At 43.3% G+C, this 574,577-nt stretch overlaps 2 protein-coding genes across 6 annotated transcripts; one reads left to right on the forward strand and one right to left on the reverse strand.

The window, feature by feature from the left end:
- The first annotated feature begins 53,434 nt into the window (after positions 1-53,434).
- RGS6 (regulator of G protein signaling 6) lies at positions 53,435-345,295 on the forward strand. The gene is made up of 17 exons (XM_064462381.1): positions 53,435-53,614; positions 68,750-68,854; positions 233,389-233,488; positions 270,057-270,107; positions 271,470-271,576; positions 273,944-273,995; positions 276,728-276,792; positions 279,716-279,792; positions 282,833-282,914; positions 283,436-283,510; positions 284,304-284,402; positions 285,470-285,531; positions 289,951-290,061; positions 293,232-293,357; positions 302,132-302,318; positions 316,570-316,659; positions 340,544-345,295. Exons 2-17 carry the CDS (start codon positions 68,771-68,773, stop codon positions 340,592-340,594), a joined length of 1,419 nt encoding a protein of 472 aa, XP_064318451.1. The 5' UTR covers positions 53,435-53,614; positions 68,750-68,770; the 3' UTR covers positions 340,595-345,295.
- Positions 345,296-385,264: 39,969 nt separating this feature from the next.
- On the reverse strand, positions 385,265-556,431 carry DPF3 (double PHD fingers 3). Of its 5 annotated transcripts, XM_064462384.1 has the most exons (12): positions 556,401-556,431; positions 482,693-482,853; positions 476,674-476,781; positions 451,725-451,852; positions 446,286-446,381; positions 445,217-445,255; positions 441,523-441,601; positions 429,594-429,731; positions 416,728-416,856; positions 389,154-389,266; positions 387,771-387,852; positions 385,265-386,724 (listed from the first exon to the last, which is right to left on the reverse strand). In XM_064462384.1, the coding sequence occupies exons 2-12, from the start codon at positions 482,715-482,717 to the stop codon at positions 386,654-386,656; spliced, it is 1,008 nt and encodes a 335-aa protein (XP_064318454.1). In that variant the 5' UTR covers positions 482,718-482,853; positions 556,401-556,431; the 3' UTR covers positions 385,265-386,653. The 5 variants fall into 5 exon arrangements, 3 of the variants coding, with proteins under 3 accessions (XP_064318454.1, XP_064318452.1, XP_064318453.1); XM_064462382.1 differs by lacking the exon at positions 556,401-556,431 and having other exon boundaries at positions 482,693-483,044; XM_064462383.1 differs by lacking the exons at positions 445,217-445,255; positions 556,401-556,431 and having other exon boundaries at positions 482,693-483,044.
- Between the last annotated feature and the right edge of the window lie 18,146 nt (positions 556,432-574,577).

The following is a 574,577-nucleotide window of genomic DNA, read 5'->3' on the forward strand; positions in this document are numbered from 1 at the left end:
TATCATTTATCAAGACTTTAGAAATTACTTGGAAAAACTGAAGCTGATTTAAGTCAAAAGTAAACTTGCCTGGCACATCTGCCCAAGGGCACACACAGCTTTCAGCATCTCAGAGCCAGACCTGGTGTTACGGTGGGGTGAGGGGGCAGATACTCCATTTGTTTTGTTTTCCAGATCTACTCTGACTTGGGAGATGACCTTGGACACGTTTTGAACAGACCTTGTCTTGGCCCAGTGAATCAGCATTCTGCACAGCTCAAAGATGTGAAACTAGGTCATGTCTGCAGGAAAGTGTCTTCCAGATTCACTGAATGGATCCTTAAAAGGCACATGGGGAAGGAAAATAATCCATCTCTTTCTAGCAGTGCAGTACCCAGCCAAGAAAGCTCTGAAACAGCAAGAACAAACAGAAGCATCTGATGGAAAAATAGGGATAGAATCTTGGAAAGAAAACTAGATGCTGTCTTACCATTTGGATACTGGTGACTGGGCTGAAGCGGAAAATTTCCTGCAGGTCAAGGAGCTGCCCTGCCCATGTTCGTAATTAATTTAGGCCAAAGGTTCCCACGCTCCACCATGCGCACTGCTAGGTTGGTCTAGATCAGGGCAAGATCTGTCTTGCAGGCATCTCCTCTCAGCCTGAGTAGTTATTGGCCTGAGCAGAAGGCAGGCGGCTGCAGGAAGAATGTGGTAACACAGGCTGCCTTCCTATTTCACCTGCTTCTTCCAAGAAAGTATTTTATATTCCTGGAAGCAGTTTTGTATTCCTTGTCTACGTCCCAGTGCAAAGGTACTGTTCTCCCTGTGAACAGTGTTTTGGATAGCCAGATGTGGCTGTTACAGCAGCAGAAAGGCTGCCTTCTCTCAAAATGCCTGAACCAGGAGGGGTCACCACAGGGCGCATGCAGCTTGCATGATTGATAATACTCTGTCAGAAGTGAAGCAGGGTGTAAGGAGGGTATCAGGCTGTGGTAAGAGGCGAGCTGTAAGGGTACACAGGAGGTGAGATTTTGAGGGGACAGGCTGGTGGGAAGGGGACTGGGGAGCCAGTTACGGGATTAGGGGAGAGATGTGAGGATGAACTGCAACACATGCAGGCTTTACTCCTCTAAAAGCGTGGTTACTCTGATAGCATGTTGTTTCTGTAGGGAAGCCAAGATGTGCTCCCGACCCAATGAATAGTTATTGTGAGAAAGCCTTTTCCCCAGCTTTTTCTTTTGTGGGAAAGGTCCCTATGAACCAGGCACAACTTGGGAGGGTTGTCTGTCTGTTTCTAAAGCCTTTCATGATCCTCCTCTAATCTCCTAATGCTGCCTTTTGGTAGACGGTTAACAAATCCTCTTTTAAAGCAGTCATCTTTTAGCAGACACTTCAGTATGGTTTTAGTCCTGTATGAGAGCAACCTGCTTTGCTGCAAGACAGCAGGGGAACAGAGGCGGTTGCTGTTTACCAGCTGGTATGACATCCAAAATTGGATTCCCTGGAGGAGAGAGGACACTCTCCATCCTCCACTGCTGCAGTTGGAGCGGAGACGTGAGCTCTGCTGAGGTGGTTACTAATGGATAGGAGCTGGGCACTGAGATGATGAGGCTTGTACAGATGCCTTCACCTCTTCCTGATATTTGTTTTGGTGAGGACATGTTTGCTGTGCTGTTTGAGGCAATGCTGGAGGGGAAGGAAGCTCACAGAAATACTTACTTCAGAGGCTCTGCAGTAAAAGCCTCTTCCCTTAGCAGAGGTTTCAACTTCGGCTGGGCATGAGGGGAGCGAGGCTGAGGGGTTTGTGTGAGTTGAACTGTTGGAGTCCAAGGTCCTGGTTTGGAGCCCCATTTCCCCAAGGCAGGCAGCGGCTGATGGAAGCTACCTACACCCCCTTTCTGCAATGAAGACTGGCTGCAGCCACTGTCTGGGAAAGGCAGACCTGCTCCCACTTCCCATTGCAGCAGCCTTGGGGGGTCATGTTGAGCTTTGGGGAGACACAGCTGGCTGCCAGGGAGGCTTGTGGTATTTTGCCCTGCTTGGTATGCAAGGCCACAGCAGGCAAGTCCTTCTCTCCAGTTTCTCCTGAGTTTGCATGGACCTGTCTCCCTCCAGAAGGGGATTTCAGTGTGTCACAACCAGCTTGTGTTTCTCCCAGAAGTTTGGTGTCTGAATGATTTAAAGTGAGCTGGGCTGTTTGTGGCATGGCAAAGTGTGGCCAAGTTGGGTGGGAGCTCCTACAGATAGTAAAATGGGTGCTGCAGCAAGCTGCACAGCATTCCCAAATTGCAGGGGTAGGGGCTGCAGAACTTGTGGACTATCACAAGGTAACTCAGGACAGAAGGATCTTCAGGAAGTCTCTTGTCCAACCTCAAACAAAAGCAGGGTCAGCTCTGAGGTCAGACGAGGTTGCTCAGGACTTTATTCAGTCATGTCTTGGAAAAAACCTCCGAGGACAGAGACTGCAGGGTCTCTCTGGGCAATGCATGACTGTCCTCATCATGGAAAAGTTTTTCTTTTTATTGGGATAATTAGCAGAAATGTGGAACCTGAGCAGCAGTTGCAGGTTATGCTTTACCTACATTCCTCGAGGAGCTCATGCCACAGGAGTCTGTACCCTCCTTGAAAGCCTGCAAGCTGTCACCTGCCTGGGGCTGGCAGCAGAGCACCCACACTTGCTTTCCCTCTGTTGAGCCTAGCAAGAAGGAGGCCCTGCGGCTTGGTGTGTGCTAAGCTTTGTTTGCTCCACTAATCAACTTCCTACAGTACAGTTTTGATTTTTTTTAAAGAGATTTCTCATTTCTATGCTCAGTACTGCCTATTCATGCTTTAACCAAGGCCTGGATTGAGCCCCCTGGTTCTGCTTCACTCTGCGCTGCCTGTGGGAAGGACGCACGTGCTGCCAGGCACAGCTGCTGGGCAGGCAATGCTCTTGGCAGCCAAAGGAGGCCCATCAGCTTTTGGCACACAAAGAAGTCAGAGACTGAAACTAGGATGTGTTCAAGGACTCGGACTGAATGTGGTTTCTGAACCTCATGTTGTGATAGCGGCAAATGCCACCTACTAGTAACTAAAAAGAGGTTTCACGCCAACGGTGCAAAAAAACAGGGACTTGTCTTGGTGCTGTTTTAAACTTCATTCCTGTTCTTTCCTCTTGCTTCCTCCCACCTGCTCCTGCACTTTTCCAGACTTTGTTCGTTTTGTCTGGTGACTCCTGTTCCGCCGCCCGGGATCTGGTGCAGCAAGAGTGACTGCTGTGCTGATCCTGGCAACGAAGCTGTGACTGCCAGTGCCTGAGTGAAAGGCAAGACTGAGCAGAGCAATTGAAGCACTTGGCTTGAACAAAAGAGCTTGACTGCTCACTTGATTTTGTGAAAGGGTTGGAGGCACATTTGCATCTTCTTTGCATCTCACACCCAAAATTGGGTTTGCTTAGCCTGAGCTGAGAGGCTCAGCTGGTAACTTATCTGTATGGAAGGAACAAGCTATGTCATGCCCAAAGAGCTAAGTGCCAGAGATAATGCCTGGGATGTGTCTACCCACACGCAGCAGAAACAACCAGTATATGCTTGCCTGGCACTTCATCACTTGGAGTTTCAGCTCAGTCCAGCTCTGCACAGAGGGGCATCCCAAAGCTCTGCTGTGCCAACTCCTGCTACAGGCATAGCATAGGTGACAGTTTGAGAATATTTCAGTCTCTTGTTTCCTCCCTGACCCATCACATTTGATCCATTGGCGGGATAATATAAATACACATATATTTTTAACATTTTTGTAGCTCCTTTTTTTATTTTTTTTAAGAGGTTAGGTTTTTTCAAGCTGTGCACAAGCATTTGAGAAATGCCATTCTTCCTCATGACTGCTTGACATTGGTACACGACCGGTCAGCCACCACAACCCTTGAGTCCTAGTAGTATTGACTGGCAGATTGTTTTGTGACAGCTTTCCTTGCTTTATATTCCTCCTTGGCTCACCCTCAACAAGCAGTCCAGGCTGTTGATGGTTGCCTGTGTTGCCTGTGTTTTGCCATACTTGGGGCTGTTGAAACTGAAGAATTTTGCATGCATGCTGTTTTCAAGATGACCTGGAAATCCCTTATGGAGAGCAAACATCTGAGAGCTGCACTGTATTCTGCTAACTGTTCAAGCACCAAGCTAGAAATAGTCTCCTCTTCTTGATGAGAAGCTTGATGAGGTTATACCTATAGCATGGAAAACACAAGTCTCCCTCTTGTCCATTATTTCTTTCAAGGCTTCCATGGCCTAAAAGCAGCACTGAAACTAGCATTAGTTCCAGAGCTTGGATTTGTTTGCCCTGATTTCCTAGTTAGATCTCAACTGACATTCTCCAGTTAAAACCTGCATGTTTTTACTAGATTTGTTTCCTAACTAAGCCCTCATCATTAGATGGTTGAAATACGGGACAAATCTCAGCCTGCAGAGAGGAGGCTTATCAGAATCAGAGCATGTAGCATGGGTCTTGCGTCTGCTGTAAAATGTCTTTCCCAAGTCCTGCTGCTCCTGCAGGTCTTGGGCGTGCTACCTGCATAATGTCGTCTTTGTGGCTGGAATAGGCAGAAACGATGGGAAGTGCCTCACGGAAAGGTGCCGGCAGGCAAAAACATCCCCGTCTGAGGTCAAGAAAAGGCAGACAAATTCTTCACACAACAGTCAATAGAGGAGCCACAGCCAGCCTGGACAAGAGCCCTGGAGGAGTTTTCCCAGCAATCTAGTGGCCAGCAGAACTGGAAAAACCAGGGCTGCTCTCTGTGAGAGGCCAACCATTGCACGACAAGAGAAAAGGGAGAGGCACACCGAAACTCTTCGGGTAAGCACACACTGGTCTCTCTCTTACTGAAGTTTCACAAGTGAGAAGCAGAGAGTAGACTTGGAGCATGCCTTTGGAAACACAGATAATTTTGCTTCAGCTTTGTGAGGTTTTTGGGAGAGGAGGATGACTTTGGGTTTTTTTAAGGGATACTATCCACTTGCAGTCTAGTCTGTTTTAAAATGGACTATATTTTAGCAGGTTTATGCAGGGCAGATTTGAAAACATCAGTTGGCAGTATCTAAATACACAGATAAAGGCTGTATTGGTTTCAAGAAGTGCTGAAATGAATGAAATGCTGAATTTCTGCTGGTTCTTGAACTCCACCTCTGTCCCCATGTGGTGGGCAAAACCAACAAGGCTTCCCCTTACATAGCCTTTTTGTACTTGTGGGTTGCGCAGCCACGATCAGCTCAAAACGGGAGGCTTGAAGGGAATGGCCATGCTTTCAGAAGAGCGTCTCTTTGGGTCAGGGAAGAAAGCAGAAGGAATTGTGTCCTCTGGGGAGACTACAGAGAGACCTATAAAGAGGCTGGAAAGCAAGAAGGCAGGGCCAGGTTTCTCAAAGGCACAACAGGGCTGATGGAGTCTGAGTGGGATCTCCCAAAGGGCCTGGGCAGGTGAGGTGCCCAGCCAGCAGCAAGCCCAGGTATGCCTGCAGGAGCGTGGGCAGCTCTTGTGCTCCAGCTGTCCTTAGCTGGCTGCCAGGTCCCTGGGCCAAGGCTGTGCCTGGGCTGAGCTCAGAAAAGGCTGGCTGACCTGCTTTTTAGACTTGTGCATTTGGAGTTGTGGTTGTTAAGCCAAGCATAATCGATCTTTAGGGTGGGGAAGTAAGCTGATCCCCTCTGTAGCCACTAATAAGCTTTGCCTACGTACACCACACTGGATGTGGTAAGAGCTTTTGCAGACTTTGCCAAAGATGGGATACGGGTCCCCGCGCCTCGGCCTGAGCCAGCATGCCAGATCCTGTGCTCCAGAGCCAGCATGCTGGGCTACCTCTCACACGGCTGCGCTGGGGGAAGCCAGATGCTGCTCTCCTCTGTAAGCAGCCACAAGCTGGGGAGCCCTCATGTTCACTGGGCAAACTCTCATTGGTGGAGGTTTTGTTTCCTGCAAATCCACCAGCAGCTGTGGTTTGGCTATGGCTTGTATTCTAGCTGCACCCTGTGCTGAGAGATTTGGATGAATGTTTCTGGGTTGGTTATGCTGCAGTAAGAAATAAACCAAGAGGGTGATTTAAATGAAGCTTATGTAAACAGTTGAACTTAATTGCTGTTGGATGCACAGAAATCCATTAGAGAAGGGTTTAATTCTGTCCTGTGTTTATACTTTTTAGATGGTTTGCTGAAGAAAGATGTATTGATTCTCAGCATGTCTTGTGTCACTGAAGCATGCTGGTTTGCAACTAAACATGACTCTTTGTATTATAATTACAGTATTTTTCTTAATTGGGGGTTATATTACTGAAGTACGGGTTGCTGTATGTATTTTAACAGGTCACATTTCTGATGTCCACATTCTCATGTCAGAAAATGATGGATGCTGTATTTGGGTTTTTGAATTTGATTCATCTACATGCCTGACTTGTGTCTGTTTGAGTGGAAACTGAAACTTAGTACAACAAACCATAGGTTTATTAGACCTTATTTTCTGTTTGAAATGAGAAGGCACTATTTTTGGTTAGTTAATTGAAATTATTGATCTAGGTCCTCCTGTCCCATAACTTTTGGAATTGCTAAGTCTTTTTTTTAACCTAGATTAGAAGAAGCAGGAGGAAGCCTTATTTCATCAGTTTCCCATTGGTTTCTCAGCTTTAAATGAGCTGATCACTGCATCGCAATAATTGGAAAACTGAAATGAGAAATACATTGCCTGTGCCCACACAAGGGGTGCCTGTTGGTGAGAGATGGCTGTAGAGCTTTAGTAAATGTTGATTCCATGTTCTTAGATCACCTGTTTTTTTCAAGTGTCAGTAAAAAATGTCCTGTTGGAGTTATTTTAATGTCATTTCAATACTATTAGCAGACTATATCATATTTCATATGTATTGGTCTATGCTGGCATTTTTTTTACATTGTAGGATCAGGAAGGTGAATTTACACATATGAGCAGTGCCAGGAGCCAGGGTCTGGAGAGCCATGGTTGAAAGACTGCCTTCCCAGACCTGTCTTGCTCTGACCTGAGACCAGACGGGACACTGCAAAGCTCCCCTGCCAAATTACATGGTAGTTCTGTGCACCAAGTCTTCAGGGCACCAGCACTCATCACTTAACTGTTACTGTGTACTCATGAGGTCGAGGCCTCATACATAAGGCATAACCAAAAATCACCTTCTACAAAGAATTTACAAATTAGGGCTTTAAAAATTAGTAGCAACCTTTGAGGACATCTTAATTGTAGTTCTATCTACTTTTCTCCAAGTTCTCTGCAGTCTTGGTCTGATAACACACACCAGGAGCTACCTGACAGGCTAACTGTGGGATGTACAGCAATCCATTAATTGTTTGTTTATACAAGGCTTTGCTAATCAAACCATTCAGTGCTTGTAACGTTATTTATCAGCCAGTCTTACAGAGACTTCTTAAATCGTGATAACATCTTTGCATTTGCCTGCAATGGAAAAATGCATTAATGCCAAATCCGTTTGTTTTCACATTTTCAGGGGATGATGTAGCATCACAGACAAAACCAGGCTAGTTTTGAAATGGAAAAAAAAAATCAAATTGTAGAGACTTAGGATGGAATGCTTCTGGCCTGTCTGCAGCCATCCATATATTTAGTGCCTCACTGATGGCAGCTGAAAGTTTCTTCTGGCACCATGTCTATGCTGTGAGCTAGTTCTGTTTTAATTGCTGAGACCGGATATATTAATAAATTAGTTTCTATTAAACTGAAATATGTTTTAGTTATCCTTATCTGGACATGAATAAATACCAATATACTATTTTTTTATTTGACATAGAGCAAGTATTGTACTTTATCTGAAGCAGTACTCCCCATCAGGGGCACACGCGATCTCACCGGGTTCGTAGTATTGGATGAGATGGAAGCCAGCCTGGCTCAGCGTTCAGCAGTGGGCACCTAGCTATACAGATACAAGAACAGGGCAGACGTACAATTTAGTTTAACGGCTTCCTGACCAGAGAGATCATGATTGTATGCAAAAGCCCTCAGTGGATTTTTTTCCATAAACTTTTGTTTTACATCTTTCAGAACATGTGTAAGCTTCCTGCGTCTGTCCCACAGTGAGTCTGCAGCTAATTCCCCATTAGCTTATTCTGGGTTTCCACCCACTAGTTTACCTGACTCTCCTCTGTTTATGCAAGGCAGGGACAGCAAATGATCACTCCCTATTTACTGTCCCCAAACCATTCATGATTTAAAATACCTTTACTCTATTGTTATTCAGGCATCTCTTCCAATCTTAGTCTTGGCTTAGTCTTACTTTTTGTATAGAAACACTTCCAAATCTTTCCTGTTGCTCTCCTCTAAGCCCTTTAGGTTCTGCCAAGTTCTTTTGAGGACAGCAAGACCAGAAGTGCATGCAGTCTTTGGGATGCAGATGCACTGCCATGTTATCCTGACATTCTCCATTCTGTTCTCTACCCCTTCCCAAAGTACTCCTAACACTTCATTTTCTAACTACTACTGAACATAAACTAAGCTGATGCTATTTCTAAGAATCAGCTCAAAAGCCTACCTTGACGTAATGAGGTCAGCACTGCTTTTCCCATGTCCATTATTTTGAATTTCTAGGTTGCAGTTTTTCTGCTGTTTTCTCACCTTGTCACTTGGTAGCATATGGTTGTTTTGCAGCTCTTCACAGATAACCCTTCTGTTTTTACTCAGCATATCCTCATGCCACCTGGAGATTTGTCACATTTATTACCCACTCATTTGCCAGGTAATTTATCAAGTCCAGTGAACATCACAGCCTTCAACACTCATCCCTTTGATGCTGCCCTGGTAACTCCCTCCGTTGTGAAAGATTGCTGCTTGTTTCCATTTTTTACTTCCCATCCTTTAATCATTCACCCACCCCTTATCCCATGAGAGTTTATATTCCTAGAGAACCTTTGGGGAAGAATCTTGCTTCGAGACCCTTCAGTAGGATAAGCAGGTGCTTGTATGCACCGAGTCTTTCTTGTCTATGTACTTGATGGCTGTTTCAAAGACCCCTAATAGAGTTTCCAGGAAGAAGACGAAGTGGGAGGAGGAAAGGGGGGGAGAGGGTGAAGGTGCCAGTACTACCTCCCTGTTACCAAACAGCCCAGCGGGTATAGGGTTTGACAGGATGCTGGAAGACTCTGCTTCATTGCCCCCTTTCTGCAAAGGGATTTGATATTGCATCTCCCAGGGAAGCATCCTAACTACCAGACTATTAGCATAATTTGTATTTTCTCCCAACTTTTCTTGTCAGATATCTTTCATTTGGCTTAAAATATGCATTGACTAACAGATAGGAATTTCTAGCCTGGAGACTGTCATCCAGGTTCATTTTTATCCATTCTGTTTCAGTGAATATTTGGTTCTTCCAGCTGAAAGTGGAACCAATGGCAATGAAAATGATGGCAGAATTGCACACAGTGCACACATGAGGATGCTTGATCAAGAGAGAGTGAGAGCAATAGATCTGAAAAGTCTAGTATTAGCTTTTGCAGCACCGCCAAACAGTGGTGGACTTCACCTTCTTTCTCAGTGAAGTCCAGCCTCCATCTCCCAGAGAACACCTTCATCTATTGAACAGTCTAGCTCTGTCTTCAGATGCTTTGAGGGATGATGTGTATGGGGACAAGGCCGGGGAGAGAACCTCTGGCAGGAAAGAAGAACAGGACGGCAGACAGAAAAACCGGTAAGGGGATGTGCTGAGGACACAGTACCTCGCTCGTTCAATGTTCTGGGAGCACCCTGTTAATACGTCACCACATTCGAGGCCTCTCAGTGCTCTGACAAGCCAGTTTTCAGCCCCGCTTTTAGCTGGAAGGAGAGGTCAGTGCCTGGGTTAGCTCTTCAGAGCATTTCCTTTTCTTGTGGATGTCACTGGTCTGAGCAAGCACATTGTGGATACCCACAACACCTTGACCTGGCCAGATCCCAGCATGTGTTATGGACAGCTTCTCTGGCAAAGGTAGGGAAAGCAGGGATGAACTTTGCCAGGTGATGGGGAAAAAGGGATGTGGCTGAAACCAGGTAGGTATAAGATGATTATAATTAAGTCAAATGACAGCTGATCAGCAAAAAACTGTTTTCCCTTTGGGCTTGCAGTGATGGCGTAAAACTGGACATCAGTGGAGGAGCACTTGCCCAGCTCAGCTCTTTGGTACTCCTGTCCTTAGGACCTTGAAGATAGGAAATCAATCACAAATCTCTCTCGCCTAGGTGAAACAAAGCACTTGTGCTTATCCTACAAAGACTAATCCTGCTGTGTTCCCCAAGGATGATCTAGGCCTAGTAAGATCTTTTCGGTATCTGATGTCTGTGATAAAGCCAGAAACCCTTAGCAGGGTATTAGCTGACAGAGTGATACTCTAATGCACTTTGTAATTCACTTTCTGTTCATGAGGCCTGACAGCTGTTTCCAAAATGTGCTTCAGGAATGCATGGGCTCCATGGAGAGGTTTCTTCCTGCTGTGTCAGGTACTTTGGGTATTGAAAGACAATGATAAAAATGTTTGTACGTGGCAGGTTTCCTCTGTGATTTTAAGAAGGCAGAAGAGAGTGATAAGCTATTGCCCAGACAGAGAGCCAGGAACTTGGCTTCAGGACTCTTTTACTAAACCCTTTGGCCTCAGATAATAATTTGGACCTAGTTGCTTCTCCTGTCACTGCTATGATTTCTTCAGATGTACTCAACACTCTTGGAAATTGCCTGGTCCAAGCAGCTTTGAGTGCCACAAGGCTGTGTCTGTTTAACTCTCCAGTCACTGCACTTACCAAGCAGCCAATTCTGGGACCAGCCTTGCGATGACTGGGAGCTGCTCAGACACAGGCAAAAGCCCATTGACTTGGAAAGGACTTTCAGCAGTGGAGAGAGTTTCTGATCTGTGCCAGCTGAAGCTAATAGGAAGATCTGCACTGGGTTCAGGATGTGCTGGCTCACATTGGGTAGGATCTTGGCAGCTTGCATGGCTGTCAGATTGTGACGTTGTGTGCCTTCAGTGGCAGACAGGAACTAGGGGAAGAGGAGCAGATTGTGGCCTGCCAGGCAGCTGGGCAGTAGCCTGATGCAGTAGGAGGGATCAGGCATAGTTGAGAACACCAACTATTGTAATGATGAAGGGGGAGGTGGGTAGAAGCCATGAAATACTAGCCTTGTTTTTAGCACATTTTTCTGACCGTGGTCTGAAAAAAGCTCCATTGGAAAGATGAAGTATGTAACACCTGATAAATGCCTGACCTTTGCCTAGCAACTTCTGCATACCTAGGGTTTGTTCAGGAGGAGGTAGAAACCCTGTTAGAAATGCTAGTTTTTCTGTAAGTGCTTTTCCTGACTTGGAGAGATGGCAGTGGGTGGACAAACACACAGGCTGTCATGTGCATCTCCATTCCCACGGCAGCTCAGTTAGGGCTGCTTCTAGCCAAAGTCCAGTGGTCCACTGAACACAGGATCTTTGAACTTGACCACAAGAAATCAGACCAGGTCTACCTATGGGTCTTCTGTATAAGCACACTTCACATACTTTGACCAGAATACATCTACCATAGCTCACAGGTGGTGTTTTCAAGTGGGCCTGCTGCTCTAAAACTGCCTGCTTCCAGTTGCTGCCAATTCAGCATCCCTAAAGTTTCAGGCACCTCTGAAGGCTTCTCTAGCTAGAAACAGGCTAAGCTAGCCTCTTACTGGTCACAGTTAATCAAAAGTCTGGGTCTGCATCCACATGTAACTTACCTGTGAGTGACACGCAACACTTCACTGGGAAGCAGACTCCATGCTGGATCAGGTGAGCAGTCCTTTCCTCCCTGTGTGTGACAAACCTTTGGTGGCAGATGGAGGGGCTCCTCTCGCTGAGTGGGTTGGAGAGTGTCTCAAGTGAGCAGCGTGGAGAGGCCGGGTGGGGAAGACACGCAGGACTGGTTAGCTGCAAAGAAGAAATGCCCTGGTAAGTCAGGTGAAGGATTTTTTTTTTTTCCCCCTCCCATGAAGTAAAACGAGAGAAAAGGGAGGGAGGCTCCTACACTGACCCTACGATTCTGGGGGTGATTAACTCTGTTGTGGTCAGTTTGGTTACCGATAACAGGTCTGTAGGACTTAGTCTGAGAGACCCTTTACCTGCAGGATGGGCTGTATTCCCTGCAAAGTGCTTTGGTCCAGAGAGAGGAAAGCCTCGAGAGATCCAGGGTTAGGCAGCACGTAGCCCGGCGCTGCGGGGAGCTGAGCCGCACCAGAGCTGACGGCGCAGCCGCCACAGCCCGGGACCTCCTGGATCACTGTCACCCCCCTGGTCGGCCCTGCGCACTCTCTCTTCACAGGCAAGGTTTTCTTCGCTCGGTCCACAGGCTGAGCGCTTGTCAGGGAGACACGCGGATAAGCAGCCACCTTGTCCCCGCTTCCCAGCAGGGGCGCTGGCCCAGTTCGTCCCGCGCCCTGAGGAGAGCTGCGCGCCCGTGGGCGGCGGAGACGGGCGGGCGGGAAGGGCGCGCGCGCCCTCTGTTGGTGCCTTGCGCGCACTGCAGCCGGCCCGAGCCCGGCCTGAGGAAAGGCCCGAGCGCGGCCTGAGGAAAGGCCCCCCCGAGGCTGGAATTCAGCGATGGGAGCCCAGCTCGCCCCGACGCCATCTGCTTTTTCACACTGCAGAGCCGAGACGTGAGGCGCTGGCAGGAGACACGGGGCAGGGCAGCTCTCCAGAGCCAGCACGTCTGTTACCAGCCCACTGTTCCTTTGTCTCCTGTCGCTGCCTTCTCTTTACAAACAGCCCTCTCCCTTTGGATGTTTCATAGAATCATAAAATGCTTTAGGTTGGAAGGGACCTTTACAGGTCATCTAGTCCAACCCCCCCTGCACTGAGCAGGGACATCTTTAACTCGATCAGGTTGCTCAGTGCCCCGTCCAGCCTGACCTTGAATGTTTCCAGGGATGGGGCATCTACCACCTCTCTGGGCAACCTGGGCCAGCACTTCACCACCCCCACTGTAAAAAATTTCTTCCTTATATCCAGCCTAAATCTACCCTCCTTTAGTTTAAAACCATTACCCCTTGTCCTATTACAACAGGCCTTGCTAAAAAGTTTGTCCCCATCTTTCTTATAAGCCCCCTTTAAGTACTGAAAGGCCACAATTGTGTCTCTCTGCAGCCTTCTCAAGGCTGAACAACCCCAACTCTCTCAGCCTGTCCTCATAGGAGAGGTGCTCCAGCCCTCGGATCATTTTTGTGGCCCTCCAACAGCTCCATGACTTTGCTGTGCTGAGGACCCCGGAGCTGGACGCAGGGCTCCAGGTGGGCCTCACCAGAGCAGAGCAGAGGGGCAGAATCCCCGCCTCGACCTGCTGGCCACGCTGCTCTTGATGCAGCCCAAGATATGGTTGGCCTGGGCTGTGAGTGCGCACTGTTGGCTCATGTCCAGCTTTTCATCCATCGGTACCCCCAAGCCCTTCTCCTCAGGGCTGCTGTCAGTCCTTTTCATTGGTTTCTTTATTTGCTTTTCTCCTCTGCTAGTGTTGCTCCTTTTCTCCCTGTCACTGTATGAAGAACAGCCGGTATCTGCAGACCTCTCCTCATTTGTGGTGACTGCATCTAAATGCACGTTAAAACCAAAGGGAAAAATCCCAAGCTCAGGGCTGTGCTGGTGGCATTGACTGTGATGTTCTTGGGAGTGGTTTCCAGTAATCCCCCCTCTCCAAAAATTGTCATTCACTTTTAGCATCCAGCAGGCCATTTGTTCCTAATGGGCAAGAAAAATGCTACTATCACTCCACTCTTCTACCCACAAAGCTGGACACAGCCCTGCTACGTCACAGCTGGGTGAAAAGCTTGGCCTCTTGGATACAAGGACATGTGGTTTTTCTGGAGGTTTGTGCTTTTTCCCCCAGCAGTGTGGTCATTTTGGGGGCAATAATCTTGTGCAATTAATTTTATGTCTCTCTCTCAGATTCCCAGTGAGGACAATGGGCGCAGGAGCTCCACTTTCCTTGTGAAGTGTTTTGAAATCTGCTTATAAAAAAAACCTTATATAGGAACAGTGTTCTCTGCTAACAAAAAACATTGTGTAGGAATGGTGCTACTGCTAACCACATGGAAAGAGATGGGGCAGCCACATGCTTGGGAGCTGCATGGGAGCCCAGGTTATTGTAATAAACTGGTCTTCTTTGTGGGCCTGAATGCTGTCTGCTGGGAAAAAGATCCCGTTGCTTACAATTACAGTTTTTAATCTATATGTCCACGTGTTATTTCAAGCATAAAGGTTGCAATTCGTTTCTTTAAGAAATCGGGGCTGATTTTAATTTGGTTTTGCAGCTGTGTTTCTGAGGGATAACTGTGTTTCTCAGCTAGTAAATGCTATAAATATTACGTAGCTATCATGATAAAGAAGAAAGCATTCTGGTAGTTTGGAGAAGTTCCCTGGTAAAATAAAGCACATAATGCTCTTATTGCATTATTTCCCTATTCTCCTCTTGCTTCATGTCTGCCACAGATGCAGGCTGGAGATGAAAAGAATTGCACATCCTGGTTTTCTTGCAAAACCCACTCTCTTCTCAAGAACGCTCCTTTAACTTCTTATAAGTGGCAGCCCTGCTCAATCCCTGTTTCTCCTCCTACCTTTTTACGGTTGTAAAGTGTTTTAGATGTGTAGTGTGGTTGTCATAGGCCGTTTTCCTCCTGCTGTGCTGAATCAAGGCTGTAGACAGCAAGAGCTTCTCAGCAGGTGGAATCAGCTGTCAAGTGATAAGAAATGTGCTGTTCCTGCCTTTTACATCCACTGTTGTGGGCTAATGGATGTGGATGCCACCAGTGAAGTTATGTAAGCATTAAAACAATGCTGGAATATGTTGACCATACACGAACAGCTGGAAACTTGGTTTGCTTGCAGGATTTATAAAACAGAGTTTTTGCCTCATGTAGGAGGTTCTTTCCTAGGGGCAGCTGGCAGCTCACTGGACCCAAGGAGCAGCTGGATGCAGTGTGAGGCTGTTTTCTCTGCCTGGGATCACAAATTCCCCAAGCACATAAATTAAGAAGAAAGGGCAACAGGAGGAGGTGTGTCCTCTGGGGCCTGTGCCCCAACAAAGTCCTGAAGACCAGCCCATTCCTCCCCCTGTATATATATCCGTTGCCATCACTACCAAATTCTTTCAGCCCTTTTCCTACAGCAGGCCCAGAGCTGAAGCCGTATTCAGTTGAGCAAGCTGAAAAAAAACAAGCAGTTTGATGAGTGGTGAAAAATATGTCCTTACAGATTTGGCTGAGGAGCAGCCTATCTCAACGATTTCCCCAGAGCAGGATTGGGTAATGGGGTTGTATGTAGTATGCTCTAGTCTTCCCAGCAACAAGCAGCACGAATCAGAGACAAAACTGCATTTCCCTGCTGCTGGAAGCTCATCATTCTCCTGCGCCTGTCTTGCTTCTGCTAAAAGGAAACGTGAATCAGCAAAGCTGGAGATACCACCAAAAACTGATTCCACTCCTACCTTCAAAATGAAGGTGAGTGAATGCCAACAGGTAGCCTGCCAAGCTAGGGTCTTTCTCTGATGAACTTTGCTTCTTTCATCCTCATTATCTTTCTGCTTGTAAGATATATTTCGAGAATCTAATTCTTGGACTCAATGCCTAGTGAGCAAATGCAATTTCCTGAAGTCCTGCTAATGCCATGGTGGGGAAAAAGGCAGTGTAGCAACCCATGCAGAATCCTGCCTGTTCTGACAGCTGCAGCGGTTTGCACCATGGCTACTGCCATGATGACATGAAGGTGTTCCTTATCCTACATAATGCTTGCAAATGCTGCAGCCCAGCAAGGAGGATGCAGGGTAATTAAACACTGAGGTCTTTCTCTCTGCTCAGCAATGCAAGGCATTTCATGTTTCTCAGCTGCAATTCTCAGGGAGCCCATCAACTGCACCACGAGGAACCAAAGGGCCTGTCAGGAGGCCAAAGGTGATGCAGTCAGCCAGGCTGGTCCAGAGATCACATTGACACTCAAGGGGAGGGCTTGACATAGATCATCGCCGCTTCCTGCTGGGCTCATCCTTCAGATCAAAATGGCCTCTTTCACCACCTCTGACAGATTGCATTCCTCTGCCCCCAGAGCTCTTGGCGTTTGAAGCCAGGTTGAAAAGGTCCATCAGTCTCACATGTACTTTGCAGTCAGTGCAAGTGCCAGCACTGTGCAGTATTATGGAGCATAGAACAAATGTGCGTGTAATTGCAATTGGGACACTTTACACCTTCCTACAATCATTTTGTTCATCTGGGCAGTAGCTGTGGAGCAGTTTCAGAAAACCTAACACTGTAGGTCTGAAATGTGTTTTGTGTGCATCCAGCAAGGTGAGTGGATTGTTGATTATGCAAAACCAGCAGTTGTCCTTAGCATGTGGTCAGCACCAGGCCAGCTAGCCCAGTTTGGAAGCACTGTTAAAACCTGACGTGAATGGGGAGAGGAGACAGGGAGAGGGGCTGCTCCTGCTTAAAAGCTTGTTTTAATGCTGTAGTGAAGGCACACTTGGTATGGGTTTGCTTGACTACTTAGCCTCCTCCTCTGGCCAGGTCCTCTCAGGGGTGAGAAGCCTGTCCTCCGTGAAAGCCTAACCCTGAGTGATCCCAGGCTCCAGCGCTCCCCCAAACCTCGGCAGTGGTGTGTTCAGCATCTTTGCAGCAGCCTGGGGGGGACAAGTGGGAGCAACAGTGAGAGCAAAGAAGTTGCCTGGTGTTACCAGGCCCTCCATGCACCCAAACCTGAGGGAGGAAGGCATCAATTTCCGTTCAGCAGAGAACAATGCCTGACATGCTTTGTTACCCACCAATCTGAACCACCTGCTGCAAGTGCTTGCTCTGCCTGCCTGCTGTAGGGTGCCAGAGATACCCCAAGGAGGCACCATCAAATACAAATCTGTGTGGCACCTTGCACAATTCAGATGAACTTTCCTGATGCTCTTGCAGCTGTTGCAGTATGAAGCTATCAAATAATAATAGTAACAGCACTCTGCTGTCTCACAGGAAACAGAGTAATGTTGCAGACTCTAACCTAAACATACAAGGATTAGATCATGAATTAAGAGCCATTTTGGCCCGGGGTGGCCTGCTGTCATTCTAACCTCCTGCAAAATATATCTGAGGGTCAAATCTTAACCAGCCACTTTATGTGATGAGCACAGAAATCTTCTCTTTCATCTAGGGCTGCTTGTGTCACAACATGCTGTTTTAATCTTCCTTTTTCACCAAAAAAAAAAAAAAAAATTTGCAAATTCCCCTTTGCAGAAAGGGGTAGGCAGAAACCCAGCTCTACAACTATTTTTCAGTAGCTTCTCGCACTCAGTGTTTTTCTGTCTGAGCTTACCTCCTTCCAAAATAGCGCTGTACTCAGTTTCAACCTTGAAGTATTTCTCTCCACTGGATATGCCCTGGCCTTGTCTCTCCTTTAGGTTAACAACTTCCTCCCAGGGGACTTGGCTGTTAACATTTCAGAGCTGACATTCATGGGGCTGACCTGGACTACCTACCCAGGTGAGTCAGCAGAACACGAGCGCTTCTGCCTGGGCTTCACATCATCCATCTGCAGAGCCGCTCGTATTGACTGACACGAAAACCTGCCTGCCTGTGCCCAGTGCTAAGTGCATAGGAGGGAAAGGCCAGGACACAAGTAGAAGCAGTTTTTCCTGGCCCCTATCTGTTAAGATATTGTAGTTATGCTTTGTGAGGATGTATGTTCAGTGCACAAGCTTTGATATACCAGACTACTGAAAGTAAGGATGGCTTTTATTCGCATCCATGTTTTGTGGGGTCAGACTAGCACAAACACATTTGTACTGTGCTACTTTCCATGTAACAAGCCCTGCTTGCCCTTGGCTGCGGAGGCTCCATCATTGCTTTGCCAGGGCTATGTGCCCCGTGTGCTCCCAGCTGGGCCAGCTGACTGGGGCTTGTGACCCACAGGTGTCAACCCAGGGACCCTGGCTTTCCTCAGCTGGCCAGGGCAGAGTCCGTGCAACTGGCCAGCCTTCACAGACAGGCCCAAGGCAACAAACTAGCATCCAGCTTCAGCAATACGAGTAACAAACTCTACTGAGTACGGCTTTTCTGTGGGTTCAGACCTAATTTCCCAACTGCATCGCACCACTTGGAGTTGGAGCAGCTGGAAGATGGGGTGTGATGGGATGTGAGCTCCCCCTGAGGGATAGGGGTCTGCATCCTTCACTCAAACTCCTCCACTCTTTGGGTTTTCTATGCTTTTCTACTAAGTAAGCCTGTGTGATGCCTGCTGCTTGTACCCACTGGGTGGAGCAGCTCCCTGCTTATTGCAGGCTGTGCTTCCCTGTCCAGAAACGTGGGGGTCCAAAAATCAAAAAGAAAGCAGAGATGGGGAAGGGGCAAGGCAACACTGAATGAAGAGCTGCTTCTGGCCAGCTGGGACAAAGCTGAATTTTATCAGAACAAAGGCTAGCAAATGTCTGTATAAAAACAAGGTGGGAAAAACAGTTTTCATGAACAGCTATCACTTCATCAAGACCTATAGAGCCACTTCAGGACATCAAAGCCTCTTAAACTCTGGCTTTAAAAACAAACAAGCAAACATAAAAGCCCACGTCTTCCCAAATATTGCCTTTGCAAGCCCTATGACAGCAGTAACTTCGTGCTGTACCACGAAGGCAGAGCATCAGTGAGAGAGGTCTCCATGCCTGTGAAAAGAGCTAGTCAAGATAGTTCATTTCAGTTCAAATACTTTTCTGTAAAATTTGGCTGTTAAGGTGATTATTTAGGGGGGATTAAATTTTTATTTTAGTAACAAAAAGTAAACAAAGCAAAGAAAATCAAAGCATTTTGACAGGAAATAGTTTTAAAAAGCTGAATATAGGGGGTTTGCTTTATTTATTTGCTTGATAACTCCCTGATTCCTCCACTTATTCTCCACTTCAGGCAAAAGATTGCAGGGACCTTTTTAAAAATGTTGGTTACCTAAGAAAAATCAACTTGAGTACATTTTCTTCATATTTCTTATGGTTACTGTAACACAATGAAAAATTCAAACCATACTTCTTTCCATAGTAGGGGAAGGAAGACACCCCCCCTATGCATTCTGCCACAGACAGCAGCATTTAAAGGATGCTCAGGAGGTTTCAACAATTTTTTTTTCTTTCTTTTCCTCTGGAGCTGCATGAAGCATCTAGGGAAGACCCCCAACAGGAGTGAATGATGCTGCAGCCACCACCAGCTCCATCCCATGGGAAAGGTGTCCAGCAGAGAAACACCAAAGCACAACTCAGGATCCCCTGGGCCTGCTGTGCACTGCAGGATCAGTGGTAAGGAAGTTCATCTACATTGTTGTTACAGAAATGGCACTCCCCTTATCCCTTTCTTTGTCTGGGTAGCAGCTATTCATCTATTATGTATAGATCTCTTGGACCAGTTGTCTCCCTCCAGACCTTTCTGCTGAAGCAGGTCAGGCCACAGAAGGGATAACAGATTTTACTCTGGTTCCCAGTGGAAGTGAGGGTCCCCTGAACTCACATCCTTCCTATACATTTACTACTCTGCTTTGCTGAGAGATACCTGTACCTCCTGTAGTGACCTGCAGTAGATGTCTGTGAGACAGGCTGATACAGTGAGTCCGTTCCTGTGACTGTCAACATGGAAAATTGGTCTTTGCATCAGCCCAACCCCAATGAGATGGCTGTGTCTTGGAGGACTAGGTCAAATTTCTCTGGTTTCAGACAAGAAGGTGTGATAAAGCTCTGCCTATGGGAGCCTGTGAACATGGCTCAGCTAAAAAATATCTTCATGTCTCATTAGAATGATATAGGTAGCAAAGTCTCTGAGCTACTCTGAGTCTTCATTAATACCAGTGTGTGTTCTGGGACCAAAGCAACAATCTCCCCATCATTCCCCCAAATCCCCAGGTTTCTGGGATCTGCTGTGGCAGAAGGACCATAGAAGACAAGAGAACATCTGGAACTAGAACAGATTTTAGTATCAGGAGTGTTGCTGCTGGATTCTTCTGGCCTAGCAAAGGAAAAAACAGAGAATCACTTTCCCTTTCTTCACCGTTGCATTTTTTTTTCAGTGCCCAGTGCAAGCCAGAGAGCTGTCAGTCCCTTTCTCAGTTAAACTTCCAAAATGGCCTGACCTGTTCACTATCCCTTTTATACTGTAGGAAATTCTCGTAACATGTGAGGAAATCCAACCCATCTACAGCTTCAAACTAAGCCATTTCACAACAGGGAAAAAGCTAAAAGCATTTCTTTAGCTGGTGTGATCAAAGTGTCATGGACCCACAATGATCCATGGGTCCATGATCCAAAGTGGCATGGCCATGGCAAAAATCCGTTCTATGCTTTGAAAAAATATTTGGTGTAACTCAGTTGCACATTTTTGTACTGTGGCACATCATTACTTCGCCTGAGGTTCTCCTGAGGAGGGAAGTAGGAGGCAGACATAACTCATCGGTGGTCTTTACTGGAGTGAATGAGTAGGTGAATGGAGTTATCCCAGCAGTAGAATGGCAGACCCATGAGTAGACAACAACTTTTAATAATCCATAACCGAAGGAAGCAGAATGCGCTAAAACCAAAGGAAATGGTATATCAGGGTGCTGTGAAGGAGCTCAACTGCCCAGGACAGGGAGGGAAATGGGATTCTGGGTGCTGTCGAGTAGAGAGGCAAATAGAACATGTAGTTCAGAGACAAGCTTGCTTTATGGTCCCATGGGGGTCAATATCTCCTGTGCAGAGAGTAAACAGGGAGCCTCTGCATGACATTGAATGATCTACTGACAGCTAAGAAATTCATTTTTATTTTCACAGAATGGCTGTGTCTCAATACCTTCCTTCATTGCTTGTTCAAGAAATTTGGTTTCTTATTGAGTCCTCCTTGAAATGTCTGGTGCAGGCAAGGCAGGATAGCTGGTTAAAATTCTTTTGCTGTTTAATTTCTTTCAGTGGATCCTTCCCCGAAGAGCTTCTAATGAGACTGACCTTTATTAGCTAATTAGGCTCATTGAAATGGCATAATCACATTTAGTGTTTTTTTTACTTCTGTCCGTATTCCAGATTAAGTTCTCGTCATTAAGCAGGTTGGAAGGGGACTTGTAACCATGTGTGGAGGTCAGCAGTGTAAAGTCCACCCTGCCCCAGCTGCTGAAATTGGCAGGGGAGCTGTGCCACATGCTGCCAAATAATGGTTTTGGCTACACTGTGGTAGAATTTACTTAATTCTGTGCCTGTTTTTTAGCAAGCTGCGTGCTTATGTATGTGCAAAACAGTTGCTATATGCCAGAGACCAACCCAGAGTTTACAAATAAATTCAGTATTAACAGTGTGGTACAGCAAAACCATTCTGTTACAAAAGTAGCCTGGTCCATTAGCCTGTGCTGTACTGTCCTGCTTGAACAATGAATGGAAAAAGGTCTGAAGGTTTAACAAATATTTGAGTATCTTTGAGTTGTCATTCTCAGCCTGGCTGCCCTGTGGGAAGGCCCCAGGCTGGTCATGGTGGGCACTGCTGCCAATCTTTGATGGCTCTTCCAGCAGACTCCTTCCTGATTGCATCCATCTTTTCCCATATCTGGAGATGGAAGTGGTATGTGCAATAGGGTGGCATGTAGTACTGGCAAGCTGGGAGAGTAGTAAAACCATGAGATGACCTCAGCTGTCAGTTCCTGAGTTCTTCATCACCCTCTTCCACTTTGGGAGCATCCGTGGGGTAACACCTGTACCACATGACTTTACAGGACAAGAAGGCCAAGGCGCAGCTGCTGCTGCACCTGGCAAGGGATGCAAGGAATAAGGAAGCCCCCCCAAGAAGGGCTTCTACAGATATGTCGGCCAGAAAAGGAAGGTCAAAGAAAGCATAGCCTCCTGATAAGCAAGACTGGCAAGCTGGTAACAACAGATGAGGGGAAGGCTGAGGTACTCAAGAACGTTTTTGCCTCAGTCTTCACTGGCCTCTCTGCCCACACCTCTTGAGTGGATGGACTGCAAGACAGGGACTGAGGGAACAAGTCCCTTCCACTGTAAGAGAGACCAGGTTCATGACCACCTGAGGAACCTCAATATACACAAGACTGTGGCACCTGATGAGATGCATCGCAGAGTCCTGAGGGAATTGGCTGATGTAGTTGCCAAGCCATTCTCCATGATATTTGAAAAGTCATGCCAGTCAGGTGAAGTCCCTGGTGACTGGGAAAATGGAAATATTGTGCCCATTTTCAAAAAGGGTAGAAAGGAGAACCCCGGGAACTACTGACCTGTCAGCCTCACCTCTCCGCCTGGGAAGATCATGGAACGGATCCTCATAGAAGCTATGCTAAGGCACATGGAGGACAGGGAGGTGATCCGAGGCAACCAAGGGCAAGCCCTGCCTGACCAACCTAATGGCCTTCTATGATGGAGTGACGTCTATGATGGATGTCCTCTATCTGGACTTCTGTAAGGCCTTTGACACAGTCCCCCACAACATCCTTCTCTCTAAAATGGAGAGGTATGGATTTGATGAGTAGATTGTTTGGTGAATGAGGAATTGGTTGGATGGTCACACCCAGAGGGTAGCGGTCAACAGCTCAATGTCCAGATGTAGATCAGTGACGAGTGGTGTCCCTCAGGGATCTGTACTGGGACCAGTACTGTTTAATATCTTCATCAATGATATAGACAGTAGGATCAAGTGCAACCTCAGCAAGTTTGCAGATGACACCAGGCTGAGTGGTGTGGTTGACACAACTGGGGGGTGGGATGCCATCCAGACGGACAAGCTGAAGAAGTGGGCCTGTATGAACCTCATGAGGGTCAACAAGGCCAAGTGGAGGGTCCTGCACCTGAGTCAGGGCAACCCCCAGTATCAATACAGGCTGGGGGATGAAGGGATTGAGAGCAGCCCTGTGGAGAAGGACTTGGGGGTACCAATGGATGAAAAGCTGGACATGAGCCAACAGTGCGCACTCACAGCCCAGGCCAACCATATCTTGGGCTGCATCAAAAGCAGCGTGGCCAGCAGGTCGAGGGAGGGGATTCTGCCCCTCTGCTCTGCTCTGGTGAGACCCCACCTGGAGCACTGCGTCCAGCTCTGGAGCCCTCTGCACAGGAAGGACATGGAGCTGTTGGAGCAGGGCCAGAGGAGGCCACAAAAATGATCTGAGGGCTGGAGCACCTCTCCTATGAGGACAGGCTGAGAGACTTTGGAGTTCTTCAGCCTTGAGAAGGCTGCAGAGAGACACAACTGTGGCCTTTTAGTACTTAAAGGGGGCTTATAAGAAAGATGGGGACAAACTTTTTAGCAAGGCCTGTTGTGATAGGACAAGGGGTAATGGTTTTAAACTAAAGGAGGGTAGATTTAGACTGGATATAAGGAAGAAATTTTTTACAGTGGGGGTGGTGAAGTGCTGGCCCAGGTTGCCCAGAGAGGTGGTAGATGCCCCATCCCTGGAAACATTCAAGGTCAGGCTGGACGGGGCACTGAGCAACCTGATCGAGTTAAAGATGTCCCTGCTCAGTGCAGGTGGGGTTGGACTAGATGACCTGTAAAGGTCCCTTCCAACCTAAAGCGTTCTATGATTCTACAGGGGGACAAAATATTGCAGCATCCATCAGATGAAACCAACTGTGTATCTACCTGCCAGTTTTAGAAAAGAATTCTTACAGGGTTACTCCATGCTGAGGGAAAAAGGAAAACCAAGGTAAAGTTTTCTTTTGGTCATCACTGTTAAGTGAAGCCTTTTGATGCTGATATTGTTGGTTTCTTAAGGACTTGTTGCTTTCCTGAGGGCCTAAGCATGAATCAGTTTTATAATCTCAGCCTTGGCACCTCTTGCTGTTGAGAAGTTTGAACTGCGTTGCGGACACTGTCACAGAAATTTGTGGCTGAGCTCCCCCTAAGGATGAATGGGAAGCATTCCTGTGCTCAAGGCTCAGTCCCCAAAACATTGGTTAACACTTCAGCCACCCAAGAAAGCGCTTTAAGCATGTGTTTAACTTAGGGTCATTGTAATCCTCTTGCTTTGCATACTTGATTATCTTTTTTCTACACAAGAAGGACAACTGTTAGCAATCAACACTAATAGGAAAATTTTCCAATAAAGCAAAGCCATTAAAAAGAGGAAATTACAGTAATGTAAAAAAACTTAGTTAAATGGCTTGTACTTAATAATAAGCACCTCTGTTGTGACACACGTTAAGTGAATCTTAAGGCAATTAATATAGGTCTTCAGGGTCTCAGTTTTTTTTCTTCTGTGGAAAAGCAAAATGTGTTTCATTAACATTTTATGTGTGTAGAATTTCTATACTTCTTCAATCTCTTCTTATTATCTTGTGTACTGTGGGCTAGATGTGGTGTTGCTTCATCAGCCTGCCTTCTCCCCGTGTTGATCTTGAGCTGCAGGACTGGCAACATCCCCTTTGAAGGGGGATGCCAGGAGAAGCCGCTGCCAGTTTGCAGCCTTTTGGTACTGTCCACATGCAGCTCCAGAACCTCGTTACCAGCCTCTCCTAATTAGGGGGTTTGATGTGTTGCCGGCAGACTTGGTAATACAGCATTTGCCCACTGACAGTAAGTCAGATTTATATTTACGTGTATTTCTGTAGCAGAGAAGTAGCTCCCAATCTGATTTCTCTAGGACTTTTGCATTGTTAATGTCCTCCCCCTCTCTGCTGTGTCCGCTCCACACAGCAGTGTGGCAAGTGGGATAAGGAGAGAATGGCTGAGCGTTTTGAAGTCAAACTATAAATCAGCCACTCAACAGTTGAGTAAAGTGTTGAAAGAGCATGTCAGCAATCTGAGGCAAAATATGGCGCTTGAACTAGCTAATACTAACCTATGATGACATTGGGTTTTGTCACTATCGTAATTATGTAGGCTTTTTATGCAAGGAGGTCTGGGCTCCCTTGGGGTTCAAGATCTAGGTCTTGAATTTTGGTTTCACCTAGAGGAAAATCTGAAATTCTGCATCCCAAGATGTCACGTTAGCATCAGGCACATAATTTCCAAGTCTGATATTGTTTAATTGGGGTGATTTAGTATTTGCTACCTACCTGCAGTATTTGGCTGCATTTCCAGTTGCACTGTCTCATGTAAAGAAAATGACTTGGCCCTGGGGCAGAGGATGAGGGTGGCAGGACTGGCTGGTGCATGGCATCACCATGGGACCATCTTTTTGCTGCAGGACAGCTGGGCCACCGCAAAAGTTTTTGGCAGCACCTCAGGGAGCAATGCTAGCATCGAGCCTGACTGTGCTGCAACTCAGCGCCAGTAGGCTGGAGCTGCCTGCCAGCATGTGGCTGAGAGGGAAAAGGTTCCTTTTGTACTTCGACACCTTTTCCATACCACAAAGGAAATCTGGCCCTAAAAGCCCAGGGTGTTTGATATGCCAGCAGTTGCAGCAGAACTGAAAGCTGGACAGGACCCTTGGGATAGGCTAGAGCAGATAACCTGTCTCTTGTCAGACACCTAAAGGGGCATTAAAATCCCTCCTTCACCCCATTTGCCACCACCAGCTGGATAAGTGGGGCTGCAGGGAACCACTCTGAGGGAAGCATGTGCCTGCTCAGCCCATCTCTAACCTGCTATTTCATCCTACATGTTGCCTTGCTCTTGTATAGTGACTTCTTACATCTGCAGTGAACTTGCTTCAGAACGGATCACACCAACTTCGTCCCTCCAGCCAGCACTGCCTTCAGCTTTATGGAGCTCTCCCATGGTGGTTTTGCTATTCAGATAATCCTCTGAGCCATCACTTTACAAATTCAGCAGTCTCCCTCTTATTTTACTCTGTATGTGCATACATACATGTGCACGTATATACGTATACGCATGTGTACATATGCATATATGTATGTTTGCCCTCTTTAAGGGCTGCCAAGGGCAGCAGCAGCTGTTTACCACTGTTTCAGCTGGAGCTTCCCGCAGGCCAGTAAGTCCTGGCTGTGCTTGCTCCTTGTGTTGTTGAAGAACCAAAGGCTTCACTGGCTACGGACCAAAACCCACAACATTTTCCTAGTCCTCACCAATGAGGATTAATGTGCTCTGGTAAAATGATGGGGGAAGCTGGAATGTTAAAGAATACTGAAGAATGTTAAAGTTACCAATAAATATCTAAAAGTAGATGCTGAAATGGATGTTGTTTTTCTCAGAAGAAAAACAAATCTTTGCAGCAAGGGTAGAAGTGGGGAGAGGGAAGGAGGAGGAAAGAAAGCATTTTTGTTCTGTATAATTTGGGACCCTTGAAAGAAGGACAGTATTTCCTATTGTGATGGGTGGGCACGGGCAGATAACAACCTCAATGCTTTAATTAACTGGGCTGAAAATCCCTTCCATTATTTAGATCTTGGGCCGTGTATGCATTTTTTTTGTCTCTGCTTTAATGGCCAAAGAGAAATGCCAGACTCTGCATGATCAGTCAGTTTGCTGAATGGTGTTATCTCATTCCACACTGATGACTGTAGGGATGCATGTTAAATAGTAAATGGAGAACAGATACTGTACTCTCCAAAAATCCCCTCTGTTAGTTCCAGTGTCTTGGCCAAAGGTGTTTAAATCAATGATGCAGATAAATCATCTTATGGCTGTCCTGGCTTTACAGGACTGATAGAAGGAAAAAGTGACGGGAGCATGTTTTATCCAGTAGCATACAATTTTACTTGAAATACACAGCTCTAGAAGGTTTGGTGAGTATAAACATGACATGATTTTCCCAGTTAGCATGTGTGTATGCAGAGTGGCACGTTGATCTTTTTTGTTCTTCGGTTGGTGTCACCCACTCAAACTCCGTACACAAATGCATTGACTCTTCTTTGTCATATACTCTTTATATTTGCTTACACTTATGGAAAATATGTTTTGAGCACATACATACCTGTTCAGAGTTTTCCACTCACTGGAGACGGAGGTCATTTTATGCATTCATTTTGAACTCTCTTTGCCAAGACAAATGTCAGTATAACAGGAAAGATGATGGAGAATCAGATAGTAAAACCTTTTTGCATTAAACAGCTTCTGCGAAGTCATTTTAATTCCCTGTCACCCGTACACAACACACCCCACAACTGACGAACGTGATCTGCAGGCTGTCCTTAGAATTGGTATGATTTCCCCCACATGCTTTTAGCTCCATATATCAGCCAGTCCTTACCATCAGCACCTCACCTCCTGACACCTACCTATGTTTTGTGAACGAAACGCCATTCTTCCAAAAGGGTCAGTGTTTCTCCCAGATGACCATACATGCTTTATATGTATGTGCTCCAAAACCCCACTTCCCTTTTGCCAGTGACCAGCTAACTTTGATCATGTTGGCACAAAGGGTTGTGACCTGCCCATGAATTTCTTGCCCATGTTGTCAATACTGCTCGAAATTCAACTACTAAAATTTTGCTATTTCACTTATCATTTTAAATAAAACCTCAAGTTGACAGTAGCATTGTCATTTCAGGAGTGTAGGGTCTACTTTTTTCATTCCCAAGTGCTATTAAACATCCTTCTCTAAATGTGATATTTTTGTGTCATCTGAAAACATGTTTCTTCAGCGATTTGTTATGGATCTTTAAACTTGACTGTATCTAATGAAGCCAAATGACAGGATAACTGTGCCAAATTTCCATTATTTGCTATTTTCTGAGTTACTAATTATAAAATTGTAGACAGGAGGAGGGTAAGCTTGGAGGACACTGAGTGCATTCAGAGATCTCTAAGGCTACTGCTGGGATCAAGGAATTAAACCCTAGTGTGGTGTCAAAGAAGAGAAAAACACCTGCAGGCCTTCAGAAAGGAGAAGGACGTGGGAGGTAAGTGACTGTTTTGAAACAGGGCAGCAGTGCCGACTGTTCTGGGAGAGACCACGGAGGACCAGAAGCATTTGACAGCAAAATGGGCACATTCAACAGAGTTCTCTGCCTTAGCAAGTGCTTGCACCAGGAAGGAAAAAAAGACATTTCTTCACAAATTTGGACTAAACCAAGCTTCCTTTCTAAGCCGGTGCTAGTCACAGACACAAACCATCTCCAGTACTTCGTAACACTACACAGTGCCCATAGGGAACACTTCTGGTTTGCCTTGCATGTTCAGTCCAACATAAATAATTTCTTGAGTGAACAGGTGGCTGAGGCCCCGTATTGCTCTGAGTAACATGGTGCTGGGCTTAGTGCAGGATGAGGGTGAAGTCCTGGGACTTCTTGGTGCATGAGGAGGAATTTTTCCCTGCATATTTGTTCTTTCTTTTGCACAGCAGCACAGGGCTAGCAGTGCAGACATGAGCCCCGGCTTGTTTCAATTTAAGACCAAGAATACCCAGTGTACGCCTCTGTTCTATAGACAGCTCCAGGGAAGCAGTCAGGTAATTTGAGGCTCTTAGTGAATATACAGTAAGGAGATAGACTTCCTCCTGCATCTCTTTAGCTTTCATACAAGAGGATGCCTCGCAGAGGGAAGACAATCTGATAGTAACCTTTCATCAGAAGGGAGTGACGGAGAGAATCATATCTGCATGGTGAGAGTCGTGGCTGTTAATTACCAGAGCAGGTGAGATGACAATCTTGTAGCCTCATTGCACCTGGTGTCCTCTTATTTGGTCTGTCTTCCTGTAGCTGCCAGTGTTATTCCTTCAGCTTGGTTTCTAGTAAGTACACTGTGTAATGTGACTGAGATAGTGCAATTACTCCCATTACTAATGCATACGCATAATTAAATCCAGAGGGCTAATTTTCTGCTTTGCAAGCTTTTTATCATCTGAAAGGAAAAATGGGATTCCCAGGCAAAGCTCACTTGCAAAGTAGAGGCCAACTCGTGCAGAGAACTTGATTTTAGCATTTCAGTGCTTAGTTCTTAGCTGCCCTGATGCCCAGTGAAATGAACAGCCTGGCTAAGTGGATGGTTAGGTGTGTAATTAGAGCCACAAATACTGCCATGCAGAGTCAGAGACTCTCTGAGATGGTCAGCAGCAAATGCCAAGAGAGGAGCGGGAGCCACGTGTTTAATTTTGAATGATGGGGGCACCTCTGTTCATTCGTGCTGCTCATCCAAGGCATCAGTTACCTAGGTGGCTGGCCCAGCTGTTATCCATAATATTCACCAGGTAAGTGAAATCCTCCTCCTGCAAGATTTAGACTAGGGATTTGCTGGTACATCCAGGAGTGACAGAAACACACCATAACCAGCTCTTCAGAAATATTTTGCCCCTCTGACTCCTCCCCTCTTCCTTATAGTAACAGTGGCAGTTTATACCACCCCACCATCCCCTTCCTGCAGCTATGGTCTGTGCTAGCTGTGGGTTGTTGAAATTTCTACAGCAACCCAGTTAGATGCAGCTACTAGAAGATGAACGCCTTATCTGCAAATCCCTGTAGGGCTGAAATATTGAGTTATTCAGTGCTGTCAGGACTTGAGTACATTTGGGCAGGCCCAGAGGCAGAAATTTCAGCAACTAGAGAGCTTTACTGATGGGATCTTAGGTGTCATGGGGATTCAGCCAGCTCCAAAGTTAGACAACAGCTGAAAAGGAGGCTCTGAGGATTTGCATTTTGAATGAAGGAAAAATCTCTCTGTAGATTTAGCCTGCATAACCACATAGGATGGGAGGCAATGGGGAGCCAGCATTATATTATATTAATTGTCTAAGCAAAGTGAAGCCTAAAATTCCCCTCAGTGTTCTTCTGTCTGTCAGAGTTCTTGTTCAAGAGCTGAAGACTTGAATTTAGAAACACATATGACAAAGTCCTCCAAGATGCACTGTGGGTAGCATTCCTCCCCTGGACCTCAGAGAACTGACTGATGGAAATGAACGGGACTTCCCATCATGACCCTTGATGACTCTGGATCTGGATACAAGGTAAGCACTTCATGTAGTTGAAATACATAAATCTGCTGCAAATTGATTCCGCTTCACAGAAACTTAGTTGCTTTCCTTTATTTCTGTGTCTTTCAATGTAATTGTGTTATTGAACTGGGAGCATTTCTGGCACCAAAAGACTTTAAGGGCTAATATAAAGTTGGAGTATGAAAGTCTGGATTCCTGCAGACTGTTGAATGTAGTGCTTTACTGGGAACAGAGTGGTGGGAAGTGCAGCCAACGGTCTTTGGAGGATGGCAAAAAACATGTATGTCAAAGACTCATTTTTATGATGCATTCAGAGGACCCCCAGTTGGCTGAGGTCCAAAATTTAGATTTTAGTATTTTTTTTTTTAATGAAAATCGGGCTAAATCAGGTAAAATACCTGTCACTTATCATTAGAGATACCCATTATCTGGGCTGGCTCAAGGTCACTCAGTGATTTGGATAAGGCCGGGCTTTGCTGTGTAGGAGAATAACATATACAGCTGATTTATCCACCAGACGTGCAAAGACAGGCAGAGCGGGATGAACAGCCAGAGAGGTCAAGGGGACCGTGCTTGGTCTTGGTGTCCTGCTGCCTGGGAAGTGGTCCTGCCACCGGTCTGGTGCCTTCCAGCTGCTGTGAGCCTTGAAGATCTCTCCCTCATGCAAATGGCCAACTTGACCTTCATCTAAGGTCAGTCTTTGGGACCTCTGACTGCTTGTTGCCCAGCTGAGCTCTTTCACGCACCAGATTTTTGGAGAGCCACTGCTTCTGTTAATCGAGTCCTGCCTAGGCACTGATGTTGGGAACCTAAAACCAGAAGGGCCCACCTTCACATTTAAAACAAAATATTCTCCATCACGTTTGCCAGCAGGGATAAGGAAGCCAGTGGTAGTGGAAAAGGAGCCAGCAGGTTTCGCTGCCCACACGGACAGCAGTGCTGTAATAGGCTGATACTAACTATACAAACACACACACACAGTTCCCATTTCAGTCCTTAAAGGTGAGCTCTCTGCAAGTCATGATTTTCAACTTGTCATTACTGTACTTGGCACACCACACACATTTGTATCAAATCTCTGCAGTTATTCCATGTTGGTTTTTTTGTAGTTATGAAGTGACAGAGGTCACTGTGCCCAAGTGGAGATTCTCTTCCACATTGAAAACCAGCAAAACTAGGTCAATGGCCCTTTGGCAAGATGCTAGTAATGAATTGCTTTTGAAAAACATAATGTTTTTCTTAATGGACTGCACAAAATTCTTATAACAGCCTTTTGATGCTGGCATTTATTATCCTCATCTGAAAATGGCTGGGGTTGGTGAAGCACAGAGACTGTAGTCTATGCCTCCAAGATGAGGTTGGTGCTGGAAGGACATCATGGGTGATGCTCAGTGCTGTGCTCCCTTGCTATTGAACACCAAAAGAGGGGCCTCTAATAATCAGAAATGGGAAATAATGGCTGAAGATTATCAGAGCAGGTGGAAGCAACATTAATAGATCAGGAAAAGCCTGGAGGCTGAGGGAACACTGAAAACTGACCATAGAACCCTTTCTGATAGCTTTTGATTGAAATCTTTCACCTGAAATATTTCTGGAGTTTAACACACTTCCATGGAGTAAGCCAAAATTAATGACAGAAAGAGCATGCAAACAAAACCAAACTTTGGGGGTTTGCTTTCCTTGGTAAAAATAATAATTATTGTATCTTTCCAACGACCTCAATCATTAGTTAGATTTTTTTTTCTTTCTTTTTTTTTTCCAGAAACAGTGTTATTACTCTGCATATTCCAGAAATTTGATTGAAAAACCTTAAGAATAAAGAAATGGAAAATATTATGTGCCACCTACTTGGCTTCAGCAGGTACAGCATCTGCTTTAATTAATAATGATGTAACTCTGCAGATCAAGAATAAAAATAAAATCCCTGCTATCAATCCTTACATTAAATTTTCAAATCATACATTCAATATTAACTAAATAAAGCTACAGTAAAATAAAGAAAAAGCATTTGTTTGTTTATACTCCCTCAGCTATGCAGGACATTATTCTGTGTGTTACATCAAAGATTTCCTTTCAAATTCACCTGATTTGAAAGGCAGAGTTTCTCCTGACTATGCAAGTCAGCAGCGAAAGTGGCTGTATTTTATCAAATTCAGCTGCACTGAAGCATGTTCAAAAGCCAACAGATCTATTTTTGTGATTCATTGAAGTCCATTCTTCTGCTGTTCAGTTGAAGGGAGCTATTTTTGTAATTATTCAGTAGCAAATTTATCAATTTAGTAGTGAAAAAGTTTCAGACTTCTCTCTGATAAAGGTTGATAAATGGATCTGGAAAATCACTCCTCTACAAAAGGGAGTGAGCTGGCCTGGGAGAGGCTTGCACACAGCTCTGAACTAGTGCCACAAAAAAGAAAAGCTCTGCTTTGAAGCGAGAGAAGGACAAAGACTGTCTTTTGCATATGTTGAGGCTTTTCATGTAAGTTATCTGGTATTGTATTAATCAACCTATTGTATTTAGGTCTGAAAAGGGACTCAAAATATTAGTCTTATGGTTTTAGTCAACTCAAAAAATAAATCGGGGTAACGCTGAAAAATATCTAAGAATATCCCTTCTGGATGCTTGAGGGAGATGAAACTTTTCATTTTTTTAAACCATAAGAAATTTGCCTCTCATAAAATGTAGCTATGGTGACCATTAAAGCAAAACCTAACCAGCATCCTCATGACTGGTCTGTGACTCCATCTCCCTTGTGGGTTGAACAATGACCCCCTTACAGGAAGGAGGACACCAGTTACCACATCAGTTCTCAAGCCCAAGAGCAAGCAACTAGTTGTCATTGTGTTTAGCAATAATAAACCTTCCTTCTGAAGCTGTTAAAAAACTGGAGAGCAGGGGAGAAAATACATGGATGGGTTTGTCTTTTGAGGTGATGTGATCTACAGTGCTCCAGGTGTCCCAGTGACCAAGGACAGCTGTGCCCTCTAATCTTCTCCACACCCCGTAGGCTAGAGCTCTGCCAGGACTTCCCTGGGTAAGGGTATACAGCTCTGGACATTGCTCTAAGGTTGGTGATAACTGGGCCGTGCTGGGATGGTGGCCTTGCTCTGGGATGGGCTAGGTGTGGGTGCAGAGGTGGGACTGCAGCCTGGGGCACACTGGCAGCACTGGATGGCAGCGTTACACAAGCTCAACCAGTTGTTTGGTTTTTTTTCTTCTAGGTTTGGGAATAACAACAAAGTATGCCATGCTTGTGACTGGGAATGTGTTGTTTTCAGAGGGGATATCTGTAAGTCCTATTGTGATGTACTTGTTGCTCTTCTGATCAGATTCCCTTCATTTTCTTCTCCCATCCTGTCTCTTTTCTTTTGCGACTACTTTCTCATGCTTTCTTTCCTCCCAGTTCTTTCTCGTTTTCTTAGCGTGTACTAGAGTTTTTCCCATGCCTCTTCTGAGATGACTGGGCACTGGAAAGGTCACAGAGCTAATCAGCGAGCTTTGCTACTGCAAAAGCAATATACAAAAACACAATAACCATAAACCCAACAAAAACAATCTTCCCTCCTCCTTCCAGTTCTTTAGCTTTAGGGAGAAAGGACCAGGAGGGGGAGAGTGTATTGGCACCAGCCTAGCATATGTGCATGTAACATTAAGCCTGCTAGAACCAAATATACTGCAGAGAAAATACAGAATTTGTGCAGCCAACAGTTTACTCCTGTTACGGAGTTTGCCTGTCACTGGTAATGGCACAGAGCAGCGATTCCAGGGATGATAATAAGCCAGAGCAATGTGCGTGTAATCCCAGTACTGATACACGCGCCAGCACTGTCACTCCAGAGATGTGTGGAACATACCTCTGGCAGGAGGACAGTAAGGCAGTAAAAGTAGCTGAATAGGTATCACTGTGGCTTTGTTCCACCTGCTTGGATCCTGAGCTGGGATTTTTCTTATGCTTTTCATCTCATTTCTCATTGTAATACCAGGGTCACACTTTCATACAGCAAATATAATTATAGCGCAGTTACACAGTGTGACTCTGTTTCATGATACCTATAATTACCATTCATTCATGTAGCTAGGAGGTTAGTTAATTCAGGGAATGAATTACTTATCAGTCTACTTTCTGAGTTACTCTTTTGCATTTTAATTGTAATGGTACTTTTTGTACATATATCTGAGGGCTCAGTGTATGACAGCCATTTCTATTTTGTTAAGCTTATGATTGAGTTCAGCCTGTTTACAAGTGTATGGTGTCTGTTTGTGCGGCAGTAGTATGTCGGGTCAATTTAAAAAGTTAAATCAATATCCAGACTGGTAATGCACACCTGTCAGTCCTACCTGAAATCCCTGTCCTGCTGAAACAGGCGTGTTCTCCAAAGAGTTTAAGAACGCCGGGGGGACTGGCTCTTGTTTTTGCAAGCCTCCCTGCATTGTGTGCGCTGCTTTAGAGGTGATCCAGAGCTGCCTACATTTCAAATGATTGGCAAGGCTTGCAGTGCATGGCAAATCTGTGGGATCAGGAGAAAGTCATGAAGGGCATCGTTGTCCTCTTTTCCACCCCTTCTATAGAGCTGTGGGCTCTACAGAATTATGGCTTTACATTCCCAATGGTGACATTAGTTTGATGTAACATTTTTTGTTTTAAATAAAAAGGTTTTGCCCACTTTAGTAACTTACGAGCGTCAGTCACACTTCAAAGGGTTCCCAAGCTGACGTCCTGCAGCCATTTGATGTTAGAAGGTGGCAGGTGGCAGCTCCTCACTTCCTTCCTTCCCCTCCTCTCCTGCCTTTGTTCTTTATTCCCAGATAAAGTTGCTGGCTAGACTAGCATCAGCAGCTTGGCCAGCACTGAAGGTCTGCCATACGTTGCTGAAGAGCTTGCTCAGCCAGCCTGGAGCCACTGCAGCATGGCCAGGCCAACAAGTCTCTTCCTCTATGCTTTTCATCTGCTTGACTACCTTCCTCCATGCCAGGACCTTCTTCCAAAGCCCTGTGTGCTTTGCTGTCCCTTTCCTTTGCTACTGCTTCTTCTCTCCCCTTTCCCCCACCTCCCTTTTGCTCCCCCCAGCATCCTGAGCTGGGTCTCCATCAGAAGACGGGGTGGCCACACACAGCTCCTGCACAGCCAGCACAGGACCACACAGTCAGCAAAAGATGGTTGCACCTATTCTGCCTCAGAGCTCTCCATTCCTTCTCCCCCAAATACCTGTAAATGCTTTACTGATTTTTCAGGCAAAGAAAAAACAAAACAAAAATACGGAGAAAAAGGTATAGGAGGCAAGTAGACGGCAACAGAAAGACAGTGAACGATCTTTACAGCTTTTATTCCTACTCTCCCCCTTTTGATACCTCTCCTTCTTGTCCTTGTCTCCCTGTTTCTGTTCTTTCCATCCTTCCCTCTTGGAACTCTTTTTCCAACTTCCCAATCTTCCAGTCATATATCTATGTTCTTCTTCATAACCCAGTATTTTTCTCCTGGGGAATTAGTTTCAAACCCAGAAACAAACTGTCTCTGCACACTGGTGGAAATTGTCACTTGGTTAATATTTCTTTGTGAGTCTGTGACTGTAGGATTTTCAGAGGATCCTGGAAAACAGAGGCACTCACATCTCTAAAAAGCATTGGGAACTCATCCCCTAAATTTCACAGGACTCCAGGACCCTGCCTGAAACCTTGGGTTATGGCAGGTGCTGTGAAAGGACCAGGGGAACACAAACCACTTCAGTTCGTCATGCCAAAAGGCCTGGCCTCAAGTCGCGCCTTGCCACTTGGTGGGTACCAGCTGCTGGAAGGGCAGGTTGCCTGGGGTGGAGGGAGGAGGGAGGGGACAGTGATGGGAGCCATGCTTTTGCCAGCTAGTAAACCATCTTTGTATATGTACAAAAATTAAGATAATTATATCTATTTTAATAAAAGGCTGTTTGTGTGCTTTTGCTGTTTATATGTATCGAGAAGGAAAACACAGGCAAGCACCTGCCAAGTATATCCCTAGAAATATGTCTGAAACTGTCATCCACAAGCATTGAATACCAGAGGCTGTTTAATCTCACTCCCACTCTCTTTTTCTCTCCAAGCCCCCACCTCCCACTCTCTGGCCTGGTTCTTGAGGGAAAAGAGTTTGACTTTTATTGCAGTGTAAAGAATTAGTATATCATTATACTGGTCCCATTTGGTGCCACCACTAGTCCCGCTGACCTTTGGATCTCCAGTACAGTGAGACAGATGGATTTTTGGAATGGATCGGTTTACTCTAAGCCATCATATTACATTAGTCATTATTTGCATTCAAGTGGCCATTATGAGCGACTTGGGGAAATGAAATCCAGAAGGAAACCTAGAAAGAAAGGAAACTGAGTCAGGTTCATGGCACAAACTTACCTAAAAGTGTGCTGAAACTGCCCAAACAGATCCCTGTACATCCATGTCCTGCAGCTTGTGGAGGAGCCTCTGTCCATTGTTACCAAGAATACAAAACTTTAAATCACCCAGATCTCCTGATGTTCACCACAGTGAAAACAACTGGAAACTACAATACTGAACTGTCAAGCTATCCTATATGGAAATGCAAAGGTGGCACCTTGCAAAGCAAACACCCGCTCCAATGAGCACTGACTAGTCAGTTATATACCTTAAAAACACAGCTTAGAGCATATTACTTATATTGAAGGTAGTGAAAACGTGAAGTGAGTTCCGAAACTGGAAGCAGCCATAGATCAACTCATTGCAAAGCTAGAATAAGGAAACAGAACATCTGGCCTCCAGTGTTGGTATTGTCGTATGTTACCAGGAAATCTTAACAGAGGAACAAATATTAGCAGAGGTAGAGTATTTTCTAACATCACACAGTGTACATAGCGACTTCAGTTTAAGGGAAAAAAAAAAAAAAAGGCAGCTCTATGCACACTCTTCCTTGCACATTTCCATCTCTTGTTCAGGACAGATGCTGCAAGATCTCTTGATTTTTTTTCCTACGTTTTCTGTGATCCAGTGCTTGAATTGTTACCATTAGTAATTTGGATTCCTGGAGATAACAGGATGCCCAAACACGGAGCCAGAACTGCAGTTAAAAACAATCCATCTGCACTTTGGAGTGACAGGATTTTTCCATGGAATACTGTGGATATATCAAGTCACACTGAATGGGGTAAAAACCAGTTAAAGAAGAGATTGACTCAGACATCCCTACTTCTAATTGTGTTATTTTAAATACTTCAGCAAAGAACTGGATAATTTCTTATTCTATCTGAATTAATTTGTCCATCTTTTGCTCTTTCTTTATTAGATTACAATTCAGGTATTGGTAACTTCTGAATTTCTAGGTGAATCTAATAGCTGCGAGCCCTGGGTTCATCATCGGTTACAATGCACAGAGGCAAAAAAATCATGCTAATGGTCTCTCTGAGGAACTGACTAATTTGCTCTCATAAGCGGATATATAAACATTGATTATGTTCTGAAGGGCTTCAGCTATTAAAACCAAGTCAGAAGGAAATACAGGACTGTCTAAATTATCAGTTCTGCTTTTAACAGGGTTGACCAAAACCACTGGTGACCCCTGTGTCCCCCCCTCCACAGAGCACCATTTGGCACCAAGCTCACCTCGCATAAGGTTGACATTTAAAAGTTTCCCCATCACGTTCCTTACAAAGCTCTGTCGCCAGGCAGAAAAAAAAGTGTGAAAAGTTCTTTTAAAAATTTATTTCTCCACAAGTCTAGCACAGTACGGGATGCTAAAGTTTCATCCTAAGATACGTCTTTCTGCAATATTACAAATCAGAACACTCACCTGATCATATCAGGGACAGAAAACTTCTTTTCATGTTGAGATATAAAGGAGGGAATTAGTCTTAGAAATAGTTAATTACAGCTTTTCTGGGAGTGGTTGCATTCCCCCATCCCCAAAATGGTTAATGGGGAGATTACCAGTGTATTTCTGCAATTAACAGTCACTTAACCCCCTCCCCTTTAGACAGCAAGAGCCCTATGCTGTTTTGCAGTGTTCAGGTTGCAGAGGTTCAGTTGCTGTAGTGGATGCAGGCTCGTACCGCCAGCCGCAAACATGCACATTGCATTTTGGCAGGCAGAGCTGCTGATGTTCCCCATTAGGTCAGCAAAGGCGTGGGGTTTGCCAGTCTTTGCAAGGTTAAGTGCTGTTTTGGCCAATGTCCCAGGGCTGTGGCGTCTCTGGAGGACCTGCAGCACAGTGAGGAGGTGACACGGCACTGCCGCTTCCAGCTCTGAAGTACCTTTTCCTTGTGGCCTTGTCTTAGCTGCTCCTGGGCTTCTCCCCGTACCTAGTAGGGAGAACTCCCACTGGGGCTGGGAAGTCAGGAGTTGGGAACCAGAGAGAAAATCATGTTCTGAAAGAGTTTTGGAATAGGAACTAGCAGAAAATACACAGCCACTGCTCCTGGGAGGATGCAGCCCTCAGTTCTGGCTACCCATCAGGAAAAATCCATGATACATAGAATGGCCTCAAAACAGGTAATAAAATAATTTGGAGAATGACAAGATTTCCACATGAGAACAGATGGAGGTGGTGAACCTGCATATTTTACTGAGAAGGTGAGTTACAGTGTGTATGGCTTGCACAATGCTAAGTAATACAGAGAAAGTACACGTGGGTCCTGTGCAAGCTTCCTGAGTAAAGTAACTGGGGAGTGCTGAAAGAAAAGGGAGGACAACAAATGAAAAAAAAGAGAAAAGGGGGTACTTCATAGCCAACTTATGGAAATCCTTGCCATGGGGTGTTCTTCAGGAGGTTTATGGAATTCAAGACCAGCAGTCACTTACACAGTCCCAGTTGCTTTCCTTGGGGCACTTAAGTACCTGCATGACCGCAAATGATGCTGTTACAAGCAAGGTTGTATTAGGATCCATCCTCCTTGAAAGCCTTGGAAAGTGTTATTAACTAGTGTGTTATGAAAACTGCTGAAAGACCTTCCCTTCTCTTGTTAATTCACAGGATGCCAAGGGTTTGGGAGGCTTCATGTACTGATTCCAACTTAGCTGTGACGATAGGAGGTTTGGGGTGTTACTAATTATTAATTTCTTGCTTTAGGGTGTGCTTCAGTGAGCAGCTCCCTACAGATAGAGACAGGAGAGGAGGATCAGCTCAGCAGATGCTGCCTGTGGTTGTACTCACCTTTCCACAGAGGCTGAGAGGCTGCAGCTCTCCAAGAGAGGATCTTCATCTCTAGCTTTTTATCTGCTTGAGATGGCCCAGTGACTGTCCCCTCAGAGTCCAAAGCCCATACAGCATTCAAAAATCAGTAGAGACCAGCAGTCCTCTTTTGGTAACTGATGAGAGCTAAGGCTATGTGCTGGAGGCTCTCCTCCCTGCCAGAGAAGGGAGTTGGACAAGAAGCATCTCTGAACTGAACCAAAACTGAGTGCCCAGATTCCATGTCTGTATTCTACAGAATTTCAGGTACTTTTTACTGACTTGTACCCTGTGCTATAGAGTACAAAAGCCACCATGGTTTAGAGATTCTTTTCTGCATCATGGGGCTTGGAGTCCTCGCTCCATCCCCATTTCTGGACAGATAAAATTTTCCAGTAGATGGGAGGGGAGAAGATGAGAAAGAATCATGTGAGGATTTTGCTATGCATTTGTTTTCCATTCTTATTACAGGAAAGTAGTCTTTGAGATTTTCTTTGGCTGAATTCCCTTATAACCCTCATTTGTAAAAACATGTCATGTCAGATTACAATCCAGATATTTTTCTGTCAAAAGCAAGGGGAGAGAAACGGTTCATGGTAGGAGAGGATATATTGATTTGGTTATATCCTGAAAAGAGGTATACGCTGTAAGGGTTTAGTTTATACTCTGGAAAGAAAGAGGTTTAGATGTATCTCTGTGTGTTCTGGATGTGCTCACGCTACGCTGTTTGTAGCTGGGTGGCCAGACCACCAAAGGCTTCAGAGACCGAGTTACAACCTTTGTTCAAAGAGCCAGGTAAGGTATCCGTCTCCCCTGCTTGGGGCAGACAAGGTAGCTGTGCCAGGAGCACTCGGGCTTGTGTGCCTGGGAGAGTGGGAGGGCCTGCCTTAGGACAGATGCAGTAAGCAATGCATGGCAAGAATTGTTTACCTTTGTTAAAAAATGCCTTTCCTAACAGTCCCTCGTCCTGGTCAGCCTATGCCTGATAATACAAATGTTTAATGAGAGCTTCTAATGCACCATTTTTTCCTCGCTTATACATCCCAATATTATTTTGTGTTCACTGAATCCTGAGGAAATGATGGCACCAATGAAGGCAGGAATAACAAGGATTGTTCTGTACAGCTGAGCACTGCAGAGAGAAGGGAGTAATTTGGTGGGGGGAATATGAGCTATGAATTCTGTGTTTATGAACTGCATTTATGTACTCTGTATTTATGAGCCATAGTTCATATATGAACTATATAATATGAATTCAGAATATGAATTCTGCAAAGCTAGACCAAAGTGTGTGTTTGGGAACACTGTTACGTCTTCTGGATAGTAAAGAAAATGAATGTGTAAGCATTTCTGGTGCCAGACTTGAGACACACGCTGTTTTGTTGCTTCAGCAGCAGCAGAGTTAGCAGTTTTCCTGTAAACATGACGCAAGTCTCCCTGTTTCGTTTCAGAAAAATGCGTAATTCCATGTTGACATTATGGAAGAAATAAGTTGCAGGACATGGGTGCCACGGTTGTGGCAAGTATGAGAATATGAGAGCTGGCTGAAAAACTGGGCACCGCAAATATACAGCAAAAAACAAGAGTGTTCAGGGAAGCCCTTTTACCTGAACTTTCCCACATTCAGTATGGTTTGTGATGAACAGAAAGCGAAGGGCTGGGCTGGGCCACCCTCCTGTGCTCTGTCTGATGTCCTGGCACGCTACGTAGGCAAAGAGAAACGGGAGGCCATACTTTTATGTAAGTATGGAGGGTCAGAGCTGACCCTTGGTGGTGGGGAGTAGTGCAGGGGCAGGCATGTGGATAGAGCAACATCTGAGGAAAGCAGGCGTATCATGGCAGTCGAGAATGACGGAACAGTGCCCTTCAGACTGAGCTTCAGTTAAGAGAATTAATTAAGAACAGAAATACTTGCTTTCCAGTAATAAAAGGTAGGGGAAAATGATTGCAAACAGCATTGCATTTGATTCCCAAATAAAGGGAGAATGAGAAATAGGGGATCCTGTTGGAACACAAAATTAGTCATGGTCTTTATTTCCAGAGGCTGTTAATTGCAGTAAATATCAGCCTACATGTAATGTCCAGGTCTGTGAAAGCAGGGAAGTGCATTTCTTACAAAGGGGACAGTTTTCTTCTTAATAATGAGGTTGGGCAAAATGCAAGGTGCTGATAGCATACATATATATATATATACATATTTTCTCAGAATCTGTAGTACCTGTTAAAATCAAGGCAGAAGCACTGAAGGAAGAAGAGACCGAGTAAAACCAGCAATGCACCGGGGAGTTTTTGTAGAAGGGTAGCATTTACATGAATGGTAACAAGGTGGCACGCCACTGCTGAAGACAGGATTATACTCTCCATTCTTTTTCAGTGGCTCTGGATATTTTTCAGCAGTTGCTGTAGAAGTGTTCTCTGTGTAAATAAAGTTGTGGGATAGACAATGGACAGCTTAAGACTACAGGACATTCCCATGGCCTCTACACGCCCCCATGGTATTTTTCCCTGCCTAAGGCTACTTAGAACCTTAATCTTCTTGGACTAAAAATGCTTCCAGTGTGGAGATAGTCTAGCTGCTGTATTAAAACCAGATAATATTCAGCTATTTGAAACTCCCTCATAAGGCAATCTCTTAAAATTTTGCCCAAGTTTTCTTCTTAAACTGTAACAGTTCAGCAGGGGAAAAAAACAGCTTTAAGACATTCAGGTGAAAACTAGGAACATATCTTCTTACAGTAGATTATATCATGACCACGATAGGATGGTCTAAGGCAGCAAGTGAAGGGGTCAGCAAGTTAAAAACTGGTTTTTTGATTAATCTCTCTCACTTCTGTTTTTGTCTCTCAGGTGTGTTTTGTGGTTACCAGTTTCATTTTCAGGAGTTTTTCCTGATGGCCCAGTGGTGGTAGCTAGCAATGCAGTGTACAGGCACTGAAAATTTTCATCTGCAGGGTCAGTCACAGAGAAAAATTGTATATTACTGACAGATTAAGCCTGCTATCCCTGCAGCCAATGCTGTGTGCAAAAAGTACCTTTGAATCTGGTCCTATTTTTTCCTAGTGTAGTAGTTTGTGTTGCTGTGTATGAAAACTGTTATGCATTGAACTGCTGATCTCATGATCTCATTTTAAGGGTGGCTGCAAAGCTAGAAACCTTGGGTTTCCTGAGATATCCTACATGACATCTATAAGGATGTAGCAATATTAGGATATTTTTGCATTTTTCTTTTGCATTTTTCTTTGTAATTTTTACTGTTTTCCTTTAAAAATATGTAAAAATGTCAAAATATGTAAATGTCAAAAAGCAGCATTAAGCCCCCAAGGATTAAGGGAGCCGTGGTTTAGCCCCCTTTTTTTATGCTGGGTTTCTCCACAGGTTTAGGAACCAATCCTGAAGGCTAATGGCTTGTCCAAAGCTTCCGTGAGCGTTCAGAGTGCTTTGGAGAAACAAGTCCCTTCTGCCTAAAATCCATTATCTGAGTTTCTTCTCCCCCAGCTCCCACCCTTTAATAGCTGGTCTGAGCTGGTTGTCCAGGCTCTCCCCAAAAGAAGGAAGAGATGGTTTCAGCTCCAGAGGGCAATACACCCCATTGCGAAATCTGTACCTAAAATAGGTGAGCTACTTGACCCCTGGTGACTATAGAGGAAGTCTGGGATGTTGTCTTAGAGGAGGACCTTTTTGCCCAGCAGAGGTCATAAGGTGAACCAGTCACTTTGCGTAGGAGAGCAGTCCGACTACCTGGGTCCATGCACCATCCCCATCAGATAACACAGTCCTTCAAGGCTGAGCTGGAGAATGAGCAGAATATTTTTAGCTTTGTTTGGAATTAATTCCTGATAATCTAAATTACTGTGAAATTCACTGGAAGTTTAACATACACACTGGTCAAGTGAGTCTGTTTTAAAAAGAAACACTGCCAGGGGAGTCAGGTAGAGCTGAGGCTGGGTTTTGTCATGGAGCATAGGATTTTAAGCGTCAGATTAAAAATGAAAACTGCTGAAAATAATTTAAAACAGATGACAAAACACGTGGGCAGGGGCTTATGCGTGGAGGCTAGAGGGTAGGAAGGAGATAAATATGCAGAGGGAAGGCAGAGGTAACAGTTTGTGTTGTATCTAAAAGTAGCTAAAAACTAGTAGCCTTCTTCAAAGGCAGCCTTGCCTCCCTGTTCCAGCTGCAGAATCACCTTCATTTGTTGCCTTTGTTCTCCATCATATCTGCCAGCCAAAGCGACATGTCCTGTAGCCACATCGGCTAGAGAGATCTGGTGGAAGCGCAGGGAACCTGTGGCCAGGACCTGGGTGAGGAGAGCACATTTTGGTAGCTGGTACCTGTTAGATCAGTTGTATTCTGAACTTGTGCCTCTCCCCCCAGTGGGCTGGTGAGCTGGACTGGCTGTTGGAGGCTACATCCATGCGGGTGGCACTGGGTGAACACGCAGCTCCTTGCAGGTGTGGACAGGATGGTAAAAGTTTCATCTTCATTGAGAAGTTTCAGATCTACAAAGCAAAACAAAAGCATGAAATCTAACAAAGAACAGAAGCTTAGCTGTCATTTCAAGGTGACGTCTCAGCTCCCAGCTAGGCCAGATCTCCGAAGGTGGTTGCTACTCTTTTGATTCTTGGTATTTTACTTAGAACTATTCAGTTTGGAAAGTTCACATTTCAGACATGCAGAAGCAAGGAAGACTTAACCCACTTGGGAGGCAGAGACACTGGAAATACTTCTGTGTTTTCCTGATTATTCAAAAAACGGAATAGCTGAGCATCTAGGAAGACTTTCCTTCGTATTCTGAAAGGATAAGGAGGACCAGCGGATTATAACAGAGTGGAAAGAGCTCTGTTTTTTTAGCATGTGTGGGTAGATTATAGCTCACAGCCACATGAGCTGAGCTGTGGGCCTTTTCTAAATATGTTCTGTCATGGAAGGTATTATTCCTTTGCACAATATGGGGTTCAAAGGAGCAAAACTGTAGCATAAGATCTCTCAGTCACTGCAAATACAAAAATTTTACTAAAAAGCAAGGTGGTTCAATGGAGTATTAAGACCTTTCTTTTACCATGTTTCAATATTGATGCTTTCCCGTATGTCATTGCCACCAGCTGCTGAGCTAAAATCTGAGAAATCTTTTTGGAAGAGAGGACAATGAGAGACAGGCATTATTTAACAGAGTGACAACCTTCTGTGAATGCTAATAAAAGTGGCCCTCAAGTTATTTCCCACAATTAAGTATTTGAATGAAACATGAAAATTGCTTCACCTCTGCTCAATCTCCTTTGAAGTCTGAGTCCCATCAATATTTTACTAAAAAAATTTCCTGCCAAAAAGGAAAAAAAAGAAAGAAAAAAAAAGGAAGAAAGAGTTTTAAACAACTATTTTTCAGAAGGTAAATTGTGAACGTGTAAATATTTGTACCAAAAATGTTATGCTGAGTTGCATTAGCAGGCCATACTCAAACAGCAGTTACAGATATTTCATTGTCAAAATGTAGGGAGGAGTTGCATGAAGTTCCACAGAGGATTGGTCTAGGTCTCGTAGTATTCATTAAATCATTAATGAGCTGAATGATGACACAAAGAGAATTATTATTAAATTTGCAGATAATTTCAAGCAGCAAGAGACTGCAAGTATGTTAGAAGCCAGGATTAAAATCTTGATGATTTGCAGATATGATCTGAAGACTGTGGGTAGCATTCAATATGAATAAAAGCTACATTTACACCGGAATGAGGAACTGCAGAAACAGAGGACAGCAATTGCGGTTTTCACAGCAATTCTGTGGGAAAAAAATTAGCAGGCTCCCTAGACCGCCAATTGAACAGGAGGCAGTAATGCTGGGCTAGTGCAAAAAAAGGGGAATGCCACCCTGGGCTCCCTGTGCAGGTGCAGAGCGCTCCGTTCGGCACTCGTGAGGCGTCAGCAGAGCCTTGTATACACTTGCGGGCACAAGAAAAATGTGGAGAAGCTGGAGATGGTCCAGAGGAGGGCAATCAGAATGGTAAGACATTGAAAAAAACCAAACTGTAAGGAAAGAAAAATTCATGCTCTCTAATGTGTTACAGAACAAGAGGTAGAAGTCTTAAAAAATGTGAAACTCTGCTCCAAAGAGAACAGTGATAATCTGCCTTCTACTTCCACGGTGGAGGACAAGAAATAATCAGCTCCAATTTTAACAAGTGATATTCAATATTAGGATGAATCTTTGTACAGATAGTGTTTCATTAAACATTAGACTAAGTTTCCTGGAGTGTCTATGGCATCTCCACCACTGAATGTCTTTAAGGACTTGTCAGGAGCAACTTAGGCATAGCTGAGCCTACCTTGAGCAGTGGGACAGACTCAGTGATTTTCAGTCCCCTTCTGTGCTACAATTTGATAATAAGAAGCAGGAAAAAAAAAACCTCAATGAGTAATTTACATGTTTAGTTAAAATTAACTATACTATTCTGAATATACATCATTGCAATCAGCTTCTGGGAAATTTAGCCTTCAATCTCTAAGAATGTAAGCAGGAATAAGCTGAAAATTTCAGACTTTGTAATTTGCCAAAATTTGTGCAGATTTTCACAGAACAGCATATCCTTGTCACCAAGGCCCATCTCCCTGATACATTTTTAACAATAGCCTCTAAACATGGGTATATTCAGTTATAAGCATATATTTAACATGGGCAAAAGCCTTTTTTCATCAAATGTCCTTGGAGGATGTTAAACTGTGTTTGCTGAAAAATAAAATTTTAAAAAAAAGATAGAAAATAAGAAGCCAACCTTGTGCCAGTCCATAAAATGGAATGTTTCAGCCCAAACATTTGAGGAATGGCAGAATTTCAACCATGCCTGCCATCATTATTTACCTGCAAGTGGATGTGAGGACTCACAGTTTCATTAGCAATTACAATGCTCTTTGAGATCCTGACATGAAGTGTATTGCATCTTTTAAAGATTTGTGGAGTTGTTAATGGTGATGCAGACCTGAATCAGTTTTGTGGGTAATTAGAAAAAAATATAAAGAAACCTATGCTTGTTAAAATAGGCCCTATGCATTATTTTGAATTATGCATTGTGCAAGTGTGTTGTTCTCACATTCTAGTTTAACAGAGCAGAACAGTTTGAAATGTGTTTTAATTGAATCAGGCTGTGTCCATCTCTTTATTGTCATAGCTTAGCAGGCTGAGTATTGAAGTAAGGCATGTGTTTCAAGGAGAGAGCTGCGGTGGAGTTGTTCTGGCTGGAGAGGTTGAAGATGAGACCAGAACTGAGCCCTGGGATCCATGTCATCTTTCACGCTGCTGAGATTTGCAAAACTGGCATCTGGATTCCTGGATTTGTAGGCAAAGGGGATTCACAAAGGTAGGGAAGGTTGACTGCAGTCCAGTGAGGCGATACTTCTTTTGGTCTTCTTGTGCTCAGCAGAGAGAAAGATTGATTCTTTCTGGCACAGCTCTGAGGTTATGCTGCAGCTTTGAATCTCCAGCTGTCTCTGCCCACCATCTCTAGTGAGAGCCTAGAAAAATCAGGTTTCCTAGGCTAGTATCTGTTTTTTGAGTCCTTCTGCCTCTGACCTCCCACACATTTTAGTGAGTGCTGCACAACTGACCCCTGCTCAGCCAGATCTCCTCCATGGGCAGTACTTTCTCAGCAGCAGACAAGCTGGGACAATAATTGAAAAGTAATCCATTAATAGCCACTTGAATTTAAAAGTGAATTTTAGCAACTTTTTAATCCAAATTCTAGGAATATTTGACTGCTTGGGCTTTAACGCTGTTGACAGGAAAAAAAACCCAAACAAACCACAATTAAGTAAATGTATATTCACCAAAAGCAAGTGTCAAATGTTAAACTCCCCTGCCAAAACCAGAAAATGCAGTGTTGTTTAGCTCCATAAATTAGCCAAAGAGGGAGAAGGGGTAACATGTGATTTAGATAAATCACCAACACCCTGCAAATTTTTTTTAAATATTAGAGAAAAGATTTTATATATAAAAATGCGTGTGTGCACAAAGTGAATATATATAGATACACAAACACACAGACATACATTTCAATAGTTGAACTGTGTTGGTGGGTACTATAAATCATCCCAGTACAGAAACGAAACATGTTTTATGGTGATGTTTGCAGTTTCTTCCATATGTTAAATGCTTTTTCAAAAGCAGGAGATGATATAGTTTCTGCTGTGACAAACAGGTAGTTTAATAAGACACAGATAAATAGTGGTGAGAGAGGGATATAGCATACAAACAGCATGATCAGGGCTATGAAAGGCACATACTGTATCTTGCTAGTTTTAAGGGTTTTTTTAAACACATTTCATGCCTTCCTCCACACTTCAGGCTCCTCATTCCCACTGTGCAGCAGCTCCCATCACAGCTTATGTAATTAATCTTCAAAAAACCTATTTCAAAGAGAAAAAAGTCCACAGGAGTCTGGGCAGACGGCTGCTCTTGACTATAGGACAGAAAAGAAGAAGCATCGTTAGATATCAAGGAACTGATCTCCTTGTGAGCTGAAAGAAGTGGTGGAGAGATCTTAGGATCTTACCTGGTAAAGACAGAAAAACCTAAAATCCCCTCTGACGACCTGCCTTTAGCACAGGAAAGAATGAGACTGCTAATCTCCTCACTAAGCCAGTGCTCTGATTCTTTCAGATCTGTGAATTCCAAGGCAGGAGAGAAAAGGATGCCTCTGCTATGCTTGAGCAAGAACGAGAATTTTGAAGAAACAATGTCTTCCCCTTCTGACTAGTTGTATTCCTCTTGGTCCATTTTGGGACTCCATATAAGACAGTATGAGGCAAATCTCCTCACACAGACCTCTGTTGAAAACTTCCAGCAAACAAGGTATTCTAGACTGTCCCAGGTGTGTTTGCAAAGACTGTGAATTTTGCTTTTCCACAGTGTTCTTTACTGATAAAAAAATGAACACAGGGGCCATTACTAATGCCATTCTGATATTTTTAGCTTTATACGAAAAAATTATTTTCAATACTTTTGGTTTTGTGATTTCCCTAGATCCAAGGCACAAGTTCCTGCATGCCTGAAATTCACAACTGTGGGATTTTTTTTTCCCTGATGGTGACAAGTTTGCCAGAAGTCACATAAAATTTAAGAAGCATTAGAGCTGACACAAATTTCATGTTTGCAAAGACAGCTGAAATCCCTTTGCACAAAGGGAGGAATTCAGTGAAGCTCAACAAGGCCAGTACATACTGGCTCTGAATGGTTCCTATTAAGCTGTCTTTGTTCTTCTAGCTTGCATGATTCTTGTAAATGTAGAAGTATACATTTGGCCTGATGCTGTTTAACTCATGGCTCAGAAACTGCCAGTATGCATCACCTGCATTCTTCAGCCTGACATGTTCAATTTCTGCAAAACATATTAATGTGGACCAAAGGAAACCTCTGGTGGGCCGAGACACCTGCGGGGGAATTCTCCCTGTAGAGAAAGCACTCACACTTGTATTAACCTGGCAGACGTGGCAGCATCTCCTACGCTGGCTTCCCCTCCCTAGAGGGGAACGCAGGAAGGACTCAGCATAGCAAGGCTCCCCATACTTGACTCTCCAATGATAACATTTCCTGACAATCTCTGAGATGGAGGTGGAAGGAAGAGCCATGTTTCTGCAGATCTAACGTGTTGGGGCTGCATGGCTGAAATCAACAATTTTTCTAATTGCTCCCTTTTTCTGCTGAATCCATATGGAACATAGCACAGACAATAAAGTATTAGGAGTTTTTAAAGTATACCTCCATAAAGATAAGCTAGGAATCACAGAGGGATACCATGAAACAGTAGTTGAGCACACCATAGGTGGTGCACAGCAAAAGAGCAAACATCGCTTGACCTGCCATTTATTGGTTGGAATGACAAGATGCAGAATAACTTTTTCTTTCACCTACCAGAAGTAAGGTAAGCAAAATTAACGGCACCCCACAACTTGCTCCTGCTGAATGCTAGCACAAGTCTGTACTGTTTGTAAACTTCTAAATTTGCTAGTCAATCCAGCCACCAATTCCATGCAGTTAATTGAAAGTTTACAAAACGAAGGATCCTTCTGTAAAAAGGCTTAGGAATTCAAGGCTGCTGCTACAGCCTGAGACTCATAAATGTACCACGAAATAAGCAAAGGACTTTAAGCTGACATTTAAGAAAAAAAGATCTACAATGTGTGCCATTAAAAGGTGTGCTAAAGCCTCCTTAAAACTACAAAGAAACTGTGCCATAATGATTGTCTGAAATGAAATAGGAGAGAAGAATTAATCCACAAGCTAAGGTCTTATTTAGTTTGCTTTAACAAAGTCTGTAAAGCCTATTGCTCTGTTGGTCTAATGATGTAGGCTAAGGCACAAGAGATAAGAAAAGCCAAGACACTGAAAGCTGTTGTAAAACTAGGTCACTGTTAAATTAAACATTTTATGAAAACTAGAACCTACCGTGAACAACTCTGAAAGCCTCTTTGCTTTTTTCATGCACTCAGCCAGAGACAGGCACTTACTCCAATTTACTGCCTTCATGGGAAAAAACACTGTTTCAGTGATGCCTCAGCACCCACCCCCGAGCCAACAGCTCCATTTTTTCTTGTAATTAACAACTACTGAATATTTATGAAGTGCCACGGGGTAACACTTAGTCTCGGGACCAACAATGCTGTTGGTTTGCAAACTGAAAGGAAAGTGCTGGCCCTACCTTGGAGCACCGCAACCACTGCAGCCGTACTCTTTTCACAGTTTCCTTCAAGCACCAGGAGAGGAGGATGCTACTGGCAGGTTAGCCGGATCTGCTCCTTCTTTTTTCAGATAATCACAGGGGAGCATGCTGTGCTGTGACTGTCTTCAGCATGTGAAGAAGCTCTTCAGATACCCTGGAGACTCCCACTTTTGAGCTGTGAGCGTAACTCTAGCGTCATAGCCACTATAGGCAGCGGTTGAAAGTTGTACCTTTCAAAGCTGATAGTACGAACCCTTTACTGCAATGAGGATAATACAACTTTAGGAGAGTATTACAAGGTGTGGAGGAAGTTTCCTGCTGCTGTACTCTTTAGTAAAAGATAGGATAACTTTTTAAAAGGTGTGTTCTGGTCATTGAAATCAGCTTCTATGATAAAGTAAAGCTGACTAAATATTTTCAGTGTAAATATCAGTGAAAATAAAAATTTAGCTTAACTTCTTTTGGTTTTAATGATGTATCATACTGACAGGTGATGTTCTGTATCTAGTCTTGACCACGGTGGTCTCTTCTAGCTTTAAGATCTCATCACAAAGTACAGCAGAGAGGACACAACAAAACTCCGTCCTCCTGGCTGGAAAATGCGGAGCGGTCTTTCCCAGTTCATTCTCCTTGAGCGTAACAAAGTGTTTCAGATGGCAGGTCTATTTTCCACAAACATTTCCGTACCTGCTTAGTCCTACGTCAGCTAGGGATGTCCCACTGATTGAAATAGAACTGTTCCTGCATCGCTAATCACACCAAACCACTGGACCTTCCCGCTGGGAAAGAGGTTAAAGTGAGAAATTATCTCTGTGATGAACCAAGTCTGAGTACACTGTTTCCAGTGTAAGGATCAATGCAAATAAAAAGCTAGCTTAGTTTCTTTTGGTTTTAATTATGTATCATTTATTTTAGTTGTTAATGCATGAAATTAAAAAATGTTGCCATGCTGTTTTTCTTTGGCAGCTATTACTTCAAGGGACCAAAGAATAGTTGTTACTTGAGAGAACCCACTAGACAAAGATTAGTTTATTTATAGTACAAAATGAGGAAATAAGTAATGAAATATTATCCAAAACTGAAATACCATTTAATCTATTTTTATTTATAAATTGTTTTTCCTTTTATTTGTACATTTTGGTTGGTTACAATTTCTTCTGTTTTCTGTAAAAAACCCACAGCGGGCACTTCTGCTTTCATGTGTCCAGCCAGTTTTCTTTCTCAGAATCGCGTGCTACCATGGTATGGTAATAGTTGGCCTAGAAACACTGCAAGGAAGCGTATTAATAAGTTCTTTGACTTGCAAATTTAAGACACAGGTAAAATGTTTTCTATCAATCTTGTATTTTGAAAATGGCATTTCTATAGAACTTGCATTTTAGTCTGAGTTAACCTGGTAAATATAAGCACTTAGACCTGTTAACTATTGCACGTACACTACTTTGAGGCGGCTGGGAGAATAAAGCCTGTGTAGTACAGAGGTGAAACAGCTTTTCCTGAATAAAGCTGATATAAGACACTGAAATATTTCATCCTTGATGTTACATGAAGCCAAACCCCAGAATAACTTGATCTAACTAGTGATTTGAAATGCTTTGCTGAGAAAAATCTCGGGGAAAAAAATAGTATCTGTGTTTCATAGGTAGCCACTCTCTCCCTCCCCTCTTTGCCTGAAACTGTTGTGTGGCAAGTAATGTATAACATGCTTAGGTTTATCTGAAGGGAATGACAGGCAGTTTACATTCAAACGTATATAAATAGAAATATTCTTAGATTGATTTTATTTCAAAAAAAGCGTTGGAAAAATATCCTGTGACATTTCAGAAGTGCAATCTCTTTGAACAAAAAATCAGGAAATAAATGCATAGTCTGTGTAGATGAAGGACCTTTTACAAGATGTGAGCATGGGCAAACTGCGCAGGCTGGAACCTGGCATTTTTCAAGACTAAGGAAGGAGTAGCCAAGAAAGGTAAAGAAAGATGGACATACAAATCCAGTAGAAATGGATGTGATGCAAACTTGTGCCAGATATATTTTTTTCTTCAGAGTTTATTGCTTGACTTATTGCAGCACTTTCATGCACCAGGCATCACCACAAGGTCGATGTGCTAGGCAGGTCACAACCATAACATAATAGGATGTTCCTGCGCAAGATGTTTTTTGGTGTCAATCAGCAGGCTTATCAAACATAAGCCTGGTTTTGATAACATCCAAATGAGGTAAATCTCTGGATGTTAAGAAAGGGGGGAAATATGGACACTGCACAGGGGCATTCAAGACAGGGTATGTAAGTTGGTAAAGTAGCCTTTCCTCTGTGGAGCTGGCACCTTTGCTGCAAAGAGTTTCAACTTCAAAAATAAGTCCAACATGTGGAAACCAAACCTTGGAAATGCAGAAAAGTTTGGCACGAGACAGGCGCAGATGCCTGGTGTAAAGTCTGGGCCAGTGCTTTCCAACACAACTTTCTCAGGCTTGAGGGTCAGTCTTGGGCGAGGTGGGCTTAACTTGTCTTCTGGAGGAAAAGGAAAGGAATAAAAATCTCATCCCACTCAACAGAGAAATTGATGAAGAATAGCCATAGGAAGTAGCCAAGCTACCGTGCACACCTAATTCATAGAATCATAGAACACTTTAGGTTGGAAGGGACCTTTACAGGTCATCTAGCCCAACCCCCCTGCACTGAGCAGGGACATCTTTAACTCGATCAGGTCGCTCAGTGCCCCGTCCAGCCTGACCTTGAATGTTTCCAGGGGTGGGGCATCTACCACCTCTCTGGGCAACCTGGGCCAGCACTTCACCACCCCCACTGTAAAAAATTTCTTCCTTATATCCAGCCTAAATCTACCCTCCTTTAGTTTAAAACCATTACCCTTGTCCTATCACAACAGGCCTTGCTAAAAAGTTTGTCCCCATCTTTCTTATAAGCCCCCTTTAAGTACTAAAAGGCCACAGTTGTGTCTCTCTGCAGCCTTCTCAAGGCTGAACAACTCCAAACTCTCTCAGCCTGTCCTCATAGGAGAGGTGCTCCAGCCCTCGGATCATTTTTGTGGCCCTCCAACAGCTCCATGACTTTGCTGTGCTGAGGACCCCGGAGCTGGACGCAGGGCTCCAGGTGGGCCTCACCAGAGCAGAGCAGAGGGGCAGAATCCCCGCCTCGACCTGCTGGCCACGCTGCTCTTGATGCAGCCCAGGATACGGCTGGCCTGGGCTGTGAGTGCGCACTGTTGGCTCATGTCCAGCTTTTCATCCACCAATTAATGTATGGACACTCATCCTAGCCAACAGGAATGGCTTTTGCCCAAGCGACAGGTCTGCTTAAAAGAGTTGGGTCTGTCAGAGATTTTGTTTAAGTTGTGTTGCCTGTTGTGATCGATAATGGTGTGCCAAGCCCTGGGCTCCTTGCAATCCCAGGCTTTAGCTGAGAAATCCTGAGTGTTCAAAGAGCACGACCCAGGGGTTCGTGGTTACAGAGGGAAGAATGTTACCTAACACATTAATCACGCAATACAACACATGTATAAATACGAGCGCAACATGGATGTAAGGCCCGTCCTTGGCTCCTTCAGAGCTGCGCCGAGTAGCCCAGAAGCAGCCGAGGTGGCGGGAAGGGAGTGGGGGCATGAAGTTTCCCCGCATCACCGGCAAAGGGCGAGAGGCCCCACACCGCGGGGGAAAGGGGCTTCCCGCGGTGCCGGGCGGGGGAAGTGAGCCCGGCCTGCCCGCAGCGGGCGCTGCTGCGGCGGGGCCGGGGCCGCCCGCGGCCGCGGGGCTCGGCGGCAGGTCGGGCGGAGGCTGCGAGGGGCCGGCCGAGGCGGGGCAACCCCGGCGCCGTCCCCGCCGCAGCCTGAGGGGCGCTGAGGAGAGGTTTATTTATTTTTCGGAAGAGGCGCGGAGAGGAGCCGCGGTAAACCCGGTGGCCCCGCCCGCAGGCTCACGCCATGGTGCGGGCCCCCCTCCGCCCCTGAGGAGCGGCGAGGCGGGGGGCGGCGGCGCGGTTGCTAAGGTAATGGGAGTGGGCTGGGGCAGGGGCTGCTCCCGCTGCCGTTATTTCCCTCGTTATCCGCAGTCGCCCGGCGGGAGGGGGTGCTCGGGCAGCCCCGGGGCGGTGGTGGGGACGACTTTGCTCCGAGTCGGGAGTAGCGGGCAGGTGCGCAGCGTGTGTGACATACGTGCTTGTGGGTACCGGGCCGCGGCGGGAAACTCTGTCCCTTCCCGGGCCGTTGGGCGCCCCCCCGGCCCCGCGTGGGCCGCGCTTCCCTCTCCCGTAGGGGCCTCGGGGAAGGGGGACCCGGTCTCCGGCCGTGCCCCGGGGGGTTCCTGGGCGGTGCGGGGGTGCACCCCTCGGAGCTGGGTTGGGGTTCCGTTGTCTCGGTGTCCCAACAGGTACAAAAGCAGTGCCTGGGGAGCTGGGGCTCGGTGGGGACACGGGGCGAGCTGTGGTGCTCTGAAAGGACAGAGCTTTTTGGGGGGAGGCCGTGGAGAAGGATGGGGGGCAGCGAGTACTGGGGTACAGCTTGGAGGGGGAGCCAGTGCCCCATGGGAGAACTCAGAAACTGTTTCGCTTTGGTAGCATATGGCAATAATAGGCTTTCATCCACCGACAAAGTGCCTGTGTGTGAAGACAGATCGGTGTGTGAGAGTAAAGCTGCCAGGCACTCTCCTCCCAGAGTCTTAGTCTCCCGTGACAGTAAGAGCATCTCCTTAGTCACTAGCTGCGACAGCATAAATAGAGGAATAGGTTGCGGGGGCCAGCAAGGAGCTTCAAGTATTTTTTTTCCTGAGGAAGATGCAGAATTCTGTATAGATAATGGCATGCTGCCACTCGTATGGTTCAGACATCGTAGCAGTCAGGGCTGCTGCTCCAAGGAGCTGACGACATCTGTGGCTCTGATCTTGACGTCCTGTCCACACCAGGGCTGCTCTCGCTGCTGGACGCAGCCCTCACTGGGACGGCCTGGGTAAGTCGGGGCTTGCTTCGGCTGACCTGCAAGGGGCTTGCCAGAACTGCATCCCAAGTGTAGCCAGCATGCTACAGAGCAGCGTAGCGCTTCCTAATGCTCTCCTGAAATTAAAGATTATGGATATGCATGATTGCTCTTGATTGTTTTTTTGTTTGTTCATTACCGGTGTGTAGGGATCAGAAAGCAGGAAGATCTGTCTTTGATAAATAAAGCCGTTCTGTAAAACTCACCTTTACGTTGTTGTGTTACGCTGTGGCTTCCCCCACCCCAAAGAAAGCTGTTTCATTTGTGTTTGCTTGTTTCTATGGGAAGTGCTTTGAAAGCTGAGAGTGTAAAAAGCGCTTTGTAAAGGTATAGTGGTATAGTGTTATTTATGATTGCTTGCTGAAAGAACATAGTGAAAGAGGTTAACTGTAGTTCAAAGCTTTGGGGATTTAAGGCATTTGATATCATCGTAAATACCCTCCAAGCTCAATTTGGGTTTATTTTGAAGTGGAAGGTTGTGTGTATTTGCCGTCATCCATTTCTTTTTTTTTGAATGCCAGATTTATCCTAATCTTGCAGATCGGAAGAACTAGCAATTGTTTGCTGTGTAGTTAGGATGCACAATACTTTCTCACCAGCTGACTGGGAACACTTTCACTGTACTTCCTTGTAAATCTGCTTTAAAAAGAGGTCAGATGTTGAAGAGCAGTTATTGACTTGGGGGCATATGGTTACAAGCACAGAATAACAGCATTCATTGCTTGAATGTGTGTGTTAAATACTGAAGAATGAGCTGCTCCTTTTTCTAATGACCTAATATAATAATTAATATCAAACATTCTAGTTCCTTCCCTAACAGGCTACAAGTGTGGTGGAGCTTAGATAGCCCATATTTTTTTTCCATTTTGAACTGTAGTAGTGATTAGAAGGAGAAGTAGTTATTTGCTGAACATCTCACACTGAGGTTTATGCATATTTGAAGATTGCTGTTCACCTACCTCACTGATTTCTTCTTACTACCCTTGCCTTCTAAGAAAAGGCATAATAATAAGCTGGATATCATCAGTGTTGACAGTGCTTGCCTTAGTTTCTCTCTGATGGTCCCTGTGATGCAGGTAGTGCAGATATCTGTTTTAATCCATGACACCTGAGTGTAAGAGGAAAAGGTGTGTCCTCTTAAAGCAGCAATTATCTCCTGGCTAACCATTTAGAAGGTGTTTCAGCATCTAGCATGTAATTCTGGCGGAGCCCACTGGTACGGCAGAGATGAGCAGAGCACTGTTCATTCATGGGAGTAACTGTGTTGGTTAATGTTTCTGAGGCAGCTGGAGGAAAGCTGAGTGTATGGAGTGAAAATGCTAGGAATCTGTCATCGTCCCTTCGAGCAGCCAAGAAGGGGGGAAGAGGAGAGGGCAGTCCTGTCCCAGCAGACTGCAGCAAACTAGCAGATGGCAGGGAAAGAAAAGAAGCTGCTGTACGTGGAGTAGCAGGAAGACAAAATAGCTGCACTGTATCATCCTAACATGGTACATTAGGATGCTGTTAGTCTGTGGTGAAACTTCTGCATCTTGCAGTGCTGTGGCTCAGGCTTCCTAATGGAAATACAAGGGTGTTGCGGGGAGATTATTTTTTTGCTGTACTTGATAACAATATGAGCCTCCAGCTTTTCAAGAATTAGGGATAACTAACCTGGGGGCTCTAGCCAGAGACACCTTTGATACCTAAATCAAACCCTACAGTCGTAAAGTGGCAGCAGAATGAGGGTGAGCTGCTCTTCCCATGCCCAATGTTACAAGAGTGCCTTATGATCGGTTATTACTTCGTGTGTGCTCATCCCTTGGAGCTTCAGTCACATTTCTGCAAGTACACCTAGGCTCTTCAGAGGGGAGATTGTTTGAACAAACAGGTCCACTTCACTAAGCAGCTCGGGATTGTTTCAGGGTACAAATATTGCATCTAGTTGTCAGAACTGAAATGCTCCTGGTTCCTCACAGGACTCCTCTCAGCTTTTCCATGATTGTGTTATTATCGATGTCAATTCATACCACAGAATTACAATTACAAAGAAAACCTGGGTACAATAAGAGTATTACGTTGGTGATTTGGAAGGGTGTTTCTTCATGTCAGCCTTTGAACTGCTGTCACCAGTGTGGCATAAGGCAGCACTTTGCCATCTAAAGTATCAGTCGAGATGTAAGTGAGGTATCATGGCCCTGTGTTATTACTGAAGGTGTAGTAGTACTTTTAACCCAAATGCTTGTGGCTCTGTCTGCCTATTAGAGGAAAGCTGACCAGAGCTGTGCTGGCCAAGCACATTTTGGGAACATTTAGGTGTCTGTAGGTGGTGATGGACACCACCTTGGGTGTTCAGAACCCGCTTTCAGAACTCCGCTTCCTGTGGAGTTGCCCATCTGACTTCTTCAGGCTACAAAATTTCCTCTTTTCATCTTTGAGCACTTACATATAGTTGAACATCTGTCTTCATATTCTGAACTAAATTATCATGTTCCTACATCTCTAACTTTTTTTTTCCTGTGAATCTCTGCCTCCACTCTTCACTACTTAACTTTCTGTGTAGCGACTGTGGAAGCACTGCTTGCATTGTGTCCTCGGGGCGGTGGATTTATGGGGTTTTAAAGTGACTAGAATGCACACAGTCGGAAGTACCTTGAAAAATTTGCCTTACACCTATTATTACATTTTCAAGGGTATATCATTGAGAGTTCTAAACTGTGTTTGATTACAGTTTTCCTTTAATGATATAGTGACTTTTAAAGTCTTTAAAGGATGATATTAATGTAAGTGAATGCACAGTGTTCTCTTAATCTATAGAAATTGTATCACAAAAAGACTTTTCCATGATTTCAGTTACTGTTTCCAGCTGGAGTCATACTGTACTGTGGTGACTGGGGAATGAGCTAATTTCTGCTGTTGTACTGTATCTATGAAGACGAGCAAGAAAGAGGAGAGCTAATTTGTATTTTCCTCATTGGTTGTCAAGCTCTGGAAAGATTGTGGAGTCAAGAGAGACTGCTGCTACCCACTTGTGTTACATCAGATCTCATACTATTTTTTAACATTCCTGTAGCTGGTGGCAAAGAATGTGGAGAGAGAGAGGTAGATTAACACTTCAGCGAGCAATAAGGTTCTGACGTATTGACGTCCCAGGAGCTCTGCATTGTTATGCGGGAAGCAGCTCTCTGTTCCTAGGCTCAGCAGCAGCAGAGTAAGGCACAGGTACTGCACTGTGCCTGTACTGGGGTGGTGGGGACCATGAGGTAGGTAGGCAGTGGAGAGGAATTAGTGCTGTATTTTTGCCAGGAATCTTCAATTACACATTACAAACATCATCCCAGCAGAAAGGGACAATATTTTGTCTTTTTCGCTGCGCTTCGCTGGCATCAGCAGTGAAAGGTTCAAAGAGTATTTAAAAGCTCCTCAGATTGATTACTACAGACCTGCTGTGCTATGGGGTTGCATGTTGAGCAAATGAGAACTAATGGTTTGAAAGTCAGGGCTTATATGTTCGATTTACTGCTCTGTCATCCATTATGTGAATGTGGGAAGTCACTTAATTTCATTGTGATTTAGTTTATCATTTTGTAAAAGAAAATAATGTTTGCCTCTTGTCACAGATGAGCAACTAGTTTTAGATTATGCCTTCGCTAGTGTAACGGCAGTCTGGCATAGGCACACATTAGCTCAATTAAAGGAACTGTCTTGATAGAAATATTATAGTATAACAGCAGTAGTAGTAACGCATATTAGTATTTATAATGTACGTAGCATATATTGGTGTTTATAGTAGTCCAGTTGCAGCATTGGGTAGTTCAAGTTAGATGAACCACTGCAGTGGGTTTTGTAGACTCTGCTGAACTGCGTGGGTGTGTGAACTTGAGCTGGCTAATTCAGGAGTGGCTTAGATGCTTTTTACTTTGCAATTACTGAAGTGATTTGGATGTAATTTGCATCTGAAAAGGCCGTGTGGTGTGGTAAACAGCAGGGCAGTGAAATCATAGTATATTACATCATGTCCTTGAAGCAGGTGGGATGCAACCAGTTGTGTTCATTTGCACAGGTGGTATTGTATGGTGCCGCATCTTCAAAAGCGCCTGTGCTTTTGGGTAGCAAATGTTGCGTTTTATTTGGTTGCAGGGTGCTTGCAATTTTCCATCCTCTTGAGAATGAACAACAAGCAAGAGCTCTCAGCACTTTGGGGTGTTTTAAATGAGATTGTGCAGTCACTGATCAATGCAGGGGTGGATTGGTTGTTATATCAACTTGCATTAGACTACTTAAAGGGAGCTTTATTTTAGCAAGCTCCATTTGGAGAAGGGAGTTTAGGTAGAGTAATTCTGAATTTGGAATCTGACAGGTACTAGGGCCTTTTTTTTTAATTTTAGTATTTTGATTTTTCTTGTCAGCCAGTATTGGAACATCCATTAGCCTGTGCTTCTCATTCAGTGTTCTCTTTGAATCCATTTTCTTCAGTTGTTTTCAACTTATTGGATACAGTGTAAAATAGAAAATGCAGTTCACCCCCCAGAAGTAGCTTACTGTAGTTACAATTAGTACTTTCTGTGGTGCATAAAGTACAAGTCGCTTTCAGCGATGGTGTATTTGATGAACCAGCTTCATGGACAAGATGCTTGTAAGCACACCTTAACTGATCCAAGGAAGATAATTTTTCAATGAAGGACTTATATTGGAGAAGGGACTAGAAGTGTACCCTCAAGCTCTGTGTTATCAGTGCAGTTACTCATTTTCCACAGGGAATGATTCTGGCCAATAAGTTGGCATTGTTGGAAAACAGCAAAGTACAGCTTCAGTGCTCTCCTTTGCAACTGCTCCTTGCAGACTGATAGCACTTTATAAATACTTCAGTAGTTTGGGGTCACCTATTCAGATGAAGTTCAAAGTTGGGCTATATCTATCTCTTTGCATTTCTAAATTTGTATAGCACTGACACTTGTTTCAGTTAAATATTCAGCATATATTTGCTGTTACATTCTCTGTATCTATCCTTGGTAACAGCATGTTGGCTCAGAGCCTTTCCAAGAGATCTTGTACTTGCAGCGGTATTTTTTAATGGAAGGTAGATTGATTACAGGTAGATACTGCATTTTGTTCTGAATTCTTTGGAAGAAGGATGGATGTATTTGAGGCAATTTCTTCCTGGGTATAACATCATTCTCATCCATTAAAAGTAGATTTGGTATGCAAGTGCCCATTTTAACAATTGATTTCGTAAAGGGAAAAATTTGCCTTGTTAATAAGAAGTTCATTTGTCAGTATTTGCTACCACCCATCCGCATTCCATTTTTCCTTTTAGTTGTCTTGCTCGCCTTGTTTGTCTACCTATCAAATAATAGATTGAAAACTCTGAAAGTGAGAAAGGTCTTCATTTTAAGTCAGCAATGCTTCCAGCACACCTTGGGTGGACAGACGAGAAAACAGCTACTGTGTATTTCTCTATGAGAGAAAAAAAAAAAAAAAGAGAGAGAGAATGCCTCTAAGCATCAGGGAACTGAGGACCTAGTCAGTGTCAGATGCGGAGAAAGTTACTTTATCTTGGCTTCTGCCCCTAGATTTCCTGGATGTAACATCCAGTTGCAGACAGTATTTTCAGAAATCTAAAATGGCTAGAAATACCTGCAGATTTAGAAATGCATAAAATCAAAATGGGGTGTGGCGCCCTGGGGAAAGGGGAGGAAAGTAAGTAATTTTCCATGGTTTATCAAGAAGCAGCCTGATCATCTGCCAGGTGATGGAGGCAGGTCACCTGCAGCTAACATGACTGGAATAACTGGAACTGTCCATCCTTAGTGTCATCTGTTATACAATTATGTGACAGAGTGAGTACTACCACAGTTCTCACAGATGGAGAGAAAATTGCTCAAGACCACAGAGAGCACCCTTTTTTGGAGGTGGAACAAGGCCTTTGTGATCCCTTGTTGGCAATGTTCTGCTTAGACCACCACACTGTGCATACTCACTTGTTTTATTAGAGGACATATGTAATGGGGAACAGCAAGTGGTTGGAGAGGAGGACATACAGAAACCAGCTGCTCACATTAGATTGCACAGTGGGCTGAGTTTAAGCTTGTAGCCTCTGTCTGTAGGAAGTCAAGTGGCTTGGATTGCCTCATGTCTGAGTGCTAGTTCTGTCTAAGAAATGGCTGTGTCCATAGCGCATATACTTGGCCAGAGGGGCCTTCTCTGGTGACTAGATGGTACCTCTGTGGCCCAAAGACACAGTGATCATTATGTGTGGTTTTTTTCCAAGTACAGTGTTTAAAAAAATGTGAGATTGTCCTGCAGCCCACCAAAAGGATGAGGTTATGCATTGCATGACTTGGGACATGGTGGGAGGCTGTGTGGGGTTGCAGAACCTATTGGGAGACTGCTGGAGGAATGGATAAGAAGTAGGGAGCCAAACCCTGTCTAAGGTCATCCGTGCTGACTCTTGGAAGCAAGTGGTGATGGGTGAGAACTGTGTTCCCAGACCTATGTCCACACGCTGGTTTGGAGCTCCACAAAAGAGAACCTGGGAGCAAACTAGCAGTTAAGCAGTGCTGGTGATCAGGAGCCTGGCGCTTGCTCCCTCCCTGCTTGCTCCCTGTGTGCAAATGTAGATATACCTGTACAATGTTTTGAAGCAGGTTTTTCACAGGAAGCACTTAGTTACATGTGTGGAAGGAGGCTGCACCTTTAGGAAACATCTGTGAGAGTAGTAAGAATTAGAAATCCCAGTCTTCATCAGGTTTGTTCCAGTTTCCTTAAAGAGAAGAAAAAGGGAGTATCCCAGAACTGGGTCCTTTCTTCATGCTCTGGCAGGGTGAGGCAAAAGTCTCTGCTGTTTCCATGCCTAGATGCCTGCCTGTCTCTTGTCCTGCTGAGTGAGAGAAGCTTTGAGCTCCAGTACTTCAGCATGGGGCTCCCTGGTACCTCAGAAAGGGGAGGAATGGGGTCCTTTAGAATCCGTGAATTATCCCAGTGTAAACAAAACTGCTTTCTCATAAACAAGGAGGAATTTGTTTGACAAAAATTTTAACATTAAGTGCAGTTGCTGGCAGTGTTTATACTTTGTTACTTAAAAAAGGCAACAGACTGAATATTGTTGATAGTACTGCAGTGTTCAGCACTTGCAAGGAAGGGCAGAAGGTCTGGGATGATCTTCCACTGGAAAAGTATTTTCAGAGTAACTTCAGTTACAATTTGAAGTCCAAAACAGTATTTGGAAGGATTTTTAGATGCTCTGGGAGCTGTACTTCATTGATGGAAGCAGACTCTCTTTGCTGCTTGTCCATGCAGGGGAGCAGCGCGGTGGTATCCGGAGTGGCACAGGACCCTTTAGTCTGTCACTGCTAACTGTGGTGTGGCTCCCTACATGGGGATGCTCAGCCCCTTTTGCACTAGCCCTCGTGTCCTCCTCAGCATCTCTCTTAGTAGGGGAACATGCTTGCAGAGTCTTGTTCCACTGAGCGCAGTGGTCAGCAGTGCCGTGTGTAATAGCAGTGTTTCACCTTCCTCACCAGTAAGAATACTGGAGTAGATGGTGGAGTTTTGACCTCATCTCCAGTCTCCTCAGCTTTTGTCTGACTGAGACAGGTGTTGTATCAGTTCCCATTTGGAAAATTATTTTGTTAGTCATACAGATTTACTTCTGAAGGAAGAGTAGAGGTGAATTGTGCAGGGCTCTGACTGAGCTAGACCAGCCATCGCCCATGTTGGACCTGGGATCTTCTGGTTGATATATTCGCCTTGGTAAACAGGTTGACTTCTACGATATACTGTATGTTGTCCTCTAGTATGCGTACCTTGCTGGGCATGCCCAAGTCTTAGTTAGTGATTCCCAGGTTGGAAGGGACCTCAGGGATCATCTAGTCCAACATTTCTAGGAAGAGCGCAGTCTAGACAAGATGGCCCAGCACCCTGTCCAGTCAAATCTTGAAGGTGCCCAACGTGGCCGAGTCAACCGCTTCCCTGGGGAGATTATTCCAATGGTTGACTGTCCTCACTGTGAAAAATTTTCCTTTTGTGTCCAATCAGAATCTCCCCAAGAGCAGCTTGTATCCATTCCCCCTTGTCCTCTCCATGCGACTCTGTGTAAAAAGGGAGTCTCCATCTTCTTTGTAGCTACCCCTTAAGTACTGGTACATGGGAATGAGATCCCCTCTGAGCCTCCTTTACTCAAGGCTGAACAAACCCAGCTCTCCCAGCCTACCCTCGTATGGCAGCTTCCCAGTCCTCTGATCATCTTGGTGGCCCTTCTCTGGACCCCTTCCAGCCCATCCACATCCTTTTTGTATGGTGGGGACCAGAACTGTACACAGTACTCCAGGTGTGGCCTGACCAGCGCTGTGTAGAGCGGGGTGATGACTTCTTTCTCTCTGCTGGCGATGCCCTTTTTGATGCAACCCAGCATCCTGTTGGCCTTCTTGGCCGCAGCAGCACCCTGTTGGCTCATGTTGAGCTTCCTGTCCACCAGGACCCCCAGGTCCCTTTCCACAGAGCTGCCCTCCAGCCAGGTGGATCCCAGTCTGTGCTGCACTCCTGGATTATGTTTTCCCAGGTGCAGGACCTTACACTTCTCCTTGTTGAACTTCATAAGGTTCTTGCTGGCCCAGTCTTCCAGCCTATCCAGATCTCCCTGCAGAGCAGCTCTCCCTTCTGGAGTGTCTACTTCCCCACTCAGTTTGGTGTCATCTGCAAACTTCATCAGGCTACACTTGATGCCGTTATCCAGATCACTTAAAGTAACAGAAAACCAGGAGAGAAGCATGAAGCTGCAAGTTTCATTCTTTCCAGTGGAATTCTAGTGAGACTTTTGTAATGGATGTGAAATATTAACTTAATGGTGACTAATTGAATTCAGATTGACTGATTAATTTTTTTCTTGTCTCTTCCCTCCTGTCACCTTAATAACATGATCTATTCTAGCAAACCAGGTAGGGATTTTTGCTACTAGGTAATTATCAGTTCAGCAAGGTGGAAGGTTATGTGAATTCTCAGGCACCTAAAAGTCATGTAATCTAGATCAGTTTTGCTTATTAGAAATAAATTACCTAGATATTAATGACATGAAATTGTATTTTACTCTATGGTTGTGTGGTAAAGCTCCAAATATCTCATGATTTGACATTAGCACTACGTGTCAATGATAAGATGCCCTGGAAATATATTAATTACACGGCATAAAGGTAACTTCCACTTATTGTCACCCAGAATTGTATTTCAGCTGAGCAGTGCTGATGGATGTTTACATGGTGATTCACATGATAGATTATTTTCCAGGATTAAATTTATGCACATTATAACAAACTATCTCATTTTATCTCAAATGTGCAAGAAATGTTTTGCACTCCCAATTTTGCTTAAGTTGACAACTTATTTATTGAAATGCAGGCTTAGGGTCCAAATATAATCCTGTATTGGGAAACACTGGTGATGTTTTCAAGAAATAGCTTATTTTGCAAAATTTCTTCTAACGTTGTACTTTTTTCTTTCTCTATTACCTATAAAACCCAGAATGTATAAGGACTCCTTGGTGGGGTAATTTCTGTGAAGCACATGGGTGTCTGTGCCTATAAGAGTTTTCTTACAGCAGTCTTGTTTACAATAGTCTTTTCTTACAGTAGTCAAGGTGTTTTAGAATATTTATGGGAATCTTTTAATTTACTGCATAGATGTTTTCACTGAATTTGCATATATGTAGAGATTTAATACTGACAGTGTTTATGCACAAAAATGCAAAAGTTATAGTCTTTGAAATTTTATTATTAAACTCCTAAAGAGGCAGCTGTTGAAGAAAAAAATTTTTCTTACTTTTTGGGGCATTTTATAAAATTGGTTATTCCAGTTTAAAGGAGTTCACTGATCCTTTTGTAATGTATGGGAGCCATATCTTTTTGCAGTTTCTGGTTTTTGGGAGAGTTTGATGAGCCTGATCAGATAAGAGAGAGAGAAAACTCGTACTGTGATTCAGTGCATTTTGTTAAAGGCTGCCTGTCTAGTCCCATGTGATTATGTTGCTCAGGAAAAAGCAGAACTGTTCTATAATAAAGAATAAAATTTTAGAAAAAGGAAAAACCAGCAAGGGGCGAATGTACCCTCTCTTTTTAGATTATTTTTGGGAGTAATTTTTTTAAAGGCTTCATAGGCTATCTTCTCCATAAACAAGAAGTTGAAGATTGCTGGTTTGCTCCTTGCGTGCGGCGGAGTGAGAAGATGGTTAGCACAAATGGTTTTCAATTTATATCGCTTTTGCCACTGAGGAGACTGGCTTACTGCAAGCATGGCTATTGTCAGAAAAACAGCTGTGGGAAGACAGCATCTTTTGAACCTGAGAGTTGGAATTCAGACCACTTTTTTTTTTTTTTGAAGGTATGCATTTGGATTTAGATTGCTGGTGTGTGGCTGCAGGCTGGTATGAGTTAGCTGCTGGTAATGTAGTGACCTGCCTGTAGGAGTAAGGAGCTGATGGTGCTCCTCAGGTAGTAATTGGTGAGGCTCTTAACTGAGGGCTGTGCGTGAATACTTTTAATTTTTTTAAAAACCTAAATAAAATGCTTGCCCTTCTCAGCCCCATGTAGCTGACATGTCTATATAAGACCGAGCTGGATTCTGTTCTGGCTGATGCATTGCAAATAAGTGCTTAGAGAAAGGTTTAGAGGGCAGACTCTCTTTAACATGTGTAGTGACTTTCTGCTTGCATCCCGAGTAGACTCGGCTGGCAGTGAGGAAAAAATTGTGTAGAAAGAATAGATTTCAATAGGATCTCTTGAAAAATTAGTCCTGCGATGCTAGACTACTGGGTTTTTGTTTGGTTTTTTTTTTTTAAGAGAACTATGCTAGTCAGAATTGGACTATCACATACCATTATATTAATTAAAGGGTTGCAAATGCATCATGATTATTCGGATTAAAAAACCTGTCCTTTGAACGTGAGCAGTCTTGTTTGTGTTCATAGCAGGTAGCTTCCATCACTGGAGCCCTGGCTCTGGGCTCAGTGCCCTTCTCCCTGCTGGTCTGTCCCCCAGGTGGAGACAAAGCGGTGCTCCCCTGGGCTGTGCTGATGTTGCTCCTTAGTCAGAGGTATTGCTGCTGCATGACTGGCAGTTTGTCTGCATCTGTGGGGTGTGAAATCAGTGCCACAATCCTCAGGCTAGTGAATGCCCCATTTGTGAACTGCTTTGAAACCAGGCTTTAGCGTGGTGGGAGTGCAGGGAAGCAGCCCTGCATCACTGCATGCTGAGCTGTACTCAGCTCCCGTACATTAAAAAGCACTGGTGTAATAAGATCCACGGGTACCCAGCATTGCCATGCTTTCATCTTGAAGAGCCAAGAGCATGCCCATGTCATATCACTGTCTTATTTTCTCTGTAGTCTTTTTTTTCTCTAGAATAAGAATACCACCTAAAAAAGGATTTTGTGTTTTTTTTTAAAAAAAAAGCAGTCTAGAAGAAAGTCAAGAAACTTGGGTGATGGCCAGAGCCCTGACAATTCCTCAAGGGCCCTGGGGGACCCCCTGGTCCAGGGGCTTCACTAGGGCTCATCCCAGCACCAGCAGCGCCTGGGCTGTGTGAAGGGATTGTTCATGCTTTTGTCAGCTCTGGGGTGCACCTCAGTCCCACCTTGTCTGCAGCCTTGTCCTCTGCGGCATCCATCCTGCTGTCACTCCTGCAAAGGTGGCCCTGCTCCTGCTGTTCCTGACCAAAACCCATCAGGAGATGCTGGGCACCAGTGGGAGGCACTTTTGCAGAATTCCAGCAGCAGGTTTGTTTGTATTGATTACCTGTTGTAGATCTTCAGAGGCAGTTGGTGGTTCCCTCAGTGTCACGGTGAACAGCGTGACAGCCATATTGTGCAAGGTGTTATTGTCTTGTTGCACTGGAGCAGATGAAAATCTTCAAGATGCGCTTTGGGGGAAAATCCTGAAGAATCAGAAAAGATCAAGTAAGCTGATAGTAGAACAAGAACAACAGAATTTGTAAATGTGATGTTCAAAGTGAATAATGCAATGAACAAAGCACAGTTAAGTAAAGCTACAGAGGGCTTTTTGATTAGAAATTGGAAATTTCTTCTTTAAAGACATATTGCTCAATCAAAAGTTAACTGCAATTGTTTTAAAGTATGCATATCTAATCTCAAGTTTAAAGTAAGCAGTGAACATGGTTTTTATATACTGCAGGTGAAGCTGAATCTCGGGTGACTTGACATAGGCTTTCAGCTCTGCTTTCCTTCAGAAAGTTACATAAAATCTCTACCGAGTTCCTGCTCCGTTCAATTTAGTGGTGATAACTAGAGCCTAACTCTTCAGTGACTTGAAATCATGACTAAAAGTGCTGTGAAAATGCACATTAGTGTAAATCATTCTAAGTGCTATAATTTTAAAAAGCTTTACTCCTCACCATTTGTGCTATTTAAGTTTTGCATCTAATCATTTTGCTTAGAGAATTTAGTCTGTTTCCTTTCTAGCTCATGACCTGGCACAACAGTGCAGTTCTTGGGCTTCCAGGAAGACATGAGAGTTTAATAGGAATTAAAATAATTTTTTTGTCCTTTAAATATAAAATAGTGTGTAAATTGGCCTCAACATGCCTTTGAAAGGTAATATATATGTATATTGTTTAATTTGAGCTAGAACTGTATTACTGAGTTTCAGAATTGGTATCTGCATGTACAAATGCATTTATGTCCACAGTCGTGTGTGAGTATGCGTGCTTCGTAAAAGAAATAAAAGAAGGAATTTGGATTGATGTAGGATGATTAACCTTGGTCTCTGTCCCCTGCTTAAAGGGATCTCCCTTGTTTAAAGGGGTCTCTTGGCTGCTTCTGGCTCCAGCTGAGGATGCCATGTTACAGGAACAGTCTTTTCATTGCTGAGGCAGAGCAGAGCTGGGATATGGTCTGAGGTTGTCCGATTCTGGCACTTGACTTTGTCCTTGGGAGCTGATAACTGACAGCTAGAATGGCTTGGGCTGTATTATATACATAATTGTATGCTATGTATGTGTGTTATATGCTGGGGCACTTTGTCGCCTGTGGGAATGTGAAAAGCGGGTAGAGAAAGGAATAGGGAAGTATCTTGTTCCTTAAATAAGGGAGGAGGTTTAGTGGTGAACTGGGTTTTACGAGTGAATGTGTAGATTATGCATGTGTGAACATATTTAGACTTTTGTCTCAATTGTTAATAAAATATGTTGAGATGGGAAATTTCAATCTTTTCAATGTTAAAAAAATTGAGCTTGTCAAACAGCTTTAATGCCAGTGACTCTAAGAGGCAGTGTTACCTTTTAGGCTAGGAAAGGTCACCACATGGATCCATAGCAGCATTTCATTTAAGATGTAACTTGTCAAATGTGCTGGTGGAAATAAATTTAAAATACAGCATTTGACTTAGAAATTTGACTTAGAATTTAAATTGTCCTCCCTGCACTGGGCTTACACCACCACCACCCCCGCCCCTTTAAGGGCTAATGTTTTGCCTCAAGCCTGGCATGACCTGGGGGAGATAAGGCAGCACTTCTGTGCTTCTAGAACATAGTTTGGGTTAAGGAGTATTATGTGTGGTTTTTTGACTGTGTCCTGCTGCCTCTTCCTGGCTCATCATGAGAAGAGGTGAAGGAAGCAGATGACTCTGAGCAAGCAGAGTATGCCTTCTTGCTTCCCGGCTGCTGCCCTGGAGCTGGGGAGAGCCAGAGGCGTCTGCAGGTGACAACCAGCAGTGTGCCTGACAGTCTGCTGTGCCTGCTGATTCCAGTGGGGTTTCACTCTGTCTCACAGCAAGCTTATCCACCTTGGCTTTTTGTTTGAGGGTACCTCAAAAGTTCATTGAAAAGTCTAAGCTGTTTGTGCAAGGAAAGGAAGTGTGCGAAGTATTAATTGATCTTTTACTGAATGGGGGCTGATGACAAAAGATCAGAACTGGCGGAGAAATATATGTGTGTGTGTGATACCCCAAACCACAGCTGTATGTGACTTGGCAGTCCTCGCTCTTGGGGCATTGTGCTTTAGACAAATCGGTTCAAAGCATTTAACTGTCTGACACAGTGTGATAAAATCCTGCACTGGGTTAAGCGTGGAGCATGGTTCCAATGTACCATCCTCGTCTGTCTGCCTTGGAGGTAGTTGTGTGTCCTCGCCATGCTCCCCTGGGTTCATGCTCACTTTTGCTCCTGTCCTTGCAGGCTGAGCTACGAGAGGCAAACATGGCCCAAGCGCCCACTGATCCAAGTAATGTGGAAATCACTGACCCAGAGGAGAGTTCTCCAAATATGATAGTCTACAGAAAGGTAAGGATTTGGAGCTGTGTGCAAAAATCTCTTCTTATGTGGTTGGCTTGTAAAAGGATTCCGTGACCCTTTTGAAGTCAAAGGTATTGGATGCATAGCTGGAATAGTTTTCAGGAAAGTAGGTGTTTAAACCTCTAGCATTTAGGAGCTTGGAAGTCTTATTCTGTTTAGTGGAAGTGTTTATGCTTGTCAGTATAAAATATTTGATGACAAACTAATAACTTGCAGTTTATAACTTCTTGTACATAGTTGTGATGTGTCTTTAGCTAATAGGTCAAGTTTACTAAGTCTAGCTAAAATAATTGCACATACCTTCCAAGTTTTATCACGCTAAGTATAAAGTAGCTGGCATACAACAATTTTTTAGTACATTTTTTCTCTATTTTTCATATTGTGTGTTTTGTTGCATAATTCACAGTTTTATTCTTTGCAGGTAGTTGTTATTAGTTCCCATGGCATTGCTTAAACTAAAAAAAGAAGAACTCTTAAGTGCTAGTGAAAAATGAATTAGACAAAGCTAAAATAACAGCAGTGCATGATGTCAAAGAACACTCTTTCACCATGATGACACGTCTTATTCTGAAGTACTTTGGAGGTATCATAAAAGATTAAGAAAAGCAATCTATTGACCCCTTTGCTAAGGAATTGTTTTACTGTTACCTCTGGGTTACATGTATCTGTTACCTATGAAAATGAGTCTGTTTGTAATTTAATGAAATAATGTAAATATATTTTATTTAGCCTGCAAAATGTTTCTTGTGTAGCATGCGAAAGCGTTGTATGGTTCTGACAAAATTTCTTGCATGGCTCAGATAAGCTATCATTCCGTTAACTCAAGAGCTACAATGCTAGCTAAATCAAGTTTCCTTGTGTAGTGTGGTCATTGTTACACGTTAGAAAATAGTTATAAATAACTAAAATGTGTTGAGTGTACATGGTACTGTTTTCTGCTTGTGTGACTGCAATCTTGATGACTTTTCATATGCTGAGAAAGTAATTTGGGTTTCATATAGAGCGTAAGTTGTTTAAAGTGTTACTTTTTGATAACCATAATTTTGGTTTAGTTGTTGCATATTTGGTTTGGAATCTGGAATTGTTAACATGGGAAAATTTTCTGGGTAATGTGTAGGCTTGTTTGTTTTGAATGTGTTATGAACACACTTCAGCTGCTAATTTGGAAGTAGCGGTAGTCGGTTAGTCAAATTTTCTTTTTAGAACCTGTTTGCTGAGAGGGCCAACACCCCAGCAGGTTGAAGCAGATACGGGGTATGAAAGAAGTTTCTGGTTGCATGATCTAGAATTAGGGCATTAAATCTGTGACTGCAGAGAATCCACTTACCTATTCTTGAAAACATTATGTTTATTTGAATGTGTCTCACTTCCTATTCATCTGATGGCATTTCTACTTAGGTATTTCTCAGTTTCTTTGCCTTTTAGTGTTTCATTATTGTTGCTGTAGAATAAGGCTTGCAAATTCTGTGGTGTCTACGGGGAACATACTCGTACCATTTGATTCATCTCTCCTTACTGGTGTTCCTCAGATGTCAGTATTATCAGCCCTTCATAACAGAATCATCTGTCAAAATACAGTTATTTTTTAGAATAGCATGCTCCATGCATTGTTCAATAATACTGTGTTCTGTATTGCCAATATTAAGCTAACGCATGTGCGTCAGATTTTTTCATTGAGGGTTTTTATTGCTTTTATGACTAGGGTTAACATTACCTATTCTTCAAAGTTAATTTCCATTGGTGATTGACTTTCTAAATCTAATTTACTGTTTGATATTAGTTATATGTATTACACATCAATTATATGTTCCTTAGTGTTGAGAAATCATATGCAAAATCTGAGACAAGACTTTTATTCTCTTGATTATCTCTCCTCTCTCTAAATGAGTGTTTAGCTCTTCATCTCTCATTTCCTTTCAAATGGCTTGATTGCCGGTAATGAATGAGAAAAAACACTGCACTGGACTCCCTGAAATACAGAACACAATCTGCCAGCATATCATGCAGTTCAGGGTTGGTGTTGTGTCACAGTGAAAGGTTTGCTTTTCACAGCAGGGATCCTGAAATGCAATTGTTGATCCCCCTAAGGAAGAAGAAATAAGGGTCGGCATCACCCATTGTAATTCACCCAATTGCAACCACAATTAATGTGGCTTCAATAATGGCACCACAGTAATTCCTGCTTTGTCAACTATTTTGTTGCTTGTCATTAACTGTCACGTTTGTGGGTTTTGAGGGAGGAAAGCCCTACAAGTACAACACCAAATTGTTCATGCTTACTTTACTGAGACTCACTGAGGTCTATTTGAAGTTCATAAGCCGAGACAATAGTTGTGGTAGCCTGATTTTCTTTATAATCACTAGTGGGAGATACACGCATCTGAAGGACAAATCAGATCTTAGGTGGTGCTGAGTGTCCCTTTGGAGCAACCTCTGTCTGTATTGTTTATGGAGAAAAGCCTACAACAGGCTGTTCTCTTTACTTATGTAGGTAAAACTAAGTGGGATGGATTTTGGCCATGCTGAACAAAATAAACTAATTTATTTTGACTCCAATTAGTTTGTGATATTCTCTATGGACTTCTGCAAGCAAATGGATTCTAACTGCTTTGATTGCTACAGCAGATGGTCTCAGTGAGATAAGTCTTATTTTCTTCTACCTTCAGGGTTAACCTTTTGGGGGCTGATATTTATCAAATTGTGAGGCATATTTAATTTTTTAAATCCAAAATGTTTAATGTTGCCCTACTGTTCTGGAAGACATCTGTGTGGGGATTAGGTAGTGCAGATGCACTCATTAGGGTAAGCAATGTTTAGGGTGTGATTTGCCTCACCCTACGCTTGTTAAAATGAATTGTACCCTAAACTACATGAGCTGTATTGACTAGGTCTTCACTGACTATCATGGGTGCCTCGACACCCTGCTGTCAGGTACTTATGTATTATGGTAGACCTCTATAATTAAGCAAGCTGCATCCCACTGCATCCTACTCCTAGGATATGTGCTTCCTCTCATCTCTCCGTATGTCTCAGTACGTAGCCCTGGGCTGGTTATAGGGCTATGAGCAGTGCTGCAGTAAGGATGTGCTGTCATTTATCTTGTGCGGCATAGTGATATCCAATAAAAATTTAAGGGCACTGCAGAAATTGCATTGCCATTTCAGTACTGCTCTGTGAGTAAAACATAGGAACCATGTTTTCTTTAATGAGTCTGGCCACATCTGGAGAAGATGCTGATATTTTTTTTTTTTTTTTGTTGCGATTACTACTGGAAGAGTGGTATGCAGTGCTTAAAAAGACTATTTGAAATGCACTACCCTCTTTTTTCATGGGAGCAGCTAATGTCAATACACAAGGGCTTATGTGGTAGTGAGTGACATCCAGTCCTCACTTCAGTCTGAGTGTTGTGTGGGTGCTGCGGCACAGAAGGAAAAAATGCAATAAAAAGCCAGTGAGAGGAGAAAAACACACTCCAAGCAAACAGTAACAGAAAATATCAATTGAATTTTAAATGCCTGTCACATTCTCTTGAAATCCAGCCACCCTTGATTGCCTTTCTGGCTTCCAAGTGCTGGCTGCTACATCCCAGGGGTCCTTTGGCTCATTGTTCCAATAATCTAGGTCTGGAAGTTCACCTTCTGCAGACTGTATTGAAAGGCAAACAGTTCACAGACACCTTCTGGCACCGGACCTATTAGGTGATCTGTTACCGAGATAATTTGGCAAATCAAATCTTCTTACGGAAAGGATTGTGAAAAACTGTCATGTCACTGAAAGAAAAAAAAATTGAAATATTTAGGGCTTGGATAAATAAGAACTGAAAATACCAATAAGGAAGGATTGTTTAGGAGTACCTGGGGAATATAACAAGAAGGATGAAAATACAGAAATGAAAATCTAGATTGGATAGCAAGGCATACTTGTTCCTGAGAGAGATCTGTTAGGATGGGAAGAGTTCACAAACTGTACTGTTAGAGACGTTTAGAACCACTGTGAGCATGCGTGCTCTCAGGGATATCAAAGGGTATCGCCAAAGAAATGACCTGGATTATCTGATGGTACATCTCCATCTCTGCTTAATTTTGCCAGACACATCTTCTAGATCTGCTCACTAACATTGGCACTTAGTGAGTTAAATTTTGAATTTTTATGGTTACTCATCATAAATCTTTTGAACAAGCAGGAAAATATAATTTCCAAAGGCAATTACCATTCTAAGTAAATGTAATACAAACTTGCAGCTGCCACAAGATGCTTTCAGAAAAATCTGAGTTGTTTGCTACCTTCAGTACTTGGCAGCCTAACCCTTTTTTTAAAATGCTGGTTTAAGATCTGAACTATAATCTTTTTTTTTTTTAAGAGGCGGGGGGCAGCCTGACTTTCTCCAGCCAGATTCCACGGTTCTAGTTGTGGCAAACAGACATAGCTGGAGCCGTCAGACCTGGTCCAACGTCGTGATAGCGCAGGAAATGGGAGAACAAGCAGTTGTGAAGACAGATGTACGTGTGCAAAAAATGTATGGACCACAAAGCAGAAAGATGGGGGAAGAGGCTCTTGTTAAAATTAGCTGTTCAGATAAAAGAATGTAACGCTGGTGTTGGGAGGTAGTCAGAAGACCAAGACTACCATTTGTTTGCTCTTAAGTTGTGCTAAATAGCACATGAAAAACTATCTTGATGGGACCCTGTCCAAGCAACCAAGAGCAGACAAAACCCGTAATGGTATAGTCTAAATGATAATTTGTTGCAAAGAGAGGAAAAGCTGCAGTGTGTTAAAATGAGGTGGATTTAATGCGTACAACTTTATTGAATGAAAGCAGTCTGCATCTTTTTTGAGGCTTCCAAACCCTTTCAAGTTTTTATGCTGTTCCAGTGAGAGGCAGCAGAACCTAAAATACATTTAAAGTGTTAAATACTTTTGGCATTCTTTTTATTTGTCTCTTGAGTTATATTTTAGGATTCTGCTGCATGTAAAGGCCTTGAACCTTATTTTTGTACAGGAAGTCTGAGATTCTCACACAATTACTTCTGTTTTGTAACAGGGTCTTTAATATAAAATTGTAAAATTACGATGGTAATGCATGAGTTGATGATGCTGCAGACCTAGTCTTCACATTTTACTCAAAGATTTTCTTCTATACTGTCATTAGAGATTACTTTATGGCATTTTAAACCATCTTGCTCTTGATATTTCCTGATTATTTTTTTAAATGATTTTTTTTTTACTGTTTCCAGACTAAAAGCAATACCCCAGGATTAAACCAGGACTGAATTTGATAATACATATCAGTACTTCGGGAATCAAAACACATACAATTTTTGATAAGTAACCCCTAAACTAGCATTGTTAATGTTAAAAAATAAATTTAAACCCAATCTTGTTACCAAGACGTGTTAACATGCAGGGTAGGCAGCAGGGCAACTTTAACTCTGCACTTCTGTAGTGCATATTGAAATGGAGGTTTCAGTGAATTTATTACGGCAAATACTCATGTGCCTTGGCTGTAAACAAAAATGGACCATTTCTTGAAGCCTTGCTAAGGTCTTTATCCAACTCATTCACTGTGTCAACAACTTTGCACAGGGTGTTGCACAGAGAGGGGGAATGCCGGTGTGCAAGATGGGCTACTTGTTAAATTCCAGCTGCAGTAAAGGCAGAGCTGGATGTTTTTTATCTAGGAGATTTTCTCTTGGCATTCCTGTAATGACAGGTGTAACATCCAATAATTCTCCTTTCCACACCTCGTACATCAAAATCTTGGGGAGAGGAATCACAGCAGTGGCATTAAATTTAGTCCTAAGAGAGAGAGGCTGAACCGTGGGGGACAAAGATGGGAGCGCCTGTGTGCAACAGATCTGTTGGCTTGGAGCAGCAGAGAAGAGAGACCCGAGTACACTGGTAAGTCATAGGACAGTTGTGGTCCGGTGTTGTGCAATGGAAATGAAAAACACAAATATAATCCCAGAGTGTCTTGGAGAAATATTCCTGAGGGAGTGATGTCAATAGTATTGTGTAAAGGGCCAGTGATATGGCCTCATCTAGGTCATGGTGTAGTCTTCTCTCTTGTCATCTCCTGTCTTCAGAAAGCATGACCTGGTTACACAGAATGGACTAGAAGCAAGTGGCTTATTTAGCTCAGCAAAACAAAATGAGGTAGGAGAGATATAGTTACTCTGCAACAGTGCTTTAAAGACTAAATGTCAGGCAGAGACAAGACCTTACTAAGCTGAGGATAGTACTGGTGTGCACATAAATTTTTTAGAAATTTCTGATTAATAAATGCAGTCTGGGAATTAGGAGGTGGTTCCTGATTCTCAGAAGAGTGGAGTTCTGGAGCAGCCACTGCATGGAGTGTTCTGGCCAAGGAAGCCAGCTGGTTGTAGGATAGATGTAGGCATGATTTTGAAGAGGCCTGTGTGACATCATTTCTTACAAAAGTAGAGGAGACACCATGAGTCAAGAAGTCTTTCTAGCTTTATGTTTGTACCTTCTTCTGATTACCTTGAATATGTAATTTAACCAACTAAACTGTCTAAAATACCTGCAAACCCACCCTTTGTTCATGCAATAGCAAACAATTTGTACTGCTGAGGTTTGGCAGGTTGGTGTCCTTGAACAAAGCTAATGCCATTGACCTTGACTGTAGCTGTCAGGGGAGCCTTGTGGTAAAGCTGGGGACTGTGGGGTTGATTTCTGCATCTGTTAGACGTGTATAAATGATTAATGATTAGTGTAAAATTTTAAGAAGTTAGTGCCCAAAAGACTTCAGAAGCTCATTGCATCATTGTTTAGATACAAAAAAAGCTGCCATACAAGTGGCAGGAACATGTTTTTAGAGTCAGGTGGAGGTGATCCACCTGCAGGGAGGGCTTTTGGACGCTTTGTGGCTTGTTTCTTTCCATCATTTGTCTTGCAGTAATAGTTAAGACTTAGGTGAGGTTATAGATTCAGATTAGTAGGTGGTGTGCAAAGTTACAAATAAGGAAATGCATGTAATGTGGCAGGTAGACAGACCCTCAAGTAACTGTTTTCTTGTTTTTATTTTTAAATATATCACACATACACGCCTTTGAAGTAATGAGGATGAACAAATAACCTTTATGTTTTTCCTGGCTATATTGTTTAGCATAATATAGGAGATAAGCTCTTAAAACAGATATAAGATATACTAAAAATATATGTATGTATATTTTCTTATATATCCTATATGCCTTAAATCTTTCAATTCAACTAATGCATGCACAGAATAATTTGTTTGTATTTTACACAGATGAATCTGCCTTTCCGGTTTTGGAAAAGGTGGCCTTAGCTCTCGTGTATTGTATCCCTCTTTGTAGTCAGTGATTTTGGTGATAGCTATCTTTTTGATATTTTTTTCTTTTGTAGTTTTTTCCATATTCAGAAGCAGTTGTTTTATTTAAATTTATTTAGTTTTCTTTCCTCTCTGGCTCGTCTTTTCTCTGTTCCTGTTTATAACTGAAACAAACTGTCTCTTGCACCCATAAAAGTCTAATTACAGTGATCTATTACTTTAGCTGTTCTCAGAGGCAGAAAAAAGACGAGCCAGGACCAATAGCTGTGACAACCTCAAAGTATATTTTTAGCGAAGCAACCAGTACAAATTTAGAATGCAGAGATAAAATGGGAAGGTTCAGCTAGAGGGTAAGATTATGCTATTCTAGCTGTAGCACTTAGTGCCGTACATTTTTGGAAACAGTTCTCTTTTCTTTCCCCAGGATCTTTCTCATGTTTTTCTCTGTGTATTTGTTGTTGTCAGCATTTTAAGTTATGGTCTTGGAGTATTTTCACTATGTATGTTGATTTACTTTTGCATGTTGTTTTGGACAAGATGCTGCATACGAGTGCTTTCTTTCTGCCTAAAGCATTATTTTAGCCATGGGATTGTTTCATTTATTAAAAACAAAACAAAATGAAGCAGTGAAGTAGTAGAGAGCTGCCAGTCTGACTCATTCCAGGAGGCAGCTTCTGGCTGTTTCAGATGCGCTCTTGAACCCCAATATTATGACGAAAGAGAAGAGAATTTGGATGGAATTGGATGAAGTGCACACAAAACCGTGTTTTGGTTTTTTTTGTAATAGAACTTCAACTAAACCCTTATTCTATCCTCATTAATAAAATATTACTTCAGAGGATTATGAACTTTCATAAGGCTCTGTGATAAAGTCTGAGTGGAAGGATTCATTTGAATAAATAGAATTATGTGTGTGGGACCATGAAAAATATGCAAATGACGTTCCATTTAAAAACACATGTTTTGCATCTTAAGACATTTTGAAGCATGCTTTCTTTTTTTTTTTCATGGAAAGCTGTCATACCATGTTCAAGGGGAAGCAATCACTTTTATTCTTTTTTTTCTTTACTGCTGCTGCTGTTGTCCTGTATCATCTTTTTCCTTGTCTCTCCAAAGTTAAATTAACTGAGGAAAAGGAAAAGTAACCAGTTAACCAGACACTGAAGTGCATGGGTCTGCTAACAAAGAATTGTGTTCTCATTCTTGAGTATATTTGATATTTTAGTTCAAAGGCTACATGTCTTTGAGGGGTGGAAAAAGTGAGCGCAGTGTTCATTTAATTAAGATGTCTCCCTACTTTGCTTTTCTTTGACATTAATGGAGGTTATTAATATTACCTTGCATTGAAGTGTTTGGAAATTATACTTCGGACCAATAATTCAGTGCCTCTGAAGGTAAAGTGTTACATATTTGTGTTATAAACAGGAAAAATTGACAAAATATTATATGTATTTTCTAATGCTTTAGCTGAGAGTAGAATGAATGGAATAGGAAGGAAGTTGTTAATCAAGGAACATATTAATGAGTTGTTCAGATCTATTTCTTTGTTGATTGAGAAAGCAGATGAACTCCAATTTTGTTCATGTTTCAATTTTGTAAAAATGGGGTTCTGTGAGATTGAATTCAAGTAGAAATGGTTCTGTGGTTATGTTTTAAAATTCCAGATGGAAATGGTTTTGTGTACCAGAGTCTTCTCAGAGCATAGTGCTGCCAGTGTCACTTCTGTTCTCTTCCTCTACCGGCTGTTTTGAGTTGTATTTTTTCCCCATTTGATGAAAATAGGTTTGGTGGCCATTGCATATTAAGAATTTTTGTCTCTGGCTCTGCTACCATTTCACGTATTTTTTTTCTTATGTCTTGCATTAGTTGGCAGTTTTTATCAAGGAGACATGGACCTGGAGGACTGTGGAGGCTGTTTAACCACCTCTGTATTTGTGAGCACAGTTCTCCTCTGCTTGTTGGCATGGTCATGGCTGCAGGAGCTGTTTTGGTGGTGCCCCAGATGAAAAGAATATTGCATTCACTGATGCTGTAATTAGATGCCTTTCCTCATCAGTAAATCCACACAATTTTGTTAAACATGGGCTTGTAGCTACGTACAAATTAGCTCATTCAGTAAGTTGCACAAAATGTCCCATAAAGCTTGGCAACACTGGGTTCTTGTCACTTGCACTGTTCCCCTCTGGGCTCTTCATAGTAAAATTAACTGGAGCTGTGTTAATTATATTTTTATAATGCATGGAAAACCAGAGCTACAATAGTGGCACTACTATTATCTGTTTGTATGCTGAAAATAGTACAACCATTGGCTTGTATCTGGAGAGTTATCTGTGGAAAAAGCAGTGATTAAACCCCCACTTTTTTAATAACATGAAAGCATCTGTTCTTTGGAAACAGGAAGCCCAAGTGCTTTTTTCTTTGGTCCTCTTAACAGGAAAGGTGACCTGTTTTGGTAATGATTTTTCTTTTTTCTTAAAGTATTTTTGATAGGAAAAATATGAAAACATGTTGAGTTGTAACAAGTTTTTTCTTTCTGCATGCAAGAAAGAAACCTCCATTTTCTTTTTCAACTATAAAAATGGTGTTTAAGTTGTTCATAGTGTATTTAGCATCAGTGGTGCTCTCTTCCTCCCACTTGAGATACATCTGAGAGTTTCAGGGGGCGTAGGACAGATTTTGACCTAAGCTTGCATGAAATTGTGACAGACTAAGTTTTGTGGCAATGGCCTGTGGTCTGGTTCTGTCTTTACTAAACTGTTCATTTTTTTTGTGTGTGTGTGCCTGACATTTGTGGGTACTAGTGTTTGAAGGAAAAATAGAGGATTAAAGGAGAATGCACCAAAAGTAGGCAGAAGGGATAAATGAACTGGAAGGATGATGTATTTTGGAGAGAGAGTTAAGACTCAAGATTGCTTTTAAAAAACCCCAGCATTTACAAGAGATATTTAGAAGCACCTAAAGCAGTTCTTCAGCAGTCTTAAAAGAATCTCACTCTACTTGTGGGCTCCATGCAAGCTCTAATTGTAGTCTGTTGCTGTCATCATTGTCTTTAATTGCATAAACTTGATTTATTTGAGAAACATTTGGCCACAGAATGAGGCCCTGAGTCACCTCTGAGGTGCAGGCAAAGGCAAGCTGAAGCTACATGCTCCTACTTTATTTTGCAGTTTCCTGATCCCCACCCCTGTCCCCTAAATGTTTCATTTGACAGTCTTACCATTCTCGTGGTGTAGCTGTTTTAAGTTGGTGGAAATCAACTGAAGGTTGGGTGCCCTTTAGGCCACTGGTGTCTAAATAGCACTGAAAAACAATGACAACTTGCCACCTCTCTTTGTGGGTCTGTTGGAAATAATTTTATTCTGGTTGATTTTGTAGCAGACAGACACCCCATGCAATATAAATTACCCTGGAGATGCTGAAGTAGTATGAATTGGGATGTCCAGAAAATACCAGTCTGTCTGTCTGTGACTGATGGTTTTGGGTTCTGTATCCACAGGACCTGACAGTTTGATCCTGTGGGAAATTCGCAGCTTAGAAGAGAAGGGAGTGGCTTCAGCACAAAGGAACGCCTCTGGCTCCCAACACACCCCCTCACCTTGCCAGGGTCAACCCCTAAAGGGGCTTCTCAGATGTTCTTCTGTTTGTCTCCCTGGTGCTAACAGTTTGGATAAAAATCATACCCCGATTTTCAGTTATCTTTCAATTTTACTTTAGCAAAATTTGAGAAGAGCTCTTGGTCAAAACCCAGCCCTAGATTGAAGCTGGAGAGTGCCTGTGAGGTCCACAAGAAACCCCTCCGTGTCTGAGTTGTTGCCATTCACGAAGTCAAAGCTTCGCTAGGTACTGGCTGCCTCTGATGTTAACAAAATAAAAAACAAAAACAAAGCAAAAAACCCAAACCAACAAAACAAAACCCAGAGACGAACACCATGACCAACTGAACAGAATGGAGCTGGTGGTGAGTATGGTGGTAAATGCCTAATCAAGTGGTTGGGGATTGCTGGGAAAGGACTTTCCCACTGCCCATAGTGAGCATTTTGTAACTGCTGAGAGCAGCAAGGTGACAGCCAATGTGGCTGCTTCTACCTGGAGCACTGAATGTTTCATCTGTCTTATGATATTCTGTCTTTGGTAACCCAGCGACCTCACTGTCTGTGTCCATATGTATTTACTAAGTTTGGGTTTTGTGTGGTGGTTTTCCCTCGTTGCCTTACATCTTAAGCATTCGTTGCTAATGCTGGAATCTGATCCAAGATACGTCTTTTTACCTCTGTGGAAAGCTTAGTGTACAGAACTTGAATTACTGCTGACAAAATGTTTACCTAATGGAAATCAGTATTATCTTTCTGGATTCCTAAGGGTGAGACCTTTGAAAGAAACATCTGACATATTTAATAAGAATTGTTGTTCATTGTTAGTTCAGTAAGTTTGCAAGCAGCTGAACAAATAGTTGTATCATTATAAACAGCTCTATAATTCACAGAGGAGCCAAATGCTTTGAGATACATTTTTTGGATATCAGGATGATTTCTTTTTTTTTTATTTAAAGAAACTGGTTATGAAAACTTGTGTACAAGGTATCAGTAAAGATTTTGGTGGTTTTGTGGTGTGTTTCTCAAATCCAGAGATGAAGACCTAGACTAGCTCAGGTAATGCAACACACCCACCCAACACATTGCCTTGATTTAAATTCTTTTGCTGCCTCATTGAGGGCAAGTATTTGAACCCAATCATGTGGCATCAGCTTTTTTTCTTTCATCCCATGACTTTTTTTTTGTTTTTTTTTTTTTTTTTACAAATACCTTTTCTGTTTTGTGGAATGAAACAATATGTCAAAACAATTACATTTTTTAGAAAAGCAATCTTATTTATGGTCCTTATTATGGAACTGTTGCATCAGTGGTGTAGGAACTTAATTTCTTTCTTTCTTACAGTGAAATCAAGGGACTGTGGAACTTCAGCATTTTTAAATTCATATTTGGGTCTGAAGACTTCTTGATCTTGGAAATTTTTCCAGAAACATCACAAGAATCAGATTCTCTTCTCTGTGGCTTCCTGGCTGAAAGTGGAAATGTGTGACAAACCATTCTGGTGCGTGCCCAAAGCCACACTCCAGATCTTGGCAGATTTAGCAGGTCAACTAATCAGGGAGATAACTGTGGCTATCACTAAGTTTTTACTCAAGACTGCAGAGAATAGCTTGGAACAGGGCAAGTGGTCCCACATGGAAGAGAGGAAATAGCCTCAAGTTGTGCCAGGGGAGGTTTAAATTGGACAATAGGAACAATTTCTTCACTAAAAGGGTTATCAAGCACTGGAACAGTGCCCAGTGAAGTGGTTGAGTCACCATCCCTGGAGGTATTTAAAAGACATGTAGATGTGGTGCTTAGGGACATGGATAGTGGTGGGCTTGGCAGTGCTAGGTTAACGGGTGGACTTGATGATCTTAAAGGTCCTTTCCAACCTAAACAATTCTGTGATTCTATGTTGGAAGAGCCATATATTGAGGACAGATGTGATGAAATTGTGTAGACAAAATTGGTGCTCAGGAAGGAGAAGAGGAGTGGAGGAGCACTCTTTTCCCCAACAGATTATGTGATGAATCTCTCTTACTGTAACTTTTAAGGTAATGCTCCTATAAAAATTGGACGTTCCTGTTTGATGTGGTGTTGTGGTTTAATCCCAGCTGGCAACTAAGCCCCACACAGCCGTTTCCTTGCTCGCTCGCACCCAAAGGGATGGGAGTAGGAATCAGAAGAGTAAAAGTGAGAAAACTCATGGGTTGAGACAAAGACAGTTTAATAGGTAAAGCAAAACCTGTGTGTGCAAGCAAAGTAAAACAAGAAATTCATTTGCTCCTTCCCATGGGCAGGCAGGTGCTCAGCCATCTCCAGGAAAGCAGGGCTCCATCGCACGTAACAATTACTTGGGAATACAAATGCCATCACTCCAAACGTCCCTCCTTCCTCCTCCTTCCCCCAGCTTTATATGTTGATCATGATGTCATATGGTGTGGGACATCCCTTGGGTCAGCTGGGGCCAGCTGTCCCAGCCATGTCCCCTCCCAACTCCTTGTGCACCCCCAGCCTCCTCGCTGGTGGGGTGGGGTGAGAGGCAGAAAAGGCCTTGACTCTGTGTAAGCACTGCTCAGCAGCAAAAATATCCCTGTATTATCAACACTGTTTCCAGCACAAATCCAAAACACAGCCCATACTAGCTACTCTGAAGAAAATTAACTCTATCCTGGCCAAAACCAACACATTTGGCTAATGCTTTCATGCTTTGTCTAACCTACCCCAGACTTCAGAATTACAAAAACATTTCTTCACTGAAGCAGGTAAAGCTTTCAGGATCTTTCACCCCCACTTCTTGTCCTAATTAAAGCCAGAGTGCTCTTTTTCTTTTAGGTTCATACAGAAGGAAAACAATTTTCCACAGAGTTCTGTAATGGAAATAGAGCTCTCATCTATTGCCATGGAAATCAGGTTAAGTAAAAGCAGGGGCTCTTGGCCTGTTTTATGCAGGTTCCTTAATCATGATTCTTCCATTTCTGCTATTACTTTGGGTCAGACCATGAGTAGCCAGGCAGTGGGTATGGAATTTGAAATTTATTTTTTACACATTGCTGAAATAAAAGCTTCTCCTTACTGAAAAATTAATTACTGCATGTTCTAGCACCTTATAAGATATTTATATCTTCTCCTGAGTCCTGTCTCTTCCTGTTTCAAAGTGCTGTCTTGAGAGCAGTTCAGGCAAGAGAACTGCTCAGCTGCACTTCGTAGTCTTCCTCTCAGCCAAGGAGTCTCAAGACGGCACTCAAAAACAAAGAAACATACTCTAGGGAAAATATGAATATTAGATGGCTCTGGTTTAATCGTTTGGAATACAGAGGCCTCAATTTATGCATCTGATGTTTTGGGGGTTTTGTTGTTGTGGTTGCTAAAGTGCATCTCAAAATTGTTAAATCTAGGGTTCTTAATGGCATTGGAAATCCCAGATGGGTAGTGCTGTTGTGGTACTGTTGTCCAAGGTCCGTGTCCGATGTGTAAAGAATTCAGTGACAAAATAAGTTGTCTCTTACTTCAGTGGCTTTTTGTAGTGTTTTCTTTTTTTCCCCTTGTCTTTGAAACGGAGAGAAAACAATTATTTTCTGGTTTTGCTTCATTTGGGAATACGCAGGATAGATGGTGGCCTCATCAAATAACATCCTGGAGTTGCTCATTCTTAAAGGGGAAATATCTGCTAGCGTGAAATCTGTTACATAAAGAGGGGGGCCTCCAGTGAATTGGGTCAGAATATTTGTTCTGGCTGTGTTGGAGTGGCAGAAGTGTATCAATGGACTTCGTTGGAGCTGTTGTAGAGCTGCTTGACTCAGCTATGTTCGTAAAGCTGTTTTTTGGTGTTGTAATCCAAATGTTACTGCTAACTTGCCTTGCATTTGTTACTCCCAGTTTTCTTCGTGATTTAGCCGTTCCCCTCAAGTCAGCGACCTTAGTGCCTCTTCTGAATGAGAAGCTGTCATGAGTTTCCAGCATCTGAAAGTTGTGTCATGTAATTATTTCTTTTCTTTGAGAAGCTAACGTAGACTTCAACAGGAGGGGAAAAAAAAATTTGCATCTGATGAATTTGCTATGTTTGTCAGATTCCATGTACTGAGCTCCATGCAGCAGGAGGGACACATCAAATAAAGACCAAAATCTACTGGCAATGGTGCTAGTAGTTAGGTGATACACAAAATATGTCTTTCGGAAGCAGTGTATGTGCAGAGCTAACATGAAACCTCTCATGAAATACATCATGATAATTTATGGAAACGTGAGGATTACTTCTTGTTCTATGGAGAAGCAAGGAGACAGAATAATGGCACAGGTTAATAGATCCCTCAAAGTCAGTTTTAAATATGAGGAAAATGCTGTAGATAATCATTTTTCATTTATGACGACTGGCTGGACAGGCAGCGTAAGGTAAGATGACTGCTGTGTGGTAGCATTTGAGCATATGAGGACAGAACCACCCCCTTCCTGTGGATCTTAATGCTTTGAAGCCTGATGAAGTACTGGTGCGGTCTGTAAATGAGCACAGGGGCACTGGGGGAAAGGAAGCATGTGCAGATGGACTGCAGGGGTGCTGGGGGACAGCTTGTGCTGCTTCTCACGTTACTCCATTGCTGCAGCAAGTGCTCTACCAGGGTAAGCAGGTGAAGGAAGCATGCATGAAGTACAGCCAGAGTCTGTGCTGGTGTTCCCAGCTGCACCTTCAAAGTTATTGTCTTGACACCTTACGTAAGAGTGTAGGGAAATTGAGGTTGGTGGCCTTTCCTGCTCTGAGGTGGTGCAGGGAACGTTACTTTAGGACATGTACATTTTGCCTCTGTCTCCCCTAGCTCATCTGTGCAAGAGTATCTTTGTAAGTAATGTGGCATAAGAATAGGTACGGGAGGATCAAGGAGGCTGCTTAGTCAGCACATTTTGTTGCTGACCTTGGTGTCCGTCTGTGCCTGCCTTGGTTCCTGGGTGGTACAGTGGGAAGTTGGGGACCCATTTGAAAGGTAACAGGTCTTTTAGCTTATACAGAAGTTTGCCCTGTGCCTGTATCCCCATGAAAATGTTTGAAGTCCTCAGGAAGAAGCAGCTGACGCTACTCATTTGTATGCAAGGCAGCTGAAGCTTCAGTAGTACTAACAGTGTCGGTGGTCCTGGTAATCTGTCCGGCTCTATCAACAGAGCCTTTGAGAGCAAAGCTTCAAAGAAATGCAAAAGGATTGTGTTACAGTCTCTGGGTAGTGAATGCATTCAAGGTCAGTTGAGGTGTTTCACATCATAGTGATGCTGGGGACAAAGGGTGGCTTTGTAATACCGGGAATGGGAAGGGAGGTTTGATATTTTGGGCGTTGTACAGTAATGTGGGTAAACAAACTGTCCTGCTGCCTTCCCTATCATCTGTGCTTTTTTCTCGGTATAGGTCACACTGCTGTCTCTGTTCTGTCACCTGCCTTTTAAGTTACTGTGTCTTTAGTCTTGGTTTTGGATTGTCTGTACAAAAGCCACATGTTTGGATACCTTGTTATTGCTGATTGAACTAAAATCCTTGACATCAATCCTGCAATGTGAAGCTGCAGAAGAAATGATGCATGTGGCATGAAGCTTATTCTTAGTTTCCTCTACTTCTGTTCATTTTAACGATTTTGGGAATGCTGAACTAATTAAAGTGGCCAGTAGCTTTCAGTATGTAGTTTAGCCTCAGACCAGGTTAATATCTTGCTTCAGCCTACTTTAATTCTGGAAGAAAGTAATTTAGTGATAATAATGTTAAAATCAAAGCTAAATTTGCTGAATTGGATGTGCGTCTAGAATGGAGCTTCTTTCTAACTAATGGGTTCAAATTAAAATGAAATAAATACCCATAATGTTTCTAGAGATTTTACTGTACATAATAATTTCATGGACTACTGAAATGAAGCCACTTTTGGCTGAATAAGGATAGAGTTCAAAGCTGAGAGCTGCTTAATATTGAGAGCTGAAAAAGTGTTCTGTATGCAAAGATGCTTTAGAAAGGTTTGGCTGGATCAAAATGTAATAATTCAAACTGGAATTTGTCCCAGATACTGGGACTGATACCTTTACTATCATTAACAAAAGTAAGTATTCAGTCAATAGCTGACATTAAAATCTGAGAGCTGCCTTAATACCATGCTAAGGAAGGGATTTGATCTTACTCAGTGTACTATCAGCACAGCTTCTGAAGCATACTGCATCTACTTTGGAGCTCTTCCACCTACTAACTGGACTTTTCTATGCAAAAATGCTAATTCAGATTTGGCTGTCTTTAGGATTGTTAATGGCTTAACCCAAAACCAATTAAAGTCATTGGATGTGCTCCCCTTGCCTTCAGCAAGTTTTTGATTAGGACTTGTGCTAGTACAAAGGAAAAAGGTTTTGCCCTAAAAAGTTTTCTTGTTAATAGAGAAAAGTGTGTGTGTGTGTGTTTGTATGTATATTTTGATGTTTGCTGAGCTATATTTATCCTTGAGTGTCAGCTGTGAATGAAAAGAAGTTCAGATAAGTGAAAAAGTTAGTCTGTTTCTGCTGAGAGATGAGCTCAGGTAATGCCAGATGATATAACAAAGGACACGGGCCATGAATTACAGCTTGGGAAGCTCAGGTTGAATGCTAGGGAGAGAAGATTTTGCTAGGAGGGCTGTTTTACCAGCAGAGTGGAACCTGATGTCTGAGGAGGTTTTCTGTACATGCCAGCTGGTTCTGGAGGGGACTGTGGCTGAAAGGCCCTCCTGTGCTCCCCCATGGCCAGGCTGGTTCTCTGAAAAAAGCAAAAGGGAGTTGTGAAAATAAAGGCTGTAGCCCCTTCAACTACCTCTTGCATGTTCTGACTCAGCCTGTGGGAAGGAACTGGCAGATGCTGGCATAATTCTAATTTGCTTTATGCATTAAAATTATTTTACATTTGATTTCTGAATCCTTTTAGATGTGTCCAGTAGTAGTATAAATTCTCTCCATGACTTCACAGCAGAAGACTGGGCCTTTTTTTTTTTTTTTTAAATTGTTTCAAGCTTAAATCTTCTACATGTAATTTCTGAATATTAATATGGTAGGAAGTTAAGCAGGAAGAATAAATTTAAGAGTAACCATTGGACTGTTAGATATAAGCAGTACAGAAAATGTCCTCTATTAGTAAAGGCTACATACATATGTATAATACTAATGTTTTTGCATGTATCACATAAAGGTGTGTGCATAAATATGCATGTGTATATGTCTGGTTTTTGCATAGATACAGTATATGAATATATGTGTGCATGTGTGTAGGCCTTATCATATTTGAAAAGAGAGAGAAATATCCTGTGATGTAGGTAGTGGAGAGAAATTTCACAGATTTGAGGTTCTGGTCTTACTTCAATTCGGTTGACTTTGCTCTGCCTCAGTCCATTCAGTGAAAAATATCGAAAGCACTTCTTTTCATATATTGTTCCTTTCCTCTATCAGTGACTACTTCTTGCTAGTACAGTTTGCCAGACGACAACTCATGTTTTGTTTTTGAGAAGGCTTTGGCATTTCTTTCTGTTCTGATGCCAAGGAAAACCAAGACACTATAAAAACAGCGAAAGTGAAATGAAGATGCTCCTCTAGAGTCACCATCCTGGCATTAAAATAAAGTCATAACAGTATTGCGTGAAAGCATTTCTGCACTTAAGTAGTGTAATCTTACAAACTTAAGGTAATAATAAAGCTCTTGTAAGTTTTCAAGTATCAGATAACTTACTAGGTGAGTATCCCGTCCTGGCTAAAGCTTGCCCCAAGTCCCAGGCATGGTTTCCACTGGCCCTGCAGGCAGGCATCTCGGGAGGAGCTTGCACCTCGGGAGGTCAGCACAGCTGGAGGAGCCCTGCCCCTTGGCACAGCCCCCTCTTTGTAGTTTAATCACCAGTATAAATTTGCATTACTAAATTGAAGACATTGCTGACTATATTTGTATCTTCCTGTATCTAGGCAGACTAAGTCTGGCTGTTAACCTACCATTTTGCTATGTCATTAGCTAAACTAGTTAGTTCCTGTTGTGCATACAAATATTTTTCCTCTCCTACATCCTCTTGTCTATGACCACTTCCCTTCCTTCTCTTTTGTTAGAATTTTTTTTTGCCCTACCTTATTTAAGCCAAAAGCCTTAACTTCTAAAACATTAAAAAAAAAAAAAAAGCTCTTCAGAAGTCTGTTAGCGTTACGACATCCTCTCTAGCATCCCGTGTGTGTATTTTCTACCTGTTCTTCAGGAGAGGAACGTCCTTTCTCCCTGTGCGGGTGCAACACTTAGCCTAATGCTCCATGACCTGAGCTTGGTCCCGGTTCTGAGTTTGGCAGAGAAGGAGACCTATCCCAAGGGGAGACACTTAAAATACTTTAATTACTGCTCCCTTGTAAAATTAGAGTAGTGTTCACCTCCTGATGAGTCGTAATGTTTTTGATTTCTTGAAATGCACATATGGTTCATCACATAGAATTTTGAAAGCAAAACAAAGTGTTCTTGTATTCCTTTAGAACTAGAAACCAAGTGAAAGAGTAACTGAAATCCTGATTAACAAAAACCCTTATATTCTTTCTGCTACACAAATTTAAACATAGCTAATTTGCCTGCTGTCTCCTGTCTAGTGGTGATAGAAATCTGAATAAGTGACTTTTTAAACGGCAGTTCCAGAAACCTTAGTTATTCAGCCAGTGGAGCAAATGGGTGCAGCTTAGTGATTGATTGACTGTATTTCTGAACCAGCGTTTTGGCTTGTGGAGCTGACTCCTACTGGCTATCTCCTCTTCGTCATGCTCCCTAGCGTTTAGCAGCCAGCAAATGTGCGTACTCGACCAGGTCCTAAACGTTCTTAACTGCTGAGTCCTTCCTCTTCAGTGGCAAATAGTGTGAAATTATCAACACTTTTATTTCTAAATGAGAACTTGTGCTTTAGAAAACACTAAAATGTTTCTCCTACATTTCAGGCTGGCCCTGAACCGTCTTGAGCTGCACAAACAGAAAGAGGAGATTATGCTGAGTTCTAGCAGCTGATTTCTTCTCTCTCTCTTCCTCTCAAAGTATTGAAGTATTGGTGGAAGTTTTTATTGTTACAGTGTTTGCATTCAAAGAGCCCTGGTCAAATTTCTGCAAGTTCTCCTGTTCTCCTCCATGTTTACATGTACCTTACAATAGGTGGTTAAAATCTCTCTTTCTTCCCGGTCCATCACTTTCCCTTGAGACTGCCAGAGATAGCAATTCTGATGGTAAGTAAGGTGTTCTGGTGTTGGTGTTATGACTTAAACCAGCAGTAGAGGAGAAGAGATGAAGGTTTATCCTGTAGCCAGAATTTTAAAATGCCACTCAGAAAAACTCAGCCCTGAATTTTTTACTTAGATACCCAGGTATTGTAAAGATGTGATGCCTTGTGGCCGTCCATGGGTTTAGAAAGCAAACTCTTGAGTGTCGTTTTCAAAAATCTCTTAAGGTCCTAAATTCTTAAGATTTTCTTAGTGTCTAAACAAATGCTTTAAAATTGGCAAATTCAAATAAAACCAGTATTTTTAATCATACAGTTGGCATATCACATAAATAAAATATGTTGGATAAATCTGTTTGCTACCATGCCAAGTAGCTACCATGCTATTACTTAGCAGGAGACAGTTGTCATCTGTTTGGACTCCTGTATAGTTTAAAATTCAAACACATTACTGCTGAATAGTGCAAGGGAAAGCATTTGTTCAGAGTCCCACTCTAAAACTGTACTTTAGTGGGGAGAGAAATGTCAGGATGCAAGATCAGATGGTGGATACCACAGGATTTGGCTAAGGTGCTTGACATCTAATGACATCTTACAGTTATATTGATTATTTTGTTGCTACTGCTGAAGAGCAACAGTGTTCTTGCCTGGGTTCTTGCTGAGCAAGCAGACTCAGTTTGAAACGCACTTTCCCCCCTTTTATTTCACCCCTTTGCTTCTGTTACTAATTCTTTGCCCTTACCTCCTGTGGGAACTTGATAAAACAAGTGCTTAAGGACCTCAAACCTGTTAAATAGGGCCAGGGAAGCCTGAAATATTAGGAGCTTTGGAGATCTTTAGCCTTTAAGAGGAAGAATTATATCTTTCACATATTCCAAGATTTTCATCATCATATCAAACACAGTCTAGTTCATTCTCCTCTGCTGGCGTCTAAACACTGATGTCAGTCCCACCAGGGCCATGAGAGCGCTGCTGGTTATTGCTCTAGTATGTGTGTCAATGTGGGAACTGTGTTGTTGCAATTTTTCTGCAGATTTTGCCAGAGCTGCACAGATGGGTACTGAAAAGACCTAGAAATGGTAAAGCCCTGGTCTGAAAGCCTTGACTTTGGCCTGGCTGCTTCCATTCAGAGGCCTGGGTGTAATATGGGAAGTTGTTGGGGTATTCTTCCAGGGGTTGGGTGAGGAAAGGAGGATTCATTTCTCTTGTATTCGCTAAAATTCCTTATACTCCCAACCCGCTCTTTCATGGTGAGGAAAATGGCATTTTCATCTGCTATTGGCAGTCTCTAAAAAATAAAAAGGTCTGTTCCTTATGTGATATTTCTTTTTCTTATATTTCTTTTGGTGACTCTTCCTTCAGGACTTTGAGATTGGAGATGGCCAAAACAAAGAAGGCTTCATAAGAACAACAACAACAACAAAAACCAAAACAAAAAACAAAAAACAAAACCAAACAAACAAAAACCAAAACCAGGAAAACCCCAACAACAAAAACATGTTGATGCACATCTGTTTTATCTTACTACATGGAAGCAACTTGAGAGGAACAAGTCATCACATCAAAAATCCCTTCCACCAGAAAGGTGGTAAGCTGTAGCTGAAAATATGTCTGCATGTATCTGACCCTGGTTTCTTTCAGCAGCAAGTCTTTTATAAAGTTTTCATTGTAAAGCTGAGGATCATAATCCTTCCTAAATCAAGCAATGAATAAATCTCTGTTCAAATCCAGTCTGTCACCTTTGAAAATGCTGCCCTCAAGTAGTTTATGCTGTGCTGGGTACGCCATGTGGGGGGGGGCATAAAAAGATTAGCCTTCCTCTACTGTCTAAAGAAAAGAACAAAGTCCTACACTGCATGTTAAGGGAAAGAATGGGGATTGTTTAAAACAGGTCAGAGATTTATTTAATTTTAAAAGGCTTGGGTTGAGAAAGGAGAGAGAATAAAATTTTCCATAACAGCAATCAGGTAACCCTGAAGTGTAGTGGTTATGAAATAATTACACCCCAGAGGGATTAGAGGCATCCGCCATTGCCGGCTGCCTTTTAATGCCTCGGGGATGTGATTAACTCATGATAATTAAAGCTCTTATAGTGGAAATACAGTATGAACATGGAGTGTCTGAAGGAGTTTCAGGGTTGTGGCTCGGTATAACATCTAATGTTCATGTTAACCTATGCTGTTTGCTCATCTGTAAACATCCTCTTTCTTTATATGTTTCCTTGTTGTTTAACACTTACTGAGTGGCACCATAAATAAGTATGTTTCCTGGGACCTGAATGATTTGTTCAGTGCCTAGGGTTGCATTAGCGTGGTGCTACTACTTGAGTGATTATCTGAAATGCAGATACCCATGTTAAAGACACTCATAGCTTCACTACTTGCCAGTTTTAAAGAGCATGGAGGTAGGAATCATACTCCTTGTGGTCTTCAGGACAGTAAAGCTGTTTAAACATATATACTCCTTTGAGAGGACAACTACTGGATGGCCCTAACTTGTGTAAAGTTCAGTTGGTACTAAATCAGAAATGTCCCCATTCTCATTTACTTTCCTTTGGTGCAGGTGCATGTTCGTAAACCTGCTGTTTACGAAGAGAGAAGGCCTGGTGGGTGATGTGGTGGTCGGAGGCTGTCTTGGGCTCAGCAACCACGACATGATAGAGTTTTCAATTTGTGGAGAAGCAAGGAAGGGGGTCAGCAAAACCACTACCCTGAACTTTAGAAGGGTAGACTTTGGATTGTTAAGGAGTCTGGTTAACAGAGACCCTTGGGAGGCAGTTCTGCGGGGCAAAGGAGTCCAGGAAGGCTGGATGTTATTAAAGAAGGAAGCCTCAAAGGCGCAGGAGCAGGCTGTCCCCATGTGCTGTAAGTTGAGCAGGTGGGGGAGAAGACCGGCTTGGCTGAATAGGGAGCTCTGGCTGGAACTCAAGAAAAAAAGGAGAGCTTATTGTCTTTGGAAGAAGGGGCAGGTGACTCAGGAGGACTACAAGGATGTTGTGAGGTTATGCAGGGAAAAGATTAGAAGGGTAAAGGCCCATCTGGAACTTAAACTGGCCGCCACCATTAAAGATAACAAAAAATGTTTTTATAAATACATCAGTGACAAAAGGAGGGCCAGGGAGAACCTCCCTGCTTTGTTGGATGCGGAAGGTAACCTTGCCAGGAAAGATGAGGAGAAGGCTGAGGTACTTAATGCTTTCTTTGCCTCAGTCTTTAATAGTCAGACTGGTCGTCCTCGGGGTTGTCAGGCCCCTGTGCTGGGAGATGGAGCTAGGATGCAGAATGAAGTCCCAGGTGTTGAAGAGGTGGCAGTCACTGGCCTGCTCCCTCACCTGGATGTTCACAAGTCCATGGGGCCGGATGGGATCTACCCGAGGATGCTGAGGGAGCTGGCAGAGGAGCTTGCCAAGCCACTCTCCATCATTTATCAGCAGTCCTGGTCAACCAGGGAGGTCCCAGATGACTGGAAGCTAGCGAATGTGATGCCCCTCTACAAGAAGGGTTGGAAGGAGGATCTGGGGAACTACAGGCCTGTCAGCCTGACCTCAGTGCCAGGAAAGGTCATGGAGCAGATCATCTTGAATGCCATTACGCAGCACAGGTGGGACAACCAGGGGGTCGGGCTCAGCCAGCGTGGGTTTATGAAAGGGAGGTCCTGCCTCACTAACCTGGTCTCCTTCTATGATAAGGTGACCTGCTTAGTGGATGAGGGGAAGGCTGTGGATTTTGTCCACTTGGTCTTTAGTAAGGCCTTTGACACTGTCTGCCACAGCATCCTCCTGGAGAAGCTGGCTGCTCACGGCTTGGGCAAGTGCACTCTGCACTGGGTTAAAAACTGGCTGGACGGCCGAGCCCAGAGAGTGGTGGTGAATGGAGTCACATCCAGCTGGCGGCCGGTCACGAGTGGTGTTCCCCAGGGCTCAGTGTTGGGGCCGGTCCTGTTCAGTGTCTTCACTGATGATCTGGATGAGGAGATTGAGTGCACCCCCAGTAAGTTTGCAGATGACACCCAGCTGGGTGGAAGTGTCGATCTGCTGGAGGGCAGGAAGGATCTGCAGAGGGACCTGGACAGGCTGGATCATTGGGCTGGAGCCAATAGTATGAGATTCAACAAGGCCAAGTGCCGGGTCCTGCACTTGGCTCACAACAACCCCATGCAATGGTACAGGCTTGGGGAAGAGTGGCTGGAGAGCTGCCTGGAGGAAAAGGACCTGGGGGTGTTGGTTGACAGCCGGCTGAACATGAGCCAGCAGCGTGCTCAGGCGGCCAAGAAGGCCAATGGCATCCTGGCTTGTATCAGGAACAGCGTGGCCAGCAGGAGCAGGGAGGTGATCCTGCCCCTGTACTCGGCACTGGTGAGGCCACACCTCGAGTACTGTGTGCGGTTTTGGGCCCCTCAGCACAAGAGGGACATGGAGGTGCTGGAGCGTGTCCAGAGAAGGGCAAAGAAGCTGGTGGAGAACAAGTCTGATGAGGAGTGGCTGAGGGAGCTGGGGATGTTTAGCCTGGAGAAGAGGAGGCTGAGGGGAGACCTTATCGCTCTCTACAACTACCTGAAAGGAGGTTGTAGTGAGGTGGGGGTTGGACTCTTCTCCCTAGTAACAAGCGATAGGACGAGAGGAAATGGCCTGAAGCTGCGCCAGGGGAAGTTTAGGTTGGACATTAGGAAAAACTTGTTCACCGAAAGGGTTGTCAGGCATTGGAACAGGCTGTCCAGGGAGGTTGTTGAGTCTCCATCCCTGGAGGTATTTAAAAGAAGGGTAGACGTGGTGCTTGAGGATATGGTTTAGTGGTGGCCTTGGCAGTGATAGGTTAGCGGCTGGACTCGATGATCTCATGGGTCTTTTCCAACCTTAACGATTCTATGGTAAGTGGAGGTCTGTCACCCCCATGTAGAGCCCTATGGAATGTTTTGCAGCCTACTTTCTTCAGCACAACAGAAGTGCGGTGTGCATCGGCAGTGGCTTTATTCATCTGGTGTTGTCAGTATACTCTTCTGAAGAAGCATATTAGTTGCTTTTACTAAGAGAAAAGTGATGTATTTCAGACTGTAGTAGTGCAAGGTAGCGACTGAGTGCTTTAGGTTTTTGTGTCTTAACCACCATGGTTATTGTTTGTAGTATTATGGGTAGTCTCAGATTTACCAGAAGCACCTATTTCTCAAGAGGACAGTTTGGAGACGTGTTGCTCCCCTAAAGGCTATGAGTAGATTGACCATAGAAATTTTATGTTCTCTATTGAATGTAGCACTCAGGTTCATTGGCACTATGGCAAATGCTGCGCTCTGCCTGCTAGCTGCTGGTCGAACCTTATGGGTGGCTTCTTTGGTGACTGATACTTGTTGTGAAGCAGTCATCTATTTAGAGAGAAATAACCGATGATTTTCTTCTAACACTGAAGATGCGCTGGCAGTGTCTGCTGACCTCTGCATAACCTGCTGAGGATGGGGCAGTCATGCTTAGTAAGTTGCAAGATTTAGGTATTACTTATGCTTCAAATGTAGGCTAATTTCCCTGTGAAATCTGTGTGAGCAAGATTCAGCTTTAGGTGCTTTTGACTATTGCAAAGCTAACACTACTTTACTCGGAAATGTTTTTGTGCTCAAGTTGTTAGTGGATTTCTCAAGAATGCATTTTGCAGAGATGCAATCTAGCCGATGACAAAACCTAACTATCTTATGTTGCGTTTTCATTTTCCTTGATCTAATTAAGTACTCTGACGTGTATATATCCCGAAGTACAACTAGACTTATGTGTATATATGCAAAACGACATGTTTCTGTGCTTATTTGTGTTCACTTACTACGGTATGGGATATCTATGGTTTCTGGATCCAAGGCACCAAGGTGCCCATCTGCTGACCTGACAGAGAGTCACAAGAGGTTGGCTCCCTTCCAGGTGCTAAGGTCTGAGACATCGCTGAGAGGGTGCCACTACTTGTCAAGAGCACAGATTACTATCTGCTGTTACTCTTGCAGCACAAAGGATGCTGCAAGCCAGAGCTTGGGCAGAACTAAGGAAGACTATAAAGCCCTGGGGGAGCAAGTGAAAAATATTGGTGCCCAGGTTATCTTCTCCATCTTACCCATTGGAGAAAAATGGGCAACTAGAAAAAATGTGAATAATGCAAATCAGCTCTTGGCTACGTGGCTGGTGCCGACCTGAGGGTTTTGACTTTTATGACAATGGGACATTCTTCAGCAACCATAGCCTGCTAGGGGGGGATGACTCCACCTGTCTGGAAGGGGTGAGGGAATCTTTGGCAGCAGGCTAGCAAACTTGGTGAGGAGGGCTTTAAACTGAAGGATTTGGGGGGTGGAGGGCCAAAGTGGCAATGCTAATACCATCACATCCAGTGGGGGAATAAGGGCAACTGGAGCAGTGACAAAGGTGCCTTAACTGCCTCATGAGATGCTAACCAGGAGACCAACCACCTCAAGGGTGTGCATGGCTACAGTGGGTCCTCTGCATCTCTCCAGGGAAATCTGCACGCTCAAGCACCTTTCTGAAATGCCTGTACACCAATGCATGCAGCGTGGGGAATAGACGGGAAGAACTAGAGGTCTGTGTGCGGTCGCAGGGCCATGATCTGATTGCAGTCACAGAGACATGGTGGAATAGCTCACATGACTGGAATGTGGTCATGGATGGCTACAGGCTTTTCAGGAAAGACAGACCAGCAAGGCGAGGTGGGGGAGTTACTCCTACTTTGCTTCTTCGTTGTTACAGTGGAGACCACCAAAATATCTGAAATTTACCTATGGAGTATTGTGTTTATACCTTTTCATACCTCTGCTTACCCTGGAGCTGAGTTGGAGTAAGAAGGGATATTTTTGGGCTGTAGCAATTTTATGCAGCTGCTCTGTTTATCGCCAGCTCTCTCATGAATGACTCTACCATGGAAATAAGCTCCCAGAAGAAAAGATACTGCATTTTAATTTAAGAACTCCTCCTTTCCTGTATGCTGTGGTGCTATTTGATCTTCGTGCTTTGGGCTCGTCTGCCCAGGCAAGGTAATGCCCAGTTTCGTGTGGTGATCTTTGAGCTTATGGAGCCTTAGCTGCCTGGCAGTGTGGAAAGAGCCTTTGTAAGCATGTTAATTTACTTCACTTCAGAAGCATATGGTCATCTATGAGTATCCTTGGGAATTAGTGAAGAAAAGCCAGGGAGCTGTAGAGTTGCTCCTCAGCTTGCCATTCACTACCTTCTTGTATCTTCAGGCCCCACCACATGTGCATGGGCTGTTTGGGAAGGGTGCAGCATCTGAGGCACTGGGGCGTCTTACAAGTCAAACCATCTGCCCTCTTTGAATCCCTCTATTTGACGATCAAGGAGGATAGGTTGTTGTTTGAAGGCATTTCTTTGATGTTTTTTTTTTTCTCCATTCTGCTTAATAATTTCTTAAGATGTTCTATTTCTGTTGAGCAGAGGGTAGCTCTTTTAAGCAGTATCACGTGCAGTGCTTTCCCACAGGGCAGAGGTTAGCCAGCTCTGGTTGGCTCATCTCTTTGCCCTTTCACTCTAGGTCCTTCTAGGTCTAAGAGTCCTTCCCACTCTCCTCGGTGTGGACATCTGAAAACTCTCAGACTTCTGTTATATACCGGGTAAAGTTATCACCTATTTGAATTAGTTGGCACCTTTTTTTTTTTTTTTGTCCCTTTTTTGGATGAGTGTGAGGCCAAGAAAGCTTATTTCAGAACTGTCTACAAAAACGTGCAGCATTTTTTGGGAATGAATCAGTGAAGTGCTCTGTTTATAGAAAGTATACTGCTCAAATATCCTTAATGAAATAATTGATGTTCACTAGGTGTTCAAATACTTTTGTGAATCCTAATTTGCCACTGAGTGCCGTTCCTTAAGCCTGGGGAACTGTCTTTAAAAGAAAAATTCAGCAACTACAAATTGACTCAACCATCTTTGAGCCTTTTGGTCCAACTCACTCTTTGTTCTCATTAGTCTTCATGCCATGTTTAACTGACTCCGGATAAAACCACACACGTTGACCGCCAGGCAGCCAGGAATGTTTCGTCTGAAATACTGTTCCTTGAAAGCTCCCCTTACCAGTTATTTGTATGAGGCTTTCAAAGATTTTGGGTATTTTGAACAGTAAAAATCTTACGACTTACAGACTTGGAACACTTGATCAGGTCTTTATGGTTATCTTTATTTACTAAACAATGTATTAAAAGATTAAATGCAGCTTTGTTTAGTGCTTTCCTGGGTGTGACATGTATCTCTGTTTTTCCCTGTGGGGACACCTGAAGGTAGCCAGCTGGAGAACTAGCAATTCTACTTCACATAAAAAAAGAAGGGGTTTGGAAATTTGTTTCCTTTCACATTGATTTTCCGGAAAATTCAGTTTGAACGTGGCATAGTATCTCCTTTTAACAACACTAGCATACTTAATGTCAAATTTTACCATCTGTTAGTTTTTACATTATATTATATTATCAGGCTTAATAGTTATTTTACATCTTTTTTTTTTTTAACTGCAGTGACAATTGGTGCTATAGTTGATACAACAGAAGTGTAGAAATGGTATAAATAAAAATAAATTTATATCATAAAGTTGTGTCCAGGAATGAAAAATAAAATGAACTGTGGTGCATTTTAATTAGTAATGGATCTATGCTGAAAGATCCAAATGGACATTTGTAGGATTAAGGTATCTAAAATTTAGTGGTTTGTTTCTTTCTGCAGCAAACAGCCCTTTTTATTATGTATCAAACTGGAGCTGGATGCAGTAGTAGTACTCAGGTGCAGCAGATCAGAAATTCTGTTACAGGCATATTGGAAATCTGTAATGAAAGGAGTATCAAAATGATTAGTCAGGAGAAACCCACCTGCGCTGCAGAGTGCAAAACTCTGTTATACTGTGCTATTTGCATGCACTTATTTCTTGTCCACCTGCAATTTCTTGTGTTTACAATTTATGTCTGCCCCAAAGGAAAACTGGGTTTTTCTGGTGGATGTTCAAGGGCACTGTTGCTTCGGTCCTGAGGAATACATCTAGGAGCCACTTGGTCTGAGAGGATGTCCCGGTATCAGTACTGCCCAGTGTGTCTTGCTATATGTTCCCCAAAGCAGCAGTGAAGTGCTAGGAACATGTAGATTATCTGTAGGTTTCAGTGCTTTGTCAGGATGAATTGCATCATTCACAGTTATCACAGGCTTGGCTTGGGATTGCTACTAAGTGCGACACTGTTACGGTATTTCAAGCATAGTTTGTTTTTTCTAAGTCATATTCTTAGCAATGAATGCAGGAAAAAAATGTTTAAAAATTCAATTTTATATATGATAGCTCAGTCTTGTTACAAAAGCAACACTATATATGGGCAGTGCTGGTTTTATGCCCTTGTCCCTGCCAACAAGTGTCTACCTATGATTTGACCGTATATATCTATTAAAAAAAAATTGTTATTTTAGTGTTTTAATAAGGCTGCATCCTTTTGAGTTTTTCTGGGGCAGTGCTAGGGTTCATAAATGCAACTGCAAGCATAATAGGATCTTCATTCAACTCCTGGTACATCTACGTGGAAGTGCTGTTAGAAATAGAAACCGGGGTGAACGGGCAGTCGAGGGGGCTGAAATTTTATCACAGTGCCAACATAAAGTTCAAATTCCATCTGTTGTTATTAATTCTCAAACCTGGATGCAAAACTAAGAGCAATGTTAAAGGAAATATAATGGTTCCAGTGGCAAAGTCCCCTCAGTCCGGGGGAAAATTCCACACTAAGATAATTGCATTTATGGTGCTACATGAGAGGCGAAAAGGACTGACGAGTTCTTCCTGATGAAGATCTGAACAGACAGTGTGTGGTTTAGTCCTACCCATACTGATGGAAGAATTGAAAGGATGGGCATAAGACTGAACTTGCGCAATTTGCCTGTCTCCCATATATTGTAACTGAGTCAACAAAACAGCTTTTACATACCACAAATGGCTGAAAAAATGCATGTAAGCATTTTACCATATTCACCATCTTTAATTTAATATCTGAGTTCCAAACCTGAGATAAAAATTTTCCTTTTCTTGTCCAGGAAATGGAATGCTTTTGCAATGATAACAACACATTACCCTGAACTGCAAAATATTCATGCAGGGCTTTGGCCTTGCTCATAATGTCTTAGGAGCACTCATGTCCTAATAAGGATGTAGTAATCCCAGATTTTAGAGGCAAGGCATTTGACATGCTTCTCTGTGTTTAACCACAGCCTGGTAGCCACACTGTGGTGATGAAATGTTGAAGAAAGCGTCTATGATGTCGGAAGACCTGCTAACCTATATCTACTGTGTCTTCTCTCTGCTTTGTCCTTGTGTAAAAATGGTGACATCGGATCGGGGAGGGGGGGGGGGGGGGGGGGGATGATGATCAGCCTCTGCTAATTATCCTTTAAGATCCTTTTAACTGAACTGTTTCTCATCGCCAGGAGAGCTAAGTCGGGGAACTGCAGCAGGGCAAGCTTATATGTTGGAAGTGCCCTTGCTTTGATGAGCTGAGATTCTTTGGACTTCATATTGTGGATGTGGTTTACCAAGGACGACTCACAGAAGTGACATGGAAACAAGTGGATGAACTGGCAGACACAACTGATGCCAGTTCAGGCTTACAAAATTACATTTTTCACAGTTCTCATGTTTTGTCATGTAAGCCAATGGAGAGAAAAGACAGGAGATTGATTGGGCTTTCTCACTTTCAAGGGCTCTTTACAAGAGAAGGATCTCTTTTAAAAAAGAAAACAACCAACCAACCAAAACCACAACACAAGACTTTAGTCAAAACCTTTCAGTTTTCCATTTATTTTCCTTCTTGTTCGTGTTCACATCTTTTCCAGAAGATGTGATGTACCTGGTTCCTGGAGACATCTTTTATGAGCGGATGCAGTTAAGTGCTCTTCCGTATTGGAAAGAATTGGTCTGCTCTACAAATGCACTTTCCTGTTGACTTACTGTTGTCCTTTAACCTGAGCTCTTCAGGTTGGCTTAGTTTAAGTTGGCTGTGGAAAAAGGGATAAAGAAGAGAGAGCTCACAGTAGCACTTATGATGCATGAACATAGTAATTTGAATGCTGGAAGGAGAGTCAGCAGGCTTAAATTTTTTTTGTTGTTGCTGGCTCTGCCACTGACCAGCTGAGACATCTTCAGGAACTGAGTTCACCTGTTTTCTTTGTTTCCTTAGCCATAGACTAAACATAAAATGTGAGATATTCATTACTGAGAACAGATTTTATGTATTATTCATTCTACCATTTGCTTTTTTACTGAATCGCCAGAGCATTCATCCTTGTGAGAGCTAGGTCCTTAGAAAGGAACGCTCAGGCGTGCTACGGTTTGAATAAGAATAAGCATGAAGAGCGACTTATCACTGCTTTCCAGAGCTGACCTATTGAATGCAGATACACATCTGAGCACAAAAAGATGAAGCAAGTGTAGAAATGGATTTATATTGCAAGTAACATAGTTATGTTCTTAGGAAACAATACAAACCTGCATTTTTGACAGCCCAGCTAGATACTTCTATATTAGATATAAATGAAACTTGCTGGCATTTAATAACTGAGAAGTGTGCTGTACTCTGAGTAAGTGGTACTCTGTTATTCTTTGGACTGCAGCAGTTAGCACTTCTAAATCTCTCAAATAAGGTATGCCCCTAAAGACAGAGCACACAATGCTAGCTGAGCTTGTGAGGTTTTCTGCTTGATAGAAAACTGGTTTGCCCAGAGCTCTCTAAACATTTGCTAGCTAGGGATCAGTGAGCAGCTTGTGGCGTAACATGTTCGCTGATGGGAACGTACTCTATTGTGCAGGCTCCTGTGTGCAGGCAGATGTGAGATTGAGCACCCAGCTGTGAGGGGCTGGTGTGGTCTAGTAACATCAGTTCCGGTCTATGGTGAGCCACAAATGAATTTCAATAGCTTTTGGTGTATATAGCACTGATTTTTTGCTTTCTGTGAATGTAAATGCCAGCAGCCTACACTGCTTGGATGTTCAGAAGAAGAAAAGTGCCATTGAAATGAATGTGTTCAGGGAACTGAGGTGCTTGGTCAGCTCCACGTCACTGCTGAACGCTTAAATTGGGCTCAAAAAAGGACAGACCAGAATGCAGTAAATTGCAATGTGGTATGGAGAGGATCCATGCAAGTATTTCACTGCTTTGCTAGTAGTTTGCTTTTTAGAATTTGTTTAATTTTTATTAAAAAGCTACACTAAATGAGCACACATGCTCCATTACCATAATTTTTACACTGGGTCTGTGCAGCGCTTTATATTTTTGTTGGTGTAGTTTTTAACAGAATCTCTGCAGTGAACAAGGTTTGGAAAGGTTTGGAACACAGCTTTCAGTATGGAGCTAATGGCATCTAGAGAATGTTGCTCCGAGTGCGCAGTTCAGGTTACCATCCACTTAGTGTGTGTGTGTTCTAGTTGTAACAGTTTCATCTTAAATGACAGGAAATAAAAAAAATGGGGCTGGAAAGTTCTGAGACCTTGCTGGAGAGCTTCATGTTAATATATCCTGGGCTTCTGGGAATCTGCTGCTTGTCAGCCTGGAGTTCCTGATTTTTAAATCAGTACTTGGGCTTAAAAGGGGGGTGGAGGGTGGGGGCTCCCTGAAGGCATCTATTTGTGAGAGAAAAGATATGAAAGAGACTGGAAGAATTCCTGTTGCTTGAGAAATCCATCTTATTTTTCTAGAGGGCTTGTAAAATAGAATTGTAGATGCTTTCTGTCTCTCTGGAATTTAATGTGATAGGTAGAAAGGGTGGGGAAAAAGGAGGTCTTTATCTCAAGCTGCTTGGACACAACACAGGAAGAATGACTTTCCTTTATGCACCTGTTTTGCTTGTGTTACAGTATTTTGGGTTTTTTTCCTCACTATCTGATTATACCACCATATAAATTCCTTCCGCTTTCCATTAATTTATAGCAAATATTTTCTTTAGCCAAATTTTGTCTGGAATAGGAAACCAGTCCAGAAATAATTTTAGTATCTTCTGCAGAGAACCACATGTTCATACGTATGATTGTTTCAGCTTGGTGCAAATGTGTTGCTACAGTAGTCAGGTAAAGAAAGAGCAGAACAAGTGAGAAAAGCTGTGCCACGTTATTGCAAGTCCCATCCAGGACTTGTGGCATCAGCCAGAACGTGGTAGCCCCATATGCCGGGTTCAGGGTAACTCACTTCTGCGCTGTAGAGGCTTTGCGAGTCCTTGGCCATCTCTGGATGCGGAGTGGGAGCAGACTGCCTGCATGCCTGCCGCTGCCTTGCATCCCCGCACTGTGGCAGGTTTATATATTTGTTAGGATAAGTAACCTGCTTTGGGCTTTCTGCTGGAGGTGGGTTGCGTGTTGTCTCGGTTGGTTGGTTTGTTTGGGTTTGGTTTTAACCAAAGGTGAAGGGTTTGGGTTTTGTTGTTGTGTGGAGGTTTTCTCACCCACTTCTATAAATATTAACTACCAAACCACTCAGAAACTTTGAGTGTTAAAACAGTCCTGATCAGGCTGGACAAGGTGGACAGGATTCAGGTGACTTGGTCAAAGCAATGTGCTAAATGCAGATTATACTGAAGAAATAAAAATATGTAACATATTTTGTCACTTGTGGGTTATGTTGAGTGTGTTTCAAAAAGTGTTCTTAATCATTATGTATTGAGGACAAACTGCTGATGGAATAAATGATGAGGTGTGCCATGAAGCATCCTAAATGGTTGGCTGTGAGGGCTTTTGTTCCTCATGAAAATTAATTTTAAGTTAAAGGACCTTATTATTTCCATGCAAGTGAAAAATATCACTCGGTGTACATGCTGCATATCCTCTATGGTACTTCAAAAGCATCCCAGCGCTTTTCAAGCACTTTGTGAGACATTCAGGGACAGATAATCCTGTTTCATATGAAAGCTGTTTTCAAACCTCACTTCAGTGTGTAACTGAGACACTTTAGATTTATTTTTTTAATTTATTTTCTTGGGGAATGAAATTCATACCCTGATTCTTATGATACCCACATGAACGTGGGAGACATTGGCCCATAGCCTTGCAATGTTCTGGTTAAAAGTCCTTGCATTAGTCTGTGAGGATCTGTTTTAATCTCTCCTGCTGGAGCTATTGCACTTGGTATACATAATTAAACAGTCCTTAAGCAAGAGAAAGGCTTAGGCTCTGGTGCGTGAACAGGTTAACCCTTGGCTAGTTGAGCTGTCCTGATTTTAGAGATCTGTCTGCAGCAGTTATTTGCCTAGTAGACAGATATAAATGAGTGGTTTACTTCATCTTTCAGATGGTCATTTAATTTTATGCCACTGAGTTGATAGAGAAGCCATGTTAGACGATGCTGTAATAGTCTTACTTGCTCTGTAACAGTAAAGAGGGAAAATAAACCAACTGCTGTGAGGTTTGTAAGCTGCTAAATGGGCATTTAATTTTATGCGAGACTGTCTACTGTCTAGGGAGATGTTGCAGTACAGTAACAGCACTAATATGGTTTATGAATTGAGAGGTGGTGCTGTTTAAAGGTATCTGCAGAAATAAAAGGAAATGAAGATGTTTATAGCAAATGTCTGTCTGACTGACAGCTTGAATGTTGGTGGTAGGAATTGCTATTAACTCTGACAAAGAGAACTGTAGCCTTGTAAGTGGAGGCTTCCCTCACCTGTAAATGAGTTATATCAGAAAAATGGAGCATATGCAAGAACTTCAGAGACCATTTGAATTACTTGAAATTATCCCATTAAGGCTGCAACCATTCTTTAAAAGAATAATTAAATCACAAAGTGAATAAATGGTGCATTTCAGGTTTTCTCTGTCTTCATTGATTGATTTAGATGCCTGTTCCTCAACATGGTCTCGTCTGAGTGATCAGCAGCAGTGATCTTTAAGCACTGTGGGCCATATTCAGACACATAGAGAGGTTATGGTTTTTGCCATCCTCTGTACAACCTCTTTGCTTACATCAGGAATGAATTTCACCTTCTGCCTCTCTTCCCATTGTAGCCTGTACTTCTGTCCTGTACTATCAACGAATAATTACAGCAAGAGTGCTGCTGTATTGATTTTAAACCCTTCATGAAAGAAGCTTCTTGAAAGGTTTTGGTGCAGACTCATGTAAAAGCCTTTTACTTTTTTTTTGTCATTGTTTTTTGTTTGTGTTGAGGCTTCTGTCACTGGGCTGGTGGGTATGTGCTGGTCCCAAGCAGCTAAATCGCTCTGCTGAGCAGCACGGAGAGCAGAAGCTTCAGAGCTTGCTTTCACCCCATGAAGCCAAAAGTAGGCTAGGAAGACAACTGCTGGGCAGAGGGTAAGAAACATCCCAAAACTTCTCAGTTTCATTTGCACTGGGCTAGACTCTGTGGCACAGACTTGCCTCTGGCCAGTTCAAAAGTTTCAGACGTGGTCTCTAGGTGTGTTTGGCTGCTGTCACGCTGCTGCAGGTGTCCTTCTGGAGGTAGATCAGGATTTCTGGTTTTCTCTTCTCCACCACGCTTCATCGGGAAGAATGGGTGTTGCCATTTAGCATTTGCAGGGTGGAGGACAACCGGGCAACCTTTCCAGGTACAGAAGATTGGTGTCCGTTGGGACTCCAGGAGGCCAGGGCTACGTGTGTGCTGCTGGTTCTTAGAGTGACTGCTCTCAGTTCCCCTGTACATATCCTCATTATTCATTTCATGAGGCACGTGTAGTGCTATTTAAGCAGTGAGATTGCTAGGAGAAGATCCCTCACCAGTTGATTGAGGGCCTTCTGTTCTGCTTGTAAATCATTCTTTTACTGCGCAAAGATCACGAATCACCTCGGCGTTCAGCTTGAATCTGTCCTTTGGTGGGTCCTTTGCTGTCTCTTCATTGGAGCTCCCCTTATATGCAGGGAAGAATGATGAACAAATCCACACCAACTAATGGTTGTAGTATTTGCACAGGCCTGAACCTCTATGGCTGTGTTGTAAACTAACTTGAAATGTAGGAGGTAAATAATAGCTACTGCATGATAACAGTGTGGTTTCCATTTAGCCATAGAGTAGAGAGATGTGTGGTAAGTGTGGGCTAATAAATGGCAAGTGTTTATTGTTCTCAGCAATGTCTGCTAAGTGGGACATGGGTTGGCTGTTTCATTGAGTCTTCTCATCTTTCAAAAAGTTCTTTTTCCACCGGTCCTGATGTGGATTAAAATACCCACTTACCAGAAACTTTCTCATTAACTATATAATTTTATAGCTACTTTTCTTGATCAAAGTAAGTATTGATTTGTAACAATATACATACTAATAAAAATTCTATATAACTTGTTTAATTTTTTATATCTAGAAGACTATATTTAGAATTTATAATGCCTTTATCTGTTGCTGTCCTGAAGGACGATTTCACAAAGGCTTCGGTGTGCTGCTGATTGCCATGCTAAATGCAGCAAGAGTGGGAGGAAACCTGAGGTAGGAGTGAATTTGTTCTTTTTTTATTTGATTGTTTTAGTTTAAACTAGTGATGTGTTACTTTTTTCAAAAGTGAAAAAAAAATACAGTGACAAGGGGCTGGTGTTTTGTACGAAGCTTTTCTGCTGATTATGTAGCCAGTGTTTAGGAACAGTCTCATCCACTGTGTCATCATTAGCAGTAAATCAGGATGCTGAGAATGGGCTGGCAGTAACTCAGATCTGGAGTTAGTAGAAGAAGCAATTTCATTCCCAGCAAAAAACCCAAAACATAATGAAACACAATTTCAAGCTCATACTTAAACGTTCTTTTTCCTGTGGCCCCTCAAAAATAGAAATAAAACAGCTAAAAAGTAAAGGTTGAAGGGAAAAGAGAAAAATAAATATTTAAGTTTAACTTCAATGGTCTTGTAAGTTTTTTCTAATGTTTATATTTGCTTTTGGGCATGATACAGAGTAGTCTACTTCTGAAAGTACAGTAGTTTAAAATCAATGTATAATAGAAGGTGTTTTGCCAGGATATACTAGTTCTGAGATAGTTTATAGCAAGAAAAATATCATCCCCTTCCTTCCCTTCATTTTGGGGGGATGGGAGGCTCAGATGACTACATGAACTTTGGAGTTTTAAGCAGGATAAGCTATTAATTTTTCTAAATTCTGAAGTAGAAAACATGACTTCAGTATGTTTTCACTCCTTATCATGCAGAGAAGCATTTGGGGCCAGATCCTTTGGTGCTTTGAGTTCGCAGAGCCATTCCAGAGTTGATCAGTGGTGCACTGAGGTGATCACAGATAATTTAGATTAATTTCCATTTGTTGGTTCATGGTATGGCAAAGAGATGAGTAGGCATTTATCCTACTGTAAATTGCTAATAAAATTTCTGTGGAATGTATAGTGGGCTGAAACCTCCCACCTTTCCCCTGAAGTTAAAAGTTAGCATTTTACGGAAGACCTGTCTGGTGGATTTTCAGATGATTGGCAGTCCTTAACTTAAAGCAATTAAACAATGGAATTAAAGTCAAGTTATAGAAAATCATAACGAATCACAGCAAAGTATATCTACAGATGACTTGGGTTTGGATTCTCTTGCTGTTTCAAAACCCACCCTTCCTGTTTTCCAAAAATGCTTACAAGATTAAACCATTCTGTATTAGTCTGAGTTTAAGGAATTAAATAACCACATTAAAGGAGACTGTAGAACAGGTTTGCCTGATAGTCTGTGAGGCACAGATTCCAAGATCTGTGCTGCTCTGGTAGTAGTCTCATTTTTATGTTATTTTTGAAACTTTTCCAGTTTGTTTCAGATTAAGTAATGGGGCTTTCTACTGCTCCTCTAATAGACAGCTACATCAACTGAAATATTAGTTTTAGCAAACATTTCAACTTGATCAGCTGTCTTCCAGCTCATCTCTTCAGCAAACAGTCTTTTTCCTTGTATTGATATGATTCCTACAGGTCTGTAATCTCCATTAGGAAGGGGGATAAATGGATTGTGATTCATGCAGCGCACAGAAGTATGGTGCTGCTAGGAGAAGCTCTAGAGCAAGGATTGGGGATCTCTGACAGAAATCTGTCTGCCCTTGGCCACCTGAATGCCCTTGCCTCCTTTTCTGTGCTCTCTGGTCACTGCATGGCATTCACCATGGATACTGTGCAGGTGGCCACTGGACACATGGGTACACTAATTTTTGGGCTGCACCAGTCTCGCTGTGGAAGGCGTTCCTGAGGCAGCCATGCAGACCTGTCCTTGTCCCTTAGGGGCAGCAAGTGTGGATGCCATCGTGCTAGGAGAACTTCTGTAGGGATGTCATCTTCTTCTTCCCCTCTTCCAGGAGAAGGGAGGGCTTTGCAAGCCCAACCAGAGATTGATGGGAAGGAAGAAGGAAGGTGTGGGTCCTGATTTCACCACCAAACACTTGAGATTGATCCTTCAATTGGAAGTGAAAATATGAGGCCTTCTGGCTTGACCTGTGCAACTGGATTATAGCAGGGGAACGTGCTGGGAAGCACAAAGTTTTGGAGGGAGCTTTATCTGGAGAGTGAGCTATGTGTTAATGTGTGCTGACCAGAATACATGTTGCTTGTGAGCTGCCACTGAGCCAGCTTGAGTCTGGGAGCTGTAGATCAACATCTCTGTAGTCACATGATAATTGTGCACCCGACAAAGATGTTTGAAAGTCCAATTTGGGCTTTGGAAAGGCCATGCCTCACCTAGGGATACTGAGGTTCCCCAAGATATCCAAGATTAGGAAGGAAGTTGCAGTGATGAACTGGCTTCCTCACGCATGTGCCTTCTAGTTGGATGTGGTGGGTTATTTAAAGTATCACCAGTGCTGTAGATCACCAGCATTACTGTTATTGAATTGTGACGAATGGGTTTTGGAATGGAAGCCAGATGGAAAGGGAAAAAAACATTACTGATATTATTTATAAAGCCTATTTACAAGATTTGCATTCTCTTTCCTGTTTCTGCCAATTATATTAGTGTCAATGAATTCTTATTTAGAGAAACACAGATCTTATACATGGGGGTTAGCTGTGCAAGTCATTATCTTTTGACATGCTGTCTTTAGTCCTGCTAGTCCTTCACAGCAAAGGATCTTTTCTTTATTTAAATAATTTTAGCTGAAAAAACCTCAGATGATTACCATGCCCTCAGATCTCTTCTAATGATCTTTGCAAAAGCCAGAATAGACCTGGTCTTATGAAGGAGATGTTTGCTAATTTTGAGTGTATGTTGTATGTTTGTAAAACAGCAACTGCGATGGTGTTAGTTTATCTAATTTCTCTGGAGTGGTGACAAAGTTAATAGAAGACTAAATCAGATAATGATTTTTATACAGAAAACGTTTGCTGCTAAACAGCCCACTGACAAAATGACAGTGTCTTTTAAAGCCTTTTAGCGCATGTAAAGCCTTCAGCATTTAACTGATTCATATGAAACTGAATCTTTCCCAGAAGTTTCCCCCATACGACCACACTTCATTTCCAGAAGGTAATTATACCCTTGGAGATGAGCTGAGTAGTAGGAGCTTTGTGCTGCAGAAAATCCTGGAGGTGGGATTACCTGTCTAATGATGATAGCTGCTCCCCTTAATGAGCTTCTTACTGCCAGCGTTAGTGTGTCCTTGGTAAATTGTATTTGTAGTGTTCCTTGCATCCAACGATGCTCTGGAGGGGACTTGCTAACAAGAAGCTATTCAGTTCTGCCATCAAAATGACAGAAAGACCAGGGTGATTTTTTTTCCTCTTGCTGGAGTTCAGCTTTGCTGACTAAGGTTAAGTTACTCTGCCAAGGATGAATCATCAGTGGCTTATAAAAATAATTTCTCCAGAGAAAATTTTTGGCCTCAGAAATAGGTGAAGCTCAGCAGGATTTCCCCGAGGGAAGGCGCTCCTTCCCAAGCACAGGGCTTCACCCCACTTCCAATTATCCAAGCTTGAACACTTTTACTTTGCCTGTGTATCTAACAGGTTTTAGACTAAAAGCGTTCCTAGTAAAATGCCAAAAAAGTAAAGCTATTCTTCATCACTCTGTCACTGTCTGTTAGGGTCTAGCCTGCTTAAACAGGGAAAGAAAGAAGTGGGTTTCCTGGCCTTTTGTTTCTCCTCTCTGCAAATGCTGCTGTGTCCTGGTCCCCCGGCAAGAAACTGCACCCTGGTTGGGGTGTAGTGCTCTTGGGGAGCCCTGTTTTGGTGTTTGGGCTGCGCATTGGGGTGTTTTGATTGTTTTTCCCTTCTTCCTCCAAGAGCGAAGGTTTTCTTAAATGTCTAAAAACTTGCACAATATTTGACCCCTGCATTTTGCTTATTTGGTTTTCTTTTAAAATTACTTTTAGCAACACTGCATGAAGTCCAGCCCTTCTGATTCCTGAGAAACCAGTGCAGTGTGATACAAAAGCAGGATGTATGCTTGGTCTGATGTCTGTTCACCTTTTTAAAAAGATCTGTGAACCACAATGCTTGTTATTGGCAAGGTGTTTGGATTTGGTTATATGAAATCTCACTTTATAGCTATCTGTAAAAGGCACCAACATGAAATTGTGAGGAAAAGTAAGGGTGTGTATGAGACAGATGAAGGACAGTGATGTACCTGAAGATGCTCAGGGAGTAACTTTTAGACTGCAATTAAACTTCAGAAGCCTGTGAGTTCAGTCCTATCCCTCAAAAATTGGCTTTCCTGAATTAAATTTGCAAAGATGCTACTGTTGTCAGCAGCAGTGGCTCCTGGCTCTGTGCCTAGCCATGTTGTGCTCAGGAAGAGATGTTAGACTGTTGAGACAGTGTTTGGGTACCACTTTGAGGTAGATTGTGGTACAACTGTATCACAGTTTGGGAATCTCCTAAAGCTATACCGCATCTGTCATACCTTTGGCATTTGATCAAAGAATGAAGGAAATATAAAGGTTTTGTTTCTGAGGCCCATTAAGTATACTGATCTGGAGGAAAAGTAATTTTTTTCTCTTTCTTTTAATTCTGATATTTTTCTGTTGCAATGTGAATAAAAGAGAATTACTACTGGCATGAAGGTAGCATAAATGCACACAACTCTGAAAGCTTGCTGAGAGTTTCTGTTGAAGCTTTATTTCTTCATTAAAAGCACCTTCTGCTTAATGCTTTCTGCTAACAGAATGCTTCTTTAGGAGAAGGTAGGTAATGTACTAATTTGGCAGGGTTCGACAGTGTGAGCTAGTCAGAAACTGAAATTTGCACTGTACTGGAAATTACAACATTTCCCTTTTTTTTCATTCACAGTTAAAAAGAAAAACAGCCTGTTTTCTGTTTGTCGTAACACACAAACTTATTTTGACTGTTACAACATGAAATGACATAATAATTGCGTATGTCACAAGAAGGGTGACAGTGGTAATGAAGCCAACTGTTTGACTGTCAAAATATTTAGTTTCACCATATCATTTAATGATTAATTTGGGTGCCACTTTATAAATATTTGCTGAAATCCATGTGTATTAATTAAGCTTTTATATGCCATCCCATTTTCACTCTCAAACAGCAGATCAGCCTCGTGGAGGCTTCTAACCTGGTGGACGTATGAGGACATCACCAGCCGTCTGACACTGGTGCTGGCTCGGGCAGCTTTCACTGCTGTGGGGCCTGGTGCCGTGCAAGGCCCCTGTGGTAGAAAGGTGGCTAAGGGAACTTGGGAGGATGTATTGGTTTTAGCCTGCACGGAAGTGAGTAAAAGAGCATAATGAGGGAGCCACGTTTGACTTTGAAATGTTCTTGGTTTCATGTATTTCAGCTGCTGGGGCTGCAAGATTTACTGCAGTCCCTTGGAAAGAAGGACAGGGTAATGCCAGGCTATTAGGTATCACAACCTGGTGGTAGAGAAATGATGCACGCTATGAGGAACTTTAAAATTTCTTTTTTTTTCTAATCATTAGAAATGCGCATCCCTCTGTGTCCTAGCTGGGGATTTGCAATGAGCAGTGAAAAAGCCATCGGTGTCAATGTGAATGGGGCATTTTGGCAAACAACAGACCAACACTTGGCCCTCTGTTTTCACAGGGCTGATCATTGAGTCTAAAAGTGAAACCAGTGGCAGCCAAAACTGCGTCACTGTCTCATGCAGCAGAAATTGGAGAACTCACTGTTGCTTAGTCTTTAATTTTTACCATGGTATTAGAAGACATGATAGCAGCAACGCCTAATACGTATAGCAAGCAGTAGCACAGTTTTTCACAGATGGAAACAAACTCATTTCATGTTCAGTAGACTACGAAATGAGTCCCAGCTGTTCTCTCCCTGTTGCACTGTGACACGCTGCTCTCCTTATAGAGCATCCACAGTATGACTCTTCAGCAACTTGTATCCCTTGCTTGGCGCTTGTTCCTGAATACACCTCTGGGAGACAGAGGCGGTGGGTCTGTTCCTGCAGCAAGGACCGGCATGGTTTGTTGGTTTGGGGCTTAGGTAAAGGGCTGAGGAACGTTTTGTTTATAAAATGGTTAATCATATGCTTTTCTCTTTAGAAATTTGAGTGTAATAACACAGCTGTAAGGTGCAAAAACTCTCTAGTGAGCTTTTTTAGTGGTAACGTTTAGTTCTGTAGGGTCTCTCAACCAAGTATTGTTCCAATTCACTGGATCCTGGACTGACTATATCCCAGACCTTGTGTGACCTTGTGACGTCTGAAGGCCCTAGGCAAGACCCTTACTGCTCTCCACCTTTCTTGTGCTGCTGTCCCTGCCTTTACTAGATGTGATAATCCCCAGTTTTATATTTTACCTATGGCAGTTGTAAATGCAGACAGAGACTTTCCCCCTAGTTTTCCCTGCATTGCTGCTGGTGCAGCTAACTCTTGCGCACCACCTGTGAAGATCCTCATCATGACTGGAAACTGTTTCTCCTTTTGGGGTTTATTAGGCTGCTTACTTACAAGCAGCAGGAATAATTTAGCTCAGTTACGCAGCAATCCCAGCTCCCCTGGGTCCGAGCAAACCAGTGAAGACATTAGGGTGGTATACATTAACTCTGGATTGTTTAAGCAGTGTTCAGTACACAAGTGCTGACTGTGAAGAGTGGCGGTACTTTGCCAGAAACACTCATGGTCTCTGTTTGCTTTAATTTTTTTTCTTCCTTTAACTCAAGTAGTTATCTAGTCCTGTCTGTCTTTTAATGAGATCAGCTTTTGTTCACTACTAGAAGACTAAAAATAATTGTAGTGAAATAACATTCTGATTGCAGCACCTGTGCTCTTCACTTCCCTGATTATCCTTGCACCTTTTCCAGTTTGGATACTTCTCTTTTTGAACAGGAGTGACCTGATGAAAAAGTATTTCAGATGGGGCTTCACTAAAGTCTTGTATGGTAGCATCTCTTTGGTGTACCAGATGATCACGTCAGGCTGGCAGACAGTGTGGGTTCTCTTCTCACATGGAGCAGGTGTGTTATCCTCTCTGCGTGATGGCTGGGGTGAAAGATGCAGAAACGACTGCTCAGACTTTGGAACCAGAGTTGTGGCATTGGCTGTTGATTCCTCTCAGCCAAAAATATGGGAGGAATCCACATGGCTGGCTATCATAAGGTTAACTAGAGGTCATCCTTATGACCAGCCAGTTGGTTGGTGGTTTCTTGTGTAATTTTGGTGTGCTGTTCTTAACAGATACATCAACAACTGCCAGCCAAATACTAGAGTTATTAAATGCACAGAGCTCTGAAGTGATGCAGTCCAAGTCACACTGCTGTTTCAGGTAATGAAACCTCAGATCAAAAATGTACATTGATATTATATGCTGAGAGCTTCTGGGTGTATTTATGGCTTTATACAGTTGTATTTTTGTGAGTATGCTTTTATGTCTTCATTTTCCTTATGCATTATCATTCCCAATATAGCATAGGATCATTAACAGAAGCACTTCATAAAAGAAATATAGAGGGATTAATAAGTAATGGCATGCTCAGAATTCAAAATGAACAAAGATTGAGCACTTTCATTTCTGTATCATTAACCCAGGCAATTACAGGGAGAAGATACTGTGTTGGTTAAGCTTGGAGAGACCCAAAACTGTGCCTACAGCAGACATATATTACAGATGATTTATTTATATATATCTTTTTAAAAAGTCTGTAATCCAACTTCCAGTATGAATACTGTTAAGTTTGCCAGTTGCTGGTGTTTCACACTTTGAAGGCGTTACTTTTTCTCTAGATACCTCACTTGGTCAGGTTGCCATCTTTGAATGTGTGGGATGACATGTTCTGGATTTTCTTTGTCATTTTTCTTTTTTTAAGACCACACTGCACAAAATTAGATTCGTGTTCTTGCGACATTGTTTACTTTCATCTTGCTTAATTGTAGGATAATGTTCACAGTGGAGGAGTATGTGAGGCAGTGAATGGTGTTTGCAGGTGATTAAATGTACAGTAAAGCTAAGACACTCGATAATTACAAAACCTGTTGATTGTGATTGTACTCCACCTCTGCAAACATTATTCATGTTATATGAAGAGGGGCAAGAAAAGGTAAACTGCAAAATTTTTATGCCTTTTTCGAGAGCTTGTATTGCTTTTTCTTTGCATTTGTCTTGGGTGCCATTGTAAGGGCAGGTGGGTTTATTAATAAAATATATATTTAAAAGTTCAAAAACTTCTCTTACAGGTTGCATCTTTTAAAGTTTGGTCCTTGCCTAAGTATGAAACTGATTCTTCTTAAGCTGGGGAAAAATGTGTAGTGTTAATTCTTACATATATAAAATTAAATTTGCACTTTTACTAGGAGAATGCTCCATTTTTTCAGTTTTAGAAATCCTGCAATCCTTTTTACACAGTTTCATAGTCACCATACTAAAATCTGCAATACTTATCAAGAACGTAATGGAGTGTGTGTATGGTGGTATTTCAGATACGGCATGTGACCACGTGGTTAGGCAGAGTATGACCCTCAAAAGGGGACCAATACAAGTGGCTCACAGTTTCAGCAATCCTGTTACTAAATGTCTTAAACTGGAGTAGCTTTAATACTCTCATAACAATTGATTTTTTTAAAAAGCTTTTTCACTTGTAGAAACAGCAATACATTATGCTTTAAGAAACGATACCTTCTATTTTTACAATTAAAGCTACATTTCAACTGACCTGGGGTAAGGCAATCTTTTTTGGCAATGCCTATCTGTTTCTGACATCCAGTTATGTACATTGCTATTTATTATCCTCCTGGTTTGATAAATGATCCAAATCGAAGAGGCTGCCCCAAACACTGGAGAATCATTTGAGGAGGGCTGGTGCAGGAGGTGGAATGAGAACTTGTCACTCTCCAGAGCCACATCAATTTAAGAATTCAATCCTGCAACCTCCACTTTCTGTGGGGAGGAGTAAGAAATGTGTAATTTCCTGTTTAGGTTGTACCATAGTTCATATCAACCTAACTAGTGTTTTGCTAAATTTGAGCCTCCTCTGCTCTCCTCTGGCTGCCGGGGTGGGGGTGGAGGGAAGAAATACTGTTACTTCTGACTGCTGTTTCTAACTTCAAACTTCTAACTTCAAACCCTCTGATGCTGGAATTGGGGAAGTTTTCTGTTGATGAGAAAGCTCTGGCTTTTGGTGTACCTTGTCTCACGACAATGTCAAGTACAAATTGAGATGAGGAGGAGGGCTATCCACTTTTAAGGATAATCTGCATCTGCTTGTTTGCATATGCTATGGATTATTTTTCATTTTGAATGTCCTTGGAATGTTTTTATCTTGCATCAGCCAGGTATGAACAGCTCATCGTAGCTGGATGCAATTACAGGCGTGATTCGTTAACACTAGTGTAGTGTGTCCTTAAGACTTCGTTTGCTGAAGTGAAACAGAAAAAGTGGGAATTGCGCAGTGACACTCACTGTCTGGCTAACCCAATTTTTTTGTCATAGCAACAGTGATGACTCAGAACATTAAAGTAATCCTCATTTTGGAAGTTATTTTTAACAGGGGCAGTGGTGCTAATAGCACAATGGGCCTTCGATCTTCAGGAATTGCTATTTTTTGACGTCCTCAAGTACTGTGCAAAGTTCTGCTGTTGTTCTCTCAGCTGCAGAAATCCATCATGGAGTAGGGAGCATTAAGGGATAGAACTGATCACTAATTGAATCTGATTTACCTAAGGTATAAAGAAGCACATTATTCTCTAAGTTCTCTTCCCGTCCCAGAAGGGAAAAAGATGGAGGAAAAAATGGGTTGGGGTGGTAGTGTTTTGTTTAGACCAGATTCCCAAATTTTTAATTTTTAGCTTTATCTATTGGGAACTTTTGCATATTGCTTTCAGTCATTCCCCTCCCTGCTCATTTCATTCTCCTTCCTAGATCTTCTACCAGGTTATCAACGGTTTCACGCACTGGTGCCTACTTTGGGAGTCCAGTGAGCTTTTAGTTGAGCACACTTACAGCTCCTCCTTGGGCACCATGCAGCCTCTCTGAAGCTTGTAGTTCTTGCTGTTAAATAATGTTGGGTACTTCTTCTTTGCACTGAGTCATAGCACCAGATAGGAAACATTTGATCAGTTATAAGAGATTTCTTTTTCCCTTCTGGCATTTTACTTCTCTCCCAGCCCCATGCACTCCATAGAGTTTCTTAGCTGCTTTTAGTTTTGTGGGGGATTTTTTTTGGTTGGTTTGTTTGGTTGGGTGGGTTTTTTAATGTGACTTGCTGGAATGAGACTCTGCTAGACCCTTTAGAAGGCTTTTGACCAATTTTTGTCTCCTTAAAGTAAGAATTTATCATCCATTTCTGCACCACCAGCCCAATTAGAATAATAGTATGTATCAAGACATAAGCAAATAATTAGTAGCATAGAGCTGCCTGGAAAGTGAGAAGGTATTTTCCTGTGCAGGAAAAGAATATACCCGTACCTTCTGCCCTAACCCAGGGTGAGACTGACTGCCCTTTTTAAATTAAGGTTATTCCTAAAAAATAGCGATGTTATGTGAACTAGTTAAAGTGACATACTGAAATTGTACATCCTACAATGGATTACACCTTTTATTTCTCATACTGCAAAGCCATGCAAAGAAGTCCTTGAAAGAGCGAATTGTATTGAGCAGAGGATAACTGCTGAGAGACTTTCTCTGGTTTTATCACTTACTGTCATTTTAAACACAGTGGCAATCTAAGTTATTTACTGACTTGCTCCAAAATTTGGCATATTTTTGTGGTAATTTCAGCAGATAGATAATTTCTTACACTTTAAGACTAGAAAGAGCTGTGAGGTGAGCTGATTCGACTGCCTGTGTATGACAGGCAAATGTGTTTTACAAAATTACTTCCTTACATTAATCCCTAAATTAGACTAAATCATTCCATCCTCAGGAGATTAAACACGGGAAGAGGACAGGAGAAGTGGTGCTGCATAAAGCTTGTTAATAAATCAGCCTTTTCAAATACTGTTTTGGAGGATAACATTTCTTGGGTAATAATTTATTTCCACCTGTTAATTAGGCTATTTATGAAATCTTGAAAGGGATTTTATTAAAGTTAAAACTGTCTCTGTGAATTTATTATCTCCCAGTTGCTCATACAATCCGTTCACGGAACAGCAGCAAAGCCACCCTGAAAGGAGGTATTTTGGAGGAGCTCTGGCTTGTGGATGCTTCCATGGATGAATACAATCAGAGTGGTCTCAGCAGTGCCTTCTGAGCGCTCCAACAATGTCTAGGGATGTAGCTTAACTGCCAGATCTGCTGCGCTTCCCATCCACACCATTTGGCTGAGTCTGGAAGTGACAGCTCATTGAATGACAGTGCTCGAAGAAAAGTCCCTGCAAAAGTTCTCACAGGGGAGTTTTTCTGCCTCACCCTTGCTGCTGTTGAACCACTGCCAGCACAGGAGCACGTTTGCATTAGTGACTACCGGTGCTGCAGCAATCGGCAGTGTCACCTTCATCTTCCGTCAGATTACTTTGAAATGGCAATATTTTGCAATACTTGCATAACTCACTAGATCAACAGGGAAAAACCATTCACAATATATGTTTTGTGGAGGAATTCCAGTGCCTTCTGTCCAGGACCTCCAATGCTCAGCAAAATAAAATCCTCAGATGTAGAAGTGGCAAGGGTGGACATGTGGGTACAAGTTTTGAGTGGAACGGTACAGGCTTAGTTGAGACCAGTGGAACACTATGTGGATACTTCATAAGGCAGCGTGAGCATAGGTGAACCTTGAGCAGTTCTGGCCTTACAAAACCAAGTGTATCAGCACCTAAAATACATGAAAGATTGCATATTGAGTTTAGGTTTTAGGATTACTTAGAAACCTTGAGGGTACCTATGTGGACATTCTTCTAAAACACATAGGGTAGTTGAGCATCTCTTTAGGTGATTAGTGTTTGTCTTCTCTAGCACTTCTAAAAACCCCATGAGGGGCATTTCCCTATATTTTTAGGTGCTTAAAACCGTAAAAATACGGCTATTCAAGCTTAACAAGATTGTTATCACAGAAGTAAGGGTAGATAGAAACATCCACAGTTTGTTATGCCACAGTGATGACGACCATGACATCTGTACTGTGGATTCCTGAAGGGCTCTGCCTGTGTGCCCATCTGGCACCTGCAGTCAGCCCGAGCACCTTTTCCTAGCTACACCATGAAATTAATGTGGGCTTGTGCCTTTGGGCAGGAAATAGTCTGCTGTGGAATGACGTGTCTGCTCAGGAACACTTCATTTTTCAGTTCAAAATTCATTTCCTTCCACTGTGTTCTACTTATGGGAAGGTAATGAGCTCCCGGCAGCTACTGCAGTTGTCGTGTGGTGGAGGATGTCAGGGTTAGTAGCTTGTGTCTGGCTATTCATCATGATCATAACAGTCTGTGAGCTCTGGTACCTACAGGTTCATTAGTTCCTAAACTCTCCTTTCTGCTTTTACTGAGACCTTCTGAGAGGTGCGTTGCTTTTTGGGAGTGCCCTCTTTAGCTAATCTTTTTCAGGACTTTCTAATTCTGAAATGTTTTCTTATTTTTAGGCTGATTTTGTGGCAGATGGAGCTCTCCTTTGTGCTCTGGATCATGGATTTTGTTGTGACTTTTATTCTAACCTTTTTGTTTGTTTCCAGTAGGAGAAATATATTTTTGTATGGTTTAGTAACGGTTGTTTTTTATTCTTCTGCTACAGTCAGTGCTTGTTTTTTGAAGCTGTGGAACAGTTTGTAGGGTTATACGAATGCTGCAGTCACAGGCTATGCTTCCCTGAGTTGTCAGATCTGAGAGTGGTGCATGTCTTTATGCAAAGGCCACAAGGTAGAGGCGTAAGCAAAGCATCACTTTCTGTGGTGGGAGTTCCAGTAAGAAACCAGATTGGGAAGGAAAGAAGCCCTCCATCTCCCTCTTCCTACTCCACTGTATATTCAGAGCACATCTCGCTTGTACTGTCTGAAGGATGTGTAAGAACAGGATGTATTGCTAAGAATAAGTAAAAGTGAATAAAGAAAATGGCAAAGTTTTTGTTTCTTTCTGGAAAGACAGTTTGACTACACAGAATTTGTCAACTGCCACTGAGTTAATTGCAGCTGAGCACAAAAGCAAGGAACTGCCTTCAAGGGCTTCAAGGCTTGGGGAAGCATTCTGCAGAAACTTTTTCATATGTTTTCTATCTTCCCTAGTTGTCTTAAATTGATTAAAAAAATGTTTTGAGTTTTTAATCACTACAAACCCCAAATTTTCTGATTTTAAGCTCTAAATTCTGTCCTGCTCTGGGAAGTTCATGCTAGAGAAGCCTTAAGCATTTCCACCTCAAAGCTCTGACCAAGTTGGGGTTCAGCCATGGGAGGCACTGAGTTTGTGTGGCCACAGGGTTACAAAACTGAGTTTCCAGGGAAGCTTTCATCTACAGACCTTACAGGCTGAATCCTTGGGGTGCAAGTGCAAGCATATCATGGCTTGAATACTACAGGGTTCATTTAGCTCTATTGGTGTTTCCTCTGTAGAAACAAGGTACTTAAGAGAAGCAATGCCTCTTTTTTTTTCAGTTTTTCTGTTTTCTTTTTTTCTTTTTTCTTTTAAATCAGTGAAACAACTGTTTGTCATAATTCTTTAGTGCTGGTTTGGCCTCTGAAAAAGTTTTTTTTGCCTCTCTATTAGTTATCACGTGCTGTTCATATGCAGTGCTAGACTTGGTGAGATAGAATATGCCTCAGTCAAATACTGCATAAAATAATACTTTATGCATGAGATATTGTCTATACTATGGCTATACGTGCAAGTAATAAGAAAGCTATGCCATGGATTCACAGCTCATTGATTACACCACAATTCCTACCTCTGTCTATGTGTACTTATTGCATGGTAAGTAGGAAGTAACTTACTCCACTTTGAGTAAGTGGAGTAGGGTAAGGGTAGGGTGAATGTTACCATTTCCCTACCACCTGCCCCCAGGAGCATACCCAGGTCATCCCCTAAAAGCTGTAAACTTTTTCTCCTTCTCCCAGACTGTATCACTGCCCAGCTGCAGCAGAAAACTTAAAAAGACCCCCAAACGACACCCCCCCCCCTTAAGAACAGCTTTATGAAAGTAAATACCTGGGCTGGACTACAGAAGGATGTTTCCAGCAGTGACAAACACACATGGATAGTGCTTCATGACCAATGTCTGTCTTGAAACTTTTGCTGCAGACAGGAATGTTCCAGGTCTGACAAATCAGTAATAAATGTGTGTTGACAAAAAAGCACCACCTGTAGAAGCAGCTCACTTGGTGGCTGCAACACATTATCTGTTACTATCACACACTCTCAACTCCTCATTTCCATTCCTGGCTCCATGATCTATTGTTGTCTGATTAAATAAGACCTTAAATTAATTTTTAATAACAAATTAAGTTTTAAAGTATTACTAAATTTAATAGAACATAAATTAGATTAAATAAGAATTGTCTTGGTCTGTTTTGCTACCTCAGTTTGCACTTGGTTGTCATGTTGTGTACATTTTGTATTTGAATTAATTAAAAGTTGAAGGGGTACGTTTTGGACATAAATTGCACGCACTTTAGGTTTCATTGCAAGACCTCTCAGAGCAGACCAAATTCTGATACGCACTGCAGAGGGAGGTAAAGCTGTTCAGATTACAATAAAAAGTTTCAAAATAGCATTCCCAGGAGACCTTACCAAGTGTGCTTCCAGAAAGTGCAGTGAAACTAGATGATCTGACTAGATACTTATCTAAATCATTGCAGTTCCTGTTTGAAGGCAGATAAAACAATAAGAAATATTGTTTGGTGACAATTAGTCTGCACTTTCAGAGTTTTTTTTTTTTTTTAACTGAAAGTTTAAATCTGTGTGTTCCAGCAAGCCTTTCTACTCTTCTTATCCAGTGTTTTGCTTTTCTGCATGTCTGTTCCAGGAGAGGATTCCCCAGACGTTACAGCTCCAGTGCTCCTGCTCTGCTGTGGCTGCAGAACTGCACTCTTTTTCCTTTGGGCACACTACTGCCCAAACACAACAGTATTTGCAAGTAGATAAACATGGAGAAAAAAAAAAAAAGTTGTTACTAAATATAAGACTATAGATAGTTTCTAAAGAACAAGTTTGTTCGGTGCTTTCCCTGATGACCTGAGTACAAAATGCTCAGATGGTGCAATGCTACAGCTATAGTCAGTATGGGAAAGGACTGAAAGATGCTCTGGGAAGAACTTGGCTGAGCTTGAGGATTAAAAAAAAAAAATTCTATGGAACTGGCTGGTCCAAGGTGCAAGCCTGTACATGTTGAATCAAAACCATTAATTTCTTCCTTCATCTGTAGTAAGTGCATGCTTTGAAGAGGATCAGAGTGTAGTAATCATAAAAGGAGCCATGAAAGACCAATATGACATAACAAACCAGATGAAAGTAAGATCATCCACTGTTCTAATTAAGGACTGGAAATGTAAGGCAAGATTGCTGTACCTAAACGTAGTTCTCCATCAAGGCCTCATCTTTAATACCTTATATTTTCAAGAAAAGTGTACTAAAGCTGGAAGTGATGTGCAAGAGAGCTTGCGGGAAAGGCAAGGGTCAGAGAACTGGGAATTCTATGTGCTGAGAGCTGATAAATGCACAGAGGGAGGAACCTTTCAGTTTAGTAGAAAGTGTGGCTATCTGGAGATGAATAGCTGTAAGAAAATTTGGGCTAGACTTTGAGGATGTTTCTAAGGAGTGAGCTCCTCAGGAGCTTTCTGGTAGGAGGAACATGGAATTTGTAACTTCCTTTACAAAAGACAGCCTGAAAAAGTACAGGACTGAATGAATAGACTTGTGAGGTTTCTTCTGGTTTTCTGTCCCTAAAAACACATAGCAGCTGTTGAGCAATCTCTGCATTTGGTTGAGAACCTGGGTATAGTTTTAGTTAGAGGGTTATGTGTTGGAAAATGTGTGCAACTCATTTTGCATTCAGTTAGTCACGTCTTCTCTGCTTTCTCCTTTTCCTACAACAATTTGTTTTACCAAGTTGGCATCCTTCAATGAAAAAAAATTGAAGAAATATAGTTCCTGCCCCTGCTATTGTGGGGAGAAGCTCAGAGAAAACTTTGAGCTACCAAGATGATCTGGGAACTAGAACATCTCCCTTATAAGGAAAGGCTGAGAGCTGGGTTTGTTCAGCCTGGAGGCGAGAAGACTGAGGGGGACCTTATCAATGCTTATAAATATCTGAAGGGCAGGTGTCAAGAAGATGGAGCCAGGCTCTTTCAGTGGTGCCTTACGACAGACAAGGGGCAACGGGCGCAAGCTGGAACACAGGAGGTTCCAGCTGAAAATGAGAAAAAACTTATTTACTGTGAGGGTGCCAGAGCAGTGGGACAGGCTGCCCAGAGAGGTTCTGGGGTCTCCTTCCCTGGAGCTTGTGGGGTTCAAAGAGCCTTTACAGGAACATATGTTCCTTCGTCTGTCAACTGTAAGGTCAAATAGCTTCAGCTTTAGTGTTGGAACCACTGTTTGTGGGAGCTTGGACTTAGTTTACTCAATACACATCTATACCAAATAAAGTAACCTCACGCTGGAGGTCCCCGTGCTGCTGCCAAACAAAAGGGGCGGCTGCGTGCCCCCCTCTGCAGTGCTGAGTTCACAGCTTGGGTCGCGTTTCTCCATAGCGCTCCTTCAGTTCTAGCATGAAGAGCTCCTGCACCCCATTCTGACTGTGGGGTAGAGAACTGAGGAGTAACCTCAGGTTATGCTGAAAGTAAGGTACTCGCAAAGGAACTTGTTTTACATTATAGAGAAGAAAAAATCATGAGGTTAAGAGAGAGAATGATGAACTGTTTAGAGAAGGACAATGTGCTATAGGATTACTTCCCACTGTTTTTCTGCCTGGGGTTGGGGTGGGTGGGCTTGTTTTGCTTTAAGTTTTGGAGGGGTTTTGATGGTTTTCTTCTACGTGACTTTCCTTAACTAGCTTTTGGTTTCCTCTGCTGAAACCTTTGATGTTGTCCTTGATTTTCAAGTCAACAAGAGGAAAGAGATGGGAGATTTTATTTCTCATTCTGGCAATAACTCTTATTGTAATGTGTATTGAAGTCCAGGCTATTTTACATTTCCTAGAGAAGCTTAAGCCATCATTTTGTTTGGCACTTGACAGTTCTAGTACTCACCTTTTAATAAATTTTTTTTAGTACCCGATTACAAGAGTATTTTAGTGCTAATTGTGGGGGGGTTATATTTATTTGTAATTCTCTCCCCCTCTGTAGGTTTTTGGAAACTGTAGGTGATAACAGTTGAAGAGAAAAAGAAAATTTAATGTTAATGTGGAAGCAAGCATTGAAAAGGACCACGCTTTTTAAACATATGGATATTGAGAATTCATTGCAATACATTAAATAAAACATTGAATCAGCATGTTTAAGCGTGGTATATTTTGCAATCTGCTTTAGGTTTCATTAAGCACTTTTTTTTATTATTCCATAATATTTTAAAAGATGAATCAGAATGCGTCTGCAACAAATTGAACTGACAGCAATAAAAATGAGACCCTCGCTGAACTTGTACTGCGTGGTTCCGCTGTGCCGCAGCACCGTGCTGGGGGAGGGCGAGACCGGCCACCCCCCTGCTGCCAGCACCGGGGAGGCCCCAGATAGCGCGGGTGGGGTCTCCGCAGGGGCAGGAGAGGCAGGGCACGACACCAGATGCTCCGCCATGGCTGCCTGTATTCGTTCTGAAAATAGGGGTGCTTAGAGTTGTGAGATTGACGTAGCGGTAGGTCACCGGTTGCTCAAATGCAATGAAAAGTGAAGGCTGCTGCAGGTGTCAGAACTCACTCAGTTTCTTTTTCTGTTGTAAGGAAAATTTCTTTCACTATTACATGTGTATTTATTAAGCCTCTTCATAGTGATTTTTGGTTTTAAGTAAATTTGTGGTAAGTGAATAAGTACTCTGACTTGAGCATGTTTAAAAACTCATCACCTGTTGGTTTTAAATATTGATTCAAATTACAGGAATAGCTACGAACCAGAGGTGCTAGGGCTGGTAGAATGGGACCTGGCTGTAGTTTGCAGGTGTTTGTACAAGCTACTGGGTACAGAACACCAATCTGACTTGTTTGCTGCCTTGTCTTCCGCAGGTTATTGCTAAGTGGGCTCATTAGCTGACACCTGTAATGTAAGATTAACTTTGCGACCAGAGGCTAGGTGTGTTGCAGGTGTGCAACTTAATGAGTTATTAATTGAATGGCAGGTGGAACACAAATAGGGAGCAGGAGGGCTGCTGGAGTGCTCGTGTGTTGTTTGAACTGTTAAGTCTGCAATGGAAATTAAAAGTCAGTCTTTCTACAAATGTAATTGTTCTGTAAAAATGGATTTTTACTAGTAGCAAGATTACCTTTACTTAGGGAGCTCATGCTTTTGGCGGCACCATAGCCGATACGCTGGAAACTGTTGTCTTGGATACAAGTTATGAGAGGGGGCTCTTGGGGAAGAGGTACTGCCTTGTACGGTGTGTGTAGGGAGAACAGGTAAGTTTGGAGCTCAGCACCTCTGAAGAGGTCTACAGCCCTGTCATTCTGTGCCCCCTGCTCTGGGTGTACCTGCTCAAGCAGGGGGGTTGGACAAGATGAGGTCCCTTTCAACCCCTGCCATTCTGTGAAAACCAGATGAAGGAGTCCAAGGCTATAAAGCTACAACTTCTGGCCTGAGTATTTATAATTTTAGAATTTTTGCACCAGAAGTAGAGAGAAGAATCAGCTGATATCAGCTATACATAGTTGAATAAGATGGGAGAAATTGGCAATGGAGGCTTTTGTCAGACATACTGTGTTCTCAGGGGAACAGATAGTCTTGACTTTAGTGCTTCTGTGAAACTTGCAATCAGTTATTAAAATAAAATTGCATGTAGCAGTAGATGAGAAAAACATTGTCCTGCTGGCAAGCTTATAGATAATTGTGTTAGGGATCATTTAACTGCTTGTGTGTGCCCACATTCTTCTACCATATATAGAAAATAAGTAGAAGTGGAGCAGCCCTAAGCATGTCATTGAGATGAACATATGAACTTCTGAATGCTTTCTTCCAAGGGCAGTCTTTGTTTCATTTTGTAATTTGAGGTTCACTGGGAAGCCAAATGTAACCAGTTGCTGGTTCTCCCTCTCTGCTCGTGACTTTCATTGTTTGTAAAGATCCTATTCCAGTGTCATCAGAAAATGTTTGACCAGCCCAAGCAGATGATAGTGATAAATTTTGAACCTGGCTTATATAGTAAAGGGTCTGAGGTCTGCAAGAAAACATGGATGTTTCTACAAAGGTTTAGCTTAGAGTGGGTGGAAAGAGCTTTGTTCAAAATGCTTGTTCATTGAGAATGAGACTTTTCATGAGGGTGCATCACTTCTGACTGTTTTTTGCATAAGATTTTGAGGACTGGAATGAAATATCTTCCTGGGCACTGAACTGAGACAAACCTGTGACCGTCTGTAAAAGTACTTTAACTGCAGAATAGCCTACTAATTAGGAGTCTGCTAGGATGTATCAGAATCCTGTCCAAATGCATGTTCTGCCCCGTGCAGCCCACAGCCTTTGACCTCGCTCTTCTGTACACCAAGTTCTCCACTGGTTTGTGCTAAACCAGGTTTGCAGCTGTACTTCCTACTATTGTCAGAGCGCGAGGAGGAAAGCAGTGTACTTTTGGATTAGCATAGATGATTTATATGAGGCTTGCTTTTCTGAAAGTCCTCGTAACCCTGTGGTTTAGGGTGAATCTATGTTTGCTTGAGATGTGTGTACTCCTTCATTCTGGAAGGAAGGACTCCAGAGCTTCCTAGGTGTTAGACCCTAGGTGTCTAACCATTCCTCTTGAAATTTGGGAACTTTTCTGATATTGCATGCTAAAAGGTGTGTTTTGGAGCTGGCTCAGAGCTGGATGGAAGGTGGGAGGATGTATTTTTGTCTCCTGGAAAATGTCTGTAGCTAGGGCTCTGTGCACTGCTGCTCTGTACCACCTGCGAGAGTCATTACCTAGGCTTACCAAAGAGAGTAGTGTGGTAATACAGTGCTGTTGTGGTAAAAGTGGCTACTCATAAGTCAGGCCCTGCTTCCAGGCTCTAAGGCTTTCATGGCTCAGAAACTGAAAACCAAGCTCCCCTCTCCCTTCAGAGCCAGTTGCTCTTACAGTCCCACCTGCGGAATGCAACAGCAGCAGCAGCACTTCCTTGGGCACGTGCGGACAATGAGGCACTGAAGCCTGGGTCTGCCTTAGAGGTACTGCAGAAACCAGTCCTATGCCAGCAGCAACTTGATTTTCAGATCTGCCAAGAATATAGTGTTTACTGAAAACTGTCATGTTGTGAAGATATTAATTTTTCATCTTTAGGGGTGAAATTCTTTTATGGTTTAAACATTGCCATTCTGTACAGGAAGGATGCTGGTTCCAGTGTGCTCTCTTTGTACGGCTTATTTTTAGGCATTGTGGAGAAGTCTATGTAACATAGTTTTATTTTTCTCATGGTTTTACCCAGTGAGGATGCTTAGCAACTCTATGGCTCTTTGCATTCATTTTAGATGTAAATGTTGTAGAGCTCTGCTTATATTTTTCTGTGTTATCTGAAGCTGTGTTTCTTGTTTGAGTGACATCTCTAATTAGAGACATCCTCGGGTTTTATAAAAACCATGAATAAATTGGACTCAGAATTTTGGCCCTGTTGTTTGCCAGCGTATTTCAGAATCTGGATATATATTTGTGTTGTTTCTTTCTTTTAAATTAATTCTGAAGTTGTTTAATTACTTCATTTTCATTTACCTGCTTGGTTCTCTGACAGTTTGGCAATAGTATTGATTTATTATGACCAAATAATTTATTTTCTCCTATAGCCCTTGGTTAACCAAATGCCCTAACTTTTCTGTTCTCACCCTGTCTTAGATTTCAGTCTTGGCTTTGATAGCCTTCCTACTATTATAATCAGTTTTCTCTGTATAGACCTACTCTGATTATATGCTCTATTTTTAGCGTCATCACAATACATGTGTTTTTAGTGTCTAGTGTGTTGCCATTTGTCAGTTTGAGCCATACTGTTTTCATTCGTACTGTCCTGTTGTGTTAACTCATATACTTTTCCCATTTAGAGTCATAGAATCATAGAATTGTTAAGGTTGGAAAAGACCCATAAGATCATCGAGTCCAACCGCTAACCTGTCACTGCCAAGTCCACCACTAAACCATATCCTCAAGCACCACGTCTACCTGGGACCCTTCTCACATCAGTATATGGGAGTGTACACCAGGGTAGGAACTGACCTCGTACACTGTCCTAACCAAAAAAGCTGAACTTGTGGCAGATGTAATGTCTGCCAGGTAGGACGGGCTCAAGAGTGCAAGCTGCAAAGTGGGTGCATTCGTGAACGTTGTTGCTTAATTCCAGTAAGACATGTCATTGGATCTTTCTTTTCAAGTAAAAAAAAAAAAAACAACAAACAAAATGTTCATTAGCACTACTGCCTCTTCCCCTAAACAAACCTAACTGTTAGAAGTTAAAAAATGAAGAGCAAAGCAGTGATTTGGGACATTCTTCCTTTTTTAATTGGAAAATCCGTAGATTTTTTCACCGTGTTTCATTTTCTCTAGGTGCCAGCTATGTCTAAAGCCAGGGGTTTTAATTTGAAATACACTGAAATTAATCCCATGGAGCAGGAAGAATATCTCAGGCATGAAGGGTAATAGTACTTCTTCACTTTCTAAGTGAAGAAACTATTTGTTCACTTTCTAAGGAGACTTTACTACAGTGGCTCATAAGTACTTTATGAAAGAAGCCACAATACTTGTCCTTCATGGTCGAGAGATTCTGTGTTTCCTGGGATTACTGCCGTTCTCTAATCCGGTTCAGCTATTGTGGGAGGAAAAGAGCAGCAGGGGTTTTCAGTCTTTCTGCAGCTGAAGAAATACAAGTCTTTAAATGAGTCTTTCAGGGAAAGTAGAACATGGCAATGATGGTAACAATCTGGTCCTGTTTTGATGATGGATGTGAGCCCTTGCCATCTGCTGCAAAGAACAGGCGTTTCCCATGACCCACTAATTAAGCCTGCACCAACATCATTAATGGCCCTATTTGTACGTGACAGTGTGTTCGTGGGTATGTGGGAGTTTGGATCAGAAGAAATTGTTCCTTTACTTCTGCAGCAATTATTGCAGAAATGCTGGTCCTTGTGATTGGTTGTGTTTTAACTGGATATGTGCAAATGTTGACTGGACATCTGCATGTCTTATGGATGGTCGCCCCTGAAGAAATGTCAGGAGATCTTTGAACTCCCACACCAGTGATTCACGTTTCTGCACACTGGGAGAACAGAAGGGGCCACAGATGTAAATGCAATTTGTAGGGTCCTAAATCCTTCCCTACCGCTACCAGAATAGCAAGTGTAGATTAATCTGGTCTCTGAAATACAGGGCTTTTGCTGGTGCTTCCTCTTACTGTTTGGATTTGAGAAGAGGGCTCCCACAGCACAGGGTTTTTGGAGGCACTCTCAGCACCGTGCTGCAGCTTGGGTACCTCCTTTCATGCTGTTGGGGTCTGACTATTGGGAATAGCGTTTGGATTTAGCTTAGAGTGAATTCTAATGCACAGGTATGGGGGAATTCTTTAAACCCTTTTAAGGGAGGATCAGCAAGTTTGAGATGGATGCAGAGTCCTTCAGGTAATCATCATTACTCCTGGAGGCGTTAGCCGGAGAGCTGTGTCTTCCCCGACAGCACAAAGATTAAAAAAATAAAAATGTCAGAGTATCCTAGTTGGCATCCAGAGTGAATGAGTCACTCGTAACGCTACTAAAAAGCTAATTCTGCCTTGACTTCAAAGAAAAACATCAAAGGCAATTCTGCTGTTTATCCAGGTGCTAAAGAAAGAGCTTTTCCATGCCACTGCTACTCTGGCTGAGAGCAGGGAGGAGTGTCATGCTTGCTCACTATTGATATTGAAATTGTTACATTAAAACGAAGCCTATTGAATGTGTTGCTGACACAAGCAAGGGAACTACAGAAGCAGTTTGACAACTGCTCTGTGATTTTTACAGAAGATAATCCACAGAAGAGGAATGAGATACGACAGCAGGAAATTAGGAGGTGTTCCCTGATTTTCCTAAACAGCAAAGATAACATTCCTCATGGGATCTGTTCCATAACTTGCTGTTATTGCATGCTTCTCCTTTTATTTTACACCCCAGGAACCCCTTGACCTTCTGCATCACTTAGTCTTTGTGTGCTCTGTCTCGACTGTGCATGGCAGTGACCGTCAGGCACAGAAGTAGTCTGACCCATGGTGGCTGGATTCACCGTGCGGCCGTGCGTGTTCCTCAGCAAATGTGGGGCTCTTGCTTCACTTTTAAAGGGAAGATCAATTAAAGATGCAAAGCCAAGTGAAAAGTGGCATTTGAAAGGTTCTTCCAAAGTCCTTATAGATTTCTTTGAGAATAAATAATTTTCTATTGAAGAGCAGTTTTGTAATGCTTATCTATGTGGACTTCATAAAAGCATCTGAAATGGAGATGCATGGGAGAGATTAATATGAGAATTAGAAAGTGGGTAAGCAATTGTTTACCTGAAAGGATAATATTGGATTGTTTTGCAAAGTATTTGCTAGGAGGAAGGTTAATAACAAAACTCATCAAGGACCAGTTTTGACAGGCTTTGAGTAAAATCAAGGACTGTGTGTAGTGATGGCTGAATTAGTAATAGGTTATGATTATTTCATTTTAAACTATATGCTAAACAAGTGTTGTAGTTAGGCTTGGCTGGTTTCCTGAAAGGTAATACCTGAAAGGCCCTGTTCAAATGGAAGGAGACAGAAATAGCAGCTCTCAGGTTTCAGCTAGGGCTTCACTCCAATGTTGTGGCTTGACATGTATACAAGACATTTTCTGGAAGAGATGTAAATTATGAGGATATAGGAAAAAATTCTTTCACATCACCCTCCTAACAGAAGTGATGAATTATAAGAAATAATAACTGCTCAGTAAGCCTGAAGAGAAATGAGACGAATGAAATTTGTTTTCTGCTATAATTTACAAACACTTTGATTAGAGAATTGTTGGGATAAAACATTTTACTTTTGCTGCTGTGCCCTCTTAAATGTATCTTAAAGATTTTATTTCATGGGTTTTTTTTTTTCTGTTTTTCTGACTGTTATGTTTTGAGAACTTGTGAGTAAACGTAGCACTCTTGAAATGAGACCTTTTTTTGTTGCCTGATACATGGAAGCTGCCTGCTCACACAGTCTATGCTTCCATCCTCCAGCTTGTCTCCTTGCTGAACTGTAAGGTAAGCTGTTGCTTTAGTTCACTGAGAAATGACCCATAGTGCCAAACTGATTTTCTCATCTTAGTGACATGTAGGCTGAGCTCACCTTACTGTTGTTCATGTTTCCCTTCAGTTGTGACCTACAGCTGAATTTGAATCTGATCCATGTGGTGAATTGCGTCAGTCCTCTATGCTCTCCCTTCTCTCTAGCCATCTATATTCCAAATCCTCTATACTGTGTTTCAGCTTTTTTCAAGAATTATTGTTTGTGCTTTGTATCATTAATAATGGAGATGTAATGTATGTTCACAGGATGAGTGGAAAAAGTAAATGTAATGGTAGACAAAAACATTTTCAGCCAGTGGTTTAAATAAAGGATGGGGAAGTCCTGAAAAATATGGGTAAAATCAAATCTGCCTTCACCTCTTGAAAATAATGTAACACATGCAGAAAGTGGGTTAGATTTTGGAAATGTAGCTGGGGAAACCTGAGGTCTTACTAGTGCAGGTACTAACTTTGGAAAGGTTATGTTTCTGCTCTGTACTTCAGCTTGCTTATCTCTGCATTAAGGGATAATATTTCTCAAATACCTGCTGGAACTTAGGAGCTTTTTGCAGAATCTTTGAAGAAGCTCAACTAAAGGTGGTCTGAAAACTTCCAAATTCAGTGTCACCTTTTTCTGTTGTAAAGTGACCTTCTACTGCTCTAAACTCAGGGCTTGGGAAGAAAGATTGCCTGTGTAAGTCAGGAAAAATAAAGCATGCCTAGACTTGAATAGAATCAGTGGAGGCAAGAGCAGAGCCAGCTAGTCTCGCTATTTAATTTCAGTGTTTCACACTCATCCTTGCATGTCTGTGTGCAGACAGTCTATTTTCTGAGTAGGTCTAAGCATCATTCATGGCTTTATGGAGCTTGCTAAATCCAGGAAGCTTTTGGAGTGCAAATACTCTTTTTTTTTTTTTAATTCACTGTATTTCAGTGTATAATGGCTTTTGATACTTGAATTAGGTTAAAATTTGAAAAAAACCCCAATATCCCAAAAGGTGATGTTATGTCTCTCTCCATACATATACACATGCATACACGCACATATATATACACTCTATTGTAGTAGAAGCCTGCCTACATAAACCTAACCTTATAAAACATACCGTAGGTAACAATAGCAAATACAGGTCTGGAAGGAAAGGCCTCCATGACAGGGTCAACTATAACTACATCATTCCTAATGTACTTTTGTTTAACCTCCTTATTTCCATGGATGCATGTATCTTGAGCAATGTACTCCAATTTTCTAGTGTACTTTGTTAGAAAGAGTTTTCTAATGTCTCGTTTGTGTCTCTGGTGACCCGCTCAGATCTTCCTCATTCTGCCCAGCCTCAAGTGGGGATGGAGGAAGGGTATGGTGAAGGGCAGAGCCAAAACGCCCTGGGCTGGATGGGAGCACGCCTGGAGGGAGGGGAGGAACGAAGGAGGATGTGTCGATGTTGTGTGGAGCGAGCAGAAATGAAAGGGGTGCACGTGGAAAGGAAGGACACAAAATGGCAGAGCGTCCCAAGGATGCATAGCGTAAGTGCCATGAAAGAAGGCTTTGCATGCTTCCTGTGCCCACCCACAGTTTGAATTATTTGGTAAGTCACTGAAGTGCAACTGCTTAACTCAGTTCAGTTGCCCAAAGCAGGGTCTTCCTGCATCTGGAATGTTGTCTCTGTTGGGAGTTAATTATATGGACTGAATACTTAATATTCTTTTTTTGGTAAATCAAATAAAGTAGCAAACCAGATTTCTGTCTCTGGTACAATTTATATAACAGAAAAATATCTTTCATGTGCAAATAGAAAGGCTAGAACAGCAGAAGCATAGTAATATTATGATATTTAAAATCATAAAAGCCTATATATATTTTTTTAAATCCAGGGTAATCTTAACTTTGTTCTCACCCCAGTAAATGTGTACAGTTATGTGCTATATTTCTGTGGAGTAAAATTCAATTAAGAACACAAGATGTTTATAAGCAGAAATGCATTTTCATGCATGCAAGCTACTAATAAAACTACCAAATGTAAGAAAGAAGGCAATGTAGAAGGAAATTGTATTTTCTTTTTCTTGCATTGTTTTTTTATCACAGTATCTCAGTAATTGGTATTTGGCAAGATCATCACCCAGAGATTAGGTGCCTTGCTGTTTATGTTTCTGTCACTTCATGTCTCCTAATGTTAAGAAAAACAGCCAAGTTCATGTATCTTGAAAAATAATCCTGGGGATTACTTTCATTCTCTTGAGATGCATCTCTAGAGGGATACTAATGCCAGTGAAATGGATAACAGCTTTTACTGTTAATTTCTTTTTTTCTTTCTCCATAATTAATCTATATTTTGGAAGTTACAGAGCGTTTACATGAAATTTTTTTTGAAATTCTGTAAATGGCTGGTCACATTTTCAACCTTAAAAGTGATGTTGTTGCAAAATATATATCTTTTAGGAATACTTCTTAAGGGATACTTAATATTTTATGGCTTACAAATATTCCTCCCCCAACACTTCAGCATTGCCAGACTTTTTTTGGGTCTGTTTCAAAAGTAATCTTTTTTTTTACAACAGCTTTTACTTCCAAACTGTATTTTCTGAGTTCTCTCATGATTTTTCCTTACTCTCACAAGCATCCAAAACAAAACAATCCTCTGCCTTAATGCATATTGCAATAAATGCCTTTCATAATCAATTTTTAGAGTCTATGGAAACAACGCTGTAATATTTCCAAGGCAGTTGACTCTCCTGTCCTTAGATGCTGCAGAGGTCTGTGCTGGACAGGTAGGAGGAGAAAAGGTGGTGTTTGCTGGCAGGGGAATTTGCTTATTCTACAATCTTAGTAGTACATTTTAAATAGACAATCTGTGTCTTTGTTAGGAAGGTGCTGCTAGTGTTTAGGACCAAGCAGAAATAATGCGTATAATCCCAAAGCAGTATTGAATCAAGGTCAATTTAAGAACGTTAATAAAGGTATTTCATCCCTCCACTCTAATTTTCCATTTCCCCGTTTTCTTCTTTGCTGGGCCTTGAAGCAAACACCACACGCAGAAGCACTCCAGCGGCCTGTGTGGTGTCTGTTGCGCCAGCGAGACCCCGAATCCCCAGCTGAGAGGGGGAGACGGCACGTTCCCTCTTGCAGGCATTTGTCAGCATGGGAACTCCTATGGCCCTGAGGCCGTGCGGCGCTGGAGCGCCTGGGTGGGTTGTCCTGCACGTGGCCTGGCTAGTAGGATGCATCTTGCACCTCTCCAAAGCACTGGTGCAGCTGGTATTACTACGACATACCAGTCTTTCTGGATTACTTATGCCCTTCTGGGATCTGAAGCTCTTGACAACGTGCTAGTTTCTTTGTATTGGATTTTTTTTTTTAACAACAGGTTTGCAATGAATAATGTTTATTATCTGGTCTGGGAACTGTTTATTCCTGTATCTCCTGTTTTAAGTGGGTGGTGGAAAAATACAATGCCATTACAAATGGAAATATTTAAACAATTAAGATTGAGCAGTACTGTTTGCATGCGTTTCAAGTGTACGGGTATATGTAGGTACTTCAGTTAAAACACTTCACCTCCAGCTTTAGAAAATTAATTGTTATTAGAAACTCTGAGGCAACTTTTCTACCCAAGCAGAGAGTGCTGGAGTCTAGCAGGTAACCATGACCCAAAACCTGTTACAGAGATGCAGTTCTAGGCCTGTGCAATGAATTAATAGACTCATAGAATAGTTTGGGTTGGAAGGGACCTTTAAAGGTCATCTAGTCCGACCCCCATTTTGCTTTTTTCTTTTCCTCTGTCCCAGTGATGTAGTTTGGGGTTGGTTTCCTTCCAAAAATCTGTAAGCTGCAGGAGACATGATGTCATGAAATGCTTTGTTTTTATCTTTAATAGATAAAGGTTTTAGCTGTAGATAGGCTCAAAACATGGTCCCTTTGAGGTACTTGTTATGAATCACATTGTTTCAGGGATGCTTTATAGCCTGTCCCAGGGCAGCGCTTTCAGTGAAATGCGCTCGCATAACACCTATCAGCATTTGCAGTTGCTTATTTATTTTTGATAGGGGGAAGGTAGGGAAATTCTGCCTACCAAGTAGGGTTGCATGTTGTATGTTGTGTTAGGAAATGCTACTGGGTCTTTCCTCAACAGTCCAGTATCAGCTGCGTAGTTTTTATTGCCTGATCCAGGCTCTTTAATTCCTATAGTTGGAAACTTCCACTCCCTCGCCTTTTGCTTCCACCTAGCAATATATTATAATAACATGATGTTAGTGAAAACTCAGTTAATGTTCACACACAATTATAATTGACACCGAGTCAGCTGTGTTATTTGAAGTGGAAGGAGGATATTCTTTGACTGTAATATCTCTTAGTGTTACTACATCTTAATACTCCCACTCCCTTCTATATATAGGCACTGCATTAAACCAAAAAGCCCATGTGCTATTCTCTGATTTGAGGGTTTTACACTAGGTGTTTTGTGAACCATGCTGTCTCTTAGTTGTTCTGATATAGGAATTTTTTTTTAAGAAAATCTGGGGGTTTTTTTGTTTTGCTTTTTTAATTACTCTGTTATTGAAAGGACCATTTTCTATGAATCCTGATCTCATGTCTACCCCAATCAAACATGAAGCAAGTTTGATGACAAATTCTTTGAGACTGGGAGGGTGTTTTAGCAAAACATCATGGTATGCTAGTCCAGGCTTTTTCACAGGTGACCACTCCTGTATTTCAGTGTTTTGATACCACCTTTCCTCTCACCCTCTGGAAACATGCTGACTCTGTGGGAGACTGTCTGAGATCTAATTTTGGTTCTTTATATTTGATGTTTCTGAATTTTACACAAATTATTATGACTGACTTGAAAATGGATAAGGGAGGAGAAGGCAATTTCACTTCTCAGTCACGTGAATGTTATTGTGCTGAGCAGGTGATTTTCAGATATGTCAGATCAATGTGTATTTGCTTTCCTGTTGAGCCTTGGAAGTTTTTTCTATTGTAAAACTGCTCTAAACAGTAAGCAAACTTCTACCATGTTACACTGGCATTGGTTTTTTCCACTTCAAGATTTTAAAAAAAGGAAGGAATTCTAACTAACTAGCAAGAAAGCATATGTTTTTCTTTTATAAGAAAACCCAAATCATTGACTTTGATGAATAACTGTCACTCACATATTTACTGTTCTGCTGCCGCCACCGGCGGCTACGCGGCATAGCCAGATGATGGGGCAGGGCTGCATCCCATGTCCCCTGAAGTGGGTCCTTTCCTCAAGGCTGCATGCCGTGCTTTTCAGCAGAGGCACTGCGGGTACAATTTAAAGTTTCATTGGTTTACAAGTTGATTCTTTTAAATGGAGTCCACTACAGTTCAAATGCAAATATTAGTCATGTTCTCACAAATGTTCAAACCACTTAAATCTCTCTAATTTATTTGGCAGAATGATTTCCTCTGGCAGTGAATTCCCCTGATTAACTCTCTGCTCTCCCAAGGAGTAAGGAATTTTTATCTGTTTTCAAAGTTGCTGCTTTTCAGTTTTCTCAGTGCCCTCATTTCAGGTTCCTCTGTAGAGTTCGTGTTTGATTTGCCACTTGATGAGAAATATCCTTGCCTAAGGAAAGAGACTTGAATTTGGCAGCAAGTGGAGTAGGTGGGTATAGTGCCTGCACAGCTACCCAGAGCTGTCACTTGTGCTCCTGCTACTCTGTGCGGGAGATGGAATATTTCCTAATGAACTAAATCCCTTGAATCAGGTCACAAGAGGAGAATTTTGTTTACCTGCTGAACAGCAATGAGAAAAATCTCTATTTACACTTAGTGTTTTTAATTTTCTATTTCTGTTCCCCTCATCCACTGAAGACACTAAGTATTTTTGAGCTTGGCAAATGAAATATCTTGAATGAAAGTGCAACAGTTTTTTACATACCCATAAAATAAAGCAAATTGCATTCATCTGACCTGGTCATAAAATGATTCAGGCAACTGGGGAAGGATTGGTTATCTGGAGAGCCTTTAGCTGGCATTTCCAGAAGTCTGTCCAGAACTGCACAGACGTTAGTTTAGATGCCACGTGGTTATCCGTTCCTGGGGAAAGGTTGGAGGCAAATGGCTTGAATGCAACACCCACTACAGAGCATGTGGCAGGAAAAGTTCGTGCCCTCAGCAAGCTGTTCTGCGGCGCAGCAGCTTATCCGGGAACTTCAAAGGACTTGTCAGGTTTCCCTAATGTACAAATAAGTTTTCTCTTAGCGGGGAAGGGACCCCTGACACAGAAGGTAATTCATTTCATCTGACTTTAAGCATCTAAGCGACAGGTGTTAGAATGTTCCCACTTTTATTTAATAATTTTATTGTGTTTATCTTGTGTTCCTGTATAGCCAGTGGCAAGAAATAGGCACGTTTAAGGGATGCTCTGTCTGACTCCATTTTGCTCCTTACAGGAGGAGAATGGACGAGCAGCTGAGGCATGAGCTTCTGCCCTTGCTCGCAGGAGCGGCTGTCTCACAGCCATGCCTGTTGCCTGCCAGAGGGCTGCTTTAGCGGGTAAGAAACATCTAAAGATGTTAGGGAGAAACAGAGCACCAGTAGTGATCCTGAGATGGACTGGTGGCTTCATGGTAGTGCTCCCTCCCTCCCTCCCTCGTGGTGCTGTTGTGTTTAATGACTTATTTTTGGAGATGAAGGATACGTCTGGGGACTACTAGACTAGGTGGGGATGAAAATACAGGATCCTTTACTATGTGCAGATGATGCAGCCCCAAAATGATCTATGTCCATTAGTGCTTTTGTTAATTTTTTGGCTGAGCAAGATGATTGCACTGTTGTCTCATCAGAAGCCTACATAGAATAGCCTTCCCCATGTTTGACTTACATTAATTTTCATTTATGTGTATCTTTGATCTCTCTCCACACAAATACATGTGTATGTGTGCTCACACGCATGCTCACTGTGTAGTGGTGCCTGACCCATCTGCTTTGAATTACTGGAAAGGAAATTGTATGTAAAGGCCATCCAGGGACTATTAAAGAGAGAGGCAGAGGGAAGGAGCACTCTCTAATCAGCAGTTCATTAAATAGCAGCAACTTGGGGCAGAATTGTGCTTGGGAGACTGCTGAGCACTTAGGTATCCTTAATTGTTTAAATTGGGAATTTGAAAACTTATTAGGATCTTGGATAACTGCTTCTGAGTTATCCAAGAAAGGCAAGGTAAAAAACCATATAAACACATCAAAAGTAACATGTAGCAGACAAGGGTGAAGTTATGTTCAAGAGAAACACAGGCATTTAGGAAATAGCTTAAACTAGGCAGAAAGGGCAAAAATCACATGGCAGAAACCAAACAAAAGATGGCCCTGACACTGTCTCTGGATGGATTTATGAGTTTGTGGAATAAACCTCTTTGGAGAGTCACAAAGGTGCTGTGGAGGCTTAAGGGTCAGGGAACATATTTGGGACCTATAAAATAAAAATAATCAGTGAGCCCAGCTTTCCTGAAAGTAACTCTTCTCAAAGATGCAAAGTCAGCTGTATTTTTAAAAATAAAGTGACACAGTTAAGGATATAATATTTGCTGTGAATTTTGGGAAGAGGAAGATAAGGGTACTGTAAAAATAATGCTTTGAAGTTTAGAAGGAAAAAGTAGGTCAGGAGATTTTCATCCTTCCTTTACTTTTACCCTAAAGGGATTAATCTTATTTCAGATCTAGCAATGCATGCAGACCCATAATCTACAGCATATTTTATGTAGGAAACTGCGGCATTTGTACAATCAGCAGTTGATCTCAGTCTCTGTGGTTAGAGAAATACATGCAGCAGATGAATGCTAAGCCATTAATTCAATTTTAACAACGTCTTAGCAGCCACCTTATGGACCTCAAATTTGCAGATTCTCCTCCAATGCCAGGAAGTCTGAAAGCTTAAACAAAACAGACAAGGAATACTGTACCCCGTAACTGCCTTACACAGTAATTCTGAAAATGGAATTGGGGTAAAAGACTGAAATTTTTTTGAGTATGTGAAATGTAAACAGGATGAAAGTTCAGGGTAGCAACCCTAACTCTAGCTACCCCATCATGTTTTTACAACCTTGGCCATAAAGATCGTATTTCATAAAAGCTAAGATCAAATTTTCAAATGTCAATGCCTAAAGTCAGTTAACCGAATGAATAGCTTGGCTTTCTTAAAGGTACTGGCTGAAGGCTTTCTACTTGAATTGGCTTGGAACTGTGGACTGACAGGTGCCAGTTGTTTTTCCCATGAAATAGGACTGCCTGCATAGGTTTCCAGAAATAGGTTTCATTGCAGGAACCTGCAGACTCCAGTCTTGAAATGGGGGGATACATGGATTCTCCTCTGGGTGGTAGTAGGTTACATTGCCTCCCATTGCCTCCTCTTACACTGCTGAGGTGTAGCACAGCAAGCTGTTGTGACAGTGGCCAGTTTGCTGGGTGTTAGGGTACTTTTCTGGAGACAGTGCCCAGATTTTTCAGCAGAAGCAACATCAGCTGAGCAGTTTAGAGGAGAAGCAACAGCTGTAGAAATGGAGGTTTCTGGTATTTTCTGTCCAGAAGCTTTCTTCCAAGTTCAAAGCTAAAATAACGGTGGTAGGATTTCTGGTCTTCTCCCAGGTGCTTTATATCGGTCTAGTGAAGCAGGACGTAGGGATTGTTCAGGAAGAGGCAGAAAGGGTTGGAGGGAAAACCAATTTGCTCCCATCCTTCGTATAACTTGCATACTTCCTCTCATGCTTGAGAAGTCCAAAGCCACTTTGCAATCTCTCTTTTGAAATATTCAAGGACTGAAAAGTTTTGTTCTTATGGGACAGTATTTCTCTGGCTGCCTGTCTTGAGGAGCTGGGTAGGAACATTGCTGGAGATCTTATGGCCATGATTTCATAAGCAGGACCTGCTGCTGTTCTCTGAGATACCTTTGTGTGATGGATACATGCACAAACAACCTTGCAGTGCCACCAGTCTGATCCTGTGGGCTCCTTGTGGAATGAGAAAGAGAAACAAATTCAGACTGGCAGGTGGGCACTTCAGTTTTCAGTTGGTGAAAGATTGTTTCAGTGCAAGTGTTGATAACCAGAATGATAGATTTGTGAGAACTCATACCTTGCTGCATAACTTACTGGTTCTTGACACAGTCTTTTCCACACGCAGGAGGTCAGAGGGCTGAAGATTTCCTACAGCAGATTTCCTATGGCAGCCTTTCTTCCCCAGAGAGGGGGATAAGGTTTTTATTTCACAAATGGGCTGAAGCAGCGTCACTTCTCCATATGAAAATCTGCGTGCCGAGCGGTGGGGGAACGCCTGAGCGCTGTGCTTACCGTTTCCCTGATGGGGAAGTGGTCTCATTGCAAGCAATGAAATCAAACCAGCTGAGGTGCAAGTACATTGCCCTGATGATTTAACTTGCTTTTATTTTGACAGTGGTGAGCAACACTGGTTATACAGTAAACCATACAGTGTAGTGCTTTCTGACAAAAATAATACACTGAGATGCCCGTCATTTGCTGTGGAAAATATTGAAAGTTAAATGGTCATCGTAAAATGCGGGAGTTGTTATTGATCATTGGTGTCTCCTCTGGAGAGTCTAGGAGACATGTAACTGTGGTGTAGGTAGTCACATTGCCTTTAGGCTTTTTCCCTTAAGTCACAGAATTTCACATTTGAGTTGGCGCTAACTGACAGGTGCTGTACCTTTGGCAGGCGAGAGGTGAAGGTTGCTCTGAGCCCAGCAGTCCCACCTTGTTTGAGGAGAGGCTAAAGAGTTCCACTGTCTAGCAGGTGGCTGTAATTTTGAAAACAGCTTCTTAATAAATTTTCCTCCCCCTGTTTTTTGTCTGACATGCTAATTAAGCTCACCAGGGAAGTGTGTGGCTTGGATTCTTCCTTTGCTCTCAGGCTCCTGCAAACAGGCAACAAATGTAGATGTATTTATGCAATTGCAGCAAGGGGGAAGGTGTCCAAATTCTTGACCTGTGAATATACTGAAGCATTTAATCTGAGAGAGGGAAAACAGGGGCATGCTGTTCCTGAGGCACTGTGGGCAGGATGGGGGTGGCAATGAATTGGATGAGGAAGGCTAGATGCCCCGGAAGAGAGTGGCAAGCGTGTGAAAAACAGATTGTGTGAGTAATTACTTTTGCATACCTTCCTGGCCATTATCAGCAGGACTGGATTTTTGATGAAAAAACTTAATTAAAAAGTTTCATTTTTTTCCTCTTAAGAAAACTGTGCACAAGGGCTCATTGGTGGGTGGAATTTAGAACACTGATTAATTCCTTTGAAGTGATCAGCTCGGTGAATCCTGCTAAGATGAGAAAAACAATAAAAGTTGGCAACCTGCTGGGTTAATGGTACAAATACTTGAGCACCATTTCTAAAGTAAGGCTTCTGATGTCTGCCCCATCACTGCCATTACAGGTAGGTATTCGCTGCAAGAAGGGAGAGAGGGGACTCTGGCGTGCAGCAGCTGAACCCGTTTTGCAGTCTTATGTCCCCTGATTATTTCCGTATGATTATTTCTTTACCCTTAGGAGCCTTCCCTACTGCTGGTCCCTATATAAGGGGCTGTACAAATGCTGGCATCTTTCCTCTGTGGTAATGCATTGGTCCCTGAGCCTGGGTACGTGATTGACTGTGGCATGGGGCCTTGGAACAGGAGCCAGGATTTAATTGCATGAGGTCCAGGATGTGCTGCAGACAGATGTGAGAGGAGCCAACTCTCTGTCTTGTGTCAGATGCATGGGATTTGACAGATCTGCAAATACCAGACAAAGATCCCAACTTTGAGGCCTTGCTGCATAACAGAAGCTTTTGCAGGGTGTGGGACACCAACTGCAGCAGTTTTCAAGTCTGTATTAATACTAATGTAGTAATTAAAACAGTTAACAAAACACAGCAAGGCTGTGTGTTGTATATGGCATATGCTATGCCTGCGTGCCAGCATCTGCTCTTGAGAACCATGTTTTTTTGTTCCTTCTAGGCTTTTTGGTTCACTTAAAATGCTGTGGCATCGTTCACTCTTCATCTTGGTTCTTGTGGGTACAAAACCCTCCATGTTACAGCACAGCTAGTCCAGGGCAACTTTAATTTTTTTTTCCCCCTAGCATGGGCAAAAGCTGGGAACTGAAACATGCAATAGTTTGCAGATGCTCAGTTTCATCTGTTCAGTCTATTTCTTAAAGACATCTGAAGTAAGTCAGTTGTCACTGACCTCAAAGAGAAGCATAAATATTTGCCAGACTTCACACAAAGAAATTGGCAACTGTGGTCCCCTTTTGACACTGGTCTCTGGCATTGCCTTTCAGCTTTCCAAACTGGAAGACAGCCTCCTTGGGGCAGGAAGGGGGGGTATCAGTTGTCTCCAATGCCTTCTGCTGCTTTTTCCTCCCCAGCTCTGCTTCTTCATTTCTCATTCAACATACAGCAGCAAACTCAGAAAGCCCAGAGCACTGGGACGAGACAGGAGGCAGCAAGCATGCCTTTCCTCTGCTGCAGCGTGCTGTGCTGGCAGTCTTACTGCTCTGCTTTCTGCCCTGCACTGCCGGGCTGCAACCATTGCCCAGCAACTCTATCCCTCCCACCCACACTGCCCCAGTCTCCTCTTGCTAGCTGAGAAGCAGAATAGGTGCCTCCTTTGCTGCTCCAAGTAGCTCTGAAGGAAGGTCCTGTCCTATGTTATCCTCTCTCCTGGAGCTGCAGTTCTAGAGTTTGCTATCTGACACTGTTTAATTCTTGATGATTTACTAATCTGTGCTGCAGATTTATGATCAATGCAGGGCAAGGGGCACTTCACTAAATTCCCCCTTTCATCAGTCTTTCTAAGCAAGCTCTCTGCTGACTGAGAGCAACTTGCAACTTGGACCTGCACGCAAGGCCTTCTACTCTCAGATGTCACTAAGGAGGCCGTGGCTGGCTGCGTTAATCTGTCTGTATCACCAAAGGCAGTGCAGTCCATCCCTGTTGCTTGCAGGGAAGTAAGTCTAGAAAATTCAAGAAGCCAAAGTTTTGCTAAGAAGTAATATCTAGGTGAAGGGGAGGAGGGCGAAGAAGAGGAGCAGAAGGCTTGTGCCAGTGCATGTTGCCTGGAGTGTCTGAGGGGAGCAGCTGTGACTCACTGCGTGGTGGGTTACTGTGGTGCAACATGAAGCCACACTCTCCAACTCTTTGTACTGCATTTACAAGTCATCCTTCCTTCAGCACATCAAAGACTTCCCACTTGCTCCCTTACATATATTTTGGGTGTCCTTGAAGTTTTCAGATAGCAGGGAGAGAAAACGGAGTTATGCAGAAATAATTCCCACTTTCTAGTTGGGAATTATTATTTCTGTAATCCTTTCTGTGCCTCTGAGATGAGGCTGAGAGACGTTGTGGAGTTTTAAAAGGAATGATGGAGGAGTGCAGTAGTTGGCATTTCAGTTGTGTGAATAGAGAAACATTGGAGTGCAAGTGCTTTGTGTAAATCCTGTGTGCTGCACATACTGCATACTGGACACTTACGGTTAATTCAAACACCTTCCAAAACCCAACTTCCCGATGAGAACAGTACGGTTGCATGATGAATATGAAGGAGAAGCAGAAAGGACGCCTGTCCTGTAGCTTGTTTTGACATTGCTTGAAAGTATTAGTCATGCAACAGTGGTAAAGAATACAGAAAGACAAGCTTTCTTCTCATGCTAAACAGAGAAATTCATTAGGATAAGGCCCAGAGCATTATTACTCAGGCAAGAATCTCTCTGCTTGCCAGCAGAGAGATTAGAGCTGGATTTTTCCTGACTCTTGTTCATGCATCGCTTCTCTGATTATAGGATATTAATTTTTCCTCTTCTTCCCCTACCTTGGAAAAGCCTTGCTAGATTAATGAGAGCTGCTGTTTAGCATGTCATCATCCTTTATTGTTCTTATGGTATGTTGCTCTGTCTTTTTTTCTCAAAGCATCCTTTACCTTTCCCTTGCATCTTCGCCTTTGCCTAGCAGTGACTGTGCCTTTCTTCTTCAAGAGTTACATTTAATGCATAATAACACCCAGAACTCAGCATTTTTGTGTTCAGCCAAATCCTGTTGCTTTCATATCCCATCATGGTTGTCAGTCCCTCACTTCAGATCCACTTTCGTCATTGGAACTTGTCCTCCTAAGAGCATCCTGCCTTTGGCACGTGCAGCCTTTCTTCTGAAATGCGCCTCCTCACTGTGCCACTCTTTTTTTTCATTCATAATCTCAAAATTTTTCCTTAGGGGATACTCTCTTCTCGCTCCCCTTTTCACTTGTATTGCTTTAATTAAATATTTTTCTGTTTGGAAAGATTTAATAGTATTGGGGAAGGATGAAGTCCGTGGTATTCCAAATAGTACAGTTTTAGGCTGTTTCACTCTTGCCAGTATGTGGAGACACTAAAAGAAGAGAATTGCAGTAACAAGGTGTAGTTTAAGATCCTGGTAATAAAGTGAATGAGGTAGACGGCAATTCTGATTCAAAATGCATCCATTCAGAGCATACCCTCACTGTTCTCCTACCTCTGTACCTAAGATCCCCTCATCAATATATATAATATCAAGAAATCCATCTCTTATAACTGAAGAACACTATTGTTGGTTGGAAGAGCATTGCTTCCCTTGTTCTGTTATCTTACTCATTTACAGAAAATGTACTGTATCCTCAAAGCTAAAAATCAGGAGCTTTTAATATATTTAATGTTCTGCACAAGAGTCCAGCTCACACTGTAGATAAACTCTAAATCTGGCAACACACTTCAGAGCACAGAAAAGCCTGTTTATATGGTGAAGGCACATTTAAATTAACTCCTCCTCCCCTTTTTTCCCATCCATCTTCCTTCCATCCTCCTTTTCCTCATGATCTGCTTGTTTATAGCAAGCCCGAGGAGAGAATGATGATTCCCAGTGCTTTAGGGACTTGATCTGAAAGTCTAGCTGTATAGGTGCTTGTATTAATGAAAGCAGCTAAGTTTAAATTCTCTGCAGGATGTCAGATGAAAATAACATTTCAGTCAAGCTTAAGGGTGCAGTTACATGCAGAGTAAGTGCACTTTGCCCCCAAGTTCACAGGGAACCAAATGACAATTTGGCAGACCTCATTGCAGCTTCAGTGGGTTTAGGGAAACAGCACTGAAACAGTAAATCTGGTACCTCCTGGATTGTTTTTTCTTTTGAATAAATTGACTGATATCCTAGACAGTTCTGTTTTTCTCAGACAGTAATTCAGGGCACAGAGTGATCATAAAAGCTTGATGAATTACTTTTGCCCATAGTTACTGACTAACGAGATGGTACTTAAGAAATGAACACCGTTTCCTGTCTAGAGTTGCCTACAAGGGAAGACGTGTTTTGGAAAACTGATGCCATCAGTGAGCTTAAGCCTGTCAACGTTTTATTCGGTGGCTTCTCATGCTGAGAGTTTGGAGCCACTGCTTATAATGCTTGAGTTTGTGCTGATGTCACTTGGTCTTATGAAAAAAGCAGGATTGGTCTCCACCTGAAAAGAGCCATGTATCAAAAACTCTCCTCATAGAGTACAGTTGGGAGGGACCTCCAGAAGCTGTCTAGTCCAGCAGGACTAGTGTCATAGATAGATCAGATATATCAGAAGAGACTGGAGAAACAACAGTGTTTAAACACATTAAGGACTGGAAAACAATATGTTACCTATCTGTGTTGTCTAATTATTAAGACCCTGCTTTCAGGTGCTTATAATTTTTTTTGTCATACTTTAACTCTTTAGGCTGAAGTTTTCCATTCTAATGATAATGAATCTGAATGGACGTCCCGTTTCTGAAACAGAATTAAAGAATATCTTCTCTCCCCCATGTAAATATTTTAATGAACTTCCCTTTGAAGAACTCTAGCAATCCTGTGTTTTGGAGCAAGAGTATGACTTTCAGCCAAGGTTTTGATCTTTGTCTTATCTAGGTGGAAATCCATGCAGTATGCTTTAAATTCTTTGAATTTAATAACTAAGGTTTCACAAGACTGAGCATCACTGTCCCTGCTTCTGCAGGCCTGGACTCTGATGCTGAGTCTCACTCTAAAACCAGCACTGAGGATGAAGCCTGCTTCATTCCTAAACTCCCTGGGTTTCCATGCAGTGTCTAGGAAAAGGCTGCCAAACTCGATTGCAGATACCACAAGATTTAAAACAGAATTGGGTATTGATTTCATGCCATGTGATAGAATCTTTGAGCTTTTTAAAAAATTACTTTATTAAAAACCCACAGAGTTCTTAGACTGTTATGTGGGTAACGAGGTAGCTCCAAAGAATATTGTTAAGGCTATAAAGGCCAGGGCTCACAAGACTGTGGAATGTCAAAAGGAAGGGTATCTCCATGACCCTGCTTTCCCTTCTGTTGTTTCTAAATTGTGATATAGTCTTTCTAACTGGATGATTGCACTCTGAGTTTTCCACAATACTTTGGTCTCATTAATAGTACAGAACAGAGGCTGTTGCTCTTGCTTTATTTGCTTCAGCAGCTGAAAAGTGCACCGCGACTGAAGCAGGAGACTGTGGGAAGAAAAGATGTGGGTAAAGGCAGGTGAGAGCTGTCCTGGGGAGCTGTGTCCTGTTTATGCCTGTTGCATCATTTCCCTGAAGTGGCTTAAACCAAACTTCTTACTCGTTAGTAGTGATAAGATCCTTTTTTACTGGTTGAGACTTGGGTCCCGGTTTGCCGAAAGTTAAGTATCACAACCACAAATGAAGTCATAGCAAAACCAGAGAGAAGGTCATGTCCTATGCCTCTCAGCTGGGGTTCTTGAAAGTCAGTGGATACATTTTTGGCCTTGGTCTGCCTGTGAATCAGGTGCAAATATGTAAAACATGGATGATACACTACAAAAAAAGCCCTAATAATTGGGAAGAAGTTGGGTTCAGTTGTGATGGTACCACAGGCACGGTCAGCTGGAAATTAGGTGAACAGTGCACAGTGTGCAAGACCCGTGGCTAAATGTGGAAGTATGATGAGAAAGCAATCACCCTTAATAGTTGTCTAGTAGCTATAGAAACTATAGTTTCTATGCACTGATTGATGGAAGGACCCTGTAGAAAAAACCTATATGAGCATTTAAAGTTTGTATTCCAAAGTATGCTTGATAGCTGGATTAAGGCTGATGAAGCAACTGTCATTCTGACATTTCTTTAAAGCTTTAGAATGCAAGCTTTAAACTTGCATGATATTATAATGTAGGGTTCTTTTAATAGTGTTTCCATATGTAAGAGAGATTTGTGAACTTTATAAAACATTATTAATAAAGACTGACTCTGTCCACTCTAGCTGTCTTTTTCCCATCCTAACTTTCTTTTTAATATATGGGCAGATTTTTAATGTCAGTGATTTGTTTTTATTTCATATAGGTGTACCTGTGCTTTGTCCAACAGATTGTACTGTTTCTTCCAAAACACAAGAGCCCTGCACTATTTGAGACATTTACAGCAGTGCAGATGACTCGGTCATGTAGGTAAAATGCTGCTACATCAAAGAAGTGGTTCTTTAGACCATCGATATGCTTCATGCTGATGTAAATGACTGCAGAAGATACAAGGCCACAGGGAATCAAGCTCCATATTTTAGAACAAAACATGTAATTTTGCTGAAAGTGATTTACTGGCAGAGTTTGTTTATGCTTCCCCTGCCATAGTAAATAAACAGCGATGTTCTGGATGCTCCATCAAACAGTGTTGGAGGTTTGTGAAATATTGGGCTTGTCGTAACAGGAGACGGGCTCTGTTTTTTATTTTAGAATAGTTAGCAAGCTAGCTTCCTTCACAGATTCATTTCACTACCTGTCTCTATAAATTTTGTTTAAATACTTTTGGGGGAGCAAATTGTAGCTCGTGCTTGGAATGTTCTCAAAAGTTTGTTATCTAGATAGAGGGGAACAGGCCTTGTTGCATGTTATGTGTGATTATCTCCTGCTTAGGGACGGAGACAGGCTTGAAAAGTGCGAGACTGTCTCCCTGCCTTGACTTCTGTGCATAAACTGCTCTGTTTCCGTTTCCCATGATAAAGTATGAATTATATTACTTACCTCAACCTGATTTTAAAAGTTTTTGTTCGCATAAAAGTTGGGCATGGAAAGGAATTCATATTATTAATCACCCTTAGTTTCTTAAACGTATTAGACTGGCAACCTAAAGAAAAAAACCACAGCCCTAGAAGAAGCTTAAAAAATAGAAACCAGTCAAAAGAGAGTATAAAAGTAACCAGGGTACCCTCAGGCTCTTTATTTTCTTCATTTAACTTCTTTTTTTTTGGGGGGTGGGGGGTTTAGATTGTTTAGGAGCTTAGACCTAAACGTCTTGGTAATTAGTGTCCTTCCATTCTCCTGCATCTCGCACCATTTGTGGGAACTCGGTCAGCACAGGCAGCCACCTGCGTGCCCTGGCTGGCAAAGCATGCTGAGAGTCACCAGCTTGTCCTGGTGTGATGTGCCAAGTTGCTTTCCTTCCCTTGGAGGAAAGTTCAGTTTTGGAAGAGCATTCTCAACTTGTAGCTATGTACAGCATGCCTGCTGTGAGGGGAGAGGTCTGGGAGGCGGCTTGGGGCCAGCCGTAGTCTCCAGACAGACTCAACTGTTAATGCAGAGTTGCTCCCTGGGAACTGACGACCAAAATGGGGTAGGAATTTCTGAAACAAAAATGCATCTTTTTAATTATTTCATGAGTTGTGTGTGCAGAGCCTTAAAACGTTTCCAGTTTTTGGCATTTTTCCTTCACAAGAAAGGTGACCTGTACACTTCTAATATTAGCTTCTGTTCTTGCACATATGCAGCAGGTAGTGCCGGCGTGAAGTAAAGATGCAAAGTAGAGTACAAAAAAAGGCATGTGACTTAACTAATTGCTGTACAAGTTACAGGTTGCTTCCTGATTAAGTTGTATTTGAATCTGAAATTGAAAATTTCACTGATTCTCAGTAATTGTTCAGGTGAGTACTAAAGCTTTTGGGTCAAAGTAAGTACAAAAAAAATTACTGATGTAACAGCAAGGAAACTTTCTGAAGCTTCTGCAGAAGAGAAAAGCACATGCTTAGCTTAAAATTAGGGCAGATCTACTGACCTGATCAGACCCGTGGCTGAAAAATCTACGTCTTAAAACATAAACACATATCTGTATCTTAAAAATAATACAAAATAAGAAAGTGCTAACTGTAAACGTGCCAGTTACAGTGTAAGGTCTGTTTTTTTTCATGTAGATGTAGCTCACCATCTGAATATAGAACAAGCTGTCTGGCTGGCCCATGTCCGGCTTGTGGAGCAGGCTCAGTGCAACAGCACGAGTGAAAGCAAGGGGAGTTTAGTGGATGTTCCATCTGTGCCTCACCCCAGTGGGACAAGAAGCACCCTGCCGTATGAGATGGGCAGGGTTCTGCTGGGTACTTTTTCTGTCAGTAGCGTTGTCACTGATGCAAAAGAAGCCTGTGGAGATCAGTCTGTGTCGTGAGGTCAGACTCCTGTCTATCTGATCTACCCGTACTTCTAGGCGCCTTCCTGCAAATTCTGTCCTGACATTGCGTCTGTGCAACACTTGCTCACTGGGAGGTGAATGGCACTGAAATAAGTTGCTATTAGGTCTGAGGAAATATTAATAAGCAGTGCTTGCTTGGGTTTTTTTTTTGTCTCTTCCTCAGAATTCAGCCAGGTCTCTTGCCAAGAGAGCTGTAATTAGAGTGGAGCAGGGCACTGTATGGAAAACAACAGCCCTTATTCACTGGCAGGAAGATTTCTTTTCCCTGAGACTTCAAGTTGTCAAGCCTGCCTCTCCTGATGAGAGCACTGCTGGGCTATGAGTGATGGGTTACTCTGGGAAGAAAATCACGATCAACAGCAAAAAAGGAAGCTGATCTGAAACTTTCTCCTAAACTCAGTCTCGATTAGAAGTGTTTGCCTGACGGTTGGCAGAGCTGGCTACAGCGAACGAAGAGGCCTGCCAACAGTAGCAGGAGAGGTTTGGTGGAATTACCCTTCCTTACTTGGTAAACATTCTGGATCCAAACCTCTACCACTGTTTTACTCAAGAAAAAGCATGCATAGTTGGGGAACTGAGTAGAGTTTCGCTTTCCAAATGCAGAGGTATGCGAGTTGCATCTCACAAGATGGAGAAGTGTGGAGCGCTAGAGAATTAAGATGGCTAAAGCACTGCAACTCCTTTGAGAGTTTTATTTCAAGCTGTTCTAATTGTGGCAACTTTTTGCAGAGCAGAGGATGAGAAATAGTTGGTGATGCTGGTTTTTTTTTTAAATTTCTGCTGGCATGACTCCCTAACAGTGCCTGTCATGTACCAGGGTATTTGTTTTGGGCTAAAACTAGTTTTCCAATTTCTCCAGAGAGTCAATTTATTGACATTTTAGTCCAAACAAGTGTACAGACTGAAGTATCCAGAGGCCAAAAGTGTGGGTACTCTAGTCCTCCTCATCAAAGTTTTTAGCTGTTGAAGAGATAATTCTACTGTTTTACTACCACTATTATAATGCAGATCTGGAGGCTGGATAGGCTATGTTAAAAAATCTAAAAATCTAAAAAAAATCTAAAAACCCTAAAAATCTATTTAAAAATCTGTTTCAGTTTCTAACACTACCTCCAGATGAGTGTCCGGGGGTATTGGTTTGTTTGTGCACACTGGCTGTGAGGACAAGGTGATATGGACCCTGGTGTACCTGAGTGGCAGTGCTTGAGGGAAGACAGTCCTTTGGAGGAGAGGCAGTGTAGGGTTGCATGGACTGCGGGAGGTGGTGAGCTTGGGAAATGCCGTGCTCTCGGGCATCCTCATTTGGCACATCTCTTACAAAGTGTCCACTGGCAGAGCTTCAGTAACAGAAATTAAGGAGCTGCCCCTGTGAAATAATAAATCTTCCTTCGCTCTCAGAGAGAGAGAGAAATACGTTTACATTTATTGCTTTGCTTTCAGTAGATTCAACCGTTTACCTCTGGATACTATTACCTCTAAAGTCTCTAAATACACATCTCTATAGGGGCTCCAGGTTTGTGGGAATGTTGCTCATGCAAGAGGGTTTCTGTATATCTACTATATACTTTGTCCTGTAAACTCAACCAACTGCTTTTGAAAGCTCCTGAAACTGGATCACATTTATTTTAAAGTAATATAAGAGGCTTTAATTACTGAGAAAGTTCACTGGTCAGGAAATGCAATCAATTTTCATTGCATCTCTATTACAAAGCTGGCATAATTTTAAAAAACTGACTGCCTTCCATCATCCAAATGCATGAAGTCTCATGTTTTAAATACCTTTTGTGATGTGTGACTCAGAAGAACATGAACAGTACTCTGCCACTGTGCAGTTTTTTGTTCCAGCTTCAGCTGACTCAATTGCATTTGGCATGATTTCACCACTTTTCTTTTTGAGGTTTGATGAGCACCTAGCTAGCTAGCTAGCTCAGTACATCATGTTGAAAGTTTGGTCTAGGTACAGAATAAAATATACTTGTCTGATCAACTATATGCAAATAAATCAAGGTGAGTAATGCAGGAATCTGTTGTAAAGCTTGTTTAGTGTGATGCATACCACTTTCTAGATGTTATTCTTTTTCTTCTAATTTTTTTTTAATTCTTTGCTGATTGCCAAAAAGACAATAATTCAGCAGAACTGAAGAGAAAGAAAGAAAGACAAAGGTAACAAAAGATGCTGAAACTAAGGAGACTTTCTGTCAAATTAAGGCATTTGGGGAAACTGCCTTGCTGCTCTTGAATCCTCAGGCAGTAGAGCAGGGGGAGACTCTTAAGCTGGCAAAAGTGCCCTACAGAAATAAAACAGTCTGTCAGAATAAAGGAGAGTGGGTGGCTATGATAATTCATTCCCTGTGCTGCCTGCTTTTTTGCCTAGGGGTGGATTAGAATATAAGTTGCCTCCAGGCCATGCGTCACCTTTCCTAGATGCATTAGTCATATTCCAGCTCCTGGTCTTGCAAGTGTAATGCCTCCAATTATATCTGCAGCTGTGCACCTTCTTGTTCATTCCTGGCCTGGCTGTCCACGCAGCAGCAGCAGAAGCAGTCTCTCAATGGAGACTGCTTCTCATTAGGGGTTCCTGTACAGCCTGGGGTTTCTCCCAGACCTGTTCTGTTTTTCTGCTCTCCAACTTGTGCCTTGGTGGGTTTTTCATAGCAGCAGTCTGACTTTGGCTTTTTGGACCACCTCTAAAAACCCTGCAGAGAAGGTCAGGGAGGGTATGGGCTTGTCTGGCCATGTGGACCACCTGGAGGAGGCCAGGGATGGAGAGAGCTGAGAGGACTGGAGGCATAGGGGTGTCTGGGGCAAGAGCTCAGATGGCTGGGTTAGAAAGTACTTTTGGGGGTAAAGGGCTTAAAGGGATTCGGGGCACTGGGATGAGAAACCCAGGTAGGCCCAGAGGGATCAGCAAGGTATGATGCACATTTTGGGGGCCGAAGAGGTGAGATGATGGAGGCTTTGAGGAGGGAGTTACTGGGTAGTAAGTGGGCACTGCCAGGTGGGATGCTGTTTTGGGGCAGGGTCACGTGTACAGAGCTACTGCCAGGTACTGAGTAGCTAACTTCTTGCTATTAACTAGTAAACTACTAAAAGCTTGTATAAACCCATAAATTAGTAAAACTAATTCATATAAATGTTTCCTGTCTCTTATTCATTGCAGGTGTTCAGGGAATTCAGGACTGCTTCTAAATAAGCAAGTCTTTCTTGGGATTTGTTTTAAAGGTCACAAAGATTGGAAAGCTCTAGCTCTGCTTCAGAAATGAGTAATGAGGCTTCTTCATCTGTTCCAGCATGAAATGTCTTCCGTTTTTACAGCACTAGTAAGAATTTTCTTGGTTTTGAGCAAAATGTCAGATTGAGGAGAGGTTATGGATGAAGAACAAACTGGAATGCTAACTGCAGGGCCTTTTTCCTTCTAGTTAGAAGGGGAGAGTTGGGGAGTGGTGGTAGGTGTGATGGAGGCTTCAGCAGCAATGACTTAACATCTTACCATTGCTTGGGAAATTATTCATACTTGAGTGTGAAGGAGGATGGAGCTTGTTTACTCATCACAAAGGTTTTGCTTTAGTGGTCTGTTCTCTTAGATGGTGGCATTGATAGCTGAGCAATTATCATTTCAGTTCTCCTGTTTATTGATGTTGTGCTGCTGTATGGCTTGTTTTTGTCAGTATTTCAGATTGGCTTGACTTAATCCAGCAAATCTATATATCCTGTAGTGTCCACATGACTCTACCTAGAAGGGCATTTACAGTTTACCTCCAAAATTACAAACCAAAGTTTTCTGAAGTATTTGCTGTCCTTCCTTGGATATTTGCTCAGAAAAGGAGATTCCCAAGAAAACGGATTATTTCTTGCAAAATTGGATCCATCCTACAGCAAGTAAATTAGGATGGAATGTGTACAGAACAATTAATTCATTGTGAAAGTGGTCATGCTATTAAGATCTTAAAAAAGTAAGGGAGGGAAAAAGCTCCAGCCTTCCAGAGCTGGAAATTTTCAGGTGGGGTACTATGTGAATGGTCTGCATTTTGCACGTCAATTTTATTCTTTATGTGTATGATGCATTGATACTGAATGACATATACCGTGTTTGTTCGCTTTGCTGTCTGATGAGACCCTACTCAGACATTCTCATACATATTGAACAGATTAATTCTGTGAGAAAAAGTCACCTTCCTCATACGGTTTTTGTTGTGACTTGGCCATTTATAACTTGTATATAAATTCAAAAGGAAGGTGTAGAAGATTTATATGTTCCACAGATTCCTTGGAGGTTAATTGCTTTCCTTCTTCAAGGAGCTGTTTTTGTGCAGAAATAGAGCAATCCCACTGAAGAGCGAAGTATTTGAGTCTAGCCTAAACACCAGCAGAATGCAAAATGGCTTGGATGAAGAAAGATAGTGTAAACTTGAACTCTTACCAAGCTAGTGTCAGGCTTGCCTGAAGAAGGTTGCTAACATTATTGATCTAATGATACAGAAATAAATTAGGCATTGTGTTCCTGCAGCTGATATGAGCAGTGAGGATGCTGCCTCCGAGGGATTTAGTGAGCCCAAAGTAACACTCCCTGTAAGATGATGGAAATACGCAGTTTTCAAGCTCAAATAAGTAGGTTTAAAAGCTGGGCATTAACATTGTCTGTTCCAGTTTGTAAACGTCACAGGCTTTGTATAGTGGTACCACATAGAGGATATGGGGTTTCATTTGATCTTGGAGAGTATTAGGAAGTGGAGATTGAGCCAGGAGTAGTTCAGTGGTCCACCTCTGCACATTTGTAGACTCTTCCAAGACCACCCACAGTGAAGCCTTTCTGGCTTTGGAGATGGGATAAGACGTTCTTAAATACTCACACCCATTAATTTAAGAATTATTGTTTTTACAATATACATGTTTTTGGTGGGATTTTACCAGCATCAGGGAAACATTTTTGTGCTTTGAAGCCAAATGAAATTCAGTGATTAAATATATTCGAACACAGACCCCAGTCTCTGGGTGGCATAATCTCCTTCAGCTGTCTGTGGAGTTGGCAGTACAGTTCTGAGCCTTAAAACTGCTTTTTATGCAAGGAAGTTGGACATTGCCATAGCTCAGCAAAGATCTTTCATTAAAACCTAGGACCCCCCTTCCCACCCTCCCCAGCCACGGCTTCGCTGTGGGTGTCATTACAAAGTTGGTGTGTGAATCACCTTGTGTTCTGTATGAACTTATGCAGATTTTTTTCTAATGGTCAAAGTTATATCCTCTGTGGTTCCAATCATTTTTCCATTTGCAATTTTATTTTTGTTTGAACCCTGAATGCAAAATGACCCATGGTCAGGGGAGCACTTAAGCCTTGCGCTTGTGTGGATTGAAATCTGTGAGCAATTCACGCTGTGGGCAGCAAGAGGGAGAACTTTACAAATCTCATTTCACAGGGGAGGCATTTTTAAGTCCTGTTGAACCAATGCTAGCAATGCTGAGTACTTTAATGGAGTCAGCCTGCCGGTTCCTGACAGTATTTTCAGCAACCTGCCATCTCACTCAGCCAGCATCACTTAAAATTGACATGGTGCTGAAAATGAGGAGGCTAAGGAGTCCAGATTTGCTGACATATCCGTATGTAGGCATGTTTTAAATACATCAGGGTAGTCTTGCTTGGAGGTTCTGTACATCAGTGCTGCATGTTCCGTGTATTAGAAAATGGGATACTTGTTTTGGGACACTTGTTTCTAGAGACATGAGAACATCTACAAATACTTTTCTAAGCTATTATGAAGCATATAAGCGGCCCTCTGCTGGATGGGACATACCACATTGCTTATCTCTGGTGATAATTAAATTACCAGTTTCATTTCGCTTCATTCTGCTCCTGAAGACCTCAGAAAGCACCATCTAAACAACTATGACACAATAGCTATGAGATCATGCACACTTTTGCCATGCGTGTTTGACAGTCAACTTCTTATTCTGTCTTGTGCACCCTGTTTTTCAAGGCTTGATTATTTTATAACCCTTGGATTTTTGGCTAGAGTAGTGATTTTCAATATTTTTTAATGTTCTTACTCCAAAAAACCTCCAGTGGATCTGCAGACTATTTTGGAAATTTCAGCATCATTAGTTTTCAAAACACAAAGGGTTAAAATAGGTTTTTAGTATTTTGAGAGGCCAGAAATATAGCAAAACAAGCTCCTCTGGGTGTTACATAGAAATTTACAAATGCCGTAGTCTTTCTCCAAGGAATATGTACAAGGGATGCCTTGAGACTTGGGTGATGAATATTACTTTGCCTGTCAGCAAGGAGACATAGGGTTCCTAGAAAGGGCAATTCAGAGAAAGAGATTAAATTTCATTGTTCTGAATATCCCCTTGGAGCAGCCTCTCTCTCTCTAGTGACGAGAGAAGGAGCTGGCAAATTAACCGAAGTCATTGCTAATGCATCCCTCTGTGTCCTGAACATGAGAAATGGCACAGGCATCCCTTCAGTGTGACAGTAAGGATGCTCATTTCAGTGTCTGGGCCACGTTTCAGTTGTGATAACGACATCATTGATTCACCTCCTGCTTTAATTCGGTGAATTAACTTCCTTTCCAGGAAGGGTACTGAATTATGTAACTGCCTAGCACAGAAAGAGTTATAGGATCCATCATGGAAAATGGAAACTGCAGTTTATTTTACTGCTGTGTACTGATAGCTGTACGCACCTGTCATGGGAAGGGCTGGTCTTGTATTTGCCTGGTAATAGCAGGTTGTTTTGGGAGGGGAGGCTTTGGGAGGTGGGAGAAGAAAAAGGGGGGAAGGTGGTTGATTAAGGAGGAGGCTCAGTGATTAAGAAAAGGTGTATGTGACTCACCCTCTTCTAACAGCACTGGAGAGGGAGAAGGTAACCAGTCCTTTAATCTTTCTTGTTGCTTCTGTGGCTGCCCTCGTTCTCGGAGGTGTAAATTAAAGGATCAAGTGTACAATCTGGGAGTCTTTCCAGATACCTTTTGGAAGCACTGATTGACTGTTACAAAACTGGTTACACTAAGCAAAGTGCAACCTCTCTGTCTCTGCACTAGTGAATGGTCACTTATGGCTGGACTTCCTTATCCCCAGCCTAACATTTTAGTTATTTTTCACTAGAGAACCCATGCAATTCTGGGTTGCATCCCAGGGGTCCTCCCCAGCTTCCTGCTGTTTGCCTTGGTGCTTGTCTGCCGTCTTGTGTGAGGACGTGGGAGTAGACAAATACTTAAAAATCCCCTGAGCAATACATATGCTAGATAGTTAGTTATTCATTATTGCTAACTTTCTAAAGCAGCTAGTGTTGAGACATATCAACATGCCTAGCTTCTCTTTCCTTGTTGCTCCAGATAAGGTAGCCTGGCTGGGCCATAGCCTTTTGTTGCAAAAGGCAGAATCTTCTGCCTGAAACACAGAGCGCAGGTCTTGGATACCGGCTTGAAGCTTTGTAATTAAGGAAGTGTTAAATCTACAGGTGGGCCTGACTTCAGTTTCTTATTAATTTCCTAAAATCTCCTGGCACTTGAAATGAGTTAGGGTGTTCTCCAATGTTAAGCAGCTGCATAACAGCACTCCATGTAGTATCAGCCTGGAAGTAATTTATTTTGATTGATAGGTGAAGTGGTACCTACACAGCCTCCCCATGCCTCCCCCCGCCCCCCACCCCCCCATCTCAAATATGCATTGGTATAATGTTATTAGGTCATCTGAGGTTGTGGATAGCAACTTATTTCAATGTACACAATATAATTTTTGTTCTCTGGGGATACCCGGCAATTTGCTGGCAGAGATAGAGCACTCAGTGCAGCACAGTGCTTTTTGTTTACTGGCCTCTGCAGCTCTGTTACTGTGCTTCCTGCACATAATAGTAATATGTAGTTCTCATAGCATCACTCCAGACAGTGCTAGACATAGGATGGCACTCAAATGAATACAAGCTTGAATTGTTTCTTTGATCTCCCCGGACTTCCCACAGGCTGCTGTTACAGGTTTTTTCAAGGCCAACAAGTGTTGGTCATGAAGAAAATGCTGGCTTTTGCGCCTGTGGTTGGCTGGCTAGAAAACACACCAGTCAAAGACATGATGGAAAAACCTATTTTATTTAGATCAGACACTCTTTGGGCGTAAGGAAAGATATTAGAGGGTGAATTGTATCTTCTGGGTATAAAAACAGGCAATAGCAACCAACCTAGTGTCCAGACAGTTCCAGAGGCTTGATAACTCTGCTGAAATGAATGATGATTTCAGTAAATCATGATGCAGATGTCCCTTTAGCTTTAAAGTTTAGGTGGCCTTAAGAAAGAGAGCTGGCCTTAAGAGAATAAACATGTTTGGCAATACAGTCCAGTTATTCTACCCACATTTATAGCCTTACAGCTTCAGTTGAATTTTACCACCGAAAGAGTAGGATGAAATCCAGGGTATTCATGTATTCCCAGATGTTTCTGTGAGATAACTCTTATTCCTGGCTGTTATCAATTCTAGTGAAATAGCCTTTTCATTTAGCCTAGCCAACAGCCTTTAAGCCAGATACGAGACTTCAGCTGGTTTATTCTTTCAAAAAGCATAGGGATTGGGTCTAAATGCTAGTTTGAAGGAAGAGAGAGTAGTTATGTTAAACCAGCAAGTGATGATGCTACTGAAGTACTTCTTATTCAAGTGAAATGTTGTTTGCCAATTGTACTGGGGTATAAATCCTGGAACTACTAAACAAGAAGTGTATTACAGAGAATGCATTAATATTCGTAAAGCACTTTGCGATTCCTGGAGGAAGGACGCATTATAAATACATGTATTATTATTAGCAAAGTTTATTTATGTGCTTTGAAGACATCATTTGTCAGAGTCGGGTTGCTGCAAGGCTGAGTTCACTGTTCTGCCCAGAGTCACCATGGGTCTGGGCACCGTCATGCTGCACTTAGCCCAAGTGGGTTGGCACTGCTTGGGATCCTGCTGGCCAACTCCACTTAATCACCAAGTGTACCATCACTGCTGAACTTGCCAAGAACATGCTTGTGCAGTGGAAGTGCCCTGCATAAGGTATGTTGGTGTCCTAAAGTTACGTGACTGCCTAAGTATTTCCACCTCTCTTTGTACAGATAAGCCTAGAAATAACAAGTATTTGTGGTTTTCTTCAGGCTTTGGTAGTAGTGGATGCAAAGTTTAAATCCAGAATTTCTAGCTGTTTCTGGGGATGCAATATTCTTCCCATTTTCTTCTTGTCTCCTTCCCTTCATACAAGGTTTTCAAAATAGGATGTAGAGCCACTGTCAGGCAGCTTCTAATAATGCACTGCGGGTAAAAGACTCCAGTGAAATTAGTAGTTTTTCTTCCAAACAGATGAAAAAAAGAATGACTTAAAGCATTATCTTTGGCTAAAATAAAAGAAATTGCTCTCCTCAGATGTGTTCCTAACAAAAGGCTGCAGTTCCTTTTCAGTGAGGTTACTGAAATAACCTTTTCTATGCAGCACATGAACAAAACCCAGACTTAAACTCTGTTATTCTAATCTTTGGGAAGAAGCATATACCAGGAAGTTCAACGAAGGTATTTTAAAATATGAATTTAAAAGGAATTCCCAAGTCACCAAACAGTGTATTTTTCATCAATAAGTAAATGCAATTGACTAATTCGGTCTGTCTTTAATTGGATTCAGTGTGATTTCTTCTTTATTTTTAACACCAGAACCTTTAGGTAGTTCTAAGCTTTGGGGAGGAGGGAGTGATTCCTTTCCTTTCTTCTTATCAGCATCAGAAATCTTTTTTTTTCTGGCTGCAGAAATTTTCTCTTGTTGCATCCTGAACAGCTTTTTGGCAGTCAAGAATAACCAATCAGCCATCTTTTGTAATGCGTTGTCTCTTTATTTGTATTCAGCCAGTCTGCGATTTGCTGCCTTGAGAGCTGCAAATACTCATCATGTTAATTCATTTCTCTTGTTCTGTGCGGTTCAAGTGACACTAATGCATTCCTTTGCCCATCTCACATCTGATTAAGGACTACTGCTTCCAGTGTAGAGGTGGAGTTGAGGAGCTGGGCTTTCCTTCCTTATGAAGAATAGCTGTGTAATGGGTCAGGGTGGTACTTACAAGAAATCGAAAGGACAGTTTCTGAGTCTGAGCTAGTGGCAACATTTTATCTATAAACAGCAACGTAAAAGTTACTTTCTTTGTAAAAGGACCTGGATTCTATTTTTCAGGTTAATTTCTAAAGTAAATACAAACATGCCAAACATAGAGCTATAATCCCCAGATCCTTAGGGGAAGAGATCTTCTTGTGATGTCAAAGAAAATTAGAATCAAGGCAAAATACGTGTAATACTGTTTGCACATACCTTGTAGGAGGACTTCTAGAGGAGGCTTAATGTTTGTATTTTGTAGCCTATTCCAGGCTGAGATTTCCAAAGGCAATTGCACTAAGAGTTACGTGCCCACCCAAAAAGTGTCCGCTGGCATATCGGTGTTCACATATCCTATAGGTAGTGCCCTAGGTCAGGTGTTAATAAGGCTTACGGTACTGTCCTGTACATGTACAAGAGTCCTGTACCAGGACTCTTCAATTATTTTGCTGCCCTCCTATGTAATGTTCTCTCTCTCTCAGATCTCAGGCTGTGATTAGCTTTAAACTGATGCTGGTTTTTTTCCCGTTTGTCCCCCGAACGATTTTACATCTTAAAGCCTATATTGCTTTCAGATCCTTTCTCTAACTGTAGGTTGTAACGATCAATTTTGTGTGCCCGAAGGATACAAATAGCAGTGTTATTCCATTGACATTCTCCTAAATTAAGTCTCACATCTATATCAGAAAAGAAACTTTGAGTTTTATTTTCCTACTTCTAGTTCCTGTGCTTCAGACTGGAGATAGTCATATTCTGCCAAGTGAGTCATACATTCTGTGATTTACAAAGAAAAGATAAACATTTAAGAAAATAAGAAAAACTGAAGTAGAAAATACATCCTTTAATATAGTGTTTTAGCCATTGTTATGGTACCATAACTGCAAGGGATATTAAGTTAATGTTTAACTTCATAAAATGAATGCAGCTTTTAAAAGCGCAGAAGATAAAAACAAGTTCAGCCTGCCCTGAAGACCCATGAAAATTGCTGGAAGGTTTCTGCAGTCCTGCATCAGATCTCAGCCAGAGCCGTGCATGCTGGCAGGAGGTGCTCACCCTTGCTGAGGTCACCGAGCAAGGCCAGCCGGGTTACAGCAGCTCTCCAGAAAATATCTGACTGCTGACGTGCTGTCTGTGCACCTCAGCACCCGGGGCAGGAGATGGCATCTCTTTTCCTTTACCATGGTTCGTTCTTTTTGTCTCATTGGAGCTGTGCAGTGTGATAACTCACACATGGACCTATCTCCATGGCAATGATTTGAAGTCATACCCCAGTTGAAGGCCAGATCAGCTGGAGAACAACAGTGTATGATAAAAGTGTTTCCTCTAGGGGCGAGGAGAAGGGCTTAGTACTCCATACATTTCCATCACTTGCTTAAAGCTGCTGTAGTTTTCCTTTAACAGCTGGTCGTACCTGTATCAAATGTGTTTCATGGCTCTCAATTCCTAACTCATCAGGACAGTGGATACTCTCTTTGAAATTAGCTCTTCAGTCGATGACTCCAAGTAAAACTCCTTGGCCTAATGCACAGATGCTTCATCACTTGAGATTTCTGACCATAGACCTTTGTCTGTGTGTTTTGTTGCTGTCCTAAGGTTAGTATCTATGCAACAGCTGGGGTTAACACTATGTTTTGAATTATCATAATGCCATGTTTTCAGAATAATGATGTTAAAAAAGCGAGGGTGTTCAGTTAAAATTCTGATAGCATATTGAGTTTTGAAAGAGATAGCTAGTAATACACACAGTGTTGAAATATATGTACATTACTGTCTAGTTTTTTGATCCTAAAACATCAGAGTAATGCCAGGCAGTATATCAGCAGCAGTTATCAGCTGTCGCTGTTTGTTTGACGAATTACTAATTGCTCTATTTCAAGCAAATGTTTTCAAAGTAGGCGACACAACTGATTTTTGCTGTTTATTTGGAGGCTGTTTGTTTCATCACAAGTAATTCCAAGAACATGCAATACTGGCCAGTTAAGAGGGTAAGACAGCTTTATTTTGTGTAGAAGCTTTCATGCAAACTGTATCCCCAGATGCCTCATGGTTTTGTCATATGATCTATTTAAAAAAGAAAAAAAAAAAGTGAACCCAATCTGAAAGATCTGGGGTTTGCTTTGTGTCCCTGTAATTTTGAAGAGGTTTGATTGGGACAGCAGTTTAGGAGTATATTTCGGTATGAGGGACAAACCAGCCCTAGATGGAGTGGTATCACTTTCTCAGTGATGAAGTAAGGAATTTAGTATCAAGCAAGATATGCTTCCAGATTTTTAAAAGCAAGTGATTTGCTGAAACATAAGTAGAAGCCTGTTCCAGATGGCAGGATTTGCAGAGAGAAAGGCTACTGTATTTAACAGCAACAAGATTAACTGCATGGGCCAACAAGAACCAAATGTTAAATCCAAATGGAGAGCAGACAGACCAGAGATGCCGAATCTACAAATTGTTATGAGCTACAGCTTTAAATCAACGTGAGAGTCAGAAGTTGTTTGAGTTGTGCAACATGGGTGTGCTTCTGTGCAAAAGGAAGAATGAAAGGAACAGTTATTTATGCATGCAGCAAGCTGAAGTCTGAAAGGGGAGCTGTAATCAAGAGAGGAAAGGAAGGTGTTGGTAAAGTCCAAGACCTGAGGAAGTGCTGATGCATATAGAGTTGCAAGCATAAAAAAGAAGGAAAAAATAGTGGCCTTTTGTGTTGTCAGGACCTCTAGAGCTTTTTCAGTTTACCTTTCAAGTAATCTATATCTCTTTGTCTTCAGAAGCCATGAGGGAGGCTAATCACATGCATCATTTGAAAGTTTGTGATGTTTTCCAGTGGAGCTGCCCTGCAGACCGGTGCAGCCACTGAATGCAGCAGTGGCCTCAGCTCTCCGCTGCTTGCTGAGGTGGCTGTTTGCTCATCTTAGTCAGAAGACCTGGAGTTCTGAAAGAAATAAGTATGTATGAAGCAATCAAATGCCATACCAATCTAATGGAAGTTGTCATCTAACATCTGCAGGTCTTTCAAAATGTTTATGTAGAGGTGTCAGAGCCCAGGCAGCAGCTGCATTTCCTGCAGTTTTGTTAGACTAGATCAGGGAAATGAAGATGGGTGAAACCCCCGCATCCATCCTCCTACATTTGTGCATGTACGTAAGCAGAAGCACAGAGAGAAAGGGTCAAACACTTGAAATGGAAAGTTACGATGTTAATACCACAAATATAAAATGTGCAGATGAAAATATGCTATGACAGTATTTGCACTGTCCCTGATGTTTCCTTCTGTGCATTTATTTTGGTGTCTGGGTCTTTCTGAATTGCTTCTGCCCTCAAAACTGTGTCATCTTATATGTCTGAACTGTGCGTTCATGTCTAGCCTAGATCAAAGCATGAAGTCCAATATCTGTGGACTTTCTTGGATATATTAGCAGGCCAGTGATCTGGCCTGTAACTAGCAGCACAGGTCTGTAAATTACCATTACACTACTAACAGGGGTAATGGCAGGCAGTATGGTTGGTAATAAATGGCATTTTTATGTTGCGCAGTAACAGCAGTGTTTTATCACTCGTTTATTGAGATTACTAAGTACGGTTCTTGCCAAAGGCACAATATGCAGTTCACCGTTGACATGTTAGTAGTATGTCAATTTATAATATTGTAGGGAAAAGGTAGTTTAAAAGATGTGAGTAATCTAATGAAAGATTAAAATAATTAAAAGTAAAACCAGAGCATAACAACAATGAACAGTCTGAAATGTATGTCCTTTGTGCACTCCTTCCTTCTTCACCCCCACCCTGCCTAGAAGTAAGCTCTGCATGATTCAGTTCTTTGCCTTTGCAAAGTCTATAAAGATTTCTAAAAGACAAAAGGAATAAAACTAAAAGCTTGGGGAGTTCATAGAAGTGGCAGGAATTTTCACAACAGACACTGGGAAGAATCCTGATTGATTTTATGCACCCTGCCCTCCCAGGAGCGCTCCCCATATGACAGCGTAATGGCTGACAAGAGCCGATTATAACTGTAAAAATAAACAAACAAACAAAAAAACCTTTTATGATATGCAGAATAAAAGAGCATATGATATTAATGCATTTTGCCAAAATATGGTCAAATTTAAAAAGGAAATGTTTTAACTTGTTATCAAGTTAATGACCTGTCTACAAAAATAAGGGCTGAGAAGCTGTTGTTTATGGCCAAGTTTCATACCTCTGAAACTGTAGAGTTTATTATGAGTTTGCTGAACATGTAACTACAGTATTAATAGTGAGGTGCAAGATAACGAATGTGTTTTATGTAAGATGTTATTAATGAAACAGTACTCTGCTTTTCCCCCCCCCCTCAAAATGCGCTGTAAGGAGTTGGTTCTTGCTCTCCCAGCTCCCTCTTTAGCTATTACTGGGACAAATGAGCCAGCAACCCCAACAATATATTTATGCCTTCTTTTCTCTCATGGAAAAGTCTTGGGTTATCCTCACCGTGACCTGCTGAAGTTATAAGTGCTGTAGGTGCTAACACATGCTCTCTTGGGGAAAGAAAAAAGTTGCTCGTCTCTGGTAAATTCCCTGGTATCCAAGGCACTAAGTGCCGACTGAGGGAACAATCTACAGGCTCATTTGTTTCCCTTTGTCCTTCCATTGCAACAAACACTTGCTCCTAACTTTTTCCGGGAAGAGAGGGAACAGGTGCCATTTGGGACACCTTTTGCACCTGAATGAGTACATGCAGGAAGACCAGAAACCTGACTAAGTAATGCCCTGTGTCTTGTGAATGATAGTGATGCCTAACGTGGAGATAGTATTTCAGCTCACCACACGATGGGTGCCAGTCTGATGTTTGAGAGGATATGCTGGTGCCCAGTAATAGTCAAGGATAATATCCACTGCTGTAAAAGGCCTTTCTCTGAACTGTTGGACTTTTGAATACTGATACATTCAGTAATGCAGCCCAGCTTAAGTCCAAGTGGGTTTTTTGGGCATGTTTCTATGAAATTACATTAAAAGATCAATACCAGGTGAAGCAATTCTGGATTACAAGTAGGGTAAATTTTGCCTAAACTGTACAGTATGAAATTAGCAACTCAAGTGTTTGGGGTAGTTTTGCTTCATGGGCTGTCTGGAAAGGGCAACAGAAGGGGAGTGTTAAGCCCACCCACAGTTGTGGAAATGATCAAAGTAATTGTCCTCAGTACAAGCCCTGTTGTGTGATGCATTCACTCTTCTTGGCACAGGGTCAGTGCTCTAGTATTTGAGGGTGGGGAGAAAACCGTCAGTGAACTACAGTCATGATAACACTGGAACTTAAAACTACTATATGGAGTTAAGCATCTGTTTGGGGACTGAACATATAGGCACTCCTGACCCACCAGCTTCCCAGAAAGAAGGTGGATTTCACAGCCACCACAGGCCCACATTTCACTGGGAAAATCTTGCCTCAAATTTCACGTTAACTTGACTCTTTCCCACCCTGCTTGCCAGCTTACACTGTTTTTTACAATGTGCTAAGTAGGATTTCGCCTTTGAAGTGCTGAAAAACTTTTGGTTTGTTTTAGCTAAGCTAAAAATGGGGAGGTATTGTGATATGACCTATTTCTGGCTGTAGTGAAGGGCCATTTCAGCCACGTGTTTGCCAGCAGAGGCTGATCTCATTTTAACCTGGCAGAGCTGCTTAATAGTGGAACTGCACTGTGGAGAGCAGCTAACAGGTAAATAAATTAAGAGAAACCCAGCTATCATGAAAAAAATCTACACAAATGCCTTCTGATACATGTTTCGTAGAAGGAATGGTGTTTCTCAAGCTTTTGCTAAAAACTTTTTCCCCATGAGGACAGTCACAGAGGGAAGAGGTTGCCCAGAGAGATCATGCCATGCCCATTACTGGAGGTTTTTGAGACCCAATGGGACAAAGCCCTAAGTAATCTGGTCTCACCTCACAGCTAAGCCTGGCTTGAGGAGAAGATTGTACTAGAGACATCCTGATGTCCCTTCCAACCTGAATTTTCCTGTAATCCTATGAAGAGATGTGTGTAATGTTAATGGATGGCAAAATTTCTCTATAACTCTCATAACAGCTCAAAACTGCTACTTCAACAAAACTGTGTATCGATGGCATTCTACATCAGCTTAGCAAAGCAAGCTTAGGGACTTTCAAATCCTTCCATTTCAGTTGCAATTTTTCCAAAGTTTTTGCCATCATATACACAAGAATACTTACAGAAGTGATCTCCAGTTATATCAACAGCAACTGTCTTTGTATCATCCGTATGGAAATGTGTGTTGGTCCAAGGATCAGCATGGTATCGGTGGAGAAGAGCTGAGGACCGACTTCTAACACTGGAAGTAATTTACACAATCACAACTTTCCTGATTTGTATTATTCAGTTGGCAGGACACAGCGACTTGGTCTGTGATGACCTCTGAAAGTCAGGCAAGGGAAGTTGCTATGAAATGGATTTTAATAGTAGCTGGAGTTAACCCTCTAGTGAGGATTTTCAGGAAAGCATTTGGAGTGGAGGTGGGTTGCTAACTTTTGTGTTCAAAGCAGAGGAAGGGGTAAAAAACATGTCCATGTCACCTGCAAACTCCATTTATCAAGCAGCCAGTTGGAACAGATTTTGGAGCTAACAGACCCCAATAGTAGGAAGATTTCGTAAATTGTTCTACTTCTTTCCTTGCTTCAATTCTATTTTGATATTTTCAATTCTGCATTTGTGAACCATTTTTTTCATCCTAAGGGATGGTCCATGATGTGACACTTGTTTTCAGGGATATGTTGGGTCAAATTTCCCTTGTTAATTTTTAATCTGTCTTTGCCAGGTGATCCCTATCATTCCTTTAAATAATTTTTGTTCTTCCAGAAATCACCCCAAAACTGAAAGCTTGTACATAAAGCAGCTCCCTTAATATCAGCAAATTATAAAATCGAACAAGCCTGCTTAGAAATCAACCACGTATACAGGTTGTTGGTGATGGAAACAGACTGACACTTCTCTACACAAAATCAAAGTTGCATAGGTGCATAAACTGCTTGTGTTTCCTATTTGTTGAATAAAATTAGTGAGATGATAACATTATTGAGATGATCATAATGGAAGTAGTACATGACTATGGTCTTTTCTATTAGCGATTTTGTTCAGGAGCAAACTGGCCTTTTGAAAAGCAATTAGTAAACCTAGATGTCCTTTGAGAGATAAAAGAACCACCTCTGTGGCATGCTTTGAGATAGCAGCAAAAGTTCACTGGAAGTCTGCTAACAGTTCATATTGTAGTGAAGGGACATAAGGAGATAATATTTTATAACAGAGATCGCAGAATGAGGCCAGCATTACGTACCATGTCCTGCATATGCTGCTGGATGGCTAGCATGAATAAGATGTTAATGAAGCTGTTGCCATCCATTTTGGCTTGACTTAGAAATGAAGCCTTACTGCTTTCTGTAATGTCTCGCAGAGGGATCATCCTCCTTTCTACAGGCAGATCAACACAGATTTCCGTTTCCTCATAATGGTCCTTTTGGGAAGCCATGTGAGTCCTTAAGGAGCTCTCATTCCATACACAGTTAGTTGAAGTGCGTATCAGCAAAATGTTTCTTAGAAGAAGCTCTAACAAGTCACAGTCTGAGAGACAGCCCCAGGGCCGTTGCAAATCCTGCTTGGGATCTCTGCTTTCAGCTTGCTCTTTTACTAGTATAAGGTGGCCATAAGTGAAACCACACAAAGGGTTGGGGAAACCCACTTGCCTGCCAACAGAATTGGATGATAAACATCCAGAGACCTTTCCATCATAAAATATTTTAAAGCAATATTCCAGCCTCACTGAGATCAAAACATTTGTGTATGTCTGTATTTAGATATCCATATATATAAGAACACACATACAAGTGTGTACATATATGCATACGTATATATGCTCATTTGAAGATCCATAAAGTAAGACAGGAAGTTTACACTGTCAGTTAGAAAATTTTTCTTGATAGTCTCAGTGGCTGCTGTACAGTAGAAGAAATCTGCCTACGAAGAGGCAGGTCTGCTTTTTATTTCCTAGAGCAGGCTTTTAACCAAACATACAGTGAAACCTCCAGCCCTGTTTGTTTTGAGCTGGTTATGTGTAGAACTCCATTTGAGGGAGTTCAACTCCTTTCTCCAAAGAACCTGGTGATGATCACAGTCAGAAGACTTTAATGGGCAAGAAAAAGTGCTGGTATGACCCAATGCATGATTACTATGTGCCTTGCCTTATGATCAGAGCTGTGTTGGGCGGATGATGATGCCTGGCAGTAATTCTGATGCAGGGGGGTATATTTGCACCTTGTCCTGTGTTGAACTTGAGATGGGATCACAGTTCAAAGTGCTCCCCACTGCTTAGAAAGACATCCCAGGCTGGGCTCTCTGGGCATCCCGTGGAGACCTTCTCTGGCCCATCTGCTCATTTGTGGCTTCTCATTTGAGGACATGGGAACACTGGGAACATGGGCATTTCTAGGTCTAGGATAATCAAGGTTAAGAAGGGAAGAGTGTGTGAGACATCTTTTCCCCCCATTACTCTCATATTCTTCTGTGCCTCAGCTTGGGTATAATACTGACAGGTATTTCTGAAGCCGTTAAACAGTTCTGGAACAGTGAGCCTTAGCAGGGAGCCCAGGCAGGAGCGTGGTTGGAGTGGGAAGGGCCAGTTCTGTGGATGTATTAATTTGAAAATATGCTTTATTATTTGTTTTACAAAAGTCTACTAGCTGTTGTGGTAGAAGGCGATTTCCATTTGTATGTCCATGGAATATAAAACAAGCGACGTATTTGTTTGGAGGAAAAACCCAAAGCATAGCAATGTTGTATAATGTGGAGCTAAAATTAGATATATTGACAGTGTATTGCAACATACAAAAATATTTTGCTTAAATTAAACCTACAAAATGATATTGTGTTAATATCAATAGACTAAAACGAAATGGGAATTTTGTGCCTACTTGGCATTTCCGCTTGATTCAATGCCTTGTACACCAAGGATTCAGCCAGTTTGGCTGCGTCACTCCTAACAGAGATGTCCTGAGCATGACTCTGTAATCTTTGCTAACTACTGAACGTTCCCAAAGAACATCCCTCCTTTCAGCATGAGGTCAGCCCTGTATTTTTTCAGCCTGCATTCTCCTCCTCATGGGAGGATTGTATATAAAACCCAGTAAGAATTTGAGGTTTGCGGCTAGGATCCTCACCGTATTAAGTTATGAAGTGCACCCCTGAATTTTGCTTTTCTCCCTTTTTGAGCTCGTTGGGCAGTTGCTTGAGTGTCCTCAGTTTATTTGGTTCCCTGGCTCTCTTCCTGCACCCTTAAAACAGCTATGTGTGCAGATGAGGAGGACCAAATTCAGCAAACTGTGGTGTTCCCAATTGTCAGTCTGTATACCATCTTGGGGAAAGCAGATGATCATCTGAGTATCAGTTGCTTTCTGCAACACCCTAGGACGTTTGTAGTGGGCTAGAGGCCACAAGTCAAGCCTGGGCTAATTTTTATGGCAGTGTGTTTTATGGAAGAAAAACAAGGCAGTCCTGAAAGCATAGGGGAGCAGAGATTGAGGCTATTCTGATTTTGTTGAGAAGTACTGTGTTATCTTCATTTCAGAAAAATGTGTAGAAACAAGTAACTAAGAGCGAATGATTTGGTTTTCTACAACATCCCGAGTCTTCCATTGGTGACATAAATTTTATGATTGTTTGTCCCTTTAAGTCAAAAGTATCGTGCAGGTATTGACAAATATTTTATTGTCTGTACTTCTGTAAATGGGACTTAGTCTGAGGGGGTTTCTTATGCACTACAGGAAATATATGTACAAAAATGTGAGTAGTTCAGCACTGGAACAGGCACTCGGCGAACTCCTGCAGGCTTTGTCCTTGGAGGTTTCCAAACCTGATCTGCCTTTGAGGTTAGCCTTGCTCCGAGAGAAGAGCTGGACTAGACATCCTCCACAGGTCGCTCCATAACCTGAACTACCCTCTGCTCCTGTGTAAAAACAGGATCTCTGGGAGGTGGTTTAAGCAAGCAGAAACCAGAGCAGCTGTGTACAGCCCTGTCTGGGGGGGATTCAGTGTCCCAGTAAGGTAAGTTAAATATAGTGGTAGTCATTCAGTGTGCAGAAGTGGGAAGGAAGGAGCCCAGGGACAGCCTCTACCAGGACCTCCCATGAGCGACACTGACACCTCTTCTGTTTTCCATGCCTACAGCACTACTTGTCACGTTCCTTCAAAATGTTTTTCATACTCCACAGAAACGCTGTCACCCTTAAATCCAGTAATAAATCTTCCAGGAACTGTAGCTATAATTTCATCTCAGGTCACTGTCACAATCCGCTCATTCTCGTAGATAAGATAGGATAGGATAGACCAGACTATTTCAGTTGGAAGAGACCTTCAACAATCTTCTAGTCCAACTGCCTGACTATTCCAGGGCTGACCAAGTTAAAGCATGTTAAGGGCATTGTGCAAATGCCTCCTAAAGACTGACAGGCTTGGGGCATCGACCACCTCTCTGGGAAGCCTGTTCCAATGTTTGACCACCCTCTCGGTAAAGAAATGCTTCCCCGTGTCCAGTCTAAATCTACCCTGGCACCTCACACGGATAACATCTCCGGGGTTAAATTCACATGTTTCTGTTTTCCATGAAATTCATGTTTTTAAGTGCACAAGTAAACTCTTTAGGCTTATTCCTTATAGAATAGTTATGCTTTTGTGTACATGCACTAAACTAGCGATTACTTTTAGTTAACTTTAAATAGTTAAATCTTAATACTCCCGGATAATTAAAAAAATAGGCAGACACGGTACAAATAAATGCTCCTTGAAATACAAAATGTTCGTTCAAATACATTTGCTGTTTTGCTGTACAAAGTCAAACTAAGGTGGAGCATGGGACTTTGCAAGCTGCTGGCTCAGGATAAGTAAATAAATAAAATGAAATTCAGGAGCCTAAATTTTGACATAATTCTTTTACAGATCATTGCAGGTAGCCTGTCCTTGCACATGAACGTTTATCTGAGGGTTCTAAAATTAACTCTTGTTGAAGGAACAGAACCTTCTGAAAATCAAATAAAATTTGAAGAGCCTTTGAGTGATAGCTGCTGAAAGAAATAAGAAAAATATAAAACATGCAAGATTCTAGTGAGAATTTGTAGATTTTTATTGCAGTCCAGAAAAATCCCAGATTCTGTAGGTTTTTTGGATCTATAAATAATTTACACTCAGTCTATTAGAGTAATTTTACATGTCACATTTACAGTAATTTTGAGTGTAATTATATAAACTCTTTTGATTTGGGCTGTTGTATTCTTTTAATGCCAGGGGTTAAGCCCTGCTCTCAGCACAGTAATACACAAGATTTTATTTTTATTTTAGATTTCCTAGCAATTTAGTAAAATATGAAAAAGTAATTAGGTAAACTAATTTTTAACATTTTTATACATCTCAGAAAGGGAAGATTCTGTTATTTGCTAAATCTTGCCTGATGCCTGTTAGTGTTATAAACAATATCTGCTGAGGCAGGTTTTGAACTGCTGTATAATAAGTGTCAAACACACGGAAGTCTAAAACGCTACAAAAATTAGAAGTTAGAGATGAAGAAAAATTATAAACCAAGAACAAATACTCTTTCATTTATTTTGAAATTGTATCTATCCATTTTATTGAATTAACCATATTTAGGGCAAATACTTTTTATTTTGACTGGCATTTTTTGGAAAAAAAAGAAGTGTTTAATGGAATTTTAAGTTTGGCTCTTACAGTGCAACTTTGCATTCCCATCTTGTGATAATAGCCTGTCGTATAAAGTTTGGTGCGTAGGTTCCTGTGAACTTTGAATCGTGATCTGTAAGCAAGCATTACTATGATTGCCATATCAATAAAAATGATTGGTTTTAAATATTTATTTTGAAATTTACGTTTTTTTGGAGAGGAAGACTTGCTGAAGCAATGTCATGGGCGAATGAAACCACAAGGAAGCAGAGCAGCGACTGAAGGTGGCTGGTTTTTGTTTGCTCCTTTAATCTGTAACCTTGCCCTGCAAACTCCCGATGCCCTGTTTCTCTGGAGCTTGGCAGAGGGAGTAAGTCTGCTGTCAGCAGGCGTTACATGAAGCTGCCAAGCAGGCAGAGCAGTCCTTGCTTCCTGTAATCTCTGCCTGCAGACAGCTACCACTGCTGGTCTTTGCCTGCGTCATGTATTTTGTCCGACGGAGAGCCTCCTGGTACTGGTTGCTGTTGCAAATGACTCCCTTCTCGCTGACAAACTAGCAACCACAAGGTGGTCTTGGGAAGTTAGGACTAGCCTTGGCAGATGGCCCTAGGGGTTTTTCTAACCTTCCACCTTTAGGACAGGGGAAAAAATAAGCAGCAATGTTTACTTGTACCATCACTGACATTACATTCTATTGCTAGAATATTCTCCTGATTTTTTCTAAGATATTGGCTTTCAGATGTCTTCTTTTGAACAGGTGGAATCTAAATTTATCCTTGTGCAGCTTTACATAATTGCTGTGTCATTGATGAGATGGAGCTGTTAAGACTGACAATGAGGTGAATGCTGTGTAAGTAGTAGGAAAACATCACCTTACTATGACAGGGAAAAAGGAAAAGGGGCAACAGTTATCACTACTTGAATTAAATAACTGTCATGTAAAATATTCTTGCCTATCAAGATTCTTAAGACACTTGTGGTTATATTTTGCTGCAGCATTTGAAATTACAATCCTCCTTCAAAGAGGATGACCAAGAAATAGATCTGTGAGACAAAACCCACAAAAGCTACTTCGATGGTAACTTAGCGAAGTTTTGCATTCCCCTCACAGCCTTTCCCTTAGCGTGGCACTAACGGGGTTTCCAAACTCTTGCACCTGGTCACTTGTATTCTCCAAACACATCTATAAGCTTGGCATTTTTTTGGACTCTCACAGTCTGCTTGACTGGGTTGAAACTGGCCAATTGATTATTGAAGAATAAGAGGTCTGGAAGACAGACAGACAGACACAGAACAATGCATAGACCATACTACCACAGGAGCAATGTTTTCTCATGTAAAATTAAGTCTGAAAATAACTCTCGAGGAGAGAGTTGTCTGCATAACTATGCAGATTTCATACTTCCATGATAATTTTAACACATTTGATAAGGTATGAAAAAGGCCAATGTCCTGTCCTGACTCACTAGAAGCGCAGCCAGTGGGGGAATCTCCTTTTTGAATGGGAGACTTCTGATGATGAGAGTGATGAAAAACCTGAAACTGGAACAGATCTTGGTGTTGGGGGACGAGGAGGGGGGCTGGAATCGATTTTGAGTAGTGCAAGGTCTGAGGAGTCTAATGGGGAAATACATTCACTGTTTTGCTGACAATACCACCAGAATGATACCAGCTTTCTCAAAGCTGTCCTTCCTTTGTTACTTTGCTGTGACCACTTCCAGGGGTGGCAGAGGAGGTGTGAGTATGTTTAGACCACTCCATATTTGACCACCCTGCTGAGGCTGACATTTGGAGTACCAAACATGGAGATACATTCAGAAATATATCGCTGTTCTTGAACTTTGAAGTGCTACTAAAAATAACTTGCATCCACAAGAAAAAGCCTGATGTCTTGCATCTGGCACTTGCAGCTAGTCCCTCTGGGAATATGGGCTAGCAGCCGAAACCAGATGCCTGGCACTGAGTGGGAGCTTTTTCCAGTCATGCAGGTAGTAAGTGCACTTTTTTTTTTAGAGTTTTCTTATCTTTAGATTTTATACATCTGTGTCATCTTTTCTGATCAAAAGATCATCAGCAAGGATTGTTATCATTAGAAAGCCTTATGGCGTAGTACAAGGCAGGATATCAGGTTTGGACATAGTTTTGTGGTGTGTGATCCCATTCCAAGCCTGAAATCAAATTCAATTATTTAAAGTCACATCTATATAGACAGAACTGTAAAAACAGTTGAGAGTACCAACTCATTTAACTTGAGGTACCAAATAGGCAGGTTTTGTTTTTTAATGGACATACACTCTATGTTCATCACAGCAAATTATCACCATATAAAAGTACTCTCTGGCCAAGTGTGCACATCCTTGAAGATCAAATTGGTACATAGAAAGTATTGCCCTTACATCTCTCTAGAAGGTTGTTGCATTAATAGTAGGAGTCTGAGGAGCGGCTAGGGAGAGGCCCTACCATTGAGTCACAAGGTTCAGACAGGACCTCCTTGCCTTCTAAACTCCTTCTCAGAGAGGAGTCTAGGTGCGGGTAAGTCCGGTCTTAGTCTCAGACTTGGACAATGGTTTATTTTCTAAGGACTGTAGATGTAACCACCCATCAGAGTATATGTTGTTAGTAACTAATTTGGCAGATGCCCAGGCCGGTCACATTCATTGAGAACAATCATGGCTAGATTAATGTATAGTACGATTTATTAAAGCAACAGGTACACAGATTCTTTGGATTACCGGTGATAGAATTGCTGGTTACAAGACACACACAAATACTAGGAAAATTAGTAACGCTGCTAGGCTACAAGTGTGTTAAGCAAATATGAAGCAACTCTAATGCATTGAAGATTTAAAGTAAAGCGATAGAGAGGTTTCTAAGTTTTCCCGGGGAAACACTTGGTATAGCCAAGTGCTCAAATCTTACCCAAAGGCGTCCTATCGACTGGTCCCAGGAGTCAGAGTGGTACGTGATGGTATCTTCCTCAACACCCTTTTTCTCTTAACCTAATTTATACTATTTTTTACCTTTCAAGTGGAGCTTGAGTGACTCTAGTCATACATACCTGTATTATGATTGGTATAAAATTTCCTTGCTTTGCCCAGTGAGGGGTGGTTGCACCTTAGAGGCAGGTAGCTTTAGGGGTGGAGGTGTGTTTTGGTATTATAATGATAAAAAGGGCAGCATTTTGTCAAAAGCATGACAGACTGTTGGCTCAGGGTAGCGAATGTGCAGCGTACCAGCTCCATGGTACCGCGAGTTCCCATTTGTCACAGAGTCTGGCCAAGTGTGCAGCGTACCAGCCTCATGGTCACAGAGGCTGGCCACAGTGCCTCCACACCGTTCCGCCCCCCAGACAACTCCTCTTAGAGTCAATACACCAAGTTCTCCTGGCATTGCTGAAATCTAAGGTTACGAGCCTAGGGAATTTCTGTGGAATGGATTTCTCACCTGTCAGCCGCACCCTACCCTGCAAGCTTCTTCCATGCTGTACCTTTTCTAAAAAGATAAGTTTAATTTCTAAGTCACCCCCAGCGATTTTTCCACAAGGGTGGACCTCTAAACCATTTTCGTAATAGCATTTTAACAATCCATTAAGAGCCTCCAATCTTTTTAGCAATGAAATCCATCACTTGCTCGGCATGTGTCCTTTAATGCAGCAGTCTTGCTTAAAATCGCTACTTATCCAATTATTTTTTTTTCACTTGGTTTACAGCCAGTGTCAAAAAGTATAATGTCCACTTGCCAAGTAAATAGAAAAATCCATCTGCCACTGTTTCCATTTGCCAACTCTAGGGTATTATCATTGCATTTGGGCCTTTTATGCTTCTGGTAAAGCACTGTTTCAGTTTGCACTCAGGTTTAAATACAGATGTAAATTCATGCATTTTCCAGTGTTGCTCAGTGAATTCTGTTATAGTGTCTGTTTATTTAGCCTACCCAGCTACCTGGCAGTTAGCAAGGAGCAAAGCTTTTCTTCTTAATGGTACCAACAGTTGCTGGAGGAGCTGATCACCCCTTTTCCAAGAACAGAGTGGCTATATTTCACCTTATATCCAATCCTCCCTAATCCAAATCATAAGACATCTCCAATGTTGCTCCATATCCTAGTTCTTGATTCTGAGATGGGAATTAAGATGGAGGTGAGGCATTCTCACATTTCTCTGAGGAGTCCTTCTCCTGCATGAAGGGGGAAAGCGCGAGCTCCCTTCCAGTGATGCAGGGTTAGAGGTGAGCAGTACTGATCTGTGCATGTACTTATTGTTTTACAAGCATCTGGAAAGACAGTGTGGCTCAGATTAAAGTTCTGTTCATAACAGGTAAATCACACGCTTACTGCAGTGTTTAGACAAAACACTAGATAAATGATGGGGAATAGATGGGATAGTAGGGCTTCAAGAGAAAAACCATTGATTCCTCCTGGTTTTTAAATACTTACCTGTAAAATTGGGTACATTTACATGCATTTCTCTGCCATGTTCTAGTGCAGAAATACTGGTGAGATGTTGTCATCCAGTAGTGTGGCCCCCCGTCACTGCTCTTACTGGGTGACAGCTTGTGTGTCTCTCAATCCCTTTTATATGTTGTGGCTGGGGGCTTGTGGCAAGGGCTGCCATGGCAAAGCCAGAAGGTATCTCTCCCAGCCTTCCACCCTTTGTTCCCAGCTCTCCACCATCCCAGGCATATGTCTTCATGGTGTCTCAGGGAAACGCTGTGGTAGCGTGTCCCTTCCAGCCTGATTCAGAAAAATACCCTTTATCTCAGGTGGTCACTTACTAACGGGCTGCTAAGATGCAGGGAACGACCCAGCTGGTGGTGGAAAGTGCCACAGGAGAGCAATGAGCAGTCGAAGAAAACTAGGTTGTGCAAATAATTTTGTTAAAGAGAAGATGGATGTATTTGGCTTGGAATGTATTTTAGCTGAGAGCCAGCACAATTCAGTATTAGCAAAGAAAAAATGAAAGGATGAGGAGCAAGCCCTAGATTATCAGCAACCTGATCGAGTTGAAGATGTCCCTGCTCACTGCAGGGGGGTTGGACTAGATGGGCTCTAAAGGTGCCTTTCAACCTAAACCATTCTATGATTCTATAATTTTTCGATTATGATAGTTCTGAGTCTGGGACTAAGGTAGGTCTTACAGACTGTATGTTTTCCTTAGTCGACGTCTTGCATAAGTGCCTTCAGGTCTGCTCCCTCCATGTGTTGAATTAAACATTACAAAAATCATACAGCATGATGTTATCTTTTTTTCCCCTCAATATTTTCTTATCAGTGTGCTCATCCATAAGACAATATTTTTACCTATCAGATTCTCATATTCAGCCTGGGATCTGGAAATGAAATGGAGTTGCCTTTTTTTTGAAGTGTGAATTATTGTCAGTATTAAAATTAACTCCAGAATATTTTGTGCCTTAGTTACAAGAGATAACAGTACTCCGATTTTCATGGCCATTGGCCATCACCTTTGCTTGTATGCAGGTCTAGGAGCTCTCACTTATTTCAGATACCCTGTGTTACTTCATGTCTAAAATGAAGCTAGAGAGACCTTATTCTGTTATTTATGCAAAATGTTAAGTATTGTGGGACTGCCTGTATGTTCAGAATTTGGAAGCAGGCTCTTCACTCAGCCAAATTGCATATGATCAGAGCTATATACTATAAGCCAACACCTGAACCCTTGGGATTCCTTGGGGTGATAAAAGGAAAAGCTGTCACTTAAGTAATAGCTATTGCTTGAGGAAAAGCAGCAGAGAAGTAGGAGGAGTGAAAATACAGTATTTTGGTCATTGCTCCGCAAGAAGACAAAGCAGAAGATAAAATAATTGTACCAAGAAAGAAGGACAATTCCATGTGGTTTTGTGTGTATGTGTATAATGAGCCTTGGCTGGAAAACTGGGCCTCAGCAACAGAAGGTAGGAGCTCTGTGTTTTATGGGGAATTCTTATTCATTGCTTCCTAACAGCAGAACATAAACCCTACAGACTTTTGTCACACTTACTCTTGTCCATGAGTTGACTGCTGTCAACGTTAGAAATGCCAAAGCTATTGCTGTCTATTACTGTCACTGGTCTGTGCTCCCTTCTCTTCCGCCCGTAGCGGCATTCATACCAGTTCCTGGGTTTAAGTCAAATAACCTAATGCAACAGCAAGATAGCAACAGAATTTACAGCCCCGTTTTAGTGACTGTGTCCAAAAGGTGGGATATCTGCTCAAAGTCAGTGCAATTACAGTGCTGAAAACTGATGCAGTGGAAAGATGAATTAGGCCCCATGCAGTCATTTTTTCATCCTTTTGTCAAAAAATTTCCATGGTTGGTAGCAGCAACGAAAAGGGGTAGGAGTGATTTAAGGATTCAGAGGAGGAAGGTGGATGCGTTCAAGGAATCATTTGACATCAGTTCTGGGCAGTTGTCTGTGCGCTTTGATTCACAGGTATGCATCAGGCAAAAGCAATCAGTCCACTGGAAGATGTGCCACACTTTTGTTCTGTTTGTGTATTTTGTGGGTTTTTTTCTAAGTGAGAATGTCAAAAATGGAGTGAAATGAATTCAAAATGAACAGAGTAACTTGCTTAACTGGTTGCCTCTTTCTTTGTGCTCTTAGATTAGCCCACCTCTGTTTTTTTCCTGGTGTGATTTAAAAAAATCTTAGTTCCATTGATATTTTTGAATCATTTACTGTGTGTTTTTCTGTAAGGTGAAATAATTCTTTTTCTTGATGCAGATCCAAGCTTGGTGGAGGGTGAAGCAGAAATAGCTGTATAAGCATAAGTGGTTTTTAAATTAATGAACACCTGAAGAGATGGAAATGTCAAAGATAACCAACACACTTCTCAGGCGTGAGTTCAGTCGGTGGGGAGGACACAGCGATAGCCATCGGTGCGTAAGCTGCAGACGCAGCCCTGATGAGGAAGGTAGGCTTTTGCTTTGAATATTGCGAAGCCATCCCCTGGCTAAGCATTCGGATCCCTTATGTTGTGTAGGAGTGTTGCATTGTTCAGTGAAACATCGTACAGCACAGGCCACTGCAAACGGGGGTAGAGAGCTGCTTGTGATGGCATTCATTTCTTTTGCTAGCTGAAAGGGAAATTACAAACTCCAGTGCTTCATTGTTCATTACTACCATCTGCCAACAGAGTGGCTGTTTATCTGTGTATTCTGGGCTCTCTCTCATTCTCTCTTTAAACTTCTATTGCTTTTGTTCTCACGTTCTCCATTTGGCTAGAATAAAAACTACTCAGCAGTTTGTCAGACCATTCCAGGTCTTTCTCAGACCACTTTTACGGTGGTAGGTTGATGTCAAAAGAAGTACTGGTCTGCCGTGGGAGCATTTATTAATGTATGCCGTAAGCCACTCTAATCAGACATGCTATGATTTTTTTCACTGTACATACTGCTGCAGGACATGAAGAGAAAAGCAAAGCTTCTGTGTACAGTCACGCAATGGTTCAGAATCCCAGAAATTAAAAGTGAGACAAATCCACTAAGCCGACTTACCAAGTCCCCTGAAGCCCATCCATTTTGTTCCCTGCGGTCTTGTTTCCCTGTATTTTCTATAGTTTCATCCTAAATGCATCACATGATGCGCTTCTGCCCGTTCCCCTTGGGAGGCTGCAGCAGAGCCCGGGGGTCTCACCATTAGAGCACTTTGGATGATACCTTTTGAGAACTGTGCAGAATTGCCTGAGCTACTGTGCTGCTTCTCTGGGGTGAGCGCTGCCCACTCATTTCCAGTTGTGATTGCAGGACTTGCTGATCTACTGTACCAGATTAGACTCCCTTGTTTAAAATCTACTGGGGAGGAATCAGCTCAAAATACAGATGTTATACATTCAGTGTGTTTTGTATTTTAAAGGTGATGTTCCTATATACTGTGATTGGCACCTTTAAAATTTCCTTATACAATTAGTGTTCTGTTGCACTTGCCATTGTCACTCAAAACAATCAGAATCTTAATTTCATTCTTTCCATCAGTATGCGTAAAGAACAGGGGACTTTGAAGGACCCTTGCCAGAGTAACTCTTTGTACAGGTGTAACTGTGGTGTTCAAACATGCATGAGTTCTGCAGGCACATGCTTAAGACCAGATATTGAAAAGCTATCTTATAATGTCAAAGGAGTAAAAACCAAGGGAGAACAGATTCCTTCTCTCTTCATTCTCCTTGATTCTTCTGTGGAAGGAATTATCACTGATTTGTAAGCCAACTGTTTCCCCCTTCCAGATTTTGATTCAAGAGAAGTGCTTTGTAATGATAGGGCAGAATTATTTTCCTTATTTTATAATCGGCAGAAGCAGTGTGTTGGTCTTGCTGCTCTTGTCCTCCTTCTCATGAGCCAGTGGGTTGTCTTTATGCTACCAGTTTGTGACTAACTCTAGTGTCGCTCATATGCAGTATACTTGGGTTATCAGAGATGCTCATTATGACACTTTACCGGGAGATGACTAGGTAATTCGTGCTCCACTGCATTCCCTTTACTTGAATAAAACAAAGAAGCAAAGACCCCTTTTACTCAGAGGTCAGAAAAGCAAAATTAAGGTGTCCTTACAGAAGCTGTAGCTGTGAGCTACAGTTTTTCAAATTGCACAGACTGGTGGACGTCAGCCTAAAAACACAAGAGGATTTGATCAGAAGTATGCTAATTTATTCCCAGGCTCAGATAGAGCTAGGAATTTTGTAATCTACATCTTCGTGAAGTGTTTTGATTTCTGCACCAGTAAAGTGCTCTGGAAGTGGAAAGTGCTACTGTATTGTTAATGCTACTTCAATTAGGCAATTCAATATATGTGGTTCACGGAAAAGCAGAATAGCTCATGCAGCTTTCCCCACCTGTAGCAGAGATTCAGCACCTTCATCCTAATGACGGAAGCCTGTGGTGTGCAGGAAGCGGAAAACTGGAATCAATGAATTAGTGAGGGACTTCATCTTCCACGTGGCAAATTGCAGAACAAGCTCGTTGGCCTGATGTTAAACAAATGCTTCCTACCGAAAGAAATAATCTTTAGTATGTAAGCATGAATCGTCTGTAGCCCTGTGAATTATTTCAGTCCAGCTGCTAGCGGCACCAGAGGTCAAAGTACAGTGATACCCATTCTCGCGGTCCACGCGCACCACCAGCACCAGGCGCTGAGGGCTAGGCTCTACCTTTTCCATATCGTCTGCAACTGCACGAATACTTATTTTATCATCTCTTCTGGCTCTCAGAATTGCCATCAGGATGAAACCTAAATGTCTGTGTCTCACAGAGCTACTCTAGTTTCCTGGACCAACTGTTAATATCAAGGGTTATAAAAGAGTCCTGCTCAAAATAGCTGATGGTCTGAATTCAGTCCATTGAACCCAGATGAATCAGCCACAGGACTTCATTTCACTGCACATTTTCCCTCAAGAGTTTAGGATGCAGTTCCAGCATACAGTCTTGTGGATTTCAAATGCCACAGAAAGGTAAATAACCTCTCATCATTATCTAACAACTATATCGATATTTAAATTTGTTTAAAAGGCTGGTAAAGAGAAAACAATTCCAAAGTGTGATAGGAATACTCTGGTTTCATTTTTTTCTTAAGAGATGTTATTTGTAAGTATTAGCAATTTTTTTTACAGTAATCCAATAAAAAAAGCAGAGGATTTTAAATGAAATTAACCTTATTAAATCAGTCTTCTACAGCACACAAAATAAACCAATATCCACCACATTCCCCAAATTTTCATTCTAAAGCAGACTCTGACTTGTTTATAGAAGTATCAGATTATAAACGGCACATACTGCGCTGTCTGAAGTACAACAGCCTTTCACAATCCATAGAATAAGAAATATTTTAACTATCTTAAAGTGTGGAATGCTGAATGCCTGGAAGTCTTGCCTAGTCAATGATGAGGATTTTCCCCACTCGTGAGTGGACATCGTCGGTACATTGTTTTTAAAGACATTTAGCAGTGGGACTGTGATTCACAAGAGAAGTCTGCATTAATGTTGTGCCTTTTTCATGAACAGATAAATGGTTCCAGAGCTGTCAATCTATCTCCTGTCATCAGTACTAAATATTTTTATTAATATGAAAATTGGATGGTTTACAAATGAAATTCCTGAAATGCGTGGTCTTTACCTTGACACTGAAGAGTGTGGTCCAGGCTGAGAAGGTGGGGTATGGCATTGTGACATCTAGCAATGATGAGTTAGGTATTTAATTTGGGAGGCAAATCTCATATTTTCCTCACATGCTTTCTTTTTAAAAAAATAAATTGTCAGACCCCAATCCCTACCTGGCTCACTTGCTCTGAGCCAGTGACCGCCCACTACTACAGTTCTGGCTCTTGAATGCTTTTCATTTTATGGAGCCCTTCATAAAGTTGACCAGGTTGGCCCATCGGAATATAGTTCATGGAGGATGCTGGCTTTATTTAATATGCAGCTGCTGCTCTTGCAGGATATCTGCAGTACAGCACGAAGTATTATTTAAGCTTAACTTTTACCTAGAAATAAGAGGGGAAGAATGATCCTGCAGGTATGGAGACACAGCAGGATCAAAAGAAGAAAAATTCTTGTTAGGGAGAGATGTGCTGAGATGAAATTAAGGGGAATTAAAAAAGAAAAATGCTTCTGTCTTGGTGATCTTATTACAATGGGGAAGATGCAAGAGGAGCTCAGGCCTTCTCAGACTTCAATTAGGCGGTGTCTTACAATTTGCCAGTCCAGATTAACCCTGTATTTCCCATTTCCACAGCCACTGAAGTGCCACGGTGGGAAACTCTTTGCCCATATGCAAAGACTCCGCAGGGGAGTGAACCACATCACTGGTCTTGAGGCTTGGCTAAGCACATAAGCTGGGCTTTGGGGAAAAGCTCTTTTTGCTGTTTCCAGTCCTTGATTTTGTAATCATTCTGTTTAGTGTAGTTGTGCCGAGAGGCCTGAGCAGTGTGAAAACCCATCTCCTTGCTCTTTTTCAAGGATAAAGAATCCTCTAAAACAGATTCTGACTTCCAGAATGGCATGGCACAACACCCATTCCCCAGCACGCCTCCTGCTACACACCCTGGAAACAGGTGCCAGGTATTCCTCCTGCCCTGCTCTGTGTAGCTGTAGCAAAAGACTGGGTATAGTTAGGTTTAATATGAACATGGATTGTAAGTTGCCCAGTGGATCACGTTCCTCAGTTTAGCTGAACAATATATGGTCTTACGTGACCTCCCAATTCCTTCTGTCTTCCCTGCTAAAGAACGCCACCCCCAAGAAAACTTGCTATGATGAGTTATAATCTTGTTTTAAAATCTGAACTGCTTAATGAATTTTCTGCTCTCTGAGGAATGCCTCTTTGCTGTTACGAAATTGCTTCCTGAGGTGGAGAGTTATATTTTCGTTCTGCATAAATGCAGTTTCCACTGCGTGGTGGGTCATGTAGATTAAGAAACGTTCTCAGAAAGCTGAAAAACCACTCAGAACAGCCTTTTATACCCTGCAGTCGTTGTAAGAGCTGATGGCGTTACCAGCCAGGCTTACCTGCAGGCATCCTAATGAAGGCAATGAAAACAGTATCTCCATGTGTGCCATGCAGCATAACAGAGTGACAGAGGCAGTCATACCTGATCAAGAAAAGTAACAACTGCTTTTTTATTTATAAGAAGAATCTGGAAGAAAATAGATCTGTTAATGATGCTGCCATGATTTGGTTGCAGTCAGTAAGTGTGTGTTTATTCATCTTGGGTGTACTGCTCTGAGTAAGACAGATTGTTTCATTAAGGAAAATGAGTCAGTGAGCATTTTTAAATAATTTTCTATTGATTTCAGTGGTGTCACTGTTAGAGGGGTAGCTGGTAGTGGTGAAATGAAAGGACTTCTGAATATGAAAGCACAGTGGAGAATATGAAAGCACAGTGGAGACGTGGGAATAAAGAAATGGAAGTATTCTCATTGATTATAGGTACAGGCCAGTATTCCTGGTTCTTTATTCTTACCCATGATGCTGATTCCCTCTGTGAGGATGGGTAGAGCACTTAATTCCTCTCTACCCCACTGCAATAGCAAAAGCAGGTACTACAGGGATGCTAAGAACTGCATCTCTACACATAGCATTTGCCATAGCTGTGGCTGAATTACCTCGCAAGTATTTAAAAAGCAACTGTTAGTCATTGTGTTCCTTCTTCCAAAGACCAAGAAAAGGGTGGGGTAGTGGCTACCTACATTAGTTCTGCAACACTGCTGCTACGTTCATAACAGTACCTGCTGGCTTCCCTCCTTGCTCATCTCTGCTTTCAGGGGAAAAAAAAATCCATAATGGTGTGTGTCTGTATGAATTTAATTGTGTGTGTGTTAAACTGTGACTTCAGATACAGGTAATTCAAAGAAAAATTACTTTAATATCTTGTCCTGAAAACGGGAAAGTCCTGACATTGTTTAATCTTTAAATACATGTTGTACCTTGTAAGGGCCACCAGAGTTGGTTTTTCGTTGCCTGCAAGCAATATTGTACAGGAATTCATGGCTCCACAGAAATCTGACACCTGGCTGAGGAAGAGGCATCGGATAGAGATGGGGAGGGAGAAGTCTGTCCGCATGGATATTGTATCATGACATAACAATTCTGGTAGTAGCAAGGAAGTATCTTTTAAGGAAACTAGGTTCAGTAAGCTGTCAAGGCCTTCCGGGAAGACTTGTAGATCATGTATTCTCCTTTCCCCATCTTCCAGTTATTAACCTCTGATTATTCAATTTCTTTTTAGATGGAAAATGCATTTTAATCATATTAACAAAGAAAACCAACTCGATGTTGTTAGAACTGCATCTCTTGGCCTGTAGTGGTGGCATAAATTTCCTTCCGCTGTTCACTTAAAATTAACAGGAACAAGAAACAAATAAAGCGCTTTGATTTCCTCAGCTGCGGTGCCGGTTGCTGGCATCAGCATTTGTCGGTCCCTCTCCCAGCTCACGAGTCAAGGTCAGATCAAGGTCATCACTGAGAATAGGCCAGCTGCAGGGCTGGTTCCACTGTCCTACTGGTATAAATCAACAGTATTTCTACTGAACCTACTTATTAACCTTGGTATAAAACATCTGTAAGGAAGATCAAGTTCAATGTTGTTGGCAAACCAGCAGACAAGAGTTTTCACCTTTTGCTTCCCTTTAAAAAAACACTAATTCAAGCTTTCCTACTGCATAAATATTTTATTCTTTTGTTGTTGCTCTGTTGCATTTTCTGAAAGAAGGCGGCTGGAAAGCAGCGCACTGTGGTGTTCAATGTATGCTGTCTAACCAGGCTTAAATACTCTGTCTTGAATCACTCTCTTCAACAGAGCAGTTCTTGGCTGGAGGAAAGTCTGTAGGAGCAGTCTCCTGTGGGAGTTTCATTTATCCCACACATCTGAGGAGGGACAGGAAAGGAAAAGGGATTTGCTTCTTGAGTTCTTCATTGACTTTGACCTCTTGTCACTCCCTTTGCTGAGGTGTATACTGGAAACACTACAAGTACATGTTTAGAGGTGCTTTTGTGATTAACAGACCAACCCCAAACAGCATTTATAACTTGGGTTCACCTTGTCCCACCAGCCTGACCGCTGTCCTTCCATCAGTGAAGGCTCCTGGTTCATGGAGGGCCTTATGCAGAGTCCAGGAAAAAGGCACATTAACAGTAGTAAAGGCAGGTGAGTCTTGTGCTAACACTGTACCAAATTATGGTATGGATGTATGGTCCAAAACACCAGCAAATGAGATTGCTCTCATTGCTGAGTTCAATGTAGGTAGAGATGGGAGAATTCTGTGGAAATCTGAGCAGCACTGAGTCACGATTTCTCAGGACTGGTCCTGTTTTTGGAGAAATAATTTTGTTTCATTGTATTAAACTTTCCTGCATTTACATTTGAAAATATATTATCTGTGTCTAAGGTGTTCTTTTCAGATAGTCCAAGCAGAAGAAAAAAAGAATACCAACCAATGTGAAGTAGTACATGTGCTGAATCAAAGAAGCTCAATGCCTTTGGGGTGTCTATTTTCCCATAGATTGGTATCTATCTAGAGATTGGAAAAATAAAGCATCTTTATAGGGCTAGTGTAGTTGGACTGGTTAATCTGAAATTCTAATCTCAATATTGAGTTAACAGTAGAGTTCTGATTTACTAGATCTAGTTGCAAGTCATACCTCTCTAGATAAGTTAAAGAAAACATGTAATTTAGAGAGCATATTGTAAAAGGAAAGCAAATGGGACTGATTTCATATCAGCATTTCAGTACTACTCTGTAGACTCTTGCCTGATTACTTGGAAATCTGCATGGGTTGAAAAGGATGGGTGATGTAGCTTGTTGGGTTTGGAAATGCTTTTTAGAGCAGGAAGTTTTCATTAAGTTTCATTAAATATTCATTTTCCAGATGCATGGCTATGGAAGTTGATGCCTATTCCAGGAAAGAAGAGGTACTGTCTTAGGGGAAAAAAAGAGAGGAAGAAAAAGAGAGAGGAATGACCAGAGCCACAGCAAACAGAAAGACACTCACACTAATGCATAGCGGATGCTGCCCTTGGTGGTATATATAGTATACTGCGTAAACTGGGCCCATGGCAGCAGCCGTTGCAAACCCACCATAGAGGATTCTCTTCCAACAACCTGAAATAGGTGCCAAACAACAGCCTGACAAAGGGGAGATTTTTAAAACACTATATGGTTTCAGGTCATGTCTTTAGCACTTCAGCAAGCAGCAGACAGGACTTTATCAGATTAAGTGCTTTCCTTGCCATACCCCAGAAACAAAATAAAACAAGAAGAGAGAGGACTGTCTTCCCCATTGCACTACTCCTTGTCCATCCTTTCCCCAAAATAAAAGGTTACTCAGTAAACCACAGGTTTCTCAGCAACAGAGAGGGGATCTCCTGCCATCCTTCTGTTCACCTGTACTCACACAAATGCACTTGCACAGAGGATGGAGGTTTGTGGAGACATAAAATGAAAGTTATAGAGCAGCCTTTATTAGTAGACTATGAAGTTGAAGCACCTGGGATAGGTAACATCAGAGCCATGGCTCAAGGACACCTGGAAGATGGTACCTGTGACATGATCTAGATTTTTGAAGGATATAAGATGTCAAAGCCCTGCTGTTTCATATAAACAAATCACGTCTTGCTTCTGTGTTGGTTTTAGCTGAGACAGCAGTCTGAGCATAAAGCCAGTGTGTGGCCCTGCTGAGACAGAAGGTAATGTAGTATATTCTGTTATATTGAGCAGGAATATATGACTTGCTTTTGAAGAGCATGGCCTGAACCATACATGGCAGTTCCGTCATGCAAAGGGATTGAAGGGATGTCAAACTGTAAAGGCTACAACTGGAAGTTGTAAATTCAGTGTAGGGGAGAGGCTGGGCTGTCTGATTTGTTTGTTAAGACTTTGGATTGTTAAGGAGTCTGGTTGACAGAGTCGCCTGGGAGGCAGTTCTGCGGGGCAAAGGAGTCCAGGAAGGCTGGATGTTATTAAAGAAGGAAGCCTCAAAGGCGCAGGAGCAGGCCGTCCCCATGTGCTGTAAGTTGAGCAGGTGGGGGAGAAGACCGGCTTGGCTGAATAGGGAGCTCTGGCTGGAACTCAAGAAAAAAAGGAGAGCTTATTGCCTTTGGAAGAAGGGGCAGGTGACTCAGGAGGACTACAAGGATGTTGTGAGGTTATGCAGGGAAAAGATTAGAAGGGTAAAGGTCCATCTGGAACTTAAACTGGCCGCCACCATTAAAGATAACAAAAAATGTTTTTATAAATACATCAGTGACAAAAGGAGGGCCAGGGAGAACCTCCCTGCTTTGTTGGATGCGGAAGGTAACCTTGCCAGGAAAGATGAGGAGAAGGCTGAGGTACTTAATGCTTTCTTTGCCTCAGTCTTTAATAGTCAGACTGGTCGTCCTCGGGGTTGTCAGGCCCCTGTGCTGGGAGACAGAGCTAGGATGCAGAATGAAGTCCCAGGTGTTGAAGAGGTGGCAGTCACTGACCTGCTCCTTCACCTGGATGTTCACAAGTCCATGGGGCCAGATGGGATCTACCCGAGAATGCTGAGGGAGCTGGCAGAGGAGCTTGCCAAGCCACTCTCCATCATTTATCAGCAGTCCTGGTCAACCAGGGAGGTCCCAGATGACTGGAAGCTAGCAAATGTGATGCCCCTCTACAAGAAGGGTCGGAAGGAGGATCTGGGGAACTACAGGCCTGTCAGCCTGACCTCAGTGCCGGGAAAGGTCATGGAGCAGATCATCTTGAATGCCATTACGCAGCACAGGCAGGACAACCAGGGGGTCGGGCTCAGCCAGCGTGGGTTTATGAAAGGGAGGTCCTGCCTCACTAACCTGGTCTTCTATGATAAGGTGACCTGCTTAGTGGATGAGGGGAAGGCTGTGGACGTTGTCCACTTGGTCTTTAGTAAGGCCTTTGACACTGTCTGCCACAGCATCCTCCTGGAGAAGCTGGCTGCTCACGGCTTGGGCAAGTGCACTCTGCGCTGGGTTAAAAACTGGCTGGACGGCCGAGCCCAGAGAGTGGTGGTGAATGGAGTCACATCCAGCTGGCGGCCGGTCACGAGTGGTGTTCCCCAGGGCTCAGTGTTGGGGCCGGTCCTGTTCAGTGTCTTCATTGATGATCTGGATGAGGAGATTGAGTGCTCCCTCAGTAAGTTTGCAGATGACACCAAGCTGGGTGGAAGTGTCGATCTGCTGGAGGGCAGGAAGGATCTGCAGAGGGACCTGGACAGGCTGGATCATTGGGCCAGAGCCATCGGTATGAGATTCAACAAGGCCAAGTGCCAGGTCCTGCACTTGGCTCACAACCACCCCATGCAACGGTACAGGCTTGGGGAGGAGTGGCTGGAGAGCTGCCTGGAGGAAAAGGACCTGGGGGTGTTGGTTGACAGCCCGCTGAACATGAGCCAGCAGTGTGCTCAGGCAGCCAAGAAGGCCAATGGCATCCTGGCTTGTATCAGGAATAGTGTGGCCAGCAGGAGCAGGGCAGGGATCGTGCCCCTGTACTCGGCACTGGTGAGGCTGCACCTCGAGTACTGTGTGCGGTTTTGGGCCCCTCAGCACAAGAAGGACATGGAGGTGCTGGAGCGTGTCCAGAGAAGGGCAACGAAGCTGAGGAAGGGTCTGGAGAACAAGTCTGATGAGGAGCGGCTGAGGGAGCTGGGGGTGTTTAGCCTGGAGAAGAGGAGGCTGAGGGGAGACCTTATTGCTCTCTACAACTACCTGAAAGGAGGTTGTAGCAAGGTGGGGGTTGGACTCTTCTCCCTAGTAACAAGCGATAGGACGAGAGGAAATGGCCTGAAGCTGTGCCAGGGGAAGTTTAGGTTGGACGTTAGGAAAAACTTGTTCACCGAAAGGGTTGTCAGGCATTGGAACAGGCTGCCCAGGGAAGTGTTTGAGTCTCCATCCCTGGAGGTATTTAAAAGAAGAGTAGACATGGTGCTTGAGGGTATGGTGTACTGGTGGCCTTGGCAGTGATAGGTTAGCGGTTGGACTCAGTGATCTTATGGGTCTTTTCCAACCTTAACGATTCTATGATTCTATGATTACATCTGCGGCGTCCAAAGGATTTTCTGTCTTCTTCAAATACGGACAGTAGTCAGAGAGTGGAGGAGTCCCGCAGTGATGGTTTAACCTCCTGCCTCAGTTCTTTTGTTTCAGGCTTAATGAAACATTTTAAATTAGTCACTAACAAACGAAGAAACAAATACCAACATGAGGCTTACAGATGCGCAAATCAGTTTGCATGTAACCCTGATGATGAGGAAACAATAATTAATGCCTGCTATAAATGAGAACAGTTTGGTTGCAGGAGGTTGCAAGAAATTATAAGCTTGAAGACAGCTCTAAACTGTCAGATTTGGTGGGTTTGGTGTGTGAGTGATTTCTCACCCTTGTTCTGATGACACAGGAGGAGGGATGAGGGAAGTGTCCACCTTGGGGGGAATATCTGACACCTAGCGATGCTCAGAGTTCCACATTAATGATAGCTTTTAGAAAACATGAATAAAAATACCATTGTCATCTACCCCAATTCACAGATACCTTCTGTCCCTGTTTCAGCAGTTAGCCCATAAATTCAGCCTGTTTACCCAAGGAGCATGGAGCTGGCTCCCGCAGTCAGAGCGGGAATTGCCGCAGCATCCACATGTGTATGGCGGGCTATGTGGGGGCAGGTGTACATCTGCATGTAAAGAAATCAGAGGGCATAAAGGAGAGGAATGGATCTAGCCGTGATATCAGTCTTCAGGTGCTGGAGAGACCCTCTGGCTTCCCTGGGAAAACACAGCCGGGAACAGCTTTGTGTGAGGTGACTCCCAATTGGAGAGAGGCAAAGAGAGGATGAGGCCAGGTCTGCTGCTTTGGGCTGCAGAAGCTTTTAGCTTTAGAGTGGCATTGCTGTACCTCTGGAGATGAAGGCTGAGGGTTTTCATTGCAGCTTTTTGCACAATTATGATCTAATAACTCTGTATGTTGTCCATAACAGCAAGTCTGTTCCACTTCCCTGTCTTTGCCATTCACGAATATAAATCTCCTTTCCTTTAAAGAAAAGATTGGCCTCTGTAAGCCTAATACAATCATTTGTGTAATGAGTTTATTTAAATTCCTCCCATGCTTTATGAAGTTGCTTCTTTGTCTTTATACTGTAGTTTAGGTTTTATATTTTAATACATTGAGTGAAAAACTGAACGGGAGAAAAGATTTCCTGTAGCTTGTTGTCTGCAAAGCCTTTTGGAGGGCAGATGCCACATTTAAAGAATGATGTTTAAAATAATGTGGCTTTGCTAAACTTGTGTTGTAAGGGTCAGCTTAGAAAAATCTCATCTGAATTGTTATGCCTACATAATCAGTGATTCGAGAGCTATAGAAAAACAGAAGTTTTAAATAAGTATGAATAGAAGCAAAATCTTGTGCCTCACATTTTGGCAGTTCACATAAGTAACGTGGCTTTGTTGGTCCCTTCACCTCTAATTATCTTCCAGGCATAGCTCTGGGCTTTTGACTGAGATCGTAACTGCTACTAAGAAATAACTTCTAGAGACTAATATTTTGGTTTATAGGTTGAATTATTGCTGTAAGTAGTAAGTGATATTTATGAAAGGGAAGTTTCACTGAGCATGTTCTGTGATATAGGTTCCTGTCCATGGATATTTTGTAACATAAATTTCCCTTTCTCCTTGAGCCTTTCAAACCCAGAAGCCACACCTGACCACCAAACAGGTATAATGCAAAATAACCACAGCAGTTCAGTAAGTTATTTGCTGAACATTTAATTGTACATTTTCATAATTAAAGTGTGTTTTTCCCTAGCTTTGAGGGGGAAATGGGTGTAGTGAGGTGGCTTTTTCTGAGCTTCCAGCCCTGGAAACTACTGGCATGTGGCTATTGGCCAGGAGGCTTGCTCTTTGCTAGAAAATGTGATATTCATGAATGCGTTGGGACTGTGCAATCAGTAATCAGTGTAGATAGGACTTATTATTTTCAAGATGGCATGACAGTGTTTGTTGCTTTTTCTGGTTTCCACAGTGGATGAACTGGAAAAGGGGGATACAGGTGAGGGACAGCCCTGTACTAGCAGGAGGCTTGGGCAGTGGAGATTTTTGAAAAAATCTATTCGGGTGTCCTCACATGTGTATCAACCCGTAATGCTCTTGCTTACTTGAAGAGACTCTTGAAGAGGATAGCCAGCCTGCCCAGGGGAATGAACAGAAAGTGCAGTGAGGGAAGGAAGTATTTAAAGCAAGAAATATTTGCAAAACCTGGTTTAGTTTAAAACTAAGTAAGATCAATAAGAATGGACTTGCTGAGATCAAATTATGCCAGCTGCACAGTGGTGGCATTCCTGGTGCGTAAAATGCTCCCTTTATAAAAAATTATAGAGTAGATTTGACTGGGTTGAATCACTTGAGAGTGCTTATTCAGCGTGTGCACTTTGGAAGTGGGATCTGACTGCATCTTTTGGTGGCGTCAGTCCTCGGTTTGCTAAAGGAGATCATGCAAGTTACTGCAAGTTACAGCTCCTCTTGCTCGGGAGATGTTGTTCACTTTGTGAGCAGAGGTTCTTTTTGTTTCTCTATCCCCTGCCAAAGGTATGGATACTTTTAAACAACCAGTAGTAGGCAGAGACCTGGTGAGTTATTCTTGCTCTAGGATTTTGAGTGTGTGTGTATGTGTGTGCACACATGCCAGCAGTCACTTCATTTTGCTCTGTTCATAAGAATATTGCTGAGATGCTGCCCAGCAAAATTTTCCTGAGGAGGGCCAGTACTGCTATGAGCCTAGGAGAAGGAGTCATGCTTTTCAATAATCTTACCTGGCTAAATCCGCTTGCCCACAGTGACTGCAGAGAGACCACAGGACAGGAAGCACTCACACTGTAAAGAAGGGTTGTCAACGACTTTTTTGTATCTGGCCATCAGTCTGTGTGTGGCAGCACTACCAAGATCAGTCTCCATATGTATCTTTAAATTGAATGTAGTAAGAGCAGGAGCTTTCACAAATGTGTCATTATTTTGAATAAAAAGTAGCTGGGTATGATGATGGCAACAAGTAAGCAGCTATGATTATTTCTTGCAGGAACAACCATGAGTGCTGTCACTCATGCAGTGTCGGCGGGAGGCTGGGAGGGGCAGGGCCGTGGTGGGGGCGGCTGGCCCCGACTGGCCAACGGCAGGTTCATTCCATACCATGCGACACTGTGACCAGTATATTAATGGGGGCAGCTGCGGCTCGGGATCTGGCAGCGTTGGGCTGGCGGGTGGTGAGTGGCTGTGTCACATGCGGGTCGTTTTGGTGGTTCATTCCTCTTTCCCCTCCCTCCCCGGGTTTTGCGCCTCTCATTGTTTTCCTTTCCATTGCATTTTTGTTGTTGTTATTTTATTTTAATTTTTAAACTGTTCTTATCTCAACCCATGAGCGTTACCCTTCTGATTCTCTCCCCCATCCCACCGGTGGGGGAGTGAGCGAGTGACTGTGTTGGGCTGAGTTGCCGCTAAACCACAACCACAAGTAAATTCATTGATATTGCACTTCTCACTGCTTCTAGAAATATGTACAGTATCCAAGTCCTGAGATCTGAAGGTTGATATATTGAATCCTGGTTTGTGTTTATGTAAGGAAGCTGAGCAGCAGTTGGGTGGGGTGTATAGATTTAGGTGTTTGAACGGAAACCTGAAAGCAATGGAGTTTATCAGGGGGTTGTGGATTGGAGGGCCACGTCCTCATGACTACTCGTTATTTAGTTATCAAGCTGTGGATGTGATGGCCTTAACTCAGGCCTTCTCCATCCAAAGTCGTCATTTGTAGAGTGAGCACCTTTAAAACTATCTAGGCTTATGTTGTTTTGCATCAAACTCACAGAGCATCAGAGTGATCGATCGGATGATGGCACTGAGGAAAGACTGACATGACCAAGTCCATGGCAGACTGTTTTGTTCAGATAAGGAATTTCCTGAATCCCAAGATTCAAAGGAAATGCAGGTGGAAGGCGTCAGGGGACCGCAGAGCAAAGCTGAGGAGAATTGCTGGGAGATGTTTGCATGGATCCTGTCAAGGCAAACTTGCTAAGTCTGGTGGAATTCTGCATAAAAGGGCTACCAAGTTGTCATCTGACTAACTTCATCTTATGTTTGGGAAACACTAATGTAACAAATGACTGGGAACAAAAATTCATTATTTTTATTTATGTTTTTTTTTTTTAAATGGCTTCACACTAGAACAAATTTTTGCAATTTTTATCCAAACATTGACTTGTTAATTTTGAAGTGTGTTTACTTATGTTTAGTAGCAAAAGAAAGAATCATTTAACAGCCTCAGATTTTCTGGTGTTTGAATTTAACAGTGAATATTTTATTTCTTTCATTTTAATTCTGTGGAAACTCCATTCTGGAAATTAGAGAAAGTTTAAAAACTTGTTTTAACCAACTATTCGATATGTAGCTTTCTTTTTGGTCTTCTACAAGAGATTTAATTATGTAAAATTAGAATATTAATTATTAATTCTAAAATATTAAATCACAGAAACTGTGTCTGATAAGCTTGCTCCTCTTCACTGTTGCATCCTTACAAACATAATGGAAATGGTTTCAAGTAACAGCAAAGCACTGAAATATATCCAAGCATATTATGTTTAAATGGCAGTATTTTCTTTCTGTTGTATGTACCTAGTTATGCCTCAGTCTTTTTTTTCTTTTAAGGTTTCTTTGCCCCCTCAGGATTTTGCCTGAAGTGCCTTAGTGTCTATAATTACACTAAAAGAGGTATAAACACAGATCTAATAATTTCTCCCTCTGATGGCTTCTGTTCAGTGGCGTGCTTTTCCACCGAACACTCTGAAACATAATATTGTGTCAGAAGGTATAATAGTATTTTAGAAACACAGAGTATGTAAGAAATTAAACTGTGGTGAGAGCAGTTACTCTTCAGTCAGACACCCCTTCTTTGTACCAAGACATGGACATTTTTCGAACTCTGGAAGTATGCAATTGACAAATCCTTGCTCAGTGTTAACAGCAGCTCACTTAGCTCTGTCTCACAGATGGTTATGGGTATTAGAGGGTTTTTGTAACTTGTCAGTCACTGCAGTAACTGAGAGTATTATAAGGATTAGCAACACACCCAATCCCCAGAAAGGAAATCCAGAAAAAAACCAACTTATCTGAGCCTGCTTCATACAGACATACAGCAACCACCTCTGTTTTGTGTCAGGGAGGTAAATAGCTATCTGTTCTTCAAGAATTGGTGTCATGATGATTCAGAATATCACAGGGAAAAAAAACCTCAAAACAGGCACTTTTCAGCAGGGCAGTACAGGATTGCTGGGTAGCTGGAAGGCACAGATCAGGCACCTGATTTAAATAAGCAAATCACTATCAAGGAATAATTCAAAGTTTTAAAACTTAATTCTGTAATTACCAGTTTCCTTTTAATTAAACAGTTGAGAATTCACAAAGTAAAAATCCAGATGATAAGCATGACAGAAGAACCTGAGCAAAAATTTCCTGCCTCAGAAGGCAGAAGGCAACAGGGCATTCTTCTACAGACGAGGCAGCGGGAGTAACCTGGTACCCAGCCCCTGGTCTGCGGGATCACACGAGGAATCTGGTATTAAACCCCAAATCATGAGTTCTGCAGAAAGTCTGCATAACCAAGTGTGTCATATTTACTATAAATGTATTGATAGTCCTTAACAGCAGGAGCACTGGAGATGGGGTGGAGCAGCAGCCTGAGTAAGGGCCCTGGGAAAAGGCTCATCCCTGGTGCTCATGCAGTGCATGTCCCTCCCTGGCTTGTGAGTGCCGGGCAGGGAACATCACAACGCAAACCCCAGCTGCTGAGCCCCAGGCAGAGCAGCCACAGGCATTCACACTTGTATCCAAACTTTACCTCTGGAGGAATGCAGGGATGGAGAGGCGCAGGCAGAGCTCGGGAGGGGTGCAGCTGCTCTCTGCAGCGTGGGTTCGTGAGGCTTGGAGTGATGGAGGAGATCCTGGTAACGAATCAGGGGGTGGCCTCTTCCTCAGTGGACACTCAGGTTGTGTTTTGTGTTCATTTCCCTGACAGTCTTGTCTTTCCAGACTCAGATATGATCTGAGTTAATCTCTGCATTTTTCTGCTGTGAGGCCTGTCGAGTCCTGGAGGGGCCGGTGGAGGCAGGAGAAAGCGGAGAAGGGCAGGTGCAGGGTTACAGCACCGGCAGAGCTACCACACAAAGAAGGAGAACAGTGCTGCTCATGCTGAAGCCATTGCAGGGACCCCAGAGAGCTTGGGGTACTCCTGCACTCTGTCCTGCCTTCAGGGGGTGCTCTGGGGACAGTACTCCCAGGGGGTAGGGCTGAGCTTCCTGCCCCAGCTCGCAGCGCCAAGGCCAAGGCTACTCCTCAAACCATGCCTGACGTGGAGCATGGCAACGTACTACACTGTTTTGAAGTCCAATTTGTGCAAAGCCCCACATTTTAAAAATAATGAGATCAGCAATTCTGTGCAGTGGTAAGCACCACGTAAAATCTGACTGTGGCAGAAGGCATGCTACTGAATTCTCAGCCCTTTATTGTGAAGATACATAGCTCCCAGAGTATTGCAGGTTACCTGACAGCAATAATATCATTGAGCAAGCTTAAAGAAAAACAGATTAAATTTAGCAAAGTGGTTCATATTCTTGCATGCAAAGCTATGGTCAATGTTACAAACAGGAAATCTAAAACAGTAAATGGAAATTCTAGATAGTGCTGAAAGACAATCCCCCCCACTGCTCCAGTAGCTAAACTGGTTGGGGATTGGTAAGCTCCTGTTTTCTACTCCATGGTTGCTTTGTCCTTCTGACTTCTCTCTGAGCAAATGCATCTTCCCCACATTTGTTAAAGATGGAAATCCTTTCCTCACTCTCATTTGTGTTTCTTCTGCACTGCTTTTCTGAATCTTTTACATTACATAAATGCACCTTTAGTAGCACTAACAGCTTCTGTCATGTGTGGTTCTTTGCTCTTGCAGTTCCCATTGCTTCTCTTTCAGGATAAGCTCGTTTGGGGAGGTTACAGCATCTTTCAGTGTACTGCTATATTTTCTATACTTCTACGAAGTATTTTCTATATGCCTTCCCAGCACCTAATCAAGCTTTAAATTGTCTTCGGCTCTTTGTAGTGACCACAGAAAAATTAGTAATAATATACATGACGTTCTTGGTATTTATATGATTTGCAAAAAAGTACATCTTCCCTTACTTTCCCAGTTACCATTTCTCTATTGTCACAGGGATTAATCTAGTCCCATGGTTGCCTGACTGTCCCGTATTATACTGGTGTATGACACTTGAGTCAATTAAAATGTCACTTTTTCATTGCTGTTAATTACATTTATAGCATAATCATTAGCGGTTGTTTCTGCTATTGTTTTCGTTATTAATTATGTTGATAGAAAGTTCCAGTGGTAGCAGTTTCCACCAAGAACTCCTAGGTTTAACCATCAATAGAAGGAAGAAATATTTATTTGAACATAAAAATGTTTTACTGCCAATTTGGAGATTTTCATGCTTGGATGGTGGTTTGGGAGTCAAATCATTTCACTGTTTATGACTTCGGCTTACATAGTAATTTTCATCACTTAAGGAAAGTAATCACGCTAATTGCCTCAAAATGAATCTATATCTGCCTGCAATACATTTATTTGTAGCGGGTAAGCAATTAAAATATTTTTAGGTCAATGCTTTAAAACAGAATAATGGCAAAACCTCTGCTCCCGCCCTGCTTGCAAAGCATTCTATAAAGAGGGGCACACCTTCATCCTTATGAAATGCATATATGTCCCTTCATGGGAGGGGGGTGTGTGTGTGTATGTATATGTGCGTGCTCATCACCTGTGCTGAACTGGGAAGCGCACGGTACGTTCCAGGGGATCTCTTGCAAGTACAGCCAGTTCACACCCCTTTGCTCTCACTGTCATTTCAGAGCTTAGTACAATTCCAGAGTGTGCTCCACACCCAACAAAGTGTAAGGGAGCTCCCTCTCCCTCTCTTTCCTAGAAGTGTAATCGCACAATTAGCAATATTATGTACATATATAAATATTGTACTGAACTTAAGTTACCTTTTTGCTTAGCAGGCAGTTTAGGAGACAGGTTCCCAGCATAGCTGATGAACTGCTAAATCCGGGTCGCTTCCATGATGGTCATTATTTATATTATTTATTGAATGCCAGTAGTAACCAGGGGTTCATCAGCCTTTTTAAGGTGAGGTACAATTTCTGAGAACAGTAGCACTCTTGAAAAATATTTTTACAACTACAAAACAGATTGCACCCTTTTTGTGAGGTATCTACCAATGTCCACAGTTGCTCTAACGAGGCCCTTTTCCTGGCCTGGCCCGGCCCTAGCAAGGCTACTCGCCACTTCAGGGCACCCTTTGGCTAGATAATTCTCAGCTTTGTGGGAGCAACCTCCTCCAGTGCTTAACCACCCCCAGGGTGAAAAAATACAGTAACTGACCATTATTGTGGTCCTAAAGACACGATACCAGAGTAATACAGGTTATTAGTGTAGCAGTTCCCATCTTGTCATGGAAGGGCAGTTAAATTTTGTAAGTACAGCAGTGCCAGGTGCAAAGTACTCAGGGGTTCCAAGTACTGTCTCCTTCTTAGGAAGATATGGTTTTGGTAAAGCGCTGTGTGATGTTTGAGGTTACCCATGGGGGATTTAATTCCTGGTTTAAACCTGGCACAAATTAGTAGTAGAGCAGTATGTGCCTCCTTATACTACCAGTAAGGTGTAAGTCCCAAAGCATAAGTAACTGAGAGCAAGAAATGTTGGGGTTGGCACCTTTGAATGCTGTCACCTTCTGTGGCAGAGGAATTAGGTTAAATTTAACCTGCCCTCTAGTCACAGAAAAACAAAACATTGTTAATTAGCACTTTCAGTTTCAAGAGGTGAAAACAGGTGTTCCCCAGTAATGTAAAATTATGTTGTACCTTTCCAGATTACGTTTTAGACATTTTAAAGGTAGAGGTGGCTGTCTGCCTAGTTTAAAATCACCTGTACTGCTTGATTAGCTACTTACAGACATCATCTCTAGGAATGCTCCTGGAAAGCAAATGCTCAGGTGAAGTCAATGCAGGTAAGTGAGGCTGCCCTGTTTCTGGGTGTGGTTTAGATCAGGTATTTAGTCCCCTCCGCTCGTTCCTGTTACCTTTCCTGGGTGTGCTCTGTGCACAAGCTGTTGTTCTGAGGTATGTTTCCTGGGATCTTAGTTCTCTGGATGAGTGTGTAGGTGAAAAAATAGTAGTCTTCTCAGTTCAAGAATTGCCTTTCAAAATCTGTATTTTGTAATTGTAGTTCATATTTTGAAGCTGTAACTTATTAAAGCAAAAAAGTTTTAGTAAACAAAAGATAAGTCTTAGTAAAGGTAAGTGAGGAGAAAAGAGCAGGAGAATGTTCCTGTTAGTTTAGGTTGAATTTTGTATTCAGGAAAGTAATCTTCTCTGAAAAAGCTCTTGACTTGTCAGGAAATATATTTGCAAAGCAGTAAAATAGAGTACATTTAGCTTGTTAATATGTAAGTGGTGCTATTATATGGATGTATAGTATTATATGAAGCATAAAATAGATATATTCTACATGATCAATGCTATAATTTTTTATTCATATAATAGTCTTTTGAAATGAGTTGTTGCATATGACAAAGCGCAGGACAAACTATAGAGAGGAGGTGAGAGGAGAAGGCAAAAGGTTGTAGAACTATGTCAATGTCAGTACAACTGTCTTGTGATTCAGATAGTAGCACAGTGCTCAGTATCTGAAATCATGTGCCTTTGAGAGTAAGGCTGAACTTTGGCCAGAAAGCCAGCTGTTGGAAACTGGGCATTTCAAAAGTGTGCGTTACCTGTGTCTTAGAGTTTTTTGCGTTTCAAGTCAAGAGATGGTGGTGGCTGTTGAGTACCACTGGTGGGATAAATACAACTGCACTTCTGTGGTAGTAAAACACTTTGGGTTCTTTTTTTTTTTGTGTATGAATATAATCACTGATTTCAGTAGTTCTGAGTTAAAACCCAGTTATTATACAAGTGAATCTTGCCTCCTCTGAGGCCTTGGTTTTTCCATAGAGCCTGGAATAGGACGTCTCCTTGCAGTATTATTTGTAACAAAGTACAAGGAAGATAATGGAAATGGCTGACAAGCAAGAGAATGGGGAATGTACCTCATAGCTAAGGCTCATTATAAGTGACACTGCCTCTCTTTCTGGATCTAAATTACATACAGGCTGTATAAATCTACTTCTAGCCAACCATTACAATATCCTATTATAAATATGGAAACGCAGGCCTGGTTTTGGATTCATCCAATGTGCTTCCAAATTAAGCCAGAATCTACTTTTTTTTTTTCCCCTCCCCAAACCGACATCGGTGTTTGACATAATGAATTATGGGCTCATGTTTCTGATCTAAAAATACAAAAGGGCTGTACTTTTCTTTCTCCATGTAAACATTAGTAGGATGAACTTCTCACCTGATGGTTCCCAACCCCTTGAGTTCATCCTTTGTGTCCAGGCAAATTGAGGAGTTGTGCAAGTAACACCTGTGACAAATTTGCTGGTTTGCATCTACGCAAAAAAATCATCATCTTCTACTGTTTCCTTTATTTTTCTGAGGGTGGGGCAGAATATAACTCACTTGCAGTTTCTGAAATCCAGCTGCATGCAATGTGCCCTTGAGAGAGTTTTCACTAGATCACATTCACTCCCTGCTGACAACAGGTGTCGGCAACAGATTACCTTCATAGAGGAAGCAGGGCTGGAGGGAATTGCAGATTTTCGACACAGGTGACATTAGGGAAGCCAGCAAATACTTTTGCTCCTCATATGATGTCTATGCAAGCTAATGTTTCTGGTGTCCACATCTCAAAGAGGACATGGTAGAGTTCCAGAACATACAGAGAAGGTGAACTCAAATCATCAGGGACATAGAACAGCTATTTTATGAGGAGATGCTGAAATGGCCGAGGTTCCTCAGTTTGGAGAGAAGGCTGAGGGAGGGTTAATGATGTTTTACAGAATCGTGAAGGCAGCGCATAAAGTGAGCGCACGCAGAGTTACTATTCAGATCCACGTTGGTCTGACCCAGTGGAGGATTCCTCTGAATCCACGTGCTCTTTTCATGTGGCCGTGCTGCCTTTATCGCTCTGTGGATTGTGTGAAAAGAGCATGTGAAACTTTGTTGTGGGCAGTCCGAGAGCAAAGAAATGGTATGTGGTTGAGTGAATTTAATTCACGGAGAAGCCAATTGCTCTCGCACAGAATGTGATGCTATGAGAAAAAAAAGCAATTTTCAACCTTCCTAAACGTCTTCATTGTCCTTTTAAAACAAATTCCACAACCCCAGACAGTGGAGGAGTTTCTTAATCAGTTGACATTGTAATTGTCTTAGGATAATCTGTTTTCACATGCAAATTCAGTTCAAGAAGCTGAAAAGGGATTCATGCAGCATGCCAGAAAACTCATGGGAAACCCACTCTAGCTTTTCCCATTGCCTGAGAATTTCTTCTGCTTAAGGCTGTGGGGGAGAAACTCCCACTTTTAAGTTGTTGGGTTTTTTTTTTGTGCCAGAAAAACCTGTATCAATGGCAACAACCCCCACCCCCAAACTAATATATACAGTGAGAAAACAGTACAAATGTGCTACCAAACAGCCATATATTAAAAAAAATTAAGATAGGAAAATTGTGGATTGGGTCCTTGCATGTCTTGCTTTTAGGTGGTGGTCATCATTGTGCATACTGTGAACATTAGATTATGTGGTGTAATAGATGGGCATAATGTGAATGAAGTAGTAAATTTGGAAAATATAAATTGGCTGGGTTAGGCTGTACAAACACACTACATCGAATATATTTGTCCTTTAAAAATGAATTTAAGAAATTCAATGGATGTAGACTGAAATGCCCATATGTCTATGATAGACCATGAGGCAACTAAGAAAAATGTGTTTTTCTAGGTGGTTCTAGCAGAAGCAGGCACTTTGCAGCCTCAGTGGATGGTGCTGCAGTTTAAAAGCAGGGAGCTCTCACCGCTGTGTTTGCGTATAACACTGCCTCTGCTGGGTGGCAGCCCGAGTGTGCAGCATTTGGTTTCCTCTAGTGGTTCAGCCTAAGGCCCCACCCAGTTAGCTTGTATGGTGGGATGGTATTATTCCTGAAAGACTCAGAAGTAATTTCCTTTGTGGTTACATTTTATGATATTATGGAGTTATCAATCGGCAAACCACCCCTCTTTGAAAGGGTGGTAAATATACACCTAACTCCCAAAATAAGTGATTCAGAACATAAGCAGGTGCTTGAAGTTAAATACACACTTAAATGCTCTACTTAATAGGAATGTGTAGGCATATTCTATCATGCTTTTCTGAGTGAAGACCTTAGTGATGACTGTGACTGGATAGTTAAACAGGCTGTACTCACAAAGCTTCACAAACCATTACCTTGATTTTTGTCACCACCTGTAATGTCATTGTCTATACAGCCATGAAAATGGCACTTTCAGGCATAATGTGAAGGCAATAAGAGTCTTTAGTTTCTCTAGCTTTCTTTGAAGGCTTCGTGAGTGAAAGATAGGCTCTGGTTTTAAGCAGAATCAAAACTCTGGAACTATGGACTTGTTTTTAACTTTCTTGCTAACTTTTCTCATAGCCTTGGGCAGGTGATTCACTCTCTCCCCAGCTCGTGCTTTTTTTGTTTGTCAAAGTAGCTTTATGAAGTCATCTGAGCGCTGGAAGGCATGCCTTAATTCCGAAGTGGCATGAAATTATCAGCTGTAACATTATTGCATTAAAAGAGGCAGCTGGAGCAAGGATGATACTTGCTTCAGCTTCAGCTTGTCAGGTTCATACCTGTAAAGATGGTATTCTGCGGTCAGTGGAAAGGAGTAAGTCCATTAAGCCTAAATACCAAATAAAATGTCCAAGAGCAAATATTAGTGCACAGAAATAGATTTAGAAGTATCTTTGCAATTGTCTAGTCCTTGCACTTTTCTCTAGACGCGTGCTGTTGACCAGTGTTTTAGGGAGGGTGCAGGAGTAGGTCGATTTCTGGTCTGACCCAGCACCGCTGGTTTTGTGTTCTTGCATTTTAATGCATTTTGTGTTGCACTGCTTAAAGGGGAGAAGTCACCTGTGACTCCCCTTTCATCCAAGTCTGGAATGGAGAAGACGCTGTGGGCTATGGCAGTCTTCTGTACCTCCCTGGGAGGGAGGAGGCAGTGCTCGGCTCACACTGCCCTATGGCCAGCCCCACCTGATGCGGCTCCCCAGCTGCTTAGGCATTGCACGGCAGCGTTCAGTCTGATCCCTCTATGGCCTCTGGCCTCTGTGCTTGCCCCTTTCTTCCACTGCAGGAAACGGGTAGGTGGAAAAGGTAATCTGGTCTCTCTCACTTATGTGGCTGCTTTTATTCTAGAAGCATTAGACTGAATATAACATATGGGCGTATTTATGGCCTGATCTCCAGTTTTGAAAGCTCCCAGCTTGTTTTTAGAGCTGATATGGAGCAGAGCAATGTTGCTCCTAAGCCGTGCTTTCCTGTACTCACCTGAAACAGGCACCATTTCCATCAAAAGGTTCCTGCTCTTGAGTTAAGCGTTGGCAAGTGTCACAACTCAAGAATAACTGTGTTAATTTCTCATGGCTCGTGGTATAGCTGTAAACATTTTTCCATAGTTCAGCCTACCATGTGCAAGATACAGTGCATAATTCCATTGGAAAGTTTCTGAAATAATATAGTCCATACGTAAACTCTTACCAGACATCTGCCTCCAAGTATACGTTTGGTCCTAAGACCTATCAGTCGAACTCTTTGCATCCCTGCAAAGTCAGAGCAGGATTTTGTGGAGACTGCCAAAAACATTAAGGTGTGAGGAGCATACAGTTTTGAGATGGAGAAACTTACTCTTCTGCTGCCTCTTACTTCAACCAGAGTGTTCTCCCTGGAGAACCACACAGTGCAGAATTTTTGTGTTTCTTCCTAAAGCTCTCCTACCGTGATACCTGGCCTCACCCTGGCTGTAGTGGACCAGCATGAGTGGGCTGGTGCTGTGCCCTGGTGGGTCATCCATCAGCTGGGAACTGGTAGACCTCATCGGTGTAGCAGCCATGTCCCACTTGGCCCTGATATCTCTAAGCTTAAACCAGTACTAATGGGAAGAAAATGGTATAAGCAAACCAGCTACCAGCTGAAAATTATTTGCTGGGAGGCTACAGTTAACACAGAAGGAAGAAATTGCCAGTTACTTTTGCACTGCCGGTTTTCTGATTTGGGAAAAATATTTGCAGCGCACATCCCCAGTACAGTGATGTGATGAAAATGAAAGGGAATTTCTTAATTTTATTCTCATGCCAAATTCAACCTGACATTTTGAAATTGCTTCCTTGTTTTCAATGACTAGAAGATGTTAGAGTTCTTTGAAGGAGGCAAACCAGTATGTTTTTCCTAATTTACCCAGCAGGATAACTAAGTCTTTTAGTTGTAAAGAACTGAAAATCTTCTTAAAAACAAAAGTTTTGGAAAAAAGGGATGGTAGAGCTTGGTCGTTTGCAGAGCTAGAGTTGGGAAGCACTTTGTCTGATCGTTGCGCTTTTAGGCTTGTCCAAATCTGAACTAATTCCAATATAACAAAGAGGATTCAATCAGAAAGAAATAGGGTTCATATGCTGCCAAATCAAATCCTGTGATATTTAATCAGTACAGAGATACCTCACATGGGAGAATGTCAACAGTACACAATGGAGCACGGGTCTGGGATTCACCCACAAGCAGGGAGCGGAGGCAGCAGGGCATGGCGCCGCAGGCTCATGCACAGCTGACTTCGGATAAAAATCCCAGAAATCTCAGTGCAGAGTAAGTCCAGGTATCCCTGTTTCCAGCTGGTGCATGTGCCCTGATTCCTTATGCATTTTACAAGTTTGGAGTAGTTTGGTGAAGTCAATAAAATGCTAGTGATGCAGCATGAATATGGTCAGAATCGTTCCTACTATTTCAGCAGCTTTCTGAAACAAGGTACTGGCTGAGTCTAATGAGGACAGTGCAGAATAGTATGGGGACCTTGCTCTGCTAGGTACTTCTTTTAAAATGTTGAGCTCCAGAGGAAAAATACATTGATTCAAAGCACAGTAACTCAGATAACAATGGATTTTTTTTTTAATATAGAAACTATATTTGGAAAAATTTTCAGTAGTAGCGCAGGCTTCCCTAAGAAATCCAAACTGAAGAAAAGTTGATGGAAAGTTTTCTCTGAAGCACATTGTAAGAAGATAAGGTTTTGATAAAAGAAACTTTGCTCTGCTAAAAGGTGACAGGAGTAAAAAGGATGCCCTCATTTCAGAAACTTGGAAGAAGAGCTTTAAAATGCCAGCTGTCCCCAAGAGATGTGATCTGTGAGCTTCGACAGGTAAAGAGGAAATTCTTAGAAGTGCTCTACAGAAAGTAAAATCCTGAACATTTCTCTCCTGGGTTTCAGTATTGGCAGACTTAAAAATGTTTTCTGCTGTCTTGGACTCTGCTTAGCTGTTGGTTCTGCACCTTTTTTCAGAAAGTTTCTGGATGTAAATGGAAAACCTTCCTATATAACCACAGAGGAAGGAACTCTGAACTTTAGCTTCCCAGAAATGTGTACTAGGGTTGCAACTGGAAAAAAATTCAATAGCATTTTATGCTATGTTTAGAAAAATGAGGAGGATGATGGAAAGGGCTTGCATCAATCATTACACTTGCCTTTTCCTGAATTTGAAAGGTCACCAGGGGTTTTACCTCAGTGTTTCAAATTAAAATCTGCTTTAAATGCATTTTAAGGGGGTGGAAAAAAATTAACATGTTAGAAAAAGCATATTCTTCTCCTTCTAGGCAAGAAATAATATGTTAACAGTAATAGTTTTTCTTCCATCATTTTCCAAGATTGCCTCCTGTTTATGGAGGGAACCAGGAAACAGCTTAATTATTGTCTTTCAGTTCATTCAAACAGTTAAAAATTCACATTTTAAGCCATTCCACCAAAAACTGATAGAAGGTAAAATGGTCAGATGAGTGTTTAGAACCAGATGTGAACTTGGGTTCAGGTGGGTTTATGATAATGGTCGAAGTTCGTTTTGAGCAACCCATGGTAGTGCCCAGAGCTGAGCCCTAGGACTTTAAGCATGATTCCCAAGCCTGTACCAAATATAACCTTATACTTTCTTCTGCATCCTTCTGCATCCATCTAATAGCAGCCATTGGACTGGGTTCCAGTATGTACAAAGGTCCCATATACCTCTTGTGCCGGGGTGAGGCTTTGAAGCAGCTGTGAATTGCTTTCACATGTTCTACCACCCTCATTGCAATTGCAATGTTACTCTGGAATTTATCATTCCCTACATGAGAACCCTGCAGAATTGGGTCCCAAATTACCTATAGTAAAAGGAAAAAAAAAAGTCTTATGTTAATGCTATTATATTAATTGCTTGTACCTAGCATTGAAAATTTTTCCCAATTTTCATCAGGATATGAGCAAAAGTCAGGTATTCATGAAAACTATTTTTCCCAGACTCTCTGTCACTTGGATCAGTGAGTGGAGAGGGACTGGAGAACACCAGGACCTTAGCATCCCACCAAGAAAATCTTCTAAGTTAATATGGCAAATTTATCTTGGCTTTTTTTTCCTCTAGTAATTTCATCGCTGGTCATAACTTTGATTTATCCATGCAAGCCTTTTGACAGTTTGTATGACATGGTTCTAGTAAGCATCCTGGAACAACTCTATTTAGTATGTGTTCTCCACTGTGCCTGAGGGTTTTTTTGTTGCTGGTTGGGTTGGTTTTTTTTTCCTCCTGCAAAACTAAAGTTATCACGTTGCAGATTGGCTGGCAATTTAGGCAATGTTGGCTTGAGAGGCTTGCTCTTAGTTTTAGATTATTGTGCAAATGATGGAATATTGTTACTGTGGTTAATAAGAGCTCCTTGCCATCTGTGCAGTGATATTGTCATAAAGAAAAAACAGGTATATTTTTCTGCCCCACTGTAATGTCATATATTATTATGTTTGAGAAGTAAGATTCGTTCTTTGGAGATGTTTCCCATATGGATTTCATTTGTTAACTATTATGGAAATCTGATAAATCTTCAGGATCCTTGTAAATTTAGATTCTTCCACTCTTTCCTCTACAAACAGATTTGCAAAAAATAGGTATTTAATCACAGTTTGTGTGTGGACACACTGTTGTGGGAGCAGTTCCCGTACATATCTGGCTTATATTTTCTACAGCAACCCTGTAACTGTTCCTCTCTGGCTCAGCTTGTTGAGGTATGTTTTGCTGTGCACAAAGACTCTGTAAGGAGGATATTTACAACATTAGAACAAAGGCGTTATTTGTTGGGCAATACACTGGGTAGAGGACAGGACAGGCTCTGCAGCCCGCTGGAAGGGGCTGGGCCTCTCTGTTGCTCATTTGTGGTCTTTCAACTTCATGTTTTTCCTGAAGAGCTTGATGTCTTTTCATCTCGGTGCTTTTTCTCCTGAGCTCTTGGATGTTAAATGCCTTCATCTCCACAATATTTCCTCGGCCTGCAGCTGCATCTTTTTTACCATGCATGTCCCAGCTCTGTGGAGTTTCTCACAATTTAGTAGTTCACCCGTAAGGCCCTGCCTGACTTGTTGCAGAAGGGAGTAGATGTGTAGAGGATGAGGTTAATGGGCAGGAGGAGAAGGCAGGGTGATGGTAGCCCATGTGGCTGCTTGCTGCCTCTGCCACAGAGCTCCTGCGTTGCGGTGAGCAGATTGCTTGAAACAGTCATTAATTGTATTCTCCTTGGTTTCTGGAATTTCTTAATTTCTGAGAGGCTGACTTTACAGCCTGAATATAACTTTAACCTTTTCCACCCCCTACGCCGGACATGCTTACAAGGCAAAGCACTCAGGCCTATCGCAAAAAGGTATAGATAAAAAAAAGAAATAGCCTAGCCACCGGGGTGGGAAATTATAAAAGAAACATAGCCAATGTTGCCTCGGTTCAAGAAAATACCTGCTTAAAATAACTTGATTTTAATGGCGTTTATTTCATACTTATTCATATAGCAGAGGAGGATATTTTTTTAGCTGTGCCATAGCTGCAAATAATCTTTTAATGTGAGATGAAGCAAAATCTGCACGTAAATAGTTTTAATCAACAGGCTGTGAATTCACTCAGGTTAAGCGTATGTTAAAAATAGAGAAAGCAGAGACTAGAACATTTTTCTGCCAATTTTCTGTTAATAATTCATAGAACTTCAGCCTTTTCCAACTCTTTTAACTAAAACAGAAAAAAGTAGAAGTGATAAAAAGATTCTGATAATTCTTTGCAAATTAGTGTCCTACCTATGATTTGGCCATATTTGTAACACCTATTTCTCTTCCTGTTTTGGGAAAGATAAGAACAACTGTTCATAAAATACTATGGGCAAGAAGTGCGTTCTTCATCCTGTAGGCAATTGTATTACACCTTGAAGCGTGAGATTTGATTAGCCTGTCCCGTTACATAAGATTGCACAGCTGCAAATGTTATTGAATAGTGGTACTTGCTTTCTGCAGTGCGTGAAAGCAGCTTAATACCTCCTATTAGTGACTTGGAGAACCGCTAAGCCCTGGTGTTGCGACATGCTGTGACAATGGAGAGATATGGCTACAGAGTTTTGACTATGCATGGTAGCTCTTGGGTGGTTGTAGAGGACCATGCTACAACACTTCGAAGGCTGTATAATGACCATTGCTCCCTCTTTCCACAAGCTACTGAGTGGAGATCATTTCTGGTCTCTGCCCCTCCTTTGTTGACTACTGAGGGGTCTTTCCCCTTCTGCTTTTTCCTCTTGTTTCTTGTAGGATCTCTTTTTTTCCTCAAAAAGGAGTAAGAAGCATCTTTGTAGCTGTCATCTAAGAAGGTGTTTCCTATGTAGTCTTGAATTTTACCATGGAATGCTCTTTGAATCAATCCTTTGTCTATTATGTATTAGGTCTAACGTTTAAACAAGCTCACCTGCTAAATGCGTAGGCTTCAGGAGAGCCTACTATGATTGCTTATCATGTAGCATTATTACATCTCCAGATGCAGAAGCCTGCTATGTTGAATTCACTAACTTCAAGAAACTGAGTTATATTTTGGAGTATGATGTCCACTTTCCTAGTTACATGCAAACAGAAAATATGTGCTTGACCCAAAAATGTTGCAGGTCAATTTAAAAAAAAACAAACCAACAACAAACAATGCATGCAGTAGGATGAGAGAAAGTTGTGGAGAAGTACAGTAGTAATTTACTTTAAGGATTTTCTCTCTTGACTATAAGTTTTGAATGCTTGTTTCCCCAAGCGGTCTCTTATCCTCATGTGAAAGAAGAGCATGATGAGTCTTTTCTACCCCTTGTCAAGTCTGAGGAAATTAAACTCCTCCTAACACCATTCTTTTCAGGCTGAATAATCTGTCTTGTCAGTCTGCCACTGTATAACTATTAGTGCATCACAAAACTATCTGGATAGGAGATCAGCAAAGACTCAATGAGCTACACTCACTCAGTTGTCCTAGGGCAGTACTGGTAGCTCCTCATGCTTGTGGCAAGTATGGCTGGCGACCCTGCAGGCTACCTATGAAGCGAATGAGTGGCTCTTGCTTCAGAGTTAGCAGTTAGCAGTAAGGAAGAATGCATCAGAATCAAGTATTTACCTACCTGTCACTGGTAGGGCTTTTAGTTACTTTTTTTCCCATTGATTCTAATGAGACTGTATCACTGCAACCACTTTCTTCTCCTTATTAATTATTTGGTAGAGAAGATTTGCATTAGCTCTTGCACTTAGCCCAGACTCAAACAGCAAGACTGACACAAGCTTTCTGTCTTTTGGTGCATTGTTTTTATTTGTAATATTTGTTCCTTACTTGATAGTGCTTCATCACTTAGCATCCATGTCCTAAAAAAGGCATTAGTTAATAAACAGCAGAGAACACTTCAGTCTAAGCTTTGCTCTCTAGTGTCACACATGCTGTGGGGACTGACGTGGCTGATTCGTTCTCATCCCTCCCTGCTGGTGTCTAGCCCTGTTCCCTTTCTTCCATCTCTTCCAAGTTAGGAAGCAGTAAACTTTTTCTTGCAACGTTACATATCCAGATATGATTAACAAATATGGATGCGTAGGAGGCTCTGCATCCTTCTATTCTGGGTGTTCCAGTGTCAAAGGGTACCTTCACCTGGTGCTGGGATTCACACGTCTGTCAGTTGCCTGCCTTGAATGAATTGAGTCTGTACCATAACTGAGGTGTGTAAGGCCGGCTGGATGTGCTCAATCTGCATTCAAAGCTGGTGTCTGTTATCTGCCCAGAACAGCATGGTCCCATCAGCTCTGTGCCCCAGCTTTGAAAATCCTCAGGCTGGCTGCGACGGCAAATTGTATTCTAAGCTCCAGTAGGTTCATATGGGTAGGGAAATACTTTTTCCTTCACGAGAGGCAGAGAGTGGATGATGTCCCTCCTGTGTATATGTAGAGCATAAAAAGAGAAGAGCTCCAAGTGCACCTTCAGTGCAGTTGCCTTTTCTCCTCAGAACGTGTCCCTTCTCTAGGGAGTGGTGGGCAATAAAGTAGTATTAGTGGCCTGTTTATTTGATTGGGGTTTTTTTTTAAATATTTGGGGATGCCTGATTTGATACTATGAATGATCACTTACCAGGATCATCCAGCAAGTTGTCAGTATTATTATCCATTTCTGATGTAGATCTGAGTTGCAGAAAGGGAAGAATCCTGGGAAATCACAGAAAAATTCAAATAAACCCCAAATATATATTACTTTCTAGATTTAGAAAGGCTATACCTGAAGGTCATTCAGCTAAAGTAATCTTAGAGATTGCTAATGAGGGTAGTGATAGAGCTGTTTTATTTTAATGCCTGTTGCTAATTATGTTGTGGGTAGGGCTTGCTGCAATCTTGATGTCAAGCTGTCGCGGAGAGAGCAACCAAATTAGGTTGACTGATGGCCATGCTGTAATCACCACTGAGGTAATGCCGGATTGCAGTGTTGAGTAACACAACACGAATTGCTATAATGTCCAAGTTCTTTTTTAAGCATGTATAGTACTGCAAAATGTCAGCTAAAACATTAGCTGGCTTTTCATTACTAGGATCCAAATATTTATTCTGAGAACAATTGTACTGGGAAGACACAGAATTTATGCTACCAAATGTGTATCATCTTTGAACATGTCTAGCAGGCAAGGACATACACTGAAAGAAGAGTTAACAGATGCTATAAGCACTGGAGAGATACATTTATTGTGAAGTCCTTTTTTACTGTAATTACAGCTGGGAAGACAATCTCCAGCAAGGCATTAAATTGGGTCAGCAGTTAAAACGGCTTGAGAAGACATTGATGACAGCAAGTGGTATATATACAGGAAATAAACGGCAGTGTGGTGCTGGGTGTGACAGGCTTTTAAATGCTGTAAGGGTGCCATTAACATATAAGTAATAATACATTAGAGAAAATATGGTTATCATGAGACAATGAATAATTCTCAGATGTTAAGGCATTAGGCTTGGCAGACTGCTTCTAATCCTGTGGGGTTGATTACCCTGTAGTAGCCATATCCCCTGGAATCATCTTGTACAGTAGCTATTATAAAATATCTTAGTTATTACTTAAAGAAGCTATGCAGATGAGTGCTGTCATCATGAGAAGGCTGCAGATACAAGCTTTTCAGACACATGCTTGTCCTCCCATCACCCCCTGCTAAGATCTTTCAGAGCCAAGCTGAATCCTGGTCTATGGCTAAAAATTAGACAAAAATCCTGTCAGGTATTCACGCTCATGTGTGGGGCAGAGCAAGGCTGTCACTTCAGATTCGAGGCACACAGTAACCGCGGGGCTGGAGGTTTTGACAAGTTATCTATTTTTAAGGTGAGGAAGAGTCTCCTGCCTTGGGGTTAACTTTCAGGGAAAAAGATAAGATTTTGTCGGAGGAAGAAATTTGGAGGAGCAGGTGGGGTCATACATAAATCACCGGCACCCACAGTGCTTGCCTGAATAGTCTGATCCCTGATCAAAAAATGTAACAGTGCTTGTCACCTACAAACAGCTTGCCTCCAAAGCAATGCATGGGAACAAAGGAAATCTCAGCAGCTCTGTTAATGAGTTTGAATGATTATCAGGACCGATGGTTCAGTGTCTAGGCCTGCACCGCAGCTCCAGTGCCTTCTGTCCCTCGCCCTGTCGAGAGCCTGGCCTCCCACCTCTGCTCCCTGGCTGCCTGCAGCCTTGCCTGAAGCCGCGGCGGTGGGCTCCCAGGGCAGCCCGTACCTTCTTCGCCGTTGCCAGTGTGTGCCTCGCTCTCACCATACCCTTTTCATTTGGTTACTTCCCAGCGGGGTCTCTTCTGTTTGCTGCTGATATGTGTCTGGGGCTCATTAGTAAATGTAAATTTTACTCATCAGTAGAAAAGGTGGTCTGAGTGGTGGTGGAGAATAATAAATCAGGGAGGAGCGTGCTGCAGAACAGCTTGGGCCTCTGCTGCACTATTTGCTGCACTTCCTTACATGCTTTGTTTTTATTTTGGTGCAATAGTTAAAGGACCATAATAGTGTATTTTCTAATAACTCTCTGTATGCCTCTTGCAGTATCTGAAACTGAAGCCCACTTCAAGCTTTGCAAACGCTATGTTCATTCTGAAATTATTTGGAGAGGGAGAGTTGCTTATGCTGTTTGAATCTTCCCAGTCACACCGATACTGTTCCACAAACAGTTGCATTTGAGCATTTGATGAATGTTATTCATATAAATGTGACCAAGAGCTCTGAGTCAGACACGGCATAGGCAGCCAACGCGCGAAGTTTCCTTTGCAGCTCTGCCAATGCATCTTAATCTTGATTTTTAGCAATTCCTTGTGCTATTTCAGTCTTGGGCCTCCTCCCCACCACGGTCATCACCAGACCCATAAACAGATGCAAACGCATGCACAGCTCTGACAGTGTGCCTCCCTCCCTGTGCCACATTTTTATTCCAGCCCAAGCTTCCAAACTGATCTGCCAACATAACTCGGATCTGATCTGCAGCACAGCGTATCGCTGGTCGTAAATCACTCTGCTGACATTCAGGTTTGCGGTACTGTGGCAGAGGACACAATGTAGATGAATGTGGAGAGGAAAAGGTGATATAACCTGGTCTTGTTAGCCTAAATTAGCTTAAATGTACACATATCTCTTAAAGTTGTTACAGAATTATAATCAGGAGTGACAAGGCACTATACTTGTGATAAGAGATGACCAGGAAAAAAGCAATGCTGAAACTTACACTGATAATAAAATGAAGCAACATAGCACTCCTCAAATGGTGTATCACGTGTTTCTGCTGTTATTTATGATCAGTGGTGGCAGCACTAGAAATGAGTAAGGGTAATATACTGACCAATTAGAGGGAAGAGAGTGTGAAGGAAGGAGAAAGTGCTGGTGAACTCTACAGAGTAAATTAGGTGTGATTTTTGTCTTGTGCTCTTCTGAAACTTTGAGAAATCCCAGCTATGTACTCATGGTTCAGTTGCTGTAACTGTAGGGCAAGAGGAATCCTGGCAGACCCAGCTGGCTATCGCCCGCAAGCAAAAGTATGGGCTGGCTTTAGGCTTTCCAGGTCTCACTGAGAAACACTGGGGAAAATTCCAGCAGAGAACAAGAGTTTGATTTTTCTTGGCTTTTCTTTGGTGTAGTGAATATTGCCAGTAGTAACAGGTCCAATGAACATGCTCTCTTAGGCCATCGCTGCAGCTTTGAACTTTTGAACTGCAGGATGAACTTCTTAAATTGTTAATATGTTTATGGAAATGTGTATTGCCTTTAAGGTGTTTTTTAACTCTACAATTTTTCATTAGGCTTTTAAGTAGTTTAAATACATACTGTTGTCGAAGGGACCATAGTTTGACAGCCTTTGATGTTTTGTCGTACATCTAAGTAGTTTGCGGTCCTATTTAAGGTAAATATGGAGTTTTCAGATGCTTCTTTGAATGAGAAAATACCTGTTATCCAGGTGCTGAATAAAACAAGTGTGTTCAGGGTAATATAATGCATATGCATATTTGATTGCACCCTGTGCTCTCACTGTTGTAAATGAGTACATAAAAAAAAATATCTGGTTTGAGTGGGAAGAAGCTGACAGGTATGGAGTAGTGGTGACAAAAATAAAAACAAGAGGAAACCAAAGTGTAACAAGAACAAAATGCAGCATATTTTTCATCATCTGGGCTGTCAGGGAAGTGATGTGACCAGCATGTTGCAGTCTTGCTGTAATCAGTTACTTCTGAAAACAGTCAAAGATGCTGCAAAGCCGTTAGACCTTTGCCAAAAGTGGTACATCCATCCCCCATGAGCCTAGGAAATATGCAGCTAAAGAAAACAGCAACACCTCTGAAATGGGGGTCTCTTAGCAAAATGCTTGTTTTTTGCTAGTGCAGGCTTTGATGAACAGGACAGATTATCTCTCAACTAAATACTTGTACTCCAAAGAAAATTCCTGAAGTTGAGTAGCTCAAGGCAAATTGAAGTGGCCGGAGGCTCTAAGGGGGGCTGCGGCACTGAGAGCAGTGGAGCATTTGTTTTTCTGATCACTCTGCAGAAGGGATGTGCCATATGTGAGACAGGAAGATCCTAGAAGTGTGCCATGGTTTGGGGTTCTGTGAGCCTACTGCCCGCTGGTGGGCTTTCTCCTGAGGGAGAAGAGGTGAAGGGTCCCACACTGCAGAGACACTTGCTCTACTTTGATCTACCCAGCCTTCTGGGGCTTTTGAGTTACTAAATTTGGGGTTTATGCCGCTTAGGAACTGAAGTTCACTTACTACCATGACTCACTGCTTACAGGCTGGTGTTTCCAAAGTCACCTGCACAATAAGAGACACATTAATAGCCATGCCTGTTACAGTCTGATGGCAAGTGGTTAACAGCTTGAAAAGAGAGCTAAGGGTTTAGCTGGTAAACCAGTGCCCTCCTCAGAAGCACTTAGTGCATTGCTGGAGGCCAGATGTAAAGGGTGAATGGCAGATATGTAAATAAAAATGCTTGTTTGCCAGTGCACTGCAGGCTGCGACGAGGTGAGGGTGCTAGGGACGAGTTTGAGGGGAACCAAGCTAGAGTGGCTTTGGATACTATTACTCTGAATGTTACGAGAGACTAGAAAGAATACGTGCTCTAAGCCTTAGCTGCACCCCTTCACAGCCCAGCATAATGCCTTAAAGCTATTCTGGAATGAGTTTGCACTAAGAGATCACTGTGAACTGCAGTGTAAGTATAGATTTGCTTCTGCAGACTTTGCTGGGGGAAATTTGCAACTCCTGTCACACACGCAGCTGGGAGCACTAATATCCTAAGCTGCTGCAGTTGTTCGTTCAGCAAGTGTGAACTGAAGCACCCTGTGCATACAGCAGGCACCCTGTGTAACGCGCCTGCGAACTTGCAATCCCCGAAGCACGGTGTTGTGCCCACTGGCATTTCTGAAGGGGGTTACAACTATAAGAAACCACGAGTGTGACTTCAAGAGCTGTGCAAGAGCAGCTGTGGTAGCAACCTCACGCGGTGAATGCTACTCTGCTCGGGGAAGACCAGGTGCTGAGAAACAACGAAGGTGCTGCTCAGTATGGCAACAGGGCAAGGAAATTGCAACAGCTTTCCTTTGGAGGCGTGGTGTTAGGCTTAGGGCAGCTGGCCTCTTTCAGTTGGGGTGCTTCTTGCATGAGAAATGCCACTTCTTTATTTATTGGAAGAGCCTGTCAAAGGAACTGTGGAGAGTGAAGTCCTCAAGAGGGAGCTGCACTGAGCTTGGCTGGGCACCTTAAAAGAAGCTGCTGCAGTGGTAGTATCAGCCCTTGGCCAATGCCAGCTTTCCTCACTGCCTCTGTCTCCGGAGTGCTCACCTGGAAGCCTGATGGCAGGTGCAGCTGCACCTCATGACCTCCCAAGTAAGAGCATGTGAAGAAGGTATTTAGTTTTCATTAGCTAGGATAGTTGCTACTAATTAGGCAATGTAAAAAGCCTTCAAGTTGGGCGCAAATTGAATTTTCCTTTTAAAGACCCTCATGAAAATTTGTTTCTAATTAAAGATACTTTCCTTGGCTAGGTGAGAGCCATTTTACTTGCTACGTCTGTGCAGGAAGCTGCATCAGCTTCCATTAGCTGTCGCAAGTGCATGGGTGAGTCTAACTTGATTTGTCAGCATTAACCCACGCAGCAGGTTCAAACAGGGCTGAGGAGGTGGCACAGCCTGACCCTGGGTCCCCACTTTGCTTGTGGCGAGAACTGGGGGCCACCTTGCCCTTCCCAGAAACGTGTGGGTTTTTTCCCCTTTGTGAAGAGGCTGGAAATGCTCACTGACAAAAGACACCGGTCTCAGGAGCTGCTGGAGTGGTGGTGGCCTGTACCACTCCCCAGGGCCAGCTAGGGCAAGGGAAGAACAGGGATGGTGAGAGCCCAGGCCTGCTCCAGCTTTTACTTGTTTAGCCATGTGATGTTTGGGCATTCAATTTTAATTGTGTTAGAGCGTACAATCTAATCTGGTGTCCAAGAGAAAGATGAGCAAGCAGTTTTCCTCTTCATCTCTGATTGCTGTCTGTGACATGGAGCAAAGAGTGGGTTAAACTCCCTGGCCTGCGTCTGAGTCAGTGGGGCTCTGTATCTTCTTGGGGTTTGCTTTTCCATGATGCCTCCCCCAGCTGTGGAGGTCACCGACTATTTCATACCTAGCTGACAACAGGTTTGTAAGGCAGCTGTCCTATCCCAAAGTACAGATTTATGTTCATTTCACATTCAGTTAATTAGAGCAAAAATCCAAGGTTCGTGTCAATTGCAATTAAAAATGTCCCAGGACTAAGTTTTGGACTCCCACTACTACTACTAATAGCAGTTGCTGTTGTATTTGTAGCTTACTTATGCCTTAGTGATGATAGCCCCAATTAATAAATGTGGTTTTGTGCAATATAAGCAGCAGAAGCTTGTACAAAACAGCATCCTGTAACTTGTGCAGTCAAAAGTTATTTTAAAAATTGTGCAGACAGTTAAAGCTGAGAAGACAGAACATAGACTTTCCTGAAATTTCTGTTTCTTTAAAAAGAGAAAAACATCAAGTCACATGTTTTTACAATTCCTTGAGATCCTTGTTGAGAAAAACTTATAGAAGGGCTGCTACTGGTTAAAGAGACCAGATTGTGACCTGACCCTGTGCAAGAAAACAGAGCGTAAGATTGATCCCTCAACAGCACACTTCAAGAGACAGCATTTCAAGTCCAGATGCTGCTTGGACAGCCCTGTTTGCCCTGCTTTGGAGGGCAAAGCAGGCCACAGGAGAGGGCTGGCAGAGGAGCCGTGGCTCTATCCCTACTTGACCTCAGCCGCCAAGGCTGGTTGGCTGAATAAAATGCAGGAGAGGGAGGGATTTCTCATTTTGCTCTCTGTAAGAGGAGAAATTCTGATAAGGAGTTAGGAGATAAAGCAACAACAACAAGGATAGGAATACAGGTATTGGAGACTAAGTACAGGCTTTTAAAAATATTGGCCGAGATTTCTGTGAAGCGGGCTCTTTTCCAGCGTTACCCCCCAGGCAGCACACGGCTCATCTTTGCCTGTGCCTGCAGCTGCTGCCCAGGCACCTTAGCGGAACCTCAGAGAAAGGGGGAGAAGGATTTTTTTATGCTAGTTTAGTTCTCAGTTCCTAGAGGAACAAAACAGAGGACTTGATCTAAAAAGATAAGTTTTTCTTGTGGGTTTTTTTTTGTATTTCCACTTAGGACAGAGCTATACAGCAACAAACACCCATTTGTGGATACATCGCTAAAAGACTTGCTCGTTTTGAGCTCAGCAACTAGGGCATGCCAAGAGTTTCCTTTAGCATCATTCAGATGAAGCAAATGTACCAGGTTATATGTAGCACCTTTAAATTAGTGAAACATTATTAAAATAGTTTTAAATAACACAAGATCTGAGGAAGGCTGTAGTAAAGAAAAAGCCAAAAGCAATTCAGAGTAATAGTACTTAGGGGGATAATTCATTCCTGTGTTTTCATGTGTAGAGCGTATATCAGTAGCTGTTGGCTCAAAGGCTTTCATCAGCCAAAGCACAGCTGTTGGCAATGGCAAGCAGTCTAGTTCAGTGTTTTTGCATGAACATATCCCTGCCTCCTGCTCATCAAAGATTCTTTAAATTGTTCTATTCAGTTGGGTAGTACTCAACATAATCTAAATATCTATTTAATAGTTTGTCAGTATGTTATCAGTAAATTCATACAGAAGTGACCTGCAGTTTGCTATATGCGTAAGATCAGCATACACTGGAACAGAGCTGGGAGGAGTGAAGAAACTACGCACACAACTTTAGTGATATGAGTTATTACATGTTAATAGAAATGCTTATAAACAAACTTTAATAAACTTGTCAATTGAAATGATCAGAAAATTATTTGCAGCTGTGAATGTAAAGGTATGGAAAATCTGAGACTGTCATTAAGAGGTTTTTTCCTAATAATAAAGGAATAATCTCTTAAAACATCTTATGGTATTTTATAAAGAAATTTTATGGCTAAATTCCTGTTGAAACTCCCATGAACATGAAAACCCACACAGGATTAGAGAGAACCACTGAAAGACACTATACAATAACTGAGCAGTTTAATTTCTAGAAATGGGGAGGAACCTTAGCTTCTACTGTAGTTATTTGGACATGTCAAAAATTCAGTGTCACTTGTTCTTAAATCTGCCACATTAAATGATAGTGTGGAAAGTTGAGGGGGGTGGTGTTGTTACACCTGTATTGATACTATGTGAATGGGTATTCTTATTTCAGTAGACGTTTAGTAAAACTACAAACATGAATTCCTGCAGTGTTTGAAATTTCTAGTATAATGTGCTTAACAATAAGCCAACAATAATTAATTTGGTGGTACCCAGTGGTACATACCTATCAAGAAGCTAATAGTACTTCCCCCCCCCATGATTGAGATATGCAACGTCTATTGTTCTGAGTGAAAACAACATAGCTTTCACTATTGTCTGAAACTGAGGGCAAGTTTCCTGTGAATTTCTTCATGGGTAACCAGATGTGTTTTAAATAATGAACTCTAGACTGTTTTTTTTCCTGTACAAGAATTTGCCCTCCCCTGGACCGCACCTCCAAACCAACATGTTTAGAAGTAGCTGCCTTCCAACTTCATACACTACAAGCTGGTAGAATTCTTTTGATGTCCTGATTGTCGTGCTGGCACCTTGGCAAGGGCAGCATACCCCAATGCAGGGGCAAGAATAAATAGCCCTGAATTGGGATGGAGGTACATAACTGGTGCTGGCGGTGAACTGGGTGTGCTGTAGGACTGCTGAGGCAGGAAAGGCAGGCCTGTTAGGTAATTTGATGAACAACAGAAAGACAGCTTCTCTTGCGTTTGAGTCTGCAAGTTTTAGCAGGAGCTCTTCCCATGTAGATGGGTCATACGTAAGATCTTAGCTGTGCGTGGGTTGTCTCAAGGTAAACGCGTTCAGTGCTCACTGCTGCAATTTCTGCAGCTGTGGCAATGACATGAAAGATGAACTCTCTCTAATATGTGATCCCTTGTTTTTGTAGAACCGGTAGGATTGTAATTGTATCTGGTATCTCCCCTCCCCACCAAATGTGGGCCCGTGTGTTCAAGAGTTGTGCAAACTGTGAGTTTCAGAGGGAGAATTAAATATGTAGGCAGCAAGACTGAATAAGCTGAGATTTTGGAGTGCTCTCCCTCCTGTGTGTGCGTGGGACCCTCCAGAGTGCTCCCCAGGCTTGGGACAGAGGAGTAATATGTTCTGGTACTTTTAGAGGAGCAAATGCATGGTGGGGAGCAGGTGGACAAAGTAGATGAGGAGACTAAGGCGCTCAAAGATTGATGCAGAATGGTGGGAAGTAACCTTCCCTGAAGCCTAGGGGACTGAGGAGGAGGAGCTGCATGTGCCTCAGGTAAGAGGATCCAAACTACTCTCTTGGTGCATCTGGAACAAGCAAAATGCTTGTGGCAGGTCTTCTGTTGCTGGCAACAGGGTAGCGGGAAGGACAGAAATGTAGACAGGACAGGAAACAGCAAATACCAGGAAAATGAGCATTAAGCCCTCAGGATGTCTTGAACTTTGGAGACTGACTGTGCCATGGTTATGTGCTACAAAACTTTGCTCTCAGGTATGTTGAAATGTGCTAGTTCTTAGTCCCAGGAAAATCAAAATGGTTGTTGCTGACTCCACAGAATGATGCGTCAGGATGCAGGGTAGCAACAGAAATGATCAGAAAAATGATATTTGGAAGCTGGTGGTGAATCTTTTGTCTGAATAAGGACTATGAGCAACAGAGAATAGAGACCTGTGGATTGTTTGGCTTTTGGAAAGCCTTTGCAGTGTTAGTGCCTGTTCTGCAAACCTGTTAGTAGCCTGTATATCAAGTGCCAAATTCTGACAACAGTGTCAAATGTGAGAATGCAGTCAGACCTCCCTGCATTTGAACTCAAGTTCTGAATGTGGAAGGAGAAGTAGTGGTGTTGAATTTCTGGTAGAGACTGTCCCATCTCTCTGCAAGCATGTTGGAGAACTGCTTGGGTCTGGGAGGTGGTCTAGAGTAAGCCCCTGCCAGCAGCTCGTTTATGTGCTGGAAAACACCAGTAAATACAGGGTGGCCGTGCTCACAGAAATGGCCTTGAATGCTGTCAAGAACGCCAGCTTTGAAATCACCATGCAGCATGCCGCTCCCTTCTTCTTCCCTCTGGCTGTTCAGACATGTATTATTGATGGCCTTCCACCATCCTCCCTTGCCCCGCTCCCGTGGAGTCCCTGTGCACCGCTGAGCCGAAGCAGGTGCAGAGACCAGCGTGGAGCCTGAGCTGCTGATCTCCAGGCTGTCAGGCCTTGTTTCTTTTCATGCATACTTCCTAGCGCTAATAGGGACCACTTGATGCTGGTTCAGAAACTGAAGACAACTTGTACGGAATTCTTTTTTCTTCTTTATCCAGTTATTTAGTCATTACGAATTTTCTTTTTAATATATTCCTGGTCGGCAGAGTAAGAAATGCAGAGCTATGTCTTGCTGAGTTGTCTGTGGGTATAAGGGTTTTCCATCGCTGCCCCCCACCACCCTGGTTAAGTAACAGATTTACGCAGCCTTGTTTTCTGCCTTTGCACTTCAGACAGCTGCTGTCGTAAGACATGTTAGATGGTGGCTAACTGTCTAATTCCTGTTGATTTTTACCAGTGTTGTTGCGGGTTTTTTTAATGAAATTGTTAGCATTAAGTATCAAATCCTGCTCACCGCTTTTGTTTGACTTACGATAAAATAAGTAGAGAAAAATCTGTCAGTACTACTTATTTCAGAGGCTTCTTAAATTTCTCATTTAGTCACATTTATATAGTACATATAATGTAACTTTTAAAGGAATGTTCTGAATTAAGAATTGTAAAGAGAAGAAATAGTAGCTCACTGCATACCCTTTGCATTTAATCATGGTTTTGGACATGTGAATAGACGCAGCATTCAAACATTGGTTGAGTCTTAAAAAAAAAATTTCCAGTTCACTCATTCATATTTGAAATTGATTTTTTTTGCAGTGTACCCATGTGCACATGCACGTATTTTTCATTAGCCAAGCATGTTCACACAGGTGAGAATTATGTGCATTTGTCTTTAGAGAAGCATTTTATTTCAAATAATATTCTTGGCTTTATACAAGCTGCAGAATTCATGCATTAATCGAAGGATCCATGTTTGGTCTTTCCGTGTCTTACAGAAAAAGTGACATTGCATCGGAGCAAGAAACCGCTCTTAGATTGTGGAAAGCAAGTGGCAAAAGAAGCAAGTTACTGAATTGCTCTGACTAGTTACTGAAGCTTACTGCAAATTATCCATTTGTTGAGTAACAAATTGGGATAATTTGTTACTCAAATTATCTGAAAAATATGAACAAATTTTTAGGTTCAGGAGCTGGTCACAATGAAAAATGTTCATCAAAGCTAGGTTTTAGTTTAACCATCTTTATCTGCTCTGTTCTAGCAGGTTAAAAACCAAAGCCCTGCAGAACTGTGGCATTAGGACATTTTAACAGCAAATATCTAATTAGGGTGTTCAACTAATATAAGGGACAAACACTAAGACAAGTTTTTGATTATTTATCTCTGCTAATCTCCGCTGCTAATACACAAAGACTAATAGCATCATAAGCTTCCCAAACCTAATAAACAGCCTGAGTTTGTATGGCAACACAGAGCTCGGAGCCCGGCCATTGCTTTCTCTCTGCTGCATCGTCGGGGACACCGGCAGCCTGAGACTCCTCTCCTGCCTTGCCAAGTGCCTGCACCTTTCCGTTCTGCAGAAATGTTTCATCTGTCACGTACTGTCATAGCACCATCTTCAACCTGAGTATTAGCATTTCAGGAGGAAGAGGTGATCCACTGATGTGAGCTTTCAGAGTAAGAGGACTTACGGTTACTGCGCTCTTCTCCTTCCCTAGGAAGGGTTTCAGATCAAAGGTTGCTGAGCCGCTTGTCTGGTTCGGATGTGGGGAAGGATGAAGACACTAAGACTCTAAATATGGCACCATATTTCTATGCATATAGCACTTATCCCTTTAGAGTTGCATGTGCTCCAGTCCTCAGACAACCTGCATAAATGAGAGAGTGGGAGCGGGATGGAGGAGCAAGCCAGGGTGGATGAGGGGTACAAGAGGTTGCTTGGGAGGGAGGAACATGAAGGAGAAGATACTCTGGAGTAAGTTTTCTCGTTGTTTTGTTGTTGTTTGTTTTGGTTTGTGTTTTGGGATTATTTTTTTTCTTATTATGTGAGTGAAAAAAAAAAAAACCCACTGCTGCAGACCTGCATAGTTTTATTTTAGGATAGAATTTATGGGTAAAAATATAGTAGTCTTTGAGACAAGGAAGCTCAAAGGAAATGTCTTTTTGTGCAAGGTTTGTTCTTACCAACAAGGATTACTATCATACTTTTGCTTCTGTCCGCTTCTAGATAGACCTATGGCTATATTGCCACAAAAAGTTAGACCGCTGAAAGATGAGTTGCTGAAAAGTGTGTTAGATACATTTTAATTCTGCTTTAGAGGTAGTTATGTTGCTTTGCAGACAGAGAAGACATTTAGGAGGTAATTTCTTAGAAAAAGTATGTTATGAAACAGGGAGACTTTGAATCTGCCTCAGTACTGAATATTTCAATACTTCAGTGACTTGAATAACGACCTTAGCTGGTAAGAAGATGATTTTACAGCAAAGTGAAAACTCCTTATACTCTTTTGTTAATAATTTACCATTAAGTACTAGTGTCAGACTTAAGCACCAATAAGATTAAAAAGCATAAAGCTACAGGTCAGGCCTGCTAACATATAACTCCTTTGTCAAAGTCACATCTCTGAGGGTAGTAAGTGTGTTTATAAAAAGTTAGAACAGGAAGACATTTTAAAACAGCATAAAACAGTGAATCCAGTGTACTTCTGAAACCATAAAATGTATTTTTCACCCGTGTGTAGAGCTGCTTCTGTTCCATCTTGGAATGAGGCAGGTTAATCATTTTAATGTGGTCTGTGATTTATATTGCAACTTATGTGCTTAAAACTCATGTTGTTTTTGGGCCGCTTAGTGCGTTACTGTTTCAGTACATTAGATAGGTATGACCTATGACCAAATACCCCATCTGTGTCTCAGCTGACATTTGACAATAAAAAAAAAAACCCTCTCTTGCAATATAGTTGTGTATTTAACTATTCCATCTTTCAGCATCAAGCAGTTAAAAATGTAGTGGGTAAGACGTTCTGGCTAACCGTTCTTGTAGACTTATGCAACTGAGATGTATAGGCATTTGACTTTTTAAATCAAACAATAGTCTACAAGCAAAAGTATGCTAGTGCAGAAACCATTGCTGTGGAAAGTAAGGTAGAGTGGAGGTCAAGACTATGTTGTACAACCAGTTGTTTGTGTGTAGTAAGATTGAATAGGTGTATGGTGGTGTTACCTGTGCTAGATGTTCTCCTTTCACACAATGAAAACATAGTTTTGTTGAACATGAAATCCATGAGAAAGTTACCTGTGTCATGCAAAAGGATTATTTACTATTTATGTTTTGGAGCTAATAGTATCTGTGTCTAAAAAAAAAAAAAAAAAAAACCCAAACACCAAAACAAAACCGTGTATAGATACATCTGTTATGTGACAGTGATATGAAAAAGGGTAAGAGTAGTTGTTTTGTGCTCTGGAGGTAGGTTGCTTGCTCTCATTTAGTATGTTCACATGTTGAAACAACCACAGAGCTGTAGCCACAGGATGCAGTGTCTGCTTCTTTTATTCTGTTCTGTCCTTTCTCGGTGAATAAACCAGCAAGTTAGCATTTCAGGGCCAGAGACAGGCTTTTGTGTTGACTGCGGGCAGAAGAGGCAGGCGAGAGCGCCCTTTTGTTCTTCCTGGGTAATTCTGCGTTGTGAGGAGTGTTATCAGTTGTCTCTTACACAAGCCCTGTAGGGAAGACAGCAATGAAAGTAAATTATATATCTTTATTTGTAGTATTTCTAACTTTCATTCTGCAGGTAACTCTTCTCGTGTCCCCTGCCCCAGATTAAGAAAAATACTGCTTAGGTGTCAAGACATAGTAGTCTCTTAAAATTGGCGTCTTTAGCAGGGTTCACAGATGTTGTAGCTGTTTCCAACCACAGTGCACTTGTGTTCTTCAAAGCTGGGGCATCTCTGACTCTTTCTGGAAAGGTTTTAATGTGTATTATAAAAGAGGGTTAAAAGGAACAGAAGAGCCCCAGTCGGGCATTAGACACATTAAATGCCAGAATTGAATCAAGCAGCAGTTTGAGATTTTGAAGAAAAGCAGACGTGGCATCATTTTTATTAACTGCCACAAGCTTGCTGCAAGTGATGTAGTCCTTGATTCATTATTAGCAGGAGAAGGAAAACTTTGTTGGGGGAAAAAGAATCTGACATTTCTTTTTATACGAACAAGGAAAATTATTCTTTTTGCAAAGTGCTGTTATAAATTGTTTTAAGTATTTCTTAGTAAATTGACAATATTGTTGCTACCAAAGGACACAGTTAACAGTAGTAGAACCACTGAATAAATCACAAAATCAGTGTTGAAGTAAACCTCACCCATGGTGAGCACTGTAATTGAGTCTCAGCAGCACTTAGAACTACTGTTTGATTTGCAGCATTTGCTTTGCCGAAGGGAAAGCACCAGTCAGTCTTAGAATAATGAATGGCAGTTGAAGTGCATGAAAATGTTAATGAATCCAGTAATGATGATCACGTTATGAGAATCGTATGCTAAATGGAAGGCATGAATTAAAAATCCATGATCTGTGACGTTTGGATTTGGTTTTTTTTCATTCTAGCAATAGCTGCTCTCAAAGTCAAGGGCCAGAGCAATTGAGTGGCTCAGTTCAAGAGGCTCTGGGGCTCCTATGTTATGCAAACTGGCCTATCAGCATAAATTACCATATTTCAATAAATTAATTCCTAAATTACAATAGCATTGGTCAGACAGTATCAGATCTGGTTTGATTAATGCTCAGATACACTTTAAATTTTCTCTAATACTTTTCATTTTATGGCTGCGCACTGATGTATCGGAGAGTGAAGTAGAACACTTCAAAAAATGTTTTTTCAATAATTGCTAAATTCCCAAACCTTATAACCTCACTAAAAATATGGAATCTGTACTTTGCAGCATGTTTAGATATGGTGTGGGTGGCCAGACCAGGCCTGCCTGTCGCTGCCTTTTGTTGTGAACTCTTTCCCAGTGCTAGTACAGAAAGTCCTGCAGTGCTAAACACTTCAGATTTGTCTCTTCATGGGCTAACCCAAGGTCTTCAGTTTCCAACACTGGTAATCTTGTATGGTTTTCTGATAATAAAATTGATTTTTTTATATATGCATTTAAAAGGCATTAAAAATCAATATGGAAAAAAAGACATAGTTTGTAGACGTATGGAAAAAAAATTTCCAAACCTACATTCCTTCACTCTCAGTCAAACAAATCTCCACAAAGTCTCTTTTTTTTTAATTCTGTTCTGAAATAAAAATGAAAATAATGTTCCCTTTTGCAGTACTACCTTTAAATCCTGGGTGGAAAATCTGAGGGGTTTCTGTGTCTTTGCCTTTATAATTTTTAAGTAATTTTTTTGTTTTATGTGTTCAAAAAGAAACAAACCAACACAGCCCCCCTCCCCCCCCTCAGGGGAAAAAAAACCAAACCACCACAACACAAAAAAAAAAAACCCCAGAAAAAACCCTCAAACCAACCAACCAAAACCAAAAAATCCCCACCAAACAAAACCTGTTCCAAGGTGACATTATCAAGTGGAAAGGGAGAGAAACAAAATACCACCTTTTGACGGTGGTGAATAGGCTTTCCTCTTTTTCCTGTAATTGATAAACTGCTCTGCTTTGCATCTACTTAACAGCATTTGGAGGTGAGGGGGTTGTATCTAGTCTTTATTGTGGTACGGCACGTTGCAGTGCGAAGAGTAAAATGATGTATGAAATGATTTGTTACCCTATATTATGTGCCACAATATTATGTACATAGAGGAATGCTTTAAAAAAAGGGCAAAAAAAACCCAATTCCTGAAGCCCTGCTTTTTGTTGTTTTGAAGAGAAATATTTGGTGGGTGTATATATTTATTTCTGCATTATTTATTTTAGCTAAGTCGCAGGAGCCCATCAGCTAGAAAAATAGAAAGAAGGGATACGCTGGATAGTCTCCCTTATCAATTCATTAGGGGAGGTAACGCCGGCGATGCGGTGCCTGTGATACAGCTTTCCTGCAGGGAACAACAAACCCAAACTTTTTCATCTCGTACTGGAAATAGCTCACGAACTATTTTCTGAATGGCTCCAAGTAGCTTCATTACTGGGGGAGAAGGTAGGAACATGTATATGAAGCTTTGCAAAATGAATAGAAAATGATGGTACACCGCATTTCTTATCAAATAATATTCTCAAGTTTGTACTACATAATTTCATCTGATTTTGCTGGCGGTTGATAGTCCTTTGAAGCTCAGATTGAAACAAGAAGTTGGCAGCGTAGAAGTCTTACGATTCGTGTGTCCTCCTTTTCACTACAGATACCTTTCTGCCCTTTCACGAGAGTGGGGGCACAAATCTTCCCTCAGGCATGGGGCCTAAATCCAAGTGCAAATTTAGGCCTTACAGTTTTAAACAGAAAATAGTCACTTTAAATGGGATTTACTTTCTTTCCGTTTTCTTCCTCTGTATGCAGAATATAGTCAGGAATGTAGTAGATACCTCTCTATCTTTTTTTCCTCAGTTGCAGCATTTGATTCCTGTTAAAGATCTGTTAGTGGGGTAGAAAATCTGTTTTGCTTTAAAAAAGTGAGAACTGGAGAACAACACAGTCCTCTCTGAGTGTGAGGTGATACAATGACTTTTGCTGCTAATCATTACTTAGATTTTTAAAGACAGCAGTAGCAGTGCCAAAACCCTGATCAGGCATCCACCAACGCCATCCCCACTTCTTATCTGCTTAATATTTATGTCTCTGTATTTAATTTCAGTAAAGAATACATTTAATGGAATGCTTCAGATTAATTATTTAGCAGTTGCTGCATTGTGTAGCAAGAGGGGGAAACATTGCTTGTGAGGAACTACTTGTCTTATTACACCTGCTCAGTATTGTTTAAAGTAATTTAGTTTCTGCCAGACCTCGGAATGGCCTTTTCCACCCCATTGCATGGGAAGGCTCATTTACACACGCCAGCGGCGCTGTCGAGGCGGTGGCTGGGTAGTCCTTTCCTCCCCAGCCTCACACTGAAGGCAGGTGGGGTGGGAGGTGGCAGCTCTGTGTTTCCAGCTCTGGAGAAGGATGATGAGCCTTGAGAATATTGTCCAGTTCCCAGCTTTGGGAAGGCAGAAATGAAGTCTGCTTGGATTTGTGGATTTAAAGTGGTTTCGGTACAGTTCATAACCAGCTCTTAATTTTTATCGAGATTTGGGGAGCTGCAAGCTTCTGTGCAGGAACAGATTGGTTACCCACTGAAGCCTGGCATTTTTCTGCCTGGAAGTGCCTTATATTTGATGCTCCAGAGGAGAGTGAACTTCTTCTGCAAGTGTTGTGTTTATCAAACTGCAGTTCAGCATCACGGGGGAGAGAGAGGTGCTACTTTCTCATGCCAGGTCATGCATAGGCCGCCACAGGCTAGGATTATTTATTTCCTGTAATCTAGTGTAATACTAAAACTCTTATGTGCTACTTCTAATCAGTCTTGAAAAACTGGCCTCAAATCATGTTACAAATTGGAGACTTAGCCTGGTGGTTTTGGAGGATTTAAGATTCCTGGAGCTTTCTTAGTCATTCCAGCACAAAACCATGTTTCAGCATAACTCTGTTTTTTGTGAGAATGGTTAGTTGACGGCCAGAACTCGAAGTGAAATTCAGGGTGTGGGATCTAACCCCCCACAAGAACCGCTCACAAAATCAAAGCTGTTGAACTCAACTCTTAATTTTGGCACTTGTCTATTCAAGAAGTTTGTGCAGTGTTATTTTAGAGGGCAGCTGGGTCACAGCTTTGCTTCTGGGCATTCCTGAGGGTGAGCCCATTGCCTTCGCCCTGGTGCCCTGCCTGCGGTGGGAGCAGCAAGGGGCCCAAACGTGCGTGCCTGCTTGGGAGTGGGCACGCGAAGGAGCTCCGCCACGCCACTCCTACAGCAGTCCCTGGGTGGGCTGTGGTAGGCATGCCTGTTCCGCTCCTGTATGAGCCATCTGGAGACCTGCGTAGTTTTACATTCCGTGCAGTGATGCAACAGAAGAGAAAATCTCTGCTGCTTCCACAGCAACTTGTGCGTCGGACCCTGGCTGGAGTGAGGCAGCAGGATGCCCTCAGTCTCTACAGTTGGTGACTTCAGTAAAAGCTTGTCAAAACAAAGCACGTGCTCTCATGCTCCCCCTCTTGCTTACTGACATAAGGGGACTGTGGTGGATACAGTCCTGTAAGTGCAGCTTTAGATTTCCTCTTGGAACTTTCTTCCTTCATATTTCAACCCATGCTGCTGCTTTCTTTTGAATCTATTAGTCTTCTATCTGTAGATAGTCATTGCAGAGAACTTCAGGATTATCCATTCAAATCTTGCTGAGGACGGCGTGGTCGGAAGTAGTTGGTACTAGGTGACTGGTGACCGGTGTAAAATGGCCTGGGAGGCTCAGTGCTGTCACTAGCGACAGATACCAACAGCCCAGATGCTGTCAGCACCAGTGGCTCCCTTAGCAGCAGTGTTTAGGGGACAGAGGGACTGAACTTTTTCCCTTTTTTCCCCAAAACGGTTCCTCCAATTCAGATTGCACCCTGAGAAACAGTTTATAGATGATTCCACACTACAGTTTTCCTGGCTGGAACAATCTGTGCATTTATGCATCTATCTGTGTATGGCTCTTCATATGTGTTTGGATAGTTCTTAAGTCACACAAAAGCCGCCCCTATTCAATACATGCTGTATGGCAGTAATAGTATAATTTCTTTCACCAAAATGTGGCTTGCATCGCACCTCGGTGATAATTCTACAGCCATTTGGTTTCCACTGGAGTGCTTTATTTTAAATTCACATCGTCTTCACTGGATATTTATGATACTTTCCTGCAGTCATAAAAATCTTAACATTTCTGCGTACAGACCAAAGGAAATATGTGGTCTAACGTGCACCTAACCTGAGAAGGTTTCTAATTAGAGTGGTCGTGTTCTAAATAATGTAAGATCTTTCAAGCCGATTACATGCATATATGTGACATCTTTACCATAACTGTAAAAAGCGTGGGGGAAAATGCACCACAGCTCGCAAGAAACTTCTGTTATGCTGTAAAATGCAACGGAGTCCCAAGCATTTGCTACTGTAATTACAGTTGCACGATCACTAAACAAGAGCTCACGTTTAGTATTTTACACAGCTTTCTAACGTGCCAAAATAGCCTCCTGTTTTAAGCAATTATAGCTCATGTAGAATTTGAGCTCATCAGGAGCTGTCTGTCAAAACGTTTGTCATGAAAAATTGAGTTTGCATAACAGTGACGCATTGATGTCTTTTGCTTCTAACTGTTGACACTGATGGGCAAAAAGCTTGATTTTGGGGGAGGGAGAAAATTGCATTAGTTCAGCTCATTTGGAGAATCTCTGTTTGCTGAATTAATTTGCTAAGCTTTGTTTTTCTGCTGAATATTAAACCCTATTTTCCAACTGTGCATATGTTGCCTAAGGGGAATAGCGTCAGCTCTCGCTTTCCATGACTACGTTTGCTTATAATGCAGCCCAGGCTGAGCCAGGGGTGCTGTGCAGAGCTGCTGTCATAGGCTGTGTTAAGGGAGGCATGGTCTGATCAAAAAGCTGCTGCCTGGTACCCCCCAAGCTCCGGTGTTGCACCGCCGCAGCTGAATAAGAAGTGTAGCAGTTTTGCCCTGAGCATCTTTTTGGTTAATTCAATTGATGTGGTGAAACCTGTCCCTCCATGTGATGGCTTGCTGAGTAGATACTCACTGTGTGAAACTCTAGCTAGATTAGCAGCAGTATACACATAATTATGATGAGTGCCTTGGTAGTTGTCCCTTCAGTGATACCCTCCTATTCACAACAGAGATGTGGAAATGATAAAGCATGTTACCAGTTTCACGGTGACATTATTAGCTCTGTTTCACCCTCCCAATAAACATCTGAAGAACATAGTTGTTGTTTTTCTTCAGTCCCCGAAACGCACTCGAGCATGAGGGAGCTGTGTGGTACACTCTGCCTTTATCCGAAATAAGCTCTGAAATTTAAAAAGAATCAGAGAGAAAAGCTCAGTCGGGAAGAGGACGAGTTCCATCAGTTCCCCTGCCCTCAGCTATCGCTGGAAGTTAGTCATGTAGGAAGCAGCCAAATGGCCCTGCCGGCTGGCACGTCGGTGCTCTGCCACGCTTTGGTTTTGTTGCCGTCGTTGGCATTGTGAAAGGTGGTCAGAGACGGGGAGCATCTCTTTTTGTAGTTGTGTAGCATCCGCTATCTGAGGCACTCCAAGGACTTCTCTGACATCTTTGAATTAAGTTTCGCTGCCCCTGCGTGATTCCGTATTATCTCCATTATACGGGAGGGGACACTTGGACAGAGCCAGATGAAGCTGTTTCCTGAAGGTCGCACTTCTCTGGCAGTCCTGCTCCGCCGCATTTCAGCGCTGTCTCGGAGGCAAGGTTGTCCTTTCTCCCTCGAGGGTGCCAAAGGGTGGTGTATTAGCCCTTTTTCGTTTTCTTTTCAGCCTCCTTTTCCTGCATTTGAGCAGAGTGAAGTTGTCTGGACAGGTGAAGCGAGTTGACTTCAGACATCTTGTCAAACCTACTTTCCTCGTTTGTGTGTGTGGGGGGGGCTGCGTGGCAGGAGCCAGCAGGTGCAGAAGGCACAGGCACACTGGTAGTGTCAGAGAGCTAGTCAGAGGCACCTCTGGGACCCGTACGGGTTGGCAGAGCGAGAAACGGTCTATTTTAAACTTATATTTCAGTCAAGAGTATAAGATCAAATGTATTTATAATTGTTGCCATCATGCTACCTGACAACTGGCTGATCCTTTCCTCCACGTGTTATCCAGCCCCACCAATCTTCATGAGAGCTCTCATCTGCCGGGGCAAAGAGGGTATTTGCATAACACAGAGGTGTCTATCCAACCCTATAGTTTAATGTCGGCACTGATGAGCAATGCGCAGAGACCCTCCAGCCGCAGGTTAGCTGGTGACAGGAACCCCTAAGAGTAGGGCCCCTGCTGTGAGTAATCAGTCAGGAACCTCATGCATACCAAAATATTCAGAAATAGGTAGCAGGACCTTTCCTGCAGGGTCCAAGGGAGTATGTGCAGCTAACTCAGACGCTAGAATATGAAAAGGGCACTGTTTCCCTCACTAGCTCACAAAACTGAGCTGGTAAAACGGGACTGTGGTGGCCTCTGACATCATCACATGGTAATCACTCAGCTGCAATTAAATGTGTTCAGCCGGGTGGCTCCAGTAAGCTGCTGGTGGTGTCCAGGTATGGGGTCGTGGGAGGTGGGAGCTGTTAGCCTTTCTTCTCTGTGTTACTTGCCTTTCCCTCCGACCGTCGCCTCCAAGGTCAGCCTTGACAGTGAGCAGGGTTCCTCCAGGGCTCAGCAAGGCAGTGCACGCTAACGTGCTGCGGTCTGCGCGCCTGCTTTATTTTGGTGCTGGGAGAGAGAGAAGCTACTGCAAAGCTGAAAGTAATTTTTCCCCTTACAGTGGTAACACTAGGAAGGTTGTGTGGCACTAACCCAAAGTTGCCGGGCTGCGATCGTTACGTTTGTTGTTGTATTACGACTTACACTACATTTGTTAATGTGTTATAATAAATTTTATTTTCCCCTACTTCAGAAAAGGGACTTCTCACCTCCCAGTGATAGACATCTCAGCTATGACAGAAATTCAGGTTCTTCTACTTCATGCCTTTACCCTCCTCAGGCCATTAAATATGCTAATAGTGGAAGAGAAGGTGGTCTAATGAATACCAGAAATTCCCACATACGCATTAAATCCCCAACACATTCTGTGTAACGATACGGTGGTAAACTCTCATAAACTACCTGCTCTAGAGCCCTCTCTCCACTGATAACGTGCTTCTGAAGCCAAAAGCCCTTTTCAAGGCATTGAAAGTGGGGTAATGTGAAATAAAGTCATTCTGGACAAATGCAGGGAGCAGAGCTGTCATTAACCAGTCAGGAGAAACGGCAGATCTAGTTTGTTAGGCATACATTGCAGCGGGTAGCTAACAGTGACAGCAGATGCATAAATTGCTCTGCCTTTCTCGGGGAGATACTGACCCAGAATCCACTTGGAGAGAAGAGTAACTGTCCCTTTCACTAATGCAAAATCAGACCAGATTGAAATAGCAGTGACCTCCATAACAGGAGAGAGGAGGAGGAGGAAGGAAAAAAACAAAGCCAAACCAAAACAAAAAAACCTCATGTAGCATGTTCTTACCGGGACTTTTGTTAGGCAGAAGTTAGTTCACCAAAGCTCGCTCATTTAGGAGTGATAAATGTGAGGAATGTTTAGTTTTACTAGTTCCTGCCTCCTAATCTGATGAAATGAACTATCCAAGGACTCCTATTCCCTATCTGCTAGACAGGGAAACCTAAAGGATATTTAATGACATGTAGAAATATAGGGGAGAATTATTAGCAGTGAAGTGTCTAGGTAACTCTCTTAAAAGTTAAGATGAAAGGCTTTGATGCAAACGACCTTCAAGCTTGATGGTCCCTCTTTGTGTATCTCCACACTTGAAGCTCTACTAATCGCTTTTCCCCACTTTGTCACTATATCACTTATTTCATGAAACATTTCCATAGCTAGGCAGGACTTTGGATCCAGGGTGGTAATATCTGCACGCATTGTGTGGGTGCAAAACACAAAGGCAGGTACAAATGGTCAGATCTTCTTTGTAGTGGGCTGAACAAAAACTTGACATAGGTTGCTAGATATAGTTTTTTAATATTTTATTTAAAACTTGATTATAACTTTACAAAAGGTTGTTTCTTTGAGTAGGCTATGCTGTTGCCTTTGAGCAGTGGAGGAATTTGCTGGAGAGCACGGGGAAAGCTTGTTGGAAATGGAAAGACTGTACAACCAGAGGCTGTAACCCTGCGGTCTCCCGGGCAGCAGGCGGCAAGTGCTGGCATACTGTAGGAGGGTGACATATGTAGTTGTCTGTGGATCAGATGAGAGGACAGGGAAGGAAGGAGATGTGGCATCTGAGTAGAAAGGGAAGGAGAGAAGAAACATCCAGCGCTCAGAAATAAGGAGAGCAGAAAGCTCCGGCAGTCAGGCTGGAAGACAAGAAGAAGAAGGAGCCTTTTGGGAAGGAATTATCTCTGGGACAGTTTTGTCTTTTTTGATTTAAAATTGCAGTAGGCTTTTGTAATTGTGACTAAAAGCCAAATTAATGGCCCCACTTAAGACACCAGTGCCTGCTTGATTACTTGAAATGGGGATAGTTTAGGTAAAAACCTAAATCACGGCTGGTGTTCCTTTAGTTTATAGTAAGCAAAAAGAATAAGAAGTTTATTTTCTTGCATCAAAACAATTATTTCAGCTCATTTTTCATTCTGAACTAGTCATTGAAAAAGAAAAAGAGAAAACAGTTTTACCAAAAATTATACTTGCAGTTTTTAAAGTCCTTAAGTATTCCTGATGGGACTCATAATACATTCTAGAGTAGTTTCTTCCTCGTATGCATGGAAAAAATCTCTCTCCGATGCCAGCTACAAGTGCATATTGATGAAGGCACGTAAACAGTTGGTCACAGAGGGGTTTTTTCATTGCCTTGTTGAAGCGCTTCTTAGTCTGGCTGACCTTCTTGGTCCACCCTCCACAGGCAACTCAGCTGTCCTGCCCCTCTGGCAGGTCTGGCGTCAGAGCGCTGTATCCTCGTGGGTCTGGTTTCACAACAGGCAATGCTGTCAGGCCCCTCTCAACGCCGTGGGGTGCTGTGAAACACTTAGCACTTCTTGTCCAGCCTGAGAGGAGCAGTTGCTCCTCAGGTATCCTTGAACTGGGAGAATCTCTTTCGATCAGCAAACAACCTTGCATAAAGTTTGGGTAAAGGGCAAAAGGTTGTATTAATTTTCATAGTGTTTGAGTTAGGGGAAAAGTAGCATTATTCTATCACAGATTAACTGTAGGTAACCCCACCCTCCCATAATCTATTGAATATCTCAGGATATTTTAATCTTTGTGACTTTGTTCCCACTGAGAATTTGTTCAGGACATGTGTTAACTTAAAAAGAATATATAAACAAGGTGTGAACAGTTTGGTGAAGTGATAGCCTGAGGTTAAAAACGCGGTGATCAAATTCAGTGTCTGAAGTTGGCAGGGACATTGCCTTACCGCCTCAGGAAGGCTTGAAATTAAACTTGTTTTGAAATATAGGTGTTAAGTCTGTGAAAGAAACTCACTTGCACCTCTAAACGAAGCTGGCTTTATAGAGCTGAAGAGAGCTGGTTGAGCTCTCAGGCTGCCGTTCGGGGAGAGAGGGGCTGTGCTCCCACCACGTAACCTCTCTGCTGAGGTTGTGTTTTGCAGCGTCTGTGAGGAGATGATCTTTAGGTAAAATCAGAGCTGTGCTCCCTGTCTGGCTGCCGTTGGCCTTGGCCCCCTGTCGCCAGCGGGTAGGGGCTGTGCTGTCAACCGCTCGAGCTAATAGAGCCAACAGATTTGGGTTTGTTGTGGTTGGGCTTCTGAGACCTTATTAACTTGAAGGAAGAGAGTTTTTGGAGATACCAAATTTCTGCACTGTGCTTACATTGAGCTTTTTTCCTCCCTGACATTGCCTTTAAGTAAATGCAGGTGGAGTAGCCTCAAAAGGAACAAAACCCCCATCCCGTTTTAGAGTAAACAGGAGGAGGATTAAGCTCCTTTCCCCAGTAATCAGATCCTCTGATTGCCACGTCTTTTGAAGATGATTGTAAATTTGCCTGTGTGTGGTGGGTTATGTGCTTGTGAAGTAAAAGTTAACTTGGCTGTGAAAATCTAACCAGTTTTTCCTCTATCATCGTTTCACTTTTGTGTACTTCATACAGTGACCACAGACACATACCATCCCTGCCTACAGCATGAGGCACGGGGAAATCACCCTGCGGTTGTCCTGTCATATGCTCTTTTCAAGCTGTAGGGCACTGGCGATGTCGGGGAGCCTTCAGAAAATGAAAACCACCCAAAGGTCACAGTATTGAGGATTCAAATGAATGTGGGAGAAGGGGGGAAACTGGACTGGACAGGAAGCACCTTAAGCTCGTCACAGTATAGAGTCTAACTTAATTCACATGTGGGCCAAACAACATGTTTCTGTCACCACTGGTCAGCAAAAAAGCATGGTTGCAGTAGGATTGTCAGTATGTGCAGACCACCATCTCTTAAGCAGGTCTATGTTGTCTCATGGTTTCTAGTCTCAGAGTTTAAATATGGGAGGTTGTAGCTTTGTCTCTAGGTCTGTGTTTATGAAGTAACATGCTTGGTATATTTGAAGCCCATCCGACCGGCAGGGCTCCAAAGCACTCACGTCGTACAAACATACGTCACCGTTCTGCATAAACCACTAAGTCTTTCCTTCCTTTTGACAGATTGAAGACATCATTACAAGAATGCAGGATGACAAAGCAGGTGGAGTTCCCATCCGCACTGTCAAGAGCTTTCTGTCCAAAATCCCCAGCGTTGTCACTGGTAAGGACCCTGGTTAGCAGGGAAGAGAGTGTGAGCTGTTATTCACTGGCGCTAGGTAAATGTGCTGCTAAAGCCACAAAAAACAGAGTGAAATTTTAAAAATGCCCCCTCTGCTTATTTTTTCTGCATGTTGTTATGGGGTGAAGTATTAAATCAAGATTTCTTAATTCTGTTTAAGCAAGCATTTATATTTCTTTGGGTGAGTTATATTTTAAAATGTTACATAGGTTTTGTGGCTATTACAGTATAACCAGGCAGAGTAATTCGCTATGACGGGCATGCCAAGATCTTGTGGAATAACTCAGGAAAGAAAGTTGAAACAATGTTTTCTTACTCATACCCAGATACTCCTATCAGACTTCTGTGACAGGTAGAGGAATGTGAAATACTTTTATGCACGTATGCTCTTTTATTAAAGCTATATGTGGATGGTACAGGAACTGGGAGTCAGAGTGCAAAACTGTTCCTACCTCTGTTTCCAGACAGAATATCTTCCAGTGCAACAAAGATCTTGATAGATGATGAGTTTATTCAGGGTGGTGTAAATTCCTTGGAGGATTTGTACTTGGGTTTCTTGTGCCTGCTTTCACTAACTCTGTAGCAGAATTCACTACAGTGGCACAAAACTACTGTTTTCCCTCTCTCTACCAGTAGACTGTTGTCCATTAGGAGATACCGAACTACTCCTGTGACTTATAATTCGTGATGTTCTCTATCTCTGCAAAGCGAATACGATTTTGTCTCTCCTGCAGAGTCTCTTTCCAAATGAGACCAGATACACACACTGATGAGTCTGTCTAGGGAAGCTTCCCCTTTGGTTCTGAAAAAGTGAAGGGCTTCCTTCTCCGTAGCTGGGATTTTGCTGCAGTAAAATATTCAGATGATTGCTAAAAATGCAAAAATTGCATTGTTGCGTATAGGCAGCACACTAAGAACTGAGAGAAGACCGGCAGTTCGAAGGGAGCTTTCTTGATCTTGGGGACTTTATACTGTTGTAAAATAATGGGGAAATATCTCTAGCCAACAGGGATACTGGCAATACAGCTGGTATCAAGCCGTTGCAAAGAGGGTTCCATGCAGTGGAGCATATCTGACCTGAAGTACTTCAAAATTATCTTTACTGTGAAAATGGTTGGATTGAACAGAGTTTGAGGTTGTATTGATTTGATTTAGGAGTGTGATCTGATAACCTTGTGTCAGAAAAAATGTCCATCTTAAGCTACAGGAATGAAATAAAAATTTGCAGAGTCCACGGGACAGGCAGGGCATATGGAAATTGGAATGAAGTTTTTACTTAAATAAGGCTTAGTCCAGTTAATCCCTTTTTACTGAGCAACAGGCTCTTCTGTCTGAAATTGATTTCAGGGTGGTGACTCAGTTTAACTGGCAGTTGCAGGATTATGGCTTTAGTGTGGAAAAGAAACCTGAATCTAGAATGAGATGTAAAAATTGTGTTTCTAAATGGCAGGTTATGGCTGGAGTAGGTATGAGCTAACTTTTCTTGAAGGTTTCTGGGGAAAATAACCATTTATCTGATTTAAAAATTCATTTCGTGAGCTCAAGTCTGAAAACAAACTAGATGTCTTAAGATTTATTCAGCTAAAACAGGTTTCTGATACTCCTGTTAATATTCATAGCATTGATTAAGCAATTGATCTAGTTGTCAAGCTGCCACCTGTTACTCAAAGGAAAGAGGTGACCTCACAGCGTATTTAAACTGATTATAGTGACCCTTAGGTACCACCCCGGTTGGCAGCTCCCTGGCATGCTGGAAACTGCCCCCTTGCACTCTGCTGTTCTAGAACAGCAGCTGCAGCTGCATCACCTTGAAATGGCTGTTTTTTCACAGCACAGGGAACAGTGAAAAGATGAAGATAAGTAAGAACAAAACCTCTCTCCAAAGCTCACAGAAAATTAGATGATTTGGGGGGGACGACAAGCTCAGTACCATTCCCTTCAGGTGATTTGAGGGCAGCTCCCTTGTGATGCACTGGGCAGTGCATGAAGCCTGTGAGTTTGAAGAGTATGGGGAAAATGATGGCTCAGATGAGTGCCCAAAGTTTTCTCCATTTCTCATTTCTCCTTTCAAATGCATAGACCTGCCAATATAGACCAAAACCAAAAGAAATTTGTATATGGTTTCAGTGCTTGTGATAGATGGGTAAAGAGCTGGAGCACTTCAAGAGGCAGAAGCACCTGTGTTTGAGCAGAGTGTTTGAGGACACTGCGTTTGTTCGGTCTGGAGAAGGTAAAGCTGAAGGGAATGGCAGGCTATAGGGAAGAGAGTCAGACCCTTCTCAGCAGCGCATGGTGGAAGCACAAAAGACAACGTACACAAATTGCAGGAAAGAATTCCCAGCTAGATATAGGAAGAAAGTTGTTTGTGATCAGGGTGGCTGAGCACGGGCCCGGTAGCCTGGAGAGGTGGTGGATCCAGCGTTTTGGAGCTGTTCAGAAAAGCCCCCGAGCACAACTCACTCGGGCAATCTGACGTAACTCTGCATCTGGCTTTGCTTTGGATGGAGGTTGCACTAGGTGACTTCCAGAGAATCCTTCCAACCTGTACTATTCTTATGATCACTGGATAGTCACTTTAGTGCTTGTCTAATTCCACTCAATGTCATGAACGCAAGAGAAAAGCTTGTATTTTCAATAACTTTGGGCCCCCTCTTGGGAAGAGCTTAGCTTCTAGAGTCTAGCATTCTCACATACTTTTTATTCCTACCTGAAAAATGGAACAGTAACACTGAGGCATGATTTATTTACTTGGCAGGCTCAGAGTGACTGTTATTAACAGGGGTTTATTTTTTGCTTGACACTTCTATTGTAATTGCTTCTCACAGGAGAAGTGTAAAATCCTAAAGAAAAAGAAACATTACAGCAGTATCTTGGTGCTCTGAACAGGCAGGTCTGTTTATAGTACAGCAAAGTGGGTGTTTGATTTAAAGTTTGAATACCAGGGAAAGAACTGCTTGTCTCTGTTTTGCTTTCATCTGTCCTGATGCCCAAGTTGTGAATGAGACATTGTGTAACACGAGGAGAAGGAGCCTCAGGGAGTTATTAATGATCCTCTCTTGACAACAGGAATCTGGGAAAAGGATGAAAAAAAACTTATTTGAACGTACGATAAGTCCATGGGGGGATGTCGTGCCAAAGGCACATTCTAATCTGCATTAGAGGTAGATCTGTCCATCCTCCTCCCTGGCTTTTGGCTCAAAGTAGGTCGGTCAAAGGAAGGCAGCGCATCGTAACATTATCTTCTTGGTGGAGTCTTCATGTTTATGGGCAAGCCACAGAGAATTAAAGATGAAACCAGTCCATGTGGCATCTGTGTGCGTGTATCTGACAGAGGTTGTCCAATGGTAAGTTGAGTACAAGCACTGACATGGATGAATAGAAGGGAAAAACCAACTGAGGGCAGGTACTGAGTATCGCTGTGATCCATGCCCAGGCCGGGTTGTCAGCCAATGTCCATGACAGCAGTTACTGCAATAGGCAAAGTTTCACATCTCTCTACTGAGGAAACTGTTTTCTCACTAGAACTTATTTTGTTTCTGTAAATGAATCAGCAATTCTGACTTCCCAATCATCAGACTGTTGTAAGAGCATCTCATTATACTAACCAGCAACAAACAACTGGCTTCATAAGCTTCTTTTTGATTTCTGTACAATTGCATCTTAAAACTAACCTCCTGTTTGGTAGAAGGACCAAATGCATATACTTTCTTCTCCCACTGTTTCAGACTTGTCCCTATACAACATTGCTGAAACAAGTCAGGAAGAAGCCAGTGCTGCAACAGCTGAGCTTTCCAGGGCAAAAACCCTCCTTCATGCTCCCCAGTCTGCCCACAATCTTATTCCAGATTTATCCTGGTCCTGTGTACCTTCTGATCCTGTGTACCAGCACCTTTGCTACTGCAACCCATGGGAGATATGCAGTCTACAAGCCTTGCACCATTGTACCCTCCTTCCAAGAAGTGCTGATACAACTTCATCCTGACCCATAAGCCCCTGACTTCAAGCAGGCCTGTCCCCACAGCTCCATTTTGAGTGATACCTCCTCCTTCCAGCAGCAGTCCCCTAGCTGGCACCTCGCTTACGCCCTGCTCCTGACCCTTACCCCAGTGCTGGCTTGTCGTCTTGCTCGGCTCCCAGAGCTGCCTGTGTGGCTGTGAATGGATTGATGGGTGATGTGCTGGCTGTACTGGCTTGGGTTAAGTGCTGCCATGCAAGCTTCGTGCATGCAGCCCTGCCAATGCACTTCACTCCTGACCTGCCACGTCTGTCTTATTTAAGTCCCGGACCTCTCTGAGCAGAAAGTGCCAGTATTACTGAAATGTGCCAGATGGCCTGTTGTTACTCGAGACTCATGATCTAAACCAAGTTTAAACTGCTGTGTGTCTTTGTCTGAAGAAGCCAGCATGTGTCTTGGCAAATGCCTATGGAGTTGTCTCGGAACACGTCAGAATATCACTCACTCAAAGAAAGTGCATTTGGCTGGAGTATGGAAATACCATAGTGTTGGGAAAGAGAGACGTGATTATTGTTAGTGTTCCCTGACGGCATAGTTCAGTTCAGACAAGTTCTGCTGGAGGACTTCATATGCTCATTGCGAAATGAGTTCCTCTGATGCCGATCTGAGGGTATTCATAGCCTTTTCCTTTCAGAGGAGCTCAAGCACATCTCTCATCCAGATGTGGCAGCCAGAGGCACAAGGGAGAAGAGCAAGTTCCTTGTCTCCAGGATTTGAAAGATCCTTATTCAGAGGAACTGTACAAAGAAAGAGGTCATGGTGTGGGGAGCAGGACCAGGGCGAGCAATGCCGTTGAGAGCCAGCACCCATCACCTAGCAGCGCCCGGAGAGCAGGCTGAGTGCTTTGCTACGATGTTCGCTTCCTTAATGCCTTTTTTCACGGGTAGAACTTGCTATGGTGCCTTACAGAAACTACTTTCATTTGGACCAAGAAACTCCATAAGCTGGCTGCAGGTGGATTTGGTTTCCCCTGGGCTGCCTGTCCAGCTGCTTGCATCACCTGACCATGGGGTGTTAACTGGAGGACTGAACCTGATACAGATCTCCCTGAACACATGGGTAGTTCCACTCTAGATCTAAATCACGCATCCCTAGGTCTGGGACAGCGCCAGCCTCTGAACTTGAACAGCTGAAATGTTTGTCAAAATGGGTGTCTGGGTCTGAACTTCTAGCCCAGGTGAATCAATCCTTCTGGGTTGTTTTTCTGTTGTTTTGCTTGGTGGAGTGGGGGGTCTGTTTCTGTTTGGGGGCTTTTTTGTGGGTTTTGTTTGTTTGGGTTTTTTTTTGTTTGTTTTTCTATTTTGTCTGGTTTATGCAGTTTTGCTTTGAGAAACAGGAGACTTGATGTGGTACTGAGTCTGTTTCAGGCAGTTAGTAGATGTAAATAGTCCCAAATCTAAATGTTCAATCTTTTGATAAATATGAATCTTTTGCTATTTAGTTAAAACAAGCAAAACAAGAAAAAAAAAAAACCAAACCCTTTGCCAAAATCTAAATCAACATCCAAAGTAATTTTGGGTTTTTACTGATTTGTAAATAAGACAAAGAACATGCTCATGGGTTAAAATTGACATATTTATATATATATAGTACTGTGTAATTTCTGATGGCTTTCCACATTTATGTACAGCAGATGCTGCACAGTAAATTCAACAGTTGTGCAATCGCATGGTGGAAGCTGGCCTGCAAACACTAGTCAAGCATATAAATCCATTTATTTCTCATAAAAAATCAATTGCTCTGAGCAAGTTGCATTTAAACTAATTCAAGCCTGGGCTGCTTCATCACAACTTGTAGTTTCTTCTTTTATGCATCTATTCTTCAAATTGCACCCAATGGAAATGTAATCCATCCTTCCCTCAATAAGAAGATTGTTATACCTTTTAATCTAGTATTTCAAAGCTGCTGTGAATCACATAGCATTAGACATGTCAGCTATTACACAAGTAGCACATGCCTTGCAATTTTTTTTCCTGTAGCTTTTGCTTAAGCGCTCTATTCCCTTGCCAAGAGACAAATTAACCCAGTTAAGGAGCCCGAGTTATGCTGTATTCATCCACAGCTCCCTCCTCCCTCCCTTTTTCTTTTTAATTTTATCCAGCTTCCTACCTTTCAAAGGGTGAGAAGGATGGGGGAGGGAAGGATGAAAATCAGCTCTCTGAAGTGTAGCAGTTCTTTGCTTGTTGTTAAGATGCAAGTCAACGCCTTGTGAAGCAAAAGTTTAAAGGATTTGATTTTCAGAGGACAAGGGGGATAGGTGAATTGAATAGGATGTGGTTGTCCGAGAAATAAGAGAAAGCAACCAGAATTAATATGTTGAACAGTGAACATTGGATATATTTCCGTGCATCTGCACATGTGTACACTTAAATACACATAAAGAGCGTGCAGTTTTTCTTGAGAATAAGCCTAAGAGTGGGAAGTGTTGTGTTCTACAAAATAAGAACAGGCTTCTGCATTTGGAGGTGCTATGCAGAATGAGGACTGCTAGCGTTTGTGTATCACTGCCCTCTGCTGCAGCCAAGCTATAGCTCAGTTCGTACAGCTTCACCTTCGTCACAAGCCATGCTGTGTTTGTACTGTGTTCCCCCAGCTCAGGTCTAGCTTGTGTGGTGCGGTGTTGTGTGTGTGGCTCATCCCATGGGAGCGGTCCTTCCTAGCTGCGTGGCATGAACCCAGCCCAAATACTGCCGTATGTGTGGCTCCACAGCTACTCTGAGTTTTGAGAGGAAAGACGGTTTTCATAGCTGGCTGTTGATGCTACTTCAAGGTGTCTTGTTCGTAGCTCTCTGTTCTCTCCCGGACTGCTTGTCTCTGCAGTAGCGTGCCCGTGCATCACGTGAAGCTTACGCATCCCTTAAAAATGTGTGCATGCATTATGGGGTAAAACCTAAATGATTAAATGACATTAAGTACCCCTTTTAAAGTTACCAAAATTGGACATTTTACATAATCATGTACTTCAATATGACAGCGCTTGAAAGTAGTCATACCTGAGGTGTAAAACACTAGAGGAAAAGCACATCCCAGCAGCGGGCACATTAAAATTTGGCTTAGGCCTCTGCAGAACCCTTATGAAACGCATCCTGAGACTTTAGTATTCAGTCAGCAAAACGGTCTCTCAAGTGCTACCTAAAAGCCCTGAATATTATGAGGAATTTAACTTCCTTACATTAGAATTATGAAGGTCCTTCCTGGTCCTACTTGTCCTTGCTGGATTTGAACCTCTGCATCTGTCAAGTGAAGCTATGATGAATCAGAGGCTTAAATGATCATGTAACATGGATATTCCTGTGGGCAATGAAAATAACACGAAAAATCACCAAATGGTCCAGCTTTATCTTTCTACAGTGACTTGACCGCTCTTCCCAGTCACCAGCAATGTTGTCAAAAGGGAAAATAAAACCAAGAAGACCTTCCAGCCACCTGGGCAGAAGTTAGAACAGCATAAAATTATTTCTCTTATTGAAGAATATGAGCATAAAAATTACTGGGCTGGAAGGCATCAAATGAAAGCTATGAGTCCGGAACAAAGCAGGTCTAGTAAAATTTTTTTTTCTTTTTTTCAAGAATTGCTTTTAGGCCTTTTCAGTCTTTCGGTAGAGACTAAAAGCTGGAACAGAGATGGATTTGATGATAAATTACCTGCTGAACTCCAGTGTTTAGATGAATTGGTAATTCAGCCACAATAACGAAAAATGTGACACATTAAGAGCATTCTTGTTGGTGACTGCAGTTTTATTCTGAAACATAGCATTTAGCTGATGGAATATTGTGGCTAATGAATAAAGCATTAAAAGGAAAATTCAACAATATTTCAATGCCTGTGGAAACTCATAGAAATGAATGATTAATGCTCTTCTGCATTCATCTTGCTACCTTCAAAAGCGCAGCATTATTACAAAAGTTTGTTTCCAGATCTGAATGACACAGCAAAAGAGCAGAGATTAATTATGAGCACTGCGTGACTTTGATTTTTGGATTTGAGTGTTGAGCAGTCTGCACTCCAGCTGCAGTACTTCACCTCTTCCATCTTCACTTCATAACAACCTGGGAGTTGCGCGGTGAAGGCTCTACCAACACAGTTTTGTTTTTTCACACCTCTTGCTTTGTTTCTGCCCTGCCTCCAACACTCCTGTGGGCTGCTAAGCATCAAACACAGCAGAGCAGCTTTGCTTCCACTGTGCCTGAGAAGCCACGCACCCGCTGAGGCGTATGTGGAAATCTGACCCTGAGACAAACCATTTTTTACCTTGAGGTACAGCAAAAGCAATGATATGTAAGTGCCCAATGGTAATCGGTAGCAACGTGAAGGAGCAAATCTTTGAATGAGGTTTGGCAATCGTTACTTTGAATCTGTTGCTTTAATTCGATGCCATCCCAGCCATTAGAAAAATAAACCCCTTTCATTATTTGGTGAATACATCTGCCTCACTTTTCCATGCGTATATTCTGTTCATTCTTATCTGTCATTCTTTGGCTTTTTTAGTCAAAGTAATTTTCAGGGTATTATTTATTGAGCAGATTCTTACTTGCATTTTAATTGAAGGCCTTATATTGCAAAACACAAGAGTTTGTTCTGGAGTTTAAATTTCCTGACTTTAATCAACGTGGTGTTCTAATGAAATGCAGAATTTAACTTTAGTAACTGTAAATCCAACCTCATGAATAATTGTCTGTTCTTTTACACGTACATTAGGTTTGATTGGTGAATGATTCTTCTATGTATGATTTATCTCATTTACAATGTTGAAGTTACCATCAATGTAACTTGGGAGCCGGGTGGAAATGAAGGGTTGGTTTGGGTTTCTTACTTTAAATAGTATCAAAGAATTACATAGTGTACCAGTTTATTTTTACCAGCCATAAATAGTGCACCAGTCAGGAACCACTGTTGCTAAAACCTGCACTGGGGACGTTTAGAATACATCTCCAGAAGATGCTATAGCTGAAGGGGGTTGGCATAGTGTTGGAGTGGGCAAACTGTATCACCTGGTTTGTCTGGATACCCTGAGCGGCTGATGATTAACTTGTTTTATTCTGCCTGGTCCAGTAGAAATAGTCAGCTCTTTGGTCTTACGTATTTGCACTATATAGCACCTGAGAATGCCACAGATTTGGCTTTAGAACCTTCCATCAGAAACGGTAAACAGGAAAATGAGAAGGCTTTCAGGCTTTTCATACATATCCATCATCATAAATAATACACATTTGCATGTTTTCTTTAACTTTTTTTTTTTGCTGTGTGGATAAATCTCTCAAAATTGCATGCTGCTTTCCCATGGATTTGTTTTGAGTATGGTGTGAATTGATGAGCTTGGATATTTTTGATGTATGATTCACTACCACATGCAGGGAAGAAAATTATACTTTGGTCCTGCAGAGAAATAATACTAAGCAATTAGGTCTTTGTTCAGTTAATTTCTATTTGATGGACGCATGCTTTGCAAGAAGAGTCTCAGGGTTCTACTCCAGTACAAGGTCACTTGCACAATAAGACTTTTCTCCATGCAGATACCGCCACAATATGGCCAGGATTGGAGATTGACTCTTACCTAGAAATGAGTAATAAAACATGTGAGAAGTTGTTTAATGTAAAATGCTAATTATACTCACATACACACACAAAAAAGAACATACACTGATAAGAAAAGTAATGTATGTCTATAGTAGTGGGAGGTTTTAGATCCAATTGTAGGGTTTTGTGTTGTATTGCATGGAAAGTCTTATTCTTTTATTTTTGTACCTATTTTTATTGTGGATAGGATTGCACCTCTTTTTTTGGGAGGGGTGCCCAGCACCATTTTGTTGAATGCTGTCTACGTTTTTCTCCTACCAGAGACACAGTGATAGGTTGAGCTTTCTAAGGGAGCAGTAGTAGCCACAGAAAAGAAATAAAGATTATTGTATTCTGATAAATTTTCAGTCATGAGGCTATTCAAGGCTGTTGTTGCTGAAACTAATGAATTGGTAGTGGCATATTCATCAAAGTTTATTTATTTTGTCAAGTAGAGAAAACAGAATCAGAAGGCTAGGACTTTTAAAGTGTGATTTATAGTTTTGCATTGCAGCATTGTTCATTCATCATTTACGTCATGGCTACATGGATATTGCATTACGGATTATTTTTTTTTTTTTAAGTAGGAAGACTTGATTTTAGAGCTCCAAAGAATGTTGGGTCTTTGACAAAGTAGCTTGCGTTCTTGGAAAGCTGCAAGGTGTGTTTGGAGATGATACATGGCTAGAAGTTGAAAAGACACAACTACTTCACACTGAAAAACAAAACCAAAACCAACCAAACAACAACAATAGGAAAAAACCCAAACCCTTTCATAATGAGCTTGTTGGTATGCCTTTGCTTACTGATTTCAGAAACTTGCTTTGCCACAAATGTGGTGTGTCTGGGCACCGTGTTGTGCCCAGTGGGAGCTGACATGAATCAGCTGAGACACTGCAGCCGTGTGCCCAGCAATAAATAATACAGGTGTAAAGGCTCACAAGTCCTGTTGCACATCCCTGAACTGTTGTAAATACAGCAGGTGTTCCTGGGAGGAGAGGGCTGACCGTGCATGGGGAGAGGAGTGATGGAGACCTTTGCTTGTTGTGCTGACCTGGGCAGCAAGAAGTTGTGGTGGTCCTTTGGTTCAATCTGCTTACGTGTAGCTTCCCTGCCTCAAATCCTCTTTACAACTGCAGATGTTACAGGAAAGTATCCAATTTAAAAAATAAATCTGGCTTAAAAGTTCTGCTGAAACCTTTTAATAAATTACTGTCACCCTCAAAAAAAAGCAGTAATATGCCCAAAAGTTGTCCTTTGTTTCTGGTCTGACTTTGTCCAGATCACCTTCTGATACTGAACCTGGTGCTATGGTTGACAATGAAGATATCTGTTTTCCCCAAAAAGATACTTAGTCACTGCAGTGAAATAGCCACTTCACTCTGTGAGGTTAATAAATTTTGTCCCTGAAAGCGCATCTGACTATGAAGCACTTATTCCAGGGCTTTAATTCCTCTCGTGCTTCTCCCCTGGACCCTTTCACAAGTTTTTAACAACCTTTTTGAACAGCAAGCACCAGAACCGTCTGAAGTTTTCCATTAACCGCTGCACTAGTACCAAGCGTGGGGGTAACATAACCTCCCTGACCTGGTTCCACAACCACCTTCCTCCTCAGAGGTGAAGCACCATGCTGACCACTCGTGTTACCCATTCCCTACTGGGTGCAAATTCCCAACAGGAATATGCCTGTCAAGAGAGGGTCTGGTAAGCACTCTGTTACCTTTGTTCTTATCCATGATACATAAACAAATTAATTACTTTCTCCTTTTTATGTAGTATGTTAGCATATCTCAGCATCATCTCTGTCAATGACGTACTGCTAATTTGTTCCCTGTTCAGCTTTTTGCTCCTGTTGTCAGCAACGCTCCCTGAGCATCAAGTTAAGAAACATGCCCAGTCTACAAACATTATTTCATGTCTTGGCCCCAATAAGAGGGCGCTTTGGCATGGTACAATCTTTCTTTGCGGACTGTTCTTCCCCATTGACTTGTATGGGTTGTCCCGTGGCGACCACCTCACTCATTCAGATCTCTGTGAGTTCCCCTGATTTTTTTATACAAGAGAGCTGAGCAGACATCCATGAGTGTATTCCTCTGTATTTAGATACTTTTATGTAAAAACACAAAGGAATATATATCTCTGCCCTGGTGGAGAATAGCATAAGGAAAAATTAAAGTATAGCCAGAGCTTTCTTCAAGTGCTGTGTTTTAAGAAAGTAATATTTTGACTGATTATACTTACCTTTCATAGAGCCATTCTTAATTAATATGTTATATTCCCCTATATTGTTAATCCTTTTGGTGGCTTGGGACTTGGCTTCAGATGCTTGTTCTGTGTGTGAACATAAGACAGAATGGCATTCAAGTTTTGTGGATTCCTCCACATTCCCTAGTTTTCTGTCCTCCAGTGCTTTCTGGGCATGCAGGGGCCCATTAGTCTGGGGTGCTTGAGGCAGAGGGGTCACCGTAGCCAGCATTGGCACTGCGCAGGAGAGCATCCCATTCCCAGCTCCTCAGTCCCCAGGCCTAAGGGCTGGCTCAGAGCCCAGCTGGGGACAGACGTGAAGCCAAGTGAACTCCCGCCTCTCTGTGCTGGGGGAAGCTCTCTGGCAAACTTGACGCTCCCCTCAAAGTTCTTTGTGTCATGCCGCTCTCCCCTCCTCTTCCCTGGCAAACATGTCGGCATTCTGAAATTGGAGCTGGGGAGGAGTAGGAAGATCAGAACAGTATCTAATGCAATCAGGGCAATAAATCTCAAGAATGTATCTCTTGCAGCCTCTCTGCTGTATTCAGTCAGCCTGTTTCTTAAGCCCTGTGCAAGTTAGATTTGAGCACAACTTCTAATTAGGTATCTGGGTCATGTTTGACACACTCCTGGTTCCGCACTGATGTTTCTGTGCTCCTACTTAGCTCTGAATTTGCCAGCTGTTTTCCTTAAATAGTTCCACCTTCCATTAAAAGATTGTGCAGCTTACATAATTACACCGACAGTAGCGTGAGGGCAGTCATAAGGACACGGATGTAGAAATAGCTCAGTGTTTTCCACCAGCCTTGGCATTCTTTAATTGAATCATTAAAATTTTGATTCCCATCCTTGCTGTGACAAGCTGCTTTAGCTCTGCTGAGCTCTCATTCATAACATCTAGACTCTGTCAGTTTAGGCACAGCTCTGGAAACAACCGTCTTCTATCCCACCGAGTCCTCTAGTCCTTGCCTGTCAACTTGTTTAATCCAGAAATGTCAAGATTAATTTCTCTTTCATTGCCTCTCTTCAGCAGTCAAAGGATTTGTTACCAGTTTGGATAGATTCAGGGATGGGTTGCATGAATTTCCTTCTAAATAGTCTCAGGCCATGAAGCATTTCTGAAAAGAGATTTACATTACGCGACTCAAAATAGTACCAACACTACAAAAGCAGATTGTACAAGCGCTGGGAAAGTCATGCTGGAGTGTAGAGTACCAGGCTAAGGAAAAAAGAAAAAAACTTTGTGTGGTGTCAGGCTGGAGGTTTGTCAATGACTACTGTCATTAAAGTAGGGATCACTCTGTTAGGGCCCATGCTGTTGAAAGAAAGGATATTTAAAAAAAAAAAAAAAAAAAGTTCTGGTTTTGCCCCCACCCACTCCTCTCTCCTGGTATTCCCGGACTAGTCTGTTCATGGAAAAATAGTTGCCCATTTTAGGGGCAGTTTGTTAGAGATTTGCGTCTGCGTACTGCAGTAGGTGCCTTACTAGCACTTTTTAAAAAACTCTTTTTTAAAATGAAGAAATTCCGCTCCTCCTCCAGTTCACGCTTCAGTCCATGTCTGGTCTTTTTGCATCTGTGTGTGCTGCCTTCTGCAGCTGGCAGGTTCTGCACAGCCTCATCCACTGTGGTCTGCTTCAAACCCACAATCATTTCATTCCGTGCTTGGTACCATTAACCCCCCCACCTTCTGGTGTCCTTTTTCTCCTCCCAGCTTTGCACTTTCTTCTCTGCCATTTCTTGTGCTTGGAGCAGCTTCTCACAACCTGCGTGCCAGGTATGTTGATGATTATCAAAGCGATGCTTTCAGAAAGCCTTTGTGTGTTTCTAGTGCCTTTAATTTCCCAGGAATGAAAATGTGTATTAACCACCCTAACTTACCAACGAAGAAGTTTAGGATAGGCCAAATGCAAGCAACTGAGCTCCTTGCCTGTGGTTTCACAGGGGCTTCCTGTCTCTTACACTGCTAGACTGTGCAGCTGGACAGCACCCTTCTGTCTTTGTTATATGCATTTGCACAAGTAGCAAAGATAGAGTGACTTGCCTGGTATTAGACAAGAAGTCTATAGTGCAGGTGAACATGGAGACCTAGGTACAACGCTGTCCCTTTCCTTGCTATGGCTGCGAGAAGGATGGAGACCTGGCAAGCAGGATCTTGGGCAGAGGCAGGCTAAAATAGTCCGCGTTTCTCAGGGATTAGAGCAGGTGTGTGTGGCAAGGCAGCACATAGGAATGAGAGCTTGGGGGTTATGTGAGCAGAGGTTGAAAAGCCATCACATCTTGATTGTTATGGTCACCTGCAATTACATATTTCCACTTCAGGCTACCTCTGGGTAACAGTGATTTTTAACATGGACCTGGAGGTTTGCCCTGTAGAGCAGGAGGGGCGTCCTTTGCAGGTGGTCCTGAGAGAGATGGATTCATGTGCTGCCACAGTGAGAGGTAAAACCTGCAGCTGGTTTGCGTCATGTCTGCATGGGTCTGTTGAGTTGCCTTGCTGGCTTTACTAAATTAAAGGAAGGTAGCATCTGCTCTTCAGCTGTGTCACTTGGCAGTGCCTGATCAGTCTGGCTGAGTCTTTGAGCCTGTTTCTGCCTCTCTTTGCTAGGGGAGGGAGTCCCTTGCAGAGTTTGTCCTGTTTTGTCTCATTGCATAGCAAACCTTATTTCTTGAGTGGTATTATTGAATCCCACTGTCCTACCTCTAATGAAATCCTATATAGATTTGCACATTAACACAAATGGCAGCTGTGTTTTAGGTTTTGGGGGTTTTTTTTGTCTCATAAACTTGTCTTTTTTATTATTGAGCTTTATAGGTTAAGCTTTTGGTGTTGAAGATGGTAATTTCATGGTATGTTATGGGGGCATAGGATAACATACAACCTACTTTCTGAAAATAAATAAAGCCACTAAGTAGGGCTGTAGCAGCAATGATAATGTCCAATATCACATTTTGGGTGAGAACTTGCTGAAGGAGCTTTAGAGTCTAGAAGGGCTGTACTGTATCTGTTCAGCTGCAAGTGCTCTATTCTGAGGTGGGTTTCTGCAGGACAGTCATGAGAGAGACTCTGCAGGATTTCTGCTGGTGTTGGGATACTATTTTTTCTAAAAGGTAGCTTCCAGTGAACCCTGGCTTCTGTGGACAGGCATATATGCAGCTGCCCTTGGAACCCTTTTGGTGAAGGCAATACCTTTGCAAGCTCCCTGTAGGTGCTGGGAGGGACAGAAGATAAGGCATGTCCCTTTCAGTTGTGTCCCTTCCCTCCTGCTTCTGCCTTTTTCCTGCAGCTGCTGAAGAGACTGGTCTCACCTAATGAGACATGAACACACAGAAGATTTCTCTGAGGTAAGGCTCATAACTAACATGGAGCAAGTTAGCAGGTATGAACTGCAAAAGGCAGGCTCTAAGGGCTGTTTTAAGAATGCCCACTCTGAGTCAAACCAACACCCACCAATATTCTGTTAGGCTAGAGATCCTGTAGTGGATATCTAGGGTAGCATACAAGAAAAAAAAAAGCCATGTATAGCAATACTGTGTTGGTATATTCCTCAGTCTCCAGCTGTCCACTACGAGAGACTTGTTGGGTGACACAGTCAAATGTTTTGCTATCCTCTTTGGATTTGATTGTGTCTTCATTCTTCAGAAATGCAGAATAAATGTTTTTTACCTCACCGTAAAGGTAAAAAAGCCTTCTAGGAAATAGTTTAGAATATGATTATAATTTTCTCAGCATTTTACATTGGCATATGTAAAATCCTGTAAACATACACATAATGTACTTTCTACCTTGTGTGTGTGACGTAGACAAAATTGTGCTTTCATCAAGCCTGACTGGAGCGTTTGACCAAAAGAACATTCAGGTTAACATGTAGATATTTAAAATAGTCCTTTGCTTCTAACCTGGCTAATATAATAAGTGACAGTCAAGTGACAATCTCAGTTACGTAACTGCAGACGAAGAGGCTGGCTGAGAACATGTGTTTGTAGCTGGAGGTACTGCTAGTGCCATGGAGAACCACCTGCTCTGTGCAGGAGGATCCTGTAGTGATTAACGTTAGCAGCCAGGACATCTCACCCTTGGTGTGCAGGCATGCTTGAAGATTTCGTCTTTTCCTGTAGTTCAAGAAAATTATTTTCCCCTTCTTATCCCAGCACATCCCACCTGGATATGCTCAACCTGTTCTGCCATACCAACTTCGTTTGCTACTTGCTATCACCCCTATTTTCTTTTCTCATCTCTGGGATATGCTTCTCACACAGTTGCTTTTCAGCCTTTTATGCTTGATTGGCATAATGCTGAATGGTGGCATTTTGATGCAAAACTTGTTAATTTTTTTAGATTTTGGATTTATAGATATGCCTGAAACATACCAAAAAACCCAAATGTCCATCAGGGTCTGAAGTGTATAGCTTGCAGTTAGTTAACTACGTGAACTACAGAGTGTTTTGTCCCTTTAATGTTGCATTAATGATGACTTTCATGCAAGAAATTATCCACTTACCCTTAAGGGACAATTTTGATACGTATCGTGGATCATTTTAGAAGAAATTTTTGCAGTACCGGAAGACTGATGTGAATTACATAGCTGTTTATTTTACTGTGTATGAACAAAAATGTTTATACATGGTGGATGGGTTTTTTAAAATGTATAATTATACATGAAAGTGTAACTAGAGAAAAAATATGCCCAGGTTTTCCCAGAAATCTTAATCTGTTTTTCAAAATGCTGACTGCTGAATTGTAAAGGGAAAAGAAATAACCTGATGAGTTATGGAATTTAGTCTGGGACTATATGCTAGCTCAAGAAGGAGTTGAATACGTTTCCAAGGGCAGACTCCTCCATTCTCTGCGTGGCTAGGTGAAACACTTGAAGTGCCTTTGAAAAAGTCTGCTGTTAAAAATATGGCTCTAACTATTATGCCAATATGTATTTGCTGAAAGCCGATAGGATGTAAGCTCCTGAGGGCCTTTCAGTTTGAAAATGGTACAAAAGAGTCTAAGTACTTTTGGCATTTGAAACTTGTGTCCACCGTTATCTTCTAAAAATACAGGAAGGTTGTCTGTAGGACACCGTTTTGATGCATGGGTATTTTGTCTGGGGTTGATATCCTTTATATTCAAAAGACGTAATAAATCTAGGGGAAATTCTCAAAAGCATGAATGGTTGGTTATTAGGCTGCCATGGCCCAGTAATAATCCGAGGGAAATGTCCATGTCTCTGTGTATTCGGGGAGGCAAAGGGATGAAAACAACTAGAGAGAAGAAAAGGAGAAGCAGACAAGGAGGTGCATTGTTTTGCTCCCAGAATTATTACTTTAGAATACAAATTACAGACAGCATACAAATACCCAATAATTTAGTTTCATAAAAGGGACCATTCTAAGCCAGCATAATCCATATAATTACTCCAAAATAAATTTAAGACAAAAATGTGCATTTAATAACCAGATGATAAAATTGAAGAGATCTTCATGGAAAAAAAAAATTCTAGTTGAATCTAAGCCAACTGGTAGCCTTCCTGCAAAAACGTTAACAGCAAGATAACAAACCCCCCGTATTTGTTGTTGCTGTAGAGCAACTTTTCTTCCATGATTTTAATACTAAGAAAGCAATTAAACCCCGTCAACAGTGTGGCTGTTTTCATTAGCATGTGCAGGGGGTCTTGTGGGCTTTGTATGGAGCTCTCTGTTTCCTCAGGGAGGAATCATTAGTGGACAAACTGGTCTGTACTTATGGGCAATTATATTCTTCCTTAACACCAGAACTTAACCCAACCAGCTATTGCCCAGCCAGGACAGCTGAATGCGGTGACAGGTCAAGGCATTCCCTGGGCTAGCTAGGCAACTCTAGTGCTACAGAGTGGGTAACAGAATTGTGCCAAAAGGCTGGAGGCCGCCAACTTCCTGGCCCCATTTCATAAGCTTTAGAAGCGTAAGAGTTGGAAGAGCGATTAGCGGGTGGAGGTGCCCATGGTCTCCCATGGTACCCACCTCCCCATGCTGGCTCTGACTGCAATCCAGCAGTGCAGGCACTCTTTCTCCTGCAGTTAGGGATTCGGATGACCTAGAAGCTCCTGTGCAAGGGAGTCCCTCAGGGTGGGAGCTTTACTTGAACTCCTCATGAGTGCCATGTGGCCCAAAAGGCATAAGCTGGCCATCCCTGCAAGTAGTGCTTCAGATGGGCACTACCAACAACTGTCTAGCTCCTGAGCATCTGAGAATGTTTGAAAACTGCTTTTTTTTGTTGTTGCCCATGGTAAGCCTGCTCTATGCTTTTCTGCTTTGCTGTCACTGCTTCGCTTCCTGGACTTGATTGCACATCCTGAATCAGCTCGTTTTCTGCAGACTCAGATCTGAAATGGTTGTGAAATAAACACATCTTACCATGTTGTGTTTATGTTTCAAACGGGATAAATCTGTTCTCCCTTGGCTTAGCTGTCTAGACTGGGGGCCACAGTTCTGTTTCCTATGGGCTAGAGGAAGAGCAGAACAGTTTAACCACATTAAAATAAATATCTTTTGCTGTTTAAATTGTTATGCTGCTTTGATCTGTTTATGGTCTACTCTTGAGGCCACAAGTCTGTTTGCTTTTATTTTCCTGGAGGCTTCTGTGATATCAGTTTTGACTGATGTATCTAAGTGCTTGTTGTTTACAGGGAACTGAAATCCTCAGGGGAGTCTCAAAAGACCAGCTGTTCCGGTTAAGCTAGGTATTTGTGAGATTCAGGTCTAAATCTAAGGTGAGTTATTCACAATTTAAAAGCATCTCCGGCAGAAACGCAGTCATTTGGCTAGACAAGCATTCTGGGGTTTTGTAGGTGTAATTTGAAAGAAGGATTTACTTTCAATGGGGTCTAGAAGGAAAGCTGGAGATGCTGACTGTGGCTTGCTATGTTAGATACCATAAGGCTACGTTGAAGGAAGATGAGATGTAACTGGTGTGTGAGATGCTTCTCTAAGAAGTGGGTCAATAATTTGTCATGCTGTACTGCACTTTATCATAAGGCTGTCATCTCCACATCTGTGATATGCCCCTCTGTGTGTTTTCAAATTTCAATGCACAGACCCTCACAATGTTCAGAAGCAAATATCAACCCTTGCTTTAATCTCTTCTCCTCACACCAGACAAGCTCCTGGCAGCAAATTGCTGGTTTAGCCAAAATCTGGCAGCCTTTGCTTCAAGTTTGTAGCACAGGTAGTCACAGTCGTGGAGTGAAGCTGTGTGAGCTTATTGTCTGAGACTGGAGCATTGAAGCTGTGCAATGCTACAAGAAGAATGGGTCAAATAAAGGACTTGGGCCTTGGCTGAATGAGTGGGCCCTACAAAAGGGACCTGCCCAGTACCAGACAGTAAAGATAAAGTTACTTGACTGGGATCTTGGTTTCAAATTTGCGTGGCCTTGTCGTAGACTGATCGTGTTTGCACAAGACAGTTTGTGAGTAACCTGGCAAGAGATTGTAAATATTGTTCTCTCTGGTTGGAAACAACATTCTGAGTTGCCTGCCTTGAGACCTGCTGTAGTTTGATCTGGCCATAACACTAGCAAGATTTGGAAAGCACTGATAGGTTTCAGTCTGTGAAAGTACAACCAGAAATGGGCATTTACAGAGGAGAGACTGTACAGGAACTGCATTGGCAGGAATTAGTATTAATGTTCAACACACTGAAGTTGTGTGGTGTTTTATGTTTTCAAAGTGCTAGGTAAATATCAGTTCATTGATCTTTACAACCCTGCTGAGACACACCTGAATATTATTACACTTTCTTCAGCCATATCATTTACCTGCAGGACCATTGTATGGTCTTCCCAAAGCCATAAAGCAACATACCAAAACTGAAGCGTGGATATCCCTGATGCTGAGCTCCAGTGTACAAGATGAAGTCCAGATACAATGAGTATCAGAAAATGAGTAGCACCTTTTATATTTCTGACTCACATTCAGATATATGCATGGACTCTTAGAGATTTTAGTGGAAAATATGTTTGCATATTTCAGGGTAGCATTTGGACTATGTAGGTTTTGTAAGCATAATTTATTTTTGCAATACCTATCATTGTTTTCAACATCTATGTTCTAATTCCTTGGGAATGGTTTTTACAGCCTTATCCTCTTGCTCCTTGTCTCCTTGTACATTTTCCTCCGCTCACTTCTACTCTTTCTCTCTTCTAACTGCAAGGGAGGAAAAAACCTGAGCTGGCAGAGGAGCGTGTGCAGCTCTGCACATCTGCACTTGCCTCTGTACGTGCGGTATAAGCTACTGCTAATTGGAGTGTGAACAGGCTGAAAAGTTTATTTCAGAATAAGGCGCTATGTTGGACAGAATCTGCTGAGCTTGTGAGACACCACAGTTGTAAATAGTGGCCGGTCATGCTTTCAGCTGACTTCAGCAGAGTTGTGACAGTGCCATTAGCTGTGCGGTCGGTACAAAACCCCAAATGCTGACCACCACAAGAAAGGAGAAAACTCAGCCAGCACTGGTGGGGCGGTGTGATTGCAGTTGGATGACGAAACTTTGTTTGCAGTTTTTGATCAAGGAATATGAGGTATAGCCACAGTGTTATTCTACATATATCATTGGGGGGGGAGGAGGAGGAAAGAAAGAATAAAAGAAGTTGCCCTTTTTAGAATATTTTATCTCAAAATTGCTTTTCTCAGAACTTTTCTCAGAATTGCTTGTGCGTGTGTGCTGATCTATGGCTTGCAATTTAACTCCTTATGGAAAAACTTTTACCTCAAAAAAAAAAAAATTGCAGTTGTTGTTGGCACTGTCCTTGATAATGCAGAGTGGCCAGGAGGAGGAATGAGTAGCCCTCCCAATCTCTGTCAGGTCCTTCTGGGGAGTTTTGGCATGGACTAGAATATCAAAACCAGAGCTACTGGAGAAAGTGACAGGATGGTTACAAAGAATTAGGAAGGCTGCATTAAAGCTATTTCAGAAGGCTGACATCTTGAAAGGATACTCTATTTCATGACTGATCTACTTGGCAGACCAAGGTGACGCGAAAGCTACGTACGTAGAAACCCTTGACCTGGCAATTCAAGTGGGTGTCAGGGAATGGTTACAAATTCTGGCAAGCACTTGTGATGCCATCCTGTATTCCAGCACCTGGGATGGAGGTTTGGCTATTACCAGGCTCTTGGGTTTGATTCCCAGTGTACAGGCTCAAAGACTACACAGAACTGCGCAGTCTTTGGACAAAATTATAAGAGCAGTTGTTCAGCAGGCAGGCATTGAGAAAGAATTTGAAAGATTGTGGATTACAGCAGGAGGAGATAAGGAAAAAAATACATTGATTTGGGACCCAAGAGCAGTTATGGTGGTATCAGAGGAGCTTGATGGTGAGGAGCCAGCCTCAGAATGGGAGATACCTGCTCCAAAAATCATCTTTCTGAGACCCTGTAACTGGTGAAAACAGGAACTTGTGAATTGGACCAAGTTGGCTTCCCAGGGCCATGGAGTTTCCAACTTCAAGAAGGATAAGATCAGTAACAACTGGTTAGAATTTTATAGGGGCATTCCCCCAGGCAGCTCATCACAGGTTAACATCTAAGAGCCAGTGTGTACCCTACAAGAGAACTTTAGCAAGGGGCAGACAAGACACTCAAATTAAGTCCTGCCGACATTGTCAGGAAGAGAACGAGACCTGTTCGCATGGTATTGGGTATTGCCCAGTGGTACAAAATGCTGGGATTAAAATACATAACCACCTATGTGAATTATTGGTGGAGGAGGCCAAAAAGAAGGAATGGGTAGTATTTTAGGAGCCGCTGCTGAAAGATGAACAAAATTAACTATGTAACCCAGATCTGGTATTCGTTAAAGGAGATCAGGCCCTAGTAGTTGACGTCACAGTTAGATACAAGAGTAAATCAATATCTCTGGTGGATGCAGCGGCAGAGAAAGTTAAGAAGATCAACATCTGAAAGATCAAATTCAAGAACTGACAAATACCAATACTATTAAATTTATAGGGTTTCCTTTAGGGGCATGTGGGAAATGGTATCAAGGTGATTACAAGTTATTAAAAGAACTAGGACTCTCCAGTTCCCAACAGGAAAAGGTCACTCATCGTTTATCAAATTGGGCATTATTTTCTTCAGCGGACGTTGTACATACATTTTCTAGTCAAGCAGGGACTGTAAGATCTTAATGAATCAGTGAATTGTAAATGTATTACTTAACGACTTGCAAGTAAACTGATTCTTTCTGTCTGTCTAAGGCGGGAGCTGGACCCCCCAGGAGAGTGCCGAGCCCAACAAAATCTTAGGCAAAAGGGTGAGTGCAACACAATAGGGTTGCAGTAGGACGTACAGGGATGATAATGGACTTGGAGTCACGATGCATCATCTATACTGCCGAAGGCATTAATTATTGATCTTCACCCAGGTGGATGGGCCACCTATACTTAACCTGGAAAAGGAACATGGATGATTTAATGAACGTTCGATATTTAACCCTCCCAATCTCTGTGTGGTCCCGCCAGGGAGTTTTGGCGTAGGGGTAGTCTGGGAGAAGCTTTTCAAGGTTCCTGCCTGTACTTTGCTTTTAGCTGGAGAATATATATTCTGTCTCTCTCACCCTCTTTGTCAGTACTGTTGATAACAAAATGCACACCTGATGGGGAAAAGAGCAAGGGAAGAGCGGTCAACACCAGCTGAGTTTTACACGTAGCACAAGAGCCTGCATTTTTTCTTGATTATACTCAATTTTGGAATCTCTTGTGGTTGAGATAACTAGCCTGGCAGTCCTGAGAGGACAGATCTAGTAAAGGCTTCCCAGTAGCTCACCAAATACGGTTCTTTTCCAGTGTAACTCTTGGTTTGGGACTTGCTACTTGTGCAGTTTCACAGAAAATACTAGGCCCCTTGGGAGACCTTTGCTATGTCAGAGGTGATTGGGTTTGTGATTTTTTAATATGGATGTTGGAATAGTATTTTGTATTGAAGTCTGTGTTATATTTGTAACATTAATACATGTGTCTGGTGTCATTAAGCTTAATCAGGTTTCATGATCAATCATCACTGGGTTACCTTGCTTTTGTACAGCAGGGTTTCTGGTCCCACTTCCTTCACACTTCACTTTTATGCTTGTTCTTGCAGTGGGGACCATAGATGAGCAATCCAGCAAATTACTCTGACCTGTGCTTCTGAAGAGGGGTTTTATGGGTATACGGAGACAAAGCCCTGGATTCCTGTATTTTTATCTCATTTTTAGTGCCTGCCTCTCTATGTGACAAAATATTTTGTTAGACAGAAGTGGCTTTCGTCTTATTTTTTCCCCTGGGTTTAACATGATCTCTTTTGGAACTTGACACTCTTTACTTGTTTCTGTTGTACTGTTCTTTAGATTAATTTGCTGTAGTACTTTCAAAGTAACTTTTTTCTTCAAAACTTTCGTTCCCCTCAATACATTCTGTATCTTTCACTCCTTACATTTCCCTCTCTTCAGTGATTCAGTTTAATTCATAAGGTCATAACTTTAACCCATTCAGTTCTGGGGTGGGGGGATTTCCTCTGGGAGGACAGAAGTTCAGATTAGAGATGTTGATCCATCTTTTCCTTTTGAGTCCAGGCTTTTTTATCTGATTATTTCTGGGATCTCAGAAATGCAAAGATTTTTCCCTTGCCGCCCCAGTAAAACAGAAGTGAATATATTTATAAAAGGCAAGGCCTGTGGCACAGTGAAAAGCTTGGCATTCCCACTCAGTCTTACAAATATTTCCATATGTACCTAACTTTCCTCTGGGAGTAGGCTGGTGAGCTGGCTGCGCTGGGAGGGGTGACAGACACGGCTCTCCCCGGGCTGACGGTGTCGTGATCAGCGTCGTGCCCACCCCGTCGCCGTCTTTCTCGGGGACCGTTGGGGCGAGGTGCTGATGACTCACTGGGGAAAAGCAGGGGCATCACACGTCTGAGCACGGTCCTCGCGAATGCATGGTCCTGAGGCGAAAGTGAAAAATAAACAGACGATAAACAAGGCCTTTCCTCCCTCCACCTTTCTGTGCCTCTTCTCAGATAGAACCTGATGGTGTGACCTGTTGTATTTTACTGTGACCTTGTAATTCTGTGTGTTGATTTCTTGTGACCTTTTTGTCTCGCTTCTCTTGTTACCCTGTGAGGGACTTCAGCAGAGACGTTATCCCTCTCTCTCCCATGTTTCTCCCGGGGTGGGGAGGGGACGGTGCCTGCTCCTCGCTGCCTGGAGCCTGTGTTTACTGTTGTTATCTGCAAAATGAGTTAGATCTTAAGATCACGAGCGGTGCTTTTAAAACAGGTGCGGGCTCAGTGTGATTTGCCTCAGCCTCGCGTCCGCTGGCAGCCTCCGGTCAGAACCTCTGAGCCGGGCCTAGACGCTGGGCTGAACTCAGGGATGGGCGGGAGCCAGGGAGGCCGCCCGCCCGCCGTGCGGCCTCCTATTCCCTGGACAACACCACCACCTCCCGGCCGAGCGGGGCGGCTGCCTGCCCTGCCCAGCCCCTGCCTGCCCAGCCCCTGCCCAGCCCCTGCCCAGCCCCTGCCCTGCCCTGCCCCTGCCCTGCCCAGCCCCTGCCCTGCCCAGCCCCTGCCCTGCCTGCCCAGCCCAGCCCCTGCCTGCCCAGCCCAGCCCCTGCCCAGCCCAGCCCCTGCCTGCCCAGCCCCTGCCCAGCCCCTGCCCAGCCCCTGCCCGCCCAGCCCCTGCCCAGCCCCTGCCCGCCCAGCCCCAGCCCAGCCCCAGCCCAGCCCCTGCCCGCCCAGCCCCAGCCCAGCCCCTGCCCGCCCAGCCCCAGCCCAGCCCCTGCCTGCCCGGGTGAGCTCAACCTCCCAGCTGCATCCCAGTTCGGAGCAAGAAGGAGAGAGAATGGGCAAAAGGTAAAATGAGGGAAGGAAGAATATGTATTTTAAAGGAGAATGTGATCTGAATGTATCTGAAGAATGCTTATAATCCTAGGAAAATTTCATTTAATAAGCATTGATTTACTATAAAATCCACACAGATTTTATAAAATCCGTAAAACACAGTCCCTGTTTTGGGGTTGTTGCCTGGGACTTTTTAAAGAAGTTTTCCAGCAGATACGCTCACATCTGCAAAATCAGCATTTGCTTTCCGTCACTGCTCGTTGAAACAGAACTGTTGCTCTGACATCCCTGTCAGCCAGCTTGCTGCTATAATGAAATTCAGAGGCAGGACTAACTTGTCTGTATTTGCACAGCGCTTACTGGCGGGGCCTAGAGGATATTACAAGATAAATGTGAAGCAGTTGTTATGACTGGAAAGCAAATACAAAGTCTTATAAGCACAAGTGAAATGTGCTTGCCTTTTTTTTTGTTTTATAGTTACAGGAAGGTTTTTTTCAAGTGTTTGCATAGTTCTGGTTTCTCTAATCACTTATGAAGCTGTGTTCTCTGAAGAGCTTCTCTCCCTAAACTTCTGATAAATTAAAACACTGCTCAATTCCTTACAAAATACTGTTGCAGACTGTAAAAAAAAAAAAAAAAAAAAAAAGCTAAAAAAGCTTTTGCTTTACAAGGAGAGGATTTTGAGTTTTACCTATTTGGAAACTAAAAGTGCCAGAATGAGTTTGCTGTATTCTAAGGCTGCCTTGTGCGAATTTGCCCAGGCAAACTGTGCATGCCAAGAAATGTTGTGTGGTCCGAGGTCTTGCCGTGCTCGCCAGGACACAGCCGAGTTCAGAGTGCACAAAGAGGCTGACGTGCCTGGTGGCCCTGTTTCTACAGAGCCGTACCAGACTGGGTTTTGTCAAGAGTTAATGGCGACAGTCGACAACTTACGCTCACCCTCGTGAGGTTTCTGGAAGGAAGCGGGTGATGCTGCTGGGTCTCAGGCTGGAGCGTTGCTGGATGGAAGTAGGAAAGCAGCAGCACTGTCGGGTTTGTCCCTCCGCTGTTGGGCGCTGTGCGGCAAAGCTGCTTTGAACGAGGCTGATCCTCACTGCACGACGAATGGCTTTTCGAAGGCTACGCTTTGTGCTCCTGCTTGGGTAACAACCAAATACTCAGCCGGGTCTGGTCTGAGCCCATCCCACATTCAGGGCCTGTTGCTATCTAAAATCATCACTGCTTTGGAGCAGCCTGTCAGCTTTTCCAAGTCCAAACCCATGCTTACATGGAAAGGAGTTAAATAAAATGTTAGTCTTCAAATTCTTGAAGGGGGGGGGAGATAAAGACAGGAAAATATTTTACTGGATTTTGTCTTAGTGTTGCAACAAAAACACCTTTTAAAATTCATATAGACAGATATTTTGCAGTTCTAAGCTACACCATGTTTTGACAGTGGATTGAATTATTTAAACTTAATCATATTTGTTTACCGCAGCTTTCAGCTTCTTAAAATGCTTCTTAGTTTCAGAAGTTATTTGGTAAAATAAACCTGAAGGATTTACCAGACAGGAAATCCAATTTTAAAATGTAAGTATTTAGGAAAAGTTGATTGTTGTTTTACTGCTTCTATTATTTGCACAGCCCTGTGAAATCCTTCAGACATAGAAATGAGCAAATAATCTACCGATTTTGACCTTGTTACTTAATTATGCGTACTAACAGATTTGTGCTTGTTGATTGTTTCAGTGTTATCGTTAAATTGTTCTGCACATGTCAAATTTTTATTGATAGATATCTCTGCCCAAATTTGAAATGCAGGAGCGAGCTGTTGCCGGCAGATTCAGCAGCTCCTTGCCTGTATAAGCACCTTTAACACGTGGTTTAAGGAGCCCTGTTTAATATGGCCTCTAGTGTTAGTGCCAATACTACCTCGTTGTTTAGCATGGCAGGAAGTAAATTGTCAGCAATTGCTATATGATTGTAATTCATCTGGTATTACCCGTGGCTAAAATAAATTATATGTGCAACCTTAATGCTGGTGGAGAATTGTCCCTGACTGACTGCTGCACTGGCACAGAGATTCAGTGAGGCCAACTGCACTCCAGTGCACCCTGCATTATACATGATTGAAAGACCTAGCAGGGAAAGGGTGAAAAAAGCTGTACAATAGAGATTATTTCATTTTCAGCACAAGGAACTGCTGGAGGGAAGAGAGCTACAGATGTCAGGTTATTTCATTTTCCAGGTAACCTGATGTTACTGCATCACCACAAACCCTGCATGTGGTTCTCAACCTTTCCTGAAGAATGAGAGGAGAATAGCAACGTGTCACGATGAAGTTGGTTCCTTAAGGATAACTAGCATAATCAAATTCTCTATCTGTAATAGTACAGAGACTGACGTCACAGTTAACGTGGACGTGTGTGATCTTGTGAAAGAGAGATCTGTTGTGGCCAGAGTATTTTAGGAGGTTTAAAACCTGAGTGGTTCTGCAAACAGAATTACTGTGGAAATTCAGAGGGACCCAGCGTAGGTGAGGACTAGTGTCAGATCTCCTAGTAAATAAATATTGTGCCAAAAATCATGAAAATGCTGTAACGTTCAGAGCACTTTACTGTCTTGCACCAGTTGGTGACATTTACACCTATGCAGGGAAACTGTTACAACACTGGTGAGGGCAAGGAGGACCTTGATGTGAAAGCCTTTGACACCCACTTTGTGAATGAGGATGCAATGTGAAGTGACCTGATAGTCTCATGCTGAAATACACTAGTTGCTTCTATGTTTTATTGATCTTCCTCTTTCCCAGAGAAGAAAATTTGCTATTAAAAATACTAATATATGATTGAAATGATAGGGAGTTTGCCTTTGATTTAAAGACTATGTGCATGAACTGCATAGCAGTAAAGATGTTTCAGCCCTATCAGGATCTGACACAGCAATCTTCAAAAACCCCGATTCCAGCAGTGCTCGGAGTTGCTTCCCTTGCTGTTACGTTGCTGAATCATTTTGACAGCGTGAGGAACAGCGTCTAAGCGCTACTGTAGGGCAAAGAGCCAAACTGCTAAGCTATATGAGCCACTTCAGCAGTCTGAGTAATGCCAAGGTAGGGTAGCCTGAAAGGCAACTGTATATTTACGATCACTTGTAGGTGTAAAGGTACACCTTGAGACATCTGCAGTGCTTAGTGATTTGTAAAAGGAGGTAACTTCTGATGCTACTACAAGATGCTGTTGCTGCTGGGAGGCAGGAGGCTGGGACTGCAAAGTACAGTCTTCCTGCCTCTTGTATACCTTTTTAATGGCTTTCAAGGCAATGTGCTCATCTTCTGTGGGTGTTATAGGAGGAATGGTTACGGTTTTGACGCAAAGTGTGGAACTGTTAACTTTTGGGGATGCAGTTTGCTCATGTACTTTTAGTAACAGCAGTTTGTTTGGGGTTGTGTTCAAGGACAGAACAAGATCTGGGAACATGTCACACTATGTCTCTAATTTAGAACAGGTCAAATTCTAGTCAAGCAATGCAATGGCAGAGGGGCTGCACTGGGGTTGTGGTATATTCTGAGTTCTGGAGGGTGCGTGTGTGTGTTTGGGTCTGCCAGCACGCCTGTTGATGCCAGGCCTGTCTGTACATAGCGCAGACCTGATAGCAGCTCAGTTTTTCTGAGGCAGGTGAGGAATGTTTAGCTCAAATAAATCCTTGTGGCTGCTTCTGTGGTAAGACCACTGCTTGGTGTCTCATGGTGCAAGCAAATGTCCGTGTGTAAGCAGTCAAAGGCGCTAAGCGTCAGGTGCGAGGGCTGGGCTATGCCGATACGACACAGCCCTGTTGAAGCAGAGTGAGAACAAGGCAGAGGCTGGCATAGCACCAAACACTTTATATTGGTGCAGGTCAACTGGAAAAAGACCTTTTGCTGGTACCGCTTTTTTTCCAGTTGAGGACCTGGTTTAAGCTGTGCTGGCAGGCCTCTTTCGCTGGGATTAACTGTGCGTCCATTAAGAAGGTTGCTAACTCAGCCTTACTAATACCACTGTAGAGCAATCATTTTAAAGCCAGGGCTCTCAGCTAGTGGCATCCTTCTGCTCTTCAGCACTGGCTGTCTGCTTTTAAGTGTTGTTGATGGGAGGGTATTGCAAGCCAGAAGCCTGTCTTTGGGTATGTCTTCTGCTACTTACTTTCATGCCTTGTAAAGCTACCTGAACTATTTTTTAGATGGGCAGCATTGTAATGAAAGCAGTCTGGCTGTGATATCTCCAAAATTTTAAGATCTAATTTATCTTTGTTACCTGGGTAAATTAGCCCATGCAGAGATCTGCGCTGTCGTGTCCGATCATTTATTGATTCCTGCTTAGTGAAAATCTTCCTCTACAGGTCTGTATCGTAGAGGGTACTTGCGCTTTGGTAGCCTAGCCGACTTGATGAGAAGGCAAAAGTCCCCCCAGATAGCAGTTCAGAAGAAGGAGCTATTAACAGGGTGAAAGGGCACAAGGAATTTGGATTTTGCAAATCCAGATTTCCATCTTTTACCTTTCATATCCATCTATATTTAAAATGCGGGTAGGAGAGATTGTGCTTGTGTTACATGTAAAATACATATTGGAGACAAAGATCAAATTTGCTCTGCAGTGCTGATGGTTAAACTGTTAATTTGCAGCCCATTACTTCGTAAGCTATTTCAAAGTGTATGAGCACTTGGTTGCTAGAAATTCCCATTCAATTCCTAGTTATAGCACACAAGCATCTCTGCGACTCCAGTGTGTTGCCCTCTGCCTGGTCTCATTTCCTGAGCTGGTTCCCCTCAGCTGCTCTTCTTCTTTCCCCACCATGACTACAGGAGCCCATGGCATTTCCTCTCTCCTTGGAGGGTTATCTTCTGTCACTCTCCCAACGCCACAAGTGTCTGTCAGCACACTGCAGTGCAGCCGTGGGTCTGGGTCATTACTCCCTTTTGTGAAAGAATTTATTAATAGATTCGCTGCTAATTTTGCTTCAGGGCCTGGTGACTGGGACAAGAACATGCACAAGTTAAACATCAGAGTTGTTAATTTTAATAGGCTTTTGATAAATCTGTGATTGGATTCCCATATGGTTTTGTTTACACAGATACAACACTTACGCAACAGAGGTAAAGCATGCTTCCCACGTTCAAAAGCAATGTACAAAGCCCAGTGATTAGTACTTACGTGGGACTCATCTCTGAAACAGAGACATTTGGTATAAATGGGCAAGTAGGCTGAACAGCTTTCTGCAGATAACAGTTAGTAAAGGAGACAGAGGAGGGATGAAGAAATGGTTGGAATGTCCTATCAGCCCAAACACTGTGACAAATAACCCATGCTGTTGTCAGGAAAAAAGCAGAGGGTCAGAGATTTTGAACCCATTAAATTCACAAATAATCTGTCCTTGTCATGGTTTTGTCATCCTGGGACATTCACACGCAACTTGTCTCTGTGTGCTGCTTTCCACCTTCCCACCAAGCATCATTCCTACTTCGCACAAAGTACTACATTTTCAGATATTTTTTTTTTAGAAGAAAAGTAGATTGCAACTTCAAGCACTAAAAAGTTACATTGAACAAAAAGTCTCCTTAGAAACTTCAGCTGTTTTGATCAAAAAGGGGTAACACTCCTGCTGCTAATGGTTGTTAATAATTCACAAACAAGATTTAAAGTTAATATAACGTAGAGGAAAATTGCTGTTGCTAGAAGCTCGAAGCTGTTGTAGCTTTGATGATGCTTCTTGCTGACACTGAGTGGTGCAATTACCACATGCTGATGGAGAAGAGCTGCAATTACAACATTTTCTGAGTCAACTGCTGAGATTTTTTTTCTTAGCTGGCATTGGTATTTATTTATGGACTTATTGTAGGCAAATTCTATAAAGTGCTTCTCCAATATTTGTAACACAGTACTAGGGAGGGACCTAGATATTTCTTTTTTTCCTTCCTATAAAAGTTGGTGCTTTGCATTAAATCCCTGCTGTGAGCAGGAGTCTGTACTTCCAACCTAGCTGAAATCACTGTGGGAGTCAGTGGGAGGCTCTGTGTAAGAAAAGTAGTAGCAGGGAGTGCTGGAGGCCTTGAGAAATTTTGTATGAAATAGTTTTTCTCTTTATCACGGGTGATGTTCATTTGTTTATTTGTTTATTTTTGCAAGCTTAGTGGTAAAAGTGTGGATAATTAATTAACCTTTTTGGAACTGGATTTACCAAAGACCCAGTGCTCTTTGGGGGGGACCAAAACACATTATTTCCATTTAATAGTGTGATTGCTGTGATTGGCAGGGTGGAGGGCAGCTTGAGTGGCTGCTCATACACCTATGCACGTATTCTTATATCGTTTTGATGGCTTGTGGTTGGTTGGTTGGTTTTTTTTTTTTCCCATCTTGCTTTCCTGATAGAAATATTTAAAGATTGGTCTCAGTTCAGGAGCAAATTGTTCAGAAAATTTGGTGCTAAAATGGGTTCATCTTTTTTCAAGAATGAAGTGACAGGAAGGAGAACGCATTTTCACCCTTGCATCAAAAGAGTGTCTGGACCTTGGGTTTGGAGGTGACTAACAGAGGGAGTCACGTAGCTTGTTTGCCCATAGTGTGTGTCATGGATGTGTAGATAAGGTCTAGGAAGGAGCTGAACATTTCACATTTTTTGTATTCCTTTTGTAAAATTAAAAAAAAAACCAAACAAACTACTATGCAAAAGTACTAAATTTTTCTTTTTTAATCATTAAAATATGTTCAGAGAATATTAGGGTTACCTTAACACTGGGAAAAGACAGGAAATAACCAAGCAATCTTATGTCTTTTCCTGTAGACATCTATATATGACAAATTCTTTCCTAACATCAGACAGTATTTGTAATTTTTTTTTTTTAAGACCTTACTTTCTTCCATGTTAGTGTTTGTCAGTGCAATGTGAGGTTGTGAACAATCTGAGAGCCAAAGCAGCCTGCCTCGTTGGCTGTAGCTGCTGGATGGCATCCAGTGATCAGGGATCAGCTTAGCAACTCCCATGAGAAAATATAGACTTTAGTCCTTGGTCAGTGATGCCACACCTGGGTAACATGAGATGTGCCATGTCAAGTCACTGCGGAGCTCTGCCATCTCAGGACACTCAGCAAAAAATGCAATTGTCTTATCAGGCGTAAAAAGAAATGCAAAGATGCACATTTGCTGAAGTTTCAGAAATCTTTTGTATTTTTCATTTGTATACAAAGGTGTGTGTACGTACATACGTATGCCTTGTCAGGACATGCCCAGTCCACTGGATGACAAGCAGACCCCAGTGGTCCTGGCTCCTTTGCCCTGAACCAGCAGTAGAGTTTCCACTCCGGGCAGCAGATCTTTAGAAATTGCTGGAGCAGGATATGTCGTTCTGTCTGCTTTTGCTATTTCACACAGCACGTGGAAGATGGGTGAATCTGATTATAGATGGCTCTACATTTTCCAAGCAAGTCCTGGATTTTCTGGGAGAGGTAGAACAACTTAGGCTGAGTAGAAAAGGTATCAAATACAGTGGTGGTGACCCACCTCATTAACTGCATCTCGCCGATGGCCTCACACCTTGTGAACTTTTTTTTTAATTTATCTTTTCATGGCTGGCCGCTCATTTGTCATGTTGACAGGCAATGGCCTTCTGAGAACACTAGCTGCTATTACGAGATCACTGAGGCTGAACAGAAAATGGAGAAAATAGCAAGAAATATAAAACTGCTAGTCTGTCTCTAAACCAGGTAGCTGGATAAATGGTCATTGTGAATCTGTTTGCACATAGAAATACAGCTATTCTGTTGGTATTAAGCAACTTAATCTACTTCAGCTTCAAAGAAGAGCCTAAAGCAAAAAGTTATATTTCATTATAGGTGAGGAGGAAATAGATGTTCACAAGCTGTTGACTATCCTTGAACTGAGCGTACTGACTCAGAGGAAGTGTAGACGTATGGAGAGGAGCATAGAGGAGACGGGAGCCATTCCTCTATGTGGATCCAACAACACTTTCTATTACGAAAACATGCCCAAGTATTTGTTTTCAGATCACAAATGCCCTGTTAGTGTTTAGTGGAAACACGTCAGGGTCAAGGGTTTCCCCCAGGTGTCCTCTGAAAGAGCTTGTGAAATGTGGAATCTGAAAATGAGCCAGGAAAGATCTTTTGGGGATGGTGAGTTATGTGAGGGCAGTCTGTTGGGCTTAGCCTACAGGAGAGGTTAAGATGAAATTTTCTGGAAAACTTCCTGATAAAGGAATCTGTTTCTTGGTCTGACAGAGGAGAGTCTTGTGAAAGATTCACTCAAGTCTTCACCGTGTCTTATAAGGATAAATCAGACTTTTCTCCTTTGAGGAAGGGCATAAATAGTATTTCTAGGTAGACGAAAGTGGCTTGCAGTGATAGAAACAGCCGCAAGCAAAGGCAAAGTCAATGTGTGAGGGTAACCCTAAAAATTGAAGGTGTTGTGGGAGATGGCAGTAAAGAGTTTTCATTGTGATTGAATATTAATTAGTGACATGGCTATTAATGATGACAGTAATTAACAGAGGAAGGAAAGACTTGTCATTGTCTCGAGGGTGAGTAATCAGTCTTGGCAGGTGATAAATAATGGTTCAGCAAACTCAGCAGAAAGATAATCTGTCTGCCTCAGGACAACTGGAGAACTGCTATAAAATCTTCCAGGCTCTTGGCAACATCCAGCAATGACTTCATGTTTTTAACAGAGGCAAATTAAAATCCCTGATCTCAAGTGCTGCTTATATTCTGGAGTGGCTGATCACAGGAGTTCTGGCTGAGTTGGTGCCTTGAGTTTACGTGCCCCTTTAAACCTTTCTTTTGTAATCTTAATAAGAGGGGGAAGAAAGACTGGGAGACCAGCTTCCAGCATTACTTGAATTTTTCATTGTAGTTTGATGAAAATTGAAAAGATTCCTCAAAAGAGGTGTAGAGCTGGGGATGTGATCATCCCATGTAAAAATGGAGTGGGGCTTAAATCTGCATTTAGTATTCCCGTATATCTGGAAAGGAATCATGCAGAATGCACTATACCTCCCTTGAGCAAAGCAAGGCATGACTCTAGGTGATTTTCAGATATCAGCTGTCATGTCACTTGGCAATAAGATGCCCAAGAGATCACTGCAAGCCTGTAATCCGAGACCAAAATCAGGAGAAATAGTGGACTTTTTAGTTTGGATGGTGAACAGAAAAACCAAGAAAGATTCTGGTTTAGCTTGAACAAAGACAGCATTTTGTGAGGTTTTCTAACAAATTTTGTGATGTTTTATTTTGTTTCTAACAATACAGAGCGCTTCAGTTTGGGTTTTCTTTAAATGGTTTTCTAACCTCAAATGTTTTGTTCTATCTTCAGGATATTTTTGTTTTGTAAAAGGGGAAAAGGAACACCCATAATTATAAAATAGAATATTTTATTTACAAACTTGTCAAAACAACAGTTACTGGCTCTGAACATTTTCCCCATATGTTATTCAGCTAGCACTGTTCACTAGATGTGTTCTCATCTAGCCAGGTAGTTTTGGACCCCTCGGACATCTTTTTTCTGAGTAAATTTACTATTCACAAAAAACCGATATGACTTTAGGATGCACCTGGAAAGCTGGTTTCAGTAGAGGCAGGAAAGTGCTTGCACATTGGTTGGACATTCTGCAAGGTGCTGCCTGCAGTTCTGCTGACCCCAGTGCAAAGAAATGGAACTTAAATTTGAAAAGTTGCTGAATGGTGAAGTTGGGGGAGAGACCATCTTATGAGGAGACTAAGAGAGTTTGGTTGGTTTAGTGAAATGGAGGTAGGGAGGCAATGTGTCAGCCCTCTGTAGAAACACTCAGGAGGAACTATCAAGGAAGACGAATTATTTTTTCCGTTAAATGATAATACACGTATGATATTAAATGCATATAAATTGTGTATTAATAAACTTAGGCTGGGAAGTTACAAAAAGAGGTCTATCTGTTAAAACAAAAAACCAAAAAAGGTTCTGGAATAACTTTCCAAATAAGATAGTGGAAACTGAAATTGCTTTTAAGTGGAGTTGGGAGGTACAGAGAGCAACCACAGACCTGAGAATACAAGCTTGTGAGACTGGTCCTGTAGTACATGGTTTGTTGATACCTACAAGGCAGATTGAGACAATGCCCAGCTGCTGCTTGTTGATTGCATCTGTTTGCCCAGTATTTAAGCAAAAGCAGATGCTTCCCTGATCTTCAGGAGCTCTGCTGATTGCCTGTGGGGGACAAGTCAGTTGTTTCACTTGCCTTGGTGGGAGGAGGAGGGAGGTCGGGTCTGTATCCCTGCTTGCCGCTGTAGCCTGACTGAAGAGGGTTTACTGGTGCTCCTTGCAGAGTCGTGGGTCAGCTTGCATTGTTGGGGGGAGCAGCAGCTGCCTTCCCCTTCTGCATGGGGTACAGCCCACATTTCATCTGCATGGGAGAGTCACTCAGGCCTGAAGGTATTGCAGGGACCTGGGACACTAGCAGTGCCCGTTGTCTCTCTGTGACACGTAATGCTTGTGACTCCTGGCCTTTGTTGTATTTATAAGGTTTGTTGAGGGTGTGGGGGTGGTCTGGGCCTGTGGAAAACAAAATGTTCTTCAGACCTTTTCTGGAACAGGCATTGTGTGGGTTTTGCTCTTTCTTGAAGTACCCACCGTGTCTGAACTCAGAAGTGCTCTGTGCAAATTAAGATCCTTTGGGATTTGTTTAGTAAGCCTGAACCATATGGTTGATCGGTTCCTTTTTTTATGCTATCTTCAACTGGTGTATCACAAAGCATAGCATTAAGTATTACTGGGGCTACTAGCCTACTGTATGTGAATGCAAATATTTCTCAACAAATTGACTGTATGCTGAGAAGGGCTTGGTGTTATGTCTGCATCCAGACATGGCATCGTCAGGTTGTGCTTCAAGCTGCCATAACTTGGCATGGACTTGTTAAATTGCCTCAGAGTGCCTTTGCTGATTACCTTGGACTTAGGAAAAGCTATGTTAGCTGACTTGTACGTGCCATTGTGTTTAATTTTAAGCCTAAGTTTCTGACTATTCTGAGGGGTTTAACTAAATTTTGTTGCCCTGTCATGTTGTATTTTGATAAAAGGCATTAGCTTCTGCTGAACAGTGGCAAGTTTTCTGCTTCTGCTGAACAGTGGCAAGTTTTCTGCTTCTGCTGAACAGTGGCAAGTTTTCTGCTTCTATGATGTCCATGCGAGCAACAGAGAGGGTGTATATAGGCAGAGGATCAGTCAGAGAGTTCTTTATGCTGTTTTAAGAAAGCAGCAAGCTTTGTACTACTTGGTGGGCCTGAAAACCTAATAAACTACTGGATGGGCCTTAAAGACTCACTACTTTGCTCTCAGCCAGCTCAACAGTGACTTGGTTACAGGCATACTGAATCCCACTTTCTTCTGCGAGACGTTGATTGTCTTTGACATAAGTGAGACTTTGCTCTGTCTTCTTTTGACTGATAACTCAGTTCTGTACTTTTAGATTATTGCCTTTCACATTAGAGGTGCTAGTAAATGCTCCTTCGTCTCCTTGCTCGCTAGGGTTTGCAGAAACAAACTGTATGCTGAGGTGAGAGAGGAGCAACTGGGAGAGAACAAGTTACGTAGAACCATTAGAGTAATATCAGACTTCAAGTATATCAAGGCTCCTATCACACAGAATTCTTCTTGGGACTTAGTACCTGTCAATAACTATGTAATTGCAGCATGGCACAAGAAGGAAAAACATTCTGAAACCTCAGTGGAGATAAAAAGAAAAATGGAATAAAATTCATGTCAGTTCTGTTTTATCTATCTCAGTGTTATCTCTCTCTAGGGCTCTAAAACCCTGTGGTCTCAGTGTTTAATGCTTTCTTCACCTTTTTTGTTTGTTTGGGGTTTTTTGTTTGTTTTGGTTTTATTTGTTTCTTTTTTAAAGGTGCTGATATTGTGCAGTGGCTTATGAAGAACCTCAGCATTGAGGATCCAGGTAAGGAGACCACAGCTGGGGAGGAACAGACTCTCCATCTGTATTGTGTGTGCCATTAGACAGCAGGTACTATTTTGCTGCAGCCTAAAATACCACTAGAACAAGGTTGATTTAAGCATTGGAGGGAAGGAGGGAGGAAAAGACATAAGAATCAACATCTTAAGTCTAGTGCCTTACACTGCAATACACGGAAAGCACTCTGCAGCAGTCTTTGTCTGTCTGTGAATTTGGTGCTACCTAAGAGAGCCTGGTTGATTTTTAAGGTTATTCCCAGACTTAGAAAGGAAGCCGGTGGATGTGTGTGGTTAAGCAGGCAAAGGCAGTGACAGGTTTTCATGATGTGGAGAAGGGTAGCCGTGACTGACACGACATACTGGCCAAGGATGACACAGACACCATCATGGGATCAGATGATGGCTGCTAATTTATCTCAGCAGATAGATAAATGGGTAATCAGCCATAAAGAGTGATCAGTGTATGGGCCCAGTCCAAATAGTTCACTCTTCAGAGAAACCAGAATAATTTTGGTACAGTTAAGAACTATTGGGAAAAGAGGAAGAAAAGATCTGCAGGTCCAGAAGTTTCTTTTCCTTTTGTGGAAAGGAAAAAAAAATCCAGCATCTTACCTCCCAGTTCGTTTCTGCTGCCTACTGTCACCACGTAAAAGCAGAGGTAGAGGGAGTGTTGTCTCACCCAGGGCATGCCTATACACACATCTCTTCTCATGAGTCCACTTAAGTCCCAAATCTGAATTTCAGCTGCAGACAGTAGCTTTATCATCTGCTTGGGGATGCATGAGCTGCTGATGTATATTTTGCAACTCTGAGAAAGTTGATGCAGCTTTTGACAGCTGACATTGGTTAAAAATCTGTGCAGATGTACCCCTGTGGTGGTGGAGATTGCCGTGGCAGTTGTTGGACATCCGCTGCCCTTTACCTCAGCACCGTTTCCTCTAACAAATGGCAACGCTACAGTGTCAGGATTTGTCTTTATTCATAAACATGCTGCTAATGACATGGTTTTGCAGGCGTTTGTCAGATGTGATAGAGGCAAGTAGGGTTCACTGATGGAACAGGCTTCTTCTCAGCTGTCACCTGTGGTGGACAATGTGCTTTGAATTGAATTTCAGAGTCTAGAGCTGAACTGGATTGGTTAAACATTTGAGCAGTGTTTCATCTGTATTGTAAGGCTGATTTCTGCTCTCCTGGTTTGCAGGGTTTGGTTGGAAGGCGTAAGGATGTGGTGTGGGTACAGAGGCATGTGTGTACCAGGTCTTCGGATGAGTCATCGCCAGGGCTGCTGCTGAAAGGAGTGTGCAGTTCGTGTCTTCCTGACACAACCCTGCCATTTTCTTTTTCACAGGGGAAGCAATACACTTGGGAAGTCTTATTGCTGCACAGGGTTATGTCTTTCCAATCTCAGACCATGTCCTCACCCTGAAAGATGATGGGACGTTCTATCGTTTTCAGGTTGGTGAGCCCTCTGCCTCCCGTGTGGTCCTTTCTACTGTCCCTGCAATAATACTGCTGAAATCACCCGCTCTCTGTCCCCAAGCAACCATTAGGTCTATGAAGCCAGGGATTGAGGCTATCCTGCTAGAGGCCTTAGGAGGTTATGAAGTTCCTTCAAAAAGATCTGCTTTAGAATCCCAAATCACTCTCCTCTACTTTCTGACCTACAGTTTGTACATAAATAAACTGATACATCCTGTGATTATTTCTGATATGCGATTTCAATGCTGTTGTAATCAGAGTTGAACTAAATGAGGAGAAAGAACCTGAAAGTAATTTTCTAACCCTGGCATAGAATTAAGTAGCCACCCTCCTGTGCAAAATGGACCAAGGCAAACTTTAGAGTTGGATATTCAAGCTCTGGCACAGCAGAAAATTATATTTTTTTCCCTTTCTTGGTCACAGTTTGCTGTGCGGAGGGGGCAAGCTTCAGGCTTTGGCTCCTTTACAGAGGATGTGTAACCTCAGCAGTTACCTAAGCTGGGACAGCTCTATCCCTCAGTGTCCCTGTGTCTCCACGTGTTGAATTTTTAAAGCATCCTACACTTGAGTTCCATGCCCCTTCCAAAAATTGCTGCTCTCAACCTCCTAGATAACTGAGTGCTTGTGCTGCAACAACTCCTTTTGGACAGACTGTATAACTTTAAAAGAAGCAATAAGTTCAGACTTGGGGTCGTACTGCCTAATGCTGCTGGCTGAATTTCTGTTTTTCTGTTACGTGATCCCAGCCCACTCCCTTATCTTTCCCATGACCTCTCTTCTGTTCACCCTCCCATTCCTCCTTTACATTTGTTTTCTCTCATTTAGTTTTTGTTTGAAAAGCCTCTTCTCTTTGCACCTGATGTTGCTGCTGCTCATGCTCACTGTCCTACTGCTAATGTGGCATTGTATTATATGAGACCAATGGCACAGTAAACAAAGCAGCCCAGGAGATCACAGACCTCCCCTTGCGTCTCCCCACCTTCTGGTTACGGGGCGTCACTCAGACTAAGATTTTTTTCATGACAGTTCCCTCGCTTTTCTGAAAGTCCTACTCCTTCTGTCATGCAAGACGTGACAGAAGCAGGGGTAATGCTGATTGCGCATTTAGTTTTATTTCTCTCTACTTTAACAGAGTGATACCGTAAGTTGTCCTGTGCAGTTCTCAGGAGCTAGATTTGAAAAGCAAAGTATCATTTAATTTATTTTCCTTACTTTAATCCTGTGTAAATCATGTCATCAAATTGTCTTGACTGCTTACTGACTTTTCTTTCCCTTATCTTTTCCTACAAATTTTGCTTATTCTTTGCTTGTTGTTATTTCCTGCAACAGTTCTCAGCCATTTTCTGCAAAAATAACCTGATAGAATAATTTTTTTACCATTACTCTCTTCTTGTCACTTTCTACCTCAACTTCAGTCCCTCCTTTAACAGTAGCTCATCATCTTGTGAAGTTCATAAGATGTATATCAGTGAGGAGCATTGAACCCTGTATTGTTTGATCCCTCCATGTTTTCTCACTGCACTTTGGTGCAAGGAATAGTCTTTATTGTATAGTGTCCTGTGCCCATTTGTGGCATTACATCAGTAACGCAAAACAGCGTTCTCTGATTTTTGTGATCACAGGGACATTATTTTCTGTTCATGTTAATGAATGTTATTCATGTTTCGTTCGTTCAGTTTTCATGTTAAAACTGAAATACAGCCTCATGTAGTAATATCTTGCAATTAATTGTAGCAACTGCAATATGCAGACCTGGATAGACAACAAAAGCGATAAGCTTAGCAGGACTTCTGCTTTCAGAAAAACTGTAATTAGCTGAGTTTTGACCTCTGCCTTCTGTTATATTTAAAAAGTGAATTGTTTTATAGGCTACCAACCGCACTGGTAGCTGCTCCAAAAAAGCAAGCGGTGTGTAGCATATATAAAGGACCGTGAGGTTTCGCATGTTCCTTACAAAGAAAAAAAAACCAAACACCACCACACACACCAAAAAAAACCAGATTCAGGATGCCCATGAATTCCTGGGGAAAGAGGAGGTCCAGGTTCAGATGAGATGGCAAGATGGCAACAGTGTCTAGAATGTCAGCAGGATATGGGACATCCTCCTCAGGAGATGCTTGTATTACAATATCTCTGTTTATCTGCAGTGAGGAATGAATGTTAAAGGTGATACCTCCCTGGAAAAGCTTCTTCACTTTTACTAAGATCTGCGGCAGTGTTTCCTGTGAGGGCAGAGACTGGGCCATAGACTTTGTGATTCTTTGTTTTGTACTTGTAATGTTTTTCTGCATGGGAATTGTTTTTCATCTCTTAAATTACAAAAATGCGTATGTTGTTTCTTAGGCACCGTACTTTTGGCCTTCAAACTGCTGGGAACCAGAAAACACAGATTATGGTGAGACTATAATTATTTCATTGCAGAAAGTTAGTACAGAAAGTTTGTTATGGGAAAAAAAGGTCCTTAAAATAATTACTTTTGGCCATCTAAACCCTTCATCAGCAGAGTTTCTTGCCAGACTGCAGCATCAGAGGCAGATTTGTGCCCATCTCAAATACATGAATTGAAATCCCAGGGTGTCTCAAGCCCACGGGGCTGTAGCCATTGAGTTCAGTGGGGCCAGGGTTTTGCCTACCATTACCTTCATTCTCTGTTCATTTCAGCAGGATTAATGGCAAGCAGAATACTGCTCCTTGGGAATCTTAAATAATACCAATATTGCTTTTGTGGAAGAATATACTCTGATCTGTAGCTGAATCTGATGTGTTGATCAATAAAAAGTTACCTCATCTGGGCACTCATCTCGCTGATCAATAAACCAGTATATAACTGATGGCAACCCATAGTTAAAGTTCTCTGATGTATGACATCGGACTTATTTTCCCCATTTTTTTAAGATTACCAGTTGATAGCTGGTAAAAAAAGAGAAGATTGAGCATGGTTTATGAGCTAATAAACTGCAACATGGTGCATTAAACATGCGAGTGCCTACAGACAGTGATAATACATAAAGAAAATATGTCAGTGTTGTTATCTCTAGCTGTCTGTATGCAATGTTGCTGTCTCTTCCAGAGCTGCACTTCTTTCATGGTTAAATGATAAAATCAATTGTTGCATCCCGGTGTGGCATTGGAGGAGGAAGTGAATCCATGTGTGTGCTCATAAAACAGGAGCTTCTGGAAGTGCTTCTTTTGAAATATCTCGTAATCTAAGATCAGTTTAGAACGCCTCCCTGAATAATCAGGGTTTTTTTCTTTCCCAGGCAATAATTACTCATCATTATGGGTTCTGGAAATAATTTGCTGGGGTGCAGAAGTAGCCTGCAATGGTGTCTGTCATGTGATAGTTCATTCACAGTCCTTGTCTGCAGGGAAGCTCGCACAGACTTGTGTTTATCCCAGTGAGGGAACTGCTTAGGAGAAAACATGATGCTGTTCATTATATGCAAAATAACTTCCAGATTTTACAGTCACCATATAGAACTGTCCGAACTGTGCCAAATATGTGTTCTGTAAATATCAGAATAACAATCTGAAGAGGGAAGTTCTGTTTTTTTCCTGTGGTAGATGATAAATAACTGGGTTTGCAGTCAGATTATTGTGCTGCAAGGGGACATTGAGTGGAACAGTACACCTCAAAATCAAGCCCTATATGAGCTGACCCACAGCTGGACAAGCTGCAACTGCATTAGCTCTGAGCCCTGTAGCAACAGATTTTCATCTGTCCCAGAAATCTCTAACATACGCTTATAATCAACCTTTCCATATCAGAAGTCTGTGCAGATGGAGTCTTCCCAGGAATTAATCCCAACCTAGCAGTAGACCCAAATAAAACTGGAATCCCAGCAGCTCTTCATACTACTTCTATTTACATGGATCCACTCACAGGACAGGAACTAACTTGCTAATGGCAGGTCACTGCCTAGCATGAAGAATTACTGTGAGATGATGACTCTCACTTCATTTGGTGTTGTAAATGGCTTACAGATGAAACTGCTCTTGAATGTATAAATATATGTGAACTGATCAGTTCTGGTTACTATGCATAATATTTGCTCATTATATGAAGGTTAGAATTATAGGAGTAGCATAGAATAGAAGTGCATTAATAGCACTGTTTTTTACATATATATTTAAATAGGAGAAGAGGTTTCCAATGGAAAACACCTACGAAGGTGTCAGAAAATTGGATTTATCAGGAAACCAAAAACGCATGGTTTCCAAAGAAAAGCTGCAATCTTCTCTGAAAGATTTATTGCAGTTTTATGCAGATGATGCTTTGTCTTCTGCCCCGCTCCAGTTCAGAACGCTGTTGGACAGTAAGTACTTGGCCCTGCAACATGAGAGAGGACAAACCACAAGGAAGCTATAAAATTCACATCTAGATCCATCCCAAAATGAGAGCACTGGACCTCTCTTACGTAGTTCATACCTGACTGACCTGACTCTATCCACAGGGTTTGCTGGGTACCTTGTGTTTCAGCCTGTAATGGAAATGGGGTGAGCAAGCAGCCCAGCTGAGGCTTTCCCGGAAGGCAGCCTGGGACCAGTGTGGTGTCATGCACTGAGCTCACTGTGACCCTCAGAATCCCAAACCACATCAGTTTCTGCAGTGTCTGCCTATGGTGAAATATAAGAAGGCTTTTCTTAACCATTTGAAATGTGTAGAATAAATGGGTGAAGCATAGTTAAAAATGGTCAGATCATAAGATTCCTTTAAGATCTGGCCCATATTTCTCTTTTCATTTCAATATCCTGATATTTTTTTTTTTTAAGTGAAAGGAGAAAAGAAGTGCAGGGCTGCTCACCTTGGCAGGCATATTCCCAAAGTGCTGGGGGGAATGGGTTGCTAATGCTAAATCTTTTACCAGCCCCAGAAGCAATGGGGCTGCTTCTCAGACACCTTATGTCCTGGCATCTACTCTCAGCACTTTTAAATGAGATGTCCCAGATGTTTATGGCCTCTGAGATTACTAGTCGGTAATGTCAGCTGGGTATTCAGCTCTCTCGTTCCTTGCCTTATGTTGCTTTCTGATGAGAATGAACAGTGCATGGACCACTTTTTTTCTTTTTAAGATCTAGTACTAATAATCTGTCTGTAATTGTTTTCCATTCTGTTTCTCCCTTTAGCCATCTATCTTTGCAAACGGACCATGCAGAACAAAGCTAGGCTGGAGCTGGCGGATTATGAAGCCGTAGGTACACTGCTGCTAGAGTTTAAAGCCAGGGGGCTGTGGGGAGAGCTTTGCTTGCCAATTGAATGCTGCCATTTTGTGCTTTGGGATCAGCCTTTGCTGTGTGTTTTTTTTTTCCAGTTGTCAGAATTGTGTGGAGGTTGATCAGGAGACAACATCAGGAACGTGATTGGGCAACGCCTCTGGCTTTGCACCATCTCAAATTAAAGCATCTGCTGTATAGCCAGCCCTCCAAGATTGGGGAAATTACACAGAAGTTTACATTGGATTCTTCCTTCCAGTTAACAGTTCCTGGTTTATATAGCAGATATTAACATGTGAAAATGATGGCTTTCAGGTGCATTATTGGGCGATTAAATTGGTGATGACCCATCTAGTTATGGACCTTAAAAGGAATGTTTTCAAATATTAAACTTCGACTGTTCTCAGTATGCCATATAAGAACTCTTAAGCTTATTCAGGGCCTATTTTCTGTTATGAAATTATTATCCATAAAAATATCCTCAACCTTGCCTTAATTGTGCAGGATTGGGTGGAGAGGAGTGGGAAGGGCTGGTGTTTCTTTGAATGCCAGAAATGTAAGACTGACCAGCTGAACTTTTTTCCTATCATATTGACTTTTTTGTTCGGTAGCTCAACAATGTAACAGTTGAATTTCAAATATGGAGTTTTTCTTTGGATGGTTTGTTTACAAAGCTGGTTCTACTGGATTTCTGGTTTTGCGTTTATTGCAATGAAAACATTTATATTGCATATGTTTTAGGGCTTTTTTCAAAGAATGGACTTTTTCCATCTTTCTTACTTTCTGTGTTCTGGGACTTTTGTGCACGAAGATATATATACGTGCCATTTGGTCCTTTCAGTGAAGAACATGCAAAAATTGCCACTTTTCTAGTCCACCCTGGAAACACACCAGTGTTCCCAAGAGTTCTAATCTTGAAGTAAGAGCATAAAGGAAGGAATATAATAATCTGTATGGACTTACACAACATTTTGCTGAGTTTTGTTTTGTGCATATTGTTGATTTCATTATAAAACCATTAAAATTGCTCACAGCCAACCAATTAACTGTAAGTACTCTAAAGATCTATGATAAAGTAACAAACGGCTGTTCAGCAGCACACACACTCCCACACACATACAGTGAGGCTATGGCTAAGTATTTTTGCACATCGTTGTCTCCCGAGAGTAGCAGTGCTCCAGTGATGGCAAATAATTAGATCTTGGCAGTCTCTCATTTTTCTTGTGAATATTGCCTTGCACAATTAGAGATTGCTTCTGCATTCAAACTTTGGTCTCTTAATTAGAGGCAATCAGATAAGAATGGCACCAACGTCTCCTAGTCATTATGGGAGCTGAAGCAGATCCAGCAATGGAGCTATAAGCTGAGTACAAGCGAGAGAAACAGTCTTACTGGAGTTGGAAGGAGCCCTGTGTATTTAGGACACATTTTTGGAGATGTAGTATGGGACTGCTTCTCCATAGGCATCAACACTGACGTGAAGTTTCCAAAGAGAATCTCTACAAAGCATCTCAGGGAACATCATCTCACTTTTAGCTTCTGCTTGCAGCATTCATAGACAACCCCCACCCCCCACTTACATTGGTAGAGCAGGGGTCTTGATGATATGATTAAGCTTGCATAATTGCATTCAATTTTGTTTATAATTGGCCAAACATAAGCAGGATTCAAATATTGCTTCAGTTGGTGATGTTTCATTGGCTTCAGCGTATTTACTCCAGAGGGCACATATGAACATAATTTTAAAAAAAAATAAATTGTTTTTGCATATAATTACAAGTAGTTCTTCCTTGTAGCCACAGTTAAGGAAATCATCACAGTTCAGCACAGCTGTAAATCATTTGCTTAGCTGTTTTCTTCCATGTATACAGACTGAAAGTCTTACATGGAATTGGCGTAACAGGGCCAAGCTTTATGCCTTGTGTAATACAAGAGTTTAAAGCAAATAATAGGAAGATTTATTCTAGCTTTGAAATGCATGCACTTAAACACTTCCTTGAAATGAAGAGAACAGGTACAAAAAGAACAGCAGTAGATATATTAGCGTTCATTTCAATGAAAATTTGCAACAGTTGAACCAGCTGTAATGGAGAAGAGGGTCGGGTTGATGGTCTCATAGGCCTCCTTGTCAGGGCGGGTGTGGATATGTGACTTCAGGGTGCCATTTGAGCCTGAAATTCCGCCCGTGTCCCAAGTTTGACCTTGAGCTGTGATGAAATCGCATCTACCTCCAAATGTTTAGATCACAATGCTCTCTGTAATGGGTCTAGACCAGAGCTCTTACTTCAGATGCAGTGAAAGGCTGCATCTGGACCCAGACTTTGCAGTTAGTGGTGTTTGTTATTCAGACAAACAAGCTATTTCCTTTTATGAATCATCCTGGCAATCCCCAGCCTTCAGTGCTGTGCAGCTGCATAATGCTCTCAGTGGTGACCAGGACTGAGCAAAGCAAGGGATGTTCAGGCTTTGCACCTTAGCAAAAGCCTGAAGAGTAGCGAGCAGTGGGGGGAAGAAGGGAAGGTGGGGATGAGAGGGAAATGTGCAGGTGGCAGCCATCTGCTATCAGAAATGAAAGTTGTCAGCTTCACAAGGCTGCTCAGTGTTATCTTCTGGGAACAAATCCATCATTATTTTCATAGTAGAGCTCAGGCTGTCTTCATCACACTCCGTTACTTCTCCCTGACAGGGCCCTCTTGGCTGCAGCTTGAAAGGATGTGTTACAACCTTGCTCTGCCTGCAAGATGGTTCACCTGAAACCAACGCTGACTTCTGTGCCTTGAGTTTTCCAGCTAGAAAAAAAAAAAAAGGAATAAAATAAACACTCGCCACGCTAACTGTGCTGTTAGGCAGTTGTTACAATTACAGGGATTAATTGTTCTTACTGTTTTCATCTTTTGTCAGGAAAACTTAGCAAGACTTCAGAGAGCATTTGCAAGAAAGTGGGAATTCATCTTCATGCAAGCTGAGGCTCAAGTGAAGTGAGTAATCCTGGAGCACTACACTGCACCAGTATTTAGAGCTGTGAAGGGAAGGGGATTCTGTACAGATAAGCTCAGAAGGTGCTGGTGAACTTTAATCAACAGCAGACTAGAAACAACAGAGAGCCAATTTTGAAGTTTTGTGCCAGAACCTGAAAGATGGGTTTAATTGCCTGTACATGGAAATGTCGGTCAGGAGCTCCTGAACCTGGATTCACCATGGGAGCTTGGGCAGTTTACTTGCCCATTCTGCTTCTACTTTTGTGTAGTATTTTTGTTACATCTAAATGGAAAGAACAGGACTCTGTCACCTGTCTGTGTTACTCTATGCTCATAAAACCTTTCTGAGTTTAAAAATACTGCCACTTCAAAGTGATTGTAAGGGTGGTATTTACAGCAGACTGGAACTGGTTTTCTCATTTATACCAATCCCAATCCCCTGTTGACTCCATTGTACCTCTGCTCTCTGCAGTCTGACTTGTGCTACTAAATTAGTATGGAGAACTGAGTACCACTGAAACGAAACTCACCCAGATTTAGTATTTGGGGATTTCCTATCCTCTGCTCATAACTAAAATCTAAATTTTATCTCCCCCTCCCCCCCCATCTTCCTTTGTGAAAGCAGTTCTAAGCCTCTCAATGTTTGAGCATATTTTCATTATTAGTGCAAAATGGGTGTGGTCCAGGGTTTGTAGACTAGTGTCTACAAACCAGTGCCTAAAACCCTCCATGTCCATTTTGTGCATGTAATTGTCACCTGTAAAATGGAAAGGTAGGTGAAGATGGTGCATGAGAACACCAGTACTGACACTGTACCTCTAGAAGGAATTTGCACTTTCAGCGTTAGATGTTAAAAAGTTAAGGAAGATAATTTCTTGAGGGTGTGGCTGAGGTATATGTCTCTATATTTGATTAACTCTTCAGAATTTTTATTAATTCCTTGCTTAATAACATTGTAATTATGCTCTATTAAATACATGGCAATTATCCTTTAATTTAGAAGTTAATTAAAGGATTTTTTTTTCTGACGAGAATACCAGTGTTCTGTTTGGAAGAGAAAATTAGAAGTTAAGATAGCAATTGTACTTTCAGGTACTTAAAGGTTTATTGCCAAGTTAAAAAAAAAAATCTAAGTCATAAAAAAATTCTGCATTCTGTCCACAGAATACAATTATTACCTAAGAAAGAAATGTAAATTTCAGATTCTTTACGTGATCACTGTTGCTTACTTATCTTTTCTCCAAGCAGTTTTCTTTGAAACATAAGCATGGACTGGCCACTGTCAGCTTTTTTGCCTGGCTAGTTTCAGCTTCTTGGTTCCCGGTTCATGTGGTGGTTCAGTCTTCAGGTTTCCAACAAGGCAGGGCTGGAATTCAGAGTCCTTAATTAACTAATAAGGAAAACAAATCAAAAATACCTGAAAACATTCCTCCTGCTTATCAAGGTCTGCCCTGCCTTCCACGTCTTTGTTTGCACACGGGATTTCCATCGCTGTACCTACATTGCGCAAAAACTGCAGCCACAGAGTGTCTAATTATTTTGTGTCTTAATGGTTTAAAATGTGAAGTACTGAGTTACCTTGAACCAAGATTCTTGGTTCAGCACAGAGCACCCATGAAGGCAATTCCTGGAGCCTCTGAAGAGTCCCTCCAGTTAGTGTGTGGTGTGAGGCTGGCCGAAGTCTTTACCTTCCCCTTTGGCTGGGCACAAAGGGCTTGCTCAGATAAAGAAGTTTTGGGCTGGGTGTCTGCATTTGCTCCCCAGCGCAGCACAGTGACTGCGATCTGGCGGCTGCTCCATCTTTGTGCGGGGACGGAGCTGGTGCAGGGCTGGTTTCTCGTCTCAGCCTTGCAGGGAGGATATTCAGAGTGATACTGAACTGTGGAGGACTCGGGCTTTTTGTGGGGAGAGGTGTTCAGAACCTTCAGTTTCAATCCCGTTTCCTAATCCCTTTTCTCTAGCACAGACTTAAGCTGAGGATCATTGCCCCTCCAAAATAAAACCAGCAAGGGGAGAACCTGATGATCAGAAATCCCAGCTGGTGTGGGTTTTTTTCCTTACTGCTTTGATTCTTCCCGGCTGGCGCTGTATAGAAACCCAGCACAGAGATGCTGTCGGCTTTTCAATCCTGCTCTGGAGGCGAAGGCAGTTCGTTCTTCCTGTGGCTCACCCCGTCTTTCCGCAGGTAGATCTTGCAAGCTGGTGGTGACTTTGCTGTGCTCACGTGTAGAGCTGAGCACAGGAGTGAGGCACCAGCAGCGAATTGCTTAATGCTGCCGAGAGATAGGGGAACAACCTCTGGTCGCCTTTGGTGCGTGCGTTTTGAGTGAGTTGATTCACTGGCTGCATCAGGGCTGAAATTACCAAGTTATGGCTGTGCTGGCCCAGTCGCGTGTCTCTTGGGTGAGCGCTGGCTTGCAGGGGGCCGTGCCGCAAGCTCTGCTCCAGCTCCGGTTGCCTGTGCTGTTACCAGGGCAGGGGCAGAGCCGGTCTGTTGAAAGCGCTAAGGAGGGTGGCCCCAGGTGCTGCCCATGCTCTTGCTGCTGGGAACGCCTGGGATAGCTGCCCTTTCACAATCTGTGGTCATGCCAGTGGTACCCCTGGGGCACTGGGGTGCAACAGGGCCGCCCAACGTGGACCTCCATCTAGCACCGGCCGAGAGCTTCACCTGGAGTAAAGAGGTCCCAGGAGGTCTCCTGACAAAGCCAAAGCCAAGCATGACCTTCCCCAGCCTGCAAAATCAGGGTCTGGGAACAGACTATCTGGAAAAGTTGTTTTCCTCTCCAGATGAAAAAGCAGATGTTGAAGTAAACTTTCCACTTTAATAGGAAAATATCTTTTGACACATGTTGGAGTAAACATCAGTGATATTTTGTTCATGGCATGTGGCCTCGCAAGTGGGAGTGTGACACTTCTGTACAAAAAAGTGGATTTCTGAATGTTTTTTCCATCATGGGGTTAAAAACCCCAGCTAGGAACTGTAACAAAGAAGAAAGCATTACTTGTACTTTGACTTATGTGTTTATGTTTTTGTTTTCAGAATCGACAGAAAAAAGGATAAAACGGAAAGAAAGATTTTGGACAGCCAGGAAAGAGCATTCTGGGATGTGCATAGGCCTGTGGTAAAGTTCTTTTTGAATGATGAGACTTTCCAGGCTTTGACAGGAAAGTTTTACTATTAGTAAACACTATGCCATGCATTGCATAAAGATATTGCCTTTAAAGTCACCGTGAGGATTTTCCTCGCAGTTGAAAACACACCAAGTATCTACAAGATTATTCTAGACGTTCCAGGCTTGTGCATGCATGGAACTATTGATTTGGAAATATATGATAAATGTGGAGTTTTGAAGATGATTTATTGTGCGTATGAAAGAAAAGCAGCTTACTCAGTTTGGCTCAGGCTTCCTAGAACAAGTTCCCCTCTTAGCTGAGGTATTTCCTTTTGTTGCCAAAGTTCTGAGTAAATGGATCGGATGCTGAGATGCCAACTTTGGGTATATGCGGTCTCTTGTTTAGCAAGGGTAATTTATGGGACACAAACTTCAGGAAAGAATTTTGGACAAGATCTAATTGTATATTTTAGAAAGGTAAGGTAGCATGTGGATTGTAAACAGACGAGTAATGATTGCTGTCTCTTCAGCCGGGCTGTGTGAACACCACAGAAATGGACATTAGAAAGTGTCGTCGTATGAAAAACCCACAGAAGGTGAAAAAGGTCAGTTTGAGTTTCTGGTTTTGGTTGTGGGTTTGTTGTTGTTTTTTTCTTTTTAATGCAAATCATGCTTGACACCTACAGTGTATCAGACTTACCTAACAGGAACCAAAATGACCGTTTCCTGTTGCCGTGTCACTTGTTACCTGTTTTGGAGGTGACACCAGACTCCCGAACTTCCATTGGCAGTTAAATGGCAGCAGAGCTATCCACGTCTCTTACGAATGTTAAATAAAAAGCAAAAGCACAAAAGGGTAACTGATGCTACTTTCAGTGCAGGTCTCTGTCCTGAAAATGAATGGCTACAAGTCAATCTGCAGGTTTTTGTTTAGAGAGATTCCTGCGGGCTTGACCCATTGACACCTGGTTAAGGTCTTTCCTAAATGTGTAGGTTTACAAGAAGAAATTAAACCAAGTGAAAGAAAATGGCATAGGATTAGGTTCTAGTCTTTTCTTTCTCTGCTTGGTTCACCGCAATGACCACTCCCTGTGTCACCATCCTGCAAATGTTGACGCACATAGCCTTCAGAGCTCCTAAAAATTATCAGCTGCATTTTAACATTTAAAATAAACTCTTTTCTTAACATGCTTGCAGATCTTCCAAGTACAGGCATCTGCAAGCATGGTCTGATCTGTAAATTTTTCTCCAGGCTGAATGATTATTGATCTGTGTGGACACAATCAGTAGGAGATTACTGGCTTTGTTAGCTTACTGCTTTGCATACTGCACTTTTACTCGTTGCATAACAGAGAAAAATGCCATAATTTCTTCTGTTTGCTTATTGGTTCCTCACAGTCAGTATACGGTGTTACAGAGGAGTCTCAGTCCCAAAGCCCTGTACATGTGCCCTCCCAGCCTGTCCGCAAAACTACAAAAGAGGATTTCCGGAGACAAGTAAGAGATGGCTATACGGCAACTCTTTGGAGAACTGTTATCTGAAGGAAAAAAAAAGGCATATAAAGTTATTGAGATATCAGCAAAATCAACCGTATGCTTTACCCATCCTTGATCCTCACATACTTTATGTAAAGTAGTAAGTGTATTTAAAGAGATAGATATATTAATTGAGCAGTTGTTATATGATGATATGTATTATGGGTAATGCTGACCTTTGAATCTACTATTATTCTGTCCGTGGACCAGTAGACAGATTAATTTCCAGTTCACTGAGGATGTCTGAAAAGTGGGCTGTGACAAAGGCTAGGGAAGAAGCCAGCATACAGGGGCACAGTTTGGGGACAGGCGGTGAGGAAAGGCATTGTTTGGTGCACGACTGTTAGACTGTAGCCAGACCTTTAGGGAACTAGGAAAAAGTTATTTGCATAATCACTCCGAGGAGCGGCCAGCCAGCTTGCACATCCTTGCCCTGACACAGGGAGCTTTCCCTCAAAATTACTTTCCTGCAACAAGCAGCACTCACTGAAGTACAGGCGGGAATCACTAGGTCAGCATTTTAGTAAAGGCAACTTTAAACACATTTCTTAGGCAGCCATTTTTTGGGTGGTCTTCTGAACTAAACCTGAACTCTAAGTTTTTTGAGCTTTTTTCCATCATAGGCAACATAGGCTATAGAGTACTGTGAAGAACTAGTTCATAGCAGAGTGCAAATCTGCTGTAAAACTGTTATTGGTCTTGTGATGCCAGTGGGTTAGAGGAATGGAAGAGAGGAGTGTAGTGTAAAAAGGGGATCATATGGCACCCTGAGTAGTCTAGGAACCTTGACCCCAAATATGTGCCTTTCCTACTTTCAGTTATGTCTTCTGAAGCTTCCCCAGGACTTTGCCATAGGAAACAGAGACTCCTGTTGGAAGCAGTTAATAAGCTGCTTCTAATACCTAGGGAAGGGTCCCATTTCCCTCTGAGTTACTGTCGAGCTGTTTGGAAGGAGAAATCAATAGTGTGTTGGAATATGATCAATGCAGAGCTCATGGATTGTTAATGTCCTTGTCATCTCTCCTCAGATAACTTTTCTGAACGTGCAGATAGAGAGACATTGTTTAAAGATGTCCAAAGTAGCAGAAAGGTGAGTGTCCCCGTTTGCAGGATTTCCCATTCTTTCCTCATCTCCAGTTTGGCATTTCCAGAAACAGCGGGCAGCAATGCACAAAGGCTGGTCCCCTTTCTGTGCGTCGATCCTTCCCCCTCCTTGACTGGCTGTGCTGCCTGTCTGCTGAGCACTGGCACTGCCACTGACAAAAAGCAGGTGAAAAATGAGGATGCTATCGTACTGTAAAAGCAAAGGAAATATTATTCACAAAAGAAAGAACCCTTGCAGTACTTTTGTTTCCCACACCTTCACAGCCCTAGAGTTTATTTACAGAAAAGTTATTCCTGTTTCAATTTGAAAATACCATTTTTTTCTTTTGTGGGTGAACTCTCAGTGTTCATCTCTTGTTAGTCTGGCACAGCTCTGGGGAAGGAGCTGCATTTGCGACTTGTTGCGCATGGTGTTCGTGTCCATGTTCATACTGGAGTTGTAGGGCCAGTTTCTGCTCCCGCTTCCGTACGTGAAACCCTATGGGAAGTACTGGGGTTGTACCTGGACTACTCAAGGCAGTGCTTTAAGAGGTGGATTTCTCATAAAGGCAAATCAAGGCACAATTTGACTTGCAGAATGTTTAGTTCTGGTAGGAAAGTATGAACAGCTAAAAAACAAGCTCAAATATAATTGAGAATGACAGGTCCTTTGCTCCTTTACTTACATACTTGTAAGTTGCGCACCGTTGCAGAGGAATCACAGAGAGAAACGTGAGGATCAGCATGCTCTTCTGCAGCATCACTTTTAGAGCAAAATTGTGTGGAACATGAGGGACGTGATAAGGGCTGGTGCCTTGTAGAGAAATAATAGAGGAATTTTTATTTAAGCAAATTAAAAAGCCATTACCCTATGAAATGTGCTTTGCAGTGCCTGCACCTGTAATTAGTATTTGTGTACTAAACTAGGCAAATTAAATGGTGAGAGCCCCAAAGTAAGTTCCTATTGCTTCATAAAGTTTAACAATTAAAATGAAAATTTATCCAATTAAATAGGAAATACTCAGAGGCTCCCTGAAATCCTGCATACACTACATTGTACAATCGAAAATAGCACGCTCATATTTATGTTTTGGGCTTTCTGGTTCTTTTTATTAAGAAGATACATTTGTGCTTTACGAAAATATGTCGTTTTGTACTGAATTTACTTACAATGACCTTAATATACTAAGACAGTAATAATTTCCAGGCTGGTAATTTGCAAGCCAGCAGATCTATTTTGCTCAAATTCTTTTTTAGGTAGGTATTTTTTCAATAAGATGGACTCAGTAAAACTCATTCACCTGTGAACATCAAATCCTGTCCACATAACATACCCGTTATTCAAATTCATAAGGAGCTACTGGCATTATAAATGTAACGTTTTCAATGCCAAAAAACCCCTATTAGTTTTCAGTAAACTGGACAGAAAATCTTCCTGGTTTGAAAGGGCTTTGGGCTTTTTTTTTTTAATTGGTCCCAAATTGGGGAATAAAATGTTGCTATCAAAACCTGTGCAAATTGATAACCAGGAGAAAAGTAAATAAAATGAGAAAAATGAAAAAGTTCTTTTCTCCTGTTTTGAAAGTTTCATTTTGAAATTATGAGGGATGAAAATCATGGTTATGATATTTATATCTTGTGAAGAAGTGTTTGGTTATGTGATGACTTTGGGTGGCAGCATTGCTGGAGGGGTCCCAGGGGTTGGTGCGGAGAGTGGTGGGAAGTGCAGCCCGCACGTGGAGTGTCACAGAGGAGGCAGGAAGGAAGCAGAGGGGCCGATGAGTCCAGTGGCTTGGCGGGGCTGGGGATGGGTGAGGAGGAATGAATGTGGATGACCTGAGCTGAACGATTGCCTGAAATAAAAAACTGTGTGGCCTGAAAGCCCAATGTAAAATGCTGAATACAAATGCCAGGAACAAATCCGCTGCATAAGGCGGTGCTGTTATTAGCAGGTCACTTTTCAGGGTGGGCCCTGATTTCAGGACTAGTTTAAGTGACAGTGTGGCAGACTGGTGTGCAGGAAGCGACTTCTTGGCATGCTCCTCTCAGCAGCCAAGCCTGGTGGCAGCCCCACCTGCCGTTTTATCAGTACAGCGCAAAGGCACTTTCAGGCAGGACAGGGGAAGTAACAAGGAGCAAATAAGGCAGAGGGTGGTGGGGAAAACAAGCTGCTGTCTAATCTGCTATAGGAATAAGATATGAATTATTTTAATAGTGATAGACCAATACATTTTCCATTAATGCATGCTATTCTATGGGATAGCCCCTGTCCAGCAGAGGACTGGAAAGGCTCTCAAAAGTTTATCCCCAGCTCCCGTGAAATAAATGCCCACTACTAAAGATTTTCTTCCCCTCCTCCCTCTTGCCCTTCCAGGAGTAGGTCTGCACCAACTGTGGGAGCAGGCATCCCTCAGCTGCTCCAGGCACCTTGGAAACTGTTCCCTTCCCCCTTCTTCCACATCCTTTCTCCCCACTTGGGACCTGCACACTGTCAGGTTTAGGATTTGGCAATGAGATTTGAGAACTGTTGAGTAAACTATCAATATATTCTACCTACTGTTTTCCCTGACTGCATCGTGCAGTGTTAGTGCAATCCCACTCCGTGTGGCATCACAGAAATGGCTGGGGAGCACCAGAGCATCTTCCTACCAGAAACAATCTCAGCTCCCTAGATGAAAATCTGTCCCAACCTCTCAGCTCCCTAAAGTTACTGTGAAGGTTCAGCAGGGCCCCTGATTGCAAGACAGTTGGGTTCTTAAGGCAAGCTCTGCACCCTGCAGTGAACTGTTCCCATCTCCTCTTCTACCAGAATTACAGTGCATCACCTGAAAGGCCAAAAGTCCAGGTTTGCTTTTTGACAGAAATGCTTTCCCTTAGGAGTTCCCCCACCTGTAGCCTCCTTTAGATAATGAGGCAACAATTCCACTGCTGTCATACTGAATCAGCAAAACGTGCTTAGTAATTCCCCCTTGTTTCATTTAATTTAGTTTTTCCCCTTTTATTTTTGCTAGTACTTGTACTACACCTCTGATGCCTTCTTATTATTTTATTAGGAGCAATTCAAGTTTCACAGGAGATATCTCCTGATTGATCCTTTTTGTTGGGTTTTTTTAACCAACCCTCTCTCTCATTGATGTCTCAGGGATTGCTGCCGCCCTCTGAAATTGGACGCTGCTCCCTCCTCCAACCCTTGACCCACAGCAGTCATGAAATGTAATTAGTGAAATGAGATGAGACAGCCCTGAGTGCCCTGAGGGGCAATGGGAACCTGCTGTCGTTACAAAAGTGTATGATTTTAATGCCTCATGATAAGAGCTAGGACAAACAAAAAGAAATAATTATTGTAGAGCAGGTCAGGGAAACTTTCTGCCTTTTGTGACCCTTTGTTTCACAGGGTTTTTTCATTCTCCTAACTTTCTGAGATGTGGAAGACCGGAGGTAAAGTTTAGCATGGACAATCACAGTGCAAGTAGATTAGTTGTTCAGTATGATGAGACTCAATTACCTTAGCTAATTACTTGGCATACCTAGGCAAAAAAAAAAAATATTAGGAAGTGCCTTAGAGTATTTCCAATATAGGCTAGAATAAATTTCTTTTTATTTCATATATGCTGTCTGTCTTTTGTAAAAATGTGCCCCTAGCTCCTACCCCAGTGGAATTCCTGAATCCCTTATGCAAACAGTCCTTTTCCCAGGAAGCTCTTTGAATCTCATCCTAGTGATGATGAGAGGCTGTATGTATTATCTGACATGTCACGAAGCAAGTCAGTATAAAGGCCAGGTGTTTTTCCAACATGCCTATAGTTTACTACATTCTAAGTTAATTATTATAAACTACTGTTGAAGTCTTTTACAATAGTGCCATTAGAGTAAGTGGTATACCAGCATAACAAAAAAAAAATGATCTGTCGCCTGAAGCTTTGATGTTCAGGACTGTGATCCCTCAAAGATGTAAGTACGTTCTTAGCTACAGCCAATGACCCTATTTAGATGTGTTACTCATATCACATCAAGTTAAGTGGGTGCAAAAGTCTGCAAAAACCAAGAGCAAGAGGCAATAGCAAAGTGCAGTAAGTGAGGAGGAGGACACGTGTTTCATAGTCATCCCATGGTTCTCTGGGGAAAGTCCTAGCGTAGCAATCCAGCTGTTGCCTCATCGGGCTTTTTGTGGGCAACTGGACAGAGGTGAGCTTGAGGAAAGTACTGCAGTGAGCTGGTGGGTGTTTGCAGAGAAATCCTTGCAGGAACCATCCCCGGGAAAAGGGACTCCTGTGGTTGCTGAGAAACTGACTAATCCTACAAAAGTGAAAAGCAGCGCACACACAAGAAAAAAAAAAAAGAAAAAAGCTGTACCTCTCGGACATGTGACTGAGCATTCAGGCCCCGACTCTTTTTCTTTCTCTTTTTTCTTTTTTATATCTGTCAGTTTAATAGCCTACACAGAGCAGTATGTGGAATATGACCCCTTTATAACTCCTGCTGAGCCTTCCAATCCCTGGATAAGTGATGATACAGTGTTGTGGGACATCGAAATAAGGTAAGAATTGGTAGTTTTAAGTAATGTTAGACTTGTGTTGCCATTTTGTTTGTATGCTTTTCCTACTGCCCTGTTTGGATAGGAAGCTGGATGTCTGTAACTTCACAAGATACAAGTACATCACTAAAGTTTAAACAGGAGCTTATGCTTTATCGCTTTTGTGAATTATTCAGCCCTTCCACTTCCATAGGACTTGATGTGAAGTCAGGTAATGGATGTTCTCATGCCTGTCAAAGGACATGCACAGACTTAGGTCTTAGAGCCCACAGATACAGGATACTGCTAAGAGATACTTGTTCCAGCACATCTTTGACCCTTGAGAGCCTGCTCTCTGGTCCTCCCCCAGCTGCAGTGCTCCAGCCCTGATCTTTTCCTGGGATCCCATGAAAGATGCCGCAGGCAGAACAGGATGGGTTATAGGGCAGCAGCTGTTCCTGCTGTGTGGGAGTGGATTTGGCACAGGAGCCAGAGGAGTGTAGCTCACACGTAATGTGTGAGACTTGGCAGGTCAGATTTATAATAGATTGATAAAGTGAGTTTGGGCCTCACAAGCTGGTGAACAAGCTGGTTTGTCTCTGTTACGGTGTCTAATGGACGAAAAGGAGGAGGAATGACTGTAGGAACTCTGGTGCCTTGCACCTCAGAGAGTTTCTCCAAAAAAAACCAAACCACAGCACTGCAATTTAGATCATCTGTTGCCCATGTGATGCTGGTACAAGGGAAGTCTGGCCAGTGTCTACACACCTCTTGCCATCACAGGCTATCTACAGCCCTTGTAGTGGGGCCGGAATTGTCCTGCGTGCCTCTGTGCCTAGCCGCTATCTCAGCAGGTTGGAATGGAATCACCATGCCACGTACCACCTTTACTACTCACTCACGTCCTGTGGCCCACTACTGCAAGTGCTCGGCAGCTTCTCCTAGTGTTTAGCTGCTGCTGTTTGGCACCAGATTTGAACTGGGAGTTCACTTCAGCCAATCTTTGAAAACAGAATGGCAAATCTAATCCTGTCTGTTCTTGAATAATAATGTAAAGTTTAAGATGTTACCAGCCTAATAAAGCCAATTCATAGTGAATCAGTGTTCCAGGAAAAAGGCAAGATATTTCCCGGTTTAAAAACCATGTGGTCTGGGACATGAAAGATGTTCCCTAATCTCTGCCACTCTTCACATAATTTTAATATCTTGGATTTCCTGTTTAGTTTCTCTCGTTTTCTCCATCCTCCCTAGCGGGGCTAGGACCAGATACAGCCCCTGCAAAATAATTCTCTGGAGGAGCCCCCACCCACAAGGTAGTCCAGGCATCCATTATTTCTGCATCTGTTGAGGTAGCTGCAAATCCCAGAAAAGATGGCTGTATCCCTGAAGAATACAATTAACCTGATGTCACAGCCTTCATAGGAATTTAAAATAAATGCTTGGTTTCTGCTATGATTTCAGAGTTAAGGAAGGTGATTCTTCTGTGATGAAAAAGAGAAAGTTGTATTGTTGGGAGATTGAAGAACAAACAGCTCTGTATTTCCATTTTATTTTTTATTGTAAGAGAACTCACTGCATCTGCATCTAGTTGCAACTTGCATGAATAATTAAATGATCCCCGAGAGCTGCGGTAGCCCTTGTGTTGCCTGCAAAGCTGTTTCCTCAGTTAGGAGAGCAGAGCCCTTGCTCAGGAAAACAAAGAGCCTCTCACTTCTAATGGTAAGGCCAGCTGCTGAGTATGGACAGCCCTGTGCCACTACAGCTCATCCTTCGTGGGACTCAGGACTCGGGAAACACCATGGAAAGCCTTCTATTTTAGACAGCACTTTGGCCTTTTCGTTCGTGCTAGAACATTGTGCAGCGGCAAGAGAGCAGCTACAGATCTCTGGATTCAGCAGGAAATTCCACGAGCTTAGCTCGTGCATAGCTCTGCATAAACCTGGCTTTCATGTCGCCGTACCCAGGCTGGCTCGCTTAACAAGTAGGCTGGCATCTGTGCCCTTGTCTGCGGCGCTGCTGGCTCCTGGGTGAGTGCAGGAGGAGCCATCCTGGGTGCTCTGCACTTCAAGTGAGGACACGGCCATCAATTGTGCTTAGTCTTTACACCAAGAGAAAATCAAAGCGGGCATTTTATTTACCCCTTTGGCTTATTTGTCTTCAGCAGAGATCGCCACTGTCCCCTAAGGCTCCAGGATTAGGAATCACTGTGGACATGATGAGACATGTAGTTTAATAGATATGTGCTGTTAACAATGGCTCTGCTGTCACAAATGTGAGCAGCTGAGCTGTATTTTAATGGTCGTCTCATAGTATGACGCCATCACACCAGAAGCTTTCAAACACTTTGTGAGCCCAGATTACGCTCTGATGAAGACTGTCTCATAGGATCCTCGTTGTGATTCCCAGGCACTGCCTCTCCCCATAGGCATCTCTGCAACATGTCTGGGAATTCAAGCAACAGCTTATGTAAGTGGGGTTGTATTAAGAAATAATTTAGGAGAAAGGTTTTTAGTGACTTTGGGTGCCTCTGCATCTCAGTGTCCCAGCTGAGACACAAAATAAGAGCCTGATTATCATGGAGGGTAGGAGAGAGATGCTTTTTAGTCTTCTAAGACTTAGGCGACCATAAATCGGAGGCACTGAAAAATAAAAGACCACAAACCAGTAATAATTTTTAGAAATCTTGTCTGCGCTGCTTAGTGAAAGTGCTTTTTTAATGCAAATGTGGAACTGAAAAATCTGAAGCCAGCACTGTGTGGGACACAAGGACATGCTCTGGAGCTCACCAGCGGCCAAGGGAACACTGCTGGCAAATTTCTGCCTTGACATATAAGAAATCCCAAGGTACATTTGAGGATGTAAGTGGTGCATAAAGAATAATCATTCAGGTATGGTATGCTGTTCTTTACATGAAACCTACCAGAAAATACTCGGTAAGTCATATCATTCACTGTCTCATTTTGCCGTGTACGTAGGCACCCAGGTAGTAGTGTTGCTTTAATGATGACCCTGGTCTTTATAGCTTCTCTTCGTATGTTATTTGCTAACTTGTATTTCTGCAAAATCTTGAGAAAAAAAACACCATCTCCTCATCTGATAGTCTTCCTCCCTTTGCTGCTTAGCGGAAACAGCAGCAGCTGCTTGGACAGCAGGCAGAAATGCACATTCCATCTGTTTTTTCTCTCTCCAAACAGCAAAGAACCCAGTCAGCAGCGTGTGAAAAGATGGGGTTTCTCCATGGATGAGGTGCTGAAGGACCCAGTAGGACGAGACCAGTTCCTTCGTTTCTTGGAATCAGAATTCAGCTCGGAAAACCTCAGGTGAAACCTTTTTTGACTTGAACTAAACGAATGGGACCAAACCTACTCTCTAGCATAGGTGAAATGCAATGCTTGGTCTGTCTTGAACTGCTAAAAATACCCATTTGAATAAAGTCGAGAATGGCAGGATTTGGCCCATAGCACTGCGAGGGATGCCTATACTAGAACTAGGTAAGTAATATCAGGAATAGTGCTTAGCAGAGCCAATGTTGTCAAGTATCATATGCAAAGGCTTGCAAAGTTGTAATAATGTGATGCGACATGGCATATCACTGGGCTTAAAGCCCCCTAACAATGTATAGGATTTCTGTATTTGTGACGGGGGTCATGTGAGGGAAATATAGTATGGTGATCATGTCGCTAAAAGCTGTTGCAGTATTGGCACTCACCAAATCAGGTTTGCAACAGCTGCTTTTAATTCTGGCACATCCTAACTATTTGAGAGCTTGACTCTCACCTTAATAGCACTCTCTCTGCGTGGGGTTTCTGAGTACCTGGCTTCTCATGTTGTGAAGAAGACAAAACTTCTATTATGAAACATTGTGTAGACACCCACCTGATCCTACATCAGATGGAGAGTCTCTAAATCTATCGTGCACAATTCTGCTACTTCAGCTACAGCAGGAATAGGCAGCAGTAGTAAGTTGCCATTTTTTTGGTGAACCAACGCTAGATGAAGACAAAGCCTTTCCTAGAAGATCCAGCCCTCCTGGCCTTGTCAATAACACTGTACTAAACACAATCTCTGGCCCTAGCACATTGCTCCAAGATACAGTCCCACTGCAGAATTGATGAAAAGACACTGGAAGTGCCAAGAGCATGCTTCATTCTGGGATAGCAATCCTTCAAAGAGTATGCTTACCTCTTCAGCCATTCCAGCCTCAAAACTAAGTGCTAAACTTGGCACCTTAGGATTCATTAGTCATCCCTGCATATCCCAGAACTAATGTATTAGGCTGTTTTCCCTTATTGATACCAGGTATCTTCTCACACTGGCAGAAACAGAGAGGTCTAGCTAGATATCCCCCCTAGACCCTAAGCTAAACCCACAGCCCTGCCTACATAGCAAGGATCTGAGTCCACTGCTTATCCTAGCAGTAATCAGGATATAGCCACAGGTTTTATCATCCTTGTCTTGAATCTTAATTCTAATTCTAACCCTAACCCTGAAGTTCATTTTACGGAAAGCAGCTCTCCTGCTGCAAAGAGGGTGAGGTCCGTGGAAGAGCTAGTGCATTGCATCTTGCACATACAATCAAACCACAGCAGGTTCCATAACAGCAGAAGCAAATATACTACAGTGAGCTCTGAGAAACTGGGGTTCCCAGGATTATGCTTGAAACAGGGCTGGGGTAAACATGGGAATTAGTGTTCAGGATTGCAGGCATTTAAATGCTAGCTTCATTGCTTGGTGCTGCAAAGTCCATACAATGCAAGAAAATGGGAGAGGGCACCTGCCAGCTGGAGAGGGACCCTGAACAGCAGGTAAAGGTTGATACTCAGTGGCTGAGGTTTTGGTTCAGACTCTTGCCTGCACATGACAAACAGCCGAATTTACTGCCACATTCGTCCATTTGTGGAGAAGCAGGAAGATGGGGGTTAGCAGCAGGTCGGATGACTTGTGGCTGACAGCAGGGCAGGCTGCAGCCTCTGGCCTGTGCTGAAGGCAAAGATTTGAGTTGGTGTCAGGGTACCAGGCTGTGCTCTTGTACTCTTGTGTGTGGAATCCTTAACCTTGCTCCCTAACTGAGGTGTACAGCAGCAGGTCAGAGGCACTTCACGGATATCTGCAATGGTCTTCACCTGCTCCTTCCCCTGGTTAGTCCTGGAGACACAGAAAGATCCAGCAGTAATGTAATTTGACTGCCCTAGATATGGCGGTATCCAGTAAAAAACACTTTTTCATAGAGTCTGAGTTACACTGCAGAGGCTTTGTTGTGGTGGTCTGGTGCCGTCTCAGCACATGGATGGGCACAGGGACGAGTTCACGAACTTTCTTTGGGGCAGTCCAGTACAGTAGGGCCGGTGATCGTTGGCAGAGACAGCCAGAGAGTTCGCAGTTTCACTGGCAGAACTGCTCCCGGGATGAGGAAATCTGCCCTCAACTGAGCATGCAGTCAGTTGGGGTTTGGTCTTTGTTGTTCTTAGATTACACCAGCCAAGAACTTGATTGCACAGCCTTTAAGTTTATGTTTTGTTAATTTTTTTCACTTCGAAATTCTAATACATTAGCAAAGTGCGTGAACAATTGCCACTTCAGTACATTCTGCTAGCCTGCGAGATCTGAAAGGGAAATCCCCCCAGAAAGTTACTTTAATTGACATTGTAACTGACCATCCTATTTATCAGATTTGCCTGTCTGGGGAGAAATACAGAAAGTATGCCAGCAGCAAAACAGTGAAAAATCAGTGCACTTTTATGTTTGTTATTTTTAAAAACCTGAAAGTTAATTAGTAAGATAAACAAGGGAGTGTTACTAAATTACATAAATAAGCTTGAAATTTTATTGCTGAACAGATATGGAACTTATATATGGTTACTGCACTTATGTACAGTGGTGCTCATTTGCAATTAAATTGTAGTGATGAAGCGCAAATTTAATATACTGTATTGAAATTCTCCTCAAATGCATTTTCTGAAATACATCTGGGGTTGCACTAATGAAATCCAGCAGGTTTTGTATCTAGCGGGTGTCGCCCATGTTCATCCTACTCAAACAAATGGAGGAAGTTTCATTACGAGAAGGCAAGCATGTACCTTCCTTGGTCAATCAGAGCTGCTCCTCCTGCTGCTGTGCGTTCTCTTTGGTTTTGAGACGGCTTGTAGCGAAGGCAGGCTGCAAATCAGTGGGCTGGGATAGGGAGGTTAAATCCCACATCCCTTGTGGAAGACACTGGTATTATTAATTAATATGGGAACATTGCTATCATTCTTATGGTATCTTTTTCATGGTATTGGTTTATGTGGTGTCATTTTTATCTAATACTGGATCAGTATTTGGAAGCCTGCTTAAAGCTTTAAGTAACAACAGGATGTAAAGGCAGAAATATTAATGAAGAAAACTGGAAATAGGAGGGATTGTTAGCAGTGGTGCCAGAGGGCAGAAGGTGGCTCCCTGGGGTTCAGGTGTGGCAGAGAAAGCTCCTGAATTCTCATGAGGAGTGTGTGACAGAAAGGAAGGCAACTGCCAGATGCTTAAATGTGCAAGCAAAATTTAAGTTACACCCAACAGCAAAGTTGGGCTCTGTCTCACCTAAGTTGACAGCTTGGAAGCATGTGCGTTCTTCTGTATCGTCCAGGCTCCCTTTAGAGTGAGAGAAGAGAAGCTGAAGAGGATTCAGTGAATCACCTGGGATTTGTTTCAGCTTTAAGTGGAAACAAAACTAAAAGCACCAAAATTGCACTGTTAAGCACCTGTCTCTCTCTGCCGTCTCTAAGCCTGGAGAGACTGATTGAAATGACAGTGTCTGCGCGGTAGACATCTACAGTTAAGTGAAATGAATCCCACCCAAACCCTGGGAGGCTGTAAGGAACTTTCTGAGGGCACAGCATCTATCAACTTGCTAGAAAAATTATATTTCAGTTATCGTTTAAGGACTCTCCTCCCAGTAACTATCCAGGGATCTGGGAACTGTTGCAGCAGGGATGTGTTCTCTCTTGGGAATGTCAGTAGGATCTTCATTAACACTGGCAGGAGTCCTGTAAGCCCCCATGTTGTCCTCAAGGCAGGTCTGAGAAAGTGACTGCTGGAAAACCTAGAAATTCTTGGTAGTACTAGAAAAGATTTCATGAATTGTGCACATGAGTATGCCTTGAAATGAATGTAATCCAGTGGTATAGCAAGGGGACCAAATTCTGCTCTTATGCCCAGTGGTGCAAGTCCCAAATCACAGGCTTGACTGTGGTGGGGTATTTCCATATCTTCTTAGTTGAGAAAAATTGGTCCCAGTGGGGGTCTTGAGTGAGGCATGGCCAGAGATGGCTGCAGACTAGGCTCGGTGACCTCCCGGGTCTCCTTCCAGCTGTGTTTCTGTGTTGTAATAAACTTGCTGGATCATGTCCACCAGTCTCCTGGGCTCGGCTGAGCCCTGTAACTTATGTATTTACTGGCTGTCCATTGTTTATGTGAAAGCAGGAAAGCCAGTCAGCTGGGTATTTTTCTCTCTGTTTTTATTTTACCTCTTTTTCTTGCTCTTTTCTGTCTCCCCTCTGTTGTTATCTTTCATCTACAATTTGTTTTGACTCTGTTGATTTTTTTGAAGTACCCAAAATATAGCAAAATGCCAAGCTTCAATTAAAAGAAAAAAAAAAAAAAAGGCCAAATGAGAGTTGTTATACATTTTTTATGACCTGGAAATCTCCTGGGACATCTCAAGATTGCCGAGATGCTCATCTAACTGGTGGATTGATTTTCTTTTTTCCTCTTCCCAACTTCAAAGAGTGTCAGCTGGAAAGAGAAACAACTAAGTGGGAATATGGGACACGGGAATTTTACCCGGAGGGAAAGGAGACTGCACACCTGTGTATAGAGCTAGGCAGAGAGCACATGATGCTTTATGGGAATGCACTGTGGAGCTTGCAATGCAGGAATGCTGGCGCTTTGTGCGTTACTGTGAACGTATGTTGAAAATGGAGTTATCCGGGAAAGAATTTTACCCGCAGAAAGTGTTTATATCTTATAGATCCCTAATCGTTGAAAGTTGTTGCAAATTTTTTGGGGGGGAAAGGACAGGAAAAGTTCGGTCGCTGAGAGGAGATATATTGAGTGAAACTCACGCGAGCCCCTTGTTTTCTGAACCAAAAAGCATTTACACGGGAGTTTTCTAACCGCTCCTGAAGGCGCCAAAACGGCGGGCGCGGTATCTGTGGAGCCTTTGACACTCGTTCCGCGCCGGGCCGAGGGGCCCAGGGCCGCCTCCCCGCCTGGCCGAGGGGCCCAGGGCCGCCTCCCCGCCTGGCCAGCAGGCGGCAGGGCCGCGCCGCGCCTCGCCTCAGCCGGCCCGGGCGGCGGCGGCGGCGGCGGTGGCGGTGGGGCCCCGGGCGGCGGCGAGGCCCCGGGCGGCGGTGGCGGTGGGGCCCCGGGCGGCGGCGAGGCCCCGGGCGGCGGCGGGGCCCCGGGCGGCGGTGGCGGCGGCGAGGCCCCGGGCGGCGGTGGCGGTGGGGCCCCGGGCGGCTCGGGGGCCCGCTTGGCGCATGGCTTGGGAGGGGGGAGCGGAGGGAGACCGGCTGGGCGGTGGGAAGGTCGCCCTCCTGCAGAAGCGCACTGTGCTCTCGGAAATGCTTGGCCAGTGGAGGACCGTGCCCTTAGCACACAGCCTCGCTGCAGGAGTCTCCCCAGCGCGCCCCACGGGGGACGGATTTCTGCTGGTCTCAGGCACGCCAAGCTCACCGTACACAGGATCTGGCTGTTAAGCAACACAAAGATGTAACTCTTTCCTCTGTCTGAACTGCATGTTACTTTATACCCATTACTTTCGTTCATTTCCCCTCCCAGCTGTGATGTTAAAAATGACATTTCTTCTCTTGGTGAAAGGAAGCGAGAACAAGATTGCGACTGGTGCGGTGTGTGAGAGGAGAGGTGCACCAGATGCTCACGGGCAGCTGCTGAGGCAAGGACGGGAGCGTGCTCGTGTTCTGAACTCAGTGACTTGGTGATTTCACTGTCGAGTCAGGGGTATCGCGTCCGCCCCAAGGTGGGGATACAGCACTGTCCTTATGCTGACAGGCGTTCCTCAGGCTCTGGAGTCATCCATATTTTGCCTCTTGATCAGGTTTGAAAATTAATTTTTGTTTTACAACGTACCTCAGAAGCAACCCCCTGTCCTTCCCCCACATCTTTTCACGGAGGGGCATCTGCAAAAATCAGCCTGCAGCGCCCAAGCACCTCCACGGAGCCCGGCGGCGAGGCAGAGCCGGCAGTGCTGGGGCCCAGGAGCTCTCTGTGCCTTGAGGGGACTGCGTAGGCTAAAGCACTGTTACAGGATATCTGCTGCCAGTGACAGCAGCTTAATTACAAGCTGGATGAGGCTGGAATGGTGTTTGCTTCTGACAACAGTTTAGGACACCATATTATCAGCCTTTTCCAGATCTTACGTGCTGTTTTATAAAGGACAAAGGACCTGTGATCGGTGCTGCTGTTCCCTCTGTGCAGACAGCCCCCATGCCAGTACTGCTCTGCTTACAGAGCACCTGCGGAGAGGACATGCAAGGACATCTCCCTTCTCCCCTGCCCTGAGCAAGAGATGTCTTAACTGGAGATCTGCCTCCCCGAGAAAGGCAGGAGGCAATGCAGCATCTTCTCCTGACTTCTTGTGAGCGTGGGGCTGGGCTTGCACTTCAGGAATTGTGGGACTAACTCAGGGAGCATGTTTGCACTTTCTAATTGAGCACAAATTCCAGGTCAGCTATCGTGTTCCTTTCCTGGGCAGAAATACCTGTTTCTCTCTTGTAAATGCTGTATAAATCCCATAGGAAGCCCTGCTTATGCATTGGCTTCAGGATGATTCCTCATGGCAGAGAATTTGCCTTGGAGTTGAGGCTGCGGGGCTGGGTACCCCTCTTTGATGTTTCTTGATTTTCACATACTAGCCCTAGTGAATAGCTTTGAAATTTTTACCAAGACAAAACTCCCCTTTGCCTGAAGAGGACGTCCGGCCTCGGGCATGAATTCACAATCACTTGCAGTAAAAAGAGCTTGTTCTTGTTAGTGTCAGGTTGGTCTGGTTGGTTGGTTTTCAGATTGAGCCAAATGGTTATTAAAATGGATGGTGCTCCTGTTCTGGCAAGCTGTCGCTTCATAACGCGCCCGGTTCTCTCACGAGTGTGCTTTCCCAGCCCGCCTGCCCAGCTCCAGGGGCAGAAGATAAGCCAGCAGAAAACGTTCTCTCTAGCCAAGTGTTTGTCTGAAGTGTCCCAGCTACTCTGGAATGATTAGCATCTTTTCTCTCTATGCCTCTTCTGCATTCACATGTTCCCATTGCATCTGAAATTGAATGACAAAATATTTTTGAAGTAAAGGAAGATACATACAGCATCAGATTTTTGCACTGTGAGTGCCACCCTTTATTATCTGCATGCATGTGATAAGTGGGGGTGTCTCTTCTGGTTCAAATAACAAGGGAAGACATCAGGCACACTTAACATCTCAAAGATGGAAAAGGACCAACCATGCACACCCCTCTGCCGATCCCAAATATTCTATTTCAGTTTATAAAACCAGATGTTGCTGTGTTCTTTTTCCTTCCCCCAAATTGGCCATTTCTCTCTGTTGCAAGTAGCGTACCAGGCTAAATGGGTTAGTGGCCTCATTTGATTACAAATAACCCCAGTTTATCTGGGGTGGTTGGGTACTGCCTGCAGCAAGTAAGGAAGCAAGGCTCAGAAGCAGCACAGGAGTCACCAGGCTACTGGCTCCTCCACCCACCCTCATTGCCAATGGCATTTTGGTATGGGAGGACTGTATCTTCGTCCTTCCACCACAGGGGAACATTTGCCGTAGTGGCAGCACAGTGGCACCGTTGAATCATTCAGCATGGGAAATTAGGCTTTCAGTTAAGGTTCAACTGGTTTATGTAGTAGTCTCCCATAATTACAAGAGGGGACACAGGATTTTCTAAGTTGTGCAGCTCTTGCAGATGCCCTGACCAAGCAGAGACCCAGACAAACCTTGTCCCCGCTCCACAGTCTGCCAGTATGAGGCAAGCGTGCAAGAGCGGTGCAGGGCAGGGATGGCCAAGGCAAGCTCTGCCCTCCTTGTCATCCCTGGGGAATGGGCTCCTTTGCCATGGGGTAGGAAAGAGCTGGCTGTTGCAGGTGGCTGCAAACATGTCTTCTGTATTTATTTGCCCTGTAGTCCTCAGCACTCTTTACAGAGCACTATTATACCTGTTCAGCTAGTTTGCAGGACCTGGGTAGCTCGAGGGCTATCTTCTTGCTAGAAGGTAGAGTTGACCAAAACAAAAAGCTACTGAGGGCCATGCATATTCTCAACTAATCACCTGAAAAAGCATGTTTCTGTCAACAATAAGTAAAACCAGCACCACCAACAAAATACGTTGTGGGTTTTTTTCCTACAGTAAAAGACAATGCATGTTTCTCTTGCAAAAATATTCCATTGCCTTTGGTTTCACAGATCAAGATGTGGGTATGCCCTTAGTCATCAAAGAGATTATCTTCTCAATGTTTATGAAGTTATTTTAGTTCATAAGTGTGGTCCAGTCAAGAAAATATCTCTGTAAAATTGGAAGTGTGGCTATGACAAGATTCATCTCTTCCCATGGCATCTGTCTGATTGCTGGTCAGTTTACAACTAAACTAAGTGCCATTGCTGCAGCTTCACCCAGGAAATGATATGAATATTAAGTTTGTTCTGCATTTTGCATCTTCTCTGGACAACCAATCCTGCAGGCAGGAATGACCAGCAGATTGCCGTGGGACTGTGGGAGGTAGAGCCTGCTCCCCTTCTCCAGCTGCACGGCTCTGGAGGTTTCCTGTTTGCATACCTAATGTCACACTTCTACAGGGGTGGTTTGAATAAGAACATATCACTTCTTAAAGTCGCTGTTCTGATCTTAGCCACAGTGTAAGGGTTTGGGGTAAAGTAATCACCACTTCCCCTGAAATCATGCTAAATGGAAAGTGTCCTGTCAGTTCATCTAGATGCGGGGTTAGGCTCTATGTCTGTTTTGGGACTCTGCCCAGGCTTATCCACAAAATCTTATCTAGATTCCTCTCTTTTTTTCCTTTTGTTCCCTTTTAATTTTTACCTAGTACAGGTTTTGGTTGGCTGTCCAAGATCTCAAGAAACAACCTCTACAGGATGTAACCACCAGAGTGGAAGAAATCTGGCAAGAGTTTCTAGCTCCTGGGGCCCAAAGTGCTATCAACCTGGATTCCCACAGCTATGAGAAAACAAGCCAAAATGTCAAAGACCCAGGGAGATATACATATGAAGACGCACAGGTTTGGTTTTGATTTTATGGAACTACTGCTAATAAAACTCTCAGTTTTACTGTGATATTCCACTATCACATTGTCACTGCTCACTTGTAAGAAAAAGGAGATGCACAGTTTGAAGTGACTTTGAGGATATCTATTCAAGCTGGGTAAATTATATTTTCTTTGAATCTATCAGTTAGGACAGGCTAATGCTCCTCTGGGAACAAATGTTCCAAAATTTACAAGTCTGCAGGGCGCAGCAAGCTGTAGCCATGTCTCAGAGAAAGCAAAGATGAGAGAGTGCTGTAAAGTTCAGTTTGGCTCTCTGTGCTCTCTGTCACCAAAGTCTGGTGTATTTACAGAATGGCTGATATAATATAAAAATCCTGGTTAATATACTTTTAAAATAATTTCTTTATTTATAGCTAATTATATTCCCACCCCTGCCAAACCCCAGATGCAGCAGCTCCCTCCAACACAGCTAGAAATTTCTCCACCAGACAATACCTTAGAATAATGATAGGATAGCAGGCAATGCAGTGAGCTTAATCCTTCCCTCCTAAGGGCCCCAGATATATCAGGGAAATTTTACAGATAAACTGTACATAGAAAATGCCTTTAGGAAAACAGATAATATGAGAAAAACTGCTACAAGCAAGGATAAAGCTGCATAGCCTTCTAAGAAAGTGAAAATATCATTTTATAAAGGCTAAAAAAGAAAAAGGAAGAAGGGATCATTTGGCAAATATTACCAGGACACAAATGAAAGATATCCTCCTCATAATAATTTTTATCAAAAGCATGTTGTAAAACCAACAGCAAATGAAAAGAATCCCTGTTCTTATATTTTCCTTAAGTCGGCATTCAAGGGCAGTTCTTCAAAATACTCCACTAACAAAATATTTTCCATCTCAGGGGAGATGTTGTGGACCACTTATACAAGGTTAGGCAATGAATTTTTCAAACCAACATCAAATACTGTATTTTCCTGAATGCAGTCTTGCTCCTTGGGGCCAGCATAGAAGGAATGTACGCAAAGTTTCAAGGCAATCCCTTGTGAGTATCAGGCAACTTAAATGTTCTTTTTAAAGGTGAGAAACACAGGAGTATGAAGACATTCTATCTAAGATGTATTTTTTGCTTTGCAGTTATAGTGATCAAGAACTCCTGCAAATTTGCATCACCTGAAAAAAAAATGATGATGGCAAAATGCAGGCTAAAGCAGATAGGTGAATAATGGGGGAATTGATTAAATTGATAAGTAGAAGTACTGAGAATAAGATGGATGTTTAGACAATGAGTATTTAATCAGAAGACATGGAGGTTTTAGGCTTGAACTGATCAGTTCACAGTGTAATTGCCATTCAAAGGGGAGTTGATGAAATCAAGCAGGAGCTCTTGCAGTTAGACTTCAATTTTAGCTCCTTGGGTTAATTTTATTTCAGAGGATTTTTACGCTGACGGACGGCCTCAAGTCATATGTTTTGGTTCACAGAAACAGAAGTATGAGGCAAAGATAGACCTTCAGGCCCAGCTATGGTCCTCTTGGACACCGAATCTGTGCTAAGAGAGGATAGGGCAATGTGGAAGGTGCACCCAGTTGCCTTCTTGTGCAGTGGACTTCTGATAGCTCTCCAAAGGCCAAGCAAGCTTTTTTCTGACTGCTTGACCAGATAGCTAAGAAGGCTGTCTAACAAAAGCGGGGAGAAGCAGGACAATGCCAAAGGGCACAGTGCCCTGGCAGAGCTGGAGCAATGTTGGCTTTTACTGGCTCATCCTAGAGAGGGAACATTTTTGTTTGCATATCCACTTCACGGGTGCCAATGTAGGTCCCCTCAGTGCACCCTGAATCTCCCAGGTACTGTCCTGGCATCTCCCCCAGGTCAGCTCTGCCACCTCGGGGACTCTGTTGTCCATAAATGTGCAGCAGGTTGGAGCCCAGCTGCCTTATCTCAGCACCCTGGCACCAGGAGCCCATGAGAGCTCCCACACATCCCACATTCCTGGGGACTCAACCAGACAAAACCAGTCAAAACACCCCACTGTGGGAGGGGAAGTACGAGCGTTGCCCTGTCCTGTGTAGCTTTAGCACAAAGAGGAAAACAACTGAAATGTCCTTGTGAATAAAGAACAAGAAAAATACTAGTTTACTGAACAGCACATTCTTTGAATGCTTGCAGCTCTGAGACACTAAGACTAAGAAAGAAAAGGGTTGTCTGAACTGAGAAAATGAAATTGCTGCTCCTGTGGTAGGAAAATAGGAGAAGGTGATGTGGCACTCTAGCCCTTATGCTGACCTGGGAGACCTACAAATGCCAATTCTGTATAAAAATGGCTGGGAATGAACACATTGCTGTACTTGGGAAGGGGAAGGTGTCGCAGAGCATAATATACTTCAGGCTAGTGAATGTGTTATAACCATAAGTTGAAAGCAAAGCATTGTCTGTTATCAGGTCCTTAACAGTCTACATGGATGCGCTGCTTTGCACAACCTTGGCTTCCAGTCCCAAAGAGCTCTCCCAGATGCCGCACAACTATCTGTTAAGACAACTGGCCTAGAAGAAAACGGAGAAAAGGGGACTCCTGACAAACATGCCACTCACTTAAGATCTCTTCCTCCCAAGGCCATTCATGTTCTGAAGGCAAATGGTTCCTCTGTTTAAGAAAAGTAACACTGAAAATCTCAGCTCCAAACGTCCTCAGAGGACTCCTAATCCAAACCTGAATTTGGTGTGCCTTTATTATTTTGGACAGAGCTCTCTCTAAGATGGGTTCCTGTATTACAGAAGCAAGTATTTAGCTGTTTCCCCTCTCAGCTTACGACATTTGCCCTGTTGTGTGTCCCTTGCTGCTGTTGCGCTCTGCAGTCCAGCACTGCTCTATTTGCACAGAGCCGCCTTCTCTCGCTGTCTCCTGCGTGTGCCCTCGCCCGACCCATGCCCGCCTCAAGCTGTGCTGGCTCACCTCGGCTCCAAGCAGAGCCTGCTGCCCCAGCTGAGCCTGCGCCTGCCTCCCCCAGCCATTCAGGTTTGCTGGCATCCCCCGTCCTCAAACAGCCCCACTCCCACTCCTAGCTCTGTCCTGGTCGTCAGCTCTGCCAGCTATCTTGATCTGCAGCACCTTTTGTCATTTTAGTGCTGGGACCTTCCAGAGGCGAGCTGATTATTTTCTGCTCTTAAACAACTGTGCACTGAGTAAAATATTATGATTATCAAACCATTTTCACTGGGGAGTAAAGCAGCTTTTAATACAAGGGGCACTGTCAGGAAAGGTCAGTTCAATTAAACAGTGAACTGCTTAGCAGGATGTAAACTCCCACAGGAGTTATCAGCATCATTGAACAACCAGTGTGGGGCCCTGCAATATGAAGCAGGCACAGCCGACTGGAAAGTGAATAGGTTTGGGTCCATCCGAATGGCCTCTTTTAGCTAATGAAGCTACTGACAGCCAAAGTAATTAATCTTTAACATGGGAACCCAGAGCTGTGAGTGTGACAGTTATGGCTTACCTGTACAACACGTAATTAGTTTTTAAACACTTTTTTTCTTTCTGCCTTCAGCAAGTCTTTGGTCCCTGCCTCAGTCCCTTGGCATTGGGAACTAGTATCACAAGAATGTGTTGTGTCTCCTGATAGTAATGTTTGCTTGTAGGGGCTTCAGAGCTAGGTACGCTAAAGTAAAGTAAGCTATGTGGTTGTCTTTGGAATTACTTTCCTGTTTGGTTTGTTTATTTTTCTTCTTTAATAAATAGAGGTTTAGATTGATGTTCCTTTACCTGAACTAATTGGCTATTGTTTCTATGAAGATGATTCAGGGAAATTCAGTTCTAATCCTGGCTCAGTTGGGGATTTTAACTGTGCTGTACAGATCCTTGGCTAATTCCAGAGCAGATTTAGACTATAATGCCAAACTCCAGGCTGCTCAAACCAGAAATGTGCCTGGCCTAGGTTTGGACCTAATTCATGCTTTCATCTACCCCAGGGGTTCGGTTTGTTCTGAACTATGATAGAGATACAAGCCCGTGCAGGATTCATCAGTGATCAGTCCTCAGTTCGCATTCTGGTCCCATCAGGAAGCTGAGAGCATTGACAGAACTTGAGAGGATCCCGTTGCATTCAAAAACAAGCTCCGAGTGTGAGCAAGGATCTGTGGGTAGTGGAATGTTATTTTCTACCAAGAAGGGAAAATGAGGGGTGACCTTTCTTCTATTGACTTTGTCTTTCACTCATGCACAGGATGAGAAAACAAGCATACAGAGCAATGTATGCCTGGTGCCTGTTCAGTGGGCATACAGATCTCCTTTTGCAGGTCTTGAGCAAAATCACAGCATGGAAGGAAAATGTGAAGATAATCATTCATTGTGCATCTGTTTCACCTTTCATGTACGAACTTGAAGAAACATTATTCCTGTTCGCACAGTCACCCCAGTTACATGCATGCCTGTAAGGGCCGGTGACTGGTTGGCAGTGTGAGCAAGTCAGCAAGGGAGCTTGGGGCAGACCCGGGTGCTTCTGCCCTGAAGGGGTCTTGAGTCTACCTGAGCCAGAGCTGCTCAGAGACCCGGTTCTTGCGCTATGGGGAATTGAAAGCACCGCAGTGCTGCGTATACATGGATGGTGCCCACACCTCCTGGAGGCTTTTGACAGCCTGGACCTTCCTCTGAAGGTTAGGGACTGCACAAGGACTTGACCTTTATTCTCTTCTCCTCTTTCGCTCTGATTCTTTGGGACTTAAGGAGAAAATCCTTCCTTACACTGTACTGCAGTTGCCTTCCCTGTATGTGGGTTATGCTGACTGTAGAAACAGCCTTCACGTGAAGCCTCACTGTTGCTGTGTATTTGTTACGCACACAAACAAAAATGCAAGCTCCTTCCCTTGTGATTTCACAAAACAACCTACAACTAAACAGAATCTAAAACCAAGAGCCTCACAAATACACACAGAAGAGCAATTAGGTGTCTGGAGCAAAAATAGGAAAGTGATGATGGAGGCTTATGCTGGTGTATCTGATGCTGCACAAAAGCAGGAAACAAAAGGCTTGAAGGTCCGTATAGGAGCAGGTATTTAGTGTTATTACTTTCCTGGGATTTCTTTTCAAAGTGTACGTATATAGCACACATCAGAAAGTACTTCTTTTATCCTTTAATTTTAGATTGTGGTGTGGTACTGATGTTATATGAAAAACACCTAACATCCAGTCTTTGTCTTGCTGTTGTCTGTCTCTGAAGGCGTCAGGGATCAAACGACTGTCTATGCTAATGCCCCTGTTACACATGGGCACAAAAAGGGCTAGGAAAAGTCATGAGTGAGCTCTCTCCTTTCACATACAGTGACAGAAGACAGCAGATATCTCCAAATGAGAGATCATGAGAGTGGGGTGACAAGAACAGTCAGCGTATTTCCACAGGACAATAGTCTGCCTGTTATTCAGCGTGTTGATCCTGCCAAGCTGGCTAGAACCACATACATGAGCATAACAGCGCCTCGCGTGTCAGACACTTCCTGACTCCAAAAATTACCTTTAAATGGATTACATGGGAAAGCCTCTCGCTTGCTTAAAAATTGAATTCAGCACTTGGACTCTGGGACTCTTGTGCCAGTAGTGTGCACCGTGCTTCTTGAATGCTAGCAACGACTGCATGTCAGATCCAGAGCAAGAGCATTTCTTTGTCATGTGAACATGCTGCTGTTCCCTTTTTCCCAAGAGGCAAGTGCATCCCTTTCTACCTGAGACGCTGGAACTCCAGGAGTCCACTTCTCATGGACGGTGGGTGAATGTTCTTGTGGAGGACTTAGTTCCACCCCTGCAAAACCCACATGCTGCAGGAACACTGCAGCCTAATTTTTCTAAGTGTTTGTTATTTCTTAAAGTGTTCATCCTTCTAATTTAAAAACAAACAAAAAAACCCACCAAACAAACAAAAAACCCACACATCCCTGGGGAGATTTATCAACAATGCATTTTTCATCTCCCCTTCTCAGACCACAGCAGGTATGAATGTCATGTGCTGTCTGGATGGGGTTTATCAGTAAACAGATGCGAGATTTTGATACGCATTTATAGCATAGGCTCCAGGAGCTTGAGCTCAATCACTTAAACGCAGGTTCAAGCTGATATAGCGGTAGATATCCTACAGCCAAAATACTGGTGAGGTGTGGAAGGCTGTTTATATATTCAGCCTGTATTCTCTAGGTAGGCATCCGAGCAGGGCTGATGGTCCCTACCTCAGCATAGCCACCTTTGTGCAGAAGGTGTATGCTCCGTGTTTCCGTAAGGCTGCATACTGCTCTGTCACCACCCTAAATGGGTCTTAGGCTGCCCCAGTGCAACAGAATTTCATTTCTGCTGTGTGAGGAATTCTGCGTGTTCCTCTTCATGGCACAACTCAGCTTCCTGGAAGGATTTTCGCCAGAGAAAACAGAAAGAGGAAGCTGTAGTTGGCCTTGAAAATGTGAGGGTGTTGGCCAAAAAGTTGAGTAGTTTCATCTCATGCTGTACCACAGTACGTATAGGAGCGCAAAAACCCGTCTTCATTGCTGCAACTCCTAGATATTGTGTTGTTTGGAAAAGAGATGCCAATCTCCCAAATGCTACGCTAGGTTGTCCCTTCCTCCCAAGCAAAACCTGTTCACTTGGGCTTTTTGCCAGCAGCCAGGATTTGGCCCATATTGAGAGAATCAGCCTCTTAGCCGCGATCATTGTTCGGAAAACCTAAAGCTGCTCATATGGCGTTAGACTCCCGGCAGCCCACTCTTGTCTCCCAGGATAGCCCTTGCTATATTTAGGACTAAATCCTTCTGCAGTACCAGGCTGACCCCTTAACTGCGCAGCGCTTGACAACCCTTTGCCTCTGTAGTCCTCCGCACTGCGTCTGCCACGGACCTCCCACCAGCTCTGCCTTCCTATTTGTATGTTTGAAGGTATGAAGCAAACCAGTTGTCTCATCAATTTACAGAGGAGCCAAAGCTAAATTTATGTGTTACTTTTATCAATGCACTTTTCCCAAAAAGATTTACGTTGTGTTTTCAACTATGTATCTACAGGGCTAAACAAAGGATTTCTGTGTATTACTCAAAATGAGCTCTCATTGCTTACAGTTATCCCTCATGCTAAAGCTCTTTCTTAGGTTCCTCTGCCTTCAGCCCAGTGTAATTTCATTTGTGGCCTGAAAAGAGGTTTTATGCTTTTTAGTTTAGCAGGGAGGTTAGTATATATCACAGTATAATTATTCTCTTTTTTTGTTGTTGGTGGTTTTTTTTCCCCTTAGTAACAAAAACAACTTGGTGGAGTGTGAGGAAAATGCACCAGCTACAACTGTGGGTGTAAATTATTGTGTCACTTAAATAACTTGAAAGTAGCCAAAAAGGTACTGCTCAGATTTTCCAGAGCAATTCACGCTCAGGCCAAGACCCTTATGTGCCATTTGCCAACCTGAAACGTTTCTTTTCTGAACTATAAATCAAGGAAAGCCTAGCACTGCAGCAGCAGCCAGAGCCCTCACTTACCCCTCGCCCTGCTAGACAGCAGTACTGCCAGGTACCAGTGAGGCTTCAGGAAAGGGGCTCTCCCTGGTTATTGCATGCAGACAGCTCAAACCTGGCAGTACAGCATTTTTGAGAAGAGTAAAATCCTAAATGCAGGGACCAGAATAAGCATAGAGGTGGTCTTAGTGGACATTAGGAGACATTAAGGGGAACTGGAATAAAACCCTCGTGTTTCCCTGCTTCCTCCCACGCACTGGTGTTTTCCCATCAGGTTCAGTCAAGGCACATGTGAAGGTGTTCTCTTCTTCACTGCTTGCCTCATCTCAGCTGTGTCTGCTACCAGCTACTTCAGCTTCCAGAGCCAATGCAGCAATTGCTCCTAAAAACTGCTGCATTCAGTAGTGGCATAAGTAACTGCTAATGAGGAGTAGGTCTCCTTTCTTCAGCTTTTTGGAAAATCCTGGTGGTGGTGTGGTAGAGGGTCCTGCCATCAGGCAGGATTCCTGAGGATGGGCTGGGAAAAGTAAAACAGAGTGAATAGGATGTCTCCAACAGCCCTTGGGCAGCTGGTTTTGCTGACTGCAGTACACATGGATGCTGGCACAGGGGTTCACCACCCCCCATCTGGCACAGACGTCCGTGCAGAGTAGAGGTGCCGAGAGAAAGGCATTAGGCTGCTGCCAAGTCTAATTGAAAGGTGCAGCAGTTGCACACCGTATGCTCAGAAAAGCATCTCCCTCCTTTCTCCTTCCCACGTCGTCGTTGTGCTGTGGAGACAGCTCTCAAAAAGCAAACCCTGGGCAGGTCCTCAGCTGGCATCTGGTGTCTTCCTTCCAGCAGAGGCCACAAGGCATTCACTGAGGCTCTTCTCTCTCATGTGCGAATTTGCAATAAATTCCTCCCCAGTGCCCAGCGTACAGGTAGAACAAACATTAATATTCATTGCAGTTTGCTGTTACTTATTTAGTTATTTAATCTACTGCTTTATGTTGCTTGTGGACTTTTCTAATGGATTTGTCTGACATTCCGCAAATCTCCCTTGCAGTTGGCCAGAGGGGTGTCTGCTGGTGTTCGCATACTTGCAATACAAAGGGGGCTCCAAATCAGCTCTCACTAGTTTAGGTCTCGGTGACAGGTGAATCTAAAAGATGTGAGTGGGATAGCTAGAGAAAGGAGGTTTCTGACCAGTTTAAAAAGGGCAAAGTGAGCCCTTGGGACTCAAGTGAATCTGAATCGCTATCTAGCCTTAGTATAAGCCCCCCAGAATGGGCTAAAAATGTGCTAAACGGGGAACCTATGCTTGAATCGAGCAAAGAATTTGCAGTTTCCCTCTATTCCCTCTTGTCATCTAAAGCTTATGGCTGTGTGTAGGCACAAACAGGGAAAACTTTCTACCAGCAAGTTAAAATTTAAGAGGTTTCTGGAGTCTAACTGGTGTTCAAAGGTCATGAGAACATTGTGCTTGGCTTGACAACCCCCAAAAAGTCTTAAGACTGTCACAAAACGTCACAGTGGGTAAGATACAGGTGGGACCTGAAATGGATGTGTTTGACCAACAGCACTGCCTCTGTCTCATACACATTTCAGGGGAAAGAAACAAGACTTTCTGCTAAAAAAAATTGTTCTTAACAGAGAACACGATTCCTGAGGTCTGTCAGATGCTTTGTGCAAGTCAGGTGGTGGTGTTATTTTTTTATCAGTCAGGGTTTTTCCCACATATTTCTCGGGTGTTCCCAAGGTCTTGTTAGCTGCCACCTGTGCCCTCCTCAGGGTCACTGCGCTTTGACTGCAAAGGGGGAGAGAGGCCTGAGATCACATTGCAGCACATTGATTTGAAGCAGGTGCAGATTTGAGAGGGTTTCTGCTATCTCAGCCACCTCCCACGTTCCCATCTGGATTGCAAACTTTCTTTTCTTTTTTCCTCCCCCTTTCCCCTCTTGTCAAGAAAATTTACAGAGCTTGTCCTTCATCTCCTTCCAAAGATAGAGCTTGTGGAAGGAAAACAGCCGAGAGATGCTGAATCTTATCAGGGTTTATTTCCCTGCACTTAAGCTGTCAGCTCTAGCTGGGGTGGGATTTCCTCTTGGTTTCACGTAACTGTAGAAAAGAATCGTTTTGTGATTTACCTGGCTGGTTCCTTCGTTTTCTAATTCACAGAAGTGACAATGTTTCCCCCTTTAAAATTTATTGTTTGTTCTCCTTTATATCATGCAATGGCAAGTGGAATGGTTACGCTTCTGGAAGTGTAACTCTCATGACAGAAGCCTAGGTGCAGAGAAGGTGCTCAGTGGAGCTGGATAGCCCTCAGACCCACTGCGTAGTTCTCACTGTGGAGGAGATGTGATTCAGGTAGCCAAAACATGAAAGGGGGTCTGCCTTTTTCTCAAGAAGAGATGCACGCAGACCCCATTGCCTCTGTTACCTTGGTTCAGGATCTGGGGAGCAACAGCTGTGGGGATGTTTGACAGCAAATCTGCTCTGCTTGCAGGAGTCTTGTAAGGGAATTATTTGCTTCCTGGAGATGAAATACACAGTGATTACAAAAGCAGGTTATTGTATCACCCTCCATGTTAGACTGCCATTTCCAAATGTGCATCCATCCTCACAGGGGAGGATCAGTGCAGCCAGCACTCATTAACGGCATGCTGTGTGAGGGACGGAGTGACCAGTCAGCTCAAAAAGCCAGCTCGCCAGGGCTTGCTCGCACATGTCAAGTCAGTCCCTGTCTCCACTCGCAGCTGCCACCACAGTGGCCTGAGACAGCGGCTTGGTGCTCAGAGATAGCTGCCAAGGCTGCAGGGGAGAGCAGTGGGATGCGTGATGCCTGTCAACTCCTCGCCAAGTCTTGAAAGGCTTTTTTTCCTCTGCTCTCTATCTGTTTTTAAAAGCAAGGTGCTACTTTTTTTAATGGTTTAATAGATTGGTTGGGCAATTTTTGTTGGAAGACTGTTCTAAATGTTTGGTTTTGCAATGTGACTCCCTAAAGGATTGCTGTCTGAAGTCTAGAGCAGGGAGCTGGGACTCTGAATTCTACCTGGGAACTGGTACCCAGCAATGTCTGGGAGATGCTACACTGCCTAGATGAAACGTTGCTCCTGCTGTTGTGCAGATGTGGCACAGGAACTTCCCATGGCACCTGCAAAGAAACGTCGCCGTGATAATTCTGGCCAGACTGCTCACAGTGCAGGAGACTGTCATGTCCAGCGCTGCAGCAGTGTTGTTAAAAATTACACAAGTTATGGATTTGCTCTGTGTATTCAGGGAACCAGTAATAATGAAGTCATTACCCGACAATAAACAACTTTACAAAATGCAGAGTTCTCTCAGCATAAGGATGGGGAGGCTCAAATTTCTTGCCAGCAGCATCAGGTATGTCAGGGAGCATGCATGTGTGTAAAGTGCATCACTAGTGATGCTGGCTGCAGTTGGAGATTTCGGTCTTTGGTGAGGTTATGTTCCCTCTCCACCATGGGACAAAGAGGAGGACCAAAAGCAGCTGCTCAGTAAAATAAGAAGTGAGAGACCAGTGGGTTGTAATGATCCAAAGTGAGTTAAAAATCCATGATAGAAGGGGACAAGCCAATTCACACAAGCTGCACAGAGCAGCTAAATCCATGCAGACACTTCTGTTGATAGGCCAGTTGCTTAGGCTTCCTCAGAATGTGCTCAGCTGCTAGACCTCCAGTAGCTTTTTTTTAAGAAATGAGGAGCTGCTAAATGCTTGCTGTAAATTCTCCCTAGCAAGTTGCAGATTTCAGAAAGTATAACAGAAAATAGCTTGGTGTTGAAGAACAGCGTAGGCTAAAGATAAAAACAAATGCCCTAGCCACTGGGGTTTCCTGTCCTGCAGCTAGGTTTGTTGTGTAACTGGGCTGAACGCACACTGCAGCCACAATTTTAGCAGGAACCTTCATGGTGCAGTCTCAGTGGGGATTTTGGCTGCAGCAATGTAAGCTGTCCTGTACTGCTGCAAATTGGAAGGCAGTCTTTGCTGACCTGAGCAACTGGCTCAGACTTCCAGGAGGTGCTTTAGAAATGCAGTGTTGTAAAATAAATGATCGGTGTATCGTCCGTGCCTCCAATCCGGAGATTCTTCAAAGCAAGCCCTTTGAATTCTTGCAATTAAGCAGTAAAGTTTGCTTCCAAAGCTTTGCGTGTCCCTCCCTTCTCCTATGCCCAGCCTTCTTTCTTCATTAGCATTCAAAGCCTAGGAATAGTTATTCCCTGTTTGATTATATCTTTGGTGCGCAGCTGAAAGGTAGCAGTGTTGCTGTTCAGTGATTCCAAGATGTGAAAAGCAGAGAAAATGCTTCATACCAATTAGCTAACTGTGGTGGCAGTTGGACTGTGGGTGTGCAATAGTCCTGTTTTTCATGGAAGGGCTTCAGTTTAGAAGTTGGCTTGTGGTTTATTTCATCTCGGGATCGAAGTAATTTTTCCCCCTTCCCACAGCCAGATATTGAGTTTATACTGTTTTAAGGTCAAATACATGAAGTCATCTTGACATGAGCAAGAATGATAGCTGTTGCTGGCATGCTGGCGGGTTGCACTGCCAACCTGGTGTGTTCTCCCTTGCCTGCAAACAGCTCGTGATCTGTCTGTGTGGCAATGAAAACTGAATGTTATTTTCTAAAAATGTTACCATTGTTTTTCAGAGCAGACCTAGTTGTCTGACCACAGGTAAAGAAACTATTTGGAGTCCAAAGGTAGTAAAATACGTTAATCACATGTCTGTCAAAATACACCTGTGACCCGCCGCTTTACCTCAGCCCCACAGCACCCTCCTGCCCACCTCAGCACCCCTTCCCACCAGCACCCTGCATGTGCTGGGTGCTGCAGGGGAGGACCAGTAAGAAGAGGGAGGCTCTGGAGACTGCTCAGGCCCTTTACTGCCAATGGGCTACAAGGTGGCTGCCCCATTTAGTCATCAGTCTCCTCATGGTCCTGGAAGAGGAGGGAAAAAGACTTTTACCTATATAGTTAGGTGGCTTTTTTTCCCCAGGTAATCATGAAGAACTCATTGGGACCATATGCAGTCTCTTTGAGAAACCTTAAGAGGTAACAGTACAGGTGAACTGGTTGCAATATGGTTGGGCTTAAAACAACTGAATCCTGAGTTTCTGCTAGTTGAAGTATTTGAGAGAGAGAGAGATTATGTTGAAAATTGTTATTGACCCCAGAGAAATAGAAACCCTTTGCTGACCATATCCATGATGTGCATTATTTTCCCTCTTCTTGTCTTAGTGCATACGTGGCTCATTCTGTCCTGAATAAATAGAACAAAAGTCCCACAGCTGGATGTGAAATTTCATGACAGTGCTGTAGGTGAGAAGTATGAAGCCCTCCCATGTGTTTTTCCGCAGCAAGAAAGGGTGACAGTTGGTAAATGGCTTTATATGAGCATTTCTATTGCAAATTCTTACGCTATCCTTCAGATAGACAGTGCTACACAAATGAGGATTTGTCAGGCCTAGAAGTAAGTATGGAAATTAATGAGTAAAAATTGTTCCACGCCAGGTTGTAGCTCAAAGGATACGTTTATGCTGTGTCGCAGGAAAACCAGTGGCAGTTATGCCCCTCTTAGGACTACACCGAATAGTGCAAGAAAGCTGAATTAAGCAGTTCTTCTGTATATAGACAGGTCATCACTAATTACCCATGATGGTGAAGATAAGGGAATTCTGCTTGGCGTGTTAACACTGTGAAATAAGCTATGTGACTTCAGTCTGGTTTGGCTCTTCTGAAGTTTCATGTACCATGGCTTTAGGGCGAGAGAGAATATTTCACGTTGTATAAATCAGTATAGATAAAATTGCTCATTAACTTTGTAAAAGTGCTTCCTTGGGCAAAGACTGAGAGAAATGTCCAGGGTGCCCGTTTTTCCCTTGAGTTCCTTTAGTGTGTCCTCAGTCTTTATTTGGTCAAAATATTTTGGTTTGATTTTCTTGGTATTTGGGATAACATCTATTAAAAATCCAGGGATAATTAGGAGAAGAAGAGCTGACTGTGTTAAGGGATTCTCAGCAGGAAAGTAAAAACTAAGCAAGGATATTGGAAAAGGGTAGGCATGAAGTTCTGCTGCAATCAAACACCACTGTGTAAGTTTGAAGATGCATGTAGTAAGTGCTCTCAGAGCAAACTGGTAACAGTAGTTTGACTTGCTAGGAGAAAAAAGACCCTGTAAGAGGGACATAACTTTGTACATATGATGTAGCCACCCACATCTGAGCTAGTCGTATAACCTCCCCGCATAATCACCGGAGATAAAGGCTTTTCCAGGACAGTAATAGGTTGGCTTGCTTTAACTATGTGTCTTAAGGGGAGACGAAAAGCGCCCAAGTATCAGTTCCCCTCCATGAACAGGAGGGGAGTGCTGGGTGATAGTTCTTTGAGTGGCAAAGTGAAACATAATCTATGGGTTTCTGGTGCTTATTTCTTGTTTCTTGAGACATCCCAGTAGTTTCAGCCTGGCCAGACACCTGCTTATAATCTGGGGACTTCAGAGAGTTGCAGTCTTTGCAGAATAACACTGATTACTGAATAACGTGTGCCAGGCTTTGGGATGAGGGCCATCTCTTTGTTTTGTGTTCGTACAGCCCCAGGCACAGCAGGGTCCTGCCCCAAGATGGACCTCTTGTACACTACCACAACACAGATAATCAATAATAGCAGACTTAATTAGAACTTTGATCAGTCTCTCTTCCTTCTAATTCACTGTGTTTTAAATCCCTGTGATGTCTAAATGAGGTTTGATAACAATTCTCTGCCTCTCATTTCCTCCCGTCCCACAGGAGCATATTTACAAGCTGATGAAGAGTGACAGCTACGCGCGCTTCCTCCGTTCAAATGCTTACCAGGACTTATTGCTGGCGAAGAAGAAGGTATCTGTTGGAAAGGACGTGCTTGCATCTCTTAGCACCTCTTGATTCTCGCCTGCTGCTTGCTGCTAGTGTGGAAATGAAAATATTGTTTCCTTTTTTTTCCATTTATTTAAGAAAGGAATGAGCACTATTGTTTTTTTCACTGGGGGCACAAGGTATGGCATCCATATATATGTACAGCCTCAACGTGTGTTTTCGGGAAAGCATGGTGACCCGAGGTAAAAATAATATGGAATAATGTTTGTCTTGCACAGCTGTCTCCCAAACTCAGTGCAGGCAATTAAAATTGTATTGCCTCTTCCTCATAACAAAGATGATGTCTGGTATGAGAACAGAACCCTTCAATCTATTCATTACTGGTGCAAATTTCACCCGTTCTGGCTTTCATCTTCCTAGCTTCACCATGGGATCTTCCCTTTGGATGCCTTACCTGTAGACAGTCTCGCAGTGATTCCTGTGCTCCTTTTCTCCCTTTCCCTTGCTTTTGGCTCCCCAGAGATGTTTCCTTTTCCTTGGAGACGAGAAATAATAGTGACCCACGCAGTAATCAAGGATTCCAGCCACATTTTCTCACAGGAGAACTGGGTTTGAGCCCTTCTTAGTCTTTTTTGTGTCTGCATGTGCTCTGCCAGCACCATGTTTCTGCCAGCAACCCCCAGTTCAGGGTAGCAAAGGAATGGTTACGTAGAGTTACAGCAGCTCCTGTCCAAGTGTCCCTTCTTTCTGAGGGGGGCGGAGGTAAGCTACTGATCTCTCCATTTGTGGCTGTGTTCAAATGCTTCCCGCACCTCCTGACTTGTTCCCATAAGTCTACATGCCTGTCTGTGTGCATGTGCGTACGTGTACGTGTCCCACTTACATTTGGTTTTCAGGATTGTACATAAACTGACTCCTGACTCCTGCATCCTGAGTGTGTGGTTTCCCATCACCATCTCCCCTGCTGTTTTTCTGCTGCATTCTCTGTGTGCTGCCAAATTACATTGCATCGGCACAATACAATGAAATCCCAGTGGTGTTTTTGTCCTGATTGTCATTGTGTGCCCTAAAAGCATGCATATGGTGACAAAAAGAGACAAACCCCTCTGTCTGCTGTGCCTGGGACTACTGGCAGGTGGATTAGGAGAAGGTAATGGAGGGCAGCAGTCAGTCCTGTGTTCAAAATGTCTGGTTTGAGACAGCATAAACCAGTGCTGCTTACATTTGAAAAGGTTAGACCTGACTCGGAGTTCAGAGGCTGTGGGGAAAGAAAGAGGTGCAAGGCAAAGTCTTCTGATGGTATAAAGCATAAAAAACCTTTGCCATCTTCCTGCCCCTGTCAGCTAATGGTGTGTGTCCTCCACCCCTAAGTCTCCATTGAACACGTGAGGGTTCATGTGCTTCAAAGCAGGAGAGTTTTCTCCACCCAGCTGAGCCCATTCAAACCGGAGGTGTGGGTTGTTTTTTTGTTTGTTTGTTTGGTTTTTTTTTTCCCCAATCCTTGTTTGCTGTCAGATCAAGCCCTGGATGTGTCAGCATGACATCCTCACCCCCCTGCAAACTGCCAGAGGAGCAGGTTTTGGTGTCATGTTAACACAGCTGTGAAAGTAAGAATCAAGTTTCTTCTCGAAAGAGCTGTGGGTGCACAAGTAAACATAGCAAGGCACACAAAAGGCAGGATTGGATTTGTGTAGACGGGTTGTTCACCAGCTTCACACGATGCAGGAGGGGAGTTGTTGTTACTCCAGAATCTGTAAAGCTCTTTGCAATCACGTTGCATTGTGTTGGGCAAGTGAACATTTCTGAAGCAGTCTTGGTACAGAGATGCTGACAGAAAGAACATGAAGTTGCTGTACGCTGAGCTACATGGTGAGATCTTTAGTACCTTTGGTGCAGCTTTGAGAAGGCATCCCTTTAAAATTCCTCTAAATAGCTGGAAAGCAGAGGGAAGGAAAAGAGAAACCCAGTGGCATATCAGAGCTTGTGTGGATGGAGGATTTGGTTTAGAGCCTGCATACAAAGTCCTGGATTCACTGATGTGAGTAGAAATTCACTGTACTTGTTTAAGACTTGATAAGTACGTCTCTCTGGGGCATGAGTATGTCTTGCCCCAAAGACATTATCCTAACGTTGCCTGTATACCACACTGGTATGATGTAGCCTTACTTTTATTACTGAAAATAAGCTCTGTCAGAAGCACAGCAGGAGGGGCTTGGGCTGAAAGAGTTGCTTGCACAAAGCAAGTGAATATCTCTATGGTTTGAGATTCACACATCTGTATTTTGTGGGTAAGTTATGTCATTTGGGATTGTTTTCCCTCCAGCACTGGGTTGTGGCAAGCTGAGAGGGCAGGAGAAGGGAAAAAAATTGATCATGTGGCTAAAACACAGGACTGGGAGCCGCAAAATCTGTGCACTTCCCCTGGTTCCCCCACTTACTTTCATGTGACCTTGGGGAAAAGAAGGTTCAACTTTGCCTGCCTCATACCCTCTTCTCTGGCAGCTGAGAATAATAATAGTGACCTGCTCAGTGGAGAGGAGGCAAGGCTTGATTAGTGCCTCAAACCATGCTTGGCATTTTTGAGATTTGTAAGATACTGTAAGTTTGAAGAGTTACTTTTTTTCCACAATGTACAATAACCACAGATGTTGGAGCTTCCCCTCCTTGCTCTGGGAGTGCAGTAATGGAGGGGAGGGAGGAGAAGTTATGTGTCGGGACTGAGATACAATGACAGAATTACAAGGGGCACCAGGGAGGATAAAAGGAGCATATTGTTCACACCACTAACTGATGCAAGACAGTGGACATAGACTGTGCACAGACCAGGCATACATACTTTCTTAATCAATTTTAGATTTTTTTTTTCTCCGTTCTTCCCAGTGTCATTATTACAAATAACCACAGTATTATTGGCCTTGATCCTGCAGATTCATGGTGCTCAGCGGGGAACACGAGGTTGGCCTCCAGCAAGGGTGTGATTGGAAGCAGTGGGCTGCAGAGGGGGAAAGCTGGGTGTAGCTCCTTGCCTTGCACAGAAGTCCTTCCCCCTGCCAGGCTGGAGGAGAAGAGGGATAAGGGCAGGGCTCTGCCCTCAGAAGGAACGGCTGTACACCCAGGCCAATTTGAGCTCTGTGCCTCCATGCCCAGCCTTCCCCTCGCAGCAGACAGAAATCACAGGGCCACTGAAAGAGTCCAGCTCAGCAGCGAAGGGCTGGATGGTGCTGAGATCCCTGACCAACTCATCGCATTTCATTTGTGTATCTACACGACATGCCCCACTCATTCTGTGCAGAGTCACGCATTGACCTGCTCCTATTTCTGCTGATACACACGTTACTGCAGGCTACTTTCCAGTAGGTAATCACCACCACACTGCTCCCCAGCCCTCCTCCACGGTAGCCAAAAATGGTGGTTGGATGTCCTTAGATGCCATCTAAGGATGAGTGCTGGCAACAAACCTCCTTGCTTGAGGCAAGGAGGAGTTTGGGCTGGGTGACTTGGCTGCAGAGCAGGGGTTTATTCCCTGGGGAAAGAGCAACGCAGAGTAGTTAGTGCACCATGGAAGGCAGTGGGTGTGCACAGGAGCTTTCTTAACCATGAAGGAGCAGCCAGACATGTCCTTTGCTTGTTATTTTTGAGAAGGGAGAGAAAGGAACAGAAAAGACCTCAAGGCACTTTCCATTACTCCCCGTAAAGGTGAAACGATGACACTGGTGGGCATCTCCACATTAGCAGGCACCTGACTGCTTGCTGAAGCCGCAGCTGAGCTGTCGTGGCTCCAGTGTTCATTTCAGCCTGGCATGGGCTGGCTTCCTGCCGTCTGGCCCTGCCTGCAGGCAGGGGAGCATCCCAGAAAGGCAGCCACAGCTGCCATGTAGACAGGCTGTGAAGCTATGGGAGTGAGCCCCGTTGCACCGGGGGAAGAGCAGGTTGGTATTTTCATGGTTCAGAGCATTGTTTTCCTCTCTAGCTGGTTCGGAGAAGGGCAAGATCTCTGTGGTCCTGCACGAATGGACACCCAGCAGGTGCAAAATACTGTTCCAGCCATTTGGTAGCATTGTACACACCCTTTGCTTTCTTGATTTGGACAGGTGTACATGACTGCCTGAGAAGCCAGGGACCTGATCCTGGCCTTTTCCTGAGTCAGAGTCAGGGAAATTATTATCCTTTCTTTTATCTGACACCATTCCCTCTGGAACACATGGTTTTCCCCAAGTTAAAGTTCAAAAAAACCCCACCCCAAGCCTTGAAGTCTCATACCAAGAGAAGGATTCAATAACCAGCAAAATTAATCCTGGGATGAAGGGAGGGAAAGATTTTTGCAGACCTGCGGTTCAGAAGACTAAGCTTTTGGGATATATTTCCCTACCCCTTTTCAGATTCCTGGCAAAAAGTGTCAGCAAGGCAGTGGCTAAGAGCTTCATGCCATGAGAGGCCGGCTCCATTTTCAGCACAGACCTTTTGAAGCATTGCTTTTATCCAGACCCTCTGTCCCAGCTGCCCTATGTTGTCCGGGAAGGTTCCTGCTGAAGATTCTCTCCCCTTCTTGGTCCCATCAGAGTACACATGATCACTTTGATTCAGTGGCGGGACTTGGCTTTAATGTTGTAAAAATGCTGAGCAATTTTCTCATAATTGCTTTTAATAATCAGTGTCAGCTGGTTTTCATAACTTTTTTTCTACTTACACTGCTCTGTTCCAGCAGAATCTACACAAAGGGACCTAAAATTGGGATGGCTGGGTAAATAATTAATCATGGAAAAAAAGGAAAATTTGGAGGAGACAGTCAATTATTAGTGAACGGCTCCTAAGTGGTGAGATCTATTTTTCTGCACCTACCTGGGCTGAGAGATTTTCATCTGCAGTGGGGGTGGTTGTTTCATGTTTTATCCAAATGCACTCGTCCTTTGCCATTAGCTGGTAGAGTCTGTTGGTGTATTTATTGGCAAAGATGGCCTTTTTTGCACCTCGGAGGACTGCTTGACCTGGCATGCACGTGCGTTTCTCCGCCTTTGGCCTCTCACAGTGAGTGTTTGTGCAGGCGCTGCTGTGGTGCTGCGGCAGGCAGAGCTCCGCGGTCCACAGGCTTGTCGGCCACACCCTGCGAAGGACCCCAGATCTGTTCACAGAACTGAGAAAGGTCTGACTTTGTCTCTTTTTTTTTTTTTTTTTTTTTTTAATCTGTTATTTTTAAATGTCCTTCCTCTCCTGTGTGAGGCAGCGTCCACACCCCTGCGCCGCACTGGAGGGGTGCAGGCAGGTGGTTAACTCTGCAGCGGGCTGCCAGCCACGCAGTCTGCAGGCAAGCAGGCAGGAAGAGCCAGAGAGCCATACAGCCACCACCCACACCCGCTGCCATTAAAACTGCTCAAGCCAGCTCATCACTCTGCAGCCAGCCTGCCTCAGCTGCTTTTTATTTTACTAGAAAATGTCAAGCTTTGAGTCAGAACTGGAGGCTATGGGGATGAGCTGTCCGCGCGTCCAGCTGGCCCAGCCTGCCATCCGCATGCCGAACGTGCAGCGTTGCTGTGGCCTGTGGTTGCGAGGCACTGCTGTGGGACACCGTCGGTGCTCTCTGTGCCTGCTTCCTCGTGCATGTCTTCGGCTGTGGTAGGGAAACAGCCTTGTGTGTGGCTTCCTGTACTAGACAAGTGCTCAGCACCCCAACAAGGCTCTCGTCGTCTTTGGAGACTACTGTCCTGCCTTCCTGCTGGGTGGGAAACTGTATCACTTTTTGCTTGGTAGCAAAACCAGAGACATTAAATTTTGACAGCAAGTGCAGGGGTACTGTTTTCAGCACGTTATTCACCTTCGCCCCCAGTGCATGCCAGAGCTCCACTTTAAAATGCAGTTGCTCCAGACACTGATTTTCCAGCCCACAGCAGTGCGATGCTGCGGACTCCAAGTGCCTTGCTCCCCTAAGGGGCCTTGCAGAACACTGTCTTTTGTCTAGGTATTTCTTCTCGTAGGTAAAATTGTGCCTTTAATTTGGCTGCCGGTCTGTCCTGCCGTCCCTACAGGAGACCAAACTGGAGGCCCAGTGCGTGGCTGTGCACTGCTGTCCTCAGTCATGACGCGTTCAGCCAAGGCGGCAGGGCTGCAGCCTCTCTCTGTCACCTCTGAGGCTCCTTCAAGGAGAGGATCTGCGATGCTCTAAGCACTCGCACTGCTATGCGCAGCGGAAGAGTGAGGCTGACATTTCCCTTTCCTCTCACATGCGGGGAGAGGTGACTGACCCTTGTGTTAGTGCATGTAACTGCCTCCCTGCCAGCCAGAAAGCCTGCTTTGTCACTTGGTCCATGCTCTGAGGCCTTGGCTCCATCCTCACTGTTGGCTAAAATACGTCCCTCTAGCTTTCACTTTTGATACCACTTTTGGGACATCAGAGCTGATGGTGTAACTTCCTCAAATGGTTGTAAGTGGGGAGGTTGCCTGACTCTTTCTTCTGGACAAAGAATATTGCTTTTCTTAAAAGGGCCTTATGTTCCAGTGTAATCTCTGGTGATGCAGCAGGGAGAATCAGCCCCGTCTCTACCTGGGGTACTTCAGAGCAACCTTGTAGACATCAGAGAGCTGTGGCAGCTGTGACAAACATGCAGAAGAATCTAAAGGTTTTGTCTAGGCTCACCTAGACAAGTTCTCATGCAATTTATCTGATATGCTTTTGGCTTCCTTTCATCTTCTGTTTTTTGCACTGGTACTTTGTCCTGGGGATTGTTACTGCAGCTGAATCTGTGGCAGATGATATGGCAGATATCTCTGAGGAGTTTCTCCAGCGCAATGCTTACTTCCAGTGCACTGTCATGCACTATCGTTACTGTGGCTTTCCCTTAAATGTAGCTCCTTATCCCCTTTGCTCCAGTTTTAATTCCATCTTACCACCTCTGTTTTGCTGGCTCATCACATTCAAATAAGTTTCTTTCCTGGAACTCAGAACTGGCCACAGCTTTCTGACTGCACTGAAGTTTCTTTCGTATTATTGAGTTTCTTCTCCATAACAATTTTTTCTCTTAAATAATCCAGCAACCATGCCAATAAATTATTTAGTTCTTCCTTGTTAGTGACAATTAGATCTCCCTTGTGCCAAATGAATGAAGCGCTGCACTGAGCAACCTTCTCAGGGATACGTTAATAAAGCCATGATGCACACGCTTGTCTTCTCACAATGAAGTTGAATGTCTTCTTACATAGGAGTAGTCCTGTGCTCCAGATGATACAAAAATATCAGTGCCCCAAATCTGCCTGTATCCTTCCAGGGCCTTGCACAGACATACATATGCAGTCTTGTGTTTTGATGTAGCCAAACTTATTGGAAATGTGTTTCTACCTGCTGGATAAATAGAGGAGCATAGGTTCACTGGCAGTGAAGTCAGTGGTGGTATTCTTCCAGCAGTGTATTGATTCACACATTGCTTTTTAATATTGTAAAAGTTACTGTGGTTTTTTTCATCTCTCTAAGCAAGTAGATGGGAGCCTCCAATCAGCTGTTTGGCAGATGTTAACCAGAATCAGAGGTCCCAGCTCAAATAGCCACAGGAGGAAAATTCAATGAACAAGAAATCAATACCAATAGCTGGGAGACACAGCAATGCACAGACCTGTTTGAACCGTTCAAAAAAACTCACAGGAGAAAAGGTGACATTCTCCGAGAGTAAAAGTAGTAATGTCTCTCATTCTTTAAAGGGTTTTGGCTTCTTATGTTTGCTGTTGCAAACATTGATTTCTGCTTTTTACATTTTTTTACAACTTTTTCCCCTTGCTGCTTCCTTATATTTTGCTACTGTTTTGAAAAACTGCATTTAAGCTGAAGGGTTTTTTTCTGTATTTTTTTCTCCCCACTTTTTTCCCTGTTAAGCCAGAGAATGAGCAAGGTCGTAGAACTTCTCTAGAAAAGTTCACTCGCAGCGTGGTAAGTTCCTTTTGTTTTCCCTCCACCCTTTCCTCAGAACTTCATTTTTAGTTGGGGGAATGTGGATGCTTGACTTTTATTTCATCCTTTATTTTTGCAGCTTCTCTCTTAATACTGTAGCTCATCTAAATAGTGGCTCTAAAGAAGGGGGGCTGGGGGTTGGGAAGCAGAATTCCATTATGCTCATTCTAGCTTATCATCACTGCAAAGCAAATAGATTTTTGTCTAGAATTAAATGCAAGGTTGTCTTTTTGCTGTATTCCCACTATAGTATTTGTTGTGGCTTTTCCTTGCGCAATGAAGTAGAAGTGCATGGTTCTTACAGTGCCATCGCAACAGTATCTGTATGGTTGTATAGTGCATGGTTAATGATACCGTATGTAGATACACAGACATATCCACCCACAGCACCGCAGCCGCTTACTCTGTTGCCTCCATCAGTGCTCATGTAAATAGCGATGGGCGATACCCTTTGACTCGTTCGTGATACCAATTCCAGAAAAGGAGCACAGTAACAGCAAGAAATGCGACACTGTTAAACCTTTTAGATAAGGGGGTGGTGGGATCTCAGGGGCAGCGGACAGATGTCCTCTCCTCTCTTGCCCTTCACCAGTCTCCAACCTCCAGACAGTCATTCCAGGTGGGGGAAGCTGATCTGGCTGTGAAGGGGTGCAGCAGCACAAGGTGGCGTTGGGCAGTGGCAAGGGCTGCTGTTCTCCAGCCCCCAGGGCAGGACCCCAAACCTTGGGCAAGAACCACTCATCCTGCTTGCTTTCAGGGATCTGCTTATGCAGCAGATTTTCTAGAGAATGGGAAGAACAGGGAGAGGAGAAAAGACCAGAGGCAGATGCTGTAAGTGGGGTAGAGGAGCAGGGATACTGGGCAGCACAGGGTTGGACAGGCTATGTACATGAGATGACACAGCAAGCACAGGGCTAGAGGTGAAGACGCAGTCTGGGTCTGTGGGGAATTAATCTGGTGTTGCTCAGTATCAAGTATACTTTGACTTGATATGTCATATGGTTTCGGCATACTGCATACAATAGCTATATATAGACAAGCTAAGGAAGTGTGGGCTGGATGAGTGGACAGTGAGGTGGACAGAGAACTGGCTCAACAACACAACTCAGAGGGTCATGATCAATGGGGCAGAGTCTGTCTGGAGGCCTGTCACTAGTGGTGTTCTCTAGGGGTCTGTGCTGGGTCCGGTCCTGTTCAATATAGTCATCAATGACCTGGACAGTGGGACAGAGCGTAACCTCAGCAAGTTCGCTGGTGATACCAAGCTGGGAGGAGCGGCTGATACACCAGAAGGCTGTGCTGCCATCCAGCAGGACCTGGGCAGGCTGGAGAGCTGGGCCCAGGGGAACCTCATGGGATTCAACAAGAGCAAGTGCAAGGTCCTGCACCTGGGGAGGAACAACCCCATGCACCAGTGCAGGTTGACCCGCTGGAAAGCAGCTCTGCTGAGAAGGGCCTGGGGGTGCTGGTGGACAGCAGGTTGACCCTGAGCCGGCAACGTGCCCTTGCAGCCAAGGCAGCCAACAGTGTCCTGGGCTGCATTAAAAGCAGTGTGGCAGCAGGTTGAGGGAGGTTATCCTCCCCCTCTGCTCTGCCCTAGTGAGACCACATTTGGAGTACTGTGTCCAGTTTTGGGCCCCCCAGTTTAAGAAGGACAGAGAACTGCTTGAGCAAGTCCAGCGGAGAGCTACCAAGATGATCAGGGGACTGGAGCATCTCCCTTGTGAGGAAAGGTTGAGAGAGTTGGGTTTGTTCAGCCTGGAGAAGAGAAGGCTGAGGGGGGATCTCATCAATACCTATAAATATCTAAAGGGTGGGTGTCAGGAGGATGGGACTGGGCTCTTTTCAGTGGTGCCCAATGGCACTATTGAATGGCGCAGACCAAGGGGCAATGGGCACAAGGTGGAACACAGGAGGTTCCAGCTAAACATGAGAAAAAACATCTTTACTGTGCGGGTGCCAGAGCAGTGGCACAGGCTGCCCAGAGAGGTTGTGGGGTCTCCTTCCCTGGAGACATTCAAAACCCACCCGGACGCGGTCCTGTGCCCCCCATTCTAGTTGTCCCTGCTCAAGCAGGGGGGTTGGACAAGATGATCTCCAGAGGTCCCTTCCAACCCCTGCCATTCTGTGATTCTGTGATATATTTATGTATGTATGTATATATACATTATATATGTACACCTGCCATATAAATATAAAACATTAGTACATACAGATAGAAAAGGGAAAACTGCAGGTAAGTGTGAGCTGTTGTAGAGCAAATAAGCCTAGAGAGGCTGGTTCTGATGCTACCATACTACTGCACAAGCAAACCCAAATGTAACACGCAGAGCTTTGTAGTATATCCGCTGGCAGACTTCCTGGGGAATGTATTTATATAGCTAATGCATATGCACACATTTAAAATATGTTGATACAAAATATATCACTATGCCCATCTGCATATTTACTACTTTCTAAGAGTCTGCCAGAAAGAGGAATAGGCAAGATTCTTTTTTAAACAAACTATGCAGAAATATTTACACCAAGTGGTAAATTCTTCTCCTAGATTTGCCAAATACATCAAAGAGTAACTCTCACTTTACTAGACTAGCTGGGTTTATAGTAATACAGCCAAGGACAGATTTTTCTCTTGCATTTGATTTGAAGGGTAACTTGACAAGCTCAGTTTGGGATGGTAGAATTATAATGTAGGTGCCCATAAAGAAAATAATTGTAGATTGGTTGGCACTTTAGTTCATTTTCGTCTTACTGGCTAGCATACTGTAAACATTTTGCTTCATTTTTCTTAATACAGATATAAAATGTCATCCTCTGATGGCATGGTAGCTACCAGAACTAGGAAGGGTCTGAATTTTTTATACTTTGCATTATGGCAGTTTGTCACTACTATCAGATGAGAAAATAGTCACTATGTTGTCATGTCATAATGTCCTCGGTGGACAGCATTACCAAAGCGGTAACTTCACGGCATACTCAGGACTAAATTAAGACAAAGTTAATTCTGCATGCTCTAGTTCTCTCAAATGCACTGCAGTTCCCCACCTGAGTAGGAGAGGAGCAATATGGCAGCCCTTGTTCCCAGAGCTGCAGTCTGCTTTAGTGATTGCTCATTACAGGATCACATATTCAAGCTGACCCTGCAGAGGCATGCTGAAGTTAAGCATATGCTTAAGGTTTGGCTGGAACAGAGCCCCAAAGCTTCAGGGCGGAGCCTAACCCTATTTTGCAAACAGAATAATGTGAGGTCACATTTCCAGTGATGGCTGTAAGAGGAACATCCAAAACAGCCAGGGCTAGAAGTTTATTTGCCTTAAGGAGCTATCACTGAGATGAAGTAGTGGCTCCCAGACTGGCTGTAATATAAACCGCCCGTGGACCTGGGCCACCTCCAGACTGTGCAGCTCTGTTTGGCACTGGGAGGGTGCAGCAGACCCCCACGGACACTTTCAGATTTGGCTGTGGCGTGTCACCCAGCATTTTGGGAAGCGATTGAGCTGAGGTCCTTGAAGGCTTGGCTTAGCACGCAGCACGTGCTCCGGGCCGTGCGCCTCGCGGCGCTGGGCACTTCAGCAGACGCACTACCTGCTGGGGCAGCTCCCAGAGGCCTGAGCCAGCCTGGCAGGCGTGGCCCAGCAGGAAACCCTGCCAAGGGTACACGAAGTGGAAACATCATGCAAAACTTGCAGCAGAACTCCAGAACTTTCATTTTGGATAAAAACAGGAATTTTAAGATAAATCACATTTGAATTTCAGGATTTAAATATGTATTTCAATAACAAAATTTGACTGAAGATGTATGTAATTTAGCAAAAACATCAGGAAAATTATTAGTCAAGGGATAGCTCAAAGACACTTACAGTGGGGAATGAAGTGGCCCGGCTGTGTGTGTTCTTTCTGCATCACCATGATTATTAGTAAGGTCATAAGACTATTTAAAGCATGTTTTAAAATAAGGAGCTAATTCTCTCCCAGCATCAATTGTTTCCTATTGTACTCTGGCACTTCAGGCCTATTGAGAACCTCCCCCAAATAATTTTAACTCATTGTTTCTTCAAATAAAGCAGTTACTATTGATTCAATTTTCTATAACTTTTCAGCTGTGATAAGCAACACAGAGAAAACATGTATCTAATGATGCGATGGTTTCCTTTTGCATCACTGTACTCAGATTTGCAGAACTTGGTTCCGCTAATGGTGTAGGTGGCATAGGCCAGAGCAGGAGCATGGAAGCAGAGGTTCATGACCCCTTCCTTGCTCATGATGCTGTGCTTACAGGGGTGCTTTCCATGCCAGAGAAGGCCTGTTTGTAGCCAGAATGCCAGATGTGCCTGACTCCTTAGACAGTGAGTCTTCATTTGAGTGAAAAAAAAATCAGGCGCTCTAGGTTTGCCTGTTTCACTTGCTTGAATGTCACCACCTCTTGTTTGAGAAAGATGGGAAGAAAATACAAAACTTCAGCAAAAGAAACAGTAAAGCTTTTTTTTACAAACTGCAAACAATATTGCAGACTTTTTGACTCTTACTTGTGTTAAACCCCACCCCAGAAAAATCTTTCGGTGCTTCTGACTTGCTCTCCTGCACTGGGTGAAAAGCTGTACAGCTTGGCTTTGGAAGCGCAGACTTGGAGCAAATGGGAGTCATCTTACCTGCAGGGCTCCTGCTCGTCTCAGAGTCACAATCCAGGAGGCAGGGATTAACCCCAGACCATTTGACATCTTTTAGAAAAAAACTGTGGAGCACTGCTAGCCAGGCAGAAGCTTGCCACCTTCAAGGGGATCAGCGGGGATTAAGAAAGAACAGGGTTTACAGGTTGTTTTTTTTTTCATACTGCTCTTCAATTCCTACAAGACCCATTGTCTCATTTTCCTTGCCTTGATACTTTTGACCAAGAGAAGGCAGCTCACGACTAATGAACGCACCAAGGTTTTGCACCAAATCATTCTGGAAGCCAGGTGCTATCTGGTCTGCATTAAGCAGGACACTTGACAGTAAGATTTTGCCAGAAGAATTTTCACTGCAGCGATGGTTCACCTTTTACTTCCAGGTCCTTTCAAAGTATCAGCTGATAACCTTTGTGCAACGGCCAAGAAGGGGGTTGTGCCCACTGCTGGTCAGGTCCTCCTGTAGCGAAGACCATAGTTTGCAGTGACTCCCTGTCTGGGTTCCCCTTGGAGCAAAGGGACATCAGTCTGACCCAGCACCCAACATGCCGGACATCCTCGGCCTCCCCAGCTTACCTGCCTGAAGCCTGCAGCTGTGGCGTCAGTTTGTGTTTTGTGGCAGCCCCCCACCACAGCCTGGGCAGCAGCTGTGTGATCCCAGGACGAAACGTCACGGTCGTCAGTCATCTGGTGAAAACCAATGGGCCACGTTTGCATGATGGAGCAGATCACTACAGGGCACGCGTCGCCTAGCACTGAGGGAGCAGAGGGGCGGCAGATTCCTTCTCTCCCGTTTCGGTTTTGAAGAGCCCTCAAAAATATGTGGGCAACACAGTGTTAGGATAGGCATCACGGTCCCTGACCTCTTTGGCCCTATGCCGGGCTCCCATGCCATGAAATCCCAGGTATAAAGCTAGACTGGCTCTTCCATGCTCTCCACAGGGGCCCTGGGGAAGGGTCGATGTCAGGGAGTTGCAGATCTGACCATCTATTGTATCGGAGCACTCACTAATCCACCTCGTTTAAAAAATGATGGCACTATGCATGGTGGCAGGTTTATCTTATTACAGTTTTCCATTTGAATGCAGCAAGGATTGATACTGAAAGCAGAGTTAGCCCATCTTCTCTCCCAAGTGAAGATAAATGGCATCATAAAAATCAGGCATCATGTATCATATATGTTATAAATAATACCTGGTATTGAGGTAATAACTTAATTTTAAAGACACACATACACACAAATCCATATATCTACATCTCTCTCTTCTGTCATATTTGATCATCTTGCTAATTAAAAGGAGCCTGCTATACTATTTTTAGCCATGCAGTCTCAGCCTAGCTGCTTAAACCACTGTACTTTCCCATCTGCTTTAGAAATGATTTAATAATCAGATAGACAGAAGCTTAGTTCTCATAAGCTGAGATGATCCTTCAGGGCCAAGCGTAGAAGGAAAATATATTTTAATGAGTACATTTAGGGAAACTACTGCTGCTTTTGTCTTGCAAAGGAAGCCACCAAGTCTCTGCCTAACTTGTGCTGGTGGCCATTTACATTTAAGAACGGGGGAAACAGGAGGGGATTCCTTTGTTGCATCTTGCAGCATCTTGAGTATTATCTCTAAAAACAGCAATGGTTACTCGAGCAATAACAGGGATTAAACCTATGGATACCAGCCTCAGCAGGTAACTTAGATAACCCTGGGCCGTGATACTCAGGCATGAATTCAAACTTTCCTGAAATTGCTATATTCCAAGGAAAGAACTTCCCCTGTAAGAAAACTGATGTTGAAATTTCTGACTCGATACCGAGGTGGTGACCCAATACTGAGAAGATCTCTGCACTTTATTCCCGGCTGACATTTCTTTAAGAACAAAAGGCGCACACACATACAGCTTTTGAGAGGACCAGAGTTCTCGGTCTTCATGCTTTAAAGGACAAGAGAGCAGCCACCACACCGGCGATCTATTGTTCATTCAGAATTTTTACAATTTCTGTCTGAACCCACTGACACGGCACACGGTTAGTCGTCATGTTCCTGGACTGAAAAAGCTCTTTACCTGAAGAAGGTAAAGAAGCTCTTGTGTGTCTGTTCCACTGCCTGAGGACAGAGAGATTTGCACAGCCTGGGAGGAGCAAGAGGCATTTGCTGGCCAGAGCCCTTTGTGAAACTCAGCCCAAACAATGGCAGGACCTGGCAGCTCCAGGCAAAATCAACAGCCTCAGCCGGTGCTGCGCAGGACTGGGGGAGCAAAGATGCAAATGCCAGACTTTCAGCTGGATATTGCAGTCTGTGGAAATCACTTTCCCTGTCTTTTCCATGCCTTCTTCCTCAAGCCATTGTGGTCCAGCACAGTGTATGCAGAGGTGTGATGTGCACAGGCCTGCTGTGGCTGCCTACAGGCTACACTTGCACAGGATGAACTACAGGCTGTACTTTATCTTACATCATTACAGTCTGTGAAAAAGTGTAATACTTAACAGGAAAAGGAACCCTCCTGTTAAGTCCTAGAGGAAGTGTGAGTGTGTAGTGAGACTAAAAGACTTGGGAGATTTAAAGTCAGCATAGTAGAAGACATCAGATACAGAGAAGAGGTGTGGTGTGAAATGTATCAAGGAGTCAGGTATGAAGAAGCACAGAGCTTTTCCAAGCGGTAAATTCAACTCAGTGCAGAAGAGAATAAGCTGAAGGAAGAGGTGGTCTGTGTTAGAGCTGTGCGGGAAGTAGGCTGCAGATTAAGAATATAAGAATGAAAGTTTTCTAATAAGCTTTCTTTAAAGAATCCCAGATGTTAAGGATGGAACATTTTGTATGGGACAGCAAGTCAATGAAGACTGAAGATTGTCTCAGTTCCCAGGCACAGGTGAATAACTGGATCGACAGACTGGCCCAGCTTCATTAACCGTAGGAGGCAGAGCTGCAGAAGGCAGAAGCTGGTAAGCAGCAGCTGCTGTAGTCCTTGCATTACCAGCAGCATTCTCATCCAGAATCATTGTAGGTAAAGTCCCACATCATATCCTTAATGACTGTGGATCCAGTGTCCCACCTTGGTTTCTCATGCAAGGATGACTTTTCCAGGAACAACAATGGGCCTGGATATCTTGTATTTGATGTAGTTGTCATGCTCGGTGGCCAGGATGCTTTCTGTCTGGAGCCTAAAACACCCTCCTCCTCCTTGCAGTGGTGCAAACTGGCATTTTGCTTGTAGCATGTCCTCTGCTTTAGTCTTCTGGTATCTTTTAGCTGTTCCGTATTGAACTGTCCTTGGCTCAGGACTGTAAGTGCATCTCAATTCAGTACCCAGAGAATCCAGGGTCCCATGTTTAGTTTCAGTTCCATGTGTATCTGTTCATTTGCATTATACAGCTGTGAAAGCCTTCATGTCTACCCTGCTGCCCAGCTGTCCCTTCCTAGATGCTCTCAGCAGTCTTCTCTTCCAGCTCTGTGTTGTTACCCGTGTTCTTCCCTGCTGTCACTTTCCCATCTTTCTGATCTTTAGCTTCACCCCTTGGCTGCTGTTACTGCCTCTTGCTGGTTTTTATGTCCTCTTGGTGTGTCTGCTGTTGGATCGGAGTCCCAGGTCACACTCGAACTGTCCTGGTCCTATTCTTAATTCATGAGTATGGTGCCACACACAATGAAATGTGTTGATGGGATCTTATCTTGCTCAGGTGAACTGTGTGATATTTTGCACAGCTGTGTGTCACTGTGATGTACTACAAATACTAAGCATGAACACAGTGAAGGCGGCATAAGGCTGGAGAAAGAATTATTGCCTGATACCATCAGGGCTCTCTTTTTAACTGGTTCCTTGATAATCTCATAGAACCATCACATACTTCCCAGCTTTCCCACTTTTTCACTTTCCCAGCTTGCATAAAGAGATGACAGCATTTCAGGGCATGGGAAGTATTCATAACCTGCAATATAATAAAAACAAAGGTTTAAGCCATTATGGGTAGAGAATAGTGATAGAAAAACTGGAAAGTATAAAAAGGTGATACACTGAGATGCTGGTGGAGTGGTTATCAGAACAGACAGCTAGAAGGGAAGGATATAGGAATGGATGCCAAAGTTTCTTAGATTTGGCACCAAGAAAAGACATCTGGGAAAAGGGTTTTTTTAATCTTTGGAAGATATTTTACTTCAAAAGAAAATGTACTTGCTCCACTATTCCAGTCATTAAAAAATACTGGCTTTTACTGGGAAAAGGTACTTGCATTATGTAGGTGATGGAAAGCATCAGCATGTACCCGACGCGTAAGGGGATCCAGTCAACACTCGCACCCTGTCATCTGATGTGCCTGTACCTAACGCTGCAGAGGACCGGGTGCTTGGCCTGCACAGCGCATGTATTGGCTGGCTGCTGCATGCCTGAATACGTCGCATCCATTCCTGGTATCGGCATAGTACCTTAGCCGGAAAATATCTGCGCTGTGTAGGCTTACGCTGCATGCTCGCCGGTTTGGTAGGTGGTGGGCTGCACGTATTCCATGTGTGCTGTGTAGTCTGTTCTGTATTACAGGGGCTACTTTAAAGCATAAGTATTCATCATGTCTAGAGGATAAGTTATTCTTTACTTCCCTTCTTAAAAACACTGCTGTGTAGTATTGCTGGTGCAGAACGGCAGCTGCCTTTTGCCCCCGAGGTTGCTACCTTCCAGCAGTGGGTGAGTGATCCCTGTTGTACCATTTGTGAAGCACTTTGGGATCCTTCTGGATGAAAGGCACTCTGTGGAGCTCAGGATATACTTACTATTCATTTACTGTCTTCTTTCCAGCCAGACACAAACTCTGGAAGATAAAACTCAGTACCTTCCCACTACAGACAGGTCTAGCTCTTAGCTGAAGATACTGAATCAGGACCTTAGCAAGGTGTTTGGGGAGGAGGGCAGGCTTAGACCCTGCTGTGATTTCAGCCAAGCTTATTCTGATCCTCCAGAAGGGTTTGATATTTCAGTGGTGTTTCTGTTTTCCTCTGACTGCGCGAGGTATTTACATGTCTGGTTCCCAGTCCCAGTGAAGGCAGTTAAACAAACTGAGTCCGTTGCACACAAAGGAAAGAACAGAATTGCACCCTGCCCAAGAGCTAGACCAGCAACATGCAGTAAGGGCATTTTCTGAGGTGGCTTGAAAAAACACTCTACTATACATTGTACACTGGCTGCAGTGATCCGTCTGCACCTCCATCTTTCAATTTTTTGTATTGGAGGAAGGGACGGGCCCTGGATCCATAGCCCAAGGCTGCCCACCTGGCAGGGCTGTGCTGAAGTGCCCCGCTTCAGTGTGGTAAGTTTAAGCAGTCCATAGGCTGCTTCAACTAATGCCAAAATTGCCTCAAACACATTCTCAGATACAAGGAGCCCAAACTGCTCCGAAGCAGAAGAGGATCTTCCTCCTGGTGCTGGTAGGATGGTAGAGGAGAGCTCCAGCCATTACGAAGCTGTTCTAGGAGCGAGTGAGTACAGGGCTTGTGTCAGCTCTTAGTCTGTGCCGCACGCAGTCGTGTGCTGGTGTTTCTCAAAGCGAAGTGCACTCGCTTCGGAAGCGTAGGAAATCCTCGCAAAATAGAATGCGTATGACGATACCGATTTTAACTGGCTGCAGCTCTGAACTGTTCCCATAGTGATTTAAGCTGGAAGAGGAAAAAAAAAACAGTTTCAAAGGTAGGAACCTAACTCATGGTTGCTCAGCTTCACTGCGGTCAGCAGTAACGGTGGGAAGCTCAGGTAACTTGTCAGTCAAGCCTTGCAAAAGGAGTGGTGCCCGCCCTGCAGGAGTTTGGGGTAACTTGTGAGGCTGTGCTGGTGAGAACGGGCGAGCATCCTGCGCGCCAGGAGCAGCTGCTCCCCTGCTTACCCTCTACAGCCAGTTCGCAGCTCCTATTTTCAGTCTGTGTCAGCGTGTAATTGGTGGTATTGTCCACCAGTTCATGTTGTATATGTTCATACCTCATGTGTCTGTGTTTCTTTTGTGTTGAACTAAGTTATTTTCCTTTATTACTTGTTTTTAACTCTGTTTCATATTAAACTTCATTAATTTATGTTGCTTTATCTTATGTTTGCAATGTATCTTTTAATGAAAAAAACTAATAAAAAGAGTATTTTTAAAATGACACAAAAATAAAATTTCCCCAAGATCTGCAGTGTAATATAACACTGAAAACCAGAGAGTGCTGGCAGGGCTAGGGCCCCAGCGATGTCATTCTTCAGAAATGAAGTTTGGTGGCAGGACGTTGTCTGCCCACTGCCAAAGTTCTTGTTGTGCTTTGGCTATAAGGTAGGAAACCTGAGCAGTGCCTGTCACCATGTGAAAAATCTCAGGTTTAAGCTGATGGAAGTAGGGTTTGGTCGTCTCCAGTGGAGACGCAGACCACTCCAGTCCTCTGCTGGGGGTGTTACAGAAGGATGGGGCAATGCCGCTCCCCACGAGATGGCTTCTCCGGGAAGGTGATGCTTCTGGCTGGAGCAGATTGGGCAACAGACTGGGAAAAGAACAGCCCTGAGCGCAAAAGAGGGGTAGAAAGCAAGAAGTGGAGTCATATGTAGCAGGCAAAGTCCTAACCTGGTGCATGGAGAGCCTGGGAGGGAACAGGCAGCATGAAAGCACTTTGGTCAGTATTGACATGGCAAAATGGGGAGCCTGTGCTGCCCGACCAGAACCTCCCCACAAGCTTCCTCTTCCCCGTGGCTGCGGCCACAAAGCTCCCCATGGGGTAAAGCCTGCCTTGGTGTTCAGGTAAGTCGCTGATGGCATGCATGGGAATGCTGGCTCGGGCATGCTGGTGGTGGTGAATGTCTGCATGTTAGATACACAAACTGCACTCTGCTGGGCAGAGCACGTTAACATTGTGTGAAGCCACAGGTACTGGACAAAACTAAACTTTCTATTTAAAATTACTAATCATGCTTTACAGCCTTTACCTTCTCTCCCAACTGTGCAAAGTGCTGGTTTTGGTAGATAAAAGCAAAGAGCGAGATGGAAACTCTGGTGGCTCATACAAGAGGTTTGAAAGGAGCGCTTCCTCCTTTTGGTCAAATCCCAGACATATTTTTTTTCCCTCTTACTTGGCTTCTTGCCTATGTTAAATTGCTGAATTCTGCATCATTAAAATAGTTGCTAATAGCATTTTACACTTCAGTTTAATAGCTGCTCAGCAAAGTCTCAGCCATCAAAAATGCGAAGCATCTCCTATGACCTACAGGTTAATCTTCACTTCACCAGGCCTCCGAGAGAGCCCTGATGGTTTGCAAGTACTGAGGTCTGGTCCTCTGCCCAACGCGTACCCAAGGAGTAGGATTGGCCACATACTTGGAAATCAAATTCGGGGGGGCAGTTTCATAAGGTTTCTTAAGAATTCCCTAACATTTTCCTCAGGTTACCCCAAATTCAGATTTTACACTGCCTCTAAAACCGAGGCTCCTGTCATGCAAGTGTTCAGGGGTGAAAAAACCCCAGTGATTCAGCTGCATAGAGAAAACCAGACGTTACCTTTACCAAGGTGTGGTTGAAGCTGCACATGATCCTTGCCTGAAAGCTGTGTTACAGCTCAGCTGCTTGACAGGCATGAGAGCAAAGAAAGCCCTCCTGCGTCCAACAAGACACACAACATATGCCCCACAACATATGCCCTACTGCTTGTGCTATGCCCTTTGAGCAACAACAGTCTGGGGTTTTAATTGTTGTAACCCTAGCTAGTAGTGACAAATATTTTGCAGCTGGAGGACTGGGGATTTCTTTATAAGCTTTAGACCCCATGTAAAAAGTTTACTCCCTATGTCTAATCTTGCCTTGAGTTATTCAGCGTATGTATATGACAGAATAAAAGCAGCACTGTAGTGTGCTGAGCATGAAATCCTATGCTTTCGAATCCCCTGCCAGCGCAGCTTAGACGAAATTTCTCCTAGAAATAAGGCAGGAGTTGTTGACATTTTCTTTCAGTTGGGAAAGGTGGGGTAGAAATGTGAGGGCAGCCAATGGTTTCATGCTAGCCAAAGATGTGCGGAAGGAAAAAATAATTTCTTTTCATTGAACCTTTTAAAAGAAACTAGGAGTTCTCTGTGCCTAACTTTCACATCGTAATAATCTGAAACTTCCTCATTCTGTCAAAAATCTCGCCAAGGGAATCCCAGCCAAGTGTTAGATGAGGCCCAACATGACCTCTTGGGCCTGAATTGTTTTGGCACGTACTGCACCCAACTACAAAGTGTTTTAGCCATCTCCAGCTTCTCAGAGCAGCCTTTCACCTGACTGACTCGGGTGCTCACGCTGCACGGGATCGCAAAAAACACAGGGGTGCATCTCACCTCTGCTGTCTCAAGGCAGACAGCAGCCACCCCCACCTGGTCACCCGGATGCCGCTTTTCTAGGCACAGGAAAGCGATGACACTAAGGCACACTGATGCCATCCTGGACTGTTGCCGTGGAGGCCCTCCCGGCAAGCACGGGCAGGTGGGTTTGGACAGACAGGCTGGGGGTCCTGGGGAGAGCCGCAGATGTTCGTATTGCTCAGATCCACACTGTGAGGCTGACACTTGTCTCTGTGTTGAGTTGAAACAAAATCCCCTACGTCAGTGTGCTGTAAGTGGGGCCACTTCAGTACCAAAGCCGAACGTTACACTTACTTCCACCCCAGCGCTCCTGTTTGTAGCCAAAAATTTCACAGCCTTAATCCCTGTATGTGATTCCAGGGATCCTTTCGCCATCTGTCTTACCACAGAGGTGGATATGACAGCCAAGCAGACAACATCGCTGTCTGCTTCTCACTGTCTTAAAACAGAGCTTCTCACACCCATCTGTTTGCGTGTCCCCCGGTGCGAGGCTGTTGAGCACCTCACATTTCCGTGACGCAGTTATCCCCCCGGACAGCCAGGCTCCGTGCTGGGGGCTCATCCAGCCTGCAGGCAGGGATTTTGCTGCAGAGCCAGCAAGCAGATCTGGGTTCCTGGGCTAACACCTTTCCTGTGAGCCGGGAGAAGCTGCAGACGGAGCCCACCGCCTTTGCCCATGACGGAAAGCAGCTGCCACTAGGAAACCAGCGAGTGAGGTTTTGCTCTGCGCAAACCAAGGCCATCAGCTCCGTTTCCGATCCGCTGCCTTCTCCAGGGCAGCCTTTCTGTCAGCTGGCCTCTCCCCTCAGCTCAGCTTGGCACTGGCGTTTCCCCCTTCCCCCTTAGAACACCTGCATGTCGAAACTGGAGCTGGATGTGGAGCAGCGTTTGCTCCTCGCTCCCCGCTGGACCCTGACGCAGGGAGCTGGCGTACCCCCAAGCTGCCTGTCTGTGAGAAGATAATGAGGAACTGCCTGTCACAGCATAGTTAGAGTCTGACTGAATTAGTCATTATACAAACCCAAGGCTTACTTGTTTTTTTCCCTAAGGAAGTATCCAAATATAGGTGGAAACTAACATTTTTTTTTCTAGAACCAGTCATGTTATTCTTACAGAAATTAACGTGCTCATCTTCACCTTCTTCTTCTTCCTATAAATTATATTCAGGAACTGGTAACTCCTTAGCACTCTTCAGTATTCCTAATGGCAGCAAAATGACAGCTGTGGTTGCAGCAACCCGAGCACTGCCATGTTGCACTGCAGAAGACGTGGCCACCTCCTGGGGCGGCATGAGGCTGAGCTTCCCAGAAGTGTACTTAAAAATAATAAAAATAAAGAATTTGATTTATAGTGAAAGCAAGCACCTTTTCCTTAAACAGCAGCAGTGCTGGCATGTCTGCTGAGCTCCAGGAGGGAGCTGGTCCCTCCTGAGCCCTGCCCTGGGTGGGAGCTCTGTCGGAGAGACCGAGGAGCTGCAGAGCCATGATGGTGGCACTCTCGTCCCAGACAGGGCGCTCCAAAGGACGACAGTGTTTTCAGCAGCCAACTGCCGATGTACAGAAGCGATCAGATAGGCAGCGCGTGTTTGTGCAGCTGAGCAAATTATTTGGTAAAAGGTGCACATCTGAATAATGAAATGAGGCTTCTGTAGAGAACTGTTACATCCTCCTGGTACAGCCTTAAATGGGAAGAGATTAGAAATCAAAGCGGGGGGGCAGGGGTTTATTTTTGATCAGAATGTTAACTTGTTCAACAAGGCTTATTTCAGATGACTTGCTAAATTTTACATTTCAAAATTTCCTACGTTTTGCACATACTCGTTTTCACTGTATAATCTGTTTCTCTTGCTCTTTGTGTGGATCTTTCTTTCAAACAGCAATTAGTAAGCCTTTCTATTGCAAAAGAAATCTTGGCTAAATATAGTAAGACAGAGGAGGTTGTTTAAGATCTGCTAGGTATTCCACAGCTCTCTGGTATTCCCTGGATGTTTATTTCAACCAAGGCTTTTTGTCTTTTTAAAAAAAACATCTTTTCTTTCAAGAGGAAAGCTAACCAAAGAAGCAAAGCAACTGGTGCAATACCCGAAACGTTTTTTCTGTTGGATCAGTAATTACAAAGCTGTCAGTGACCCCTATGGGGATATAACCTTCCTACTGTCTGCAAGTGGAGAAGACCTGCTGTAGGTCCTCCATTGCTCAGGATGAAAGCAGGGGCTGCTTGACCTAAGCCAGTGAAGGGATTCAGACGTGCAGGTGACCTTCTCCCTGGTCCTTGCTCCTGCCAGCCAGTGGGAATGCTCATGTGGGTGCCAGCAGTGTGCAAGCAAGGCTGCCACAGGCACGAACCTGCATGGTGGCTGGGAGGAGAGGGCAGGGAGGCCAGACAGGACTGGACGAGCAACAACCAAGGAGAAAAGACTAAGGAGCGGGCAAAGTGGCGTGGCAGCAGGGCAGGGACAGGCTAAGCTATTTCTAAAATCACTTTTTTTCCTAGATCTGCTTCTGATGGCTGATGTGAGGGGGTACTGATTTGTAGGCTGTAGGAAGGGCATCCCAGCTTTCACTGCAGCCTCAGTTGTGCAGCCCTTCCTGTCCTGGGGAAGCACTCTGCATGGGAGACGTGGTCTGGCACTGACAGGACGGCGCCGGGCAGGGCAAGCAGCAGTGAGCACAGGACAGGGCTTTGCTTTGACCAGTTCCCATGAAAGAGAGAAAGGAACCATCTTGACAAGACAGTGCCCAAGGGCACAGCTGACTGCCTTAGCAATTGCCACCTGGACATCACTAGCCACCACCCCTCCTTGCCAAACCACCCACCTGGGGCAAAACTCCAGGCACCCAAAATACCAGGGGCACACTCATCCCCCATCACCCACCTCCCCAGTGGCAGGGCCAGGGCAGACAGGTGCCCCTCACTCGCAGCCAAATCATCCCACGGCTTCACTCACACCTCCGGGTCTCTTCTGTCTGTCTGTCCCTCCCTCCAGGGAAAGTCTCTGGTGAGCAAGCGTCTCACGGGCCTGATGCAGTCCTCCTGATGGCTTCAGCCGTCCGCCCTGCAGGAGAGACACCCCGGACCACTGCCAAAGACGGGGCGTTTTGGGGAGAGCAGGTCCCCACGGGGGAGAGAGCCTGAGCCAGCGCAAGCAGCAAGCCACTCGCCAGAGGAGCGCCTCTCGTCACAGTTTACATCAACACTTTCCTACCTGTACAGCTTTGCAAGGATGCCAAGCTCTGTGCAGGTACTTGGTTTCCAACCAGGGTTTGGAAGAGCACACATCGCCATATGCAGAAGGTCGACAAGGCAAGGGCTTGCTGCCTTGTTATTTAAGGACACAGACCCAACTGCAACTTGGAGAAAGAAGAGCTGAGAGATCAGTGTTTTTCCTTCATCTCTTCTCTCAAACATGGCTGTAAGAGATGGCGCCGCAGTTCCGCTTGCTCTCTTTCTTGTGGCCCTCGGGATCCAATGAAATACCTGCTGGAAGCTCCTTCTCCATCTCACAAAATCTCAAATGCAGTTCTCCTGCAGATTCATTGACTTTAGCTTTGTTTTTCTTTCCTATGTCTCTCCTCTTTTAAAGCAATGAAAAAAAAAAAAAAGGCGGCACTATTTAAGTTCATCATTCGCTGTCCTTCCAATAGCATGTAGCATGTCCAGAGATGATGGCCAGATCCTCAGCTGAAGTCAGGAGAACATGAGTGGTTTTCATCACCCGAGGATCTGCCCCACTGAGCCAGACTCTGATCTTGGTGCAGATCCTCTAATGTCAGCGGAATCACTCTGCATGTGCGTGTAGTGCAAAATGTGATCAGACCCTGCCTGATGCTCAGAAAGTCATGTTTTAGATGTGTAATGCACACACAAACACACGCGTGCGCGTGCACACACACACACACAGGGTATTTAAAAGTGAGTTGTTTTATATTGTATTTGATTTTCTATTTATTTAAGGTTTTGCATACTTACTCAGTGATGGATGTTCAAGCTTTACTCCAAGTAGATAGAATTGGCCTCCAACTCCAACCGCAGAGGGCCAAAATCTGCTCACATGTCTACAGGAAAAGGCAATTTTGATGTGGGCAGGTGTCAAAATTCAGTCGACAGCGAGGAGGGAATTGGTGGAGATGGGACTGGTGGAAGAATGTTGCAAATGGGCAGAGCACTGGGTGCCAGATAAGCCTTCCTGAACAGCACCACACCCCCCTGTGCTATAAAGCTCAGATAACCGACTCTGCTGAGAAGCACTGTTGTAAGGGTGAAATTGTACCGCTGGAGGAAATGAGCTTCCACTAAAACTCATCTGACCTACAGCCCATGAATACAACTGCAATAGATGACCTAGTAGCTTTTTTTCAAACTGTTGGGAGTATGGAGGTTAGGATGAGGACAGAACTGAAGTGACTTTAAGAAACCTACATATACTAGCTGCATATAGGAAAATGGACTGCAGTCACATACAGTATATTGCCTATATATGAAAACTTTAAGTCTCAGTTGACTTAGTGCCATAAAACCTCCTGTGTTTTGCAAGCAGTTCAAATCTGAAGCATATGTGAAAATAGACATTTCTTGGTCTTCTTCACTCATGCCAAGGCAAATTGGCTTTTTTGTGCAGGTGGTAGAAATTGCTATATGGGTACAAGTCTGCATTCCTACCTAGGCAAAACCATCTAGCTAAGTAGACAGCTGGCTATTGACAATATCCACTTCTGAGGCAAGTATTAGCCTAATATCTAAGGCCTATATATGCACAAAATCAGGCCAGCATAGTTTCTGTCAGAAAAAGGACCTTCCCTCTTTACCCATGACATTTCTCGTTTTGATACCTCCTGGTTTTTTCCCCAGAAAACTCCTGTTATCAATTTTAGCTAAGGTCCATAGGACTCTCTACACCTGCATGAATGTATAGTAGAACACTGTGTATGGTATTTGTTCTTTTCACATGTCTAATTCCCGTAAACAGCCTGCTGTCTGAGGTCTTCAGACCAAATTCGTCCTACACACGCCTGCCACACAAGCGAGTTTCAGGGCAGCAGACCCATCGTGGTTGTGCCTGTACATTCAGGTGGCGTCCTGCCCCTGATGGGGACATTTGGTCCCCTCCAAACTGTCTCTTAGCTGTCCTTGCAGGACCCATTTGTCCTCTGTTGCTCACCCAGCCAAAGGGTCCCCTTCGGGTAATAGTGGGTCTTCACGTGACAGGCCCAGTTTCCATTTGTGCACACTCATACATGTCCCCTTACGCCGGCCCTAGGAAAGCGCAAAGGCTGGCTCTTCTCAGAGCCTTCTTGGCAATGTTTTTACCTGTGTCAAACCCACCATTGCCAGAGTCACTGGAGCTCTGTAAACCAACAGCTGCTCACGCCCCAAGCTGCTCTACCGCCAGTGCTGCCCGGTCTCTAGGCTGAGGCATCTCCCACAGAAGGTCCATCCTGCGAACCCCCAAACTGGTCTGCAGAGCATCCCTGAGGGGGATGTACACATAAAGCATGAAACTCTGGTGTGTAGCAAAGAGCAGAGACAGCAAAATATTACCGGGGGCTGCTGCTTTGCAGTGAGTTCCTGATGCTGGACAGGCCTTCTCCTGGGCGAGGGGTGGGGTAGCTCCGGGGAGGTAATCCTCAGTGTCCTGCGGCATGGGGGCACACATATGGGCAAGACCAAAGGATGCTGGTGTGTGCACAGGACTTCGGTCTGTTCTGTGCAGGGAGCGGCAAAGCCAGACTTTAACTTGTAGATGTGCCACTGCCCCATGAGCAAAGCTCCCTGCTCTGTCTTTCCTGCTCTGGTCTGTAGGAGGGTCATGTTGGCTGCTGCAGTGTTTGGCCTGTGGGGAACATGCTGTTTTTGAACAGCTGAGTGCATGGAGGGGATTTTTTTTTTTTTAACAGACACAGAGAGCATGCATCAGGGGGCCTGGATGCTGAACAGCTTGCCATTTAAATGCACGCTCGTGCAAGCTAATCAGCTCAGTAATGGTGAGCTGAGTGGACAGAGCTGCATATTCTCTGGAGAGAAGAAAGCTCTGCTCCTCATTTCCTGGCTAAATTTCTCTAAAACAAACATGAGAGTAGACAAGGCCTCCTCCTGGGAACATGTATGAACTGCTTTTCTCATGTCTTTTACTTCTCATGTGATGATACTAACATATAACTACTTCCACATGAACCACATCCTTGAATTATTGCTTTTTAATGGCATTGCTCAGTCTGAGTGATGCTACTCTTGTACACTCACCAGTATCCCACTGAGTGTTGCAAGCAGACATCTCCTGCTTTATAAGCATCCCATGTCTTCCAAATACCTCATCATCCTGAAGACGAGTTAGGAAATCAGCTTTCCACCTCTGTTTATGTTGTAAATGGCATTGTTTCAAGGAAAGGCAGTCTGGAGGCTTTTACGATGGCCACGCTGTGCAAGCTAGCTACAAAGCTTTCCATACCTACAGGGCTATAGCTGTGAAATATGGCTGTACACTGTTATTTGGATAATAGAGTATCCAGAGCATTTGTGGCTATTGTGGTGAAACGGCACCAGGACAAGCACTAGGAAGGTTCGACAAGCTTGTGCAGACAGTGTTACGCTAAAGCAAATGGATTAATGTACTCTCAGTATAACTCAGCACTAAGATCCCCTAGAGTACTGTAATAAAATGGTAGCAGGGCAGCCATAAAAAGTGGCAGTAAGCTGACATAATAATACCAGGATAAATGTAGCAATAAGGTAACACAGGCCACTGCAGTAAAGTAGCATTTTGATAATGCAGCAATAAGACACAACAGGACGCTGCAGGAAATTAGTTTGGGGAATATGGCAGTAATAACGGTGTGTGCGGACAAACGGTGGTACATTTGTACCAGGTACTGCGACAATAAAGAGAACACAAGGTGTCCTAGTAATAAGTTACTACAGTAACAACAACACGATGCACTGTAAAGTTATATCAGGATGCTTCCACGCTGCAGTCAAATCCTACAAGAAGTGGTAGCAAGACAATGAAGACAAAATATGTCCCGTTTCAGACTGCAAAACATGAATCAGTTTTCCGCATGGTGATCCAAATTCTGGAGTGATCTCAGCAATACCAATCCTATCACTCCTCATTTTCAAGGAAGCTGAGGCAAGAGCATGCCCCCATCCAGACTATTATTTTGGTGTCAAAATACAAATCGACTCATTGTCTCTCCAGCCAAATTGTCACAGACTGTGGTGAAGTTCTTTGGTTAGTTCTTACTCAGGTGAAACCCCAGTGATTTTGGTGAGTCCTTTGCCTTGGAAAGGATTTGGCTCTTTCATCTTCTGGCATGGGTGATGCTTTTAGCCTACAATTGTTTCTGTTTCAGGGTGGGGGAAGGGGAACTCAGGTACAGAACTTCTGGCTGTACTGGTCTGTTTCCTGACATGCACAAATAAATTGAGCGTACTGGAAATTCAAAGCAATAAGGACCAAATCTGTTCTGTCTGTCATGCACACATGCACACGTAAATAATCATGCTGGAATCATTGCGAGTCCTGGATGCATCCATGGGCAGGGCTTGGCCTAACCCTGTTCTCAGTGTCTCCATCTGAGTAACAGAAGCAGTGTGTCTTCTCAAGTTTTATTTTTTTATATTATCTCCTTTTGTGCTTCCCCCCCCCCCCTTTTTTTTTTTAATTTAAGCTCATCTCTGCATGAAACATCCTTAGAAAAAATCAGTTTGCCATAAGGCAATATGCAGCACAGTGGGCAAAGGGTAGCTGTGTCCATTTACTGTCTTTGTACCCTTCAGTGGAGGGTAAAGCATTTGGGGAAATAACCGGCAACCACTGTTACACTCAAAAATCATCAGGCATAAGGGTTTAGTCAAAACATCTATGTCAACAGCAAGGCTTGACTGGCGTGTGTGTGCTAGATAACAAGATGGCCTCCTGGGAAAAGGACGTAAATAGGACACCAGTGCAGACTCCAGACTAGCAGCCTACGGCTGGCTCCGGCTCCTTCAGCCAGTCCCAACAGGTATGAATTTTCTGCCACATCTTTCTGACTCTTTGCACAACAACTTTGCCGTCCCTTTATGTGGCTTCCTCTGTCTCTAGCTGACTCTGCTCAGTTCAAGTTTTGAACAGTGCTGTGATATGCCTTGGCTTGGCTTTTGCCTTAAACTCTTTGGCTTGCTCTTATTGTGGTTTAATGATTAAGCAGGATTATTAAAGTAGAGCTCATGGTAGGGTAAGATAGGCTAGGTTATCATGATTTCGTCATTTAAGCTGTGAGCAATTTTGCAGATTCTCAACACTGTTTATAACCTGAGAGGGAGAACAAGCGAGGCGGCTGCTCAGCAGAACAGTGAGCTGGTGAACAATACGCTATCTTCATGCCCATACGTACTTTGAACTTACTGGTGAGGAGAAGTGCTTTGTAGTGAGAAAAATAATCTCACAGCAGGAGAGAGTCAAACCTGATCAACTTTTTCATGTGATACAGATTTTGCTTTGCCAGCCCCTGGCATCTGCAAAGCTCATAGCTAAGAGCCAGCAACCTTCTAATCCTGCTGCTAAGCATTTGGAAACAAGCTTTTCAAAGGCTGTCTTTACACAGCAATGCTATTACTTGAAGACTTTTAATGTGAATTTATGGCTATTGCCACAAGTGTCGGTGTGGTTGCCCTCTCGTATCTGCAATAGGAAACTGCAGATCCACCTCATGCAGAGGGTGGATGTTAGTGGGCAGAATTTAGGGAGCAATTTGCAGGCTTGGGTCTCAAATGCAGGAGCCCAATGATGTTTGAGATGGTCAAAAGTGCCCAGGTCATCCACACAGGGCTGACAACAATGACACTGGATTTACCAGCGCATTCCTGTCTGGGGACCCAGAAGGTACCCTGAAACATCTTGTGTGGCAGAGGGCAACTCTCTGTGGGCAATGCCATTGATCCTTGAATATTGCTACCTCTCAGTAGAGATACTAAACTGAGCTGCATTCTCTCATCTTTGGGGACTTAAACCATGCCATCCTTCAATAAATAATAGGTGACAGCCACCCCTGAGCAGCACCTTCTACAGGTGGGCTTGTCAAGGTTTCTCATTGTCCATCCACGTGCAGGGTATTCCTGCTTGCTGCACAGCTTCATAGCCCAGCACCATGGGTGTCTCATTCTTGTCATAATTCAGCGGGAGCCTGACGCCACATGGATTAAGGCACACCAGATAAAAAAAAATTCAAATTACGCTTTATACAACACATCATTTCCCCTAAAAGCATCTGGGATTCTGAAATGCCATACTCTACTCTTTGGAGGTCATTCAGGGCCAAACATGGAAAAAATGAGGCACTGTGGGATTTTCCTCTACAAGGAAAAAGATCTGAAGGGCCACCTACCCCCGAGGTATGATTGAAGGCTTCCAGACCAGGGCAGCAAGTTCTGTCTGTGGGGAATTTCACAACACCAGAGACTCACTGTTTCTCTCATGGGTCCCATCCCCATGCTGGGGATGCTGGGGGCAAGTGCTGGGAAGCAGGTAGAGGGGAGTCCCGTGGCAGGGACAGTGGGGCCTGTGGTGACTGTTGCACAAGAAGTGCAAGGTGGGTGCAGGTGAGCTCCCAGAGGGTAGATGGGATCTGTGAATCCCTGCTGCAGGGGACATGAAGCATCCTTCTCTAGTGCCACCCCATAGTATGCTGGTAAAATAGCCGGGGCAGGGGAGGTGGGCAGAAGCGTCCCCCTTGCATGAACTCGCTGTAAACCGCCCTCCCAGCACAGGGCGAATGTGTCACTGCCGCTGAGTATTTTTGGCCTTACACAGGCACGGAGGCTGCTCAAGAGTTTGACTTTGGGCACTGTGGGCAGGGCTGGAAGCCAGCTGGCCAGTGCCAGGACGCAGCGCAGCGCTGCAGGGTGCACCGGCCGCTGCTGCTGGGGCTGCAGGCGTTGGGAGCCTGGCTGCCACAGCCTGCCACAGCCTCCCGCCTCCGCGGGGAGATTTAACCCTTTCTGAGACACCTTCCAGCTTTTGCAAACATGGAAAACCAAGGCTTCACTCCAAGCTTGAAAGCTCTGTCAAATGCTGGGGGGATGTTGAAGCCGCGTGGTTCCCCTCAGCCCACATACATGCTGCTGTCATCTACGCTCTCCTCCGTGACCCTCATCCCTTCCCCTGGTATTAACACCCTTTGAAAGGCTCTGCTCCCCACAGACAAGCTGGAAAGCAGCCCATCAGTGAGCTGGGTGCGCTGCCTCACAGGAGAGCAAGACCTGTGGCTGACCACAGCTCTCAGGTTTGAAGGGTCCCAGAGGTGTTTGCAGCCCAAGCGCTACTCCTCAGCAAAATCCACCCATGCATGCCTGTGTAAGTGAAACTGCGGAGCTATGAGGTGCGACTGCCACTGACCCAGCTCTGAGGGCTGTGCCGCTTCCCAGACCTGCAACCCTCCCACTGTGCCCAGCCTCCGCAGCTGGGGGGGGGGGCCACTGGGCTGAAGGGAGTTACATGCTTTCATCCTTCAGAGCATCTCTGTTTTCTGTGTGCTTTTTGTCTCTGCAGGACTTGTAACCTTTGCTGGTTTTGAAGTAAGGGATCTGGGGAAACAGATACCTTCATCAACTGGACCCCCTGCCTAGCACACGAGAGAGTCCATCATTAATATCTTAGGAATCAGACTGAGAGCGTTGCCCTATGCAGTCCTTTGTCCTGCAGGACAGGCTTAACCTTCAAGTCATTCTGCAGCTCTGCTCATCAGCGCTGGGTGCTCCTCCATGTGTCATGCTGCAGGCACACCCCATCTTCCCTGCATCCCATTGCTTCTGCACCTGCAGTTCTCAGACGCCTTCCCTCCCCCCCGCCCCGCCACACTCATCACTCTTTTTTCCTTTGACCCCCTCTTGGAGAGGCTGGTCTGTGCAGCTCCTGAAGGGGCCGTCAGACTGACATTTCTGGGCTTAAGCTGGCTGAAGCATTGGTCTCTTCACTAAACAGAAATGCTCCTCAAGGGCTGCCACATGCAAGGCTACTGAGCTATATATCTGCGCCGCAATTATAAAAAGAGGGCGAGGGGGAAGTGTACGTGGGTTCGGACTCACCCCTCTTTGGACCTCAGCCCCGTAGCACAATTTGGCCTGTGAACAAGACTGGCACATCCTGAGCTCAGGCAGTGGCAGCACCTTGGCAAAAGCAAGTTTGCAGCATTTGCCTGCACAGTGTGTTCAGGACTGCTTGGCCATTCTGTCACCTCTGGGACAGCTGCAGTGTCTGATGCTATTTCCTATATGTGTGTCTGTCAGTGCAGCCACATATTTGTTTTTACAGACAGCAGCAGGGAAGGCCTCAAGTTTTTCCCTCAGTCAGTGTCTGATACCAGATGTTAGATCATCCATGCTGGGGCACAGACAGATTTTGGGCATGGTCTGGGCAATTCGAATAACTAGAGCATTCCACAGTCTAGAAAAAGCTTGTTTTGCCAGTACCAGAAAAGACCCTCAGCCAGCCCTGCTGATACACACACATATCCAACATATGGGAAAAAATACATCTTTCTGTGCTCAGTGTGATGCTCATCTGCTGTGGGCCACCTGCAAACTCCAAGCCCTATCCTGTAGCCAAACTCTTCCTCGTGTCATGCGTTCTGGGTAGGTAGCTACCCTATCCAAAATGCCTGTCCTCCTGTGATGACCTGCCTCTGGACACAGAGCCTTTCTGCCATGATGCCAAACTCCTCTGCTGTGCCCTGCCTCCCTCTCTACAAAACAGCCCTCACAGCCAAAGCTGGGCAGAGCTTAGCTGTCTTCTGCCATTCTTTAATTAGAGTGTTGTCAGAGCCTTATGGAAAGCAGCACAGCAGGCTACAGGCTGCTAAAATGTGGAAGCAATGGCGAAGAGCAATGCTAGAGCTACCTGCACCAAATTGAAAATGAAATTGGTTACGCGGGCTTTCTCTTTTTCACCCTGGGTATTATTGACCTGATGAATATTATAACAATTTTGCATGACTGTGTCAGTGGTTTGGGTATGACCTTTTGACTCATCTGCCAGGGCTTTGACGTTTCTAATGGCTCACAGGAGTGATGTGCCCTGGGTGCAGGTGAAGGGACCCAGATCAGCATCCTTCTCTTGGCTCCCTGCCTGGCCATCGGGGCATCACTGCAGCCCACTCTCATGGGACTTGGCCTTCACTCCCTTACTTTCTCTTCTAACCAAGCGAGCGGTTCCCAGAAAACAGTCAAGTTACTATATTAAGGTGATCCTGCCCTCAGTGTCTCTTTGTTTCTGGAGAGTCCTAAGTAAATCAAGTTGCAGAGTATACACAGAGCACCACAGTTTCCATGTCAGACTAAAGGACAGTCCAAAAGGAGAAAGGGGGCAAGAGAGAAAGCTCTGTGTTTGCATTCATCTCTGACATGATGGATTCCCCCTTCCTGGAAGCAGCCTTGGCATAAATAAAGCCAGTAAAGGCTTTTGTGCGAGAACTCCCTTCACTACCAAAAGTCATGGAGTCATAGATAATAAAAGACCTGGCAGCTCATCTTGCATTGCTCCTTGTAATCAGCAGGATTTTACCTACTGAATATTCACCAAGGTTGCTTTATCTATCAAACCTCTGAAATCTCCAGGGATGGGACCTTAGCAGACGGGCTCAGGAACACATTTTTCCATACTTGAAGCATTCTTACTGCAAGGAAAGCCAAACGTCTGATGTACAACCTAAAAAGTCATCTCTCAGTAAGTTTAAAAACAGTGAGAGCCATCCGTAGGCCACAAATAGCAAAGGTGTTCAGCACTGTAGACTTTTTCCCTAAGTATTTCCTTTAATTTTCTTTTTATTTTGCATCGTCTTGAGTTTATTGCACTTTGCATCAACATCCCCTCTCCATTGTGACACAGTGTAGATATTTGTGGACTATCATGTCTCTTTTCAGCCTTATCCCCACCTCAGACTATAATGGCTGAGGCTTTTCTCATATGCCAGTTTCTCAAAGCTTGCTATCAACTTTGCTGCCTTTCTCTTTCTTTAAAGGATCACTCGGGAAAAACATCATAATATGAAGACAGAAGGGCTGTGCTCGTCCATACGGCAGAATTACCCAGTCATTTGAGTAAGTGAGGTATCACCGTGGCATCATGCTCTTCATGGCAAACTACATGCATGTGTCACACATGTTGTGGTGTAACATATTTGTTAAATCTATTTATTGCACATCTTTGACCACTTTACCTACCTTCATCCCACACTGCCATCTGTTCTCTGGCTACCACCCCCCATCCACTCTCCTGAGTACCTATGGAGGGCTGCCAGGAAAATGGTTCCTCCTTTTCTTGCCAAATTTGGAATTTCAGTTGCAAATTTACCCTAGCAAGAGTGCCAAGGGGAGACGGAGTCAATGCCAAACCCACTCCAGCTTTCCTGTTGGGCACATTTTCAATTCTGTCACAGTAGCTAAAAAGGGGAGCTGACTCCCATCAGAAAGGGGTCGTGCCCAGCACTGCAAGAGGAATCAGCAGTTGTGCTCAGTCCAGGAAGAGCAGATCATCAAAGACTTTATAATATCTGTAGGATCAGAAAATGTTTCTATTATTGACACGCACAACATTCTCAAAACCCTGTACGTTTGTATTCACGGAAACTAATGCACCTGGCTGCAATGAGTGAAGGTCTTTTTGAAAACAGTTCCAATAAAATGTGTTAAAACCACCTAGATCACTCCTGGAATCATTTTCCCCCAGAACAGGCTCGCGTAATATCCACAGGGCTTTTTCTTTGTTTGTTTGCATGTGATATAACCATATTGCAATCACGTTAGAGAAAGCTTTATACAACACTGTACCATCATGCTTGGGCAATACATACATATGTTCAAGCAGATATTTCCAAAGTAGGGCTTTTTATGTACAAGTTCCCCATACAATACGGCAAATGTGTTTTTTTCCGAGAGTATACCCTGCAGGTGCTCTTATCTGGAGGTAAAATGTGCTCCCCTCAGTGCTGTACTAGCACTGCAGCCAGACATGAGACATTGCTGAGATTACCAGCCTGCTCCCAGTGACTCATCCCAGCTGAACATTTGTGTGGGAGCACACTTAAAATGATCCAATTTACTCAGTCCCCTGAAAGACTGCAGGAGCACCCGCTGCAGTGCGGTCTCTGCTGGCAACGCGTATGGCAAAGCGAGCAGAGTTCGACCTGGTTCGATGGGCTGCTTCTCAGCAGGGCAGAAGCAGGCACTCCGCTTAGGCTGATGGAAGAGCCCCACGGGAGAGGAGGTTGAGAAAGAGGTCCCAGCAAGCCCCTTTCCCACCCTTTCTGTTCCAATCCTTGGAGGCAAGGACTCAGTTGATGAGCTGGTGACTCAGAAAGTCCTTTGATCTTCCTGGCCTGCTGCCCTCCCACCATCTCAGCTCCCCCAAAGCTGCTGAGCGCCTGTGTTTGTAAATCCTGGCCATCACCTCCTGCCTGTCCAGTCTGCTTGGATAATGGCCTGGAATACAGGATCATTTCTTCAGGGATGCAATTTATGCTCATCATGGAGGGGGATACCATCAGCCGTACTAGGCTTATACTAGGCTCATTACCACTACATAACAGCGATGATGGGAGACTTGAAAACGCCGACAGAGCACAAGGTGTTAACCTCAAACGTGCTGAAGGCAACCCGTCCCTGCCCCAGCCACCTCCTGAGAGGTCACATACCCAGTGACACACCTCCCTCCAGGGCCAGGTGGGGCCACGTACTACTTGCACCTCACAGCCAGGCTGCTCTGAGGTTTTACAGGGAACTTCAAAGCACGGTGCAGACTCTGTGTGGGCCCAGTTGGGGAGCTAATTCGCGCCCAACAGGAAGCATTTCTCTACCCCCTTGGCTAAACTGTAAATTTAAAAGCAAACACAAATTGCAGCTGGCTGTTTTCAACATCACACGCCAAAGAAGTGTCAAGGTCTGTGATATCAGGCAGAAGTAGTGCCCGATATTAGAGATGGAAAATTAATTTCTATTAGCCTATGAGCCTGTCATTCCTGGGCAAAGATATCTTTGACAAATTCCATCTCTTCTTGTGTTAACAAATTGCCCACAAGTAGATTGCGGTATCTTCAAGATTTATTCACTTTTTGAATATACTTGCAAAATATTTACTTATTCCTGGAGAAATGCCTGATCTGCAGCTCATTTGCAAAGAGGTTGCTACTGGCATTAGATAGTTGAAATTCAAGGAGTTTTGTCTGGACATGCAGATCACCTGGTGTTGTTTCTGCCACCCAAAAATATGGATACAACTGTTACAGTCAGGTTTGCGCAACCTTTCGCTGCTATTTGTTTTAATTTCATTGTTTCCAGAAACATCATTCTAAGTCAAATTCTAACTTAGACCATTCCTGGAAAGAAAAGGGGTGTGAAAACAGCCAAACCTAAACAATTTTTTATTTATTTGCTGAAAAAAACTGTAGTCGGTGTCATTTGCTGTGCTCTAGACACAGCGGATGTCCAGGGTTGTATCCAGCTGCGGAGTAGGTGCCTACAGTATTTATGCAGCTAAAACTTCAGTGAAATTGTTAGTCTCCTTGTTTGGGCAAAACCAGCAAGTCTATATTCTAGCCTTGCCACCCAGCTGGTTTTTCATTCGGACAGATAATAATTGTGTCTTAAGGCTACTGGAAATAACCAATCCATAATTAAAAGGCTGCTGGTTTTAATGTACATAGAAAAGGCTTACCACTCACTTTAAAGGTATACAATAAATCAAACTGCATTTTCTTGCCACTGGCTAGCACTTTATTTCGTTGAGAGTTGGCACCACTCCAAGACTCAATTTTTAGGAGGCAAAGAGCAATTGTTGGCCCCTGGACTTCATGGACGATGTGGTTGATTATTTCTGGAAAAAATTCTGGTTCCTTCTGTTAAAAACAAGGAATGTAACAGTAAGTTCAATAATTTCTTTTGTCTTATTCCATCCATCCATCCATCCATCCATCCATCCATCCATCCATCCATCCATCCATCCATCCATCCATCCTCTACTCAAACTTAGGACAGGCATTTTGGCAGGAAAAGGACCTTTTCTCCCAGCATCTTTATCAAAAGCATGTTTTTCCTTAAGTTTCTTTGGCATTAACTCTGTGTTTTTGTCTTAATACATTTGTGCGTCAGGCTAAGAGCTATTTTGAAGCTAATACTGCTCATGTTTTACTGGAGCAGCCAAAGGAACTGACTTTATATGTGATCAATGCCCACTCCCATTTGTTACACCATTCAGTAAAGGGACAGAAGATACAGTTTTAATTAGGGTTGTGCTGGACCAGCAGCTGAGCTCTTGGCATTGTGATGAAGTTAAGTTTCAAATAAAAAGCTGAGACCCACAGCCCTTTCCTGGCAGAGCTTCTGCTGGCTGACGTAGAGCTGCTTCGTTCCCAGATGGACATGGCAAGTCCTTTGGTTAGCACAGACCTACACCCCTACCTCACTTACCTGTAGTCAGCTAGGAACAGCCCAGCATACGCCTTTCTCCTCCCTGTAATTAGGAATGGATATGTTCTTTGTCTTGGTCTCTAAAATATATATCATGGCTGTAAACTAGGAGAGCTTTCACAGAGACTCCACCAGAAATTCACCAGGCTACATGGCTGTCGCATGGTGGAGCTGGCTTGCTTGTAAATGTGGAGGATGCAGATGATACAGCTGATTATACACCCTCACCGGTGGAAAAAATGAAGAGGAGCAGAGCCAGTAGACCTAGGGTGATCAGTTCCCCAAAACCAAAATGTATGTAAGCAGACCCCTATCTCTCAGGATAGACCTGGGCAGGTGGGGAGGCAGCAGATAAAATGACAGAGTTAATGGTGACTGAAGAATGGTGAAGATTTTCCTTAGAGGTGGAGGCAACATGTCTTTGTGAAGTTTCCGTTACCCTGGGCTTGTTGGAGGACTGGCTGCAGTGAGAATATGAATGGGCAGTATCTCTCTCTCTATATATGCTTATAGCCTCTATAGGCTCTTTCATGAGCCCTCCCCAGCAAGGCACCTGCTTTCTCCTTCCTAGAGAGGGAGCCGACACTGGCCACTCCTCCTTTTTAACATATTGGCCATTAGGTAGAAACAAAACGGCAAATAGTCCTCTTAATACCAGTGATGGCGTCACCCATTCCCTACGTGATTAGTCCCTACGTGGAGCTGGTGCTGCTCTCCATCAGCTTCATTGGTGAGGCAACAGCTTGACCTCCTTGTCCTTGAGGATCAGCACTCACAGGTAGCTAGAAAATAAGCGTGTGTTTGCAGAGTTTCCACAATGATGGCAACTGCACAGTCTTTTGTACAAGGGAAGGCAGAGAGACGTGTGACTCTCAGGTTAGCTCACTAGTGGGAGCACATGTAGTGACAGGACTGTGTGTCTGCATAGGCTAAAACATTTAAAACCCGTGTTTGGTTGACATACACTGTGAGGAAGCATGATTTCAAAGAGGTTTTTACTAGAAATTTTGTAATTTATTGGTTGCAGTACAACCAGCTCATTTCCTCAAGGTCTCTGTGAAGGCAGCGGGCACTGAACTTCCCTTTCAAAGCTTCCCTCTAGGAAGTAGTATATTTAATATTATTAGAACTTTAGTATTGTAAAAGTTTCATCATTAAATGTTGTATGGTCTGCCATGCTTGTGTTTTACTGGTGTATGCAAATAATTTCACTCCCTGTGGTCTAATGTACTTGCTATAGTTCGTCCCAGAAAGAGAAGCAGGTTGTAACTGGATCCTGTACAGCCGGACAGTGTGCGTGTAGGTACCACCTGAGTATAGCCTATATGAACGGTGGCCTTTGCATCACTTTCCTGGGCCACCCGTGCAGCAGCTGGCTGGTAGCAGCGGCAGTACTGGTACGGTACCACACTCTGCAGTTAGCTATCTAAGATCTACCTAACAATCTCCAACCTCCTGGATTTGTCAGATTTATGAAATAAAAAGTTTTATTTAGGAGTCTGTGTCCTGGAGCACAGCAAATTCCTAAAAGGAAGATTGTGATCATGGTTACTTTTGTATAAACAGCATTTTAACTGCACTGTAGATGATGGAACGCTATTTGCTTTACCTGAGCATCCTGGAGCATGTTGTTAGTGAGAGCTGATCGTAGGATGCTGTGTGGGTACCTATGATACCTGAACTGCCAGCCACCCAACACAGACTGGCCTCTCCAACTCCTGTCCCTCCTCCCCTCCCTGTATAAGCAGTGCAAACAAAAAGTTGCTTATTATTTCTGAGGTTGTCCCTAGGCTGGTCAATATATTTTTTTTTTTAGAGGGATCACAGCACTCCACTTACTCCTGGTTGGAGGCTGAGGGACACAGATTAGGGAGCTCCTCTAAGTGGCACAGATTTCCAAAGAAGTGCAGGGATCAATTAAATCCTAAAGAAAAGTTCCGTCAGCGGCACTGCTTGTGCAAAACAACAGTGCCAGATCTCACCACCTTTCACACCCTCCTCCCCAAATCACAAACACAAGCTGGCAAATCATGTGAGAAGCTGTGCAGGAAAAAATTACATTCAGGTGGTGGCCCAGATGGTGCCAGTTCTGAGGGAGACATGCAAGTGCATAATAGAGCCCCGCGCGCTACGAGGCTTGAAGGGCAGCCTGCTCCCACCAGCACGGGGGACTGGTGGCGGCCATGCACAAGGCATCGGGGGGGGGGCCCAGGCAAGAGGCTCAGCAGGAAAACTTCACTGTAAAACCACCTGATTTACATTTCCTCACCCATCGGAGCAGTTTTTCATTGGCTTTCTCTTGCCTAAGGAGGCACTTTTCTTTGTTAGCACCTTTGTCCACTGCAGCTGCAAGAGAGACCGTAGGTGGGGGTGAGCATTAACATTCCTGTCTCCTCACAGCAGCCAGGCAGGGCATCAGCTGGAAATCTGCACACACCCTAAATGCTTCAGTCTTTCTTTCCTGCCTTCCCCTTCAAACATACTGCTTCTGCATTCCCACCCAAACTGCAGCCTGGGTCTTTGAGCGGGCCAGCGAGAAGCAAGGCGGAAAGGCATCTTTGGCGCTCACATCCAAGCAGAAATCCGGTTAAATGAGGAGCCGACATGGTACAAGCCAAAAGCCACCATTTCTGCAAAACCCTTGTAGGGATTTATGCAGGGCTGAGTTTCCAGCAAGAAAGTCAAAAAGCACCCAGGGAGTCTGAAGGGCTCTCTTTGGTGTGGGTGACCAGTTCACTGGGCCGCTTCCCAACCAGCTGCTCTTGCAAACAGGCAGCACGCGCGTCTGAGCGATAAAAGGATGCTAACATTCATTAAGAGAAAAGGTGAGAATTTGCTCATTGATACTTTATCTATATTTATGCGTGTATCTATTTGGAACATTCATTAATAACATTTTTGAGAATAATAATATTAAAAATACAACAACAATAACAATAATAATAATAAAGGCTCTGTTTCTATACTCCATGTTTTTCCAGCATCAAATCTTGCAGATCTCATGTTTTCACAAGGAATCTCTGAGGTGCTATCGTTACTGCCGAGAACTACGTAGCAAATTATTTTTGTTTTCACTTGAGGATGGGACTTTCATGGTTTAAACATTCTTCTGCTGCTAAATGCAATGCAACAGAAAATGCCTAGTAATTCTGAATTAAATTAGGAAAAAGCCTTTAATTTTGATCCAAGCGTTGGACTTAGGTAAGAGGAAAATAATTCATTCTACCTTTTTATTATATTTGACATTAACATAATTAAGAGGAAGCAGTTTAAAGTGTGAAAATAAAGATGATAAAAATTGAACATTTCAAGTTGAAATGGCTTTTTTAATCAGGTTTTTTGTTAGTTTGTTTGCCGGCTTGTTTCACAAGAGTTTGTTGTCAAATTTTCATCTAAAATTCCAGTTTAGATGAAAGAACATTTTCTGACAGAAAAAAAAAATCCTTTTCCATGGGAAAATATCCATTTATCTCTCTCACTGAAAACTTTAACTTTGTTGTTCTAATGACCTATACTGCTTTTCAACTTATAACAAGGCATTTCCATAAAAGCTGTTACTTCTTTGAATGTTATATAGATTATAGCAACAGTTTCTTGAAATACGGGGAAAAAAACAGAAATATTTTTTTTAAAAGCAATAAGTTATTGAAAAGATAAATAAAATCCTAAGCTAATTTCACTGTAATGCTGCTGGTGTCTTTCCTGAGGAAAAAAAACAATGTTGTGAAGCTGGTCTTGACTGTAGTGGCAGAATTTAATTAATTTATTTAAATTAATTTATTTATTTAAGCTAATTAAGCCTTATTTTATGGGGTCGGCCAAGGGGATTGTTGGTATTTAAGTTGTGTAAGGGTTCATTTCTACCTTTTCTTCTCAGTTACAGCATTAGCAGAGCCCAAACATTGTCTCACTGCAATGTATGGGACAGGGCTGCAATGTATGGGACAGGGCTGCAATGTATGGGACACGGCTGCACTGTATGGGACAGGGCTGCACTGTATGGGACAGGGCTGCACTGTATGGGACAGGGCTGCAATGTATGGGACAGGACTGCAATGTATGGGACATGGCTGCAATGTATGGGACAGGGCTGCAATGTATGGGACACGGCTGCACTGTATGGGACAGGGCTGCACTGTATGGGACAGGGCTGCAATGTATGGGACACGGCTGCACTGTATGGGACAGGGCTGCAATGTATGGGACAGGGCTGCACTGTATGGGACAGGGCTGCAATGTATGGGGTAGGGCTGCAATGTATGGGACATGGCTGCAATGTATGGGACATGGCTGCAATGTATGGGACAGGGCTGCAATGTATGGGACAGGGCTGCAATGTATGGGACGTCGCTGCAATGTATGGGACACGGCTGCAATGTATGGGACATGGCTGCACTGTATGGGACGTGGCTGCAATGTATGGGACAGGGCTGCACTGTATGGGACAGGGCTGCAATGTATGGGACAGGGCTACAATGTATGGGACATGGCTGCACTGTATGGGACAGGGCTGCAATGTATGGGACAGGGCTGCAATGTATGGGACAGGGCTGCACTGTATGGGACAGGGCTGCAATGTATGGGACAGGGCTGCAATGTATGGGGCAGGGCTGCACTGTATGGGACAGGGCTGCAATGTATGGGACAGGGCTGCAATGTATGGGACACGGCTGCAATGTATGGGACATGGCTGCACTGTATGGGACAGGGCTACAATGTATGGGACATGGCTACAATGTATGGGACAGGGCTGCAATGTATGGGACGTGGCTGCAATGTATGGGACATGGCTGCAATGTATGGGACAGGGCTACAATGTATGGGACATGGCTGCAATGTATGGGACATGGCTGCAATGTATGGGACAGGGCTGCAATGTATGGGACAGGGCTGCAATACAAGCTGAAAAATCTCTAGCAAATGCAGTGGGAACAGCCAATGCTCAAGAATTCAGCCTCCTGAGGCTCTGATCACAGCTTGATAACTTTCCTTTGCAGGCAGAGGTTCATTTCTGGTCTGAAACTTCATTTGCCTCCTACATGTCCTGTCATGTCTGAGCAATTAACGGCAAGGTCTAGGAGGAAAAGATATTCAGGAACATTCTGGGGTTCTTAAGTGCCATCTCTCCTTCACCCGTCTGCCTCCACTGGAACAAGAGGCATCTTCCAGTAGGTTGGACAAAGCACTACACTCCACCTCAGAAGAAGAAAGAAGTTCAGTCAGGGAAGAAATGGTTCATCATCACTAGGAAATACAGAAATTTTGAAATTACGATTCTCAGTTTACTTGAAAACCATACTTTAAACATATATATTTTATGAGGTAGTCATTTAACTGAGGTGGTGATGATTCTCAGCAAGTTCCTGACAAGAAAAATCACTTGCTCCTCTTCTGCTCCCCACCATGGCTCACTCAAGCCATCATCTCTGCTGAGTCCGGTTAACTCATTTCATAGTCACTCATGATATGGAAAAATGTAGTACGTAATGGAAACTGTGACCTGTCAACTCATGTGGGCTGGTGCCAAGGAGGCTGCTAATTATAGCCCAACATGTAAATACTCCTGGAAGATGATTGTACTTATTTGGACTAGTGCAACATTAATTAAATACTTTGATTATTTCTGAGATAGATTTGGGGAAGGAGGGGGAGATGTTGTCAAGGGAATTAACCTTTTCACTGCTGAAAATAAGGTTGTCTTCCCTGAAAACTGCAGCAGATGGCTAAGTCTGAGTTTCCTCCCACTTTTCTCTCTCCTCCTGTCTTTGACCCACTCCCATGACACCTCCCATCATCGCCTGCTTGCCCTTGGTCTCCCCGGCTCTGCGTTCACACCGGTGCCTCAAGATCACAACTCACCTGCCTGCTTGAGCAAGCAGAAACCCAAAGGGGAGGGATGAGGTGGAGCTTCTGGCAGGGAACCAGGGTCGTTCTTGTCCGAGTCCAGAGCCCTTGGCTGCCCAGCCTTCTGCACTCACAAAATTCCCAGTGGTGCCTGTTTCTGGAAAGCCCAGAAACAGCCAGTTTCCAGCTCCTGAACCGCGTTCCCCACCGCCTTCCAATTACCAACACAAAATCATCTCTGCTGGCTCAGGCGGCCCTGAATCAGTGTCACGGTACCTGCCTTCGTGCAACAGCCTCCCTCAGCTGCACATTTATGACAGAGCAAGTCTCAGCCCCAGCTTATGCAGCAGCTGGAGCGCACAGAGACCCGCTCAGCCAGGGTGGGGACGGACCTCTGGGCAAACGCACCTGCGGCGGCTGGGGGAGGTGGGGGAGGGAAGGGGAAGCTGGTGCACAAAACTGCAAACCAGAGGAGCTGGGACCACGTCTGTAAAAAACTACTGAAGACTTTGGTGGGTTCAGAAATGGCAGGACAAGATGCTGCTGCCTGTCTGACTCATCCCTAGGAGAAAATGAACAGCGGTGACATTGCATGTGAGAGGCAAAGATTAAGAACAGGAGGTGCTGTGAAACCAAGGAAAATATATTTGCCTTTTCAGTTCGCGCAAGACACAAAGCTAAGCTTGGCCTCAGCTGCAGGCTGTCTAGGACTGACGAATGTTTCACAGGGCTCCTGGGTTTGCAGGCAGCCTGGGGCGGCCCTGCAAGAAAGTCAGCTGAGGCGGAGGCAGGCTGCAGTCACCACTTGGCCAGGGTGGGTGGGCAAAGCACGCTTCTCAGCCTGGAGCTAGCTTCCAAGCGAGCCTCAGGCCACAAATCAAATGAGCTTGTTGTTGCCTTTTGAACAACTCGACAGGAGGTGTTGAGCTGGTGAGTCCAGCAATATCTTCGAGTGACTTTGGGGACTGTTTTCCAGCAAGTCCTGAATTTCTAGCGAGCCAAAGCTTTGTGTTGAACGAATCCTTTATTTCAGTACGTGGCTTTGGGACAGTCACATTTTGCATCATTTCAGCACCAACTAAACCTGCTGTTCTTGCACCATGACATGAGACACACCACAGCGTGCCTCAGTTTCTCCCTCCACTGAGTGCCTGGGCAGTATACCCTGCCTTGCACACATGCAGCGCCAGAAAAGCAGGCAGTATGGAGAAGCCAAGTCTTGTGCCTTCCAGGGATTTTGTGCCCTGTGGAGGTCCTGCTCACTTACACATGGTCCAAACCAGCAACCAGCACTGTTCTGACAGTACCAAAACCAACTCTTCTAATTGTCATCAACATACCTGAGTGGGAGCACCGAGGGGGAGCTGAATCAGTGCCTCTGTGGAGAGCACGACAGCGCTGCTTTACCCAGGTAATGACCCTGGTCTCCCATTCATCTTTTAATTACGGTCTGTAGGACTGGGCAATTCAATCTCTTCTCTGGAGCAGATCAGTAAGAGATGGTTGTGGGTCAGAGCTGTCGCTAATGCACTCTCAAGGACTCCCCGCAGCTGCATAGTGTTGTCTTGAAGATGCAGGGGAAGGACGAGTGCTATTTCTGCCCTGGGAAGGCAGAAGATGTTAAATCAACATAATGAGAGCTGATGAGAAACAATAGAGGCATCAGGGCAGCACAGAGAAAGGGAGGGTTATGAGACCTAGATGCTGTGGGCCCAAGAGGCACAGGGACATGCATGCTAATTTCTCCTTTCTCCTGCAGTTCAACAGACCACCAAGTGCTGCTGGGCCATTGACTCCATAAATGCATCGCTGTTGGGAAGGGACGGTGCTGTGCTACCGCTGACTGCCCCCCTGCGAGGGGTGGGGTGCCGAGGCCACCTGCTGTGGCAGGGTTTCCAGCTGGGGACAGGCTGGGGGATGCCTCGGCTGCGGGATGGCTGCAGACTTCTCCCGCCTCGCCCCCACAGGAGGCACAAACCCTGGAGGCAAACACGGCGGGGGACATCCCAAGCACAGCGGCAGAAGCTCACCCTCCAGTTCGCAGTTTTGCAAATACCCAAGGCAAAGTGCACAAAAATGCTCCGGCCTTGCTCCAGCTGCTTTCCTCAGGGCATATTCCCTGGCCAGCAGGGCATTCATCAGCCCCCTCCCCCAGTTCAAAATCCCTGAAGAGGTGCAGGTTCTTCACGGTCTGTACGTGAGTGCAAACAGGACAAAGCACAGGAAAGTAGTACAGGCCAAAGACAAAAGCCCAGGCTCGGAAGGAGGTGAAGAAACACCAGACATAAGGTCAGAGATGCTGTGCAAATCCTAAGTGCCCGAAATGGGAAGATGGAGAGCAAGAGAGTTTTTTATCATGTAGTCCTTTTTCAAGGAAGAGCAGCCTGAGTTTAATGGCTGGACTTGAAGTTAAAGGGTTGCAGCCTCTCATGGAGGCAAATGAAGACACAAATTGATAAAAGCTGCAATTTTTTACCAATAACTTGCTTGTTCAGAGACACTAGCTGCTCTTCATGCTGATTGTCTCACTGCATAATTGGCAGCTTCCCTTGCCCTACACTAAAGATCCTCTGCATGGATTTTTTTCTTTCCAATTGCATTTCCGGGGACGATAAGGAAGTTGCAGCATAAATTAAACAAGATGCCTGGAGACTCAGATTCAGAATTAATGTAGCTGAATTCCTGAGTGAGAGGGGAAGAAAGAGCGAAGCTAAATGTAGTGCCTGCCTGACAGCTTCTCCCTTGCCATGCTCACACCAATTAAGGGGAGCTGCATGGATAGGGTGGCCAGGAAAGCACCTTTGTGCACACATGCTAATTTGTTCGCAGGCTGCGGCACACGATTAATAAAAGTGCCGCTCCACACATTCCCCAAAACAAAGAAGGAACGCCACAAACGCTGTGAAGCACAGAGACTGAAAAGGGTACACCCACGGCTGGATCAAAGGCGGGCTGGATTTAGGGAAGATTTGTACTGTTCACCCAGTGCTTGCCGTCAGGCTCACTGGGCACTACAAATAAGTCCCTGTTCGGTCATGCAAAACTTTATGCTGCCAGTACAAAATAAGCAGAGGGAAGAAACTTTTAAAGGCAAGAGAAAGAAGAGCAGGGGCACTGAATTTAAACCCAGAAGAGATGGGCCTCAGGAGCCTTACACAGAGTCCTAATGTCAACACAGGGTAGAGAGAGGGCAAGGAGAAATCCATCTTCATAATAAAATGCTGGCTTTAGCAGTGATGGATGGATCAAGAGTCAGGTTGCTGTTTCTCTACTCCCTCCCTGCTCTTTCTCCTTTATTAGCTTAAATGTTGGGGTTTTTTTAAAGGACAGGAGCAAGCAGAAATTAAATGCTCACTCTCAAAATGAAGCTGACATGAGCCTCTGGCTTTGAGGATGGATTAGTTTGAAGGCATACTACGCGCAAAACGAGGCTGGTGAGGGCTGGCAGCGGAATTCCCAGTAGGGATAGGTTCCTTTAAAACACAGATTAAACAGGGAGGGAATGCACAGCATATGAATATGAATTGATGCTGGGCCTTGCCTGGTCTCGCTTCATTTGATAAAGCACATTTCCTTATTGCATGTCAATTATTTACATTATTTAAATATGTATCATCAGATGAACATGTCAGCCCTGAAACAGATACACGGCTGCACATGGAAAGGCACACGTGCACCAGAGCATGAGGCAAGGAGGCACACGCCAGTCCGCCAGGCTGATAATGAGGGGCCACTCCTGCGCTCGGCGAGAGGTGAGTAACGCGCACCCCTTTGCCTGCTCCCCGGCTCATTCGCTGTGCTGCCCCTGCAGAAGAGCTGGCTCTCCTCAAAACAATTTGAATGCAGGCTCTGCTCAGCGCTGCGGGAATGTCAGCACCCGGCAGGAGCCTGGTGCCTCACCGGGGCCTCCGCTAATCTCCGGTACGTGGAACTTCTTGTCTGCCGGATAGTTATTATTCTTCCTTTCATCTGCGCGAGTTCACAGCAAAGGAAATGCAGGAGAGCTACGTTTAAATTGGATAAAATCCCTGTGCCCAGCGATTCTGCAAAGTTAGCGTTAATAGTAAAGATGTTAGTAGTTGATATCACACTGTTCTGGCCTCTACCACCGTATAAAAACCTGCTCGGAATTTTCCTGAAACAAAATTGTTTTTTTTGTATGTGATTCCCATTCTTATACGGAGTTTCTCTCCATAGCTTCTGCTCCAGGTGTGCAAAGGTCTGGGTATGGCACAGGCTTTGCAGCAAGTGCTGCCACCTCTGAATTCTGCTGTTTGCCTCCAACCTATGAGGCAAAGTAAAGGTCTACTCTGAACACCCTGACTGGGCACAGCCAAAAATGTGGACCCAAATTTTGCAGTTTGACTTGGCTGCACACCCTGGCTACAGGAGGAGTCAAATTTTTCCAGGAGCCATTGGTGCAGTGCTGTGTACAACTCCCTGAGGAAGGACACCACTTTTCACAAGTCCTGTTGCTGAAATACAGGCCACCTCTGGAAACATGGAAGGCTTGGGTGTGGATGGACTATGGATATTTGGACAGGTCCAAGAGAAAAACTGGATTCTCCTAAGCTTTGCGCCATGTCATTCCTCTGCCCCAGGCTCCTCTCAGCTCTGAGTAGGTCCAGAACAACAGGGATGTTGACTGGATTTAGCTCGGGTGAAATGTTCCTAAAAGAGCAGGTAGGGCCTGGTATAACAGGTAATTTTGCTGATGTATTACACTTTTATTAGTGAAAGAAGAACTAAACACTTCCCTCAGCAGAAAATTTGATGACTCTGAATTTTGGCAGGTGTAAGACAGCATAGCACTCAATGGAGGTACTCCAATATGAACCAGCTGAGGTCTTTACAGGACGAGCTGATCAAGGCGATCACATTTACCCTCCTGTGCTCTTGGCCTGGTGCTGTCCACTGTGACATTTCCAACAGACATTTTTATCTTTCAACCACAGTGTGAGAGATGATGCTCCATGAGCAGCAGAAGAAACAATGCATTATTTCCTATGGTTTTCTATTGCTTTGCACGGGATTCTGCAATGCCTTTAAGATGCAGGCTCCAATTTTCCATTCAGCTGGAGCATTCATAATCTTTCTTTCTCAATCCCTGGTGTTTAATATGGTGTAATGTCACACTGCGTCCTTTCCTTCAGAGGGGACTAACAAGGTGTTTCGACTCCCTCTCCCTCCACTGCTCATCCGCATGTTTTCATAACGTTTATAAGGCCCTAACAACTACAGGGTTTTATCATACTTGGCTGAAATGACAAAGGAGTTTAGAACGCATTAGCTGGAAGCAGATGATGTCACGATGGCACTAGTCTTCTTTTCTTTGGAAGCTGGGATAAAACCAGGCAGGAATGCAACAGCAGTTATTAAATAACACTGGTAAGACAGACAGATGGCCATTAACGCCCCCATCACCACATTTGCTTCCAGAGAGATGGGGGGCTTCGCTTTTACTCTGCCCTGCCACAGCAACCTGAAAATGATGTGTTACAGGGTGAGTCTCTGGAATGTCCAGGGCATTGAGGAAAGATTTTGAACTACAGGTCTTCACCAGACAAGTCCAATTTCCCCCTCCCCCCTTAAGGTTGTTTTTTTTTTTTTATGTGGGTGTTGTTTTTTTTAACTCAGCAGACATCGAGGCTGATCTGTTCATTTGCATCTCAGTTTGTGTGCTGACAGACGGTGGTGTCAGCAGAGCTCTGGGAAGGACATAATTTCCTTTGATAGTGGCTGCAGCAGCAGCATAGGGAGCAGCCAGCCTTCCTCTACCACAACAGCAAAACCAAGAAAATGTTGCACAACGCATATAGGTGATTTGCATAATTGATGCAAAGCAGCATCCCCTTGGACAAATCTCCCTGCAGTCAGGTAATCTTCCATCCCCATCTTGCAGTCTCTTCTCTTACACTTCCCATCCTCTTAGGCTTCCTCCTACTTGCCCGTCACCATCCCTCATTCCCACCCAGTCCCTCAGCTTCTCTTCACACCAGGAACCTGATACTTCCATTGTGCCTCTCCATCTCTCCGCTCTTCCAGCCACCTACCTACCACTCCCACCTACAGAAAGGAGATCTCTGCGAGGCAAGGGCATTTATCTGTCTAAAACAGAAAGGAAGGGATAGACCTTCAGACATGGTCATTACCCATCTGAGCAGCCTGCCAAACCCTCCAAGGAAAATAGCAGCAAAATCTGTTGCTGGAGAAACTAACAGAATCACAGAATGGCAGGGGTTGGAAGGGACCTCTGGCGATCATCTTGTCCAACCCCCCTGCTTGAGCAGGGACACCCAGAGCAGGGGGCACAGGACCGCGTCCGGGTGGGTTTTGAATGTCTCCAGGGAAGGAGACCCCACAACCTCTCTGGGCAGCCTGTTCCACTGCTCTGGCACCCGCACAGTAAAGGTGTTTCTTCTCATGTTTAGCTGGAACCTCCTGTGTTCCACCTTGTGCCCATTGCCCCTTGGTCTGTGCCATTCAATAGTGCCATTGGGCACCACTGAAAAGAGCCCAGTCCCAAAGTCCTGACACCCACCCTTTAGATATTTATAGGTATTGATGAGATCCCCCCTCAGCCTTCTCTTCTCCAGGCTGAACAAACCCAACTCTCTCAACCTTTCCTCACAAGGGAGATGCTCCAGTCCCCTGATCATCTTGGTAGCTCTCCGCTGGACTTGCTCAAGCAGTTCTCTGTCCTTCTTGAACTGGGGGGCCCAAAACTGGACACAGCACTCCAAATGTGGTCTCTCTAGGGCAGAGCAGAGGGGGAGGATAACCCCCCTCGACCTGCTGGCCACACTGCCTTTAATGCAGCCCAGGATACCGTTGGCTTTCTTGGCCACAAGGGCACATTGGTGGCTCATGGCGCTAACCTAGAAGCTGAAGCCATTGGTTTCAGATGGTGGCAAGATGACAGTCACATGTGGCATCTCAAAACACAAGGCTTTGCCTGGAACTGAGTACTGAAGCTAACTGCATAGGCAGCCGTTCTCCCACGTACAAGCCCAGATCTTTGTGCTCCCATGAAGGCACCCCAGTAAGCAATACTGGAGGCATACTGGGTCAAACTTAAAAATAAATAAAAATAAACTTAAAAAAATAACTGCAGCACCAGTATTTATACTTTAAATTCTGTGCTGTTACTGGCAGGCCAGGTCTGGAGCCAGCACGCATGGTGCTACATCTCTGTCTCTGTTAATGGGCATCTCTGCCTGCCTGTGCTCAAAGCCTGCAAACAGCTGGTACGTGCCCATGTGCTGCACAGACATCTGTCCACAGCTGCCACCTTCAGCTGAAGAAGTTCATCTCTCGTTCATAAATAATTGCCTGACCATCTGCTGGCAGGCTGGGGGAGAAGGACTAAGGAAGGTCACAGAGCGAACGCAGAGCCACCTGCAGAGCACAGTTCCGTTGTGCCCAGTCCCTGAGGTATATGGACTCCTCCAGGCCTCTTACTGGGGTATATCTGCCCTGCCCAGGGTGGTAACATGCTTAACCCTCCCACTCCTTGTATAAAACATGGAGGCGGGGTGGGATGATCAGCACTGCTCCTGGTGGTGTCATAGGAAGGTGGCCCTGGGCCATGCATCCCCTCCGCGAGGAGCAAGAGCTGGTGCTACCCCCAGGAAAATGCTGAAGGACGGTGTGACACTTGCTGCAAGGGTGGCTCATATGGCGACCTGTGCTGAGGGAGGTTAGTCCATCGTGGGAACAACTGCCACCTTCTCCTGTCTCCCCTTTGGAGCACCCCTGGTAGCAAGAACAGGAAATCTCCCCCAGAGAATTAAATACAACCTCTACTTCTCTTCTCATCATCTGAACTTCCCTTGGTTCAGAACAGCTTGATCTCTGTTGTCTTTTGTCTTTTTCCTTTCTTTTAAGTGCTCTCATTAGCCTCCTGCTGCTCAGGGCAGCTGCTGGGGCTGGGGCTGTCCAGGCAGTGGATAAGACCTGACAGGGCCATCTGATGGAGTGACATAGTGGGCATGGGGGGAGACCAGCCTGCAGGATGCTGCCTGCTGTGTTTTGGGGAGGAGCCCATGGGCCCAAGGCTTTCCTAGGCAGAAGAGATGGAGATCCTTGCTGCGGAGTTCCTCCCTCTGGCCAGGTACCCTTCTGGAAGTAAGGCTGCCGGGGGCTGGCCATCTGAGCCACGCCAGATGCTGCCCAGCAGCTCAGCCCACCTCTCAGACTGTCAGAAGCACTGGGGATTCAATACACCGTCATGTGTAAATCCTGTGTTTAAACAAATAATTCTCTCAGAATAACAGGCAGGCTTTTCCACATGAAGCAAAGCTGACACCTGACTCTTCGCCTGGCTTCTCCCAGGAGAACATTTTAATGAGGCCCACAGCTGTAATATCACACAGAGAACATTAACAATGCTAATTACCCAAAGTTTAGCCCATGAATACTCAACCGACCATACCTTGGAGACGAACTGTTGTTTTGGCCCGAACAAAGCACCGATGGCTTGCAAAGCGTATCGAGGCTTGTGAGAGCATCAGGCACAAGGCATTAGGCATACAGACCTGGCAAGGCAGCCTTCACAGCAGAGCTGGTAAATAAAAGAGGTGCCTGGACAGAAGGCAAATCTGAGATTGCAGAGAGAAATTGCCTTGAGATGGCCAAATCCCTCCTGAGAAAACGCAAAAGGTGTTGATAGGTCTCTCAGCATCATCTCACACAGGATCTGTGCAGCGAAAGGGAGGTTATTGGAGGAATTCTTCTGCCAGGCAGCCGCAGCTGGCACTGGCTAAGCCTTGCACTGCGCTGGGAGAAGCCAGAGGTCCACACAGACATGCAGTGCGCAGGCGAGCTGTTGCCTGGAAGAGGTCCAGGGCCTTCGCTTCACACCTGATGCACAATCATTCTGCAGCTCAAGGTCACCACGGAAGTGCCTGGCTATGCTAGGACGACTGCTCTGAACCGACCGGCTTCGCTCGCTCAGGCTTCCAGTGCCAGAGCTCAGTCTGCAGCACAGCAAATAGGGTGATGTATACTCTGCTGCACAAAGCTTAGGCGTCGCCTCTACCTTCACCTCCTTATCGCAAACGCTGCAGGGCAATGCACGACAAGGGCCACTGGGCAGCAGAAGAGGAGGCTCGGTCCACCCAGGTGTCTCTCAGAGGGAGACGTGAATTTTTAGCAGTCTGTGTTGCTCAGCTCTAATTGAGCACAAAAACATCACATGGCAGGCAATAGCCCATTAGCAACACTGCGTGCTGAGGGGCCTTTTAATTATTTTTGTGTTCCCAGAGGACTACAGAATGCTTTTCGTAAGCATGGCGCAGGAATGCCAATTAGGTGGCCTCCAGCCCTGCTAGACAAGGTCCGGTCACATCACCTTGCGTCACAGGCTGAACCCTGCCCTCCATTTTCTCCCCAAGTCTGCCGTTCTCTGCCGTGAAATATTTATTAAAGGGAGCTGCTGCCTGTCGCAAATGTTGAGTCCCCTGCCTCCTTGCCAAGGTCAGACTGCTGGGGAGGTACCTTTGCTCTCCGTAGCTTCTCCTCAAGACTGACGGGTCTTTCTTCTGTTCAGCACAGGCAGGCAACCTTGGGGAGGAGGCTCTTTCAATTCCTGTGGATTCTTATTTCCTGGGAATAAAGCGGGCATGTAAAAGAAATCACTAAAGCAGAGGCTGCACAGCAGTGAGCTATTGTGGTATCAAAACAGATAGTTGCACTAGGGCCTTTTGGGACCACATAATAAAAAGCCATTAAATCAATTTCTGCTGTTGTGAAAGGCCACCTTCAGTCTTTGTGATCACTGTTGTAACTTTTTAGGAAGCTCCTACACTTAGAGATGAAATCCTGGTCCCACAGGAGTGGATGGGGTGTTCACTCTCTGCTGCCCTCTGCTTATGTGGTGCTAGGTTTGTGCCCCCTGAGTTTAGCTGTGGTTTGCTGAGTATGTTTCATTACAGTTTTTGTGCCAGAAAAATGCTGAAAGCTTCAACCACAAGCTGTTTGATGACATTTTATCAACTGTATTGAACAAAATAAGTAGGCACAGCGTAAGTTGCTGGAGAAGGACTATGGTTAAAGTGTCAAATAGATTTTCCTCCCCCAGTATGGGCACATACTAAAGTGGCAGAAAAACATGTCCAGGGACAGAAATAAACTGCGCTAATATAAGATGTGAGAACCAAAGTACGGTGCTGACTGGGGAAATAACCTTCCCTAACAATGACCTCTAAAGGAAGCTTGGGGCCAAAAATATGAGAAGCTGGGCTGTGTCCGCTCAGCCGCAGGAAGCCAGATGCTTTGGGACGTGTGGGGCTCGAGGTGTGGCTCATTCGCGGTGGCGGCTGGTTCCTGGCAAACCTGCAAAGCTGTCTCTCATTTGCCATCTCTTTTGACAGCCAGTGAGTCCCAGCGCATTTGTTCTCTCCTTGGTTGGAACTGCCCTGTAGCGCCAATGCTTTGGCTGTCCCACAGGCTTTTTGGCTGCGTGCTGGGCTGTGGGAATGGGAGGGTGGGGGTCAGAGAATCTGCAAACACTACCCAGCACAGGACCGAACCACAGATTTATGCAGGAACATAATGATGTTTTCTGTTTTCTCCTTTTTTTCTCCCTTCCTAGTAATTCCTAACATTTTACTTGCTTTTTTGACACCTGCTCAGCCTTGACCTGTCATTTTCTCAGAATTAGCGACGACGCCGAGATCATTTTCCTGTGCAGTGATGGCTGATTTAGAGCCCCTCATTATGCATGTATAATTAGGGTGGGTTTTTTTCCCCAGAAGCATTACTGTGCATTTATCGACAGTAGATTTCATCTGTCATTTTACAACCCAGTCCCTCATTATCATGAAAAACTTCGGCAACTCTTCACAGTCAACTCTTGTTTTGACTGCCCAGAACAGTTTTTCATTCTCAGTAAACTTCTCACCTCATTTTTCATCTTCTTTTCCAAATCACTTGTAAATAGATTTAAAAATACATGTCCAGCTTAGATCTCTGGGTAATTTTCCTCCTCTGTGAAAACATATTGTTTATTTACACCTTTGTACTCTACGGCTGCAACTACTCTGTGTCTTTTATCGGAACTACCCCATTGGCAGCCACGCTATTATTCAACAGAGTTGCACTGGCAAAAGTGTAGACGGACATTACAGAAATAAAACCAGCGGCAGTCCCATTTTTAGGTCTTAGCAGGCAAGCTATATTTGTTTTAATCTGTGTTTTTAAATTATCTTGTAAATCCCCACCACTAAATTTCATCTTTCACTGCATGTACAGTGCAATGTATCTTTTTTTTTTCTAAATGTATCACTACTTCAAAGTTCATTAAGCCATTCCAGAGACTACGGCTGATAAAATCCTCATCTGGATTCAAGATATTAGCAGAAAGACTAACTCCTCAAGTCTCTGGCACCAAGGCAACATATTGTCATAAATCCATAGGAAACCAGAGTTCATTAGTTCCCTTGGTCATGGAACTAATTGTTTGCTCCTGCATTGGGCACCTGATCATGGCTGTGGGCAGCAGGAAAGCCAGTGGCATTTTAATGTTGTTCCTCTGCTGTGCTTTACTTGATTTTTGTCTCAGGATTATGAGATGCTGGGGATGTAAAACAGCTACTGGGAGGATAACATCTGCCAGAAACACAGCCTTCTGTTTTGTACTTTGAGCTGTACGTACCATGTAGAGTTAAAAAAAATAGTGCTTAGAATAATTTAAAGCAGAAATCTGTTACGTTCCTTCAAAATTACCCGTGCTTGGTTTAATAGATGCCGAATTAATTGCGTGCTGTCTGAGAGCTTTTGTTCCTCTCTGGAGTGGCTGTGGTCTGTGCCACAGAGGTGAATGCTACTCTACTGTATGGCAAATTTGACATTGAAGGGCTCTTTGTAGAAATAAGACTGCCATTCTCTCCCATTGTCCCTTTGATTAAACAGTGCCAGCAAAAGAGACAGTTTTGATGGTTGTTTTCATATTATGGGCATCTGGCTACTAAGAGCTGGGCTGAGATCACCAAATCACAAGCTGCTTTAGAGATGTCTGTTTACGCACACCAATCCCACAGTGATGTGATCCAGAAAAGTATTTGGATATGCACATATCGGGGCAGGGCGGGGGGAAGGGTAGAGAAAAACCATTTCTGGGACGTGTGGTGGGGACCATTTGTTGTTGCCTGCGTGTGCTGCCGTTTTCCAATACCCCTCCTCCGGTATCCAAACCCACAACTTTGCAGTATTCCTGAAGTGACCCTGGATGGTAGATGCTTTTCCTCCACTTTTACATCAAAAGACTCCCAGTGACCTCTGAGGTACTTTGTGGTATATTACACAGTGGACTCATTCATTAACTCCTCCCCAGTTACCACCCCTTTTGTAGCTACTCACCTCTGTGTGAATCACCACTTAGTAATGGCTCGGCAATCCCTCAGATGCTTCGGCTTCAGCCACAGGGACTCCGTTCGTTTATTATATATACTGGACTAGGTTGCTGACATCTTCTGTTTGCTGAATAAACTTTAACATCCAGAGTCCTTCCCCAGAGTTTGACCATCTCTTTTTGTTAGTACCAAAACAAACAAGGAAGATCTCAGAAAGAGAGCACTCTCCTCTCCCTCAACACATCTGTTTGGATGTACAACAAAGGCTACAGGAGCATTTTTCCTTGTACTTTTAATCGAAGTGCTTTAATATAAAAAAAGAAAAAGTACATACAAGTTCTAAACTCCTGTTTTCTGCAATCGTTTACACTTTTTCTAAGTTGCAACAGAATATTAGCTATGTAGGTAGTCAACACTGCTAACAAACTACAGTACAAGTTACTAATAACAGTACAAGATGCTTGGAATACATTCCTGCAAATGTGTATGAATACCAAAGAAATCCTGCAAAGTTGAAAGGTTTCCAACACACAGCACCTTCTTCTCTCAAACCGCTCTAGAATTTCACTCATGGGTTTCCTAACCACCAAAACACAGAAGGGCTGATCCTTGGCTGGTGCAAGCTGCAGTAGCTCCATTAGCATCCACGGAGCAATGTCAGTTGTCATGAGCGAAGGGTGTGATTCACTCTGTGCTCAGATAGACACCTTCAGATGGGAGTGAGACATCATGCAAGTCTCCATGCATGACAAACTGATGGGCCTCCTTGGTCAGTTCTGGCTTATAGCATTAAGCAACATACCTTTCTGAGGGTTTCAAGACCAATCTCTTTCTCCTGGAAGAAATCAGATCGGGACGACTGAAGAACAGTTGGGAGCAGCCTGGATTCTCATACTGCTCTAGGTAAAGCTGGGCAAATTCCCCCCAAAAGAAGCCAAGTTTTGAAGCATAAGAACCCACCCCATCACCTCTCCTCCCCCACACAAGGCTGGCAAAGCTATCCAGCACTTAATAAAACTGAACGTGAGATAAGAAGAGCAAAGGTCCTCCACACAAGCTATGTCAAACAAATCTCTACATACACACATTGTAACGATACAGTCACTTCAGAGTTCAAAAGAAAGGTTCACACTTTACAAAGGAGGGAAAGGGAGAAAAAATAACAAAGAGGCTGTCCTTACAATTATGTACTGGTTCCCAAACCTGTATCCTTATTCTGTGGCCACCAAAAGTAAATGAATACCAAGCAGCATAGTGTAAACTCCAACGAGGCCTCACAGTGGGTAGCAACAGGCAACCTGGAAGCGGTGTACATAGTTGAAAAGGAATTTGAAAGAAATGATGGGCATTTTTCTCCTATTCTGGTACATTTATATAATTGAAGACACAGTGACAAACACGCTATAGTGACGTGTTCTCCAGCCTTGCAGACCCACCCACTTGCCACCCCATGATCAGTCACAGAAGGGTTTTTCCTCTGACCTATGAGTGGTATCTGGGGTATTCTTCAGGCAGGAGTCCTTTTTTTTCCCCTCACTTAGTTGTCCTGACTCACCTCAGCGCTTACCGTGTGACTAACAGGACAATCGGTTTCATCTGAGACTGTTGGGTTTTTCTCACAAGCATCGATACAAAACCTCCCTATCACTATTGCCCTGAAGACCAACATTTCAATGGCACACTTCAGTCGGCAGCACCCAAACCTCCTCCAGGCTATTCACTGACTGGCATTAGATTATTCTGGTGGGGAACTACAGAAGTTGGCAAACCCATCACAAGGTTAGCTTTTCAATTTAATCAGCACATTATGAAAAGACTGAACACGAACGGCTCCAGCTCAGAGCAAAGACACGAAAGTTAAGTCCTCTTCTGCTGCAAAGAGGATAAAAGGCTATTTAGGGGACACAGAAGTTGGCATATTTTAGAAAACATGGTGGTGGCTCCGATTAAGAAAACATCTTCAGCTGTATCGCCTTTTCTTTGAATTTCTATTCAAGTATTCCTCGTTTTCTCCAACCACGTTACCTTGACACCACAGTTATTGCATTACAAAAGCCACTATGATGCAGTCACTCAACATACACATAAACCATGTATAGGTGGGGGTATGTACAGCCAGGAAGTGGAGCGAGTTCCAAGCCACTTTGGTTTTTTTTCTTTCCATAGGGGCAGGCAGATCCCAGTTAGGTGAGACAGATAACCTACGGCATCCCCAGTGTTGAAAGGAAGGCTGTGAGTATATGAGCAGATAAAAACCGCAAAAGCTAAACAACAAGAGTTAACATTACTAGAATATCCCCTGCTTTGTAGCTAACTCAGTTGCTCTAAAATCTCTCTCAGCTCAAATAATTTTATCATGCAGAATGTGCAGAACGTGCAAAGACAGAGGTGCTCTTCCCCTGTGAATGTAGGGAGCGGATGTGCTTTCTCAGTATTGCCTAGAAGTTACCCCGTCCACCTGCTCTTCCCTAGCCCGCTCTCTTTATAACAATAGTTCTTTTGCTTCAGTGGCTAACTGGTAAGACAAGACTATTTAATTACGAACAAAATTCAAGGTCAATGTATCAGAAGACTGGAAATAGACAACCTGCTACTTTTAAAACAAATGATGCATTGTACACTTAGTGCTTCTCTAAAGCCTCTTTCCACAGCGCAAAGCATCACAAGGGCAAGATTTCCATCAGTCCTGATTGGCATAGCCAATTCTAAGAATTAAAATGTAGATCAGGCCTCCACAGTCTTTGGCTCCCCTGCCAAAAATGCTCCCTGCCCCCTAGAGAAGCCAGTTCATTCTGAATATTTGTGTGATGTAGCCACTTCTGCGTTTGGACCCACAGCAGGTCATCAATTGCTCTTACGCTGGCCACACCGCAGTCATCAGGACCATTTTTTGATCACTTTCTGTATTTCTTAAACTATGTGCAATAAAAATGCAACTATGTGCAACAAAATTGAAAGACTCTTTAGCCCGTACTCAAATTTATCTATTAGACTGGGAAATACCAGAGGAATGTACTCACTTCTTCAGAAAGTCCTCAGAAATCAAGTCAGGATCTTCTCACGTTGCGGGATGTTTTTTCATCTTTATGCTGAGTCAAGCTTTAGCTCACAACTGTTGTGTGCCTCACTGACCTTGCACTGAAAGGGCTACACATAAGCAACAAACTTTTCTGATTTCATCACCACAGCATTGAGTCCTGGGTAAGAGATCCTCTGAAGACCAAAAGAGCCTCTCGGGAATGCTTGTCTAACTACCTTGTCTTGAGACCACTCTGGACCTTCCATGACCCTTGTAACACCCTTTGGTTTTTTGCAGAGGGCTTCCAGGACACAGTCTGACAAGGGGAGGCAAGCCACAGAAATGGGTGATACCGTGGCTGGACAGACTATTACTCTACTCACTCTGATGACAAGAAGTAGGATAGGAAGAGCTCAGCTGGACCCCAGACCTCAAAGATAGACATTGTTTAAAATTCCTTTTCACTTCCAAACTGAGGAGAGTTGATACCAAAATCAATAAGGTACCTCAAATAAAAACCCTCAAGTTACTTTTTGAAGCCATTTTTAAGGATAAACCAGTGACATATAAAGAGGCAAGCCTCTGAAGTCAGAACACAGTTCTTGGATGTTTTGCTCCCAAATTGAATTAGTCTTAAAACGGGAAGGGAAGTAACCTAAAAGCCTTTACAGACTACTTTTAAATCAGAGGATGTTTTTCATTTAACTGTTTGTAACAGAATAATTTGAAAATAACTGAGCAAACCACGTAATCCCAGATGGTCTGTGTTCTGTGTGCTCTTGTGAAGCTGCTGTGACTCCACTGCATTAAAAAAAGACATACATTATTCTGTAGCAATTGTCCATGACACTGAGGCTTACAACATAAATATTGCAATACCTCATCCAGTTTCTGTATGACACACCATGTTTTATTGCAGTAATGTCTCATAATAGATGAAGGTGCTGCAGGGTCCTGTTTGGCCAATTGCTATAGGACCCTGGAGTGCACTTTCGTAAGGAGGGAATATCTCTCACAGGAAGGGGGTTAAGATGAGGACTAGATGCCAGGAGAATCAGCTAAAGGCTTTACATGGAATCCTGGGCAAATATTTCTGTGCCTCACCTCCCCCCCCCAAGCCCCTCCATTAAATGGGAGTTTCATTGCCTCACTTGCAGATAGTGCTGGATGCCAGGTAATGGAGCACAGCCCTGCTATGCACAGCAGAATGCCTCTAAATCAAGAAGCCAGTGTTTTTTGCCAATGTGACAGATTGAAAAATGCTTCTGGTACTTCTCTGAGTGGGTTACTAAGCAACACTTTGGCTTCCAGGGAGTAGCTGTGCTGGATGTGATCTTATGCACTGCCATCCTGACCACATCCCCAACTGGAGCGCTGGGGAAAGGAGGGCAAGTGTGTGCCATCAGCAAGGCTGTGTGGCTTCACTGGATGCAAAACAGTTCCTTCGAGATGAGCTGTAACCACAAAGGAAAAATATCCAAGAGGTGCCGATGGGCCCACTCACAGGATGGCTAGAAAGCAAAGACACTGTCAGAACATTCCTTTGGGAGAGAGGTAAAGCTAACTAAGGAGGTTTAAGCACCACTCGCTAAACCTATGGCATATCCTGGTCATGCAAACTTTCACTTCAGCCTGTCTTGAAGCCAATGATGCTGAAGAGGACTGACTCCAGGGACAGACGCTAAAAGTGATAGGGCCTGGAATAGATTTCCACGTGAGGAGACAGAGAGATCGAAAAGACTGGAACAGATTAGAAATGGGTAGGAGAGGGGAGGTTAGAGCTGGGTGAAGTGAGGTCTGATACAGAAGAGGAAAATCATGCACTGCTGTTCACTGTTTCCTGATATAGCAGTAAGGGGTCGTTTACAGAAAAACAGAAGGCAATACACTAAAAACTGATGAATCAAGTCCGAACTCCATGGAGTTAGAGAGAAATTCGCCCTGCCTGCTGACTGCTCCATCATCATTTTCTTTTGAGGTTTCTCACTTTCCTTTGGAGCCTGTGACATGACATCACCAGAACCAGGCTGGAACAGAACTGAGTGTAAACAGACCAGACTCACCTGGGATAGAAATACCTATTTTCCTACACGTGTTTGGTGTGTTCAAGTATTAAGCACCATAAATCTTTTAATAAAGACTAAAGTCTAAGACTACTTAGACTGGACCTCTTTAAGACACCAGGCCAACTTCTTGGCTTAAAGTTCATGGAGGAATGTTGATTGAGAGCAGCTGAGAGTCTGGCCTATCTTTTAGAGAATTGGTACTTTTTTATGTGTTGTTAAATCACGCTCCAAATAGGACTAAGACTAAGTTATAAGGGATTATGTTTTATCTTATTTAGTTAAAATGCTGACATACCTTTGCAAAACAAATAACATTTTCTCCCTCCTCCTTCTTCTCCTTCAAGGTGAGTAACGTTTATTATAGGACTCTAGATCTATTCCTGATAGGTGAGCAATATTTACAGTAAATAACATTAATATGATACACAAATGCATATATATTTGTATGTATAACTTAAAATCGCCTTCTAATTAAAATTGAAATCTACAGCATCACACAGTAAGGCTCTACCAATGTATTTATGGGAATGTCACTATTTTTGGATCTTTACTTAAGCATTTTCAAAGTGCACTTAAAAGTTGATGACATCACAGTTTTTGTCTGAAAGATCCACTATGATGTCACAGATCTATTCTCCTTCTATTTCCCTTTTGAATAATGGGGACAATGTTGTCCCAAAGGCAAATAAAGGATCAACAGAAAAGATCCTAACTCAGTCTTCCCCACCCCCAGTTTTAGTTGTTGATGTTTTTCTTTGCAGCCACTTCTAGTGAGAAAAATACGTGTATACCAATGCCACACTCAGTCTGAAATGGCAGATGAAGAAAAGGTGAAGAAATAACTTCACACACACAATAACACAAACTTCTGTTTCTTAGGACATCTCATTGTCTGGCAGAGATGACAATTTACTTGAATGCTCTTGAGCCTCTCTTTGCATCTGCAATTCAATGAAATAAATTATTCCCAGGCCTGTCCCCATCACTGCTGACCCAGGATGCAGTGCTGAGAGAAAGTCAGGGTAAACAGGAGGACTGTTGATCTCTGCTGCAGCACAAGAAATTGAAAGCCATCAAGGTGAAGAGGAAACATTTCTCCCTGCATTTTTAAAGAACATTTTATGACTACAAAAGAGTCTATATGAACTATTGTGTGACCTTAATGCTGAGTTGGGATTAACTCGGCACACCAGTTTGATTCCCTGCAATGATCAAGGGTTTGTTGAACACTTCTAAGCTGATAGAGCTGATAGCTCAGTTTGGACCTCTCTCTATTTCTGAATTGCTCTAGATCCTTCAAATCAGCTTTGGTACACTCTGTCTCAGAAATACAGGGATATATTGTAAGAGAAGAAAAAAATGAGAATGAACAAGGAAGGATATTCTGTAATAAAGGACAAAGGACATGACCCTTGGGAATTCCACATGCACTTGCTATAGCCTTCCCAAAAGGATGCAGGGGCACACCTTCTGTGTTATACTCTTAGGAGAGCTATGAAGGAGGAGTATATTAGCCGTAACGTTCATGTCCCATCCTTTGATTTTCAGCAGATACTTCCCTTTTAATGTTGCTGGCAACATTTACACTGGCAGTGCACAGTGGACATCAAAATGCAGTCCTGAGTCCAGCAGCAGCAGATGTCTGGGCTGGAAACAGATCTGTGCTCCAGCAGAGTTCATGGGCAGGGGGATTTCTGCCTTCCTGGCAGAAAATTTTGAGGAAAAACCTATCTTGATTTTCAGGACTGTAGGCACATGGTTTCTTGATGATGAGAATTAGCAGTTTCTAAGTCTTATATGGCAACAGTCTTATCCAAGGGGACAAAACTCCAGACTCTGATATCTCATGGACAGGTGCTAGCAAAGACCTTTCAGACCGCTACAGAAAGGAGGTCTCTCCCAGCCAACCAATTCATTCGTTCAAGACATGAGGAGGAGATGAACATGAAACGGACTTGTCATTCTTCATCACTCTTTCAGAATATGAAGAATAAAACCTGTCCTTCTCTCTCCTTGGCTTCTGAAAAGTGGGGAGAGAGGGAATGTTTCCTGAGTCACCATGGAGGTGAAACCTATAGTTTGTTACAATGAACTGAATCAGATGGATGACTAGACTGGCAGGAGTCTGAAAGACAGTATCAATACCTGAAAAATCAGTAATTTTTGGGTATGAAGTGTATTATTGTTAACTTCATGCACGCAAAGGGAGGTAATCGGATCTGGAAACAGTAGTTTCCTCATTTCAAAATAGCAGTAACAACGTATAGTCTAAATGCCCAGGTGAATACTGTAATAACACTTTACGTTTTCATCCAACATAGCAGAAACACTAACCAAACATTTTTTAAGCTATTGGCTTGATTCCCCAGCTGCAAGATGCCTGGCATTCTCACTGACATTTATACAATAAGAGGGTAAACCCTAAAAATCCTTCTGTCCCCCAGAAGTAATTGCTATTGTTTGACTTTCCCCCCACCCTCAGTCAAGTGCCTCAGTGCACAGTGGTGGTGGCATGTGCCAAACAGCCCAGCGGTGCAGCTGGAGAGACAGGATGGTAATGCACCTCTCCTTTGCCCTACACTAAGAGTTGGCCATCAGGACAGCCAGATTGTGCTCCCACAGCTTGCAACCTGGCTACTTCAAGAGAGGCACGCACCACCCAGCGCCAGGGACGCTGCCTGGCAGTGTCGGTCACTCTTGCCCTTATCTGCAGTGTGAGACCCTGTGTCCCAGCTGGCGCCGCAGGGACAGGGCTGGGACAGCACCAGCGCTTTCTGCAAAAATGCTCCCCAAGAGCAGGGACTTGATGCTCTGGCCCCAGTCAATGGCACCAGCACTGGTAGAAAGGAGGCAGCCTGAGCCTGCACTGCCATGGGAACATGACGGGGAGTGGGCTGGGCAGCCGTGCTTATACGTCAATCCCCTTCAAACAGAGACACCCCCCCCCCCCCCCCTCCCTTCCCCTCCAGCAAAACTGAGTTTATCTTATGTAAACCAGACCAGGTTTGGTGCCTGCCCTGAAAACCCATTTAAATACTGCCAGGGCTGGAGGTCATTGTTAGTAATTATATCACTGTTGAAGATGGATTTGGCTGCCTGACAATCCCAGCTCCTGCTCTCTTTGACCAGAGGAGAAGCACAGCCAGAGTAACTAAAACTTTAAATTTCCCATGCAGGGTCTTGGACCTTCAGCATCCAACTCCTGGCTTGTCACTTGCTCCCATCTCCCCTGGCAGCCTCACGGGCCCATGGCTGGCAGAAATAAATGGCCTAGGGAACAGCACAGGAGAGTAAATGCCAGCAGTCAGTGCTTGCACGCAGTTGGCAGGCTCCAAGCGTTCTACAAAGACGGCTAAGAATTGCCACCCTGCCTTTTCTCCAGGAGTGAGGCACAGAGAGTTTGGGTACCTGCCCACAGCAGTGCTGCAACCCCTGTTTAAGGGGAAATAAGCCCTGCACTTTAGAACTCTGCTTCGGTGCAGTGAAATGTCACACTTTCAGATAAACTCAGAGCAGCTCTGACTCCCCATACTGGCGGGCGGCCTGGCACAACCAGCAGCTCTGCCGGACAGGCTGTGCCCCGCTGGGGTCAGCTGTTGTTAACCGAGGCCTATGTATGGCAATGAGTACGTGAGCATCTCTGCCTGTTGGGCTGAGGCTGTTTCTGCAGACGCATCTTCTTGTGGGGGCCGGGGCAGGGGAGGGACAGCACCTGCCTGCCCCTGCCCCGGTGCTGACGGTCATCCTGCCCGGCTGCCTACAGAAAATTAACGTACTTCCCTTGTCCTGTCACGTAGTATATCATGCAAAATTAGATGCTAAGATCGTAACAAGCCCAGAACTGGCTAGAGAAAAGGGCTTTCCTGTTCTGTCTGCCCGCTCCTTTCCGGAGAATTTATTTGCACAAAAAATACAGATCTGGTCAACTGGCAAAACTTCAGATGAGGACCTCTTCTTGTCCAACCTGCATCCTCCTATAACAAAATTGACCAGACAATCCGTCTTTTAATCATCTCCTCCATAAGATTTGCATTTTCTGCCCTCCCAGACTGGTGCCAAATTGTTCCCAATACAGTATCTGTTGCTTTGTCCAGCTTTTTTATATATTGGGAAAACATAAAGCATTTCCCCCTTCTGCTCTGAAAGAGCTTTATAGACTAACAGTGTTGCCAAATTATTAGATAGACAGACAAGTAAGATCAACCAAGATGTCTCACTCTAAGAAAGTGCTCCTAGCGTTCAAGGTTACATATTTCTCCATTTCATTTATGTTCTTTTACTTTTAGATGAACGAGCTGCATTATGTTAAAGATTCCTATTCCTCCATAGCTGCTAACTTTCTTTTATGTAGACACTGTAAAGTTTTCTCTAATGCAATTTCTTGACATACTAGAACTGAATTAACCCTATACACAGTGGTGGATGTGACACTAAATAAGAAAATTCAGAAAATTTCAATTCAGATAGACCTGAAATACTTTTGAGCCCCACATTAAATGGTTTATGTCAAATGAAGGCTACTTAATTATTTTATTTTGAAATTACATTTGAAATTCAAATATTGATGTGATTCATTCTAAATGGATTGAAACAAGCATTTACAACTCTTCTGATACTCTCCCCCCTTTTTTTTTTTTTTTTAATGAAAAAATTTGCCAGATTGAACTTGGATATATGAATGATTGTGGTTCTCTCAAAAATATATTTTTTTAAAATACATTTATTCCACACAGAAAAAATCATGCCCAGCTCTACCTGGAATTTCCTTGCCCACGATGCACACTATCCCTCCGGCAGTGACAAGCTTAATTAATATTCCTTTCTACCCCCATCCACTCCTCACCTCCCAAATGACCCCTGTCAAAGCCCGTTGTAGGTTTAGAGAACAGTGTGGGAGAGTCTTCCTTTGGGGCAGAGTTTACTGAGCTCCTTTTAAAGAAAGCTGAGAAATAATGATTTCAAAGTCATTTAGAGAAACATTTGCTTAATAGGACACACTGAACAGTGCTTTCCTAGCTCAAGAACTGGCCTAAGGTACATTTACAGAAATGCTGTAAACTCAGTCCAAAGAAATGTCTATGGGAGTACAGTCTGGAGGCAGAACGGGACCCATCTCGTGTTTCTTAAAGGTATTGCCTCTTCTGAGCTACAGGGGAGGCCCTGCGGTAGTAACACGAGCTTGCTTCCTCATGGTACGACTCGGATGCACCCCCTTTTTGTGACCATTTCTCCACCCCTCTGGATTCTGAGGCTGCACCTGCAGTGGTTTCCCTCCCCAGCCAGCTTTCTCACCATGGGGCAGAAAATTGGGTAACACAGCACACAAATGTGATAGAGGTAAAGCCAGAACCAAGCCATGGTTTCATGCCATATAGTCTGAATTGTTCAATCTCTGGAACTGCCTGAGGTAGCTAACACCAATGAGGCTCCCTTCATGTGGGCACGAAGGAGGTAATGCACTATTTACTGCATCAGTAGAAGGGATTTTCTATAACTGACCTTTTCCAGGTTATCTGAAACAGGTTAAAAATGAGGAGGATCACATGACTATGTTTAACTAACATACTTTAAGGCCATTATGCGGACACAGCTTGTATTTAAATACATCCTCTCCCACAGTAAACATCTGTTTTTATAATAAGAACAGGAAGAACAATTACATCATCCAGCCTGACTTCCTCTATAACACAAGCCTTTCTCAGTCAGACATTCCTATGAATAACTATGATTGCATTTAATTAAAATACATTTTCTGGGAAGATGCCCATTCTTGATTTGAAGACTTCAAGGGATGCAGGATCTACCATCTCCCATGGTAGTTTGCCCTGATTTGTGCTAAAATACGGTTTGCCTTGCCTACACGGGAGAGTTTTGAAATACGCCAAAGTTTTATCATCTCAAGGACTGCCAACAAACTTGCATGTCCTGTCATAGAAAAAGAGAGAAGCATACAGAGTTGGAGTCCTGACGTTTCTTGCTGCCCATACCAGATCGCTGCTAAAGTGCTTTCAAGATTTGCCTGACAGCCGATGGAGTCGCCCAAGTAGTTCACACCAACAGTCACGCAGGAAGGCTGTCTCCGAGGGGGTACCAGGTGACAGGGCGACAGTTCTCAGAGTTTCTAAACTCTTCCTCGCCCCGACGGTTGTGCCACAACCTCTCCACCTCTCAGTAAAGCGGGTACACCATTGTTCGCTTGATAGATTAACATTTCTGAAGTGTGCCCAGACATATGGCTCTGAATGCATGCTAAAAACGTCGCTCAGGTGTCCATCCCAGCCCCTTATCTTAGACCGAGCTACTGAAGAAGGGAGACCGTAGCTGAGGGAAGTTCTGCTGCCGAAGCTACCTGGAGCTGCCGGGCTACACAGCAACCCAGCACAAAGCTGAGGAGATGAAACACAACCGGACCACCGTGGATAAGTGCCCTATTACACCGATCTCAAATGGCAAACAATATTTTGCTGTTGAAGATCTAGCAACCTCTCTTTCTGTCATACCTCATTAGTGATAAACTTCAGCAAGGCAACTGAGGAATATTTCCAAACATGAAAGACACTGTTCACTGCAGAATGGCAGTGGGAGGGGAAAACAGTCAGTGCTACGGCTCAAAACCACAAAACAGGAGAGCAGGTGCGTGTGCTGAGCACAGCTCATTTAGCACCGCCTCCATCGCAGGGGTGGAGAGCGCTGACTTTCTGTATCCGCCAGTCCCGCCAACAGGGCTACCTGCAACTTACGTGATGAGCCACTGCTGCCTCCCTAACACGCTGGCTAAAACAATGTGCGCGTTCCTCTCCATTTGATAACGCAGACATTATCCTACTCCTCTCCCAAGGTCAATGCAAATACCAGGAAACCGGAAGGCGATGGCCATTTTTATGACCGAGGTCCCTGAGCCCAGCAGGCCTGGTAGCTGAGCACTATCCCAAACACTAACCCACCTCTGCTGCTCCCACCGCCAGCACAGCCGCAAAGCTTTCCTCCAGTGCGCACACTTCTCAGCTCCTGTCCCGCCTGCCAAAACACTCACTCTGCATGAGGAAGCCCAGCAGTGTCCTGGTGAACACATACTTGCACTCCTGGCCACAGCAGCAGCAGGAATTTGTATCTGCCTGAACTGTGCAAAGGTCCCAAAGTGCCAGGCCAGCAGGGTTCAACCACAGCAACAGATCAGTGCCAATGCTCGTGCGGGTGAGCTGTGGCCGCCAGGTGCTCCCCAGGGCCAGGGCAGTTCCAGACTGGAAGACGACTCGTTATACACTATTTTATAGTTTTTTTTCCCAACAGGTACCACCTAACATAGGTCCACAGGCTCCCACTTTACCACCCCCGCGCCTGACACTCACATTTCTTTGTACTCCCAGCCCATCTGAGGGGCGATCACATGGAAAGCCTAAGTTATTGAACTAATTTCACAGGCAGCCAGCGCAGCTGCTCTGGGAGAGATTTGGTCCAATAAAACTAGGGTAAATACTTTCTAAACCTTAGTAAAGCCTTTTTCTAACAGGTTAAAATACTCCTGCTGCAGCCTGAGACGAGGCTGTGGCAGTACATGGGAGAATCCAGCAGCTGATATGGCTACTTTCAGCGTGCAAGCTGAACAAAACACATAAGGTAAGAAACTATCTAAATAATGAGGGAAAGTGCATTAGGTCAGTATAGCTCGTTCTAACTAAGTGTAATTAGCAGGAGAAGGAATAAAAATTAGCTCAGTGATATTCTTTCACAATGTCCTTTCAAGCACTCGGGGACATTTAATTTTGCAGAAAAGTTTCAACCAATATAAATATGCCAAATATTATCTTCAGTGTCCTTACCTACTTGTACAAGCGACCCGAGTCACATGCTGCTTGGGGCTCTCCTAAATTTATATTGTAAACGCACTTAAATCTATGCATAGAAAATAATATACATCATACCCACAAAAATGGTCGTTCTGGGCTACTTGGCAGTTCAGGGAGTTGCAGGATTTTAACCTTAAAGATGTATCTGATAAGAATTCTTTAATATACTCACTTGTCCTCCTAGTGATGTCTTAAATTATTCAAAGAGACTCAACTGGAATAATATTTTTTCAGTTGATGCTCTTGCTTAACGTTTCTCCATTTCACACGAGAGGTTTGTTTAAATAAAGTATAACTTTTTCTATTTAAATTTTAAAATCATTATGAAAATGTTTCTTTTCATATTAGGTTAAGTAAATTATTCCCTTCTTTCGAGCTGGGGAAGGTTTTTTTGTTAAATTATCACATTTGCCAAAAATTAGGTTGTAGAGAATTTTGGGGGAAAATATTTTAAAATTCAGCCAGATCTTGATAATTACTTTGATAAAAAACAGTAACACTTTGGAAATGCTGAAAGTCCCAGTTAGGCAATTCCCCAAATAAAATGCAACTTTCAATTGCAGGACATTTTAGTTTAGAAATTTAAAAATATTTTTTTGAAAAGTGCTTCATTTGACCCTAAGACAAAGTTGTTTCTTTTTGCAGCTTACTTTAGATTGCTCAGAAAACTGACAATTTTATTTTATACAGTCAACTTAAGATGACATTTTTCTTTTGTTCGGTTTTCTGAGCTAAACAGCAAGTCAGCTACGTACATAACCATTCGCAATTTTCTGAGCAAAAATAAAATGATGAGTCTGGACTGTATGCTGGCACTGCTGCGGGACAGCGTGCCTGAATATCTTGAAATGCCAAAGACAGTAGACTTTTCTAAGCACCTCTGTGTGTACAAATCGGTACTGTTCTTCCTTCAGAGATACTAAAACCATATTTCTAAAGATCTGCCAAATTAAAGCATTTGATCCAAGGGAAAAAGTGTCACCCCAAAAATTTCTGATCAGCGATTCTCTCAGTGACAACGTGTTGTTCATGACCCAGGAAGTCTTGAGCTAATGCAACTCTTGAAGCCCCCTATGAATACAAAGTGGTTGCAGTAAAGAGATTTCCAGTCAAGCCTGTGAAGAGAAACAACTGGTGCTGCTCCCAGCCAAAGTACTCACCAATAATTCCTTGGGAGATATCTTGTTATGTCTTCTTTAAAAAGAAGACTAAACAGAAAGTACAAGGCCACACAAAATTGACTTCTCCATGTCGATAAAACAACCCTCCCCTTTCCATAATGCATGTGAGCCTGTAACAGTAAGCAGCAACCATGCATAGCAGTGAAGAGATTTCATCCAGAGCATCGGGAAAGTACATGATCCTTCTAGTAGAGCCCAGTATGCATTAGTGACAGTGAATACCACAGATACCTCTTCCTGTATTTGAGTGTCCATTCGGTTTGGTGGGGGTTGTGTCTTTGTGTTCTGGGTGGGAACTGTGTGCTGGTATGGCAACACCGGGAACAAAGTGTTTCTTGACTGCTGGAGCTCCTCAGGCCTGGAAGCCAAAAGCTGATGCTCGCTCTCTGAGTAGCTCCCGGCACAAATGACAACTCCAGCTCCCTGCAAATGAAGAAATCCTTCTTACAGGAATGAGATCAAATCCAGGCACTCAGAGTTTATGTCAAGATTGGCTTGAACAGGATGTCAAATATTCCTAACATTGGAATTGCCTGTATTTTGCTGAAGCAGGCTCTGCTGCTCTTGGTGTTGTGTACATCGGCTCTCCACACAAGTTACAGCACAGCTGGGGAGTGCATTGCCACTAGGTGTTTTGTATTTTCATACATTCAGTACACCACTTCCCAGTCAAATGGAAACCTTCAGCTAATTATTAGCTTCATTTTAAAATTTCCCCCTCCTGATTTAGTTTCCCCTTTATCAAAGTTACAAACATTTAGCTCCTGAATGCATGATTGATTTGTAATTATTCTTGTCTCACCCCTCATGTAAACTGCAGTCATTTGCACTTGCACGTCTGCTTCTCCAATTCTACTGCTCTCTGTAGATTTTAGTCAGAGAATCAATAACGGTAAGGGACAAGTTCCTTGGCTCCCTGCCCAAGTGACAAACTACAACCAGTTGTAGTATATTCAGATTGAATCCCCTGCAGAGGACAGAACTACGTACCAAATGTAATACACACCATAAAGTACTCGCCCTTCTGAGGCGCAGACAGACCAGAGAACAAGGAAGGTCATTCCTCTTAATCCAGCCTCCCGTCAACAGACTCCCAACTACTCCAGAGAGGACCTCCCTGTCTGGGGCTTCCTCTCTGGGACTTAGACTTCTTAGGAAGTCCAAAGTCACAGTTCAATTCAGATCAATTCAGATCAATCCAGCTGACTAAACTGAGGTGTCCAGTGCCATCTGGGACATCCAAAGGAACCCATGACCCGCAAAAGAGGCATGTCCTGGAAGAGGAGGTGGTCACCAGGCAAGATTGCATAGGACATCTCCAATCACACCAGACCTCCATGTCTATTAATTTTCTTTCTTCCCAGTGCTACCTGCCTCTGCTTCCTTAACCCTGCATGGCCCAGGCCACCTTTCTGAAGTCCTTTCCTTCTCCACAAGGACCATCAAAGCAGACTTCTAACACATGTTACCTTCTGGGGGCTCAAAGACTGGTGGATTCAAGCAATACATGTGATAGCCACGGTCACAGTCATCACAGAAGAGCAGCTGGTCCTGAGGCAGAGTTGTTGGGGAGATAGTAGGGAAACAGAGAGAGAAGAAGAGGAGAAGAGAGAGAAAATTATGTAAATTAGTCTCTTGTCAAGATGAAAACATAAGCATGGTAACCAGCAGTGCTCAGCTAGAAATGCAGAGCTGCAACATAGAGACTATTGGGAATGTAAAAGGCATCACGTTTGTGTGTCCAAGATCAACTACTACCCTTCTCATCACGAAGACATTTCAGTTTCTAACTGTAAAATCTCTCTGAGAGGGGGAGGACTTCCTTTCCAAGGTGGTCTTATGATGCAGGAGCAAAAGCTGTTAGGCCAGGGGTATGCTCTGCTGAGAGAAGAGGACAGGCATCCCCACTTTGCTGGGCTCCAATATGACCACGTGCTGGATCTTACCCCTTCAGGCGAAACCTTCCTCATCAAAAGCCTGGACATAGCCAGTTCTCCAAAACTCAGCTGAGTAGCAAATGCTCTGTGAAGCTGATAGAAATGACGTGATCCCACCATGTGGCCTGCAGCTCTTTCATATTTCTGGGGGGAAAAACCTGCTCTGAAGTATCCCATGACTCCTAACACAGAAGAGCTCCCTGTTTTCAGATTTCCTTATTTACTACTAAAGCAAAAAAGATGTCAGGCTTCAAATTTATTCTACCATAGGGGCAGCAGACTTAGCCAATTGCCTCAAAGTTCTTTAGCCACTGTCAATTCTCCAAGTTTCTCACAAGGATCAAGGACTCTCAGCATAAGATTTGAACTGAAAAACCCACAGAGAGGACACTGTTCAGCTGCAGGCTCTGTATCGCGGTTTAGAAATCACTGTGATAGGTGATTACGTGACTAGCGTGAGGCCTAGCCATCCCAGTTCAAATGCCTTCATGTTTCCCAAGTATTACCAAGAAGGTAAGCAAAATCAGAGACAGAAGACATATAACAGCCACCTCTCAGGTTATCACCCATTCGCATCGACTCCCAATTACCGTATTGAAAATACCACTCTTTTGCAGTTCCCTGCAACATGAGTTTATGGTCTCTATCTAATTGCTATCAAATAAGCATACAAACCACAAGTATCACCACCTTAAGTGGCCCTACATGATACCTGTGGCGATTTCAGCAGAGACCGAAGGCTGAACGGGGGCACTAGGGAGAAGCTCATCGCTGCTCTCAGGGTGGCTCTTCCTCAGAGATGTATGGCAGCATCAGTAAAGCCCTGACCCACACCATTGCCATGTGCACCTCAAGGGCGGGCATGGCAGTAGCTTGCAGTGACGCTTATTTGCATGAAAAGGTAAATGAACTCACATCGTTCTCAGAGGTCCCACAAAGGCTGCAGGATTTGCACTCAATGCACTGCCACTGATAGGTTTTAACCGCCTCAGTCATGTTTGTGGTGAACTGCAGGCAGGTCGGGTGTCCTGAGGAAGATCGAAAACAACTGTCATTGTTAAGGCTCATTTATTGCTTCTTAATTAACCGGTATTAAATTTGGGAACAAAACACACATGGACATGGACTGATCACAACATGGGCTGCAACTAACAGATATCAAAGAGGAAAGCAGGCATTAACCCTTTCGCTGCCGGGTACAAGAGAAAATCAGAGTCATTCCCACCCATTCCTCATTGGCAAAGCAGTTTTATTCAGAGCTCTTAAAAATGGTTTGGCTTTGGTTTTTGTGGGGCTCTTTTTTGGAAGGAAAACAAGAGAAAGGATGAAATCAGAAACAAACCCAATTTCAGAAAGAGCCCATCCATCTTAATAGAGTTTTAATTAACGTTGTTTCGACTGGACTGAAGGACCTGGTGGAAATGAGGTTATTCTCCATTTCAGAGCTTCTCTTCCTGGTGTCCAAATGGAGGAGCAGTTCTGTAAACTTTGCTTAAATGGAAGCAGTAGCATACAGAGAAGAAGCAAGACAGGATGGAGGGATACAGCTTTTAATTTTTTTAAGAGCTCTGCCACTAAAGTTGGTTGGCACAGAAGAAACCAAATTGCACAGCTAACCTTCCAGGATCAAAACAAGAAACCAAAAGGAAAAAAAAACCCAAGCCAACTCCCACAATGAACTAAATGAAAGGAATAAAGAAGGGAAAGCTAGCAGAACAGTCACATCTAATCAGGAAGGACAAATTGCCAGAGTTACAACCCCCGCCCCTACATGCGTGTCGACTCCAGCTTTGCAAAACAGCGGTATCACAGTAGCAGGGTCAGCAATGGGCTTTCTGGAGGGGAAAATACAAACAAACAAACAAACCAAAGGTAGGATCAGTGTTCCTTCTGCAAAACAAAACAAGAAAAATATACCGCTGAAAAAAAAGTACCGTACTCCCAAACCACCCCTATCAGACTGAGGCAGTCCCTAAGTCACCTGCGACACCCTGGCTTCTTGGAAAGCCCCGTATTCAGCGTCCCTCTCCGACACATGTAAGCATCGACACTGTGCATGGGCGGGGGATGGGGATAGCCAATTGCTCGCCTATAGAAAACCTAGAAATACAGGGGCGCCCGTCCAGTGCTACTGCGTGCTACTTCTGGAAACTTGCACCATCAGGTGAGCGGGGGTTTTTCACTTCTAGCCAATCTGCCAAAGTGTAGGAAAACACCTTTTCCACCTCCACCAGCCTAAATGTCTTTTTAAGAGTGGAGAAAGGCTGCTTCTCCAATAAGAAGAAAAGACATGGCTATGGTAGATGTGGGCATAGGTGGGCTATCTTCATTACCAGACCTGTTGGTGGTATTTTGCTGTGTCACTGCATCACCCATCGCCACCCTATAAGAAGCTTCTATATTTCTAGGTAGTGAAGCAAACAGTTGCTGAGAATTGCTGGGTTAGGCAATAATGCTGTAGGGAATATATTTCCTTTATGTGCCCATGATACCACCAAACAGTGTCATACGGATTTTGGTTTTCTGGTCATATACACAGGGTAGTGATATGAAAATTAAGCATGTCCAGCAAAGAAATGTGTGTACCTAAGTTATTAAGGAAATCGAATAGAAAAAACAGAGATATTTAAGGAAGGAGAAATCAACAACATTGTTCATATCACTCTTAAGCCTTTGAATAAATAAAGGTTTTGACAGTACTGATAAGCTCAAATTGGCTAAGAAGATCACTGGGTTTTGGAGCCCTTGAAATGTCAGCACCAAACAAGAGTCAGATTCTACTGAGATTTACAGTGGACCAAGTCCAAACTAAAGTTCTGGGGATCTTGAAACCACAACGGTGCAGAAGATTTTGCGGCATGATACCTTTTCTTGCTGAGAGGACCTCATATAATTTCTGGTACTACCAAACTAGCAGAACCTGACATGACACTGAAATGTTCCCCTGGATCTGATTTACAGCAAATGCGGAACCTCATTCCAACACCAGTGAATAGAACAAGTGTGCCACACTACACATTGGGGAGGAATTCATCCCAACAGCAGCAAGTCAGCTTCAGAAAGGTTGTACAGTGCTGGAATACATCACAGAAAACAACTCATTCAGGGAGGCGAGTTAATCAGAGAGCTAAATAGCTTCAGTCACATTTGAAAAGAAACGGAAAGAATGGAATCAAACTTACAGAAATAAATCACAGCTAAATGCATACACACATTCACGTGCTCACTTGCCCGCGCGCACACATTGCTCATTGCAGAGACTCCAGCTAGAGACTCTCTCTTTCTCAAATGACATGAAGGTCAGGTTCTGTTCATTACTTTATCTCTGTCCCTTCACAGCCATTCCTGCTCTCCTCCAGCTATCAGTCTTGACTGTCTCGTTCTTCATTTGCCTCAAAAACACCTCTGCAGGTTTTTTGTGCTGCATCTTCTATCGATGGTGCCTCCCCCTCGAAGTGATCCATCCTATTTTGCAGAGCCCTTCTTAAGAACCACACCCACCACAAGCCTAAAAGAAATGGGCTCCTGCAGGCTGAGCATCACTTAGAAAATATTAATAGTGGAGTGAGGCCCATGGTGGCTTCTTTTTAGTAGCAATTGAAGAATCTTTTGCAAAAAAATACCGATTTATTCACTCATTCGGCTCTCTCCCCAAACGCTGTGACTACGAGAGAGACCAACAAATGCCCACAGCCATGTCTGCATAGCCAGAGATTGCTCTCTGTTAGCCCAGGGCTCATGACATGTCTAAGGCAAAAAGAATTCTTCGTGGACGTGTTTTTCTTCAGCCTCCAAGACAGATCCTCTTTCACATTAAACAATGCGCCTTGTGGTACCATGACCCCAACCTAATCTAATCGGAAAGACTATTTTCACTTATGCCAGCAGCATGATGAGGCACTGTAGTGTATGGCAAGCAAGCTAGCAGATACTGAAAACATTAAAATTCTTTTCCCTGCCCTCCCTGCTCTCCTTCTTCACAATCTCTCTATTCTCCTGCTACTTTGGTTCAAAATCCAGTGTGTTTCATGACCTTTGAGAAAATTCATACATCCAAGACTTCCTGGAGCAGTGTTAGTGAACACCATCCCTGCTCCACATCACAGCACTTTTGGCATTCTCTCTGTGGCAGAATACCTGAAGACAAAACTTCCTATGTAGCTGCAGTCAGTGGGGTGCTATAGGTAGGTTAAAATTACCTTTTAAAAAAAAAAAAAGGCAAAAAAAGACTAGTTCAGCTCACAAACAATTTTACTTTACAGAAAGAGCAGTCCAAAATGTGGTTCAAGTTACAGACACTGGTAGCCCACGAGCCAGAGAGCTGGGAAGGTCTTTCTTGCTTAATTTCATCACTTATCTGGTCAAGATGAAGGAACACTCTTATTTTGCTAATCTTGAGATAAACAGCATTTGCTACAGTGAAGATGCGCAGCAAAGAGCCTGCAGCTGGAACTCAGTTAATAATTCAGGTGGTGGCTCAGCCCCAGCAAACCCTGGATCACTTTCACATGTCTGTATCAGCTCCGCAGATCTAACAGGGGGAAGAAGTAACACATATTTATGGTGTCACCAAAGTTAATAGACAGACCTCTGAAATACACCCTGGGAGCCGTTCTGTTGAAGGAGAAGGTGATATGTTAACGTCAACAGTTTCTAATCTACCATAACTATGCTCTACCTAAACTTTTGCCATGCTGCAATAGCTATAAACAACATAGACAATAAAACTTTCAGTGAGAAGGTTTCCAACAACTCATCCTTTTGTCTTAAAGCAATATTTTAAAGTATAAATCAGGCCTGAAAGCTCCCTCATCTTTGTCAAAACTCTCCTCTGGATCTGAACCCTGCGACTGAGACCATATTTTACAGTGACACCCGTGTTTCACATGCCACTGGCTTTAATTGTACACTATGTCCACCAGACATCTGGTCAGAGGATTAGGGAGTGAATGCATTCAGAGACCATTTCTTGACTCCCACACCTGGTGCAATTGCAGGCTGTTGGTAAGGAGAATTTTAACATAAATACCCTAAAAAAAAAAATCTAAAAATCTCTTCTGATTACACTGGCTGTATAACACTAAAGACCAAAACTGACATTAAAGGGTAGGAGCAATCTGCTGCTCCCAGGCGCTCTGTGACCAGTGAAGGCCTTAGAACGGCTCATTAGTGCTTCTTCAATAATGGATTCTGCATCGCAAGATTAATTGCAGCCATGTGCTCTGTCACACCCGCCACAGACTATTTAAGTTAACAATCCAATCAATAACCTTTTTCAAACAAAGGCAGAGATTATCTTGAGGGGAAAAAAATAAGCAAAGGCTCCTTTTTTAAAACAAATGTGAAATTATTTATATAGTGTAAAAGGATTTTTCACCCAGTTTCCAATTCTTTCCCTTATCTTCACTGTGTAGTGGTGGGCTTTTTAATCAATAGCATAATGAAAACCCACAGGACTCCTGGCTATATCACATCAGAATTTATTCCATAAACTATTCAGGTCTTTAAACAACTATAAATACATATTACAGATATAATGTCCTATGTCACCAGAACCCTATCCAAATAATGGAAGTTTCACATGCAAAGAAACAGCAAAATTTCCTCCTGCTAAGATTGAATAAGCATTGCTATGACCACTGCCATCATTAGACAGAATTATTACTGTTATTTGTACAAAAGAAGGGAAAAGTAACTTGTAATTCTAATAAGGGATATGATTCTATGGTTAAGGTATAAAAATTTAGCCCTCATTTGTCTAAGAATGCACGTTTATAGATACGTAGTGTCAACAACAGACGGATAAGAAAGGGCCCTTAAAAATCCAAACCATCTAGCCACACCAAAAGGCTTGGCTTTGCCAGAATCCCAGGGCTTAGGAGCTGCAACTCAGAAAAAGACCAAGTGTTGCTAAGGGATGAGGATGAGGATGAGGAGCTCTTGGCATTTTCCTGGCCCTTCCCATCTTGCAATGTCGAGGCATTACGATGCAGGGACATATGCCTGCCTGCTCAAATGGAGGTTCTCATGAACAGAAACCTTCAAAAGTGTTTGTGGGGTGAGGATCCAAGGTACCACCTGCTACAGTGCCCCTGCGATACAGGGAAGCAGGAGTATTTCATTACAGAAAAACAGATTTCCCCAGCAGCCAGGGCAGGGGTGGGTGTCAGAAGCTGCAGGTGAAGAGCGCTTGTCTCCCCTCCTTCTGCACAGAGCCCTGCTGAATCCAGCTTCTTAAGTAAAACAAGCAAACAAACAAAAATGGAAGTCTTACTCATAGGCACCATTGGGTTTCATTAATCTTAGACAGAAGAGGAGGAGGGGAACTATTACCACCGTGAACTTCTGTGTCCTGATGGAAATGAGAAAACCTGGCTGTTTCTCCCAGTGTCTGAGGCACTGTGTTCCAGCACCACCAACTCTACTACAGAAGTGAGTCCAAAAGGACTCGGGTGCCTCGGTGAATAGGCTGGTCAGTCTGATTTGGTCAGAGACCAACTTTCCTCTAATCTAATATGCCACAATATGCCAGTAATTGTGGAAGAATTAATGCCTTTAATAATTGATGGAGCTCTGAAACCATTCAGCTGTAGCAGAGCTTATAGTTCCAATTATTTCATTTCCTGGCCCTATAGTCATTCTGGCCAGCACGGACAAAGATTAAACCGAGCCCACAGAAAGGGAAGGGGCACTCTGCTGCATTAGCACCTGGGACTGGCAGCCAGCTGCACTCCAGAGGTTATGGCTTGCTTCTCGGTACTGCCAGTTCCAGTGGAGAAAGAGACATAAATTACAAGCAATTGCTCGAACATTCGGCACCAGTAGAAGAGAGCCCACTTTAATTGTTCCCCCAAGAGACATAAAACCCCTGTGCAAAAGATAGTGGTTCCGTCCCGGTTGCAGTTAGGCAGGTGTAATTGGAGTCAACGGGAACTGGAAGCAGGACAGACCTGTGTTTGAAAGCAATTAATGCCAGGGATCTCTAGGAAGTTATAAAACGGTGGTGTGTGGAAGGTGGCACTTGCAGGTCTCCCTCCTGCACCACCCTGCTGTTGCTTTAGCCATGCAAACACCAAAGGGCACAGAGGGAGTGAGCTCCTACCAAAATACCCCTCATGTCCAGGCACTCCATGGAAAATTTTGTTGCCTGAGGGAAGCCCGCCCACCAGCTCAGCTCGCTTCGAGCTTTGACTCTACAACACCACATAGTTTCCTCTGAAACGTTTGCAAGCCTCAAGAGCATCAGCCAGGACAAAGAGCCCGGGCTATAGAGGGTACATCGAGAGCAGAGCTTGGCTCAAAGGCTGCTCACACGCATAAACAAAATGAAGGATCTGCGCATATACAGACTCATGTGCATCCAGAGAAATCAGCCACAGACAAGGCAGAGTAACTCTGTCTGGCACGGAGTGCCAGGAGGAGCTGGGTGGAGTTTGGGGGTGACATCCACAGCATGCAAAGAGAGAAGCCAGGAGCGAACTATTCTGGGCATCATAATGGTTTGTCAGTTGGATCACCCTCTCCCCACACACCATCCCCTTGGAAGCAGATGCCACAACTCTTACAGGAAAAGTGCTTGAGAAACGTTTTAAAACAGTTTTACTGCGATAGGTTTGGGTGTGCCTTTCCCTGCACAGCCCACCTTCCTCAACTTGCACAGTTCAGTCATACATAGCTTAGCAGGGAGAAATGAAAAACAGAAGTTACAGATTGTAAAAGCCTCTAAAAACTGACAACAATTAACTTTGGCATATACAAATCACTGCCCTGGGAGAACACCCTGATTTGGGCTGGTGATGCTGCAGCCAGGGCTCTTCTCTGGCCTCAGGTTTGCCAGAGGGACAACAAGCCCTGCTGGGGTGCCTGCTGCTGTGTGGTGTCCCTCTCTGGCCAGGCACACCTGCCCCTCCAAAACTGCCTGGGACGGGCTGAAGTCTGCGCCTCCATTTCATACTGTCCAGGGGTTTGGGCTGTGGCAGATCTGGGGCAGAGTCTTGCTCCTCCGTCTTCCCCTCTGAGGACGAGCAGCCGGGATTCGAGCACACGCCTGGCACACGTTGCTCAGTTCACTGCAAAGACGCTGTGATAACACAGAAGTAAGGTGGCAAACCAGGCTCTGCACATTTGCAACCTGGAGGATCAGAAATGGGCCCCAACCTTAAAACCAAAGGAAATGCCTCATGCCCGCAGTGTCCCATCTCAAAACCAGCCAGCACTCTGCTCCCTTCTCTTCCCGACTGGCCCCTATTAGCCACTGCTGGCCGCTAGACAAAATGACTATTTCTTGCCTAAGAAAAATAATGTGGAAGCACTCAAATAACCTCATGCTGAAGCATCAGCTCGTTAATGCACTGGTAAGTCGTGCCAGCGCTGTACAATTCCTGGGGGTGAATTAGGTCAGAGTGACCTCCAGAAAACCCACCAGGCTGCATCGCTGTGCGCGGCATTATGGGTAACGATCTGCTAATTGCCAGGAGGCACTTGGGCTGCTTACCAACACCAACAGGAAGGAAACCTGCCTGCAGGCACTGCACGGACTCCATATGCCAGGGACATAGCTCCTAATAATGAGAATAAACCCATTTATAGAGCACTAACCGGCCAGGAGGATGGGTACCGAATGCTAATGCTGCCCAGCAGGTACACCTCGCGGGGGTCGGCTGCGCCAGACCTGCCCAGCAATACCACCCACGCAACGCGGGGCAGGTTTTGCATCTGGTTGCACAGCGAAGTAGAGGTGAGGTAGATGGAGATGAAAATGCGGGAGTGTGAGGAAGGCTGCTTATCCAGACAAGATGAATCACCACAACCTGGAAAGCCAACATCCCCTTTGCCTGGGGGACATTTTTGTTACCATTCAACAAACTGCAGTGGAAAAAAACCTCCGGCGCGGCTCCGACCTCGTCGCTATGCACTGCAGGCTCCCCAGCCAGGCCAGCTCACACACCACAGAGCTTTCAATCAACTGGCAGTCTCACTAAACCCTTTCAAAATGAGCAACCAAGCAAAAATACTTGGTCATAAACACTGAAAATAGGAATGGAGGATTGGGTTTTGTTTTGCTTTTTAACTTGGTGAAGCCAGTTCTTCCTAGTGCATTAAATCCACCTCCCGGCAGCCCATTTAGAACATCTCCTCCCCCCTGGGAGAGCCAAAATCCCCAGCTATAATGAGAGGAGTGGGGTGGTATTTCAAATGCTAGGGAAATAGCAGCCCGAATAGCCTTCCGCAAGAGCATTGCCTTTGTTAAAAACCCCAATAAAACACGATACCAGCTCTGCCCCTCCTCCCTTCCTTTTAACCTGAACAAGGACTCTACTACCTGTTTGAACCCACATCCACTGTCCAAATACCTGGTCCTTCCCCAATATTCCCAGCGTTAAACTGCCCCGCTAACGCAGCCAGACAGTCGGCAGTATGTCTGCAGGGACGCCCAGCACTGCCCAACGTACCCATGTTATCAAGGCAGGTAGTGTTCAAAAAGATCGGCTCCAGCATTTTCACGCTGACCCAACAAAGTGTGCCTAACCCAAGCTGGCAGCAGCTGTAGATGGGACACATGTCCCCAGGGCTTCTCTGCTGGGATTACGCAGGAGAGCGCGACAGAGGCAGTGCTTCGTGGTGTGGGCACCTTTTTGCTAAAAACAGGCTGTGTTCACCCAGTCAGTTCAGAGAGCATCAAGACAAGCCCTCTGCACTGCTGTGGTCCTCCTCAAGCACCCGGAGCTTCGGGGAGAACTTCAGAGGTTATTTCACCCACGGGCCAGGAAACAGCCATTCAATAAAAGTAACTGTCAGTTGAAAACAGGATAGGCTGGGTTTATGCTGATGAACTAGGGGATGGGAAAGGGAAAAAGGAGAGAGTATTACTAATTTCTGGACAAACTTTCTTTCTAGAAAGATTAAGGAATGACTCTAGACTAATCCCCTGCCAGCATGGTTCCAGAAATTTGAAATCAAATGGCAAACTCCAAAGAAATTATATAAATGTCATCATTTTAATATTAAGTAACCTTAACTACGCAGAAAACACCATGCTATTGCATAGGCAGTGGCCTCATTGCTGTTACATGAGGAAACCATGTGTCGTCCAGGTAAAGAAATTCAGCACATGATGGGTAAATGGTCGACAACTGATGCGAATACACTGTAAATGCAAGAGGTCTGACTTCCCCACACAAGCATAATTTACACCGTTGCTAATGTGATTGTATATTCAGGCATAAGTAGAACTGCCTCACTCAACTAAACACAAGTGAAAACGTTTTGGAGCAAGTTACTTCGGTCGCTTGTTGATTCAAAGAAACCCCTTCAGCTGCCCAACAGGCAGTGTTCGCCACGCACGCTCTCCATTGTTTGCAATGCAGTGCCAGAAGCTGGAAAAACCCCACTGACTAGCGATTTTTTTCCTTGTCCGTTAGTTAACCCCCCTGTTTGGCTGGAAATTTCTAAGCGCCGATCAAGATTCCATCAATATGGCAGCCAGTTTTCACTTCCCCATCAAAGTCCCAGCAACATCAATCTCCAGAGGGAAGTAAGAGCTGTAACCGCACCCTGCAGAGCATCAGTGTGCACCCGGTGGGGGTGGGGGTGAAATGTCACAGTTTACTCTCTAAAAAAATGCAATTTCAGGGTGATCTAAACATCCGAGTGAAGGAGTGAATTTGAATGAAGTAGTTTCAGTCAAAAGCAAGCAGGAAGGGAGAAAGGGTTAAGAGGTGGCAGAGAGAGAAAGTGATTTTTCAGAAAGGGTGAGACATTTTGTGCCAGTTTTTCACAAACAAGAAGTTGGACTTTCATTCTGGAGCAGCACTTTGCTTCAGGAGTGAGCTTGATGGAATTGTTTTTAAAAGAGGGAAAAAATACTCATAAATGATATGTTTCATTCAAGCCTGCACACACTTGGCTGTGGGAAAGGGTCATTTCATTGAGAAAAAGAAAACGCATTTCATTTTGAATCAAACTAAAATCTTTCCTCCTCACCAGGGTATATTTCCGTTCAGTTAGCTGAACAGCCTTTTTGGGTAACTGTCCAACAAAATGCTGCCAGCGACACCAAAACAGTAAGATTTGATTTTGTTTCGTTTTTTTTTTTTTACTGGAAAAACACCAGATTAAAATCCGTGATCTGTGTTCTCAGAGCTCACCAGACCTTCCACCCCAGATTATCCAAGTCAAAGTGCAGGCCAGTCTTTAACCTGTAACAAGTGAGTAGCGTTGCTTTAACCCACACAACCTATACTTCATACCAGCTAAATATCACACCAGATTAAACAAGAAGTTAGCTAGTTCCATGGCAGTGGACACAAATGTCCCTCATTAAAGAGTTCACTAGTCCTGCTCCTTTTCATCACCACAGGAATTGCTTAACAGAACCTATACAAAAGCAGAACATTATGGTATTTAATGCCAGAAAATTATCTTCCATGGTACTACCGGGATCTGTGAGTCTTCTGACCCTGCTCTTAGCTGGCTGCTACACTGATTAGTGGGACTGTTGCTCAGTGGTTCTGTTAATAGCAAAGAGGTTGGGAAGTCCTCTACTACAGACTGGTCTGAGCAGGTTCTGGGCACCCCAACTCCTCACACCCTTAACAGCTGTTGAGGGTGTTCATCACCTGCGACATTCACTGTTAGGTATTTGATATTTGGTGATTCTCAATGATAGCTGCACTATCCCCTAATGCGGACTGTCTTCTTCACATAGTGCCAGACCTGTAAACATGTAAACAGTCACAGAGGAATCTAATGGGTTCAGATGTCCTTAGGAAATTAATTTCCATTTTTCCTTTCAGATCACTAAGGACTTTTAAAATCTCACCCTTAATGGAAGTGAGGAAGGGGTCTTGGAGAGCTAATTAATGAAACGGCTGACCTGGCCTTGCGAGGGGAATGAAGCTCCCTAACCCAGGGAAGATCCTTTTCTCCAGGTGAAGGAATACATGGCTCTGGACCATCTGGATGTCTGAAGCTCCCTAACCCAGGGAAGATCCTTTTCTCCAGGTGAAGGAATACATGGCTCTGGACCATCTGGATGTCTGAAGAGTACAACAGCAATCTGAATGCAACCCAGAGAGAGTCTGTGGATAGTTAAAAACTCTCCTAAGCCTCCAGGCTGATGGACACATTCAGAGACACAGCTGGTGTGGAAAGACCTGAGAAAAGCTGGGACCTGTTCTTTAAGAAGCCCAAGCCCAGATATTCCAGCAATGGATGAGACTTCTGAGCCAAGATCCAGCTACAGAATCCACTGCACCATAAAACAAGTTGTTGAGCCTGAGGAAAGGGCTGGAAAGACTTTAGTGTTGTTTAACACATTTAAGCCACTCCCAGCAGAGCACTGATGTGAAGCAACTATGATTTGTACCAACAGGGGAAAATTAATTTCTCAAACATAGACTTAAAACCACCCCACATAAACTCTACCATACAAAGTGCTAAATGAACTTGAAAGCTATGTCTCACTGGCTACCTGACACTAAAATCAAAGTACCCCTTTAGTGACAGCACAGCTTTCATCTATTTCTCATCCAATGACTTCCTCTCACCTTGGAGAGCTGGCCTCAATACTGACTCCTGAAATCATTATACAAAGAAGTTAATGGCTATTGACTAATAAAAGAAATCCAAATTAGTAAGCTAAGTCTTCAGCAATGCTTGACAAAACTCTCTCCAGCATTATTTAAAACTTCTACTCTGTTTCAAAAAAAGAAGGCTGTGTCTGAAAGATTTGGTCATGCAGTCCACAATGAAGCCACCGACACCAGGATACTAACAGCAAAGACTGAAGAAACATAATGAGGAGGGGCTTCAGTCCATGCAAAAAAATGACTCTTAAGACCTGTGCAAACCCAGAGATAAAGTGGAAGGTTTTACTGAGAATTGGAAGATGGACAGCACCAAGAAATGAAACTCCATTCTGAAAAAATCCCCACTCAGCCTAAGACATTGAAGGACTACATTTGTTCTTGCTCAAGAGGTACCTTCCACCGGCTGGGATCCCAAAGAAGGCATAGCCCTCTGCAAGCTCACCAGAGCAGCTGCCTCTCTCAGGCAGGCAGCAGCAGGTCCAAGAGCTTCAGCCAACCGCCCAGCTTCAAAGGGCATTGCCTTTTCCATAGCAGGCCATAGTTGGTTTGTAGGCCATTCAGACCTACCACAGCTATCTTAGACAACATTAAACAAATCTGTTCCTAATTATATAATGGATGGCAAAATTAGCCACAACACTGCCCTCCAGAAATGTGTGCATTTTTAAAGGTAAATGCCATCCTCCTCCCGTCATGGTGCACACACCATGGAATCACGAAGAATTACAGGCTGCAAGGACAAAACTTCGTCAAATAACAGATATAGTAGAAGTTTCTAACACAGAGAGCAGGCGCATTTGTTGAAATGGTAGAAAATGCAGTCAGGTCTTAAAAAAATATACTGGTGAAATTATGATGCCCCAGATGGATGGCTCTTACCTTAAGTCATTAAAATCAAAGATAGGACTACACTGTGGTAAATGGCCAGCTTCGGTGCAGCAAAGGAAATACAATTTTACTATAAATTCCAAGGGAAAACAGACCTTAAACACATTAAGCCACAATTTGGACAAGCCCAGCCAAAGCCAAGGGGAGTAGTTACTGCTTATGTGCTCTGCTCCATCTTCTTTATGTAGTTGCGGTCCTACTCAGCCATTTCCAACACTAGGGATGGGACAGGGTACAGAGAAGTGCTTGTCATTGCTAATGAGCATTAAAAGCTTAGGTTTAGAGACAAAGGATTGTGGGGGGTTTTTGTCATCTGTACGTCGACAGATTACAAGGAGGGCTCACAGCTCCAGGATGCAAATCTAACCAGATATTTTTTTCCTGATTCCAGGCAAAAGTTTGGAATAAATCTTAAACCAATGCAATATTCTAGGTCAGGTAGAAGCAAAGAAGCCAATGCCATTTTCAGCCCACCCAGAGAACACAGGATTTCAGCCCTCATCTTTGCCAGACTTCAGCTCAGTCTCAGCCCAGGGAAACCGGGCTTTGTGGGCACCCATTCGTTGCCGCAATGCTGGCAGACATTTTTACTCCCTCCTCCTGCCATGTCTGACACTCACCAGCAAAAACCCTTCTCAGACAGGAAAATAAGATACCTTCCTAGCCAGCATGCCAGTATAAATCTGCTCTGGGGCTTAGGTATTTTTTCTGTTCAGATAATTTCTGCGAAGTTCTATTTCCAGGCCTAGGGCCTGGAAAACCTAACAACGACAACAACAACAACAAGCCCCACCAAAACAAACAAAAAAAAGGCACAAAAATGTTCAAAGTACTAAGACTTATGCAGAGTTGTTCTCTGGAGTCTGACAGCGTATAACAATAGCTCTGCTGTGGTGGGAAGGATCCCATTCATCGAAACAGGGTGTTGACAGACATCCATAAAGGCCAATTTCAACGTGCACTTTCACTCCTGGTTACCTGACAGAAATGTCTAGCTCTGCTCTCTGCACCCATCACACTGGGGACAATGAAAATGACAACAGAGTTAGAACAGGAGATGACCTATTGAACAAGAAAAGTGCTCTGATGCCACAAACAGTTTCCTTCCCTCCTTTCTTCAACTTTCCTTTCTTTGATTTGTCAGCATTCAGCTTTGCCCTTGGTCCAACCTCTGCCTCGGTCTCTCTGTCCTGTGCAGCAGCACAGCAGAAAGATCAAGAGGAGCTAGGAGAAGAACAACAAACGCAGCAGTGCCTGGGGGCTCAGGATCTGTCATCACATACCCTCCTTCTTCTCTCTGCTTTGGGGCAGGAAAAGATTACTTGTCCCCCATGAAATCCCTATGGAAAAGTAGTTTTGTAGGCCTGCAACTCAGATTATTGTGAGAGTATCTGACAGCAAATTGCAGAAAGGAAATTGGAAGTTGCCAGGAGGGCTTTAAAATCAGCAATCCTATCACCCGGTATGCACCCTAAGGAGAACATCAAAGCTACCACCTCAGCACAGCTCAGAAATACAGTCAGCACCTTACCCCACCTTTTCAGCTGCCTCTGGTCCCTACTGCCCAACTGGTAAAAAGGAAGGAAAGACTTCTGAGCCACAGAACAGCTGAGGACAACCCAGTAAGGAGTCCATGAGCTGCTCTATCAGATGCCAAACAGGCTCCCAAGAGCCACAGTGCCTGAGGACAGCCCAGGTAGCTGAAACTGCCTTTTGGTTTCCTCCTTCCTCCAACGAACTAGCCAAAGGCCTTGCACAGGTAAAGATACGGTCTGAAGGCAAGCAGTGAAGTTTTCAAGTCATACTCACCTAAAGAAAGAGTGAAGAAACAAAACACTAACGGAAATTAAAATTACACATGTGAAAAATAAAGCTTTATAGGGAAAGGCCATAAAAGAAGAGCAAGAATAGTTAATTCCCTGCTGCAAAGACACCCTCTGTCACACACAACTGTTAAAAATAGGCAGGTAGGAGCCCATCTGTACAACTCCGTACAATTCCTATATTGCCTCACTGGATTAATTTCTGATGTGTTCTTTAGGGCTTATTTGCCATTTAATCTGCTGGGGGCGGGGGGGAGTTCACTACTCTAAAGGATCTGTACCCGCATCAGATGATCTCTGAAAAAGCACACTTCAGCTGCTGTTTTTGTGAGCAGCTGCCAAAGGAAAAAGGGACATCTTTAGCCTCTACCAGTAGCAGAGAAATTGATGGGAAGGCAGAGGAAAGGCAACAGAGCTTCATAAAAAAGACAGCAGGCCTATTAGGGAGGAGGACACACAGTTTCCTAAAAAGACGGCATCTGATCTGGAACAGTATTTCCTCTTTCTCTTTCCATCCTGCACAACTATACTACTAATCCAGTGTGTCTAAAGGGAAAGGGAGGGTTCATGTCTGCGCTGTGAAATGCAGCAAAGGGAACCACAGTTTCCAGCTACTCCAGTGACCGGATTAGAAATGGCATAGGTAGGGTCAGGACTCCTTAAGGCAATGTCACTAAAATCTACACAAAAAGCTCTCATATAATTCAGGCTCCACCTCTGATTCTAAATTAACTTAATGCAACTCTATTAATCTCATGGAGAAGGTTATTAAAATACAAACACATTTAAGAAATTCCTCTATTATCACCAAATGATAGGAAACACTCTTAAAATGAGTCCTACACAAAACCAGTATTTTATTTCCTGCCTACCTTCACTATAGCAAGCAACAGAACCAGTTTCTGAAGGCCAATGAATGGAGAAGAGAAAGTAAAAGACAAAAAGGAAGAAAATTCTTGGTTAACGTCATGCTTCATTAAGAAATACAAAACAAAATCCCGGGACAAAAGTCAATTTACAAAATGGAAAAGGGAAACAAAATCAATAGAGGAGGAATTTTTATTTTAAGCTTCAAAGGTAGTATTATAAACAATGGAGAGCTTAGAAAAGTATATGTACAAGTATATTATTCGACAATGTCTTTTTAAAATAAGATTATTTGCACTAAAAAGACCTTGTGGAATTGGTCTGATAAAGTAATATTTACAGAGGAATATACAGTAGGGACGTTGGAAGCAGAACTTTTATTTGAAAGGAATATTATACACACTGAACACAGACCCTACAGTTTGCAAATCTTCATTACAGTTGTGCGTCTTGTTATATTTTGATGAAATAAAGTTTGATTTCTTTTTTTCTCTAAAGGGAGTTCACCACTCGAAGTTTAGAAACCAACAAAATGAACATAACAGAACCATCCTACTAAAGAGCCCGATTAGGACATAAATTTTGTCATTTAACTTAGTGGGAGCGGGACCGAGGTCTACCAGACATCTTATGTGGTTATTTTTGGGCCTATGTGTTAATCTGGGAAAGAGCAGGAGAAGGGGAAGGGAGAGGAGGACAAAATCTGCTGCTACTGACACATGGAAACCTCTCAATGAGGTGAGTTTGAGTTTTAGGCATGCAAGAAATACGATGCAGGATCAGGCTCTCTAGCAGCTTCAGCTAGTCAGGATGTATTTTTTGTAGACATAGCTTTTTTCACTCCAAAAACCAACATAAGCCACATTAACAAAACCGCTTTTTCTATCTATACCCTGGATCTACACCAACAGGTACATCTGGCATCCCCGTTACAGATGAGAAGCTAATCTCAGAGCCAAGTCTGATACCGTTCTCCTAGGACACAAAGCTACCCTGCATCCTTACTAGACTGCATCACACGTGGCAGCGAACAGTCCTGCGCTATTCACTGTGAGCAGATTTGGCAGCTGACAAAATCCTCTGGTGCTTGTATGAGGCAGAACACCTCATTTCACTGAGATGACGACTAACAACTTAGAATTCGGGATGTGAACATCCCTCTCTGCTGCCTCACAGGATAATGTAGGATTGCAGCTGCGGGAACTCACATTCTTCTCCTGCAGAGTAATCCCTGTTGCTTACTGCTGACGTGAGGGTGCACCTGTGTGCTTTTCAAAGTCCACTACCACTTAAGAAAGGGCTGAAGTACACAAGGTTTCTACACACGGCATCATCCTTGACTCCAAAGGAAGCTCCGTGCCAAGAGCACTTGAGCATTTAGATACTTTCCTTACAACCAACTCACAATCAGCTGTGGAATTACCAAAGCAAAACATAATACTAAAATTAAGAGAGTTGTTTTCCATTTTTAAAATCCTCTTTCAGCAGAAGTACTCCACAGAGCTGCTCAGGAGCAAACCGCTCCTACTGTGCAGAAGAGACACATCAATCCCACTGGGAGAAGACAGTCCTTTGAATCGGACACAAAATCTGGTAACCAAAAAATCCAGCCACTGAGCATGGTCTTTGCTATTTCAACAGTTTTTGTTCAGAATTGTGCCTAACACAGTACAGCAAAGTACATTTTAAGCATTTAACAGGATAATATTATTAAGGAGAAAGTAAACCAGAACAATCTTCACTTACCACATCCAATTTGCAAAAAACAAAGATACCCAGCACATGTATGAATGGCTTCTTTAAAGTAAGAGAGAGCAGAGTTGATCTTTATTTTCATTATTTTAAAAAAGTTTTTTCCTTAAAGTAAATATTCAGTCTTTATTTTACATTAAGTGCTTTTTAAAATTTCATGTCTTCACAAAATTGCATTTAAAATTTGAAGTAAAATGTATTTCAAACAAAAATACTGTGCAACTTCAGCACTTCTTTTCTCTCTTAAATATCGAAATAAATAAAATAGTTAAGTCTTTTTTCAGTTTGTTTGTTTTTCAGTCAGTTCTACTGTAGATCAATTCCAGTTTGACCTGGGTTTATACACACGCTTAAAAGAAAGTGAAATCAAGACTTTGAAAAACTTCTTTGTATTGCACCAGCTTAGGGCATCCCCAGAACTTCTCTCAACAGTGGGCAGCCGACTTCCCACAGTCCAGGCTCCTGTGCCAGATGAAACACGGGTACGGAAGGGTCAGGGCAAGCAGAGGAGAAGTGTCAAAGCATCCTGGCTTCTCTTGGCCTTCTTCTGAAATGCCTTGCTTGAAGGATGCTGGAGTCCATGAGGGCTGGGCTGACTGCAGAGGAAAAGGCAATACAAAGTAAAACTAAGCAAACTCCGACAGGCAACAAAAGCAAGCGTTCAGAAAAAAACAGAAGCACAAACCAACTTTCCAACACTGTTTGCATTCTAGTTCTTGGAAAATATAGCTCAACAGACTCAGTTTCAACTGACCATGAGAGCCATAAGTAAATATAAAGTAAATGAATAGGATATGAAGGAGTATATCCAAAAGAAAGGCAATCAAATGCATCTTTCTTGCTGTGAGTATCGTTAATAACCTTCATCATTCAGCTGAAATAGCTGTCTCTTCACTAGAGGTTAAGACTTTTGCTTATGAAATCCTGCTCTGATTACATTGCTATATTACTAATTATTTGTAAAGAGCCACAAGTGTATGCAGTGCTGCACAAAAGACATTTTTAGAAGTCTGAACAATATACATACAGTGGCAGCAATGTGATAACTTCTGGAAATAAGTGAAAGACTGCATTTTGCATTGTGTTTAACCCATGAATGGACTAAGCTGCATATTACTAAACCAATAAAATAATCTCTTTAATTCCACAAAATGCAAGCACCTCCCCATATCTTCCCTACACCTCTCAGATCAGTTCTGGATGACACGAAGGTCCAAAATCTTACAAGATGCCAGTGGCCAAAAGGATAACTCAAAGATATCAACTGGCAGCATCCCCTTAACAGGGGTATCAGAACTTGGAATTGCAACAGCTGGGTTTTGTTTTCTAAATGTTATTACAACTTGTCTTCTCTGAAACTGGCAACTTAACACTGATGAAAATACAGACAGGGACATGAAAATAGTTCCAAGCCAGTTTCAGTAATCTATGGTATTTATACAGGTTGAGTTTTTTTCAACCCTGGTAGATATCTGGCAACGAGAACAAAGGTCGGTAGGGTTTATTGTAATGGCTCGGTCAGCAAAAATTCAGCCTGGCTACATTCCTGCACTGCAAGGGTTTGTCAAAACAACTCCATGGCAGCATGAACACATGCATGTGCCTCATACTTTACATATACTCATAGCTACAAATTTTATATAAATAAGAAAAAAATCATAGAGAATAAGAAATGGGTGTTTATTGGAAACATCTACATATGTTGCAGAACAAAACACGCTGGGCAGATTTTGCAGCTTTTATAATAAAACGACTCCCAGTGGAGTCAATACAATGTTTCCTTGAGGAATTGATTCAGTAAAACTGCTTGCCATGGGGAAGAGGCAAACTGCATGAGAAGCTAGGCTTTGAGAGCTCCATAGTTTGATGGTATTTGAATTACAATTTTAGGGCCCATCTCAAGATACCATTGCAAGAATTAACCAAAGAAAGGTCAAACAGGCAGGAGAGAATGCAGTGGTGGCCCGGCACAGCCCGGACTCAGCAACTCTCTGGGTGCAGTTCTCATTTGCTCCATGCATCAGCAGGCAGCAAACTGAGTCTCTGTCTTCAATCAAGAGCCTAAGCTGAGGTCTGTAAAATGGCAAACTGGAACTCAAAATGAATAACTAATGTAAAAGCTCAAAGGCAAAACAATGCAGGGAGGGGATTCTAATTACACATTCTGCTGAAACAAATGGCCATCTCGGAGCGTGTCTACACCATACTAGCAAGCATATTAACAGTGAGGTTTCATTCAATAAAACCCATAGCTAAGAAAGCCCAGTGCTAATCCTTCTGAAGCCAGTGGTGAAGTTCTCTCTGGACCTTGTTTCAGCAGCCCAGGCTCGTCATTCATGACCTTACCACATATGTACAATGTCACTCCAAGCACCATTACACATACAAGAAATAAGTATCCAACCCACAAAACTAGGGGGTGCCTGGGTGGGGGGAAGAGATGCAAGTGAAGCGAAACTGATTTCAGTTCTACCCCTGTTCTGTCACGTGCCTCACGGTCTCCTTTTATTTTTTTAAACTGTTATGCCAGAATCCCATATTTTCTTAAAATTTTCTCCATATATATTATCATGCCTAAAATTTTAAACTGTTTTCATGAAAGAGCTGAGGTCTGTCCCGGCTAAAATGTCAACTAATTAAAAGGCACAAAAGGGAACATGCTAAGGATCAGGGCACACTTTACGTAGCCTCTCTTCCCACTAATCAGCTGCTCAAGCAGCACGTCACTTCCTTATTTCTCCTGCTCCCATCTGTGAATCATTTTGCAGAGGATGGCTCAGGAAATTATGCACCTTTTCTGAGATCCTTTAGCATGGAGCAGTAGGAAGGTGCCTGATGAGATAGCTCACAAGACTAAACACGGAAAAGTCTGAATTTAGGATCTGAAATGAAACATCCCTTTATTCACATTTCACATTGGAGCTGTCTTATTTTGGTACATGGTTTTTGTGGGAGCATATGTTTCAGAAGAACTTTTGGACAGCCTTGTGCTCTAATAACATGTCTTTGGAGGAGGACTGGAAGAGCCAGGCTTGTGATTAGTTGAAGGACTGCACCTTCAAAGATCTTCTTAGGAAGCTCAGAACAGCAGGTCTCATTGAACTGCTGAAATCACTGGGGAATACAGACCATCACATTCCTTTCCGATTTTGAAGATGACTGTATTTTTTAGGTAAAACCCAGAATTCATGTTGAAATCTCTCTTTGTGCCTTCCTAGTTTTGTTTGGGACTTACGTGTCTTTGAAGAGACATTGTACAGTTCCCTTATTTCTGACCTAGCTGTGCTAGTGTCAGGCTTCTCTTTTTTTTTCATTGCACTTATGAAATTTCCTCCTATATATTTTCTGCCTTATTAACATTGCCATCTTCCCCTTGTCCATCTGAGAGGGTCTCATGTAGCAGCCCCTTTGCTTTGCTTTCATCTTTAACTCATGAGCTACCAACCTTCTTTCCTGGTTCCCAGCCTTCACTCCTGCACTACCTGTGCCCTGAGAATATTTCGTTTCCATATCAACAGTCCATTCAACATTCACTGTTAATGCTACTTTACAACCTAGCTTAAACAAATACTCTTTTATCTTCCATCTCTACATCTTAATTTCCTCCCTATGATTGATGCCTTCCTGTGGTTAGTACCACACTGCTCAACCTGCTGGACTAAACTCCTGTTGGTTATCTCAGTCTAATAAGACATCTTGAGGAGTTAAGGACTACTCTGCTCTCCGTAACAACAAATTTATTTTAACTTCCTTCCTCTCTCACGACTAGATTGAACCAGCGACCATCCATATACACATTAATGGTATAAATAACAGCGATGGATATTTTTCTATGCTGTCTGTAATAAATGTCAGCTGGCAATTTTCATGCACTCTGAGCTGTTGTGGCTTCTTCCTGAGGGTTCTGTGCTACCCGGTTGTCACAAAGATGGGTGGTTAGGTTGCGAAAGGATGAAGACTGTATGCATTGTTATAATGACTGCATTTGTGAAACTGAATCAAGACTTAATGAATTATGGGGATCTGATTATTGTTTGTATTCCAGAAGAGCCCAGAATGTGTTAGGCATGGTTCACAAAAGACAATGGTAAGGACTCCACTTGGAAAAAATTATATTTAAAGTATGCCTACTCTGCAGTTGATGCAGTGACTGGAGTTCTTCAGAAAGACGAACCTGGGAGGGTTTCAGACAGCTAGCTCAGGTGCTGCAAGGACTGCAGTGAGCACAGCAGCATGGACATCAGGATGGGCCGCAACAGCATGCAGGGAGCTGGGTAAATCCAGCACTTCGTGAATGCTGAGCTCTGTGCTGCCATCCCTGCAAGTGTGGCCAGGTTGGCTGGTTCCACGTGTGTCAACCCTACAGCTCTCAGGCAGTAAAAGGTAGGCAAATGAAAACCGAACTCTCTTCAAGTCTTTAATAATTCAGGTCCCCATTACTCTTGTGAGCCTTTCCCTGTCAAAGCATACTCTGTATTTTGAGGAACACTGGGTAAAATGAAAACTCTTTTCTTAACCTTCTAATCTGTCTGACACGACTGCTACATGGATACAAGAAGTAGATGCAAGATGAATGCAAGAAATCATCTTGTTTGTTTACTATGCATTTAGCATATTTCTAGGTACTTGCTCCCTTCCTATTTCCCCTGTTGTTCACCTGGGCATGTCAAAAAGTAGCAAGAGAAAGAAAAAAAAAATTTTAAAGGAAAAAAAAATAATACTAATACCACAAATGTAAGTGCAGGGCTTGAGGGGCAGGAGTAACAGAAGAAATCAATTTGAACTTCATTTTTCAAATTCTGTAACATTTCAGGTTTGCAGTATTTCTTTGCAAACTGGGAACAACTCTACTTCTGGACCAGATTCTGCTCTCAGTTACATTAGCATAAATTTAGACAAAATCCACTGGACTTTACTGATATTACTCTTTTCTGACAGTAAGGTCAGTATGGAACGAGTGAGCCCACAGTGCCTCACGCAAGGGCTGGTTTCACGCATTCTTGGCTGGGAAGTGTATTCCATCTTGACTTCTGTTGCTCTTTGTTAATGTCTGCATCACCTACAGGTGTGTATGTGTCTGTGTGCATACATTTCTAATGTACGCCTACCTGTACACACACACACACACATATATATATAAAATGATACAGATATGCAAACTATCCTAACTCTTTCAGGCATTTTGGAAAAGCGGACATCTATAAGACTGTGCCTCACCCCCGGAAACCATCTGAAGTTTGAGCTTTTAGTAAATACGGAGAAGGGGCAAAATATTATAAATCTATCTTCTGTTCTTTCTGAGAATAAAGGACTGGTTCTGGAAGGAATGAATGTTTTTATCAGTTCAAGTACACTTCTCATTGATAGTGTTAAGTCAAAATATCATTGATTTGACACTCATCAATTTTAATACACCAGCAGGAATGGAATAGTAACAGAAAAGGATTATCAATATGAGGAAAGCTTCAACAACGCTTTCTCCTGGCAGGTGTGCACGGCTCTGGTGTACACTGTCCTGTGGCATAATCACACAGAGGTATTTTGTAACATTTTGCAGCACCATTCTCAAGGCAGATTATGAATGTAATCTAGACATCAGTAGCATGTATTCTGGATTTATCCCATGTACCTAAAAGCAGAATCTGTCCACTGCTTATTCCCTTCTAAAGTGAACAATAAAAAAATTTAGAGACAGAATCCTTTCTCTTTTTTTTAAGGTTTGGGGTGGGGGAGGAGGGGGAAGTTGAAAGAGTTCTCATAGGCAGTATTGTGCTACCGCAGCAAAAGAAACAGGAGAAATGGAATACACTTGGGTAGGCTTCATTCATGATTTAGAACAATATATATCCAAAGTTTTCATCGTGAGCCTGAGATTTTTACTCTGGCATGAAAAACATACACCTTCACTTTAAGGATTAGGCACTGCCCAGATAAATGTCTGTTTTGCCTCTGATTTGAATGAGGTCATGCTTTCACTCTGTTTGGCATTATACACATCGGTAAAAACACATCCTTAGAACCTAATCTTGCCCGTGCTCCAGGGAGATTTTTGCCTGCATTAGGACAGCAAAACAAACCTATGCACTGACTCCTTTTGAATCACTTCTGACTGTACAGGAGACTGGATTCTGCTCCCACAGAACTTCCATTAGCTTCACCAAGGGTGTGAATGTGGCGTATACTCATAACACAATTTAATCCATGGGACTTACTCCTACAACAAAGCTCAGTCAAGGGTCTGTTGAAAATCCAGGGCACAGAGATTTCAAATTGAGTGAAAGACATTTCAGCTCAGACATACCTTTAAAATCCTGTTGCATGCTTCCTCCTTTCTGGGAAAGTTGCTGGGAAGGGAGTCACTCTCTTCTTCATTGCCCTTGGAACTTTAATGAGTATTGCTTTGGTTTAATTCAAGAGAAGTTATTGAAAAGCAAACAAAGTGTCTTACAAGACACTACAGAGAGAAAAAAACTGGGTGACACAGGAAAAAATGCTGTGAATTAAAATTTGAAAATGGAAAGAAAAGTACAGGTGAGGTATTTTTCCATATAATTTCTTCCACGATTTTGCTCCTCCATCTGTTTTGTCTTGACGTCTACGGCTTGCCATTCATATTCCATCCCTATGCTTGGAAATTGCTGTCCGTGAAGTGAAAGGTGAAGGAAAAGAAAAATAAAAAAGTAGAACGGAGTGAGGAAGACATGAAGGGGTGCAAGGAGGAGGAATCTATTCAGTGTAAAGATGTCCAGAGGAGGGATGGAAACACGTTCCCCAAGGTCATGGTCTTCAACGGTGCTGCTTGTATTTTCAGGCTGTTAAAGACAAGTGTAGCAGATGTACAAGAGCCAAACTCCACATGCTACAGTAAGTGCAAAATCTCAAAACGCAGAAGCCATCACATCAAGGGTTTCCTTGTCCTCCGACAGAGTTTGCCCACAGTGGTTCTCTAGAAACAGTTTTATTATCAAGTAGACATCCATCGCTTTTTTTGTGGGTTTTTTTTCTTTGTATTTTTATTTAAAAAGTAGTTTTTCTAATAATATATAGAATATATAAATAATAATAATTAAAAAAAACTAGTTGGGTTTGCTTTCTGCTCTCAAACCCATCTGTATTTTTTGTGGTTTGCTGATATATATATTAAAAGACAAGAAAATCAACTCTGCTCACTATTTAAAAAAAAATTAAATCCACCTTTCATGTTTCCAGAGAGAAAGAGAAGGGGGGGAGGTGGGAGGAAAACAAATTAAAATGAAAAAAATAACAACAGGAAAATCAAAACCTTCTGTCTCTTCAAAGTAGTTGTCATGAGCTTTAAATGCTTATGCTTTCAGTGTACACCCCACAGGAAAAACAACAAAAATAACAAAAAAAAAAAACAAAGCAACAACAAAAAAAAACCCAAACGCCAAGGACCTAAAATTAAAAAAAGAAAAAGGTAATAATAATTCTAGTAGTAAAAAGGACAGCAAATCGCTCAAGAGTTTGTGCGTCTTTTTAGTTATTTTAGCAGCTGCCCTTTTTGTCTGCAGAGGGAGAGCTGCCACCACAGCCACCTCCTCGGCTCGAGAGAGGCTCTTCTGCATCATCCTCGTCAAAGCCATGAAAGGTCGAGGTGTCGCTTTCTGACGTGGAACCGAACAAGTCCTCCGTAGTGCGTGCTGGCGCTGCTTCGTCCCTCCTGCCTTCTCTTCCCAAATGAGCTGACATGTATGATGAATATATCAGCACATGGGTTAAGCAACAGGCATCATCATCATAATTTTTTTTAATTATCATTATTATTAAACAATTCAGACTACTGGGCTCATAGGTGTGTGCTTGTATGTGCCCGCGCACCTCAGCAACATAGCTCGGTACAACTGCAGTAACAAAAATAAAAAAGGATCAGTTTCTCTTTCAAAGAAAAAAAATCTACAAACAACACAGGTGCCCATAGCTATGGCAGCGAAAGGGTTAATTGTGTTTTCCTCTCTTCAAAAGACATTAAAATATTTCCTTGTGATTACTTAGATCAATTTTAAAAGATTTTTAGACCGTATAAGTAATTAGACACCGTTAATGCTAAGCACAATGACTGTTCTTCAAACTGGCATCAACTGTCACAAATTTACTGCAACAGAAATGTAACCCACTAGACACCTCATCGAGGTCAGGACTATCTTTTCTCCCTGTCCTTCACCTGATCCTAAAGAGCCTCCTCTGTAGACAAAATGAAATACATTTTGAAGAATAAGTGAAAGTAACCTAAACAAATGCTTTTAGTCCAATTTCATGCCATCTCCTTCAAAAATAAAATAAATAAACCCCAAACAAATATACACAGTCCAAGAACTAAAACAACTAAGATGAGAAGTCCTGGGGAACACTGAAAAGTTCAAATGTGTGTGAGCCAATCCAACTTTCAATATGGAACAGGAAATTCTCCACACAGGACATCAATAACAGCAGCAGCAGCAGCAGCAACAACAACAACAAAAAGAAGACTCTTAAAAAGAGAAGTCAAATACTGAAAACTGAAAAACTGAGGTTTATTTTCTCCCTCAATCAAACATGTTATGTGATTAAAGCATAGCCTTCAAATTCTCTCTTCAGCAACGGTAGAGAAAAAGACGTCTCTGGTGCCCCAGTAAAATGAAAGTGTGACGTTTTAGGGAACGGCTATTTTATTATTGAGAAACTATAGTATTAAGTATTAAGTAACCAACTGCTTGGTCCCCACTCCAGCTACAGGAATCAGTCATATAACAAGGACACTGCATTGCTTGAGACACGAAGAATTAAATCCTGTTCACAAAAAGAAAATGGATATAACAAAATAATTGGCAGGTGAATCACCTTGTAGAGATGTGATTTCACTAACTTTGTGAAGGGAAGAAACAATATAATTTCCATGACCCCTCTTTCCGTATAATGAAAATGTTCTCCATTATCAAGAAAGAGAAAGATGACAACCACCAAAGAGGTTTCATTGTTTTGGTTTACAGATTAGTGTGTGGTTGTACCTTAATCACTTTCATCACACATCAGTCACACCACTGCAGACCCCTACGAACGGCCCAGGTGGGTCAGAATTTTTACAAAGATAGCATTTAATGGAACTGATTTTGCACAATTTAGCTCACATGCTGACCTACTTGTTCTATCACACTAAGGAATCAAGGGAATTAATGTATTTGTATTACATTCTGATATAATCACCATAGCAATGTTTAAATAGCAAAAAAATACGGACCCATCTCACTGTGCCATATCAGGACAATGCTGAAATGAGTTATATTGAACTATAACAATCAAGAGGAAGGGCAATGATCTTCCAAGATGGCACAACAGACCACATGAGCTTCCCCCTTCAGTTATTAAGAAGCAAACACGTATACACTAAAATATGCCCCTGACTGCCCAGCATTCCTAAGGATGCCCCTGGAGAAAACTGAAGGGGTTGCCATCAGTCCTCTGGTGACCAGTCGGTATCACTTCAGAATATCTTCAAAGGTCACAACAACTGCAGAAGGCAATTTGTCAGTGAGAGTCTAGTCCTGCTCTCTACCACTGAATGTGGTAAGAGGCTTACTATGAATTTCAGCAGGAGCATAAAAAGGCCATTCCCTCGGCACGAGAACACTCCACATCGCATTTCAGTCATCATGCAATAGACATCTTTCAGTGACTACAGTACAGAAGCAGCAGCAGCAATACTGATATTTCAAGGTGTCTTTGGTTTTCAGACTTCCACATGATGGTCTTATCACCACTAGTATCACCACTGTCCAGAAGTATCACAACTGGAAACTTGGACCAAAGCTAGAATATGCAGTTGTTAAAGGTTTCGCATTCCCTCTACCGCCACCACCACCTTCCATGCGAGCTATAAATAACTGCTCAGCTGGGATAAAATCTCCCAAAAAAAGAGAGAGAGTGGAAAAAAAAAATGAAAGGAAGGAAGAAAACAACAGTCCAGAAATAAAGACAGCTCAGAATGGGAAAGACACAATTGCCTATGTTTAAAAAGAGAGAAGGAAAGAAAACTGAGAAAAAAAACCCTTTAAACAAAATTAATGATAGTCATCTTGTAAGAGGATAATTCTTGACAGCTACCCCTATCCCTACCCTGTAATTTCCTCCTTCTTTCTTTTTTGGATGAAGAAATGCATGAAATGTGTAATCAATGGAAATGCTTGTCATGCAACTTTCATAAATCTTGTAAGTAATTTATAGTTGTAATCGCGGCATTTGAAGTCAGAGCCCATTCTTTCACATCGTCACAGGATTTTCTTCTTCCATTTGAAGAACAACTACTACATGTAGCAATGTTCACAGAAGCCAATAAATACATTAAAACTTTATTATTTCATAGGACCCCATTAGCTTAAAAATGTGAATCCAACAATGGGTTTTATGACAGAAAATTTCCCAGTCATCCTTTCCCACAAACACAGGCAAGAGGTAAGACCTCATCTTCTATCCCCTCCCAAGTGCACTACCTTTCTTCAAAATCTTCAAAAGGAGCAAAAAAACAAGTCACACAAATGCCTTTGTACAAGAAAGTTGCAAGGAGGAGTCACCTACCAGAGCGCCCACAGTCTGAGCATGATACAAGTTCCTCAGGCCGGCCACTTTTTTTGTTCATGTTGGAGCCTCCGAGGCAGAAGTCACAGTAATTATTGGGAATGATGACCCCATCTGGTCCTTTCTGGGCTGCAGTTGGGTTAGAAATCAGATTTACTGAAAGAGCATTCAGTTTGGACATTTCCCCCTTCCCCCTGATGTGATGTTAGCTTGGTGAGTTTGCAGGCCACAGTCTTCCCAAAATATTGTCAGTTAGAACAAAAAGTGAACTGTAGAAGTCATCTCCATTTTGAGTACACCTTGTATTGTACCTATTTTGCCTGAAATGCACTCCACAGTTTCCTCTGTAAGGCCAGCCGGGCTGGTGCCTCACAAGGACCTGCTGCCAGAGATCCCGGTACAGTTCAGGGACTTTGTAACGCGCACAGGCACAGAAACAATCCCTAATGCAGAATCAGACCTACGCTGTCAGTGAGCCAAGCCTGTTTTTTTTCAGACAGCAGTCATAATCACAAACAAAATACAAATTCAGAAGGGAAGAATGCATCCCCCAAAACTCAGAAACCAACAGCAAGGAGATGGGGGGAAAGGTACCATAACTGCTTTTATTTCCAGTGGTTTTGGGGGGATTACATCTCAAAGCAGCAGAATGTCCTTAGTCAAGAATTTGGTTCAAACGGCCACGAATATTCACAGGCAAAGCCACTTTTGGGTGGCTCACCCAAGGGTTAAGCTACCTGCAGCAGAGTGCATGTCCCCTGGGAGGAGCAGGGAGGGCAGCAGGTCCAGCACTACCAGAGCACCCAGCACAGGGGCAAAGACTCTGGCCAGGGCAGATGTCCCAGCCAGCAGAGTTAAAAACTCTTTCAGCCAAGAAAAAAGGAGGGAAATTACAGTCCTATTTTCCAGCTAGGAATAGTTGGAAAGGAGCAGACACACACTGGGTCTTAAGCAGAGGAGCAGGCACTTCCCCTGGAAAGGAGAGAAGGGCACAGGTCTTCTGCATTCCTATTAGTTGAGCAGAACAGCAAAGTGCTTTTTCTCTTGCTCACAACTGCCATTTTTCTCCTCCACTCTCCAGAGAGGGAAAACTTCTTGTTCCTGCACGCTTTAACTAAGGACTGGGGAAAGGAGAGAGGAGTGGGGGGAATGGTTGGTCTTCATCTTTGTTACTCCTTTTTAACTTAAAAATTCCAGTGTTACACCTGACCTAATCCTACCCCATGAAGATTTCTACAAACTAGAAAATGAAGACCTTTGAACTGTACCATCTATATTTAATTATCTTTTTAACGCATATTTTGTAACTTGCAGATTTTTAACAGATGTTTTGACAGCCTTTATTAATGGTCTTTTTGTCCACATCCAAATTTCCCCCAAAGAACAATGGTGTTCTAAAGAGCTTCTGGTAGCAGTCCAAGACACACACTTAAAATTAAAACTTCCTCCAAGTTCAATCTACTTTTCTGGTTTGGGTGCTTCTAGTTATTCATTTACTTTCAGCTGTTGATTCACTGAGCTTTTTGGAAATCGGTAACTGAAAGATTGCAGGTAAGGTAAAATGAAAAAATTTAAAACCCACAGGCTGCAAATACATTACTCTCTTCCTGCATGGTTGCCGAGTCCCTGACAGTGCTTACTAAACAATGGGCTTTGCTCTGAAATGGCCCTAGTTAGCAGATCCCCAGTTCTCCCAAAACCAGAGAGAAGCTCCCAGCGTTAGGTTAGCATTTTGTCTGTTCACAGAGGGGCATTTAATACATGCATGCCAGATAAGCAAAAAAAGAACAGGAACCAGGTGGAAGCCTAGTGCACTGGCTCATTTTAAGAGCTGTAACAAAATGATCATAAAGTTGCTGCTTGTACATATTTTGTGTATAAAAAGCAGATCTCTCTAGCATTTGTTTTTCCCTCTACAACCCCATTCTGAAAAAGTTAAGTAATTCTTCTTTATATTGTGCTGTATCTACAGACAGCCCATGTGCAATGCAAACTCAGCAAGCTCGACATTCAGTGATTTTTTTGTCTTTTGTTCCTTATTACATTACTTCACCTTTCATCCAAGTTTCTTAAAGTGCCTTACAGATACTAAAAACCTAATATCAACCCTCAGTGGGGTCAAAAGCCTCTTTTGTCATTGACTTTAACCACAGTGTTGCTGGGCCCTAATTAAGTCTCGTGCTGAGGAGGCAGCATTACATTTTACAGCTGAAAGACTTGGAGGTAGAGTGATGAACTGGCTTACTCACAAACACACAATTCTGTGGTGAGGCCACAAATACAACCAAGCATTCAAGGCACCAGCCAGCAGACTTAGGAAAGGGCTCCACTTCTACCACCGCTCAGAACTGTATAACTGATTTAATACCCTGCATATACTAACTTAAATTTTTCCAGGGCAGCTTATGACCCCAAGATCCACTGCCTGTGAAACTGGGAGTGGGACAGGGGACTTTGTGAAAATACATATACTGATCAATTTGTCTACAGTGTGTGGGGAAGGTGGAGGGTATTAGCTGACTGCAATGAAGCTGTAGGGATTCTCCTAGGCTACTGGCATGGGAATAAGCATGGGTTTTGATAACTTAACTTTCCTTCCTTTTCCTTTTCCTTTTCCTTTTCCTTTTCCTTTTCCTTTTCCTTTTCCTTTTCCTTTTCCTTTTCCTTTTCCTTTTCCTTTTCCTTTTCCTTTTCCTTTCCCTTTCCCTTTCCCTTTCCCTTTCCCTTTCCCTTTCCCTTTCCCTTTCCCTCTTCTCTTATCTTTTCCAATTTAATTTAACTTTTAATGTGAGTACCTATGTGCTCCTCTATTTCTTATCACTCATAAATATGGACCTGGCTCAGCCCAGTGTGATAATGTCAGGCCTGAAAAATCATACACAGAGAAGAAGTTCTTGAAGTTACATCAATGATGTCTTAAATTATGTATCTTTAGAGCTAAATAAGCCAGACAATGTTATTCACTTCAATGTTTTTTTGTTCTAACAGGTGTAAAAACTAGAATCAAACCTGACTCAAGCTTATTTTCTTGATCAGTACTGTACCAGGCATTAAGTCCCAGGCTAAATCATGGAAGGTTTGAGAATAACGAGATTTCCAGATGATAGTAAGCAGAGTTCTTACTTTCAAAGGATTTTTTTTGTGTACACCCTTGGAGTTTTTAATTCTATTTTGCTGTAGTTCAGAAATTATGAGGGAATTAAGAGACAAAGCAAAGATAGCAAGATATAACATGCAATATTCATGATAAGGGTATCATGCACCAAAAGCCCAACCCTAATCCCACCCCTTAATCAATAAAATTACTTACAAAAGTATAAGTATGGGAATGGATTCACAAGTGAAACCAATTAAATTACCAGGGACTAATGTGTAGCTGCTTTTCATCTGAGACATAGTAATTAACTAGGTATCCACTTCTTGCACATGCTATTGACAAAGTAGAAGGTGCTAGCTTAAGACAGACAATAGCTCAACTAATGAGAAGTAACTCACTGCTAGCTCAATCATTTGGATCAGGTGACTAAAATCAAGGATTTTGTCTAAAAAATGCTCACCATGAATCAGAAACTGGTTTACAGAAAAGCCCTGAAAACCAACCACGGTCTTGTCCTAGCTTACTCAAAACTCCTCTGATTTTCTTTTACATTACAAACGGCAACAACAGATCAAAAGCTCTGAGGAGCTTTGAGGAGCTAAGGTGTGCTCATAGAGGGGGTATTTAAATCAGTGCCTCATGCCATTTCAACTCAGTGTCACTTTCTAGTTTCATCAAAGGACCTGTCTTCATCTACATCTGCCCCAAAATAACTAGAGTATATAATTTTTAAAAATACTTTAAAAAAATTTATTAAGGAGAGACATACACAGAAAGATCTGCACAGTTCAAATGATAGTTTCTCTGTACCTGAAAGCTGATTAATGTGAACACAGAACGCAGACTGAGAAGGAAGTCAATATTTCCAAATAACTTTGGTATGTGCTTATTCTGAAATATATTTTTTCTTCTTAGCGTAACCAAGTTAATTTCAAACTATATCAAGCTAAGCAGAATGAAGACCTACTTAAAATATGGTACCATCATTCACAGGAGTCTTCTTGCAAAATAAGTACTGTAAATTAAATAAATTCTGTAGTATATAATCCAGTAACTTTGCTCTGTAGACAAAACCTAAGAAGCTAAACAAATTCACTGACTTTATATATTTAAAATAACTTCTGCGCCTTCTTGATTTTGAAGGCAGGGGCTCTAAACAGAGTTCTAGCTTCTCATCTCCCTTCTTCAAGTAATCAAAAAACCTGGAAGTTATCTTCCTCGTGGCTTCAGTTTAATAATAAAAGAAAGCTGCTTCTAGAGAAATAACATCAAGAAATTAGGAATTTTCTTTTCTCCATCACCTCCTGGAGCTACATGACTCAATAAGAATCTGAGTTTTCTAGCTCTCATGGCTGCAGAGAATATCGTGAATGGAAGGCAAGTTCAGAAGCCGCAATTCTTGTCCCTGTTTTTTAATCAGAAAACTCAGAACACAGATATTTTAAATAGCTTTCCTTCAAAATGTGACTCTTAAAAATATACAGACAAAACCCCAAATAAATAGAACATTGTAGTTTTTCAATTTTCTGATTTCTAAGTGAAGTTGTTTTGATGTTTTGGATCACAATCTTTAAAAACTTGGAGCTGGAACCGGTGCTTAAAAGAAAAGCTGGTTTCTCTGTTCCTTGGTACCAAATCACAGTCACCACGTATTTCTTCAGCCTGTAGGTAATACTAATACCTAACCACAGTTTAAGCTGTGCCTCTAGGTGTGGTAGCAGTTTATCCCTTTTTATCCTATCCACACTACTGGGAAGGTAGTGGAGAATGAGGAGTTGAGCGCATGCCTCACTGTTGGGGTGGGGGGCTGTGCATTGTTTAAACGATTACAGTGAATTGGCTACAGTCAGACATATACGCACTCCCAAAGGGATTTTTCCTAAGACATTTCGTCCAGCTCTTACCTGTTTCTTCTGGGCTTGATCCAAAACCAATAAAGTCCACTGGAGGTTTTCAATTCAATTCAAAAGGCTTTGCATCAGGCCATTTACTCTGTTTGCAACAAAAATTTACAATAGAGACCACGGGAACCTGCGCCTAGGCCTGAACCAAGCCAATGAACTTTGCAATGGAGGAAAAGGGGTGGATTTGTTGGTTTGGATTTTTTTTTTTTTACATCTACAAGACTCTTTGTCTGAGATGGGGGCCCAGTTTTCCCTTCTGACACCTCCCTTTTTCATGCTGTCGAAGTGCAAGTCTGACGTTTGGCCGCCTGCACAGCAAAACACCAGCCAAGAGCCTGAGCCTGAGGTCGTCAAGCCCCTTGGAGGACTTGATGACATATAATTCCAACCTATAGCCTAAGTGCCCCCATGTGCGTTTGCCTGCTCCCCCCCCCGCTGCCACTGCCACTCATCCCTGGCAGTCCTGGCCTGTCTCCATGGCGACCGGAGTGCCAGGTCGGGGCTGCCTCTGGCCTTGCCACCTGCAATTGCTTCATGTCTCAAGTGTAAGGAATTGCAGCATAGCCCCCTTCATTTGCTGCTCAAAATGCATCGGTGGAGGATAAGCAGGCTCATGCAAGAAATCACAACATGATAATTAAATTTAAAAATGGCTTTAAGGAGAAGGGAAAAGAATAGTGGCGCTTGGACTGTGGCTTTTGTTCAAGGAAGAGGAGGGAGATGGCTGACTGGGCATATACCCGCTTCTGCCCCGATCATTGCTGGGGTGTAATGAGCAATAGTGGGGGTCAGAGAGGTGGGTTGTAGAGGTCCTCCTCTGCTCAGGGCTAGACCCTGTCCTGGAAAGGAACAATAAAAGATTAACATATATATAAAACCCCTGGTGTGGTGAGGAACAGGCCAAGCACAGCTGAAACGCATTCAAGGCTCTTGCTCTCTCATATGTACGCGGCCAGGCCCAGATATGCACAGTCATTTCTGTGGCCTCCTCGTCAGTGAATTAACTACAGGATTTTTTTCATTGCAATTTTCCAGGAAAATATGTTAATCAAACTGAATGAGAGGAAATGGCCAGTCTCTCCGGGCATATTTACTCTGTCGTTAACACCAGAGATAAGCATGTTGGCTAACCCCAAACTGGGAAGTGTTGGGGCACTCGATACAGAGACCCTCCAGCAGGCTGCAAGCATAGCTTAGGTTGGTAGCAACACATCTGTGTTGATGTGGTACAGTATTCAACCAAATAAGCTCTGAACTTGGGTGTAGCACTGGGAAACGGCCACTGTTCTGTTCCCAGAGTCAAGCTAATCAGCCTGCACGGTGCAATGGGCCTCTGCTAGCTCAGGCTGCCCACGCCGCACTCCCCCACACAGCACCGGCGTGCCCTTTGGTGGCGGCCAGAGAAGCAGGCTGCACTATGGAGTGAGGTGCTGCAAACCACCCACCCAAAGTACTGCCAGTTCTCTCTAGTAACTGGATTTTATCTCCTCTTTGAGTTAGTTGGTGCTGTGGGGATAGAAGCAGCTGTTGCCTTTGCACAGTTTTTAGCAACTGACAGGTTTGCCTTTCCTACAGCCCCTGTTCATGGAGACACATGCCCAAGGAACACTACAAGCTACAAGAAGGAGGAACATCTGTAGGGAGTCAGAGAAAGCCTCTGAATGTGGGGGAAGGGAGAGCATTTGATCATGTTTTTTACAGGAATCAATATGGCCTTCAAGTTGAACAGCTGATGAATGAGCTGGGAGGTAGGCAGTAGAAGGTACAGCTAGGAAAATACAGAATCAACTGATCAAATCTTGTAGATTTGGGGACTCAGCACTCCAGCACCATAAAGCAGCACTTCATAGAAATGTCTGTTCACTGATCTTACAGTGTCTTCTGCAGGAACACCTAACGCATGGGCCAAAATCCCACAACTCACAATAAATCATTGTAACTGTCCAGTGCCTTGTGACAATCAACAGCAGGAGATACAGAATAGGAAGGCAGACGAAAGAGTCTGACATGTCAACATACAGATTTGTGATTTTGAGGGGTACCTCTCCTGACACTTGGTCTCTGGCCACTGAAATGCATCATTCCCATCAGCTCAGGGACCTCAAGGAGGGATTATAGTGCTCGATATACAGCCCTGTTCAGCAGTACCCCTCAGTATTCAGATAAGAATGGCCAGTGTGGTGAAATGGGTCCCTGCAGCATGTTGCAAGCTTTGGATCTGGAAATTAGTCACTGGAGGAGTGTGAGAAGGCAGAGCACCTAAGTTAAAATTCAGTCAAAACTGGGTTTAAAAATTCTACATGGAGGAGAGAAAAAGCAAGGAGATAGCGAGAAAGGAAAAAAAAATCATAAATACATAAATGATACCATTCTGTCTGAAGAGCTGACATGTTATCGAAGCAACACATGGTTTTCAAAAACTAATTACTCAAATTGGAGACTAACAGGGACTAGAAACTTGTCTCAACATTGTTGGCAGGCAAGTTTCACTACTAAAGCCTGATCACTGCGGCAGCTGAGCGGAACAGTTTAATCACCAAGGTCGACCCCGCAGGAATGTGCACCCCGTTATCTCCGAGTACTCGTCCTCTGCACATACGCCTGGGCCCAAGGCCGACTGGTAACATATGGGGGCGGCTCAGACCCTCTAGAACTTTCAAGCACCTTCTAGCAGCAGTACTGGGCATGCGCCCCACCGCCGAGCGGGAGGCAGGGGTGTGCAGAACAGCTACTGACTGTGCAAGAGAGCAACCTTATAAAAGGGGAAACCAGCAGAGACAACGGGGGGCACGTTCTGGAACACCCGCCCCTCCACCAGCTTCAAAGATGCATCAGATGCCCGGACTCCCCGCTCGGACTGGACGGACTGCCGCAGATCCATGGTGATAGCTATCACAGTAGCCCCACTCTCTCCCTCCCCCTCTCCCTCTTGTACCCTTTTTCACCTTTTTTTTTTTTTCCCCTCTTTCTTTGCTTTTTTCTCCTGTATCTATTTCTGGCCAAATGAAGTGACTTGGCACTTGACTCCATTTTGAGTCTTAATTCTGTTTCCGAGAATATAAAAGAAACCTAGTCATGATAACACATTGGAGTTAATCAAAAGTTAAGCCCAGCCGCCCCCAACCTTCCAGAATTATCTGAGGTCGGTCGGAAAGCAAGGGGGTTTAACCTCTGCCAAACTGTTCAACCCACAGTGGATCATGACAGAGACATTTTCCCATAAACTACTGAGAAGCGCTAGGTGCTTCTCTTCAATCAGTTGCACATTGAAAACAACATTTCAGGTCCCGGTCAGGCAGTATATCAAAAATCCCCCCGCAACTCCAAACAAAACAACAAAAAGTCACCTATGGGTCCCTGTACATAGGATACAAGTTTGGGATTTTCCACTATTCCAAAACTCTAAACAACTGACCTATTTTTTTTCCTCAGCATCCCAAAACACAGGCACAAAAGCCAGGGGAATTTTCAGCTGCAAACAGGGTTTGAGTGGAAATCCTTACGCAGTTCCAAACTCTACAATCACTACTGTTTATTTTAGTATTCTGACTCTTTTTCCTTATGAAAAGAAGCTCTGGCAAAGAAAAAACCCAAACAGATTAAACTAATGAGAAGTCAACTCAAGGGAACATACATATTTTCACTGAAAAGACACCTGCTGTAGGGTATCTTGTCACAAGGTGGGCATTGATGCATCCTTGCATTCAGAAGTAGCTCCCATCATGGCCCCAGCGAGGATCAGCACTGAGGCAGGGAAAAAGTAGGCCTGATGTAGCTTTTCAAATTGATGCTGCTTGTGGAGAGGAACAAACAGCTCGTCTCCAACTGAGGGGCTGACTCTTGTCATTTATTCATGGCCAGCCCCCTGCCTGGATGGAAATAAAAATGTTTCAAAGATGACTGTGTGGGGGAGCTGGAGGACAGCTTGGAGGCACACTGAGGTTAGCACATTAATTTTTTATCTCTGGAGACTGGGTATCCAATTATGCTTAGAGTACACAAACAACTTTGGCTGGTCTCTCTAGTAGAGATTTATCCACATCATAAAATCTGCAATGGAACCGGGCACAACAGGCTGATGCCACGAAATAATGTACACAGGTGATTTTGCGGGTTAGATGCGCAAGCGAGCAGTCAGTAGGGCACAGGACTGCATTCTCATTAACTGCGTGTATTGCAGGATGGACCAACCTGCACACACAGCTAGCAGCTAGGCCAGCGACAGCCTGCACAATGTGCTTGATTTAGGATTGTCATTGGCCAAAGTGCTTGTGGGCATAAGATCTGTTCCGTTGCTGTTTACTGCACAGCTGCCTGTAACCAACATTTCACACAGCAAAATGCCACTGAAAACTCTTCTTCTTTAAAGGAGAGGAAGTTTTTCTCCATGTAGATACAATATCCTATTCTCCCAGGAATTAAGGAAGGGCATTTATACTAGTACACTCATTCACACACACATTTCAATAGATAGAAGTCTAATGTAATTCCTATATCAGAACTGTCTCAAAATCTGTGAGCACCAGCTGCCCTCAGAGCTGGCCTGTACCCATGGAGTGAGATGGAATAAAACAGCAGGTGTTTTGTGGCAGGCTTGGATGCACCCTGGGCTCACAAATCTCACGCACTCGGTGCCAACACGTGGAGGAAAAACCAGCAGAAAAAAAGGCTGAGAATGGTGTGGGGTTATTTCTTTTCATCAGTGGAGCTGGGGAAGGGGGGAGTTGGCTTTTTTAAGGGTTTTCTATAACTCCTTTTTCACAGTTCCACACTCAGGTAAAAAAAAACAGAGAGTAGGTCAAAAGCAAATGTGTGTGTAGGCAGAGGCAAGACTAGGCACTGAGGAAGGGCTATTTATCTGCATCAAAGGGCTAGATAAACAAAGCAACTAAGGCTCAAACAAAGCACAGACTGAGATGTTTTAGGAAAGGCAAAGGCCAGAGAAAACCGATGAACTATCTTTCATGTTGCAAAGGGTAATCTATAGGTAAGGAATAAGGACATAAGGAGAGACATGTAAATAAACAAACCTTCTACAACAGTCAAGGACAGTGAGATCTGCCAAGGAGGTGAGACCTGGGGCTTGGGCTGGTCCCTGTTCTTTGATGCACATCTATTCAGTGGTGCTCAGCTTCAGGTAGGTTCCTCCTATCTACATCTCTTTTCCAGTCCCTGGATAATTTACTGAACTACCCAGTTGGTCTGTGCATGAGGAGAAGAGTAAAGATAAAGGGGACTGGGTGTGCAGGAAAACAAGAGGCCATCAGCTATTGAGCTGGCACCAGCCAGGGCATCAACAGCTGAATCCTGCAGAAGCCCTCCTCCAGAAAGCTCCCTCCTGCATCAGCACAGCTGGTGTTACCACAGGTACCGCAAGGAGCGGAGGCTGCAGAGGAGACACGGGTACTAAGGAAGGAAGTTCATACTGCAGTTGCCTGCCTGAACTTTGCTGACCTAGTGCTCACCTCCCACAGCACAGCAAATTCCAAAATGGCTGGTTTGGATTTGCCTTGCCTTTTCTAAATCAGGCTGTTCATATCTCTCTGACACACTGCTAAGCAAATAATCAGACCCTGCTCTATACCATATCTCTGGTCCTCCTGTTCAGTAAGTTGCGGATTAGCTGTTTGGATTAACATCCCCCCAGGCCTTTCCTCCTCCCTTCCTCCCTCCCCCCGCCTCCAAGCCCATGCAGAGAGGATTCTTGAAGCCCGAGCCCTGCGACACTGCAGACCTGTCAAATCTAATTCATAACACATGCCTAGCAGTCCTTAGGGGAGAGGAAGGATCCGATGCCCTGGCTCCCCACCATCCCCCTGTACAAAGGGCCCATTTAATGACTGCACATTAGCAATGTGGACAATTAGCATTCACATGGAAGATAAATGGCAGCATAAATTAAATATAGCCAAGTGAAAGAGCAAAGATGCAAGATCTGAGCTCAAGGCTGTAAACAAATAAACAGGCAAAAAGGAACAAACAGCCACTGCGACAGCTAAGCCATTTGGGAGAGTTACCTTCGAGCATCTTGGACTTTCCCCAGGGGTGATCTTCACATTCGCATGGCTGTTGCCTGTACCTCACTGGCTCCTGGCTGGTTGTTAAGTAGATTCTTTCTGCTCAGGAACCTGGATCTCAGAATGGCTTACTCCACTGGCCCTAAATTTCTGCTTACATGGGGATCTGTGCATCAGCAGCTTCCCTCTGCCACATACATCACACAGGAGCTCTGGGGGAAGACAAGCCCAAGCAGCTCCAGCTGTACCCTTTCCCATAGTGCAGAGCACACCTTTCTTTTCACGGGCGAAGGCCAGCTGCTGCTAACCTTTCCACAGCTTTTCTAGCTCCTCTTCTTGCTAACTTCTGTCATTTCCTAAGCACTAGAAACATAAGGACTGAGACTGTCCTTGGCCTCTATGGTAAGCTGAAGGGTAGGAGACACTACCCTTCTTTGTTTGGGCATTTGTGCAAGGTCATTATCAATATTAATTCAATACAGATTTGCAATATGTCCCTCAGAAATGCAACTGTTACTGACTACTGCAGACACAGGGGGGAAAAAAAACCCAAAACAACAGAGATTATGTAAACGCTAAGTAAACAAAAGCTACTGGCTGAACACTGACATTCTCCAGCCTGCCCAAGTAGTCACTCTTAGTGCATTGACAGCTCAAGTTTTTCAACAGCTGGAGGAGTCAAAATTACTTTTCCTGTGAACCTACAAAACATGTGAATAACTAAAAGGTAGAGCATAAAAGTGACAGAAACATAGGGACTGCCAAATGGGATCACACTGAACAGCCCTTCAAGCTCAGACAGTGGCTAGTAGCAGATGCTTTGGAGGAAGGAAAACCCCTCCCACACCTCCCTGGGGACAATTATCAATTATCCAGCTTAGAAAGGAAATGTTTTCCTACTTCCATATTTTTTCCAGGTCTTCTTAATGTATTAGAAAGTGCTTGCCTGGATATTTTTCGCCATAAGCATTTTATTGCTTTGTCCACAGTGTTCATTACTTTGAATTAAAATGACACAGTTCACATCGTGATCTGAAAGGACTTTTTGAAAGTGAACAAAGGCAGCTACACAAATCCCAAGTGAAAGCAACCATCACATAGTGTTGTACACCGGAAAACTGAGAAACAGGGGCTTAGAGACTTGCAAAAATCAGTAATAAAACACAGTCTCCCTGACTCCCAGTTCTGTGCCTAAGAAGCCGACGAAGGACAGTCAAATAGAGCCAGTCAGACCACTAAGAATTCTTTCAGCCCTGTACCAGTGTGGGGAATCTAGGCACACAACTCTCCGCTCATGTTCCAGCTCTCCTCGTTGCAGATGAGTACTGATGCTTTTTCATAGATTTTCCAAACTGTAACTAAGAAGTGGCTTTTGGTAAAGTTGAGGGTAAGCTGTTTAGGGAGGAGGCGCAGAGATAAGGGGAACAGGCGCCGTGAATTTCATACCTAAAAAACTCAGCTACGGATAAATCCAAAGGCAAAACAAAGACAGCCCCCCTCAAACAGGATGTGTATTTCCTTGATATCCCTGCTAACAGCCACTGGGAAGCTGCCTGATGATGGGAAGGCTGGGCATCGCTTCTTTTCCCCCCCTCTCCTTGCCACCTCCTCCCCACAGGAGCAGTAATGGAAAAGTGACTTGCTGCAGAGATAATGCTGGGTTTGAAATGAATTCCTGACTAGCTGAGCCAGCACCCGTGTGAGCTGCGGCTGATTAGCTCCAAGCATCCAGGTCCCAATCACTTCACGACGGAGCGAGGCAATCATGCCAGCCTCCACAAGGCAAAGACAGGGTGGAGGCAACACCCCTGAAAAGGATCTTAAAGGCAAAGGGAAAATACTACTCACGTTTGTGGTTTTCGTTTCTGTGGACAGGGGAGGAGCGGGTCTCCTGCTCACGGGCTTCATCACCCTCTTCACTGGCGAGGTGGGTGTGAGCATAGTGGTAGCTCAGCCCAGGCCTGTTCTTGTAACGCTTGCCACAGACTGGGAGGAAAGGAGATACGAGGGAGGGGAAGAGAGAATGGAAACATCAGCGAGATCTGCAACAGTGGCAGCATCCTCTCAAATAACATTCCCTTCTCCCCCAAGAGCAGCACCACGCACTCCACAACGTCTGCTCAAAACTCTTCCCACTGCTGTTGGTGAAAGGTGACAGAAGGGCAGCCCTGCAGCCAGTTGTCCCCACACAAGCTTTCTTCCCTCCATGCTGCCAGCAGTCCTTCCTATGGACCTCAGCAAATGCACATTCAGTCTCTGCAGCTCATACAGCCCTAACCCTGTCTGCTGAGATTACTAAGAATATCGCATGTAAAATCAAATGAAATGCCAGTTCCGATTCTGGTGCTGCACAATGTACAGCAATGGGAACTGGACTGAGAAGAAAGAACAGTATTTTCTTCATTACTGATCTCTGAGAAAAGGAAACAGTATTACTTTTTTTTTTCATTATTAAAAAAAAGGCTTTCTGTAAAAGGGTAATAAATAGCTTTATTTGCAGATTCCCAGTCAGGACAAGGAAATGGAAATCATCCAGTTGCCTGCTAGAAGAACATTTAGTAGTGATACTTCTTTGTCCAGGTAAATTTCATATTCAGCAAAGAATCATAGAATCATAGAACGTTTTAGGTTGGAAGGGACCTTTAGAGGTCATCTAGCCCAACCCCCCTGCAGTGAGCGGGGACATCTTCAACTCGATCAGGTTGCTCAGAGCCCCGTCCAGCCTGACCTTGAATGTTTCCAGGGGTGGGGCATCAACCACCTCTCTGCGCATCCAGTCTAAATCTACCCTCCTTTGGTTTATAACCATCACCCCTTGTCCTGTCACAACAGGCCTTGCTAAAGAGATTGCCCCCATCCTTCCTATAGCCCCCCTTTAAGTACTGGAAGGCCGCAATAAGGTCTCCCCACAGCCTTCTCTTCTCCAGGCTGAACAACCCCAACTCTCTCAGCCTGTCCTCATAGGAGAGGTGCTCCAGCCCTCGGATCATTTTTGTGGCATCCCAATAAACAATACAAGTGTGAACAGAGAATCCTTCTTCTGAAATTTTGTTTACTTTAGGACTAAGTCAACAGATATTAAAGAACAGGATCAAACAATTCAGGGTGATGAAAGGTCTATATTCTCACAGGGAGCTCACCACAAGGGCAAGCTTCATCATAAGATTCATTACATACAAATTCAGCTTCTATAAATTTTTTAATTCATGTTATTGTCTCTAAAAATTATTTCTTTTCATCTTCAAAGCAGTCTCTGAATGTTCATTTTCTTTTATACAGCTATCTTGTCTACCAAATACAATTATTGCCATTTGAAATGATTAGGAAACAAAGGCAAATACGCTTAGTGCCCTTCCTGCAAACTTTTACTCCCAGCCATATTTTCAGTCACTTTATTAGCTTTCTTAACCTCAAGGATTTCACATAGGAATACAGGAATAAATGTCATGCCTGGTAGTCTGTCCTGCATAGCTTGCTTCGGAAAGTGAAGGAAGTGGTGCCAGAAGAAAGAACAGAACCCAGCAGTCTCTATTTCTCTGTCTTGTTTTTACACCCCTTGAAAAAAAATCTCCAAGGGAGAAGTCCACTCCAAAAGACTTCACTCAGCCCCAATACTGCAAATGTATCCTGCAATGTGTATAGATGCTTACTTCCCATTCCCCAGACACCTGAATCTGGGAATGTCATACAGCTCCATAAACAATCAAAAAAGACCAACCCCAGTTATTCACTTACATCTAAATATAACTTACATTATTATACTTTTCTGCTACTACTCACTAAAAGCCAATTGATGGACCACATTCTGGAACAGATGATAGAAAATTGTAAATCAAAACCTAGCATGATAACATATTTAATTCTCCATCTCTTCTAGTTGATTTGCAAACTCCCTCAAGAAAAATGTTGCCTTATTAGAAACGTGTTAAATAACCTCATGATATAAATAAGATGAGTGATCTGGAATAGTAGATACTTTTATCCCAGGTTTTTTTCTGTTCTGCAAGATGAAGATCATACAGACACCATAACAGGACAAAACCTTGTTCCAAGTGTAGTATGTCCTTTGCCATGAATTTTTTTTAAGTCTTTGAATGCCCTTCATTTAGAAATGAGAATTCCTGCAGGAGGGAGGGGGGAAGTTGGGGAGAAATAAAATGCCCAGATACATATGCACACCCGTTCTTTGAAGCATCTGCCCTTGTTTTGTACGTAAACTTAACTCTATTGCCAGACATTTTGAACAACTACACTGCTCTTATATGCATGCTCTCCACAAAACAGTTAGCTTGGTCTCCCTTCTTCTAGTACCAGCTGTGTGTTCTTCTAATGCACTCTGGAGAGGGAAGCTCCTTCTCTGCAGTCCTACAGAGCAGAGGACAAGCAGTGGAAGAGATGCTCGCAGGGGGTCAAACAGCAAGATATCCACAGTTCTGTATGACTTTGTCTCCACTTTTTGAATATTGGAAAAAGTGTAACACAAAAGTAATCATCAAACCAGAGACAGCTACAAAATGCTCACTATTTAAATTACTTCAGAAAGATATCCCCCTCTAATTACACAAGTGTCACAGTATTTCTTAGGAGAGATACATTTACATTTCTAGCAGATTATTTGAGTATCATACTAAGTATCCTACTCTATCCTGCTTATTTGTGTGCATTTGAAAATGAAAGTTAAAAAAATATTCTTCTGCTATGAATTACTGATACTGGTCAAAAATTTCTGTCTACTTACATCATTTTCAGAGCACCGTCAGCTGATCAGTGCTGTACCAACAAAGGAGGAGGCATTGGAGTTAATAGCTGCGGAATATTTACCATCCAACTATATCTTGCTCTTATTTAGCTTGGTTCTGCATTACTGCTAACCTAGCCGCAAAGTCAGAAAAGCTCTAAAACCCAGTCGCATCTATCTATTTGAGGGAGTTTTAACTTTCAAAACAAAAATATTTTTAAAAATTCTACCAGACTTTATTTCACTCAGCTCTACCTGAAAACGTACCAACAATTCTAGCTCTACAGTTGTTACCTTACAAAAGCACCATGCCCATGAATATAGGTCTCATGCATTTTTCTCCCTCAATCCACAAAAGGAAACACGCATTCCCTGAAGGAAGTCCCGAGTCTGTGGCCTTGCCTCCATTCTCTACAGGACCCTACAGGGATGTTAGCTGTGGTGTTTAGAATGGCATAGGAAATCAGATGGGTCTGCAGATTTTCCCTTCTTCAGCAAAAATGTATCAGCTCACCAGGAAAAAAAAACCTAGTATTGATACAAGCTGAGGCAGCAGTAATTCTGCAGCTGAGCCCTTCCCACTGCCAAAACTCTTTCAGATGGCCTTCAAGGGTGGCAGCAAGCTGAGACATGCCTAGCTAAAAAGGAATTTGGAGGGCTTTATAACCAGAGCTGAGGCAAAGGAGTTCTGTTTACACAGTCCCAGAAGGTCCTTTGTAGGACCAAAGATGTGCAGCTTCCAGCAGCTTTTTGTCTTGGTGTCTAGGCTTTTCCACCTTTCAAATCCATGTTCAGTCATGGAAAAAGTCCAAAATGATGCCATCAGTTGAAACCACAGAGATTTCCCACAAGCAAATTAGACTTCTGCAGGGGGAAAAGAGTATCATGATATTAGTCAGGCAAAAGAACCACTGCCTTCCATGAGACTTTGCTAGAATAAAAGCCAAGTCAGAACTTCATGGTTTCTCCAACAGATTGACTCTTCCTGAATTCACTCTAATCTCTTATTTTCCAGATAAAGCACATTTTATTAATCTACCATATCACTGTGCTAAGAAGTAGTTTCTAAAAAAGGGCGATCATTAATAAACACTTAGCTCTTATATAACTCTTCCCACTGCAAGACCAGCTTTTCAAACATTAATTAATCTTCCTCCACATTCCTGACTGGGAAATACTATTCTCATTTCACTTCTGAAAAAAGAGAACCACAGACGGGTTAAGTGACTTGGCCACACAGTGATCTTTTGCCATTACCAGGACTGGAAGTCATGAGTTCCAGCATCCAGACCAGCACTCCCACCACATCTTTCTCATTCTCCAAGCTGAAAAAAGCATAATGAGAACTGGTTCCCCCAGTCTGATATATACACTGGTGATTACGTTCTTAACACTATGCAGCTTACACATAGCAAGTGAAAGCGTGCTTTTCATAAACTTTGCGGGGTGACCTTGCCTTTCTTTCAGCAGCTTTGTCTTTTTTTTTATCTTTAATTTTCCTTGCTGGATAGGCTCATCATCCTTGCATGTGGTAGATTTCATCCTGAATCTCAACACGGGGAAGTTGACTTGATCTTTAATTAGGTAGCCGAGCCCAATGAAAACATCGGGAGTTTGTAGAACGTAACCCACTCCAATTCCTCCTGCATTCGAAGGACATATTTTGCTATAACCTGATGTGAATGCCATCTTAGGAACAAGCTGGGTAAGTAAGTAGTAATACAGAAGTGCGGATCAAACACCACAAGTGGGGAAGCAGGAGATTTTATTAGGCCACCAGACACTCTCCTTTGATGAACCTTACTTTCCTTCCAATTTGAAGACTGAAACAAAGACGTTACACAACTATGTTATGGGGGGAAAACATAATTTGCAGATAGTTTAATCACAAGCATTGAGTGTTTCATAAAAGAAAGCTCTCTTCTAAGTTCTGACCTGTAACAGCCTGCAACACTTTGGATAAGCAAATTCTCACTCGGCTTACGTTTCTCAATGAGTAAAATTAATACAAAATAGTTCCCCTGCTTTAAAAGGGGATTTGAAATCTATGACTTAAAAGACTTCCTCATCAAATATTTAATGGCTGTGTTGCTGTCATTTTGAAATTGTTACCCATTTAGTCCTTGGCAGGCTGTGAGCTATGTGCCAGCCAGCTCTCCACATACATTTTGCACAATCTGTCACCAGTATGAGACAGAAGGAAACAATCCATGTTTTTAGTGGAAACAGGAAATTGGGGGAGTACATGCCTTTTTTTTTTTTTGTCCCTGAATCTTGCCCCCCTCATTGTCTTTCTTTGCTTTCCTCCTTTGCTTCCTGTTCTTTATTCTCAGCTGGGCCATGTTAAACACTAAATCTTAAGTTAACTTTGAGGAATAACTGCCTGACAGCAGTTATCTTCCTGTCCCACCATTCGCTCTACTCCAAAAAACCCACCAACTTACTTTGTTTTGCACTGATTTGGTAATATAATCTCCCCTGTTACAGTTATGTCCACACTGTGGCACATCTAGAGATCTCCAACCCTAACAGACTAGTTTGACCCCCGCTGATGGAAAGGCATTACGTTTGTCCTCTCTTTGATCAGTATCGTCACGCTATACACCTCTAGTATTAGAGTAACTATTTAGTAACCCATTTCATAGGGGATCTTCTGTAAGTAGTAAATAGTCCTTGTTTCAGTGCTCCCAAAGGACAAGACCGAGAATCTCCCTGCTGTATTAAGATCACAGGAACGCTGAACTTCTGTTCAAACATGCACTGCTCAACAATATATATGTCCACATTTCAATAAATGAATTTCTACCAGAGGCAAAGGAGGAAACAAGTAGCCTATATGGGTAGAAAACATTCAACTATCAGAGTCAACTCTGTTACCCTCTTCCCACGTGCTCTACTCCAGACCTGTGTCATTCAACACTAAAAAAAACCCAACCAAACAAAAAAAACAAACGAACAACAACAACAAAAAACCCCAAACCAACTGTCTTTGCCTCTCTAATCTTGGCTTTTCTACCAATAATGTAGTCAATGAATGCCAAGTACAGCAGCTATGGTGGGACAGTTGTTTGTTAGGTTCATCTGAACAATCATCTTATTTTAGATTTTACTGCTTATTAACTACTTAGGGATTCACTAGAAAGGATAATACCAGATGATGATTTAGGGCTTAAACTGCTAATAGTTTAAAGGGAAGCTGAAGTCATAATGGAGATTTATGAGAAGCATGTAAAAACATAATGCTATAATCAAGGCACTTTCAAATCAGCTTGTCATTGTGATATTTAACCAAAGGTCTGTCCTAAGAAGCAGTAGTTGGTAGTGTTGGACTCGTTCATAGTAGCTGTAAGAACTAAGATAACAGATTAAATCTCAGAGAACTGGTAAAAATCAAGGTAAATCATTATTTATCTTGTAGGCCTTTTGTATTCCAGCAAACCTTCCAGAGAATCAATGAGATGTTTGTCAAAATGAGTATGACAGGATCAGGTCCGTTTCAAGGAGATGAGAAAGAAGGCAGGTGAAGTTAGCAAGGTAACTACTAGAGTCATCACTTTGTGAACATGTACAATGAAATAGTTCCTAAAGAACAGACCTCTAGGAATTGCATTTGGCAAGTCAAGCTAGAACAATATAGCACATTTAGCTGGGATTTTCTAAGGAAACTAATGGAGAAAGATGCTCGGTACGCACTGAAACTCAGTGGAATCTGTTCATCTTAAATCACTTAAACTACCTGAAGACTCCAGCTTTTTGTTGGCAGAACCTACAATACATTTAGTGGAGAAAGGATATGGGGAAGAAAAAAGTTAACCTCAAAGTAATGAAATTTCAATGCCCCGCTGTCTGATAAACTTACAAAAAAAGCAGGAGGATGTTTCAAGCTATAGTGATTGGATGTAGGGTCAAGCATTTTTAAAAACAAAACCATGTTCTGAGTAATTATTAGTAGTTTAAAGTCAAGCTCAAAGTGTCCAGCTAGGGACCAAGCCCTGTGTGATCTTTAAGCACAATACGAGCAGATAGGCACTTAGTGGGATATTCAGGGAAGACTTTAGAAGCCTACCTCCAGTTGAAATCAGTAAGAATTAGGAGCCAAATTTTTTTTTAAAAACTTCACAAGGCACCTTTCTGCATCTTCAAGCACCTGAAAAAGCCTGTTTGGGGCCCAAAGCTTGCTTTTGTTTTTATTACTAATTTGGAGGGTGGAATAAAGATTGAAAGAATCAAACACGCAGAGAACCGATAGTTGGTAAAAATATTGGAATAATAATAAAAACATATCATATGAGCTTCATTAATCAAAGAATTCTTTTAAACAGTAACATAATTAGTAAATATTAATATGACGTCTAGCATAGATAAATAAAACACAGTATAAGCAGGACAAAGCAGTAAAATGAGGAAACTAAAGATTATAGATAATCTGCCTGAGTAGAAACAGGTTGAATAAGGAAGGAACAAGAAGCTATATTAAATGGTATATTAAATGGTATATTAAATATGAACTCACACGGTGGACAAGGATGGAAACTCCTTTGCCACTGAAATGGCACTGGAGAGAAGCGTCTTGCATTGAAAAAGGGTTTACTAAGCAACCTATTAGGTCAGCAATCTCTGTACCTCTCATAGATACATAGCAGAGCAAGTAGCATAAATCCAAGTTCTATAAGTAAATGTAAGTTACATGTAAACGTATCGACCATTTGTTTGCTGAACTGCTTCTATCCTCAGAAAAGCACATTCCACTTAGTTCTGGCCACTTCTACTTAAATAGGAACCTTTGGAGATTTTTCAGAGGAAAGAAACAAGCTTAGTAAAAAAGCTGAAGAAAACACAGCTGAAAGAAGCCCAGAACTGTTTACAGACATAGAAAGAAGACATTGTTATCCTCTAAGAACAGAGCAAGAACTGCTGGTCTTAGACTGCAGCAGAGAAAATTCGGGTTAAATAACTATAGAGAAACCTGAAAACAAAGTTTTTGACAAAATAATCAGCTTCTACAAAACACTACAGGATCAGTGTCTCTGGGTACATGCAAGGTTGCATTAGTCACTGATCCAGCAGAGATCATAGGAAGGTTTCAGTCAATTCTCATTTTGCACAAGGAATGGATCTGAATGCATATCTCAGCCTCAGAGGGACTGTGAATAAAGGATACGATACAAACATACGTTGTTATGCTAAAATAGCAGTTTATAGAGGAATAAAACTAAAAGGAGACAAGGACATATTGGTAAAAGCAACAGAAACAACTTCTTTTAGAGATGGGCAAGGGGAATCTTCCATAGATAGAGGCACAGAAAACAAAGGTGGAAGTATGTACATAGGTAAGTCCCCATGGGAACATAAGGAGAATTAAAGTAGACAAATGAGGATGGACAGCGGGAAAGTCAATAACTTGTAGAGATTCAGCACAAACTAACTGCTCTGGCTAAAGGAAGTAGACATCTGGAGTCATGAATCTCAGGTGCTACCACTGATTGTAACTTTTAAACCAGAATACAAGTTTCTAGATGAAACTTCAGAGAAGGTTGTTTGTATGTTCCTTTGTTTTTAGATAGTAAATAATATATAATAAACAATATGAAAATAGTAGAAAGATTTTTAAGACAACTGCCAGCTAGAACTGATGGTTCCCCAGCTGCTCATGTGACAACATGACGTCAATTCTTATTATATACATAGGTACTCACACTTTTGTTCCCTCTGTCGCTCCTTTAAAAATCACCTGCCCCGTTTATCATGGACAGCTGCGGTGGCATATTTTCCACTTCTTTTGCTTGACATCAGAGGCTTTACTTTGCTCCTCAAGCCCTACTTTTCACTATCCTTTGAGGCACCTGCTCTATCTCCTGGCCAGGTGTTCAAGCTATGTTTGGGTCTGGTCTCATACAGCAGCTGACCCATTTGGCTATGTTACCACTTCCAGCCTATAACCATCTCACACCAGGCTGCCCTGACACTTTCATTATCCAAGCATTCATCCCAAGGGAGCTCAAGGCACAATGCTATCCAATGCAACTGGTTGAAAATCTGACCAACTAGTTTTCCACTCACTGATTTGATGAAACAAGGCATTTCGTTATTATTATTTTAGCAATTTTATCCATGCTTTGAATCGCCAAAACTTTTATTCTGAACTTCTGATACAATAGATACCTAATAAAATCAACTGAAGTATTTCAGAATATTTCATTCCACAAAACAAGCAAGGAACCATCTTTTCTTAAAAACACAGGATGACAAAGTGCTTTGATGTTTGAAAACCTTCCTCCGTGCAGAAATTCCATATTTATGGTCAGTTTTAATATTGGGACCAAGTTTAATATAGGTGTGTAGCTGAATGCCTCTCCCAAAAAAGGCAGGCCTTTTCAGAAATAACATTGCTGTCTTCCAACACAAGGGGCAGTGTCAGCTGGCTACCGCTCTTACATCATCTTACTGACACACAGACGAGTTTTTTCCCGTAACATTTTTATTACTGATGAAACCTGGTGATATATTCTTGTTGCCCATGAATATCAATGTGTAACTATGAAAAAGAGCAGAGTAGTTCTTCATCACACATCATTTCTTGTGCCCATGCAGTTAAATAAGAAAATTAATTTGGGTTAGATATGCTTATGCTTTCTTCTTAGTGGTCACTTTCCAAACTCAATTATCAGAACAGTTGCAGAAGAGCAACCTGTAGGTAAATTAAATAATATACAGAAAAAGTAAAGTGTCGACCCATCAAGATAATTATTTGTAACAACAATGTGATTGTGAGAACCATTTTTGCAAACAGGAAACAGATTCACTATTTTTGACCTGCATGTTTCCACATAAAACAAAACTATCTGCCCAAAATATCTGCACATGGAGCACTGCAAACCAATTCCTAACCTACCACAATTAGATTGAGATTTATCTATAAAAGTATTTAGCAAATAATTTCAAAGAAAAAATTGATTCAAGAAATCCACCCAAGCAGGAAAGGGGCCTCAGCTTAAACCAATTATTCAAAATTAATTGTATGCAATATTTCTACACAAAGTTAACAAGGGCGGGATAATACTTCAGGATGATGGCATTACAATTGGGACAGTTCTTTCCTTCTGCTCCACAGTCAGGTAAAAGAGTTCTGCTACCACATAACCCTTTTCTCAGCTATCTACAATGGAAAAGGAGAAGTTACTGTGTAAAGTCTGGATTCCAAAACTCCTTATGACTCACCTCTAACTATAAGTTTCCTAAAAATGAAAGGTATCAGCCAAATGATACAAGAAAGCTTATATTTCCAAAACCAAAGAGGAAATTTATGCTCCAAAATGGAAGCCAAGGCAAAATTCCATCAGTACAACAACGTATCAGAGCCTTGACTTCAGCCCAGATTTCTGCTGCCTGCTTTGATATCTTAGATGTTTTATCTACTCTGTGCAAATCATTGCTATGCAGGTAGTGAGTTCTCTGTAAGATCCAAAAGCAAAGCAAGATCAGACAATAAAAAGCCATGATGATCAAAATGACTACCGCTGATAAGTGTCATTGGATCTAGAAGGAAGTTCCAGAAAAGACAGTAAGACTGTTATGCATATACCAGCAGAGGAAAGCTGTGGATTTCAGCAAGATACATCCTGGGTCCCAGAGAAGTCTTAGAAGACACATCTTAGTTCTTCCAACACACAAGGACAGCTATTTAACCACAGTAGAAATTTCCTGGCTCTTCATATCCTAAAAAACTCTTCCTCCTTGATTATGTGTTCAGACACTCCCATTCATGTGCAAGTCTTTCCATTTCTACTCATTGCCCTTAGAATATCCACCTTGCTGAAGTAAAATACCCAACAGGTCCATCACTGTACTGTGCAGGGTCACCTGGTCTCATCATAAAAGAATATGATTTGATCACATGGAGTATAGTTCTTATTTACTGTGGATGCTCTGTATTTCTTCACTTTTTAAAAAATAAGCAAGAAATAGCCCCATGGATTGACATAGTAATGGTTGGTCTTTTCAGGTCAGTAACATTGCAAAAATAGGTAAATAGTGGAGAAAGGGGAATTCTAATCGTTCTCAAAACCACCAAACATTTTTTGGATCACAGAAGTGAAGACCTTTTGCTATTCTCCCACTTCTATTGACTTCTGTTAGGTTATTGTCTTATAGGATAGAAGGCACCCAGTAGCACAAATTATTATTGAATGTACACTCTACAGTAAGCCTTAAGATGAGAGACCTCAAAAGCATGTGGGTAAGGTAAATGCCCTTCACAGGAATGAAATAGTAAAGCAAAAGAATATCAAAAGAAGGAAAGTACCAAGGACTAGATCGTAAAAAATTACCTTGTGTATCAAATATTGGACTCCTTCCTCATACTAGGACTCTGCTATCCTTCTTTAGTTTGGGCATGTGGCTCTGGTATAATTTTTCAGTTGGGGCAATGCCTTACTTCACCTGCAGTTCCGCTGCAAGATTTCAAATGCATGGCCATATTCAAAGGGAATATGTATCAAACCAAAGTATTCCAGTTGTGTTTGTTTCTTAGGAGGGCTCAACTCCTGATGATGCTACAAGAGCACTTTCTGAGTGAGGGATGAGAATAAGACCTTCAAAATTTAGGCCAGTGAGATTTGAAAAGGACTGAAGGAAAGAGAATCACCAAATATATGAAGAGATACAACAAGGGTGAAGTACCTTTGTCGGAGATTTTTGAGATATGCTTTTGTTTGTAACTCTCTGAAACAGAGAAAGAAATAGAGGGTGAATCTTACATGGGGGAAAAGAAGACAAAAGGCAGAGAAGCCAGAAAAAGAGAAGGAGAAAGAGAAAGAAAATATAGGAGATTATTTATTTCAGGGCAAAGGGAAGTGGTGTCTTGCCGAGGACTTAATTTTATTTCCTTCATGCAAAAACACCAAGAGCAGCAGCAGGTGGCAAACATGCAAGTCAGAGAGCAGCTGGATATTTTGCTGGAAGGGCAAAGGTGAAGCTCTGAGTGCACAGAGCTGGTAGGACCAGGCTGGAAGCAGAATGAGCTGTCTGGGTGCTACTTACTGTCACAAACATAGGGTTTGTCATGATCATCCTGGGAGGCAGCATCATTCCGTCTCCTGCCACCTCCAGATCCCCGAGCCTGCAAGGACAAGAGGAATGTTAACATTATTTCATCGCCCCTCAGGTCTCCTTGTGCCCCTCACCCTCCTATGAAAAATGTGCAATATGAACTAAACAAATCCTCAGCTTCCATAAAGGTCTGTCAAGGGTGGGCTTGACCCTTCATCTCCTAAGATATGCACTATGTTAATGGACCTTGTAACGCAGTGGAGATCCCCTCCACAGATGACCCAAACTGTTCATCCATAGCAGTAGGTCACTGCTAGCACATATTCAGCCAAGTATCATCACACATTCATTTCTGAAGATGTTCAAACACCTTGCTTAACTGAATATGAATGAATGAATCGATGAACAGGTGTTAGAGGATAAATATAATCATTAAATCAGCCAGAAAACAGGCCCCAGATAAAACAGAGGTAAAATTATTTCCTTTAGTATTTTCAAAGGGGGGGTTGTTTGTTTTGTTTTGTTTTGTTTTGTAGCTGAAAAGCAATGTTTTGAAATGGCCTTCTGGGACAAAGATACCATGGCTAATTATAAAATGGAGCTTTGGTCAGTTAGTGGAAAGGATTAGGTAACCCGCAATAACGAAGAATGGGAATTACCCAGAAAGGTCTCTGCGGTTCTGTGTTCCTACAACGTACCAAGTTGGCACCCCTGGAAACTGAAAAGCTCTGTTTCTCCACAGCACAGGCTGCTCTGTCCTGAGCTCCAGGGGTAAGAGTGGAATTCAGCGTTCAAAGTTACTCGGTCCTGATCCTTCTCAGCTGAGATGCCAAAAAGGGAACAGCTGATATCTGTCCAGTGGTGGAGGCTGTGATGTGGAACTGGGAAATGAGCCAAGGCCTTCAATTCTTTCATGTTTGCTAATGTACAGTCTGTAGATGACTATAATTTTAGACTTGAACTTTATTTGAGGAAGTTATCTGCAGGTGGATGGCTAGGTAGCCCTTCATTAATTCTGCCAGCTACTCTGTTCCTGGGTGAAAGCAGCAAAATTGTTTCTGCTGCTCCTCTTATTAAACGGTTGATGTTTCTCAACCTAGGCAAGGCCGCCTGACTCAACTCCTTCGAGATTTTGCATGTGAAAATAAAAGGACAGAGCTTCATCAAGTAAAGCTGGAGAAGATGTAGAAATTCTGAGAATATTAGTGCCCCAGACACAAAGGGGTCATATGAGCTCTGTCCCTCTTCTATGGATTTGGCACTGAACTAGCACTATTTAAGCTGCATTCCATCAGACATCTAAAAAGAAGGAACAAGGAATAGCTTTACACTGGCCTGCCACACTCTCTTAAAACAGGGATTTATAAAAACTTCACACATTATTTCCCTGGGATTGTTCAGGTCTAACTCTTAACACAGTCCTGCAGAAAAGACATGGATTTGCAGCTGTCTGGATGGGATAAATATTATGACAAGTATAGCTCTGCCTTCTGCAAAGACCTCTGTGCAGATCAGCACACACGTGCAGAGTGAGATTTGTAAGGGTGAACTGAAAAGCAGTTTCACCCTGGAAAAGGCCCCAGCAACAACTGTTTGGTGGAAGCTACTTTACTGACCATATCACATAAAATCATCTTACTAGTCTGCAATATTTTCTCTCTAACTGCCAGCTCTGTAAACCCCCTCTCAGCTATGAAATCAATCCCAGGCTAGTTCCTTTCTTCCCCCACTACTGCAAAATGTGCTGCAAGCTGAATTTCAGTCCATGGCAGCTCCTATTCAACTCTCAGCTCATCAGAGAGTCTTCACAGAGACAAGTGATTGGCCCTTAATAAATATTTCTGATGATACCTGGATTAGGATCCAATTTCCCTACCCTACCAGCTGCATTGGCTTCTCAGGGCTGTGAAAAAGCTGTAAAGTCTTATTTTTGTCACCAGTCAGTAGGTCTGACTCTGTTTACACACTGAGAATGGATCTGTTGAGTAAGAAGGTACTATTTTTACATAGGCACCTTTCAGAATAGGATGGTAATTTAAGGTCTGTTGCTCGGAGTTTCACTAGTCTTAACAGCCAGCTGTTTCCCTTCAAACCATTCTCTACAGAAACACAAGGGTACAGCATTCATGCCATGACCACACGTCAGATATACTTTTTCATGCACTGAACACACAGAGGGAGATTTTTCAAGTCAATGACTTTCAATGGGACTTACGTTCCTAAATGTCTTTAGTGCCTTTGAAATTGTCCCATGGGATATTCAGCTGACAAGCAGACAATCTGTACAGGTGCAGCTGCATTCCTCTCATATCTCCTAGCAAACTCTCCTTCCCAGCTCCTACCACATACTCCCTGTCCAGCAAAGATACTAAAAAGTTCCTTCTTTAAATCTGCCTCGTCAGCCTTCAGTGTCCTTCCTAATGCTCCCACAATTTCAGGGCTAGCCTTGAGGGGGTAGTAAACTGAGCAGCTGCCCCAGAGGCACTAAGTTGAATGCCACGTGCTGGCTGCCGGCACTCCAGTCTGTTGAATTCAGTCATCCATGACTGCCTTCATTCTCCTGATGGGATGCAGCAAAGACTACGAGACTTGACATGTGAGGCCTGGAAGCCATGGCACAGCAGCCTTGAAGCAGCCCTGAAGCAGCCAGAGAGAGTAGCCAGAGGGACAGATGGAGAGTCCAGGATTAAAAATAAAATCATGCTATAGGGAAAGGAAGGGGCATGTGCAATTTAGAAAGCCCAGAGCAGTAATTCTGTCATGTTAATCCTGCATCGATGTTGTCAGCCCTTCTCACTCCTTCTCTGAATTCCCAAAGGCCACACTCTGTAGGATCTAGTTTCCTATGCATGCCCTCCCCTTCTTCTGCCCTCTTAAAATAACCTAACTCCTTCCCAGAAGCAAAATGCTGCCCAGGTTTCATGTCCCCTAATTTCAAATCCTGGGTCCTGATTCCCTATACTAGGTCAGGCTCACATTAGAAAAGGGCTGCTTGAAGAGTGGCAAAACACTCGTGACCAGACACAATTCAGGCTGCAATTCAGGCTTACCAGTTTTCAACAGCTAGGGAATCTGGCCCTAATTTTGAAATCCTAAATTTTACCACATTTTGCTTTGGTTATTGATGCCATCAAATAAGAATGAAAATTGCTCAAAGTATTTGGCATTCCTCAGAATTCTCTTTTTTACACTGAATGAAGCCAGGGCACTAGCAAAGTAGGAGTTAGTTGCAAGAAAAAGGCAAGAGATCCTGCTGCTCCTGTACTTAATAGGGGGCCAGTTCTAGGGCAGAAAATGAGACATACATTTATACTTCAAAATGATGGGACATCTAGTACCCTCCAGCTCCTCTCTCTACAGCAGCAGAGAAAAAGTAATAGAGTTATTCTGAAACAGTTTCCTGAACAGGGGAGTAAAACTCTGCACATAACAGCGACTTCAGGACTTCATTTGTGTAGGCCTGGGATATATGAATATTCCCTTCTCCTGAGCAGTATATTGCTTTTAGCTATTCACTCCCTTTCACTTACCCTAACCAGCATGTGCAATTTATGTGCGAGCAACTTATTAGAAAAGAGTTGTTAGCCTGGAATGTCAGTTGATCACTACAGTCAAGCTTGTGTGCATGTACCGATTCTAACTCCTGGTTTTGGTTACTGGTTCATACAAATTTTCTGAAACTTACATTTTTCTGGAAAATTTTTTTCCAGGTGGGGGTCTTTGGCTAAGAAAGAAAGAAAGAAAGAAACTGGTTCAGGTGATTTTGAGAATAAGGAAGGTGAAATATATACTTATCCATTTATTAAAGTGATTTGATCTTATATTAAAGGACTTAAGCTCCAAAATAAAGAGGAGCAGAAAACTGAAACAACACAACAACAGAAGAAACCAAAAGAGAGGGTCTGATGCATAAGTACATTGCAAGTATTCAATGTGGTTTCATGTCTCTTATTCAAAAGCTAATATATCCTGCTCATTTGGCCTAAAATGTGGCCCTTCTTGCTTGACTCCTACAAACACATCAAAAGGTACATGTGGAGCTCCTGTGCCCCTGCAGCATCTGCTGGAGCCAAAGAAAGATGAAAATGCTCAAAACTTCTGAGAATTGCATTCATGTTTATAATAGATGCCTAGCTTAAGGGGCCACAATTGAAAATGTTGATTCCAAGTTTTAAAATCTTGGCCTCATTACTTAACTGGTGCCCTGCTGAAATCGTGAAAAGACATCGTAAGTAAGAGAAGGGAGACAGACTTCCCTAAGGATAAAATATTGCCCATTTTAAGCAAATGGAAGGTTTGCCATTGGCTAAAGAGGGCTAGTTTCATCCACAAAACGCTACCTTGGAGAAAGCTGCAAAACGTATCAACACAGTTCAGGTTACTTTTATTAATATTTTTTTAGTTGCCATGACTGGATTTGTTGCTTTTTCTGTAATTAGTAAATGTTGTTTTAAAACAAAAGCATAGTAATAGCAGGATGTCATCATAATTATTACAGTTTACATACAATTGTAAATACAACACAACAATAAATTTACCCCAACTTTTTACTCACAAACTAGTCTTTTTTCTTGGTAATTCACAAAAATAAACCGAAAAAAATACCAAAAAATCTTCAAGCATATGACAAAGAATTACCTAGAGTGTTATCACTATCATATATGCACTTTGCATATACAATACACATGATAAATATACACTAGAAAACAGAGGTTTGCTTCCTTCCTTTCCATTCCAGTAAAGTCTCCACCTACCCGTCCTCTAGGCCTGTTCTTTCGTTTTGGAATATCTTCCTCCAAATCCTCTTCCTCATTCACTTCATCTGCATTTTCATCATTTTCTAAAACCCTCTGCGGTTGAACAACAAACAGGAATGGTTAGAAGGAAAGAAGATGACACATACAACCAACTGCTGCTTTTTACCACAGAGACTGCAGGTTATTAAATTACAGTTGATTAATGATATAATGCCAAATCAGATCCCAGAACCCCTACTTCTTTCTGCTAAAGCAAAATTTGCTTTCCTTTCCACCCTCAGTTCTCCAGGGAATTCTTATTAAAAAATACCACTGATATCAGTCAACTACGAAAAAAAGGTTCCTAAGAAATAACAGTGACACCACTGAGCACCGATATCCCAAGACAACACAAGTATTAGTACGCACAACTGCAGGCCCTGTCTGGGAAATTGTTTGCGTGATTTTCTTATCTTGTTTCTTGCACTTTAAATGGTTTTGTTTTTCTCCATTGGTGAGAATGCACTTTACGAAGACAAAAATCAGTGGGTTTCTCTTTGGCAGCTCAGAATTTTCTTTGTTTAGCAAAAATAGAGAAAATTCCCTCCTATATTTCAGCATATTTAGTGGGTCTAGAAAGTAACATCTTTCAGGCCTTACACCACAGGTACCACTCTGTAATCTGGAAATAGGGGTCTTGCCGCATGAGAATGCTGAGGAAGTGCAGGTCTCACTGAAGTTATTAGGAACAACAGCAATAGTTCCTTCAATTAATTATTTAATAGGAACAATAATTCATCATCTCACATAACTGTGAGATGCCCAGGCCAGAGAATTTCAATCCTTTTATCTTGATCTTTTGAAATGTAACCTCTATAGAATCAAACACAGGCTGCCCACCCTGAAAACATGCCCAAGTTGGACATCGCAGGAACAGATGCAAGACAAATCATCACAACACTAATGTGGAAAGACGTCCCACTGAAATCCCCTCAACCCTTGGCATGTCTGCTAGAAATACAGAACTGGGCTCCAGGCACTCCCGCCATTCATGGTGCGATGCCATTTCGTAAAGCACTGATCTGGAGTCACTAACTTGTATTTGCCATGCCACCATTTATTTAAATTACAACATGCAGCCATGATGCAGATTCAAATCAGTGACTTTAAACCGATGGGGAGGTTTTTCAGTCTTACGGTATTTGTCCCTTTCCTACCATTTCTAGTTAACATCTATTTGAGAGCCAGCAGAGGGAGAACAGAGCAAATCACGGTTGCTTTCTCTCCTTCCTACATACCTCAAGCACCAAATTCTGAATTTGTGGGAAAGAATACAAAAGACATTTCACTTTTATAAAAGCCAGTATTTGGAATACAAGTTTATTCTTATTTTATCAGCTAAATTTTTAAGACTAATATTGGACAGTGTCCCTTTTAAAAAGTACAAATGACTTCTAGAACACGGTAGAGGATGAAGTCTTCATCTGGGGTTTGCTCCTTTTATTTTTTAATCTCAGGAGGCTATTAATGAGGTCAGACTATCATGAAATACAATTTCACATAATACTAGAGTACTAAATTCTAGAGGGTCTAATAAAATTTAAGTAAGTTCCAGTTCTACAAACATGAGATGTTTCTTCAAAATTCTTGCAATTGCATACATTAATTGACTTCGTCTTAGGAACCTGGAAAATGTTATACATTAGGAGACTAGTGGTATGTAAGAAAATAAGCAAACTTACTGATATGATTTTATATTTTCACATTGCTTCATATCTTAAAGTATCTCCAAAAAAAAGAGAAGGCTGCAACCATATCGTATGTGGGAGGGGAAGGAGATAGTTGAGAACAATAGTACTACACAAGAGAAGTTAAGAGAAATATTAGAAACCACTTTGTTTAAAATTGCAGCATCAATTTAGGAAAGGGATAATAAGTAACCAAGTGTGAATTTGGTAACACTGCCAGGGTAATGACTTTAATTCTTGATAGAAGGGGCATAGCCTTTCTGATACATGGTCAAAAGGCTATTCTAAGCCTTCTCCAACAAATGATGGAGACACATATTCAATACCAATTTACTGTAGAACAAAATCCTCAACCCTGTTAAATACCAACTGTACAGCAGGTCCCCGTGACTGCATCTGTTTAGCAGGGGCAACCCTTATCCTTTGTAGCAAAGGAATTTTTCTTTCCCTATGCTATCTTTCTAGAAATTTCCCAGCCCAATGTACTTCAGTGCAGCTAAGCACCAAGTCTTCTCCTGACGGGTACTGTGAGTTTGAGAGGGTTGTTGGTGGCTGGAATTGAGATGGGAGTTACAGCTATGTCTCTCCCACCTGCTCACTCTCACTACCGCTGAGGCTGGGCCCTTTCAAGTTACAGCACAGAAGAGCATGTAAAGGAACAAAAGCAAGATTTGCATTCTCTTATTTGTCATATGGATAAAAAGCACTGATCATAGGATCATAGAATCATTAAGGCTGGAAAAGACCTCCAGGATCATCAAGTCCAACTGCCAACCCAACACCACCATACTTCCTAAACCATGTCCTGAAGTGCCATGTCTGCTTGTTTTTTGAACACCTCCAGGGATGGTGACTCCACCACCTCCCTGGGCAGCCTGTTCCAATGCCTGACCACTCTTTCAGGAAAGAAATTTTTCCTAATACCCAATCTAAACCTTCCTTGTGCAACCTGAGGCCATTCCCTCTTGTCCTATCACTAGTTACTTTGGAGAAGAGACCAACACCCACCTCACTACAACCTCCTTTCAGGTAGCTGTAGAGAGCGATAAGGTCACCCCTCAGCCTCCTCTTCTCCAGATTAAACCACCACAGCTCCCTCAACCTCTCTTCATAAGACTTGCTCTCCAGACCCTTCACCAGCTTCGTTGCCCCTCTCTGGACACGCTCCAGCACCTCAATGTCCTTCTTGTGATGAGGGGCCCAAAACTGCACACAGTATTTGAGGTGTGGCCTCACCAGTGCCAGGGCACAATCACTGCCCTGCTCCTGCTGGCCACACTATTCCTGATACAAGCCAGGATGCCATTGGCCTTCTTGGCCACCTGGGCACACTCATGTTCAGCCGGCTGTCAACCAACACCCCCAGGTCCTTCTCCACCAGGCAGCTCTCCAGCCACTCTTTGCCAAGCCTGTAGTGTTGCATGGGGTTGTTGAGACCCAAGTGCAGGACCCAGCACTTGGCCTTGTTAAACCTCATACAATTGACCTCAGCTCATTGATCCAGCCTTTCCAGGTCTCTCTGCAGAGCCTTCCTACCCTCAAGCAGATCAACACTCCTGCCCAACTTGGTGTCATCTGCAAACTTATTGAGGAGGCACTCAATCCCCTCATCCAGATCATTGATATAGATATTAAACAAGACTGGCCCCAAAACTGAGCCCTGGGGAACCCTGGTTGCGACCAGTCGCCATCTGGATTTAGCTCCGTTCACCACAACTCTCTGGGCTCGGCCATCCAGCCAGTTTTTTTACCCAGTGAAGAGTACACCCATCCAAGCTACGAGCCGCCAGCTCCTCTAGGAGGGGGCTGTGAGAGACTGTGTCAAAGGCTTTGCTGAAGTCCAGGCAGACAACATCCACAGCCTTTCCCTCATCCACTAGGTGGGTCACCTGGTCATAGAAGGAGATCAGGTTGGTCAGGCAGGACCTGCCTTTCATGAAGCCATGCTGGGTGGGCCTGATTCCCTGGTTGTCCTGCACTTGCCTAATGAGCTCACTCAAGAGGTATTGCTCCATAATATTCCCTGGTACCGAGGTCAGCCTGACAGGCCTGTAGTTCCCCTGATCCTCCTTCTGGCCCTTCTTGTAGATGGGTGTCACATTGGCAAGCCTCCAGTCATCTGGGACCTCCTCTTTAACCAGGACTGCTGATAAATGATGGATAGATCATGGTTTTGATCTGGTACAGTCCAGCTGTCAGGTGCCAAAGTACACACCGAAAGGTGGCTACTAGTAAAAGCTTCGACCATTGTTGTTCTATAGACTGAACCCAGGTAAGCTGTGCTTACTTAAGGACAAACAGCAAGATATGCCTTTAGCATCTGTTCTGATGAAACTAGCATCCAGATGACAGGTCACCCCTAGGGCATTTTAGCTGAAAACTTTGTATTTTTGCATCCCCTCCCTGCTCTGCAAGGCCCAGACTTGTGTCAGTTCCACCACCTCTGAAGTCTCTTTCCTTGGACTGCTGCTGGGGATAATTTAGGAGCTCAGATCGCACAGCAACATCCAAAGGCGTTTGCCAACCTCATAAGGGTGCTGCACCACGACTTCTTGTGACCTTGGAAGCAGGTATAAACAGAGCTTTAGGGCTGTCAGCTTGATAGACCCAGGCACACTCCTGAAGAAGGAAACACAGAGCGGGCCTCATGCCGAGCTTTTCCCCACTCCCTGAGCATGGGATGCTTCCTCTTTGATGGTGCTGGAACTGGGAATGGGACACCTAATTTTGCTGCCCTGACACATGTGAAATTTCTAGCAAACAGACCAGTAGGTCTGAGCCCCGAGTAATACAGATTTGATCCCCACCCCCTTCTGTTTCATTTGGCATGGGGCTGCCCACTCAAATTTATACAAATTTCAGGTATAGACGCATCATCTTGTATTTCAGCCAAAATTACCAAGTTTGACACATTACCAAAGGCTCCTGATAAAAATCACTAATAGACACTCATAGCACACTGGTGTTTTAGCATCACCAAAGATTTGCTGCTGCTCCCCCCAGGAGAGGCCCACTCTCCTAGCAATTTAAGATGTTGTTATAAAGTGACATGCCCTTATATAAGAACCATTTATGTTAGCTGAATTCTTTCTAAGACATATCCACAAATGTGTTTCTACTTTTAATTGTTAAACGATGAAATGGAATGTTGACAAATAACTTTCAAGCCGTAATGCATGTAAAAAGGCAATATTTCTCATACCTACATCACTAATAATAACTGAGATAATTAACATTAGAATATTTTAAATTATTTACTTTGCTTGTATACTTCCTGAAGGCTTCTCAGCGTAAGAAAAACAGACAAGGCAATAACATGTTTTTGTCCACAGTCAGCAGCTGTGAATCCAACTTCAAATCCATGTCCAAATTCACTTTAAATCTGAGGCACTGAAATTCAGCTTATGTTTGGGACCCACCTCTGCTTGTCATTTTTATACGTAATCATCTCATAGTGCTACAAAACAAATTCCAACACAGGAGCCACGAAGAACACAGCCAAATGACCGAGATTCTTGTGACAGAAGTGTGCGAGATCCTGAGTTCATTTTGAGCAACACAGTGTAGCACAATGATTTGATTACATTTTGACAGTAGAATGACACAGTTATCAGCAGGTGCCCCGTTTTGCAACAGGACAAAATCTGCTGGGCTTCGAGACAAACTGTAAAATCCAGCCCTGTTGTCAGGGCATGGGGCTCTCCTTTACCTGGATTTCTTGTATAGTGTCTTCCTCTTTAGTGTCCGTTTTTTTCTCTATTCCCTCTCCTCGCAGCAAGGCTTCCAGAGTTGTACTTTCTGATGTGAACCCATCTTTTTTCAGAGGCAGATCAACTTCTGAAAAACAAAACACACTGACTGTATGCGTCTCCCTCAGACAGCTAACAAGCAGAAAGACAGAGATGACAAGCAGAAGACCGACAGACTTTCAAGCTTGTTTCTATCTTGATGGAGAATTTTTCAAGTTCTTCTTTTAACCACTAAGGATCCCCATATAGGACTCATTTCTATCTTACTGAAAATCTTGTGTCTTTTCAATCTCTATGTTTGCTTACAGGAAAAGAAAGGCTGGATATATTGTATCAGCAGGAAATAAATGGGGAAAAAATCCTTCTACTTTATGTAAACTCCCTATGCTTCAAATAAAGAAGAAAACCAGGGCTTTCTAAGATACTAAAATAACAAATATGAAGGTCTGATCTCCTGAAGTAGAAAAGTAGTTCAACGTAATTCAGCATCCGGCACTGTTTACACAGCACAGCTACAAGTAGCGTTCTCCTACACCAGGGCACGTCCCACACATAGGGAAGAAGAAAGCTAGTGCGTGGGGCCAACGCTGAGAACTTAAACTGAAAAAACAAAGGGATGTGTCTTGAATTTTCATTTAATAATGACTAGATAAAATCTTCCGTTTGTTTTAAACGGTCCTACACCAATGAAGAAACACCAGTCAGCACAGCTGTGAGTGCAGAATCCAGCCCATAAAACAGGATGACCCCCAGCCACTCTAGGAGGAGCCAAAGGCTGGCTCAGGGCCATGGGACTCCAAGAGACAGCGCAGATTTATGAAGAAGCTTGATGCAACTTGCTGTACAAGTGATGGAACAGAGCCTTATTCCGCTTCCGAATGCTGCCACTAGGTTATGAGGCTGTGCAGCAGGCAGGCAAATACACCATATTAATTTTAGTAAGATGTTAAAATACACCCAGGGAAGAATTCTGTTTTCCTTGCAGATCCTGGCCCCTACCCAACTCATGCAGGAGTTCATTCAGGGCAGCCCTATGGCAAGGAGACATCCTGAATGCTTCTTTACCTGCCAATGCCAAGGTGTGGATTTCTCAAGTGCTCCCTCCCTTCTAAAATTAATTCCTCCCTCTAGGCCAACAGATTTATAAAGTAATAATGTACAGGACTGACACTCACAAATCAGCATCTGATGTTCTTACTTCATAGCTCTGTCCACTTCTCATCTTTTAGGACTGTGTTGTGTTCCCCAGTCTGCCTGAAGCTCCCTGCCTTGCTATCACCATGAGCTGTAAACTCTGCAGAGCAGAAATTAGTGTGTTTATAAAGACCCAAATCACCCTTGCAATCCAAATAATGAATGAACACTTCCACCTGGGACAGTAAAGCATAATCTGTTTCTTGGGGGCAATTGTGTCCCAGGAATATGTTTGCTCTATATATGACAAACTCTAAGCCAGCAAATAATTCAGCGACCCTGATCACTGCTTCCACAACACGCTTGCTCGAGTCTTCTGAAGTTAGAGAGCATTGCTCAGCCAATAACCACAGAAAATCCAGCAAAAATTCCAGCAAAAGCCATTCTATTCATGGAGGGGAAGGCTGAGTACAAACCATGCAAAAAACTGAAACCACTGGGATTTTCAAAGGAAACTCCCAGGACAACCCACACAATGGGATGGGGTCAACAGTGAATTGATCCCCCTTCTCATCACAAGGAGGTCTATTCAGTCAGGCCTCTGTTTTTGGCATTAAGCTCTGCACACATGCCCATTATGCCACCTTCCCCAACTTCTCCCTTACTTGAGCTATAAAAAAAGACAGAGAAGTCAACAGAGAATCACACAGATTTAATTTCCCTGTATGAACTCCTAGTACTTCCCTCTGGATGCTAAATCCAGACATTTCAATAGAAAGAAGGGATTTTAGACTTGTTTTATGTGCAAATCCCAACACTTGAATCTAAAGTCACTAAGGAACCTCCATAAGCATCTCTGGCTGTGGGCTTGCCTTGGTTTCAAAGTCCTGTGCTTAGGTGCAAAAGGGCATTTGCTTTGTATTTAGAACCTCGTGGAACTGCAAAACCCAAGGGGCCATCATACATTCAGCAAGAGAAGAAGCTTCAAGCACGCTCAAGGGCATCAGAAACAAACATGTCTTCACTGTGACAAGCTATGCCTGTCTCTGGATACTGATATACTCAGCAAACTAATGCATTAGAAAAAGGGAATGAGCAAGGAAGGGGTGAGGGATAAGTAAAACATATATGAAAATAAAAATACTCCCTGTTTATTCCAGAGATATTGAACTTTAAGTCAGAGGGAAAGGTAGGCTTTAAGGTCAGAAACCAGCAGCTGTCTTTAATAGGCATGTTTGTTTTTTATGGTGCTGCTACTTCCCACCAGCTACACTCCAGGAGCCTTTTCATCCAAAACTCTCAGCGTATTTTTTTAATTATTAAATTTAACATCCCACTGACAAGGCAGTGTGAGGTAATACTTTTTTTTCCCAGTTTACTGATGGGGAGATTGAGTCACCAAGAAGTTAAGTTAGTGAGCAGGAAATCAGCAAAGAGGAACTCAGGGCAGCTGCCTCCCATCTGCCCGCTAAGCTTACTGTTATTCAAGTCCTTCATTTTCTTCTCTGCTGGTAGCTTCTACAAGTCCATTTTCATTCCTAAGTAGCTCTAGAAAGTGGGAAATGGCAGACACTATCTTATCTGGAATGTAAAGTTTACAGTATAAAAACCTACAAAGGTCCAAAGACAACCTCTTAGTAATGAATTAAATCTTTGTAATGAATTCAGTCCTTCCTGGAAGATGGCTAGTCTGTAAAGGATACAGTAATGAAGACAGGAAATTACTTTTCCGAGCAACTTTTTGAATCCTCAGAGATAAAAGTCTCCAAAAACCTACATGATGGTTCAGTTAACCTAGAGAAATAGTTAAACACTACTAGGGATCATTAAATTCATTTCACTAAATCCCTAGTTTTCTCTTTCCTATTTAACTCTCCGGGGCTTTCCCACAAAAGCTAGGAAAGTATATTTTTCTCTTATGCCTGTACCCTAAAGAAAACTGAGAAGTTAACTCAATGCCTGAAATGTAGTTTTCGCGTGAAAGATTAAGGCTTCCCCCAGACCATGGGCACTGCTGTACGGAAGCAAGGCAGGGTCCGTTCCGCCCACCATCCTGCTTAGGACAGCACCAGCCAATGTCAAGTTTAAAGCAAAGCCAGAAAAATCTTCTGGGCTTCAGAAATTAAGCCGTGACCCCACGCTTGCCTCTGTTTGCTCTTATATTTGTTGTGCTACACGGTGCAGCCACATCAGATGCTGCAGGAGAAGGTGTGAGTGTCTGTCAGGAGAAAAATGCAAAGAAAATAATCCACCCTAATAGTACATTTCATCTTGATCTCTAACAGGTCAGTCCTGAGGAATAAATGCAGTATTACTTCCAGTTATCCTAAATCTGGCTTTTCTGGAAATGCAAAGAATAGCCCAGCCCTTTCTGAGTTTCGATACATGTTTACCCTCAATGCTCTCCCACCTGAGTTCAATAGTTAAACTATGGTTTGAAAGAAGGAGCACTTCACTTTATTGCTTGCCCCCCTGTTTTTGCTATGAGACTGGGTAAATAGAAGTTTCTGACCAAACTTTTTTGTCATTTCTTTTTATTCCTCTCCTTATAGGGATAAACAGTCATGATCTTTTTTATTACTCTGCTGTGGGAAGTTTTCCACATGGCTTTGTCCTGTCAGAGCTCTCTCAACTTTGCCTTATTCTTCAATAATCTTCCAAAGGTGGACCAATACTGCACCTGGTATTTTCAGATGAAGCCACATCCCCCATTTAAACAAATGCATTAAAATATTATTTATATTGCCCCTCAGGCTGTGTCCCGCAGTGTCCAAGCTGCATACTAGGCAGAATTAGGAACTTTATAACAGGGACAAGAACTTCCCACGTAAGCAATGCTTTTGATACACAGGTGACAAATTAAAATGTCCATCCTGCTGCCCAATCACCAAGCACATTCGTGTGTCCCCAAGGAGAGGAGATTCCCAGATCTCCCCAAGGCCTGCACAGACCTCCCTGGCCACGAAGGCTCTAGATAACTTTGCACTATGTGCAAATCTTCGTAGTTTACAAGGTACTCCCTCTCTCCAGCCTGTTCATTACTATATTATGCGACACTGGACCAAACACCAAACCTTGATGCACCAACCGTTAGCCTTTTTCTATAATGAAAGCTTTTTTGTCTCATTTTGTTCTTTGTTTCACCTTTTGGTCTAAAGGTTTTGATCCAAGACAATGCTTTGTTTCTCTCTGAAGGCCTATTACATAGCAAAGATCTTCAGAAAGTCTAAGTAAATTGTCAACCCCCTTATTTATTAGTACTTTACGTATCACGTAAAGAATTTTAAGAAAGTAGTGAGATGTCCTTTTCTTTGGTTAAAAAGAAAGTCAGTTAGAATCTCCTATATCATAATTTCCCAGGTGCTTTACTGCTTATACCTAATTACAGTTTCAATCAATTTCTCAAATGTTCATGTAGAATTTATGGGTCTTTAAATCCTTGAATCACATCCAAACCCTTTTTAAATATAGGTAATAACGTTTGCCACCCACTAATTGTTCTAAATTCTTTCTATTGTAGCTCCTAGTTTGTATGACAAGCTCTTCTTCAGACATTGCAATTTCAGAGAACATAATCTTTATTACAAGTAATAACTACTAGTAAAAGCACTATAACTAAAAGCTTACTCTTTTATATAAAAATTTTAAGAAGGTTTGTAGATAAATTTCCTTTTGATTAGTATTGCAAATGCAATAGTACCCGATTAGTGTAGGAGACCCAGGAAATAGTCAGAACCATATAAAATGGAAGTGTCAAATCAACAAAAATCATCAATTAAAAATAAAGAGTTATTTAATAATTCTTCCCGGTTTAATAAACCACAGTATTATTGGTGTCACAGCTAAATATTGTTCATATATTATAATTCAAACATGTGTGTATGCATATAATTAAAATTTATGTTTCTTAACTTGGCAGAGTCTCTTTCATAGTGATTAAATTAACATGGTTATTTCTGCTTACCAGCTCAGTGCAGCAACCTCTCTATTTATCAAGGTCCACAGACTGCAGTGTTAGAATCTGAATGGGCACCCATGCCAGCATCATTCCCATATCTGTTTTCTGTTGAACTGCTGCCTCCAAAAGAAGCACATTTTCACAAATCCTACAAAATGGTGGGCTTTTTCAAGTTTGGTTCACCAAAATAGCTGCAAATTCCTGCCCTTAAATATGCTATATTTGGTTTGCAGCACATTGGGATCTAAGCAACTTTTCTGCGTCTCTTTGAAACATAAATTAAAAACAACCATCCCTTTTTCTATACAGTGCAATGTATTTGTTTTACAATGGATCATTTCCATCTCCACAGTAGCAGCTGCCACCCAAGCCATCATCTCTGTGCACTCGTAAGCAGCTCCATTTCCAGTTCTAATTGGGAACAGAGATACTTATTGGGTGAGTTCCAGCATGATCTATCATGCCAGAGACAGCTACTATGCAAACCAAAGCAATCCGGCTTCCAAAATCCCTCTTAGACAAACACTGACTTTGCACATAGATTCTTGCATTTTTGCTTCTTGGTGCTGGTTTTCTGGAACACAAAAAGTGCCAGAGGAAACAACGTATTAGAAGTCCATGAAGTGCTGTTTAAGATGGATAAAACCAAGGATGTTACCTTAACAACCACTACCTCTTTAAAATCATATAGGTGGTCTAAAAAAGCCACCTAATTCACAGCAAACAGAACTACTGCTGAGCAAATGCAGCCACTAAGCTCATTAAGAGGATGTGGCAGGATGTGTCTGAAAGTGCAGTGCAGTGCAGTGGCTCAGCAAGCAATTAAATCCCATGACAGTTTAAAATGAGAATCTATCAGTGTCACAAGAGTGTGAAGCCTCAGCATCTCTGCTGTTCCCACCCCCAGCGTTTTATTTATGATGGCGTATTGGGAACATGGGAAGTCAAAAAGATTATAATGAAATATGCCATATAAAAACCAGATTAAGCCTGCTCTTCTTTGGGGAAATATGCAGAGAGAGGAGCTGTCTGTTAGCTGTCGAGTTTGCAAAAGATACCATCTTTTGGGATGGTGCTCTCTGCCAGCAGACAGAGTGCCCCAGGGGAAATGGTGGTGAAAAACCCAGACAAGCAGCATCCATCCATCCATCATATGCTCATCTCCACATCTCCAAGGCACAAATATAGCGTTAGAGTGCAAAGGGTGGGGGCAGGGGGGATGGAATCCCTTAAGAAAGAGAGAGAAGACAATGCCTTACATGAATAGCTGGATTTTGTAGCTTTTCCCTGCATGCACAACCAGACTCTCCTTAGCTTGTTTGCTTGTTACATTCATGGCCAGTACAGCGATTTGTTACTGCCCTTGGAATGGATGTGGTCACAGCAGTGACCAGAACCAGGTATACTAAAGGCAAGGCTCTGCAAGCTTGTTTCTTAAGCATGCCTCCACCAGCACAGTGCAGCATGGATCTTCACTCCTCCTGCAGATCTGGAGCTTCAAAACCCTGCTATCCCAGGAGAAGATGTTCACGTTATTGCTGTTGTTATGCTTTAATCCTGACCTTCCACAGTCCCTGCTATCCCAGCCCGTTCTCCCAACACTACTGCAATTCAGCACCCATCTGTAGCAAACTCGTCAGTGCCAGTTCTACGCTTACAATCATCTCCAGCTCTGGTCCACAGGATCTCCTGCCAGACCAGCCCTGGGCCTCCCCTGAGGCTAGACTACTGATAACACAGACTCTTGCAATGAGTCTGTAAAGCCAAACAAATGCCCCTAGAGACCAGTGAACATCAAATTTACATTATTTTTAATCCAAGCCAGATGCAATAAAGCCATGGCTGTACTGAAGAAGGCAACTCTTTGTCTCCCCAGCCAATTCCACCCTCAAATTTCATGCATATTATTGCACTCTCAAGGTAAACAAGGCCATGGTGAGAACAAGAATCCAGTCAAACAGAATGATAAACAAGTTTTAGAAGCAAGACTACCTTCTGTTCCTCAGAAACAAACCATTTAGTGTAGAAAGAATAGTTTGGAAGACTATTTGCCATTAAGTGAAAATTCATCTTCAGGCTGCAGCCATGGGATCCTATAAAGTTCTGAAATGAATCTTAGTAAAACACTTGTTGCAAATTTTAGGCACTACTGAGGTTTGCTCTAGGCAGCACTGGGAGACGACCTCCTCCTGCAAAGCTGCTAGTCTTGTGGTATGGTTGGGGGAGAGCAGGGGGGCAGGGGAGAAAGCGAAGAGGTGGAAGAATATGGAGGAAACTATGACTGTACACTTTCACTCTTCAGCCTGAGCATAAACTGCAGAAAAAAATCAGAAGACAACTTTGAATTTTAAGACCAGAATCCAATGGAAAGTTTCTATCAGCCCCTAGTTTAAGTATGTCCCAGAAGGCTAAAACACAACAGGAGGGAGAAATAAGGCTGCAGCAAACAGCAGAGGCCCTCAAACATAAGGTTAAGCATTGTTTAGTTTAACCCATCATCAAAATGCGGACTTTACAAGCAGCTGTATTTCTTTGGCAGACTAGAGTGCCTTTATAAAATCTCTCCATAAAAAAAAACAGCCCTCCTGTCGGTTGTCTCCTGGAAGTTCTTTACAGATTTATTTCTCAGCACAGATATAAATCATTGTCACATATAATATACTGTACATGCTTCTCAAAGACTGCCAAATTACAGTATCAAGCTAAATGCTGGATCAGGTAACTACCCTCAGGTCTCAAATCATAATGGAATATCTCCATTCAATAACATTATTTTAGCTCTCATTTGTGTTCTCGTCACTCTTGCATTTGTGTTCTAGATGGGCTCACTCTGTACCAGGACCTCTGCAGCATCAGGCAACACTGTAGGCAATATCGAGGGACAGAGGCTGGGTAACTGCTACAATTTAGAGAAAATTCCTGAGTAGAAAGCCTATTGCTTGGGGCTTTGCATCACCCTAACAGGGCTTCTGACCTGTTTGGAGTAAGAGAATAACTTGGCCTACCTATCTGCAAGTGGTCATATAGATCCACTCACATAGATGGATGGGCCTTTTGACCCATCAAAAGAACCAAAATCTTATTATTGTCCAGTAACAGGACAGCTATCAGCAAATACCAGTCACCGCCACACCACACAGCTGGGCCAGTCGCCCCCACACTGTGTGCTCTGTAAATGGTAACAGGGAGTGGACCTCCACTGCAATCAACCGTACTATTTCCATATGTGACAGCACTGAATAAAAACACTCCTACTGAATGCAAACTCATACATAAACCATGCATAAAACCAGCCATGCTCTAACCTTGCTGCAAATTCTGTACGATTCTGCATAGCTTCTCTTCGTTATCGGGGACAGTGGAGGGGATACCTTTAGTAACAGATAAATCTCTGTAATGCAGTTATCTCTCAACTGCAGTGCACAAGCATCCCAATTAATTCAGTCCGGGCCTAGCAGAGCCGGCACTAAGCCAGAGCTGATAAACCTGCCAAAGCCAATCTGACTCCTGCAATGATTCTTGGGAGCCTGCTCTGCACTTTCTCATGCTCTGGACTGAGGGGGGTTATTTGCTTGAGTGCAGTGCTCAGCTCAGGCTGGCTCCACACGCCCACGTGATGTGGCAACTCTGTTAATGAGGCCCTTCTAAAACCCAAAGCACTGGGGAGCAGGCAGAGACACCTTGTCAGCTCTGAAGGCATCAGCAAGGATACAGCAGGACTTATTAGCACTACTCAGCCAGATTACAGGTGTCCCAGCCGTGATCCTGCATCTCTGTCTGCAAAGCTCCCACTTGTGGGAAGACAGTGCTCTGCAACCCAGGCAGGCCTGGGAAGCAAGATAGCCACATTCACATGGCACAGTGTCTGAAGAAGTCCGCCACGCCAAGCAGAGCTGGTTCAGCATCCCTGGCTCAGTAAATACCAAACCTGCATAAACCACTAAAGAACAGAAAGGCCACAGCAAAGTTGCAGTGACTTTAGGATGGGTTAGGGAGCAATCACCCTAGATGCAGACCTTGGCACCGCCGCTGTCTCGCCAAGTGATCTTGGGCCATACTCTGACAAAGGTATCCTCTGCTTTTCCATCATCCGTCAAATGGAGATAGTCTTCATCTATCCTCTGGGGTTTGGTAGGGTTTGTTTAATATTCATAGGCATTCAAATAAAATGCACCAAAATGCAAGGTGTTCTTACAGGTTCTCACAAATCCAGGTTTAAACACAGTTTTTTCCAGCCAAGAAAAACACTGAAAAAGCAAGACTATTTCCACAGATATCAAGTTTCACTGGCCAATTCACAAATTTCAAGGAATGAGGATAATATTTACTCATACAGAAAGATGAATCTGACAGATGAAGCTATATAATTGAAAAATGTTATAAGAAGGAACGCTTGTAATAGAAAAATGGCATGAGATGCTAGTAGGTATCCTTTCAGAAATGGGAAAGAACAAAGCAAATCATCTACTGAGCTGCTCAGATCTTTTGCCACAAAAAGGCAAGAAATTCCAAGAGGCCTATAAAGTGTTTAGACAAAAAGGTGAACTCTAGAATTAATAACAGAATGGTAAACAGGAAGATTAATGGCACCAGAGAAAATGCAGATGGTGAAGCCCAGCCTGCAGGCTCAGCAAGACTCTGAATAGGGAGGGGGGAAAAGGCAAGGTGTAAACAAGGTGACCTTCAAAACCAAGGGAATGACTGCCAACAGGCCAGCCAGAGGGCATCCCAAGACACAGATGTGCCATCTGGGGTTGGCTGCCTCATGACAACATGAACAAGATTTGTCTTTTTCAGAATTTGCGGGGAGGCAAAATGGGTAGCAGCAGAAAATATGGCCATTAATTCAAAAGGGGCACAATTAAACGCACAGGTTGGAAAAAGATGCTATCTATTTTGTGAGGAAAATACAAAAGAATTCCCTGAATATCCCCACTCAGAAAGGTCTTGTGCCCACTTGCGAAGCCTGGGCATGCCAGGTGTGGGGGAGGAGAAAATGGTTTTCACTAAATGAATGTTTTCCTTGAGGGTTTATCCTTTAGGTTTAGGGTAAAAAAAACCAACAACAACAACAAAAAAAAAAACCCCAAACCTCAGCAGAAACTGCAAAGCAGCCCTTTAAACCCATGATAGTACAAATTTTTCCCAGCTTGGCATAAGTCTATTCACTCCAGATGGCACATTTGGGTTGAGAGCAGGTAAAGATTCCTCAGACACATCTCTGTGCCCAATATCTGCTTTTACAGAGTTCCCTTGTTCCATCTCAGTGCTTAGTTGGGCCTTGAATCCCCTAATAAGCTTTGCGTATGCCTGGGAGATCTCAGTTCTTTGTCTATAGTGAAAAGTGGGAGCGAGCAATTTCCTACCACAGTTCTGCAGGGGAGCCTGGCTCTTTCAGACCTGATGCTTAGATCATTGAGGTCAACCAGGAAAATTAAAAAGTAAATGCAATCACATGTTTTTTAAATACATCAATCAAACACCACAGTGGGGCAGCACTAAGGGGAACAATGCTATCTCTAAATAAGCCTTCTCAAAATAAGCCAAACATGTTCTGCTGTGATATCTAGAGGCAAGAATTTCAGGGGAAAACACAATAAGCAACCACATTACAGCTCACTGTGGAAAAAAGCAGACTCTGTCTGTGGGAGTCCAGCAAGTAGTGAATTCACACATTTCTCCTCCTTCCAGCCTGGCTCAAAGTACATCACATCTGAGTATTTCAGGCAAAACTGGCCCATCTGAGTTCAGTGCTGAAATCGGTTAATTCAGTGCTAAGCGTACAAGCAGACGTATCTGAATGTTTTTTATTCTGATGGGCTGCATACCAACTGCAACAAAGATATTGGCATGACCTCCGGTTCCACGGAGAAACCCTGGGTGCTGGAACACGCTCAGGCAGCTTGTGCAAAGCCTGCACATCCCCAGCACTGTTGCATCAAGCAGGCTTGACTCAAGTGAGCTTGCGATTGCTGACAGGAGCTGCCATCACGGCTGCGGACATCAGTATATACCTTTCTCCAGAAAGCCCCATCATGTGGCTCGGTTGATTGCTTTTTGAACAGAACAGGATTGGAGAGATGAAGTACACACCTGAAAACCCTAAAATGGCATTGAGGAAGGAATCGGGAAGAACAAGGGAGAAAAACAGCAAGAGGGAGGAAAACTATTATATTCCTTCGCCTTGCCTACTGCAGCTAAACTATGGCAGGCTTGTTATGGAAACTGCCGCAGAAAAGTCTGAAAAATGGAAGCTCTGGGCCTTGAATTATGCCTTTTCAATATGTCTCTCCTTTCTCCTCTCTGCTAACAGAGAAATGCTGTAAACTCCTAGATCCTGAAAGTAAACGTTCCGGGCTCTTTCCGCGCCTTACAAAACACAGTGACAATAGATGATAATGGGAAAGAGGGAGAGAGAGCCATGCAAGGGGAAAAGAAAGTGAAATAAAGAATGGTTGCTCTTCTCTCCTTTCCTCCTGCTCAGCTTTCATTTCCCTTTGTTCATCTAACGTTAAGCCAAACTAAGCCAAAGGAGCTGCTGTGCTGGGCTACAAGATTGATGGCTGCAGGCAGACTCCACAGTGAAGAGACGGATGACTGGTCATTTCCCCCGATGCACTGAGAAACATCCGTCCCTGCAGCCATGCTGAGCCCATTCATGCTCCTTTTGAAAAGGGAGATAAGCACGGGCAGCTGGAGGTACCTGAGTGTCCTTCTCCCTCAGAAGGACACAGTTGTACTCCTCTGGGTTCCTTGAGAAGGTCGCTCTGTCCATCCCTGAACATCTGGCTCCGGGATTTGCTAGCTCTCTCCCTCCCCCAGCAATCATCCATCTATTAGAGCACAGTGCAGGTCGGAAGAAAACGGTGAAGAGAATGGTGTGACAACCTCATCAATCTACAGCTACGTGCTTGGCTGTTTAGTTTTCTTTACACTATTCCTAAAACCGGGGGGGAGGGGGGGTGGGGGGGGTGGGGTGTGGGGTGTGGAGCTGCTACTAGTATGAAGGGGTGAACTATGGAAATGGAAACATGGATTGGAGTAAGTCCTTATGACTATTAAAATGTTGTGCATGTACTAAAGCAGTAGGGAACTAATTAAGATTCAGGATTGAAAGGCAAAACAAAAAAAGTTGGATGCACTCTGGTTCCATCTGTAGCACTTGCTGAGAGTTCAGATGTACTTGGGCATCATCTTTAGCACAGAAAGGTTAATTTTTTTTTTTATTATTTTGGCTATTCAGATATAACAGAAAGCTCCCTGGAAGAATATACTGTAAATATATTTATAGTGCCAACTCTGGTATAGCAGCTTCAGAGGCACAAAGCACTCAATCCTGACTCCTTTCTATTTAGTTAATAGTGTCTTTGTTTGCTGATACTGTCCTGATCTATAGCACTGCTCACAGATACAGCCTCTGTGTTTCCAGTTCTCCTGTCATCCTGCTACCTCACTCAGGCAATGAGCATTACATGGGAGATGTACCCATAGCATCATTTACAAATACTGCATTGCTCCAGAAATCCCTGTAACTATGAACCTCAGTTTGTCAGAGTAGCACATATCTGTGTCATTCACAGATATTGCACCAAGGAAGTCATGAGAAGATAAAAAGCATTCGGCGTCTCTCAAAAACATAAAGAAATGAGTCACTTCCTTAAAGTGTTTAAATGTAGTTTTAGCACTCTGTCTGAGCCAGCTTTGAAAATTTGTCTTTTATTCCCATCATGCAATGCTGTTTATTTTAGGCCAACAACAAAAGGATTTTCACTACAGCTCTGTAGGACATGCATAGGATATTAATCATGACTGTATGTGTTCCTAAGACATCAACCCCATACTTCCCGAGGGCAATCACATGCATTCAGAAGTGGATCATTTCCATCAAGAGGAGTAAAGTTTTCATCCTCTCTCCTACATCAAAAACCACAGTTGTAGATGATGGAAATTTCTGCTCACATAGTCTTTGATGGAACTGTACCTACCTACAACAGGTCCTGGCTCTAAACTACCTCATTTGTTTAAAGGGAACCATGCTCCAAGTGCATCCTAAGTGAGATCTCTGGTCTGGAAGACATTGCACAGCAAGCCGTATTCGTCTATTCCATTCTTAATTCCCCTCCAAACGTACATCGCATTGACCCTCCTTCCCCCAAGGAGTTCATTGTTGGGAATGGATGCCATGGCAAACAACGGTGGTGTCAGAATCCTGAAGCATAAAATACCTGCAGTAAACTATTAAGCAATCAAATGCAAAATGCAGGGAATATTGAATTTAATTGTAAACTAGTAAAAATATACTTAATATCTCTCAGATTCAAAATTATTATGAGGCTGCAAAATGTTTACTCCAGGGAATGGGAATGACAGACTGAAGACTTCTACCCAGGATGGTGGTGGGAGGTGCGGGGATGTGGGAGGGGAAGCCATCACACTCTCCATTCTACTCTCGGAAAATCTGTAAAGCTTGACTTCTAAGATTTCAGACTGGACTTTATTTTAACATTTATTGCTCATTCCTTTATATTACACACCAGAAAAATATCACCTGCTGTAGATTTTATAATATTTCAGACTACAAAACAATTTAATTTGCTCTGTGTCAGGAGAACAACAAAATTGAATAAAAGAGGTTTTTTTAAAATCATATTTTTAATGTAACGATATTCCATAATCTCTTTGCTATTTTTAGCTAATATTTTCTTCCATGAAGCAGCATGTAGGATCTACTACATGGTTGATCTAGCAGCCCAGTGACTTTATTGGGCTCTATCTTGCAGGGTGCTGAGTACCAAACCTGCAAGTCTGGCCCACCCTGGTACTCTACATGTGGGTTTAATTTTAAGTATGTGACAAGTCCGATTAATTTCAAAAAGATCATTCATGTTCTTAAAGCCCAAGCTCAGGTGCTTTCCTTGTCCAGGGTTAGACAGCTTGGCATTTTACAAGACTAAGCCCTGGGGACTTGATCCTATAAACCCTTTTTCATGCGATTACCAGAGAACTCCCAGGAATACTTACATGAACATACAAAACAGATGCAGTGAATTAGATAAAAGACACACATTTCCTAGGATCTTGTGTCCAGTACTGGCATCTAAATTCTTCTTGTGCTTCACAAAAATCCTTTTGCCAATGCGGCTTATTCTTTTTCAGGTGTTAGTACCAGCTACGCTGAGAAAGATGCCAGGAGGTTTGCCAGCAAAGCTGTTCAGGTTCAGCTCTAGCTGCAAGACTCCTACAGGGCAGATGGCTTCCCAGCCACCCCTCCCCTTTGCTGGAGAGCTGGTGATTTGTGCCTTGGGGGAAAGGAATCTGCTGGGTTCCAGCATTTCCCCAGGTACCATCCCCTGGCGCTTCCCCAGCACTTCCCATACCCCTTCATCCTGACAAGCCTTGAGGGAACTGCTTGGGCAACCCCCTCTAGGCCTCCCACACCTACTCAGGGAATGTCAAAATACCCTTTCAAAGCCACCTTTTCCCTAAGAAGAGAATGTCATGCTCTGCTCACCTGCACTGTCTTTTTAAGGTTAAATCTTTTTACTTCAGAAATAAGTAATCCTGATGGTTACTTACAAACATTGATGTTAGCTCCATAGTAAGGGGATAAATCCCACAGCATTTTACCTCTCCAGTAGAAATAATATGTGTCCTAGAGACACAGCAGTCACAGCTGGGCCTTGGCAGCTTAAGAGGCACATGCTGAAAAACCTCTTCCCAAAGAAGCCTCCTGGCAGCCAGATGTAGGCCAAACACGCAGTAGCCAAGGAGAGCAAAAGGCAAGACAATGGGCTGGATAACACAGAAAGGGTGGCAGCACCACAAGTAAGCTCCCTTTCAAGCAGCCCAGGTATTTCAAGCCCATGCCATCTCAGCTGCCTGACCCCTCCAAGCTCTCCTCATGTCTGCAGATTGATCCCCAAGAGATGACCTACAGTCACACTGTAGAGGCTCTGAGGAGTTCATTAGCACAACCCATTCCTTCCATTCGATTCCTGCTTGTAGTGACCAAATAATTTTTCAAAACAGCCTGACTCCAAAGCCACCGTAACTCCATTTTCACAAATGTACTAAATACAGCCGAGACCACACACCAGTGGAAAAATAACCTCTAAGCGGCTGCATTGCTTCTGAAATCACAGCAGCCTCATATCTGTGGGTTGCTGCACATGCAGCCTACTTTCCCATTCTCAGGGATGAGAACTGGGAGAACTCAGATAAAGATTTAACAGTGTCCAAAATTGCCTTATCTTGTTCAGTTGCTCCTTCTGCCTTAGCCTGATGACTACAGCCAGAAGGATCTGGCTTCAATAGGCTTTTGATCAAAACCCGGAGCGGTTCCAAAGCCTGGTGGCTTCTTCACGCAGCTTTCTCCTAATTATGCAAACTGTCTCAGCCACACAAGAACCAGGAGTAATCCCAGGTGACTCATCCAAGCAATCTTAGCTAACCAACACAGTTCTGGTAAAACTGTGCATATAAAATACTTGTAGTGACCTGTTCCAGATCCCACAAATGAAAGAGAAACTATTTACACAAAGTTAATCCTGTAAATTCTAGAAGCATGACTGCAGAGTTAAGCAGCAGAAACAATGTTTTTGTTTTCTTGACTGGACTATTTATAGAATATTATTTGCTTTTCTAGAAATTACTGTATTTTAATTCCATACCTGCAAAATCACAGAATTCCATTTGGGGGAAAATACATATTCACTCACAGCCTTGAACATACTGAGCTGAATTAGTCTAAGAATTTGCAGCTCATCACATGTAACAATACCCAGCAAGAACAGTGCATGATTTGAAGGAGACGTTACCGCAGCCTCAGCCGCCATGACGTACAGAAGGCCAGGCCATCTGTGGCCAAAACAAAGCAAGAAGAGTTATGCTGTGAAAAACTTGAGATATTTTTCTAACACTTACACTGCACAGCCAGCCTTGCGAAAGCAATTCACCTATGGAGAGTCTCTTTATTTGTATAAGGGTAAAAGATTACTTGTTTTTCATCACCATCTTGGTACACATAAGCCCAGGTTTTGCACCAGAGCCGGTACGCTTTCATACCAGTTTTGCAAGGCTTCATGCTGATGGCCAAAATGGTTTAATGCTGGCACTTCAAAGGCTTGGTAAGTGGCATGCTTTATTCATACATTCCTTTAAATAAAAAGGTCTCCCCTACTCCTCCCAAACTCTGAAAAGATTTAGTGACTATCTGTTAGGCATTTCTCTGAGATAGATAAACGAGATCAATGTTTGTCCTCCATTTTACACACTAAGAAGCTGAGAGAAAAAGAGATATTCCATTGCCCCTGGGGCTGTGTAGTCCTGTACAGGGAACAGGCAATGCAAGTACATTAAATGCAGAGGTTGGCACCTCTACTGCAGACTGGCAATGGGACAAAGATATTTCACTGCAGGACATCATGATTCAGTGTCAGTGAATACATGCAGCAAGGGACATGTTCTCTGGTATTCTTAGCACCACATAAGAAAAGAAAAGCAAACTTTATCTAGCCAGAGATTTGGACCAGCAAAAGTCCCCGCTGTAGGAAGAATTTAAAGGCAGTAGATGAGATGGAATAAAGCATGGTTAAATATCTGATTAAAAGGAAGAAGCCAATTCACAAGGAGGTCCCACACTGATGAGTTTTCTCTTGGTGACAGAAAGTCGCTTTTTCTAACCCAAGCCATGGCTGGATGTGTAAGTGCCACAGAGCAGCAGGTCCTGCCTGCGGTGCCATGTCCTGCTGTGAGCAATCTGCAGGCGAGATGAGTGGAGAATTGTTTTGATTCAGTAGCATTGATGGACTCATCTGTAAACTGCAGGCTTAGTTGATGAATAAACACCTACTTAAATTTAGGCCAATACTTAGGTTCTTTGCTGGAAACAAAGCCTAAAAGAGACGGCCCAGCAAAAATAACTATTTCTTTTGGTATAAATAAAAGCCAGAGTTGGTAAAAAATACATTTTCTCCTCATTCACAAAAGGTTCCCAATTAGCTAAAGAAATTATAGGAAAAAAACAGTTCGGGTGTTTATTGATACCTACAGCCATGATGAATGCTTCCTTTTTCTTACATATTGAAATTTCCTATCTGGCCCTAAAAAAAAAAACCCAAACCAAAAAAACACCAAAAAACCACAACACCCCACCACCTTCCAGCATTCCTGCTCCCAGATTTGGATTCACAATACAAAGCTTCATTTAATTCTGAAGTGCTACAGAAATGTGGCATTTACGGGTACATTATAGACCACCTTCAGGCTTCAGCATGGCCAGTGTGCAGATGTGCACTGTAACACATCAAGTGAGAGCTGAAAATTATCCACTCTCCCTGTCACAAAGAGTTAAGTATTTTTTTGTTTTCTTTTATGTGAGGTGCCAAAAATAAAGATTGATGGGAACAGATGAAAACCAGATCTGCTCTAGCTCAAGCAGAAACTACAGGATCCATGTGGAATTGCTCAGTAACATTCTTTGACATGGGCCATACAGCTTCTTCAAATATGAAGCCCATCATTGTCCACACTCTGTGATGTTGGGTTATTTGACATTTGACCTAGTATTTGCCTAACACTTGACCCAAATACACTGCAGGACTCTTGCTTTGGCACCACCTGCCAAAATCAAATCCTGTTTCTAACAAATAATAATTTAAAAACAGGCTATTTCTGTCACAGAAGAAAATCTGTTTAAAAAGTTGACTCATGGAGTAGGCTCAATCCATCTCCTACCCTACTTTTACACCCACAGAGCTGCATTCATTTCTGCACAGGTAACTCCTCACTGACTGACTTCAGCTGATGTGAACCAGGGTCAGGTCCTGCCCTTGTAAAAAACACATTATTCACTGCTCCCTCTGCTGGCCTCCCAGCACCACCGGCTTCTGCAGGTGCCTGAGCACAGAGGCAGGCACACGCAGAGCCTGTTTCCAGTCCTACCATAACTAAACATCTGGCAGGTGGAATGAGGCGTGTGAACAGGAAAAAAAAAAAAGAAATCTAAAATCTCATCCTAAAATCAGTGATATTTTGATTTATTAAAGAATATATTATGAAAGATGCGGAGTTATCTTAAAAGACAAAGTACTTAAGAATGCAGAAGTACTTGAATAAAAAGCGGATTTCAAAAAACATTTCAATTTCAAGATTTTGGAGGGAAGACAGCAAAAGTTACAGAAGTTGGTAACAGGCTATTAAACTCCATCGTACATGAGGAATCTACACCAAGTCAGCAGAGAACGAAAGTTGCTCCTGTCTGCTGGCTGTCATGTCATATCTGCTCCAAATTTAGGTTTCGTGACAGTGAATGTTTATAAAAGCCATGAACAATTTAAAAACTAAAATCAGCTCTATACAAAAGTATCTTTGGTAAATTCACATCTGCAGAAACCTGTCAGAAATCTTAAAAATCGATACATTGATATTATAGCCCACTTTAGAAAGGTTGTATCCAGTTCATCTTAATTTTACAGAAATACTCTTATTTGGCACCAGAATTATTCTGCCAGTTTTGATCCTAAGACAGTCCTAATGGATCTTAAAGAGTTAGCCATAGGCAGGTTTTATAATATAATAGGAACCTAACCTTTACTCACAGAGAAGTTTCCATAAATGTTACATAGTAGCAAAACTTTTTAAGGTAAATGTGCCTTTCCTTACAGTGTTCATAGCGAAACAACACCGCTGTCTTGTAGTACTGAACAAGAATCAACATGTGATTGTGTAGAAATTGTTGAAATCAAAAGTGAAACTTGTGAATATTTATTGGCCTGAGAAAAATTATAAAAGGAAATTCTCATGAAACTACTGTTTTGTATTATTTTTAGGCTTTAATATCTTTGGGTGACACCAGACATGGCATTCAGGGAAAGAAAAAAGAATATGGAACTTATGAGAACTGAGCTTCTTCCATGTTCTTGGGTTTGATTTCCAACTTTACCACAAACCTCTGGTTAAACCTTCATACAAGTAGTTTATCGTCATTGTCACTCATTTCTCCATTTTGGAATCAAAGTACTTCCTTTAACATTTTGTATATCTGGACTGTAAGATCTGCTACAGTATACTACTATAGCGGTTTAAGAAGCCTTTACAGTGATCCCAGGGATGGTGGTCTAACATGACGCTTGAGTCTTTAGATGCTATCATATAAGTGATACTAATGCTAATTCTGTCCTCTGCTTTCTAATTTCATCTGAACTTTATCTTGGTGAAGTGCCCCATCTCAGAGAGCACTGACCTCCACAGAGATGCTGAGCATCTTCCAGAAGAGCTGGGGCGCTCATCACTTCCTAGGAAAAACAGTACCTTGTACAATCGGACACAGTCTCTACAAGGTAAATTGAGACAGTTGAAAGAGATAACAGCTTATCTGTAAGGGTTCCGTTCATTCATCTGCAAGCACACTCACATACATATATCCTATGTGTCAAATTAAAAACAGATCAGGCATTGTTTAAGTGGCATCTACAAATCTGTTATCGGTACTTGCCTCAATCAATTCTACCATGGCTCATCACAGCAAATGAAAAATACTTTTGTTTGCTTTTGCCTCTTCAACAGCTGGTAGAAGAAAAAAGTCAGTTCTGTAGTTCAGCTGACCACTAGACTGCCCAGAGATAAGTAACAGGACAGGCACTAGCACAGGACACCAGCCCATTCTCACCAGAGTAGCAGCACACACAAACTCTACTCCACACCCTCCGAGTGGGTGGGAAGGCTGCCCACTGTGAGACCTCACTGTTGGCTTTCAGTCCAAACCCAAAGGACAGCAGGGAATTGAAACAAAAGCTTTCCAGTCATAGTCTTTACACTTAGCACGTGAAATTAAAGCTCTGTGTGTATGTATGCACATACCTATATTTAGCCATCCTGTAAAACATAAGCAGGACACTACCAACTTAAATTCCACCAGAGTTTCTGGCCATGTGCACCCTATCTGTTCTCATCTGCATAGCTGCAAAGCTTGGGTAATACCTGACTGTCAGCAGGGTTTACTGTAGGTAATACCACTTCCACAGTATTGATACCTGACTCAACACAGAATCATGATACCACCCAGTGCCACAAAACCACTAAGTATATAGGTCAAGGAGCAACTAAGATTTCAAGGAGCCTTGGGTGTAATCAGGGATCTCTCTTCCATTTCTAAGCCTCATCTTACCAGCTGCTCTGATATTACTGAGTGCCAGAACTGGACTGCTTGCCTTCATGGGACCTGTAGTTCAAGGTGATGGTAGGAGAGTTGGAAATTCTCCCTCTTCTCCCATTCCTCTGGAAGAACAGACTACCCAGCTAAGCCCAACCCTCTCTCTCACCCATTCTCAAACTCACAGACCTCCCATGCACAGGACCTGTGCTATGCTCTTGCTATTTTCCTGGGTAGAACAGCCAGATGGGGAGTGAGCGTGGAAGCACAAGCTGCTTCACAGAACCACAGAATGGCAGGGGTTGGAAGGGACCTCTGGAAGTCATCTCATCCAACCCCCCTGCTTAAGCAGGTACACCTAGACCAGGGGGCACAGGACCGCGTCCAGGCGGGTTTTAATACTTCTGGAGAAAAAGACTCCACAACCTCTCTGGGCAGCCCGTTCCACTGCTGTCACTCTCACAGGAAAGAAGTTTTTTTTCTCATGTTTAAGTGGAACTGGTGTATCAGCCACTCCTCCCAGCTTGGTATCACCAGCGAACTTGCTGAGGGTACGCTCTATCCCACTGTCCAGGTCATTGATGACTATATTGAACAGGACCGGACCCAGCACAGACCCCTGGGGAACAGCACTAGTTACAAGACTCCAACCAGACTCTGTGCCGCTGATCACGACCCTCTGAGCTCTGCCATTCAGCCAGTTCTCTATCCACTTCACTGTCCACTCATCTACCCCACAATTCCTAAGCTTACCTATGAGGATGTTATGGGAGACAGTGTCCAAAGCCTTGCTGAAGTAGAGGTCAACAACACCCACTGCTCTCCCTTCATCTCCCAGCCAGTCACGCCATCATAGAAGGCTCTCAGGTTGGCCAAGCATGATCTCCCCTTGGTGAATCCATGTTGACTGTTTCTGATAACCTTCTTGTCCTCTACATGCCTGGAGATGACCTCCATGATGAACTGTTCCATCACCTCTCTGGGCATGGAGGTGAGGCTGACTGGCCTATAGTTTCCCATGTCCTCCTTCTTGCCCCTTTTTGAAGACTGGAGTGACATTGGCTACCCTCCACTCCTCAGGCACCTCTCCTGTCCTCCATGACCTTTCAAAGATGACAGTGAGTGGCTCAGCAGAAACATGTGCCAGCTCCCTCAGTACTCATGGGTGCCATTGGCTACCAGCCCTCCCACTGCTCCATGCTGCAGTGCTGTGCAAATACCAAATACCAGTTCTTCAGAGAATCAGTTTTGCCCACACTTGGTTGAACAGAAGTCTAGTTTCATTAGTATTATGAGAGTATCAACATCTGATAACTTTAGCACTCTGTACCTAGAAATTCACAGTATTAGCACCGTGTCAATATATTGCCCATGACTGGGGATTTGTTTCAAATCTACACCACTGTTCATAGGAGTCTTGACTTGTACACTATAAAGACTCACATAATAGCTCATATCCATTACAGCGACAAAAATGTGGCTGCACTTGAGCCATAAGGCTTAGTTCTGATGATATGAATGTACCGCTGAAAGACGAAGATCAGCCTGTGTGAAAGTAAATGTCAGGAATACTTAGTGTAATTTGTAAAGGTCTGGTAATAATATTGACTATATTGTCACTGAAGCAGTTTTAAGTAAGTTTTGGCAATAGTTTATTTCTACTGCCTATCTATTGGATAGGCTACTTCATTGATGGAGGATGCTTAGAAATAGTATTAAATGAACATTGCTACACCCTTGATCAAACAACTTTACCAGGGCAATCCATGCATGTAACTCTGAGTACTGTGGCAGAGGAAAACAGACGTCTAAAGGCTGTATCAGCAACACCTATTCCAGTGTTCTGACTTTTACAACTTTGGCTGTAACTATTCTTAAAACCAAACACTTCAAATTGAAACCAAATAAAAGGAACAGACCAGGACAATAAAAGCACCATGTTCTATTAAGAAGCAAAAGGCAACTGACCCCAAGAAAAACGTTATAGTTTACTTGTTTTTTACAAAAAACAGGAGACTGTTGGAGCATGATTATTTTCTTCATTAGGTTTTGGTATTACCAAATATGAAACTGTCACTCACTGAGCTGCGCGATGCACTACCTAAACCTGCAAGGTACCAACACTGCAAAAGTAGGCTGTAACTATAAATACAATATTATTACTAAATGATGTATTATACGACTGAACTGCTATCAAGACAATAGCTTGACTCTACTTACTGACTGGCTGTTGAATGGGTTTACTGACCAAAACAAAAAGCCTAGGCCCAGGTATCTCCCAAGTTACACAGAAATCTTGAACTGCTGGATATGACTTATTGCTATAATGAGCCGCTCCAAAAGCCCAGATGCAGTACAAGCAAGTATTCACACACCCTGATGCTGATCCCATTGACTGTTGGACTGACAGCTTTTGGAGCTAAGATCCCCTCTGTGTTTGTTACAGTGGCAGTCTTACTACAAGTACTTCTAAACAGTTAACAAATGTAAAACATAATAAAACTAAGGTTTAGCCCTAATTTGATGTTGGAGAATTGCATTGCTTGCATATGTTATACAACATATAACCAGTTCAACAGCCCTCTATATAAAAATCAGCTACTTGCATATTAACCCAGCACAAGCACTCTCTAACTGCTGAGAACAGCTCTAAGCCATGACTAGGACGTCCAAGCCCTAGGTGGAGTGACACAATGGAATATTTAAATTGGATTTCTTCCAGATTTATTTTGTGTGTCCTACAGTTTTCACCTCTGTGCTTCTTAAGGGATCTTAAATTGCCACATCTTTGCCCCACGCAATCATCTAATGTTTAACTGAGGAATAAAGAGGTCAGCATAAGGTAGCTTCCTAGGTTCAGCATTAGGCTTTACCACAGTGTCCTGCTCCAAAACATATAGTATTTCTGCTGTTCATGTTGAAAATAAATTAGACTATCTTCCTCTCAAATTGTCAAAAGCTAACTTTAAATGGAGATTCAATGTTTTCCATAGGTTTCATACTTTTAAATCAGAAAAGGGAAAATCCCATTTTTGGCTAGTGAGCCTAGTCTGGATATGCACAGATGGAGTGAAATTATTTTGTGGTGCAACTGATAAGGAAAGTTAATCACTAGATAGAAATTGCTTGGAAAATAGATTTAAATGGCTGAGCAATATAACTTGCCCTATTTGGCTGCCACTGGCAGTGCAACAAAAGTAGCACTCCTGAGATGCAGAAGAGATGTTTATAGTACGGAAAACAACACAGAGACAGACATGCTGAGGTCTCTTTATCTGATAACTCTGTGGTAATTGCCTTTCATGCCCTGTGGCATGTAGGATGCACTAATTTGGCATTCAGTGAGTACAGCAAATAAACATAATGCAAACAAAGAAGAGTCAAACTCTACACAACTGCTTTACCTTACAAAATTAACAAGGCAGAGCAGTGTTTGCATCATCATAAAGTCTAGGGTAGGCATTTCTATCGGCTAACGTCATCCCTTTCCTAGAGTCCAGTCTCACTTCCATCAGTGTAACCTGCCTGACCTCACCAGTTCTTTCTGACTGTCCCTGCTGTGTGTCTGGTTCTATTTGCTGGCTGAGACTTCATCCTTGGTTTGAATCCCAACTGAGTGGTTACAGGCATTTCTTCCTCTTGTCCAACTGCCTGCTGACATCTCCTATACTGAAGATAGGGAACCTTCAGAAACCAAAATCAACATGAATTTTGCCTCTGATTTTACTGGGTTTAGAACTTGTCTCTATCACCCCTTCCTCTCTCTTCACCAACTACTGAGTAGAAGCAAAGCATAGCTCAGTTCCCAGCCATCTTCTTCTGTTAAACAGGCTTTTCAAATATTCTTAATTTACATTTTGGGGTTTTCTTCTGTACTTTTTATACTGGCAGTGTCTCACCTCTTAAAAACCACATACAGCTGTGAGTAAGTGTGTTCCCTCTTTCTCATAATAGCTGACCCCAAAGACAGCAAGCCTTTGCTACTAACTGCAGGGCTGAATGCACAACACTATGCTCTACCTGACACAGCCGGAGCTCCTCTGCATCTGCTTTACCGTCACTCATTCAGCATCCAGAGCCATCACTTCACATAGTTTAATTGTGGGGGAAGAGTACCAAGGACAACAAGAATGAAAGAAGAATGGACTAAGGTACACATACAGGTATACATGCATGTACAAATGAGGCATATGCTCACTAATTTTTATTATTTGCTCTTTATAATCTGGTCACACCCTTGGTTCCCAGGCCCATTATGAAAAATCTTATCAGTGTTCCATGCACATAATGGTCTTTTTCACAAAGATTAGGCAGCAGATGCCAGAGTGAGATTTTGTATTAATAACACACTGAGGCAATAATCAGTAAAACATTGATCCTTTACATCCTTATGAAGCTGCTAATAAAGGCCAGGATTCATCCCTATGGAACGTAAATTCAGCTCCCATTGCATTCAGTACAAGTTGTACACATTTCTGTAAGGGATGAGTTGAGTGCAGAGGGTTTGGTGGTTACTGTTACAGCAAATCAAGTAAGATGTGACAGATGCAAAGAGAAATGGTTGAAGAGGGGCAAAGATAAAGTGTAATGTCTGAATGCTGGGTTTGCATGTATGCCAGCTGCTCTGCAGCACAGGGGAGAGAAAGAGAAGCAAACAAATACTTACCAGGTTTAATTTCCAGCAGCTTCAGCCTGGAATCCTCAGGGGGATGCAAACGCCTCTTTTTGCGCCAGCAACGTGCTGGGTACGTGTACAGCTGACCTGGGGCCAGGCCTGGAGATTAAAGGCAAAAAATAAATATAATCACATTTCAGTTTGTAAACGACAAGCACTGTCTCTAGCATCTTTGTTCTTGCCCTTCCAGCATCTCCTCGTTGGCAGGTTCAGTCCTGCAAATCGGGAGGCAGAACTACGCACTCAGGGCATCCAGTGCTCCTGAGGCTTCTCAGCACCTCTTGGGATCAGGCCTACAGGGAATCTAGGTCCCGCTTATACACTTCACTCAGCTCACTGAAACCAGAGCTGCACATAAATAATTTGTTATTTCTCCAGAGTAAATAGAATTTCAGACTCTCCTGGGTCACAGGGGTGATGCCTCCTCCACAGACAGAGAAAGCCCCTTGGGAGAGAAGAGAAGAAGTTCCAACATGCAAATCATAAGGCCCTGATGCACAGAGCAGCTCAGGAAATTTGTGTCTTCCGAGTGGGAGCAAACCAAGATCCATGAGGTTTGACTATTTGGACTCTGCATTTTTGTTTAAATTCTGGACTTTTTTTGAAGACAGATTCTTCATTCTGGTTATTATCTCCTCATGCCAACATCCTGAATGAGGGAGGAGATACAACAGTAATGTTTATACTACTGCATGCTCTTTTGAATCACATTTGGCATCGCTGGCTTCTGAGCTGCCCTGGCTCTCCCGACAGACACCTCTTAGCCAATGTTCAAGCTATACTTTGCTCTCTTGTATTCAGAACACAGCGAGGCTTCATGAATGCATTGCTACTAGGGGCACAGAAGCACACTGCCAAGTGCTTCAAAGTATCCTCAGCTGCCCCAGATACTCATGACACACAGAAATACCCAGCAAGATACAGAAAAGTTGGAAGAATGTCATTCTCTTTTCTGCTTCCCCTGCCCTCTCCAACCACCAATTCTGCTTTGGCTCTTCTGTCCTTCTGCTGTTGCTGTTAGTCTTGAAGGGGCTAGAGAGAACGACTGCAATTCCAGACTCGTTGTCCTTAGAAAACAGGTAAGACCACATAAGAGAGAGAACAGAGGTGGTGTTACCATATTTGAAACTGTTCCAACAGTGAACAGCTAGACAACATCAAGGCAGTGCCAATAAAGCAGAACACCTCAAGGGCAGCAGGATGGCCCAAGAGTTCTCAGCCATCCTTTCTGAAGCAGCCCGGAAAGTGTACAAGCTTGGGAACAAAACTGACTCACCGAACCAAATGAGGATAACAAAAAATACAATATCATGTTACCTGGGTGGGGGGGCAGGCGGGGAGGACACAACAAAATTATTCACCTCAAGAGAATAGGCTAATCAAGCCAACAAGGCCAAGTGCCAGGTCCTGCACTTTGGTCACAACAACCCCATGCAACGCTACAGGCTTGGGGAGGAGTGGCTGGAGAGCTGCCTGGAGGAAAAGGACATGGGGGTGCTGACTGACAGCCGGCTGAACATGAGCCAGCAGTGTGCCCAGGCGGCCAAGGAGGCCACCAGCATCCTGGCTTGTATCAGGAACAGCGTGGCCAGCAGGAGCAGGGAGGTGATCCTGCCCCTGTACTCGGCACTGGTGAGGCCACACCTCGAGTACTGTGTGCAGTTTTGGGCCCCTCACTACAAGAAGGACATTGAGGTGCTGGAGCGTGTCCAGAGAAGGGCAACGAAGTTGGTGAAGGGTCTGGAGAACAAGTCTGATGAGGAGCGGCTGAGGGAGCTGGGGATGATTAGTCTGGAGAAGAGGAGGCTGAGGGGAGACCTTATCACTCTCTACAGCAACCTGAAAGGAGGTTGTAGGCCTCCTTTGAAGTGAGGTGGGTGTTGGTCTCTTCTCCAAAGTAACTAGTGATAGGACAAGAGGGAATGGCCTCAGGTTGCACAAGGAAGGTTTAGATTGGGTATTAGGAAAAATTTATTTCCTGAAAGAGTGGTCAGGCATTGGAACAGGCTGCCCGGAGAGGTGGTGGAGTCACCATCCCTGGAGGCGTTCAAAAAACATGTAGACGTGGCACTTCAGGACATGGTGGTGTTGGTCTGACAACTGGACTTGATGATCCTGGAGGTCTTTTCCAGCCTTAATGATTCTATGACTCTATGAAATTCTGCAAGTGAAGTCTAAGCTCCTTGCTTGAAACATTTCAATTGCTGGGAATGTCAGTTCAGACCCCAGCACTTTCCACCTACTTCCAAGGCCTCGGTGCATAATGGAGCATCTACAGCACTCTGCCTGGGTATGGCCAAGCGATGAAGTATTCACAGAGATCCTGTCTGTTCCAGGGCACAGAGAGCTACGGAACTGGGGCTTTCCATGTCCTTCCTTCATTGCTGCACATCTTACTGGGCATTATGCCCACCCAAGAAGGATACATTTCAGAGCGGGGCACTTGGGACTGGTTTGGGAATAAAAATGTGAGTAACTAGCACTTTCACAGTGTTTGGACACACTTCTTCATGGCACTTTGTAAACATTAAACACTGCAAACAATTGCTATTATGATGAGGTAGATTGTGCCTGGTCCTGATGTGAGTCATTAAAGAGGTGGAGGCAAGAAGCCTCACCCTTTTACAGCAGGTCCTGTGCAAGAACTCACTCACAACATTGGAATGGTGGTTGCTAGACCAAAGCAATAGGACAGACAATCAGCCCTCCATTGCACAGGCCTCCACAGAGTCATTTCAATGAAATAAGCACCGCGACGTTGAGCATTTGTCCCAGACAGAGAAGAGCAAGGATCTACTGCAGTTTTGGGGGAATATCTGTTAATGTGGGTTCAATTATCGAACAGTCTTATAGGAATTAGCAGTTCTGGATTCAGCCAGGACAGTGAAAGCCAAGCAGAAATGCTGAAAGCTCAACAAGAAACAAAGCAGGTATCCTTGAAAAGACAGAGGTAGGAAAGCCTCTTCCCTAGAGGATGTACAGCCCAGTCCAGGTGGCAGATAGATCAATAAGAGATGGATGATCCAACATCCATCTCTGCACCCCTTGAGGTAAGGTCTCTGTTCCTATTTACAATACCCTTGCTCATTAATACACAGCCATCCAATGAACTTAAAATATATACCAGGCCTTCACTTGATCCAAACCCATCAAATGCTACCTTCAGTTCTCCACCCGAAGTGTGGATCTTTAATTTTTTACACAAAGGAGGGGCAACAAAGAAAGGGTCAGTTCTGAACGCTCTGAATCTAGCTCCTCTATAGTCGATCTTGCAGTGCATATGGAAATAATGCATATACAGGTCTTGCTGTCTTCGGTCCGTGGCTCAGTCATCTCTCCCTCTGGTGCCTTATAGGGCAACCAGAGAAGGTTCCAACCATTTGCTTATAGAGGAAATAGCAAAACCTGCAATGAGTTATGTTGTTTATCTCATTAGTGTAGGAGAGTCATAACTCAAAGCTTGTGTGAAAGGCCAGGGGAGGAGGGGAAAAGAAAGAGGGAGTTATGTGCAGTATTGTGTGAAATTAACCCTGCACTGTTTACCATGAGATGCAGTTTTCTGAGTCCTTTAACAAAGAAGACAGCAAGAAACCAGGTTAATATGCTGAGATCCTGACTCTACTCTCTGTTTTTCAAGCCCTCTATAAGTGAATATAGGTCCTGGAGCTTTGTCATTTGTCTTTATACAGGTTTTCAGGTTAGGGATAGTAAATGGCAGTGAACACAGCACACAAGACAGACACCAGAGTGGTTGGCAGAGAATTTTCAGAGCCCTGTACTATGGCCGTAAGTGCATTGTGTACAGCCTGAAAACAGGCATGCTAAAAATGTAGAGGGATGCTTTGACCCACCATAATACTACAAGAAATAGATGATGCAGAGAGACCCAAGGGAGCACTAAATGGGCTAATAAAAATCAAGGAAGAGGAGAGCAAATATGGGGAGGAGGGCTGCTTCATTTTGCACTGATTATTGTAATTCAGAATAATAAAGGCATCAGATTTGGTGGCTGATGCAGATGCAAGAGGCTTGTTTCACTTAAGACTCTCTGTGAAGAATGTTCCATCATTAGTCTGCCCTGCAGGAGAAATGCCACTGATTCTCTTTTGCAGGGTAAGCTGCCGAACAGTTCACTATCAGAAGTAAGGAAAGAAAGATTTGCAGAGTGAATTTGCTCAAGGTAGTCCAGAGAGCTTGTAGCTGAGAAAGAAAAAACGTTAAGACTGCTTGGTTACTGGTGTGATGCCGTAACACTGTTATGAGGAGGACTTGTGTAAGTGCGGAGACACCAATAAGACCCATACAAGACTACCTATGTCTATCTTTGTAGCAGATACTCTTCCCAAAACATTTCTTCTAGGTATAGTGGATGTATACCTGCTTATGGCTGCATTCAAAAGGATAAAAATAGCAGCCCCTTACTCATAACGAGATGCTACAAGAACAGAAATTCCTTAGTTAAATGGATCAGCCAAAAAAAAAAAAAAAAAAGGAAAAAAAAAGGAAAGCTAGTTTTGCCAGAGCATAATCTCTTAGGAATTTTCTGCCGAAACAAAAACCCAACTGTGGTCATGAAGTAACCTACAAACGAAGGGTTAGCCCAGAACCTCAGACAACTCTCAGCTTGTAAACCACATTCAGCAGTTCCAGATTACCCCAGTAGTTGAAACATTCTCAGGGTATTTTTAACACTGGCAAAACACCTGTTGTCTCCTGCACCAGAATTGGCTGCATTTTACTAGAGAAAGAGTTTTCTGATAGTACTGCAAGACAATACTAAATCTATGTTGGATATTTTAGGAATAGGAGCAGTGCAAGGATCCTTCCCTCAGTATAACCTAGGAAAGGGAGAGGGAAGCTTTCAGCTAAGCACTCTTCAGAGGCAGCAATTGCTTTCTTAGTGAGCCCCCAGGAGTGAGAGGAATATCCTATATGTTCCTCCCACTCCACCTCCTGCGAATTATCCAGCGGAGGAGGTAAGAGCAGGTTGTACCTTCCCATAATCCCAGATCTGGAGTTTTGGGGGTTTTTCTGTATGGTTTACAGGAACTGGCATGTGTATATGCACACATGTGCATGTCATGCTTCTGGTGTCCATGCACCTTAGCCCTGTCTCTGATGGATTCTCTGGTCTGCACTGAAAAAAAAAAATCCCCCCATCCCCCCCATCCCCCCCCCCCAAAAAAAAAAAAAAAGTGCCAGTTTGGTGCTGTCAAAAAATCTGTTCCCTGAGCTAATGGTGGGTCAGGCACTGAGCCATACCCTAGCAAAATTCCCCCTGGGGTTTGGGAGGACTTCTGTCTGGGTAACATCTCAGTCTTTGAACTAGTGACTGTCCTTTGCCTTTCAAACAAGGATTTCAGAGGGATTTACTCTAACAAAGGAAGGACTGACCAAAGTCTATAAAAATAACAGTGCTTTTTTCCCTTGAGCTTCACTGAGCTTTGGAACAGGCATTAGTGAGGCTCTTTAAGGGCATATACTAACTTCTTTCTGCACCTGAGGAAGATGCAGCTCCAGAACTGATATCCAAGTAATCTGTCCAAAGCAGAACCAGGTCTATTTCTAACCATCAGAATTGTGTTCATTCCAATAACTGGACTCTCCTGTATTTTACCTCGGCTTTACATACTTCCCAGTATAATTACTTACGTTTGGCATTCATCTGAGAAACTCCCACCTCTACCTCTCCACCCTGAAGATAATTCCAGGCCTGCTTAGAGCAGGGCATTGTGTCTTCTGCTACAGACAGGGATCAATAGCTTTAAAAGAGCTACAATGACGTGGCCTTAGAAACTACCATGTCAGGCACTTCTTTGGGTAGAGGCAGAATAATTAGCATGAGCCCTTGCAGTTACCAAAGGAAATCCCCTGCAGGCACAGCAGTTTAGGCAGCTTCTCTTCTGTGTGGCCTGTAGGAGGTTTGAGCTCCTATTAATTAAACCCCATGAGGGCTCAGTGGCCAGCCCTCCATACACGCACATGCATACACAGACATAACACTACCCACCTGGTCCCCTGTGCCTCTTCTCCATCCAGATGTAGCAGTTGTTCTGAGCTACCCCAGTTTGTGAATCCAGGAAGGGAAGGCGGACACTGCGCTCAGCACACAGCCGAGAGTTGTAGCTGCGACAGTGCTCAATTGCTTCTTTGTAGAACTGGTCCCCAAGTCTGCCAAAAGAGACAGGGCAGAGAGTAAGAAAGATTGCACTGCCCCCCTCAAACAAGACTAGGAAAAAGGGAACATAAGGTTGGTTTGAAAATGGACAAGCAGGAAAACTTTCCCTGAACACATGCAAAGCTTGCTGACATGAGACACTGCTGAAGTAGATCATGCAGAAAGCGCCACCAAAAAATCAGACTCTCAGGAACTGGACACAAACCTTTTCAGTAGTGGCATAGCTAATGAATGAGCAAATGATGCAACCACACTGGCCCACGACCCTGGGTCAGGCAACATATACACACACGGTGAACTCATTCTATTGTTTCTCTGTAGTTTGTCCAGCCGATTCAGCAAACCAATCATTTCAATCCTGTGTTACAGCAACTCCTGCCGTATATTTTGAGCAACCAGAAAGCCAGCCAAGTTTAGAAGTTCACTCCAGCATTTCTGGTGTTAGAGAGCCTGTAAGAGCAAAGGACATAGTCCTCATATCATATGCTTCTGAGGCATGAAAACACACCCCTTAACAACTACAGCCATGTCTGCAATGGTCAGGCTAGACATTTTGTCATAACCCTTCCAGAGTTTTCCACAGTCAAGTCTGAGGCCCCAACAGCAGCAGGCTACAATAGCGACCAGTAAGATCCCGCAGGGCAAATGCTGCTTTCCTCTGGAGCCCAGAGGGAGGAACAGATCTAAAGAAAATGTCATGTATTTCATAAACAACTATTTGTTCAAACATTCTGTAGAATCTTCATCTTCCCTTGGGAAAGGTTTAAAAACTCTGCCTGTTGGAGATTACCAAAATCCTCCCTCCAAATTTTGCTAAACAGGGAAAAGTATCAAAGTAAAGCTACCCTGAGGACACAAAGCAGCTGTCATGTTGGAGCACTGCAAAGCAGGTGAGCCACACTGCTGAACCTCATTCTTGATCTATTGTCAAGGTGAAATTCAGTCGTGACATGAATAGCTAGGAAAGCTACCCATTAGGGGTGAGTTCATTAGAAAATAGGAGTAGAGTGATATATAGCATAACTTGTTCTGACTCTGATATTCATTAGTGTGCAAAAAGAGTATAGCATGCACAGCAAGGGAGCCAAAGGGATGCATGCACAGAGATAAAAGAGGCTCCCTTTCCTGTTCTATCGGTTGTTTTCCCCACTACCCTCTTCTGTAGGCACAACTGGCATTTTAAAAGTATACTCCTTTTGCACACCTCTGAATGTCAAATCAGTGCAAATTGCTCTGTTTTGCCATCTGTCTTTTTTTGACTCACATCATCTAAGTCACTCCTCGGTTGCACCTTATGACTTCCATAGGAGCCATACTTTTTTGCCCTGGGCAGTACTGGCCCAATATCCTCTCACTGACAGGGACCAACAGCAGAGGCTCAGGAAAGAACGCAAGAGCAGGGCAAATATAGAGGGAGGCACCTCTAGTTCCTCCTTCTCAATTTTGATGATCAGAACTTAACTTCCCCGAGTCCCAGGTTACCCAACGGTGGGGGTATTATGTTTAATATACCTTGATGAATCTTTCTTCCATTAATTTATCCAACCAACTCTTCAACTCACTTATTTTTTTCATACCTAAAACGTTGTGGGATATGTGGGGTAATGAGTTCCATGGCTGAAATATGATTCATGTGAAAAAAACATCTCTTTATGCTTGTTTTAAGCCACATCTCAATTACTTAAAAGTCTGTAACCTTCTCACAAACGTTCCACCAGGCCATTTCTCTAATGAGCAGAGGGTATCTGGCACCCTGAGCCCCTGGATGTGGAACAAGCACCGTGGCTGGATGCTGGAGCCCACCAGCATCCTGCTGCCCTCTGTCACTCTGACTTCAGCTGCCGCATTTCAGAGTGTCCCCAAGGGAGAGAAGGGGGCAGTCCTCCACAAGCGGGAATTGCACACAGGAGTCAGCACATCCTTTGGCTATGGGGACTTGCTAAAGGTGGTTCAGTGGTTTCGTGCAGCAGTGAAGGTCTGTGTGAGTATGGTGCATCACAGCCCTGTCCACCCCCGCTGACCACCAGCTCCTGGGCAGCAGCTGGTGCAGGGATCTTTGCAGGGCAGCTGAAGGAGAGAGCTCCCTGGACTGTGCAAGAAAGCACAGGGCAGAACATGTACAGCGGGATCCCTCTGGACACTGAATCCCGTGCAATGACCTCAAACACCTTTTTCCATAAAAAGGCATGGGGGGAGGGAAGGGGAGCAGAGGAGAAAGGAAAAGCTAAGCTGCACTACTCTACAAAGAATGTGACTAGGAAGAAATGAAAGCTTATTAAAAGCTGTAATTAAACTTGTACACTTGTGTAATCAAAGTCAGTAACAAGGAGACTCCAGTTGATCAGAGATTAAGAGCTCTTCCCACAAACACTTGAGCTTCCACAGAGCTATGTCAGATTCCCCCTATATTAAGCCAGAGATGCTCACTAACTCCAAGGAATTTACTGGAAGGAAGAGCACAGCTGTGTGACAACAAACTGCAACCACTGCACAGGTTTTCTTTATGTTTAAAATCACCCCAGTCATTAGAATATGCACACCACAAAGCATCCATATTAACAAAAGCATATGTCTCAGCAACCCAGACATAAGATCTGGTTGGAGAGGACCTCAGTTTCCACCTTCTTCGAAGACTGAAAATAACTATAAATCTTAGAATGTTAAATATTTGGATTTAAATGTCACTGACAAGTAGGGTGTAAGATTAAATTTCAGATTTTTCTAAAAGGGAGAAAAGGGGTTTTGAGATCCTAATGGCACAGAAGCTACCAAGTTAATGGGTCAAATCGACTCTTGATGCAATCTTGTAATCTAGCTGTTTCATTATATTTATTTTAAATATGCATCTTTTGCCTTAAAGAAAAATAATAATTTAGGAGAAGCATTAGGAAAGCTTGTCTTGGCTCCACTACCACAAGCATGATCAAAAACCCCAGCCCCTAAGTATTCACTGGAAAGGTATTCAGGTACTGGGACCTTGAGGACTTGCCCTGTCTTTAATTATAAACAGAATTTTTTCAAAGTGACAAATAATCAAATAGAGGAAAGTAAAGAAACAGTTTTCCTTATGACAGTCATATTTCAGTGGAAAACAGGTTTCCTGCAATTACTTTTAGGTGGTTGGTTGTTTTGTTTTACCATTAATCTTTACTGGAGTGACTTTGACTTGTTCAAAATTTCAGTCAGGTTTTTTCTTAAGAAACTTTAAACTTAGAGGTTTTTTTTTTCCTTGATTTTCAGTGCTACATAGCTACACACAGCATATTTTATCTTATGCAGAAAACCAGAAAGTATTATTAGAATTGTGGCAAAAAAGGGAAAGCATGGTCCTATTGTGCTATCACTACAGGGTCATGGAGGTGGGACAAACCCCAGCCCCCTCCCAGGAGGTTTACAATGGAGCTGGAGAACATAAATGGGTGGGAATAAGACTTGGAGAGCACATGAGCTCAAATGAAACTCAAACAGATCAGCTGAGTTTGAGCAAGCAAGGTACACGAAGAGAAAAAAAAATAAATGGATAACATTAATAGTAAAAAGTGTATCATATGTCAGAAAAATTAATTATCTGATGTTACATGCTTAATAGTTTTCCCAAGCTGTGTTGCTATGGAAGAGTTACACTTCGTCTCCTGAAAAAATATCTGCAAAAACTATGGGGAATTTCTGCATTATTTTTATTAAAAGTATGTATGAGTCAGTGCTGTGCTGTGACTGACTGCAAGGGTTGGTTCTTCCGTTTGGACAAGGAAATGAAAGGCCACACAAACTTGTTTAGATTGATATTAATGACACAAAATCATCAGCGGATGCATAGATTTTGAAGATGTTGGGGAAAAAAAAAAAATCAAGGAGCAGACATGAACAACTGCTGACCAAGGAAAGCAAATCATACTGAAAGCAGCACAACTGGAAATACAGAATAAAGCATGCTGTGAAAAGCACACAGCCCCTCTGTGCAGGGCCACAGGTGAAATCCCAGATGCTTGGGACAGGGGGGCCAGTAACACTGCTGGCATACGCACAGGCTTTGCACTTACATTCCAGCCCAAGGACATGAAAGTAACCAGGTTCTGGCTGACTAATAAAAGCTCCCTCCCTTGGAAAAGAACAACCTATGCTATTACAATCTTCTGCAAGTGTGCATAGGAGGGGTATATGTCTAGTAGCAGTTAGTAGCTCATTTTTGGTGAAAAAAGGCGGGACTGAAACTAAACAGCAGGCTCTGAGCAGCGAAAGCACAGCGCAAACAGGGAGGTTGAGCACTCTGAAAGCACCACCAGCCCCATGAGTCCTGGGACAGCAATGTGAGGCTGGTGCAATTCTATGCAGCCTTGCAGGTAATCACTGGCATGAGAACGTACACCAGGATGGAGGATCAGACCCTGTGACTTTCATGAGGCAACTGTCCTTTTAAGCATTGAGAAATTGAGGTTTTCCATCATGGAAACAGGTCAGCTAATAACCAAGTCAGCAAAAACCAACCCTTCCTTCTCTTAGCCTTTGCCTGCTTGCTCTAACTAGACCATAAGATTTCTGAGCAGACTCTGACTTACTAGTTTTCTGCACAGTACCTAGTGCCATGACTCCTCTGTCTAGGCATGCCTTAAACAAAACAAAGAAAAAAAAAAACACCAAGAGCTGGCCTGGCTTATAAGCCCGTAAATTAGCAACAAGGACCAAGAGCCTGGCTTCCTTCCAGCTGCTTCAGGATGTTCATTTCTCTGCTGACAAGGGATCCTGATGGGCCCTGAAAGCAGCAGAGCAGCTCTCCACCACTATTTTCCAGCCCATCCTGCAAAGTTCCAGCTATCTGAGTGCGCTACACCCTTTACAAAAGCTACAAAATAGGCAGAATCTAGCACACCCCTCCTGCAGTACCTATCACATTTCAGGTTAAGATCCAGAGAAGGAAAGCACTCACTGAAGACATAGAACCAGCCAAGCTCAACCACGATTAGAGGTCCACATCATGCCTGGAAAATTTGTATAACAAAGAACCAGTCCTCCTTAAGAGCAGCTCTTAAATTTCCACCAGATCCTTTGAGTATGAATCCAGATTGTCTCCAGTTCCTGAGGCCAGGTCCCTTTCTAGTCATTTCCCTCTAAACCCATGCTCACTACATGACTAGGCAAGTAAAGAGCTGATAGCACAGAAAGAAATGACTAATCACATAACAGAAAGCAACAGACTTTTCTTTCTGAAGTTTGCAAGTGGTACCCAGTTATGATCAATAATGTGGGACTTGCTCTCCTTAAGACCATGGAGTTGTCATTTACTATACTTTCAGCCTCTAGTCTTGTATTTTCGATAACGCGATACTGTGAGGAACACTGAAGACAACGGAAAGAGACATTTTCAATCATAAATTGTTCTTCAGCAGCACTGCCATACAGTTTCAAACCAGGCAAGATCTGAGAAGTGGTGGGAAACAAGTGATGCAATGTGGCTTCAGAAAATACTCTGCACTCTCCTTTTGGAGACATTCATGAATGAGTCTGGAAATGAAGCACCAGTGGGGTCTCAGGTCTCCTCACAAAGACGGACACAGACTAAGAAATCATGCAGGTGTTACCTGAGCTATCAGCTGCGTGCGACACTGCAGACCAAGACGTACAGCTTGACCAACAACATGTCTTGGCAAGTGCTGAGAGAACTGCTCTGAGCTGGCTATACTCATTCCTTTGCAGCAGATCCCAGGAGGCCCCTGACAGGCAGCTGCTCCTCCTCCTCCTCATGAGCCTTGACATGAAGAATGCCACAGGGCTCAATTCTTCCACCACTTCTATTTAATATCTACACAAAACCTCCAGGGAAAATGATGAAGTATATGGGCATCAATGCCAGCCATTATGTTGATGACATGCAGCTCTACGTATCTTTTCCCCCCTCATGCAGACAGCACTCTCCCAAATCTCTCTGTGTTGAAAGCAAGGGCAGCATGGCTGGCAGAAGCTGAAGTCAGAAGTCAGAAAAGATAGTAATGAGGCTGTCTGGAAGTGGGAAACATTACAAACTATGAGCTAACGTTGTTTATGATTCAAAGACAGGCACTAATGTGGACAATCTAATAGACACAATCATCAAAAGGACAGTCCTCTCTCTCTCTCTCCCTCTCTCCAGTCTGCATAATTCTCTTTTCAAGCAGTGGTCTGGCCATGCTCATGTGTGTTTTTCACATCTGGGCTGGCCTACTAGAAGTCTCTACCTTAGACTAGATATGCAACGAAGACAGAGCTAGTTGCAAAACTGTGGTACCTACCCTATCACAAAGCAAGCCAAAGAGATCACTAGTCCCCAGCCTGTCCTGCTTTTTCCTCATACACTCTCAAACACTGCTGGTTTTCACAAAGGGCACAGTGGGCTAAGCCGCTTAAACAGCAGCTTCTCCCTTCTAGACCCAGAACAGCAGATGCAACTGGAAACCTGTGCTTAACAGAGCCCAGTATCACCAGACTCCTGCAACACCTTCAGACAGCAGATCCCCAGTTCCAGAGCATCTTCCCGGTAGAGATGAACTATTCTGCTCTGCTCATTCTCACATTACATTGCAAGATGCTAACACAACATTCATCAAAACAACCAAGCAAAAGAAAATATGACATATTCAAGACTATCAGACCACTATTAAGCATTAAACAACAAGGGACTGGCTGAGCCCCTCCTTTGGCTGACCTCTCTGGAACTTCTAGTCTATAGGCAGCTCCTAAATGCTACGATCATGCACCCTTTGCAACCGCGGAGGGGTAGGATACCAAGACTCAACAGAAATACAGAATGGCTTTCCTGACATTAGGTGAAGCATAACAGATTGCTCAAAATCCTATCACAAACTCAGAGGGCAAGCCAGAAAGTGCAGGAATGTGCAGATTCAGTTTTCCTGTAATGGTCAGTTGCGTCTGTCCCTGTACGACATCTTCTAATGATGTAAGGGGTGTGAGCAAAGGCAAAACAGGATTTCCAGATGGGCTACAGAATGACTCAAACTTTCTGGGCTTTCAGTTTTTTAACATAAACTTGGCAGCTTTGTAAAGACCCACAACACATGTCTATCCTAGACTTTCCAAGAGCCAGAGTCATTGAGACATCTATTTCATTTCTATGCATATTGAATAATTTCACCTGGTGCACAAAAAGAGGCCTGTATAACTTTCCCCAGCACAGGAGTCAGAGGAAAAAAATGGTCAGCAGAACTGTTTCAGTAGTAGATACAGTACACAAATAAGACCACAAACCAGTATACAGTTGCAAGCAGACACAGCGTTGCTGGAGCAGCAATGATTGAAGGGTAGGTGAAAGGAAAGGCTTGCAAGGAGACTTAGTGCATTTCACTGGAAGAACTCATACAGCTGGGTCAAAACAAGCTTTCAAGCATTTGTTCAAAAGTACTGTGCCAGGTGCATAGACTGGATGTGGTGCAAGAGATTAGGAGCCATCAGAGAGCTGATGACAAGTTTCTGAGTCAGCACTGGCACAGGCCAGACATTACAGCAGTCAAGGAGAAGTCCTGAGCTACAAGGCTAGGTTGAATCCTGGATCAGTGAAAGAGCAATGTGAGATTTTTCAGCACCCTTCTCCAAGCACCCAGCATTAGCCCATCTCCTATGTGTAGAAGGGCAAAGGAATCCCTTTTTGCCAGGTATTTATCACCAGACTTCCACTGGTGGGTTGGAAATCCCTACTGGCTATTTGTGGCCAGAATCGATGGGCTTCTCACTGCTGGAATCATGGTGTGATGCTGAATCATAACAGAGGACTCAGCCTCATAGAGTAAGCTGAATTCACTAGTCTGGAAACAGTCTTAGACTGTAACTTAATCTAGTGTGAAACTACAGGTATCATCTCATGCAAAAAATCTGTGTCTGAAGAAAAATGACAAAAGGTAGGCATAGCTTACAATTTGGGGAAAATTGATCTGATTAGCCCTGTGCTCACCAGTATTGTGGAAGTACGAAGGCTCTTCCAGCATTTCCATTTAAAAAAAAGAAAGAGCAACACAAGTTAATACTGAAAAGAAGAGTGTGGTACATCTGGTTATTTCACTGACAGCAGCCTGCAAGTGAAATCTGGCTTTCAGGGTCAAGAGCTGCTGCCATCTTTGTGCATGAAGAAGGACCAGAGCTGAAAGTGCTCCTCTTCCTGCAGCTGTGCATGGCCTGCACAAGGCCTGTGGCAACATTCCCAGCTCTCAAAGCCAAAAAGGAGGCATCACTGTGACCACCTTACTCAGCACTTAACATACAGGGTTATTGGCTAGATACAACAGGTTATCTGTGCATGGTACAAGATGTTGTGTGCTTAGATGAGGGACTTCAGAAGATTAATTTCTCAGCCCCATTCAAGTATACTTGACTGTGAACAATTATACTATGGTGCTTTTGGTAATTTGTCCACTTCTCTTTCTTTTCCTCCATCTCAATAGAGGGGAAAGCTTCCTTTCCATGGAGCAGCAGTTTCCATGCTGGCTGTCTAAGGTGTTTCTATAGACAGACAATGCATGCAATCTCTATTAGACTCAGCACAGTGACCAATTAGGTTAATCTCAGAGGCAGACTCCTCGGGGATATCTGAGCATCCATTCTTTCTCAGGCCAGGGTTTCTGTTTTAGAGTGATACAGCATCATCCAATTAAATGAACAACAGGTGCAAAAGGTAATAACCTAGACCGCTTTTGTATCTGAAGACAGTAGTCAGAATTCAGCTTGGTCCTAACCTCCCCCGAAAGGTCAAAAATTCTCTCCAATTACTAAAGCAATGAACTAATGAAAACTTCAGTAACAATATTAGATTGGACATGACAACATCCAAGAGACCTTTCTATATATATTTTTAAAGAAGCATCTCCAGCTGCTGGGGCTTGGGGTCACCAGAAGTATGTTTGGCTTAGTGCAATCATAGCCTTAGGGGCGAGACGCAGTCAAAGACAAAGTCTATCCATTCAACTCCCTCAGTCCTGATTCCCCACAGTGGACCTACCTTTTGCATTCCTACATTCAGGAGAAAGGTAGATTAGTAAAAAATGTGATCTCTCACCTGAGCTGGCACCAGGAAGCCAGCAAACCAGAGTTCTACAAATGACTTCCTTTGTAGCTTTAACAGTTCCCCTGCAGAACATGGGTAACACCCTACACTTGCCTCACTAATAAATCATGTGCATTACTTTAGGCACTGTCTATACTAAAGATGATCAGATCATAAACAGACACACTCTCCTAGCTCTAGCTGTGCTGGCTAAAAATACCACCCGTTCCCTCCTACCCTGCTGCTTTTCACTGCTTGTCTCCTACAGCTTACTGCTCCCACACCTCCCGCCAGTAGCAATACTTGCATGAGTGCTCCCTGATCTACTTCAGGCAAGGCCATTTGATCTGTTTGAGCAAACCCAGCTGACGTTTGCCTGGAGGAGCTGAGGGCAAGCTCACAAAACCCCTTCTGCCACCAGAGGTAGTCTCCAGCAGTACAACCAGCTTGCGTTAGTCTTCAGGTAGCACATTTGTTTTCAATGGGAAAAAGCCTGTCCATATGATCAGTGGCAACAGCTATGTCACTCAGTCAGCACAGCCCTCTCAGGAGACACAGCATATACAAATGGAAGGAGTTTTTCCTTGCCACCACAGCTATATCATCAGCCCAAATGACATCAGCTAAGCTGACAAGAGCATTCCTTTTCATGTGTCTCCATGTATCTCATCTTTCATAGAGCCATCAGATCTCAACAGGCAGTGAGATGCCAGGAAACAGCATGAGGGTTTTGCATGCATTTCACCATGTCAGTCACAACTGCCCAAGCTCTACAGCTCTACAGCACGGTCCTGGTCTGAATGACCTCTATTAGCTCTCTTGGAAGTTCCCAGACTGGGATTTCCCCTGCACCTTGTGCAGTTATTTAGTAGACAAATATACAGTGCCATTCAATCCAGACAGCAGAATTTAGAAGAGATTGAAATATACGTGCAAGTAGAAGAGTAGTAGAGATGTTCCTAAATGGCAGGCAAGTTTCCCCACCACACAGAACTGTAATTACATTAATATTTTAGGTACTTCCTGTCCTTTGACTAGAAAGAGTTAGCGAGGTCACATTTTTCTGCTGACTTGCCTCTTTTGTAGGAACTTTGTATCTCCTGCGGCAAAGGAAATCCCGCTACAGGAAACAATCCATTTTACTCAGGTGAAAATGACCACACAAGTAGCAAAGCAGAGATTTATATAGACCTAAATAAAATCACATAATTGTTAGAGTTTACTTTGCCTCTGAGATCAGCCTTGGGGAATAAAAAAGTCAGCTATAGCCAATACTGTAAAGATAAAGTTACTAATCTTAAATGGGTAGCACTTTCAGTTCCTCAGTCATGATATGTATGACAAATAGAATACACATGTAAGAAAACACAAAAATCTACTCTACCCAGTCAATAATTATTAACCATACAAAATGCTTACAATGGGAAATCATATTTTCTCTTCTCTACAAAGTCACTTTAAGCCTAGATAATTAAGGCTATGTTTCTTTGAGCTATTATTTCTCTTGAATACACAGGAACAATCATTCTGCTACTTGTATAAAGCTACTGACCTCAGCAGACATATACAGCATGGATATACTTGACTCATGCTACATAGGGGAATTCCCAAGAGGACTGTGAATTAGATTTCCTTTTCTCATCTCCTTCCCCCAGTTCTACCTGCAAATGGAAGTAGGGCAGATTACGGGCATTCCTCTGACAAAGTATCATTATTGATCCTCAAAAAGGGACAGTAGAAGTTAGAAGAGGTGAGAGAGAGGCACTGTGTCCCCCAACGCATCATCTCACAGTTCCCTCAGCACAAAGAATGTCCTGTATTGAGAGCACACTTGAACTAACTCAAAGGTCCAGGCACAGGATCTTCTGCACCTGGAGCACATCCCATGGGAGCAGGGAAAACCATCATTGCAAATATATACATTGCTTTGACTCTGAGGAGTGATGATTTAAACACCTGTGCCCTTGTTTCTATAGATACTTACGCAGCATGTAAGTGGAACTGTTCGATAAAGTCAAGCAAAAACACTTGCCACAACTAGCTTTCAGAAACCTAAATATCTGATGGTTGTTCCCTTGCCCACCAACTTTCCATGCATGTGGTTTTTTTCTGGCTTGCCTCCTGTTCTCAGCACCACCTTAACTCATGTATCAAATTGAGGTGGTTATTACTGTAGAACAGTCAAAGCAAATAGAAAAGCCTTGTAATTCACTCAGCAATTAGCAAAGCTTGCAGAAGTGTGTTTCTGTGATTACCACTGCACAATAATTACTCCCTCTTCTGCTCAAACAACTTACTCTTTTGGCAAGTTTCACTATTCTTAAGATTCCAGTTGTTTAACACCTATCCCAATCATGCCAGGGCAGATCTCAGATCCATCTTTGGCCCTGTATGTTCACTGAGGTCTTCAAAGACTCATGATGAAACACTGCCTGTGACCAAGCATCATGTCCCAGTTCAGCGAAGGCCCTCACTGAGTGTGCAGGTTCCCTTCAATTCAAAGTTAGGCAGATACCTGAATGTCTTGCTGAACTGAGATGGCAGCTGAACAGACAGCACATGCTTCAGTGCACTTTTAGAATGAGGTCTTAGAAGCAGGTAGACGTGGGCAAGCCTGTTCAGGTCAGTTTATCATGTTTTTCTAGCTGGAACTAGCTAGAGCTAACATGTTACTTCCATTTTCTTTCTGGGATGTAATACACTGCAGTAGTTAAAGCTGTAGGTCACAAAAGTCTAATCTAGGGATCATGAGACAGTCCTTAATCAATCAACCAGTGGAAATAGGAGCTGGGTAGATATCATTATCTCTACATTACAGATGAGACACAGGGAGTTTGCATAACAAAGCCATAGAGAAAGAGAAGGCACTTTTCCTATTTCCCAGTTTTGCTCCATCTTTTCTTCTGAAATTTGTTTTCTCACTCTTCAAGACATCCTTCCCCAACTGCAATCCAGCAATTTTCTTCCTTCAGAGGCAAAGCTGACTCCATGTCATCCCTGAAAGCTAGCTGAAGCTCTCCTATACAAAAATCAGTTACAGAAATAAAAGAGCACCTTTCTTTTTTCCGGACGTGCTGTGAAAGCTACCTGAACACTGCAGTCACGATGACAAGCAAAGACAATGACTAAACAAGAATTTGGACATGGAACTAAACTGCACACTGAGTCTCCACTTGCCTGCACCCCAATTAGTACAGAAGGGAGATGAGCATCACAGTGGTCTATAAACAGAACCAGGAAAAGATTGACAAGTAACTGAAAAGAACTGAGGGTGTCAGCTGTCAGAGTATGGAGAGGTTACAGAAAAAACTAGAGAGAGAGGTTAGCCCATTGCCCTGGAGTAATGGCTAGCCTTTAACACATGGCCTCTGCTCCTGTCAGTATTTCTTCTTGGACAGGTTATCTCAGGAATTTATGCTTTCCAATAATTACCTTTCAGAAGGCTCTCACTTATCTTGCAAGAGGAATCCACCAGTAACCTGACCTGCATTGCTCATGCAATCACCATCCACCCCCTCTAACCTTTCATCCCATCTCTCAAAGAAAAAGCAAGCGGTTCTTCCCAGACTTCCCATGCTGCATCAGCAAGGGCTGGAGAAGTTGATAAAAATAAGAGTTTTAATGCTTAATGCTACACAAACTTTGATGAGCTTGTAGACAAAAGTAGTAAAATATTACCAGCAGGTTAAAATACCTCCTGTAGTAATGTTATATTATCCAGAACTGAAGGATGAATGCTGGTCCTACACCACCATGAGAAGCATTTTTACCTGATAGTAAGTTCTATTATTTTATTGCAGCAGACCTCATAGCCAGTCAGTATTGGTTTTAACAAATTTTGGGACTCTCAAGGCCCTCTGTTTAAGCTCTCTTCCTGTTACCCTCCCAGTCTACCTTCTTCCACTATGTGAATTGCTTTTCTTCTTGAAATATCAGTGCCAAAGAGAAGCTTTTGCTTTTGGCATTCACTCCAGAGCCATTTCAGATGAACTTGCCCATCTCTGCTAAAGTATATGTTATCACACTCAGTGGGTTATTACACTCCCATTCGTGCTCTGATCAAGGCCCTCCCGGGCTGGCTTTCTGTGTAACAGGCTCCATTACATCCTGTACAAGCTCATGGGCACCAATTTATTCCCAGTACCATGGCTAGGACAGGGAGAAGGATTCTTATTTTCTGTTCCGGATGTAATGACACATCTCTTCAGCCAGTCAGTAACCATAAGGAAATACTTCACCATGCAGTTCTAAGAAAGTATCAGGCCTGACATAATGAGTAAAAAGTCTATAACATCCCCCATGGGACCCTGTGATCAGTCCAGAAACATATGGTCAGGGCACACACACCATCAAATCTCTGCTGCAGCATGGATTTGCCTCAAATTGGCTTGCAGCCACTTCTGACAGGTACCCAGAGGAATCTCTCTCTCTCTCTGTTCTACGCTGGCAACACAGCTAACTTTGGCCTGGGAGAATGTCCATGCCTCGCTCTGGCTGCAATATTTTAAAGGAGTCACATATTGCTTTCAGACCCGTGAGAATTTTGGACCAACGCACATCTCTCCCTGGCACTCCCATACTCCAATGTGAGCAGGACTGTACCACAAGAAAGAGTTTGATGTGGGGAGAACATAAGAGGGGAGGACAAGAGAAATCTGCTCTTCCCTCATTAAACTTCAATAGGTGCCTAGGCCCAGTAATGCTGCACAACCTTTTGGATTTATGTTCCCCAATTAACACAATTCACAGCATAAAGTTTTCTCTTTCTGTTTTGAAGGGGGAAGAAGAGGAGAAAAACCACATTCCAAGCATTTGGCACAACAAACTTCCCCAGCTATCCTCTGGGAACAAAAAGGGAGGGGACAAAAAAAAGGCTTGTCACCACACAATTTAAAATAACCCATCTTTGCTGGCTCCACTCTGTCTCAGGGGTAGATCCAAGTCTTAGCCCCCACCCTTCAGGGCTGAAGGCCCAAAGCACTTGACATTCATCAGGAGAAGCAAAACAGTTCTAAGGCAATGGAAGGGGGAAGGGAAGAGTCCCTCCACCAGCAGTTCAGAAAGGAAGAAAATGGAAGGATCTGCAAAAAGATCACAACGTAAAGAGGGTATGGAAGCGTTCTGCTTCTGAGGACCATCACACACAGATGAATCATCCTGGTGTAGTTGCTACTCAGCACAAAGCAGGCAGGTAAAATGCCTGCTTTGCCCTCAACTGGGGGTTCTCCATTGTGGTTAGCTTAGGAACTGCTACTATTAGACAGCAACATTGTTTGCTCTATCACATGTACAACAGAATGATTATCTCCCTTCTCTCCAAACATACTCTCTCCCCTCTTCTCCCCAAAGAGAATTGCAAGCCATATGTACTGAATACTAAAAAAATCTCATGATCTTTCATGAGACTTATGGGAGAAAAGCCCTTCAGAGAGTCTTTCTTTGGCATTTTTGTGTAACATACACTGAACAGTTACACACTGAATCTTTCTCAGCATAAAGAGAAAGACTAGGAGATAGCACCCTGTCACTCAGTGAAACACAGGGTACTTTCACAGAATTCAGAGATTAATCTAATGCATTATGTAGCTCAACAATGCTTAACCTGAGTTCCTTAAAACATCACATGTGGGTTCTGAAGGAATCTGTAGGCTTAGTCAGACCCTCTCTTTGCTCAAACAAGAAGGCTTAGCCAATATTTCAGAGCACTTGAGATTGTTCTTTACTCTTTGATGTAGGCAAAGAGAGAGGCAGAAAGATGGAGAGACAGGAAGCAACTCTCTTCACCAGCAGTCCTGAAGAAAACACAATTGCAGAGTTCTACAAGCTAATCCTGGTGTGATGATCTGACACTGCACTAAGGCATCTGCTCACACCTTACCATCAATATGCAACAATGATGACAAAGCATCAAAGACAGCACAGCACAGCATCAAGTTACCACACCCTGGTGATTATGTTGCTTCCTCTCAGTCTGTTCAAGAACCAAATTTTTCGGGTTTGACTATCACTTGTTCTATAGTGTTGCCTATAGACAGACAGATTACATAGACTTACAAATGAGTCATGGCCACATGGTGACTCTTGTTCGTAAGACTGTCATGAATAACTTTGAATATTTTACTTCAGAGGAGTTATAGGAACTCACACTTGGTTTTTGAATGCAGAGAATGCCTGGTATTTATTTGTCTTTTTGTGTGTTTAAATATGATCCCTTCCACGTCAGGCTTGTTGTAGAGCAATGAAGAGCTGGGGGACCTCTTCTCTTGCTTTCCATGTGACTTCTTGCCAGAAAGAAGTTCAATCTTAAGAAAATTACACAGTTATATGAATGATAAGTTCATGGCTCTCTTTCTTATGCTGCTTCTTTTGGTTTAGCAAGCCAAAAGACTGAAGGAAGGAGGAGAAGTATAAGTACAGAGCACGCTAAAGGAAAATGAACCTTCAGTATGAAGCCAGCTGATAAACAGCTGGCATCTATGTCTTCAGTCAGCATCATGTTAGATGAAATTCTTAGATTAATGAAATTCTGACAGAAATTCTCTCTAAGCGGCTCTTAATCCATTTTACCATAAATTTATAAATTTACCATTTTATCATAAATTTGTCCATCAGCTGATGAGTTTTCTCAATTTTGCCTGGTGCATCCAAAAGTGAAGAAACAGCTGGAAACTGCTGCAGCATCTGGCAAGCATCTGTGGCAAAAATTCCTAGATTATTTGAGGTGATAGCAGGTATGGTTATAATTTACTATAGGCTGACATGGTTTTGAGATTGTTTTTAATATCCAGAATCTGACACTTTTCAGAATCTTTATGCTGCATGCTTTAGTTTATGTTTGTTTGCTTGTTTGTTTTCTGTTAATCCTACCTACATAAAAGAGAAAATCTTGATAAAATACTCAAAGAATCCCAGAACATGTGGTTTCCAGAAAGAAAATTACCAAGTTCTAGCAGTACCCACTTTTTAGAGAGTTGTTAGTGTCCTGAAAACAGCAGTAAAAACATAGTACTTTGCTTCTGCAATTATCTGCTTCCTATAGGGTTGTATGTTCTACACTGACTTGAGGAACATGTTTATGTTATGTCCCTAAGAGCCAAACTAGCTTCCGAGGTAATATTTTTCCATGTGATTGCAACTGTCAACACATTTCAGTACAGCAACAGCACAGAAAAAAAATGTGGAAGCAGAAAACATATGACTTGATTTTCTAAAACATTTAACATTGCAGCAACGGGTCAATTACTAGAAATTACCTTTTAACTTCAGTCTGGATTAAAGGCCTGAATCTGAACTTCAGAAACATCATTTCCCATGCGATTGTACACTTGGTTGCCATTAAAGCTTGCATAGACGGAGTACTCCATGCTGATTTCTCCTAGCATTTTACATTCGCTTTGCTAAGGTAAAAAGACTGCACAAGATGGAAGAAGAGCAGGGCCACAGCTTCAGTGTTGGTATTTGCCTATGTACTGAGGCATTTGTTCAAAGACCACTGGGTTGAAAAGACAGGTGTCATGGGGAAACTGTTAATCATGGCTCCCACTGAATAAAACAGCTATACCATTAGGAATGACAAATTTGAATAAGGAAGGAAAGATGGCAAGGAAAGAGCGAAAAGGGAGCGGTGGTAAATGGAACAGCACATAGCAGGGACTGTGTGTCTTTGAACAACAAAGGACTGGAAATCACAAACTGAAAGATAGAGCCTGGTCTCCAGCAACCCCAGAAAATAATGTACAAGGTGTTTAGCACACAGAGGTCCACAAAAAACTGGGTACAAATTCTCAGGATTAAAAACCTTAAGATTTATAGTAAAAAAGACAGGCCTCTCAAGTACTATAATCTGCCCCAGAAAGAGAAAAAGGGCATCACCAGTATTCTAGAGCATGCACAATTCAAAGGGATTCATGGGATGAATGTGCTTAGATGGTCCCAGGAGGGGATCCATATCCCATGCTACAGAGAAAGGCAAAGGAAGAGACCAAGAAGACAGTTGACAAGCATCTCTAGGACTGTAGACTCCTCCTGTCCATCCTTCTTCTCATATCACAATGCATACCTCAAAACTGTGTATAAAGGCCCATTGCAAATACTAGAGCTGAAACATCATGGTAGAGGGAAGAAGAAAAAATCAGGTCAGGCACAACTCCACATCTCCCCATATGCAGGAGCTTCACAATGCAGTATTTGACTGAATCTTTACCAACAGGTTCCAACTTAAACTTGAGATTCAGGCATGTCTCCTATTTTAACTGGAAAAATAGCCAGGCTGCGGATGAAGTCCAAGTTCAACAAGCTTAATCCTGGACTTACGGTAGAGAAGTCTTTTTTATCCTGATATTCCCATCTTTCTTCCTGTATTCCAGCTACCACCTGCACCTGGTACTTAGAGTATTTCCAAATCAAACTATGCAAAAGATTGTGAGTTGGGTCCTGTTTCTGAACTGGAAGATTATTTTAGATGTAGATATTTCTACAGCCAGCAGAGCCAGAAATTTCAGCTATAAAACTGAAATTTCCATGCAGTCCCTGGTTTCTAGGAGCTGGATCTGCTAAGAAAGTACAGATTTTGAAAGCATTAACAAAATGCCTAGAGAATAAACACAGAATGATATTAGTTTGTTAGTCCCTAGCAGGCATCTTCGCAAAAGTTAGCAATTTGAGTTCGTTGAAACCTCCTCCTCCACCAGCCAGGTCTCCCTTAATTAAACAAACTCTAAATACAGCCTGTTTTTCTCTTGTGAAGAAAATGCTTTTCTGGAAGAGGGCTGACTGAGTTCCTGCGTACTTCAGAGTACTTTTGACTTCGATCAGTGTGAAAGGAGAATCAGGACACTTTGTACTGTCCTTCCTATAGTTCTGTAACAACAGAAGACATTTTAGAGAGACCGACAAGACTTTAAAAAGAGCGTATTGAAGGAGACAGTTTAGGCTACTCAAATTGAAGTAATTAATCTATCCAAAAGTAATTCTTGTTATTTAGCTTGTTTGTTAACTGTTTTGCCTTCCTAGGTTTGACTATGAAACTTAACAAATCTGTTGCAGTCCCTGGAGCTTGGCTGTCTTGAATAAACCAGAAAAATAAACCATGGGCAGAGACTGAAGCAGCATGAGGAACCCTTACTGTCCCCACTTTTACTCAGCCAGCATGCCCCAAAACTGGCTGATGAATTGGAAGTGTCAGGACACAGCAGAAGTCACAGCCCACTACACACTCCAATAACTTCCCCATAGCTATAGAATCAAGACTGGAAATAAAAATGGCTGTCCCTTTTTTGAACAAAAATGGGTCAAAATTTAGAACACAAACATATCTTTGATTTGCCTTCTCCCTTTCTTGAACTCTCCAAGGGACAGGGTCTGAAAATATGAGTCAGTCCTCACTGTAAATCTAAATTTTCCCAGCTCTACGCCACTGAAAATCCATTGAACACCACAGGGCTCAACAAGGATGGACTTTGTCCTACCTTTCTGCTACAGATAGCATTTTACCATCACTAAGAGAATAAAATAATCATAAGAGCATAATGATAGCATGTGTTTTGCTAGCTGCTGTTCTTCACGTGGGGCAATCACTGGCAATTCTCAGATTTAATCTCTCCCTTTCCCTAACCATGCAGTTGATTACCACTCTCATTCCCAGTTAAAAATCCTTGATCAGTGTAAGGCACATAGAGGAGTCTCTGACCCCAGCTAAGGGAACAACAAGAGATGACATTTGGTTCTTTGAGAGAGGAGTAGATAAAAAGGAAAACTGACAGCTGGAGTCAGGAGGAGCTAGTTAGTGGATCGCAGGCCCAGGAGGGTGCAGGGTGGGGGCCCACAAAAGAGAAACAACAAGAGACTGCAGCCAGACTGTTCCCTTTCCTTCCCTAGGTCTCCTTTGAACCAGCAAGAATGACTGCAGCAGATGTCAAGACCCATGGGGATCACTCCTTTGGCTTTCTTATTTCTTAAAAAAGGTAACCTAGCAAATAGAAGAAATACTGGAAAAAATAGAAAAATGAACCAATATATCCGCTTTGACACATGGGAATGAATACAAAGGTGAGCGCCAACTTGTAATGACCTGTGGTATGTAAATACTCCTAAGCCAGCGGGAGGAATTTTTCTGGGCCTGGTCCAACAGGGGCAATCATTTACAGGATTTGACTGGGATTAACCTGTGGTTTCCACTTCAGGATACAAAGGAGAAATACAATATGCAAGCACAAGGCAAGCAGCAGTTGTGAGGAGCATCCCTGTGCTTCTCTAACACACATAACACAGCCAGAGCTGGCTCGCAAACACACCAGGAAAGCACTTCTCAGTTCTGGGGACATCCCCAGAAAGCAATCGATACGCGTGCGCTTGCACAGGTGTGTGTGTGCTCCCACATGGGTGTGCTTCTCAGCACGCTGCACTGAACACACAAGTTTTCATCCATTTCTAAAATATCCAATCTCATTCAGCATTACTCGGGACACAAGACATAAAACAAGAAATTTTAGTCATAGGCATTTTAGGCCAGATTCACTGCCACTGGTGTAATTTTCCCTTGAAGTCCATGGAATTACACCAGGGAGAAAGCGCTTGGCTGTTTTATATTTGTGGCTTGCCAAATTGTGCATCTGTGTTGGTTCTTTTGTTTTGGAGACACAGTTCTACAAATTATCATTATGAGAGAGATTAATTTTTGTTTTAAAAAGATCACATTCTAAGGGCACAGGAAGAAGTCCATTTCCATCCGCCCAAGTCCCTTTTCCTCCATTCCACACACCCACAGATGAACACTACACTTTCTCAAATTCGAAAATCTGCAAAGGTGTACAGAGACATTGACAATTTCAAAGGCTTCACAACAGAAGTCATTCCCTGTGGCAGAACAACGCAACAATGGCAGTGTTGGATGAGCCTTCCTCTCTTTCCAAGATTCATGTAAGGCATTTTAAGAGAGACATTCAAGTGAAAACTGTGTGTTCTGGCTTTGTGCATCAGGAGCAAGAGGAAGCCCAGGACTGCAGAAGATGAGAGATTTTTGACCTCTGAACACCCTTCTGTCCACTTTTAGAGCAGGGAAGTTGCATGTATTTGAAGCACTCTCACTGCTAGCAGAGGGGTTTTAATCCAGATTCTTTCAAAATCTCTAATTCCCTCCTTTATAACAATAGGTTTTAAAAATGCAATAGTTTGGAGGTTTCCTGCTTCATCACTCTGGTAAACCTACATTCAAAGATGAGGAAGTTGTGTGAAGTCCTGAAAAATAAAAAACCACCCCACTACCGTTTTCCTTTGATGGGTTAGTCAGGAACCATCTCTCCAGACCATTTGTTTGACTCAAAGGCAAAAACTACTTTACAGCTAAATAAAGAGCAGCTAATCAAGATGAACCTATTTGCTTATACAGCCTTATGGCTAAAATACAGCACCAGCCCTGAATATTATTTATCTTAGAGGTGGCAACAATAGAAAGTGAGCAACTGATTACACAGCTTCTCCTCCACCAGTTATGAACCAACATTTATCTCCTGTGTACAATGGAGATTTAACTGGGCTCTTCAGCCTTTCCTTAATATTTCTCAGGCACCCAGTAATATACTCAGCACTGTCTCTAGCGAACCCAAGCGAAGCTCCAGCACCAAAAACACTTTTCAACACTCAAGAGCAGTCTCCCACACCTGCACCTGGAGGGCAAAGACAAATGCTGTTACAGAAAAACGTGTGAGCACTCAGAGTCTGGGACTGTGTTAGTACATGTTTATGCAATGCCTTGTGCAGCAGGGTCCAAATGCAGAGCAGAGCCCCTGGGCACAGGGTAGGTTTTTTCTTCTTTCTGAATTTAGGAAGAATCATGAAGATAATATAAGAGACTCAACCAATAAGGTTTGGGAAAGAAATATTTATCTACTTCCTCTGCAAATACCAATAGTTTATTACTTGGGTTTCATGTTATTTTCATCTGAAAAGCAAACCTGCTATGATGAGAATGAACTCAGCCAAAACCAAAAAACAGGGCACCAGTGTAACTGGAAAAAGAAACTAGCTGTCTGAGAAGGGGAAGTGTTCAGCATTCACCACGGGAAGGAAAATAAAATAAAATAAAAAGGGAAAGACAAGGAAGAACACTAATTAAAGACACAGTGTGGATGCAGGAGAACACACAGAGATCCCCCACCCCACCCCTGCCATCGTATGACAGTGCTGCTTTGTGGAATAGAACAATAGGTACATTATACTAACCTATAATTATCCTGAGAAGAATGATAGCAAAGTCAAGGCATTTCATGAACATTGGAATATTGGATACAATCCCATAAGAAGCAAGGGGGTGGAGGAGGAGCTTTTAAAAGAGATTGAAACCTTCCCAGCACAGAACATCAAAGAGGAAATTTCACATTCTCTTCACATTTATTTGGGTTTTTCTTTTATATGATGTGATGGTTTAAACACAATTCCCTTTTTCATACACTTCTTGGCTTCTTGATGCTGCAATTGGTTCCAGCACTGTAACATTGACAGCATGGTGGATTTGGCGCAGGTGGGAGCTCAGCCCAGTGCATCACTGCACCGTGTGTATAAGCAGTGGGAGACAAAGGTGGATGGAGATGTACTCCAGCGCTGGAGACTCAGTGAATGCATAATCAAGTGTTACCAAGACACAGGTCACAAAGGCATTCAATACCTGCACTCTCATTCCAATCAGATAGCAGGTACTGAAATACAGGAAGCAGCGAGGCACAACTCTACACCTGCTTAAAACATGCTGCTTGCATTTGTAGTGTTATGCAATGTTGGGGAAATACTTGGAGTTGTGGGTTTTTGTTTCTTCTGTTTGTTTTTAAGAGATGGTGTGTTGCACTAGACACTTCGCTCCTCTCCCACAGTTACAAAAAGGAGTGGGAGTAGCCTATCAATTCTGCAGAATCTGAATGTTCCTCCTTGATTTTTTTTTTTAATAGAGTAGGTAACTATGACAACCTGGTGTAAGCAACTGTATCGCTTGATCTGCAGAGTGGACCAGGTAGGAGTATGCAAAAAGGCAGACTAACATAAGCACCTCTTCGTTTGCTTGTTCTAGGTGGACCCTGCTCCTCCCTGAAGGCATGACTGATTGCGCCCCTTGCCTTCCACAGAGAATATCCAACCACTCCAGCACACCGTGTCTCCAAGTGATGAGCAAAGATTAAAAAAAATCTCCTAAGAAAAAAAAAGGTCAAGCCTTGCAGGATCTTGCCATGTCACTTGTGCACAGCTGTGCTCAAGCCTGTGTGTTTCTAGCAAACACAGTGTGGTCAGACATGCTTCCTCTGAGCTACAAGCCGGTTGTGCTCTGTAGCTAGGAAATGCCAATGTGAGGAGTTATTAAAGGTATTTATGGCCCAGCAGTGACAGGCTGTGTTGCAGGCCAGCACTTGGAGCACTGTTCCCTAATGGGATTCAGACCTCATCTAGTGTTCAAAGTTGGAAAGGGAATCCTGGAGCCCCTACTTTACACAAAGCAGGATGCCTCTGATCACCCAGTTGGTAGCATTTAACCTCTGTGGGAGAGCTCTGAGCTGTTGCTAAGTTTGTACAGGCCCAGAAACCACTGTTACAGGTCAGGGCAAGTCCTGAACTTAGCAGGAAACACGTGGCACCGCTGAGTGCAGGAAACGATCAGCAATATCCCACCTTTGTAAGAGTAGGAATCCAGGTTCTTGCAGAGCTCAAAAGGCAAAGGGAGCTGGAAGGGACTGCTTCGCATGGAGGCAAAAGTTCAATTTGCCCTGCTCAAGGGAGGAGCTCCCAGTCTGGAAACAACTTGGGACTGGGCCACTGGCTCTGAAGAAGCGAGGTACTGCCCATCAGCTGCGTGACCATCAGCACTCTGTCTTTGCAAGCGCTAGCAGCTCCTGAGCCAGCCTGCTGCAAGGTACTGTGAGGGGAGGGTGAGAGCGGGTTTCTGCCTGAACCCAGCAGGCAGCCTGAAAGCAGCTTTTGCACACCAAAAGCCTGCAGTATGGTAACTTTGGGAAAAGAAAGTAGAGGTACACATTCTCTCTGCATGTATCCCCACTTGCAGCCCTGCCTGCAGCCACAGCCAAAAAGTCAGATTCCATGCTCAAGAAAATAGGAGTTTATTAAGCATTGCCCCACTCACTTTGCTAATGGACCCCTAGTCCCCTCTCATTTTTGGCTGCCACAAACCAGCAGGGAGGGGAATGGAAAGGATATGTTACATTCCTGTGCTCCATCATGCCTCCTCACACCAAACAGACAAAAAGACAGGAACATCTGCAAGAGAGATAAGCAGCTGTCTGGCTCCATTCAGCAGCATGGGGGCCTCTCTGTTCTTGCTAACAGGTGTTAATACAGACAACGACCAAGAAGTGCTCTCAGTTGCACCAGGTTAAAAAGAAAAGAATCAGCATAACTCCATTGACTTGGAAAGAATGGTTCCTGATGTCACGCTCCTGAAGCTGTGAGCAGAATCTGGACCACAGGCAATTACAGAAGTAAGTTAGAGGAGACAGAAATCATCCAAGACAGCCAAAACAACAGGGCACAAATACAGCTTATTTACAAAGAATGCTGCATAGGGCAGTGCTGACCTTTTTTTTTTTTTTCTTCTTTACTCAAATACAGATAACCTTCATAATAACAATCATTTTTATTTGGACACTATATAATGGAAAACTTACCCTTGCCATTTCACACTTCTTTCACTACAAACACCCAGCTGATCTCATACGCCTCCTCCCTCTGCCACATCCACACATATATGACTATCCTCTCTGTGCACTGCAACAACTAATATTTCATCTGTACCACGGGCTTCATGAGTTTGTAACTTTGCCCACCAAGCGTTGTCAAAAAGCCACCAGTTGGAAAGGATACTGGAATGAAATCTATGCAGCTCTGTGGCTTTCTGAGAGATTACAACTATGACACTTAAACCCGTTAATGTGCTGAGCATTTTCTGGCAAAGTTGGTGGGTTACTATGGTATTTTGGGAGGGGGCAGGGGCTTGAAAAGATGTCTTCCTTGGGGAGGAGCAGAAAGAAGGAGACAAAAATGTAACAAAGAAAATTCCTCAGCATTCTGATACTCAGCAAACTCCTCAAATCTGCCATAACAAGGGTTACATTTCAAAGATCCAGAAACAGCTTCCCAGGACAAAAATAAACTTGTGTGTTCCTGCCAGGTGGATGAACGGGACTGCCTTTTGATGAATGTCTTTTGATTTCCTAGAAGAAGTAGTAGTTTCCCTTCCTCTTGCCCCTGTTCTGGCTTTGGTCAAAGCAATGTCTGGTAGGTTTATTCTCATGCTTTCCATTTTTTTCAGCAGAAATCACCAGAAATCACTCAGTCCCTAGATCCTTTTTTTTTTTTACTTAAATCAGATGAGAATCAGAGAGGAAGCTGACTCAGAAGCACCACAGGCTTTCTTATGTGGAAAACCTCTAGGACTGAAAGTGCTGACCAACTGCTCTCCATTCCTACTAATCTGAGGGCCAGGCAGGTTTGGTGAAGAAGCATGGCAAGGCGTGGGGAGTCCAGCAGAGCCGCAGGCAGGCACCTCATGCAGGGTGCTCCTCACTTCTCATCGCATCTCCTCTTGCAACAACTTTTGTACATTTGCTTCTCATCCACTGCTCCTACACACACTCAAAACTGGCTCAAAGAATGCCATTAGAGTAAGTGCTGTCAAGTGCTGTGAGGTTAACAACCTGTGGGGGAAAACACTCAAATAATTTTTTCTGAGCTAAGGCCATCTCGGGAACTATTTTAAAATAGTGATAACAAGCTGTTCTGAGACAGAGCTATGACTTGCATTGATGTTCTTGTAAGAAGCAGAACATTGGAGAAAAAGCGCTAAAAAGTAGAGTCAAAGAACAGCCAGAAATAAAAGTACACCAAATACTATGGTATTTGACATCCCCTCTACTCACACATGCATAGTGCTAGAAGACAGGTACATCTCCAGAACAAAAGAGATGCAGACTCAAAGCCAGAGCTCACTCAAGTTACACTAGCGGGCAGAACATTTTTGCAAAGTAACACAATTTCATGCTTACAATGTTGTTATGGCCCATCTACTTGGCCAAGGAAAGGCAAAAGCGCATTTGTTATATGGCTGGTAAGTCAAAGAAGGAAGCTAGTTTATGTTGTCTGTCTCTTTTCCCAAGTAACAAGTGATAGGACAAGAGGAAATGGCCCAAGGTTGTGCCAGGCAAGGTTTAGATTGGATATTAGGAAAAATTTCTTCACCAACCTAAAACGGTTTTATGATAGTCAACATGATGTTCAAGAGAAGTTTTTGACCTGAGAACATGTTAAAATATTAAAATGAGACATGACTTGAGACATATAACTGATTGGTAGCATTGGAAATATACAGAAGCAAAATGAAGAATCAATCTTCTTTTAAAACCAAGACCTCAGCTTTTTCTCTAAACCTAGCATGTTCTAGGGGACCTAAAGGTCTCTCTTGCTTTGCCTTCTTTAACAGAAACAGATTTAAACAGAATTATTGCATGTGTAAACTTTTAGTGGGGAAAGCCAAGAGTAATCAGAAGGATGTCGGCTTAGCAGACCTACGAGGAAGCAAGTGAGAAGCACTTGCAATGTTACAATAGTCCCCATTCAAAATAAAATTAAACACCACCTCTTCATAACCCTCAACATCACCAACAAAATTTCCCTGCTGTCACTGTGGCTTATTCTTCCCCTTCTGGAGGGTCTGGAGACTAGACAGGGCCTAGGGGTATATAGAAAAGGAAGCAACCAGTAGCAAATTTCACTACTAAAGACCTTTCAAACAACATCCTGCTCTTGTTTTCCCAGCTGAGAGGCTGCTAGATCAATTGCTGTGTACAATCTCCCCTACCATGCAGGTGCAGGTGTTACCTGATATAATCTACTTAAGGGTAGAGCTTCAGTGATAGTTGACACTGTCACTTACCTAGGGACAACTTTGCAACCAGCAAACATCACTGAGGGCAAGGTGGCACTTCCTCCCCACAAGCGTTGTCCCTCTGAACACATGCACACACACACATGCACACACACACACACACACACACTGCCTCAGCCCTATTTTCCATCACTGACGGCTGCGGGCCAGAGCGTGCAGCACAAACCCAGCATTACAACGCCAGGAACCCCATTTCTGAAGGAAGGTCTGCACTAGGGCAGAGAAACTTGCACGCCCCCAGCCAAGTGTAAATGCTGCAAACTTCCTTGGTCAGCACAGGCACCTGGTTACAATCTACAAACACTGCCTATCTCTATAAACCTCCCCTCCTGAGGGCTTTACTGAATTAAACCCCACAGGAGACCCTTGAGGGAGTTATCTGCACTTTTACTGATAGAGGAGCTACAGGCACAGGGAGGACATGAACCGTCTCCAAGCACAGGACCTGCTACATTAGTTTTAACACTTGCACTACTTTAATCAACCAGACATGCTTTATCTCCATCCCCGCCTACTACACAGTCTTTCTATGCCAAAGTCCCACAATCAGTTTAAGCCAGCAATAGCTAGCACTGACCTTAAAATAAATGTCCTCTACCTTTCTCTTGCCACTGTTCCCATCCTCACGCTGCTCTCCCCCTTATGCCAGCACAAGCTGTCACATAATCACTAAACGTAAAACAATGATGTAAAAAGAATAAATGTTTTAAGTGCAGTTGGTTCTCTGGCCTGAACTACTCCATGGCTGGTACGAGAAAAGGTAGTGTCGGGGATGGGACATACAGTCAGGGACAGCTGGAGGACAAGACTGCAGCACTGGCTTAAACTAATTATGGGCCTACACCATCAGTCAGCAAGTCCTACACATCCTTCACTGATCCAGTCTCTTTTTTTTCATATTTTGAGAAAGGGAAGCAAGGAGGTTATAGGAGTTGTCTCTGTTATTTCAACATATCTGAAAGATCTTCATCACCCTCAGAAGCCATGAACTTGTTATTTCAGTCTCATTTTACTCTGTTAGCACCTTCAAAGTTTCTGCCATCCATGCTGCAAATTCAGTGTGACCATACAGATGCTCTGAGGAGGACAAGACAGTTTTCCCAGGAACAGATGAGTCAGTATTACTGTTCCTGCTACCTTCGGCTTTCCATGAGGCCACAAAGTTCAACTTCCCTGCTATTTCTTCTCGAAGCACTGTTACTCTACCACTTTCTTCTCTGATCCTGTGCTACCAACCATGCATCCTTCTATCCATTCTGTCCAGTTTCTTTGCTTGGTATGCAAACAAGTCATTAATGTACTTTCAAGTGCAAAGATAATAAAAAACATGGCTAAATCTCTCATTAAGAGATTAGCCCTGACACAAGTCCAGATATGATTCCCTGTTCACCTAGACGTTATTGTGGAGACACAGCAATGGAAAAGCCTCTAAAGAAGAAAGAGGCAGTGTTTAGTGAGACAGCACCACCTGAGAGACAGCAGAAATTCTTTCCAAATGGATAGTCGGCATGCTAGTCATAAGCCACCCTGGAAACAGGGAGCACAGTTACTCTTGTGCATTTGCTAACATAACATATCAGCAAAAAAGTGTCTCTCAAAATGAACCGTTCATAAGCAGCAGGCATAATCCTTGTGATTTATTCACGCTGGATGTACCATAGCAGAATATGATGGAGCTTCACTCTGTCTGGAAGCAGAAATGCATTGCTTTGACTTTTTACCCCCTCTCTCCTCCTTTGCATACTACAGAAACCCATTATACTAAATCACAATGGTGATTCAGAAAGAAACCTTTTGGAACATCATATTCCATTTCCACTAAAGTTGCTGCCAGTGGAGACTACTTAGGCAAAACAAGACTTAAATAAAGAACTACGAAGGGAAATGCCTTTGTCAAATATCCTCTAAGTGCCACCATGGTACCTAGAGCCTGCTGCTTCTCATTTAATCCCCAAGGCCTCAGCCAGAAGTTACCACCCTTGCTGCTAGCCAAGAGGCTTATGCAAGCATTCCCTAACCTTCACCAGTAGAGATAAACTCAAGTAAAGAGACCTACCTCTTAAATTATTTCTTTATGTTAATCTAAATTATTCTTAAAGAGATTTCTAAAAGGAGGAGCTTAGCTGGCACACCAAGGGGACATTAACTTTCAGCAGAGAGGCAAAGACAAGCTGAAAGAGAACAACAGCTTCAGCTGCACAACTGCAGCTCAGAGTATGTATGTATATTGCCTTGGCCTACAGCCATCCAGCGTGATGCAGATAACTACAGAGTTACATGTTCAGTTCAGGGGTAATGAGTTCAGCCTTTCATCAACGTATGATATGTAAACAGTGCATCTATGAAAAAATAAATATTCTTCTCCAACGATCTTGGTAGCCTCAACAATCTTCTGTGATACATTAAAACAAACAGACAGAACCTCTTCTGGCTCAGCTCATGCTGCATCCAATACAACCACCAATTACCGTTGGTGATGTCTTGAGAATGTCACTGGTAGAAGGCAGGTCTCAGAATAAGCTCCTGACTGCCAAAGCCCCATTGGCTCCAGAAATAAATCAGAATCTCCTGGGTTGCTCCGCAATTATGAAAGATTTCTTACCATTATGGTTACTGGTCCCCAATATTTGCCCTCCTTACACTGCTGTATCATGAACTACTTGGGCACATATTTCAAAGGAGGGCTGTGTTTCTGTAAGTTAGTTTGAAAGCCCAGGCAGTACGGAGCGTATAGCTGGTACTTCATGAAGCAATGTTCTGCCCTCAGTGAGTCACTATTGAATCAAAGCCCAGACTTGATGTTAATGGAACGCTGTGCGGATGCCCAAATCAGCTCTGAGGTGGAGGTCCTGACACACCATAATCGCTAGAGATCCTATAGAATTTATCATATGAGTAAAATGCACGCCAGGGGCAGACCACAGTCCACTAAAACTCAGCAGTGAATCTGACCTCCTGAAAACAAAAAAGAAACTTATTCCTAGGAGAGGAAGGAAGATGAGTTGTGTGGCAGTTTCATAATGCTCATGCTAGGCTATGAACGCTCCGGGGAAAAGCACTCACCTTCGGTTCCACCGACAAGAAAAACCTCACAGCAGTGCCAGGCCTCTCTACAGTTGGGTGGGAAGGCTGGGGGTCTCTCGTAACAAAGTTGTCAGTAAAAGGAACACGACCAACTGCAAAGTCACGTTCCTATTAGAAGGTTTTTAACCTCCTGTTAACATAAGTCATACTGAAGGTCACTGTAAGGAAGACACTAGGAAAAAAAAAAGAAAAGCTAATGTTCCTCTGCTTACACTGCAGGTTTGACTACTCCTTGCATATATTTGGATCTCACCATTTTTCACACCTTTTATTCAGAACAGATGAGAAAAAAAGTATACGAACAATAGAAAAACAATTAAAAAACAAATATAAGGCAAATCTAATGCCCGAGTCTTCTACTGAATGAGTTTCATGCTAGTAGTCCCTTTAATTCCTCCAATTCAGAGTACTTTTCCATCTTCTTCCTCCAAAATTTATACAGCCAGAAACAGACAACATGTTTCCATATTGTAACCATCCTTATAAATATTTCATAATGTACATATACTCATGCTTGAATAAGCCCTATATAGGAAATCCATAACTAAATTTTAGTCTATAGACATCTCTGTGAACTAAAATAAACAACCTCCTCTCAAACACCTGGATTTGGGGCAGGCACACAAAGCTGGCTAATCATTTCAGGACTAATTCACTGCTTTGGGAAGTTTTATTACAGATCTCTAGCCAGCCACCTTGGAATCTCACTAGCAAATCAGTTCAGTTGCGATTTGGACACAAACTGCCTGGTCTGGCACAACTGAGCTAAGATTCCACTTGAGCACAGCCCTCCTCTGGGGCAGCAGAAATGTCTGTCTTCCCAGCAGACTCACTATCCCACAAGAGCACTTTCACTCTATTTTGGCTTTTCCACTCCTTTTTGCAAGCTGGAATGTGAAAGCAATAGAGGAAGAAATTTTTGCTTTTCAGAAATTTGTCATCCAAGACGGTTCAATTCTAGTAAATGCTCAAGTTGCTTCTTATTAAATCTGAACTTGCTTGTACTATCCTTACTAAGGGTTCTCCTGTTGTAGAGTGCAATAGTGACAATTTGTGTAACTGCTTCTGAATGTAACTTTTGTTCTTTATACTGACGGGACACATGAGGAGTGAATGGGGATTATACTTAATCTGTAAGATGCTAGAGTACCATCAATTGGTGCAGGTCAATCTATACCTTGACCATGATTTTTTCTCCACAAGGTTCATAAATAACTATGAAGATCCACCAACAAAAAGAGTTACTGGCAAGTAATACCATCCTTGTGAAGTACAAACAGCCCCAGTTCTGAGGCATTTAGATCTCCAGTGAAGACTAACAAGACTTGTGGTTTTCAGCCACATTTTGAAATAAAGGGGGCCAGGGGGAGAACAGAGAAATACTTTGAGAGAGTTGCATCAAACTTGCATCCTCGCATAGTGTCTTGGGTGTTTAAATCCAAACAATAGTGGACAGATGATGATACCATGAGCACCTGTACCACAGAGAACCTATTTCTTCAGAAACACATGCATCAAGAACTTTCCTGAAGAGCAAGTTCCCTAAGGAAGTCCTCACCTACCTTCAGCTGGAATGGTTACAGCACCACCATATCAGAGGTTACTGCCCCAGTTTTCTTGAAGGAGGTTCCTAATTTGCATCAAGCAAAACAAACTGGGTTAGCTTAAATAGTTTAAATCAGTGGTCAGAACTAAAACAACTGATTTCACCTAAAATGAAAGCAGTTGCAGACACACTACTCTGCTACCAGGCTGGGGCAGCAGCAACTTCTGGAAGCAAGGAAGTCACAAGCAGCTTATAATTGCAACATCACTCAGCAAAAGATGTCCATTTCTGGACTAAATACGTATGTGTTTAACTCAGTGTCTTTCTATACGGCTTTATTTTGCCATATTGATAAGGCAATATATTGATTTACCTTAACTGCTTACCAATTTATTTTCTAACTGAAAGCATAAGAAGGATCCAGTTATCTCACATAGTCAAGGCCTAGTATGATGTAGGTGGGCAGGACAGCCTGTGGGAAGGTTTCCACTCCTGCTGACAATATAGGACAGGCTCATAAGGAAGGAGATATAAGTCAACAGATCTGGAAATCCAGCAACAAGAACTAACTTCAGTTAAATATGTACAAATGGGGAGGGGAAAAAAAAGCCTGCTTGGCTACTACAAGCCTGAAGTAGAGTGTTTTATCTCATTTATCCCCATAAAGACCTTGCCTCTGATGTGGAAAATGTTTACAGGACCACAGGGTACAAGAGATTCTAATTATAACTCTTTGATCCATTACTTGGTTTCTAGAGACAAAATTTGTTTCTGCTCTAACTCCAGTGAAGTCAGAGTTATGCCAGAGATGAACTCTCTAGTTAAATATTGTTTGGAGAAAATACCATGTTACAGGAACAAAACAAAAAGAAATTTCATACAGTGTAACTGCTAGGTATATTTTCTAGCAGGAAAACCAAGGTTGTAGACAAATGAAAGTGGCAGCTGACCTTAGGAAGAAATTCAAGTTAAGAGTTCAGTACTTGTTTTGCAGAGTATCAGAGTTGTTGTACTTGTGTTAGCTAAAATTACTAGGCGAAGGCACTGTAACAGAGCTATGTACTTTGGAACATTAATTCTTTTCTCTTGCAAAAACAGACACCTGTTCATACAAGTTAAATGAATGGACTACTGACTGTTCAGAAGTGACTGAAACCAACCAAGCCGGTGTTTTGCATTTGCTGTAATTTTCACAGTGGCCATTCTTATCCTTGGCTCAAACAGATTCTGGAGTTTGTGACTGGCTCCCGCTAAAACTTGTTTTCCACACAGCAGAACATCCCAGCCTGGTTTAATATTTTTACTTACTCCTGTGATACCTTTTGTTCCAGTGCAGGTCCTAAGGACAGTGAATGAAGCTGTTTCTCAGGTACCTATGAGCCCATGGTGTGGAGATGCACAAATTCCCAGTCAGCCATCACATACAGCTTTCCCCAGTGTCCTTAGAGGACAGCATACGGCATAGGGTCTTCCTGCCGTAGATGCCGAATCCCTCCCTTCCCCACTATTCTCATGAGCATCTTTACGCTTACAAGAGTCATTCCTGGATTCCTGCCTGAAACTGCTTCCCACCATCGCTCCTTGGACTACAGGACACTAAGAATGGTCTAAGAATTGACAAACTGAAGGTTTCTACTCTGAGAGGCTTGTCTGGGAGCGGGATAGAGGAGGATTCTAGCGCAGGAAAGACATAAGTGCAGGAATAAGTGCAGACAAAAGATTGATTGGACTCTCCCAGATATGCTCCTTCATTGGCCCTACGAAAAGATGGGAAATGAGTCAATTTCCAAGTAGATTCTTTAAGGAGTGCAAGACACTTTCTCAAGGGTTAATGTGTAAATGTGAAGCAATTTGTTTAAATACATATTTCTTTGGCCAGCCTTGTGCTGTGTCCTGTCATCCAGGAAAGCCAGATTAGATTCCCGTCCCAGGTTTTTTTGTTGAGGGTTTTTATTTCACTCCCTGGAGTGACAGGCTAATTAAGGAGTGACAGAGACTGTCTCAGAAGAGTCCTGTTCAAATATCAAAGAAACAGATGCAACGAGACAGACCGACCTTCACTGCTAGCTGATGCTCAGAGCAGCTCTCTCCCACTGCACCATGCCACCACTGGCTTGTCACATGACATGAAAGAGACTCTGTTTTTCTTTTATCACCTCTGTAAACTAAGAGAACTGTTCAAGCTGTAGGAATTAAACCAGTGAAATCCAGGAGCAAGAGGAGAATCAGGTATTCAGTGTTTTAAAGTGAACCTTAAGCAGAGAAAGAAAAAGGAGGGGGGAAAGAAAAGTAATCTCACATACATCAGAGAGGAATGTTGGCTTTGTTTAGCCAGTGACTTCAGTAAGAATGAAATTAGCTTGTGATACCCGCAAAATAAAGTCAAATCCATTGTGCCATTGCTATCAGGCAGTATCAGTTCGATGTAACTGAAGTGCATTGCTCTGTGTCTCACAAAGGCCACAGGCCACTTACTGATGAACAAGGGAGTGACCGGTGGAGTCACGCAGTTCCCCAGAAACAGCCTGCTTTGCTCCCCCACCTCCAGTCTGAGCCCCAGCTGTGCAGAGCACTTCTTGCCTGTTTCATTTCGGACATCACCACCACTCAGCACATCATTAGGACTGCCTGGACCAAACCCAATGCTCTTTACAAAACAACAGCTACTCTAAAACATTATGTCACTGGGACAGCTCAGGCCTTTAAGGATTCACCTGAGAGGCGAATGGGATATAGAAGACTGTACGTAGTACCATAAGAAAAAACACAGGATCACTGCTTGTCCTCTCTCATAACACAGAACCAGGGCGAGTACTTGCTGAAGACCCTACAGAGGTTATTTCTGTGTGCATACTTTCAAAAGAAAACTACATCTGCCCATGCAAAGAATTTTAAGGATTTATACCCCTCAGCCTGGCATAGATACAAAGGTGATGAACAAAATGTTCCTCCACAGGCTTCTGTCCTGCCCCTTACTGTGGTCATTGCATGTCCCGTCACACAGTGAAGCCAGACTTTCCACTGAGATCCTGACCACTGCTCAGACGTTTCCTGTTTGGTACTACGAAAAGGTGATTTTTTAAAATTTTTTTTTTAATTGCTTAAACTGGGTAAAATTTTCAGAAGACTACATATTCTCCTTGAGTTACTACATTTGCACAATGCCATAGGTGGGCATGCCACATTAAGTAGAAATGAAACAGAAGGAGTCTGATGTGAGGAATTTACAATCTAAATTAAGCATAGCACAGCAAGAGTGACAAAAAACAGCAGCACAGGAGGACACATACCACAACAGTAAGAGCCCACAGGATCTGTTCAGTGGGCGTAATGAACTTAATGATTCTTTTTCTCGTGTCACTTCATTCCCCACTTCCACCCCATTCATAATATTTAAATTTGTAGACAGTGAACTCAGTCTTCATCTCAGTGAAGCAAATGGCAACATTTCAAATGACTTCAGTAGTGTCAGGATTTGGCTTCATATCTGGCATAAAAGGCAAGGGTGGAGAACAGCAAAGGAAGGCTAGCCTAAAAGGAGTGGATTTTGTGAGTGGTTTGGAGGAAAGTTGAATAGCTCAATGCACAGGGTCGGGGAGGCATCGTTATGTAATATGAGAAAATGCACAGAGACAGAGACATTTATGGCAGCAGAATGCTGGAGCAACACAGTAAGCTGAATCAGGAGAGAAGCTGGCACAAGAAATAAAGCAATCAGATACACAAGGTGAAATTCTATTCCTGATTTCACCAATATAAAACCACTGACCTAACTGTAAAGAGGAAAGAATATGGTTGAAAATAATCAGAAAGTTCTGGAAAGAGCAATGCAGCACACTGAAGACAGGGACATGGTGCTAGAATCAGATAAGGAGACCACAAGACATCACAGGGAGTCTGAGAGGTGCGGGCAGAACACATTGGTGGCCCAGTGGAGATGAAGATGTTTTTTAGCAATCATCCGGTTGTACAAGAGAGGGGGAGGCCCAAAGGATGAGAAAAGGGGCACTAAAGAAGGAGCTAATTAGAAATGGCAATTAGTGGTGCTTCAGCCTCTAAACCGAAACAGAAAACAATAGGAACAACCTTTGTTATATGTAAAAAGTCAGCATTTCTGCTTCGGAGAAAAAATGTAAATACAATCAAAATGGGAGAATGTTTACAAAGGTAAACATGTGGTGGGTGGGTGTCTGTAGGAATGCAAAATAACATAACTAACAACAGTAACGAAATGCAATATTCCCAAGTTGCAGGGAGTTTCAGACCAAAGATCTTTGGGTCTGGTTGGAAGGGGAGGTGGAAGAGAACAGCAAAAAGAAATATTATCCTAATAGGATCTTAAAAGTCGTAAACAAAAGACAATAATCAACTGAGTGTTCTCTTCTCCAAAAAGACCACAGGGAGTTTCCATGATACAGTAGAGGCATCAGGGAAGAGACCTCAGCTGCATCAAGGGCCACCATGGGAATTAGCACCATCTGCTCCACAAAGCGGAGAAGGAGGGGGAAGGGGAAGGGATAGGCAACGTGTGCTGAAACTTGGTAACAAACTACATCTCTACTCTGCAGAACTGCTCACAGAAGGTCAGCAGCACCACTGAGGAAAACATAGGCAAGCAAAGGACTTCCTCCAAGAAAGAGCATCAATCGCATATAAATACTAAAAGTAAAATAAAATATACATGGTGGTGGTAGGGAATAAAGGAGGACAATCCCATTTGTTTCCTGGTGTACGCTGGCACACTTCCAGCAAAGTCCATAAGGTGACCAAGATTTACAACAGTTGTGAGGCTCTGGTCCAATGAGTTCATTTTCTTGCATTGCTGCATTATGAATTTGGCAGAGTACATTCCTGGGAAGGATCCTGTCACCATTACTTTATTTGGAATCAGCAGCACTAGTACAGAGGTTCCCCAGTCAGTACAGACATCATGTTTACACCAGAAAAGGAGAACCTGTAGAGGTCACGTTTTGTTTAATGGAAAGAACACAACTCTCCACACACAGAGCCAAACATTATTAGCCTCACTTTGCTGAGTAGTTCCAAGAATGCTGATGAAAGCAAGGCACCCCAAAATGCAAGTCTTGCTCACCTCAGCAGTGTCACTCTCTGGATGCTACTTATCTACAAATAGCAAGTAACTGATGATAATGGTTAGCATGGCTGGTGCTGGGCTCCCAGCTGCCACAGGGGAGCTGCGGCGTTCGGTGCTATCGGGCATTGGACGGCCAAGTATTTTTGTGTGCAATTTTAAATAGGTATAGTGTATTAGGACAATTAGCATCTTCACACAGAGACATTAAAAGCCTGTAGAAGGATCCGCTTATCACTTTTGTCATCTGAAAGACTTTCCGTAAATATCTAGTTAAACTATGCATCTTTTCCATCTACCTCGGGAAGCACACCAGCCTGCAGAGACCAAACTCTGATTCAGCTTAACATACATTATGTGAAAGGTCCAGAAAATGTCAAATGTCAGGAAGAACTTTGTTTTCAAAAGTTCAGTGGAACTGCACAAAGTATCAGCCTGGTCACTTCAAATTTGAGAGTAACCAAGAATTAATTTTAACTAGATCTCAGCTTCAAGAGAATGCCTATATCACCAAACGCTGGATCCACCAGCACACGTAAGCTCCTGAACATGCACACCAACTGCATGGTGCATGGAGCTCAGACTGGGATTTTCCAGCAGGGGAGCACTGGTAAGCCACCAGTTTCCCACTTTAATCCCTGCCAGTTATTCAACTGGATTTGTAATATTCTACCTCTTCCTTGGGAAAACACCATTCCAAGGCAAAGCTCTATACAAAGCACTTACACTCTTAATCCATTATCACATCAAGGTAGGCTCCTAAGTTCCACTCACGACTTCACTTGAACAGCTAATGGGCTAGAAAACCACACGGTTTCATGAAGATTTTTTTCTCATATTTGAGCTCTGTATGGGTTTACTAACCAAAGATAAAACTGCGTCACTCTTTCCAATGCAGATAGCACCACTGCTTTTCTAAAGCAGACTGCATGCACTCTTCCAGTACTAAATACACTTAGGCCAAACAATTTTGGAAGTCAAATAAATAAAAGTACATACAAGTAATGGGCTTTGATGCATCTTCTTGACATGTCCTTTCTCAATTATGAATTTGAAAGATGTAGGTGGATCTGCCCAATCCTACGTTACGTGTCTTGGCTGTTTGAACTCTAAATCCATCTACCACTGCAGTCTGCAGAAGAGGTGGAGGAGACAACATGGCCATTCAAACATGGCCAGAGGTTAAAAGAGCACCCTAAACCACCATGGGTTGCTACAGAGTGAGCCGCAGTACTCAGGGATAGCAGAAGGAAGACTGCTGGAAGTGGCGTAGCTGCCATGTTAGTCAAGGTGTCCACACAGGGGTTGCTCCTGTGGCCACCGAGAGTGTTCTTAAGATCAAGTTTTCTCTCTGGTATTAAAACATCTATGCTCTGAGCGGAATGAATAAAACAGGACGCAAACACAAGATGTGCCAAAATCAGCCAAGGGATCTACAGAAGAGTTCATGTGCCAAGAGAGCCCTAATGCTAGAAATAGAGTTAACAAGGGAAGGCCCTCAGGCAGAGTCAGGAAATTGAAGCATACCAACTGGTTTTCTCCTGATACTTCATATCTCACACAAAACAAAGAATCACAACTTAAGAAACAAAGAGGGAGATGATACTGCCCATTTGACTAACCAGAGAATGAAACTCTGCAGGTCATCGTGTTTGGGTTACTCTGAAACACTTCAAAAGCAGTTACGAAATTGTGCTAAACCTAAAGAAATGCCAGAAAGAAAACCTAAGGCTGGCCTCAGTTTTCGAGGCTGGCCCCAATCTCTGCAGCGGAGAGAACCCAAGTACTTCGAAAGGAGCAGGATACTAGTGCTACGATTCAAGGCTATCTTTAGCTACAGCAAACTGAGAACTATTTGCTGGTTATCAAAATAGTGCATGCATAAATGAGAGAAACAGGATGTGGCAAAACGACCAGAATCATTTAAATTGTATTCTGAATCAAGACTCTGCCAGCCTCCAACCGTATAAGGAACATTTCCCCTGCAGGTGCAAGAAGTTTCTGTAGGATTTGCTCTTGCATGTAGTATCCCACAGACTAATATTTTAATAGATGCAATGGTTGATTAGTTGAATTTTTTTTTCTGGTGTGGGGGGCAGGGAGGAGAGAAGGAAGAGGAGGTGGAGAAAAAGACACATAAGCTGCAGGTTTGGGGGCTTGCTTTCCCTCTCAGAGGCCCAGCTGTATAAACCATATGTGGTAATATAACAAGCTACCTGGTCAAACCATAAACAAGATCAAGTAAGAGTTTGAGGGAGACAGGCATGAGGCATTTCACAAGGGAATATTCTATTCTCAGACAGGGATGGGAGAATTGATTTTCATGACTGGAGATAAAGCACAGCAGATAAAACAGGATGCTGTTTGATCTGCCCAGCAGAAAACACCAGCTAAACAGTGACCTAGCTGAAGGATCAGGGATCAGGCTAGGAGAGCAGCAGCCAGGCAGGTGCCATTCCAAGAGCACATTGCAAAAACACCAACTGACGAGATCCAAACTGCCCCTACAAAGGGCCCAGGGGGGTTTATTCACTCTACACCAACAGCAGTTCCCCACTTTAGCCTCAACAGTGAACCTAATCTTTAACAGCCACTCTCTAAACTAAGTTGCACACAATGGAGTGTATATGGTTTTAAGAGAACCTTGTCAGCAGGAAAAGGACGTTAATCATTTGTGTTTAGATACAACTGTAAAAAAGGGAAAGGGCCATCTTCAGAGTGTCCACAGCTCTGTCCTGCCAAGCGTATGTAAAGGCTTTACTTCCGTGACTACTAAAAAGCTTCAGTGAGCCCAGACCCTATGATGGAGATGTGACAACAAATCATGAATCAACAAACCATTGTTGATTCATTCTCTGCCAGTTGTAGTCTCCCTACAACTGACTCTCTGTCCCTCTTACCATCCTCAATCCAGTTTTTGTTCATTCACTTGTTTGGGTTTGGAAGTAGGCCTGCCACTCATGGGGAAATACCCCATGAGTTAATGCCCCATTCTGCAAGAGGTCCCTGACTATGGAGGGAATTAATTTGCACATGAGGAATGGGGAAAGGGAGGAAGAGGGTAAATTCTGCTGGTCCTTATTCACCTGACCACGCATCAGGCTGGTCTATAGGGCTAAACTCAGCCAAGCAGATAATTCAGTGGGTGACCTTGTATCATCCACTCACCTTCCTTGCATTTTTGTTTACCCGTCATAAAGTGAGGCAAAAGCAGGCACCTTTCCTGCAAAAACAAACAAGCTAGCTTCCAAACCAGGTGAATAAGTTATGGAAAGTTAAATATGTTCTGGCAAACAAGAAAGAGCCTCACTTTGTTCCCATTTGAGATAGGCTGTCATCACAGGAAAAAAAAGGGGCAGCTAATAAAATCTGCACAAATCACATTCTCTTTGCAACTTCAGGGAATTTTATAAGGAAGAAGTGCTTTTCACACGCCTGCTATGTAGTCAGTCAATCCATAAACAGGAATCTGGAACGGTCATTTCTATCTTTATTCTCAGAAGCTGCCACTAGTTCTCAACTCACTTGGAATATTACAAAAAGTGTAAAGCAGCCCTTACCAGTTCCCATGGTTTGATTTCACATTTTGTGCAATGTGGTGTTCTTCCTTAAAGTTCAACTCCAGAGCCATATGATTTACACAGTCACAGTTTTCATAGGTATAAAAGTGTTTCTAAATCTTGGATTTGCAGATAATACCTTGGACTTGTACCCTAAAGGCTCAAAACCCAAAATGTAAAGACAGGCATTCAAAAAAGAAACCATTAAAAAAAACCCATAATTTTTAACCTTCCTGAAGAGAAGACAAGCATTTGTCTGCGTCACAATTTTCAGATGAGCTGTGCTGCAACCATACAAATTGGACCTAAGCAGCAGAACTCCCAGTTATAGTATACGCTTCTGATTTGGTCAACAGAGTGCAGACATTCTGAGAACTACGACTAGAACTTCTTGGATTCACATCTCATTTACTAAATCTGATTGCAAGATTATTTTCTTGCCTTTGGTGATCTGGAGGGGATTTGTTGGCCTCTTCCACAACAGCACAAGAACTTAAAATTTCAGAAAAGTGCATAAACTAACAATACATTAAAAAATGTCTTTAAGTGAATTACAGTGCTTCACTTTGATTTTAACCTTTGGGGCCTTTTGAATTATTAAGTGATTTCCACTTAAAAAGAAATAAATCAGAAAATATCAAAATAGAATGTTCCTACATGTTCTAAATTTTTCCTGAAAAACAACTCCAGTTCTTTGATTTAGGAAAATAATCAAAAGTCAACTGCGTTCTATGAACTGGATTGGTTTTGATGAATCAGCATACTTCAAAACAGTCAGTGAAAAAATTCCCTAGTCTTCTCTAGTTTTCAGATAATTGCCCCAGAAACTCCCCGCTCCCTCTACCCACCTCACAAGTTGAGCACATAGCATTCTGCTCTTGAGCAACAACTTAAAAGGAGTTCAGGTAACTCTTCAATTAGAAGGGCCAGTCTTGCATTTACATGGGTCTTAGACATCCTCTGATTATAGACATGTGAATGTTTAAAAATTTCAGTTAAAAAAATATAGCAGTATTTCTTTGAGGGCTTCCATTTCTCTTCAAGGTCTCAGAAGCAAGGAAACTAAAAACATGTGGGAAATCCAGAAGAGGAGGAAGCTGCCCTACTAGAAGACTCCACATTCAGCCACACCTTTCATTTCTTTGTATTTCTTGTCTTCCCATCCAAGATCAGTAATACCCCTGAACTGAAGCAAAGTCCGCAGTTCTCTATTAAACATCTGTTGTACAGTCACCAAAATTCATCGTTCCCTTTTCCACACAGCTCTTCATGACAGTGACTTACTCTTACAAGTATGGTGCGCATGGCATTTGTGAACTGGGGGGAAGAGTTGTTGCAATTTAGTTTCCTGCGGACAAGCAGGCACATCACTAGAAACACCATTAGAATTACTTCCCTTGGAGAGAAGCCATAGGCTTAAAAGGGTTGTGGAGCATAAAATATCTTCTCATTCCTTGGAATGAAGGATCCCTTGATCTTTTTAAAGCAAGATGAGGGAGTCTTGTAAGATCTTGCCTGTAAGCATGCTGTAGAAAAAGGAAAGAACCTGCAACCACCAAAATATAAGGAGGAGTACTAATTTTCCTCCTTCATCACCCCCTCTTTGCCTAAATTTAATACCTCAGTAAATGTCAACTCCCACTGAAGCAAGCAATTTAACATTAGCAGAAGACTTCTCCTCCACCTTCCAAATCTCAGAACTCCTTTGTGAATCCGCTACTAGTCAGGTGCCCTCAGCAGACTGTACCTAAATGAATGGTGTGCATACACGTACATACATAGAAGCAATCTCAGGTAATCATGATGCACACGATAATTACAGTTTGTCTCTCAATAGGCCCTTTTAAGGCTTTTTATAAGTATGCATCAACTAACCCTTAAACACTCCTTTATTACATGTGAGGTTTATTGTTCTCCTTATATAGGAAACGAAACTCAGCAGCTGAGTAGTTAAACAACCTGTCCAAGGACACTAAGGATGCAACAAACACAAGTTGGGTGTTCTCACTCATTATGCCTGAAATCTAACTGCTAGGCATGCTTCTCATGCTAGTGTCTCCAGGCAGCTTGCAGAGTTCATTAACATTTTCAGGAAATACATAATCTGAATTGTCGAAAAGATTTTCCTGCCCAACTTGACTAGACAGTGAAGAGGAAGGAGGCTCTTCTTTTAAATACTTATATCTCAGTCTCAAATTTCCTGTCCTAATGGTATTCTCTGAGTTCTAGGAAACCGAAAGACAGGTTGCTAAGCTTTTTGGAGCCTCAGTCTAGCAAAGAAGAGGTGTCCTCTTACAGCTTCAGGTGTTCAGTGATAAGTGGAGAGTCTCACATTATCTAGCTTTACCAGGTGTCAGGTGAGAGGGTCAGAGGTTCTGTTTCAGTTTAAAAGCCTTGCTTTCACAGAAAATGGGAACAGTTAGGCAACATGTTCAAAAAGTGACACAAAGTGGGGTATAGAAGGGTGAAAGGAAGTGAGGTAAGGACTTCCTAAAGTTCTTTTCAAATTAGGAGATCCAGGCAGAAACCATCGTTGCATTGCTACCTACAGCATATCCAGCTCAACTGTTATTTCTCTGCAGCTCTACCCTTTTTTTTCTAGCGTTATGTTTTTCTTAGATTATGACTTTTTATTTGTCCACACAGTGCAGTTTTTCCAAGGACAACTGTTTCAAATTCAAGTCTTGGCACTTCAGAATACATGATCAAAAATGAAAAATACAGCATCCTATTCTACACAAAACCTACTGCTTCCAGCACTCACTTAAAGTAGCTCTATTGACACGGTATAGTGCCAATAAGTCAACAAAAGTGGAGCCCACAGCTCTGAGCAAAGAAAATCTAAGAAAGTTAAGCATACTACATGTGTTCTTCTTTCTAAGGAAAGGGTATTAAGTGATTAATATTAGTCTGTTCCCAAAATGTAAGATTTGCAAGAAGTCCATTATTTTTCCCATTAAATCTCTCTCACGAGTGTATTATAAATTCCCCAAGCCAAACACTTGTGGCCTAGACAGTCTTCATTTACCCTAGTCAAAAATACAGTTTAGGAAATAAATTATTTCTTGAAAATGTGTCTGTCATACACCACAAACAATGGTCACTGGAGGTAACATGGGTTGTAAGTAAACACTGTTGTGCTCCACCCCGAGAAAGGAGCTGTGAGGACTTTCCTCCACCTTTTCTCACATCCATGAACTGTAAAAGATAGTCACCCCAAGGCATTGCTTCTGGTGGGAAGGAGAGAGAAGGGGAGAAGAATGAGCTACATCCCTTTAATGTTAGCAGGAATTACATGTACCATCTGAAACAGATTATAGCCGTAGAAAGCTCAAAGGAGCTCTTCACATGGCTAGTGCCAGGGCACAGGACTGTCCCCAAGCCTTTCCATCAAGTTCTTGCATTATTTCAGTGTGTACCTCCATTGAAAAAGAAGACAGCCAGAAACTTTTCAGAAATGAGGAACATTTTACTCTACCATCCCAGCTGTCATGTTTCTTCCATTCAGCTTCCTTTCCATAGCATACATAGCCTTCTGGAAATTCAATATGAACACTGATTTGCAGCACATGAGACAAAATATCGCATAATAATCCAAGGATAATTCAGGTTGGAAGAGACCTCCAAAGGTCTCCAGTCCAACCTCCCGCTCAAACCAGGGTGGCCTGTAAGGTCAGATAAGGTTTCTCAGAGCTTTGTCCAGTTTGGTCTTGAAAAACTCAAAGGATAGAGGTTGCACAACCTCTCTGGGTAGCCCCTCTCACTGCTTGACTGTCCTCAGGGTGAAAAAGCTTTTCCTTACACCCATTCTGAATCTCTTGTTTCAACTTATACTCATTGTCTCTCATCCTCCCACCATGCAGTGCTGCGAAGAGCCTGGCTCCATCTCCCTGATGACCCTCCTGTAAGTATTAGCAGGCTGCTGTTAGGTTGCTGCAAGGCTGTCTCTCCTCCAGCCTGAACTTGCCCAGTTCCCTCAGCCACTCCTCACGGGAGAAGGGCTTCATCTTTCCAGTCTAATGACATTAGATTATGATTTCCCAGAACATTAAGAAGGAGTTATTTAATTTTTTTCCCATGTTCAACATTGTTGTGTAAAAGAAACTGAAAAAGATGGAACATCAATAACATCACCTTCCAGACTATGATAAACTCTTGTATTTCCTAGGCTGCACAGGAGGGGGGAGCAGCCACCTGTGACAAGGGTCACAGAGAGGGTCTGATGAAATGACACAAGCAGGTGAATCTATCACGAACACCTCAGTATGGCTCTTAACAAGCTCTGTCTCCAAGATGACAGACAGTCAAGAGAATTGTAATATATATACACACATATAAGGAATTGTAATATATATACACACATATAAGGAATTGTAATATATATATACACATATAAGATTACATAAATAATATGGAGGCATGTTTTGTCATGCTTAACTCAAGCACAGGAGCCAGCAACTCCTAAATGTTACATAAATCATTCTAAAGTCCCAGGCCTGTGACTTCACCTCTCTCTCCTTCTCTCTCCTCTCTCTCTTTCATTTCCCTAATTTTAAAATGGGAATAGCATCACTTGGGCCCATCACAATAATTTCTGGTATTAGAACTGGTGCAGTGTTTCAAAGATGCACCTTAATTCAAGGCACGAAGAGTGGACAATGAGGTGTATCATAATTACACTCTTTTTTTGACTATTTCTACACTACACACAGCCACACAGCAGTGATTAAACATGCAAAATCCTGTCCAGCACGCATCAGATTCAGTATAAAGCCTGGTAAGTCTCTTCACTGGCTGCACAAAATTCCTCAGCACAGGTCCTGAAAATAGAGCTGCTTTCAGGAATGCTCTCCCACCCGTAGTTCCAGTGCATGTAGTGAAACTCCCAGTAGTATTTAAGCAGTGGCTGTGAGGAGGTGTGTTTCCTTACCACCAAGTCTGTAATGAACAGAAGCAAATACAGGGCAGGCTGGGGCTCCTTTCTTAAAGAGGCGTGTTAGGATAGTGGCAGCAGAAGGAGGAGTCTCTGAAGCACACTGCGCAGGACACAGAGGTCTCCTGCTACAGAACCGCCTTGGCCTTCAGCACAATGTCCAGTGCCAGTTTTGAAGCCCTGTCCTGGACAGAGGACAGAACAAAGCAAGGCAGGAAAGTCATCCACCAAATTTCTACAAGAAACTACGTAACATCTTCTTGTATGTTTTTTTTGCACACAGTAGACGAGCACCACTCAAAACCATAACTGGAAGAGGGTGTCCTTAGCACCACTGCAACACTAACTGCAAATGCCGACCTTCTAGAAAACCTTTCCTGACACTGTACTGCTTTTATTCTTCCCCACTGAAAATGAATGGCATGATGCCTACACTCCACTGCTATGCACTTGTGAGTCATGGGCTGGGCTTTCGCATCCCTTTGTCTCATATCTATGATGTGAAAGAAAAGAATGTTTGCCTTGCATGCGCTACTCACTGCCGCAAAAATGAGAATGCAAGGGTGAAACAGTCATTTAGGACAACATGAAAGAGTTGATTCTTCAGCCAAGATTTTATATACCAACAGAGCCTGAGGCCAGTCTCACCCCTCTTGGCACACCTTGTGCTGTTCACACCTGGTCAAAATGTGACAGGTTTTGAACTGAAGTATTTTGCATGCTCTCTTGGTGAACAAACCACCATATTGGGAAGACAACAGTGGCTGAAGTTCACTTACCAGGTCCTCATTTATACTGATCAATTCAGGAAAAAAAGGCACAAAATAGGGAACGACTCAAATTCAGTATCTTGCAAGATCATGAAATCTTGCGCAGATTGACAGTAAGGGTAGGAAACTGCCTTTGTTTTATTTGGTGATGCTCTACACTGAGAGCTGGGTTTGGGCAGTTATGACTAAATGCTTTCAGGTCATGCAAGGGCTGCAGGATCTTGAGGAGTAAGTCTGCCCGAGAGGAGCAGGGAGGGAGAAGAGGCGGTCAGATCAGTTTAGCCACTCACACATAGGCAGGCCCAGAGGGAGTTATCCTCACAGGCTTCCCCTCGGGATCTCCTTGCCAAATTCAGTGGGCACTGAATCTGTTCTGTACCCATGAGCAAAAGAAATAATGGGATTACATTTCTCAGTCCCCACAGATTCCTGAGAGAAGGAAGAGGAAGTGGAAATGGCTCTGGAGAGAGAATCTGTTGAAGCAAACAGCACCTCTGAAGGCAGCACACGCTGCCTCTTTAACCTAAGCAGTTGGGCTCTCATGATAAAGCTTTCACTGAAGACCCCTAGACGACACTAAAAATCCAGCTTCCAAAACTGTTGCCAGAATAGGATTCCGGGTGAGGCCGATAACAGATCTGATCTGGCATGATAAATCCTGCTTAATAACCCAAGGGTTAAGTCTATGAACTGAAGCAAAAGCATCCTTGCTCCTGCTTCCTCCCAGAAGAGTAACCCACACGCTTCGACGTGACAGTTGTGCCATTTTTTTCCATGTTGCAATGCACTGGTGCAGAGGTTTCCCTGACATTGTTTCTTCCATTTTCCAGCAAGGCTGCCCCTGCATTTGCTGCCTCCACTCTTCGGTGGGAAGAGTAGGAGGAAAAGGGATTTCCTTCCATTACCAGTGGGAGGAAAAGTGATCAGATCCCCTGAGCTGGGATACCCATTTAGTCTCTAAAACCCCAACTGCACAGAGGGGTCCCCACCTCACACCTCCCCTCAGGAACAGGAATGCAGTTATCACCAGCTTTGGCACCTACTGCTGAAGCTGTGTTTTACTCCCCTTTGCCATGAGTGCCTTCCCACTCTTCCTGCTGCAACCCTTCCCAAACTCTCCCTTGCCACTTTTTTGCACTGGGCCTGGAAAAGAGGTCACGCTGCAGTTCTTGCAGATCTCAGCCTTCTCATCCAAAATCCCAACATTACGCTCAAGGATATCACAGCAGGCCCCACAAGCTATCCTCTCCAAGGAACACTGGAGGTAGCTAATTCCTCTCAAGCTCTTCATCCGCTAATGTATGCCCATCGCATTATTTAGCAGGGATCAGGACCAGTGGTAACTGCCAGCTGTAAGTTCTTTGGGTCAGAAACTGCTCAATTAATGCAATGAAATCACAGCCTAGTGGGAGCTACTTACAATACTGATTACTAGTTAATAGTAATTTTTAAAGGAATTAATTAAAGGAAATGTCTTTAATTTGTATTACAGTCTGTCTTTTTGTGTCTTCATTTCCCTTCTGGCCTACAAAACCTCTTTTCCTACCTTACCATGTGCCTCTACCGTGCTTCCTATTCATTCATAGAATTACAGAATCATAGAATCGTTAAGGTTGGAAAAGACCCATGAGATCATTGAGTCCAACCGCTAACCTATCACTGCCAAGGCCACCACTACACCATATCCTCAAGCACCACGTCTACCCTTCTTTTAAATACCTCCAGGGATGGAGACTCTACCACCTCCCTGGGCAGCCTGTTCCAATGTTTGACAACCATTTCAGTGAAGAAGTTTTTCCTAATATCCAACCTAAACTTCCCTTGGTGCAGCTTCAGGCCATTTCCTCTTGTCCATGAGACCAACCCCCGCCTTGCTACAACCTCCTTTCAGGTAGTTGTAGAGAGCAATAAGGTCTCCCCTCATCCGCCTCTTCTCCAGACTAAACAACCCCAGCTCCCTCAGCTGCTCCTCACAAGGCTTGTTCTCCAGACCCTTCACCAACTTCATTGCCCTTCTCTGGACACGCTCCAGCACCTCAGTGACCTTCTTGTACTGAGGGGCCCAAAACTGCACACAGTACTCGAGGTGTGGCCTCACCAGTGCCGAGTACAGGGGCAGGATCACCTCCCTGCTCCTGCTGGCCACACTATTCCTGATACAAGCCAGGATGCCATTGGCCTTCTTGGCCGCCTGAGCACGCTGCTGGCTCATGTTCAGCCGGCTGTCAGTCAGCACCCCCAGGTCCTTTTCCCCCAGGCAGCTCTCCAGCCACTCCTCCCCAAGCCTGTAGCGTTGCATGGGGTGGTTGTGACCCAAGTGCAGGACCTGGTCCTTAGCCTTGTTGAATCTCATACCGTTGGCTCTGGCCCAATGATCCAGCCTGTCCAGGTCCCTCTGCAGATCCTTCCTGCCCTCCAGCAGATCGACACTTCCACCCAGCTTGGTGTCATCTGCAAACTTACTGGGGGTGCACTCAATCTCCTCATCCAGATCATCAGTGAAGACACTGAACAGGACCGGCCCCAACACTGAGCCCTGGGGAACACCACTCGTGACCGGCCGCCAGCTGGATGTGACTCCATTCACCACCACTCTCTGGGCTCGGCCGTCCAGCCAGTTTTTAACCCAGCGCAGAGTGCACTTGCCCAAGCCGTGAGCAGCCAGCTTCTCCAGGAGGATGCTGTGGCAGACAGCGTCAAAGGCCTTACTAAAGACCAAGCGGACAACGTCCACCGCCTTCCCCTCATCCACTAAGCGGGTCACCTTATCATAGAAGGAGACCAGGTTAGTGAGGCAGGACCCCCCTTTCATAAACCCACGCTGGCTGAGCCCGACCCCCTGGTTGTCCCGCCTGTGCTGCGTAATGGCATTCAAGATGATCTGCTCCATGACCTTTCCTGGCACTGAGGTCAGGCTGACAGGCCTGTAGTTCCCCAGATCCTCCTTCCGACCCTTCTTGTAGAGGGGCATCACATTCGCTAGCTTCCAGTCATCTGGGACCTCCCTGGTTGACCAGGACTGCTGATAAATGATGGAGAGTGGCTTGGCGAGCTCCTCTGCCAGCTCCCTCAGCATCCTCGGGTAGATCCCATCCGGCCCCATGGACTTGTGAACATCCAGGTGAGGGAGCAGGCCAGTGACTGCCACCTCTTCAACACCTGGGACTTCATTCTGCATCCTAGCTCTGTCTCCCAGCACAGGGGCCTGACAACCCCGAGGACGACCAGTCTGACTATTAAAGACTGAGGCAAAGAAAGCATTAAGTACATCAGCCTTCTCCTCATCTTTCCTGGCAAGGTTACCTTCCGCATCCAACAAAGCAGGGAGGTTCTCCCTGGCCCTCCTTTTGTCACTGATGTATTTATAAAAACATTTTTTGTTATATTTTGTTATTCACCAATGTCCTTTTGCCAGTCACTTCTCCATGCAGAGCCTTCCCTATCAGCTCTCCTCCAGCAAAACACTTCTGCCTTAGAATCCAGGCAGTGGTCCTCTCTGAGTCTCCTTGTGTCACCACACCTAGCAGCCAGCCTCTATATCTGCTTTCACACCATCCACAGGACTTGAAAGATTGCCCCCACTGCCACTACCTTACTCTTCATTAGTATATGAGGAGAGCACTGACACATAAATGTGCATTTTGGAAGAGTCCCTATTACAGCTACAGGGAAACAAAGAGTTTAGTGAGTAAAAAACCCCCCATACACCCCTCTGTCCCATGGGAATACCAATTTCTTCAAATTAAAATGCTGCAAACTTTTTAAAGGATCCAATGCCTTCATATCTGCAGTGTTTTACTCTGACTTGTTCTCAGAGCAAAGCAGCACACACATGTATGCACACACCCACACAGGCACACATTTTCTTTCCAGTCGTTCTCTCGATCCTGACCTCTTGCCCTGCCTCAACAGCGGTAACTCGTCACTTCACATTGTTAGGGGTTTGCTTATCTTCCCCATCTGACTTTGGCCTTTCCAGGAATTAAAGAAATCGAATATCCTAAGAACTAGAAATATTTCTATTTTCTTCCACTAAAAATAACATCAGGTGAGCAAACACCAGGATTGAGCTTGGAAAACTGGCAAGTCACTGGTAGAGTGTCCCTGGGCCCCTTAAAAAGAAGGGTTAAACTGCAGGAGGAGGCTCTTCAAGTTAACACTTTCGCAGTGTTATCAACTACCTTAAAACTGCCACAAGATACTTTTCAGACACCCAAAAGGTAGAGAAAATCTTTAACTAAAACCAGAACTGGCATTACACACAGAGAAGGTAGAAAGTGAAACTAAAGTACACACTCCCATAAACTGAAATATTGATACTGAATTCAACTTCGGTTTTCTGGGTTAGTTTGCTCCATTTTCATGGGCACTTCAAGTGTTCAGCACACCCCTCAGTACTTGGCTCAAAAGGTGGCATATCTTAAACTATACTGGGTGTCTTCTTGTGTGTTTTTTGTTTAATAAGTTATTCTACTTCATAACTAGTTGCCTTTGGTCAGTGGGCAGATTGTCTGTGTACACGGCACTACTGCACTATCAGAAGTAAAGTTAACAAGGAAAGCCTGAGACAGGACCACCCTCTGAGCATCATCACTGGCAGCATACGCTGGGGTGAATGCCCTTTGCACAGAGTTACTGTTTGTATAGCATAGAATAACCACTTGCTAAATCAGGTTTAGGTACCTCTCCATACTTAAACAAAGAGCAACATAGAATTTACACAGAATGGCCTTCACACAGAATTTACATGTGGGGAGAGGGAAACTATATAAAATTGAGGGACAGTTGTCTTTCAAATAACCATTTTTTCCAAATCAAAATGTAGCTGTCACTGGCACGCAAGTGGCTTAGCGTTTAAGTGGAAACAAATTCCGGGGTGAATAGCGTGAATGAAATAAAAACTGTGGGGTAATGTGCTGGACACACATCGCTATTGCAATCCTAGGTGCGAGCACTAGAAGAATTGCATTCAAGCGTTACCTTGACATGGACAGAGTTTACTGTGGGAAAAGGATGGCATTTAGGGACTGCCAATTAACACCACTCAGTGTGGCATCTGTGGTCCATGCCACGTCTCTCAGTATGACCCTACAGGTCATGCCTGCAGACAGTCCTATCCTCACTGGTGGACGCTGTTTCTTCTTTTACTGCAAGCCTCTCCTCACAATCCACACACGCCTTCCTAGCAGCCACCTGTGAACCCATCAGCAAGCACTGGAAACGTGCAATAATATAAAGAAGCAATTGCACATCTTTTGCCTCCACATTTGGGATGGAGACTTACATTCACATTGTGACTACCCCCTTGCCCAACTATGTACTGTTGTACATATTCCACGTACAAGATCTGTACAGGAGCTGCTAATTGCCTTTGCTGCAGTGAGGTTCTCCATAGGAACCTCACAGCCTCAGCTATTTCGTTTGAAAAGTGTCTGGAAGTTTATTAGTGAAACTTAACACTTCCTGACCCGTAACGGCTTTGAGGCAGAGGACTGAGGCAATCCCAGTGCTTAAATCCCAGTAGTAAAGGCAATCACGTAGGTCTTCTTGGTCATGCTGCCAAAGTTTGTATTTCACCTCCAAAGATTTCTCAAAAATGTGATGTCTAAGAACTCAAATGCTCGTATATAAAAGCAGCACCTCAGAGCTTCCTCCTGACTATAGAAGGGTGTGTTAATATCTAGCTAGTGCACTGAAAAAGATGGATTATTTTTTCCATGTCTTTTACCCAGTGTGTACAGTATCCTGGAAATATCTACAGAGGTCTGATCAAGTACCTAATGTGCAGCTGTTAATCATTCCACCAACCTATGGCAGCAGCCATCCCTGTGTAAAGACAAGTCTTCTGTGGAGGAGCGCCAGTGTGGCAATGCAGCAAATTAGAAGGCCTACTCCCCTGGAAAACGGAGCAAAATGGGGTTTGTGGGTGGGGAAAGAGAGAAGGCAGAGCTGAAATACCCGTATACCCCAACTATACCAGAGTGGCGTAAGGACCACAGCAATCAAACTTAATAGCAACAAGAGCCAGGAACCAAACCACTTCACAGAAATTCAGAAATCAAGCAGATTCAAGTCACCTCTCCTGACAGATTTTAGTCCATCCAAAGGAGAGAAAGCCTTAAATAATCCGTTCCATTTTTACAACGTGTGTAGAGAAGGTTGGGAACAGAATTTGTTACGTTCATGGATATATCCCTCCCTGATGAAACTTGATTTAAGGAAGTTGCAGGTACCTGGGACACAACAGCTGGGCACCAAGAATTTTTTCCATGTCTCCCTGAAATTTGATACCATCTTGCTCAGCAGCAAATGCTAAGGCAAATTCTGGGGCCTCTCATACATTTAATTTTGAACAAGAGCATCTCTTTGTCTTCTCATCAGGATTCAGGTATGCTACTGCACAGCAAAAGGAGAGGACAACCACCTTATGTGCAAGTGCCATCAGCTGCCTTTCATTATAAATAATAACTTATAAGACACGTCTGCAAATGGCCACAGGAGCAGAAAGAGAGACACATGGAAGAGCAAAGGTCACCTATGATTGTGAATCTGAGACATGACTAGAAAATTCATCCCATAAAGAGTGACCTAGTGAGAGCACAAAAAAACAAAAAGAAACTGTGCAACAGGACAGAAAGGACAAAAAAATAACGTTTCCTCTAGTCAGATCAGACCACTGCAGATTTCCCAGGGGTCCACCCAGCCAGTTCTGACATACACACCCCAAACCAATGAATAATAAGTATAGAAACAACTAATTCAGATTTTTTCCCTCTAGAATGAATCTGAATATAGGCTTTACTTCTTATCCAGTCTGAACGAGAGGCCTATGAACAGACATTGAAGATAATAAATTCCTTAACCACAATCTCCGTTAAACAAATCAGCATCAAAAAGCCTTTGCATTCACTCACAACTTTTAGCACTTTTTTAGCACTTTACAATCAGTAATCTCAAACTGCTCTTCAAGAAGAGATCTAAAGGATTTTATCTTTTCTTTTCATAGGGAAACAGAGGGACAATAAGATATGGGACTTGGATGGAAATATACAGAAAGTCAACGGTGTAGGCAGAAACTAAATGCAAGTCTCTGCATTACCAGTCTGGATCATGCCATTTCCTCTGTATAGCAGCCAAAGCGTACATTTAATAAACAGGTTGTCTCAGGTTGTTGCAAGACCTGGGTGAACTGGCACACAGATTTCCCCCTAGGGTTGACATGAAGAAGCAAACGTTGCAAAGAACAAAATAAAGCTCTGGCTATTTAGCCAGTAATCATAATTCCATGTTGCATTTCTGGGTCTCTTATTTTGAAACTTCTCGAGACCTTTCTTGCAACACTGCTAAGTACTATGTGACTGCCAGAGCCCCTGAAACATAAAAACGGTCACACCAGGTCAGACCAAAGGTTCATCTAACCCAGGACTCTGTCCCAGACTTCAGCCAATAAGGAATCCCAAAGGAGGCACATAAAATACAGACAGGATAGAGTGATATTCTGCAGGAAATACCGTGGTATATTCTTTCAACCTCTGGCAAGCTGTCATTCAGATAATTTGGTATTCAATAACTGTTGATGGATTTTCAGTCCGTGAAGTTGATACTTTCTGAATCCAGGTAAATTTTAATACTCGGTACATCCCATTGTAAAGAGTTCCATAGCTTTATTTACTATTCGGTGGAAAAGTATCCTCTTTTGTTCATTTTGAACCAGCCTCTTGCTAATCTCATTTGATGTCCTAACTTCCAGCTTCAAGAGAGAGAGTGACCGCCCATCCCTTATTTGCCCCTTCCATGATGCTCCTGGTCTCATGAACCTCTCCCATATATCCCTCAGAGATCTTTTTACACAGTGGATAACCCTAATCAATTTAGTAATTCCTCATACAGGAGTTGTTGCTTTTGATCATCGTGTTTCCTTCTCAGTACACCTTTGAGCTTATTTTATCCTTTTCAAGACAAGGGGACCAAGCTTCTCACAGTATTTGACATGCAGCAAACCTTGGATTTATACAATGTTATAGCAATGACATTTCTTTTCTTTCCTTTCATAGGAACTCCTAACATTCTGCCTGCCTCTCTTTCTTTCTCCCTTCCTTTCTTTGTATTATTGCCTTATTATTATCTTTCCCAGTTATTGAGCACAAAACTCATATTTTGGTAAAACTACCTATTACAACTCTAAAACCTTTCTCTTCAGCAGCAGTACCTAGTTGTGCCCCCATTGCTGTACATGTTAATTTGGGATTGTTTTTCCTCACATGCATTAATTTACATTTATCTAAACTGAACATAATCAGCCGTTTTAATAAACCCAATCATTCAGTTCGTGAGGTTCTTCTTCAACATTTCTCAGCAACCTTGTGCTTTTCCCACCTGGAATACACTTAATATCAGCTAAGTTTGCCACCTCCCTCTCCTCTTTCTTTTCCAGATCATTTGCAAATATCAGGTGGCACAGGCCCAATTACTGATCCAGCCGGGCCTCCACTGGCGACCTGACCAGTTGTTCCTAGCCTGTGTTTCCAGGATTTTAACTCACAGTGCCCCCCAAAACTTCCTAAGACAGTTTAGTTTCTTTAAAAGCTTCTAGAGAAGAACATTACCAAAGCCATTCGGAAACCAGGCTAAGTGTCACCGGGGCTGCTGAGTGGGAGTGGCTGCCACTGGAGGAACGTTCTGCTCTGCAGCTGCTGGTGCCATTCCCATCTCTCCTATCGTCCCAGCAAAAAAAGGAGAAGTAGGCTTCTTCCTCCCCCAGCTCTCCATTCCAGCTCTTCCTACTTCATCCTTCCCCCCAGCCAGAATAGCACTGGCCTTGGCCCCTCATCCTTGGAGAGGCAAACTGCCAGTGTCCTTAGAGTGCAGCCATCTGCAGTCCCAGGGAGCACCAGTGCAACCGGAGTAGGTGATAGCCTGTGTAAGCACGCTGAAGAGTGATTCGGTAAAAATTATTGCTATATAAGTGCGCTGCTGACTTAAAGTAGAAAAACAAATGTCTTACACAAGCACTGTCCCCTACTGTGTAGCTACAACTTTATTATGAGGTAACTTTCATCACCCTTCAAACAATATCCAACTAAGCAAAGGTCTGCCAACCCCAGGACTCTTTAGTGGTATCTTGGAACAAATAAGGATTGGGTCTAATACCAGTCATGACAATCAAGTTCACTGTTGTATTTTATATGTTTATAAATATATAAAGGGAAACACCGAGTGAAACTCTGAGCAGGCCTGTCAGAAAACAAAACCACTCCATGCAACTCCTAGGTAAGCAGTACTTCTCAGGAGCCAATGGCACTTCGGGCTCCTCTCTGGTCTCTCCAAGTGTATCCCCTCCGATGCCCTCCCCAGTGTGAAAGCCCATTGATTCCCCACGCTGGGATCAGGTTCTAGTCTACACACAAACTCTTGCATGTTGATTCTTTCTTACCCATTTTAAGTTCCCCACCTGAGAAACTGTTAAGAAGTAAATACAGAAAACACTAACCACCTTCCTAAAATAAGGAGTGTTTTAACTTTAACAGTAGGAGAAAGGAAGAATTCAAAGGGTTTTGAAATAAAATCTATTTGTACCTTCTCCAGCTGAATTCTAACCTTCTGGGAGGATGCAGCAGCAGGTCTATGTGTATGTCAGCCTGTTCTCTGCTAGTAACTACCCAAGGGAGCACCTGGGGAGAGTTCTTCCCCCTTCCCATTTGCAGGGGTTTTTTGACTTTGTTAATCCAAAACTAGTTTAGCGTGATCCAATGGAGACTTCCATGCCAGCTGCATACCACCTGTTACTACATAACACCACTTGTAGAGTTCATTTATGGATGCTCTTGATCTTGTTTTTGCCCTCTTGATTTTGTTTCCTTCTTTTCCAAAATGAAAAGCCTACTATTAAACTAAACTGAGAAATTATACAATAAGCATCCTTCACAGACAGCAAATTATCAGAGAGAATATACCGCATCCAAAACATTACTTACTAAAAAGATGAAAATTTCTGAATCGCACCATCCTGGAAGGGCTCAGTGAAGTTAAGTGCCTAAAACAAACTTCTGGGTAGGAATGTACTGGGAAATTTAAAGGCTGCAGGTATCTTTCCTCAGCTACTATCCTGAAGCTGCTCTTTACCACCTCCAGGTATGGAATGACACAGGATGAGCACAGCTTATCTGACAAAAATGGTTTTGCAGATATCTCAAAATGGGAAGTAACTACTGCGCAGGGTTATAGGGCACAAGAGGATCATTTGAAAGCAGAGAGTTAGTCGTACAGTTGGTATTAACATATGGATGAAACATTGCTTTAAAAGTTCAAACAGCAACTGTCAGCTGAACAAAGTTGGCACAAGGGTAACAAATGAGTTTTGCAATTGTGCTATTTTTACTATGTAATACCAATACTGTATAAAAGAACAAATGTTGTGTATATGTTCAATGCCAAACCTAAACCGTTGCTAATAGCGTTGTTGTGATTAAAATGTCACCATCATTACTTGCTGAATAGGATTTTATTCCACCTTCCCCAAGCAAGTGTTTTCATTACTGGAGTTTTACCAGACATGTTTGTGAGAAAGAAAGGTGAAGGAATAACCCAACTCAAATATTTAAAAGCATTTAACCGTTCTGGCTCATTGACAACTGTACACTCTCCTTGTGACTTTTAAGAGCTGCTGACGCCTCATGGAAAAAACTTTAAAAAACATAGTATTGAAAAACAATTTTGCCAATGTGTCATATTTTCTGTCTTATCCCTTCCCTTGCTTCTCACTAGTAGAAGAATCTACATGAAAACAGAACCTTGATTCTTTAGGTAGACAAAATTTGGATCTGACCTCTGCCAAGGCATGTGGGTGTTTGGATCCTGTCCATTAAAGACATTTAACTTCAGATTAAGGTTCAGTCTTCAAAGCTCACAAGAAGTTCTGAGATCCAGGATTTTGTTCTGACCCATGCCTGTTACTAAGTAGTCATCTGCGGCCCATCTTGCACATTAAGCTATAGACTTCTGCTACAGATCTCAGGGGTGGCTGCGGATGTCAACATTTGCTACCAAATTATAAGCATTGGGTGCTACTGCATATCTGAGGCGGAAGGAGATTCTGAAAATTTAAGGGGGGGAATAAAAAGAATTTTCTCTGGTAGTATGGTTGTCTTGAAATAACATAGACTTGGTTTGTCTCTCACGCTGGCATGACTTTTTGGACTTCAGTGAAATCACACTGACTGAGTACAGACAAACACCACAGTCTGTATGAAGCTAAAGGGGTTTTTTTCCACATTCAGTGTGTCGAAACAACACATTCCAGCCCAGCCATAGAAGCTCCTGCTGCCTTGTAAGCACAGAAAACAGAGATTCACCCCAAATCTCCCACTCTGCAAATTACTGTGAGTGGAGAAGGAGAGCAGCCAAACTTTCTCAGCTCAAAAACTTGCCAAACTGGACATAATTTCCAAAATAGAATCACATTTCAGTATGGCCTTGGCTCTCTTACTTCCTGATTTAGCTACACCAGGCAGAGCAATGGAAATGCTGGCTAGATACCTTCCTTGGGAATGTGCAGGAGGGCATGCTTTTTAGGTGACCTTGCCCTTCCTTTTATCAAAACACTTCTCTTACTTTCACTGCCATTTACCCCAAGGACATTGAAGCAAAGCAAGAGGGGAAGACTAGCAAGCAGACTGCCCGCCTGCTCCAAGAAAAGCTTTTCATCAGTGGATTTACCGACAACTGGGATATCTGAAAAAGACTGACAGATTCATAAGTGCCCGGGGTTTGTGTTTCACTGTTGCCAAGTCACAAGACAAAAAACACAAATCTAGCAGAGGACTAAAAAACTAGGATTTCGTGAGGGGTGAGCTGACACCTACTATACACAATTGGAGAAAGAAGAAAACGGCAACAGTACATAAAGCAGCCTCCAGATTTCTAAAGTGCCACCTATCTGATCCTCTTGCATTGTGTAGTATCACAGTACTAGACAACCTGTCACACAGCCTTCAAAGGGCCTCCTTAGTTTGATTAGGGAGAGCTTAATTTGCTCACAGAACCCCACAGTCCCTTTCTCTGAAGAACCAGAGACAAGCATTAATTACTAGGTGAAACGGAAAAAAATACCCAACAACTACTCCAGGCCCAGTTCTCCACTGTCTTGCACTTTGTGTGGTCATTTACATCTGGGCAAAGTGAATGCGAAACAATTCCAAACCACAGCAGCAGTAACTTACACCCACTTCCACTGCACTAGGCACGAGACTGAAGAGCAGGCCCTCTCTTACACATCCTTGACAATGAATGACAACTAAAATTTAGGCTGCATAATTCCACTTGTTTTGGAAAACAGTCGATTTAGAAAAGTTACCATAAGACAGCAAGCAAAAAATCTGCTCCTGAACTCCCAACATCTCAAGCTATAGCCTTGTCAATAGTACACAGGGTGCAAAAGATTATGGCCAGCTCAGGCCATTAGTTTCCTTTCTGGGCAGGAATCCCAGCATAACAGATACTTATGCATATTCTGTCCTCATTTTATCTAATTACAAATATCTCTCTAGGGATCGGGAGGGGAGAAGAGGTTTGATCACACGATTTTAGGTCACTTATACAAGGGATTGCTGGGATATGCATTGATCCAAAGAGTGCTGTAATATTTTAAAAGTTCCCAGAGCCCTCTAAAAAGAAAAAAAAACTAAATACGTATATATGTAACATTTTTTCCTATTTGTATGAGGTTTTGAAACTGACCAATATGACAGAGTTGAATCATATACTACGATAAATCAGTAAGTAGTATGGGGAAATGTTTAAAATGGCAAGACATTGATTAACGAACAATAGCATGTTTTCCTAAACACCATCTGCAAATGCATTCTTTCTTTCCCATATTATACACGCAAACAAATATACATATATTATGCATACACACAGTTTTCTCTGAATAAGACCAATAACACCAGAGAAAAATGGAACAAGGTCATTTAAGAAAAAATCAACTTTATGTTGCTCATTTGGATTCTTAACTTAACAGTTGCAACTCTGGTGAAAGATGCAACAACGTTTTACATTTATGAACTTTTAAAAGCCACGTTTAGGCATGATCAAATCAAGTTAAACAACTTCATATTAAGCAGAATCACCCGTTTGCCCTAGATCAACATGGCCGAAGTCTTCCGCAGCCCAAGAATAGGCACAAAATTGTACAATTCCCATCACCAAGTGCTTCAAACCTGCTCCTTAAGCATGGGAGTGGTGGAATACAGCAGAACTTGGGGAATTTCTTTAAGAGAAAAATGCAATAATTGTTTGAAACTCGTATGGAAAGACTGGAGGAGTTATTGGCTGAATAATTACCTTGGAAAGGGACATCAGAATTCAACAGACATCCTTCAGGAACAGAAAACAGTAGTAACAGAAGAAAAAAGTGGATCTTAAAGGTCAGGAGGTATAGGGAGAATTGCCAAAGTCAAGAGTTAGAACTTGCAAAAGCTATTAAAAATAGTAATATTCTTCAGACATCAAAATAAAAGCAATCAAAGAAAGTTCAGCTGTTCTGCAGTTAGAATGGTACATAGATTAAACATAACATAGATACAGGCCAAGAACTAAAGGAATGCTGCGCTTCAGTGAGATGACTGAGGTGGAAGCCACAAAGACATTTGTGCAGTCAAGGCATAAATTCTGAATAATCTCTGCCCAAGAACTGTGACACGAAACCATACATCTCCTAGAAGTTCTTTAAACAGATACTGCAAATCATGGTTACTGCTATATTACTGAAGCATAGCAAGCAAAATAAAATACTCTTTGTTAATTGTTTTAGAACACAAGCCTTGCAAATTATTCCAGAAAGACTAACTGAGCCAGAGTTTACTCACATGCAGTTTTTAAAGTACAAAATAATCAAAGACGCTCTTGAACAAGGAAACAACTAAGATGCAAGATCCATACCTTGCGCCAGAGTAACTTGACACCTTGCTTTCAAAAGATACCAATATTCTAGACAACCTCTTAGCTATTTGGACTTTCAGGAAATGTTTCGTACAGTGTTATATGAGAAATTACTGAAAATGGAGAAGAGAAGGATTAGTACAAGAATAGTGACATGACTGAGAAACTACTGAAGGAGGGTTGGACACTGGTAAAGTCCTAACAGAGACAGTAATTGGCTGATGGGAGGTTACTTCTGGGGTTCCAGAAAGGATTGGTCTGTGGACTGATCTTATTCAATATTTCCATTAATGGCCTTGGCACAGTAAGTATATGTGCTGATAAAAGTTAGCCATTTACACAAGTTGAAGGGTCATCAAGGAAATAAAGAATATCAGGCAAGGAGAATTAGATTAAGTGAACTCAGTACAAATTTCACTTAATACCCTGGAGATCATCATCTCAGCAACAACAACAGCTGAAAGGACAGGAGAAGAAGCATAACAGTATCGGCCTACCACAGGATGACTATGAACCACCGGCACAATACAACCACAAAAAATGCAAAAGCAAGGTGCTCCCAGAAGAGGTAAAAAATAAAGTTATTGTAGAGGGTAAAACCTCACCTGGAACACAGTACAGTTCTATGTACTCACACTCAAGAAGGTTGAATGTGAGTAATTAAAGCTGGAGTAAATAATGCAAAGGCAATAAATACTCCAGCAATCAAAGGAAAGGAAAAGATAGCACAGACAGTTTAGTATATCAAAACAAAGACTGAGAGGGCTTATAATAGTGTCATACAAATGCGTGATAGTGGAGAGGAAGAAATGGAGGGAGCAACAGTATTTAAACTAACAACTCCATGCTGGCACCAGAACAAATGGGTATAAACTGGTCACAAGTAGGGCTAGGCTAGGGATTAAAATGCTATTTCCAGCCATCAGAGCAGTGGGTTCTGGAACCCTCCCAAGAGGAGTAATGGGAACAAACAGTCCAAGTGGGGATTTAAGACAAGGACTTTTCAGTTTATGAAAGGGATTATCTGACACGGTACCAGGGGACTGGACATAAGACCCAGGAACCCTCTTTTAAACCTACACTTCTATTAATTGAGCCTCAGTGGCCATTTTGGTCTTTGTCTTCTCATCTGAAAGTACACACACAGGAACAAATTAGTGCCAGGTGGGATGACAGCCTTTATGATATAGGTACCTACCCACTAGAAACAGGACCAGGCTGACCCACGTGTGCAAGACAAGATGTTAAGCATAGCCTCTTGTTTTAATAGGCGCTCTAGCCCAACCTGACCTTTGATGGTAGCACAACATGCAAGAAAATTGTGTTCAAGCCACTGTCATGGTCCCTTAAGTATGTTGCCAAGAAACTGCTAGTGCCAGCGTCCAAACTGTTCTTCCAGCTGCAGAGGCATGTGCAGAATTCCCTTCAAAGGTAGTCTACACCCTGTGGGTGAGCATCTGCCATACACTTCAGCCTCCAAGAACTCACTACTCTTTTATCCAGTCCTGTTAGCCACCTACTCAGAGGAGACCTCTGTACCATGGGTGCTGCCTAGAACACCACACAAGAATTACTGGCCATCTTAATGAGGCCTTTTTGACAAGAAAAATTAAGACCCAAGGGAGGCAAAGTGGCAGAAAGCAAAAGAAATATCCAGGTTTAGCAGAATCTCCTCACACTAAAACTGAAATTTTCATGCAGCTTTTGTATCATTGTAAAGACCTAACACACAGCATCTGAGCCAGCCCCTGTTGGAAAAAAATAGTACTTATAAAGACAAAAGCAAAAGGTCAAAATCCTACAGCCCTGAAAATAGATGTGTTGGAGGGAAAAACCTGACAGGTCCTGATTGATAACCATGCTTGAGGGAATCTGCTGGAGGAAAACCGCTGCAGCAAAGGCTGCAGCAAGTTACTGTTCCAAAACCCTGCTGTGGCAGAAGAGGCACATGTGGCTGCTAGAGCAGGAGATGGACATGGTTAATTGACTGGGAAAGTTTAGCAGAGATGGAATTAACGCAAAGAGCTCAGAGCCCAGGCGTGCAATTCTGTTACCAAGGGAAGGAACCATTCGGCTGGAATTGCAATCCATTTTCAGGTCAGAGCCTTTCCCAAAGGCAGAATGCTCACCCCTCATCTGTTCCTCCTCTTCCCCTCCAAGGGGTGAGTGGAGGAGAAGGAAGCTGGAAACAGCAGCCTGGGAAATAGACTGCCCTTTGAGGGCCAGCCAGGTTTTGACTTTGCATGGTGTGTGTTTAGCAGTGAGGAATTCGGAAGATGTGTCAGGAGAGACAGCCTCTCCTAACCCTAGGACTTTGTGGATAAGTTAGTTGTGGAAACAAAAACTAGAAAGTTAATAATAGGGGAGGAGGGAATTTACTTTCAGATCTACTCAGCAGAACGAATACCTGAACCAGATACATTTGCAGTCTGGTCAGATGAGAAAGCCAGGAGTTAGTTACTGTGGAATCGCAGCAACAATGCGGAAAAAAATATCCCAAACAATTATTTTTTTTAAAGTAAAGCACACTGCAGAGGAATATAGGAAAGACACAAACACAAACCACAGACCAGATGACATAGATGATCTTATGTAATGGTACACTGCCAACATTTTTATAAGTAGCACCCACAACTGTGTTCCTTTCAGCTAGTGCCTCAGAGTCACTCTCCTCAGTAAGGGAGGACTAGATCTGGGAACTGCTTCATTTCTTCCACCATTTTAACAAGGCAGCTTTAAATACACACGCTTACAATTAGCCTTGTAAGGTAAATTGAGTCAAACTGTTCTCACACCGACGACTTTGAATTCAGTGCATGAATTGTACTGAACAGGCTGGTGTGCAGCATGTATATTTTGAAATGCAGAATTACTTGCCACTTGGTGTAATGTGGTTCATTTCCATGGTAAAATCTTTGCACTCCAACAGTGCCTTTATCAGCTCGAGACATAAACCACTGCCATTAAGGATGGTTTAGTAATATTTATCGGTGAACCTCAGGCAGACAGTCTTAACTCACTTCCCACTCTTCTTCCATGCCCCTAATTTCAGCATGGCCATAGATGTGGTACCAAGGAAGGATTCCCATTCATTTTCAACATATCACTTATATACGGTCTAACACTCAAGACTAAAAGCAAAGCAATGTGGCTTCTAAACCTCCAATTCTGTCAATGGTTGACACTGTGACTAGTGTGACCTTCACCAAGTCAGTCAGTGCATGCCATTCCTCCCATTAGAAGAACAGAGAAAATAATCCCACAAGGATTGTGATGCTTACTTTAAGCATGATTATAAAGCATTTTCCTGCTCTGGCGTGAAAGTGCCACATACTTTACATTATGAATAACATATATTTTTCCCAAATCTTTCCTGCTGGAACCTCATGAAATCCTCATTGTAGGATATGTAAAGAGAAAATTTCAGGTGGGAGAAATTTGGTATAGCTGCTTTCTGCTCAGTCTGAAGAAATCTCATTTGGTAGAGCACACAGTAGGCGAAGGTAGTCAATTGCAGGTAAAGCGGGACTCTCCTTTAGATCTGTATTCATGCACAGGAAGTTAGCTACATTTTAGCAGCAGGTCATTATATTAGTGCCTCCTCTACTCAGCCTGACTAGCATGAGAGTCATACCTGACTCTGAAAATAAGCTCATGGCCTAACTATGCCATACAAGTCAGGGGTCAGATTTAATTCAGTAGGCTCTGATCTGCCATTCTGCAACTGCAAAACAAAGCTGCCTCTCCCTACACACAGAGGCAGAACATGGAAGCGAGTCTTGCTCCAAGACAGCACCAAAATGCATCATCTCATACTCCCCATCCTCCTCCAAAACACCAGGGTAGATCTTGCTGAACGAGGTGTGTGCCCTGGTGACACAGCATGCAGAGAAGGCAGAGTTACTGAATGCCTTCTTTGCTTTGGTCTTTACGGCTAAGGCTGGCCCTCGGGCATCTCAGCCCCCAGAGGAGAGAGGAAAAATCTGGAGAAAGGAAGACTTCCCCTTGGTTGAGGAGGATTGGGTCAGAGACCACCTCGGCAAACTGGATCCTCACAAATCCACGGGCCCTGATGGGATGCACCCGCGAGTGCTGAGGGAGCTGGTGGATGTTTCTGCTGAGCCACTCTCCAGCATCTCTGAAAGGTCATGAAGGACAGGAGAGGTGCCCGAGGACTGGAGGGTAGCCAATGTCACTCCAATCTTCAAAAAGGGGCAAGAAGGAGGACCTGGGAAACTATAGGCCAGTCAGCCTCACCTCCATGCCCAGAGAGGTGATGGAACAGTTCATCATGGAGGTCATCTCCAGGCATGTACAAGAAAAGCAGGTTATCAGAAGTAGTCAACATGGATTCACGAAGGGGAGATCATGCTTGGCCAACCTGAGAGCCTTCTATGATGGCGTGACTGGCTGGGAGATGAAGGGAGAGCAGTGGGTGTTGTTGACCTCTACTTCAGCAAGGCTTTGGACACTGTCTCCCATAACATCCTCATAGGTAAGCTTAGGAATTGTGGGGTAGATGAGTGGACAGTGAAGTGGATAGAGAACTGGCTGAATGGCAGAGCTCAGAGGTCGTGATCAGCGGCGCAGAGTCTGGTTGGAGGCTTGTAACTAGTGCTGTTCCCCAGGGGTCTGTGCTGGGTCCGGTCCTGTTCAACATATTCATCAATGACCTGAACAAAGGGACAGAGCGTAACCTCAGCAAGTTCGCTGGTGATACCAAGCTGGGAGGAGCGGCTGATACACCAGAAGGCTGTGCTGCCATCCAGCAGGACCTGGACAGGCTGAAGAGCTGGGCTGAGGGGAACCTGATGAAATTCAACAAGAGCAAGTGCAAGGTCCTGCACCTGGGGAGGAACAACCCCATGCACCAGTGCAGGTTGACCCGCTGGAAAGTAGCACTGCTGAGAAGGGCCTGGGAGTGCTGGTGGACAGCAGGTTGACCCTGAGCCGGCAACGTGCCCTTGCAGCCAAGGCAGTCAACAGTGTCCTGGGCCACATCAGGAGTGTGGCCAGCAGGTTGAGGGGGGTTATCCTCCCCCTCTACTCTGCCCTAGTGAGGCCACATCTGGAGTACTGTGTGCAGTTTTGGGCCCCCCAGTTTAAGAAAGACAGAGAACTACTGGAGAGAGTTCAGCGGAGAGCTGCAAAGTTGGTTAGGGGACTGGACCACCCCTCTTATGAGGAAAGGCTGAGAGACCTGGGTTTGTTCAGCCTAGAGAAGAGAAGGCTGAGGAGGGATCTTACCAATACTTACAAATATCTGAAGGCTGGGTGTCAAGAGGATGGGACTGGACTCTTTTCATTGGTGCCCAACGACATGACAAGGGGCAACGGGCACAAGTTGGAACACAAGAAATTCCAGCTAAACATGAGAAAAAACCCCTTCCCTGTGCGGGTGCCAGAGCAGGGGCACAGGCTGCCCAGAGAGGCTGTGGGGTCTCCTTCCCTGGAGACATTCAAAACCCGCCTGGACGCATTCCTGTGCCCCCTGCTCTGGGGGTGCCTGCTGGAGCAGGGGGGTTGGATGAGATGACTTCCAGAGGTCCCTTCCAACCCCTACCATTCTGTGATTCTGTGACCACAGAAAGTCCATCCTCCCAGTCCAGAAGCCATTAAAAACTCTCCTCCTCATCCCGTATGAGAGGCCTGAAACAAACATTTCATTTTGGGAAATGACTCAGGATGAACATGTGAGGAAGCAGAGCAACAAACAACATATAAGGTGGATATAAATCCAGATAAAATATTAAAATCATTAAAGGGTTGCTGCTCCCTGAAGGTTGGAAAAAATGAAGAGAGTTAATTAAAAGCAATCTCCACACAGTGCTGAGCTAGCCTGTCCTGATAAATCAACAGCTAGGACTGCACTAGTAGAGGTCAATGGGGGAAAGAGGTTGGGAGGCAGAGGAGAGGAAAGCTAGGGGAAGATAAAACATTTAGCTGAGACTATCGACAAAAACAAATCAGATCTGGTGACAGAAAATTGAAAAGGATTTTCCACATATTTCCCCCATCAACATTTTTTCATTGGATTTCAACCTCAGGAATGCCTGTTTGCTGTCAGCATAGCACCAGCTAACCTGACCAAGTTACCATTCTTTTGTATCAGCACAGGAGAAGAGAGAGAAGTAAGAAGTCTTTGGGGCCCCATTCTACCTGGAGAGGTGTTAACATCGCTTTCATCCACGTGCCATTTGATCACCGAGAACTAGCATCACCAAAATTAACAGAGGGGTACATCGTTTTTGCAGAAGAGCCTCTGCAATTAAAGGGTCAGTTGGATATGATGAAGCAGTAGAAGTATCTCAATGCAGTTGAATCACACCTGCAGAGAAAGAGCTCGCTGCAGAGTCTTCCCTTCACCAACCCTCACCTATCACATCTCACATGCCTCTTAACCTGCACTACCCCAGCTTTAAAAGGTGCTAATCTCTGAATTACAGTTGTGTTCCTGATTTATCCCATGTTTCACATCAACAGGTATATGCTAATGAACTGAAAACTTCAAGGATAAAGCATCCATAGAAAACACAAAAACATAGTCTTCAAAACACCCTTCAGTAGTTTAGGGGAAAAAAAAAAGAAAAAGAAAAATCAATCAAGGTAAGCTTGTAGATACAAGTCGGCTCATGTTATAATTCCTAATATTGGACACTGGTGAGTGATTTATCTGAACACTCCTAGGATAGCAGCCTCAAACATGATGCAGTTTTTATTCATGGTCAAGACCAAAGGAGTTTAGCAGTAAAACGGCTTTCTGAACCACTGTTTCCATTATTGCTTATTCAGATTGCACAGGTTTTAAAGTAGTCATAAACATAAAATATATTTGTCCCCATCATTGACTAAACACAGTCTCTCAGGAAACAATATTGAGGCCAAAATACTTGAACAGTCACAAATCTCTCATCTCCATCTTTTGCATGACTTTCTTCAGAACAGTTCTTGAAGGAAATGGAAGTATGGACATTACTTTTCTCTTGAAGAAATAATACTATCTTTGTGTCTGCATTATAGCTTTCCTTATAGCACTGTTCACTGGACAGTGAACTATCTGGGCTATAACTCTGGCCATGTCAATTTTTATCCCAACTCTGTGACTAATCATTTTAGTCTGTGGATCCACAGGAACACTAGAAACTGCAAAGTTCCCCAAACCAGACCAAAAATTTCACAGCCACATGACACAAAGCACTGAACTGGTGTTCACTTACTCTTCCAAAACATGAAAAGCGCCCAAAACATTTTCAAGAGGAAATTTTGTTCCAACAGGCATAATCTATCTTCCTGTGGCTAGCATGAAGCCAACTCGAAGCATAAAAGCAGCATAAGCACTGTACTTTGTGTTTTGGCAGGAGTAGCATGCCCACATCTGATCAGATCAAATCAGCCCTGCCAGCTGATGCGGTAGGGCAGACTGGAATTAACCAACTCGGGACACGGCCTTATTTCACTGCGCTCCACCTGATTTTCTTTGCACCATCCAACTTATTTAGATTTTTCAGACCTACAAGGCAGGAAGCATTAAGCCATGTGTTTGTAGAGAATTTAGCACATCATCTTAACCAAGGCTTTGCATCTCATATCACAAGGGGGAATCTGAGAAGAAATGAAGGAAATAAATTTTAAGTTATGTGGAGTTCCTTTCTTTTGCATACTACGATTTCATACGCATGTTACAGTTGGCATTTTATATTAATTTATAAAAATTATCAGGAAGCAAGGACAGTATTATCAGATGTCAAAGACTGATACAACTCACGGTGTTGTATGAATGGAGAGATGATCCTCAGTTAAGTTGGATCAGTTCTGTCACAAGGGACTGCAATATTAATGTCATTTCCAGCCTTTCTCACCCGAAGAAAACATTGACGTAGTCAGTGTCTCCATCAACACCTGAGCAGGGGACTCTCTCCCAGCTACAGCTCACCAGAATGCAAAATTAATGACTCAGGATTTGGCAAGCACACGCTGCTGATCGCAGCCACCTAGTGCACACTCATCAGTACCCGTCCTTGCCCTGCCTTCGCTGCTCCGCTGGCTCCCTGTGAAGCCTGCCCTCAGACAGTGCTGGGGTGCCAGTAAAACCCTCCATGGGGCTGGAGTTGCAACTCTCTGATGGCACCCAGCTCAGGCAGGTAACCTGAAAACTGAGACACATGCTGACATACTCCTGCTGTTCCCATACTGGAGGGGATGGGGGTGTGAGAAGGATATTTGCCAGCAGCTGTTGGGACACTGCATTATTCTTCCCTGAGACATCTACTGAGAATCTGTGGTTAAAATATGCTCTGCTGGGAAATAAACCATATATAGCAATTAAAAAAAAAAAAAAGTATTGTACTTCTAATAATTTAGGCTATATAAGATAAATAAGAATTTTAAACATCCAGTATTCAAGCACTCACTCATGATATTTGTGTTATATGTCACTCAGTTTAGACAGTGAAAATATACTGGGCAGTTTTGTTCTTTCTTTTGAAAGAAGAAAGAAGATAGGAAAACCACTTTCTGCCTGTCACGCACTAGTCCACTCTATTTGGGTTTGCTCCACAAATTGTAGAGAAGTTCTTAAAGACAAGAAAGAAGCACTTCCATCAGAAAAATTTTGTTTTAAAAAGAAGGATTTTAAAAGTATGCTTTCTTTTGGATTGTGTTGATGAGATAACTTTCCTTAAAAGAAACAAACCAGTGCTAAAACCAGGACCTACACTCAGGAAGCAATTAACACACCTCAGCCTCTGCATTCTGGGCAAAACCGCCAGGCAAAGCCAGAAGAGCAGCACAGTCTTAATGAAGCCCTCAGAACAGGCCTTAAGCAATGCTGCCTTGGTGCTGCTTCTCTGCACGTGGGAGTATGTCACCCCAGACAGGGAATTCTCAGATCAGAGGTCGGTCTGTCCAAGGGAGAAAAACATCAGCTCCCAAAACAGATTCATTCCACTCCTACAAGTCCTCGGGGATAAACAATACAGGGATGGTTCTTGCTCAAGGCAACATCACATACAGACAACATAGTGATGAGCCCAGAATAAATACCAAGATTGTAAAATTGATCTACCAAGCAAAGAAATTCAGCTCTGACATGAAAGACAAAACAGTATGAGAAAACACCAGACTCGGCAAATGATAATCCTAAAAGATGGTTTTTTTGCAGCCAAGGAGGGTATTGGAATGCTTCATTTTGGGACAGCAGAGGTACAGCCAGCTGTCATAAATTGCAGAAGACAGATATACAAGATGGACAAAGTCTGCTCTTGAGAGCAACGTCCAAATATCACGATTCCAGTTTTAAGAAAGCAGAGGAAGAAATCAATTTTCATTAGGCTACACAAAGGATGAGCCACATATTACCTTCACCATGATTCAGACTGAAGACAGACCCCCATTTTGCTTCGTGTACTGGACTTCTGCATGGCCTGGGTAAGCTATTCCCACTCAAACACTGTGAATCCAATCTAACAGGCATTACACACGCAGCCCATTGGACATGTGCTTACCTTGAAATTATTACACCCTCCAAAAAAGCATACCTTTGGGCCTCTGTAGCCCAACCCATATAGTTCAAAATTGCTTTCACACACCACAAATAACGTTTCAAAAATTTTTTTTCAGTGACTATTTTGGGATACAACCTCCATCCATCTGCACAACTGGACAGGCTGTGAAAGGCTAGAACACCACCAAAAGAAAACTACAAAAGCACTGCAACAATTAAACATGCACAAGCAACTCATAGTACCAGACATAACACTGTAACTAGTAACATATCATTTATCAGTCTCTCCCATATTCAAACTGTTGTACCCTCAGGTCTTCTTAACTTAGCTTCTCTGCTCCCCAATGACTTTGGTTTTATGCTTATGTTTCCTTGCATAAATATAACAACATTCATCCTTCATTTTCTCTGAAGGATGGTGCTGAGATACAGAAAATACAGTTTTCATGTGGCCAACAGTTTTGGTTTGAAATGTGTCACACTAGGGCTCTTTTATGTTTTTAAGTGACTTCAGAGCCACATTGGAAATGCTGTAGAGATTTTGGTGCGTGATTTAATGTGCCCAACAACCCTGTTCAGTCAAGTAGAAGAAAACTCCCTTCTGCAAAGCCACATTAAAATCACCTCCACATCACTTGTAAACACTGAACTGGCAACCTAAGTGTCCGTCTATTTTATTGCTTCCACCTGCTGAAAGCAGCACTGCACATTATACTTTCACTTCAATATTAAAAATCAGCAACGAGATGTTTATGCAACAACAACAACAGAAAAGGATCAGTCTTCATCAGCTCTTAATCGGGACATAGGGCTGTTTCAGGGATGGGTAATGGGATGCAAGACCTTCCAGTTACAAGTCCGCAGCTTGAATTCAAGCCTGAGTTATGACTGATGAAATACTCTTGCCATACAAGACTCCAAGACCTACTCTGGTCTGCTGCTGACATGAAACAGAGATGCGAGCACAGACCATTCCTTCACAGGTGTCTCATGCCACAGAATTCGCCATCACAAGGATGGCCATTTGGCAGCCCAGGAGTCGGAGCTAGCTGTCAAGGCAATTTTATCTGAGAAGCTACAGCAATTGGAAAACCGATGGCTGCTGTGTGTTTGCAGTGGGAACACAGAGACAGAACAGGGCTGGCAGGGTTTATGAGGTCAGCTCTAGCACTGCCCACACAAGTCTGCAATGATCTCGTCCCCAAACACCTGGCAGGGAATAAGTGTCCCCGAGCACATCAAAGTTATCCGACAATACAGTCAGCCTGCAAGTGACCTAGCCTAGTATTTGAGGCTGAGTTAGCCTCTTGCTAGGATCCTAGAGGCTGTCTTGAGAAAAAGAAAGGGAGAGCACCAGCACTGCTACTCCAGGGCCAAAGCACTGGAAGGCAAGAGCTCCTCTGGTGAGCATCCAGGCAGAGCTCTATATGGCATGAAGGAATTTCACATGCAGAAAAGGCAATAGACTAACATATGTTCCAGTATGTTTAATTGACAACCTGAAATAAAAGTCAGCTGTGGGAGTAAAGACAGAGAAGGGGTGGGGGGAAACCAGCTCTGCTTCTAGATAAGACTTTGTAAATTACAAGGTCATAATTACATTAGATGCATTACGGTACCATATGCACATCACTAATAAGGCGGAGAGGGAGGAAATGGGACTAGATGCTAAGACTGGAAGTTGAATGGCTGCTTTCTAGACTTGGTCTTCAAATTATAAAGTTGAATTATAAAGTTGAACCACTTTGTCCTAGTTTAGCCATCCATAAAACAAAGGCAATAATCCTTTCTTCACAGGGGTGTTGAGGTTTAATTAATTAATGTTTACAAAGTCCATTGAGATTTCTGACTGACGTTTGAAGTTATTCAGAATACTTTTTAACTGCATTTGTTTCTTCTACTGCACTGCTCAAATGTCTCTGTATTAAAATATCCAAAGGAGAAGGAGATGGAAAGAAAAACTATGGAGCTAGGTACACAAGCTAGCGGAAGAAACAACCTGACAAATCCAGCAGTTCAAATCCACCGCTGTCCCATCAAAGCTATCTGAATACTGCCTTTTCTACGGATGAAGAAGAATGTGTTTATCCAGACAACCTGCCACCTTTCCCTTGCAGATCTGTTAAACTTATATCTCTGATATTTTTTGCCTGTAGCACCATGTTGGTAAACAACCAGGTATTAAATGGCAGAACTAATAGGCAGTCGCGTCAGGTTGATTGGATCACCAGAGGAAGTGAAGGAGAGAAGAGCAAATGGATGAAAGCACCAAAACAGAACCAGAAAGTGAGAAGAGAGCGCTAGACAGAGAAAGAGGTAAGCTGAGTGTGAGGAGGTGCCAATCATTAATAAGGGACTCCACGCACTGAGCTCTTCTGTGTAACGTATTCCCACAGATGCTCAGGTACGCTGGAATACATTATCCTGGGAGACTAGTCTAGCATGAACAAGGCCACGTATGTGTCCAAGTGCCAGAGATAAACTGAATATTGGACACACTTAAACGCACAAGCACACACAGGGAGCTGCTTGATACCTGAGCTAGGATTTCTCCAGCTCTACATTGTCCCCCGTCTCAGAGCAAAACCTTTGTGTGGCCAGTTTCTGTAGGGGGCGTTTGTGGGTTTTGAGATACAATCAAAAGGCAGACAGAGGAAATGCAAATGTCATTCAGCTCTCTTTCATTGTCAGAAAGGACACATGAGGATAAAATACTGCGCACTGCATCCCTTCCCCTAGTATGTGTCCTACTGCTTTTGTCCTAATTTATCCCATGCATAATTTATTTACATGTGTATTGTTTCCCGATCAGCAACTTTAAAGAATAAGTGAAAATTACAATATGTTTTATTAAAGAAGTTGTTAATAAAAAATGCAGATTGTGTCAGACAGCCGGTACCAATTCAGTTACCTCCACATAGCATTAGTACTTTAAAAGGCACACCGAGAAAAGCGAACCCAGCACTTGATGTCTATTGTTTCCTCCTCTCACACTCCCCGGGGGCGAGGGGAGGAGAAGGGAGCTAATTATAAAGGGCCTAATCCTACCCTCCCCGACTTTAGAAGCAGCGGGATCGGGCCCCCGATTCATTCCGGCACCGCAGCCCTTCGGCAGGATCCGCCCTCCTCGGAGCTCCGCCGCCGTCGCCGGGTGGGAGCCCCACGGTGTCACGAAGTGCGAGGCGATGTCCCGTCCTCCGGCGGGGCTCCCACGGCGGCTCCCGGCTCCTCGGGCCGCCGCCGCTCCCCGGGAGCTCCCCGCCTCTCACCCGCCCTCCCCAGCGGCCACCGAGCCCCGGGGGCTTCCTCGCTACCGGCAACACTCGCCTATGGCACGGAGGTGCGGGGCTTTCCCCAGCCCAGCTGAGGAGCCGTGCGCTGCCGCCCCCTCGGTGCGCTGCGGGGTCCCCGGAATATCTTGCGGGGTCCCCGGGGTGCGCTGCCCACGTCCGAGCAACGCCCGGCGGGCGGCTGGGGGGCGCGGGGGGAGGGAGTACACGACACACGGGGAGAAGTTGCTCTCGCCTGCACAAGTATTAAACCTGTCGTCAAATCGGGGTGGGGCTGGGGGGGTGGGGGGTGTCACGCTGCCTCTTCCCCCCGGTTTTCAGAGCGTGTTCAAGGCCGCCACCCCACCGGGAGGGTACCCGGACTTGTTTAGTTGACCCCCTGACAACCGCGCTCCGCTTCTCCCCACGGGTTTTTACAAGGTGCTACCGAGAGGGCGGGTAAATGAAAGCAAAGGTTTTTCTGCCAGGACGGAGCAGGAGAAGAGGAGCTGATAAACATGTCAGCACCCCTTCCCAGCTCGAGGCTTTCCTTTCCCTCTGGATCACAGAGAGAGAGCGCGACAGGAATCCCTGGAAAAACCTTCAAGTGTTTTTCCAACTCCAGCCGGAGAGACTTAAGTCGGGGGAAAAAAAAAAAAAATAAGGCAAACCTCGCAGCCCTAATTTAATCTCTGAAAACTCAAACGTATGAAAACACCCACTCAGCCCAGAAAGTGCAAACGAAGCGCCAGCGCCAGGTACTCTGCCTCCCTGCTTTAATAGCAGGAGCGCTGCCCCCGTTAGCGGAGCCGTCGTTTTAAAAAGGTTAAGACAGCTCCTCTCCGCACGTACGGTGCCAAATCCCACTCTCCCTAATGCCTTCAGGGATTAACGGCGTGCGCTGCAGACCACAAGGAAAATAAAAGGACGCGATCCAGACGACGACAACCGGCTCCCGCGGTCCCCCTCTTAAATCGGCCTTCTTCCCGGAGCGGGAGCCCCGGGATGCCTCGGCAGCAGAAGCACCTGCCCCCACCCGCCCACCCGGTCGCTCCCTCCCTGCCTTTCCCCCGCCAGCAGCGGGTCAGATCCCGTCCGAGCAGCCCTTGGCCGCTTGTGCCCACTCTCAAGATGGAAACACAATCAACTCTCCTCGCCACTTTGAAAAGCGAAAGCTTGTCATATGCAAAACAGATCTCCGGACTTCCTGCCCCAAATCAACGACCGGCAGTCCCGAGTCATTCATTTCACGCAGCTCGGCTTCCCTCCCGCCCGGCACAAGCGCCGGGGTGCGCCGGCAGCGCCCCTAACACCATCCCCCCCCCCAAACCACCCCTCCGCTCCCCCACGCCGGAGGGGGCCGCTCCGCTCCCCCTCCTCAAGTCATCCCAACTCCGCCAAGATTTGCGGCGGCAACTCGGAGCTGCAGCCGGAGCGCGGAGGCGCGGCGCAGCGGGGTCACCCCCCCCCGTCCCCCCGCTCGGTCCCCGCACCCCGGTCCCTCCGCCGCCGGACCCCGGCCGGACCAGGACGCTGTCAAGTGCCGGGAGCCCCGCGGGACCTCGCTGGTCCCCGCGTTGCGCTCCGGGAGCGACGGGCAACGAACCACCGCCGCGTCCCCGCTTCCCCCCCGCCCCAGACTGGCCCCGCCAATTAACCGGCGTGCGAGCCGAACAATTTTTCCTCGTTAATTTCGGCGCGAGCCGCGGGGATGTGTTGCACAAAAAAAAAAAACCCGAGCGAGTCGCTGGGGCAGAAAGGAGGGCGGGAGGAGGGACCCTCCGGGAGGCTGCAGGCACCCGGCTCAGGCTGGCAGCCGGCGCCGGAAAGGCGCCTTTTTTTCATATTTAAACCACGCGGAATATGTACATTTTTGATTCCTACTTACGCTTTCAGGGGGTTGTGAATGACAGTCGCCATTTTGCTACAATGTAACAGAATATTGTGTCTCGGAGTTCTAAAGGTTCGCTGAGGGGAAGCGGCCAGCCAATCAGGGCGCGGCATACCGGCCCGCCGGCCAATCCGACGCGGGGGGCGGAGCCGGGGCGCTGCTAGTTATTAGGGGAGCTGTCAAAGCCCAGAGGTCACTCCCTCTCCGTGGAACTGGCGGCGAGCAGGTCTTAAAGGGACAGCGCCCGCCAGCGGGGCCGCCGCCGCCGCGCCGGGGGCACCGAGGGGGCGAGGGCGGGCAGGGGGACACTTTCCCGCAGCTCCCCGCGTCCGGGTCTAACAGAGAGGGACAGCCGGACTGGCTCGCCGTCCCTTCAGACCGCAGTCGCTGCCCCCCTGGTTTGCCCGGAGGCGAGCCCCACGGGGGAGGCGAGCCCCACGGGGGAGGCGAGCCCCACGGGGGAGGCGAGCCCCTCCCGCTCGCCGGGAGCGCCCTCCCCGGACTGTTCCGCCGCTCTCCCCGCCAGGTCTCCGGGAGCTGCCGGCGCTTGGCAGCGGCTCCAGGGCAGCGCCGCTCCCGCTCCCCCTCCCACAGGAATTTCCCTCTCCCTGTCAGTCATCCCGGCCCGCAGCCCCTGAGCCCTTACATAACGCGCGGCGGCCGGACCGGCCGACCGACAGACAGGCCGACCGGCCCGGCTCCTGCACAGAGCAGCTCCCGGCGCGGCGGGAGCCGGCCCCGGGAGGGCGGCAGGGCGCCGGCAGGGTCCCCTCCTGGGCGGGCAGCGAGGTCCAGGAAGCCCGGGCTTACCTGCTACTGATTAAAGGAGCTCGCACATGAATCATGGAGCATGCCTTAAGTGATTTAGGAGGTTCCGGTCCTGATCTCGCTCAAACTCAGAGGTAAATCCACTGAAGTTCACGAATTTACCCAGTGTAAATTAGGTGTCAGTAAAAGCAGAATCAGACCAAGAAGCCTTCTTGTTTGATATTAACATAAGCTTTGTCATCTAATACTCTATTCCCTCACAAAGGTCTCACTTCCGTTCAGGCATCCTCTATTACTTAAAAAAAACCAAAAACACAATCACCACCACCAAAACCAAGCCTGCTTCTCCATTCTTTGCATTTATATAACAAGAAGAAACTCAACTCAAGACAATTAAGATAAGGCTGTAAACCCAGCCAAAGACAGGCCACTGCAGAATCAACTCGATCCACAACTTAATGAGTAAAAGAATGGAAGTAACAATGCTTACGAGATATTCAGGTGTTAACAGAAGTAGACATAGCAATCTTTCAGAGCTGGTGGGCTGAACTTAAAAGGCAAAGACAAGCAAAATTTCTCCTTTAACTGTTTGACAAAATAAAACTTTCTAATACTGAGGCAGAAGAGAAAAGGAAGGGGGATGGAAACAGAAAGATAGAGAAATGACTACTGACAGAGAAGAGAGGCGAAGAGAGCCATCAGTTTCCCACTCGTTAAGGATTCATCAGAAGTTTGTAAAAAGTTGAACTTCAAGATCTGTCTAGGGTCCCTCTTTCCAAAACATTGCCTACTCCAGCTACTAGGTCAACCTAGGTGCTGTGCCAAGTATATATCCCTGGAGGGAACCATCTCTTCCATCAGAGCAATCTAAGCCATTTGGTTACAGGCACTGCTTAGGAGAAATAAGCTTTCTGTCAGCTGGGGAGTTGCCAAGATGCTGAGATCTATCCCAAAACAGTTCTGGGAAGCAATCTTTAAGAAGGTTTCCATTATCATATTACATTTTACTATTTAATACAGTAGTAGCCCAGGTGACATTGAGTGTGACTTCAGACCCTCTTGTTCAGTACTCTCTCACTGCTCACAGGAAAAGCTAACCACAAACTGCCGAGTTTTCACAAGCACACAGTTGATGTATACGCTGCACAGAAATTAATGGCTCAGCATGCACCTGAACTGGTGACTCTCAACTACTGACCTACATCACACCTCACTATTATGAGGATTTCTGGTTTGACTTCTCTTATTGCCACGCTACTCACCTACCAGCAAACACATCAATCACATTTTAGCATTTACCCTAGGATGGGCAATATTAACTTGTGGGGTGACAACAACTTTGCTTCACACAAAAGAAAAAAATAGCCTAAAATGGTTATCACACTGCAGAACTCGAAGCAGATTTGTGCACTTAGAGAAGGCACCAAAATTCAGCCAAGCTCTAGAAAGCCCTGAGAAATTCTAATGCAAACTGGTGACATTTTCAGAGAATTAAAAAAAAAAAAGCTTGAGGTCATTTTTGGGAGTTTAATGAGTCCCTCTGGTCCTGTTTGGTTGGATATATAGGCCCATTCCTGCTCCGCAGGCAAAGAGCTCTTGGCAAAGCTTGTCAGGGCATGTATTGCAAAAACAGGATTAAGCCACACATGAGCTTCCCTTGCTGCTCCCGTTATTCAGACGTTGGGTCTTAATCAGCTACCAGCAAGAGCAACAAACAGTGAGAACAGCCACAGATGACCTTGGATTGTTGACAGCCCTTTTCCCAGTCAGACCCCACATTACCAGCCAGAACCAGTCAACAGTGCTGCCTCGCTCAGAGGAATCTCCGGGACGCCCAAGGACAGAGCTGCCGTATCTGAGCAGTGGAAAGTCTCACCCCCAGCAACAAAGACATGAGGCTTTGCTCGTGTGTCCATACAGTTTCCCTATAGCGTGTTTCATGTAGAATTCCACAACAGCTAGATTACCATTTTAGCTGGAAAAAAGACACAGAGCACTGACTGACATTTCACTTGTAACAACCTATGCAACTTATTCCTACACTTACTATTTGCAAGTAAAGGGACCACCACAAACCTATGTTAATAAAACTTTTATGTCACAGCATAGTTACCTCCATTTTCATATACATGCCAGTCCATTATCAATGGATCATTTAGGAACTAAATTTTTAGATTTGTTTTTCTTCTGTTTTTAGGCAACTGTAAATCACTCAGCAATGGTGTTACTGTTATTTTACACTGCAACACAAGACCAACACATCTGGAACATGCCCAGTTACCTACACACTAAGTTCCAACTTCAGGATTTTTACATTCCTACTTAGCTTCTGATAGTTTTATTCAGGCCCACCTGAAACATAACAAGGAGGCTGCAAGAAAATATAAATACTGTAAAAATATTTGGCACAGAACACCTAGGTAGGCATATTTTTAATGAAAGGTTGCCAGCTGGTTGGACAACCAACATTTAGATTTAAAAAAGGAAGTTAAGTTTTGCTATAAAACTATCAGGGTAAAATCTACAGCATTAACACAAGGCCTAGGCATGCTGCCTCCACGGGGTTAGAGTGAGCAGGGCTTTAGGAGACAGAACCCACCGCCTCACCTCTGGTCCCCTATAGGGAACTGCTGCCAGTCTCTGCCCAACTAGAAGAAAAAACAGTGTAATTTCTATGCACTATATTGGGAAGTGTCAAGTGTCATGTCCCATAGATCATATTGCTGCCCTCCTGATCCACCTCTATTTCAAACATATTTACTATTTACATAATGCAAGTGCATTGATACTTTCTGTGAGGTGTCAAAAATATTCCTACTCACCTGCAAAGCCTTATTTTGGCTGACAATCTTTCACTGTGGAAGTTTTCACCCTGTATTTATTGTCTCCTGCTTTCCTTTTTACATTGTTACATTTTAACGTAGAGTTGTTCTTTTCTGGAAGGAGGGAAAGTTAGGCTCTTATTTATACATTCCTCAACTCTTGTGAATTGGAAAGTGAAACAAACTAGACACTGACATTGAAAGCCACAAATCTAATTTTGCTATGGAGGGAAACATAAAAGACAGAGTTGTTAGCCTACCAGAAGCCACGTGGGTTTTTCAGTTGTAATATTCCCCAATATTTCCAGCACTATACTTCATTTTCTTCAAATACATTAATATCTAAAGGATCAGATTCATATAGGTCTAAATACAACAGCATACTCTGTGTGCTGTTAGCATAGCTTGTTAGAGCAAAATGGAGCCCCACATGCAGATATCCTGCAACAGATTTGAAATCTTAACCTCTTTTTATTTATTTATTTAAAGCTGTGCAGGCATCTTTCATACACTGTTTCTTGTCAGCCCTCCTCCTCACTTTCTTTGATCTTTACCAATAGTTGGTTAGCTGAAAGAGGAGGAAGGGAAAGATATCAGAGTGTCAATGTTACAGACTCAACACCAGCCCTCTACAGACACATCACCAAAAATTTTGTGCAGTCAGCATAACAAAGATAACTACAGAGCTACACAGTATAAAAACTGGCGCCAATGATTCATTCTTTGCAACTTTGGGAACTGCATTCTTAAAAGGTGACCTCAATTATTTTTTATTTTTTAAGCAAAATTCCCTTCTATAGCTATAGCAACAATTTTTGGATGCCTTTAGGCTCTCTTGATTTCAGGCCTGATTCTGACTTCCCAAAGTTTTAATTTTGTATTCACTATTCAGTTTTCTATCACGTTATACCTGAATTACATCTATGCTGGGGTCTGGATTCAAGCCCCGTTATTTTTCAATGGGACATTCCGATAAATATATTTTGAACACTAGAGAGGAGTCTCTACTATTAAGAAGTAGACTGATACCTCGACCTGAAGTTTTCAAAAGTCTGGGGAGACAGAAGTTTCCAGATTCTAGTTCAAGACTATCCCCAATTTTAAAAACTACTGAAAATCTATTTAGTGTTGTTGCTAGAAAATTCTTTATGTTACCATAGATTGTTCTTAAATTTCCCCAACAATAGAAAAGAACATTACAAACAAACTGCCTCAAAAGGAGAATACAAATCTGTATGGTAGCCACTGCAGTAGTAGTAAGAAAAGGAATTTAGTAATACAGATAGACACATGCTCTGAAGAGCACACATACAGTAACTGTGGTTGTCCCATCCATGAGGGGAGTTGCTGTTACTATTTAGATAACTGAGTCAGTTTAGATAGTCAGTAGTTTAGATAACTAATTCAGAAAACTGAGTTCCCATCAAAAAGCACAGGATTTACATGTCCAGACTCACAGGTCTGCCTGCCTTATTTCTCAAGTGAGTAACTAGCTGGGGGGAAAAAGGGGGGGGGAAAGGGGGAGGAAAGGGGGGGAAAAGGGGGGGGGAAGGAGGGGGGAAGGGGGCGAAGGGGGGGCGAAGGGAACCCTTTAGGACTCCTTTTCATTCTTCCCTGCATTAAATGTAGGGAAAAATATTTCTACACCTATATCCACCAATAGGATCCAGAGGTGGTACCCTGATTCGTCTGAAATAACGTTGTCCCCTGTCTCCATCTATTCCTAGTGCAGGGCTGAAAGGGAGTTTCTAAGGTGCCCTGAACATTGGAGGGAGCAGATTGTACAGATCAGGGCATAATTACCTGGACAGATTTGACCCTCCAAAGAAGTTCCTCATCACCACTGTGGATGGAGTCTGGGGATTCTAACTACCTTTAACCACCTTTAAACACAGATCTCAAATGTGGCCTGAGAGTGCTGAACATGACTTCCTCTTGCCTGTGAGTAGAAAACAGAACGTACTACTTTGCTAATCAATCTTATCTCTAATAAGCAGAGAGCACACACTATAATTACGATTCTAAGACAGGTTTAACATTTGGATTTAACATAATGAATAGCACTCTACCTGAGAAAATTAACAACTCTGAGAAAAACGTGAACTGCCACATTCATCCAAAGACGGCGTTAACTTTGAATTTTGCTGTTGATTTGAGCAGCTTCGCCTTTCCTTCACGGGGATGAAGGATGATGAGACGACCTCAAAGAAAGGAATGAATATTTCACTGTGACTATCTGCTGACTCCACTATGGAGATTTTTATTTTTTTTTAATAGAGCAGGCAGAAGTGAGCTGTCCAGACACGGCTTGAGAGTAACAACTTGTTTTCTTTCAGTATTCAAGCTTCCTTGTTTATAAAGTGTATCTTGGTCTTTGTAAGGCCAAGGGAACAAACACTCTTGTAAGGAGGCTACTTTTGTAGCCCATACAGGAGTTATATAGTTTACAACAAAACCAGCCTATTTTATGTAACTACACTGGAAATTAGATTTAGCCAGAAAATGTCTCACCTGCTAGCTTTTTTTGTTTTTTGGTATTATTTGTGAAGTATTTTTTTCAGTATTTTTTTATTATTTTAATAACATCTTCAATGGTTTCACCCCTTCTTCCATATAAATACAAAAGAATGTCAGTGTTACAGCTTTCAATTTTTTTCTTTCCTCCTGTTTTGCTCCATTATTTTCAAAACAATCTGCAACTTAAAATACATTCCACTTTGTAAAAGTTCAGGGTAAGAAAAATAAAACGTGATGAGGTGGTTGAGGTGGAAAGGAAAACACCCACATAAACAGCAGTTTGGAATTAGTGAGAGAATAAGAAGGCACTAGCTCATTTTATTGCATTGATTGGCCAAACACCACAGGAAAACATAAGTAAGGGGGAAATAAGACTCCTTTTGTTTAGCTATGCTTTAAATCCTGCTAAATAGAAACAGCTTTAAAAGTGTCATGAAATTGTTTTTTCCATTACCCATCCAACTTTACTTTGGGTAGAGGAGGGGAACAACAGAAAGGTACAGGCTGACCCGCCTAAAATACCAGTTTAGGTCAAGCCTAACTTCAAAAGTTGATGACTGCAAATTTCAGCGGACACATGTGGTACTGGTATGACACCAAATTGATCGTGGGAAGCTATTAGAGTAAGTCCTTGCAGTCAATGAGACAGTGCAGCAAGTCCCAATTTACTTGCCCCCAAATCTCCTCAACAACTTGCACCTGTGGAGCTAATCTGATACAAATTTCCCCAACCTAAACAGGCTCTCAGGCCAGAATTCTCTGCTTCAGAATAATTTCACTGATACTTTTTAACAAGAGATAGCCACATTGGTAAAATCCCTTACATAGAAACAGCGTTGCCACTGGCAGTCTCTTGTTTGTTGGGGTTTTGGTTGTTTTCTTGATTGTTTTTTTTAAACAAGGGTGAAGCAGCTTTGCTGTCAGGACATCTCTTTCTAATGCAGAGGCCATCCCTCCAGCAGGAAGGTCTGCCATACAACTCTTGTCCCAGCCATTCTTCTTGCACATATAAGCCCTTGTGTCAAGTCTTCTACAAAAGCTCTGGCTTTCGCTAGAGTTGACAGGCCTTTGCTGACACTGTTACTCTGTGCTGCCTCAACAGAAAGCAGCTAGGAAGAACTTGTCAAAGTTTATTACGAAATTCCAAGCAATGAAAAAGGCTGATGTGATATTGCTTGATGCAAGGCCCATATTTTTGCTACCACTGATGCTGCTTATTAGGCTATTTCTAGGACCATCCTGTAGAGTCCTTGCGCTGTTCCAGGAAAGACTGTCTCATGCAGGACTTACCAGGCATATACATAGGGCCAGATTCTCATGAAAGTGCATTACTAATATAGGCCTGCTGGCTTTAGCACTATTACTGCTAATATTTTACCCCAATATCCACAAAGGTACATTTACACAGGCATCATTCCAAAACCCACAGCTAACAGCTGTTACCACTGAGCTCAGGTAGGCCATAGAGGCTCAAGCTTTCTGACAAGTATGTCCATGAACCACATGCTCTTTCCCCCACATTGCTACAAGTAGCACTCATATTTACTATGTATTTAACCCATCTTCAGATCTCAGGCCAGACGGAAAGGATTGCTGCCCAAGAGCTGAGAGTAGAATACAAGCCTAAATACAACATCGTCACATAAAGCTTACGCTCTCCATCATGCCATCTGTGCCATATGCAGAAAATCCAAGTTCCCTAGCTTGCTATTCCTTCCAGTGCCTGCTTGCAAGGTTTGTTTGTTTGTTTTAAAGGTCAGCAGCCAGCTAGGAGCATGCCAGCCTGCGTGTTTGAAAAAAAAAAAAAAAAAAAAGACAGCACAGGCATCTTCAACATCAGAAAAATTCCCACCAAACATACCAGAGGAAACCTCGTAGCATTTAGAATGTTTTGGCACCTATCATGCTCAGGAGTGTTTTTAACTTCTACAGTGAAACTCACAACAGTTTTTAAACTGAGCAGAACTTTGCAAAACAAGGTGTAAGATCGGTCACCTACTACGGACAATGTCTTACATGTGCTGAATTCTGCATTCACTTGCAAAACTCAAAAGGTTTGCCCATCTCACACATAGCAGAATGCTCCCTCCCATCTGGGGTCTATGTCTAAAGCCCTTATGGAATATGATATAGGGGCATTAGAACAACTTCGATAGAATAAAAATGTCTACAAAGAACAATACCGCAGCTGCTGCTGCAATGCTCCAGCTTGCATAAAGTAGGATAGCTTACCAAAATATTTTCTTAAGGGAGATTCTCCCTGCCTGGCTCCTGCAAGCATCAGAACCTCACTACAAAATGCAAGCAGTGGGAAGCCAGCTTTCAGGAACCCTGTGCAGCCAACAGCCACAAAATAAAGCCTTACGACTAATCCTTACCCAGTTTACAACTCTTCAGAAATGGAATGTCCTGGTTTTGGCTGGGAAAGAGTTCATTTTCTTCCTAGTAGCTGGTACAGTGCTGTGTTTTGGATTTAGGATGAGAATAATGTTGATAACACACTGATGTTTTAGTTGTTGCTAAGTAATGCTTAGACTAGTCAAGGACTTTTCAGCTTCCCATGCTCTGCCAGGTGCACAACAAGCTGGAAGGGGAGGGGACACAACCAGGACAGCTGACCCCGACCGGCCGAAGGGATATTCCATACCATATGATGGCATGCTGAGTATATAAGCTGGGGGAAACTGGGTGGGCGGCGGGCAGGGGACCCGTTGCTCAGGAACTGGCTAGGCATTGGTCAGCAGGTGGTGAGCAATTGCATCGTGCGTCATTTGTGTTGTATATTCTTTTATCATCATCATTATTATTTTCCCTTTGTTTTCTGTCCTATTAAACTGCCTTTATCTCAACCCACAAATTTTACCACCCCCCCACCCCCATCCACCACAGCACAGCAAACAGCTGTGCGATGTTTAGCCACCTGCCAGATTAAACCACAACATGGTATCAGCAGCATAACTCTCCCCTTTGGCCCTGCAGCAGCTTCTTATACTCTTTCCTAGCCATTGGCTTGTTCTTCTCCAAGTTCTTCTTATTAAAACCTTTTCTCTCTCCGCACAGTAATAATTTCTCCCAGCAATCATGACCATCCACTCTCATCGTTCTTTTAGACACAGACATTGGCCTAATCCACTTAGGGGGAAAGGGAGGGATAGAATAGAATGGTCTGAAATGTACTTCCATTTGCTGTGGGTGAGAGGTGCTTATTGCTTAAGATCACTGTCCTATCATACAAGCAATGGATTCCCTTACCCTATTTATATACTTGGAATAATTCACTAGCTAACACTTTTCCCAGCTAAATAAATGCCCACCTCCTGAAATGGATTCAAACTTCTGGAGCACGGAGGTTACACAACGAGGGTCAGTATGCAAAGCCTAGTGCCAGAGACACGCAGCTGTTTCCCTCACTCACACTCCCTCCTGATTATCGAACATGAGAATCCCACTTGTATTCCAGATACAAACGTAAGCATGTTAGATTCCAAAGCTGGGCACTATTCCAAACTGGAGTGCTGGGGACATCCAACTCTGGCCTACTTGTTAGTATAACATCAAGAATGCTGGGACAATAGGCATTCATTTTGCAGTTACTGCATATTTTATTCCTTACACCCCCCCAAATATATACTCTAACCCACCAGCAAAGCTGTGTTTCCAGGCCACATTCTCACACAAATATCCTAATACCTCTGCTTAAAGGCTTATGGAAGCCCTATGTTGTTTTCAAAAACTGTATCAAGAAAATTAGGCCCTAGTTCAGCAAGACACTAAAACATTTGTCTATGCACAACCGTTGAAACTATTCATTTGCTAAAGGCGACATATACCACTAAATACCTGTGGAAACAGGACTGGGAAGAGAAGCAACACAGATATTGGACATGATTGCTTCCTAAATTATTTTCCAATGGCTGCTGAGGCTCGAATATTGTAAAGAAAGCATCTAGAATCAGAGCAGGATTATATAGCTAATGCAGAGTCACTAAGGGCTAAGAGCCTGTAACTATAGGACACCTTGAAAAAGCAAACTGGAGTATTTTTGAGTGCTGTAATATAGCTGTGTAAGACTAGATTCACATAGCCTAAATTCCATATGCGCCCCTGTGCCTAGTGTTTCCTATTTGGTAACTCTGATAGTTATTGGATTCAAAAGCCTAGATTTAGCCTCCTTAAAGCTGAATGTTTGGGCTGTAGACATTAAAAACAAACAAACAGGAAAATCCCTGCTAGTCAGATTCTGTTCCCATTCCTAATACGCAATTCTAAGCTAAAGGCTTGGTTCTGCCAAAGTTGGCTTCAATAGCAAGAAGGGTTGTCCGACATTGTCACAATCAAATCCAGTTTATCCTGCCTGTAAGATTTATTCTGCATTTATAGGGGTGTGAACTAAAGCAGAACATCATCTATGCTTTTATATAGTAGTTTTAAAACATACGCATACTGCCATTGAAATCTCCTGTGCAAATTTTCATATACTCTTTCCGTAAAGTCAACCCAATAGAGGAGTTGGTACTGTCCAAAGTCAAGGTTATGAGTTAGAAGTCCTGACCTGAAAAGAATTAGCATTTATTTATATCCATAAGTGCAGAATTTGATCTATATATGGTATTTCTTTACAAAAGCATGGTCTTAAAAAGATACTTGGAAGGAAACCTGCTAACAGCAACACGCACACAATTCTTCTGCCCTACTACGCAGCAATTACCTAACTTGTTGGGTAACTCCCCAAACAGACTGCACAAGTGGGTGTGTCAGAATTAAAACTCGATGTGTGTGACGTGCAGCGACTACCTATGGGCGTGAATCCTTTACGGTCACGGAAAATACGCTCTGCGGCGCTTCCCCCCTCCCCCGGGCTCACCTGGCGGCGTGCGCGGGCGGGGCGGGGCGGGGCGGGGCGGGGCGGGGCGGGGCGGGGCGCCGGCGCGTGGCCGCTCCTCCTCAGGCTTCAGGCCAAATCCACCCGCGAACAAGAAGCCCCGCCCAGCACAGCTTCCTTTGGGCTGCAACGTTCCTCGGCGGACACGGGCAGAGCAACTACTTCGCGTTCCCCTGTTTACCAGCGGCCGTGCAGACACAGCCGTGCGCGGGAAACGTCCCCCCACGGCTGAGCGTTGCCCCCCACACCGCACGGCCCACGGGCGCTGGGATCCTGGGCAGCACAACCAGCCCTGCCACCAGCGGCTGCCCCAGAACGTCTTACTCCTAAACTTCCCGGCCCAAAGGCTTCCCCCGCTTAGAGAAGGTTGGGGCGGGGTGTGGGTGTTAGGGCAGGGTTGTTGCTTTGGTTTTGAAACAGGCATGGGAGAGGGGAAACGGGACAAAGCAGTTTTTAAAGTTTTGGCATTTGAACAATTTAAGCATTTCCGACAGTGAGAGCAAACAACATACTTTTAAATTTAACAGTAGAGCTGACCGACTGTATGCCTTCATGACTTTAAAATGTAGACAACTCAGTGAATTTGGTGTCAGGTACGTGGCTTTACAAATTTTCTGTAGAAAAAACACCTGCAACTGCCTAAGGCACAAAAAATGATGCCATCAGAAACCTATCAGGATGTAGCAACTCCCAAATCCAAAGGATTTGGAAATCCTGGAAGCCTTGGAGACAAATCCAAAGGATTCCACCTGTATTTTTGCAGTATTTATTCCTCATCCAGAAGTTACTGTTGCATCAGGCAGCAGGGAGGGAAGACCAGTGCTCTTCTGCCCTCTGTATTTTCTCAGCTCATGTATGAGGGCAGTGAGGCTGAAGAGAGGGGAGTGGGAGCAAGGACTCAGCCCTGCAACCAAAAACCATATGATAATGCAATCCACATAAAAGAGCTGAATTAAAAACTTTGTTCTGGCATCTCCTAAGTTATTTTGAGGGCTTGTCTTTGCAACCTTAATGCTCTTTTATTTTTTAATAGGTCATATAGATATGGTATTATATCTATATATAGTTGTGATGGACTATTGTGTACCATTCCGCTTCTCCCCAGAACACTGAATACAACTAGCACTCGGCTGCACCTCAAGAATTCTATTTTGACCATTCTTTGTACATACACACACAGTCCCTCTCCGGCATTTGGGCATGCACATGCAAGCATGAACACAGATCTACAGAATTTCATTTAACCTTTGAAGTCAGCCTGGAAGCACCGGGACAATCTCAAAACTACATCTAAAAACAACTTTAACAACAAAAAAAAAATCACTGCTATATACACAGCATTTAGGTTTTCTTTTCACTTTGCTTTACTAGTATAGAGATATTCCTTGAAAGCCTGTTTTTGAAATGTTTTATCTGCTTTTGCTCTGTTCACTTGAAATCGTAGTTCTGTTTGTAACATTTTAATTATTCATGCAGCAGCCAACTCTGATTTTATAGAGATGATGATGATGCTTCAGGTAAAGAACAAAACAGAAGGATCAGAGGAACACCTACACAGAAAGTAGCATTTTCATGCCAAAACTTTTAGTCAGGAAAAATCATGTAAGAGAAGGATGAAAAACCAACAAGACATGTTGTCTCTATGAAGTTTAATATTTTTTCACCATACAATGATCTTTAAAGAAAGATTAACAACCTGTAGTCAGGGTCACTCAGGATTTACTATGTATGCCTCCCAAATAACATGGGACTTGTTAGTCACAGCCTATAGAGCCAAAGAAGCATACAAGACATTTATTTAGTTGAAGTCTTATATCACAAAGAAGCCAGTTACAGTATTTAAACTAGTTTCTTCCATAAATATGGGACAGTATCACCCAGTTTAAAACTCTCCCAAAAAAAAGCAAAAAATCAGCAACATCAGCCAGTAGAAACCTTTGACAAATGCAAACTTATTATTTCAAGATCAGATACTTTTTATTTTAAGAGTCCATACATTATGGCACTGTTTCCAGCTGCCAAAGTAGCTTCAAGCTTATTATGGACAGATCTTTCCCCAAAGCAGGAAACCCTTCTCCCCCACCCCAGACTACAAAAAACACTTCCTCCAAGAGCAAAGGGTAAACCATTCAGCCCCAGCAATAGTCTCAGGGCAGGGGAATCTTTAGCAGACTAAACACCTCACATCTTCCCACTTAGCTCAACCTCTACCAAAGTGGACATAGCTTGATGGGTGGCCCTGTGAAAAGGCTACTGTGGTCAAACGTTTGTCACTGGCCTTGGCATTAACACACCTGGCACTGCTCTCAAGCACTTTGGAAGCTGGGCAGGACACTTCTGCTGTCACACTAATACAGAGCAAATTCTTGCTCCTCCACTCAACCCTCCCAACCCTTCACACTGCAGCCAGCCACAGATGGGTGGCAGGGTAGGATGACATCCTACCTGTCACCCTGCCTGACAAAAAGCCAGTGGCAGTAACCAACCCAGACTACTGTCCACAGAAAGGGATGTGCATGCAAAGAGTCTCCTACAAGAAAGCAGATGGTATGGCAGGTTGAAACAAAATGCAATGGAAGAGGCAAATAAATGAAGTCTTGTAATTTGTCCATTAACATCAGGAGTATTAAAGGACATAGTCAGGTTACTACGCCCAAAAATAACAAGAGTGCCTGATTCATCCCCTCAGATTAACTTACATAGTCACATCACAAGTGTGACCCAGAATACTTCTAAATTACCAAAAAACGGAACATGCATATTGTTTTGACACTTTAAATCAATATGTTTGGTTTGGCTCAGCAATATGAACTGAAGAGGTACGCTTCGTGTCTCTCAGGAGATTTGAATGCTCTTAGATAAGAAACCTTTAAATGCCATTCCAGGATTTAGCACCTAATCCACATTCCATAAAAGTAATTCTAGAGCATTAAATAGGCTTTGCATCAGATCTATCAGGGTGTGTCTTCCCACTCCATGGCCAGTCTTGCCTACTCACTAGCTACACCACGACGCACAGCAAATCTGGAGCTGTCTACCGCTTGTTTGGTTGGCCAGCTGAGCAAGCTGGGCCAAGCTACCACAACAAACTATACTAGCCAAGTGTCATGCTTACTGTGAGCTTTACAGGTGAGCGAAGCTGCACATAAGTCAGCACAAGAAAGGAGCTACTGAGCCATCAAACAGGATTTATTGTCTCAGGCACTGTTCCATGCAGGTATAGCAGTGTTAGTAATGGAGCCAGAGGTTGATGCTGACTTAGCTACCCTTCCACTGGTGCCATCATCCCAAAGCTTTCATGCAAACACAACATAAATGCTGCTCACATCTCTGAACTTAGCAAATAGAAGAGGAAACAGCTGGTTTCACAAGCCAGAATAGCTTGTTAATAATGTTGTAAGAAATACTATGGAGATGACTTTGAATTGGGACATTTATGAGTTCACTCCTCCTAATGGGTAGGATACATCTAACATGTTAAGACTAGTACAGTTTAGATAAAACAATATCTTTATGGCATTGCTTATATCCTTAGATTATCTCTACTGTAACACAACTAATAGAATGCATTCACGGCACACACTCAGAAAGCTACGCATTTCTTCTACACCATACCTTGTGTACTGCAGCTTACCACAGGCCAGAAGCACAACAGACCCCCATATTCTGCAGCATTAGCTAAGCCTGGATAAATTATATTTAACTACAAGTACCAAGCTCTTATCCTCTATAGGGACAGCCACGTTCTTTGTGGATGTGCTGCATACAAAACTTTAATCACATCTTTTTCAGCTCCTGTAGCACTGCTTGCCACTACCAGCAACAGCCAGAAAGGAATCAGGGCCACTTAGGAACCTCTTTCCAGTCAAACTTTTTCATTCCATCAAACAATTTCACACTAATTCAGAAAGCCCATAACCATTTCATATCAGTCACATTACATTTCTAGTGTGTTCCAAGTTATTTCATCAGCACTAGAACTGGGAGTCTGGAAGCAATGGATTTTTTTCCAAGCTCTCCCCTGAAGCAAGCTCCCCCCAGCCTGCCTACTGAAAGGGCACTGTAAGGTGGTAGAGGGTCTCAGTGACAATTTCCAACTGACTTGCAGAGAAGCTTGGGAACTTACTTTCCACATCACTGAACTCAGCAGGAGTTATCTTTCCCATTTTTTGTTTTGGTGGTTTTCAGAAGATGAGGGAAAGGGGGATGGAGGGAGAGAGACAAACCGACTCATAAGACATTAAACAGCAGGTAAAGTGTGTGACAAAGTGACACATGTTTAAAAAAAAAAAATCCTAATGTTCAATGTGTAACTTCAGTCTCTGAACTACTTTTTTATCAGTCAAGAACAAGATCTTGGGATATAACCAGGAACTATTTCTGAACAGCTCACTATTGAGCCACAAGTGAAAGACAGCACACTCTGGGCTCTGTGCCACAACGTAAGAATCTATAGTGTGCCTCATTCCTCAATATTCTGTACAGTTTGTTAGAGCTAGAAGAGGCGCAAAGAAGGATGACAAGGATGGTCAAAGGTATAGAACAATTTCTGTACAGTCAATTCGTACAAACAAAAGTTTAAAAAAACAAAAGAAAAAACATGTTGACTCCTCAGGCTGGAAGAGGTGGGGGAGGTGGGTTATATTCAAAGTCTATAATGTCATGACAGCCAGAAGGGGCACAGCATTCGCAATCTGTGCTAAAACAAGGATTTTGAGCATCAATATTTCTAAAAGGCAGGTGCAAAATTAACAGAGGCAATACTTCTTCACATAGTTAACAATTGTTATAGAATTCCTCGTCAGAAGGTGCTGTGCCTGCAAAAAATGTGCACGCACTAAAAAAAAAGAAGATGGTTTCATGCAGTAAAAACACATCAATGGCTTTTTGAGTCTTCCTGGATGAAAAATTTTGAAATCTTTCCGGATGAGACCCTGGGCCACTAGATGCATAAGACAGAAGATACCAGTTTACATTCAGAACATCACTGTCTTCCCTGTACTGGTAACAGGTAGAAAAAACATACTGGCCTAGATGGAACTGCAGGCTTAACTATCATTATATTCTATACTGTAAAGGCAAGGCACATAATTTTAATAAATTTAAAATTCTCATTTCATTTCTGGAACATAAGGCTGTTTGTCAGAGACAAATTATTACTTTGCAACCCACCACCTACTGACTTGATCAATTGCTGTTTCAAATTGAAAGACCCATACACACATACAGGTTTGGGGCATTATGTGGTTCTTTGGTGTTTTGTTTGGCAGGGTGTTTTGGGTTTGTTCGTTTGTTTGTTCATTTTTCTTCTTCTTCTTCTACCCCCTGGCTAGGCAACTGTGGTTTTGATTATTTAGTAAAGTTTCTAAGGCCCTCTGATTTTCTTCAATGACATTGGCATTACCCTTCAGTACAGTCACTGCTTACATTACTCAGCCTATACCTACAGGTTTCCGAGTACATACAGTATATATATTGTCCCCAAGACAAAAAAGAGTGGAATAAATAACAGGTCTACACCCGATTGTAATGTTTATTTTATCTCTAAAGTCTTGCTTTCAGTTATTTACCCAATATAAGCTTTTTTAGCCTCCTGTCATGGTATACTCCTGCACAGTAAGCATTTCCCATGTGCAACTATCAATGAACAGTTTGTTCAGCACCTTGGTGAGTTTGCCCCATAGAATTCAATCCAAAGGGATTATGCTAAGTAGGTCAAAAATAATTCTAGAACAAAGTATAGGTGACCCTCAAAATATTTTTCCCTATTTCCTTCATCTCCATTTAACTTTTTTTTTTTGAGAAAGAAACTTTTCAAAACAGTTGTTCTTAAAATTTCTACCAAAAACGATCCTCCCTTATTTCACAGGGCTGAGACTGATGACTGCATGAATGGATGCAACTGCCTGTGAGAAAGGTTACTCATATTCCTCCTAGAAGAGGACAATCTCCTCAAGTCAGAAGTACTTTTCTGTTGGACACAGTATGCATGCAGAGCTACACTGTGTACAGATATTAAACTGCTATTTTAACCCAGAACCTGTGGGAGCAATTTTACTTCACTGACTTATCACCGTACAACACTCCCCTTCATGTTACTTCTCTCATAGAAGTTCTCCTAGACCTTGAGCTTACATGCTCTTGGTGATCATCTGTATTTTCCTTATCTTTCACACTTGGCATTCTGAACAGAGGTGATAAAATATGGTCAGTATTCAAGGTGAGGATGGTCTGCTGGCTGACATAATTGCACTGCATGTTAGCTTTAGGAAAGGAGGCATGTTTTATAAAGAAAATGCTATTAGTAAATAAAGTAGATGCTATTAGTCAACTTACCCTCAATTGTTACCTGGCTAAGGAAAAGGGAAAAAACCAAACACACACACACACACCCACCCCCCAAAAAAAAACCCCTACACACCACACAATTACATCTTGCTGGGTAATTAGCACAGCTTAAACCCCGTGGTCTAGTAGCCTCTTAAAGCCTGTGGAAGCTCTTAACTATTTCATAGAAAGTTCTGTCATCCTTCCTGATTTCCCACAAGGTTATAGTACAGAGTTTGTGTTACCCTACAGCTAGTCACTTTAGCTATTCTTTTTTTTTCTTGGGACCTGCAGAGCTTTCTGGCTCCCAGTTATAAAGTGCTTTGCTCAGGAAAATGATAGCTTAGCCAAGCCCATAAACTACCTTCTATATCCTACCTCCTCTTTTGATTCCATCCAATTAAACTGAGACCTAAAGTTTTGTTGGTTGGGGTTGTTTTTTTTTGGAACTGCAAACTGATATATTACATCTTGCATGTGAAACAATTACTGCTTCAGTTCCACAAAGCACACAAGTGGTTTCAGTTGTCTTCAGTCTTTGAAAGACCTTCTTAAAAAATACTGCCAAAAGTAAGACTACCCTATCTGCAGTTTTGTTTTAATTTAGTGATTTAACTAATATTTCTTTCCAGAAACAGTTGTTTCCATGTAAGTGTTGTATGCCTTGGTCTAAAATATGTTTATTTCATTTTTTTCCACAGGTACACAGAAATGACAGATCATAAACCATGCAGGAAGTTGTTTTTATCAGTTTGTAGATACGGGACAGATCCTGCAGTGCTACTCCCATGGGCAGACGTCTGCACCAGCCACGTGTACTGAAATCCATAGGCTGATGTCTATACTGGTAATTACAAC

This window comes from Phalacrocorax carbo, chromosome 10 (assembly GCF_963921805.1).
Source record: "Phalacrocorax carbo chromosome 10, bPhaCar2.1, whole genome shotgun sequence".
NCBI lineage: Eukaryota > Metazoa > Chordata > Aves > Suliformes > Phalacrocoracidae > Phalacrocorax > Phalacrocorax carbo.

Bases quoted from the DNA above. Each gene is read 5' to 3' on its own strand.
- RGS6 (XM_064462381.1), top strand. From the start codon at position 68,771: ATGGCCCAAGCGCCCACTGATCCAAGTAATGTGGAAATCACTGACCCA. The intron at 283,511-284,303 runs GTCAGTTTGAGT...GGTTCCTCACAG, and splicing joins ACCCACAGAAGGTGAAAAAG to TCAGTATACGGTGTTACAGA. The intron at 284,403-285,469 runs GTAAGAGATGGC...ATCTCTCCTCAG, and splicing joins AAGAGGATTTCCGGAGACAA to ATAACTTTTCTGAACGTGCA.
- DPF3 (XM_064462382.1), bottom strand. From the start codon at position 483,017: ATGATCTACTTCAGCAGTGTCTCATGTCAGCAAGCTTTGCATGTGTTC. The intron at 445,256-446,285 runs GTAGGTGGAGAC...TTTCTTTCTTAG, and splicing joins AGAACAGGCCTAGAGGACGG to CCAAAGACCCCCACCTGGAA. The intron at 386,725-387,770 runs GTAACATGTGTT...CTTCATTTGCAG, and splicing joins AGTCTTTGAGCCCCCAGAAG to GGAGCTGGAGTTGTCATTTG.